We start from the raw sequence: 576,716 nt of genomic DNA on the forward strand, positions 1-576,716 counted from the left end.
GGAGAGTGGAGGGAGGGGAGAGTGGAGGGAGGGGGAGGGGAGAGTGGAGGGAGGGGGGGGAGGGGAGAGTGGGGGGAGGGGAGAGTGGAGGGAGGGGGGAGGGGGAGAGTGGGGGGAGGGGAGAGTGGAGGGGGGGGAGGGGGAGAGGTGGAGGGGGAGGGAGAGTGGAGGGGGAGGGGAGAGTGGAGAGTGGAGGGGGAGGAGAGTGGAGGGAGGGGGGGGTCCTCCACCACCACGGAGAAAACTATTGCAGTCCTATGGACCATTTTTGCCAGGAATGGCTTGCCAGAACAGATTTGCTCCGACAACGGACCACAGTTTGTGTCCGAAGAGTTCCGGAGGTTCTTGAAAAAGAATGGGGTAAGGCATTACACATCCGCCCCGTATCATCCAGCCACAAATGGATTGGCCGAGAGGTTCGTACAAACCTTTAAGAAGGCAATAAAGGCCATGTACAATGACAACATTCTGCTGCAGCACAAGATGGACAATTTCCTGTTCGCCTACCGGAATGCGACACATGCAGTCACCAACCAGGCCCCAGCCATGATGTTCTTTTAACCGAAGGTTAAGATCTCGCCTGGATTTGCTCAGACCAAACGTACGAAGAGATGTTGAGAGTAAGCAATTCCAGCACATCCATGAGAAGCCAACAAGGAGCTTCAATGTAGAGCAACCAGTCTCGGCCCGCGACTACCGAACAGAAAAATGGCAGCCAAGAACGATATGCACACGGCAGGGCCCACTAATGTACACAGTGGACGTTGGGGAGGGCATCGTGAGACGCCATGCTGACCAGATCCTGGAGTCACAGGAACAAGTCAACCTCATGCCTCGCCCATACATACCTGGTGATGAACCCGACGTACAGGTCGCATCTACCCCAGAAACAGTAGCATCGGAAGCTGATGAACCAACCGACAGGGGGCCAGAATCGCCTCCGCACCAAGAGCAAGACACTCGGGAAAGGTGCTATCCAGAAAGGATCAGGAAGCCTCCCCAAAGACTGAATATATAAATAGACTATTTTCAGCTAATGTTGCATGTTAAAGTGTTAATTGTAATTAGTTGATATTTAATTGTTAAATGAGTGTTATGGTACTGTTAATCTAAAAGAGGAGGGTGTAATGTATATACCTTTAAGAGGGGGAACTACTTTTTACAGCTCATGTATACTGTAGCACCGGCAGTGACCACACCTGTATATAATCATAATCATAATCAACTTTATTGTCATTGTTAGTGCACAACGAAATGTAGGCTTGCGGCTCCCGAGAGTGTACATTTAGATTGACATTTAAACATTCAACATTCATTTGGCTTGTAATACATTAACATAAACATAATAAAGTGCATTTGCAGATGTGCAGGCTTTAGAGTTTATTTGTGGAGTTCAGTAGGATGACAGCCCTGGGAAAGAAGCTGTTCCTAAATCTGGTCGTTCGGGTGCGAATGCATCTGTAGCGTCTCCCAGATGGCAGGGGGGCGAATAGACTGTGGCTGGGGTGGGTAGGGTCTTTGATGATGGTCAGTGACCTCCGTAAACAGCGTTTCTGGTAGATGTTCTCTATGGTCACTGAGTAGTAATCTGTACAGGCAGTTCCACTGTGAGCCACGTTAAGTAAACACCTGTTGTACCGTTCTCCGCAGTCTGTGTCTTATTATACACAGACACAACAGAGGGAATGCTGGAGAGAGGGTGTCCTGGAGGGGTCAAGGATAGAATCTATATGGCTAGAGTTAAGAAATAACAGAGGTGCCATTATACTACTAGGTGTATTCTATAGGCCATCAATTAGTGGGAAAAATATGGAGGAGCAAATTTGCAGAGAAATGCAAGAATTACAGTAGTGATAACGGGGGACTTCAACTATCCTAATATAAACTGGGATAGTAACAGTGTAAAGGGCAGAGGGGGGAAGAATTTCTGGAGTGTGTTCAGGAGAACTTTCTTGATCAAAAAGAGGAAATAGTTTGGGTACACTCGAGGTACATTCCCACTAGGGGGAAAGGTAGGGCAACTAAAGTCAGAGGCAGCCCATTGTACCTGGGCCAGATCCGTTCTCATCCCACTGAAATTGGCCTTCCGGACTCAATATCGAGTTCAACAATTTCAGATCATAACCCTGGGCCCTATTACATTTTTACTTATATTTTTTATCCACCCCTTTGTTTTGGGTTTTCCCTCCCCCCCTCTTTCCTTTTTTTTTCTCTCTCCCACATGGCAGCTGTCTCTCATTCTGCCAGAACACTTCACACCTAATCTGAGCTGTCTTTTGTCTCTTTACTAGTCCTATCACCATCTTGTCTTGTTTTGAATACCTCTTAATGTCTCTTCACTTCTTTTGTTCTCTCCCAGCCCTGCCTTTCGATCTATTTCATTTCCTTTCCAGTTTTGAAAAAGGGTTAGACCCGAAACGTCGACTCTAATTTCTCTCCATGGATGTTGCCTGGCCTGCTGAGTTTTTCCAGCATTTTCTGTTGTTATTTCGGACTTCCAGCATTTGCAGTATTTTGCTATCGTAAAGTCAGAGCTCCCTGGATGACGATAGAGAGTAAGATGAAGCAGAAAAAGAGCATGTATGACAGATGTCAGGTCGAGAATACATCTGAGAATCAGGCTAAATACAGAAAGTTCAGAGGAGAAGTGAAAAAGAAAATAAGAGGGGCAAAGAGAGGGTATGAGAATAGAATGGCAGCTAACATAGAAGGTAATCCAAAGTCTTCTATAGGCATATAAATAGTAAACAGGTAGTACGAGGAGGAATGGGGCCTATTAGGGACCAAAAAGGAGACCCACACATGGAGGCAGAGGGTATGGCTGAGGTGCTAAATGAGTACTTTGCATCTGTCTTCACCGAGGAAGAAGATGCTGCCATAGACATAGTGAAGGAGGAGGCAGAGGAGATACTGGATGGGATAAAAATTGATGAAGAGGGGGTACTAGAAAAGCTGTACTTAAAGTAGATGTCACCAGGACCAGATGGGATGCATCCTAGGGAAGTGAAGGAAGAAATCACAGAGGTACTGGTCATAATCTTTCAATCCTCCTTAGAAATGGGGGTGGTGCAAGAGGACTGGAGAACTGCAAATGTTACACCCTTGTTCAAAAAAGGGTGTAAAGATAAACCCGGCACCTATAGGCCGGTCAGTTTAACCTCGGTAGTGGGAAGCTTTTAGAAACAATAATCAGGGACAAAATTAACAGTCACTTGGACAAGTGTGGAATAATTAAGGAAAGCCAGCATGGATCTGTTAAAGGCAAATCGTGTTTAACGAACTTGATCGAGTTTTTTGATGAGGTAATAGAGAGGATTGATAAGGTCAATGCGGCTGACGTGGTGTACATGGATTTTCAAAAGGCATTTGATAAAGTGCCACATAATAGGCTTGCCAGCAAAGTTGAAGCCCGTGGTATAAAAGGGACAGTGGCAGCATGGATACGGAATTGGCTAAGTGACAGGAAACAGAGAGTAGTTTTTCGGACTGGAGGAAAGTATACAGTGGTGTTCCCCAGGGATTGGTTCTAGGACCACTGCTTTTCTTGATATATATTAATGACTTGGACGTGGGTGTACAGGGCACAATTTCAAAATTTGCAGATGACACAAAACTTGGAAGTATAGTGAACAGTGAGGAGGATAATGATAGACTTCAAGAGGACATAGATAGACAGGCTGGTGGAATGGGCGGACATGGGCGGAAATTTAACGCAGAAAAGTACGAAGTGATACATTTTGGTTGAAAGAATGATGAGAGGAAATAAAGGATACAATCCTAAAGGGGGTGGATGAACAGAGAGACCTGGGGGTATATGTGCACAAATCGTTGAAGGTGGCAGGGCAGGTTGAGAAAGCAGTTAAAAAAGCATACGGGACCCTGGGCTTCATGAATAGGGGTATAGAGTACAAAAAGGTGGAAATTATGATGAACCTGTATAAAACACTGGTTCAGCCTCAACTGGAGTATTGTGTCCAATTCTGGGCACCGCACTTTAGGAAGGATGTGAAGGCCTTAGAGAGGGTGCAGAAAAGACTTACAAGAATGATTCCAAGGATGAGGGACTTCAGTTACGTGGATAGACTGGAGAAGCTGAGGTTGTTCTTACAGCAGAGAAGATTGAGAGGAGATTTGATAGAGGTGTTTAAAATCATGAGGGGTCTGGACAGAGTAGATAGAGAGAAACTGTTCCCATTGGCAGAAGGGTAGAGAACCAGAGGACACAGATTTAAGGTGATTGGCAGAAGAACCAAAGGCAACATGAGGAAAAATATTTTTACTCAGCAAGTGGTTAGGATCTGGAATGCACTGCCTGAAAGGGTGGTGGAGGCAGACTCAATCACAGCTTTCAAAAGGGAGTTGGATAAGTACCGGAAGGAAAAAAAATTTGCAGGGCTACGGGGGAAGGGCAGGGGAGTGGGACTAACTGAAGTGCTCTTGCAGAGAGCCGGCACAGGCTCGACGGGCCGAATGGCCTCCTGTGCTGTAACCATTCTATGATTCTGAGGGGAAAGGGAGAACAGGTTTCAGCAAACCAGGGAAGTTGCTTATCTGTGACATGCAGGTTAAGAATTCTTAAGGGGCCTGTGCACCAAAAACATTTGGGGGCCCCTCCGCAGCCATCCCTCCACCCCACCCCCTAACCAGTGGTTGTGTTCATTTTTCTGCATTATGGTGAGCTTTACCGAGAGACCCATATTTGGCTGGGGCCCCTGGGCACAGGCCCCGAGGACCCGTGAATTAATCTATCCCTGGTAACATGAGCACTAAGATAGTAGAATTCAATCCAAATCAAATTAACTTTTTTAAATAAAAAGTATAAAGTACGATGTGAACTTTTCGCCATTCATAAAAAAGTGGTTTATTCCTGGGCTCAATTATGGTACTGCTATGATTACAGGGCAAGTTCTTGTTTTTAGATGTAGATTCTCTGCATAACATATTTTAGAATCAGATTTTGAACGTAGTCATTGCTTGACTAGTGATACAATAACATTAAATTTGTCAAAGCAACAGATAGGCAATATTATGTTCAATACTGTGCTGTGGACTATTTATCAAAGATACCCTTTTGATTTCAGTGTAATAAGCATCCTCAGGATCAAGACATTGTATTGAGTGGCGAGCTGTATATGTCTCTTCAGCAGCTGACCGCATTACAAAGAAGCTGCCACAAGCTCCACTTGTATGCAATAACTAACCTTAGACTTAAACGGGGTCAGACTGTGCTGCACAATATTAGCACATCACTGCGTTACTGCAATTGTATTAAGTTCCCCTGTCTGCCAGTGCGTGTATTTAGGAGTTAACTCCTCAGTAAAATAGTGGACAAAGGAATTTCGCAAATGCTAGAGGTTCCTCTATGCATTACATTTATCCCAACAGACCAGAATGCACAGATTACTTTGCCCGTCCCGTTAATGTAAGTGGAGTTAGTGAGGCAAATCTATCTATCTATCTATCTATATATATAAAGCGGTACTTCTGTCATTCTGTCTGTCTATATAAAGCGGTACTTCTGTCATTCTGTCTGTCTATCTGTCTGTCATTTCCTGTGCGCCTTACGGGTATGCACTCGAAAGTTACAGGGCGTACCTACGCGCGCGTTACCTCCAAAGAAAGCTTACGCTTCAGAGACGGTTTTAAGCGTATTTACTTTTCGGTCGGACGAAAATTGTTCGCGCCTTATGCAAAAAACCTTCAAAATTAAACTCATTATCTGCTAGCATTGATTGACTGACATCAAGGTTCCACCAATCCTGTTCCGTCACGATTGACCAATCCTACAGTACGGTCCCCTGATGGTTGGCCAATCGGTGTGTGTGTGGGCGGGACTATTCGTTTTCATCTCGGGGAGCTGCCAGCCATTGTTTGACTACCAGCTTACAGCTCAAATGACTTCACCTTCCAGCTAAAATGACTTTCAAAGTTAGTTTCTCTTTTAAAAATAACATAAGATTTACCAAAAACGTTTTATAAGTACTTTCACTTTCATTTTTCAACCTTTTAAAAGGTAGACATACAGGGACACAGACAGGGCCCTAAGCCTCCCACTCGATTTAAAATGTTGCCCAGCACCAGATTCACAAAGGGACACAGACAGGGCCCCAAAGCCATAAGTAGTTTCACTTTCATTTTTCAACCTTTTAAAAAGGTAGACATACAGGGACACACACAGGGCCCTAAAGCCTGCCACTCGATTTTAAATGTTGCCCAGCACCAGATTCACAAAGGGACACAGACAGGGCCCCAAAGCCTGGCACTCGATTTAAACCGCCTGCCCCAAAACAGCCCCGGCAACGCCGGGCTCCCCAGCTAGTATATATATATAAAGCGGTACTTCTGTCATTCTGTCTGTCTATCTGTCTGTCATTTCCTGTGCGTCTTACGTGTATGCACTCGAAAGTTACAGGGCGTACCTACGCGCGCGTTACCTCCAAAGAAAGCTTACGCTTCAGAGACGGTTTTAAGCGTATTTACTTTTCGGTCGGACGAAAATTGTTCGCGCCTTATGCAAAAAACCTTCAAAATTAAACTCATTATCTGCTAGCATTGATTGACTGACATCAAGGTTCCACCAATCCTGTTCCGTCACGATTGACCAATCCTACAGTACGGTCCCCTGATGGTTGGCCAATCGGTGTGTGTATGGGCGGGACTATTCGTTTTCATCTCGGGGAGCTGCCAGCCATTGTTTGACTACCAGCTTCCAGCTCAAATGACTTCACCTTCCAGCTAAAACGACTTTCAAAGTTAGTATCTCTTTTAAAAATAACATAAGATTTACCAAAAACGTTTTATAAGTACTTTCACTTTCATTTTTCAACCTTTTAAAAAGGTAGACATACAGGGACACAGACAGGGCCCTAAGCCTGCCACTCGATTTAAAATGTTGCCCAGCACCAGATTCACAAAGGGACACAGACAGGGCCCCAAAGCCATAAGTAGTTTCACTTTCATTTTTCAACCTTTTAAAAGGTAGACATACAGGGACACACACAGGGCCCTAAAGCCTGCCACTCGATTTAAAATGTTGCCCAGCACCAGATTCACAAAGGGACACAGACAGGGCCCCAAAGCCTGGCACTCGATTTAAACCGCCTGCCCCAAAACAGCCCCGGCAACGCCGGGCTCCCCAGCTAGTAATGTATGTAACAAACAAATGTCTTCCATGCTAATGCTGCTAAAACTGCAAAATTTTGCAGTTGGGTCAGGAGAATCCTCACAAAAATGCGACATGCAATGTCCGTCAGTGGAAACTTTGCCAACACATTTATCTTTTGTGACTAAGTCAGCACTTTCGACAGGGAAAACAACATTCCGTTTTCAAGTAAAGCACAAGAGACACAAAGTGTTTATTATTTTTGATTATTAAAAAAGACCAGTGCAGATTCTACCTGAAGAATATGCTTTCCATTATACTTTTTAAAATGCTCCAAACTACAGAAACAAGGTAGAGGAATGGATACAAAATATTACCACAATATTAGCAGAGATTGTTTAGGGCATAAAAATGTAATGGAAATTATCAGTGCAATGTGTATGTAGTGCATTGAGCTTCAAAGCTCGGACCATAAACCCTATCCTACCAAAGAACTGGCCCTGCACAATTCATGCATTTTTGGAACTTTAAATAAATATTGCTGTAATATCTAGCTTATTAATAAGTGTAGCTTAATTTTTTTAACAAGTCAAAGGCCCTGAAATTACACTATGGGATACTGGCATACAAATGCTTAATATTTTCATATGAAATTCCTTTTCCTGCCATTTAAAATAAACAGGTTTATTATTCCTTTGGGATACTGAGCAGGGGAATTTCGTATGAACACATTTCACATTCAGATGCTAATATCCTGCAGTGTAACTGCAAGACCTCAGTCTTTCATTCACCCTCTTGTTTCACTATAGCAGTCGTCCCCTAGTTTTATCCCCATTCATATTGCCGCAGGCTGCATATCTCCTGCAACCAAAAGGGTGGGCCGCTGACCTACTCCTAGAGCTGTCTTTTGCTGGTCTTGTGCCGTTTTCTGTAAGACGTGCAACAGCAGCCTCGGGACAACTCTCTTGGGACGGCTGGTATTGGAAACTCCGCAACACCGTGGAAATTGAAATGCAATCCCCGCTGTATGGCACCACATGCTGGTGCCCCCACACACGGTGGCAAAGCACTGCTTGAAACAATTCACAGTGCAAACCCTCTGAACAGAGCTCCATAACTATCTAGCATTGATTGTTAGATTAAATGGGACCAATGGATACTCCGGAGGCATTTTCCCTTTGAGATCATTTCCCAGGGTTCTCTGATGGCTCAATGAGTTTATCCGGCCAGGGCAGAAAAATCCCATGTTCAATTCCCAGTGTGTGCTCAGTTAATTCATTGACCTCAGCCAGCAGGGAAGCTATAATTGGATGCGGATGAGTTAGAAAGGGCTGAATTTACTGGGGTTCCCGCTATCTACTGAGCCCAGCTGGGTGGATGTGGATGTTGGGTGACAACAAGAATAGTGTGCATGTGATGCCCCTGCTCCAACTGCTGCCATCCAGTGGCACAATTCACATATGATAATGGCTACTTGGATGAGGTGCCGAGAACCATCCCCTACCAAGGTGTCAGTTCTTTCAAAAGAGGGAGGGGAAGGGAGATGGAGGAAAGGAATAAGGACTGAAAAGTGGACTGGAAAGTTACAAAATTATCACTTTCCCTCCAAACTCACTCCTTGTAGGTTAGAATTACGGTTTCTTGAATATCATGGGATATCCTGAACACCATCAGTAAGAACGCCTGGGTTGTAGTGCATAAAGCTCGGTTTCCGCCAAACAGGACAGCAAAGAGCTCTGAAATGAGGAATTTGATAAACTCTAAATACGCATGGTGGATCACTACTTACATCGGTTAGTATAATCTGTACATTACAACATAATTATAATAATCCCACTTTACACCAGTGACTACACTTCACAAGTACTTCATTGGCTGTAAAGCACGTTGGGATGTCCTGTGGTTGTGAAAGGCATTCTAGAAATGCAAGCCTTTTTTCTTTTACATCAACTAATTAAGGTCAGGAGACTTACAAACAAAAATACGACGGGCAAGGTTTTCTTTTTAAAAGCAAAAAAAAAAAAAGCATTTGGTCAAATTTCATCAGATGCTTCAAGAAATGCTAGCTCGTGGCAAACCTAGTCCACTGGCAGTCACATCTGTCCAAAATACCATAAAGTTAACAGATAGCTGTTAACAGTATCAGGAGGCATTTCACATCCAAAAATACATTCAATTCAGTACAGCTGGAAACTGCTTTACATGGCAGCACATACTGTGAGGCAGCAGGAAAGCATTAATGGAAATCCTCTCTGTAGCAAGCAAGGTTTTTCGTGACCATATTTGTCAAGCTTTGTGTTCTGGGCAGTCAAGTGATAATGCCAACACGCCAGTGCCAGTCTATCGAAAGGCACTCGGATATTAGTGTGCCCGCATGCTAGTGTGGCACCCTGGCTTACAGTCAAGAAGAGAAATTTGATGGTCCCGGTTTAAAATGACAAGTTGATTACAATCCTCGTTTACTTTGATTTGCTCGATTCTTCTGGATAGCTTCTTCAGCTTTTCTCTTTCTCCACTCACAAATGTCTGCAAAGTCACAAGTCCGACATTTCCACGCCTCCTCAATATCCACCCCCTTGGCCTCCCTCTGGCCCTTCCAGAAGGAGCAATAATGCTTCAGCTCACTTTTAACCCACTCCTCTTCAAAGCGCACCACTTCTGTTCCGATCACAGAGGCATCTGCTTGGTAACAGTATTCTAACTTCATGGTGTCGACGGTGGGGATCTCCGCGTACGTCAGGTTTAACATCATTAAATCCAGAAGGTCACCAAATGTGTTTATGGTAAACCCCACCTTCTGGGCATGCACCATAACCTCTGACCCAAAGGTCTGCTCTGTCCGTAAGTGAAGCTGGTGAGTGATGGTGTCCTTGTTCAGTTGGCCTTTGATCATAGCCTCAAAGAGGAGTTTGTATATACTGACCTGATAATAAAAAGGATCTAGTTTTACTAGATGATAGCTATCCAATCTGTGTAACACAGAGACAACATCACTCCAACATCTGCTTGTTATTCATTGCAGATACTAGAGCTCATTACAGGTTCCCTGGTTTTGCTGCATAGATTGCTCAAGGGCTTTAAAGCATGAAACAAAGCGAGGTAACAGCAACCCGCAACTTCTTCCCAATTGGACAGTAGCAAGATCACGTCCCAAAGCGTTTTGACACTCAATTTGCTGGACATGTGATTTATACAGAACACAACAGCACCAAGAAATAAATACTTGCATTTAAATAGCGGCTTACATTGTTGAAACATCTCAGAGGATTTCACTTTTTTTTTTTTTTTTTTAAAGAGTGCAAGGACTGTTAGGCAGGCAAATGCGACAGCCATTCTGCAGCAGGAGCATCCCACAAACAGTAATGAGAAATTGGTGGAGGGAGGAATATTGGACAGTGTGACAAAAATGAAGCAGTATTTGAATCAGGTAGCTGCCTAATTCAGTAACGATACTGAAGTGTTTAAAAGCCAGCAAATGATACAAATGTTAGGAGTTTTTTCGATTGGTTTCCAAGGTTACGGGCTTGAGAGAGAAACCGAGCCACATATTTCAAATACATACACAGTGTAAATGGTTCAGTTATGTGTCTAACAGACAATTATTTTTGAATCCAAGTGTCAAGTCATTTAAGTCCAACAAGTCCTAGCAACCGATCGATGGATATTGAACCCTGTAAATACCGCGTGGGACTTTATCAAACCAATTGGAATCTTCACAGAAAGATGCGGTAGAGTACCTAGCTCTTGCTAGAAAAGATTACAAGAAAGAAAAGAGCTGCATGCATAAAAGTTATCTATAAATAAACGTCTTACGGTATAGATTGTTTCCTTTTACTACTTTCCTTTCAAGAATCTAAATAATAATATTTCAACTGTGTATATTATACTATTATTATAGAATGGCTTGTTCATAGTTTGATTAATAAATTCTCTTAATAAACCTAAAACGAGGTTTGAGGTGATGCTCTGGCGCTTTTGAAGAATCATCTTGCGGAGGCAATAAGATCATTTCTAGTAGCTAAACAATTAACAGGGAGTTTGTTCTGTTTGTTATCTTGGGAATATTACTGAACACTTATTTAGATAAGTGAAGATAATCTCAAAGGCATGGGGAGTTGGGAATCACCTTTGAGATTGATCTAAAACCATAGAATCCAAAAGATCCAGAGCAAGAAGGGGAGAATGGACCCCAAAAACATAACAGTAAAGATAAGAGATTTTTTTGACGATAGCCGTAAGATTTTTAATGTCCAACTGAACCACTGGTCTAAGCAGCTGGTGCCTCAGTTTGACATCTCATCTGAAAGATGGCACCTCCAACAATGCAGCACCTCCACATTACTGCACTGGACTCGTTTGTGCATTCAAGTCCTGATGGGAGGCTTGAACCCAAAAATCTTCTGACCCAGAGGTAAGACAGCTGCCAAATAAGCCAGACAGAAAAGTCCATGAAAATACTCCCACAACGTGAACTTCAAATTCGCTCTTAAGTACAAAGGCTCCATGGACATTGTTGCACTGTAGTTAGTGTTGTGTAGATATGACCCTACTATAGAGCGGTACAAAACGTAACCAGTGATATACACTTTACCAATGCAACGGGGGGATGCCCGTCCAATGAGGTCTGGGAGTGACCAGTCATGTTTGTTCCGAACGTTAAGAAACATTATGCAAAAGCATGATGCCAATATTTTAATAACCAACTTAAGTGAGTCAGTACAAAAATTGATTCATTCCAAATGATTCTTGCCCCACGCACTTACTTGTAAGTGATGACTCTTTCTTTGGGCTGCACTGGGAAATGTTCGATGACCACGCGTTTTCAGTTCACGCAATTCCAGTTCGCCCTTGGAATTATAGCACAGCTCGTCAATAACACCAACCAGGAAAATCCCCTCCAGCTCTCCAAACACCGGCAGCTCTCGTACACGCTCTCCTATACAACCACAGCACTTCATTAGATATGCCATCTTCCGCTGCTTCACCAATGACCTTCCCTCCAACATAAGGTCAGAAATGGGGATGTTCACTGATGACTGCACAGTGTTCAGTGCCATTCACAACTCCTCAGATAATGAAGCAGTCCGTGCCCGCATGCAACAAGGCCTGGACGACGTTCAGGCTTGGGCTAATAAGTGGCAGGTAACATTCGCTCCAAAGTGCCAGGCAATGACTATCTCCAACAAGCGAGAGTCTAACCACCGCCCCTTGACATTCAATGGCATTACCATCGCCAAATCCCCCACCATCAACATCCTGGGGGTCACCACTGACCAGAAACTTAACTGGACCAGCCACATAAATACTGTGGCAACAAGAGCAGGTCAGAGACTAGGTATTCTGCGGCGAGTGTCTCATCTCCTGACTCCCCAAAGCCTTTCCACCATCTACAAGGCACAAGTCAGGAGTGTGATGGAATACTCTCCACTTGCCTGGATGAGTACAGCTCCAACAACATTCAAGAAGCTCGACACCATCCAGGACAAGCAGCCCGCTTGATTGGCACCCCATCCACCACCTTTAAACATTCACCACCGGCGTACCGTGGCTGCAGTGTGCACCATCTACAAGATGCACTGTAGCAACTCGCCAAGGCTTCTTCGGCAGCACCTCCCAAACCCGCGACCTCTTCCACCTAGAACAAGGGCAACAGGCGCATGGGAACACCACCACCTCCAAATTCCGCTCCAAGTCACACACCATCCTGACTTGGAAGTACATCGCCGATTCTTCATCATCGTTGCTGGGTCAAAATCCTGGAACTCCCTCCCTAACAGCACTGTGGGAGTACCTTCACCACACGGACTACAGCGGTTCAAGATGGCGGCTCATCACCACCTTCTCTGGGGCAATTAGGGATGGGCAATAAATGCTGGCTTTGCCAGCGACGCCCACATCCCATGAAATAATTTTTTTTAAATACTGTATTGTGGACTGGTCAGCCACTATGGCATACACTACTAAAGCAGATGATTAGTGATTTGGAGTCCTACGTGACCCATCACTCAAATCTGACTGCCTTTCAGCAAGTTTTTGTCAGTTCTCAGCTGAATGTATAAGTGGAGAGCAAGGCAACTTTTAAAAAATAAGTCAGACTCCATCTAGCAAGTCAGGCAAACTGGGTGGCGCTGTGGAAAAGGTTACAAAGCAAACTTCCCAGCTGAAGGAGTCTGAGATGCTTTGTGGAGAAAAGAAGCAACATGTTGAACGAGTTATAATATTTTGGGCTGAAATACAAATTCCCTGCCTTTAAGTGCCTTTTATGTAACTACCTGCCGGTGTCTTTTACATACCTGCCTGCAGGAACGGGATCATTGAGAGAAGATTAAGCAGCTTAACAGCCCAGCTATCTTCCAGGCTCTCTACATTTATTGGGACAATGTCCTGGACCTCCAACTCTAAAACAGAAGACAGAAATACACTTTATTAACGCACGCCCCTCAGTGGAGCATTGTGATATACAGTACACAGCAGAATCGCAGTGCACATGTGAATTAAACTGGATAGACAGGGGAGATCCATGGCTTTAAGCTCGTCACTAGGAATTTGAAAAGGGATCTACTTTAAAGGCAGGGATTTCAATCCTAACCCACCTCATTCAGCAATGAAGCGGCGCTAGATCTTAAACTATTGTCGGGAGTACTGGTTCAATCAAACGGTCATTCCCTCAACAGCAGCTTTGTGTCTTCCAAGGCATCAGTTAAAAGATCAGAAAATAAATGGGTAAATGGTGACTCATTATGACGTGGAAGATCCAGCTTTTGATGCCTCCTCCATTCTGAGTTAAATTATCTCGGCCAAAATCGGCAGAGGAGAAAAGGAACACAAGCCAGGGTCCTCACACCTAATCACCATTTAGTGTCCCTGCTGGAAAATGCACACGTGTTGGCAAGGATTGGACTTGGCTGTGATACAACTCACAATCAAGCAACAAACCAATGCTAACTATCTAGGCTCGCAAGTGAACCATGGGCACTTGGAGGAGGTACTGGACCGTCAGCACGTTAGTGCCTTCAGAAGGAGAGCAGAGAAAAAGAAAAACACTAAAAACTGATACCCTACAAGTATGAGCTGCATATCTAGGGAAGCCGCTGGGATGGGAAGAGAGCAGATTACTCAAACTACAGGAAACTTTGGTTTAGCTGGAGGTTATATGTCCGGAATACTCGATCTAATGGCAAAAATCAGGAGCCGTTTTCTATAAGATTTTTTAGTTCTCGTTGCTTTTTTTTTCCCCAGTCAGGCACTGCAAGGTCTGTAGCTATAGCAACAGCTTCAGCTAGAGACGCTTGCAGCTGCAGCCGACTGTTTAGAAGCTGTTGCTAAGCAACAGTGTTTGTTGTCAGATACAGAGATGAAAACCTCCGCATGCTTCAACATTAACTTTGTACGTCCGGCAGTTTTGATAGATCGGCAACAGCTCGGTCCCGTCAGTGCCGGATATCACAAAGTTTCCTGTATTACAGGAAACTTTTTTTTATCCGGCACCGACGGGGTGCCGGTTCATCAAAAATTCCGGATAACCGAGCGCTATAGTAAAAGATAGGGAGAGCTGAGAGCTCCATATAAAGCAACAAACCCTGTTGCTTAGCAACAGGTTCAGAACAATGGCCACAAGTTCCAAGCGTCTCTGTAGCTTAGCAACAGCTGCAGCCACACCCTTGCACAGCAACAGATCGAGGAAGGCAAGTAATATGAAGTATGAATTTTGTCGGTTAACCGAGATTTCCGGTTATTTAGGTGCTGGTAAATCGAAAGTTTCCTGTATTTGGAAGCTTGGTTACAATTTTCTTGTCTTTACTGTAGGTTCAGTGAGGCTATTCAGTCAAGGCTTCAGTCGCACTGGCACTTGGCGGTAACACTGATTGGTACAAGCTTACAAGATTAACAAATTTTTGTTGATCGCATATCACAAAACTTTTTAAACTTAGGAAATGGAAATTTAAAAAGTGAGACTTGCAACTGCAGAGAGTGCATTTGTGGAGCTAGATTTATTTTTTTTTTTTTAAAGTCAACCGCCATCAATTTAATGACGCAAGTGACAGCTGACATTTTAATTACTAGGAAGTACAGGAACATTTTATTTATCTTCCCCATCCCTATTTTTAAAGCTATTTACACCCCTTTTGATTATCCCAGTGACACCAGCCTACCCTTGTCTGGCAGGGCAGGGAAGGAAAAATACAGACAACGTACCCCGTGAGCTGGCTTTTAGGAAGTGTGCATGATTAACACTTGCCCTTCGTAGCTTTTTGTTCCTCCCTGAGGGAAGCACTTTATTCCTGCTTACTGGTTTCCCAAAGAGGCTGAGATCTGCAAAGCAGTGTGTGTGGCATCGTGGCTACAGATCTGCACCGTAGCACCCTGTGGTATGTGGCTATTGCACCGTGACGCTGGGCCACAAGCAACATTTCAGTCAAGTCGAATAAGTTACCTCTTGCCAGGTGTATACTGCTACCAGCTTTCACAACTGGCACCTCGTCTCGTAGCTGTTGGATGTGTGGCAGTTCCATCCCATAAACCACCTGCTGCTCACACCAGGCCTGTCGGCTCAGGTCAGTGACACTCAGGTGCTTTCGGCCGAACCGCTCCAGCGGGATCCTTTCGTCCCGCTTTTTCCTTTTGGGGCCGCTGCCCTCAGAGAACGGCTCAGTTTCCTTCCCCGACCCGGATGGCTGATTGGAGGATTGCTCATGTCCCCTGGGAATATAAGATTGTTTGCAAAATTTACTTTTCAATCTCAGAGGCAGAGCAAAGTTAAGCAAAGGACACCTCGGCATCAATTTCTCCTTTTAACGGTAAAACAGGAAAGGGCTGTAATTAACAGCCCGCTTTCAAAACCAGGGCAAGCTGTGGCTTTCAACATGCAATCGCTGGGAATGGATTTTAATTAGTAGATTGTTAAATCTGAAGAAAAACAGGCTTTCGTCTATTTTTCACCAAAAGAATAATTTCACCCTTAAAGTATTAAAGAATTTCACAAACCCTGCAAAACCAGGCATAGTGCTAAGTGAGGGCACCATTACAGGAAACTCTCGTTTAAACAGCACCTAAATATCCGGAATTCTCTATTAACCAGCAAAATTCATACTCCGCAAACAACACCTCAATAACCGGAAATGTTGCCGAGTCCGAGTCTCCCGCGGTGGCCGGGTTAGTCAGTGGGGGTAGTTATGGATTACCCTCAACTGGCAGTACTGTACTTAATCAAGCATCTTCCACCATCCATTTAACACAACATTCTGTAGGTGAGTACCCAATTACTGTATACTGCACATTTCTTGATTTTTTTATTTTTGTTTGTTAAAAATAGCCTCGGTAGATAACCCTCTCCGTCATCCGGAATTTTTAATCAACCGGCACCATCCCGGTCCCGTCGGTGCTGGATACCAAAGAGTTCCCTGTATCAAGAACGCTTTAAAGAAAAACGCTGGAATAACTCTGCTGTTAAATGCATTGCACGATGAGACATTCAGCCATATAAACCACAAACGTGCAATCTAACCCACACCTCCAAGCCCAGACTTTGTTATTACAATGTGCTGCAAGGATTAGCCACAATAATAATATATATAAATCAAATTAAATACTTAAAATTACCTGCAGGTAGCTTCTGCTGTTCCTTGGCCAGTACAGCAAGACTCAGTGGATCTGCTTGAGGTTTGACCACTGTCTCCTCCAGATGGCTCAGGCCCTTCTATGAATTCAGCAATTAGGCAACAGGTCATTAGATATATTTCTGTAAACCTAACTCTGTACATTTTTTTTTCCAAATTAATTTAAAATTGCAGTCATTCTAAAATTGACAATCTGCAATTCCCATCCACATGGCGGTCTATAAAACAATAAACTGCACATCTGCATCACACCTCGGGAAATACATATCTGAAGTTTCCAACATTATAACCTTATAACCTTATACAGACAACTAAATAAGAGCGTTTGGCTTGTTGCACGTCAATGCCAGACACTCTCTCATTTATAGGCACTTGTCCGCCTTTAGGCAATTTTTTTTTTTTAAAGGCGGCCAAAAGAGTACAGGTAGCATGATACACAAAGTTTACTAACAATAGATAATGTTGTGCAACAATAAATGCATTCCTGTGCTGCCAATTTTTTCTCACAAAAAATTATTCCAGTACAAATATCTTCCCACTTGGCCGACATTTATCCCACTTGGCCAACACCACAAAAACAGATTGTCAATGAATGTGTCTCATGGCTGTTTGTGGGAGCTTGCTGTGCACAAATTGGCTGCCATGTTTCCCCACATTACAACAGTGACAACATTTCAAAAGTACTTCATTGGCTGTGAAGCGCTTTGAGACCTCCCGAGGACGTGAAAGGCGCTATATAAATGCAAGTTCTTTCTTTTTCTTTGCCTGCAAGTTACGGCTATTTCTAATTCTAGGTATCTCTGGCTACATCAAGGTACAGCAACCCTGATTTTTTTTTTCCTTCAGCTACTTATCCAATTCCCTTTTGAAAGCCACGATTGAATCTGCCTCCACCACCCTTTCAGGCAGTGAATTCCAGATCCTCACCACTCGCTGCGGAGAAACATTTTTCCTCCTGTCGACTTTGGATCTTCTGCCAATCACCTTAAATCTGTGTCCTCTGGTTCTCGACCCTTCCGTCAATGGGAACAGTTTCTCTCTGTCTAGACCCCTCATTATTTTGAGCACCTCGTTGTCAGATGAGGGTAAGATTACACTTGGCTGTGATGTCCTCACACAGTCAGACAGCCTTCACACACGAACCACCAAGGCTCTAATATGGGCAAGGTACTGGAGGGTGAGACTAGAACTAGGGGGCATAATCTTAGAATAAGGGGCTGCCCTTTCAAAACTGAGATGAGGAGAAACTTCTTCACTCAAAGGGTAGTAAATCTATGGAATTTGCTACCTCAGAGAATTGTGGAAGCTGCGACATTAAATAAATTTAAAACTGAGATAGACAGTTTCCTAGCTGATAAGGGAATTAGGGGTTGCGGGGAGCGGGCAGGGAAGTGGACGCGAGTCTAGGTTCGGATCAGCCATGATCCTATTGAATGGCGGAGCAGGCCCGAGGGGCCGTATGGCCTACTCCTGCTCCTACTTCTTATGTAACAGTTGCCTGGTATAACCATACCCATTAAGGCAGCGAATACCTTCAGAAGAGGAGCGGAGAGGAGAAAACTGGAGAAGAAAACAAATTCAATGGATTGAATAAACCGGATATACTCTAGGGTTTAATGGGTTAGAGAGGGAAAAAAAAGCTGAGCAAGATCAGAGTTATGTATATAAAATAAAATCCAAATACAGTATGTTGCCAAATGATTAACCATCAATATTCAGTCAAGACTATTCAGAAAAGTCACAGAGTGAGTCCTGACTTCTAACAAGAAAATCTATGACGGTATACTGCTCAACATGGCAATGCCATCACCAGGCAGCAATGTTATAACTATATGAGCTGTCTTATCCTACTGCACGTCACACATGAATCAAAATACATCTTTTATACTGTTTAACCACTATAAGTTTAAACACGTAGAATGGCCCACAGGAAGATTGTTTTTCGGGGGGGGGGGGGGGGGAGGAAAGTATCTTCAAATTAATTATGTTGTATCTTTTTTCCACAACTATACTCCTGAAACCACCACCTTCAAATGAACCTTCAAATGCCATCAATTTGTTTTCCCAAAGGTCACTATTTTGGTTTGAAATGTAAATCTTTCAATTACACCCAAACTCCTTAAATTAAACATATCCTGTCACACAGACCAGAAAATCCAAATTGGATCCCTGGTCGATGCAAAGAAGTCAGTATTCCTGCTCCTGATCACAAGCCAATGACCTCTGCTGGAAGTGTATATGTGGACATCAGGGAGGACAGAACTGGGCTTGACAGTGGGGATCCCTGTGATTGAACACCCTGAATTACTTCTTTTTCCTCCTTCTCCCTAGGCCAAGGATGTCAATGTAAATAGCAGCACCCAACTGCTGCTGACACACTGCCTGAATTCAATCCTGAAGAAAGGCTAATTTGCCAAGGTACTAGGGGGCAACCAGTACCCAGGGGAACCACAGCTCAGCAAGATGACAACACATTCAGGAAAAAAAAATGACTTGTTGATTACAAGTCATTATTTTTTTTGATTACATCTAGCATTTATATAGCATCTTTCATGTAAAGAAAAATCTCAAGCCATTCACAACTTGAAAATAGAACAGCTGGAAACAGATGCTGAGTTAAGGAGCTAGCTTATCAGCTGTGACCAAAAGCTTAGTTAAAAAGATGGGTTTTAAAAAAGAATTTGCATTTATATAGCAGTTTACCATGTCCTCAGGATCTCTTAAAACACTGACTCTGAATTACTTTTTGAATTGTAGTTACAGGAAACTTTCGATTTACTGGCACCTAAATAACCGGAAGTGTCGGTTAACCGGCAAAATTCAGGAGTAGGTTTTACTTCATATTTATTTGCCTTCTTCCATCTGTGCTGTGCAAGGGTGTGGCTGCAGCTGTTGCTAAGCTACAGAGACGCTTGAAACTTGTGTTCATTGTTCTACAGTTGTCGTTAAGCAACAGGGTTTGTTGCTTTATACAGAGCTGTCAGCTCTCCCTATCTTTTACTATAGCGTTCGGTTATCCGGAATTTTTGATGAACCGGCACGTCAGTCCCGTCCGTGCCGGATAAAAGAAAGTTTCCTGTACTGTTGTTAAGTAGGTAGATGTGGCAGCCATTTTACACACAAAAAAGCCCCACAAACAGCAAATCAGATAAACGACCAGTTAAAATGAAAACAGAAAATGCTGGAAATACTGGAAAAACGAACAGTTAATCTGTTTTGGTGACGTTAGTGTCAGCTGTGGCTCAGTGGGTAGCACTCTCGCCTCTGAGTCAGATGGTTGTGGGTTCAAGTCCCACTCGACACCTGAGCAGAAAAATCCAGGCTGACACTCCAGTGCAGTGCTGAGGGAGTGCTGGACTGTCAGAGGAGCCATCTTTTGGATGAGACGTTAAACCGAGGCCCCGTCTGCCCTCTCAGGTGGACATAAAAGATCCCGCGGCACTATTTCGAAGAAGAGCAGGGGAGTTATCCCCGGTGTCCTGGCCAATATTTATCCTTCAATCAACATAACAAAAACAGATTAATCTGAAAATTATCACATTGCTGTTTGTCAGATTGGCTGCCGTCTTTCATGTATTACAACAGTGACCTACACGGCAAGTGAACCCCAGGTGGGCAGAGGAAACGCTTCAAGGACACCCTCAAAGCCTCCTTGAAAAAGTGCAACATCCCCACTGACACCTCGGAATCCCTGGCCCAAGACCGCACAAAGTGGAGGAGGAGCATCCGGGAAGGCGCCGAATACCTCGAGTCTCTTCACCGGGAGCAAGCGGAAGCCAAGCGCAAACAGCACACGTCACCCACCCGCCCCTTCAACCACCGTCTGCCCCACCTGTGACAGAGACTGTAGGTCCCGCATTGGACTCATCAGTCACCCGAGAACTCATTTTTAATGTGGAAGCAAGTCATCCTCGGTTCTGAGGGACTGCCTAAGAAGAAGACAGCAGTGCCTACACTTTGAAAAGTACTTCATTGGCTGTAAAGCGGTTTGGGACGTCCTGAGGTCGTTATATAAATGCAAGTCTTTCTTGTTCCAAAAATCTGATGATAAAGTGCGGATTAAGAGAGGCCAATATAGGTCAGGACACTGCTCCTCTTCCACAAGGGTCGTGGGGGATCTTTTAACATCCACCAGGCAGACTAGGCCTCGGTGTGATGTCTTATCCGAAAGGATCACTGAGTGATGTGCTTATATACCGCGCTCGGCCGCAGTGTCAACGCCAAACTGATCGACGTCCAGCGCCAGCAGCTCGGCATCGCTGATCTCAAACTCATCCCGCGACATCACCCCATTCAACTTCCGGCCGCGGCCCCTAGTCCGTCCCCATCAACCGTCCCTCCACCCACTTCCGGCTCCGCGCCGAACATCAGTTCCGCATTAAAGTTTATCCCCCCCCCTCCTCCTCCTCCTAAAGAGTCGCGCATAAAATCCATCCACAGATCGAACTGGCTGGGTCGATGCCTCCCTGCGGATCGCCGGGGTGGAAGTGCTAAAACCCTTTGAATGGAAACCACCGGGTGTGTTGAATTCACGGCCGGAACTCAAACGCCAAAGCACAAGGCTGGCGTGCGGCCGCGGAATGATATATAGATAAAGCTGAATGGTGAGCTGAAAATGAAATGAGAAAGAGAGCCAGCAATAAAATAATGTTGGCACGTCGGTGAACTAAAAATCCTTGGAGGGTCAATTAATGTTTTTTTTTCCAGTGCTTTCATTCTTCTTGTTGCTTTAAATGGAACTTTCTTTCGAGGCGGATGTGTGACAATCGCGAAGGGGCGGAGAAAGGGCGTCGCCATGGTAACGCGTCACTGGCAGGCGGCGCTGCCAACATACAACAGCCTGGGGCTAAAGGGCCTGTGTCAGGAAACAGAGAGAGAGAGAAATAACTTGATCCATAAACCAGGCTGGCAGAAGAAGAAAAAAAGAGAGGAAAATATAAAATAAATAAATTAAACAGGAGACAGGCATGAGTTACAGGCTGGTCTGCCTGCTGTAGGTGGAGAGCAACTGGTTCAAAGAATATAGCAAGCTATATACAAAAAATAAAACGAGGATTATATCATATTAAAAAAATCTAAAGCCCCTAAAGAAATTTGGGGAAAAGACTAAAGATCCAAATCCAAATCCAGGACAGCTGGAGGAGAAAAGCACTGAAAGTAGCTGGTACTCTACTTCAAAACCCGCTTGTGGGTATTTGTGCATCGAAATATTCTTGTGACAATCCCTACCTTTCAGAAGACATGCGTTACGCCGGGGCATGAAACAAAAGATTCCCTGGTAAAACTTTAAACAAAAGGAGGGGGCAGCTAGAAAAGGACCAAAAATCTGACGTTAAAGTGTGGAGGAAGAGAGGCCAATAGTTAACGATGGAAGGCAAAATACCAGCCAGCAAACATAAGGCGAAGTCAACCACAAATCTGACTGTTGAAACAGCAGAAAAGAAAATTAAGAAAAAGAGAGACAAGGAGAAGAAGAAATCCTGTAAGACAAGAGGTAACTCTTCAAGTACGCCATCGACTTCAGATGAGACTGTTTTGGGTATGGCAAATTTAAAATTTGTATCTATTATTAAATTCAAAATGTATAAAATACACTCAAATACTATAGACAGCCTTTACAGCACTACAGGGTATATACTGTCTTTAAAACAGGCAACCACAGAAGGCTGTAACAAAAACAGAAAAGACTGGTCAGTCAGCACCTGTGGTGAGCACAAACAGTTGGCATTTTGGACTTGTACACTTCTTCAGGAATATACAAGTATATTAATAGCATCAGAAAGCGGGGGGGGAGGGAGGAGGAATATAAAAAACAGACAATCACAGAGAGGAAGTACCAGTGGAATGATCGGTTGGATGATATAACAGATCAATTCAGGCATGTAATGGAAAGAAGCATTGGCAGAATTGAAGACAAAGAAAGAACAGGTGAATAGCTAGTTGGTGGGAAGCCTAAAGAAAAGGTGAGAAAATCGGAGAGATGGAAAACTTGGAAAAGGTTTGAAATGAAAAGAGAAGATTCTAGCAAAGAACAGAGTGGGCCTCCCAGCCCTATAATGATGCAGAGCAGGTAGTCAGGGAGGGTACAGCCTCCCTACATGTCAGCACTGTGTCCTGATGAAGGGCCGCCACCCATCGAAAGTGCCAACCCATCGCGCCTCCCCTCGGCCACCAACAAACCTGCTGCGTGCTTCCAGTTTTTCTGTTTTTGTTTCAGATTTTTCTTCTTATATCTCACCTATGTGGTTATTTGCTCTACTTCCTTCTATTGTAGTAATGTTATAATGGCCTAAATAGAAACTACAATCGACACAGCTTTACTCCACCGCTGGTGGAAGCTCTGTGTCATAGAATAGTACCACACAGAAGGAGGCCATTCGGCCCATCGAGTCTGCGTCGTCTCATTTGAAGAGCAATCCAGTTAGTCCCACTCCCCTGCTCTTTCCCCATATCTCTGCAATTTTTTCTCCTTCAAGTATTTAAGAACATAAGAAGTAGGAGCAGGAGTAGGCCATACGGCCCCTCGGGCCTGCTCCGCCATTCAATAGGATCATGGCTGATCCGAATCTAGACTCACGTCCACTTCCCTGCCCTCTCCCCGTAACCCCTTATTCCCTTATCTGCTAGGACAATGTCTATCTCCATTTTAAATTTATTTAATGTTGCAGCTTCCGCAGCTCTCTGGGGTAGCAAATTCCATAGATTTACTACCCTCTGAGTGAAGAAGTTTCTCCTCATCTCAGTTTTGAAAGGCAGCCCCTTATTCTAAGATTATGCCCCCTAGTTCTAGTCTCACCCATCAGTGGAAACATCCTCACCGCATCCACCCGATCAAGCCCCCTCACAATCTTATATGTTTCGATAAGATCGCCTCTCATTCTTCTGAACTCCAATGAGTAGAGTCCCAACCTACTCAACCTTTCCTCATACGTCAACCCCCTCATCTCCGGAATCAACCGAGTGAACCTTCTCTGAACCGCCTCGAGAGCAAGTATATCTTTTCTTAAATATGGAAACCAAAACTGCACGCAGTATTCCAGGTGTGGCCTCACCAATACCCTGTATAACTGCAGCAAGACTTCCCTGTTTTTATACTCCATCCCCCTTGCAATAAAAGCCAAGATTCCATTGGCCTTCCTGATCACCTGCTGCACCTGCATACTAACTTTTTGTGTTTCATGCACCAGGACCCCCAGATCCCTTTGTACTGTAGCACTTTGCAGTTTCTCTCCATTTAGATAATAACTTGCTCTTTGATTTTTTCTGCCAAAGTGCATAACCTCACACTTTCCAACATTATATTGCATCTGCCAAATCTCTGCCCACTCACTTAGCCTGTCTATGTCCTTTTGCAGGTTTTTTATGTCCTCCTCACTCACTGCTTTCCCTCCCATCTTTGTATCGTCGGCAAACTTGGATATGTTGCACTCGGTCCCTTCCTCCAAATCATTAATATAATCCAATTCCCTTTTGAAGGCTACTACCCTGTATTGAATCTGTATCCTCCACCCTATCAGGTAGTGCATTCCAAATCCTAACCACTCGTTGCTTTAAAAAAGTTTTCCCTCATGTCGCCTCTGGTTCTTTTGCCAAACACCTTCAATCAGTGCCCTCTGGTCATCGACCCTTCAGCCGCTGGAAACATTTTCTCTTTATTTACTCTCTAAACCTTTCATGGCGTTAAACACCTCTATCAAATCTCCTCTTAGTCTTCTCTGCTCGAAGGAGATCAACCCCAGTTTCTCCAGTCTATCCACGTAACTGTAATCCCTCATCCCTGGAAACCATTCCAGTAAATCTCTCTGCAGCCTTCACATCCTCTGTAACCAGAGGTGTGGTATTTAGTAACTGTATAGTATGATTTTCTGACTGCAGTCAACCCCATAGCAAAGCTTGAGCCACTTTTGCTGGGTGTTGCAGCAATAAGTATATTTGAATTTTATTTCATGTTGCAAACCAATGGACAACTGTAAACCCCATTAACGTCTGTGCATCTTTCTTGATGGCGCTGGGGGCAAAAGAGTAATTAAAACAAAGCCCAGACAGCTCTCGATGTGTTCATTTAAAGATGATTTACCTGCCCTGAGCACTGTACAGCTTTCCACAGAGAAATAGGATAATGGCAGCGCATATATATATAAACTTTTATTATATATTTCAACAAGATTCCTTCCCACCTACTATTTTGTGTCACTGTGCTGTGGAAAGGTCCCCAAAGCCCTGCAGAACTCAGATCCATTCTGGATCACTGCAAACTCCTTAATCAAATGTTATTTGCTCCTTGTTACTGAATAATGAAAGCAGCACCACCCACACGGCAAGGTGTTATAATAATCGGAATTCAGCCGAATTCTTTTGGTTAGTGGGTGCTTGTGCTGATTGTTGATCGGGATTATTTTATTGCTGTTTCTATGGATGCCAGTAGATGGCAGCCTGTGATTACAAACTGTGACAGAGCAGAATCAGAGTCCTGATGCCTGGAATAGTCATGACTGATCCTGATGTAAACGCTATGCAGCCCCTTACTATGTTACGGAATAAATGGGCACCTGGGAATGATGCAAGACATTTTCAGAATCACAGGGTTCATGCGGCAGCACAGGCTGAAATGTTCTGTAAATGTCAGCTGAACCGCAATATTGGATCTTAGCTGTTAACTCACTCCCAATTTTGGTTACGTTTTACGTTCTATACAGGTTAGCTATTCCAGTATGTTATGAATTCCTGGCCCGCACAGTAAAATGTTAGGATATGGGCCACGCCTGCATTTTCCCCGTGGTAGGACGGTCATGACTTAAGTAGCGCAACCTGGGGACGCGGATCAGCTGCCCATAAGGGAGGTGGAATTGCCATTCCTAACGCACCTTATCTCAAATAATTCAGAATGGCATTAGCAGACTCCGAGGGCAGGTTGCTCGTTTACTTTCTCATCAGGATTTAGAACAGAGATGAGGAGTTTGCATACTCTGGAGAGAAATCAGGCAGCTGGTGGGAGTTAAAGAGATAACATGGCAGCACAATGGTGCAACCTCATTAATGTTCTGGTTGGTGTTTGAACAAAATGGTAAGATGCAGGTTCAGCCAGTTATTCCCTACATGCCTATTTCCTGATCTCAGTCATGCCAAGTAAGGATTCACTGAGCAGAAACTAAATGTTGAAACAAGTGCAAAATGTTGAGCCGATGTAACATTCCATATCACGGCCATTTGAGCACAGTCTCCCCATGCCTGATGAAAAATGAAATAAAGGGATAGTGATATTGTAATAAAATCCTGATTCTTCTAATGATAGTGAATCTTCACCCTAAACCAACAGGGGACACACATCAGTGCTTCCTTATCACAGTAGTCTGAGTGGCTGGAACCTGCTTCTAATAACCTACCTGAAAAATGACCAAACTCCTCAAATATGCTACCTCTTTAATAATCAGTCGTTGCCGTCCAGCTCCTAACATTTCCTGTCTCTCTAGCTCATAAACACAGGAAAAGCAGCAAACGCTATGCTCATTCTGCATCTCCGAGCATTGAAACGTCAGCTAGTCAAGGGGATGCCAAACAATGCTCGAAAGCGACGGGTGTCAGCAGTAAACCCGATGGAGATCAGGAGACAGGCGTTCCCTCCTCTTACTCTGTGGACCAGCTCGCTACCTCAATAAACGAGACGCTGCGGTGGGATGGAGTTCTTGAAGATCCCGCGGCAGAAGACGAGAGGATCAAACTTTACAAGCTAAACCGGCAGTTGAGGTACCTGGCTGCCCAAAAAAGCAGCCGCAAGGACATTCAATTCTGCCAACAGGATATTCACTCTCAGAAGGGGAATCCGTATATCACCAGTAAAACGTGCCAGCCCCTCGCCTCAAAGGATCAGTCCAACTCTTATTTTGTCGGCCAAGGATCCTGAAGTCCAAAATTCACAGCTGGCCATCTCAACGGCCGGAGCCAGAAGTCTCAGTCAGTCCCCCTCCAATCCCACTATGTTTCTTGTAGTTATAAATCTACAACTACAAATATGAATGTGGTTTAAATTCGCCCTTTCTATATGATGGTTTTTTCAAACGCTCTAATAGAAAACCTTAAATTGAACCAACCAGGACACACAAGGCGGCCATCTTGTTTCAAACCCTTTCATTTTTGGTTTCAGAATGATGGTTCGTGCACTGTTTGATAATTTGAGGCGATCTGGATAGGCACTGCAACACTCTGTAATCCCAAGACATTTTAACGCCGAGTGAAGAAGAAAATAAGGGGTTTGAATCTGATTTCGTTTCCTTTTTTGGGCAGAGTAACAGAAATCCTTGCGTCTAAAATGGCCACACTGGTTGTATTCCCGTTATCATTATCAGCACACGGCTAAAACCGTTGGTATTTAAACCTGTGCGTGCACAGGCGAATTGCTTTTTTCCCCTCATGTAAATTCAGACCAAATCAAAGTTGTTGAGCTGTTCGAACAGATTTTCATTTGTGTAATTTATAACCTGGGAGGCCAAGTGTCCTCTTTCTTGCCATGAAGGCTTGTTCTTTGGTGCGAGATATTATAAAATGGTGATCATTTGATCTTTAAAGTGCAGTGACTGGCAAGTCCACTCCTGCCATTTCTCTCCAATGGGCCGAGCAGCCGAATGGAGTTAAGCGATGGCTCCAAGGGAGTGAAAAATCACACTGTTGAGCCAGCTCTGGCCTGCTCCCCACAACTTTGAGTGGCCATTCCAGGCGTGGCATTGGCAGTACTCTGGCCTGGGTCACCCTCCCTACCCTCTCAGACAGCCCATGATCGATTTAATACTGAAATGGTGACCAGTTTCATTAATGCCCATTTAGCAACTGATAACTCTACCAACTGGTGCTACTTACTCAAAGCTACAAAGGAAGAATTCTGTGATGTTGCACTGACCCGCGGAGCATGTTTAGTGCATCCAAGACGCCATTTTGTCTTCCGGTGGGTTAAAGGTGTCATTATTAAGTTAGTCCCATTGAAAAACCACGGAAAGCTTTTCTTTTTGCCATGGTTAGAGTTTACCTCAAATTATTGTAGTGATTTTGTTTAGTTGAGGCAAATAAGGCTGCACTCCCAGCAGGAATAGTTCAACCCATTGAAGTTCCTGCCTTACTGTACATCTGATTTTTAGATTCAGCCTCAGTCTTGTCTTTGTGGAACCCCCACATTCAAAATGCTTCCGATACACCCAGCATACTGGAGAATGGGCTGCAGTGTTCCCAGACAAAGAGAAGATTGGCACTGATTTTAAATGCAAAAATGTTTCACCAAAAAAAATCATTTTTTAATATTGCAAAGATATCAAATGAAAATATACAAAAAAATCAGGAGATTTTCATTATCAGTGAATTTCACTGTGCATTTAAACTTACAAGTTTAAAATGATTGTGCATTTAAATTTAAGTTATTTATGCAAATGTCTCTCAGCCAAATTAGTTTTACAAGAAATTGCTGTCAGGTTTTACGAACTATTCTATACACCAAAGTTTCATTGTTCAGTTGGCATGGACTATCACAAGTTCTGTGCTATACTGCACACACAGGGAGGGATGCCATTGATTCGAAAGAATACTGTAGACTACACTTTATACAGGCCATGTAACTAATGTAAAGGAGTTTACATTAGGAGTGGCCCCATTTCCAGCCCACCCAATCATCCGATGTCGCTCTCATCATTGTGCGCTGCTCAGAACCAAAGCTACCCTAGCCTCCAAAGAGCGAGTGAAAGGGCAGTATTTGTATTGAAAGGCCTTTATAGCTAGTTACTGTTCGCAGCCTTGGCTTCCTATTTGCTGAGCTTCCGACCCCATATCCTCTCCATCACCAAGACTGCCGACTCCACCTCCGTAATATCGCCTATCTCCACCCCCTGCCTTGGCTTACCTACTGCTGAAACCCTCACCTATGCTTTTGTTACCTCCACACTCGATTATTGCAATGCTCTCCTGGCCACCCTCCATAAACATCCAAAACTCTGCTGCCCGAATTCTAACCTGCGCCAAGTCCTGCTCACCCGTCATCCCTTTGCTCGCTGACCTACATTTGTCTCCCGGTCCACCAACACCTCAATTTAAAAATTCTCATCCTCATGTTCAAATCCCTCAATGGCCTGCTCCCTCCCCATCCCTGTAACCTCCTCCAGCCCAGCAACTGTCCATGAACTCTGCATTCCTCCAACTCTGGCCTCCTGTGCATCCCCATTCCCTTCACCACGCCATTGGCCACCGTACCTTCAGCCATCTAGGCCCCAAGCTCTGGTATTCACTTCCGAAACCTTTCCGTTTCTCCACCTCTCCCTCCTTTTGGACTCTAGGGGAATCAAGGGATATGGCGATCGGGCGGGAAAGTGGAATTGAGGTCAAAGATCAGCCATGATCTTGGAGAATGGCGGAGCAGGCTCGAGGGGCTGCATGGCCTACTATGTTCTTAAGACCCTCCTTAAAACTTACCTCTTTGACCTAACTTTTAGTCACCTGTCCTAACATCATCTTCTTTGTCTCTGTCAATTTTTGTCTATTGTTCTCCTGTCAATCACCTTTGAACATTTTCCTACGTTAAACGCACTATATAGACACAAGTTGTTGTATTGTCATTGGATGGTTGGGCGGGCCAGCAAATGGAGGCACACAAGTTCATAGAGTAAGTCAGGCTGGATCAGCAACCACCTGCCTTCCAATTAGACAGATATCAGTGACTGCTATTTATGCAGCTGGTACAGTTATTTACATAGGAGATAGGAGCAGGAGTAGGCCATTCGGCCCCTCGAGCCTGCTCCGCCATTCAATGCAATCATGGCTGATCATCCAAATTCAGTACCCGGTCCCTGCTTTCTCCCCATACCCCTTGAGCCTTAAGAAATATATCCAACTCCTTCTTGAATATATTTAATGAATTGGCCTCTACTGTCTTCTGTGGTAGAGAATTCCACAGGTTCCCCACTCTCTGGGTGAAGAAATTCCTCCTAATTTCTGTGCTAAATGGCTTACCCCTTATCCTTAGACTGTGACCCCTGGTTCTGGACTCCCTGACCATCGGGAACATCCTTCCTGCATCTAGTCTATCCAATCCTGTCAGAATTTTATAAGTTTCAATGAGATCCCCTCTCATTCTTCTAAACTCCAGCGAGTACAAGCCCAATTGACCCAATCTCTCCTCATACGTCATTCCTGCCATCCCAGGTATCAGCCTGGTGAATCTTCGCTGCACTCCCTCCATGGCAAGAACATCCTTCCTTTTGTTCATTTTGTTTGCTTCTCATTGACTCCCCTAGGGTTCTCGCACACCCACTAACAACCAGTCTCACAGTGACATTGGTGGAAGCCCAGAACCAGGCTGCCTTACCATTGGCCATGGATTGTGCACAGCGTAGAGAGAGACACAGTTGAAAAAAGGGGGAAAGATTGCCCTATTGAGCAGAGTATAACATGCGTACATTACGTTTTAAAACATTTTAACTCCCAGCTTTGCCTCTTGGTAAAAGAGAAAACATGAATAATTGTATTACTGTCGAACCAAATCATTGTCAGCCCTAAAACAAGAGTAAAAGGATGGACTACCTCCACTGATAGCATCGGCTATTCCAATGTACTGCTATAGATTACACATTTATATAGATCTCTTCAAATACACTCACTCAAAGCCTTTAGTCAGCTTGCAGTGTTTGGGGAGATATCAATTGGAACTTTTTTTCCTCGATTTGACCAAGACCTTTATTAATTCTGTTCTTGACTAAGGGTGATATTGAGGCTTGGGAAAGGGAGCAGGGGAGGGCCACTGGACTCATTCCCAGTATAAAGCAACTTGGTTATCAAGATAGGCTAAAAGAATTGGGACTGTACACTTTTGAGAAGCATAAACTTTGGGGTGATCTGATTGAGGTGTTTAAGATAATGCAGGGAATAGCTTATGTTCCAGTTGTCAGTTTGTTCCAAGTAAATAGGTTCAGGAGGACCAGGGGTCACAATTTTAAGTTGTGTAAGACCAGATTTAGGTTAGCTGTCAGGAGGTGGGTCTTTCCCCAGAGAATAGTGGGCCTCTGGAACAGGCTGCCGGCTCGTGCGGTGGACGGCGATTTGCTGAACTCCTTCAAGCGAGAGCTAGACCGGTTTCTATTTGGGGTGGACATCACCTCTTACAGAAGGTAGGTACTTCAGGAAATTCAGGGACAGAGTGATCTCTTGGACTAGTTTCGATCGCCTAAATAGGTTAGAGAGGAGTTTCCCAGATTTTTTCCCCCCCCAAATTGGCCTGGGTTTTTTAATCTGGTGTTTCGGGTGGGGTGTGGAGTGTATATATTGTGATACACAAGGTATCGCAATTGTGTGGATCAGGCTGGACGAACCAGAAGGTCTTTACCTGGACAGTAGCAAAATACTGCGGCTGCTGGAAATCCGAAATAACAGGAAATGCTGGAAAAACTCAGCAGGCCAGGCAACATCCATGGAGAGGTCTTTACCTGTCCGTCATTGTTCATAAGCTCTGTGGGCTCTTTAATCCTAGAACAGAACACATGCAAAATTCTGTATCTTCTATAAATTGACAGTTAATCAACATGAATGTCATCTCAAATCTGTGCAGAGATCAGTAACAGCGAGACTCGATAGTCCAGCAAACCACCAGGGGAAGATTATTATTATATGTTGTTAGGTGGAGTTATTGGCCAGTACCAGAGCTCCCACTCAGGACCACATTACTATATAGATCCTTCCCCTCCCAAAAAATAACTTTGCAGAACTTTTGAGTGTGTGTATATCTTCACTTTCCATAGAAATCTATTAGAGAATTGAAAACAGCCATCTCTTTCACAAGAGTACAAAGCTGGCACACTCATTTCAAATATAAAGATAGCCCCTTACTGTAATGCAATTTACTTCAAAAACATGACTTCTGCACTTGATGTTTGTTACAATTCTAAAGCAAACAAGATCAATATGTAACAGTTTATGAATTATTCCTTAGGAATTAACTGTGTGCCTTCACTGCTTTGTTGTACACAGAACTTAATCGGACCGAGTGAATGTTGAATTATTAAAGTAGTTTTTTTTCCTCAAAGCTACGTTTGGCTGTATTCCTTGCAGTAAATTAACCTGGCTTAGTGGAAGGTTTTGCAGTGTGTTGTAATTTCACTAGGTTTCAATGAGGCACTAAATTAGCAATCTTGCTTTACTGTAAGAACTCTTGGGGTGATGTGGCAGAACTAAAAGGTTGCACTGATGTTGTAGGACCAGCTCAAAAGCAGGGGTTGAGGGACATCGTCAACACAAATATAGCGAAGACAGAACTAGACCCAACAGGCAGTAACAAATGTTCACTTCCTCAATTAGTATCCATTTCCCCTATTTTTGTCATTTATTTCCTCATTCCCCTTCCCCCTTTGGTCAGGCGGCATGATTTGCTGGCTCCTAGGAGGTACAAGAGTGGTCTGACGCTAATTTGCTGCTTGACTTTTAACACTCAATAGTCTGCAGTGTTGCAGATTCAAGCCCACACCCAACCATGTGTGGTACAGTGTATTGGCACGACACCAACAGAAACCCGTTTCAGTAAAGTACATTAAAATGGATGGAAATTAGATATAAAACAATTAAAATCCCAGCAGCACACCGATACAGCAAAATGCAACATCTGTAGTACAAGCCTTTTTTTTTTAAACAATATTTTTATTTATAATTCACAGCCTTTTCAAGTCACAAAGCTCCACTTTTATAAAAAAAAAAAAAAAATGTTTTGTATTGTTTGAAGTCTTTCAACAAGATCTACCCATGTCAGGCCAAACAATGTTCTGATACACAAGAGAAAAGGAGTGACAGCTCACTGAACACAGTGGCAGAGTAAGCAGTGGTAACTGCAGGAAAAATCTCTCTACCCAATTAGCAACTCTAATCTAGGAAGGACAGGACTGTAGTGCTTTAGATATATAGAGTCATTTCTTTAACCTTTAGGATTAAGAAGTGGAAATGGAGTGAAAAATGCAAAAAGTCTTTACCAAGCCACTCAGCCTTTTTCTTAAATTCCTTGTGCTCTGGAATGCTATTTCTGGCACATGGCTTTCATAGTATTTGCACCTTAATCCAAACTGTAATACAATGAAGCCATTCTACAACTGTTCATTTAGTGTTTATAGAAAGGGGTGGTGGAGCACACTTTCAAATCTCCACCTTTAACATGCGTCAGGTTGGGGAAAGCTGGAGAAAAGGACCAACACGACTTACAGAAGTTTCACCACACTGGCAAGTGCGGGGCACCCAGAGGGGTCTGTGGCCCACATCTCTTGTTCCATCCTGGTAGAACATTTGCCCCGCAGTAGGATCCCGGGAGGGTAGTAGTATAAAGAATCAACTGGCAGCTTTTGGATACTCACTAAAATTAGTTTGGAGTAAAAGCAATCACAATGTATTGGGTCATCAACATAAACTATAGCACCTGCATTATAGATATGCTGAGCTCTGATCTTAACTGTGCCACCGACTTCCCTGCAGAACAGATGGAGGGACAGTCATCATGAAGCTGCACTCATATGCACCTTCTAGTGCCCACTTTCAGGTCAACAGGGTGTGAGGTTCCAGACTTGGCACCCATGGTGCAGGGATCAAAATGGGTTGGAAGTAAAGTTATCTTTACTAAAAAGAGGCAGAGGTTCCTAGAACATGTCTCAAATAGGATATATAACTCTAATATGAATATCCAGTGGTTCCCCACACACAGTAAGTGAATGTGCAATATCCAAAATAATTAAACTACAGAATGGTTTACAAACCACTTATGACCCAAACACACAACAATTGAAGGGATTCAAATGCATTACCAATGGGCTGCTTAAGTGTATTAACTCCCCACAGCCATGGCCTGCCCTTCATTGAAAACACTGCTCCTCTGGATTATTGCAGTTACTGTGCTAACATTGCATTTACTCACTTTACACCCCCCTTCCATGCTGACCTGCACGCTGCAGCCACGATTAGCCCATTCTCAGCAAGATCTGGGCTGCTACAGATCATGACACATCTGAATGACGCTGGACCTATGTCCTTCATGTGAAGGTGTACCTTTCATTGGTCAAACATAAGAGCATAGAAGGCAGCCAGCAACTGCGTACAGTGCCCTAACCCATCCCACCTACCAAGCAAAAAGGTCACAAATCAGCAATTCCATAGAGAAAAATCAAAATAGATGGTGCTGTAGGTTGGCAGCATGTCCTCTCCAGTGTGGGTCCTGAGCCAGAATCCAGTAGACTGATGGAATGAATGTTCTCCCTGCCGGAGGTGTCCAAAGTGAACCAAGTCCAGATAGGCATAAAACTGCCAAATATTGACTCTAAATAGACAATCTCACTCAAAGACCACAGGGATGGCTGAGTTGGGTAAAGGAAATTGCACACTGGTGCATTAGGGAGTGCTCTTTTAAAGATGGAGTTGTGACATGGTGGGACTCGGAGCTTTTTAACTCCACAACTGCTCCAGCTACAACAGACTGGGAAGTGCTTGACGTTGACATTAGGCACAGAATGTGAAATGCTATTCCATTCCCCAACGCATTATGGCCCACACCTTTGGGAGTACTCTCGCCTCGTGAGTCAGAAGGTTGTGGGTTTGAGTCCCACTCCAGAGACTTGAGCACAAAAATCTAGGCCGACACTCCAGTGCAGTACTGAGGGAGTGCAGCCTATCGGAGGTGCGGTCTTTCAGATGAGAAGTTAAAACCGAGACCTCACCTCTCTCGGGGAACGTAGAAAGATCCCCTGGCACTATTTTGAAGAGGAGCAGGGGAGTTCTCCCCGGTGTCCTGGCCAATATTTATCCCTCAATAAACATCACAGATTCTCTGGTCATTATCACAGCGCTGTTTGTGGGACCTTGCCGAGTGCAAATTGGCTGCCGCGTTTCCTATATTACAACAGTGACTACACTTCAAAAGTACTTCATTGGTTGTAGAGCACTTTTGGACATCCTGTGGTCGTTAAAGGTAAGTCTTTGTTTCTTAATAATTCCAAATAATTACTTTTTTTTTTTTTTTTTATATAAAGTCAAACTCGATTTCTGTAACCTCGAGAAACATTTTTAAATGGAATGAGTCATTCCTTTATACAGTGGAGTTCACTTATTCTTACACCATTATTACATACACTATTTGAGAAACCCTGGAATCATTTGGTTTCCATCGAGAAGGGTATGTGACAGAACACTTGACATAATATTTGTATAGCCCATTTACACTTGCCAATTTACACTGTTGTCTGGATTGGAGTCCCCAATCTGTTTGCATACAGACCTTGAGGCAGTTCCTTGGGTCATGCTCGTATCCCACTAGTCACTTCTGCTGCTCCAAAATCCAATTCCAACCAGATTAACTGTGCTAAAATATTGCTTTAACCAGTAGACAGTCCCAATAAAACATCAGTTCCCAACTGTGAATGTGGAAGCGACGACTGAATTCGGAGTCAAATGGCTCTGCCCTTTTAAGAGTGCAGCGATTTAGTCAATTTCAATTACCAAACGTAAATCAGCGGAGCTCATCTGTTTCACGGATTATCTGAACTATTTCAGGGCAAGTGTCACATTTCATGAAACTGCCGGGATCATGTGTTGCACCCCCCTGCCCCGCGCCCCACCACTTAAATCACTGCTGGCAAAGCCTAGTCAGGTATCCAGTATGCAACACCACATTTGTCAAGTCAACTGTGCGTGCAAACTTGAAACGCTTGCAGTGGGTTACACTTAGTACGTATCTTAACACATGCTTTCCTCTGGGTTACATTCCCCTTTTCAGTCAGTGCCAGCTTGAGGCAACGTCAAGCTCGACTCATCCCAAGTCCTGCAAAAGTTACCTTTTAAAGCATAGAGCCCCGAATCAATGGCTTCAGGCAATCTGATTAACATAGTAACCTTAATAATCACACAACCACAGATATATTAAAATATTCCACATTTATTGAGCCAGCTATATATATATATATAAAAAAATGGATGCAAGACCTCTACAGTATTTTCTAAACTGCTAGGGCTGAGCTGGGGTATTTGTGCAAACTGTTGTTGAACCACATTCTAAACAAGTGCTTTAGTTAGAGAAATCTTCCTTCCTCCTTTGGTCTTTTTAACCCCCCTCAAAAAAAAAAAGACAATTAGGAAGCTGTTTCCCCAGGACCCTTCCCAATATTACAAGTGCTTGAGCAGTTTTAAAGTGGCTGAACCCCTCCCCCCCCCCCCCCAAAAAAACAGAAGCTTGCTGTGAAACTTAGCAAATGCTGGATCTTCCAACCATAGCTGCTGCAACCTGGTGGCATTAACTCGCTTTTCCCCTCAATGGCAATGTGTCTTAAAGGAGCAGTCCACCCTACCGCTATCAGACCCAAAACAGGCCTTCATGTTTCTATGCAACCTTGCACAATCCGCCACTCCTATTCCGGCAGCATTGGATGGGCCGGGAATGCAATCAAATTTGTAGATACCATGTTAAAAAATCAGTTCATTAAGAGCAACTTCTGACCAAATCGCCCAAAAGGATCACTATTTTCTTTTAAAACTACAAGAGTTTCATAAAGTGTTGTAGCAGGTGGATCACGCTTCAAAATTGAGCATCTTTGTGGCTCATTTATATACACACACACACGGAAAATAAACCACAAGAGGACAGTTTTTGAAACTGGTGAACGGTAAACGTAGGCACGTTGGGAAGTTCTTCACAAAACAGTGCTGAATCCACGAATGGACCAGTGCAGGTAGGGGGGGGGGGGGGGGGGGAAAAGTGTAGGCAAGACTCCTGCATTCATTCAAGGAACAAGCTGGATGCCATGATTTTTTGGGGGGGGGGGGGGGGCGCGGTGGCGGAAAGAAACTGTCTAATCTTTCCTGAATGGCCTTCCTCATCTATATCCAGCTCGTTACTCCACTCAGTTCTATCAGGAGAATAACTCCTTCAGTCACGTAGTTTTCACACTGGTGAAGCACTGCTTTCAGTTAAAACAGTTGAGGGGGCACCACACCCAACCAACTCTGATAACGTTTCCCAAGGAATGAATAGATAATAACCCCTTATAATAAGGCATATTAAACTGTTTGCAACACAACCAGGTGTGGGGTAATGTTACTTTTCAAATGTACTACTTGGCTGTTAAAAGGTAAGTCCCACTACACTTTCAGTAGGGTCAGAATGGAATTCATCTTCAGACTGAGCCAAGGCCCACAGTAATATTTCAGCAAGTATGTGGTTACATATGTGTACATCATACACACAGCGCAGGCTCTTACTCAAGTAGAGTGCAAGCCAGGGACAATGTTAAGACACCCCAGAACAGCCCACATTAAAACCTTATTGCGATTGTTCGGTTTGTCGTGATGGTGGAGAAATCCAGACTAACAAACCTCAGGTTTACTTATTCCAAATCCTCCACTGCGAACTGTACTTAGACTAAATTCTTCGGTGTTTCAAACACGGCATTTTCACCATTATTTAACACATGTATTAAATGCAAAAGAAATAGTGACATTAGCTGTGCTAAATTAATTTTCATGTAACATTTAGAACAAAAATGTTGATGCATGCAGCGGGATTTCATTGGAGTCACGTTTTGAGTCTTTTGCCCAGCGTCGTCTTGGCGCCCAGTCCCATACCCAAACTCAGAACAAGGCATTCTGCTACACCCAGCTCCAATCTCTGCATACACTGGTCATGGCCAGGCACAGCCAAGCTTGCCCACTTGCTCCTCGTGTCCTTCCCCACAACCGTTCTTTGTAGGACCTTGTGCAAGTGTCGAGGACGATGCGTCCATTCCCGCACGGACTGAAACCCGGGCTCCCAGTGGGCGAACGACAGGCGGATATTTTGCACCTGGCCACCCATCTCTGGTCCGTGCACGTTAAAACAATTAAAATCGGAACTGGTTCCTTGGGTTGGGCTTCCTTAATCTATTCCTGCCTTATACACGTTAATGGCAATAAAATCTCTAAGGAAATTCCTAAACTTTATTGTGCGATTAAAAAAGAAAACACGATGTAGACTATGTTGCAAGGAGCAAAAGAAATGCAGTATTGAACAGGTTCAGAAGCCACCATGGTTTAGAAGCAATTTTGGACAGTCTTAAGAATGACTGGATTCAAAAAAAAATCCTTCTTTGAAAGAAAAAAAAACACACAGTATTTGTTATTTTAAGTCACTGGCCATCCGAGAACACCATTTCACTGCCACTGTATTCTGTGGCTTCTAGTTCCACGCTGGACAAAAATTTCCGCGTTGCTTTCCTGCAGTTGTAATCCACGGTGGTCGTGTAGACAGTCTTTGCGTACTTCGGGTAGACGATAACGGTGCTGAGGAATCGCAGCGGTTTGTGTTGCGGCTCAAATTTCAGCTCCGTCTTGTAATTCCGCCACGTGCAGTTGGGGACGCAGACGACCGTCTGGCTGCAGGAGCCGATGCCCAAGGTGTGCTGCAGAAGCACATTGTTGATGTAGTGCCGGTCCGAGTCGTACTTCACGGAGGAGGTGTACCTGAAGCACAGAGACAAGGGGGCTTTTATTCAACAACAAAAAATACGCTCAGTTTTCCTTTATGAGGCAGTGTGCCCAAACATGGAGTCTCACACTGGACCATGGCATAGAGGCGGCAGCTAGGCCGCTTCTGCCATTGCTCTCCTCAAATCAGCTGCTGCAACAGAGGTGTGTGTGTGTGTGTTCAGGCACGAGTCACCCAGATAGCAGTTACGACTGGGAACTCACCACTGGGCAACCAAAGTCACAATCCATTTCCTACCATCTGTCAATCAGTGCTATCCAATAATCTCTCAATTAGTATTTCCACCCCCCAGTGTTTTTTTTTTTTTTTAAAAACTACAGTAAGTAGGTGGTTCAGCTTGTTGCAGTACTAATACACTAGGGGAATCGTACCTAGCTTGCCATTGCAAACCTCGAGGTGGCTAGGGTTAGAGGTCAAGCTGCTGTCTTATTGACCAGCTAAGGAACAAAAGAAGGATCACATGGTCTAAGTCAGTTGAGTAAAACCTGGTGAGGGAAACACAGCAAGAAAAGCGTTACTCCTTTTAAAATAGAGCCAACCAGATCCAGAGGAAGCCTTGGTCAGAAGGGTTACATTTAGCTCACTAACAGGGACAGTATGGCATATTTTAGTAGCGATACTGGGCAACACAGATAAACTCCCGAGTGCAAGAGATGCAGGATCTGCTTATGGGAGAGACCAGTCACACTGACTTGGAGAGAATATCTAGAAAAAAAAAAACAGAATTTCTAACAAACTGAAAATGCTGGAAATACCCAGCAGGTCAGGCAGCATCTGGAGAGTGAAACAGAGTTAATGTTTCAGGTCGATGACCCTTCATCAGAACTGGAAAAAGTTAGAGATGGAACAGGTTTTAAGCAGGGGCAGGGAAAGGGGGGAGGGGAGGAAGGATCAAAAGGGATGGTCTGTGATTGGGGGAGAAGGCAGGAGAGATTAAATGGCAGAAGGGATGATGGTGCAAGGCAAAAGTAGATGGCAATGGGACAAGTAAAGAAACAAAAAGGTGGGTCTAGAAGAGGTGTAAATAGGAATGGCAGAATCATCAACAGCTGCCATGTAAAAGAATAGGGGCCGAGGTTATGATCTGAAATTGTTGAACTCGATGTGGAGTCCGGAAGGCTGTAAAGTGCCTAATCGAAAGATGAGGTGCTGTTCCTCGAGCTTACGCTGAGCTTCGTTGGAATAGTGCAAGAGGCCGAGGACAGAGAGATCAGAGTGGGGGTGGAGCGGTGAATTAAAGTGACAGGCAACCGGAAGCGCACCTTCACATGGTCCATCTCCGACTCTTCCCTTCCTCGACTTCTCAGTCACCATTTCTGGGGCTAGGCTATTGACAAACATCCACTGTAAGCCCACTGACTCCCACAGCTACCTGGACTACAATTTCTCCCACCCTGCTTCTTGCAAGGACTCTATTCCATTCTCCCAGTTTCTCCGTCGCATCTGTTCTGACGACCCCACCTTCGATACTAGTGCTTCCAATAGGTCTTCCTTTTTCCTCAAACGAGGATTCCCCTGTACCATGGTTGATATGGCCTTTGACCGTGTCCGTTACATTTCCTGCACTTCTGCTCTCACCCCTTCCCCTCCCTCCCGGAACCACGATAGGGTTCCCCTTGTCCTCACCTTTCACCCCACCAACCTCCACATTCAACGGATCATCCTCCGCCATTTCTGCCACTTCCAGTGTGATCCCACCATCAAACACATCTTCCCCTCCCCTTTCTGCATTCCGAAGGGACCGTTCCCTCCGAGACACCCTGGTCCACACCTCAAATCATACCCTACAGCCCCTCCCCTTCCCACGGCAGCTTCCCGTGCAAGCGCAGGAGATGCAACGCCTGCCCTTTTACCTCCTCCCTTCCCACTGTCCAGGGCCCCAAACACTCCTTCCAGGTGAAACAGCGATTTACTTGTACTTCTTACAATTTAGTGTACTGTATTCACTGCTCACGATGCAGTCTCCTCTACATTGGGGAGACCAAACGCAGATTGGGTGACCGCTTTGCGGAACACCTCCGTTCAGTCCGTAAGCGTAACCCCGAGCTTCCGGTTGCCTGCCACTTTAATTCTCCGCTCCACTCTGTCCTCGGCCTCTTCCACTGTTCCAACGAAGCTCAAGGAACAGCACCTTATCTTTCGATTAGGCACTTTACAGCCTTCTGGACTCAACATGAAGTTCTACAATTTCAGACCCTCCTCCATTTCCCTGCCCCTGCACTTGCTTAAAATCTGTTATCTCTAACTTCTTCCAGTTCTGACGAAGGGTCATCGACCTGAAACGTTAGCTCTGTTTCTCTCTACAGATGCTGCCTAACCTGCTGAGTATTTCCAGCACTTTGTTTCTATTTCAGATTTCCAGCATCCGCAGTATTTTACTTTTGTACCAGAATTTGTAATGCCAGGTACAGTGCAGAAATGGGATACACAGAGTCTGAGAGTTAGGTGGCCAGCCCCATTTGGTTTATTCGGTGCAAACCATAACACCCCAACATGGATTTTCTATAAAGCCTCATGAGCGGGCGAAAGGTGAGCATTCTATTTCTTAATTCTAAAAACCTCTCCCGTATCAACAAGTGACCATAAAAAACAAAAACAACCTGCAGCTCCGGCAGAGGTGTCCCATTATTTACCTGATCTCCTTTGGTGGCAAAGGGTCTACTTCAACACCTTCTCCAAATGACAGCGGATGCAGCCTTGGCCCAAAGCCTGTGATTACGAAAGGGGAAGTAATCAGAGTGTCCTGCAACAAAAAAAAGGGAAAAATGAAATCTTCTGAGAGTTAAATATAACATAAGAATTAGGAGCAGGAGTAGGCCATACGGCCCCTCGAACCTGCTCCGCCATTCAATAAGATCATGGCTGAGCTTCGACCTCAACTCCACCTTTCCGCCCAATCTCCATATCCCTCGATTCCCCTAGAGTCCAAAAATCGATCGATCTCAGCCTTGAATATACCCGACTGAGCATCCACAGCCCGAGCGTAGAGAATTCCAAAGATTCACAACCCTCTGAGGGAAGAAATTCCTCATCTCAGTGTTAAATGGTCGACCTTGACCCCTTATCCCGAGACTATGCCCCCTAGTTCTAGACTCACCAGCCAGGGGAAACAGCCTCTCAGCATCTACCCTGTCAATCCCCTTCAGAATCTTATACAGTGCAATGAGATCACCTTCTCATTCTTCTAAACTCCAGAGAGTATCGGCCCAATCTACTCAATCTCTCCTCATAGGACAACCCTCTCATCCCAGGGATCAATGTGGACAATGCAGCCCCGTGACCCACAGCTCCATGGGCAATCCCGAGCTGGTTTCAGTCGAACAAAATTGCTTTGCGTGCCTGAAAAGCAGCAAACCCCAATTCAGGGTCTGTCTGGGGAAAAAAACAAGAATCACAATTTCACTGAACCATGATTCAAGGTTTGGAGTACGGGGGGGGGGGGGGGGGGGGGGTGCAGTAAGACAGTGGAGGAGCTGCCTTTCTGATCACCTCCTGTCACAAGCAAAAAGAGTCTTTTTTTCCCCCCAGCCAGGTCACAAGACAGCATTAAAACATAAGTAGCTGTTTCTGTCTTGAGAATAGAAATTTGAACTTGTGAATTTTGCCTTTATGATCAAGGAAGAGGAACAGTGTGACCAGCCAACATAACCAGCCTTCTAAATGGACAATGCATTAACAAATGGGAACGGCAAAGCAGAGTAAAGCCCAGTCAACTGAAGCCCATCTCTGCAGTCCTCCAGCTCAGCCCGCATTTTAAATGTCCCACTCTACTGCACCAATGTGGCATTCCCACATGGAACAGAATCCCAGTAAAAGCCGGGTCAATTAACAAAAACAAACTGTTCAAATATCTGGTTAGCATTGGGATAACAGATGACCAAAGGCTGCCGAGGCCACGTAAACAGCATCTGCAAAAAACTGCGGATGCTGGAAAACTGAAATTAAAACAGAAAGTGCTGGAAACACTCAGCAGGTCAGGCAGCATCTGTGGAGAGAGAAACAGAGTTAACCTTTCAGGTCAATGACCTTTCCTCAGAACAGTGATAAGGAGTTGGCCAGGTTTTAGTAACAAGAGATTTAAGTACAGACTGATGTAGTAAACTTTTATTTAACTATCTTGGGAGGTCAGATAAATTTTGCAGAACTGTTAACTCGGGAGTGTCCAACATGCTGCCAAATCTGGCCCATGAGCTCCTTAGAATGCTTCGGATATTAAGCACACAAAACCTACTGCAACGATAGTTAGTTTCATTTGGGATTTAAATTAATCCTGTGTGTGCTTGGCATGAGAGAATGAGGGGCCCCGGCACAGGATGAACAGTACTAGTACTAACACTGGGACCTTGCGAAGGATGGCCGAGGGCTTGTTACCCTTTTAACATCCTGTTTATATTGGGTATTCTGGAATTCGTAACAGTTTGTACTGATGATTGTGCAGATTTCAGTACTGGCTCAACTGGTCCTGGCAACAGAATCCTCTCTGTGATTGAATGTTACCGAGGTCTGCACTTCCTTCAGGCCCAGAGGCAGCGCAGTGTTGTAAATGCACCGGGGCTACGTTCCGTTCTGCTGGATGGGCAGCTCAGCTGCAGCCCTTTTAAGCCTCCCAAGAAACGGCTCCTCCCCAATTGATCTAAATCCACCAGTCAGGGAGCAGACTTTCGCACCAGTCCTCCAGCCCAGGTGGTTTACCGGGTTGAGACTGAAGCTTTCAAGCATCAGGGGGAATAAGAAAGACTTGCATTTATATAGCGCCTTTCACGAAGCACTTTACAGCCAATGAAGTACTTTTTGGAGTGTAGTCACTGTTGTAATGTAGGAAACGCGGCAGCCAACTGCGCACAAGATCCCACAAACAGCAATGTGATAATGACCAGATAATTAGCAATGTTGATTGAGGGATAAATATTGGTCAGGACACCGGGGATAACGCCCCTGCTCTTCTTCGAAATAGTGCCGTGGGGTCTTTTACGTCCACCTGAGAGCAGACGGGGCCTCGGTTTAACGTCTCATCCGAAAGACGGCACCTCCAACAGTGCAGCACTCCCTCAGCACTGCACTGGGAGTGTCAGCCTGGATTTATGTGCTCGAGTCTGTGCAGTGGGACTTGAACCCACAACCTTCTGACTCAGAGGCGAGGGTGCTGCCCACTGAGCCACGACTGGAGGGGAAGTGGGACCTTTGGAATGGAGGGGGGAAAGCTGTTGGGTGTGAGGGTTCGAATATGTATGGGGAGGGGTCTGGCTTTTTCTGGGTATGAATAGTCTTGCTTTTTTCCCCCTCGAAGGGGGCATCACAATGTGCGTGTATGGAGGTTTTGGTTCCCCGTGTCTGCTTCATCATTCAGCCCCCCTCCCTGCTTTTGTCACAAGTATCCAGCCCCACATTTCCAAAAGCTTGGGCATCCCTGCACTAGGTAATTAAATAAGTATGTTCAAGTCTACAATGTGCAGATTGTACTGATCCATCAAAGGAGCCAAACAGCCTTTCCTTGTTCCATTTCCCATGCCTGCCGGTCCCTTGCTTTGAAGGAGATTGGCCAATTAGTGCCAAAGACACATTTTCAGCCATTCTAATTTTCACAGGCTGTAAAAACATTAATCTATTGTATTCACAATTAAACACTAATTGATTACACAAAGCAGGTTCACTTTTAAAGACCCTTTGGCTGTGAAGAGAATGCGCCAGATAATTACCCAGTCCGATGTAATTTTCCATCCATCCCCTCAGTATTCATTCACTGACAATGCACAATTATCTTTAATTCATAAGCCCAGTTTCCAAAGACAAAAAACAGCGATCCTTGAATTCCCCTTAATTACTAAGCTCCGGTATTGATCGATCTGCAGAGCTGTCAGCCTGCGTATGTGGCACATGATCCACAGGGACCTGTGCAAGCCACTTCACTGCTGGCTGTTTCTAGAAGTCTGTGATCAAACGATTGGGGAATGAGGGCGCTTTTTTTTCTTCAAATGAGAAGCGGGGTTTGGTCTCACCATCCTTTGGACTAAGAGGAAAGTCAACAAAGCTTCCCTTCTTGACCCCTGTCCAGTGAAACCCATTAAATGACCCAAGTTAGAGGGGGGGGGGGGGGAAGCACATGTACATCAGATAAGGACAGGATGGGGCTCACGTGATAACTTCCCAGTGGTCTGCCATCACACATTGTTCAGGCGTAAAAATGAAAAGTATCTACCTGGGCAAAGCATGCCCAGTGAAGTATATTCCAGCATGTGTTTCCCCCCCCCCCCCCAAAAAAAAGGTGTAAAGAGAGGGAGAGGGAAAAAATGGAAAAAACTAGAATAAAAAAAGTTTATTTTCACAAGTACTTTTAAAGACTTGCATTTCTATAGCGCCTTTCACGACCGCCGGACGTCTCAAAGCGCTTTACAGCCAATGAAGTACTTTTTGAAGTGTAGTCACTGTTGTAATGTGGGAAACGTGGCAGCCAATTTGCGCACAGCAAGCTCCCACAAACAGCAATGTGATAATGACCAGATAATCTGTTTTTGTTATGTTGGTTGAGGGATAAATATTGGCCCCAGGACACCGGGGAGAACTCCTTTTGAATAAAAAGTAAACAGCTAAACGGAACTGAAGCGGGCTTTGCGCCAGAACTGTTTCCAGCTTCCCTCACATGACCAGTTCGTCCGGATGGCCAGAAAATCATCTCAAATACTTCAGCACCAACGGTGCCATTCCCCATCACATTCCAACATAGCTGCACGTGTGAAGATTTATAATTCGGGCATTTTTGTGTGTCCCGACACAAAAAAGACTGGAGATATTTGGGCTCTTCAACCATGAGATGGCAAAGTGGAAAACTCAGGAGGTTTACAGAAGAGACTAAACCGAATGGAAACGGTAAATCCAGAGCATTACTTCAAGGTAAACCATGATATTAGGAAAAGGGGGGGGGCGGGGAACGTTCAAACTGGTGAAAGGAAATTCTAGGACTGATGTCCAAAAGTTCTTCACAGGAGTGATCAGCAGTTGGAATGGAACTTACATTGGATAGTGGAGTCCCAATCCTTGCAACCATTCAATGCTGTGAACTGGGGATGGGAAGGGGGACAACGAGAGGGTAGGGACAGGGCGGGCTGTTGGTTTTCCTACATGAAATGATCCAAGATGTCAGGAAATTGTGGGACATCTCTCCCTTTAACCAGAGTCCTGCACATAAATTTCTGTTAGGTCTTCAATTGCGACACGATCAGCTTAAGTCCATTTTAGATACAGACACACCGGTTCAGCTTCCCCCATGATTACTACAGCACGAGTCCCTGTGAAATGCTTGGTTTTAAACTGATTTTCTCTCCAGTTTAAAAAACCTTGCCCTGTTCCTAGCCGTAGCCGAAGCTTTCCTGAAACCAGTGAGCTGCCCAGGGTGACTCACCCTGTTTTTTTGTTCTCCGTGGGAGAAATAGCTGGGCCTGGTCTCTGCAAAAAGCCCCTCTCTGGCTAACTGTCTTGGGGGCTGGGGGGAGAGAATCAGGAAGATGCACCCATGTACAGCCTATGCACTACACCATCTTTTCATAATGATATTGTTTGTTCTATAAATATCCTTGTACACCTCTCTCTCACTCCATCCGAGAATACCATCAATTGGGAAATGTGGCGGCTCAGTAGGTCGGAACAACCTTAGAGGCAACACGGAGCATTAGAAAGCAGGTTGCATTTCCCCAAACACTTAAGTGACCTCACGCAAGTAATTATAAAACTTGCCCTTACATGGTGCCTGATCAATGAGAACATAAGATCAGGAGCAGGGGTAGGCCAATCAGCCCCTCGAGCCTGCTCCGCCATTCAATAAGATTAGGGCTGATCCAATCTTGTCCTTACCACCACTTTCCCGCTCTCTCCCCATACCCCTCAACTCCCAAATGTCTCAAACTGTTTAACATAATGAATCACTCTTTGAAGTAGTGACTTATGTAGACAGTGGCTAAGTGCCAGCAGTGCCCTAGAAACAGTAGAGATAAATGGCCGGTTAATCTGTTTTTGGTAGATATGGCCGAGGGAAGAATGTAGGCCTGGTCTTGGCAGATGCCTAGAAGCAGACCCCTCGCTCAAAAGGGAATAAAAAAAGATTTAAAGCAAATTACAGATCCTACATTATATTAACTGTACATTTATTAAAAGGACAACTTTGGCAGATACAAGAAAAACAACAGCCTACTAAAAACAGAAGAGTTCAGTCAATATTCCTGACTGAGAATAAACTATGGTAAACACTTGGCTCCTTGAGAAGGCGCGAGTGGCACAAGCCTGAACAAGTACCTCACCCCTCTCCATCACTGCACCTTCCACCAACCTCACTGTAGTGACATCCCAGTCCCCCACGCCACTGCAGTCTCACCAGCACAGTTACATCCTGATAAACACACAACATTTGCCCAAGAAATATATTCCCAGGCCCACAACATGTTCAGGTTTCCCAGTGGTTTTTTGGGTGGTAGTTAACAGACAAAGTCCCAGAGAACGAGATTTTGATAGCAGTATTTATTTTTTTATAACAGTGATGGAAGACAAAAACAATTTTTAAAATGACATTAATAGGAACTTTCTCGGTCCATCGGACTGATTTTTTTCTTTTAAATATATGAATGTAAAAACCTCCCAAACCCATGACCTCTTCCACCTAGAAGGACAAGGGCAGCAGGCTCATGGGAACACCACCACCTCCAAGTTCCCCTCCAAGCCACACACCATCCTGACTTAGAAATATATCGCCGTTCCTTCATCGTCGCTGGGTCAAAATCCTGGAACTCCCTCCCTAACAGCACTGCGGGAGTACCTTCACCACACGGACTGCAGCGGTTCACCACCACCTTCTCAAGGGGAGTTAGGGATGGGCAATAAATGCTGGCCTTGCCAGCGACACCCACATCCCGTGAACAAACCAAAAAAAAAAACTAGCTCAAGCCTGACCAATTGCACAAGGAAACCTGTGGTCAAGAGATTCCTGTCCATATTTCCTCTGTTGGTGATTTTGTTAACTGCCCCATCACCATGACTTAAAAAAATAGGTTTTACACCAATTTTAACTTTTAGTAGTAAAAATACAGTATCAAAAAAAACTAATCCCGAGAGCCTAAATATATACACATAATAATATCTACATATTTCTGTAAAAGAGAGTTATTACTCTGAATTTTCTCTCCTGCCATCAGCTATCCACCCTCTCACCACACAAATATAATCATTAAAAGATCATACAGCGAGAAAAAGGAGGAGGGGGCGCGGGCGCACGGAAAAGGAGAGCGCACGCAAAAGGAGAGCGAGAAAGACTTGCATTTCTATAGCGCCTTTCACAGCCACCAGACATCCCAAAGTGCTTTACAGCCAATGAAGTACTTTTTGAAGTGCAGTCACTGTTGTAATGTGGGAAACACGGCAGCCAATTTGCACACAGCAAGCTCCTACAAACAGCAATGTGGTCATGATCAGATCATCTGTTTTTGTTATGTTGGTTGAGGGATAAATATTGGTCCAGGACACCGGGGAGAACGACCCTGCTCTTCTTCGAAATAGCGCCATGGGATCTTTTACATCCACTTGAGCGCGCAGACGGGGCCTCGGTTTAACGTCTCATCCGAAAGATGGCACCTCCGACAGTGCAGCACTCCCTCAGTACTGCACCGGGAGTGTCAGCCTAGATTTTTGTGCTCAAGTCTCTGGAGTGGGCCTTGAACCCACAACCTTCTGACTCAGGAGGAGAGAGTGCTACCAACTGAGCCATGGCTGACACTAAACAACATGGGACGCTAGCAGGGAGAGGGGGGGTTGACGGAACTGTTCATAACGGCAAAGACTGATGATGGTGATAGAATATTTGCCAGCGAGGAACAGTAAACCATTAGAGGTGGCTTCAAGGCTGTATAAACCATTCAGGATTCACTACTGTAGTTCATGATGCTTGTCACCTTGCATCTAACTGCCTCGTAACACTCTGAACCTCATTTATACACCGACAGAAAGGGCACTTTGTGAAATCCTATGTCTGGATTAGATGGAATATTATCCAGGTTTTACTCTACTTTAAACAACAACCCAGAATTCCCAACATTTAAGATAACTTGGCATGTCGGGATGAACGTTTTAACAGATGCACGTGATGTGACCAGGCTCTTCAACCCTCCCCCTTGGCTTTCTGCTGAAAGGTGTCAGCTGCTTTACACTTCTGACAACTTTTTATAAATATTACAGCACAAAAATGCACTCAAGGCTAGTTACCATAGTTTCATTGCATCAACAAATCATCCTGGTCAGGTCCAAAGACTGCTTGACCAGATTCTCAGGCATTTGAAGCCCTGTGTGTGTGGGTGGCCTTTTGTGCAGACTCCCTGTGCCAGCCCCAAAGGCTGGATTGTGATATTTTCGTAGGTTTACACTTTTCAAATCACCCACTTCAAGCTATATTCCTCAAATTGAATAGAAAAATAGCATGAAAGAAATTATGCCTTAAATTTACCAAAAGAAAGACTTGCATTTCTATAGCACCTTTCACAACCACCGGACATCTGAGCGTTTTACAGCCACTGAAGTTCATTTCGAAGTGTAGTCACTGTTGTAATGTGGGAAACGCGGCAGCCAATTTGCGCACAGCAAGCTCCCACTAACAGCAATGTGATAATGACCAGATAATTAGCGATATTGATTGAGGGATAAATATTGGCCGGGACCGGTGATAACTCCCCTGCTCTTCTTCAAAATAGTGCTGTGGGATCTTTTACATCCACCAGAGAGGGCAGACGGGGCCTCAGTTTAACGTCTCATCCGAAAGACGGCACCTCTGACAGTTCAGCGCTCCCTTAGTACTGCAGTGGGAGTGTCAGCCTAGATTTTTTTTATGTGCTCAAGGCCCCGGAGCGGGACCTGAACCCACAACCTTCAGACTCAGAGCGAGTGTGCTACCCACTGAGCCACGGCTGACGTAACAATAGTTTTGTTATTAATATGGAGAATCTGCCAGCTTCACCAGTCACCCAACCTGGCCTGAGGACAAAATGGTGTGTAGTATTTGGGTTCAGTGACTGGGTAACACCAATCCTTTTAAAAAGAAATAATTCTCACAACCCCACTGAAGAAAGGGAGTTTAAAGGGCAGAATAAGGTCAACAGCTCAGTGAGTTTACAGAGCAAGTAACCGAGGTGTACAGACCAGGATGCTCCCAGATTTGATTCACGGTCCGTACGGATTTTGCTGACCAGCACCTGGGCGGTGGCAAGGGTGCTACAATTGGCCTCAGTGTCCTGAGTTTAGGGTGGGGGAAGGAACAGTCAAGATTTCCACTTCTGATTGCTGTTTGGTGACCCCTGCTGGAAATGCAAGTGTGGGGGTGTTGGGTGGGGACAGATCAGGTTCAGCAGTGACACTCTGAACCCCACCCCCCCATGACACAGTTTTAATAAGGGCCACTTGGATAAACAGCTCTCACGTAACTGTACTCTGGGACGCACCAACACCTCAGAGGGGGGGTTGGGGGGGAAGGGATTGGCAGCAAATATTGGCAACGGTAGCTTTGGTATTGGCAACGGTAGCTTTGGGGGGGGGGGGGGAAGGGGAGCAGAAGGGGGAAAACTGCCAGACATGCAAAAGCTGTCTTGCTCTGGTTTGAAGCATTTCAAGTGGGCTATTCCTTTAAACTAGGAAAACACAATAGGTACCTCATTATCTCTAACATTCAAGTCATTAAAGCAACATCTTTTCCCTCAGAAAAAGCAATGTTGCCACTAGGAATTCTCTGCAGGGAAATTCACAGCATACGACCGGATCTTACAATTCAAAGTCCATCCATTTTTTTCTGCTGTCAAGGGGGGGCCAAGGGAAAGAAAGCATCCCAACATTGCCAACAGCTTTCTGGTACCTCACGAAGAAGCCATGCTTTTTGTGCAAGCCTAGACAGCGAGTGCTGGCAGGCTCTTTGACCATGGGGGCACTAGTTTTGTCCTCACTGAAGGCCCACACATATGCATTTTCAGCAGGAGTCACTGAACAGCAATAAAAAGGACCATAAACACTGGTAGATCTCCCCCCCCCCCCCCCGCACTTTTCTAACCCACAGTTGCAAGGCCAATTGTAGCACCCGAACATCTACTCTAGTTGAAATCAGCACATCAGCAGGAATCCAACTTGGATCCTATCTGGTCAATGCGACTAGTTGTCTTGATCTACTTGGCCAAATCAGACTAACCAAATGGATTTTTTTTTTTTTTTTTTTTAATTTATTTTTTTAAATATGCCACCTCATTTTTTTTTGTTGCAGGGGCTAATGATTTTGAAAAGGACGGATTTCAATGATTAACAATAAGAAATGGGGTTTTGAAACCTTCTGGGTTTTGTACAAGAAATTAAGGCGCTGGGTTTTTTGGATACCCGACTGACCAACACTCCCTTGCGGCTTATGACAGGCCTGAGACACCGATATTTCTTTAAGTCTTCAAAGTGATGCCTCTTGCTTCTATGAAATAATAGTCCAGTAAACCACTCGAGAACTGAAGCTCAGACCAGAGTGAATTGCCATAAGGAAAAACATTAATTTTTTTTTAATTTTTTTTAAACAAATCACAATTTACATTTTTCCCCCCCAAAAAATGAATTGACATTATCCATTCAAGACACTTTCATAAAAAGGTTTGGTCACACTAAAGCTCAGTTCATTTTAAATTAAGCCAAACATGATCAACACATTTTGCCAAGAACAAAGTAATTATTTTTCCTTAGGTCAAATGAATTCAAAGTGATTGCAGACCATATAAACCAAACTCAATCCCTAGTTTGAGCTGGTTTACCTGATCTCAGCTGCTGTTTTAATTAGCCCCAACATCTCGTGTATTGGAATGGAATCAGCCAAGTATCCTGTTCCTGACCGCTAGCCGGTCACCTCCTGTTAGAATTGTGGGTCTATGGGTGTTAGGCAAGGACAGCATGAGATTCAGTTGTCAGGCTCCCTCACGGGTGAGCAGCCTGGCAACTCTTGGAGAAATCCATTGGCAGGATTGGCAGTGTTCTCGTTCAGGCCAACATCCCCAGCATCGAAGCTTTGACCACGCTCGATCAGCTCCGATGGACGGGTCACATCGTCTGCATGCCCGTTACGAGACTCCCAAAACAAGCGCTCTACTCAGAGCACCAACACGGCAAGAGAGCCACAGGTGGGCAGAGGAAACGCTTTAAGGACACCCTCAAAGCATCCTTGAAAAAGTGCAACATCCCCACCGACACCTGGGAATCCCTGGCCCAAGACCGCACAAAGTCATAGAGTCATACAGCACAGAAAGAGGCCCTTCGGCCCATTGCGTCCGCGCCAGCCATCAAGCCCTATCTAATCTAATCCCATTTTCCAGCATTTGGTCCGTAGCCTTGTATGCTATGGCATGTCAAGTGCTCATCCAAATGCTTCTTGAATGTTGTGAGGGTTCCTGCCTCTACCACCCTTTCAGGCAGTGAGTTCCAGATTCCAACCACCCTCTGGGTGAAAAAGTTTTTCCTCAAATCCCCTCTAAACCTCCTGCCCCCTTACCTTGAATCTATGCCCCCAGAGGAGAAGCATCCGGGAAGGTGCCGAACACCTCGAGTGTCTGCCAGGAGCAAGCAGAAGCCAAGCGCACGTCAACCCAAGCACCCACCCGCCCCTTCAACCACCATCTGCCCCACCTGTGACAGAGACTGAGAGAGAGAGAGAGAGAGAGAGAGAGAGAGAGAGAGAGAGAGAGAGAGAGAGAGAGAGAGAGAGAGAGAGAGAGAGAGCACCTCCCCACTCCCCCAGACTTACTTCAGCAGGCAATCAGCCTCAAGACAACTCGGGTCACAATTCTCACTGCAGGAGCTAGTCTGAATGGAGCGTTAAGATCACACATAAAGACCTTCTCCGTCAGAACATGAATCAAAAGCAGACAGAAATCAGTTTCAGATCAGCCAACTCCACGACAGAACCAACACGCACATCTCCTATAACCATTTGTAAAATAAGCTTGGCAGTGGCCCCTTTAAAAGCGCACGCCGTGCCGAGCCCAACGTGCAAATTCTCAGTAGCTGGAGTAAAATCAAATGAATGTTGTCCCAGCCAATCCCGGCATACTATTTTGATAAAGTAACCACACAACGAATGAATCCTGTCTCTGTAGATGCAAAATCATCAGAAACTAGAAGCTACATTTGAATTTGTTCTGTGAATAATTAAACACCACAGCAGCCTCCAAAACAAATAACTTGCTGTGTAAAGCACTATTCTAAATATCATACATCAGAATTAGTAAAACACAGAATCACAGAACACTCATTGGCAGTGTGCTCACACCATTCCTAGTTTCGCACCAGTTAGAACCACAAATAAAAAGATCTTAAAGTGGCCTAAATTTACTCTCGGCTTCACAGACGCAGATATTCAAATTTCTCTGTCCAGGATCAATATTTCTCTCCCATATTTCACCCCCCATTTCCAAGTTGTAGGCTCCTCAATCCTGTTTGCTAATTCCCGGCTCAGGAGAGGCCAGCACGCCGAGGTGAAAGTTATCAGATCGCGTACGCAAGACAATTTCAACATTTTACCCTTTCCAAAGTCCAAAGCCGAGCAGCCGCTATCTGGTTTTTAAGTCAGTGCGTGGGGCATAGCAGCTTCCCAGAGCTGTGAACAAGTCCCAACGTTCACTCCACGAGAAGGACTGTCTGCTGGGAACAACCCTCTCCAACCACACAAATATCACCCAACAGCAAGTGCAACTCATTGCTCACACAGGGCGCAGGCAGTGTACAAAACTATACCTGGATCTGCTCCATTCGGTCTCAATGCTTCAAAGCTGCATAGACATTAGTGTGACTGTCACCTAGCTGTAGGCAAATACTTTCAGCTGAAATTCTTTCCATCTCTCATTGCAACACCATCACCACCCATTGGGTACGGTTCCTCCCCTGAAGAGGCCACATAGTTTGATTCATTCATCTTTAAAAAGGTTTTTTTTTTTTTTTTTTAAATGCAAGAAAATGAGTGCAAGTACAGGCACTGAAATCATGTTTTAATACCTTAATACCAGTTTTTGCATTTAGTCTTTCCCTCACACCGCCACCCACCCACCCCCCAAAAAGGGAAAAACTGATAAGAGCAGCACCAGATCATTTTAAACCAGCAACTCCTATTCTGAATTACCAACATCAGTCACGCCGCAATAGGGAAACTAGACCTGCCTCCATCTTATAGGGGGGGGTGGAGGAGATAAAGGAAATAAACTGAAGGCCTGGCTTCAGCGGCCTAGCATCCAGTGGACCATCCCACCTTCAGTCAGGGGGTGCCTGTTCCAGGCAAATCAAGAAAAAAAAAAGTGAAACAGATACAGTCACTATTTTTCCCACTTAAATTAGAAAATTCGCAGCTACCGAGTGAGGTTTTGACTCCTAATAGGATTGCGCAAGAGGTTTGAGTTCAGGAGTTGCCACCCAATATAACCAGTTTGGTGAGCCCGGGTACTTCAAAGCTGGCCGTTATTAGAGAAGAAGCGTTTCACAACGATGACTTGCATTTGTATTAGCGTAGAAAAACACCCCACAGTGCTTTCCTGAAGTGAGGAGCCGTGGTGGATAGATACCTGGCACCTCCACCTGGCTGATGGCAGCTTATTTTAATTATTGCATCTGCCTGGAAAGCCAGGGGGGAACAAAACAACAGCAATTGGGGCAGCACTACAATGCACCGTTCCACGGAACAGGAGACCCGTCAAATATCAGTGACTGCTCTTCAAAAATATTTCATTAGTTGTGAAGCACTGGTTATGGAAGCAAACACTGCAGGCAATTGCACACAGCAAGCTCCCACAAACAGCAAAATGACCGACCAACTTTGGTGGCATTGGTTGAGGGTGGTTGGGGGGGGGGGGGGGGGGGGGGGGGGGAATGTTGGCCAGGAAAACAGGTGGACTCCCCTGCTCTTCTTTCAGTAGCGCTGTGGGATCTTTTACATCCACCCAAGAGGGCAGACAAGACCTGGCTTTAATGCCCGACCCAAAAGACAATGGAGCACTCCCTCAGAACTGCAAGATAATGTCCGTCTAGCTCATGGGCTGAAGCCTGGAGTGGAGTTTGAACTTTCAAGCTTATGACTCAGGAAAGTGCGCTACCAAGCTGACCCTGAAGAGAAACTAAAAAGGCAAAAAAAAACAAAGATAGCTTTCCATAGACCGAGCCACCTTGTATAAAAGGAAAAAGAGGGACCAGAAAATACTGGTCATTTGCTCGCTCCCGAGTTATTAGGTCTGCTTTACTGGTCAAGTGAGCTGCATACTCCACTCTTCTGTGATCTATAAAAATGGAACATTGGAAATTCAGACAGCAATCAAAGATTATACTCTCTGGAGTTTAGAAGAATGAGAGGTAATCTCATTGAAACATATAAGATTCTGAGAGAGCATTGACAGGGTAGATGCTGAGAGGCTGGTTCCCCTGGCTGGAGAGTCTAGAACTAGGGGGCATAGTCTCAGGATAAGGGGTCGGCCATTTAGGACTGAGATGAGGAGGAATTTCTTCACTCAGAGGGTTGTGAATCTTTGGAATTCTCTGCCCCAGAGGTCTGTGAATGCTGAGTCTGAGAATATTCAGGGCTGAGATAGATAGAGTTTTGAACTCCAGGGGAATCAAGGGATATGGAGATCAGGCGAGAAAGTGGAGTTGAGGTCGATGATCAGCCATGATCTTATTGAATGGTGGAGCAGGCTCGAGGGGCCGTATGGCCTACTCCTGCTCTTACTACTTATGCTTTTATGCCTGTATTCAAAGTTACCTGATTGTACCCAATAGGCTAGGCTACTTATGGACTTAAGCGATACCAATGCCCCTCCCCGGCAAAGTTCTTTGCACCTATGTGAACTGCTCCAACATCAATACAATGACAGCGGAATGTCAGTGACACAGCGAGGTTACCGCTTCGAATCATTAAATACAAGTACTGTAGCTTCCTCTTTTTTGTTTGGGTAACTGTTAATTGATTAAATCGAAACTTCTGCTTTTTTTGTAAGCACTTCCTCTTCCTGTGTGTCAATTGCGGATAGGATTATCTGGATAGAAACTGCCGAGACCCAACATCCAGTACTCCTTCCCCCGTCTAAACCCCCCACCCCACCCCAAGAATTGGCCCATAAAACTGATCTCAAAAAATTCTGTTCAACTATCTAATCAGTTCTCAGCCATGGTTCAGTTAGTAACACTCTTGCCAGAGGTCAGAAGGTTGTGTGTTCAAGTCCCACTCCAGAGACTTGACCACAAAAATCTAGGCTGACACTCCAGTGCAGTACTGAGGGAGTGCTGCAACGTCGGAGGCACCGTCTTTCGGATGTTAAACCGAGGGCCCATCTGCCCTGTCAGGTGGCTGTAAAAGATCCCATGGCACTGTTCTGAAGAAGAGCAGGGGAGTTCTCCCCGGTGTCCTGGCCAATATCTATCCCTCAACTAACATCACGAAAAAAAATATTATCTGGTCATTATCACATTGTTGTTTGTGGGAGCTTGCTGTGCGCAAGTTGGCTGCCACGTTTCCTACATTACAACAGTGACTACACTTCAAATGTATGTCACTGGCTGTAAAGCACTTTGGTCCCGAGGTTGGGACAGGCACTATATAAATGCAAGTCGGTTTGTTTTTTTAAATCACCCATATCATTTTTGTTTTAACAAGAAAATCGTAACTTTTATCACCCCAATCTGAGTCGCACCACCCAGACAAGATTAAACATTTAAAACCAAACAGGAGCAAACATTTGCAGGTTAAATACAGTCAACCCCATTACCATGAACAGAATGAGACTGCCAGGTCAATATCATTTTCAATCAAGGCTGGAGTTTCTCTTGCAAAGAACTAGCAACACCTCCCGCCCTCCACAAATACCAGGGTGTTTACATTCCATTACTGAGGGAGTGTTACAGAACCCTTGTAATGGGTTCTGCATCAGAGCCTTTAAAAGCACTCATCGCCAAGCTTCACTCATTACCGTTTTGGGTACTGTTGGGGGAGATGACTTATCAGGGGAAGGCACCAGCAGCCAGGTTCAGGGCACCATGACTGGCTCTGCTGCACAGAAGGGCGGGAAAAAGAGGGATAGGGCTATAGTGATAGGGGATTCAATTGTAAGGGGGATAGACAGGAGTTTCTGTGGCCGAGACCGAGACTCCAAGATGGTATGTTGCCTCCCTGGTGCAAGGGTCAAGGATGTCTCGGAGCGGGTGCAGAGCATTCTGAAGGGGGAGGGGGATCAGCCAGTTGTCGTGGTACATGTAGGTACCAACGATGTAGGTAAAAAGAGGGAGGAGGTCCTACAAGCTGAATTTAGGGAGTTAGGAGCTAAATTGAAAAGTAGGACCTCAAAGGTAGTAATCTCTGGATTGCTACCAGTGCCACGAGCTAATAAGTTTAGAGAGAGTAAGATAGATAAGCTAAATACGTGGCTTGAGCAGTGGTGCAAGGGAGAGGGATTTAAATTCTTGAGGCATTGGAACCAGTTCTTGGGGAGGAGGGACCTGTACCAAGGGGACGGTCTACACCTGAACTGTGAGGGAGCCGATGTCCTCGGGGTAATATTTTCTAGGGCGGTTCGGGAGGATTTAAACTAATTTGGCAGGGGGATGGGAACCTAGGTAGTGGAAAAGAGGGAAGTCATATGAAGTCAGAAATAGATGGTAGAAAGGTGAGAAACAATAAGCAAAGGAGAGAAACACAAAGGGCCAAACTAATTCATAATGAGAGTGTGAAAAAAGCAAGCCTGAAGGCTTTGTATCTTAATGCTAGAAGCATTAGGAACAAGGTGGATGAATTAGTTGTGGAAATAGAGGTAAACAAGTATGATTTGATTGGGATTACAGAAACGTGGCTGCAGGGTGGGCAAGGCTGGGAACTTAACATCCAGGGATATACAATATTTAGGAAGGATCGGCAAAAAGGTAGGGGAGGTGGGGTAGCATTGCTGGTAAAGGAGGGGATTAATGCAATGGAAAGGAAGGATATTAACTCGGATGAAACGGAATCTGTATGGGTAGAAATGAGAAATAGCAAGGGGAGGAAAACGTTAGTGGGTGTGATATATAGGCCTCCAAATAGTAATATGGAGGTGAGGGAAGGCATAAAAAGGGAAATTAGAGAAGCGTGCGATAAGAGCACAGCTGTCATCATGGGTGACTTTAATTTACACATTGATTGGACTACCCAAATTAGTAAAAATTCTGAGGAGGAGGAATTCCTGGAATGTTTTCGGGACGGTTATCTGGACCAATATGTCGAGGAGCCGACTCGAGATCAGGCCATTTTAGACTGGGTATTGTGCAATGAGAAGGGACTTATCAGCAATCTTCTTGTACGAGGCCCCTTGGGTCAGAGCGATCATAATATGATCGAGCTCTCAGTCGAGATGGAGAGTGAGGAAATTGAATCAGAGACTAAGGTCCAGAACTTAAATAAAGGGAATTACGAAGGTCTGAGACGGGAATTGGGTAAGATTGATTGGGTGGTGTTTCTGGGGGGATTGACAGTAGAGAGACAATGGCAAGCATTCAAAGATAGAATGGAAGAATTCCAGAACATGTTTATACCGGTTTGGCATAAAAATAAACCTAAAAAGGTGACTCAACCGTGGATAACGAGGGAAATTAGGGACAGCATAAAATCAAAAAAAAGGGCATATCAACTGGCAAAAAAAAGCACCAGACCGGAAGATTGGGGGCAGTACAGGATACAGCAAAAGAGGACAAAGGGATTAATCAGGAAGGGGAAAATAGAATACGAAAGTAAACTTGCAGCAAACATAAAGACAGACTGCAAAAGCTTTTATCGGTATATCAGGAGGAAAAGACTGGTAAAATCCCAAGTCGGTCCCTTGCAGTCCGATTCGGGAGAATATATAATGGAGAATAAGGAAATGGCAGACCAATTAAACTCATACTTTGGTTCTGTATTCACAAAGGAGGACACAAATAACCTCCCAGGAATATCGGCAAACATGGGGACTAATGAGAGGGAGGAGCTGACAGAAATTAGTATCTCTAGGGATATGGTGTTGGGTAAGTTGAGGGGACTGAAGGCCGACAAATCCCCAGGGCCTGATAAACTACATCCTAGGGTACTTAAGGAGGTGGCCCTGGAGATAGCAGATGCTCTAAGGATCATCTTCCGGAACTCCATTGACTCGGGAACAGTACCCGTGGATTGGAGGGTAGCTAATGTTACCCCAATATTTAAAAAGGGGGGTAGAGAGAAAGCAGGGAATTATAGACCAGTAAGCCTTACATCGGTTGTGGGCAAAATGCTAGAGTCCATTATTAAGGATAAAATAGCGGAGCACTTGACAAATGGGGAAAGGATCGGACAGAGTCAACATGGATTTACAAAGGGTAAATCGTGTTTGACTAATCTGCTGGAATTTTTTGAGGAAGTAACTGGTAAAATAGATGGGGGAGAGCCAATGGATGTGGTGTACCTTGACTTCCAGAAAGCCTTCGATAAGGTTCCACACAAAAGATTATCATGCAAAATTAAGGCTCATGGAATTGGGGGCAAAGTATTAACGTGGATAGAGAACTGGCTGGCGGATAGAAAACAGAGAGTTGGAATAAACGGCTCGTTTTCGGAGTGGCAGGCAGTGACCAGCGGGGTGCCGCAAGGATCTGTCCTGGGACCCCAGCTGTTCACAATATATATAAATGATCTGGATCAGGGAATTGGATGCAATATTTCCAAATTCGCTGACGACACTAAACTAGGAGGAGGGGTGGGCTCTGATGAGGATGTCAGGAGGCTACAGTGCGATTTGGACAGGTTGGGGGAATGGGCGGATACGTGGCAGATGCACTATAATGTGGATAAATGCGAGGTTATCCACTTTGGGGGTAAAAACAGGAGGGTAGATTATTATCTAAATGGCAATAGATTGGGAGATGGGGAAGTGCAGAGGGACCTGGGTGTTCTTGTGCACCAGTCACTGAAGGAGAGCATGCAGGTGCAACAGGCGATTAAGAAGGCAAATGGTATGTTGGCCTTCATATCAAGGGGGTTCGAGTATAGGAATAGGGATACCTTACTACAGCTGTACAAGGTGCTGGTGAGACCGCATCTGGAGTATTGTGTACAGTTTTGGTCGCCCCATCTGCGGAAGGATGTTCTTGCCATGGAAAGAGTGCAACGGCGATTCACCAGGCTGATACCTGGAATGGCGGGAATGACCTACGAAGAGAGATTAAATAGTTTGGGCTTGTACTCACTGGAGTTTAGAAGATTGAGAGGGGATCTCATCGAAACATATAAAATTATGGCAGGCCTGGACAGGCTGAATTCAGAGAGAATGTTTCCAATGGCCGGGGAGCACAGAACCAGGGGCCAGAGTCTAAAAATAGCAGGCAAATCATTTAAAACAGAGATGAGGAAGAATTTCTTCACTCAAAGAGTGGTGAGCCTGTGGAATTCCCTGCCACAGAGGGCTGTGAAGGCTAATTCAATAAATATTTTCAAGAGAGAATTGGATATATTTCTGAAGGCTAAGGGGATTAAGGGTTACGGAGAAAAGGCGGGGACGGGGTACTGAACTGGTAAGATCAGCTATGATCTCAGACGAAGATCAGCCATGATCTCATTGAATGGCGGAGCAGGCTCGAAGGGCCGAATGGCCTACTCCTGTTCCTATCTCTATGTTTCTATGTTTCTATGTAAACAAGTTCAACGCTAACATTTTCTCAGACTGCATGGGATGATTTTTTTTAAAAGCTATGCAGGAGCACTGTTCCAACGGACAGGAGGGAGACTGATTAACATTCGTGACTCTGTGCAAATCAGGGGATCTAGTTCAACTTGCTCAGCAAAATTCAAAAGAAGAGTGCATGGAATGCTGAACGGAGATGGGGCGGTGTTGCATCAGTGGAAATGGAACAAAGTGGGTTGAAACGCAGGATCGGATTGTATATCACGTGACTGGTACTATGGCAATACCACAGGGTTCTTGACCGAAAATTACCAGGCAACATATCGCAATTTAAACCGGCATTTTTAAGTAACATTATGTAGATGGGTCCCACGAAGGGGGCAATAGAAGGCCTTCTGCTCCAGTTTGGTTATAGATTATTCTCTGGCTTCTTGATCTTATTCCTCACCCCGCTATGCAACCTTTTTATTTTCACGGGAATGAAACATTAACGTAGAATGGCACGGGTGCCAGAGAGCCCACATTTATTTGGAAGGGGGAAAGAGAGGGGAAGATTTTGCCCTAAAAGGAAATAAAAATGAAATTAAAAATAGACTGGGCTGCAACCCAACGTCCTGCTGGTGACCTGTGGCGTCCAAGTGATACCCAACACTCGGATCACACCCTGATCACGAGGAGCATCAGCGGGTGGCGGACAGTCACTTCTCCGCACTTTGTGGAAGTTGTCTGAGCAAACATTGAAATCGACTGCTCCTCATCGCCGAGAGATCTGAAGCTAAACTGGATCAAATAGGCCAACCACCACGAAATATCCAAACTCCTACTTCCCCAACAGCTCGACAAAAGGGCGTTACCAGAACTCTGGAAGGATGTGACTAAAGTGGAGATCGAACCTCCTCATTAGTCATATTTTAATAGCTATGTACTGGGAACTGGCAGTCATTTTAAATGTTGGTCACTGCCACAGTCAGTATTCAGCTCCAAATAAACAAGCCGCTCTGGATGAGATTCACGGCTTTTGTGCACAATTGAACAGACAGGGCATTCTTCCATTTGCTTTGATCTGGAGATAATCCAATAAAATACTGCAGACACCCACTGTGCCTTCGGTTTGACAACCTATATTTCGATTTTGAAAGATATATAGTTTTGATTTATTTTATTTCTGGTCCAACTTAAGCACACCAGGAGTTTCTCTCAGGAAGCATGCTTTCAGTTTACCAGTTTTTCCCCCAAAGCCATCAAGATAGGAGCTGGAGACTCCACGTGTCCTATGGAGACTCCATGTGTCCTATGGAGACCCTCACATACAACTTATTTGATGGGCGCAGCTCCTGGTTTATCAGTGAAGTGCAAAGTGTTATCCATTATGTTATTTTGTGTACGAGGAGGGAGCACAAGTTAAAAGTACTGCAGAAATAATGCAAATTGTGCCTTTAACATAGTAAAACATCCCAAGGCGCTTCACAGGGGTGTTATCAAACAATATCTGACAGCGAGTCACTAAGATATTAGGACTGGCTTGGTCAAAGAGGCAGGTTTTAAGGAGCGTCTTAAAAGGAGGCAAGGTAGAGGTGGAGAGGTTCAAGAAGGGAATTCCAGAACTCGGGGTCAAGGCAGCTGATGGCACGGCCGCCAATGGTGGAGCGATGAAAATCAGGGCTGCGCAAGAGGCCAGAATTGGAGTAAATAGCTAGTGGGTAAAGGCACTGACTGGTAGAACACCAAGTCACATTGACCAGGAGTGAAAGGTTTAATTCCCAGTCGGTACGAAGTTAGATACTCAGCAAGGGCAGGAATTGGCCTCAATGCCCCAATCCCTGAGCTGGGGCAAAGGGGGAAAAGAGAAGAAAAGAACACCCAGGTTCGTTGCTTACTATCGCTATCCAGTGATCCCTGGAGTGTGGATTGGGCTTGGCCATGATGCCCTTCATGGTTCAATTAGCCACTGATGCTCACTGTCTAGCCTCGCATGAAGGGCCACTTGAACCAGGTACTTGGGGATCTGCCAACAACTGCAGACCATAATGATTTGGACAGGTTGGGTGATTGGGCAGATGCAGTATAATGTGGATAAATGCGAGGTTATCCACTTTGGTGGCAAAAACAGGAAGGCAGATTATTATCTGAACGGCAATAGATTGGGAGAAGGGGAAGTGCAACGAGACCTGGGTGTCCTTGTGCACCAGTCGCTGAAGGTAAGCATGCAGGTGCAGCAGGCGGTTAAGAAGGCAAATGGTATGTTGGCCTTCATAGCGAGAGGATTCAAGTACAGGAGCAAGGATGTCTTGCTGCATTTGAACAGGGCCTTGGTGAGACCACACCTTGAGTATTGTGTGCAGTTTTGGTCACCTTATCTGAGGCGAGTGCAGCGAAGATTCACCAGACTGATACCTGGGATGGCAGGAATGACGTATGAGGAGAGATTGGGTCAAATGAGCTTATACTCGCTGGAGTTTAGAAGAATGAGAGGGGATCTCATTGAAACTTATAAAATTCTAACAGGACTAGACAGACTAGATGCAGGAAGGATGTTCCCGATGGCGGGGAAGTCCAGAACCAGGGGTCACAGTCTAAGGATAAGGGGTAAGCCATTTAGGACAGGGATGAGGAGGAATTTCTTCACCCAGAGAGCGGTGAACCTGTGGAATTCTCTACCACAGAAGGCAGTTGAGGCCAATTCATTAAATATATTCAAGAAGGAGTTAGATATATTTCTTAAGGCTAAAGGGATCAAGGGATATGGGGAGAAAGCAGGGACAGGGTACTGAATTTGGATGATCAGCCATGATCTCATTAAATGGTGGAGCAGGCTCGAGGGGCCGAATGGCCTACTCCTGCTCCTATCTTCTATGTTTCTATAACAGCAATAGTCAACCCTAAGGAGACAATGAGGGAGGAATTACTGATTTATCAATGAGCTCAGCAGAGATGGTTTTTTAAAAAAAATCACAACTCAAGAGCTCTTGTGTTTACTGATTCCGTTTCCCAACATGTTTTCAGATCTATCAGATGTAGCTTCCCACTGGCACCCATGTTAGGAAGCATGTATGCTAAAAGGAACCTTTGCAGACGTCAACAGCATGTGTCCACTATTTGACTGAAAAAGAGGTCTTAAACAGTGATTTAGAGACAGAGGGAGAGGGTTGTATCCATGGAGCCCTCTTAGTCCTCTGTGTAAAATGCAGAACATTCCCATGAGATCAGCAAATGGTCCTTTTTAGGTACTTTGTCAGCCTCTGGGGTGAAATGTAAATCGGGGGGGCGGGGGGGGGGAAAGAGGGGGAATGCTCACATTCAATGACAGAGAGATGGATATTTTCTCAACGTCTCAGAGATTCCAATTATCAAATGTCCCGGAGTAAAATAACTGAGTCAGGAACATAAAAAAGAAAACATTGATGGTGAAGGATGTCATGGCCAGGAAATGGAACACTTACTCCATGGAGCACTTCCAGGTCAAGTAAAACATTGCCAGATGGGGTAAGATAGCATGGTGGTCATGTTACTGGACTGGTAATCCAGAGGCCTGGACCAATGATCCAGAGGCACGAGTTCAAAATCCCACCACGGCAGCTGGAGAACTTAAATTCAGTTAATTAAATAAATCTGGAATAAAAAGCTAGCATCAGTAATGGTGACCATGAAACTACTGGATTCTCATAAAATTCCATCTGGTTCACTAATGTCCTTTAGGGAAGGAAATCTGCCGTCCTTTACCGGTCTGGCCTATATGTGACTCTAGACCCACAGCAATGTGGTTATAGAAACATAGAAGATAGGAGCAGGAGTAGGCCATTCGGCCCCTCGAGCCTGCTCCGCCATTCAATGCGATCATGCTGATCATCCAAATTCAGTACCCGGTCCCTGCTTCCTCCCTATATCCCTTAGCCTTAAGAAATATATCTAGCTCCTTCTTGACTCTAAACTGCCCTCTGAAATTGCCTAGGAAACCACTCAGTTGTATTCACCACCACCTTCGAGGACAACTAGGGATGGGCAATAGATGCTGGCCTTGCCAGCAATGCCCACATCTCGTGAATGAATAAAAAATGATGCACAACAAAAAGTGTTCTATTCTGCTACAACTTCAGAAGATCGGCCCCCCCCAGCTGCTTGTGTGTGAACTCCTCCACTTTCCATACCAGTAAGAATGCAAGTTTGGCATCAGCGTACGTCAGATTATGGGCACACCTGTGCTGCAGTCCACTGGGACTGGCCAAACACATTTTCAGAGGGTCCTCAAAACCGGGGGGAAAGAGAGAATTCTCAACCACCGGTCTGAGCTGGATATAAAGCTCAAGATGAAAGGGCAGTGCGTTCGTTAATCACTGCTCCAACCAGGTCCCCAAAAACTAGGGTTAACTTCTGCACACATCAGATTGAGGAACGTCAATGCTGTGGGAAGACAGCACCATCACTTTGGCCACTCAACTCCAGCATTACGACTCCCAGGTCACGGACAGCATGCGTTAAGACAGAATAAAATTTCCCTCGGCATCTCGTAATCCCTGCCTCAAAAAAAGCACTCTACACCAATGTGGCATGTCCCACATCAACCATCCTTATGGTCTCGGAGGAAGACTGCCAATTTAGTGCTGAATTATAGGTAGTTTCATAACATAGACTCACACCCAAGGTTGACAGCGCCCAAAGTAATTTAATGTCGCTTCAGATTATTGGTCAAAAATGCAATGAGAGAGCTTCAAACCATCAACCTCAGCTGGATTCAGACTCCGCACCCAGTAATGGAGACAGCCTGTGAGCCAATTTTAACAACGGTTAGTAAAGAAATTCAGGAAGATAATCTGATTTTGATACCAGGGATGTTTTATAGCAATTAAAAAGGGGGGTATGAGATGAAAGCAAATACTGTACAGGAGTGTGATTCAATGACTGAAAAAAGGGCAGAGACAGGACCAACAAGGTGCACTCACAGTTTTTATACCCTGTCCAGTACTTTAAACCATTAGCATTACTAATGACCATGGCAGTGTTCAAAATGTGTCATTTAACATTAACGTGATGCTTAACCTTCTGGACAAGATCCAAGAGGCTATCCGGTGATATCCAGGAGTCGAAGTGACACGTGTGCTGCTGGCAAAGAGGAAAACCTTACCGCCCCCGTCCACAAACACACACCCAGCCCACTCAAGCGTCTGCCAGTCTAGTCACTATCCACCCAAGTTCACATTTAATGGAACTATTCCGTGACCACCTTTCAAAAGGGCTGGAGCCAGCTCTCTCAGATTTCATGCGGGGCAGACTCGCAGCTTTCAACCATATGCACTTGGTAAACTTGTAAGTAAAAAGCCATCAAGCCCATGAAAAAAAAGTTAAGGAGCCAGAAATAACCGCAGTGAGAAACAATGGCACGATCGCGACTTCGCTGTTCGACTCTCAAAACACAAACTCTTCATTTTATTGAGTACCAACTAATAAAGTGCAAAATAAATATTGCAAAGTAAAAAATTCCAGTGGCTTGCAATTTTTTTTTAAAAAAAGATGCTTTTTAAAAAATAATCTCGCAGTCCTACAGATTCAGACTTTGCATCAAGCTATTAGTTAGTTTAAAAGGCTGGGGGGGGGGCGGCGGGTATTTAAAACGTGAAACATTTCCCAATCTGTGAAACATTTCACCAAGTGTTAAACATTTACATAAAATCAAGGGACTTTTCAAGTAAGAAAATCGACGGTAAATTCACTTGTTTGCAGTTTTAAGTATTTGTTTTTCCCCTAAAAGAAATAACATTTAATTTGACACAGGTCTAATTGTTCTCAAGCATATCATTCCATGAACGCTTGCAATTTATTTTAGGTAATCGACATTTTAAAATCAATGCAAATGTAATATTTTACCTGCACTGCTCTCTCTCTCTCGCTCTCTCTCATATAAATAATGCAATGTCCAACTCACTTGCTTGTTACCCACCGTGTGTTGTGGAGTGTGTCCTCTGGATGGGAAGCCAGGCTCCTCCGGCTCAAGCAGCCGGCTCTCCGCGCCGCCCGGGGACGGCAGCCACACGCCGGGTGTGGGGCTGGGGCTGGGGGGCAGCCCGGAGTCGGGGCTGTCCAGCACCCGCTCTCCCAGCCGCTTGGGCTCCACCAGGGGGCCGGTTACCTCCTGCAGGTTCAGGCTGCCCACCATCGTCGCTTGCTTTCTTTCCCACGATCTGATCTCTTTTGTGTGTGTATATATATTTTATAAAAAGTGCAACAACAAAAAAATTGCTAAAATAAAAAATTCCAGCGGTTTGCAATTTCTTTTTTTAAAAAGATGCTTTTTTAAAAAATAATAATTTCGATTCAGACTTTGCATCAAACTATTAGTTGCTAATGCAATCAATCTGCTGCCCCCGCCAGCTTTCTCTCTCTCTCAGACCCGGTGGCTGAGCGCTGCTGTGCAAGTGCTTGCGGTGTGGTTGAGCAGGAGGTTCGGCTCACTCAAGCCTCTCCCCGGCTCAAGGATCTCATTGTTTCTCGGGGAAAGGGTGACTGAGCAAGAGGTTGCAAGGACACGCCTGCCCAGCTCCAGCCGCCCCAGCTGATTGGTTGGCCCAGGGAATCATGTGGGTGTGGGCGGGGTGTGGGCCCCCCCACCAAAAAAATGTTTGAACTTGGGACAACCCACAACAAGCGTATTGCATTTACAAAAGTTGCAGCCATCGTATCAATTGACCCAGTGTGTTGCTGAAAGAACACCCCCCCCTCCTCTCAGCCCTCGCATACTTTGCAAGCTGCATGCTTGCTATCAGAGAACAGATGCAAGAATTTTTCAAATTATTTTTAAAGGGCTAGTGTGGGGGGGAGCAGGATGGAATATTTATAAACTAGGCGAGGTATGTGTGTGTGGGGAGGGGCAACAGTGCATGCCAACATGAGGAGGGTGTCAGATGTGTACACACTCGGCATTTTTTTTGGGAGGGGAAGTGGTGGGGTTATGGTTGAATTTTGAGCCCATTAAAGTGAGGGATTTGGACTTCAGGCATATTTCCTCATGATTTGCAGCAAGCACCTTCAAGTCAAATTAGATACATAGCAAAGCTTCTTCTACTTTGCCCCAAAAATGAGTCATATGTGGATGAGCCCCCACCATACCACGCCAGTGTGACATTTCCCAGCCACTCTTGTGGCCTCTCTGACTGATATTGCCCATTTAGTGTGGAACTATAAGTTTGTTTGTATGGTGGATCTCTGCTCTAAAGCAACTAGGTTGACAAGACTGCTTGTCCGTTTGGATGAGCAGAAATTTCCTCCAACTAAATATTAGGAAGACCGAAGCCATCGGGCTAGATTTTCGTGGAGCCGTCAGGCGGGGTTTCAGGCGTGTGGGGGGTGGAAAATCCCAAATTTGGGGGTCCCGACACCATCCCGTCCAAAACCCTGCCCCACGTAAGTTTCAGGGGCGGCGGGTACCTGTCCCGCACTGGGACCCACCGAAACCAGGCGGGAAGGGATTAGTGCCAATTAACTGCCTGTTAACAGGTAGTTAACAGGCAGTTTTTAGCCTAATCCCTATTTTGAGGGGTTTCGTGTGGGTTTCCCGACGGCTCCAAACCACACCAGGTTAGAGCAGGTGGGCCGTCGGGTTGAGGGAGTTGGAGGGGTCGCGATGTCGGCGCTCAGGTGAGTGATGGGTGCATGAGTGTAAAGGTAAGTGTGTTTGGTGTGTCTAAAGTGTGTAAAGAACTTTTACTTACCTGTACTTACCTTCACAGCCTTTCTTCCTGTAGCCGTCGGGAGCGCATCACTCAGCCGGAACTGAAAGCTGAACGGCTGCGATCTGTGAAAAGTGACAGCCTTCAGCTTTGAGTGCCGGTAAGAGTTCTAACTGAGTCTGTGCAGAATGACTCATGGTAGAACTCAGACTGTCAGTGTTTGACAGCTTCAAACAGCTGTCAAACGCTGATATTTCATCTGTCAAAACTCTTCACAGATGAAATTTCAGTCTGTGACGTCACCTGTTGCCAGGTGGCCCTTAATTGGCCTGCTGAGCCCGCTGGGCTGGCTCAACAAGGTCAATCAAGGGAAAATCGCGCGGATTGGCCGGACGTCGAAGTAGGCGGGTCAAAAACCCGAAAGGGGAAGTCCCGCCTTCTTCCCGACAGGTTCGGGAAAATCTACCCCATCGTCTTCGATCCCCGCCACGAGCTCCATTCCTTAGCCACCGACTCCATCCCTCTCCCTAACATCTGTCTGAGGCTGAACCAGATTGTTTGCAACCTTGGTGTCATATTTGACCCCAAAATGAGTTTCTGACCTCCTATCCGCAGCATAACTAAGACTGCCTATTTCCACCTCCGTAGCATCGCCCAACTCCGCCCCTGCCTCAGCTCATCTGCTGCTGAAACCCTCATCCATGCCTTTGTTAGCTCTAGACTTGACTATTCCAAAGCACTCCTGGCTGGTCTTCCATGTTCTGTCCTATTTAAACTTGAGGTCATCCAAAACTCGTCTGCCCGTGTCGTAACTCGCAACAAGTCCTATTCACCCATCGCCCCTGTGCTCGCTGACCTACATTGGCTCCCGGTTAAGCAACGCCTCGATTTTAAAATTATCATCCATGTTTTCAAATCCCTCCATGGCCTCGCCCCTCCCTATCTCTATAATCTCCTCCAGATATCTGCGCTCCTCTGATTCTGGCCTCTTGAACATCCCTGATTTTAATCGCTCAACCATTAGTGGCCAAGCCTTCAAATTGCCAAGGCCCTAAGCTCTGGAATTCCCTACCTAAACCTCTCCGCCTCGCTTTCCTCCCTTAAGACGTGCCTTAAAACCTACCTCTTTGATCAAGCTTTTGGTCATCTGCCCTAATTTTTCCTTATGTTGCTCGGTGTGAAATTTTGTTTTATATCGCTCCTGTGAAGTGCCTTGGGACATTTTACTATGTTAAAGGCGCTATATAAATAAAAGTTTTTGTTGTTGTTGGTTGAAACAGCTTCACTCATTTCACTCCTGAGAGAAGATTTTCATCCCAGCAAACAATGTTGGAGTGAATCCAGATTAAAATATCAATGTTCCAACCCACTGTACCTTTCAATCCCATTTAACATGTCTAGATTCATTGTGCACTAAATCTTTGCTTTCACTTTACATTTTTTTTTAAATATATTTGCTTTAAGATTCGGTTAAACCTTGACAGATTTTACTGCAGTTTTCTTTTTGGTGATTTAAAGGACCATTGTTCCATAATCATTATTAGTGTGGTATTGCTAATGTTATCATCAATCTATCTATCAACTATATCATTGTTTTTAAAAATCAGAGTGGCACTTTGCTCCCCTGCCAAGTCTCCCATCTACCACTTTAAACATTCACTCCCTCCACCACCGGCGTACCGTGGCTGCAGTGTGTACCATCTACAAAATGCACTGCAGCAACTCGCCAAGGCTTCTTCGGCAGCACCTCCCAAACCCGTGACCTCTACCACCTAGAAGGACAAGGGCAGCAGGCACATGGGAACACCACCACTTCCAAGTTCCCCTCCAAGTCACACACCATCCTGACTTGGAAGTATATCGGCTGATCCATCATCGCCGCTGGGTCAAAATCCTGGAACTCCCACCCTAACAGCACTGTGAGAGTACCTTCACCACACGGACTGCAGCGGTTCAAGAAGGCGGCTCACCACCACCTTCTCAAGGGCAACTAGGGATGGGCAATAAGTGCTGGCCTTGCCGGCGACACCCACATCCCTTAAGCGAAAAAACGTAAGTGTTGCCAAGTAAGCTGCCGATTTTTCTTTTCTGATTATATTTACCTACAGTACACTAAATTGAAACAGTAAACTATCATATTGGTTTTGTGGTCACTCTTTTTAATGTAGTAACAGGATATCTATACACTGGGGGACGTCAGACCACTTCTGCTTAGAACACAAAGTTGTAGCTCCTTGTCAGTGCACAAGTTCTTTTTCACACTTTTGAATTTTGAATTGTTAGCCACCTTTAGTGCATTTAAAAAAAATGCAGAATCAACTGGAGCTGTATCAATATACGCAAAGCCTCTTCAAAAACACAAATATTTCCCCCTCCGCTATACTTCATTCCATCGCCAAGAAAGAACTTGTATTTATACGGCACCGCCCATCCTCAAAGCATCCCCACCCAATGGCAGAGACCATTGCCACGTAAGCAAGCACGGAAACCAATTTACACACAGCAAGATTTCACAAACAACACAATCAGATAAATGACCAGTTTTTTTAATCTGTTTTCGTTGAGAGATAAATGTTGGCCAGGACACAAAGAAAACCACCCTGTTCCTCTTCAAATAGTGCTGTGGGATCTTTCACATCCATCTCAACTGGCAGACAGGGTCTCTGTTTGGTATTTCCTCCGAAGGACAGCACCTCCGGCAATGAGGCACTCCCTTGGTGCTGCACTTAAATTTCAGCCGACACTATGTGCCCAGCTCCTGAAATGGAGCTGGAGTCCATGACCTTCTGATTCAGAGGTGAGAGTGCTACCACTGAACCAAGCTGACATTTGAGAGGAGGGGGGAGTTGACCTTCTTTGGGCTTGTATCACTACCAATCAAGAGCAAGTTTATTGGAGGTGCCTGACAGTGGTGAGTGAATTGAAATCATGCCCCTCATTTTCCATCATTCACATTGGGCGGAGGGAGGACCTCGCCTCGTATCTCCCTCGAGCGTGATTGGGAAATTGATTATGTACATAAGAAACTGACAGGCAGGTAAAGACCTGCCCCACTCCATGGTGGCTGGAGCATCATGACTAAGCACTTTCTCTCTCCCACGCCATGTACTCTCTTGGGCGAGGCAAAACAAAGAGGGAAAAAAAACAGGACCAATAAGGGAAAAAATACCCTGGAAAATTCCTTTCTGACTCCCTCATGCAATCAAAACCAGTCCAGGAGATCACATGCAATGTTCCCTGTAAGCTGCGAGAGTGCACAACCGCGCAGCAATCTGACACGGTACCGCGCAGCCCACTCACAAGCTGTCCCGTTGAAGATACTGAGCTGCAAATTTACCGTGCATTGAAATAAACAGGCCGCACCCACGGTGCGTTGGTCACATGGATCATGTGTTATCTATAAAGACACCTACCTTCTATATGCTGCGAACTCGGCCCCAGTCATGAACTGATCCAGCTCCCTCTTGAACTCACTGTGTGTCGAATGGTGGGCATCAGTCTATGTTGCTCTCACTCTCACCCCCTACCTCTGCCATCATTTGACTGCTGATTGCATCAGCAGCAGCTTCAAACTATTTAAACAAACACAACACAAACCTCTAGTTACACGGAGGATGTTACAAGCACACCGTCAAACCTCCACATGGTTTATAGTCTATGTCGGGCCACTGGGAGACCTCCCAAGTTTCCTTCTCCTACATAACCTGGCCTCTTTCCAGACACGAACCTATAGGCATACTTTGTGAATAACCATAGGTGGTTTTAACTGTGAGGTTTCATATTCTTACTTATTTTATGAGGAGAGTATAGCGTCGTAAAATCAGATTTGTACGTTTACAGTGATTGATTTACTGATTTAAAACATTTTTATAAATGCTGCAGGTATCCTTCATCTAGTTTGACTAAATTGTTCACTATTAGATTCTGATTACAATTAAGCGCCTTGGGACATTTCACTACGTTAGGGATGCTGTATAAATGCAAGTTGTGTTGATTACGGCAAAAGAAGAATTCCAATTGTCTGAGAATGATTGTAATCACCACCTCTCATCGAATGAACTTCACTTTACCTCAGACCTTTTGATTGTCCCACAGCTTCAACGTCAAGAGATTAGACAGTTACAGGATTGGCTGATCTTAACTGGAGAGCAGCAGCTGGAATGCCAACATTTCCTCACAGTTCTCCTGGGCTAGAGAAAGGGGGGGGGGGGGGAAATTAGCCGGGGTTCTCACTCCTGATTGCTGCTCTCCAGTGGCTGGAAGGCGTGGGCACGCGCACATCTGGTGAGAACAGTAGATGCATTGCTGACCATCTTCCAACATTCAATGAAATCTGGAACAGTACCCATGGATTGGAGGGTAGCTAATGTTACCCCACTATTCAAAAAAGGTGGTTGAGAGAAAACGGGGAATTACAGACCGGTAAGCCTGACATCGGTAGTGGGGAAAATGCTAGAGTCCATTATAAAAGATGTAATAGCAGAGCACTTGGAAAACAGGGACAGGATCAGACAAAGTCAACATGGATTTACAAAAGGTAAATCGTGCTTGACTAATCTACTGGAATTTTTTGAGGATGTAACTGGTAAAATAGATAAGGGAGAACCAGTGGATGTGGTGTATTTGGACTTTCAGAAGGCTTTCGATAAGGTCCCGCATAAGAGGTTAGCGTGTAAAGTTAAGGCACATGGGATTGGGGGCAAGGTATTGACTTGGATAGAGAACTGGTTGGCAGACAGAAAGCAAAGAGTTGGAATAAACGGGTCTTTTTCCGAGTGGCAGGCAGTGACTAGTGGGGTACCGCAGGGATCGGCCCTTGGACCCCAGCTATTCACAATATATATTAATGATCTAGACAAGGGAACTAGATGTAATATCTCCAAATTTGCAGATGACACAAAGCTGGGTGGGCATGTGTGCTGTGAGGAGGATGCCGAGAAACTCCAGGATGATTTGGACAGGTTGGGTGATCCTCTTTTGGTGAAACCATAAATTTAGACAGATAAGAACTGTAAATAAACCATTAAAACTGTAAATAAACCAATAAAACTGTAATAAACCAATAAAACTTCAAATAAACCTTAATAATCAAATTAAAATTTGGTTCTCCAGCCCAATTATGCACTCCAGTCCCCGCGGCGCCCACCGGTCACGAAAGTGATCTAGCGCGCCGGCGGACACCGCGTGCTCCAGCTCTAGGGCCACCACAGGTTGGGTGATTGGGTAGAAGCATGGCAGATGCAATATAATGTGGATAAATGTGAGGTTATCCACTTTGGTGGCAAAAACAGGAAGGCAGATTATTATCTGAATGGCAATAGATTGGGAAAAGGGGAAGTGCAACGAGACCTGGGTGTCCTTGTGCACCAGTCGCTGAAGGTAAGCATGCAGGTGCAGCAGGTGGTTAAGAAGGCAAACGGCATGTTGGCCTTCATAGCAAGAGGGTTTGAGTACAGGAACAAGGATGTCTTGCTGCAGTTGTACAGGGCCTTGGTGAGACCACATCTTGAGTATTGTGTGCAGTTTTGGTCGCCTTATCTGAGGAAGGATGTTCTTGCCATGGAAGGAGTTCAGCGAAGATTCACCAGGCTGATACCTGGGATGGCAGGAATGACAAATGAGGAGAGATTGGGTCAATTGGGCTTGTACTCGCTGGAGTTTAGAAGAATGAGAGGGGATCTCATTGAAACTTATAAAATTCTGACAGGACTGGACAGACTAGATGCAGGAAGGATGTTCCTGATGGTCGGGGAGTCCAGAACCAGGGGTCACAGTCTAAGGATAAGGGGTAAGCCATTTAGGACAGAAATGAGGAGGAATTTCTTCACCCAGAGAGTGGTGAACCTGTGGAATTCTCTACCATAGAAGGCAGTAGAGGCCAATTCATTAAATATATTCAAGAAGGAGTTGGATATATTTCTTAAGGCTAAAGGGATCAAGGGTTATGGGGAGAAAGCAGGGACCGGGTACTGAATTTGGATGATCAGCCATGATCGCATTGAATGACGGAGCAGGCTCGAGGGGCCGAATGGCCTACTCCTGCTCCTATCTTCTATGTTTCTATGTTTAACCAGGCGGTGCCGCTCGCCATGGTACAATAACCCACAATAACCCACTGATGCACACCATCGAGGGCATGGGCGGCGGGCTCGGAGAAGCTTTTCCAGAAAGGGAAGGGCAAGGATGTGAAGCGGTTTAAGGATGAGGATTCTGGGGCATGGAGAGCCAATGGAGCGTGGTTGAGATGGGGTGGACGGGTTGGGGTGAGAGAGATTTTCCCCCACTAACCCCCGGACTAGCTGAAGAGTATGAAGTGTGGAGGCCAGAGAAATGAGCATTTGAGAAATCAATCCCCGAGCTCGTTTGAAGGCATGGATTAGGATTGCTGCAGCGGTGGAATGAGGTCGGTGTGTAATCAGACACACCGACCCGGAGGGGGAAGAAGGCAGTCTTCCGAGGGACTGGATGTGGGGCTTAAAACTCAGCTCAGGGCTGCTGTGCCACAGTTCAATCTAGAACTTGACTTCACCTTGAGCCAAGACAGTACTATGTGCACAGAAGACCACGATAAGCACAAATCTCAATCATTACTTTTTAGTTATACTAGTATTTTAAGAAATATTTGTGAGAGTTTCTTTTTTCAATTGCCAACAGTAATAAGGAGCCACTCTGCATTTAAAAAAAGATAGCTATTTGCTGTTATACAACCCAAACCAAATTACTTTTAACTTTTAAATTAAAGGGGACTGAAGCAGGCACCAATGGAGGGCAGCAACAAGCACACACAAACATGTTTATCCATCTGGGAGAACAGAATGATAATTGTCTTCAGCTGTGAAGCCAGGCAATTAGTGTGGCACTCCCCTGACAGGCCAGAACACCTCATTATTGTACATGGCAATATACCTACAGTGTTTTCTCAATTTAGTCCTTACAGGCTCCACTTGGCTCTATTTATTTTTCCACGCAACCTTCCTCCACCGGAACTCCTTCAGCTGAGAGAGACAGGCACTGCAGATCCGCATGCTTTGCCAGGATTGTCACCAGTGCTACTAGGGGACCAACTGATGGTTTGTTTATTATGACAAATAGGAGCTGGATTCTGGGCAGGGGGAAGAAAAAAAAAGATTTGAGATTTGGCTCCCATTCGCCACTGTAGAGTGAAGTCCAAGAACTTGGAACAAAGAAAACCCACAGTGCTATCACTTATTACAAAGTAATGTCGAGTTCTCACCAGTGTAGACGCTGCCAGCTCAACACTCAATTCAATGGCAGAAACTTAACATGAATGCCACCTGTCCACTTCTGTCCCACAATCAGTTTTTCAAAAGACCTACCCTCGGAAGACCTTCTCTTCATGTGGTCCTTAAAGGAGCTTAACCCGATAAATACACAGCGTGTATAGCACCCTGTTTAATCAACAGGAGGCAAAACGTCAAACACAGCAATGTGGCTCAGAACATAAGCAGGATATGAGGCATGTATGACTGAAGTGGGGTGAGATTGGCGGAGCTGGTCTCTCTTTCTTGGAGAATCTCTGATAGGATTCCACCATGCCAGAGAACTGACAGAACTTATCCCAGTTGTAGTTTAGATTTTTGTTTACTGGTACTGTGTGGGGAGAAGGGGATTTGATTTCCAATGACTTCAGTTGGCTAGATTTTGATTGCAATTGTCTTTTGTATATTGAAATCTGTGCTATTTGAATCTGTAATCTATTTTTCTGGTTTGTGCGTATCTTTATATTGGTCAACGCCTCAAGAACTTTCTACATGCTTATCCTTTATTGTCGACAAAAATGTGAATACAGAAAAATATCTGGGTGCTGAACTGGTGGGAAATGAACACTTCATGTTTTCACCAGTGATCGTGTTTGCTGTTCCCACTCAGGTGTAACCCACGTCATTTGCAACTTCTGTTCCCCATACACATTCCAGGACAACACATCTCCTACTGCACCAGAATTCCCCGCAGTCTTCAGCCTAGGATCCGGGCGTTGTCAGAGAAATTGTCAACAATGTTAAACCGTAGCAAAGTTGGAGCAGTTTTAGTGCCATTGAGGCCCCTTTTAACCAGAAAGTAGGTCGTCAGAAATATGACTCTTCACTGTTGTTTAATGATGTGCCTACTAGTGCCAGGCTCGCTGGCAGCTCCAGTAATGCCAGCACAGTGTTTTTGAAAGGCCATAATGATCTTCTTTGTTGCTTGGAGACAGGGCAGGAAAAGCACACTCTGGAGTCAGATAAAATTTCTCTTCAGACTACCCCAATATGGGAATCATACTCGTATGAGGGAATTTTCATACCATTTTGGGGGGGGGGGGGGAGAGAATAAAGGGAGAGGGAACTGCATTACAGCTGTGCCGGTGTTAAATCTTCCACATAATAATTCGGTGATCCTAACGGCTCATTTGGGATAAAGTACAGACTTATAGTGGTGCCCAGCTGTTCAATAATGTAACACATCCCATTACCCCAAAGCTCTTTTTTCATATTAGTGGAAGTATTTTTGTGTTTTCTACGACGAGGATGGGTTGCCTTGGAAGATTTTCTACTTTACACTGCACCCAGTGACAGTACTGAAGATTAATACAATCGGGTAGCGTTTCACCAACCTAGGTAGCACTGGAGAGAAACACTCATCAAGACAACTGGGGACTTCAGGTAGCCTGGTTAGATTACAGTCACAGACCCACCCACAGCCCCAAGAGCAAACATGCTGCCCAGCAGAACTCGATTTAGAGAGATCCCATTGGGAGGGTCCACTCCAGATTCAACCCAGCATTAACAAAGCAGAATAGACAAGAGATCTTCGGTGCCTATCACTGGGCTGGAACCAGTGGTGGGAAACCAAAAAGGGCCTCATAGAATTTAAATTTTATATTTCACTTTTCAACACCACTAATTCACTTGGAACGTCTCATGTTAATCCATCTTTAAATTTAGATCATATTCTATCGCTGAGCCTTAATCCATAAATTGCCTTTGAGTGCCAGGATAAACGTAGCTCAAAGATGAATGTTTTCTACCAGAACCAAATTAAAAAGAGTAATTCCTTTTTCAGTTTATAGCCATTCGTGATTTCTGGCTGCATTCCTCTGGAAAACCATTTTTTCCCTCCCCCTCTGAAATTTGAATGGTTGTCTTAAGTAGATGTTTGTGACTGCCTGAATTGGCTGTAAGATTAACCAGATTGGGCTACGACAAGCTAACTAAGCAGAAAAAACTCTCCCACAGGCTTTTGTGATTTTCATGGCAAAGTATAACAGTGCTAGGAATTTTTTTTTGTACTTTACCTTGCACTGAATTATATCAAGCATTTCTTAGTTGGGTAAAAGATTGATTTGCATTTATGTTGCGCCTTTCATGACCTCCCAAAGTGTTTTACAGCCAATGAAGTACAGGAAACTTTCGATTAACCGGCCCCCTAAATAACCGGAACGCTCTATCCACCGGCAAAATTCAGGAGTCGGTTCAGGTAACTTTTTTTACTTTTAGTTACTTTTTTTATTCCATTTGTTGCTGTGCAAGGGTGTAGCTGAAGCTGTTGCTAAGCTACAGAGACGCTTGCAAGTTGTGCCGATTGTTTTGAAGCAGCAACAGGGTTTGTTGCTTTATACGGAGCTCTGAGCTCCGTATCTTTTACTATAGCGTTCGGTTATCCGGAATTGTTGATGAACCGGCACCACGTCGGTCCCGTCCGTGCCGGATACCAGAAAGTTTCCTGTACTTACTGAAATATAAACAGAAAATGCCAGAAATATTCCGATGGCCGGTCAGACCTGAAACGTTAACTCTGTTTCTCTCTCCACAGATGCTGCTTGACCTGCTGAGTACTTCCAGCATTTTCTGTTTATATTTCAGATTTCCAGCATCCATAGTATTTTGTCTAAGTACTTCTGAAGTGGAGTCACTGTTGTAATGTAGGAAACGTGGCAGCCAATTTGCACACAGCAAGCTCCCACAAACAGTAATGTGATAATGACCAGATAATCTGTTTTAGTGATGTTGGTTGAGGGATAAATATTGCCCAGGACACCGGGGATAACGTCCCTGCTCTTCTTCAAAATAGTGCCGTGGGATCTTTTACATCCACCCGAGGGCCTCGGTTTAGCATCTCATCCGAATAGCACAGTGCATCTTCAACCACAACCTCACAACAGAAGCTCCCAGGCGCTTCTGAAAGATTGCCATTCCCACACTCTGTTCTTCCTGGCCTTTCCAAACAACAGATGATGTACATTCAGATTTGTTTAGTGCTGTGGATTTCTGTAAATTAACATCAAGTTAGATGCAAGTTTTTCTCTAATAGCTCTCGCTCACACCCAGAATGATGTTAGGTAAGGAGTTTCAAAATATTGACTCAGTGACGATGAAGGAACAACAGTATATGCCCAAACCATGATGGTGTGCTACGTGGAGGTGGTGATCCCATGGTACATCTTAAATGTAGATGGATGCTGCTACTTAATGTTTTAATCTGCGTATCTACTGAAGAAACCTTGCTACAGGTTATTAATGCCCATTTTCACTAAGAAATCCATGAAATGTATCCTGATTATCTATAACTCAACAAAATTATACATTAGATCAGATTGGGGCGGGAAGGGAAAATTTTAGTGATAGCCTTTTAAAACAGTTCGCCAGAGAACAAGACCATCTTTAGCCTGTCATTCAAGGCTCCATTTAAGCTCCTATTCTACATGCAAATGCTATTTGAACTGGCGCGGCCACCTGTCTAGTTTTGAAGTGGATGGTTTGGTTCTCCAGTGCTCGGTCTGGAAATGTCTAAAATAAACACTGGACAAAATCTGTTTTTTCAAATTGAGGGGCATACTTTTCCCCACCCTTGTGCCTTGTAAGTTGGAGGTTTTAACTGACAAGGCCATTAAGATCTTCAAACCCATCTTCAGCAAGAAAGGGATCAGAAGGACAATGTTTTGAAATCCCACTCCTGACGTAGAGCATCGCCGGCCTGGGAATGCTGCAGATTGGGAATTATGGCATTTCCCTCCCACCCACCACAAATTTCTATCCATTAATATTAACTGGTGCAAAATTGTGGGGCGCATGTACCGGAATCCTGACACTTGCTTCCAACCGCCAAGACTTCACATCTGCAATGCAATTTTATAAAATGACCCCTCAACTCTCACACCACATTCCTAGTGCCCTTTGACTCTATCCAGTTTTGGACTTGGCAACAAGTAGTAACCACTGTTCTAACTCACTAACACTAGCGTTCAGTCATACTTCAGACCGGGGACTAGAATTTCATCTTAAAAAGGGAAAACTGGAGTTTCGTCTCACTGTCCAGCTTTGCACTGCAATTAAACCATCAGTATAAAATGTACTTTACACAAAACAGGAGATACTATAAAATAATGAAAACATGGTCACAACAAAGTACTGAGGAAATGAAGAAATTCTAGTCATGTCTTTTTTATTGAAAATGTATTTAACAAGCTGGCCAAGACAAAGTCCATTTACAAGACACGGCACTACAGAAGCATTAGTCTCAGACAGTTTTACATTTATCCTTAAGAACGTGAATGTAACTCTACACACCAGGTCATTAAATGAAAATAAATACATCACATCCTCCCCCATTTTGTATTCCACCTTTTGTATATAAAGTTTCACCCTTCATCAAGGCAGCATCTGTGTATTTTAAAATCCCCTTTTCTCTCTCGAAGATGCGGACTCTTGCTGGGGCACAGCAGCTCTCCGGTACCTCACCCAAGTGGCCACTCACGAGTCTAGGCAGTGAGCGCTGGGAGGCTCCTTGACCATCGAGGGTATACTCACTTGGACATCCGCACATAGTCACTCACTCCTTGCGGCACAAGTCGGTGCACAGCGATTAGGAGCTTGTGCTCTGGTTGAGTTTTCTACTTCTCCATCCAGGGATGAGCACTTGTAGCATCCAAGAGCTGCCCTGGTCAAGACCTAGGATCAAACCCGTGTCCTTTTCGGGGTGTAATGCTCGCAGTGTATTCCTAACAAAGCAATCAGGAGTATTCATTTTACATTCAAATCATAAGCCCTAACCCTCAAAAGATCAGGACCACTTTGCAGAGTCAACAAGCTGTGCACTGGGGATGGATGGGACATAACATAATGTAACCATTTTTTCTTTTAGAATTGCTCAAGTTAACCAATAAAACACCATTAGGGCTGTGCCAGGGGTGGTTTGCAAAAGATTATTCAAATGATTACCAAATAATTGAGGTGCAGCTCGCTGATTCAATGTGGCTTTAGACATGTTGAATTATTTGATTATATTCTTCCCCCAAAGTTCATTAGCCTAAGGGCCCAGAGCAATGAATTTACAGACCAAAAATCAACAGCCTTGATATTACATTGTGCCATATTAGCGTACACGTGCTTAGCTCATTCATAGGACATTCCTATGCATGCTATCTTAAGAGGCTTTAACTCAATTAAGGGAATGGGTAAGACAACCGTTAAAATAGCAAATAAGGGAATTTCATGCACAGGGGTCAAGTATTTTGTATGCCAATATCACACGGCATAATTTCAAGGTGATAGTGTTTGATGGCAGTTGCAGTGTCATCAGTAATAGGTTCTGAACACTGAAAGCAACAGTGTGTTATTACTCTGTTCCTCCCATATTGGTTGCCTCAGTGAATTGTTTAATTAAATCAATTATTTACATTTCTGATTGGTTGTTTATGTTAATATTAAAATTGGTTATAATCAGCTAATTGGCACAACCCTAAATATCACACGGAGACAAATAAACACTGACAAATGTGATCAATATATACTTACAGGTCTGCATGGTGCAATAATGAGCAGACAGCTCCAACCGTGCATTTATTTACCGAAAGTACACAGCAGGCTCATTACAGCATCATACAAGGTTCAAACTGGCGACTGTTCTCTAACTGTGACCTGCACATGAAAGTTGTTGTGGAACCGGGCAGTAATCAGAAATAAGTAATTGAAAAAATTTACATCCTGAAAACAAGCACACGAAAGTTCTGTGGAAGAACCCAAATTTAAATAAACTTAATAGTAACACAAACCGTGGAAAAGAAAAAAAAACCACAGGCAATTCCAAAGCTAAATTGTGTTGTCTTATAGGGCCTGTCTTTCACATTGGGACACAAAGCAAGATGCACATTCTCCCTCCAGTCATGGCCAGTGTAAAGGTTCGTACTGATGTAGCTGAGTGCCTCGACAGATTTCACGGTGTTTTGGACATTGGGTATAAACTGTCTTTCACTATTTGAGCCCGGTTTTGGGTTGTGAACTTCACCCTCAATGCCAAAACGTTTGGCTTTAGACAGGCTGTGAAAACAAAGCTAAGACTGTTGCATTCAGCCCCTGTAGCCATGTTTCAGCTTGTCCGCGTGTTGGTCGTGGATGTCCCTTCGCGTTGTAATGTATTGGATGACGACAGGCTTCTTCACAAATACCAAATGGTCATCTGCTTAACTTCATGGTGTTTAAGTTAAAGAGACAAGTTTTTTATTCTTATACAAAATCACATCATTTGACTAGGGCATGAAGGCAAATGACAAAGCTAAACTCAAGAAATAGGTGTTCATTAACAGACCCATTAAGAAAGAAAGAACTTGCATTTATATAGCATCTTCCATGACATCCCAAAGCACTTTGCAGCCAATGAAGTACTTTTCGAAGTGTAGTCACTGAATCGACTTAATTCCAGTTTCTATTGTTGGTAACATTTTTTTAAATTAAAAACTGGAATGTTCAAATACAGTTGCAAGGATTTTCCCTGATGCCCTAATGGATGCAGAAGTATGCTGTACAGATTTAGAATTCCTGATCCAGATTCAATTTCTGTGCTGTGCTGAGTTAATTCATCTCAACGGATCACAGTTGGCCCACTAGAATTGGCCTCGAGACTCTGGATTGGGGGTGGGGAGGGGGGGAAGAGAGAGAGAGAGAGAGAGAGAGAGAGAACAATTTAATAGGGTTTCCACTCCTGATTGCTACCCAGTTGCCGGAAAGTGTATATTTCTGGACATTAGGTGAGGATAAAGTGGGATGAGGATAGGACTAGGCTTGGTTGTAATGGTCCTGGGGGTAGGACAACCTGCCAACGCTCACTGTCTGGGACTTGCACATAAAGGATAGTCACTGATTAAGGTACTGATAGGCAGCAGGTGTCTGTGGAACTGTACCCCAGCAAGCGTCAGTGCCTTCAGGAGAGGAAAATATTAGTGTGTAAAAATTAAACAATAATGACACCATTGGGTATATTTGCCTGTGTGTGTTAAGTTAATGATTTATTTTTACTGGTTTATAATGATGATGAGTATCAGAATTTTTTTTGATTTTATATATAGCCCACATCTTTAAAGTTTGTTGCATGAATTGACACGATTGCTCGCAGTTTTGCCTGTGTAATCACAAGGGGATTACAGTCTGCCCTTGATAATTCAAAGTCATCTTTGCGCTAAATAACTTGAATTATCCAATTTGAATTAAGCACTGAAAAGTAGGAATGTAGTGCTAACATGCTGAATTATTAGATAATTTGAAAGAAGCAACTTTGAGTAAGTGTAGCCTGTGCATGTTGATGCGGGTAAAGCTGTTCTGACAATGGTACTAAGTTTTTATGAATTCTATGAGGGCCACAGTAGCAATTTTACATCAAAGTCAGTTTCAAAAATGGCCTTTTCCTCCGCCTAACAGAAAGTCCTCCCTCTGGGAAGATCAGAGCAGTTGGGATTCAGATTTCTCCATGAGTGTTTGTGTTGTGGTGATAGAGGAGCTGGTGCTCTCAAAGTGACAAAAATGAATTGCTCAGGGAAATTTTAAATGTCCCCACTACAGGAAACTTTCGATTAACCGGCCCCTAAATAACTGGAAATGTCGGTTAACCGGCAAAATTCAGGAGTCGGTTTCAGGTAACTTTTATTACTTGCACAGCAACAAATGGAGGAAGGCAAGGGTTTGGCTGCAGCTGTTGCTAAGCTACAGAGACGCTTGCAACTTGTGGACGTTGTTCTGAAGCTGTTGCTAAGCAACAGGGTTTGTTGCTTTATACGGCGCTCTGAGCTCCGTATCTTTTACTATAGCGTTCGGTTATCCGGAATTGTTGCTGAACCGGCACCACGTTGGTCCCGTCCGTGCCGGATACCAGAAAGTTTCCTGTATTTGAAGCCAGCATCAACAACAATTGCTCTCAGGTCAGACCATGTGTGGGTTATAGCTCCCAGCAAGGTACAGCTCCCACTATTCTCTCCCAAATACTTTTCTTAATCCCACCCCAAAAGAGCAGCTATGCTACACCAGTGACAGTTCCATCTCCCACATTAGCCACTTCTTTGACCTTTCATTGAATATTCCAAGGCTGTCAGGCAGTTTAGGCTGGGGGCTCCTGCCTACTCGGAACAAGTTTGCGATTGCCCAAATTTATATCACTTCTCGCTCTTCCAGCCACTGAGGACTTTCATCCGAGCACTGTTCAAGATCAAAGCCAAGACCCACAGGTGAAATAAGAGTGCTCTCACTTGCTGTGCCCCTCAGTCTTTTATGCAATAGCCAGTGTTAATGCTGATCTGTGAATGAGATTAACTGAACTATATCTTAATCTTCTGTCCTTTGCCCAAGATCACTTCTGTATGGGATTTCATTTAATGCTTCAGCAAAGACCCGATAACACTCATTCAAATCAGAAACTAAGTTAGGACAGAAACTCATGATATTCCACTTGTGAATCAAACCTTCTCAAGTTACCACCCGATTTCATTTTAGTTCATTTAAAGAGTATTACGAATTCATAAATCTTCAGCATATTTTATACTTCTCTAATGTTACCTCGTAACATAAGGAGTTAAAAACATACGTAATTATTTTGCAGATACACTAAGTCCTCTATTATGAGGTCTTTGAGACCACTCAGTGAGTGGGGGCATCGGAGACAGTCTGCACTCTTTCCATTAACAAATGGTTACTGTACTCAATGTCCTGGTAATATTCTGAAGGCTTCTGGAGTGCATTACAGAAAATACACCCCATGATGTGGCAGAACTTCAACACTCAAACATGTTAACTGTGTAATCTTTTCTTTGAAAAAGTGAAATTGCGCCATTGGTCAGTGGAACAAATTGGGTTTCATAACCTCCGTGATCAGTATTTAGTTCTGCTTTACAATTTCCATCTGGTCAAGTCTGTCACCATAATGGGATCTTAACACAGTCCTGTTCTGTTGGAATTGGCAAGTCCTAAAGTGTTATGGTCACTGTCTTTACAGTTTCTGTTAACTGCTGGGTGATTACTCCATTAGTAAGAAGTGTTCCCCTTTATTTATGTTTGGAAAGCCTCCTGCCTCGAACTCTTGGGTGACTGTAGCTGTATGACTGCATTAGGCCCATAAGGAACACAAAACTATCTTTTGTGCGAAATGCCTGTGGCACAAAAAAAACTCACAAAAATGTTGCTAATTGCTGTTTTATATACATGTCCAGGTGAATTTGAGCCTCCCGTGCAATGTCAGAGTGTGAAACCGCTCAGGGCAGCTCAGACTTCCGACTCCCAACCAGACTAATAGAACATATATTAGACAGTAAGCTCTGGAGTGGTCTCTCGGCTCTGATCTGTCGGAGGTTTCCTCAGTGGAAACGATTACTGTAGTTGCAATTGTGAATTCAAATCTCCAGGAACAGAAACAAAACAAACTGGGTGGCTGTTGATCCTGCAACTGAGAAGAGGAGGAGGAGATGGGGAGGGGAGGGGAGGGGGGGTGAAGGGAAGGACCTTTGCCAGTTTGGGAACCGGATAGAGCGGTTATCTCACCAAGCCTGATCTCTGCCACTGTTGTGCTTTGTTTACAGTCTCTTTTTAATGAGTTTCTCCAGTTTACGGATCCTGGAAGATTCCTGTTCAGGGGACGGGGCAGACAGCGATGTTGTTAAACTGTTCTCTCCACCTGAAGGAGGGGTAGGTAGCCTCTGTCGGAAAAGTTCCAGCATGCTGCTCTGCTCACTCCGCTTCAGACCCTGCAATACAGAAAAGGGGGATTTGTACCAAAACAGCTATTCCTTTTAATTTACAGGTACACTTTTTAGCTGGCACTTGGATTTACCCAGAAGGAAGTCATACCCTAGAAGCTGAGGCGAACTGCATAGACGCATCTAAGGGGAAGCTAGATAAACATATGAGGGAGAGAGGAATAGAAGGTTATGCTGATAGGGTTAGATGATGAGGGAGGAGACATGTGTGCAGCATAACACTGGCATGGGCCTGTTGGGCTGAATGACCTGTTTCTGTGCTGAACATTCTATGTAATTATTCCACACCCTGTTTACCGCTGCTGGTCATCTCTGTTTCAGTGATTGCACCTGTAAAGCCATAATATCTCAGCCCCAGAGCCACAATTTGGTGAACGTCAATAATTAAAAGTCTAGTTCGATTTTCAATTGCTTCTGATTTTAGGGTTTCAAAAATAGGTTCTTAAAAAAGGCACTTGAATTGATTTTATTGTAGTACGACAGACTTGAGGGTGTAATTTTAGGGCAGTGCTGTGATACTCCAATAAACTGCAACTGAATGATAGAAAGCGAGTTCTCATTGGCGATTCCCCACATGGTGAGTTTGCCATTGCCATCTTGGGCATGCTGCCACAGGGCAGCATGGAAAGGAGCTCGAGGGACATCGCAGCAGCTGGCTGAAGAGCAGCACTGAGGTCGCCAGTTTCTGGGAAGCTATGGTGGGGGCAACAAAACTACAGAATCCTCATCATAGTCGGGTCGACTATCGTCGGACCTCCTCTGACTGTCCTTCGCACCTCTTTATTCATCATGCATTGGAGACAATGTTCCCCCTCATTTTTTTTTTAAGGGGGGGGCGGGTGCGTGGTCCCTATGCACGGTTCATTCAAAGTTTCGCACATGCGCAAAATTTCACAGTTGAGAAGCCGGTCTCGGGCTGCGCGGGACTGGCAGACAGCTGCGCGGCTTAGAGGGAACATTGATTGGAGACTTGTCCACGGTCGCACTTTCATTGACTTGGTATGGACTGCGTCACAGCTTGTGGATGTCATTGGCTAATTCAAGGATTAATTCACATGCTTTTTGATGGCATCTCCTCCAATTTCACAACTCGCCATCGAGGGATTTGAAGTCTCGACCTCTGGGTTGCTAATCCAGTACCGAAACGACTGGAGTACCGTACCCAGTTTGGTGGGCTTGAACCTCTGACCTAGGAACCTCTGACCTAGGAACCTCTGATACTACATGAGGCCTGAAATTAAAACAGAAAATGTTTGCCCAGCATCTGAAACAGAAAGAGATAGGTGTACATTTGGGTGGTTTCAGATAAAAGGTCCCATCCCAAACTTCAATCAATTTCACTCTTTCAGATGCTGACTGACCTACTGTGAATTTCCAGCATTCATGGTTTTTCTGTTCATCTCGTGTTCCTGCTCACTGCTGCCCTGCTCAAGGCTGAGGTGAACACAACACTGAGGTTTTAATTTAACACCTTGATTTAGCAGATATACTTCTGAAGACCTCACCTTCATGTCAAGAACTTTCTGAAATGTGTCCGTGCTACAATCAGCCAGGAGTTTGATGTAATTATCTACAAACACCACAGATGCTTCATGAGGAGCCATTACCACCTATAGCATTGAGAAAAAAGTTAGAACATGGTTAGGGAAGAGTTTGGCTGTTCATCACTTTGACTAGTTGAATTATCAAAAAAAGACCAGTGTTTACATAAGACCTCATCACATCTCTCAAAGCACATCACATACAACGTCTCATTCATGCCATTAAGATAATCCCATTTATATTTTGCCTTATCGCGCCAATATGGCAGCCATTTTGCCAGAGCAAGATCCCACAAACAGAAATGAAATCAATGCCCAATTAATCTGTTTATGTTGTGTTCATTGACTGAAGAATGGTGGCCAGGACACCAGGAGAAAACTCTATTCATCATTGAATAATGCCATGGGATCTTTAACACCCACCTGTACCAAAGGAACAGGTGGACAGGGCCTTGGTTAAATGCCTCACCTGAAGCATATGGTACAGCAATTCTGCTTGTTCCTTTAATTCTTCAATACGCACCCCAGTCCTCACTGCCTCTCCTCTCTTTCCCACCACCCCCCCCCCCCCCCTCCAACCCCCACCCCGGTGCCATTTCCTCCTTTCACCATTGTTGATGTTCCCTCTTTAATCAGGAGGAGAACATAGTTTGAGTGGATCTGGACTTCTCCATGCACTTCACCACTGCCCCAGGATATGCTACCGTGGGGCATGATTGATCTCGTCAGTTGTCTCTCTTAAAACTATCGAAGTACTCCATTGTCATCCACTGATTTACTTAGTGGGCTGGTCAAGAATTAACAGCGAGGGTAACCTAGAAGCCAGATCATGGAGTCTGATCTTTATCCTATTTTAATGTTATATACACTTCTGCAGTATAATGTAAAGGAGTGACATCTTATGGGCAAAAGTCTCACAGCCAGAGGGCCCTGAGTCACAGTGCCATTGTAAAACACTGGCAGGGACAATCATCAATCTAGAATACTGGAAATACATAGTAGGTTCATCAGTATCTGAAAAGGAGAAAAAATACATGAACCTGTCTTTTCACTTTTCAGATGCAGACAGACTTGTTGTGTATTTCCAGCATTTAATTCCAGCAATCGTTTTTTTAATGTTTTTATTTCATCCACAAATATATTTACAAAATTTCAAACCTTTTCAAATATTTAGCACTTTTATTTAATGCCATTACATCATACCCCTAGAAATAGTGCATACACTCTCTTGTACACAGTTGGCAGTCACAATTCATAACATGTCTTAAAGTATTAAATGGATCCACCGTCCACTGCATGGTCAGGTGAAGTGTGACACTTTTTCCAGAGAGATTTACAGTACTTGGTAATCCTCAGACCTTGCTCCAACTGCAGCGGACAGTGTGGAAAACTTTCTCCCAGCACAAGCAATACAAGAATGCCCTGGGACTACTCTCCCTGTGGAGAGTCGATCGGCCTCTGCTCAGTGCCTTCCCTCGGCAATCTGGCCGAAATTAGGAATTTAATGGAGTGCAGCACCAGCCAATCTAGAATGTGGAATAATGGAATTTATTTTGCAGCTGGGGCTTTTCCAGCACCACACTGAAAGAATCTCTTGATCTGTTCAAAGCAAAATGCTCCATCTAAAGAGGACAATGGAGATCCTAAAAAACAACTATTCACAGCTGTTGGTTTCAATTCATCCAGGCAAAAAAAAACCAAGAAATGCAAAAGGTTTCCATTTATTGCATTATGAAAAACAGCACGAGTATTAGTGCTTCAGTGAAGGAGAAAAGAAATTATTTTTTTTAAATGCTCATTTTTAAAGCGAGGTTAATGACTGTCCTGAGTGCACTTTACTCACAAATCTTTAGTTAGTGGATCTTCCCTCATGGGTAGGTTGTGGTCTGGAATATGGTTGTGATAGTTTGCCAATAAGAGAAAGCTGTGTTTAATTGGGCCCATTCTCTTTAAGGCTACTGCTCCAGTACGGTGGGTAACTGGTGTATGGAGGCAAATCCAGGCAATTCTAATGGCTTGTAAACTCCTGGGGTCAAGTAGAGAGCCAATTACAGTTGCTTCTAACTTTCAGTCTTCAGGTCATAGGAAGCTAGGAACAGGAGTGGGCCATTCAGCCCCTCGAGCCTGTTGCGCCATTCAATTAGTCCATGGCTGATCTGTATCTTAACTCCATTTACAGGCACTGGCTCCGTAACCCTCACTATCCTTGCCTAACAAAAGATCTGCAAGAAACTAGTGGCTGACTTGCTGTTTCTTTAAAAAAATACTTTTACATCTGCAACAAAGTGTGGAGTCTGTGGTATAACAAATAGCAGACACAAGGGAGTAGATTTTCCCGAACCTGTCGGGAAGGCGGTGGGACTTCCCCTTTCGGGTTTTTGACCCGCCTACTTCGACGTCCGGCCAATCCGCGCGATTTCCCCTTGATTGACCTTGTTGAGTCCGCCCAGTGGGCACAGCAGACCAATTAAGGGCCACCCGGCAACAGGTGACGTCACAGACTGAAGTTTCATCTGTCAAGAGTTCTTGACAGATGAAATATCAGCGTTTCACAGCTGTTTGAAGCTGTTAAACACTGACAGTCTGAGTTCTACCATGAGTCATTCTGCACAGACTCAGTTAGAACTCTCAGCAGCACTCAAAGCTGAAGGCTGTCACTTTTCACAGATCACAGCCGTTCAGCTTTAAGTACCAGCTGAGTGATGGGCTCCCGACGGCTACAGGAAGAAAGGCTGTTAAGGTAAGTACAGGTAAGTAAAAGTTCTTTACACACTTTAGACACACCAAACACACTTACCTTTACACTCATGCACCCATCACTCACCTGAGCGCCAACATCGCGACCCCTCCAACTCCTTCAACCCGACGGCCCGCCTGCTCTAACCTGGCGTGGTTTGGAGCCGTCGGGAATCAAACACGACACCCCTCAAAATAGGGATTAGGCTAAAAACTGCCTGTTAACTACCTGTTAACAGGCAGTTAATTGGCACTAATCCCTTCCCGCCTGGTTTCAGCGGGTCCCAGTGCGGGGCGGGTACCCACCGCCCCTGAAACTTACGTGGGGCGGGGTTTTGGGCGGGATGGTGTCGGGACCCCCAAATTCGGGATTCCCCCCCCCCCCCCCACATACTTGAAACCCCGCCTGACGGCTCCACGAAAATCTAGCCCAAGAATTTTAGATTCCCCCATGACTTTGCTCACAGTAAGTCATATATACGGACAAGAGCATTATGCTATAAAACACTGCCAATGTGGCTCTTTAACGCAATAAAGTCTAATTGCCATCAAGTAAACACAGGGTGAGATGAATTACAGATTGGAAAGTTCAAACTCTGCCTTTCTCTTTTTAAGATTGGCTTGTATCTGCAAGTCGCATCTGATGTGTGATGAACCAACACTGGACTCGATGGTCTGATATTTTGATAGTCCAAAGTCAAACCTTGAAATACAGCCTTGCAGTGACAAAGGCCTGTCCCTAATGAGGAGAAAATCAGATGGAGAAGTGGCAAGTGAGGAAACAATTTTTTTTTGGGTGAGGAGGGGGGGGGCAGAAAAACCACAGGCAAATATAAATAAGATGGCAGCTGTAACTAATTGATTCATGGCAAACATCTCATGTTCTAGCAGCTGATTCCTTTATTAAGGCTATCATTTCCAAAAGAGAAATAAAAAGCCAAATTTAAGTTGCTCCTCTTTCAGTCGACTGCTTCACTGATATAATATTTTGAAGGTGTCACAACCTCCACATTATCCATCTCCCTTGTGGAATACTTCATTTGACAATAGAATAATAGCACTACTTTAAAAATTGAAGCAGTAGATTTAGAACTTTGAACTCGAAAGACTGATTTTAAGAAAAATGTAAAGATAATTTAAACCGTATGGTTAGCTTGCCAATTCACACAAAACCTACACACAAGAACGAAAGACATAGGTTTGCATGGGGGCGTCTGGAATCTACCAGGACCTTGTGGTGTCCATCACACTCTCTCCCTCCCTTCATCTCCTACCCCCTCTGAGCCATTGATAGATTAACTTAGCAACAGTCGTGGCCGACTGCCAGCATGAACAATAAAGGGCCCTTTTACTGTTACCTAACTATACTTTTTTTTTCCAAAAAGGCACAAACATTGCCTCCCTTTCTCCCTCCCCACCCCCCACCCCATACAAGCACCATCTTATGAATCTGAATTGCCTAGGACACTGGTCAGTTCACAGATCTTAAATAATGGGAAACTGTCTGAAGTAAGACATTGCCAAGTTGTGTTGATGCTCTCAACATAACGTTTAAAATCGTGTTTGCCTGGATAACAAAAATCTGGATTCAATACCAGTTGATATTTCAGACGATTTTGATAATACCCTGTATGTTCACCATAACATATGTTAACAACATAGCTTACCATTGCTTGGGTCTGGATTAATTTGAAGTACACAAAGGAACTGATCAGTATTTGGTGTGAGTGTGACTGAGAGATCATAATATGATAGTTTGTATCAAGTCCTCTCCCATTCACTGTTAACTACTGGGGGGGGAACCAATACGCTGCTTTCATTGTGTTAAAGGAGCTTTGCTGTACAATGATTGTGATCAATGAAATCTTTGTTTAACTGCCTTGTTGGCACTTCTCTCAGCTCCCAGAAGAACAAAACAGAAAACAAAAAAACCTAGCACTACTCTGTAACAAAACAGATAATGAAACATTTTGAATCCTTTTCCTTATAGGACAACTAGATCAACTGGTCTGTGGGCACCTATGCATTCTTTGAGATTGCAAGTGACTGTCACAAAATGACAACAATTTATTCAATTAATTTTATAATTGAAGCTTTTCGGTGGATCAATATATTTCTTTAAATTGGTTTCAAGTATTCTTATTCAACATTTTGCCCTTTTTGAGTACCAGTCTCCTTGAGCTGGGTCAGTCTCTGGGCACATTCTTGGTGCACAAAACTGGCATCCAGGCAATGTGAAATGGGACTGCTGATTTCCCCACCCCTGCTCGATGAACACGGAACTCCCTCTGGTCTTTCAACCCTTCTTCATATGTGAACCTGGACAGTAAGTGTTAGCAAGTATTCAACTGTGGGGGCTCACATAACCAGGCCAGTTCCTGCTCTCACCCCATTGCCACACAAGCATATCAGCAACATATCAGACATCAGGAGTGGAAATAATTGCATATTTTCCCCTTCCATAATCTAGGCCAATTGTAGCATCCCTTCCATTGTGGTGGCTGCGATCATTTAACGCAATACAGACCAGAGAATCAAAACCTGGGACCCTTTTGGTCGGTTTAGCTGAGTTACATACTCGCTTTACCAACAAGGGAGCCGAGGGCCAGTTTTACATTTTACATTAGCAAAATACTGCGGATGCTGGAAATCCGAAATAACAACAGAAAATGCTGGAAAAACTCAGCAGGCCAGGCAACATCCGTGGAGAGAGGGGAAGGGTTTCGACCTGAAACGTTGACTCTATTTCTCCCTCCATGGATGCTGCCTGGCCTGCTGAGTTTTTCCAGCATTTTCTGTTGTTATTTTATATTTTACATCTTGTACTCTCTTTATGGACATTAGGATGCAGATAAGGAAGGGCTGCTGATTAATTCTTATCCCACACCAGTGACCTTCAGTGCAAACAATTAGTCAGTTTTCCTATGGAGGTCAGTAAATGCAGAGATCAAAGGCAAAGCTAAAGATGTAGACCTGGAATACTGTCAAGCGCAGTGTTGATTTATTTTATTGCATGTCCCTGTTGTGTACACGGTGTAAAACAAAAGGCCGGGTGAAAGACTGCCAATATAAACAACAGGAGAAATGTCCAGAGCAACCACTATCCAACCCAGCCCCCTGATCTTTTTCCTGATCGGATATCTGCAATAGCTTTGTGTTAAAAGGAAAACACCAGGGGTTATTTATTCCTATACAAGGACTTGTTTCATCAGTTTGAGGACAGTAACGGTTATTGCGATGGATCTGCTGCAATCTGAGACAATCTTCCACTCTAATGTGCAGTGGGGGCTGTGAGACTGGTAACTACCTTGTTAACATGCAAAACACAGCTGGCTGCAGCAGAACATGTCAAAGGTCAGGTCATTCAACACCGATATTCTCCAGTTCTCTGAATACTGGAGACATTATCGTTCACTTCGATTGTAATTTTCATCTTCACACACTGCAGCTCAAGTGCTTCAGCAGCTGAAACAGGCAGCTGTTCTCTCAACGTAATGAGACCTTATTTCCAACTACACCAACCACATAGTGCACATCCCAAGTTCAGATTTCTAATGCTAGCTACCCATTTATGTTCATAGAAATGTTATCCGCCAATTTTTCTTCTCCCATCCTCGCCTGAAAGCATTGGGATAGATCTCGACTTTGTGGGATAGTGTAAAATGGGTGAGTCGGCAGCCCATTTGACATCTTTCCTGATTTTTACAACAACAGTAACAACTTGCATTTATACAGCACCTTTAACATTGTAAACCATCCCAAGGCGCTTCACAGGAGTGATTATCAAACAATATTTGACACCGAGCCACATAAGGAGGTATTAGGACAGGTGACCAAAAGCTTGGTCAAAGAGGTAGGTTTTAAGCAGCATCTTAAAAGACGAGAGAGGCGGAGAGGTTTAGAGAGGGAATTTCAGAGTTTAGGGCCCAGGCAGCTGAAGGCACGGCCGCCAATACTGGAGCAATTAAAAGCGGGGATGCGCAAGAGGCCAGAATTGGAGGAGCGCAGAGCTCTTGGGTGAAGGAGTTGCCGTGAATTTGGGCAGGAATTGAGAGATTAAGGGAGGACATGAGGGCAGTGAACTCAGAGGAGAGAGGGCAAGGCGAGTTGAGTTGGAGGTTCAAATCATCGAGGATGAGCAGTCCTTTGGTGCAAAGGCTAAGGGAGGACAGGAGGGAGGATACCTCGGTGGGAATCTTGAGGTAGAGTTTGGGTTGGCGGTAGAGAACGAGGATTTTAAAGATGAGGGGGTGGAACAAGGTGAGGTGCTCAAAGAAGGGGAAGGTGTCAGAGGAGTAGGGGACAGACCAGGGTGAGATTTGGTGATAAAGGCCACACCACCACTGTGGTGGCTTGGGCGAGGAAGTGGTGGAAGGTATAGCCAGGCGGGAGGCTTCAGTAAAGGGAAAGGTGTCATTACCTGTCAACCAAGTCCCCACAGTAAACAAGCACCAAAAATTGGAAGCTCTTGTTATACCCTTATGAATGTACTGACTATCAAATTGTAAGAGTCATTTTCTATTCATGAAAGATGAATTGGCTTAGACTTTTTTATTTATTTGTTCCTGGGATGTGGGCGTCGCCAGCAGGGCCAGCATTTATTGCCCATTCCCTAATTGCTCTCGAGAAGGTGGTGGTGAGCCGCCTTCTTGGACTGCTGCAGTCCGTGTGGTGAAGGCACTCCCACAGTGCTGTTAGGGAGGAAGTTCCAGGATTTTGACCCAGCGACGATGAAGGAAAAGTGATACATTTTCAAGTCAGGATGGTGTGTAACTTGGAGGGGAACTTGCAGGTGATGGTGTTCCCATGCGCCTGCTGCCCTTGTCCTTCTTGGTGGTAGAGGTCATGGATTTCGGAGGCGATGCTGCAGTGCATCTTGTAGATGGTACACACTGCAGCCACGGTGTGCTGGAGGTGGAGTAAGTAAATGTTTAAGATGATGGATGGGGTGCCAATCAAGCTTTGTCCTGGATGGTGTCAAGCTTTTTGAGTGTTGTTGGAGCTGCACTCATCCAGGCAAGTGGAAAGTATTCCATCACACTCCTGACTTGTGCCTTGTAGATGGTGGAAAGGCTTTGAGGAATTAGGAGGTGAGACACTTGCTGCAGAATACAGTTTCTGACTTGCTCTTGTTGCCACAGTATTTATGTGGCTGGTCCAGTTAAGTTTCTGGTCAATGGTGACCTCCAGGATGTTGCTGGTGGGGATTTGGCGATGGTAATGCCGTTGAATGTCAAGGGGAGGTGGTTAGACTCTCTCTCGGTCATTGACTGGCATTTGCGTGGTGCAAATGTGATTTGCTACTCATCAGCCCAAGCCTGGATGTTGTCCAGGTCTTGAAGCGGTCTATGCCTGCATGCAGCATCATCTGAGGAATTGCAAATGGGATCATCAGCGAACATCCCCACTTCTTACGATGGAAGGAAGGTCATTGATGAAGCAGCTGAAGATGGTTGGGCCTAGGACACTGCCCTGAGGAACACCTGCAGCGATGTCCAGCAGAAATCCTGACCAATTTTTCCCTTCCTTAGCTTTGCTGAGGCCAATTGCAGTGCACTACTGTCACCATGTCTGAGTTTAGCTAGCTCAGTCTAAATAGGGGATCAACTCTGGATCCTTCCTGGAGAAACTCACTGAGCCAGTGAGGGAGCCATCAGGACACGTGTATGAAGGGTAATGCCCATTTCCTACACTTTCTTTCCCCTTTACGAACCTGTGTTAAGATGTGATTCTTGCACTAAATTTTACGCACTAAACACTACTTAAAAAACACAGGAAAAAAACTCTGTCCCCAAGGTCTCATTACACCAATGACGTCACATTAAGGGGCCCCCGACAGGTAGTTTTCATCCTGTTTGTCTCCAATAGGTTAAAGTTCTTTATATCCCCATATTTTTTTCAGATTGCTGATATTCAATTTATAAAAAAGGATTATGCAGAGGATGACGAGCTGATTTGCCATAGGATGCAAAAGTAAGTTAAGTACCCCAGGAAAAATGAGAGAGATTGATTATGTTCTCTTTGAGCACTACAATCTGACATTTTTATTGCTGTAGTAATGCTACTGTGTGTGCTTTGGAAAGGTTCTACTGGCTGAAAGTTCCCAAATTAGAAATTTACAGCAAAAATGGGAAACGGGAAGGAGAGTTGGATTGTCCTATGCAATTCATATGGAAACGATTTCTTCAAAATGTACAAAACATGACTGTTCCCCCCCCCCCCCTCGCAGAATCTTAAGATGCGGTACAGTTATACCAAACAGCATTTGGCAGAAGAATTAGCAGCAGCTGTAGCTTGCTATTTATTCCTTTAAAATTTCAACTGAAGGTGGAGGCAGTAAGAAAAACTTGAATAGCTGAATGCCATTTATTCTCAAGAGCTCAACTTCAACATCTTTGAAATTTGAAGAATTTCCATTTATTTTTTCTTCTGAGTTTGTAGCTCTCCTTTTTTGGTCTCTCACAAGCCACCATTCCTTAGCCACAGGGTGGGCAACCTCCCTTCCTCCAGACTCTGCCAAAAGCAGCTTGCAAGCCAGTCGCTGGACGGTGTCCAAGAAAATTCTGGGGTGAGCTGCCCGCCAATTTTTTCCTCCACGTCTGGTGGCACTCAGCCTCTGCTCACTGCCTCCCCCCCCTCTGACAGCTCAGCAGAGGTCAGGGCATCATGCGGGGATCTGTCGACACAAACTGAGGGCATGTCTACCTGCTCAGGTGGACATTGAAGATCTCATGTCATGATGTTGAGCGCGCCTGGCCAACATTCCTCCCGGTGTCCAGGCCAACATTCCTTTAGCCATCATCACGACAAAACTGAATAACTAGTCACTCATCTAACTGCTGGTTCTGAGATCTTGCTGTGCACAAAATGGTTGTTGCCTTTGCTCTATAACAACAGTCACTTCCATCCAAGAATCATTTCTTAACAATGTTTCAATAACTTGATAAGCCACGATATAAATGTACTTTCTGCCATTCACACTGAAGCATGTTGGACTCCCTGACTTTATACAACACACCACCCCCGTAAATGAAATTTATTTATGGTACTAAAAATATTTATCTAATGTACCCTCATGGGCAAATGAACACTGAGACAGTTGAAGAATTCTAACCAGTTCCTCATCACACTGATGCTACACAGGATACTGGCTACCCTCCAAAAATAAAGTAAGAGTCGCAACCTTTCATTTAATTTTTTCAGCCATTCCTTTGATATACATCTGCACGCCAGTGAAGGTTTGCATTCCAGTGTGTACGAATGGCATTCCAACTGCACCTTGAGCCAATGCCCACAAAGGATATACAAACATGTTTTGAAATAGTTGCTGTGGGGAACGCTGCAGCGGTTCAGCTTAAAGCAGATATTTATCTCTGCAAAGCTTGTACTATTTGGCATTGGCAAGTGATTAGCAGATTATGTTGTATGTTGGGAAAGAACATGCATTGATGTTGCCTGATCACATCTTCAGCATTTCACAACCAATAAATCATTTGCTGAAGCACAATTACTGTTGTTATGAAGACAAACCTGGCAGCCAACTGCACACAGCAAATGATGTGGATTACCAGTCAGTCAATCTGCTAATGGTGCTATTCCATTCTCCCAGTTTCTCCGTCTCCGCCGCATCTGCTCCGACGATGCCACCTTCCACACCAGTGCTTCTGACGTGTCTTCCTTTTTCCTCAACCGAGGATTCCCCTCTACAGTGGTTGACACGGCTCTCGACCGTGTCCGTTCCATCTCCCGCACTTCTGCCCTCACCCCTGCCCCTCCCTCCCAGAGCCACGATAGGGTTCCCCTTGTCCTCACCTTTCACCCCACCAGCCTCCACATTCAACGGATCATCCTCCGCCATTTCCGCCACCTCCAGCGTGATCCCACCACCAAACACATCTTCCCCTCACCTCCCCTTTCAGCATTCCGAAGGGACCGCTCCCTCCGCGACACCCTGGTCTACTCCTCTATCACCCCCAACACCCCTTCCCCTTCGCCCGGCACCTTCCTGTGCAAGCGCAGGAGATGCAACACCTGCCCTTATATCTCCCCCCTTCCCACTGTCCAGGGCCCCAAACACCCCTTCCAGGTGAAACAGCGATTTACTTGTACTTCTTGCAATTTAGTATACTGTATTCGCTGCTCACGATGCGGTCTCCTCTGCATTGGGGAGACCAAACGCAGATTGAGTGACCACTTTGTGGAACACCCCATTCAGTCCGTAAGGGGGACCCGGAGCTTCCGGTCGCCTGTCATTTTAATTCTTCGCACCACTCCCACTCAGGCCTCACCGTTCTCGGCCTCTTGCATTGTTCCACTGAAGCTCGAGGAACAGCAGCTCATCTTTCGATTAGGCACTTTACAGCCTTCTGGACTCAACATAGAGTTCAACAATTTCAGATCATAACCTCGGCCCCTATCATATATTTTTCATCCACACTTTTTGTCTGTGTCTTTTTTTCTTCTCTCCCACATGGCAGCTGTCCTTAATTCTGCCAGCGCAATTCACACTTCATCTAGAGCCATCCTTTGTTTCTTAACCTGTCCCATTACCATCTCCTTTTGCCTTGAATGTCTCTGAACCTCTCCTGCCTTCTATCCGATCACAGACCTTCCCTTTTGTTCTTTCATCCCCTCCCCCCTTTCCCAGCCCCTGCACTTGCTTAAAAATCTGTTCCATTTCCTGCTTTTTTCCAGTTCTGACGAAAGGTCATCGACCTGAAACGTTAACTCTGTTTCTCTCTTCACAGATGCTGCCTGACCTGCTGAGTATCTCCAGCATTTTCTGTTTTTATTGCATTGATGTTGCCCGATCACATCTTCAGCATTTCACAACCAATAAATCATTTGTTGAAGCACAATCACTGTTGTTATGAAGACAAACCTGGCAGCCAACTGCACACAGCAAGGCTTCACCCACAGCAAATGAGGCGGATTACCAGTCAGTCTGCTAATGGTGCTGTTAGTTAAAGGAGAAACCAGAGACAACTCCCTGCTTTTCTTCAAATAATGTCATGAGATCTTTCACATCTGAAGAGGCAATCAGGGCCTTAATTTAGTGTCTGATCTGAAAGACATCACCTCTGACAACGCAGCACTCTTCTCAGCCTAGATTGTGTGCTCAAGTCCTGGAGTGGAGCTTGAACCCACAACTTTCTGACTCAGGAGCTGAAATTGTTGCCAACTGGCCCAAGCTGGCATCAGAAATTGTGATCCAATTTCTTTAGAGTGCTTAAATTAATCATAAATAATATGGAGGAGGGTAACATAAAATGTGATAATGAAACAAGATATATGACCTACACATGGAGACTAACCTATATCTTCTGGCATCTGGATGAATTAAATGAGTGCAGCAAAGAATAACAGAAATATGAACAGAAACTACTCAGCAGGCCAGGCAGCAGATGGGGAGAGAGAAACAGAGTTAACGTTTCAGGTTTGTTATCTTTCATCAGTTCTGACGAAAGGTCATCAACCTGAAGCGTTAACTGTGTTTCTCTCTCCACAGATGCTGCCTGACCTGCTGAGTATTTCCAGCATTTTCGGTTTGCATTTCAGATTTCCAGCATCCGCAGTATTTTGCCTAAAGAATAGCAGATGCTGTTTAATGTAGGTGATGTGATACTGCACATTGGTTAAAGAAATACAAAAGATAACCAAACAAAGTGCAGGTTATTCATTAACAGATGTGCAAAGTGGAAAGTGATTTGGGCGTGAATTTCAACCATATACTGAAAGTATTGAGTCAACATAAGGCTATTACTACGATAGCAAAATACTGCGGATGCTGGAAATCCGAAATAACAACAGAAAACGCTGGAAACACTCAGCAGGCCAGGCAACATCCGTGGAGAGAGAAACAGAGTTAACGTTTCAGGTCGAAGACCCTTCGTCAGAACTGAGAAAAAAGCAGGAAATGAAACAGATTAAAAAGCAAGTGTGGGGGCTGGGAAATGGGGGAGGGGATGAAAGAACAAAAGGGAAGGTCTGTGAGAGGTGAAGAGACATTAAGAGATAGTCAAGGCGAGACGAGATGGTAATAGGGCAGGTAAAGAGACAAAGGATGGCTCTAGATGAAGTGTGAAATGCGCTGGCAGAGTGAGAGACAGTTGCCATGTGGGAGAGAAAAAAAAAGGAAAAGGCACAAACCAAAAGTAATTTAACCCATAAAAAGTAGTGAATGCTCTGTTGATTAACCCCTTTAAAAAGGAGCTAAAAATCTCCTTGAAGGTTATGGAGAGAAGTACAGATGCAGATGATCAAATATTCCGTGAAACACTATGGTTTGTGTTCTGTTGGTGCCAAGTCCTCTGTAGAACACAACAGGTTGGGATTGGACGGAGACTGCAGTTACCTCAGTTATTTTTGGTATGCCAGAGGGAAACTACAATTTTATCTTGTTGGAAGTTTTATCTGTGGCTATTCAAGAGATGAAATAAACAGTAAGTCCAGTATGGTAATACATGGTCTATTGAGGCAAAAAATGCTATTCTTTCCATACTTTTGTTTATTCTTATGCAATGACATCTAATAGAAAACAGCTATCAAGTTGGTATATGAATGTCTTCAAAGTATTGAAAGGGCTTGTAAAAGTAAATAAATAGTGAAAGATTAGTTCCATTGGTCAGTGAATCAGTAAAGGAGGCATAAATTTAGGGTTAGTACTAATGTTTGCCTACATAACAGTGACTACACTTCAAAAGTAATTCATTGGGCTGGATTTTCATTGAGGAGGCGGGACTACAACTTTCGGGGTTGTAGTCCCGCCTCCATCGAGTTCTAGCCAACCCACGCGATTTTGACTTGATTGACCTTGTTGAGCGCCCACCCAGCGACAGGTGACGTCACAGATTGATATTTCATCTGTCAAGACCTTTTGACAGATGAAATATCAGTGTTTGACAGCTGTTTGAAGCTGTCAAACACTGACGATCTGTACTCCAGGTTAATTCCTTCCTCTCAGGATGATTTAGAGATTTCCCCGGAACAGAAAGCTGAATGCTGGAACTTTTGACAGCTCGCGGCCATTCTGCTTTCTGTGCCGGTGAGATGAGGGACTCCTGAGACCTGAAGGAAGGAAAGCTGTAAAGGTAAGTACATGTAAGTAAAACTTCTTTAAACACTTTACTCACACCAAACACACTTACTCATGCACCCATCACTCACCTGAACACCGGAGATCTCGACCCCTCCAAGCCCTTCAGCCCGACGGCCCGCCTCGCTAATTTGGCGTGGTTTGGAGCCGTCGGGAATCCCACATTTCACCAATGAAAATAGGGATTAGGCTAAAAACTGCCTGTTAACTACCTGTTAACAGGCAGTTAATTGGCACTAATCCCCTTCCCGCCTCCTTTGAAACTGGCATGGAGGCGGGATGGGCTCGTGCCCCCCCCCCCATTTCGGATTTTAACCTCCCACACGCCTCCAATCCTGCCTCTACAGCCCAATGAAAATCCTGCCCATTGTTTGTGAAAAGCTTTGGGACATCCTGAGGACATGAAAAGTGATAACGCTCCTGTGAAGCATCTTGGGATGTTTTACTACATTAAAAGGAGCTATATAAATGCAAGTTGTTGTTAGAAAGATCAAACCTGCACTTCTAAGAGCATAAAGGAGGAGTTTAGATGTGATTTTTTTTCATGCAAAGGGTTAATAGAATATGGCTACATTACCCAAGATAAACTTGGAGGAAAAATATGATAGGTTATGGGGGAAAAAGTAAGAAAAAGGGGTTAGAGTAGATACCGCTGGCACAGACCTGATGGCCAAAAGGCCTCCTTCTCTGCTGAAATTTCCATGATTCTGTGACAAGAGAAGCTGTGCCAGAAGGCCGAGTGTAATAATGGATACATTAATACTCACTTAGAAAGATGTGGGTTAATTAAGGACTGTTAGCACAGATTTGTAAAAGGCAAGTCGTGCCTGACAAAGTTGATCAACTGTATCGAGAAGAAAGCAGAGTACATTCACAGAAGCAATACAGGGAATGTTGTGGATATGGATTTTCAAAAAAAAGAGTTTTCTAAGGTGCCGCACAGGGGAATGGTACGAAATGGGTAGCTCTTTCAGAGAGCTAGCACAGGTGCAACGGGCCAAATGACCGCCTTCATTGCTGTAAAATTCTATGATTCTAAGGGGAGGTGAAGTCTATGTGATGCTCTGCATCAGTAAAATCTTTCAACTCAGTTTAAAATTACTTCATAATATTAGTTCTCTTATGCTTTCCTGATTTTTCTCTCTCTCCAATTTTTCCCTGTAGTAGGTAGGCCTACAAAGGATCTTCTACAACTTCTGTCTGTAATTGAACATGACAGCACCCATTGCATTTCAGCCATAAGGAGGACATTTGGTGAATTAGACAAACGTAAATAAAGTCAAGTTTGAACACACAGAAAGATCGTATCACTGTATTTTGAAGAGTACAAAAAAATAATTTTCCCTAAATTCATTCATCTGACGTCCAGGTGGTAAATGGCGCCAGACAATTCAGTCAGATTTAATTAGAGTGTTTGCATCGAGTGACTCTCCATTCAGGAAGTGCAGCCGATGTGAGGCAGGAAATCCATGTCTTCATCTCTATACACACTGCACAGGCCTCTCGATATATAAATACACACCACAAAGGATCTGCGTGCTGAGGAAATGGATAGTGAGCAGTGAGAGGAACAATTTCAACCTCATTATTCACTATAAATCAGTGAACATGCAAGGATTCAGGACCCCACACTTAATAGTGGTAAACACACTGTCATTAAGTGGCTTCTGATCCTTTGGTGGAATGGAATTTTTTTAGTACTCCTATTTTTTTCAACAAAAAAAATACATTATTAAAAATAATTATGTTTAACTTGACTATTTTTTTCTGGTCATTTTTTGAATATTGTCTGAACAGTGAATGGCATCTTCAGGAGGACTGCCTGGCAGGACTTGGGTCCTGAAGTGCGAGGGAGCTGAATTAACAGACACAGTTCAAATAAGGTGATTGCGGAAATAACCTGGCTTAATGGAATGTATCTCTATCAATATCAATTCAGCTTCTTTTCACTGTCAGAATCAACAACACAGTTTTAAATGTTTTCATTTGGTAATACCTTTGAATAAATTTGGGATCTATATCTCGGGGAGTATGGCATGAAGACAGCAGTCAGTCAGGAACTACTGGAGGTACGAGGTGGTCAGAGGGTGATGGCAAATAACTACATAAGTAAATGATCACGTTTCATTGGTCAGATTAACATTGAAGTTTAGAGCAGGAGAAATGTTTTTCTTTTTGATATTAAGGTTAGTAAAGTTTGTAATTACTGTAATGTACTGTTTATATCAAGTATTGTTCATTTATCTGTTTAAACGTTCAATGAATCTGTCTAGTGGTTTATAGCCTGAACTGGTGTCTAACATAGTGTACATTCTTCTGTCTACCGAAGGTGAAGAGATAATGTGTGAAGCGTGATATATTCCAGCAAGGTGCAGTACAGTTATAAAGGTTCTCTATTCAACCCCTCAGGCTTTTTACATTTATGTAGATAATGCACAGGTAGAGGCAAACTGGTTCATAGAGCAGGCAAGGTCTGCTTATAGGAGCGATCAGTGACACTGAACCCAAGGAAATATCTAGCATAAAAACCCAAAACATGTAACTAGGATGCTCGAGATCCAAATCAGATGCAAAAATAGATGCACGTGGATTATGGAGATCATTCTAATTAGAAAAATATACATCTTCCTATACACTATTCTAATTATTGTTTGTGGGCTACTGATTTTAAGTTTTGCAATGCTTTTCTAATGGCGTGACCTGATTTACCTGAAAGGCAGACTGAAAGGTAGTGTCAAGGCAATTTTATATTTGTTCCTTGTTTAGTTCGGATCACAGAAGAGCAACGTCCATGTGCCAGTACCCTGGGTCTACATTGCGAAAAGGGCTCTTTTATCCCAACAGTTCATCTGCAGGCCAATGGAAATGTGGGTTTACAACTGGAATAGGGGGCTGGTTTTAGCAGTGTAAATGTGGGGAGCCGGCACACGGACGTGTCTCTCTCCTGCAATTTGAACTAAACAAGTGACAAAGAGTCACGTTAGAGTGTGTATGTTAGGTGGGCTGGAATCACATCTGGCAGTTGACTGTGGATGCGAGGGGAGCCCCAATGGGGTGTAGGGAAGGTGCCAAGACATGTTGGCGGTAGTAGGGGAGATCATCCTGGTGAGATCTGACCTAGAAACCATCCTATGGAGTCTTCCCAAGGGAATCTATTGAGTTAGGTTGACTGAAAGATTTACTGAGAATTTGAGATGGTGATTAGGGCCTAGGGAACAGCTAGGAGGACACAATGAGATGCTTTGTTGGACTGGTGCCATGCAAGAGTGAACAAAAAGCAGCATTAACCAAAGCGTCATAGTGTCCGGGAGCAAGATTACTTTACTGAGCCACTGATAAACCAAAGCTGAAGGAGCAGCATTTCAGTGTACCATAAACTGCTTGGACAGTGTTAACAGAACAATAAAACTATTATACCCTGATGAGGCAATCAGTGGTACTGTGAAGGAATCGAACGCAAGGTCTCCACCAGAAACACTGACCTGCCTTTCCTCTTTATAGATGCTGACACACCTGCTGGGCATTTCTATCATTCTGTTTTTGTTTGATTTCCAGCTTTTGCTCTTTTTATTTGTAATAGCATTGATATAGCAGGCAGTATCCAATCAATGGTAATGGTCTCGTGCTGTTAATGGTAGTGGTCTCATCTGTTGTGATCTAATACGGTTAGGAAACAGCTGGCATTTGGTAAAGTAGGTCCACTTAATGGCTTGCTTATTGAAACATAGAAACTAGGAGCAGGAGCAGGCCATTCGGCCCTTCGAGCCTGCTCCGCCATTCAACGAGATCATGGCTGATCATCCAAACCCTAGCACCCGGTCCCTACACCGACAGCCATCCCACCCAAGCCCTATCCCCATAACCCCGTAACCCCACATATTTAATCCCCCCTAACACTAAGGGCCAATTTTTATCATGGCCAATCAACCTAACCCGCACATCTTTGGACTGTGGGAGGAAACCGGAGCACCCAGAGGAAACCCACGCAAACACGGGGAGAATGTGCAAACTCCACACAGACAGTCACCCGAGGCCGGATTTGAACCCAGGTCCCTGGCGCTGTGAGGCAACAGTGCTAACCACTATGCCACCGTTGAAAGTTATGTTGTGACACTTTGTCACAAAATAAATCCTTTACATGAATGGCGTGAACTGGCTTTTTTGTTTTACTCCATTTGAAATGTTTTTTCTTCTTGATGGGAGACTTTCACATTCAATTTCATTCGTTTTTTTTTAAATCAGAGAAACAAACAGCTGGTTGCAGACAGTGATTTCCTGCCTACGGATACCTTAAGTCACAAACCTTTCAAATTTCCTAATGCCATTCATCGCCTACTAAAATAAAACTTTAAAAAGCCAACAGCTCTAAAAAGCTTCTTTAATCTTTTGTGAGCCCCTTTGCTGTCAGTATTACAACACAGTATGTTGGATTGCTGTGAAGTGGTGCCTGACTGTTCCTTTGGCAGATTATTTTATCAAACCGTTACATTTGGGGATAGCATGGTGGAGCGCCAGCATGCTTAGCCACACGTCCAATATATTTCCATCTCAGTAATGCTTCACTAATGGTTAGGGAGCTCTCGATCTCCACTGTAACCAAAAGGGTAATGAATGGAAGCCAAGCAACTCCCCATACAAAGGGCAGGAAAATAAGAAGTCTAGTCACAGAAGGACAGGAGGTTGATTTTAGGGTGGGGGGGGGGGCGGGGCAAGTCTCCAACTCATCCCCTTGGCTAGGAAAGGTTGCGCAGGCATGGAAAAACTTCAGGGTGGAAAAAGGGGAGAAAAATAGTTCTTGAATTCCATTTGTCATAATTCATCATTTCACAGTCAGTAAAAATAGCAGAGAGTATTTTCTCAAACTTTACATTTCTTCCTCCACCAACATTCGACTTCACATTCAAAGGAAGAATACAAAAACTTTAAACAACTGCTCACTCGCACAAGTTACAACCACATTTGAAACCTCATGCTGACTGTTTGGCTGTTAATTTGTCACTCCTGTTAACAACAACAGCTTGTATTTATATAGCACCTTTAACATAATAAAACATCCCAAGGCGCTTCACAGGAGCGTTATCAAATTAAATTTGACACCGAGCCACATAAGGAGATATTAGGCCAAAAACTCGGTCAAAAAGGTAGGTTTTAAGCAGCGTCTTAAAGGAGGAGAGAGCGCTATAGAGGCAGAGAAGTTTAGGGGGGGGAATTCCAGAGCTTAGGGCCTTGGAAGCCGAAGGTACAGTCGCCAGTGGTGGAGCGATACAATTGGGGTTGCGTAAGAGGCCAGAATTGGAGGAGCGCAGAGATCTGAGGGTTTTAGGGCTGGAGGAGGTTAGAGGTAGGGAGAGGCAAGGCCATGGAGGGATCTGAAAACCAGGATGAGAATTTTAAAATCGAGGTGTTGCTGGACCAGGAACCAATATAGGTCAGCGAGCACAGGGGTGATGGATGAACGGGACTTGGTGCGAGTTAGGACACGGGCAGCGAGTTTATGGAGGGTGGCAAATGGAAGGCTGGCCAGGTGAGCATTGGAATAGTTAAGTCTAGAGGTAACAAAGGCATGGATGAGGGTTTCAGCAGCGGATGAGCTGAGGCAGGGTCGGGGACGGGCGATGTTGCAGAGGTGGAAGTAGGCAGTTTTGATGATGGAGCGGATAGGTGAAATCAATATGTTAGTTGAAAATATGTTCATTATTTCAGAAAATTTGCCCAACTCCACATTTCCAGCCTTCAGCAGTTCTTCCAGTCAGCTTTCCCCAGAGAGATCTGTTTGGAAGCCATCACAATACAAAAACTTGCTCTCTGTTGTTGCAGTGGAATGCCGAGCACACTGGGCTTTGCCAGGACTCGAGGAGTGCCAAAAAAAGAGAGCTGACAGTGTACATACCTCTGGCTAGCTGTAAAACCTCAACAAAGGTTGCCCATAAAACCCATTTGTGAATTGTTATTGCAACATGAAGGATGTTCTGGAACACTTCAGTTGGCACTACCAACCCATTATTGGAGCAGATTGAGTCGATAAAGAGAACAGTCCTAGCTCTGTATGCTATATCTCTGAAATGAACATTGCCGTCACAGACAAGGGAATGGTCCCAGCTCTGCAAATTAAGATATTGTCAGAGCAATGTGCCGAGGCTATCAATTGCTGCTATATTATTCTACTATATATAACCGAGAACAAGTATTATTCCCTGATAATCAGCTGCAGAGCATTAACTTGACCAGTCTTGCACCAAATATACCACAATTATTAATAATTCAGTAAGCATGTGTCACATATCAACAAAGAGTGCACACTATGGAGGTGATTTTCACTCAGAAGTCGGGAAGGAGGCGGGACTACAACTTTCAGGGTTTTAGTCCCGCCTCCATCGAGATGCGGCCAATCCACGCGATTTTAACTTGATTGACCTTGTTGAGCCCGCCCAGCGGGCTCAGCAGGCCAATTAAGGGCCACCCGGCAACAGGTGACGTCACAGACTGAAATTTCATCTGTCAAGACGTTTTGACAGATGAAATATCAGCGTTTCACAGCTGTTTGAAGCTGTCAAACACTGACAGTCTTACTTCTAACCTGAGTCCTTCTACACAGACTCAGTTGGAAATCTCTCCAGCACAGAAAGCTGCAGGCTGTCACTTTTGACAGTTCGCAGCCGTTCTGCTTTCTGTGCCAGTTAGATGATGGACTCCCGAAACCTAGAGGAAGGAAGGCTGTAAAGGTAAGTACAGGTAATTTAAACTTCTTTACACACTTTAGACACACCAAACACACTTACCTTTGAACTCATGCACCCATCACTCACCTGAACACAGACTTCTCGACCCCTCCAAGCCCTTCAACCCGACGCCTCTAACTCGGCGTGGTTTGGAGCTGTCGGGAATCCCACACTTCAAGCTTTAAAATAGGGATTAGGCTAAAAACTGCCTGTTAACTACCTGTTAGGCAGTTAATTGGCACTAATCCCTTCCCGCCTCGGGTAGGCGGGTCCCAGTGCGGGGCGGGTACCCGCCTCCTTTGAAACTGGCATGGAGGCAGATTGGGGGCGGGATGGTGTCAGGACCCCCGAATTCGGGACTTTAACCCCCCCACATGCCTCCAATCCCGACTCCACGGGTCAGTTAAAATCGAGGCCTATGTATTTTAACAGGACAGGGTAGATTGGAATGATTCTTCGGCCCTAATCTCACCTCCGCGTTCAAATGGCTGTTCTGAACACTTTATTTTTTTGCCGTTTGAGATGTTACCTGAACTCAAGTGATGAGATTACCACCTGGAAATCACGCCCAGAAATCCGGTATTTTAGGTGGAGAGATATTGGGCCGTAATTTGCGGCCCCTACGGGCGCATACACTAAAACCCGGAACTTGCGATCTGTCAAGAATCTGGGAGCGAGCTGGGCTACTTGCCCAACCTCTGCCCAGCGAATGCCCGTGAAATTCTTACGCCTGGTAAAAGTAGGTGTAAGGCCTGCTTTAACCAGTGTAAGACTTTTAAAGAACAGAAAAATAATTTTTTTTCAATAATTTATACATTTAAAAACCTGTGCAATAAGGTAAGTTTATTTTTAGCCCCTTTAAAATATGTAAATTTATTTTTCAAAAACTTAAAGCTTTGTTTTAAATATTTAATTAAATGCCATTTTGATTCATTTTAAATGTGATTTTTATAAATTTATTTGAAGCGTATGTGTATTTTTGGGGTTATTCCCATTCATACTTATGAGGATTCCGTACATACGGAATCCTCATAACTATGAATGGGAATCCCTTTCTTTCATTGGTTAGGCCGGCCCACGTGATTCCAGAGCGCTTGCGAACCGCATGTGTACGCATAGAGGCCCAGGAGCGCGAATGTCCGAACCTTCGGGACCATCAGGTAAGTTTGTAGATTTTTTTGCTGGTCGGACGCATCCGCCCACGGGAAGCCTCCGACTGCAAATTCAGGCCCATTATGGGTAAAGCCAGCAAATCTAACATGTAAAGTTCCCAACTCGCGAGAAGTTTGTTGCAGCCCCTCACGTCACGCCTGGTTCACAGGGCTGAGTTTCCTTACCTTCAGAATCATCTCCGCACGAGTCATGCCTTTGACAACAATCTTTGTGTAGCTCGCTGGAGCCTTGCGTACCACTTGAGAACCAATGGAAGGAAGATCAAGCAGAACGGTTTTCAGGGAATGAGTGTCCAGCAGAAGCTGTGAAATAAATATTAACACTGTTAATGGTGTATTTACATCTTCGGTTTATTCCATTGAGTTGTTTGCTGCAATCATTTGAAAATCCTTAATCTGTGGCATCAATTTAAAATGAAACAAAAAAAATAACAAGGTTTTTTTTGGGGGGGATGGGAGATTATTAAGAGAGTACCAGGAATGAATAAATGTTCTATGATTCTGTACATTTCACTAATTCAACTTCTTTGTATAGAACTATTACAAAAAAGCATTTCTGCAAGTGTTCTATGATAGACAATGCACATTATGAAAGCTCTCACCCCCACTAATACATTGAGATCGTAGCCTCATTCCTCAATAGCCAAGGGCACCCTCACAGTCCTCTGCACAAAACAACCATTCATTCTTCACACCACTAATCTAGGTTTCTCAAGAGAGGAGATTGGCAAAAACAGAACCAGCTTGTGTTGTGAACTTAGATCTACTTGGCTGGACTAAAGCCAACAGCATCAATTGTCAATGGGAGCTCCTTTTGGTCTGTTAACATGAAAGGCAATATTTAAGCTATTTTTGTATAGAAATGAAAGCCAAAATATAAGTTACAATAAGCTTACAATTCTTTCTGTGATTGCAGTGGGGGAACATTTTTATCTTTACCGCCTGGACATTCTATGCTTCGCCTAGGTGATGCTTAAAGGAAACTCTGGTGGGGAGGATCACACACCCTGTACGGAACCCACTGAATTGTCTTTCCATTAAGTTACATAGAATGTACAGCACAGAAACAGGCCATTCGGCCCAACTGGTCTTTATACTCCACACAAGTCTCCTCCGACCCTACCTGCATACCCTTCTATTCCTTCCTCCCTCATGTGTTTATCTAGCTTCCCCTTAACGACATCTATGCTAGTCGCCTCAACTACTCCTTGTGGTAGTAAGTTCCACATTCTGACCATTCTCTGGGTAAAGAGCTTTCTCCTGAATTCTTTATTGGTGACTATCTTATATTTATGGCCCTAGTTTTGGACTCCCCACATGTGGAAACATCTTCTCTACGTCTACCCTATCGAACCCCTTCATAATTTTAAAGACCCCTATTAGGTCATCCCTCAGCCTTCCCTTTTCTAGAGAAAAGAGCCCCATCTGTTCAGTCTTTGGAAGGAGTGGAAGAAACATCAGGCAGATTTTATTACTGGGTCGACAGCAAAATACTGCAGATGCTGGAAATCCGAAATAACAACAGAAAATGCTGGAAAAACTCAGCAGGTCAGGCAACATCCGTGGAGAGAAATTTGAGTTGACGTTTCGGGTCGAAACCCTTTTTTCAAAACTGGAAAGAAAATAGTAAAGACAAAACTCTATCTCACTAGGTGTCCAGCTTTGTTTTTGTATTCGCAACTACAACAAGTAACACTTATTGAACTAGTGGATTAAAGAATTTAACGCGCTTGTATAGGGAGGGCACAAGTGGGTACAGGTGGAGTTGCTTAAGTAGTCCTGCTGACCACTGTTCCACTTCTATATGCCTGCTCGAGTTACACAATCACAATAGGTGACAGGCTGTCTGCATGTCTCAAGTCTCAGTCATTTCTACACTAAGTCTTATCCAACAGAGAAGCTGGTACAGTCCTGTAGAAAAGTATGGAGTGTGTAAAGGCCATTTGACCCATCAAACCTGTTCTTGCCATAGACCCTGCACAATTTTTTCATATGATGGACTCTACCCATGGCAATCCATCTCCAAAGGGAGACAACTAACTACAAGGAAACTTCTGAGAAAATAAAGATCTGTCAGATTTCTCCCTAATACTCAAACTGATCCAGGATATTAATCCAACCACAAAAAAAATCAATTCAAATCCCACCAGTTTCATTCCGCAGATAATTCCCAGTAGCAACCAAACCATCGTTCGTGGGATGTGGGCGTTGCTGACGGCCAGCATTTATTGTCCATCCCTAATTGCCCTTGAGAAGCTGGTGGTGGTGAGCCGCTGACATGAACCGCTGCAGTCCTTGTGGTGAGGGTACTCCCACAGTGCTGTTAGGAAGTGAGTTCCAGCATTTTGACCCAGCGACGATGAAGGAACGACGATATATTTCCAAGTCAGGAGGGTGTGTGACTTGGAGTGGAACTTGGAGGTGGTGGTGTTGCCATGCACTTGCTGCCCTTGTCCTTCTAGGTGGAAGAGGTCGTGGGTTTGGGAGGTGCTACCGAAGAAGCCTTGGCAAATTGCTGCAGTGCATCTTGTAGATGGTACACACTGCAGCCACGGTGCACCGGTGGTGGAGGGAATGAATGTTTAAGGTGGTGGATGGGATGCCAAGCAAGCGGGCTGCTTTTTCCTGGATGGTGTCGAGCTTCTTGAGTGTTGTTGGAGCTGCACTCATCCAGGCAAGTGGAGAGTATTCCATCACACTCCTGACTTGTGCCTTGTAGATGGTGGAAAGGCTTTGGGGAGTCAGGAGGTGAGCCTTTGACCTTCTCTTGTAGCCACAGTATTTATGTGGCTGGTCCAGTTAAGTTTCTGGTCAATGGTGACCCCCCAGGATGTTGATGGTGGGGGATTCAGCGATGGTAATGTCGTTAATGTCAAGGGACGGTGTTTAGACTCTCGCTTGTTGGAGATAGTCATTGCCTGGCACTTGTGTGGCACGAATATTACTTGCCACTTATCAGACCAAGCCTGAATATCATCCAGGTCTTGCTGCATTCGGGCATGAACTGCTTCATTATCTGAGGAGTTGTGAATGGAACTGAACACTGTGTAATCATCAGCGAACATCCCCACTCCTGACCTTATGATGGAGGGAAGGTCATTGATGAAGCAGCTGAAGATGGTTGGGCCCAGGACACTGCCCTGAGGAACTCCAGCAGCGATGTTCTGGGGCTGAGATGATTGACCTCCAACGACTCTACAATCATCTTCCTAGGTATGACCCCATCCAGTGTAAGTTTTCCCCGATTCCCACTGACTTCAATTTACTAGGGCTCCTTGATGCCACACTCGGTCAAATACTGCCTTGATGACAAGGGCAGTCACTCTCACCTCACCTCTGGAATTCAGCTCTTTTGTCCATGTTTGGACCAAGGCTGTAATGAGGTCGGGAGCGGAGTGGTCCTGGCGGAACCCAAACTGAGCATCGGTGAGCAGGTTATTGGTGAGGAAGTGCCGCTTGATAGCACTGTCGACGACACCTTCCATCACTTTGCTGATGATTGAGAGTAGATTTATGGGGTGGTAATTGGCCAGATTGGATTTGTCCTGCTTATCCTTGTAACCTTCCGAGTGCTCTTCAAAAAAGATATTTGAACTTATGTTTAAATTAATCAGAATCATAGTGACTACTTTTGACGGGTATCTACGGCTCAACACACTTTATACAAAGGAAATTATTTTGAGTTCCATTCTCATCTGAAGCTTGTTACTTTTTATATCCAGGTCCTCGAGTTCTGCAGCTTCATTCCAACATAAATGACCTGCTTACATTTACATTATCCATGTCTCCCAATATTTTAAAGATCTGGATCATTTCGCTTCTCAATTTTCTTTTCTCTAATAAAAAAAAGTTCAGGTTTCTGAGTCTCTCGGTATAACTCTGAGTCTCTCGGTGTAACTCTGAGTCTCTCGGTATAACTTAAAGATAAGGTCCCAGAATCATCATGAGACTTTTTCTGAAGTCCTCAATGCAGCAAGATCCTATTATTTCTTTTAGATTGGATGTCAAAAATTCCACAGTATTTTAAACCTTGATTCACCAATGAGTTACACAGGGTTAAAATAATCTGCTACACTGCACACTTCAGTTGTACAGGCAACCGGCAGCGACTTGGGCCCGGAATAAGGCGTTGGGATTCGAAGCCCGAGTCGGCATTTATGAAGTAAAGGGTCGGGGAAGTTTTTTTTCCCGCTTGCAGCCTCTCTCTCTCTCTCCCCCCCCCCAGGGCTTAGCTGAAGACAAGCCCAGCCAAGCACCATTATCATGCTCAGGCATCCAGCTGCTTTCTTACCCCAGTAGTGCATCACTCACTAAAGAAACCACTTTTAAAAAATAAAAATAAAAAGCACAAAAGAATAAGAAAGAATGCAGCCAGCATTAAAAAAAAAATATTGCAGCAAACAATTAACAACTTGCAAAGTTGTTCTCTTAGACGCATACCTGCTTGCCCTCGGTTGAGATTTGTAAAAGAAAGACTTGCATTTATATAGTGCCTTTCACAACCATGACATCTCAAAGTGCTTTACAGCCAAGTAAATACTTTTTGAAGTGTAGTCCCTGTTGTAATGTCGGAAATGTCACTTCAACACCACTTAAAAGACATCACTGTCGGGGATAGAGCAGGGGAATGGGACTGACTGGGTTGCTATACAGAGAGCCGGCATGGACTCAATGGGCCGAATGGCCTCCTTCTGTGCCATTTTGACTCTAACTCAAGCAACTCCCCAGATTTCAAGGTATAGGACTCTGGAATTCCAAAGACCAGTTTGATCTACAATAGTCTCTTCCGGCAATAGGGGGAGCTGTTGTGTCCACATGTCATCACAAAATAAGCATCTATTTTGTGGCTCGAGTGACACCACTTTGTTTGTGTGGACATTGTAATCCATCCTGCAATAGCTTAACCTGGCAACACAAAACCTGGTTTATATTTATATATGATTCAATTGAGCAGCTAGATTTTTGGCTTTGTCCATTTGATTGCATAAGGAATTGTTAAAATGACCACATTTCTGCCAGGCCAAGTTGTTTTCAGTTATTATAAATGACAGACCCTGTAACAACAGCAAACATGACAACCCTTAATTCTATTATTTCATGTCATGCCACTCTTTCTAAAATCTCCACTGGGAAATCAATATTTTAATATGCTGTAAACAGAAGTGTCCTGACCAGAGACAAAACATTAGATGGTAATCTCCCTTAAGCCTAAGGTGACCTTCACTGTTAGAACATGGTGTAGGTCAGTGGTAAACAACCTTTATGCAATGTCCAGGGAAAGCAAACCCATTCGGACTGGGTGGGTCTGCTTTTTAACAAGGTTTAATTTAATTTGGTGCAGACCCCAGCAGCCCCTCCAGGGCAACAAATTAAGCACAGCCCGTGGAAGAAAGAGGAAAAGTGAAATTCACAGACTTGTGTCAACAGCAAAAGGAATGCTGGTACGCAGACTGTTCAGTCTACTGAGACTGGTCATGAGGGTGAAAAATTGTGGAGCTGGTGCATTCCTGTTCAGGTCAACTAGTATTAGCCGGCCAAGAAGTTGACACCAAATAAATGTGACACCAACAGATAGTGCAGCCTGCCTGATTTGCCTCGGGCTGCTAAGTGCACTTGACATTTCACAGGTTCAGTATGAAAAACTCCTTTATTTCAGTGGTTATAACGTTAAAAATTTAAGTGAATGCATGAGGTATCACTCAGCATACCTTTCCTGTCCTAATTGACTAATCTTTTGTAAACAATTTGCTGAGACATACTTGAAATTCCAGTACTTTATAGCATTGAAGTGCACATGCTAGTTAAGTGTACACTCTTTTCATAATCCCGATTTTTTTTTTGCCATTAAATCAGTTAAATATTTTGGTTAAATGCACGCTAGTTTAAGGCACATACCATTTAAGAGCACTGTTCTTTGCAGAGTCAAATGAGCCATTCACCTTTTGAGGTGAAGTGATCAGTTAATCACTGCAGATGTGCCTACGTGTTGTCCCTGACGTGCCTGAACGACTATCGACCTGTCGCACTCACACCCATCATAATGAAGTGTTTCGAGAGACTGGTCTTAGCCCACATCAAAGCCAGTGTTCCCGCCTCTCTTGACCAACACCAGTTTGCCTATCGTGCAAACAGATCAACGGAGGATGCAATCACAACTGCTCTACACTCGGCACTGAATCACCTGGATGGTAAGGAGACCTACATCAGAATGCTGTTCATAGACTACAGCTCAGCATTCAACACTATCGTCCCCAACAAGCTGGCCACCAAACTCCAAACTCTTGGCCTGAACACTTCCCTCTGCAACTGGACCCTGGACTTCCTAACAAACAGACCCCAGTCTGTCAAATTAGGTAACCACACCTCCCCCCCCACCCCTGACCCTGAACACGGGGGCCCCACAAGGATGTGTGCTGAGCCCCCTCCTCTACTCCCTCTTCACCCACGACTGTGTGGCTGTTCATGGTTCCAACACCATCATCAAGTTTGCGGATGACACCACGGTAGTAGGCCAGATCACCAACAACGATGAGTCAGCCTACAGGGAGGAGGTCCAGCATCTCGTGAAGTGGTGCGCCGATAACAACCTGGCCCTTAACATCAAGAAAACCAAAGAAATCATTGTGGACTTCAGGAAGTCCAAAGGCGGAAGTCATACCCCCATCCACATCAATGGGGCTGTGGTGGAAAGGGTGGACAGCTTTAAGTTCCTCGGAGTCCACATCACGGAAGACCTCTCCTGGTCCCTCAATACCTCCTCTCTGGTGAAGAAGGCCCAGCAGCGCCTATATTTCCTAAGGAGGCTGAAGGGATGTAACCTGTCACCCCTGATCCTCTCTAACTTTTACCGCTGCACTATAGAGAGCATCCTGACAAACTGTATCACAGTATGGTATGGCAGCTGTAGCTACTATGACTGGAAAGCCCTGCAGCGGGTAGTCAAAACTGCCCAACGCATTACCGGCACCCGGCTACCGACCATAGAGCACATATACCAGAAACGCTGACTACGGAGGTCACGGTCCATCATCAAAGACCCTACCCACCCCAGCCACAGTCTGTTCGCCCTCCTGCCATCTGGGAGACGCTACAGATGCATTCGCACCCGTACGACCAGATTTAGGAACAGCTTCTTTCCCAGGGCTGTCATCCTACTGAACTCCACAAACAAACTCTAAAGCCTGCACATCTGCCAATGCATTTTATTATGGTTATGTTATGTTAATATACTACAAGCCAAAGATGTGCGGGTTAGGTTGATTGGCCATGATAAAAATTGGCCCTTAGTGTTAGGGGGGATTAAATACGTGGGGTTACGGGGTTACTGGGATAGAGCTTGGGTGGGATGGCTGTCGGTGTAGGGACCGGGTGCTAGGGTTTGGATGATCAGCCATGATCTCGTTGAATGGCGGAGCAGGCTCGAAGGGCCGAATGGCCTACTCCTGCTCCTAGTTTCTATGAATGTTTAAATGTCTTAATCCAAATGTACACTCTCGGGAGCCGCAAGCCTACATTTCGTTGTACTGCACTTGTGCACTAACAATGACAATAAAAGTTGATTTGATTTGATTTGATTTGTGTGGTATCACTAAGATCAATTGCGATGCTTTTGGGACAATTACTCAAGAAGTAGATGCTAACCCTGCTACCCTTCAGCCTGTTTTAAACATAGATCGTGTTAAATACACGAGTGCATGGATCCAACAAAAGTTACTGACTCTAAGCTCTAATCGTTCAAGCCACTCTTTAAGCTCTATTAACTTTCTATCTGCCCCGGTGTGTACTTTATTTTTTTCCTCTTTCTCTTCATGTCGAAGCCAGGTGACCTGTTCCACATGACTAACACTACTTCTTTCAACTGCTGTCACGGATCTTGCTGTTTTAATAAAACACGTCCATTAGGGGCTAGAGAGAAACCACCTTCTAGGTAGTGAACAGAGGGCTGTGCTGAATTAACTTAACAAGAGACTTTGCCTTACCTCAGAAACTTTCCAAAATGCCAGCTCGGTGATACCTTGCCTTGCCTCACCTCCCACTCTGCTTCCCCGAAGCAGTCGTGTCTGGCTGCTGCTGCTCTTCTCCCATGGCGTCTGGCTGGTCATCTCCCTGCGGTGTCCCTCTCCTGAGAAGACCCTCTGGTTGCCCCCCACTCCCACCCACTCATCATAAAATTAGTCCTGTAGTCCCTTGCCTGGGCCAATTTTTTTGTAAGAAAAGTTGACCAACTTTTTTTGATATTATTTATAACATTGTTTGCATGTCTATCTATACCCTGTGTTTAAAAAAAAAAAAAGCACACAATTTCACATCCTACTACAAGAAGAAAATAAATGTCACAAGCATTTCACTTCAAATTGTTGGCTTTTTATACAATTGTCTGAAAATTTGATCTAAATTTTATAACAGATAAAAATAGAATATATTTTCCTTTTCTTTATGGAAATTCCAAAGTTAAAATGGTCTCTCTTTAAAAATAAACACTACTCAGTCTGGAAGCTGTGCATTCATTAAGCCGATGTGTTTATCCCTAGAGTCTAACCAACTAATATAAAGAAAAGAACAAAAAACTTGCATTTCTATAGCGCCTCTCACTACCTCATGATGTCACAAAGTACTTCTGGAGTGTAGTCACTGTTGTAATGTAGGAAACGCGGCAGCCAATTTGCGCACAGCAAGCTCCCACAAACAGCAATGTGATAATGGCCAGATAATCTGTCTGTAGGTGTTCATTGAGGGGTATATGTTGGCTAGGACACCGGGAAGAACTCCCCTGCTCTTCTTCGAATAGTACCATGGGATCCAACTGAGAGAGCAGACGGGCTCTCGGTTTAATTTCTCAATGTAAAGAGGCACCTCTGACAGTGCAGCACTCCCTCAGTACTGCACTGGGAATGTCCGCCTAGATTTTGTGCTCAAGTCGCTGGAGTGGGACTTGAACCCACAACCTTCTGACTCAAGAGATGAGAGCGCTACCCACTGAGCCAATATCTGCAGTAGTTAGACAAAGGGTAGATTTTCACTTTCAACGGTGGCGGAAATCGGCGGCAACAGATTGGCCGCCCGTTATACACCCTGCCCAAAATCTTCTTTCCATTGAAGTCAAATCGGGTAGGGTGCATAATGGTTGGCCGAACCGCAACGGCCCATTTCCGTCCGCCGCTGAAAATGAAAATCTACCCAAACATATCTTTACTGCCCTAGCGATCTGTGCTGAAACCTCTTTTGTTTTCCATTTATATAAATAATTTGGACATACGTACAAGAGGAATGATATTGGAATTTGCTGGTGATACCAAATTAGGGAGCACGGAGAACTGCGAGGAAGAATTGCAGGAGACTGACGAAAGCCATATAGGTCAGCGGAAGGCCTAGACGGATGGTGGCTGCAGTTTAATGCAGTTAAATGTGAAATAGTACTTTGAGAAAAATAAAAGTGGAGAGAGGTATTCCCTAAATGCCGAGACAGAGATCCACAGGTGCAGATAGATAGATCTTTAATAAAGATGGAAGTGCAGGTAGAAAAAGCCATAAAAAGGCAAATATCATTCTGGATTTTCTATACATGGGCATTGAATATAAAAGCAAGGAAGTGATGTTAAATTCAACACAACATTGACTGGGCCACTGCATGCATTCCATCATAGGATGGATATTAGAGCAATGGAGCGGGTACGACAATGATTCACTAGAGTAATACCACAAATGAGACATTACAGTTATGAAAAAAAGTTTTGAAAATTTGGGTTTTCTCATTGGAAGAGGGAAGATTAAGGATTTTTTTTAAATTTTTTTTTAAACGAGGTTTGCAAAATTATGAAAGTTTTTGAAGGAGTAAATAGATTATTTCCACGAGTTGGCAACAAGGGGGCATAAACTCAAGATCACTAGAATAGTTAGAAGTATTTTTTCCACCTAAAGTGGTTAATGGAATAGGGAGTGTTTACCAAGAGTATTTTTCGAAGCAGAGATCACAAAATCATTTAAAAGGGAAATGGACAAGTGTTTGAAAAGGAAAAGCACAGAAGAACATGGGGAAAGTGCACTGAAATGGGGTCAGAGTAGGTAGCTCCTGTTGAAGAATAGCATGATGGGATGATTAGTCTCCTTCTGTGCTGTGATTTCTATGATTCTATATCCATACATTTTAATTACAAAATTGTTAGGGCTGGTGCTTCAGAAACACTTCCTGATTTACTCTGCAGAGTAATCCACCTACTGAATCTGGCAAATGTTAACTTGTCACTATGTTTGCTTGCTCTGCAGTGTAGGTATTCACCTTGTAGTTCTCTAAACCGTCTGCTAAAAATTACCTAAAGGAAGCAGGTTCAAGATCAAAGCTGCAGGATGGCTAGAAACAGGTTGTGGGAAACTAACCTTATATCTTTGAACCCTACTGCGATTGATAGATTTATTTAATTGTTAAAGATTCCTTTTGATGTCCTTTGTCTCTTGGGAGGGGGGGGGGGGGGGGGGGGAGGGTTGATTACCCAGGCAGAGATATTTATTTGGTGGCTTTTTGCCAATTCAGCCATTTTTCCCTGTTCTCTTATACTGTAGTCTTTGTAGAGGTGAGCATCCGAAGGCTCTGGGAGCATTCAGTCTCACGTATGAACCTTCTGCTACACATGTTGATCCAAAGATCAGTATTATTAGGAGAGAGTTAGTGAAGAATTCGGCCTTATTGTTTTGCGAGGTGGAGAATTCTAAATTTAAGTGGTGCAATCTAGTAGAATCTGCTGTGTTGATCTTTTGCTACCTTTGAATAAATAAACCTGCTCTGTTGATTATAGCCCAAGTCACACTGATTGACAGAGTGATTGTTCTTCCATCATTCCATGGCACTATTTGAAGAGCAGGGGCCAATAATTCATGCTTGTGCTGGCATTGGTGTTGTTCCATTTGCTCCGTTCCCAGGCTCCAGACTAGTTTGCGGTCAAGAGCAGAGTGTGCACGGCAGTCCCGGCTGGATTTGACGGCACAGTCAGATTAGAATTACTTATTTTATGTGATCTAATTTGTTAGTCAGGCCAGTACAGAAGGAAGGCTGCCCACCCTTACTGTAGCCGATCACACCATTGGTACACCGTACCTCTCAATCACAGCAGTCCAAAGCTGCGCTTCAGCCACAGAATGCGGCCAATGTGAAAGTGATTTGTCACTCCTGATCTAACTTATCCATTAAAACTTTTTCTTCAAAAACCAGTCTTCTTCATCCTGGCTCCCACCATCCAATTTTAGAGGTGGGAGTAATTTCCACCAACTTGGGCTTTCAGTGGCTGAAAATGACCTCAAGAAAGGAAATTGGTGGATTAGTAAATTTGCTGGCAGCCCTATTCTATCCATGTTTATGGGCCAGTAAGGGTTAATGCTGTCCAATATTCGACTGCATCACAAACATATAACTTTAAAACCTCATGTTCACAAATTGGAACGTCAATATTCCACTGGTAGAGGTAACTCCAATATCCTTTATATGAAGACAGACTGCAACACAGCAGAAAGCACAAGTTAATTCCTTTACACTTTGGGTGTTACTTTTTAGGCAAGTATTTGGTCACCTCAGGTCATAAAATTGATAGAATTAATACATTTTCTAAAGGCTTATTGGAAACAGATGACTCTCTCCATCGAATTTTTTCCCTCAACATCTGAATACCAGTTCCACCACCAGCACCTTGTCCAAGTGGTCATTCCTAATGACTGACCTAGACAGCCAAGCCCAATCTTGTCCTCACTCAGCATCACTATCCAGCACGTGTCCTAACTCGCACCAAGTCCCGTTTGCCCATCACCCCTGTGCTTGCTGACCTACATTGGCTCCTGGTTAAGCAGCGCCTTGATTTCAAAATTCTCATTCTTGTTTTCAAATCCCTCCATGGTCTCACCACTCCCTATCTCTGTAATCTCCTTCAGCCCCACAACCCCCCACCGAGATATCTGCACTCCTCTAATTCTGCCCTCTTGAGCATCCCTGATTATAATCGCTCCACCATTGGTGGCCGTGCCTTCTGTTGCCTAGGCCCTAATTTCCGGAATTCCCTGCCTAAACCTCTCCGCCTCGCTACACCTCTCCTACTTTAAGACGCTCCTTAAAACTTACCTCTTTGGCCAAGCTTTTGGTCACCTGCCATAAATTCTCCTTATGTGGCTCGGTGTCAAATTTTTTGTCTTGTAATACTTCTGTGCAGCGCCTTGGGACGTTTTACTACGTTAAAGGCGTTATATAAATACAAGTTGTTGTTGTTGAGCCGCAATCAGGAGTGGAAACCTTGGTACTGTAGATTATTCCCCTCCTAGACCAGGGGGGTGTTTAGAACAACTGTAGCAGCCCCACAGTTAGCGCAATTGAGATCACTTAACTCAATATTGATCTGGGACTTTCCTAATGTGTATGACCGTGTCACAAATGAGCTATTGATGGTGTTTGGCTTTAAAAAATCCTGTCAACTCTTACAGACTGTCATATGAAACCATCTACCATCGAGCTCAGCAGGATTAGGTTTTGTAAAACGGAATCTGAAACGAGGTACAAGACTTCATTAACATTATTATTTTTTTTCTTAATAAAAGCTATTTAAATAGGAGCAAGTCAAACTTTGCCATTTTTTGAGGTACTACAAATTTCGAAAAGTACCTGCTTGAAATCAAGCCTTATGAATCAGTGGCTCGTGAAATTAAATCAACAGGATTGTAACGACGCAGTCAGAATGCTCCACTATAAAAACACTAGGAGCTGTCCATAAACAGCTGTAGCCATAGTCAACAGCTGAGCTGTTGAAAGCCTATCCCTCTACCAAACTCTTCACACAAAGAATGTTGCTGTTACAAGCAAACAGAGAGACCTACAGATATGCAGTGGCGTCTATGATGAACTAAACAGCTGTATCCATAGTCTGTAGGTAGGTCTTTTCAGTAATTCGTCCCTACAACTCCAAAATATTTGCCGTTTTGTTTTATCAGTTTATTGTCCAATTTATTTCTGAATGCACAACTATACTGAGATTAGTAGGTTGCAAATTAGGGGACAGCACTTACAATAGAAAAATTGAAGTGGATTAATAAAAAGGGAACATAGTCAAGCAGATTGGGTTTAAGCGCACATGGTTCGTCCATACAAATCACGTCTGCTACGTGTGGAGCCTTATGCAGCCAAAATATTTTTATAATTAATACACGTTCTGGAGCGCAGAAATATATTCTCCTATAATTAGCGGAGGCAGTGGGCTTCACCGAGATGGCTGAAACCTCTTTTGCTTGTGCCCTTTGATATCCAGCTGTGGCCATAGGCTTTCATCTCCTTCTGTGGGTTGAATCTGAACCCAAGTCTCACAAGCAAGTACATGAAAACAGGTGGCTCTGCAGAGAATGGTTGCACTTATGGCCAAAAATCAAACCAATATTTATTGTTTTCATGAGCTAAAATTTAGTGGAATGTTACAAAGTACAGCTGCAAGAAAAAAAGCCCACTACAGTGATCTACCCAAAATACACAGCAAAGGAAACAATGGTATGATTCTTCCCTTCTCCCACTCACAAATCTATGGGAAGGAACAAGCTACATTTCTACATGGCACTGTAGATCCTGGTCCAGAGTACTTGCATAATAAAATCTATCGACACCGATTTCCCATACAGTCATCTTTTTAAGTTTATACTGTGGCGTGGCCACATTGGGGAAACACTGTGTATGTAGATAAACCTGTATAATCCCCTTTTAACTGCTGTATTCCCCTCCCCCTGCAAGACAGTTGCAAGCTGAGAGGAATAAGGCATGTTCAGACTTGCCTGCTGCTGAGAGAAGGAAAACCAATCAGGTTCCAGCAGGTGACCAATCCGTGAGTCATCACAGGTTCGCGGGCTTTACGAATTCAGTACTGTATTGTGAGAGTTGGAGTAAAGACCTATTTCTTGTAGCTCGCTGTGTTGCCTATTTCTTTACGCGGGAGACTGTAGTCTCCCACAATTCCTCCGGGTGCTCCGGTTTCCTCCCACAGTCCAAAGATGTGCGGGTTAGGTTGATTGGCTATGATAAATTGACCCTTAGTGTTAGGGGGATTAAATACATGGGGTTACGGGGATAGGGTGGGATATGTGTTGGTGTAGGGGTTACGGGGATCGGGTGGGATGTGTGTTGGTGCAGGCTCGATGGGCCGAAATGGCCTCTATCTGCACTGTGGGGTTTCTGTGATTCTGTGAATACACTTTGTAGTCAACTTCTGTACTATGAAAATGAGGGGCATCAGTGCTTGTCTGCTTTTGGTACCTAGTATCAGTATCAAACACGCCCATGGCAGGTATAACATAATATCTATTCTTGGCCAACATACTGCATTAGCTCTCAAGAATTATTGCTTCTAACAATGGTGTACACCTTTGAATTTTCCCACACAGCCCATCATTGTGACCCACTGTGTAGTATTGTCAATTTATTTTGAATAAGTTAGCATCTGTAGGACCGGGATTTTCATGCAGAACAAGACTGCTGGGATGCAAATCTCCTCTCCTTGCCAGATATAAAGGTCTAGCCGAAATAACATTTTGCCCAGTCTTAACCCAGTTCCTAATGGATGCAACTACGTAGTATACAGCAAGTTCCTGAACTCAGCTACCACAGCCCAATGTATCAAATCAGCCAAGAACAGATGAAACTCATCCAACTGATACAGGCAAATTCAAGATCCAAGAGCCCTGGGACAAACAACATTCCAGTTAGGACTTGAGCACTCTGAGCTACTGATCAAAGTGCAAAATAAATATTTGAAATCCTCTGGAACTGGCCTGGTTACATGATGCAAATATTAACACAAGTTGTTTTACTGAGAACATTAAATCCATACAGACACAAGAATTATTACCTGCTCTGCTCCCACCATACTGATTGGCTTGCACTTGAAGAGGTGGTTGATAAACTTTGGAATGAAGGAGCTGTGTAAACAAAGAGATTAAACATTACATTTTGAATCAAAAAGGTTTAACAAGGATAAAATGTCTGCCTCACTTTTGAAAAGAGGAAATTCATTTATAGAGCTGCACAATGTTGGAGGGCCAATGTATTGGGCAATGGAGTAGCAGAGATGCAGGTTCACAGCTAATAGGTCCCCATGTGGTGAGTTCCCAATCTCCTCCATGCTGGCAGGACTTGGCTCAGTGCTTCTGTCATTATGCACCTCCTGTGACCAGTTGCAGAGCTATCTGATCAGGATACAAGATAATCTCAGAAATAAGAATCAGTATCCATGGTGTTCAGCAATAATCTAAAGTAATGCTACCAGGAAACACTACACCATCACAATCCTTTAGTTTCTGAAAAGTGGAACAGATTGCTGAAAGTGACAATAGTGAAGGACTGGGAGCAAGTTTGCCTGCTGCTTACTCTATTGGCCAGCAGGTCATGTATGATAATGGAAGCCGCAGAAAAGCGGAAGGGGAGAAACTATAAAAGAATTTCCAAAAAATAATTACAAATAGTGACATATAAATGAATACACCACGAACTGTATAGTCCAAGCCTTTCTGGCACCACACATCAGGGGATTCAGAAACACCCACAATTAGACAATCTTATGCAAATGGGCCATAAAAATAGTTAGTGTGAGAAACAGAAACAATTACCTTGAAGCAAAGATGCAAGGATGAAGATGGTGAATTACAGAAAAACATGAGACAACCAGAATACCATTATTAAACTAAAGCAAAAATAACAAAGCAGATACATTTTTTTCCAGGAGAGTCATTTAATTTGTTTCCATCCAATAATTGTTCACTTGGACTAGTGTACTCTTCTGGCAGTTACTAAATCAGATGACTTTACAGGACCACTAATTATCCACAGCTTTGGACTCAGAACATAATAGGGTCTAATTATCAAACCTTAGTAGGACGTCAATAGAATAATCCTAACCACCACATTCAATGTGAGCTCTATGGTGGGACCACTCCTTGAAACAAGCAAGGCCATCTCGAACATGCTTAACTGTCTTCAGTACCTGCTGATAGTTTAAAACTAGAAACAATTCATTTATCTCCATTTTTGCTTTTAGTCCAAAAGTGCAGCCAGGCGCTGGAAGAGTCTTCCAAGTACAGGAAATTTCTAAAAACATGAGGAGGACGAAGAGTTAGGGAGATTGAAGAAATGGCACAGAACCGGGTATGTTCAGATACACACAGTATGAAGAGAAAGGGAAGAATAGCATCAGGATAAGGGATCCTATTAGCCAGAGAGTAGAGGATAGGACAGACATGGATAAAACCTGATGTTTCTCAACAGCGGAGCAGAGAGAAGCAATGAAGCGGGGTTGTTACTAAGATCATCAATATTAGAATTGGAGAAGAAAAGTGAACCAAAAACAGTCAGCTTTCGCAGTAGGAGAGCCAGCAATTGTACCTTCAGGATACAAAAACAGCAGTAGGATTCACAAAATTTACGAGGCAAGGGACCAGCACGGAGTAACTGCTGGAGGAACAGGAAGACAGCAGCTGCTATTTCTCTAGTACAAGATCCAGTTTAAAAATAAAACTACAATCTATTCCACCATGTTAAATTAAAAAAATTGGCCTTCATTTCTCCACATCGTTTGTTGATTCACTTTCAATAAGTACATTAAGAGGAATGAGACAATTGTAACTCAAACGTGTCTAACTAATTTGACCAAGCTTGAGCGCGTGGAAAGACTTGGAGAAACTAGATGGGACACCAATAAGTCCGGATACAGATCTCATTGGTGGCAAATAGTTTGATGGATCATCACTGTTAAGGGTTAAAATTATTGCCTTGTTTAACACATATTTGGCAAAGGGCAGTGCAAGAAATAAGCAGCGCAGCTGGCGTGCAGAAGCAAGTCGTGAGTTTCTCATCGCCAGGAAGATCTGTTTCTAGATGAATGAAATGTGGGGAGAAGAGGAATAAAAACTTGAAGGGAGCAGAGAATTCCATGGAATGAAAAATCTTCCGGTCTCTGTGTAGTTTTAATCATATTCTACGGGCTTTCTAGAAGGGTCCATTAAACTTCATTTCTCAACGTTCCACAAAGAAATCCGAAAATAAAGTTTAAAAAAAGGCAATGTCGTATTAAATGTCCCAAAAACAAGAGTGCTCTACTATTGTAATCCTCAAAACATGAATTAAACTAGAAAGCGGATGGTCCCAAGGCAAGCTAACTGTATAGGACAGGTGGTCATTTAATCAAATGTTCCCGGAGGAACAGGTTTCGCCGTATCACTCTTTTCAGTTATGGGCTGTGTAGGCCATAATATACTAGCTGCAGAGGACCTCAAGGTCAATAGGATTTGTAAATACTGTAAGTAGGAGATTACAGACATAAGACTGGTCTATTTCTGCCACACATTACTCAGTGGCAACACATCTTTAGCCCCATTATCACTTTAGCAGAACACGTGTAAGATCACATGTCAAAACAAGTGATTAAAAACATAATAAGCTTCATGTGTCTCATGATTTTATTATGTAGCTAGTAGATCTCCTGTGGCATTGCTCATTGCTAATCAGACGATGTGGTGCTTATAACAGCAGCATTACACAATGTAATACAAGGTATTATGCTGTGTATTCCCTTTTAACGTGAAAAAGGGAATTGGGTGTTCTGGGGACACTCAGTATGGCTCGGGGGGTCTCTGAAATTTCGACTTATAATTTGCCTGATCATCATAGTGTTTTCTGGCAATGAAAGTCTTTGTGGGTTCAATTGTTCCTCGCAGTGAATGGCCTTATTCACGAGGTAGAGAAAATGCAAACAGAACGGGAAAAAATGTATTCCCTTTGGAATTTCTGAGTGGGCGGGGGTGGGGGGTCAGGCTGCAGATCTGCACAAAAATTAACATTCCTTTACCTTCAAACCCTGCTCAGAAAAAGAGATGCAGAAAACAAGAGTCCAAAGAATTAAGTAGAAGTTGTGATTATTTTGCAGTTACTCTGGGCCTCTGGAGGCCCACTGTTAGCCAGAAGGAGCTGCCAGACACGGATACTTAGCTCAGCCAGAAGGCTACTGAACCGAGTGGCAAGTCACCACAGTGGTGAACATCATAACTCAACCCCTCTTCCTCATCATCTTTGTGTGTTGTTTATTTTAAATTAAATCGCTGCAAATGCTGCACAACACACTGCAGACTCGAGAGAGTCAGAAGCCATCAACAAATGAGTGGAACGGCCAGAGACTGAAAGCAGCTTCGTAGACATACACTGGCATGACATTTAAAGTGAATGATTTTCTTGGGTCTGTAACCATCTGATCCTTTTGGAGGATGGGATCATATAGAACCTAAAGCTCACAGTTCTTTCAACTCAAAGCAATGACACCACAAGGGAAACGCAAGACGCATGTTCTTCCCTGCTTTGTGATGGAGCCTGGGACCGAGTCTCGAGGTATTGTGAGAGATACAGTCCCTGAGCTATTTAAATATAGTTCGCTTAGCAGGCAGTGGTTTGTGATTTGATCTTTCTTTTTTTTTAATTATAAAGGATATTTAATCGGGGTTTTCTGAAGCAAAAATTGTCCCCAAGACTTCTAATTAGAAAACTGAATCAATAACAAGGTAATCAAATAACAGAGGGTGATCAAATAACAGATTTTTTTTTGTTAAAGAGATGACCTTGAATGTAAAAGTGAGAGGTGTTATATAAAAAGAGAAATTCCAATCCAGCATAAAAAACTATAGACCTTGGAAAAACTACATTCCTCAGTCAGTGCAACAATTGAGACATTACAATTGGCCTCAGGAGCAGAAAAAAATATTCTAGGCAGAATTCCCACTGCTGCTCATTAACCAGTGACTCCTGCCCAAGACTGCACTTAACGTGGTCAGAAGACAGGGTCAGGCTCAGGTGTGATGCTCCTGTAGTTAAATACTCTGATGACTTTCAAGGGCTGATTCTCCTGGGCCCTACCCAAGTGGTACACAGGAGCAGTGCACCGGAGGTGCTCGACTCCTGTACAGCCCAGGATCACTGGGATTTCCTGCCCTGGGCCACGTCTAGCTGTAAGGCTGGTCATGCTGATCGAGAGCTTCCGTTACCAATGGAGGTCGGCAGCGTGAAGGTTCTGACTGGACTCCAGGATCTTGGCAGGAGGCAAAAAATTAAGCAGTGGGCCTATCTTCACATCTTTGACCTATCCCCTGGACCCCTCATGGATCCTCCAGTTAGCCTGGATTTGGGGGCAGGCCACAGGGCCATCTTTTCTGGGCGCCCTAGCCAACATAGCATCCACAAAATAAGGTGGAAAGCTAGTAATGCCCTCTTCCACCTAATCTGAATGGTTTGCTTTGGCTTGTAGCTACTGCAGCCGCAGGCCAAGACCCACCCACTTCTTACAACAACTTGCATTCATATAGTGCCTTTAAAGTAGTAAAACATCCCAAGGTGCTTCACAGGAGCATAATCAGACAAAAATTGACATTGAGTCAAAGAAGGAGACATTAAGACAGATGAAAGAGGTAGGCTTTAAAGAATGTCTTAAAGGAGGAGAGAGAGAGGAGCGGCGGTTTAGGGAGGGAATTGCAGAGCTTAGGGCCTGGACGGCTGAAGGCACGGCTGCCAATGAGGGGCGAAGGAAGTCGGGGATGCGAATGAGGCCAGAATTGATGGAGAGCAGAGATCCTGGAAGGTTGTAGGACTGGAGGAGGTTACAGAAATAAGGAGGGATTTGAACACGAGGATGAGAATTTTTTTTAATCGAGGCGTTTGTGGACTGGGAGCCATTGCAGGTCAGTGAGCACAGGGGTGATGGGTGAATGAGTGCAGGGAGCCCCGGAAATCCCAGGCCAGAGTTAAAGGGTTGGAAATCTGGAATTCCCCTGTGGTAATGACCAAGAAAATCCGCTGTCTAAGTTCTCATGCGAGGACAGCTGGCACACCTGGAATGGTACCCCACTGAGAGTCCGCACCTGGGCCAGAGGGAGTTGGTTTTGGCACTTTGAAGCCTGAACTTTGAAAAAGGCTGCTTTGTTAAATCCTAAAAATATCAAAATGAGGTGATATCTGCAGTTCAAGATATATGAATGAAAATAATTTAATCTTCATATATGACCTGCGAGCCTCCATCATACTCAGCTATGTGACCCACAAAGGCAAAAGCTCAGAGGCCCATGATTTAAAGCATTGAGCTAACCCAAAGCACAATCACGGGTCAGCAGAGGAGGAAGGTTTTAAGTTACTCACTCCTTGCATTTTCTTTTTTCAAATTCCTCCATCTTAACTTCTAATGCATCCGAAAGCAGTTATTTGTACTTTGACCTCAGAACACTAATCCTAAAAAAGGATTTTTAGCAAAAAAATCCCACTGTAAAGAACTCAGTGAGTAGACAAGACAGAAAATCAAAGAAAAAGAGTCCGAATTACTGGAGATAGAGCACTAAAGTGGCACAAACTCAATGTTACTAGTTGGCAAACTGCTTTGTTATTTCAGCTCACTCAAGTCAGTAGACAGCTCACCCCAGGCTAGTTAAGCAGTGGAATTTTCCAGTCCTAGTTCAAGCACATACAGCTTTCTCACATTACTGACATTCAATTTGCTGACTTCCTACTGTCGCTCGCTGAAAACCCTGTTGAGGTTGGGAAGGGGATAGATTACCAGTTGGAAATTTTGCTCAACATGATATCAGAAGCAGCAAAAACAATATGCAGGTCCTGAAAACTGCTTTGAGAGCGTGTAGTTTTGCTGTACCTAGTCAACCAGATATAAACCTGTACTTAGCATGCAGCTAACGGCGTATTAAGTGCTAACAAAGTCTGGGAATATCACGACTCATTAAAGATTTTGGGGAGTGTAAAACAGGCGTCCCTGTGTGTGTCACGGGGGAAGCCTCTCTTCTTCCTCTGGTATAAACACAACAAGAACTTTCTGAATGAAGGTAGTTTTAAAGCTGCCGCAACATCACAGAATATTACATCTCAAAAATTTGATTACTGCCTTGGTTCTGTGCTCATCACAGTGAGGAATGATATTGCTGTTGAAATACTTTTTTTTTTAAATTAAACACTGCTTTGAGCTGCAACACCCAGCACCAGCAGGTTTGACACTTACCTCACGCAGCTCTGAGAAGACACTCCAGGGTAGCTTTTCAAGGCCTTGCTCGTGCCAAGGAAAATCACCTGCTTCAAGCATGCATCAGGAAATCGCGGGCACTTTGCCTACAATTTTCTGATATGCACTCATGGCGGGCAAGGACTTAGAAAATCTACCCTTTCAAACCCAAATTCACTGCACAGTCCCTTGGATCCCAAAAGGCTAGATTTCCCCATACCCAACCCCACTATTCTCAACACGGCTGTTAATTTACATTAAGCTAAGAAAGTAGGGCACTAATTTAACAGTCTGGGTTTACCTTATCTACACCAATTACAGGAAACTTTCGATTTACCGGCACCTAAATAACCGGAAATCTCGGTTAACCGGCAAAATTCAGGAATAGGTTCAGGTAACTTTTGTGTTGCTGTGCAAGGGTGTGGCTGCAGCTGTTGCTAAGCTACAGAGACGCTTGCAACTTGTGGCCATTGTTTTGAAGCTGAGCAACAGGGTTTGTTGCTTTATACGGAGCTCTCAGCTCCGTATCTTTTATAGCGTTCGGTTATCCGGAATTTTTGATGAACCGGCACCACGTCAGTCCCGACCGTCCCGGATAAAAAAAAGTTTCCTGTAATATGCTTCAACGTGATTTCCCCCTTAACCACCTTCTTTCTAACCTTTCCTTAGAGTTCATCCCCTTTACAGTAGGGATCAGTCTTGTGCATTTAAAAAAAATCTTTTCTAATGTAAGGCTCAGTGCAATGGAAAGAAAAGACGACTTGCATTTATAAAGCGCCTTTCATGAACTCAGGACGTCCCAAAGTGCTTTACAGCCAACGAAGTACTTTTTGAAATGTAGTCACTGTTGTAATGTAGGAAACACGGCAGCCACATTGTGGACAGCAAGCTCCCACAAATAGCAATGCAATAATGATTATTTTTTTAAAAATAATAATTGCTATTCAGGTCTTTCACCAAATGTGTAAATAGAATTTTGCAGTAATCAGGTTATGTGTAAAAGGTGAGCATTTTCTGAAGACCAGCCCTGTGTGGGCACGTTGACTTGCGAGCCCAAGTTACAATGGGCTTGGCCAGTGTCTCATTTTCCTTTTAGCTTCCTGCTTGCATCTGCTCGGTCGTTAATTTGCAGGCCACACGCATAGTGGCTGCACAGAACTGCTTGTGCACCACCTGTTATTTCAGCTATGCCATTCACTCTGCTGCATGCTTCTCAACGCACCCAGTGAATGTATGGTGCCCAATATTTGCACAACCGAAAATAACAGAATTAAACGAAAAAGCAGATGAAATTTGGCTCTTAAATCTTTACAGTACTCTTGGGTGTCAGCTTGCCGAATATTCAGCTTCAAAGCTCCTCTGATGAACTAGTAGGTAAAGGCTTCACCAGGGGTACTAATATTAAACCATACACATCCTGGTCTGTGCTAAGGTAGTTGATGTCAACCAGCGCGACAGGTGAGGTGCTACAATTGGGTGCAGTGACACTGGGATAGCGAGGGGAAAAAATCAACGAGACTCAACTGCTACCCAATTGAATCCTACGGGAAAAGTGCATGTAGACATCAGGTGAGGACAGAACTGTGCTCAGCTGTGAGGTCCCCCTTGGTGAATAGCATGGCAGCGTTGGTTGTCCAGGCTCACACATGAAGAATGGCCAGTTGGGTAAGATGCCAGAGAGCTGCTGGAATCTGTGGCAAGTCACCCCAACCACCTCAGGATTGAGCCAACACCCTCAGAAGAAGAGAGGAAAGAGATTATTTTTCTTTGTCAGAAAAATTAATCACGGAAAAAATATAATTAACACCGCACCCAGTCTCCATTATGTGAAGCACTTTATCAGAAGCAACCTCCAGGCTCGCATCCCTTTCACGCCCCTCAATGCAGTGCACATGCTGCAAATACAGTCACACCCAATTCAATGACTGCAAGCCATTTGTTGAAAGCTAAGGATACCCTTTCAGTCAAGGCACAGTCAAAACTAATTGAAACTACATACTGTGTTATAATGGAACTGCAATGTTATGACAGCTCAGAGCTACAGAATAGATAAATGTTTGGCTAAGGAGCAATAAAGACATTTAGAGTGTCAATGAGGGTTTAATGTAGCATGTGCTGTATTTTTAAATGAAAGATGGAATAAAAACTATCTAGACCATCTGCCTTCTGAAATGTTACAACACACTTGTCTTTGTTACAGCTTTAATTAAAACATTCCGCTAGTTATCCAGGTCGCGCAATGGGGATTCAATCATGTGCAGAAAGTTTAAAGCCAAGTTACTTCAAAATTATCCAATCATTGAAGAGCTTCATGAGAAAGATGCAATATTCACCATTTCACCCCCCCCTCTTGTTGACACCAAGCCCTTCTACTTCTGTTGAATGAGGTGTCTGCCCATTTCTTTTTTGAATGCTTCAACTAAGTCTGCATTCAATGTAGTGTGCGTGGTGTGCACGCCCGTCCCCGCCTGCCTGCCCCTCGCTCCCCGCTCCTCGCCTGCCTGCCCCCCTCTCTCTGTCTGTCTGTCTGTCTCTCTCTCTCTCCCCGTGTCTGTCTGTCTGTCTCTCCGTATTTTGTTTCGGGTAGCAGTTTTAAATGTCACTCAAGGTGCCACACTGGATTTATAAAACAAAAATCCAGTCAATTACAATGAATGGGACAGGGTTGTTGGCTATTGAAACACTGAAGCTGCTTTTTGCGTGTGCTCGGAGATTGGGTTTTGGGAGTATAACTCCAAGCAGTGATCACTCTCCATTTACACTGGTCTCTGTGGACTCGTTGGGCTCCCTTGTGCAAGGTCAAGACTCAGAGGGCAAATGCACGGGGACCAGTACCCCACGTTCACACTGAAACCGGCGGCCTTGGCCAGATTGCACATTCGTCTATGATGCAGTCGGTTTCTTGAATTTCAGCTCATCAGCTCACAGATTTAACGTAATTGGCAAAAGAGCTAGAGGTGAAATACGGAGATTCTTTTTTAAACACAGCGAGTTATTATTATCTGGAATGCACTGCCCGAAAGTGTGGTGGAAGCAGACTCAATAGTAACTTTCAAAAGAGAATTGGATAAATGGGAGAAATTTGCAGGGCTATGGGGAAAGAGCAGGAGAGCGGGATTAATCGGATAGCTCCTTCAAAGAGCCGGCACAGGCACGATGGGCCAAATGGCCTCCTTCTGTGCTGAATGATTAGGCATATAGCTAACAGAGGGAGAACTTGCATCTTACCCAACTGCACGCCTACAGTGCGAGAGCATCTTAAGTGGATGTCTGGTGTCCTGCAGTCAAAGGAAAAAAGATTGGCAGCCGTTCCAATGTGGATCACTGCTAATCTCTCTGAAAACCAAAGAATGGGTTACAATTGATGCTGAGGAGACAATAGGAGTCACCTTCCCTTCTGCTCAGCAAAAACCCAGCCTACATAACCTGGGAGGACACAAACGGGGAGGAACATTTAAAACATAAATTAACTAAAAGGCCACAAAAGAAGCTTTGTAATTCTATTTTTTTTAAATATGACCTCTACAGACCTGGAGGAAACTCTATGTTTTGAAATGACACTTCTCTGAGTGTTCAATGTTGGTTTGTTTACACAGAGGGAATTCACTAAGGCTATCAGTGTAGAAAACCTGCACAGTATTAGCTTAGCTATATCCAACGTCCAATCTAATCAGGAAATTCAGCATCCAGGCTATGAGGTGGGCCCAGAAACTGAACCCTAACCCCACAGGCCTTACTCTGCGCGCTCATGTGATGAACCGGTCAGATTTCAGAATCGAGGTGCAACACATAGTCTGTCATCTGTTCAATAGATTTCATAGCGAGAAGTGAATTCCACAGAGAGTGAGAGAAAATATTTTGATGTCTGGACCTGTATTTTTCTTTTCTGAAACTTTAGCCTTTTATATTGCTTAAATCTTCTAGTTTTAGACATAACCTAAAATAGTTCCATGGCTTTATGATCAGGATGTTTTTAAAAAGAATTATGGTGGGGGAAAGTTTAAATTTTTTAAAAATTCTTCTTACTGCAAGTTATCCTCATGTTGTTCCACGCTTCACTCGGGTCTCTGGTGAGTAGCAGAGAGGCAGACGGCCTCCTTTAGAGCCCCATCAATGGCTTTGTGATATCGTTATCACCACAACAATAAGTGATATACATAATCACAGAGAATCATTAGAATTTAGTCTGAATATGAAAGGTTTTTTTTACACAACATTTCCATAAAAATTAAATTGTGTTCATTTAGTGACATGAATCAGTCATTCATGAAAGAAAGACTTATGAAATAATACTGAGCAGCCTACGGGTGGCGCTGTCCAGGGAGAGTATAAATACTCAGGCACGGGCCCAGCTTGCGCAGGACATTCTTAACAGGAACTAGTGAAGGACACAACTAGACCTCCATGTTGTAAAACAGTTGATTAAAGCTTTGTTTAACGCTTAGACCAAGTGCCTAGTAGTTTTCTTACGTCACTTAGCGCCTGCGTTTTTTTGCAGCAAGGCTTTTGAACATTCTTGTGCCTTATTTTCAACCGCTGCCCACCTAGTTTATGCTGGAAAACAGGACAAATTGGAAAAAGAACCACACCCAACCATTAGCTGCCCGAGTCCCGCCTGATGTGATTTTAAGACAGGCCTCGAAATGGCGACTAGCACTTCTGCCCGAAACAGGCAGGAACCTACTTAAATATTTAATTCAGGTTCCTACGCCGGTTGCAGGCCCAAAATGCAATTTTCATGTACCAACGCGTGGAGATTTTTGTGTAGCCAGGAGAACGAATACTCCTCCAAGCCTGTTGTCAGACACTCACCACCCACCCACCACCCCCCAAGCTTGGCTCCACGATGAAATCACTGCCCTCCCCCAGCGACAAGCTGCCTGTGTGCACCCAAAATATGGGAGTGAGGCCTGACCATAACAAAGGCTCAGGCCTTACACTGCAGCCATCAGGTAGGTGCAGTGGATGCCCTCCCACCTCACTCATGTTTTGGGCTAAAGTTGAAAATCACCCCATCTTCTCGTCTAAGTACTACAGCCACAGACAAATAGGCTAGTGTTGCATTGTCTGTTCCTCTTAATCCAAATCATCTGCTAGTTCAAATTTCTTGTGTGTAAAAAAAATTTTTTTTAAATGCCTGTTTTATTAAAATTGCTTAATTTAAATTTCTGGAAGTATCAATTTTTTTTTTAAAGTGCAAAAAACTTTGAATTAACAGAAGTTGCATGAGATGGGCTCTTGGAGAGGGCTCAACTTCAGGAATTAAGCTTGTTCATTAGTCTTCTGACTGATATGGCACTTTTGCATTAATGTGCTTCCAAAACCACTTCGCATTGGTGCAAATGTAGCAGTTTAAATGCCGCTTTAGAGTTCAGTTCAACACAAAACAGAGGATTAGGTAGGCTGGGGAAGTGCTATGTGACATGGGAAGCAAGCAAGGAGTGAGATTCCACTTGGTGGCTTATGTGGAGAAAATCGTTGGCACAGACTTTATGGGTGAATGGCCCGTTTCTATGCTGTGACATTCTATGAGCACCAACGTTATTTGAGGGGGGGTGTAGCAACTTCACTGTGGGGACATCAACTTGATCTGCTCCCATAATAAAGGAATGGATGCAAACTCTTCCCCTCAACCTCCAACACCACCACCTCTCTTTCCCTCTTTTTCTCCCCCCCCCCTCAATGTTATAAAGTGCAAACTCTGTGGACGGATTACTCATAATTACTTTTTAAAAATAATAGAGCACAGAGTAAATTTGTGAATGAGTCAATAGGGGCAAAAATCAGTTAGACATTGTTGGAATTGCAGGGGGTCACACAAAACAGCACAAACTTCAGATACCTTTTTATTACATGCAACCCACCACAACCAAATGAAAGCCAGATAATTCCTGCTAAAACTAACAGTAGGGTGCACAAAACAAAAATGATAACAGCTGCATTTAAGTATGGTAACTGCTTTGGTCAGGTTAATACAGGAAACTTTGTGTTATCCGGAGGCTAAATGTCTGGCAAGCTCGAGCCACCGGCAAAAATCAGGAGCCATTTTGTTAGTTTTTTTTTCTTTTCGTTGCTTTTTTCTCAACAGTCAAGCTCTGCAAGGTCTCGCTGAAGCTGTTGCTACGCTACAGAGACGCTACAGAGAGTACGGCCGACTGTTTAGAAGCTGTTGCTAAGCAACAGGGTTTGTTGCCAGATACGGAGATCAAAATCTCCGTATGTTTCAACATTAGTGCTGGTTTGTCCGGCAGTTTTGAGGGAACGGCAACAGCTCGGTCCCGTCGGTGCCGGATAGCACAAAGTTTCCTGTAAATAGTGAAAAACACAGTATTTTAGCCATATAATAAACATTTACTGCCTTTGAGTTGCAGAGGAAGTGTATATTTTTTAAATTAATTTCATTTAAATATGTAAACTCAATCAAATTAGTATAGTTTGCGCATGGATTGACATGAAGACCATTCCCTCAGTGTCATACTTTGAACATAAAAAGCTATTGCTGAAAATGTGAAGTCCGACCCTGCTTCACAAACAAGGTAAATCTGTAACAAGTTTCTAATTGTACTGCGATCGCAGGAACATTCCATGTTTCTAGTTAATACAATTCAACATAAGCACATTCAAAGAGCCAACATGGATACTCCTACATTCATGTGCTCTTGGGCCTGAATGATCTAGGAATCATGTTTGTTTCCAAATGATTTGAAGTCTTTTTTAATTTAGATTTTGCATCTGATGTTGGTGTTGCCAATAGTATCACAGAATGATTTAGCACAGAAGGGGGCCATTCGGCCCATCATGCCTGTGCCATCCCTTTGAAAGGATCTATCCAATTAGTCCCATTCCCCTGCTCTTTCCCTATAGCCCTGCAAATTTTTCCAATTCCCTTTTGAAAGTTATTAGAGTCTGCTTCCACCACCCTTTCAGGCAGCGCATTCCAGATCATCGTAACTTGCTGCGTAAATAAATGTCTTCTCATCTCGCCTCTGAATGTTGAATGTTTTGTAACTGCACAGGTTGCCCTCATTTGGTAACAATTATTGACAGGTCATGTTTCTTTACTTTATAGTTTCAATTTATTTGGTTGGACTTGAAAGAAATTCAGTACTTAATGTGTTAATCGCCGCACGATGAAACATATATTCCCACTTTGTGGAATTTTTTTGTGGCAATTTTGCACTTCAAAAGAAAATGACAGCGGAATTTGGTCACAGGTACAACAGGTTCTGCAATAAAAAATTAATAGGCTATCAGACTGTAGACATTCAGAACATTAATCATTTCATAGCAGCTGTCACAGGGGGCAATAAGTTTCTAGAATCCAGGACGCCATACTGCACATTGCCTTTACCCAGCAACAACATTCACAGAAGGAAAGCAGACCTTACACGAGAAAGAAAAATGAACTGAAAGGAGGAAAAGTGTGGGCAGAGGGGGCTGGTGGAGGACTCGACACAAATAATGAACCAAAACTCCAAAGTGATCAAACAAAGACTGATAAAATCTACGGGCTACTGATAAGAAAGTGGGTGTGATCACTCCTCCTTATTTCCACCTTGTGCCGACAGTTGCACATTTCAGAGACTTCCAGCAAGAAAAGGAATAACTCCCACTTTTTTTTCTTTTAAAGGCACAGACTAAACAATAATAAGTGTTACAATACAACAGGATACTTTATAGTTAGTCTGTGGAGACAGAGTTCAAAGATTTGTTAAAAATTAATTGTGTTTAAAGCTGCAGTAATGCCTTGTTAGGACATTTTAAGAACTTTTACATCAGTTAAATGTTAAGACAATGACCCATTAAGTCATCACCTTCGGCAAGAAGCAGAGATCGCTCGCTGACTGATTTTCAGTTCAGATCTGAATGGACAAGTCCAGATCCTCAGCTAAAAGCACACAAGCTTTTAAACTATGGGGGAGAAATTGGGTGAGTAGCGCCACCTGTTAGCGCCTAAAGAGGCAGTCAGTGGCTGTAGCGCCACTGTCTGCGGCGATATTCAGTAGGGGCGCTAATGGTGGCGTTAGGCATTTGCGCTGCGCCGCCACCGATGACATCATCGGTGTGCGCAGCGCCCCATTCGCGATATTTGGTAGCGAACGCCGCAGTTGCGCCGCTCGCTACCCGCGCCCGGTTCACGGGGCCTTACTGTGCCGGCAGCGGTGCAAGTTAAGGTGGAGGTGCAGGGCGGCCGCCAGCACCTCCGTCCCCGGCCTCCTAACCACCCCCCCCCCCCCCCGCGGCATTGCCGGCTGTTTCCCAAGAGCCCGGCACTCGGTGGCATAGTAGTTAGCACTGTTGCCTCACAGCGCCAGGGACCCGGGTTCAAATCCGGCCTCGGGTGACTGTCTGTGTGGAGTTTGCACATTCTCCCCGTGTTTGCGTGGGTTTCCTCCGGGTGCTCCGGTTTCCTCCCACAGTCCAAAGATGTGCGGGTTAGGTTGATTGGCTGTGATAAATTGACCCTTAGTGTTAGGGGGATTAAATACGTGGGGTTACGGGGATCGGGTGGGATATGTGTCGGTGCAGGCTCGATGGGCCGAAATGGCCTCTATCTGCATTGTGGGGTTTCTGTGATTCTGTGATTCTCCTTGGTGCCGGGCTCATTTGCCGGCACTCGCGATCAGGGCTCGCGCTGTTGCAGGCACCTCCCCCTTAACAGTGGGAGGAAGGCCTGCAGTACCGCAGCGTGCCATGCCGCAACATGTGGCGCTGCGGCACGTTGCGCTGCGATAATCAGTTTCAGCGCCCTAAGAGGGACGCGGAGCGCCTCGAGCCTCGCCCCGTGTCCCTCGAGGGGTACTGAAACTGAATTTCTGGCGATCGGTATCACTCCGATCGCTGCGCTAAATCCTGCGCTCCGCCGACTTTTGCGCCACTTTGGCGCCCCAACCCAATTTCTCGGCCTATATTTCCAAGCGTTCCTAAACCCCCACAGTTTGCACTTGGCTTTCTTCAAATTTGTCCATTTGTTGCTGCAGAACTCATGGGTAGGATTTTAGGGGCAATGTTTTCCTCCAAATCGCTCAGCTTCCTACTGGGCAAACCCATGAGGTGGAGAGCATCTTGTAATTGTGATTTTACTGTGTCTGCATAACATTTCTACGGGGCAAAGTGGATGAGTGTCACTTATCTTCCCCTTTCGTATTACGCTGGCTTGTTGGAGCTCTGGCCTGTGCCCAGAGACAACTGAGCAATTCTAGAGGTGTGAAACAAGTGCCTGGCCGCTATGGTATGAGGCCATCCAACTGTTCAGGTTTTCCTAAAGACAAAGCATCCAAAAAATGCAATTTGGTTTCAGCACGGTGGCTGAACGGGAACTAATTGAAATCTCAAGAACGTTACTGAAGTGACCAGCTAACTCTGCATCTCTGAAACCCTTCACAAATAGTGCGATGATTAAAACCATGAACTGTAACCTGCCATCATTTTGCCAAGAATAAAACTGATCCGCTTATCCTGGTAACAGATTAAGAACACCCAATGTAACGATCACGCCACCTCTCAAACAGATGATATACCCTTATGGAGAGCATGAAAAAAAATCTGGTATCAACACAGATCTCAAAAACTACTGAACTTGTTATCATTCTCTAAATTAAAAAAAAGAAATGGCTAGTATACAATGTAGCTGAGAAAGCAAGTTTGCTTTTCAAGGATGACGTGCAACATTGTGAAAAGAAACACTTGCATTTATATGGTGATTTATTACAACTCAGAAAATTCTCAAAGCATTTTCCATACAATGAATTACTTTAGCATCCAGTCACTGCTGTTATACAAACAAAGATGGCAGCCATTTTGGGTACAGTAAGATCCCTCAAACATCAATCAGACAAATAACCTCGCTAACCAGTTACCTGGTGGTGCTGATATGTAGGAAGAATGTTGGATAGGACACGGGGAGACAACCCCAAACTCCTTTGAATATTGGATCGATTTCATTCACTGGAACCACCCAAACAGGCCTTTGTTTAGTGTCTCAAAAAAAAGAGACAGAAGCTCTGATGATACAGCTCTCCCTCAATACTGTATTGAAGTGCCAGCCTAAACTGAGCTCGAACTCCTGGTATGGAGCTTATTCTGTCACTGAAAACAGCAAAATGTGTTAGATCTGATCTACAAACTAGGACATCTTGTGAGGAAAAGAATGTTTCAATAATGGCGCCCACGATTTAGAACATCTGGCTGGTGCAAGTTGCTCAATGAAGTCCCAAACAGTCCATACATACAGACATGGCACAACAACACAATACCACCCGTTAGTGACCCACCTATACTAGTTTCAAGCTGAAAGAACCTTGCAGTTGCAAAAGATTGAGGTAGGGATGTAAGGGAAAAGACAGGCAGAAAATCTGAAGTTACATGTTCAGCTTACATCAGCTGTGAGACTGAAGTACAATAACTGCTCGCATGCCCGAGCAGAACATGCAAAGTTTTTGGGACAAGTCTGAACCACCTGCCCTTGGAACAAGTATGCAAAATGCAAAACCACGTTGAAAAGAACATAATCCAGGTTATTCTTCTTGAAACTATCCTCAAGAACTTGGCAAAGCAAGAACTAAGCACATTAAAAACCATGCTGTATGCACACGGTCTGACACTATGTCAGTTCTGTCTGGCGCACGCTATTTTTAAACAGGTCTGAATTGAAGACTGGTAAAACTTTTATGGCAATTGATTGCACAATGGTACTGGCTGACAAACACAAAATGGGGGGGAAAAAGTGACTAATGGTGAGCTGAGTTTACATTTAAAAAAAAGTGTTTTTTTTTAAATAAAGGGAGAAACTTATGACCTCCCGTTGACTCAGAGATAAAGTTTCTGTCTCACGAGAGGTCCCAGGTTTGATTCCCAGTCTGTGCGGAGTTAGCTTATCTCAGCAGGGGGGTGTTAAAAGTGGCCTTATCGCTCCAGGGTAGAAGTTGCTGCTCCTGAGGAACATACAAGGTCACAAGATAATTATGGATGAGGAAGGCCATTCGGCCCATCGTAGCTCATCCATCCAGAGCTCCTAATCCCCTGCTCCCCACCACTGTAGAATCCAATTGTTTCATAAAATGATTCCAGGATGTGTTTCCATGACTCTATCTGGAAGTTCATTCATGATGTTGAACAGCAGCTCCTACTGGAATGAGGCAATGATTTTCTCTATAGTTGGACAGCCTGCCCACTATAAAGGAGGCACACATGAAACTGTCTTCATTGTTAGGAGTGGTGGGGAGAAATAACTAGAAACTTAGAAAAAAAGATTTAGTGTGCAAAACAAGGAGCTGACCGTGATGTCAAGGCTAATTTCAATTGCAGGATCAGCTGATATTCAGGAGTGTTTGAAGCTCTGCAGTTGATGACGTGAACAGAAATTCTTGATTTATTTAGCCATTACCAGCACGCTAGCCTGACCTCTGATATTTGTAAACATAATTATAAAATACACACCTGTAACGCTTTTAAAATTATTTCTCACAAATTAAATAACGTCAAAGTGAATGGGCCACACAGGTGAACAAATGAGAGATATTCCAAGTGAAAAAAAGATCAAAAGCAAAAATATAAAAGATCAGGGGGTGAATGGGCAGCTGTTGTATCTGGTGTTTGGGAAGGAAAGCAGGTGGTAGGGGTGATGGAAAAATGAATGGGGTGTCAGAGGGCACGCTCGAAAACAGAGAGGAAGGGAAGATGTGTTCTAGTGATGGAATCATTCTGAAGATGGCATAAATGGCGGAAGATGATCTGTCAAATACCAAGGCTGGTGGGGTGGAAGGTGAGGACTAGGGAGACCTCATAACAATTCTGAGAGGGAGGGGGGAATGGCTAAGGCATCAACATGGGAAATGGGATGGACTCACTGGACAGTCCTGCCCACCACAGTGGAGGCGAATCCTCAGATGAGGAAAAAGGAGTGAACTTGGAGAAGGGAATGAAGCCCTGGCAGGAGGCAGGATGGGATGTATAATCTAGTTAGTTGTGGGAATTGGTGGGATAATAATAGATGTCAGTGGAAAGGAGGGAGAACATGAGAGCGGCAGAGCGCGAGAGCGAGAACTGATGAAGGGTCCATACCTGGAACAACTGTGTGTTCACTGCCTGGATGCGATCTGACCTGTTGAGTGTTTCTAGCTTTTTCTGTTTTTGTTCTATTGGGAAAAGCTTTGTTTACCAATTTGAACATTATTTACCTGCTAAAGACAAGGATGGTATATATGGCAGTACCAGCCAAGGGGACAGTACACTATCAGAACAAAACTTTAGCAGCAGTCAGCTCAGCACTGAGGTCAGACTGTATTGGTTTGGACCGCCTGCATTCTCACATTCGGTGTCATTTATCGGTGCAATGGTATTCTGAATAGGAATGAAGCAACCGAACAATGCCTGTATTCATCCGGTTACGTGGGATGATCATGATGGAATTAAAAAACATTTGGGTATGTTCAAGTTTCATTTGTTAACTTAAAGCATTTTCTGTCTGGTAAAGGGAAATGATCACACGTACAGTGGAACTTCCACTCTCCACCATTATGGAGGTGACTGGCCTGTAGATAATGGAAATTGGCCAATGATCAAGAGTCCCCAAATCATGGTCTGACATGTTCGGTACAGCAATACAAATAACAAAGAAACAGTATATAATTTCAAGACTTTATGGCATGGAAATTCTGATAGATAACCGGGACAGCAGATAATCAAGGTATGATAGTTTCCCAAATACAGGAAACTTTGTGATATCCGGCACCGACGGGACCGGCGTGTTGCCGATCTATCAAAACTGCCGGACATACAAAGTTAATGTTGAAGCATACGGAGGTTTTCATCTCCGTATCTGACAACAAACACTGTTGCTTAGCAACAGCTTCTAAAGAGTCGGCTGCAGCTGCAAGCGTCTCGAGCTGAAGCTGTTGCTATAGCTACAGACCTTGCCGTGCCTGACTGGGAAAAAAAAAGAACGAGAACTAAAAAAAACACCTTATAGAAAACGGCTCCTGATTTTTGCCGTTAGATCGAGTATTCCGGACATACAACCTCCAGATAAACCAAAGTTTCCTGTAGCAATAAACAGAAATGAGCTTCCAAATTTATGGGGCATCTGCAAACAAAACCAACTAAAAAAAAAAGGTAAAATAATGCGACGTTGACCATTGGTGGAAAATTGAGTGATTCACTGGAGTAGGTGAGGCAAGTTGGGTATGTAGACAGAGGGAATACACACATTACGGTAGGTACAGAGAAAACACGTGGGATAGGGGACATATAGGTCTCCAATAAGCCTGCTGCTAAGGCAATTTGTTAGCAGGTAAGATTATATTCACAGAACTTTGAACATCACTGGTTACGTTTGAATGGTGCAAGAACCGAGAAAACAGCGGGAATCGATCCAGCGGAATAATGGTGATCTCCTTAGTATGGAAATATGGAAAAATATTTCCGCATTTTCAACCACACATCTGATATAAAATCAGTTTCACTCTTAACAGAGTGCACTGTATAAACACAGAAGATGCTTAGCGTAACAAATACTTTACTGTTATAAAGCAAGCAGTTAAAACTGGATTGGTAAGCGGCCATAAAATGATTCAAACAGTAGCTACTGGACAGCATGCTACACCAGTTCTTTCTTATTCTTAACGGTTCCCGAGGGAATCTAGTTCTGGCTGGGGCTGATCAATTGCTGACAGCTTCAAAACGCACAAGCAGATCATTTATTTTAACTTCACAGTAATTCTTTAACTAACAGTGATTTTTGCCCGAGATCTATTGAATTCAAACTTTTTTCAGGTATAATACCTTTCACTAATTTATATATCTTTTCAAAAGATTCGGTTAAATTTTGTCAATCCAAATTGAGACACAGAGCCCACCCACACAGGTATCCTAGGAGCTTTCAGCTGGCAATCTGACTAAGACTAGAATTAAACCATCTCTTCTTGGAGTAAAATCTATAGTTTTTCTGCTCACATTTAGTTAGAAAGAGATGAACTTGCATGTGCCTTACACATCTTTGAAACCCAAAGTGCTTCGCATACAGCGAGTCACTGTTATGTAAAAAGACTTGATGTAACGTCTTTCACGACCTCAGGACGTCCCAAAGTGCTTTACAGCCAATGAAGTACTTTTGAAGTGTAGTCACTGTTGTAATATAGGAAACGCGGCAGCCAGCTCCCACAAACAGTAATGTGATAATGACCAGATAATCTGTTTTTGCTATGTTGATTGAGGGATAAATATTGGTCAGGACACCGGGGATAGCTCCACTGCTCTTCTTCAAAATAGTGCCATGGGATCTTTTACATCCACCCGAGAGAGCAGACGGGGCCTCAGTTTGATGTCTCATCGGAAAGACGGCACCTCCGACAGTGCAGCACTTCCTCAGTGCAGTACTTCACTGGAGCGTCAGCCTAGCTTTATGTGCTCAAGTCTCTGGAGTGGGACTTGAATCCACAACCTTCTGACTCAGAGGCAAGGGTGCTGCCCACTGAGCCACAGCTGACACTGGAAGTAAACATCACACTAATTTTTGCACACAGCAAATAGCCAGGAGATGAATGACCAGTGAACGCATTTTTTTTGGTGGCGTTGGTTGAGAGAACTTGACCCAGAAAGCAGTAGCACTTTGAGTTAACACTATAATGGGACCATCTCCAAAAAACCTCTTCATTTTTTCCACCCCACTCACTTTGCTGAGTAAAATGCTAAGCTAAAATAAACATCAGTTAGTTATTCAGTTTGAACCATACTCAAAAGACTGAAGTTGAGCGAGTAACAATCAGGCTTTTATTAACTAAAGAATGAAGGTCTTGTCTCGAGTGGTCGACCCGTCCAGAATACTAAGGGACTGGGAGGTAGTCACTTATATACCTGGAATAGTGGGAGGAGTCAGCCGAGGCATGTCCAGACCTGTACCTAGTGGAATACACATACAGACACAGACAGGTATGACAGTGGTTTACCACATTCACCCCTTGTTTAAAAATGAGTCCGGCGGGGTGAAGTGTATTTAAAAGTTCGTGTATTGGAGTCTCTCCGGAGGTCTTGTCTGCCGCTGTGATCGACGTGGCGACGGCAGGGGTGGTGGAGCTTCCGGCGTCGCGTCCCGTGTAGGCTGGGGCCCTGGAGTGTAGTCCTCATGGGTGACGGTCCAAGGCGAGCCGGCTGCTGGGGTTGGATATCGGGTCGTGGGGGGGGGTGGTAATGGGTAGTGGGTTACAGCGGTCCCCGAGGGTGCGAGGTCTCGTATGGAGACTGTGTCCTCCCGCCCGTCCGGGTACGCAATGTAAGCGTACTGGGGGTTGGCGTGGAGGAGGTCGACCCTCTCGACCAGGGGGTCCGTTTTATTGGCCCTCACGTGTCTTCTCAGTAGTACCGGCCCTGGGGACGTCAGCCATGGCGGTAACGATGTCCCCGATGTGGACTTCCTTGGGAAGACAAACATTTTCTCGTGAGGGGTGGCATTGGTGGCAGTGCAGAGAAGTGACCGAATCGAGTGGAGCGCATCGGGGAGCACCTCCTGCCAGCGGGAGGTCGGAAGGCCCCTAGACTTTAAGGCTAGTAGGGCAGCCTTCCAAACAGTTGCATTCTCTCTTTCCACCTGTCCGTTCCCCCGGGGGTTGTAACTGGTGGTCCTGCTTGTGGCTATACCCCTAGCGAGCAGGTACTGGCGGAGTTCGTCGCTCATAAACGATGAGCCCCGGTCGCTATGGATATAGCTGGGGAAACCGAACAGGGTGAAGAGGCTGTTCAGACATTTAATGACCGTGGCACTGGTCATGTCCGGGCAGGGGATAGCGAACGGGAACCGGGAGTACTCGTCAATGATGTTGAGGAAGTACACATTGCGGTCGGAGGAGGGGAGAGGCCCTTTAAAATCGACGCTCAGGCGTTCGAAAGGGCGAGTGGCTTTTATCAGGTGGGCTCTGTCTGGTCTATAAAAGTGCGGTTTGCACTCAGCGCAGACTTGGCAGTTCTTGGTCATGGTCCTGACCTCCTCAATGGAGTAAGGCAGGTTGCGGGCCTTGATGAAGTGGAAGAACCTGGTGACCCCCGGGTGGCAGAGGTCATTGTGGAGGGCCCTCAGCCTATCGATCTGCGCGCTGGCGCAGGTGCCACGCGATAGGGCATCTGGGGGTTCATTGAGCTTCCCAGGCCGGTACAAGATCTCGTAATTGTAGGTGGAAAGTTCGATTCTCCACCTCAAGATCTTGTCATTTTTGATTTTGCCCCTCTGCTTGTTGTTGAACATAAAAGCAACTGAACGCTGGTCAGTGAGCAGGGTAAATCGTTTTCCGGCCAGGTAGTGCCTCCAATGACGCACAGCCTCCACGATAGCCTGGGCCTCCTTCTCGACCGCGGAGTGTCTGGTCTCCGGGCCCTGGAGGGTTCGTGAGAAGAATGCCACAGGTCTCCCCGCCTGATTAAGGGTGGCGGCCAGAGCGAAGTCGGACGCATCGCTTTCCACCTGGAAGGGGATGGATTCGTCCACTGCGTGCATGGTGGCTTTGGCAATGTCTTCCTTGATACGGTGGAAGGCTAAGCGGGCCTCTGCCGTCACGGGAAAAGAGGTGGACTTGATCAGCGGACGGGCTTTGTCTGCATAGTAGGGGACCCACTGAGCGTAGTAGGAAAAAAAACCCTAGGCACCTCTTCAGAGCTTTTAGGCAGTGGGGCAGTGGGAGTTCCATAAGGGGACGCATCCGGTCCGGGTCGGGACCGATGACCCCGTGTTCTACAACACAGCCAAGGATGGCGAGGCGGTCTGTGCGGAATATGCACTTCTCCTTGTTATATGTCAGGTTCAGGAGTTGGGCGGTGCGGAGGAATTTCTCGAGGTTTGCGTCATGGTCCTGCAAGTCATGGCCGCAGATGGTCACATTATCTAGGTAAGGGAAAGTGGCCTGCAGCTCGTTTTGATCGACCATCCGGTCCATCTCCCTTTGGAAGACGGAGACCCCGTTGGTAACGCCGAAGGGAACCCTAAGGAAGTGATAGAGGCGGCCGTTTGCCTCAAAAGCAGTATACTGGCGGTCTTCAGGGCTGATGGGGAGCTGGTGGTACGCTGATTTCAGGTCAATGGTCGAAAAGACGCGGTACTGCGCGATCTGGTTGACCATGTCAGCTATGCGGGGGAGTGGGTAGGCGTCCAGCAGGGTGTAGCGGTTTATTGTTTGGCTGTAGTCGATGACCAGGCGTTGTTTCTCGCCGGTCTTAACGACCACAACCTGGGCTCGCCAGGGGCTGGAGCTGCCCTCAATAATCCCCTCCTTCAGGAGCCGTTCCACTTCGGTTTTGATGAAAACCCTGTCCCCGGCACTGTATCGCCTGCTCTTTGTGGCGATGGGCTTACAGTCGGGGGTGAGGTTAGCAAACAGTGGGGGGGGTGGGACTCTGAGTGTGGAGAGGTTGCATCTAGTGCGCGGCGGGCAATTTGGAGGCTGCTGGCTGCGGACTGTGAGTGGGGGGAGGGGGCCACCGTACGCCATCGTAACGCTTTTGAGGTGGCACTGGAAATCCAACCCCAGTAGAACGGCAGCGCAGAGGTCGGGCAGGACCAGGAGTTTAAAATTATTGAACACAGTCCCGTCTACTACTAGTGTCACCATGCAGTAGCCGCCAATGTCCGCTGACTGGGACTCGGAGGCCATAGAAATCCGCTGGTGCGCAGGCAGGACTGGGAGAGAGCAACGCCGCACCGTGTCGGGGTGGATGAAGCTCTCTGTGCTCCCGGAGTCAAAAAGGCAGTTTATTGCATGGCCGTTTACCTTAACGTCCATTTTGGACCGAGCTAGCTGGTGCGGTCTCATTTGGTCCAGCGTCACAGAGGCCAGCGTAGGGGTCGGTGTGTCGCTGCGAGTATCAGATGGGGGGGGGTTGGCGGTCTGCTGCGTCCCGGCTGGTGTCCAAGATGGCGGCGCCCATGATTCCCATGTGGCTGGAGTAGTCCAAGATGGCTGCTGCTGCGGTGGTTCGCACATGGCTGGGGAGGCCCAAGATGGCGGCTCGCACGGCCCACACGCGGCGCTGCTGGCGTTCGGGGTGGCTTTGGCCTTGCAGACGCTGGCGTAGTGTCCCTTTTTCCCGCAGCCCGAGCAGGTTGCATTCTTCGCCGGGCAGCGCGCTCTGGGGTGTTTGGCCTGGCCACAGAAGTAGCATTTCTGGCCTTGGGATACTGCTGTCTGGCTTTGGGACACTGCTGCGGTAGTTGGGCCGTTGTTGGGCTGTGGCTGGGGTGGCACGGTGCTATGGGGCTGTCCTACCGTGTCCCAGGTTGTCGTTCCCCGCGGCGTCCACGGTGCAGAGGAGTAGGCATCCATGCCCCGGAAGGCTGCGTCCAGCGTTAGTGCGATGTCGGAGGCTTTGTCGAGGGTGAGGTCACTCTGCTCCAGCAGTCGCTGTCTGGTGTAGTTGGACCTGTGGCCCGCTACGAAGGCATCCCGGATCAGTTCCTCCGTGTACTTAGTGGGCGTTACCGCCTTACACCCACAGGCCCGGCCAAGCACGGACAGTGCTTGGAGGTATTCCTCAGTCGATTCCCCAGGTTGTTGCTTGCGACTCCCCAGAAGGTGCCTAGCGTATACTTCGTTCACAGGGCGCGTGTACTGGGTCTTGAGGAGCTGGAGGGCGGCTGTGTACGAGGTCGCATCCCGGATGACTGAGTACACTCGGTGGTTCACCTTGGAGAACAGGACAGACAGTTTGTCCGCATCCGTTTCGACCGCAGTGGAGGCAGTCAGGAATGTCTCGAAGCACGTGAGCCAGTGAGCAAACTTGGTGGAAGCGTCCGCTTCCCGACTGTCCAGGTCCAGGCATGCTGGTGTGAGGATCTTCTCCATTATAAAAAATTTAGTTAATAAAATTGATGCGCCATCAATTACTCAAAAGACTGAAGTTGAGCGAGTAACAATCAGGCTTTTATTAACTAAAGAATGAAGGTCTTGTCTCGAGTGGTCGACCCGTCCAGAATACTAAGGGACTGGGAGGTAGTCACTTATATACCTGGAATAGTGGGAGGAGTCAGCCGAGGCATGTCCAGACCTGTACCTAGTGGAATACACATACAGACACAGACAGGTATGACAGTGGTTTACCACAGGGACCATCTCCAAAAAACCTCTTCATTTTTTCCACCCCACTCACTTTGCTGAGTAAAATGCTAAGCTAAAATAAACATCAGTTAGTTATTCAGTTTGAACCACCATTAGCACACTCAGTCCCTCTGAGCAACACTTAACCAAATGGATTGGATCTCACAGCGAGTATAATTACTTCATCCTGCCATATATCAGTTTCTGTGCTGAATTAACATCATTTACTTTGGTACAACAGTGGAGTTAATGTGGGATTGGTTATTTGAATCACTTATCCGGACAGGTGTTTCCCAAGCTGTTCAAGATAAATGGTATCCCCCACTGTATGTGGCTATAATTTCCTAACAACTCGGCTACAACAACCAGAAAACGCTGGTATTAAGTAAGCACTGGCATTCTGTGGCAAGCGTTGGGTTTCATTAGTTAATTTGTAAATGTTCAAATTGCATTTTTTTGGGTAACAGATTGAGATTCTTAAAGTACATTATTCCAAAACATACAATAAGTGAACCTGTTGCTGTTTTCATTTTCATCCTGTACAAATATCTGCCAATTAAGCTTCCTTTTCCACACCAGTTATTCGGGAGACATTCTGTATCATCAAAGACAGCGATTTTCATGGAAATACTGGATAGAATCACAGAATGCGAGCTCCCAAAAGACCTGTAAAAACACCTGAATCCCATCCAGTAAAAAAAAATGTAACTTGGCTTATTCACCACATAGCAGTAGCTCGGTTTATCCTCACCGCAAGACTACCTCAGGAAAACATCTTGTAGTGAAGGTGCGAATGTCCACAGCAAGGGGACACAATACTTACTTGACAAATTTGATGCAGAACTGTGTGAAGTACTTGCGCGTGGAGGCAAGGTTATCTCGGATGATGGGCACATTCTGTTTGATATGGAGGATTATAGATGTAACGTATGGACTCTGATCACCCACATGTTCCACGTTTTGCCATGGCATCTAGAAAGAATACAATATATAAATTTCTACAACATTAAAAAAAAAATTAACAAAAAAATCTCAGAAACATAACTGGATCACTTGTGGAAATATTTGTAGCAATAATTTAGTCAGTTTTATTATTTCATCTGTAGGATATTAAATTAAAATAACACTTGCATTTATATACCAATCTACTGGAATTTTTTGAAGATGTAACTAGTAAAATAGATAAGGGAGAACCAGTGGATGTGGTGTATTTAGACTTTCAGAAGGCTTTCGATAAGGTCCCACATAAGAGATTAGCGTGTAAAGTTAAGGCACATGGGATTGGGACAAGGTATTGACTTGGATGGAGAACTGGTTGGCAGATAGAAATCAAAGAGTTGGAATAAACGGCTCTTTTTCCGAGTGGCAGGCAGTGACTAGTGGGGTACCGCAGGGATCGGTCCTTGGACCCCAGCTATTCACAATATATATTAATGATCTAGACAAGGGAACTAGATGTAATATCTCCAAATTTGCAGACGACACAAAGCTGGGTGGGCATGTGTGCTGTGAGGAGGATGCCGAGAAACTACAGGATGATTTGGACAGGTTGGGTGCTTGGGCAGAAGCATGACAGATGCAATATAACGTGGATAAATGTGAGGTTATCCACTTTGGTGGCAAAAACAGGAAGGCAGATTATTATCTGAATGGCAATAGATTGGGAGAAGGGGAAGTGCAACGAGACCTGGGTGTCCTTGTGCACCAGTCGCTGAAGGTAAGCATGCAGGTGCAGCAGGCGGTTAAGAAGGCAAATGGTATGTTGGCCTTCATAGCGAGAGGGTTTGAGTACAGGAACAAGGATGTCTTGCTGCAGTTGTACAGGGCCTTGGTGAGATCACATCTTGAGTATTGTGTGCAGTTTTGGTCACCTTATCTGAGGAAGGATATTCTTGCCATGGAAGGAGTTCAGCGAAGATTCACCAGGCTGATACCTGGGATGGCAGGAATGACGTATGAGGAGAGATTGGGTCGATTGGGCTTGTACTCGCTGGAGTTTAGAAGAATGAGAGGGGATCTCATTGAAACTTATAAAATTCTGGCAGGGCTGGACAGACTAGATGCAGGGAAGATGTTCCCGATGGTTGGGGAATCCAGAACCAGGGGTCACAGTCTAAGGATAAGGGGTAGGCCTTTTAGGACAGAAATGAGGAGGAATTTCTTCACCCAGAGAGTGGTGAACCTGTGGAATTCTCTACCACAGAAGGTAGTTGAGGCCAATTCATTAAATATATTCAAGAAGGAGTTGGATATATTTCTTAAGGCAAAAGGGATCAAGGGGTATGGGGAGAAAGCAGGGACCGGGTACTGAACTTGGATGATCAGCCATGATCGCATTGAATGGTGGAGCAGGCTCGAGGGGCCGAATGGCCTACTCCTGCTCCTATCTTCTATGTTTCTATCTATGTTTCTAATTTAGCACATCAAAGCATCTCAAAGTGCTTCATAGAACAAATTTGTTTTCAAAGTGCAGTGACAGCCATATTGTGCCAACAATATCCCACAGTCAGCAATGGGATGAATCGCTAGTTAATCTGTTATTTTTTGAGGCAGGTATGGTGGCCAGAACATTTGGGTGAACTCCCTCTCTACTTCAAATAGTGCCAGGGCATCTTTATTGTCCATCTGAACCACAGAAACAGGTTGACAGGAAGTTGTTTTAACATCTCACCCAAAAAACAGCTCCTTTGAAAAAATGCAGCAGTTTTTGAGGTGTCAGCCTATATGATGACCTCAATGAGGTTCGAATCCACAATCCTCTGTCCCAATGGCGAGAGAGTGCTACCAACTGGGTCAAGCTTACAAGTTTATTAGAGATATATTATATGATATACCGGATATGGTAGCATAGTGATTAGGCTGAGGGAGTTTGAGGAGTTAGGGTCTAAATTAATAAGCAGAACCACAAGGGTAATAAAGGTCAACTATCCCTTATCCGCAATTCGAAAAGCTCTGAAAACCGAAAAAATTTTCGTGGAGCGTCTCTCGGTATTTCCAGTGTAAAAGCTTGAGCAGCTTGCACGGGAGTTTGCAGATTACTGCGTGGCCGTGTGCAACTTTGAGGAAACATTGCTGTTAACTATTTCTTTATAGTAATCTGGTTACCTAGCCAGGTTTGCATCCATCACTAGTGGTGTAGTTGTAGGGTAAACCCGACTGCTGCCTCTTGTCCATTTATAAGCATCATCCGTTCTGAAATCCGAAAAATTCCGAATTCCGAAACACATCTGGCCCCAAGGGTTTTGGATAAGGGATCGTGCACCTGTAATCTCTGCATTACTACCTGAGCCACGCGCAAATTGGCATAGGGTCAAGCAGATCAGAGAGTTAAATGCATGGCTCAAAGAGTGGTGTGGGAAAAAGGGGTTTCAATTCATGGGGCATTGGCACCAGTACTGGGGAAAGAGGGAGCTGTTCTGTCGGGATGGGCTCCACTTAAACCAGGCTGGGACCAGCATCCTGGCGAATCGAATAACTAGGGCTGTAGATAGGGCTTTAAACTAAAAAGGGGAGGGGGGGGTGGGGGGAGGATTCAGGAGAGGGGAAATTTAGAAATCTAAAGAGAAAGGTCAAGGCAATAGAGCAGTGTAGCGATTTCGGTAAAAAATAAGCAGTGTGTGACAGGAAGGGACAGAGAGTTTAATGGCAGCAGTGCAGCAGATAATAAGGTCAAAGCAGGGAATAATGGTAAAAAATTTAAATTAAAGGCTCTTTATCTGAATGCACAAAGCATTCGTAACAAGATAGATGAAGTAGTGGCACAAATAGAGATAAATGGGTTTGATCTAATAGCCATTACAGAGACATGGTTGCAAGGTGGCCAAGGTTGGGAACTAAATGTTCCAAGGTACTTGACGTTTCGAAAAGACAGGCAGAATGGAAAAGGTGGGGGAGTAGCCCAGATAATAAAGGATGACATAAGGACAGTAGCGAGAAAGGATCTCGGCTCGAAAGATCAGGAAGTAGAATCAGTATGGGTGGAGATAAGGAATAACAATGGGTAGAAAACACTGGTAGAATATATAGGCCCCCTAACAGTAGCTATACCATTGAACAGCATATTAATCAAGAAATAATAGGAGCTTGCAACAATGGTAATGCAATAATCTTGGGGGAATTTAATCTTCATATAGACTGGACAAATCAAATTGACAAAGGTAGTCTGGAGGACGAGTTCATGGGATGCATTCGGAACAGTTTCCTAGAACAATATGTCATGGAACCAACCAGGGAACAGGCTATTTTAGATCTTGTATTGTGTAATGAGAGAGGGTTAATTAGCAATCTCATAGTAAAGGATCCTCTGGGGCAGAGTGATCATAATATGATAGAATTTCACATTAATTTTGAGAGTGACTTCAGACTTGCCTAAGTCCGAAACTAGAGTCTTAAACTTAAATAAAGCCAATTACATAGCTATGACGGGCGAGTTGGCTAAGGTAGATTGGAAAAATAGATTAAAAGCTATGTCAGTAGATAAGCAGTGGCTAGCATTTAAAGAAATATTTCATAATTCTCAACAAAAATACATTCCATTGAGAAACACAAACTCCACGAGAAAAGTGATCCAACCGTGGCTAACTAAAAAAAAAGTTAAGGATAGCATTAGATTGAAAGAAGAAGCTTAGAATAATAGTAAGCCTGAGGATTGGGAGAGTTTCAGAAACCAGCAAAGGTTGACAAAAAAAATTGATAAAAAGGGAAAAAATAGAATGAGAGAAAACTAGCAAGAAATATAAAAGCAGATAGTAAGAGTTTCTACAAGTATGTAAAAAAGAAAAGAGTAGCAAAAGTAAACATTGGTCCCTTAGAGGCTGAGACAGGAGAAATTATTATGGGGAATAAGGAAATGGCAGAAACGTTAAAACAAATATTTTGTATCTGTCTTCACAGTAGAAGACACAAAAAACTTACCAAAAATGGTGGGAAACCAAGGGTCTAATGAGAAATTTAATGTAATTAATATAAGTAGAGAAAAAGTACTAGAGAAACTAATGGGACTGAAAGCCGACAAATACCCCTGGACCTGACGGCCTACATCCTAGGGTTCTAAAAGAGGTCGCCTGAAGAGATAGTGGTTGCATTGGTTTTGATTTTCCAAAATTCCCTAGATTCTAGAATGGTCCCAGTGGATTGGAAGGTCGCAAATGTAACACCACTATTCAAGAAAGGAAGGAGAGAAAAAACAGGGAACTACAGGCCAGTTAGCCTGACATCAGTCGTTGGGAAAATGCTGGAATCCATTGTTAAGGAAGTGGTATCAAGTCACTTAGAAAATCATAGCATGGTTAGGCAGAGTCAACATGGTTTTATGAAAGGGGAATGATGTTTGACAAATTTATTAGTTTTTTGAAGATATAACTAGCAGGGTAGATAAACCGGAACCAGTGGATGTAGTATATTTGGATTTCCAAAAGGCATTCGATAAGGTGCCACATAAAAGGTTATTACACAAGATTAGGGCTCATGGGGTTGGGGGGTAATACAATAGCATGGATAGAGGATTGGTTAACGGACAGAAAACAGAGAGTAGGGATAAACGGATCTTTTTCAGGTTGGCAAGTTGTAACTAGTGGGGTGCCGCAAGGATCAGTGTTGGGGCCTCAGCTATTTACAATCTATATTAATGACCTAGATGAAGGGACCGAGTGTAATGTATCCAAGTTTGCTGATGATCCAAAGCTAGGTGGGACAGTAAGCTATGAGGAGAACACAAAGGGGGTGATTTAATCAATGGGGACATGATGGAGGCGGGGCTGCTGCTTGTCGGGTTTTAGTCCCGCCTCCATCGACGTCCGGCCAACCCACGCTATTTTCCCTTGATTGACCTTGTTAAGCCCGCTGACCAATTAAGGAAAAGTCGGTGACAGAGAACGTCAGCGTATTACGTTTCATCTGTCAAGATTTTTTGACAGATGAATTGTCATCGTTTGACAGCTCTGTGAAATTGTCAAACACTGACAATCTGTCTTCTAAGTTGAGTCCTTTACTCAAGACTCAATTAGAAAGCCTTCCTGAGCAGAAAGCAGAAGGCTACTGCATTTAAGAATGCAGCGGCCATTCTGCTTTCTCTGCCGGTGAGATGAGGCAGCTCTGCAGCCGAAAGGGATGAAGTCTGGAGGAAGAAGCAAAGGTAAGTAATCTTATTAAAACACTCTACACTCACCTCACACACTTACCTCTCCACACTTGCACTCATTACTCACCTGCACAGCGCACTTTTCAGCCCCTCCGACCCCCGCAGACCCACGGCTCACCTCGCTGACCCTGGCGAGGTTCGGAGCCGTCGGGAAGCCCACACTTTAGGTGGCAAAATAGGGGTTAGCCAAAAAACTGCCTGTTAACTACCTGTTAACAGGCAGTTAATTAGCACTAATCCCCTTCCTGCCCCAGGAGATGGGACCCGGCGCGGGTTGGGTACCCGCAACCTGGGAAGATGGCACGGAGGCGGGTTGGGGGCGGGATGGGTACCCGCCCCCAGATTCTGCCATTTTCCCGGCAGTCCCGCCTCCCCAGGGCTGGCAAAATCGCCCCAAAGAGTCTGCAACGTGATATAGATAGACTAAGTGAGTGGGCAGTAAGGTGGCAGATGGAGTATAAATCACAGAATCACACAGAAACCCCACAGTGCAGATAGAGGCCATTTCGGCCCATCGAGCCTGCACCGACACATATCCCACCCAATCCCCACGTATTTAATCCCCCTAACACTAAGGGTCAATTTATCATAGCCAATTTGGTAGGAATAGAAAAACAGAATATTTTCTAAATGGTGAGAAACTTTCAAATGTTGATGTTGAGAGAGATTTGGGTGTCCTCGTGCAAGAAGCACAGAAAGCTAGCATGCAGGTACAGCAAGCAATAAGGAAGGCAAATGGCATGTTGGCCTTTATTGCAAGGGGGTTGGCGTATAAGAGTAAGGAAGTCTTGCTACAATTGTACAGGGCCTTGGTGAGACCACACCTGGAGTACTGTGCACAGTTTTGGTCTCCTTATCTAAGGAAGGATATACTTGCCTTGGAGGTGGTGCAACGAAGGTTCACTAGATTGATTCCTGGGATGAGAGGGCTGTCCTATGAGGAGAGATTGAGTAGAATGGGCCTATACTCTCTGGAGTTTAGACGAATGAGCGGTGATCTCATTGAAACATGCAAGATTCTGAAGGGGATTGACAGGGTAGATGCTGAGAGGTTGTTTCCCCTGGCTGGAGTGTCTAGAGCTAGGGGACATAGTCTCAGGATAAGGGGTCGGCCATTTAAGACTGAGATGAGGAGGAATTTCTTCACTCGGAGGGTTGTGAGTCTTTGAAATTCCCTGCCCCAGAAGGCTGTGAATGCAGAGTCTTTGAGTATATTCAAGGCTGAGATCAATAGAGTTTTGAACTCTCGGGGAATCAAGGGATATGGAGATCGGGCGGGAAAGTGGAGTTGAGGTCAATGATCAGCCATGATCTTATTGAATGGCGAAGCAGGCTCGAGGGGCCGTATGGCCTACTCCTGCTCTTAATTCTTATGTTACTTATGTTATTGGACTAGTAATCCAGAGGTAAAAACAGAAAATGCTGGAAATACTCAGCAGGTCAGGTAGCATCTGTAGAGAGAGAAACAGAGTTAACGTTTCAGGTCGATGACCCTTCGTCAGAACTCGCTGTTAGTGCAGCTCCCCGCTGGAAGCACCAGATCACAGAATCACCCCCATCGGCTTTTCAATATTGAACAGCATCCAGTAGATCTGTGATGGGAGCTACTGCGCCAGGATTTTGCACCTACCTTACTCATAGCGGTGAGTGCAGGATCACAGGCTGCATCCAAGTCCTGAACTAACAGCTGGATACTATTAGAAATCACACTGCAACACAAGATAGGAAGACTTCATTAAACACAATGTAGTAATACATAAAATAAACTGAAGCTCCGTTAACTGGAACATTCTGTAAAAATTAAACCGATCGCTATTATTATTTGTAGTGTGCTTGTTAATACCATTTTTTTTTAAGTTGCAAAGGCACAATTTAGTTTTCCATTTACACACTTTTACAGAATACACTTTTTAGCTTCGGTTTTCTAAATTTTACGTACGCTGGTTTGCAAATGTCTAAGTTATCTATATATATAAAGCGGCTCTTCTGTCTGTCCCGATGTCGGTCTGTCTGTCTGTTCTCTATACGTTTGAAAGTTACAGAGCGTACCGACGCGCGCGTCGCCTCAAAAGAAAGCTTGCGATTCCGGTCATAGGCGTATTTACGTTTCGGCCAGCCAAAAATCCCGCCCGCGGTATCCCAAAAACGTTCAGCGTTCCGCTCATTATCATCTCATTAGCGACCGTGTGACGTCGAGGTCCACCAATCGGACGGCGGGTTCCTTCCTACAGTTGAGTGTCGAGTGACTCGACGATTGACCAATCCTACGCTTCGGTGACCTGACCGGTCGACCAATCGGTGCGTGTGTGGGTGGGCCTTATCCTTCTGAACCGAGGTGAGTGGCCGCCATCTTGATTTTTCACAATTTTTTCCCCCCACACTTTCTGTGTGTTAGGGAACTAAGGTAAATATTTTAATGATGTGTTAGGGAATTAAATTACAATTTAATGGGGGGGGGGGGGGGCGGAGAGCCTCGGGAAATCGCGGGGGGGGGGGGGGGGGGGGGAGAGCCTCGGGAAATCGCGCGGGGGGGGGGGGGGGGGGGGGGGAGAGCCTCGGGAAATCGCGGGGGGGGGGGCCTCGGGAAATCGCGGGGAGCTCGCGCCGCCCGCACTGACCGCGCATGCGCCGCCCGCACTGACCGCGCATGCACCGCCCACCCGCCCACAGCGGCCGTCCATCAGCCGCGCAATACGCGGGGGACCTCAGCTCCGGACCTCAGGCGCTAGGCAGGGGGAGGGGCCGGAGAGAGGGACAGAGGGGAGTGGGGGAGGGGAGGGAGACAGGAGAGGGGAGGGGAGGGGGAGGAGGGGAGGGGAGGGAGGGATAGGACAGGGAGAGGACATGACAGGGAGAGGGGGGACACACAGGGGCAGGGAGACCAAGCGCCCCAAAATTGCCCTCGCAACGCGGGGCTCCCCAGCTAGTCAGTTAATGTTTTGAAATGACATTTTATAACAACTTGCATTTTTTGGACTAATGCCATGCTCCGGAGAAGAAGCTGCACTCAAAGGCAGCACAGATCCCAGCGGTAGAGTGAGACCATGGATTTAACTTGATTGTAGAGTGCGCGTCACATAGGACAGCATGTTGGGTGGAGAGCAGATGGGGGAGATGCGGATTTGGGAGAGTGGGGGGGGGGTCAGCAGCCGCATTGTGGACGGTCTTGAACTTGGGCACAAAGAATGTCCATGACGTATTTGCATTTTCAGCCAAAGGCGCAGGAGGAGGTCGTGGGAGGCCATTAGCAGTGGAGAAAAAGAGTTGTTCACCTCCCAACCAGCTGGCCTTTCACCCTCTCACCACTAAGAGGGCGCTAACGGGGCGCAAAGCAACTCGTGCCCAGGCGCGGCGCCGCCAACACCTCCTGCGAAATTCAGCGGGAGGTTAGGGGTGGCGCTAACCGTTAGCGCCCTGCGGCGCTGCGGATGAAATCATCACCGTGCGCAGCACCCCGTTCGCGATCTTTGTTAACGCCCCGACTTACCTGCCGGACGCTATGTCCGACGGGGTCAGGGGGTCCTACCTGTGGCCGGGGCGGCGCTGTTTAAAGGCGAGGTGCTGGGCGGCCATTTTTGTTGCTGGCCACCTGCCAGCAACTGCCTCCGCTGTCATCCCCGGCCTCCTTACCCGCTCCCCTATGGAGTGCCGGCTGCGCTCCATGAACCCGGCACTTCTCTTGAGTGCCTGGCTCTTTTGCCAGCACTCCTGATCTCCGAGGGCCCAGCTGGGCCCCGGGTCACGCTGTGCAAGGCCCCTTCCCCTTTAAGAAGGGGAGGAAAGCTTGCAATCCCGAGGTGCGACGTGCTGCAGCGTGTGGCGCTGCGGCACATAGTGCCGCGATATTCCCTCGCAGCGCCCCAAGAGGGAGGCGGGGCGCTTCCAGTAGCACCTCTCTTCGGACGCTGCCACTCAATTTTGGTTGCAGGGGAGCTAATTTAGCACCCCGGCGAAGTTAGTGTCCCAAAGGGGGCGCGACTCAATTTTTCACCCCTTAAGTATAAAATGTGAAAACATCTTTTAAATAAAGTGGATACCTGGAGTGTTCTCCTTGGTACGTATGTTTGGAGGGAGGGAAGAATCCCCATACAGCCCACAGCTTCCATGCCACTCTTCTAAACTATAATGTTTTCAAATCAATGCTTTAGGAATATAGGAACAGCAGTAGGCCATTCAGCTCCTCGAGCCTGTTCTGCCATTCAATAAATCATGGCTGATCTGTACCTCAGCTCCATTTATCCCTTTACCTAACAAAAATATCAATCTCAGTTCTGAAATGTTCAATTGACCTAGGATTCAATCCACAGCCTTTGGTTGGGGGTGGGGGGGGGGGGGGGCGGGTGGGTGGAGGAGAAAGAGTTCCAGATTTCCATTACTCTAGGTGTGAAAAAAATGTTTCCTGATTTCACTCCTAATTGGCCTATCTCTAATTTTAAAGATTATGCCTCCTTAATTCCATTGTCAAGCGTCCTTATGTACACAAGAATGTCTATTTTGTGGTAATTAATTATCTCATCTAGTTTGATGTAACACTGTAATTCTGAAGCTTCCCATGCTGCCTACTGCCTGGCCAGTAGAGCAGTACTGCAGCACATTAACACTGTACTGCTGGAGCTGCTTTGCTAGCTCAAGGTAACAATTTGAAGTCGGTGTAGAAAATCAAATCATTCATTTATAGACAAATCACTGTTAAAGTTACGATAGCAAAATACTGCAGATGCTGGAAATCCGAAATAACAACAGAAAATGCTGGAAAAACTCAGCAGGCCAGGCAACATCCGTGGAGAGAAAATAGAGTCAACGTTTCAGGTCAAACCCTTTGTCAGGACTGTTAAAGTTAGATGCAAGTATTTATCCCAGCGTGATGCAATAAAAGGTGGTCGAACACAGTTTTAGTTAAGAAGCGGTCACAGTTTAAAATGTCAACAGTTCTGGCGAAAGGTCATCGCCCTGAAATGTTAACTCTGTTTCTCTCTTCACAGGTGCTGCCTGACCTGCTGAGTTTCTCCAGCATTTTCTGTTTTTATTTCAGATTTCCAGCATCTGCAGTATTTTCTTTTGTATCCACATTTTACTTGCTTGGGGTCATTGGAGACAAAGCGTTGGGATTGAAGTATTAGTTTGTGGCAGGGAGACAGTGTGGCTCTATCAAAGAGCCAACACAGGCACGATGGGCCGCATGGCCTCCTTCTGTGCTATATGATTCTATGATTCATGTGCTAGTGTCCAAGGATGTTTACTGTGCTCCATAATAGACAGATACGATATGGATTTAATGCACATGACTAGAGTGACAGTTGAGAGACTGCAGCCACCATTTACATTGCACTAGGCTGGCAGCATTAGAGCACAAACCTAAGGTGACACTTAAAGCCACAAGTCCTCTTGGTCTAGACAGGCAAGAATTTTACTAACACTTTGTAAATAACTTTCACATCTTCATTGTAGAGGCATGAAAATTAAATTGTTTATTATTTATAGCTAGGCACTAAATTGTGGAGCAAGTTATTAACGAAACTTGATAAGCAATCAGCTAGAGATTAATTTGAAGGCTGGAATGGCTTGAGCAAGTTCTAAATCAGTCATTTGCATTGCAGGATTCTGTGCACGCTACTGTATTTTGTCTGTGTATGTAATTATGTGTTGTCCATTCTTAGCTAATCAAATCGAGCATAATATTCTTGTGTCTTTAAATGTAACAACTGTGTACCACCCCCTCTGTTAAAAGAAGACATTTGTGACCAAAACTATTTGGCAGAGCTGAAGGCTCCATTAGATTGGCGCCATATGATTTACTCCCCAAAGAGCAGCAGTGAGCAAAATTAACTATAACCTCATAAACTCCAAATGATTGAAATATTTTGGCACTTGGACTTTCACAACGGACCAACTGATAGAACTGCACAGGAAATATTTGTGGCTTTGCACCATCTTATTGTAATCCATGGACTTTCCATCCTGACTGAAATAGGCTATGGCTTCAGCACAAAGAATTAGATTGCGCCAGAAGGACAACCACATCTAACGCCTACTGTAAAAATGGGATGCTTTCTTTAAAGGGGCACTCTAACCTTTTCACCAGGGAAACGAGAGCCAAAACAATCATGCGTCAGTTTTTGATTTGATGGCATCACTAAGCGAAACAATGGCATTTTCATTATGCAGTGATACTGGTTGGCGTGAACTGAATCGCTACATCAAGTGCGTCTTAAACAAGCAAAAAGCCCTACAACTTTAGAATAAAGGCGGTGCTCCTTTAAGATGAAGAGCACGCTCGGTGAAGCAGTGCCTTATGGTTAAATTTTTAAAGTACCAGTAGACTGTCATCAGCAAATTATAGAAAAGAAAAAGCAAGACTTGCATTTCTATAGCGCCTTTCTCGACCTCAGGACGCCCCACAGCGCTTTACAGCCAATGGAGTACTTTTGGAGTGTAGTCACTGTTGTAACATAGGAAAGGCAGCAGCCAATTTGCGCACAGCAAGCTCCCACAAACAGCAGGATGATAATGAGCAGATAATCAGTTTTAGGTGTTGATTGTGGGATAAATATTGGCCAGGACACCGGGGATCACTCCTCCATGCCTCTTCGAAATAGTGCCATAGGATCTTTTGCGTCAACCTGAGAGAGCAGACGGGGCCTCGGTTTAACGTCTCATCCGAAAGACGGCACCGCCGACAGTGCCGCGCTCCCTCAGTCCTAGATCTTTGTGCTCGTGTCTCTGGAGTGAGTATAGCTACCAATCCTGCTCTAGAATAATTTCAGAACAACATGGCTTTTCAGTTATAAATATCAAGTGTAGACTATGATAAACTCTAGCAGTTGTGAAAACAAGTTTACATTGAGCAGGAATCAAACATCTAGAAAATGCTAGTAGACTTGTTTTCAGTTTTGCTAGTCACAAGTCCAGTCGTTTCATTGTCCCATATTATAACTGCGAAAGCCCTTAAGCTCCCTTAATATTTCCCTTCCCCCTATAGACTTTTAAAACCCAGGCTTGGCATCATCTAATCACTACTTAATTTACCCCACCTTCTCTCATTCTTTTGAAGCCTGGTAGTGTCCCACACTATGGGCCTGGGCCTGTCACTTGAGTTTCTCAATTTTAAAAGTCAGCAGCAAGATGGAGCTTGTGCCATCCTCATCATCAGGTTTGCACTGATTTGGATTATAGTTTTCCAAAGTGACTGCTGCCAATGAACCGGAAGCTGCTGGCAACGACCGGAAGCTGCCTTCTGCGCATAAATCTGTGGTGGTTTAATTATTAATGTATAATAATATATCGTAATATTGCATAAATCTGTGGAGCTCTGGGTTGGTTTAATAATGTATAATAATATTGGCGGGTTGGTTTAAGTATTAATGTATAATAGCCTGTATTTTTCCGATGCCTACGGATGTGTACGGGCTGTGTACACACCCGTAGGGACATCGGAAATGCCAGTTTCAAGCCTGCGAAGCGCATGCACTGAAAACCGGCATTTCCGATCTGTCAAGAAACCTCTTGACAGATCGGACGTCTGCCCTGGAGAAGGGCCTCTGCGGGGGGAGAATTCTGCTTTCTGCAGAACCTCTGCCTGCTGAAAACCCTTAGAAATCTTACGCCTGGTAAAAGCAGGTGTAAGGCCTGCTTTTACCAGCATAAGAGTTTAAAAAAGTTTTTTTTAAATTTCCACTCATTTATACAGGAAACTTTCGATTAACCGGCCCCTAAATAACCGGAAATGTCGGTTAACCGGCAAAATTCAGGAGTAGGTTCAGGTAACTTTTATTACTTTTTTTACTCCATTTGTTGCTGTGCAAGGGTGTAGCTGCAGCTGTTGCTAAGCTACAGACATGCTTGCAACTTGTGCCGATTGTTCTGAAGCTGAAGCAACAGGGTTTGTTGCTTTATACGGAGCTCTCAGCTCCGTATCTTTTACTATAGCGTTTGGTTATACGGAATTTTCGATGAACCGGCATCACGTCGGTCCCGTCCGTGCCGGATAAAAGGAAGTTTCCTGTAATTTAAAAATACTTTTTAAAAAGTTAAGTTTATTTTTAGTCCTGTAAATTGAATTATTATTTAAAATATTTAATTTCATGTAATTTTAACTGATTTTAAAAACATGATTTAAAAAAAAATGTATTTAATGTTTTGATGTCTTTTTTCAGTGGTCCCCATTCATACTTTTGACAGGTCTATCTGTCAAAAGTATGAAGGGGGATTCCCTTCTCCCATTGGTTCCCCATGGCCCAAGTGATCCCAGGGACGCTTACGAACCGCATGTGCCCCTGGGATACCTGGGCCCTGCGCATTTCGTCGTGGAGAGGCCCAGGATCGGAAATGGCCGGACCTCGGGAGCCCTCAGGTAAGGGCGTAGATTTTTTTCCAGATCGGAGGCCGCCGCACGCAGGAAGCCTCCTATCGTAAATTACGGGCCAATCATTTTGTGGGGGGGGGGGGGTTGCAGAGATTTATTTGTACAGAGCACGAGCTCCGTGTGAAGGGAAAGGAGAAGAAAATTAATTGCTATTGGGGAATATCAGCTCATTAACCGTAAAGCAGACGGTGCCTAAAGATGCTTTCGTGGAAATCACTAGCAAACTCTTTGAAAGAGAAGATAATTATAGATGAGGAAACACATTTGGTCCATCTTAATTCATCCATCCAGAAAGATACTAAAGCTCCCCCATTGGCTCCTCCATTTGGTTTTTTAATTATTCTAGGTTTTTTTTTGCCTTCATTACTCTATCCGAAAGTCTGTTCCATACATTGACCACTCTTTCTGTGAAGCAGAATTTCCTGATAATCATGTTTTCCTAGAACTTTGCTGTGGTATACAAAGACTGTTCTGGTGAAAATTTTGGCAAGGTGCCTTAGGTTAAGTTGGCGGACTAAATTTGCTTAACAAATTGGCACCTACAGTTCCTGAAAACAGTCAGGTCACAATCTTGATCTTATCATTAGAGGAAATGCCAAATGGAGGCCAGTTATTTCAGCAAAGGTAGGCCAGAACAAATAGTCATGTCACCCTGACCCAATCCTGTATATCAGCTACCAACTTAGTGTCAGGGTATCTTTGCAGTTGTGGAGTATTTATTTTTAAATTGGTGAAGTGGGGAAAGTAAATGAGTCAATCCCCTCATTGCTTGTACTCACGTGCTGAAGGTGTCCATTTCTGACATCAGGTTAATCCTTTCCATTAGACTTGCATCCACCTTCTCTTTGAGTTTCTCTTCAAGCTTTCAGAGAAATTACAAATGTCAATAACATACAAGCAACATTGCAAACTGGAGAGTACATAGCGGAAAACAAAGACGGCCTCCAAGTTACATGAGACAAAGGCCTAGAAATTGGGTTGGGGCGCCAAAGTGGCGTAAAAGTCGCCTGAGCGCAGGATTTAGCGCAGCGTTCGAGGCTTTAGCGATCGTCAGATATTCAGTTTCATTGCCCCTCGAGGGACACGGGGCGAGGCTCGAGGCGCTCCGCGTCCCTCTTAGGGCGCTGAAACTGAATATCGCAGCGCAACGTGCCGCGGCACGCTGCGGTACTGCAGGCCTTCCTCCCACTGTTAAGGAGGAGGTTCCTGCAACAGCGCGATCCCCGCTCGCGAGTGCCGGCAAATGAGCCCGGCACCAAGGAGAAGTGCTGGGCTCTCGGGAAACAGCCGGCAATGCCGCGGGGGGGAGGGGGGTTAGGAGGCCGGGGACGGAGGTGCTGGCAGGCAGCCGCCGAAAAAGGCGGCCGCCCCGCACCTCCACCTTAACTTGCGCCGCTGCCAGCACAGTAAGACCCTGTGAACCGGGCGCGGGTAGCGAACGGTGCAACTGCGGCGTTCGCTACCAAATATCGCGAACGGGGCGCTGCGCACACCGATGACGTCATCGGTGGCGGCGCAGCGCAAATGGCTAATGCCACCATTAGCGCCCCTGCTGAATATCGCGGGAGGCGCAGCCAGTGGCGCTACAGCCACTGACTGCCTCTTTAGGCGCTAACAGGTGGCACTACTCACCCAATTTTCCCCCCAATGTTTTTGGGTTTCTAATCCACATATTTTTCCCTCTGCTCAGTATCCAAGACCACTCCCAGAGTTGAGCCCTCACTCCCTATAACCCAGAGTTGAGCCCTCGCTCCCTATAACCCAGAGTTGAGCCCTCGCTCCCTATAACCCAGAGTTGAGCCCTCGCTCCCTATAACCCAGAGTTGAGCCCTCCCTCCCTATAACCCAGAGTTGAGCCCTCGCTCCCTATAACCCAGAGTTGAGCCCTCCCTCCCTATAACCCAGAGTTGAGCCCTCGCTCCCTATAACCCAGAGTTGAGCCCTCGCTCCCTATAACCCAGAGTTGAGCCCTCCCTCCCTATAACCCAGAGTTGAGCCCTCGCTCCCTATAACCCAGAGTTGAGCCCTCGCTCCCTATAACCCAGATTTGAGCCCTCGCTCCCTATAACCCAGAGTTGAGCCCTCGCTCCCTATAACCCAGAGTTGAGCCCTCGCTCCCTATAACCCAGAGTTGAGCCCTCGCTCCCTATAACCCAGAGTTGAGCCCTCACTCCCTATAACCCAGAGTTGAGCCCTCGCTCCCTATAACCCAGAGTTGAGCCCTCACTCCCTATAACCCAGAGTTGAGCCCTTGCTCCCTATAACCCAGAGTTGAGCCCTCGCTCCCTATAACCCAGAGTGTGCCTTTACCTGCCCAATGTCTATATAATTTGTAGCGCGCCCAGGAATTGAACACAGAAGCCTGTATTTCAGCTACTATTCATATCACGTGTCTTCCCATGATCTTCCCCAATTTTGGAAGGCTGTAAACGCTTCCATCTGCCAAACAAATTATACAGTAAATGGATAAGTGAACACATTGAAGATTTACAGTAGTTAGTTGCATCTGCTGCAGTATAAATCAACAGTAACTAGACCAAGCTCAAAATCCCTGATTTAACATTTTGTTGCTAACCTTTCACTGAGTCCTCTGTCCTATCTAGATCTTTTTGAAAGCTTCAGATGGATTGCTCAATTGTAACAAGACAGGCCAACGTATACTTTCAAAACTTGAGGGGGACAAAGGAAATTTATATATGTATCTCAATCTCAAATACAGCTACCAATCCAATATATAGTAAAACAAAATCCACAGCATGTTTGTATTGGAAACAAACCCATTTTAAATGAAAACATATTTGCAAAACAAAATCTATTAAAGTACACTGAAACAGTTGAACACTGCATGCAGTTAAGTTGCTTTTCTATGTTATGAGGAAGCTGGTTATTGTAACGTGAAAGGATTGTTTTCACTGTAGACAGTTGATGTGTATTGTGGACTGCACTCGGTTATTTCCCATATGTGGAGTAGATTCATCAAACAATTGTACTCCCACACACACATCATAATGTCTACTTGTGTATAACAATTTACGGCTGAATTAAGATGTAGTTTGTAATGCTTTAACTGAACACAGGCATTAAGTTGGAACAGGACATACTGACTAAATTATCGAGATTACATCTTTTAACAAAAGATGGGCTATTTCCTGAAATGCTTGAAAAATCCATATACTGTAGTGGATTAACCCAATCATTAAATCGTAGTTGAAAACCTTCATAATGTACTTTTTTTTTTTAAACATGATTATAGAAAAAAAAACTTGTAGAATTACAATTTTTTTTAACACTTTCTTAGGCTTTTTGTTGCATTGGAACAGAGGAACAGGAGTAGACCATTCAACCCCTCGAGCTTATCGCGCCATTCAATTAGATCATGGCTGATCTGTATCTTAACCCCATCCACCTGCCTTGGCTCCATATCCTTTTATACTCCTGGCTAGCAAAAATCCATCGAGCTCAAGATTTAAAATTATTATTTGAGTTAGCATCTACAGCTTTTTGTGGGAGAGTGCCACACAATGGAATACAGGAAACTTTCGATTTACCGGCACCTAAATAACCGGAAATCTCGGTTAACCGGCAAAATTCAGGAGTGGGTTTTATTACTTGCCTTCCGATCTGTTGCTGTGCAAGGGTGTGGCTGCAGCTGTTGCTAAGCTACAGAGACGCTTGGAACTTGTGGCCATTGTTCTGAAGCACAGGGTTTGTTGCTTTATACGGAGCTCTCAGCTCCGTATCTTTTACTATAGCTTTCGGTTATCCGGACTTTTTGATGAACCGGCACTACGTCGGTCCCGTCGGTGCCGGATATAAAAAAGTTTCCTGTATTTGGTTTAAAAAGCAAGTATTGATGTAATCTAGGCTGGCACTACAGTGCGTTATTGAGGGAGGGCTGCATTTTCAGTAGTGCCGTTCTACAGAGGAGACATTAAACTGAGGCCTCTTCCGCATGTTCAGTAGATCCATGGCAGTATTCAAAGAACAGGGAGCTCTCCCAGTGTCCTGGCCAACACTTCCTACCACCAACAGATTAACGTAACATTGCTGTGTGAGGGACCTTGCTGTGAGCAAAATGGCTGCCTCATTTGCTTATATAACAATGGCGATTGTGCTGCAAAGTAATTCATTGTATGTGATGTGTTTTGGGATATTTCTGAGACATTAAAAGGCACTATATAAATGTAAGTCTTTTTTTTAATCACTATGGCTCAAAAGAAAGAAATAATTGGCATTCTGAAGCGCATTTCACAACCTCATGAAGTCCCACAGCATTTCACAGCCAATTAAGCACTTTTGAGATGTAGTCATTGGTGTAATATCGGTTAAGATGGCAGCCAATTGTGCGCACAGCAAGGTTCCACACAAAGCAATGAAATAAATGACCAGATAATCTGTTTTCAGTGGGTTTGGTTGAGGGATAGGTGTTGGCCAGGACACATAGTACTCTCCTGCTGGTCTCCGAATAATGCTGTAAGGTCTTTTACCTGAGAGGGCAGACAGGAACTCTGTTTAACATCCAATCCAAAAGATGACACCTCTCGACAGCACAGCATTCCCTCAGTACTGTACTGAAGTGCCAGCCTGGACTATATGCTTAAGTCTTTAGAGTGGGGCTTGAAGCCACGAACTTCTAACTCAGAGGCATGAGCTTAGAAAAGCTACTGAGGGAGATGAAGTAACGTGCAGAGTCAAAATCACACAAAAAATGAGATACCAACAACAACAACTTGCATTTCTCTAGCACCTTTAACGTAGTAAAACATCCCAAGGTGCTTCACAAGTGCGTTATCAAACAAAATTTGACACCAAGCGATAGGAGGAGATATTAAGGCAGATTGGTCAAAGAGGTAGGTTTTAAGGAGTGTCTTAAAGAAGGAAAAAGAGGTAGGGAGGCGGAGAGGTTTAGGGAGGGAATATCAGAGCTTAGGTCCTCGGCATCTGAAGGCACGGCCGTCAATGGTGGAGCGATTAAAATCGGGGATACGCAAGAGGCCAGAATTGGAGGAGCACAGATATCTCGGAGATAGGGAGGGGGCGAGGCCATGGAGGGAATTTGAAAACAAGGATGAGGATTTTTAAATCGAGGCGTTGCTCAACCTGCAGCCAATGTAGATCAGCGAGCACAGGGGTGATGGGCAAATGGGACTTGGTGCGAGTTAGTTACAGGCAGCAGAGTTTTGGATGAGCTTATGTTTATGAAGAGTGGAAGGTGGGAGTCCGACCAGGAGGGCATTGGAATAGTCAAGTCTAGAGGTAACAAAGGCATGGATGAGGGTTTCAGCAGATGAGCTGAGGCAGGGGCGGAGTCGGACGATGTTCAGGAGGTGGAAGTAGGCATTCTTAGTGATGGCGCGGATATGAGGTCGAAAGCTCATCTCGGGGTCAAATATGACACCAAGGTTGCGAACAGTCTTGTTCAGCCTCAAGGCAGTTGCCAGGGAGAGGGATGGAGTCGGTGGCTAGGAGTTTGTGGTGGGAACCGAAGTCAACGGCTTCGGTCTTCCCAATATTTAGTTGGAAGAAATTTCTGCTGTCGGACAAGTAGGCTGACAATTAAGAGACAGTTGAGGGGTCGAGAGACATGGTGGTGAGGTAGAGCTGGGTGTCGTCAGTGTATATGTGGAACCCGACGTTGTGTTTTTGGATCATGTCGCCGAGGGGCAGCGTGTAGATGAGAAACAGGAGGGGGCCCTGGATAGATCCTTGGGGGACTCCAGAGTGCAGGAGCGGGAAGAGAAGCCATTGCAGGTGATTCTCTGGCTACGGCTGGATAGATAAGAATGTAATCAGGCGATGCAGTCCCACCCAGCTGGACGCCAGAGGAGGGGGTGTTGGAGGAGGATGGTGTGGTCAACCGTGACAAAGGCTGCAGACAGGTCGAGAAGGACAGTTTACCACAGTCAGCCTTTTATGACTTTGACAAGAGCCGTTACGGTATTGTCGCGGGGCGGAAACCTGATTGGCGGGATTCATCATCCATGCCTTTGTTACCTCTAGACTTGACTATTCCAACGCACTTCATGCCGGCCTCCCAAGTTCTACCCTCTGTAAACCTGAGGTCATTCAAAACTCTGCTGCCTGTGTCCGAACTCGCACCAAGTCCTGCTCACACATCTCCCCTGTGCTCGCTGACCTACATTGGCTCCTGGCTAAGCAACGCCTCGATTTTAAAATTCTCATCCTTGTTTTCAAATCCCTCCATGGCCTCGCCCCTCCCTATCATCGTAATCTCCACCAGCCTCACAAACCCCAAGATATCTGCACTCCTCTAATTCTCGCCTCTTGAGCATCCCCGATTATAATCGCTCAACCATTGGTGGCCGTGCCTTCAGCTGCCTGGGCCCCAAGGTCTGAAATTCCCTCCCCAAACCTCTCCGCCTCTCTTTCCTCCTTTGAGATACTCCTTAAAACTTACCTCCTTGTCTGCCCTAATTTATCCTTATGTGGCTTGGTGTCAAATTTTGTTTGAGAACGCTCCTGTGACACGCCTTGGGACGTTTTATTACATTAAAGGCGCGATATAAATACAAGTTGTTGTTGTTGATTCAAATGTGGAGTTCCAGGAAAGATTTGCACGGATTTGGGAGGAGACAGCATGGTCAAGGACTTTGGCGAGGGAAGGGAGGTTGGAGATGGTAGTTTGCAAGGACAGAGGGGTCAAGGTTGTTTTTTTTTTTTTTGAGAGGGGTGATGACGGCAGATTTGAAGGGGTAACAAATCTTTGGCTGCAATTTTCATAGAATCATAGAAATTTCAGCATTGAAGGAGACTATTTAGCTCATCATTTCTGTGCCATTGCTGGTTCCCCATCAGAGCTATCTACTCCAAACCACTATTTCCCCATACTTATTAATATTTTGCCTCTTCAAATGTTTACCCAATTCTCTCTTAAATGTTGTGATTGACTCAGCTTTAACAGCTGAGTAGTAGTGCAGTCCAGATTCTAATAGCCCTTTGCATGAAAAAACTTCTAACCTCCCCTTTATGTCTTAAGTACTAATCCTTGGGTTGTGGTCAGATAGTTTGGCTTATTTTACACAGCATGATGTGTTTGACATATCAACACCCAGTTTAATGCATCATTTTTATTATAACAGAAATGGGCTGAATTCCTGCCCAAAAATGGTAAAGCTGATCATAATTATTTTTGATAGTTCATTTTTAAAAGCAGTATTGATGACTATGATGATGAGGCTGCTTGTTTTAAGAGGCATACATAAAACTCGTTATCCAGCAGGAAATGAGAGCTGCCAAGAACACAACCAATACCTTGCCGCAGTCTAATGAACATGTTAAATCAAAACAAACAGCGGATGCAAGCACAGAAATCACACAGCCCCATTATAATTGCTTGCAATTTCCTTTTTGTGTAGGAATCATGGTAATCCAGTGAAAAGGGTTTATTTTGAGACTGCGGCCGTTGGTTTGTGTGTGCATGTATACACATACCATACTCCTCCCTTGCCAGGAATCAAGGAGCTGAAAAAGCATACAAAACTGAAGCAGTGTTTGTTTTCACTGCTCTTAGACGGGCGGTCCTGAGTGACAACTTAAAAATCCATTTGAAATCAAGACTGCCAACTCAACAGGGACAAAAAGTGTAGGGTGCAGTGGGTTCAGGAAAGGTTTCCCAGCAACACAAGGGAATAAGAAATACAGTCTATTCCTGATAAGTCAAGCTATTTTTTGCACTTAAAAAAAAGTTATCAAATCATTTTAATTAAGCAACTTTGAATTAACAGTAGACTGTACTGTCAAATTAAAAAGGCTGATGCATTAAAACGTCTGTGAAAATCTCTAGTCTGACACTTGGCACCAGTGCCATTCTGTAAATTAATTGACGGGAAATATATCGTCCATCAGGTAAGAAAGAGAAATTGTAAGTTTTTAAATAAGGTGAGGCCCAACTTCATAGTTAGAAAGTCGATTACTGTTGAGAGCTGCATAATAACATGGAACACTATATAATGCAGGGGCTCGGTCACATCTTCATATGTTTTTATGTCTGCTGATGACATACGCCAATGCAGTCCTTGTACCACAACACAACCGTAAAACTACAGAAGCATTTATAATCTGGATGTTTACACTAAATACCTAGGCCACAGACTACTATAAAGCTGGAAGCATTTGGCCAGTCTCCATCCACAGTGGTACGGCCCACAGCAGAAAGCAGCCCCGAGAGGCACTTGTGATGGCTGAGCGAGATTTCCCAGTGAGTTCTTGAGCCACACAGATCAAGAAGGTCACCCCACCCCCCAAGATGTCATCTCATTTGAATTCGCTGAACTCAACCGGATGTACTAAACTGTCTGGGTTGTAGGGGGCGCTGCAACTGTGTCCCTGGGGAAAGTCAGCTGGAATCCCCCATGTTAACCAGCAAGCTCTGCTGGAAAGTCCATGTGTGGGATCAGCGGAGGATAGGAGCAGATTTGATTGTGACTCTCCCTCACAGCCAAATGGCTTGCCAACATCAAGGCTCATGCATGAATAAATGGCCCCTTGAGCAAAGTACCAGAGGACGACCTACACGAGTACAACTGGACCCCGACAAGGATTCAATGCCTTTGCAGCTTTGTGGGGGGGGGGGGGGGGGGGGGGGGGGGGGGGGCGGGGGTGGTAATTAGCATGCAGCGGAATAAAACCATGACTGTAGTTCTATACTAAATGCCAATTTCACTCAGAGGCCACAGGATGCCCGATGTGCAAAATGCAAAAGCTGGGGTGCTCCTCCGAGAATGGTGCCGAGATATATTGTTGGGGTAGAATAGAGGGAGCTTTATCTTTTATTGAATCATTCCGTGCTGGACCTGGACTGCTTGATGCTGACACTTGGTGTCTGAAATGGAAAGTGTTCCCAGCAACAACATCCTTCACTCTGATGAGCACGAAATTCACAGGGAAAAAAACGTTTTTAAAAAAGCCCAAAACACAGTCTGAGGTTTATGATGCAAACTTATTCGACCCATATACATTAAAGGCATAGCTAAATTTTAGACCACTGTCAATTACAGTCCTCAGACCATCTTATTCTCCTCTGCTGTCTCTTTCCCTCTCACACCACCTGCTGACAGACTACAACAATGCATTGCAGATCCATAAAACTCGGTCTACCTAATCAACTGCCGCTTTGAATTCAAGTGTAAATCCTTCTAAAGCTGGGCATGCTAGTCTATTGGTAGGTGACACTCCCTTTGGTTCATTTTGTGACTAGTAAATTAGAATTGGAAATGGTTGGTCTCACACACGCACACACACAACTATTCTACTCACTGCCTTCCTTCTGGGTGCTTCCCATTTACCCGCAGCATTTTAAGTGCACAATGATGCTCAAATTCCCTACTGCATGCCTTGAGGCAATAGCTCTTCTTAATGCTTGAACATGGCAACAAAGACAAGTCATAGATAATACGTAACTGCTCTGCAAAAAAAAATTAAATATATTCTAGCTACACCAAAGGCAAATCACATCATTTCAGAGCCACCGTCTATCTCCGCACCAAATAGAATCGCCTTGGATGTTCTTGGACCCAATAATGCAACAAGAACTGGTGTACAAACTAACACTCAAAGCCACTCACTAACATTATTAATGAGCTCTCATCATAGCAGGCATACTTAAACTATTTCTTTGTGGCTACTTACAGTGGGAACAGTTAAGCTTCAGACCTTGGTGTACTGGAATCGATCTACAGAAATCCCTTGGGGGTAGATTTTATGATAAGTACTCCCGGCACAGATGGGACTGCGCATCAGAAAGTCAGCATGCTCTATGCTGCAGTCTACTCTTGTTAATTTAAGTTGTTTTCTTGCACTGAAAAAGCTCCGATGTGTGCTCCCGTCACGCAAAGCTCTGCGCCAGAAGAACTACTTCATACAATCACTGTTTGGCATACCGCATCCTCTGTTACGACATACTCCTCTATTGAGAGGGAATCTAGTTACCAAAATACCCTTGAACTACAACAGGCTTTTTGTTTTGCACTCAAGATTGCAGGCAGTGCTGTAGAAGTTATTCTACAAGGAAAGTAGTTTCTCTATTTTCTGCCGACAGCCGCACGACACCTTCCTCCAGTCCACCTGTGCAGCAAAGGACGCTCACCTGTTGTGTTGTTGCCAAGCAGTATTCAGCTGTGCTGAGGATGCTGCAAATGAGGCAGAGCTCCTCCACTGTGAACTTTGCAACCTCGGAGCCCTCCTTCTCCTTCAGTAGACTGGAAATGGTCAGGCCGCCACTGCTGCTTGTGGTTCTGAAGAGAAAGAAAATAATAAATTGCACTCTTAATGACAAGAAAAGAAAACAAAGAGCAAGCAAAACAAAACAGAGATGCTATAGATTCCCATCTTCGTTCCTTTTTTAAAAATTAATTCACGAGATGTGGGCATCACTGGCAAGGCCAGCATTTATTGCCCATCCTACCTTCATTCCCTTCAATGTGAAACCCTCATCCAGTCTTCTATCGCACCCATGCTAGACTTCTCCAACGTTATCCTAACCAGCCTCCAGAATCCAACTCATCCAAATCTCTGCTACCCAAATTCTATCCAGGAATAAGTCCCACTCACCTGTCATCCCGGTTCTCACCAGCCGCCTTATCCCCCAAAGCGTTGCTTTCAAAATCATTATCCTGGTTTATAAATCACTCCATAGCCTCCACTCTACTTCTGCAAGCTCTTCCAGGCCTAGGTCCCAGCTTACACCCTTTGCTCTTCTAACTCAGGCCTAATGTACACGGCCCTCCCTCTGCTCCATCGGTGGCAGAGCCTTCAACCATCACGGCACTACACTCTGGAATTGTCTTGCTAAACCCCTGCAGCTCGTTATATCTCTCCCCAATGTCAAAAGCCCCCTCAAAACCTACCCCTTTGACCGCTGTTTTGATGACCTCCCCTAACACTTGCCCCACCTCCTGCTCAGTATCCAATTTTCCTTGCGAAGCTCCTTGGAATTTTCCTTTATGTTTCAAGGTGTTGTATAATTGCAAGTTGTTGTTGCACCTAAGCCCATTTTCTCCCATGGTTTGGGGAATTTGTTTGCTCTTTAGAAGCAAGTAAAATATATTCTGAACAGAAATTTCATTGCTTATTGAATAGGTGACTGAATTATGATACTGAAAGCTGTGATTGTTGTTTACATATTTATTTGTAATTCCCCCCCCCGCCCGCTGCCTCGCCCGCCGCCGCCGCCCCCCCGGCAAGGACAACACATTGTCGGGTAATTTTATGAGGCGCTCTGCTGAGGCGGGCCTCACTAGCAGCAAGCACTGGCTTGAGACGCTGCAGCCCTAAACGTTCTTGCCCATGCTTGCTATTAGTAAGCATGCAGCAAAGCAGCAGAGCTTTACAATATTACCCCTTAAATGTTTCAGGGGACAGAAATAATAGGCCTAGTACAGATGCAACATGTTTCCTCTCGGTAAGGCTTTGCCTGTTGAGGCATCTCTCCACCAAGATCTGTAGACACAGCAGTTGATCCAGGGGGTCATTCTTGTTGTCCACATCTTCACTGTGTGGTCTATTTGAGGTAATTCTCTTCAAATTACAGCAACCACATTGCAGTTAAGAATTTAAGCAGTAGTCAGTATTGCAAAGACCACAAATGAGACATAGGGTGTGAGAATTTCAGCTTTAAGTCATTAATACATATCACAAGCTAGAAAGCCATAAGTGAAGACACAAGTTGTGGTGTATGTGCCTTTAAGAGCAATTATGGTGTATGTGCCTTTAAGAGCCCCAGGTGTGCGTAATGCCGGTAATTGCCACTTGGGCTATATAAGCCTCTGTATTGTGTATATCCTTTAGAAACCCCCCCCCCAGACTTGCTTAGTAAATACCTATGAACCAACTCCTGTCTTCAGTGTCTTTATCTACACACGGACACTACAGTGGCGACGAAGTGGAAACGGACTTACCTGCAATTCGGCAGCACCTCAAGGACATCGATTCCTCCAGCGTCCAGAAGACTCAAGGAAGTAAGAGAAACTGTGGTTTCACCAGCTGGCCAAGCTGGTGACAGGTACTGCGCTAATCCTTCCTGGGCGTCAGGCTGGAGCTCCAGCGGCGGGCTCTACAGCTGAGACAGGCAGCGAAATCGGAGGCAAGCAATAACGGACTGGGAGGGTGCACTCGAGAGACGGCCGGCGCGGCAAGCAGGTCAGCGTTTAGGCCTCCGTCGGGAACGAGTCTCCAACAGTGAATAAACGGAAACCACAGTAAAACAGCGTTGTTATCGGTAGCAGCGGCGGGAAAGCGCGGGAAGCGCCATATCGTTGCTACAGAGAAAAATAAAAGCGTGGGAAGCGCCATATCTTTTCTGAAATGCCTAAATCTGGTAATATTGAGGCTTTTGATGGCGAAATAGAAGATTGGACCACATACATGGAAAGAGTAGAGGTTTATTGCACTGCAAATGGAATAGCAGATGAAAAAAAAGCTTCAGTACTTCTGAACTTAATGGGCGCGAAGACATACGGGCTGTTACGAAATTTAATCACTCCAGCCAAACCAAAGGACAAGACTTTTAAAGAAATTGTTGATACCCTGCAGGAGCATTTAAACCCAACACCGCTGCTGATAGCGGAACGATTCAAGTTCTTCAACAGAAATCAACACAAGAATGAAAGTAACGCTGATTGCCTAACCGAATTAAGAAAGCTATCAAAGTACTGCCAATTCGGAGCAGGACTATCGGATTATCTTCGAGACAAATTTGTTTGCGGTCTCTTAAGTGAAGGAACACAAAAAAGACTGCTTTCTGAAAAAGATTTAACATTGGACAAAGCTTTCAGTATGGCTGTATCATACGAAGCAGCAGCAAAAGGAGCTGCAGAGATACAACAAGAGACACAGGACTTCGGCACCCATAAAATGACACAGGAGTTCGGAAGCTGTTATCGCTGCGGCAGATCCACCCATAACCAGAGGGACTGCTGGTTCAAGAGCAAAGCATGCAGGCAATGTGGTAAGATTGGACACATTGCACGGGTATGCCAATCTGGACAAAATAAATCCACTGACAGAAAACAAAAAATCAATAAAGAAAAGTACAGGAAGGTACAAATGATGACGGACAATAGCTCCGAAGACCAGAATAGCGATAGCGACTCCGCAAACAAGAGACTAAGCTGTCTCAAATTACATAATGTACTTGCCAAAGAGGATTACCAAACCATTTGGGTTACCCTCACAATAGCAGGGTCCCCAGTTAAAATGGAGCTAGATACAGGATCAGCTCTAACCGTAATAAATCGATGAGATTACGAGAGGCTATTTTCGCATATACCTCTAAAAGACACATCCATTATCTTAAAAACATATACGGGGCAGAAAGTCTACCCCAAAGGAAAAATAAGGGTGCCTGTGGTATACAACGGCAAAGAAATACAAAAGTTGTATTTATACATTCTACAAGATGGTGGTCCACCGTTGTTGGGACGTGAATGGATAAGGAAGATACGTTTAGACTGGCACTCCATTCAGGCACTGACGGTGACCAGTAAGGAAAAAAACAATGATGACATCATACCTGAACGATTAAAAGACATCTTGGCCAACGCCAAAGAAGTGTTTCAAGAGAAACTAGGAACCTTGAAAGGCATCACCGCCTCAATAAAAGTGGAAGATGCAGCAATTCCAAAACTTTTTAAGGCAAGACCGGTGCCATACGCAATACGTCCGGCAGTCGAGGCAGAGCTGGAGAATTTGGAAAAGGCAGGCATATTATCCAAAATAGATTGGAGCGAATGGGCAACACCCATCGTTCCAGTCATGAAAAAAACATTGAAAAATAACTCTGAGGAACAGAAAAAAATTTGCATCTGTGGGGACTTTAAGGTGACTGTAAACCCGGTCCTTCACACGGTACAGTATCCTCTTCCGAGGATAGAAGATATTTTCGCCTCACTATCCGGAGGGAAACGTTTCACAAAAATTGACTTGGCACAGGCATATCTACAGATGGAGGTTGAGGAGGCCTCTAAAAAGTATCTCACAATAAACACACACAGAGGCCTGTACCAGTACAATCGACTGGTTTTTGGAATAGCATCAGCTCCAGCTATCTGGCAAAGAGCTATGGAGCAAGTCCTGCAAGGGATTCCGGGGACTCAATGCTACCTAGGTGACATCCTTATAACAGGAGAAAACGACAACGAGCACCTTGCCAATTTGGAGCAGGTGCTCACTAAGCTGAAAGAACGGGGCCTACGAGCAAATCGCCCCAAGTGCGAATTTTTCCAAAATCAGATATCATATTGTGGCCACATAATTAATAAGGAAGGGTTGCATAAGTCACCTGAAAAAATTGAAGCAGTTATAAAAGCCCCAGCACCTGAAAATGTTTCACAATTAAGGTCATTCCTGGGATTAATAAATTACTATCATAAATTTTTACCGAACTTATCAACTATTCTACACCCTCTTAATGATCTTCTACAGACAGGAGTGATTTGGAAATGGAACGAAGACTGTAAACGTGCCTTCCATAAATGTAAAGACTTAATCACATCTGAGAAAGTTTTGGCTCATTACAACCCATCACTACCAATCAGACTGGCGTGCGATGCATCCCCTTACGGCATAGGAGCGGTATTGTCCCATAGATTCCCTGATGGCTCGGAACGGCCGATAGCTTTTGCGTCACGCTCATTGAACTCAGCTGAGCGTAACTATGCCCAGATCGACAGGGAAGCACTCAGCCTGGGAGTGAAGAAATTCAACCATTACCTACACGGACAAAAATTTACCTTGCTGACTGACCATCAACCCCTCATCTCCATATTCAACCCTAAAAAAGGTGTCCCCATTATGACGGCACAAAGACTACAGAGGTGGTCCCTTTTTCTAGGGGCACACCAATACAACATTGAATACAAAGGGTCAAAACAGCATGGGAATGCTGACGGTTTATCGCGCCTACCGTTGCCAACGATAGAAGAGGCACCTACAGTAGACCCAGTAGAGATATTCCACTCTACCATAGTGGAATGTCTACCGGTGACAAATTCTGCCATTGAAAGGGAGACAAGAAATGACCCTACTCTCTCACGGGTCTACGATTTAACAGTGAAGGGATGGCCAGCACATGGCGAACCACTGTTGCCAGCATTCTCGCAAAGAAGAGAACAGCTGTCAGTGTGCCGAGGAACCTTGATGTGTGGATCCAGAGTGGTGATTCCACCCAAACTCCAGGATAAAGTGCTAAAGGAGCTTCACGAGGGGCATCTGGGTGGAGTGAAAATGAAGAACCTAGCTAGGGCGTTTGTATGGTGGCCAGGTATCGATGGAGACATCAAAGACATGACCAAGAGCTGCCTAGGATGCCAGAAGGTCCAAAATGCTCCGCCACAGGCCCCTCTACATCCATGGGAGTGGCCCTCATCTCCCTGGCAAAGGGTGCACATCGACTTTGCTGGTCCATTTATGGACTCAATGTTCTTAATCGCAGTTGATGCACACTCCAAGTGGCCGGAGGTAATAAAGATGTCCTCCACCACCACGGAAAAAACCATCACAGTATTAAGGACCATATTTGCCAGGAATGGGCTGCCGGAGCAGATATGTTCTGATAATGGACCGCAATTTGTGTCCGAAGAATTCAGAAAGTTCTTAAAGAACAATGGGGTAAAGCACTACACGTCCGCCCCATACCATCCCGCCACCAATGGATTGGCTGAAAGGTTTGTCCAGACCTTCAAGAAGGCCATCAAGGCCATGGGTAATGAAGACATAAAACTTCAGCACAAGGTGGATAATTTCTTATTTGCATATAGGAATGCAACGCATATGGTTACTAACCAAACTCCCGCCATGATGTTCTACAATAGAAACCTAAGATGCCGGCTGGATTTGGTCAAGCCCAACATCCGAAGGGACGTGGAGAACCGGCAGTTTCAGGGCATGAATGATAGGCCAACTAGGGCCTTCCAGATAGGCCAACCGGTTTTGGCCCGGGACTACCGTACCGAGAAATGGCAGCCTGGAACTATCTGCACACGATTAGGACCACTGATGTATACCGTGGACATCGGAGACAGCATAATAAGGCGCCATGCTGACCAAATCATCAAGTCATCCGAAAAGGGACAACCTACACCACCACTCTATACATCTAACGATGAAGTAGAGATACCCATATCTACCTCCGATCCGGTGATACTGGAGCCCGATGAACCCGACACTGGCCTTCAAGCCGAATCAGCCTTGCCAGAAGAACCTACTACACCATCAGAAACTACTACACCCCCGAGGCGTTATCCGGACCGAGTCAGGAAGCCTCCTGAGAGACTAACTTATAATTAATTAATACAGCAATGTATATTATTTTGCATATAACATATAATTAATAATTACTTAAAATATGATGTACTAGTTAGCTAGAAGGGGAGGAATTGTGGTGTATGTGCCTTTAAGAGCCCCAGGTGTGCGTAATGCCGGTAATTGCCACTTGGGCTATATAAGCCTGTGTATTGTGTATATCCTTTAGAAAACCCCTCCCAGACTTGCTTAGTAAATACCTATGAACCAACTCCTGTCTTCAGTGTCTTTATCTACACACGGACACTACACAAGTGTGCAGTGGCAATTTTTGTCAACTCATATATTTCATCAACCCGAGTTAATTTTTATATATTTTCTTCCCCGTCTCTTCTCCTGTAGTTTCCTTGCAGCACATGCCTTCCTTGGCAGAGAAGACAGGATGAAGACAGGATGTTCCCCATGCTGCTACTCAGCCAGCCACTAGAGGTGCTCAAGTGTTGTTTGGACCAACTGGTCCTCAGTGTTTGCTCCCTCCGTGTGGGAGAAACGCCTGGACTCGACGCCCCATTCTCCAAAAGCAGCACAGTTCTGATTCAAAGCTCACCATGTGGGAAATTATAGTTCGGAACCAGTATGCTACCACTGCATGGTACCCACTGAACCCATTACATTTTAAACATTGATGTTCAATCATATTCCAATTGTACTGCGAGCACAAGGAGGGAGAATTTCCCATTTCGTTTTTCGTATTGGAAAATAGTGCATTACTTTGAAATAAATGTGCTCATTGAGCATTATTAGGTCTTTCAGGTTCAATAAAACTTCTGGTTACCGAGAACAATGTTGAATAGAAAGCTTGCCAAAAATCTGCACACAACCTGGTGACCTGAATCTGTGTAGTACCATATATGGTGAAAATGACTGCAGTCCATTCCAATTAGGACTAGTTGTTCTTGCTGCTTGCATTCGATTCATGGAGTAAACTAAATCGGGGTAAAGCTCTATGCAGTTTTGTTGCAGACTGTTGTTGATGCTATCGCACATTAAATATATTAGGGTGGATTTTCCTGTTCCTGTGCTTGGCACAAATACCTGGGGCACTGTGTAGAGAGTAAAATCAGGCAGGGATGATCACATACCTTAAATGGAGCCCATCCCATTTTCCACCCATTTCATGAACATGAAAATCAGGTGGGCTCCAGTACTGGTGAGATTCTCCCCACGCTGTGCCCAGACAATCCTTTATGCCAAATGCATTAAGAGAAAAATCTGCCCCATGGTGTCCCTCTGCACAAAATAGGCTAAAAGTTGAATAATCTCCCCACTACAGTACATAAATAAAAAACTTCATTAAAGAAAACAAAGCGTCAGGGAGCAAGCTCAAGGTTGGAACCTAATCTTGGATAGAGATTAACAGTTATAAAATGGTCCAGGTTGGTGTTATCGGAACCCTTCGTTCTAATGACATCTCTCAGCTCTCAAGTATCCAGTACTCTCTATTTAACTGGACCAGCTTGCCCTGGATGCTGGAGCTATATGGGCTACATGTGCTACATGTGGGGTTGTTCATTTAGGAATGCAGCTAATTGAAGGGGATTACGCCGATTTGGGATGTCATTACCGCAGAGTTGAAATCGAGTAATCATTTGCAGTTGATTACAGAGGAAATCCTCTGCCTGGCTATTTAAAGGACATCATTTCATACTCACTTAGGCAGGTTTCCGGAGAGGATTTTCCACGCATACTCTCGCAGGTATTTCTGGAATATGGTGGTTAGAGCAACCATTGGCTCTCCGGTGCTGAGTTGCGAGCACTGCACCATACATTTCTTGTAGTAGACGAACAGGTCCGCACAGCTGGGAAGCACTGCTCCCCCCTCATCGGTGTTTGGCTTCGGAGGACCCTGGGCTTTGAAATCGGCCACAAACCTGTCAATCAGTTCATTGAGATTCCTGGCAAGGAGGGGGGGGGAAAAAAGGAAATCGTTTGAAATATGTAATGGAGATATGATTAGGGCATGAAAGTTTTCCTGATTACATATGTTAGGTAGCAATAGAGAAATAAGAACATGGAAAATGTACCAGGTATGCTATGCTATGCCTCTGTAACATGCAGCTTTATAAAACTTGATCAATGCTCAAATCGTATGATTCAACTGCAGGGATCTGCCGCTTTCTACAAGACTCACAGCTAGCACAAACAAATTACTTCAGAAATATGAAACAAAACTGTACCTCCCCCAAAAAAGATCATCTCAGCCCTTTGTTGCATCGCACACAACAACCCATCTGTTATCTTATATGTAGTACATTCACTCAAGTCACAGAGGCTATTTTCGACTATTCAGTGTATTAGAATGCAAAATAAAGCCCATCGGTTTTCATTTTCACTGGAGCAACTCTCCAGTGATTGAAAGGTCATGTGTTTTGCAGCTTGTTCTTTTGAATCATTTGTGGTACAGCTTGGAACAGGCCAGGCTCTTTCAAGAAGCAATGGTATCCTCCTCACTCGCTCAATACTGTCCAACCACACCAGATGATAAAAGGCGAGAACATTGGAAAGTGAAACAAATACGATCAAATTCCACAGAAAACAAAGATTCTTGTATCAAATATAAAAAGAACTACAAATGCTGGAATGCTGAATTATTGAAGTAACAGTTTTTTTCTCCTCACGTTTTTCTCTCTTTTTCCAACCTTACCAATCTGATAAAAGGGTATACACCTAAAATGTTAACTTGTCCACTCTCTTTATTGACTGATCTGCTGTGTGTTTCCAGCATTTTGTTTTTATATTCTTATACCAAGTTAGTTTGGCCGCAATCTTCTATCATCCAACTGATCCCTTCCACAATTACATCTACTGACCAAAATAGCACGCTACTGGCATGAATCAGTGGTTACAATGTAAATGCACTGGCATTTTAAGCAGCAGATCAGAGTTGGAATACCCTGCTTGATCAGTATTTATATTTGCCCTATTAATATGATTTGTTTTTGTTCCAGCTCAGCATGATGCAAGGAGGGAAAATAGATCGAGGAGGGCGGATACATTCCCGAGACTGAGCACAAAATTCAGGCTGACGCTCCAGTGCAGTACTGAGGGAGCGCTGCACTGTCGGAGGTGCCGTCTTTCAGATGTTACCTTAAACTGAAACACTGTATGCCCTCTCAGGTGGATGTAAAAGATCCCATGGCACTATTCCGAAGAGTAGCAAGTGTGTTCTGGCCAATATTTATCCCTCAACCAACACCACAAAAACAGATTGTCTGGTCATTATCACAAACGCTGTTCCTGGGACCTTGCTGTGCGCAAATTGCTGCAATTCCTACATTACAACAATGAACATAAGAACTAGGAGCTGGAGTAGGCCCTTTGAGCCTGCTCCGCCATTCAACAAGATCATGGCTGATCTTCTACCTCAACTCCACCTTCCCACACTATCCCAATATCCCTCAATTCCCAAAAATTTATCGACCTCGGTCTTGAATATACTCAACAACTGAGTAACCACAGCTCTCTCGGGTAGAGAATTCCAAAGATTCACAACCCTTTGAGTGAAGAAATTTCTTCTCAACTCAGTCCTAAATGGCCGACCTCTTATTCGGAGACTGTGACTCCTGGTTCTAGACTCCCCAGCCAGGGGAAATATTTTCCCAGCATTAACCCTGTCAAGCCCATTAAGAATGTTATATTGTGGCAGAACCACTGAATGACTCTGGCTAACTGTATATAATTCTCTTTAACAATGTTCTAACACCAGCCTAAACCTGTACCATTGTGTTAGGCATTACTGTGTTTTGTAAATAGAGTTTGCATGTACGGGGCGTGGCACCTTTAAGAGCGCGGGCAAACGTGATGACGTCACGTCGCAAACCACGTGACTGCCCAGGCAATCCTCGTGGCATCTCCGTTGAGTAAAGACCTGTTTGATTGTTCTCCTGTGTCGATCTCCGTTATTCGTAGGAATTCGTCAATTCCTACATTGGTGACCCCGCTTTTGTGAACGTTTTCACAGAAAAAGAGCACAGCATGGAAGCAAACGCCATTTCGCTAAAGCTACTGCAGTTCTGGGAGCAGCAAGCGCCCTCGTGGTTTATTCAGGTCGAGGCCCAGTTCGCCCTGAGGAACATCGATGCGGATCAGACCAAGTATCTTTACGTGGTCTCCGCACTCGACAGCTCTACCGCCTCTCGGATCGTCAGCCTCCTCGAAAACCCCCCAACGGAGCGCAAGTATGAAACCCTCAAAGCACGGTTACTGCAGGTTTTCGAGCTCACAAAATCGGAGCGCGCCCGTCAATTACTCGCTATGCCCGGGCTCGGGGACTCCAAGCCTTCAGAGTTGATGAGCCAAATGCTCACACTCCTGGGTTCAGAACGGGAATGTTTCCTATTCCGCGAGATTTTCCTCAGCCAACTGCCTGAACAGGTACAAGCTGCCCTGGCCTGATCTGAAATTGAAGACTGTGCAACACTTGCGGCGGAGGCTGACAAAATTGTCGCTGTAACTCGGCAGTACTGCGCCGCCACGAGGCACCCATCCCCTGCAGACGCCGCCCCAGCTTGTCAGCCTGCTGGGCTGTGTTTCTACCACGCACAGTTCGGCGCGAAGGCGAAGCGTTGCCGCCCTCCCTGCAGTTTTCCCCAAAAAACAAACCAACATCAACTGATGCTGCGACCACCGAGGAACGGGTCTAACGGGCACCCCGCGGCCGCGATGGCGATTGGCAACGCGGGAAATTGCTGTTCATCACCGATACTCTCTCTGGTCGTCATTTTCTGTGCGACACCGGAGCACAGTGCAGCATTTTACCCGCGTCCACCCTCGATGTGCAAACGGTGAATCACGGCCAATGGCGGAACAATTCGGACCTTTGGCAGGCGGCGAGTGGAGTTGTGCCTCGGGGGGCAACTTTTTCACTGGGAGTTTGTTACGGCCAAAGTTTCCCAGCCCCTCCTCGGCGCAGATTTCCTGTGCGCCAACAGCCTCCTGGTCGATGTTAGGAACCAGCGGCTGATCAATGCAGCAACTTTTAATTCTCTTCAGTGTTACCGCAGTAACACTACGTCACGCACCGTCTCCTGTGCGTTCCCGACTCCTGATGAGTTCGCTCGCCTGCTCAGCGAATTCCCCGACCTGACAAGACCCACGTTCTCCTCCACCGCCACGAAACATGGTGTGGAACACCACATCACCACCAACGGCCCCCCGGTCTACGCGCGAGCCTGGCGCCTGGAACCTGGCGGTCGCAAAGGCGGAGTTCGCAACCATGGAACGGTTAGGGATTATTCGCCGGTCGGATAGTCCCTGGTCTTCATCCCTCCATATCGTCCCGAAGCCTGGCGGCGGATGGCGGCCATGCGGCGACTATCGATGCCACCACTCCTGATCGGTACCCGATCCCCCATATCCAGGATTTCTCTGCCCATTTGGCAGGGAACAACGTGTTCTCTAAAGTCGACCTCGTCCGGGGCTACCACCAGGTCCCAGTTCATCCAGAAGATGTCCAGAAGACCGCAGTCATCACCCCATTCGGCCTCTTCGAGTTTCTACAAATGCCGTTTGGGCTAAAGAACGCCGCCCAGGCTTTCCAACGCCTGATGGACTCCGTGCTGCGGGACCTCAAGTTCCTCTTCGTCTACCTAGATGATATTCTAATTGCCAGTCCTACTAAGGAAGAACATACCTGTCACCTACGCACCCTTTTTCGACGCCTCAGCCAACATGGCCTGATTATCAACCCGGCCAAGTGTCAGTTTGGCCTGCACCAAATTGATTTCCTGGGGCATCGCATCACCTCAGAGGGAGCGGTTCCTTTACCTTCGAAGGTAGAAGCGGTGACATCCTTTCCACGCCCGCAGAACATAAAGGCCCTGCAGGAATTCCTGGGCATGGTAAACTTTTACCACCGTTTCGTGCCTAAGGCGGCACTACTCATGCAGCCCCTGTACGAGGCCCTCAAGGGCAAGACTGGCAAGAACCCGGTAGACTGGACGGATGACATGGCCCGGGCGTTCGCCGACACCAAAAGCGCCTTAGCCAGTGCGACTATGCTGGCGCACCCGCTGCCAGGAGCCACCATCGCCTTTACCACCGACGCGTCGGACTACGCAGTCGGTGCCGTGCAACAGCAGTGGGTGAACGGGACATGGCAGTCATTGGCATTCTTCAGCCGTCAACTACGGCAGAACGAGAGAGCATACAGCACGTTCGACCGGGAGTTGCTCGCCCTTTTTCTGGCCATCTGCCATTTTCGGTTCTTTCTGGAAGGACGTCCTTTCACCGCCTTTGTGGACCACAAGCCGCTGACCTTTGCAATTCCAAGAACACCGAACCGTGGTCAGCCCGACAGCAGCGTCAACTGACCTACATATCCGAATTCACCATGGATATGCGGCACGTGGCCGGTAAGGACAACCTGGTGGCAGACTGCCTCTCCCGCGCAATCGTCAATACGGTTCATTTGGGCATCGACTACGCCCTCATGGCAGCGGACCAAGCCTCAGACCCGGAAATCCAAGCTTACAGAACGGCCATCACTGGCCTCCAGTTGGCCGACGTCAAGTTCCATTCGGCAGGTACCACGCTGTTGTGTGACGTCTCCGTATAGGATCCTCGCCCTGTTGTGCCGGTCGTCTGGCGCCGCAAAGTGTTCGACGCCATACATGGGTTGTCACACCCTGGAATGAAGGCCTCTCAGAAACTGATGTCCGCGAAATTTGTATGGCATGGCATGCATAAAGATGTCCACGACTGGGCCAACACCTGCGTGGTCTGCCAAAAGGCCAAGGTACAGCGCCACATCAAAGCTCCGTTGGCCGCCTTCACAGTTCCGGAGCGACGTTTTGACCATGTCAACGTGGACCTGGTAGGACCACTCCCAACCTCCCATGGTTTTTCACACATCCTGACCATGGTTGACCACACCACCAGATGGCCAGAGGCGGTTCCCCTGTCATCCACTACTTCAGCGGACGTGGCCAGGGTGTTCATTTCCTCCTGGATCGCCCGTTTCGGTGTGCCGGCAGATATTTCGTCGGACAGGGGACCACAGTTTTCCTCCGAACTCTGGAATGCAGTGGCCCAAGGACTCGGTGTCAAATTACACCGCACCACAGCCTACCACCCACAGGCGAATGGCCTCTGCGAACGCTTCCACCGGTCAATGAAAGCCACCCTGAGGGCCAGCCTCCAGGACGCTGGATGGGCAGACAAGCTACCGTGGGTCCTGTTGGGCCTTCGCACGGCCCCCAAAGAAGATCTTCACTCTTCATCAGCGGAACCCGTGTATGGTCAGCCGCTGCGAGTCCCAGGGGACTTCCTACCAACATCGACGGAGCCATGGTCCGCATCTGCCCAGCTTGCTAGTCACCAAGAGGTGGCCAGATGTTTCGCACCACGGGCTGCAGAGGTCACACGTTCCCGCGGAGCTTCACAAGGCTGAGTACGTTTTCATTCGCCATGACGCACATAGGGATCCGCTCAAGGCCCCATATACCGGTCCTTTCCGTGTGTTGGAAGCAGGGGACAAAACCTTCACGGTAGATGTTGGTGGTAAACCGGACCACATTTCGGTCGACCGCTTAAAGCCGGCACATTTGGACCTCGACCGCCCCGTCGAGACAGCACAACCGCCGAGACGGGGTCGGCCACCCATCGTCGTTACGGCAGACCAAGTGCGACCGCCCGCCAGACCGCCAGCCGCCCTGCAGCCTCCGCCTCGAGAGTACAGGAGTCGTTCTGACAGGCTCGTCAGACCCCCTCACCATTTGACTTTGTCTGCTAAAGCGAATTCTGGGGGGGCGCATGTGGCAGAACCACTGAATGACTCTGGCTAATTGTATATAATTCTCTTTAACGATGTTCTAACACCAGCCTAAACCTGTACCATTGTGTTAGGCATTACTGTGTTTTGTATATAGAGTTTGCATGTACGGGGCGTGGCCCCTTTAAGAGCGCGGGAAAATGCGGGCAAACACGATGATGTCATGTCGCAAACCACGTGACTGCCCAGGCAGTCCTCGTGGCATCTCCGTTGAGTAAAGACCTGTTTGATTGTTCTCCTGTGTCGATCTCCGTTATTCGTAGGAATTCGTCAATTCCTACAATATGTTTCAATTAGATCACCTCTCTTTCTTCTAAATTATAATGAATATAGGCCTAGTCTACTCAATCTCTCCTCATAAGGCAATCCCCTCATCCCAGGAATCAGTCTAGTAAACCTTCGTTGCACTCCCTCTAAGGCAAATATGTATTTCCTTAGGTAAGGAGACCAGAACTGTACACAGTACCCCAGGTGTGGCCCCACCAATGCCCTGTATAATTGTAATAAGACTTTACCCTTATACTCTAATCCCTTTGTAACAAAAGCTAACATACCATTTGTTTTCCTAATTGCTTGCTGTACCTGCATGTTAACTTTATGCGATTCATGTACAAAGACACTCAAGTCTCTCTGAGTGCAAACATTTCCCAGTCTCTCGCCATTCAATAAATGTTCAGCTTTTTTTGTTTTTCCTACTAAAGTGGATAACTTCACACTTCCCCACATTGTATTCCATTTACCATGTTCTTGCCCACTCAGTCCACCTGTCTATGTCTCTCTGCAGCCTCTTTGCGTCCTCCTCCTTACTTTCCCAACTAACTTTGTATCATCAGCAAACTTGGATACGTTACACTCAGTCCCTTCATCGAAGTCATTAATATAGATTGTGAATAGCTGAGGCCCAAGCACTGATCCTTGCGTTACCCCGCTAGTTACAGCCTACCAACTTGAAAAAGTCCCGTTTATTCCTACTCTCTGTTTTCTGTCCATTAACCAATTCTCAATCCATGCTAATATATTACCCCCAATACCATGAGTCCTGATTTTGTGTAATAACCTCTTGTGTGGCATCTTATCGAATGCTTTTTTGAAAATCCAAATACACTACATCCACTGGTTTCCCCTTATCCATCCTACTAGGTACATCTTCAAAAAAACTAACAGATTTGTCAAACACGATTTCCCTTTCATAAAACCATGTTGGCTCTGCCTAATCATATTTTAATTTTCTAACTGCCCTGTTACTACATCCCTAATAATAGATTCTAGCATTTTGCCTACTACTGATGTCAGGCTAACTGGCCTATAGTTCACCATTTTTTCTCTTCCTCCTTTCTTAAATAGCAGGGTTATGTTTGCTACCTTCTAATCCTTGGGATGTTCAATAATCTAGGGAATTCTAGAAGATTAATACCAGTGCATCCACTATCTCTGCAGCTACCTCTTTTAAAACCCTAGGATGCAAGTCGTCAGGCTCAGGGGATTTGTCGCCACTTAGTCCATTAATTTCTCCAGTACTGTGTCTTTACTTAAACTGATTTCTTTAAGTTCCTCATTCTCTCTAGACCCTTGGTTCCCCATTATTTCCGGAATGTTTTTTGTCTTCTACCGTGAAGACAGATACAAAGTATTTGTTTAATGTCTCTGCCATTTCCTTATTGCCCATTATAATTTCTCCTGTCTCTGCCTCTAATGGACCCACGTTTACTTTCACTAATCTGTTCCTATTTACATACCTATAGGAACGTTTACAATCTGTTTTTATGTCTCTTGCTAATTTACTCTCAATGGCCACACTTCAAAAGTAGTTAATTAGCTGTTCCTTGTCCTGAAGTTTTGAAAGGCACTATATAAATGCAAGTCTTTCTTTCTTTATTATTGCTTCCCTGTTGTTCTACTTAAAGCAAGGATCAGAAGAGGGAATGAGGTGCTGAAAGATAAAGGTAAATGAAGATTCATATTGCTGCAACTAGTCGTAAGCATGATGGGCCAATGTATGGTGCATCTTTTTCCCCCCCTAGATGGCTCAGCAAGGGTATCCAGTGAGTAACTGAGCCTTACAAACCAGGTAGCTCCCAGATTTTATTCCCGTTCTGTGCTGAATTGGCTGATCACAGCCAGGGCAATGGTAGGGACACTGGTGGGAGAGGAAAAGCAGCCAAAATTTCCGCTCCTGATCACTATCCAGAAACCCCTGCCGGAAGTGCATTTTAGCGGCTATCAGGTGAGGACAGGATGAGTCTTGCTGTGACGTCGCTCATGCTTAAAAAGGCTGCTGATTCTGTCTCGGCCCTCATGGTTAATGGCTACTTCAGCAAGTTACAGGCGGGCTCCTTGTGTCCATGGAACTGTACCCCAGCAGAGAGTCAGCACCTTCAGGAAGGAGGGGAGGGGAGAAAAATTTAAAGGAAAAAAAAGGTATACGTTTTTTAAGACGAATACTTGAGGGTAAAATTGACAGGGCTTTATTCCTTGATACGCCTTCAAAATTTATCAGTGCTCCTTTGGGGCGCCCCTTTTACAAAATACCAAGCGAACAGGCTAGTGCAAAGATAGAAGAGTATGTGCAAGTGTCAAAGATCCAAACTTTACTACACAGAATAAGTAGGTAGAAAAGTTAAGAGAAAAAGCTGATCAGAACATTACAAAGGACTCTTTCGAGAGCTGCAGAAACAAGCTTAGTCTAATTTAATGCAAGTATCTGCAGCACAGCTTTTAAGACTGAGGTTACTACAATCGGAAACGTTGGCACTGTGCCAACAAGGAGGTAATCGTGCCCATATGTTGTCCAACCACAGAAATTTTCTGAATGTAAGTACCAGCTATTTCTGGGAGATATTCTTAAACGCACATTAGCAATTAGTGCTAAATTGGTCATACTCAGACTATCCCTCCAGGGGCCCATCGGTTACATTTGGGTTTAATCTTGGCAATGAGGATTATTTTACAGCACTGGAAAGGTGCAGCTTCTCAGGATGTTAGACAATGGATAAATATGTTGATTGATGTATGAAAAGTAGAAAGCCCCGAGTCTCGAGGGAATGGTAGTTATGTATCAGATTCTGTGAAAGCTGAAGGAAGAAAGCAAGAAAATGAAAAGAAGAGAGAAATAAAACATTTCATTTATATAATGTCCTGTATTGAAATGTCTCAAAATGCTTTATGCAATTAATTACTCTGGAGTGCAGTGATTTTTGTAAATTGGGAAGAGCTCACAGAATCGCTGCAAATTTCTCTCAAGAAACTAAAGATTAAAAAATGCTTGAATAGAAAAATTGCATCCACAAATAAAAGTGAACAGAAAGCACGCAGCTGTAATAGGTTCACAGTTTGTACATTAAGGTTCCCGGAATACGAGAGACATAATGAAACTGATTTAAGATCCAAACCTGTTGCACAATTTCCAAAACAAGGGGAAAGAGGGAAAAATACATATCCAGAAGTTGATCCTATTAGGTTTATGTAGAAAATACCATGTAAACCTTGGAGAACTGTAACAGAATTATTATACTAAAATAAACCCTTTCCAGTTTACTCAGAGATTACTGCCAAGTAAGACATTATAGGCCTAGATTTTCAGTGTGCCGTGAAGCAGGCTTTTAGGCGTGCGGGGGGCAAAAATCCTGAATTCGGGGGTTCCGACACCATCCCGCCCAAAACCCGCCTCCACGTAAGTTTCAAAGGAGGCGGGTACCCGCCCCGCACTGGGACCCGCCGACCCGAGGCGGGAAGGGATTAGTGCCAATTAACTGCCTGTTAACAGGCAGTTTTTAGCCTAATCCCTATTTTGAAGGGTGTCGTGTGGGATTCCCGATGGCTCCAAACCACGCCAGGTTAGAGCAGGCGGGCCATCGGGTTGAAGGACTTGGAGGGGTCGAGATGTCAGTGTACAGGTGAGTGATGGGTGCATGAGTGCAAAGGTAAGTGTGTTTGGTGTGTCTAAAGAAGTTTAAATTACCTGTACTTACCTTAACAGCCTTTCTTCCTCTAGGCGTCGGGAGTCCATCATTCAGCCGGCACTGAAAGCAGAATGGCTGCGATCTGTCAAAAGTGACAGCCTGCAGCTTTCGGTGCCAGTGAGAGTTCTAACTGAGTCTGCGTAGAAGGACTCAGGTTAGAAGTCAGACTGTCAGTGTTTGACAGCTTCAAACAGCTGTGAAACACTGATATTTCATCTGTCAACACCTCCTGACAGATGAAATTTCAGTCTGTGACGTCACCTGTTGCCGGGTGGTCCTTAATTGGCCTGCTGAGCCCGCTGGGACGGCTCAACAAGGTCAATCAAGGGAAAATCGCGTGGATTGGCCGGGCGTCGATGGAGGCGGGACTAAAACCCGAAAGTTGTAGTCCTGCCTCCTTCCCGACTGCGGAATGAAAATCCAGCCCAATTATATAGTTTGACCTAATTCTCCAAAGTAACTTCAAGAAAGCAATTTCATAAAGAGCAGATAAGATGCTTTGGCAATTTTTAAAAATATATTATTGACATATGCACAAATGGTACAACAAAGATTAAAAATACAAACTATAAAGTAGAGAGATAAACTATTTATTTAGGGATGTCGGCAAAAGAAAAAGTATAAACCGTGTTAAACACGTGGGCCTAGAAAATTCAATGGCGACGTGCCGCTATATCGGATGCTAAAGGGCACCTAAACCTCCAATATGGCAGGCAGGATGAGCACGCTCATTACGAGCCAAAAGTGCGCCGCCCGCCATATTGGTGTAGGTACAAAAAAAGAAACCCGCAAACAAGGGACAAAGGCCTGTTTGAGGTCCCCTCTGCAATATTGGTTTGCCCTGAAGCATACAGAAAAACCTTAAAGGGACCGCTGCAAGCCACCATTGGACACGAAGTGATGACTGCAGTACTTCAATCCAACAGACACATGGTTTAACCATTCAAGTTGATCCAGGTGATTCTGTCTCTTTCTACAATGACTGCCACTAAAGGATTCGGAGCGATTGTACTTACACCACCAATTCTGAGGGCTTCTAGTGCACTTGCATTCTGCCGGTTTGAAGAGAAAGTGATGATAAATAGGCCTTGTGATTTTCGAATTAAACCAGATAATTACCTACTGAAAGATGAATTCCACAATTCGGGTCAAACCCTATAAAATCAAGAAACATCAGCAACGGCGGCATGCAGTCCTGTTGTGACTCGCACAACCTCTTTCCCCTGATTTGCACAGAAAATCCTTCATCCTCCTTCCATACAGACAGGCAGCATCAACGTAGAGAGGACCCGTAGTTGCCTGCATCGCAAAGCTGAACGGGGGGGGGGGGGGGGGGAGACCTTGGACGGGGGACGCTGAGGAGCTATCTCATAATACACATGGATTTTATGAAGACGGATGCAAGTGTTTATTATTTAAAGTGCGGTATTTACTACTTCCCAAGTCATTTTGCTGATTAAACACAATATTCTGATTATAGACATTCCGTTTTATCTTTGATCAGAAAAGGCATGGATATGCTCACAGCTGATTTCACCCAGATAGCCAACCTGAATTCAGGGAAAACAAACTCAGTAAATAAAGAGAAACTGTTTCCAGTGGCAGGAAGGTTGGTAACCAGAGGCCGCAGATTTAAGGTGACTGGCAAAAGAACCAGAGGCGACATGAGGAAACATTTCTTTACATGGCGAGTTGTTGTGATCTGGAATGCATTTAGGGTTAGGGTGGTGGAAACAGGTTCAATAGTAACACTCGAAAGGAAATTGGATAAATACTTGATGGGGAAAAAAAATTACAGGGCTATGGGGAAAGAGCAGGGGAGTGGGATTAATTGGATAGCTCTACCAAAGAGCCGGCACAGGCACAATGGGCCGAATGGCCTCCTTCTGTGCTGTATCATTCTATGATTAGAAGTTGTAATGATAAATTGTTGGTACACTCAAATGGAGGAAAATGAAGAGGAAGAAATGGATAATAATAAAAGGAATGGACAATAAAAAAAATAAATAAGAGGTAGGAATCAGCAACTTTGTTATTGGTCAGTGTGACTCCTAACTCAGGGTAAGTATTCATTAGAGAAATGTTTTTGGCAACTGCATGCAACTTTTGTGGTGAAGCAGTTGTGTACCTTACAGCAAACGATTGTATCTACAAGTAACATATAAATCAAATGTTGTAGGTTGTGAGGTGGTTGCAGCGGGCAGAGCAATGCCATGAGCTGGCTCTTTCTGCATTGAAACTACAGCAGTTGTATCTGCCTAAACGGAGCCTCCCCTCCTCCCCGCCTCATCATGGAAACTGACTGATAATTGAGAGTCCGCAAAATTTGGTCTGGCGTGTACTGTACAGCACGGGTATGAAAACAAGTACAATACTAACAAAGAAAACATTATGCAGTTTCAACGACTCTTGTAAGGCTGGCATATAATTGGGACAGCGGGTAATTGGAGCATGTTTAATAGAGCTTTCACTAGTGTTAGTCTTGGAAATGGGCTTTTGGGGGTGGGGAAGAGAAAAAGTCCAGGTCATAATTTAAAAAAATATTAAATTGGTAATTAAAGTTTCCAACTTATCAATATAATTATATATAATTTCCCATTTCCGGCCTGCATCTTTTCCCACATTAGTAAAATTTCAATACTGAAACAAGCAGCTCCTCAGTGTGTATTAGGCCACTGTACCAAGCATCTCACCAACTAATGACCTTGATGAATTGCATTACTTTTAAATACAATCGTTCACTAAAAGTAAACGACTTGTTCACCACAAAAACTGTATTCACTTGCCAAAAATATTCTTTTGCTAAGAGTTCACCTTGAAATGGGAGTCAGATTGACCCAATAACAGAAACTCAGGTCTGCCTTCAAAAGGATGCTATTATGAGGCTGTTCGTAACGACAGTGAGTGAAGTTCCTGTCATTTTGCAACCATGTATTGGCTGTACAACTTGGACTATATTTTAATGTGTCTGTGTTTATATTAATACAAGCTGAGTAAGCCAGCTGGGTGAGCCTGTGCGTGAATCCTGTTCTGGGTGTAAAATCACACCGTCTGCTCTCGCAGGTGGATGTAAAAGATCCCATGGCACTATTTCGAAGAGGAGCAGGGGAGTTATCCCCGGTGTCCTGGCCAATATTTATCCCTCAATCAACATCACAAAAAACAGATTATCTGCTCATTATTTCTTTGCTGTTTGTGAGAGCTCGCTGTGTGCAAATTGGCTGCCGTGTTTCCCACACTCCACTTCAAAAAGTACTTCATTGGCTGTAAAGCACTTTGAGACGTCCAGGGGCCGTGAAAGGCGCTAAATAAATGCAAGTCTTTCTTTTTCTTTATCTGTCCTTCTGTATCTCTTCCTCTCCCCCGAATCCCATTTCACGCACAAGATTAGCCACCTTGCTTCCCCCTCAGACCCCATTTCTGAAATGTTCACCACTCAATACATGAAATGTTCATCCACATGTGTACGTGGCCAAAAAGCCTGCATGTGCACCCTGGTCAAACTCTACCCCATTCACCAAAAATACATTCTGCAAGATAGTTACCATGACAATTCCTGATGCACCTCACTATAAATAAAATTTATCACAACAAAAAACTCATAACAAAAATTACAAACTTATGCATAAACTTGGCCTCAACAACTCAATCCCTCCACAAACAGCACGATACAGCCCACTAGTTGCCTAAACATCCTGGACACAGGTACACCCTCCCTTTCCCCGTAGCCCTGCAAATTTCTTTCCTTCAGATACTTATCCAACTCCCTTTTGAAAGCTGTGATTGAGTCTGCCTCCACCACCCTTTCAGGTAGTGCATTCCAGATCGTAACCACTCGCTGCGTAATAAAGTTTTTTCTTACCTCGCCTTTGGTTCTTTTGCCAATCACCTTAAATCTGTGTCCTCTGGTTCTCGACCCTTCTGCCAATGGGAACAGTTTCTCTCCATCTGCTCTGTCCAGACCCCTCATGATTTTGAACACCTCTATGAAATCTCCTCTCAATCTTCTCTGCTCCAAGGAGAACAACCCCAGCTTCTCCAGTCTATCAACGTAACTGAAGTCCCTCATTCCTGGAATCATTCTCATAAATCTTTTCTGCACCTTCTCCAAGGCCTTCACATCCTTCCTAAAGTGTGGTGCCCAGAATTGGACACAGTACTCCAGTTGGGGCAGAACCAGTGTTTTATACAGGTTCATCATAATTTACACACTTTTGTACTCTATACCTCTATTTATGAAGCCCGGGGTCCCATAAGCCTTTTTAACTGCTTTCTCAACCTGCCCTGCCACCTTCAACGATATGCGCGCACATACCCCCAGGTCTCTCGGTTTGTGCACTACCTTCAGGATTGTACCATTTAGTTTATATGTCATGTCCTCTCCTCATTCTTTCTACCAAGATGTATCACTTCACACTTTTCTGCATTAAATTTCATCTGCCACGTGTCCGCCCATTCCACCAGCCTGTCTATGTCCTCACTATACTTCCAAGTTTTGTGTCATCTGCAAATTTTGAAATTGTGCCCTGTACACCCGCGTCCAAGTCACCCTTCCAAATTCTTTAAAATCCAAATAACTTGCTTCTACAAACTGCATCTTCTCACCAATTATAACTAATACCACCACAGATCTACTTTGTTATGACTGCAATCTCTCAATCCGCTTAAGCAACGCAGGAGATCTCTCTTTATATACAAGGACCTTTAAAGTCCATTTTTATTGCCAACTTTGGGGTTGTTTATCAGTTTTAGCTTAAAAAAAAAATCACAGAAAAAATGTGTGTACAAAAAAGTTAAATTCAGAGAAATCTGTAAAAAGAAAATCAGTTTTTATTTTATTTTAAGTTATGCACTAAATTGCAGCATGAACAACTGTAATCACACTTCCATTGTACTGAGGCTTTAGCAATAATGGTGTCTTTCAATGGACCGCCCTGCGAGGTTTTGAGTGCTAAAGTGTATGTTCAAAGCACCACATCAGCTCCAGTGTCATGAAACACAAGCACAAATATTTTAAACGTTAATATGAAATAGTTGATGTTAAAATTTTATTTTGCAGTATGAGCTAACTACGAATGGTATAATGCAATCATTGGATGCAGTGTATCCATTTTGTTTCTAATAAAGCAGCAGATGTTATCAAGGCTCTTCAGATATACTTCATTTTGTACACTTTGCTTTAGAGCCTTATCATCCTTCGACAGTATAAAAACTCTCAACGGACATACACCTGGAAACACATTTTCATTCCTTTCTTGTTCCATTCTCTATGAACCATAAATGCTCTAACTTTCCTTCATCAAGTCCCTTGGCTGTTGATCATTGGCGCACTTCATGCGAATTTGGATGCTTACAGATACAACATCAACCACTTGCACTTGTATAGCGCCTTTAACGTAGTAAAATGTCCCAAGGCGCTTCAAAGGAGCGTTATCAAAACAAGATTCGACACCGAGCCACATAAGGCGGTATTAGGACAGTTGACAAAAAGCTTGGTCAAAGAGGTAGGTTTTAAGGAGTGTCTTTAAGGAGGAGAGAGAGAGGTAAAGACACAGGGTGGTTTAGGAGGGAGCTTAGGGCCGAGGCAACAACAACTTACATTTATAGAGTGCATTTAACAAAGCAAAACGACCCAAGGCGCTTAACAAGAGCGATATCAATAAACATTTTTGACACCGAGCTACGGAAAGAGATATTAGGACAGGTGACCAAAAGCTCGGTCAAAGAGGTAGGTTTTAAGGAGCGTCTTAAAGGAGGAGTGAGAGGTAGAGAGGCGGGGAGGTTTAGGGAGGGAATTCCAGAGCTTAGGGCCCTAGGCAGCTGAAGGCTCGGCCGCCAATGATGGAGCGATGAAAATCGGGGATGCGCAAGAGGCCAGAATTATAGGAGCACAGCGATCTCAGAGGGTTGTAAAGCTGGGGGAGGTTTCAGAGATAGGGAGGGGAGAGGGATTTGAAAACAAGGGTGAGAATTTTAAAATCGCGGGGTACCCGGATCCGGGAGCCAATGTAGGTCAGCAAGCACAGGGGTGATGGGTGAACGGGACTTGGTGCAAGTTAGCATATGGGCAGCAGTTTTGGATAATATACTAATAGAACTACCACCACAGCTCAGTCGATTAGGATACTGAAAGAATGTGTGAAATCCTAAATCTACACATATTTTAGATTTTTTTTTAAATTAACAGAAACTAGGTCTGAAATTAAGCATGAATGAAATATCTTACTCACTGGTGACAATGAGTCCACTAAAAGTAAAATCAAAGTACTGCTTTGAAATGTTAAGATGGAGAATTAAAATGTAACAGCCTTGCATGTAGAAAATGTGATTTGTTTCTAATGAAGGGGCTCATCGCACCTTCTACTGGGCCAGTCATAAAGAACTGTTCAGCAGTCACTGCTCCAGTAGTTAATCAAAACCAGCAAGGGGGGTACTCTTGGCTTCCCAAGCAGCTTTTCTAGGTATGCTCAGTTCCAGGAAAGCCCACACTATGCATTTTTGCCAGATCTGATTTTACTGGAAGTTTTTTTTTTTTTTAATAAGCCAGCATATACGATTAAGTGATGGAACTGCACATTTCCAAACTTGCTTAACTGCCTTGCGTCATGTTTGATCTGCACGATTTAACTTTGGCCACCCTTAAAAAAAAAAGTTTCAAAGGTTTCTCTGGTCAGCACTTGCAGAGTCACCTTTACAAGAGCATTTATGGGAAAATGAATTATAACATAATTGAGCATTTTCTAAGCTCTTTGCCACAGGCAAAGGCAGTTAAACAATAACTTCTGTTTTTGTGAATGTTTAATTCCATTCCATGTGGGGAGGAACGAAGCAATCTAAAATTAAACCTCATCACGACAACAATTTAGCGGAATCCTACAGTTTAACGTGAAACAGCAAAACCATAAATGTGCAAAGTAAAAGGTTCAGTATTTAATACAGTCACTCTTTGAACTCCGTGGGGTTATAGCTTTATAGAAGATGGATTGACATTCACAGACGAGGCCAGTTTAAATTTCCCCTTTAGGATACACTGCAGTAGATAAGATTTATAGACAATTACTTTTCAATAGCTGTACTTTTAATAACCTTATCCTGCTAAAAAAAAGATTCCTTTACTCCAACTCTTTAGCTGTATTGATTAGCAACAATGAAATATCTGTAATTCTGTTGAGCTATTGTTCTATTCTTATGGAATATGAACATTTAAGAAATAAACATTGAAGGTTGGACACTTCAAACTAGAAAAGTCAGCTATACTGTCAATGAGTTTATCTCTTTCCTGACTTACAGCAATTTAAAATAACAACCTGCATTTATATAGCGCCTTTAATGTAGTAAATCATCCCAAGGTGCGTCACAGGAGCCTATCAAACAACATTTGACACCGAGCCACTTAAGGCGATACAAGATTGTTAACAGCATCTATGACAATCAAGCGGGTTGCTGCCATTCAATTTAAAAGTGAGAGAAGTTTAAATCAATACAAGCAGCGATAATGACCCAAAATGTGGAGGCACAAAACTGTGTACGCTGCAGGGAGTGGATCTTTACGGAGTAGGGATCAGGTTAAACAAAGTGACCAGTATGAAGTTAATTGAGGCCCAAACTGATTTCCTTCCCAGCTGATTCTCCGAACACTTAAGAAAAAGGGAAGAAAAGTTCCAGTCAAGCTTAAAGTTTCACATGCTGATTCCATTTTGGGTAATCAGTTCCTGAAGTGTATCTGAATCGATTTGAAGCATCCAAATCAATCAATCAAGGACAGGATGTTCCAGCCCTTGAAGATCTGCAAGTAGACAGTGAGTGGCACTCCTTTGTCAACCAAACAAGAGGTATGTTTGTGGTTCTCAATGTTCTCCTCTCATTTACCAGCTATTCTCCCATTAACAGATAGTCTAGCTGATACAACAACAACAACTTGTATTTATATAGCACCTTTAACGTAGTAAAACATCCCACGGCGCTTCACAGGAGTATTAGAAGACAAAAAATTTGACACCGAGCCACATAAGGAGAGATTAGGACAGGTGACCAAAAACTTGGTCAAAGAGGTAGGTTTTAAGGAGCGTCTTAAAGGAGGAAAGAGAGGTAGCGAGGCAGAGAGTTTTAGGCAGGGAATTCCAGAGTTTAGGGCCGAGGCAACAGAAGGCACAGCCACCAATGGTTGAGCGATTATAATCAGGGATGCTCAAGAGGGCAGAATTAGAGGAGCGCAGATATCTCCGGGGGGGCGGGGGGGGGGTTTGTGAAGCTGAAGGAGATTACAGAGATGGGGAGGGGTGAGGCCATGGAGGGATTTGAAAACAAGGATGAAAATTTTGAAATCGAGGCGATGCTTAACCGGGAGCCAATGTAGGTCAGCGAGTACAGGGGTGATGGGTGAACGGGACTTGTCGCAAGTTAGGACATGGGCAGCCGAGTTTTGGATGACCTCCAGTTTACGTAGGGTAGAATGTGGGAGGCCAGCCAGGAGTGCGTTGGAATAGTCAAGTCTAGAGGTAACAAGGGCATGGATGAGGGTTTCAGCAGCGGATGAGCTGAGGCAGGGCGGAGACGGGCGATGTTACGGAGGTGGAAATAGGTGATTTTAGTTATGCTGCGGATATGTGGTTGGAAGCTCATTTCAGGGTCAAATATGACACCAAGGTTGCAAACGACGTGGTTCAGCCTCAGACAGATGCTTGGGAGAGGGATGGAGTCAGTGGCTAGGGAACGGAGTTTGTGGCGGGGGCCGAAAACAATGGCTTCAGTCTTCCCAATATTTAATTGGAGAAAATTTCTGCTCCAGGCAAGCAGTCTGACAATTTAGAGACCGTGGAGGGGTCGAGAGAAGAGGTAGTGAGGTAGAGCTGGGTGTCGTCAGCGTACATGTGGAAACTGCCGCTGTGTTTTCGGATGATCTCGCCAAGGGACAGCATGTAGATGAGAAATAGGAGGGGGCCAAGGATAGATCCTTGGGGGACACCAGAGGTAACGATGCGGGGGCGGGAAGAGAAGCCGTTGCAGGTGATTCTCTGGCTACGATTAGATAGATAAGAATGGCACCAAGCGAGTGCAGTCCCATCCAGCTGTTTATCGATGAAACTCACCCTTGAACTTGGGTCTCCTGAGCCAAAAGAGTAATAACTTTGAACCCAATATCTTTCAGCAGTTCGTACTGCAATGCTTGCTTATAACACCCATTACTGAATTATATAACTACCGATTGCAAAAGTGTTCAACTCACCTATCCTGTGATTCAATGTAAACATAGAGGTGCGGCTCAAAGCATTTGGAGATAATGCCATGGAAAGGGTTGTCTGGGGCTTTGGGCTTCTTTGGCTGAAAAGATAAACAGTGCAGTCACATACAAGACGACAAACAAGAAATAGTTGGAGCTATGATCATGCAATCTAAGTAAAAATTAAACAGTAAATAGGAACTAGACACGGCACAGCTTGCAAATAGTAATTTAGAGAGGTGGAACTGGTCAGAATTAAGAGTTAGTTTGATATTACATACATTTAAGGAGAATACCTATGAACATGGAAACCTTATAAAACAGAAAATTACACAGAGCTTACATTGTTAAAATAATCTGATGGCTCTGATCACAAACACAGACTAAAACTAGAGAGATACAAGTTCAGAAATGAAAAAAAATCTCCTGCGATGTTTCAGTTAGTAAAGACTGTCTGTAGCTGATCGCTATAGATCAGAAGGTTTGAGGTGCGATTTGTGGTCCTCAGCTGCAGTGGCAATAGGGCACAACAACTGGGCTCAGTGCCCTGGAATCCTGGGGTGAGAAAAATCAGTTAGGGTTCCTGCTTATGGTCATTATTTATTGCTCCCTGCTGGAAAGTTCATGTGTGAGGATACGGGGATCGGAAAAACTTCAGGCCCGGTTAGGATTAGGCTCAACTGCGATGCCTTCATAGAATGATACAGCACAGGAGGCGGCCATTTGGCCCATCGTGTCTGTGCCTGCTCTTTGGTAGAACTATCCAATTAATCCCACTCTCCCTGCCCTTTTCCCGTAGCCCTGCAAATTTTTCCCCTTCAAGTATGTATCCAATTCCCTTTTGAAAGTTACGACTGAATCGGCTTTCACCGCCAGTGCATTCCAGGTCACAACAACTCGCTGCAACAAAAAAAAAAAATCCTCGTGTCACTCTGGTTCTTTTGCCAATCACCTTAAATCTGCGTCCTCTGATTACCTGTAGTAAAATAACCAGCTAATATTCGCTGTCTGGGCTTGCACTTGAACAGGAATTGCAAAGGGCCCTAGAAATTATGGAGAGGTTAGAAAACTGGATTCAAAATTGGTTCGAGGGGAGAAAACAGAGAGCAGTCGTTGATGGCAGGTTTTCCAGAACGGTTGGAAGTTGGAATGGTAGCCCACAGGGTTCAGTTCTGGGATCGCTTCCGTTCACTGTGTACATCAATGTTTTGCATACAGGCCTAGAGGAAATGGTGTTGAAATTTGCAGATGATGCCATAATAAGATGTATTGTTAATTCTTTAGAAGGCCAAAGGAAGCTGCAAGGGATATTGATAAAATGGAGGAATGAGCAAAAAAGTGGCAGATGGAGATCAATCTTAGTAAATGTGAACTGATGCATTTTGGTTATTAAAACAAAGGTAACAGCATTTCTTATATTGTGAATGGAAGTAGCTCGGTACTGTAGAGGGCAGAGGGATTTTAAACATACAGGTTCACAGGATATTAAAAGGCAGTACCTCAGGTTGATAAGGTAGTTAAAAAAAGCTAATGGAATTCTAGGTTTTATCACAAGTGTTGTAGAATATAAAAGCCAGGTGCTAATAATGAACCTATATAAAACCTCAGGCTACTGTGCGCAGTATTGGGTTCCACACTATAGGAACAATATTAAGGCTTTAGATACAGTAGAATGCAGATTCACTAGGGTGCTGCCTGGCATGAGAAAATATAAATAACGAAGATATGAAAAATTGGGGCTTTTTTCATTAGAAGAACATAGGTTATGGGGGATACAATAGAAGTGTTTTAAAATTACGAAAGGACGGGGCAGGGTAGCTAGAAGTAGACTGCTTCCAGTAGCTATGGGGTCATAGATACAAGATTAAATGTAAGAGATTTAAAATAGAGGGCAAGAGAAACTTCTTTACACGCGGAGTTGTGTGGGTTATGGTTGAGGCAGAAACAATGTCAAAATTCACGATTAGTTTGGATAGGTGGATGAAAGAAAAGGGGACGTAGGGATATGGGAACTGGGTGGAGGAGTCTCACTCTTATGTCAGACAGTCCAAGCTTTCATATTCAATTTACACTGCATAAGTTTAGCATCCGTACGAAGCCGAAACTGCTCTGCATGGACACTAAACTTGTAATGTGAATGCATCATTAGCCTCTGCCGTTCAACGTCAGCAACAGTTGGGCAATAATTTCCAAGGACCATTGTCTCAGATAATAAATGAGAATTTCTTGCCTAAAGAAAAGTAATAGGTTGGGGGATGGGAAAACCTGGCAGATTTTTTTTTAAAGTCAGGATGTATATTCAGAACAAATCCATTTTTGCTGCTACTCCTGCACTATAATGCGATTGGTTAAAAAATCACTACTATTGCAATGTTGTATCTGGCATGATATCAGGCACCCCCACATCCTGTACTCAGAGAAAGGCAACATGATCCTATTTCGATAATCAGTAGAGAACCCACTGAATAATTCTATTTGCAAGCTTGGCAACAGAATTATTTTCAGGCCCTTTGACCTGATGTAGGATACTTTAGTGAAGGCTGGACAGATAAGAGTCAAGAGAAATATTTTGTAATTCTGTGAGTTTCTAACAAACAGAAGGGAAATGGCATGGTATCTAAAGGACACTGCAAGAAGTACGTTTTTGGATGCAATTTCCAATGGCAGAAACAGACGGCCTAGTATTTCCAGCTTGTTGTTTTTCCTGAGACTGGATTATTGCTGTCCTACTGGGGGTGGAGGGGGAGGTGCAGAGAGGCAAGGGAAAGAAATTATTCACAAGCACTTAGCAGACACCCGGAAAAAAAACCTGGAAAATTCAAGCTTGACTAGTCTCCATAAACCTACTAGAAAAAGCGCCCCATTCTGTTAGGCAGACAGAAAGGTAACCCCTTCTCCTGCACATCTAACAACACCCCAGAGCATTTTCATCCATTCCAGGATCCTTAAATGGATGTTTACATGTCCCCATGGAACAACAATGTACATCATTTTTTTTTAAAATTATGCGGTGGAATTTAGTACAGCAACAGATAATGTCCCCATTCATTCCAATGACATTTTTTCTCGACATGCTCTTTTGAGATTACCATACCACTTCACTAGATAAGCCTTTGTTAAGTAGAATGAATTGTGACCCACTTACCATAAAATGTTGCACACTATTCTCGCCATAGAAAATTATGAAAATTGTGCAATAACAGAAGTCATTACTTGGTTACAGTCATAGGACAGAAAGTGTAGCTCATGTTCCATTAGTAAAGCATTTCAAAAAATCATTCCCCATTCTACAAACAGAACTTGGGATATTTGCAGTATAAAATGATTATCAGTAGCTCATCAAGTGTTCTAGATACTGATGATCAATCTCAAACAACACATCTGAACTAGGACTGTATTCAGAGGCTCACATATTCACGTGCAAAATTGGGAGCAGTCACTACTGACACATTGCAACAGCAATAACTTGTATTTATACAGCAACTTTAACGCAGAAAAATATCCCAAAGAGGTACAAGGAAAAATAAATGCCAAGCGAAAGGAGGTGTGGAGCGGTGACTAAAAGCTTGGTCAAGAGGTGGATTTAAGGAGGGTCTAAAAGGAGGAGAGGGAGGCAGAGAGGTTTAGGAAGGGAATTCCAGAGTGTGGGGCCTAGGCAGCTGAAGCAAGATGCTAATGGTGGGGGTAATGCACAAGAGACCGGGGCAGCTCTCCCTGGTAGTTTAATTATGTGCCTCTTCAGTTATGCTGCAATGATTGTAATGTGACTCTCCCAGCCTGCCATTGAAGTCACTCAGCCAGTTGTAGCTATTTAGCTTTGACTGATGAGGTAAGAAAGTCAGAATGACTTCAAAAGGAATCATTTACACTAAATACTGCATGCCTTGGCACAGCTGTAAAGCTAAACTGTGCATAAATGGCTTGAGCGAGATAGGGTTCAAGATGCTCACCACATAACTACAAGAACACAGCTGTGCGTTGGTGTCTGCCTTTAATACCTCATTTACTTTTAGAAAAGGAAAATGGATTTAGATATAAATTTGGATTAGACATCTGTTTGGTAACAAAAGCCTTGTGAACGACCAAATTCCAAAATGGTCTCAATTCTCCCTCAGCCCTAGCTCTAAAACCCAGCCCAATTCAGAAATGTGAATCTCTCGCACTCCTAAAAAATGGCTGCTTCTGGCTCAATGAGTAAATGCACCATCTGGTACAGTACTCAGTCATACAGACCAGGAAGTCTCCATGTTCAATCTGTTCTAAGCCTGCTAGAAAAAACTATTTTGATTCAATGGACACATACAATTACATAGAATTTGCAGCACAGAAACAGGCCATTCGGCCCAATCAGTCCATGCCGGCATTTATGCTCCACTCGAGCCTCCTCCCATCCTTCCTCATCTAACTCCATCAGCATAACCCTCTATTCTATTCTCCCTCATATGCTTATCTAGCTTCCCCTGAAATGCATCTATACTATTCACCTCAACTATTCCCTATGGTAGCGAATTCCACATTCTGACCACTCTCTGGGTAAAGAATTTTTTTTATTCGTTCCTGGGATGTGGGCATTGCTGGCAAGGGCAGCATTTATTGCCCATCCCTAATTACCCTCGAGAAGGTGGTGGTAAGCCGCCTTCTTGAACCGCTGCAGTCAGTGTGATGAAGGTACTCCCATAGTGCTGTTAGGGAGGGAGTTCCAGGATTTTAACCCAGCAACAATGAATCAACGGCGATATATTTCCAAGTCAGGCTGGCGTGCAACTTAGAGGTGGTGGTGTTCCCATGTGGAAGAGGTCGTGGGTTTGGGAGGTGCTGCCGAAGAATCCTTGGCGAGTTGCTGCAGTGCATCTTGTAGATGGTGTAGACTGCAGCCACGGTACACCGATGGTGGAGGGAGTGAATGTTTAAGGTGGTGGATGGGGTGCCAAATCAAGCCTTTATAATAAAGAAAAATACCTTTAAAAATAAAATGGATCAAGAGAAATCGGTTCAATACTTCCTTATTGATTGGGTTAGCTGATCACAGGTTGGGGCATTGTGACTGGCCTAAGCATCTGCAGGCTAGGGAAGGGAACCAAAAAAGCAAATACTGTAGCATTGCCATTCCGGATTCTTCTCCCTGCCATAAAGTTTGTTGATGTCGAGACTGGGTGAGGGCAGGAATGTTGCTGCTCTCCCAAATCCTCTTAAGAGTTAAACACACTGCCGGCACCGACTGTCTGGGTTTACCCATGGGAAGAGTGACCACGCGGGCATGGTTACATAGGACCATGTCCAACATAAGTCAGGACCTGGGGGGAAGTAAGGAAAAACACTGCTGCTGCTCACTCAAACATTCCCACTTTCTCATGGCCAAAGGAAACCCCCGGCAGCAGTTTTCCTCTTCTCTATCTTGTCTAGTGTACGGGGAACAGCTGCAAAATTCTAGAACACACATACGCACACTTGTGCCTGTGCAGCAACTTCTAAAATCAATTTTCTTCTAGACATTCCCTTATTCAAACTGGTGCAGTGGACAAGGCAGGAAAGGGCAAGAGTGGTGGCCATCTTTTCTCCTACCTGCTATCTTATGAAGACACATCAAAACTGGTGTAATGAACTGAATTACTTTAAAACCCAGAGTGACGCCAATAGGATGATTACTGGTACCCAGCCAATAATGTGACCCTTTAAAATCCAGTAATGTAGGATTGCCAAGGACATCAAATCACCACACTGTCAGTCTTTGTTGCTGTGTGACACAGGGGGAGATTACAAGTTAATTCCTGTGTTCTCATTTACACAATATAAATGAACATGGCAGTGAACCACTGTATATGGATTTGTGGCACCAAGCCAGTGGCAGAGTATATTTCTACCAGATCCCCTTCAGCAAAACCTGGCACAAAACGGGCCGGAACATTCCTATCCACCAGCTACATATGGTTGCTACATATTGCTCCAGCCCTGAATTAGCATTTTGAAAGTGATCTCCTTGCAAGCTGTACAATCACGAGGGTTGAACTGTTGCATTTTGTTTAGCCGTTCTCCACCTCATCACCATATGGATTCTGTATAATTCCGTGCCTTATAAGACAGTAATTCAACTGACTTACTATGAGCATTGCCACAAAGATTCACAAGTATTATCTACAGTATATTAAAAGTGGTACAGAAGTGTATTGTTCCTGATTTGGCATCATATTTCCCAGTGTCATGCTCTGGCATCAGACCTTTTGATTGGCTGACATTTAAAAAATTTAAATCATAACTCTATGTAGACTCGTGAAAATCTATCAAATCTGAAACTCAACCAATCAGAATTATTCATAAAAATTCAGTCATTTTAACCATCATTTTGCCTCAGTGATTGAAATCGCTAATGTCCCACGTGAGGTCTAATATAGTAAACACAAATGTTTACATATTTCACAATTACATTTACCTGCAAAAAATATTTTTGTGCCTTTGAGTAACTTCATCATTGTTTTACTTGAAGGTCTCAGCCCTTCTCAAAAGCCTAGGACTGAAGTTAATATTTTACTTTTGATAATACTCTGTTAGCTTCAGGGAAATGGCGTAGTCTAAGCATGTGCGGATTTCCCCATCATGCATCAGTAAGGTCCTGTTGGAGTAATTAGCATAAATGCCTCAACTCGATGGGTATATCTCCTCATGATGTGAAAAGATTTGAGTTTTTTGGGGATTTTTTCCCCCAAATTATAAGACAATTTGCAGATACAATTGTACAAGTTTCAAACTGTTACATTTTTAGCTCAGAGACACAGTTAACCAGAGATAATGAGACAGTGTGTCTTTTCTCATCCTAACTCGAATTATTTTTTTCATTTTTATTTTCCACACAAAAAGAAAATTAATTGAATTTTGAAAAGGTAAATGCTTTGAAATTCATGAGTTTTGTTAACAGAAAATGTAACACTCTAATTAATCTGATAGCAAAATACTACGGATGCTGGAAATCCAAAATAACAACAGAAAACGCTGGAAAAACTCAGCAGGCCAGGCAACATCCGTGGAGAGAAAAACAGAGTCAACGTTTCGGGTCGAAACCCTTCTACAGAACCGAGAGAAAAAACTCTAATTAATCTAATGTGCGAGAGACAGATGGTATCTCTCGTCATCCTAATTTGAGATTTTTAACCCCAAAATTGGTCCTTTTTGCCCTCGGTTTCCACCCAGAAAATGAGCGCAATGAGGACCAATTTCTACCCATGTCCTGGGACTTCCTATGTGCAATACTAATAAGTTTAAAAAAAAACACACATTACACCCCCAGTGACTCAGCTTGTTAAGGCACGGAGTAACTTAGACATATAGACCAAGAAGCTATAAAGTTCAATTAGTGGTCTATGTTGAGTTAGCTGATACCAGCAAGGGCAGCAGCAGACAGGCTACTATTGGCTTCAATGTCTCTGGGATAAGGAGGAGAAAATTGGCTAACACTCCTGATCACCATCCAGCAACCCCTTTTGGAAATGGGCAAGCGTGAGTGAGGACAGGTTAGGGCTTGACCGTGCAGCGCACCAGGATGGTATAGCCTACCCAACAGTCTCAGTCTAGCATGTTCACACATGAAGAAGGGAGGAGATGCTCGAGGGCACCCTTGGAACTCTACCCCAGTAAAATCCAACACTTACAGAAGCAGGGAGAGAAAATTGTTAGAAGAAAAAACTCAAGAAATTAAAACTATAAATACCCCTAAATTACATTTGATTGTGCCAATGCCAATAACCAGCCAATTTTAGAATCAAAGCTGTTACCTGCTTGGCTGCAGTCTTGGCTCACTACGCCCACTTAAGTCAATGCCAACACCAAGTCAATAAAAAAAAAACTTCCCAAGTGTCTCACTCTAAACAGCTGTAACAAAGTTTATTATTATACACTTGAAAACGATAGAAAATAGAAACTATGTGTGGAAATAAGGGCATCTGCAACTGCTGAAGCCACCTGTTGCCACGTTGGGGAATTGTGGCATGGCCATTTCTGGTCTTGCTGTAGGAGATGGGGTTAATTCAAGAAATAGCATTTCTTTAATAAGAAAAAGCAGGTGTTCTTTTGAAATTGGCAGCAGATCGAAATAGTCAAACTGGAAGCATCTGTTTCTAACTAAATAAAAATAACAACAGTCCTGAAGGCAAAATAATTGATCCAATAAAAACTGTAGTCTTGGCCCGTATGTGACTACATTTGAGAATATGATGAAGGCCTCGGGCAAACTATCTGGTCTTCAATCTAAAAGCAGCTGGGCCAACGCCTGGCACAATTCCACAGCCAGAAACTATGCACCCACTTGCAAAAAAACAGATGCTGCCATTTGTGCAAGAGTTGGAATGCAAAATCTTTGCAAATAAGTTAAAATTAAGAATGGCTTTGACCTAATAAAAGTACTGTACTGCTTCATAAATATCACTGTACAATGAAGTATATCACAGAATCACAGAATCCCCACAGTGCAGATAGAGGCCATTTCGGCCCATTGAGCCTGCACCGACACATATCCCACCCTATCCCCGTAACGCCACGTATTTAATCCCCTAACACTAAGGGTCAATTTATCATAGCCAAATCAACCTAACCTGCACATCTTTGGACTGTGGGAGGAAACCGGAGCACCCGGAGGAAACCCACGCAGACATAGGGAGAATGTGCAAACTCCACACAGACAGTCGCCCGAGGCCAGATTTGAACCCGGGTCCCTGGTGCTGTGAGGCAACAGTGCTAACCACTATGCCACCGTGCCCCCCCTATCAAAGAATCAACTTTGATTTCCCAAATTTCCTACTTGATATTATACAAAGTATGGTTGGGGGGGGGGGGGGGGGGTAGGGAGGGGAGGGGCAGAAAGAAATTCTCTCTGGTCACTATGTGCCAACTATATAAAGATAAATGGGAAGATTTCCTCGGATTGCTATTTCTCGCAAAATAGTAAAACTGGTCTTTTACAATATTGCACATTGCAATTAAAGTGGAAAGATTTCCAATGTCACTACCAGCGACTAGAAGAAATCTTCCCCCAGATTACTTACCTTTGACATGATCCTCCAATTTCAGTTCACTATCCAATGAGGGGGTTATCCAAATGGGAAAAAGAATGCTGTCCTTTTAAGACTTTTCATCCTCATAATAGCCATGTAAACCACATGAATTCTCCCAAATCTAGTTTCATGGAATATTAACTTTGACAGCACAGTAAAAGGCCATTTGGCCCACTGCACCAGCTCTGAAAAAGCCATCCATTTAATCCTATTCCTCTGTCCTTTCCCCATATATTTTTAAATAATTTTTTTTCAATTTTATCCATTTACCTTTTAAAAGCTATTATGTATTCTGCTTCCAAGACTGTTTCTGGCAGAGCATTCCATTCAGATCAATCCTCGGGAAAAAAAGATTTTCTTAACCTCTCCCGTTGTTCTTCTGGTGATCATAAATGTATGCCCTCCAGTTACTGACCGACCAACTAGAAGAAATATTTTCCGATTTACCTCATCAAAACCCCTTACAATTTAGAACATCTCAATCAGATCCCCTCTCAGCCTTCTTTGTTCTAATGAAAAAAGCCTCAGTTTCTCTAGTCACTTCACAACTAAAGACATCAGCTTAGTGTACCTCTTCTACACTTCCTCCATGGGCTTGACATTCCTAAAGTAAGGAGCCCAAAACTGGTCACAATATTCTAACTGTGATTTGTATGGGTTTAGCATTACCTCATTGCTGTTGTACTCGATGTCCCTATTTTAAAAAAAAGTGAGATCCTCAATTTTATAAAAAGCTTTATCAATATCTCCTCCTACTTTTAAAGATTTGCGTATCTGAGTCCCTAAGGCTCTCTGCTCCACTATCTTTTTAAAAGTTTTACCATTTAGTCTATATGTCCTCTCCTTGTTCTTCCTCCCAAAATGCATCAAGTCACATTTCTCCAAATTAAATTTAATCTGCATCTATCTGCCCAATCATCCTGGATAACCCTTTAATTCTTTACGAGAAAGAATGCTCCAGAATATGGTGGTCTTATGTGGATAAAACTAAAGACCATGGAAGATGGGAGGACCCATCTGAAATGCGCTGGTTAGGACCATCTGTCAAACTGAACATCTTTCTCAATAGAAAAATCAAAACTAAAGTGCTTAGTGAAGGTATGCTGTTCATCCTGCATCCCTGCTTTGCAATGTTCGGTGTACAAAACACATATTCATTTGTAAAATAAAGGTTGCAACACCCTTTAATGTTACCTTTGGCTTTATGCCCTGCAGTTAGTAGGGGAGGAAAACATGCTCCGCCAATATACAAGTCACTGCTTGTATGCTAGAGAACCATTATCAGTAAGGTAGGGAAATGTCTTAGGCAACAACAACTTGCATTTTTTAAAGTGCCTTTAGCATAATAAAATGTCCCAAAGCACTTAACATAAATGTGAATAGGCACTGAACAGTAGTTGGAGTTAGCAGAGTTGTATGAATGCATGGCCAAAAATTTTGAGTTTTGAGGAAGCTTTTAAAAGGTGGGGAGGGAAATAATGAGGCAAAGAGGTTCAGGAAGTATGTTCCAGAGAGATGGGCCGAGGTGACTGAAGATTACATGGAGAAGTGGTGGAAGGGGGAAGACATACAGGAGGCCAAAGTCATAGGCCCACATGGCATGTGCTGGGACCTTGGGCTGGAGGAAATTGCAGAAGTAGGTTGGGGAGGAGTCCACAAAGGGATTTGTAGAACAAGACAAGGATTTTGAATTCAGTGTGTTGGAGGACATGACAATAGTGGAGGTTAGTGAGTGGGACTTGGATTAGGGCAGCGGAGTTTTGGACGAGTTGCCGTTTGCATAGGATGGGGCCGAGGAGACTAGAGTGGAGGGCATTGCAAAAGTCGCATCTTAAAGTAACAAAATTATAGAAGAGATTCAGCAGCAGTGGGTATAACCTTGATCTTCACTGTATCAACTTATGTTTAGATTTAATGCTTTTTGTTGTGAATAAGCCAAAGAATTTCAAAACATTCATAACTGTTGAAAACCTTTGAAAATCACTTCCCCTTTTAAACACTAATCTTTGCTTGTCTATGTACCAGAACGTCTGGATTGTATGGTTATTGATGGGCTGCCATCTACTAATGTACTTTTTTTTAAATTGTTAAGCAAAGATCTACACATATGAAAGTTAAGTTTAATTTTCCAAATGCAACTTTGGGTGTTCCTCTGATTCATACAGTAAACACTTTGCTTCTTTGAATTGACAGAGGGGGAAATACTGGCAGGCTTATAAGCATTTGTCCAGATTTTTTTTTGATATACATACTCCCATCCAAAATAAACAGACTTCTTTTCAACCAAAACAACCCTGGAGCACAGGCTCCACTTTGGTGGAGAGGACAATGTGACACTAGATTCATCTGTCTCCACACTCATAAAACAGACGGGCGATGCCACTGGCACACAAAGAAACTAGTGAAAGACAAGTCTGGCAACAATTACCAGCAGTTGATCGGGAAAAGTAACATGGTGTTTGCCTCCAAAATCGCTGAAGTATTTAATGCATCAACTGCCACAACTGAGTAAACATTTTGTTTTAATAACCCATTTCATCAATTTGTTATTTTTTGAACTGACTCTAGTTAAGGGCTCCGATCTTACTAGTTCCAACATTACCACCTGTGGCTTATTATTTCTTCATTGTGAGGGTAGGTTAGAGTAAAATTTTCACATTGTGAACTCCCACCTCCATACCATGAGTTGTGGAAAATACATTTCTGCCGTTCCCTACATCCCAACTTGCCATGTCCACAATCTCACCTGTGCGTCACCAAGCAGAGGTCAGCCATTTGCCCACAGGGAAACAAGTTACGACAAAGCAATATGGTCATAGAACAGCATTGCCAAATGCTCAAGCACAGGTCCCGGATATGCCCTATTAGATAGGAGTGAAAACATAAGAAATAGGAGCAGGAGTAGGCCATACGGCCCCTCGAGCCTGCTCCGCCATTCAGTAAGATCATGGCTGATCTTCTACCTCAACTCCACTTTCCTGCCCGATCTCCATATCCCTTGATTCCCCTAGAGAAGGAAGAAAAGCTTTATTTTTAATAAAGATATATAAATGATATGGAGGCAGCCAGGCAATGAAAAAAAAGGATTGTGTAGGCCATATTTGATTGCCCTAAACATCAGAGAGGTCATCTTGGAGGTAGACAAGATTGTAAATGTTGTGAAAGGGCAAATACAGAAAATTATTTTAAATTCAAATGAGAGTGTAGGACAAGAGGTCCCAGGTTTAAACTTGTAAAAAAAGAGTTCATGGAATGGACTCTTGAATATAGTGGAGGGAAAAACCCTGGGTTCATTTAGGAACAAATTTAATGTGCCAATGTGGGGGGGGCAGGGGGGATTTTAGGGTCAACCTGGATGGATGAGCTAACATGGGCCAAATGGCCCTCTTCATCTGTGATTATCTTGTGATCTTGTGAATAACGATGCATCACTATACCTGTTCATCAGCTGACGTCTTAAAGCCAAAATATGCTACCCTCGTAAGTTAGAATGCTAATGATTATAAAAGGGAATGAGAAGCAGTGTGGTGACATAGCTTGTATTGAAGATCAGCAGTGGTCTGGAAGCAGGAATAATGGGGGGGATCAAATAAACAGAAAAGGAAGAAACCGTAACTACTTATAAATCATCATCTCACCAAGAATAAAATGGTACACTCAATACATGGAATTATCTAAATAAATATATTTTGCCTTTCCCAGGAGATTATATGGCTGTGGGGTTTGGGGTGGGGGGGGGAAGGAAGAGGAAGTGTCTCATCATGATGCTCCAGCCATCATACGTGTGGGGCACGCTTAACGGACCAACTGATCTTTTCCTGCCCGTCATTTTCGTATGTTCGTGTAACGCCAGCCTCTTTGAAATGGTGTATATATATATATATATGCTGCTTTAATATTCACACAGTTAATGAATGCTGGTCCATACAGAGGGTGTGGTAGCACAGAGACTCTGCAAGTAACTATTTGTTAGAAGCCCTCATTAATGTGACCTCTTGCTGGTAAAACAGGAACCAGGGATAAAATAAAAATAAATTAAGTATCAGTTTTGTTTTTTTGAACCAATTTAGCTATTGGCAAAGGTACAGTTTTCCTCCACTTCCTACTTCTTTTTGAGGAACTACAGCATAGCAGGAGTTTTGCATGCAAGTTGTGCATAACAGCTAGGTGATGTCTTTTTCAATTCCTTTCCAACCCGGACAGTTAATCATTTCAGTCGGTCGTTGTTCATCTGTTAAAGACTGCATTTCTACTCATGGAGTGATATTTTAAAGACTGTAGTTCACATACATATAGAGAGAGAGGTGCCACTCACCTAGTTACAATGTCAACCAGGTATGACAAAAAAAACACTCCAACCTCTGAAAAGATTTTACTACACCTGGTTGGCAAAGTTGTGGCACATGCAAATATTCTGATGCACTCCAGTGTGTCCAGGTGTACTTTTAGAACTTCAAATACAGCACAGTCATTTTCCTCTATCCACCAGCATTAAGGACAGATAAGGAGTAATCTACAGCATACACGTTCCTGCAGCATCTGGAGAGAGAAACAGAGTTAACGTTTCAGGTCGATGACCCTTCGTTCTGACAAAGGGTCATCGACCTGAAACGTTAACTCTGTTTCTCGCTCCACAGATGCTGCCTGGCTTGCTGAGTATTTCCAGCATTTTCTGTTTTTATTTCAGATTTCCAGCATCTGCAGTATTTTGCTTTTGCACATACGTTCCTGTTCTCTTCAGCTGACGGCGGTTGACTGATGGCGGTTGACTGATGGCAAATGGATCCCAAGTGAAGTTTTTTTTTAATGTTTATTTTAGAGTTGCAGTGTTGCTTATTTAAAGACTGCTGGTCAAATTTCAAAATCTAACCACGAAAATATAATCTCTCTCTTCCGGGGCAGACTTCAACTGATGGCTTTAGAATACTCCCTCTCTCTCCAACAACTCTAAGGGTTTTTAAGGCAAAATCTTTTTTGGCTGCCTCAATGGACATTAGACCACATCACTAAACTCCATAAAACAGCAAGAACTTGACAAGCTCACTACTGTAATTTACAAGGATAGCTGATATACAAGACAGAAATGTTATTCTGTGCTGATGCAGTAGGAGGTGCGTGTTGGAGGTTGGAGTTAAAATCGACAATTTTCCAAGTTTGTGTTGCCGGCAGGGAAGCAAGAGAAGTTCAAAAAATAAGCAATGCCTCATTACCCTGGTTTCTACGAGGAGAGAAACCCCAGTTCAGTCTAACTGAGACTTGCTGTTCTCCCAGCTCAGCTTATTTTTCTTACTTCTTCACAGAATGGAACAGGGACATGTGGTAGCACATATTAACTAGCAAATTTTACACAGAAAATGGTGGAAAGATCATGAATCATTGCTAGTAGACACAGATTTTCTTAAAACTGTTTTGCATTGCAATAATAACTTTTAAAAAATGATAACTATGTGCATAACCTGGCTAATCACAAAGGCTTTCACAAATGAGGGGGGCCATTTGGCCCATCATGTTCATCCCATCTTAGAAAGCTAGACTTCCACCCCATTATACCATCTAATTGTCCCTTGAATAATTCCAAAGTCTTTGGCCTAGAAATTCGGTTGGTTGCGCCAGGGATTAGCACCTAAAGAGGGCAATAACTGGGGCGATAGCCAAATTCCAGTGGGGCGCAAGGCGTTTAGCACCTCGCCCCATATTGAGTATGCATTTAGCGCCGGCGCTAACGCTTAGCGCCCGCTCATGGGCGCAGGCTAATTATGATGTCATCTGAGTGTGCAACGCCTTTTCGGCGCCCCAGACGGGAAATTCAGTGGCGCCCCCCTCCGTAGCGCCTGGCGCTATTAGTGATAGTTTTCCTGGGCCTTACCAAGTCGCTTTTGGGCTGGAGGAGCGTTATTTAAAGGGGACTGGTGTGGTTTAAAAACGGCACACATTTTTGGTGCACAACTTCCTCGAGAGCTACAAAGAGTTGCTGACCTGCACACTGAGAGCCATTTGACCACTGGGCCCACACTGGCAGAGGAACAGCAGCCTTCTGACCATCGCCTTGCTGTTGGTGAGCCTTGACAACGGGGAACCTTCCTGTGGGCACTTATTATGGGGCCTGCATTGGAGGGGAACGTCCTGCTGCTGAATCATCTGGAAAGGGCACTGAGACACTGGGAGAGGGGGGCGGGCATGGCCAGACGGAGGAGGGCCAACAGACGTCGCCACAGCAGACCTTACGCTGGCAGGGTTTTCCGACAACAGTTTTCCTACATGAACATGCCGGAGGAGCAGTGTGTCAGAAGGCTGCGATTTAGAAAGGAGGTGGTGACTGAGCTGTACCAGCTGCTACAGCCAGATCTGCAGCCGGTCTGATACCCCCAAGCCTGTGAAGGGCAAGATGCATGTAAATAGCAGGCATGGCCATTGTAAATGAAGAAAGTGTTTCATTACACAAAATGTGGTTCCTTTAAACATGAGAAAGCTATGGCAACAGAAAGCAAAACTAATACATTGGCACATAACTGCCTCTCAAACCCGGGAGACTGTCCAAAACATAAATCACATTCCGACCATCTTCCTTGGCCTTGATTCCACTGCGCCAACCAAAGCATCCAATGCCCCATCAGTGAGGCGTTCCGCCCTCTGCCTCACCCTTTCCATTTCTTGCTAGGCTGGTGCGCCACAGGTAGGCTCCCACCGCTTTGAAGGCCTACAAGGCAGTGAGTGTGTCCGGTGATGCCAATTGACCTGCCCCTTTAAGAGCTGGCTGGCGCCAGTGTGTTTCAGGGAAAGTGATTATTGAAAGCACCTGCGCTGCGCCCCGCCGCAGCGATATTGGGTAGCGCCTCCGCGTTAGCGCCTTAAGAGTCGCATGCAGCGCCTGATTTACCGCCACAAACACCATCAGGGGCACAACGACCCAATATCGCGCCAGGTGGCGCTAAGTCGCAGCTGGCGGTACTCTTAGCGCTTCGCCAGATCTAACGCCCCAAACGGGGCTATACCGAATTTCTAGGCCTTTGTCTCCACTGCCCAATCTGGAAGACTATTCCAAGTATTAACCACTCTTTGTGTGAAGAAATGTTAACCTAAAATCAGTCTTAAACTTGCACTGGTGTCCCTTTATCCTGCAGTCATGGTTTAACTTGAAAGAGTTCAGGATTAATCTGTTCCATTCCACGTAGTATTTTACATACCTCTATCACGTCCACTCTCATTCACCACCTTTCGAGGATGAAGAGCCTTGAATTTTTCTAACTTTTGCTCATACCTCTATCCTTTGACATTAAGGACCAGCCCCTTCCCCCTTCGCCACTGCTTAGATGTTTCCATTGTGCCTCAATGACCGGAACTGAACACAGTACTGAAAGTGCAGTCTGACCAGAGCAACTTCAGACTTGTACTCCACTACTGTGGCAAAATAGGTTAGCATTTTGACCACTTTGTTGACTGCTGCTCCACAATGAGTGCACATGTTAAGTGCGGAGTCTGCTATCACTCCCAGGTCTCTTTCAGTCTCTTCCTTAGCTAGTTCAGCAATATTCTTGAAGTGCAGCACGGTGGCATAGTGGTTAGCACTGTTGCCTCACACCGCCAGGGACCCAGGTTCGAATCCGGCCTCGGGTGACTGTGCAAACTCCACACACATTCTCCCCGTGTTTGCGTGGGTTTCCTCCGGGTGCTCCGGTTTCCTCCCACAGTCCAAAGATGTGCGGGTTAGGATGATTGGCTATGATAAATTGACCCTTAGTGTTAGGGGGATTAAATACGTGGGGTTACGGGGATAGGGTGGGATATGTGTTGGTGTAGGGGTTACGGGGATCGGGCGGGATGTGTGTCGGTGCAGGCTCGATGGGCCGAAATGGCCTCTATCTGCACTGTGGGGTTTCTGTGATTCTGTGATATATCTGTTGTTTTTCTTACAATTATGAACTTACACTTTACACACTTACACTTTGTTAAAAGTTCTTCAAATTTCCTTGAATTGCTGATTGCAAATAAATTCTCATCACCTAGATCAAGATGAAATTCCATCATTTAACAAAACAAAATGAGCAAAATTAATTAAAAGGCGTCAAGTCACATAATAGTTACAAAATTTATTCTTCTCTTTTGATGGCACCCAAAGTGTTTAACATTACCACCCAATCAGTCTCGGCAGGCCTGAGTGAGGCAGGGTTCCTGATTACTGTCCAGTGACCCTTGCTGGAAATGCAAGAAAACGTTTAAATGTCAGGTAAGAACAGGATCGGGATTGGCTGCAGTATTCACCTCACCTCCTTATCACACTCCAACTGCAAGCGTTCGTCATTAAGACTTATACCTGAATAGGGCAAAGTATCACAGAACCAAGACCCAGCATGAGTCGGTGCCTTCAGGAGATTAGAGGGAGTGAAGGGGAGAAAAAACAGGAATTAAATAAAAATCCTAAATATTAATATTGTTAAAAATGGAAGACACGTGGGAAACATTTAAGATTTCAAATTTTTACTGTACAGGTCAAGTCCAGGAAGGCACAAGTCGTGTACATACACACGTCACTGGCCTCTGCTCCTTGCCTCTGGATCGGGACAATCACAGCAGCAAAATTCAAGAGAAAGAGTCGGGTCCCTGGTGTGGGGCTTGAACCCACAACCTTCTAACCCAGAGGCAAGAAACCCAACAATTGGCCCAAGCTGCCATTCACTTTGCAGCAAAGTAAATGTACCATCAGACTGTAGAATCTAGAAGCTCAGTTCTCCCCACCGCGCCATAACCTGGGCTGATTTCACAGCTACATTAGATTGCAGAACAGTCAGTGCGCACACTATGCTTACTGAGTAAAGTTGGCCACACAAAATAAAAGTGGAACCTTAATCAAATTTACTTTATATTTTGAAAACTGAGAACTCTCAAAGAGATGTTTATCCATCCTCGCCTGATCCCACCCCCAGCATGTGATCTGAAACCACTGCAGCTAACAAGAAAACCTAGACTATAAATAAACAGCAGGCAGCTTTGAAGTTGTTCCTGTGTTGAAATTCAGACACAAGAGGAAAATATTCAGTTGACTGAAGTAAAGACTGCAGTTTCCTTCCAAGCATGAAGGGTGACCAAGGTCACCAGAAAGGTCTGTTAGAGCCCTTTCACTTGAGAAATCGCATGGAAACATTCCATTGGCGGCACCTTGTACTTTGTTAACTAAATTCCAAGTGGCCTTGTATCTGCCTTGGGTACTTTGCTGACAAAAAAAAGTAAGAATGACAGACCACATTTTAGAATATACTTTGCTGATTCTTAATGGTAACGTACAAGTTTTGGAAATTGCTGTCTAGTTTGTCCATACAGGGAGCAGAATCGGACGCTGTGGGGAGGTCTCGTGGCACGTTGCCACAGAACAGTAGGACAGGGGCTCTTCCCTGCTGTTCACTGCATGGCGAGTTCCGATGTTAGTTATGTCATCCAGGGAAGCCACTGAGCAGATGTGAAGTGCTTGCACTCCCTCAGCAAAGACGAGACAAAAAAACGTACCAATAGCCCTGCGTCACTCTCGGCGTGCATTGCAAGCAGTCAATTACGGAGGAGCAACTAGAGGACGGAAACAGGCTGCCTTTACATTTTGGTCATGATGCAGCTCGGAGGCTGGGGTTACTCAACACTCTTGGGTACAGAACTGAGGGAGTTTTATTCTCTGCTACCTGGTCATGCAAAACCGGAATTGTTTGCTTACACTGTATCCAGTAAGTACAAAATTATGTCCCACTCCCCAGCAGTGACAGCTTTTTTGAAAGCACAAAAACAGGGAAGACTGCCATTGTCATTAATATCCAATACTGTTGCCAAAATGTACCCACCCCCCACACCCCACCCCCTCAACCCTGACCAGATCTGGCAATGTAGTGCTGAATTCATCCTGGTTAAAGTTAAAAACCACTCTAAGCACTACATTTCTTAAAAGATCGTTTTGTATGCATTTTTTGGATGGATACTTAAACCTTCTCATCCAAGCACAAACATTTATAGTATCTATCACTAAAATTTCCTGACTCCAAGATCCAAAAGCCGAGCTATATTTGACACTCACTTTGGCATCTTCATTACTACGATGCTAGATGCAACTTTGTCAGAAATCCAGCCCTAGTGCTCAATGGAAGCAGCAACAGGCTGCATGAACTTCTCCCATTTCTGTTCCAGCTATGGCCAGCAACAACTGGTCTCCTCAGACCTGTATTGAGATTAGCATCGCTGTAGCAACTTAAAAAAAAATTGTAATAAAGGTTCACTTCGAAATAGACAGTAAACAGCACCAGGAATATGATGAGACACTATAGGCCAGAATTTGCAGTAGCAGGGCATCTAACAACGTCTGCCGTTAGTTAGACTTACCTCTGCACCCTTCAGCTCAAAAGATTTTGCCCACAAAGTTGCTGAAAGTGTGAGTTGATAACAGCGCAGCGAGGGAAACAGGGGATCTGGGACCGGAGTGAGCAGGTCAAGCAACTGGGTATCTCCTTAACCAATCAGATTTAAAGATTAAGAAATAAGTACAGGAAGGACTGAGAAGGAGGGTGAATTAAAGCGAGCGAATTCAGTGTCCAATCAGGTACAGAAAGAGAAATAAAGAGAAGGAAAGAAAAATTGGATTGAGAGAAAAAAAACAGAAAGTAAAAGGAAGAATTTTGTTTTAAATTTGACATTTTAAAATCTCCCTGAAAAATTCAATCCCTGAAGGAATGAGACGCCACACTTGTAATAGTTATTTTTTGGCGCCAGAGAGCTTGATTGGCAGTGATTAACACTTATCACAGTGTTGAAAGGGTACTTACGTTTGTAGTTACAAGACTTTTGCTGTGGCAAGTTTAATGGGCAATTACAGCAAGTTCTTAAAATGAAACGGGGAAGGTAAGGGTGAGATGCCATTTTTGCGACCCAAACAGCAGAGCGGTGCAACTCGGACAGCAATTTTGGGATATTCCCATTTAACTGCGTTCCTCGCCTGAAGTTGCTGTACCATTTACTCATAAATGACGGTGGGCGTCATTAGCATTGCTGTTATTTCAGCAGCAAATTCTGACCCGTCTGTTTTTGTTTTTGGTCTCTTTCCACCCTCCCAACACCAGATTGGCTGATATAGAAATGTGCACCTCTGCACTCTAGGCTTAGTTGGGAACTGCACTACAAGGACATGCATAAAACCGTACAGACCCGGAAAGTTAAAAGTTCAATCTCTGATTGTCACCGAGTTGCAAAATCTCAGTTGCCTTCAGTGCCCTGGGCTAGGGACAGGGAAGCCAGTCATGGTTGTGGCTCCTGATTTCTACAAAGCAATCTCTGCTGGAAAGTGTGTGTAGATATTGGGTAAGGACAGGATGGTACTTAGTATATTATTTTTACATGGGGGGGCATCACAGCCAACTAATGATTGGTCACTTGGGCAATGGATCGATAGCATTAATCCCCAGCATGAGGCAACATCTTCAGGAGAGACAGAGAGTGCAGAATTCATGTTTTAAATGGTGGAAATGTCCTGGTTTTGAACAGATGTTGAAAAATAATTCAAGTTGGCTAGGAATACTATTTATATGGCTGAATTTTCACAAAATTATTTTTATACAGTGCAACTTCATTAAACTAACATTAACAAAAGCCAGATTTTTTTCCACTCAAGAGGAAAAAAACCCCTAAGAAGTCCTAATTCTCAACAACATTTTTGGTGGTTTTGAATCTAGCTTACTCAGGCTAGGAAAGTGATCCCGCTGTTCTGATATATTAACTAAGCAGAGTCAGCAGATAAATCAAAGCTCCAAATTCCAGCATCTTCCTTGAGGTAGATTTTATTTATCCAAAGGACTTTGAGAATATAATTTCACTGGGGCCGATGTTCAAATTCTACAAAGGCAGCCAGACCATTTTTAACCTTTACTCTTTGAACCACAGAATTTGTTAGATTTTATAAAGAAATGGCCAGTTAATTAATGGGCGCTTTTACATGGACAACGTCTCACTGGCAGCAATCATGTGTTGCTTCTGCCGTTGTACAATAAAGGTGAACTCTGTGCCTCTGATAGTGCCCAGGACTTGACTTTTTGTGAATCCCTTGGGCGCAGGTTGGAGGTGTGGAAAATATGGCCCTCTTCCAATTAGCTTTCTAACCAATACAGTAAAAAGTTTAGTGTTACTCTCAAGTTACGGGTCTTCCAGAACTACGGCATTAAAATAAAAGTGCCGAGGTATTAACTTGCTCAAAAAAAATCTAAGAAAATTGGGGGATTTTATACGTATTTGTGGTCACTGTACCCCCAATATCTGCCAATACCACAGCACTACTCACAATAAGATACTGAAAGAATTTGACAATTTAAAAATCACTCGTTCTGTCAGCATACACTTGCAAAAGGGACCAGACAATTTTAATGTCAATTATAAAGCTCAATGTCAAATGTACTGAATCATTTCAGTGAATTCTGCAAATAAAGAAAAGACTAATTGTGTCCCTGCTTATTGTTGTACAATTTCCTTGGATTTAGAATCATAGAGTGGTTACAGCACGGAAGGAGGCCATTCGGCCCATCAAGCTCGCGCCGGCAAGAGCACTTCAGCTAGTCCCACCCCCACTTTCCCCATAGCCCAGAAAATGTCTTTCCTTCAGGTACTTATCCAACTCCCTTTTGAAAGCCACGATTGAATCTGCCTCCACCACCCTCTCAGGCAGTGCATTCTAGATCCTAATCACTCGCTGAGTGAAAAAGTTTTCCCTCATGTCGCCTTTGGTTCTTCTGCCAATCACCTTAAATCTATGACCTCTGGTTCTCGACCCTTCTGCCAATGGGAACAGTTTCCCTCTATCTACTCTGTCCAGACCCCTCATGATTTTGAACACCTCTATCAAATCTCCTCTCAATCTTCTCTGCTCTAAGGAGAACAACCCCAGCTTCTCCAGTCTATCCACGTAACTGAAGTCCCTCATTCCTGGAATCATTCTCGTAAATCTTTTCTGCACCCTCTCTAAGGACTTCACATCCTTCCTAAAATGTCCAGAATTGGACACAATACTCCAGTTGAGACCGAACCAGTGTTTTATACAGGTTCATCTTTTGTTTTCCATGCTTTTGTACTCTATAGAAAAAACAAAGACATAGAAAAATAGGAGCAGGAGTAGGCCATTCGTCCCTTTGAGCCTGCTCCAACATTCAATATGACCATGGCCGATCCTCTATCTCAATACCATATTCCCGCTCTCTCCCCATACCCCTTGATGCAGTTTGTGTCTAGAAATCTATCTCCTTAAATGTATTCAGTGACTTGGCCTCCATAGCCTTCTGTGGTAGAGAATTCCACAGGTTCACCACACTCTGAGTGAAGAAATTTCTCCTCATCGCAGTCCTAAATGTCCTACCCCATACCCTGAGACTGTGACCCCTTGTTCTAGACCCCCCAGCCAGGGGAAACATCCTCCCTGTATCCAGTGTGTCTAGCCCTGTCAGAATTTTATATGTTTCAATGAGATCCCCTCTCATTCTTCTAAACTCTAGTGAATACAGGACTAGTCGACCCAATTTCTCCTCATATGACAGTCCTGCCATCCCAGGAATCAGTCTGGTGAACCTTCGCTGCACTCCCTCTATGGCAAGTATATCCTTTCTTAGGTAAGGAGACCAAAACTGCACACAGTACTCCAGGTGTGGTCTCACCAAGGCCCTGTACAACTGTAGTAAGACATCCTTGCTCCTGTACTCAAATCCTCTTGCAATGAAGGCCAACATACCATTTGCCTTCCTAACTGCTTGCTGCACCTGCATGTTTGCCTTCAGTGACTGGTGTACAAGGACACCCAGGTCCCTTTGTACATCAGCATTTCCCAATCTATCACCATTTAAATAATACTCTACCTTTCTGTTTTTCTACCGAAGTGGATAACTTCACATTTATCCATGTTATATTTCATCTGCTATGTATTTGCCCACTCACTCAACTTATCTAAATCGCCTTGAAGCCTCTTTGCATCCTCCTCACAACTCACAATCCCACCTAGTTTCATGTCGTCAGCAAACTTGGAAATATTACATTTGGTTCCCTCATCCAAATCATTGATATATTTTGTGAATAGCTGGGGCCCAAGCACTGATCCCTGCGGTACCCCACTAGTCACCACCTACCACCCCGAAAAAGACCTATTTATTCCTACTCTCTGTTTCCTGACTGTTAACCAATTTTCAATCCATGCCAGTATATTACCCCCAATCCCATGTGCTTTAATTTTGCACACTGACCTCTTATGTGGGACTTTATCAAAGGCCTTCTGAAAATCCAAATACACCACATCCACTGGTTCTCCCTCATCTACTCTACCAGTTACATCCTCAAAAAACTCCAGTAGGTTTGTCAAACACGATTTCCCTTTCATAAATCCATGTTGACTTTGTCTAATCCTGTTGATATTTTCTAAGTGTCCTGCTATCACATCCTTTATAATGGACTCTAGCATTTTCCCTACTACTGATGTTAGACTAACCGGTCTGTAGCTCCCTGTTTTCTCTCCCTCCTTTTTTAAATAGTGGGGATACATTTGCCACCCTCCAGTCTGCAGGAACTGTTCCATAATCTATAGAATTTTGGAAGATGACAACCAATGCATCCACTATTTCCATGGCTACCTCTTTTAGTACACTGGGATGCGGATTATCAGGCCCTGGGGATTTATCAGCTTTCAGTCCCATTAATTTCTCCAGCACTATTTTTTTTACTAATACCAATTTCCTTTAATTCCTCCTTCTCACTAGACCCTTGGTTCCCTAGCATTTCTGGCAAATTATTTGTGCCCTCTTTCGTGAAGGCAGAACCAAAGTATTTGTTTAATTGCTCTGCCATTTCCTTGTTCCCCATTATAAATTCTCCCGTTTCTGACTGTAAGGGACCTACATTTGTCTTCACTAATCTTTTTCTTTTTACATACTTGTAGAAGCTTTTACAATCTGCTTTTATGTTCCTTGCAAGTTTACTCTCATACTCTATTTTTCCCCTCTTAATCAATCTACACCTCTATTCATGAAGCCCAGGCTCCTGTAAGCTTTTTTAACTGCTTTCTCAACCTGCCCTGCCACCTTCAACGATTTGTGCACATATACCCCTAGGTCTCTCTGTTCATGCACCCCCTTTAGGATTGTACCGTTTAGTTTATATTGCCTTCCTACCAAAATGTATCACTTTGCACTTTACTGCGTTAAATTTCATCTGCCACATGTCCACCCATTCCACTGGCCTGTCTGTGTCCTCTTGAAGTCTATCACTCTCCTCCTCACTGTTCACTATACTTCCAAGTTTTGTGTCATCTGCAAATTTTGAAATTATGCCCTGTACATACACACCCATGTCATTAATATATATGTGTGGCAATGCTGATTTTTTTTTAATACAAGGGTTGGAGAGACTGAGTAGACTTGGCCTATATTCTCTAGAGTTTAGAAGAATGAGAAGTGATCGCATTGAAACATATAAAACGCTTAAGGGGCTTGACAGGGTAGATGCAGGGAGGGTGCTTCCCCTGACGGGGGAGTCTAGAACCAGGGGTCACAGTTTCAGAATAAGGGGTTGGCCAGTTAGGACTGAGATGAGGAGACATTTCTTCATTCAAAGGGTTGTGAATCTTTGGAATTCTCTACCCCAGAGGGTTGTGGATGCTCACTGAGTATATTCAAGACAGAGATAGATTTTTTAGATACTAAGGGAATCAAGGGATATGGGGTTAGGGCGGGAAAGTACAGTTGAGGTAGAAGATCAGCCATGATCTTCTGGAATGGCAGAGCAGGCTCAAAGGCCTGAATGACCTACTCCTGCTCCTATTTCTTATGTTCTTATGACAGGGTCATTTTATGTGCAGAGCATATATTGTTAAGAGGGCTGCAACAGCCCAATATTTTTCACAGTTTTAACCTCTGGCCTCGTAATCATGGTTTTCTACTGTACAATAGTTTAAAATTGAGATTTTCAACAAATGTCATATTGGAAACATAACCAGTACTAAAAAAAAGGTTGAATTCTATAAAACCGCAAAAGCACCACATTTAAAAGAATATAAAAATTGAATTATGTGGCTTCTCTAGAGCGACATTAGCTGGTTGCCCAAGCAGAAGGAGGTCAACAACTGAAAGGGGTGGGGTAAAGAAAACAGACATCAATCAGTATTCCCTGCTTCATCTCCTCCTGACTTGGATCATAAAATCACCTCGACAGGTCTACCCCACCATTAACGAGCCAAACTGGCCAGTCAATCATTAGCAGTGGACCTGGCAGGCTCACAGATCAGATTACCAAATCTGCCTCAGGGCATCAAGTCAATTCAAATCTCCCATCACCAAGCTTGTCACCTTGGAGCCAACAATCTCAAAGTGACCACGCCCATAGACCTTGTCCTATCAAGGAGATAGTCACTAGTTGGTCAATAGACAACTGACAAGCCCGGGTTTGTGCCTTCCGTTCACCATTATATCTTGGCTTAACTCTTGCCACAAAATCTAGCACTCCGTTAGCTTTTGTTTAAAGGGTTTCATCCACTCCTCTGAATCTGAACCCAAAAGTCCTCTCCTCTTCCACATCACCCAGATTTCCCCCATTAAACAGTTGAACTAAATGGAACTGCATCACATGTACCATTTTTAGTAAGTTCCATTTGCCACTTTTTTGCCCATTCCATCTTATCAATATCCCCTTGAAGCTCTTTTAGTCTTCAGAATGATTTACAATACTCTTATTTTAGTATTGCCTGAAAAGTTGGCCACCACTCCGTCTAGCCCTATATCCAAATCATTGATGTACAGAGCGAACAGAAGCAGTCCCAGAACTGGACTCTGTGAGACACATCGCTTCCCACTTCCAACCACTCCAAGAAGCTGCCCTTAATTCATCCCTTCCAACCAGTTTTTAAGTCCAATCTTCTCCTTCACAAAGGCAACAGAAATAGTTCCCAGAAAGTAGTCACACAAGTCATTTTAAATTATTACAATACCGGGCACAGCTACTAATTCTTAAGAATCTCTATATTATATATATTTTATATATGATACTAGCTGGGGGTGCCCGGCGGTGCCGAGGCTTTTTTGAGGGCATGTTGTTGTTGGAAGAGAGAGAGAGAGCGAGAGACTGGGGGGGGGGGGAAGAGAGAGAGCGAGAGACTGGGGGGGAAGAGAGAGAGCGAGAGACTGGGGGGGAAGAGAGAGAGCGAGAGACTGGGGGGGAAGAGAGAGAGCGAGAGAGACTGGGGGGAAGAGAGAGAGCGAGAGACTGGGGGGAAGAGAGCGAGAGACTGGGGGGAAGAGAGAGAGCGCGAGAGACTGGGGGGGAAGAGAGAGAGCGAGAGACAGAATGGATCCGCCACACATACCATGAAGCTATTTGAATATGAAAATAATTTAAAGCTCTTCCTCCTCAAACAGAAAAATGGGCTGTCAAGAAAGTGACTTTTGTTTTCCTTACGGATTCCTGCTCCCCCACAGTCTCTTGAATGTAATGTCAGGGTACAGTTCCACAGACGCCCTCCAGTATCTCATCAAAGTGCTATTATTCATGTGAAAGCATAGATAGTGAGTGGTACAGACTAGTCAATCATGAGGATTGTCACGAATGAGCCCGATCCTGTTCCCATCCAACACATGCGAACACAAACAGCAGAGATTGCTGGATAGTTATTTTTCCACTCACCACCCCAGTCCAATTATAACAACTCTACGGCTGCCACAGCTGAAATCAGCTCACTCAGCACACACCAAAGAGTGGGCCAAGGTCTTTTACGATCTGTAAGTATCAGCTGCTCACTGAATAAATCTGCTGAGCTATCAGAGAAGTGAGAGTGCCCCTTTAAAAGACTCAAGAACAGGAAACTTTCATTCTGAAGAACAACTGTGTCTAGAAAAGCAAGCTGGGGACCGTGCAATTTTTGTCAAACAAGAAAGACTTACAATCCACAACTGCGATAAATTCAGATGCATTAGATACTATGCATCATTTACACTATTCTTTTTGCCTCAGTGTTCACACAGCGGCTAAGAAAACAGTTTGTTTTTGTAGAAAGTGAAAGGATTTCCATAAGTTACATATTTTTTAATAAGTGCCGAAATGGCATACAGGTCAGAAGTCTATCCCTGCTATTGGTCTCCGCATTAATGCAATTTAAATATGATCCTGTGTTAATTAAATTTGAATCCACGTCTTCAATAATCATATGCAAGTGTACAAGGAAGGTAGAGCTACACGTATCTCACCCCGCCGCCCCCCCCCACCCACCCCCACCCCGTCGCCCATCACAAACAAATCAGAAAACAAAACAGAGAATGAGCAATTCCCAAATAACAACAGAAAACGCTGGAAAAACTCAGCAGGCCAGGCAACATCCGTGGAGAGAGAAACAGAGTCAACGTTTCAGGTCGAAGACCCTTCGTCAGAACTGGAAAAAAAAGCAGGAAATGAAACGGATGAAAAACCAAGTTTGGGGGCTGGGAAATGGGGGAGGGGATGAAAGAACAAAAGGGAAGGTGAAGAGACATTAAAGGATCAAACATGAGAAGGGAAACTGAAAGCAATAAAGATGAACAAGGTTGAAGAGCAATTCCCAGTTGGGACACTACAGGCAACGACAGGAGTCTGTGCACTTAGCTTTTAAAACATTGGCCAAATTTGGAAGTAGGAAGCCTTGCACACTACCGCTCTATCGGTAATGCATCACAAGGCTGAGCAATTCTCAACATCAAAAAAACAACAGCAGCAGCAGATAACCCAAATTAAACAGCCCAACTTGTCTTTTGTTTCTTGCCCCTCTCCTTACCTTCTCTAGGTCTCCATCTTTCTCAGAGTCACACTCTACTCCAGTTTCATCCTCCAGGAATGGATTTGTAGACTGTGGCACTGGTTCTGGCTTTTTCTGTTGATAGGGAAAGAAGAGCACTCAGTTAATATACAAAATCTCACCATCACTTAAAACATTTTGGGAGGAAAAAGTTATTTCAACCTCCAATATACAACTCAACACACAGGCAACTAATAAAAAGCTAAGTTTAATTTACAGCCACTGTAGAAACGACCACATTCGGTACAAATGTAGAACAAAAAAAAATCATGGAGTTCTACTTCTGTCATTCTCCTCTACCGCAGGAGGCCAGCACCATCCCTCCCAGATAGAATCCTTCATCTTTCACCGATTCAAACATACTCTGTTCCACTTCATTGGCTGTAAAGTGCTTTGGGACGTCATGAAATCGTGAAAGGTGCTATATAAATGCAAGTTCTTTTTCCTTTCACTTGAACTGTAAGTTCTTTTTATTTCTGGCCAGCTTGTAGTTCCTAATGTTGATAAACCAGATAATGAACAGATACCTAAAGCTCATCGTCAAAACTTGCCTACTTAAATGGAAAAAAATCCTGTTCTAAGTCAGCAGAATGCATGTAACTAAAGTAAATTCACAATTACATTCCAATACTGTTGTTCACCTGTAAAGAACAGGTTGGTAGGAACAGATCTTACTCTCTAGATATTTTAACCAAAAACGTTATAAAATGCTACCATTGTATTGGGAATGGCATCCACGTACTGGTAAGAATGCCAGTCTTCACTGCAATAACTAATGATCCTCGGATATCACTGAGCACGATCCTTCCAGGGAGCCTGGTTTGAACAGTCACAAATGACAACACTTCTGTGAATTATTTTTTTTTTGTAATTCAGCAGAAAGTGGGGACTATCTATTAAAACTATTACAGCTCTGTTGAAATCAAGGATCTTTTAGGAACACTGCTTCAACTACCCATCTACAACATACCAAATGCTACATGGTAGCCAGAACTAAATCGGCTTCCTCAAAACATGTTTACCCTAGTTTTAACACTCAATTCTATACTAAAACCTTTGCTAGCCCAATTAGGCAGTGGAAAAGTAAATATTTTGCATTATTCTGAATTCCAGCATGCAAGACGTCTAAAAGAAAGCACAACACTTACTGTAATTTACCCCCTCGTTATTTCTAATTAAAAACAAAAACATAACCGAAATATTTTAGCAACCGAAATATTTTAGCAACCTTAAATCGCCGCAGTCAAAGCTGTGACTATTTAGCTGCTATTAAAACCAAACTAAAAAATAAACTCAACACAAAGCAGGTAGGCAAAGTTATGCACATTTATTACTGAAAGTGACTGTTAATCAGTCATACTGTACTCCAGGGAGAAAAGGTTGGACTAATTAAGCTGCATTCTATGTACATGAGTCAGAAGGACCCAGTCACACAGCAGTACAAAACACCTTTGAACTAAAAGCTTAATGAATCCGTTTCTTTGACATTCATCTTTCATGCAGCCAATACAGTAAAGCCTCATAGTGTTCAAATTAAGACACATCACGCCTTCTCTTATTCTAAATCACCCATTCCCAAGAGCTTAAAACTGCAAAACTCAGTACATAGTATTTACAGCACAGAAACAGGCCATTTGGCCCAGCAGGTCTGTGCCAGTGTTTACGCTCCACACGAGCCTCCTCCCACCCTTCTTCATCTAACCCCATCAACATGTTCTTCTGTTCCATTCTCCCTCATGTGTTTATCTAGCTTCCCCTTGAATGCATCTACACTTTTCACCTCAACTACTCCTTGTGGCAGCAAGTTCCACATTCTAACCACTCTCTAGGTAATTAAGTTTCTCCTGAATTCCCTATTGGAATTATTAGTGACTATCTTATTTTTACGGCCCTTAGTTCTGGGCTCCCCCCACCAGAGGCACGGTGGCATAGTGGTTAGCACTGTTGCCTCACAGCGCCAGGGACCCAGGTTCGAATCCGGCCTCAGGTGACTGTCTGTGTGGAGTTTGCACATTCTCCCCGTGTTTGCGTGGGTTTCCTCCGGGTGCTCCGGTTTCCTCCCACAGTCCAAAGATGTGCGGGTTAGGATGATTGGCTATGATAAATTGACCCTTAGTGTTAGGGGGATTAAATACGTGGGGTTACGGGGATAGGGTGGGATATGTGTTGGTGTAGGGGTTACGGGGATCGGGTGGGATATGTGTCGGTGCAGGCTCGATGGGCCGAAATGGCCTTTATCTGCACTGTGGGGTTTCTGTGTGATTTTCTTTCCGTCTACCCTATCAAACCCTTTTATAATCTTGAAGACCTCTATCTGGTCACCCTTCAGTATTCTCTATTACCTCTCTCAGTTTCCTTTCCTCCTACAATCAACTTTTATAAAACTCAAACTTAGTGTCACCTAATCACTACTTCCTGATTCACTTCATGGTCCCTGACACACTTGCCAGATTCAGCGACACTATGGGCTGGATTTTCTGAATGGCGACGTGTTGGAGGCGGGACTGCTGCTTGCCGGGTCTCAGTCCCGCCTCCATCATCTTCTGGCCAACAGCGGGATTTTACCGATTGACCTCGTTAAGCCCGCCCTGCGGGCTCAGCAGGCCAATTAGGGGGAAGTCACTGACAGAGCACGTCAACATCTGACGTGCCATCTGTCAAGATTTCTTGAAAGAAGAAATGTCAGCGTTTGACAGCTCTATGAAGCTGTCAAACACTGACATTCTGTGTAGCTTGATGAGCCCTTGTGTTCAGGACTCATCAAACCTTTCTACTTTGTAGAAATTAGATGACTGTTGGTTCGGAGGATTCAACAGCCAGTCTGTGAAATCTACAATGACGTTGTCGGGACTCCGGATCCAGAGCGGTTAAAGGCTATAGGCAGAAACAAAAGGTAAGTGAACATTTTCTAACACTTTACACTCACCTCACATACTTACCACTCCACACTTGTACCCATCACTCACCTCTACATTGCACTTTCAGACCCCTCCGACCTCCGTAGACCTCCTACTCGACTCCTCCACCCCGGCGGGGTTCTCCGAGGTAAAATGGCACGGAGGCGGGATGGGGGCGGGTTTGCCAGCCGCCCCCACTTCCTGCTACTTTACCGGCAGTCCTGCCTCCATACCCGCCTCCTCGAGGCTGGTAAAATCCAGCCTATGTGTCTCAATCTTCTCCTAAGTTTTCAATTTTTAAAAAATGTGAACAATGTTGTATGGATCATCACATCCTCTAATGAATTTATGGGGATTGAAAGGACACTTAAAGCTAGCCATTTAATATGATATGGGTGTATTGTATTAAACACAGGTTAGACGTGGCAGAGCAATAATTCACTTGCTGCACACTGCCAATGCGGTAGCACTCACAAGCAAATACATGTGCGTCACACAGTTGTAATCAGTGTTGGGCATCTTTCTGAACTGTAGTGGGAAAAGTGTGACATGGAAATTGTAGTCATGAAAGTAGTGTCAGTGACCATTTTAACGACCGTACATACTCGATGGAGTTTGAAGCCGTATGGAGTGAAGGATTTATACAAATGTTGCAGTTAGATGGGTTACTCAACATTACTGGTTAATTGCAATTACGCAAAATGACCTGAAATTCATAAACTGGCCTGGAAACAAGTCATCACAAAGTTATGTAGCTTGCAGCTGGCAATCTTTTGGCGACTTGAATCAAACAGAAACCACCAGTGACGGTTCAAATATTTTTATGGTCCCGTCTCTGTCTCCTGTCTCCCGTCTCCTGTCTCCCTGCAGTACTTAATTCTGATAGCTTGGAACCTAATTTGGTAAAACTTCCAATTTTCAAAAGACATTTGCAAAAGCTGCTTTTGTCAGTTAATTTGTAATTATTTTGAAACTTTGTTAATATTGCAAATAGGTTGCCTCTGTATTAAAAGCATTATTATTGTGTTCTGTTCGGATGCACCAACACAGGCTCACTGTGCCTCGGCTGAATAACTGCCATAGTGGTTCATCTGCATTATTATTGTCACAGAACATTGCACAGATGTTTCTTTAAACCAATAAAACTAAGTGGCGCTGCAAAGCAGAAATATTGCTTCCTGGCAATCAATGCACATTATGCTCAAACCCAAATTTAGACTTGTGCTGACAAAGAAGTCATTATAGATGCAATACAATACCACTGCAACTGTGACAAATTACTTGCTTGCTCCATGACACACAGAAACATGGTCAAATATGTAGCTTTTGCACTCCAGGCGTGACACGGCAAATGACTTTGTCCAAAAAGGTAATTCCTGTACTAAAAAGAACCGGTCAGCTGCTTGCCTGGCAGCAATAACAAATACACGCTGGACCACACAATGCTATTCAAAGGGTCTCCAACGAGAGAAGTATGAAAGTAAAATCCAGTGTGCGGGTCGAACTTTTACGTATAACTGGGGGGGGGGGGGATGGTTTAACAGTCTGGCCAGGACAAGAAAACTCATGAGGCAAATGCACCAGTGTTCATGGTATTTTCAATTATACACCTCAATACAAGCATTCTTTCTGGTTATAATTACGGTACAATACATCCCCATACATTGCTGCAAGTTTAATGCAGTACTCTCAAAAGATTTCGGGTGGTCCAGTAACTCCACCCGTACAGAACTGCATATCCATAAAGAACAGTAGTGTTAGATTTAGCCATATGACCAATCATACAATGAAGTCAGTATTCAGGCACTCTAATTTGCTGCTACTAAACCGGATGGCCAATTAATATGTTGGGTGGGGGGGGGAAGAAATCATATTAAAATATTGGTTTATTTGCATTCTACCACGAGAGGAAATTGTGGAATATCCACAACATATATTAAAAACACAATTACTCTACCAACTTATTCTTCATTTTTACAAATTCAATTCAATAATTGACTCCAGAAAACTGAGTTTCCATGGATTAGGAGGCTGAAATTATACTGCCACTTTTGTGGTCCCTGTTTTGCATTGATGCAAAAGTGGCAGCAACCTGACTCCACAGCACATTAAAGTCAAAGAGGTTAAGCATCTAGTCTTCCATTTCACAGGCAGCGGGTATAACTCTAGTCCTCCGCAGTATACAGCCGGATACTGGATAGGCACCCAATATTATAGCTCAGCAACAAAGCATATTGAAAGACCGGTCTGTTTTCTGTACCTATGCCCTGTAAAGTCAAAGAATCACGGTTTTTTTCTATAAATGCTTGCTTATGGTATAATGTGCGCATGCATACAATCTGGGGTCGATTTTCATTGACCCATGGAGTCGGGATTGGAGGCGTGCGGGGGTTAAAGTCCCGAATTTGGGGGTCCCGACACCATCCCGCCCCCATGTAAGTTTCAAAGGAGGCGGGTACCCGCCCCGCACTGGGACCCGCCTACCCGAGGCGGGAAGGGATTAGTGCCAATTAACTGCCTGTTAACAGGTCGTTAACAGGCAGTTTTTAGCCTAATCCCTATTTTAAAGCTTGAAGTATGGGATTCCCTACGGCTCCAAACCACGCCAAGTTAGAGGAGTCGGGCCGTCGGGTTGAAGGACTTGGAGGGGTCGAGATGTCGGTGTTCAGGTGAGTGATGTGTGCATGAGTGCAAAGGTAAGTGTGTTTGGTGTGTCTAAAGTGTGTAAAGAAGTTTAAATTACCTGTACTTACCTTTACAGCCTTCCTTCCTTTAGGTTTCGGGAGTCCATCATCTAACCGGCACAGAAAGCAGAATGGCTGCGATCTGTCAAAAGTGACAGCCTGCAGCTTTCTGTGCCGGTGAGATTTCTAACTGAGTCTGTGTAGAAGGACTCAGGTTAGAAGTAAGACTGTCAGTGTTTGACAGCTTCAAACAGCTGTGAAACACTGATATTTCATCTGTCAAAACGTCTTGACAGATGAAATTTCAGTCTGTGACGTCACCTGTTGCCGGGTGGCCCTTAATTGGCCTGCTGAGCCCGCTGGGCGGGCTCAACAAGGTCAATCAAGTTAAAATTGCGTGGATTGGCCGCATCTCGATGGAGGCGGGACTACAACCCCAAAAGTTGTAGTCCTGCCGCCTTCCCGACTTCTGAATGAAAATCACCCCCAATGTGTGCATCATGTCAACATCCATGGTATATGCATATTTTGGGACCACAAACAGCTTTAGAATCGGTGAAAAGTTCATGAAATCTGTGTGGCTCTACTAATCTCAGCCTGCACTGCACACTGAAAACACAAACCAGCCTCAGATTGCTATGTGCAGTACAACTGCACAGGTGGTGAGGGAACCAACAAGAGGGAAAAACCTACTTGATCTCGTCCTCACCAATCTACCTGTTGCAGATGCATCTGTCCATGACAGCATTGGTGGAAGTGACCACCGCCCAGTCCTTGTGGAGACAAAGTCCCGTCTTCATGTTGAGGATACCCTCCACCGTGTTGTGTGGCACTACCACCGTGCTAAATGGGACAGATTTCGAACAGATCTGGCAACTCAAAACTGGGCATCCATGAGGCGCTGTGGGCCATCAGCAGCAGCAGAATTGTATTCAACCACAATCTGTAACCTCATGGCCCGGCATATCCCTCACTCTACCATTACCATCAAGCCGGGAGATCAACCCTGGTTTAACGAAGAGTGCAGCAGAGCATGCCGGGAACAGCACCAGGCATACCGAAAAATGAGGTGTCAACCTGGTGAGGCTACAACACAGGACTACTTGCATGCCAAACAACGGAAGCAACATGCGATAGACAGAGCTAAGCGATCTCTCAACCATTGGATCAAATCAAAGCTCTGCAGTCCTGCCACATCCAGTCGTGAGTGGTGGTGGACAATTAAACAGTTAACAGGAGGAGGAGGCTCCAAAAATATCCCCATCCTCAATGATGGTGGAGCCCAGCACATGCGTGCAAAAGACAAGGCTGAAGCATTTGCAACTATCTTCAGCCAGAAGTGCCGAGTGGATGATCCATCTCGGCCTCCTCCCGAGGTCCCCAGCATCACAGATGCCAGTCTTCAGCCCATTCAATTCACTCCACGTGATGTCAAGAAACGGCTGAAGACACTGGATACTGCAAAGGCTATGGGCCCTGACAACATTCCGGCAATAGTACTGAAGACTTGTGCTCCAGAACTAGCTGCGCCCCTAGCCAAGCTGTTCCAGTACAGCTACAACACTGGCATCTACCCGACAATGTGGAAAATTGCCCAAGTATGTCCTGTCTACAAAAAGCAGGACAAATCCGACCCAGCCAATTACCGTCCCATCAGTCTACTCTCAATCATTAGCAAAGTGATGGAAGGTGTCGTCGACAGTGCTATCAAGCGGCACTTACTCAGCAATAACCTGCTAACTGACGCCCAGTTTGGGTTCCGCCAGGGCCACTCAGCTCCTGACCTCATTACAGCCTTGGTCCAAACATGGACAAAAGAGCTGAACTCAAGAGGTGAGGTGAGAGTGACTGCCCTTGATATCAAGGCAGCATTTGATCGAGTGTGGCATCAAGGAGCCCTAGCAAAACTGAAGTCAATGGGAATCAAAGGGAAAACTCTCCATTGGTTGGAATCATACCTAGCACAAAGGAAGTTGGCTGTGGTTGTTGGAGGTCATTCATCTCAATCACATGACATCACTGCAGGAGTTCCTCAGGGCAGTGTCCTAGGCCCAACCATCTTCAGCTGTTTCATCAATGACCTTCCCTCCATCATAAGGTCAGAAATGGGGATGTTCGCTGATGATTGCACACTGTTCAGCACCATTCGAGACTCGTCAGATACTGACGCAGTCCGTGTCCATATGCAGCAAGACCTGGACAACATTCAGACTTGGGCTGACAAGTGGCAAGTAACATTCGCACCACACAAGTGCCAGGCAATGACCATCTCCAACAAGCAAGACTCTAACCATCTCCCCTTGACATTCAACGGCATTACCATCGCTGAATCTCCCACTATCAACATCCTGGGGGTTACCATTGATCAGAAACTGAACTGGACCAGCCATATAAATACTGTGGCTACAAAAGCAGGCCAGAGGCTGGGAATTCTGCGGCGAGTGTCTCACCTCCCGACTCCCCAAAGCCTTTCCACCATCTACAAGGCACAAGTCAGGAGTGTGATGGAATATTCTCCACTTGCCTGGATGAGTGCAGCTCCAAGAACACTCAAGAAGCTCGACACCATTCAGGATAAAGCAGCCCGCTTGATTGGCACTCCCTCCACCACCGGCGCACTGTGGCTGCAGTGTGTACCATCCACAAGATGCACTGCAGCAACTCGCCAAAGCTCCTTCAACAGCACCTTCCAAACCCGCGACCTCTACCACTTAGAAGGACAAGGGCAGCAGACGCATGGGAACATCACCACCTACAAGTTCCCCTCCAAGCCACACACCATCCTGACTTGGACCTGTATCGCCGTTCCTTCACTGTCGCTGGGCCAAAATCCTGGAACTCCCTTCCTAACAGCATTGTGGGTGTACCTACACCATATGGACTGCAGCGGTTCAAGAAGGCGGCTCACCACCATCTTCTCAAGGGCAATTAGGGATGGGCACTAAATGCAGGCCTAGCCAGCGACGCCCACAGCCCATCAATGAGTAAAAAAAAACTGCAACCTTCCTCTCAGAATCCTTGGTCAAACAAAAATTCAGTCTTGAATCTCAATCTTAAAGGAGCTAGCTTCATCTGCTTGTGGCCAGACCACCAGACAGAGCCCCTCTCTCCATCCCCATCCCCAATCCCAGTAGCAGTGCGCCTGATCTTGGAAAATAAAAATTGGTGAAGGTACTATCCTGCTGACAGAGCCATGGTCCCTGTCAGCTGTTTGATAAGGAGCCGGACTGGCTGACTGGAAAAATCCACACCTTAATCTTACACTGTTGCCTGGAGGAAATGGGGAAGAGGAAGGCAGCAGAGGTGGAGACATTAGGAAAACTATTTTTGAAAAATGATTTTAATAATAATTGCACATCATTCCTTGTACAGTACTTACTGTCACAGTTCTTTTTCAGTCTGAAGAATGGAATGTCAAATTGGACACTAGTTTTTGATGATCCAACTGAACACTACTACGTATAACGTCACAGCCTGCCTTAATTCTCTTTTAGAAAAATGCTCTCAGGTTAATTTATATTCTTTTCACTGATCTGCGTGCCCCCACCACCCCCCACCCACCAAAAAAACTCGCAATATCCTTCATCGAGGAAGGTTCAAATGCTACCAACAGCAAAAATAAACAGCAGCTATTTTGTCTAACAGTAGGAAGGATGAGGACTCAGGCTGGTTTTCACCTTGCAGCCCTGTGGGGCACTCACCTCAGCCAGAAGATGCAACTCATGTTCACGACTTGTAAGTAACTGTGCACTCACAAGCTTGCAACTGTGCAGTCCTTGTCTGTTGGTGCTGGTACTCTTAAATCCACCCGGTGATGTAAATGGAGCAGATTCTAGAGCACCAGCAGATCACAGAAGTTATTCCGCAACATTAACGCAAGTTGCGTTAGTTCTTAGCTTAGCTGCCAGGTACAGCACCAGACTTTAAAAAGGGGTTCCGTGTTCGGGGGTTGGGGGCAGGGAAGGCACTCGGCAACTTGCCCTAAGCAAATCACACCCAAAAGACAGAGCAGCATTAATGTGGGACAAGGAGAATGCTATGGGCCAGGTCATGTGTGGTGACTATCACTCTGCAAAGTAAAAGCGCTGGAAAAATAGCAAAACTGAAGAAAATTCAATTTCAAGTAAAAAACCAAGGAAAACAATTACAGGTAAGGAACAATGCCTTAAGGAACAAAAGCAGACAATGCTGGAAACACTCAGCAGGTCAGGCAGCATCTGTGGAGAGGGGAACAGATTTAATGTTTCAAGTCGATGACCTTTCATCAGAACTGACTTAAGGAGCCTTTACATTAAAGAGCCCAGCCAATGGCAGATGTGCTCCACAGTGTAAGTGACCTAACTTATTACCATAAAAAAGTGAAACGTTGCAGGCTGATGGAAAACGTGGGTCTGCAAATCTGTCATTTGGTTGTAACTCGCGTGTTTGCTCTCCGCATTATATAGCAGGACCCAACACACCGACCGACAGAGTATAAAACTGGGACAGTGGCACGCTGAGCGAGCATCTGAACTCAACCCGCCAGCAGGTTAGGCTCATTTTTCTTACCTAACTCTCAGCAAATTCCCAGACACAGCCCGAGGGGCTGAAAAAGGCCAGTCACTGCTGACAGGCGTGTGGGCACAAGAAAAGTAATTAGTCACAAAGAATGCGGAAAGAGTTCAGAGGTCTGGCTGTCAAGGACCATTAGCATTTGACTAACACTGTCTGCCGAAAATGTAATGGAAGTTTCTTGTGCATAAATAAACTGAAACCAGACACTAACATTGAGATTTTGAAGAAGACCATAGACATTTTTCTTGGCAACTCAGCCAGCAATTCAAAGCTGCCTATACAGATTGTTTTGTTTCTTTAAAAAACTTCAGATTGGTCATTTTAGAAAGTTCAAAAGCTGTAATATACTTCCTGGAGATCAACAAAGGTGTTTTGCTGCAGGGAGATTAACCCTCGATGCTCTATTTATACTGCACAGCCATTTTAGAAAGCAGTCCTGCAATACCAGCTGTAGCCCCTCTTTGCTAGGAGATGAGGCAGTTTTTTTCTGCCGATATCTATAGACACCAATCCTAATGTGCAAGGCATAAGGGCGAGGAATACAGAGAAGGAAATTTGTTTAAGCGCTGATGACGTATTACTGGTAGTTTTAGAACCCGAGGTCCACCCTCCCCCACCTAATGGCTTTAATTTGGGATAATGCCCTGATTTCAGGGTAAAAGGTTGAGTGGGGAAAAGTCTTAGGCCCTTACTTTAAATATCAGTTGCTTGCACAATGAAATTGTGTAATAGGATCTTACCTGATCTCCTAAAGTGGCGTCTACTTGGGCATAATCACTGTCCCATGCTTGCATTCCTCATTAGATATTATCATGTCCACATTACAACAGGCCTTAGGCAAGACATTAGGAGGTGGAAAGTTTTCTCTCTCTTATTACCATATAATGTCCAGGCCAAACAAATCATTCATTAGACTAGTGATTAGGTGATGCTGAGCTTGGGTTTCAGACTGTTATAGGAAGAGAAGACTGAGAAATTCTATGGCAGGACCAAGGCGAAAAAGAGCAGATAAGGAACTGACGAACTAAAAGGAGGGGGGGGGGGGGTGGGGTGGTGGTCAGGGGGGAAGTTGAAATAAAATTCAAGTAAGTGAGAGGAGTGAGGCAGGTGGGGTGGATAGGCGACAATAAAAGAGCAGCAAAACCGGGTCTTGGGGGTCTTGGAGTTGGTGGCGGTACTACCCAGTGATCCAAGAATTAGATAGGACAAAGGAAATGTCAGCACGGAGAGTCATTTCTTTTCCGACAATTTCTTACCGCTATGCCATCCGTCAGCGTGCTGCCCGAGAACCGCTTGGCCAACAGGCCCTCAAAATTTGTTGTTCTTTGAATTGCAAACAGCAGCAGCTTGACTTCAATTTCCTTTGCTCTTGTTCGCATTATTTTAGCCAGCTCGATCCTGAAACAGAGGGGAAATAAATGCTCTTAGCCCAGACCCCCATTCTCACATTTTCAAAAGAAAAAGATATTCAAGGAATAGAGAGAGGAAGGAACTTGACAAGTTGAAGGGAAATTCAGAACGTCCCACCAGTCCTATTGGGCACCTCCCAGTTAGAGAGCGCCTGAGATAGGATCGTGGTTTCAGTTCCCACTTGCGTGTGGTCCCCCCTCAGTGACGAGGTTTTATCAGTCTTCAGCCAAGCAGTAGAGGATACCTTTTATGATGAAGAGAGTCTGAATTCACACTGTTCAAGCACAGTTCCTGTGATCTCATCATGGTGTGGCCTCAGCAGTGACTGCAGGCTCCCTAGACCATTGGGCCCTACCAATAGTACGAGGACAGGAAGGCCACAGCCATCTATAGCTGGGGGAAACTGATCAAGGATTTTTTTTTAAATAAGAGATGACGATCTAATGAAACCTTTAAATTAGCGAAGCCAGGCCCCTTCGTTGTTTTTGGAAAGACAAGAGAGGCTCATGGCAACCTAACAAAAATAAAGGAAAAAGATGAACGGCATGTATCATCACGTTCCTGATTTATACCTGGTGACATGGCAAAACTCCACAGTGATCCGTTCGCTCATGCACCATTCCACTGGGAACATCCGGCCATATTTCTCTTCGTAATCTACCAGCTGCCGTTTAATCCACGCGTACCGTCGGTCTATCTTATCCAGCCATGCCACCTAGCAAAAGCATTAAAATAAAAAGGTGAGACGACAATGCAGTTTTCCTTTTGTGACCTCAATGTATACTCTCTACAGCTGTTTTTATACTGGGCATAGTGGGGTGCTAGGGCTGTCAGCTCCCAATTTCCAGGTCTCTCACCGCCCCCAAAGTAAACTTAAATCTTCCTGTCGGCCATCCTCAGCAAATACAGCAAGTTTACTTTGGGGTTGCCAACCGCTACGTTAAGACACGTGCCTTGGGAGCTGGTGGCTCGAGCGCAACACGATGCACAATGTGAAGGCAGCTTACCAAAGATAAGAGTGAGTATCAGACCAGTTCGCTAGTGCCTCTCTTTAACTGGCGTCTCAATACCAGAGCTACACCAACAGGTTCACTAATATAAAAGACACAAGAGACACGGCCATTAAAGTGGGGAATAAATAGACTATCTGATTACTGTTTAGTCTATTTCATGACCTCTGGCCCAACAGAGTCATGAATCGGTTGATCTGCATGATTCCAGAGTGAGGAATGCAGGGTTGTCAAGTAGTTCACAAATTCATAACAAGCCCTTTCCTGTTAAACTAACAAGGTCATGTAAGCTCTACCCTTAAATTTATTTTTCTGTTACAACCCGATATTACCATAACAATTTGTATATTATCGTATTTCTAGGGTAACGATTTCATTTTCTCCCCTATTCTCCTGTAATCAGGCCTCTTTTAGTACCTCACCTCACTGGCTGTTCTTCATGCTGAATCCGAGCAGAAGGTTCAGGTCGTGGAGGGCACCACAGCCGAGCCCGATCCTAATATTGCCCAACGTGCACAAAAGGAACTTGCCAACAGGAGTCACAGGATAGAGATCAGGAGTGGGAGCCATGGCTGATTTGTTATCCCTCCCGAGCCCAGACACTGAAGCCAACTACCCATCTGGCTGAAATCGAGCAACTCCGCAGGGACGGCAATTATAAAGCTAACTTTTCCCAAAGTGTGAATTCTCCGAAATGCAACTTTTGAGTTCATCCAGCAAGACCCCGGATTTCATTCACATAAAATATTGCAGCAGTTCCAAATGCCAATTAGAGACCGAAGACGGGCCTCGCTGGCCTCCTAATAATGACTGTAAGCTGAAGTATTCATTCAGCTTCATACTTACATCTTGGTTTTCTTGGAACAGAACAAGGTACTCGGAAAGATGTTGCTTTGTAAACTTTTTGATGATTTCCTGTTTAATTCTGGGATCCAGCACATTGGCAACAAGGCAGGCATCGCGTAGGACGTTACTGGGGCCGGCTGGTCTCTGCAAAGATGAAAAGGAAAATCCACTAATAATTAAGTGCCCAGTGAATGCATCATACAATGTTTAAAGGTTTACATATTAGCTCACATTCGAGAAAGGGTTGCCATAACCCAATGCTTGCGAGATATCTTTTCCATTTTAGAAACTGAACCTTCTCTCTTTCATGTGTTGTTGAATCATTAAAATTCAACGTTGAGCAGAAAAAAAGTGGAACAAATTTTGCTTCGCATTTTTGAGAATATGATTTAGCGTGGTTGCAGCTCAATACATCACTAAACCAGTTTTCATTTAGTTCTAAAAATGAGCAACGTTTCAATGATTCATAAACCTCCAACAGAAAAGTCTTGATGTTACACTGGAAAAACGCAAGTTCAACAGTCAAGCTCAATTAATCATCCGGTTGATCATCAATTCAAGGCAGTACAAAATCATGTCAATTATTAAAAGAAAACGTGCAGTTGTAGGTCATTTAACTTTGACTGTGATACTATTTCAATATAAAAATGAAAATAATCCACTCAATTCCTCTTCATTCCATCTTAAAGGTCTTTTTCTCCAGTTTTTACCCCACCAGCACCATTCTGCATCCCAGAGAGCAGATCAGCCAACAGCTCCCTCTATCAACATCATTTTAGGCCGATCATTGAGGGTGTCTAAAAGTAGCCACAGGTGACTTGCTCTTCATTCTTCCTTCTTTCTACGTAGGGAAATCGCATCATGGCAGAGCTAAGAATGGGAACTGTGATATCAGAAAATTGGATGAGTGAAGCAACATCGTACAATTTTGGCATACAACATCCCAACACCAATGGATAACTAAGTTGTGTTTTTTTTTAATTTATTGTCTGTGTGGTGACACAGTGTTGTACCATTGAGTAACAGGACATGAATTTGAAACTCACTGCTGCCTTCATGGTAATTCCACAATAACTAGTCACGTGAGACGAGGCTTAATACAGAAGGTTGGTCAGCATTTGAAAATAGGAAAGACAGATTTATGTTTTACATAAGAACATAAGAAGTAGGAGCAGGAGTAGGCCATACGGCCCCTCGGGCCTGCTCCGCCATTCAATAGGATCATGGCTGATCCAAATCTAGACTCACGTCCACTTCCCTGCCCTCTCCCCGTAACCCCTAATTCCCTTATCTGCTAGGAAACTGTCTATCTCCATTTTAAATTTATTTAATGTTGCAGCTTCCGCAGCTCTCTAGGGTAGCAAATTCCATAGATTTACTACCCTCTGAGTGAAGAAGTTTCTCCTCATCTCAGTTTTGAAAGGGCAGCCCCTTATTCTTAGATTATGCCCCCTAGTTCTAGTCTCACCCATCAGTGGAAACATCCTCACCGCATCCACCCGATCAAGCCCCCTCACAATCTTATATGTTTCGATAAGATCGCCTCTCATTCTTCTGAACTCCAATGAGTAGAGTCCCAACCTACTCAACCTTTCCTCATACGTCAACCCCCTCATCTCCGGAATCAACCGAGTGAACCTTCTCTGAACCGCCTCGAGGGCAAGTATATCTTTTCTTAAATATGGAAACCAAAACTGCACGCAGTATTCTAGGTGTGACCTCACCAATACCCTGTATAACTGCAGCAAGACTTCCCTGTTTTTATACTCCATCCCCCTCGCAATAAAAGCCAAGATTCCATTGGCCTTCCTGATCACCTGCTGCACCTGCATACTAACTTTTTGTGTTTCATGCACCAGGACCCCCAGATCCCTTTGTACTGTAGCACTTTGCAGTTTCTCTCCATTTAGATAATAACTTGCTCTTTGATTTTTTCTGCCAAAGTGCATAACCTCACACTTTCCAACATTATATTGCATCTGCCAAATCTCTGCCCACTCACTTAACCTGTATGTCCTTCTGCAGGTTTTTTATGTCCTCCTCACTCGCTGCTTTCCCTCCCATCTTTGTATCGTCAGCAAACTTGGATATGTTGTACTCGGTCCCTTCCTCCAAATCGTTAATATAGATTGTAAAGAGTTGGGGTCCCAGCACTGACCCCTGCGGAACACCACTAGTTACTGATTGCCAGCCCGAGAATGAACCATTTATCCCAACTCTTTGTTTTCTGTTAGATAGCCAATCTTCCACCCATGCCAGTATATTACCCCCAATCCCGTGATTTCTTATCTTGATCAGTAATCTTTTGTGTGGAACCTTGTCAAATGCCTTTTGGAAGTCCAAATACACTACATCCACTGGTTCCCCTTTATCCACCCTGTATGTTACATCCTCAAAGAATTCAAGCAAATCTGTCAAACAAGACTTCCCCTTCATAAAACCATGCTGACTCTGTCCTATTAAATTATGTTTATCCAAATGCTCTGTTACTGTTTCCTTAATAATGGACTCCAACATTTTGCCAACCACAGATGTTAGGCTAACTGGTCTATAGTTTCCAGCTTTTTGTCAACTTCCCTTCTTAAATAAGGGTGTTACATTAGCAGTTTTCCAATCTGCCGGGACCTTTCCTGAGTCCAGGGAGCTCTGGAAAATAATCACCAATGCATCCACAATCCCTACCGCCACTTCTCTCAAGACCCTAGGATGTAGGCCATCAGGTCCGGGGGATTTATCCGCCTTAAGTCCCATTATTTTACTGAGTACCATCTCCTTAGTGATTTTAATCGTGTTTAGCTCCTCCCCCCCCCCCCCCCCCCCCCCCCCAATTGCCCCCCGTTTGTCCAGTGTTGGGATATTTTTAGTGTCCTCTACTGTAAAGACTGATACAAAATATTTGTTCAGCGTCTTTGCCATCTCCATGTTCCCCACCACTAGTTTCCCGGTCCCATCCTCTAAGGGACCAACGTTCACTTTAGCCACCCTTTTTCTTTTTATATAGCTGTAGACTCTTCAGAACTGACCAAGGATCTCCATCTGAAGCAGGAGAAGGACTTTTCTCTTTTCAGATGCCAATGGGCTTGCTGAATTTCAGTGCATTTTTGTCTTTGTTTCATGTGCAATTTTTTCTTTGTCTATTTACATTGGACAAGAGTCTGGGGCCAGATCAGCAATTCATTCTCTCTACTAGGACAATCAAAGTATTTGGCAGCACAAAGGCTCAATTATGCTGAAGCTAGAAGACAGAAAATGGGCATAGGTGTAAGGAATATTTAATCATTCAAGAGGTTATAAAATCATCGGGGGTAGAATGTGAAAACTGAACTTTAGCAGGGCATTCTCACCTTTGTTCCCTGGGATGGGAAGGCCTCTTCAAAATCTGCCAGGATCTGCTGTCCCAGCTCAGTCTGAGCGGCTCGTACTCTGGCAAAACAAAATCAGAATTTCCTAAAGTTTTATGCTGCAGCTGTGAAAATAAATGGATATTAGAAGAATAAGTCCTGCGCACTCAAACTGACATTCAAGTTGCTTGACAGAGATAACACCAGCACCAAACACAAATTCAGATGATCATTTATAAAGCATTTGCTGCTTGCTAATACTTTGCTGTGTGTCAACTAGCTATTGCGGTTACCCACATAAGTAACTCAATGGCTGTTAACCACTTTGAGATGTCCGGAGGATGTGAAAGGTGTGTTACACATGCAAGTTCTTTACTCTGTTTGTAAAGTAAAGTTACTTTACTTTTTACAGCGTCAGCTGTGGCTCATTTGGTAGCCCTCTCACCTCCGAGTCAGAAGGTTGCGGGTTCAAGGCCCACTCGAGACTTGAGCACAAAATCTTGGCCGACGCTGTCGGAAGTGTCATATTTTGGAGGAGACATTAAACCGAGGTCTGCTCTCTCGGGTGGACATAAAAGATCCCATGGCACTATTTGAACAAGAGCAGGGGAGTTCTCGCCGGTGTTCTGGCCAATATTTATCCTTCAACCGACATCACTAAAACAGATTATCTGGTCATTATCACATTATTACTGTTTGTGGGACCTTGTGTGTGCAAATTGTCTGCCGTGTTTCCTACATTACACCAGTGGTTACACTTTAAAAGTACTTCATTGGCTGTAGATGACCCAAGGTCGTGAAAAGGCAAGTTCTTTCTTCTGTTCCTTTAAAGGTAAGTGTAGATGCATGACAGCAGCAAATAAAACTGAATTTTGATATACAGGCTGAGAGAAGTTCCACATACATTTGGCCTCGTTGACGGTCTATAATCAGATTTGTAACAGGAGAACCTGAGGTTACATAATGTCATGGCCAACCTTACGTATGTATTTTGTAAGGCACTGAAGGTTTTTCTCGAATAGCACACGATGGGTCAGACACCACATGAAACCTCATTAACCATGGAATGTGGAGAGGGAGTCCAAACCTGAATAAGTACAGAATGTTCCACCTAATATAGGCTTAGGACTGTTAACAACAACGTGGCATTCCAGCAAGAATACAGCAACATACTTTTAATTTAGGAGAGTAAAATGCCCCTCGTAAAACAGAAAAACAAACAAAACATTGTTCTGATCGTAACAAAGCACATTCCATCCTAACCGGTACCCGAGAGAGTGATCTACATACAATTTTAATTCTAGGGTGTTTAATTAATTGGGTAACTTTGTTTCACTTCGGCCACTGAAGCTTTTACGACTGGGTTTTAAAATGGATCCAAGAAACTTTTAATCTCATTTATTTGTAGCATGTTAATTATTAGGTTATAAAACACTGGCTGAATACCCCTTTTGAAACAATATAATAATTCACACACTTGTGAAAGTTTGGAAATGATTTATTTCCTATTTTATATTTTTGTGCACGTTATTAAAAGTATCCAGCTAAGCAGCCCCATTGTTCAACACCAGCCGATCAGTGCTCCGTGCCATGTGAAAGGATCAGCCCAGTTTCCCGCACACAAGAGTTTCTGATTTTGACTGGGACCATTTTGAGAAGTGCTGATTGGAACATGAGGATGCTGCCCAGTGAGAGCGAGAGAGAGAAAATAAAGTAGAGGGTGAATCACCCCAAGATATAGGTTTAGAACTATACTGACCTACATTGGCTCCCAGTTAAGCAATGCCTCAATTTTAAAATTCTCATCCTTGCTTTCAAATTTTCAAAAACAACTTGGAACATTTTATTACGTTAAGGGTGCTATATAAATGTTAGTTGATGTTGTAGTAATTGGCAGAAGCCAAGGAATTTGTTGACTGGCTGCCATATCAATTGGTAGTGGTCAACAGACAAGAATAAAAAGTTACAGAAAGTGCAGGTTAACAGAAATAAGCTGGAAGCTTATGCAATATCAGTAACTACACTTCAAGAAATAATTCATTGCCTGTGCAGCACTTGGGACATCCTGACAATGTGAAAGGCTCTATATAAAGTTCTTTCTTTATAAAACACCAGGCTGTCAGATGTAGCTACACAGAAGACTTCAGGTTCTTCCCCACAGGCAGTAACAGGGAAAACATTCGGTGCCACGCCCATGCAGCTCTGAGAAGTTGATTTAAGATTTGTATTGGGAGTGGTCTCAAATTAACTACATGGAACACCCTAGCTGCAGGTTGTGGTGTTTAAGACTCTATCATGTAATTGTATATGTGTTCAGTAGGGGGCCCTGGTCCTGGACGTAAGCAGTCAATCGTTTAGTTAGTTCCTGACAAAGTGTGCCTGAATAGGAATAAAGGTGCACTGATCTTGTATGAAGAATGATTTCTATTCAGTTTCATTCCAATGCAATTTCAGACCCACAACATCAATGGTCACAATGATATGCACATACCAGGCCACCCCAACAAACTTCACCATCTACAGCGGCTCGTCTCTCATGGCATTGATCTCAGGCCGGTGATACCATGGCAACACACATTATAAAATAATTGGCAAAGATAGCTAATGGGAGAAAAAGGCCTTCCTTGAGGTAAGCTGCCTGTTGCTAAGGCAGAGTGGTGTTTAAATGACCTGTCGCATCAAGGGCACAAAGTCTAATTGCTTTAACTAGTATACCCTGGGGTCAATTAGAGTTAAATTGCTGTTGCTAAGAGAAGATTCACACGGCCACTATAGACCACTTATGGTGCACGTTTTTAGTTTTTAATCTGAGATTACAGCCTTCAATCATTCCCAAATATCTATTATTCTCAATAATGTGTTTTATGATATTCACTAGGTTTCCTCTCCAACAAGAAAAATCAGTTACTTGTAGCGGTTCGTGTAGATCGCCACTAAATAAGAGAGTTTGACTTCGACAAACTATAAATAAGTTGTTTATTTACAGGAACAGGCTAATTACAGCAGGTAAGATGGCTGACTGTAGGAGCACCGTGGTGTAGGTCTTGTCCCAGCGGGGACTCCACGAGGACTGAGTTCGCAGTCCTGTGGGGAGTGTGATGACGTCATTGCGTTTGTGTCGTGGCGTCATCACATTGTTCGCGTTTCCCGCGCTTAGGGCGTCACGTGATGCGCGTCGTTGCCCGTCGAGGCCGAAGACGCTAGGCCGGGCTGTGCCGGCGCACGCACATCACGTTGTACGTGACGGGACGTCAGCGCGCTAGGGCGCATCTTAAAGGGGCAATGGCCCCAACAGGTAAGTTAAAAGGGCAACGGCCCCAAAAGGTAAGTTAAACATACAGTAAGGTATGTTAAAGGGAATTATGTGTCTCAATGTAAGGGACAACCAGTGGTACCGCCACATAGGCCCCCCCCAGAATTCGCTTTAACGAAAGTCCAAGGATGAGATGGTCTGACGAGCTGGTGGTCACGGCGGTCGTGCTGTCTCGACTTGGTAGGCGAGGTATGAAGATGCTGCTCGTGAGCAGATCCTTACGCGCGTCGTGGCGAATAAAACGTATCCGTCAGGCGAAGGACCGTGGAGACGTGCGAAACAGCAGGCCTTGTCAGAGTGACGGGCAGGTTGGGCGGACGCGGGCGATGTCTCCGTTGATGTTGAAACAAGTCCTTGTTCCGACGAAATCTGCAGGAACGCCGACAGGCGATCCAGGAGGACTTGACTGGTGAGGTCGGTGAACTCGCCGACAGGTGAGCGAAACCTTCGGGAGGCTGGAACGCACGGAACGGTGTGTGCCATAGTGCTACGACGATAACACAACGGAGGGTGAAGAGTTGCTGCGTTGATCAGTGAGGCCAGCAACTTTCACGTGGCTGATCGCGGCCGCAGGATGCCCGTTGGACCCGTCCTCAATGTGTGCAGCTTCAGTAGACGTTTGCGGTTGCTAAAGGGAAAACTGGATAAAGGGCAGCAACAGTCCAGGTTGTTGTTGCTTTCAGGCGGGGTAAACTCTGCCTGGAGGGCGCCAACACTTGAAACTGTTGTAGATTTAGGAGAAAACAGCCGGGAGGGCGGCACGCTTTTGTTCACGCCGAATCGTGTAGTAGGTAACACAACCAGCAGGCTGAAGGGCTGGTGCGTCGTCGGTGGAGAAGGAGTCGTCGGTGTTCACGAGGGATGGGTTCTCGTGGTTCACGAGGGATGGGTCCTCGTGCGCGAGGAGTGCGTCCTCGTGTTTTGCGGGGGTGAGTCCTCGTGGTATCCCCGCGGGGTGCGCTCCGATCTTGTGGGCCCGAACATGCTGTACCCCGCGCTTGGAGAGATGTATACTTGCTGTTGCTTTGGACGTAGAGGCGGACGATCCGTGTGGCGGTAGAAGAGTCGAATACGGAGACCGTGAGCACGTGCGTGGTCTGTGCCGCATCGATGTTCTCGGCGAACAGGGCTTCTTCCTTCATAAAGCACAAGGGAGACCGTGGCTCCCTGGATTGCGGTAGCGACAGCGGAACGGCTGATGCTTCCATAGCGTGCTTCGTTTGTGAAAGACATTCACAAACCCACCAATTGTAGCGCTGGTGGACGACGGTTGCCGTTGGTCGTGCTCTACCTCGGAGATCGTTCGTGAAAAACGGGCTCACTTCCAAGCTGCGCTTCCGTTGCGAAGACGTTCGCAAAGACGGGGTCGCTTGTGGTGGAATCGGTGTTAGGCGGTTGCTGTTCCGTGGTTGTTCGTCGGTTGTGCGTTGGTCGTCTTGTGGTAAGACGAGGGTCAGGCTGCGCGTTGCTACCGTGAAAATCGTTCACGGATACGGGTTCACCAATTGTAGCATTGAAATTGATGAGCTCCCGTACTCACGTCGTTGGGTCACCAATGTAGCGGTTCGTGTAGATCGCCACTAAATAAGAGAGTTTGACTTCGACAAACTATAAATAAGTTGTTTATTTACAGGAACAGGCTAATTACAGCAGGTAAGATGGCTGACTGTAGGAGCACCGTGGTGTAGGTCTTGTCCCAGCGGGGACTCCACGAGGGCTGAGTTCGCAGTCCTGTGGGGAGCGTGATGACGTCATTGCGTTTGTGTTGTGGCGTCATCACGTTGTTCGCGTTTCCCGCGCTTAGGGCGTCACGTGATGCGCGTCGTTGCGTCGCTGGCCGTTGAGGCCGAAGACGCTAGGCCGGGCTGTGCCGGCGCACGCACATCACGTTGTACGTGACATGACGTCAGCGCGCTAGGGCGCGTCTTAAAGGGGCAATGGCCCCAACAGGTAAGTTAAAAGGGCAACGGCCCCAAAAGGCAAGTTAAACATACAGTAAGGTAAGTTAAAGGGAATTATGTGTCTCAATGTAAGGGACAACCAGTGGTACCGCCACATACTACAATAATGTCTGGTAATTCACAATTCTACATTCTCTATTTTTGTCTTACGATCTTGTCACTTGTAGGGTACGGTAGCATTGTGGTGTTTTTTTTTACTGGACTCGTAATCCAAAGGCCTGGACTAATAATCCAGACAACACAAGTTCAAACCCCACCATGGCAGTTTGAGAAGTTGAATTCAGTTTTTAAAAGCTGGAAAGAAAAAGCTGGCATCAGTAAAAGTGACCATGAAGCTGTCGGATTGTTGTAAAAACCCAACTGGTGCACTTACTGTGCTTTAGGGAAAGAAACCTGCCGTTCTTACCCAGTCTGGCTGATACGCGACTCCAGTCCCACATCAACATGGCTGATTCTTAACTGCCATCTGAAGTGGACTAGCAAGCCACTCAGTTGTATTAAACCACTATCAACAGTTCAAGAAGACGGCCCACCACCACCTTCTCAGGGCCACGAGCAATGGGCAACAACGCCGGCCTTACTAGCGACGCCCACATCCCGAGAAATAATATACTAATTGAACTCTCCACTTGCTGCGTTGCCCTCCATAAACTCCAATTGTCTGTATCCTGTGTCACTCACCCATCACTCCTGTCATCACTTGACATCAGCTTCGTGCCCCCCAACATATTGAATTTAAAATTCTTGTTTCGTCTTCACGTTTCTCCCCCCCATCCCCCCATTTTCTAACTTGGCAACATCCCCTCCCACATTCTTTGGTCACCTTTTATACATCCCCCCCCCCCTCCATTTATCCCACTGGTGATGCAGTTTTCAGTACTCTCGACCCTATTCTTTAGAATTGTCGCACTAAACCCCTCCATCTCTCCACTTTTCTCTCTACCTGTCCGTTTCCAAATTATCTGGTCATTTATCACATTTGCTGTTTGTGGGACCTTCAAGTTGGCTGCCACATCTGCCTACATACATACAATAACTACAGTTAATGCATTCGCTGTAAAGCACTTTGGGACATCCTGAAGATCTGAAACGTGCGATGTGAATTCAAGTACAGGAAACTTTGTGATATCCGGCACTGACGGGACCGAGCTGTTGCCGTCCCATCAAAACTGCCGGACAAACCAGCGCTAATGTTGAAACATACGGAGATTTTCAGCTCCGTGTGAATCAACAAACCCTGTTGCTTAGCAACAGCTTCAAAACAGTCGGCTGCAGCTTTAAAACGTCTCTAGCTGAAGCTGTTGCTTAGCTACAGACCTTGCAGAGCCTGACTGGGAAAAAAAAAAAGCAACGAGAAGTAAAAAAAAAACTTATAGGAAACGGCTCCTGAATTTTGCCGGTAGATAGAGCTTTCCGGACTTTTAACCTCCGGATAAACCAAAGTTTCCTGTAGTTCTTGTGCCGCTTAAACAGGGAAATTCTGTGATTTGCAGCTTCTTGTTTTATCAGTAAAATGGCAGATTAAAATGCTGCAATTTTTCTAATTGCAATTATATTCTTTATATCAGCTGTTAAAGACCAAGCAAACACGAGTTCTGATGAACCTGCCAGCAGTCTAAGAGTTAAAGTTCACAAACATCAGCATGGTAACACAGATGGTTGCTTTCCGCCTTCTCCTACACTCAAATCTGCCAGCCACATCTGAGATTTGTCTGCACTAAACCACATCAATGGACGTGGTACGTTGCAGTAGGAAAGGGACTTACAGGGGGTCAGCTCAAATCCTTTCAACTTTTTTTTGAGGGGGGGTGAAGGAGAGAGAAAAAGTCTGAATTGCAAAATTACAGTAATAAAGCCCCACAGACAGCAGACCTGTGGTATTCTCAGTAGCGGTGGCATTCTCTTTTCATGGGTTCCAAGAATAGAAGGTTGACGGATGAAAAACATGAACTTTTTTTTATATAAGCCCTTCAACAGGAGACTGGATTCACAGAGGAAAAGTGCCTTAAGGTGGCTGTATTGCAAAGACAGACCATCAGATCCAGAATTAGTCAACTGGTGAGAAATGTTGGACAAGCTCTGACAGCTTCCAGGATAACTTGGCTTTTTGTCTGATTTTGAAGTTTGTCTTCAGTCCCCGCCACAAACTCCGTTCCTTAGCCACTGACCCCAAGATTAGCTTCCGACCACATATCCGCACCATCACTAAGACCACCTATTTCCACCTCCGGAACATCGCCCGACTCCGCCCTTGTCTCAGCTCATCTGTTGCTGAAACCCTCATCCATGCCTTTGTTACCTCTAGACTTGACTATTCCAACGCACTCCTGGCCGGCCTCCCACCTTCTACCCTCCGTATACGCGAGGTCATCCAAAACTCTGCTGCCTGTGTCCTAACCCGCACCAAGTCCCGTTCACCAATCACCCCAGTGCTCCCTGACCTAGATTGGCTCCCATTAAGCAACGAATCAAATCAACATTTAAGAATCGCAAATTAGGTTTCTCCCTGCACCTAGCTACCAAGTTACTCAGTTTAAAATAGTTCGCATGTGTTACTAATGAAGCTCCACTGCACAGTATCTCTTCATTTACTACAATATCGCAGTGCACTTTACAACAAGCAGGAAAGAAAGAAAGACTTGCATTTATATAACGCCTTTCACGACCACCAGACGTCTCAAAGCGCTTTACAGCCAATGAAGTACTTTTTGAAGTGTAGTCACTGTTGTAATGTGGGAAACGCAGCATCCAATTTGCGCACAGCAAGCTCCCACAAACAGCAATGTGATAATGACCAGATCATCTGTTTTTAGTGATGTGGATTGAGGGCTAAATATTGGGCAAGACACCGTGGAGAACTCCAATGTTCTTCGAAATAATGCCTTGGGATCTTTTACGTCCACCTGAGAGCGCAGACGGGGCCTTGGTTTAACGTCTCATCCGAAAGACGGCACCTCCGACAGTGCAGCACTCCCTCGGCACTGCACTGGAGTATCAGCCTAGCTTTATGTGCTCAAGTCCCTGGAGTGGGACTTGAACCCACAACATTCTGACTCAGAGGCAAGTGTGCTACCCACTGAACCACAGCTGACGCGGAGGAAAAGGACAGGGTGGATAACAAACATGGGGAAAGGGGGAAAAATGGAGAGGTTAGAGTGGAGAACAGAAGCCACAGTTTTGAGAAGGTTTTTTATAAAACAGGGAAGGAACTGGGTAGAGAATTCCACAGGGCAGGTATGTACTGGCTGAACAAGGAGCCACCAATGGTGAAGCAGTGGGAGTAAGAAGTCCAATGTTAGAGGAGTGAGAGTGCATGAAGGGATGTAAGGCACGAGGGCAATCACTAGGGTGAGGCGAGGCCATGGAGAGAACTGAAAACAAAAACCAGAGAATTTATACCCTGTTCTTACTGGCATTTTCAAACCACAGTACTCCAAATTTTTTATGCAGTCTAATTTAAGTCAGTAAAAAATGGTGCCAGGTTATTCAGCAGTGAGCTGGATCTGCAAACATGGGCAATCTGCAAAATCCAGGACAGAGCCAGAATCATCCCAAGGTCTACATTTACCAGGAGGCAGTGGACAAAACACAGAGGGGAGGAAAGAAGGCGGGGAGGGGCGGGGTGGAGGAAGGAAGGCAGGGAGGGGGGGGGAGGAAGGAAGGCGTGGGGGAGGAGGAAGGTGGGGAGTGGGGTGGAAGCACTTTCTTTATAAACAGTTTTACAGCTTGAGTATATTTACCTTGCATAGGCAATCTCCCTACCTGTACAGAATTCAAAATTAGAGTTGATGAAGGGTTAATCATTTGACCAACATAATTGTAGAAACTCAGATTTATTAAAAAAGTCAGGTGTTCAGACAAAGATCTACTGTCAAGAAGTTCAAAAACATTTAACATATCTGTGGCAAAACTGATACCCAACTGATTTTTTTCCATAAAGTGTAAAGACAAATGACACCCATAACATTGCAGTGGCTGCCAAAACAAACATTCCAGCCCTTGATCTCTGTAAAGTGCCATTGCCTCACTCTTGTTGTGAATTTTTACATGACTGTCACTGAGGATTCCTTTGAAGCTCAATCCATGACAACATCCAGATCCATGGACATATAAAATAATTAAAGAATCTTTTCTTAAGCAGCACATGAGGCAACACACAAGGGGAAAGGCAGGATAGCAAAATACTGCAGATGCTGGAAATCCAGAACAACAACAGAAAATGCTGGAAAAACTCAGCAGGCCAGGCAACATCCGTGGAGAGAAATTAGAGTCAACGTTTCGGGTCAAAACCCTTTTTCAAAACTGGAAAGGAAATGATCCCGTCGAAGAGAAGAGCAGAACTTCTTCAAGGTAGGCATTCCTAGAAGAGGTGTGGCAGTGAACCAAACACTAGTACGATAGCAAAATACTGCAGAATTGGATTTGTTTCTAATTAATGAGGAGGGAGTAATGAGCCAAGTTGAATAAGAGGACATGTGTGGTTGAGGGATCGCGTTGTAGTTACTTTTAAGGTGGAAATGAGAATGGAACAGATGGTAAAATCTATTAAACTGGATTTCAAGGGAGCAAATGAGGGGGATGAGATGCTGCATGAAAGAGATAAAATGGCAAGATCTAGTTAAAGGAAAGAATGTAGAGGGAAAATGAGAAAGCTTTGCCCAGAAACAAGTGGACAAGACAACAGGAGAGTAAAGCCAACATGGGTGACAAAAGAAATCATGTAAAGCATTAGGGAAAAAGAAGGTTCAAAAGAAAATTTTGAAATTTAGGCGGAGGGAATACTACATGGTCAAGCAGAAGGTTGCCAAGAAACTGGCAAGGGGCACAAAGAGGGAGCAAGAGCAGAATACAACACACAATATAAAAGACAATAAGGAAGTGTTCTTTAAGTATATCAGGAGCAAGAAAGGGATGCCGAGTGATAGTGGACCATTTACCAGTGGCAGTGAGGAGGTGGCATCTGGGATTAGTGAAGTGGTGAAATTGTTAAATCATTTTTAAGTTACACAGAGAAAGAGAAAAGACATTTATATAGCACCTTATCGTGTCTCTGAGAAACATCTCAAAGCACTACACATACTGCAGTCACTGTTAACGTTACCAAAAGTAGTAGCCTATTTACACACAGCAAACAGCAATGCGATGAATGAGCAATTTTGGTGGCGTTGGTTGAGGACGGAATGCTGTCCAGTACACCGAGAGAACTCGATGTTCTTCTTCTAAAGTGTCATGGGATTTTCAAATGTCCACCTGAACCAGCAGGCAGGGCCTTGAGTTAGCGTCTCATCTGAAGGATAGCACCTCCAACAATGCAGCATTGCCTCATTACTGTGCTGGAGTGTCAACTGTTCATTCTAATTACCCACACTGAAATATGTTTGACTCCAGATTCTGATAAGGTATTTTATTTTCTGTTACCTTTTCTCTTTCAACTAGGTCCCCCAAAACGTCTTGTAATATTTGAGGGTAGGTCATGTTTTGCTCCCATGCTCCTTGATCAATACATTAAAAAAATTGAAAATCTTAATTTTGAAAGTAAGACTTCTACATGAAATACAGAATACTTTCAATAAATTAAAGATTTAGTCTCCATCTGCAACATGCTGTCTTCAAATAGATAACTCGTCTTATCCTGTATCAGCTTGGCTCAGTTAGTAGCATCCTCAGCTTTAAGTCAGAAGGTTAGGGGTCTCACTTCAGAATTTAAGCACATAATCTAGGTTGACATTTCAGTACATGAGCAAGAGAATGCTGCATCACTGGAGGGGCTGTCCTTTGAAAGAGATGAATTTGTTCATCCCTGTCTGGCATAAAAATAAAACAAAAAAAGTGGCGCAACCGTGGTTAGCAAGGGAAACTAGGGATAGCACAGAAAATTGGCCAGAAAAAGCAGTAAACCTGAGGATTGGGAGCAGTTTAGGATTCAGCAAAGGAAGACAAAGGGATTAATTAAGAGGGGGAAAATAGAGTATGAGAGTAAACTTGCAGGGAACATAAAAACTGACTGTAAAAGCTTCTATAGATATGTGAAGAGAAAAAGATTGGTGAAGTCAAACGTAGATCCCTTGCAGTCAGAATCAGGGGAATTTATAATGGGGAACAAAGAAATGGCAGACCAATTAAATACATACTTTGGTTCTGTCTTCACAAAGGAGGACACAAATAACCTCCCAGAGATGTCGGGGAACATAGGGTCTAATGAGAGGGAGGAATTGAATTAAATCAGTATTTGTAGAGAAATTAATGGGATTGATGGCCGATAAATCCCCAGGGCCTGATAATCTACATCCTAGGGTACTTAAGGAAGTGGCCCTAGAAATAGTAGATGCATTGCTGGTCATCTTCCAAAATTCTATAGACTCTAGAACAGTTCCCATGGATTGGAGGGTAGCTAATGTAACCCCACTATTTAAAAAAGGTGGTAGAGAGAAAACGGGGAATTATAGACCGGTAAGCCTGACATCGGTAGTGGGGAAAATGCTAGAGTCCATTATAAAAGATGTAATAGCAGAGCACTTGGAAAACAGTGACAGGATCAGACAAAGTCAACATGGATTTACAAAAGGTAAATCGTGCTTGACTAATCTACTGGAATTTTTTGAGGATGTAACTGGTAGAATAGATAAGGGAGAACCAGTGGGTGTGGTGTATTTGGACTTTCAGAAGGCTTTCGATAAGGTCCTGCACAAGAGATTAGCGTGCAAAGTTAAAGCACATGGAATTGGGGGTAAGGTACTGACTTGGATAGAGAACTGGTTGGCAGACAGGAAGCAAAGAGTTGGAATAAACGGGTCTTTTTCCGAGTGGCAGGCAGTGATTAGTGGGGTACCGCAGGGATCGGTGCTTGACCCCAGCTATTCACAATATATATTAATGATCCAGACGAGGGAACTAGATGTAATATCTCCAAGTTTGCAGACGACACAAAGCTGGGTGGGCGTGTGTGCTGTGAGGAGGATGCAGAGAAACTCCAGTATGATTTAGACAGGTTGGGTGATTGGGCAGATGCAGATGCAGTACAGGAAACTTTGGTTTATCCGGAGGTTGTATGTCCGGAAACCTTGATCTAACGGCAGAAATCAGCAGCCGTTTTGGTTAGGTTTTTTTTCTTCTCCTAGCATTTAAAAAAAAATTTTTTTTTATAACAGTCAGGCTCTGGAAAGCGTCTCTGTAGCTTAGCAACAGCTTCAGAGACACTTCCAAGGTACGGGCCAAGTGTTTACAAGCTGTTGCTAAGCAACAGTGTTTGTTGTCAGATACAAAGATGAAAACCTCCGTATCCTTCAACATTAGCGCTGGTCTATCCGGAAGTTTTGATAGATCGGCAGCAGTTCGGTCCCGGATATCGCAAAGTTTCCTGTATAATGTGGATAAAGGCAAGGTTATCCATTTTGGTGACAAAAACAGGAAGGCAGATTATTATCTGAACGGCAATAAATTGGGAAAAGGGGAAGTGCAACGAGACCTGGGTGTTCTTGTGCACCAGTCGCTGAAGGTAAGCATGCAGGTGCAGCAGGTGGCTAAGAAGGCAAATGGTATGTTGGCCTTCATAGCAAGAGGATTCGAGTACAGGAGCAAGGATGTCTTGCTGCAGTTGTACAGGGCCTTGGTGAGACCACATCTTGAGTATTGTGTGCAGTTTTGGTCGCCTTATCTGAGGAAGGATGTTCTTGCCATGGAGGGAGTGCAGCGAAGATTCACCAGACTGATACCTGGGATGGCAGGAATGACGTATGGAGAGAGATTGGGTCGATTAGGCTTATATTCGCTAGAGTTTAGAAGAATGAGAGGGGATCTCATTGAAACGTATAAAATTCTAACAGGACTAGACAGACTAGATGCAGGAAGGATGTTCCCAATGGCGGGGGAGTCCAGAACCAGGGGTGTCACAGTCTAAGGATAAGGGGTAAGCCATTTAGGACTGAGATGAGGAGGAATTTCTTCACCCAGAGAGTGGTGAACCTGTGGAATTCTCTACCACAGAAGGCAGTTGAGGCCAATTCATTAATATATTCAAGAAGGAGTTAGATATATTTCTTAAGGCTAAAGGGATCAAGGGATATGGGGAGAAAGCAGGGACAGGGTACTGAATTTGGATGATCAGCCATGATCTCATTAAATGGTGGAGCAGGCTCGAGGGGCCGAATGGCCTACTCCTGCTCCTATCTTCTACGTTTCTATGTAAAGCCAAAGCCCCATCTGTCTTCTCAGGTGGGCATTAAAGGTCCCATTTGAAGAAAAGCAGCGAGTGCTCCTGGTATCCTGGCCAACATTTGTCCCCTCAGCAAGCATCAGCAAAAGTACATGAACCTGCCATTCATCTGTGCTATTTGTGGGACATTGCTGTGCACAAGATGACCGTCATGTTCGCCTACAAAACAACCTGGACTACACTTCAAAGTAATTCACTGTATGTGAAGAGACCTCCTGAGAGATGTGATAAAGTGCTAAATATATTCTTCATCTTTCACTCTTCTTCCAGTAAATGTTCAAACTGTACATCAGCCTATTCTGAACCCAACATTAAAGGGAATGAAAATCCTTATCTATGCTACAAGAACCCTGACATTTAAGGGTTGCTGTTATCACTACACACATATTGCAGCAGCCGAGCCAGATGGGGAAAATATCAGAAGTTAAGCAGCCATGAGGGAAGTCATGCACTGATAGCACAAAAATAGAACAAAAATCAAAGGATTCATGTGTATTATCTCAGGTCCTTTTTCATGATGACAATTTATCAAATATACGTAAAGCCAAGGATTTTATATTATTTTAACTTGGAAACTAGACAAGGGAGTAGGTTTCAAACTCATCCAAGGTCAATGACCTTCAAGAGCCTTTTCTTCTTTGTTTTAAGATTCCTTGCACCATTTCCTTGCCAAGAGAGTGGGAGGCAACTAATGCTGCTATGTATCCAGCCACTGGAAATTACGGAGGAGCTGTCTAGGTTGACTCCCCTTCCCCATGTAGAAGTATCTCACCCCCACCATATACTGTCTCCTTTGCCCATTATGCCTGATGCTATGAACCTACTGGGTTGAGGACTCAAAGGCATTCCTTCACAAGGACCATGGCTTGCAACCTATTTCAAAACTGCCCAACTGAAGGTTAGCTACTACATTAAACTGCATACATGCGCATTAAACTGTATAAATGCAACACTAAGCTCAAAGAAAAATAGTTCCATTCAGGCCAAATTAATTAAGGAAAGAATATGCTGGACAACTCCTGGGTTGTAAGGAGGTGCTGAACTGGTAACACCTTGAAATATCATTGTGAGACATACACAGGACAATCATGTTATAAACAAAATAATTCCCATAATATCACTCAAGAAGCTCGACACCATCCGCGACAAAACAGTCCGCTTGATCAGCGGCCCATCTGCCAACTTAAACATCCACACCCTCCACCAATGGCGCATCAAGGCTGTAGTGCATACTATCCACAGGATGCACTGCAGCAACAAGCCAATGTTTCTTTGGCAACATCTCCCAAACCCACAACCTAGAAGGACAAGGGCAGCAGGTGCATGGGAACACCCTCGCCTCCAAGTTCCCCTTCATGTCACACACCATCTTGACTTGGACATATGTCGCCGTTCCTTCATTGTCATTGTGTCAAAATCCTGGAACTCCCTTCACCACATGGACTGCAGCTATTCAAGAAAGCGGCTCACCACCACCTTCGCAAAGGCAACTAGGAATGGGGACTACATGCTGGCCTTGCTAGCGACACCCACCCATATCCCAAGAATAAATATTTAAAAAATCATTCCCCTCTAACTTCTGATTTTTGCAGTCTCATCATACACTCTCCTCTTCTCAACCACAAGAACAAGGGCAGAAAGAGTTAGGCTATAGACTTCTCTATCAGTGTTTGTACTACTCATTCATCTGCCAAGAGTTCTGTCCATTCCACGCAAAGCTATAAAGACAAGTAAGCCTGAGTGACAGCTATCCCCAAGACACAACAGTTGGGAGGTTAGGACCTAGAAATTCAGTTGTTAGCGCCAGCCGCTAGCGCCTTAGGAGGAGAAGTGGGGCGCTAAGCGGCTAGCGCCCAGGCGCGGCGCGATCTGCGCCTCTCGCAAACTTCACTCAAGATTTAGCGGCGGCGCAAAACCGCAGCGCCCGCTCAGCTGCGCGCGCAGATCCTGACGTCATTTCATGGTGCAACGCCCTTGGTGCGCCCCGAACCAGAACTTCAGTGGGGCCGCCCTTCTGTGCGCCCCCAGCGACTGGTAGAAGGGAACGGTTCCCAGTCGCTGCGGGGCGCGCTATTTAAAGGGGACTTCTCCTGCATTATAAGTGGCAGCCATTTTGTGCCAATCCTTCTGTGTGAGACACGGATATTTGGAGAGAGACAAAGGGAGAGAGCTTTCTGCTTTGACTCAGCGCTCGCACAGGTACTTCAGGCCAGCACTTGGACTTAACTTTCAGTTCCATAGCCTTGAGTCACCACATATAATGGGGGCTGCAATGGGTGGAAACGTTGGGCTTCTCCATTGCATTCAAAGGGCTCAGAGATGCCGTGAGAGAGTGCCAGTCACGGCCAGATGGAGAAGGGCCAACAGGCGTCGGCACAGGAGGCCTTACCCACCCAGTGTATACCGCCAGCAGTTTTCATATCTGAACATGTCTGAGAAGCAGTGTGTTCGGAGGCTGCGATTCAGAAGGGAGGTGGTCACTGAGATCTGCCACCTGCTTCGCAGAGATCTGCAGCCACAGCTGAGGAGCAGGACGTCTCTGTCGGTGGCAGTGAAGGTGACGGTGGCTCTCAACTTCTATGCCACCGCCTCTTTCCAATCTGCTACTGGGGACATTGCCGACATCTCCCAGTTCGCGGTACATTGCTGCATCCGCCAGGTGACCAATGCCCTTTTCAGAAGGAGACGTCAGTACATCTCCTTCCCCATGACCCTGGACAAGCAGCAAGAGCGTGCAATGGGATTTGGAAGAATAGCGGCCTTCTCCATGGTCCTGGGCGTAGAACTGATGAACCAGCAATGGCCAGGCCTTGCTTCAGGGCTGCAGTGTGCAGGGCGTGCCAGCCAAACAAACTGAGCTTCCCCCTTTAAGAGCTGACCGGCGCCAGCGTGTCTGACTTCAATTAGCAACTCGCCGCACCTGCGCTGCGCCCGCCCTCGGTGTTAGCGCCTCGGCTCGCCGGCTTAGCGCCTTATGATAGTCGTGCATCGCCTGCTTTAGCGCAGCAGCAACCTCTTGGGGCGATGCAACTCAATTTCGGCGAAGGTGGCGCTAAGTTGCGCTGGGTGCTAAATTTAGCGAACGTCCGGCTGTCGTGCCCCAAACGTGGCGATACTGAATTTCTAGGCCTAGGTGTTCACCCAAATCTGCTCACTCCATTTGTCCTTTTGCAAGAGGGATAAGGGATGCAACAGAGATGTTGCCAATTTCACCAAACTATCTCAACAGAGATACACCAATAGGAGATAGACAAATTGCATGTGAATTTGGACGAACAGAGTTGCTAATCTTTTTTAAATAAAGCCAGATCTGCATTGCTTCTACAAAGAAACCACTTTCGACATGACCTCAAGTTGAACAGAAGCTTTGAGGCTTTACCTTTCAGAGAGCTGGCGGATCTGCGGAATACCCATATACTTATGAAAATGTTCCAACACGTTCACCACTCCTTGCATGAGGTTAGCCACTTCTCCATACTGTCTGCGGCGAGTCATAGCCCTGCAGAAATAATAAAACATGCACTCAAAACCACCAACTCTTTATTCATTCCGCCCCCCCAATTTATGAATAGTATAAATGAGATAAAACTGTTGATCCAAACATCAGATTTCAATCATATTCTCATATAATAATTTGAGAGTAGAGTTGTATTAGTAATTAGGATTGCACAATATTGCAATGTACTAATGCACCGCAATATCCCGTTTAAATGGCACCTAAATATCCGGAATTCTCTATTAACCGGCAAAATTCATACTCCGAAAACAACACCTCAATAACCGGCAATGTTGCCGAGTCCGAGTCTCCCGCGGTGGCCGAGTTAGTCAGTGGGGGTTGTTCTCCAAACTGCCACTACTCGGCTTCTTGGCGCTGTCGGAAGTCGGAACACCTCAATAACAGGAGTCTGACTCTCCCGCGCTGCCAGTAGTCTCTTCCGATCCGCCATTTTTCTGTGCGTCTCCCGCGCTGCCGGTAGTTATGGATTACCCTCAACTGGCAGTACTGTACTTAATCAAGCATCTTCCACCATCCATTTAACAAAACATTCTGTAGGTGAGTACCCAATTACTGTATACTGCACATTTCTTGATTTTTTTATTTCTGTTTGTTAAAAATAGCCTCGGTAGATAACCTTCTCCGTCATCCAGAATTTTTAATCAACCAGCACCATCCGGGTCCCGTCGGTGCCGGATACCAAAGAGTTTCCTGTACTGCTTTCTTTTTGGTCTGTTGTCAGGATAACTGTGCTTTATTAACAAAAATGAAAGTGCCCTAACGAGATGTTTTCCCTAAAGGAAACATGCTACATTTCCAAAACAACCAAGAGGATTAATAGGTTTGCATGACGCAGTTGCTTCAATAGAGTGTGGCATTACTTAAAACCAATGATCTATTCCCTATCCTGTGACCCGTTATGGAGAAGCCTATTAATGAGCAACTACGATGTTGTCCAATTAAGAATTCGTATAGCTCCAAATCTTCAGTCAAATTATGTCATAGCACAAAGTGCTCATATTTTAGCTGCAAAGTGACAATATTAATACTTGGTGTACAATGATCATGCAGGTATTAATCTAAAGCCATATCAAGGCAAAGCTGACCATTAAGTAGTTGAATTCTGCTCCACCCAATGCTCTAGTAAGTGAAGGCAGTGCCCGATGTAGTAGTAGACAATACAAACCAGAAGGTTCCACGTTCAGCTTCTGCTGAATTAGCTGATCTTAGCCAGGGCAAGATTTGGGGAACGACAATGGGCCTCAGTGCTCTTAGCAAGGCAGAGAGCTGATAATCCAGAAGTCTTGCTGAAAAATGTGCGATGTATGGAGGTCTCACTGGGATAGAGTTGGGCTCGACTATGTGGGCCTATAAGGTTGAATAGCTTGCCAACACTCCGCTCCTGCAGCATGGGTGAAGTACAGGAGGACTGCAGAATCCAATGGGACCATAACCCAGCAGGAATCATCTTCAGGAAAGGGGGAGGGGGGTAAAATTGTATTCTACATTGCTTTTAAAAATGAGGTCAAATTGATGATGGCCTCTCTAGGAATACTGGAAAACCTCATTAATTATTAATAACTCCTGTGTGAAAGACCCATGTAACTTCCTCACACTGGCATGGCTTTCACATTCTATAGTCTTGCTCACTGAAGTAAAATGAAATCCAGTTTCCATTAAGCTCCATTTCCCCTCTGTTCTTAAACTGTTTACACGCACTATTAGTTACCAGCCTTATCAGCATTTAATCTGTTTCCAACCTGACTAAAGACGGAGTGAATCACCCAAAACAGTTCAATTTTCAGAATCAATTATTTGTCCTACACCTGCTGACATGACAGCACACTTAAAACACGTCTGCACCACAAACTGCAATACAGCTCTGCTTCTGATGACTACTTACTCCAATGAGTCGACACCACCTGCGAGCATATGCAGGTGATTGAGCGTGGTGATGGAAGTAGTGAGGTGGCGCTTTGCATGATCAAGCTGTTTAATATCCCGTGTGATTTCCTTGACCTAAAGAACAGAATTTCAAAAGGTCATCTTCAGCTCGGCCGTGTTTCCTAAATCTGCCCCATTTCTTTCAAACCAATATGGGCTGAATCACATTATGGCTGTGCAACATTATCAATTGCAATCAGAATTCTTAACACTGCAAAGTTCATGAAAAAAATACAATTGCAGGATTAGTGATGTGATATCCATTTACATGTTTAAAATACGCTGCATTAAGTCTGCTTTTCAAGAGCTATGGAATCCACCATAAAAGGTTCTGAATTGCTTTTACAAGCAATAAACAATCTTTACCTCAAGACTCAGCTTCTCGCATACTCTCCTCACCGGCCTCCCAAACTCCTCAGTATACCGAGTCTAATATGTCCAAAACCGTGCCGCCCACATCCTGTCCTACACTAGTTCTCACTTACCCATCAGCCCTGTCTTTGCTGACCTGTACTGGCTCCCATTACACCAAATTCTAAATCCTTGCCCTCATGTACAAATTCTTCCACCACTTTGTCCCACCCGACCTTTGCAACCTCCTCCATCCCACATCTTCTGGTCCTCCGGCTTTGGGCTGCTGTGTATTCCTCTCTTGTGGCATTCCTCACCTTCGGCCATCTTGGACCCCTCTTCTGGAAAGCCCTCCCTAAACCTCTTTGCCTTGTGAATTCTCTCCCCACCTTTTTAAAAAAAAACCTCCTCAAAACCTACTTTTCTGATGCGCCTTTGGCCATCACTAAAAATCCTCTACAACTCAGTCTTGCCTATGTGACGTGCCTTGGGACATTTTATTACATAAAAGGCAGTGTACAAATGCAAATAGTTGTTATTGGTACAAACATTATTTCCTTTTAAAATGTTTCCTTTATTATTATGTGGAAGCAACTTTAATTCAATCACTGAATATTTTGACTATAAACTGTGCTAGTCCATTCTAAAGAAAGAAAGACTTGCATTTATAGAACGCCTTTCACGAACACCGGACATTCCAAAGCACTTTATAGCCAATGAAGCACTTTTTGAAGTGTAGTCACTGTTGTAATGTAGGAAATGCGGCAGCCAATTTGCGCACAGCAAGGTCCCACATAATGATAATTACCCGATAATGACTAGATAATCTGTTTTAGGTGTTGATTGAGGGATAACTATTGGCCAGGACACCAGGGAGAACTCCCCTGCTCTTCTTCAAAATAGTGCCATGGGATTTTTACTCCCATTGCACCAACCTCAGTTTAACAACATACTATAGGAATTAAACTACCTGCTGTCTAGGATATCTACCCAGAGAGGTGCCGGGGGAAGGCCCTGAGAATCATTAAAGACACAAGCCACCCCAGCCACAACCTCTTCGCCCTGCTCCCATCCGGTAAGAGATGCCGAAGCATACGGTCTCGTACCAGCAGGTTTCGAAACAGCTTCTACCCCCAGGCCATAAGACTCATGAACGTATAATTTATTATTATTTATTACTGTTGATTTATTTATTATTACTGTATTTCTATTAGTATTTTTATCATTGTTATGCCATATTTATTCCAATGTTGGGAGGACTCGTAAAAATCAACATTTCATTGTGCAGTACACACGTCTGCTGCATATATGACAAATAAAATTGAACATCTCATCCAAAAGATGGCACCTCTGACAGTGCAGTGCTCCCTCAGTACTAGATTTTTGTGCTCAAGTCTCTGGAGTAGGACTTGAACCTACAACCTTCTGAAGAGGAGAGAGTGCTGCCCACTGAGCCACAGCTGACACTGTGCTATTAGGAGCTGTTGAGAAGCTGTGAACTGGATGATGGACCCCAGCTCTTCATTCCTACAACCGTAAATCCTTATAACTACAAACTAAAAATATAAAACACAACTACATTGCATAGCCCACCAGCCTGTTTGGATTAGACGTTGCAAGAATACTTGGCACGCACAATAATTGACTGTAAATGCAATCCCACAAACTCTCTTCCTCTAGCTCTCATTGAGTACGTGTGCTTTTATGATCAATGTGGAGTTAACTGATTTGTGGCAGTAGTTGGCGTTACAGTTAGCTCTATAATTCGACAGATGAAGTCAGGAGCTGGTTCAGCTGTAATGCCCTCCACAGGTGAACACCTAATTACACTCTCTGTCAAAACTCAGTCAGAGTCAGCACCTTCATAGAGAAAATTGGAAACAAAAAGTTTATAAAAAAGAGATATTTAGCAACTATGGGTGAACATACAATGAATGATCTATAAATGGACCTTAAAAATTATAGACATTGGACCCATTACTGTGGATTATACGTGCTGCTAGTGTACCCACCTTGCCACAGCTTTTCCCAGCGTGTGCACGCCCATTAAAATGATTGGACAAAGAACTTCACCCCTGCCCTCCATACCCCATGGCTTAGCGGGGAAATGTATAGACCAGGAATATCCCAGGTTCGATCCCTAGGTTATGCACAGTTAGATATCAGCCAGCATAGCAGTGGGAACACTTCAATTCACCTCAGCAACTCAGGTCAGTGAAAGAAAAAAAAAAAATCGGCCAGTGTTCCCACTTCCGATCAAATGATGCCTGCTGAAAAAAGTAGGAGTATGAGTCAAGACAGCATCAGACTCTGCTGTCATACCACCTGCAGTTCAAACTGTGCTGACACTCACTGTCTAGGCTCACACATGAAGCATAGACAATTGAAGTACTAGAGGACTGGCTCAAATCTCCCACTCAAGACTTGAGCACAAAAATCTAGGCTGACACTCCAGTGCAGTGCTGAGGGAGAGCTGCACTGTCAGAGGTGCCGTCTTTTGGATGAGATGTTAAACAGAGGCCTTGTCTGCTCTCTCAGGTGGGCGTAAAAGATCTTATGGCACTACTTCGAAGAGGAGCAGGGGAGTTATCCTGGTCAATGTTTATCCCTCAATCAACATCACTAAAACAGATTATCTTGTCATCATCACACTGCTGTTTATGGGAGCTTGCTGTGCACAAATTGACTACTGCGTTTCCTAGATTACAACAGTGACTACACTCCAAAAGTGCTTCATTGGCTGTAAAGCACTTTGGGACATCCGGTGGTCGTAAAAGGTGCTATATAAATGCAAGTCTTTCTTTTTATTACCTACGCAATCCAAAACTAGCATGTCACAAATTTCAGGAGAAGAGAAACTGGGGGGAAATACATGACTAGAGACCTCTCCTATGAAGTTTGTGATTTCATGTCAATTGAGGGAGGAAAAGAATGATCAGTGGATCTTTTATTAAAAATTATTCATGTTCAACTAGACAAAATCCTGAAAATATACCATCACTGTTCCTCTTGAATTCCCCTGTTCTTAAAACATGTTCCTCACATTTAACATCAAAACAGTCCCTTCAACATCAGACTCACCATCTGTTCGGATTTCTCTGCTTTGTCCTTAATGTCTTTAATCTTGGCAAATAGCTGCTGAATGGCTTTTTGTGCTTCTTCCAAAGCCTGCACAAAGAAGAACGGTAAAGGTTTAGGACCCAGGCATTGAACAGAGATGGGGGCAATCCCAGAGTGGACATTAATGACAAGAGCCAATGGCATTTCCTCCAACACTGCTTTTGCAACCATCCATCAGGAGTTTAAACAGAGCTTGGTCAGTAAAATCAAAATGATAGAAAATAGCAAAAAATCTAAATATTTGAGATATTAGGTCTGCATCAAGATTCCATGAATACTTTTGCTCCAAATTCAAGACCAATTAATGAAAGTTTCTTTTTTCAAAATTATTAGAAACAACGAACTGTTCCTGATAATTTATTTGCATTCATATTTTTGGACTGAGAACAGCTACCTCCCCCCAAGTGTGTACCCGGTGGTACATTCTAATCAATCAGCAGCCTTCAGTAACCCTACTGTAAAGACTGAGCAGTGATGGCAAGGGATGTGGTTGTTCATTTTCTTCAAATTTCATGGACCATCTACGTTTTACAGAAATAATTCCAGGGACTCAAACTTTTACACTGTGTTGTAGCTTGAACCTGTACCCACCAAAGTTGGTGCCCTGTGCTATGATGTAATAATGTAGTGATTGAAACACAATTTTTAAAAATGGCACTTAATAGAGAGAGAGTGTGACATGTCATACAAATAGATCAGGGACTATGGCTTGTACTGTATTAATGCATCAAGGGATTATTACAATAGGTTCTGGATAAAGCAAGAGAGGTTTTTTGTTAGCTTGAACTCAAAAATGAAAAGCCTCATAATCTTAAATCATGCACAATAATGCAGGCTTTCTACTGTAAAAATGACTCCAAAAATTCTTTGATTTGGACAGGAGAACAAATCATCTTTTCTCTTATCCTTTACAAAATTGATCTGGAAAGCATAATTGTGTTTTACAGACATGAAGAAAGCACTTGTTGAAACTATGTAGAAGAATGGAGGACTGGTTCACTTATCAAAATCAGCAAGCATGCAATACGAGCAGGATTCCTCGCTCAACAAATCCTCAGTGTTACTTAGTTATAAGTGCAAGATTGGTGGAAAAATAACCAACTCTTGTTCAGAAAAGGTTATGGTGCTCTACCACTGCCCGAGTGGTAGATGTGAATGCTCATGCTTTCAAGCCTCTGCACAGTGACTGAAATTAGGAAGTCAATTTTGTCAAAGAAACTGTTTTTTAAAAAAAAAAAAGTTTTGTGGTTTCAGGCTGCTTAGTCTAGGAACTGTAGCAGAAGGGACGAAGAGATAAGAAATGGAAACATACTCAATCTCAAGCCAATCACGGTGGAGACAGGCTAAGCAAAGCAAGGCAATTCTTTGCAGGGAAAAATAAAAGGAATGTGTGCACCCAGAGATGACTCCAATTTTCCCTCCACACAGTAAAGTACCTCTGCTTACGACCACTCTACAGCAGCACCACTAATATTGGGAATGCTACTGGGAAGAGGTTTTGAGAAAATTCAAACTGCATCCTGAGACACTCGGAGACAAATACGAGGCGTGCACCCGCCCTTGTGGAGCAATCACAGGTGAAAATCCACATCCTACTATCCCATGGCACAGCCGATCAGGACATTAAGGCATGTTATTTACCATCTTCAATTCTGCTAGGTCAACATCCAATGGATGGGAATACACAGGTAATGATAGTTGTAATGTCTTTATTGCCTGGTATGCTCACGCATGACCAGATTCTACTGCCAACCATTTTGTGCACAAACCCTACTGCACTGGTAAGATCGCCAAGAACACCGGCTGAGTCGAGAGGTCGACTCGACTGGCAGGCAGCCTCTGACTTGGGGCAAATACTTGGCACAAACGCAATATTTATGTAAATAGATGCATACTTGGAGGTATTTGAATTGAAAAAATAATAGAATTGAAACGTCCCTGCTAAGTTTAGTATATCATTAATACAAATCAAAACAATTGCACCTTTCAAAATACAGGTTCGGTAATGAAGGGGTTAAAGTAATTGCCTGAATTTCCAATATCCTCATGCTAGGTTGAAGCTGAAGCTGTAACAAATAAAAATCCTTTGGCTCTGTTTCAAATTTCTGTTATTAATTAGCTGCAATAATTTTTATTTGATGTTATTTACATTCTGCTGCAGTGGTCTAATTACTGACAGTCCGGCTTCCGATATCGTCTGAATCTACAAAGGTCACTAAGCAGAGCCCCTTTTAAAACAACTGAAGCTGAAATGGTGATCGGTGGAAAACGGATGCTGCGCTTTTCCAGTCTCAACAAGGTCATCCGCTACTTCATATTTCAGACTTCCACTGGTTTCCAGGTTTGGGGAAAAAAATTCTTCCTTTTTCTGTTGCTTATTCGTGGAACCCAATCCTGTAATGTATGTACCTTTAAGGGGAGAACTACTTTTTACAGCTCCTGTATACTGTAGTACCGGCAGTGACCACACCTGTATATAAACCCTGAGTAGTGATCTGTACAGTTAGTTCTAGAGTAACCCTCATTCAGTAAACACCTGTTGAATCGTTCCCTGCAGTCTGTTGTCTGATTATTCAAGGACACAACATTAAGATACAGGTAGACTATCCTTTATCCGAAAACCTCGGGACCAGCCGAGTTTCGGATAAAGGAGAATTTTGGATTTCGGAAGGTGGGTCGGCCGGGGGGGGGGGGGGCGGGTCGGCGGGGGGTCGTGCGCACGACTTACGCTGACGCTCAGCGTACGTCAGTCAGGGTCGGCGGGGGTCGGGGCCGGCGGTTGATTTCCTTTTAATCTAGCATTCTGACACACTGAGTATATGACTTGCCCGTGGTCCTGGAGATCTGGTTTAAATGTAAAATCTTTGTGGAAGGTGGATCCTATTAGTCTTGAGCTTTGGAGTGCACGTCATGCCTGATGTGAGAAATTGACTGTCCGAGAGGCCGTGGTGCATTCAAAACTGTACGCTGATCTTGCAAATTCTTGTCCTCATCACAAACAGTGTTAGAGATGAAAAGTGATTGGAGTAACCCAGGTGACTCAGTGAGTAAATACATTTCTGCAAAGGATCTGAGATTAGTGGGGTTGCATAATCCGCAAAATTCAAAATCAGAACACCAAGTCCTGCTGGCGGTTGTCGGGGCCGGCAGGGGGGGTCGGCGGTTGTCGGGGTCCGCGGGGGGGTCGGCGGTTGTCGGGGCCGGCGGGGTCCGCGGCGGTTGTCGGGCTGGCGGGGTCGGCGGTTGTCGGGGCCCGCGGGGGGGGGGTCGGCGGGGGATCGTGCGCACGACTTACCCTTTATCCGAACTTCCGAAACCGGAACCCTCTAAAAACCGAAGGTTTTTTCGTTCAGCGTAAGTCGTACGCACGACTTACGCTGAACGAAAAAACCTTCGGTTTTTAGAGGGTTTCGGTTTTCGGAAGTCCGGATAAAGGGTAGTCTACCTGTACATGCATCTAACAAATCCCAAATGATGCTGAAGTATCTTACAATACTACTTTATACTGCAAACACACTAAACACATCCGGTACCATGGTCAGTGGGTAGTAGTTTTTATACTTCTGAAAAAGGTAACCCCCTACCCACACACACTTTACAGGAGGTTCCAGTCATTATATATTACTACCTACTTTAAGAGCACTACATCGTATTCCATTGCTACTCTCTGTGGCTGAATGGACTTGCCCATGGAAACATATTGACAAAATTAACAACTCCTTTCCTATGAAACAGAAAGTCAATTATTGCAGCGTCTCAAGTACACCCAACTTGCACATTTTGAACAGTGACCAGGAATGTCACCAGCTAAGGCCAGCTGGCTGTGGAATTCAGCAAATTCACAAGACCTCAAACCCAGATGGCTGTCACTCAAACAACAAGTAGCACTGTTGTGCCTTGAATGCTAAACCACTGTTAGACATGTGCTGTTTATTGAAGGATTCCAGAGAAAATGGCTAGCTTGTGATCTGAATTCATATTCACACAACTTTGATGCAGGATTAAACCAACCGGGTGATAAGAAACAAAAAGGTAAACAAGTCTCATTCCTGTTGATAGTGAATACATTTAAACAGTCGTCCATTCAAAGCTTTGATGCTTTATGGACCAAAGCATGATTTCATGTAAAAATGCCTATATTGTCCCAACTGCTACTTTGGACAAAGGCGTGATAATATTTCAAGAGAACATGCATGACCCCCAAATATTTTTAAAAGAAATCTTTAGAAAACAACAATTTTAAAAAGGGTGCTCTCCTAACAATGCAATTCATTAACGAAATTCATGTATTTATTTCATTTTAACAATTGTGAAGAGCTTGTTGAAGACCTGTCCTTTTGAATTCCAACCAGATGAAAGAAACTGCATTAACTGCACCGTCACAATTTGCGCTCCACTTAGACTGTGCAAATTCACCTATACAATTACATAGAATGCACAGCACAGAAACAGGCCATTTGACACAACTGGCCCATGCCAGTATTTATGCTCCACACGAGCCTCCTTCCACCCCTCTCCATCTAGCCTCATCAACATAACCTTCAGATCTTCTTCCTAAAGTCTTCTGAAGCTTTCCTATTGCATTGCTTTATTGACTATATTGTACACTTAATTACAAAGTAGGGTTTATCTATTTTTCTTGTAAAACTTTCCACCTCTGAGAATAGAACAGCACTTGTCTGTTCCAATGAATTCTCAGTGTTTCCCTAATTTTCAAGTGCCTATAAAATTCATTCTGCAGCAACTGAAAGTCCCGATATATTCGCTGAAATGTGGGGAAGTGCGAGGTTGCTCACAATGGCCCAGAAATTCGGGTCGGGGGCTTCCCGTGGGTGTAAGCCCCCGACCTGCACTTACCTTGCGCGCCGGCAGTTGAGCTGTAGGGCCCCGTTGAGCTGGGGCCTGGCCCAGCTGCCGGCACGCAGTGCTTGCGTGTCCCAAGGGCGTAGTTAGTGCGATGCGTCCCCTGGGATCACGTGGGCCATGGGCAGCCAATCGGAGGAGGGAAAAGCCCATTCATAAGATTGACAGGAAGACCTGTCAAAACTTATAAATACTACGGGCCCCCAAAATAGCAGTAAACCTTCAAATAATTTTTTTTTTTTTTTTTTTTTTAAATCACACTTTTCAAATAAACTATAAATTACATTAAATAACTATTTTAAACAATAATTTAAATTTCTGAAAAAAATAATTTTATATTCTAACGGGGCTAAAAATAAACTTACCTTGCTTTAAAGTATTTAAAAATAATAAATCTGTGGAAAAAATGTTTTAATTTTAATTAATTGACCACAATACCTTGTAAAAAGCAGGCCTTACGCCTGCTTTTTACATTTCTAAATCCTGCAGGCTTAACCTCGCGTGAAAACCTGCAAAAAAACGTAAGTTTGATGCGCACGTGCAGCCTCTCCTGCGCGCGTGTTCGACCTCTGAACCCCTTCGTTCAGAGGATCGGAAGTGCCGGTTTCCCGCGCATGCGCAGTGCATGCAGGGAACCGGCACTTCCATTCGGCCTACGGGTGAGTACCCAGCGCGTACTCACCCGCGGAGACCCGAATTTCTGGGCCTTTGTCTCAGAAAGGCAAATCGGAATGTTTTCTTAATGATTAGAGGCTAGGAGCTGTGGAGGAGCAAGGGGATTTAGGTGTCCATGTACACAGGTCACTAAAAGCTAGTGCACAGATACAAAAATTAACCAAAAAGCTTAATGGAATGTTGGCCTCTCTCTCTCAAGTGGGTTGAAATTCAAAAGTGAGGAAGGTATGCGTCAGTGGTACAGAGCCTTGATCAGATCCCGTCTGGAGTACCGCATTCAGTTTTGGCCACCAAACCTCAGGGAAAATATATTGGCCTTGGAAGGGGTGCACTACTGATTGACTAGAATTATACCAGTGCTTAAAGGGTGAAGTTATGTGGAAATGTTGCATAAACTTGATTTATATTCCCTTGGAGTTTAGACAGACAGTGAAGGGTGATTTGATCTAGATGTTTATAAAATGATAAAAGGGTATAGGGTAGATATAGAGAAACTATTTCCTCTGGTGGGGAATCCAGAACAAGGGGGCACAAATTTAAAATTAGAGCTAGCCCATTTCGGAGTGAAATCAGGAAGCACTATTCCACACAAAGGGTAGTGAAAATCCGGACCGCTTCCCCCAAAAGGCTGTGGATGCTGAGTTAACTGAAATTTACAAGACCGAGATCGATAATTATTTGTTAGCTAAGGCCCTCAAGTGATATGGAACTACGTGGGTAAATTTAATTTATGAGTGGAGGAACAGAACAGGTATGAGAGGCTGAATGGTAGAATCCTATTCCTAAGTAACCCCTTCTTTTACAAAATCAACTCAATTCATATTGGCTAAAATTTGGCTTGATCTTGGGCATTTGGTATTACTCGACCCTAAGGAAATGGGTGCCGACACATGCAGTGGAACAACTCGATAGTTATGTTCCTGGTACGCGTAAGTGCGATCATTGTGGAATCTGGGGCAAAGTGCTTTTGACGGGTCTGTTACTGGCAGCTCCAGGAGAGTGCCTTAAGACGGATCTTTCTTTTAACGAGACTCTATAGAGATTAAACATATATTACTCATCAGAAGCTGGTACCAGCAGGGTATGGTTCCAGTCATTTATTTATGTAATAGTTGCCAAACACCCAAGTGGCTGCTCACAGTAAAAAGAATTGAAAAAAAATATTGTTCTGAAACTTTTTGCCACATATTGTATTGTGTGCGCATCTGAAGAAAACCAAAGCAGACACAGGAAAAAGAGAACAGCAAAACATGTAGAAGATATAAAGGAAATTGTTGATCAAGTCTCAGTGGCATTGATGGTGCACACAGTAAGCAAAATAAGCTGTACAGAGCAAAATGTCACATGCTTCCTATCTCCTCTCTCTGCGGGCAAGTGACTTCCTGTCAATATACTTACAGAACAAATAAAAGAAATCAGCTAAATTTTCCTGTTTGTACCTGATTTTAGTCTCTCGTTCCCCTAATTTTGTGCTTGTATAAGATAAATAATTTTGCCTGGACTACTTCCTAGGTGTGTGACCTCTAGAGAGACCAGGGCAGTGACGTTGACAACACAAAACACATTAAAGCAATGCAAAACTCAAATGTACACTTTTGATAGTAAAAAGTATTCTTAGGATAAGCATGTGTGGTTAAAATATTTTTTTTAAAGCCCTACAAGGATTGAGTTAAAAGTGAAAAAATGTGTAGCAAAAAAAAAACACCTTTGTAAAGTGTTTGCACCAAATCAATCTGGTGGAAGACAGTAATGTTTGTAAAGAATTAATAAAAAATAGAAATATGTGCAAAAGTGAAGGAAAATCTGTTAAATTTTGTTGAATTAAATTTAATATAAAAATTACATTTAGTGATTTAAAATGGCATTTGTCTGTTTAGCTTCAAATACCAAACATAATTATCATGTATTTTATTGGTTATCCTTGAAAGGAATAAAGGAAAAAAGGAAAGCTAAAGTAAAACAGAAGAAACTCCAAAATCTTAACAGTTACTACTAAACAATCAGAAGAGGCCATCACAGTCCAATGGCAGGGAGATTTGTGGGGCAATCTGATCTCTCAGAAGGCACATGGGGACAAATTCTTTTTCATATGTTAGAGTCTATTTTCCATGGCACTGCACACAGGCAGTCAAGCCCAAGTGTAGTCTTCAGGTCAAACAAGGTTCGAGGCTGGGGGTTAATTGGACAAGGGCACACTGACATAATTCAGTCCTCATTTTAAAGTCAACCATTGTGTCCTTACTTGTATGTGATACTTCAATTTGATGTTATTTACATAAGAACATAAGAAATAGGAGCAGGAGTGGGCCATTTGGCCCTTCGAGCCTGCTCCGCCATTCAATAAGATCATGGCCGATCTTCTACCTCAACTCCACTTTCCTGCACTATCCCCATATCCCTTGAGTCCCTTAATATCCAAAAAACTATCGATCCCTGTCTTAAATATACTCAACGGCTGAGCCTCCACAGACCTCTGGGGTAGGGAATTCCAAAGATTCACCACCCTCTGAGTGAAGAAATTTCTCATCTCAGTCCTAAATGGCCGACCCCTTATTCGGAGACTGTGACCCCTAGTTCTAGACTCCCCAGCCAGGGGAAATATCCTTCCTGCATCTACCCTGTCGAGCCCTTTAAAAATTTTGTATGTTTCAATGAGATCACCTCTCATTCTTCTAAACGCTAGAGAATATAGGCCTAGTCTAGTCAATCTATACTCATAAGACAATTCACCCATTCCAGGAATCAGTCTGGTGAACCTTCGTTGCACTCCCTCTATGGCAAGTATATCTTTCCTTAGGTAAGGAGACCAAAACTGTACACAATACTCCAGGTGTGGTCTCACCAGGGCCCTATATAATTGCAATGAGACATCTTTACTCTTATACTCAAAGCCTCTTGTAATAAAGGCCAACATACCATTTGCTTTCCTAATTGCTTGCTGTACCTGCATGTTAACTTCCAGTGATTCGTGTACAAGGACACCCAGGTCCCTCTGAACACCAACATTTCCCAATCTCTCACCATTTCAAAAATACACTACTTTTCTATTTTTCCTACCAAAGTGGATAACTTCACATTTCTCCACATTATATTCCATTTGCCATGTTCTTGCCCACTCACTTAGCCTGTCTATATCCCCTTGAAGCCTCTTTGCATCATCCTCCTCACAACTTACATTCCCAGCGAGCTTTGTATCATCAGCAAACTTGGATATATTACATTTGGTCCCCTCATCCAAATCATTGAATAGCTGAGGCCCAAGCACTGATCCTTGCGGTACCCCACTCGTTACAGCCTGCCAACCCGAAAATGACCCGCTTATTCCTACACTCTGTTTTCTGTCGGTTAACCAATCCTCAATCCATGCTTGTATATTACTCCCAATTCCATGAGCCCTCATTTTGTTTAATAACCTCCTGTGTGGACATTATCCAATGCCTTCTGAAAATCCAAATACACCACATCCACTGGTTCCCCCTTATCTATTCCGCTAGTTACAACCTCAAAAAACTCTTAACAGATTCGTCAAACACAATTTCCCTTTCATAAATCCGCGTTGACTGTGCCCAATCCTATTATTATTTTCTAAGTGCCCTGTTACCACATCCTTAATAATAGATTCTAGTATTTTCCCTACTACTGATGTCAGGCTAACTGGTCTGTAGTTCCCCGTTTTCTCTCTCCCTCCTTTCTTAAATAGTGGGGTTGCATTTGCTACCCTCCAATCCACGGGAACCGTTCTAGAATCTATGGAATTTTGGAAAATGACAACCAATGCATCCACTATCTCTATAGCCACCTCTTTCAAACCCCTAGGATGTAGGCCATCAGGTCCAGGGGATTTATCGGCTTTCAGTCCCATTAATTTCTCCAGTACCATTTTTTTTACTAATACTAATTTCTTTCAGTTCCTCATTCTCGCTAGACCCTTGGTTCTCCACTATTTCCGGGAAGTTTTTCACGTCTTCTTCCGGGAAAACAGACACAAAGGCCCCGATTTTCGGCTTGTGTGGGGAATGGTCGGATTTCCCCGAATGTGGGGTTTCTGACACACATAAAAAAGTGTCAGCCAGCCCCATGCAATTTTCCCTCAAGTGGCCAATTAATTCCCAGCATGTGGGAAGCCTTGCTAATTGTCTAAATCGAGTCAGAAATCCCCACAATATGATGTCATCATTCGTGGTGCTTTCAAGGTCCATGGCAAGCACTGCATCCTCTGAAGGCTTCCAAATGAACCATACAGGATGGCAGAGGAGCCTGCAGCAGCTGTGGACAGTGCCAGACCCCGAGCTGCCTTCAAATTCGACGAGGCTTCACTGCAGGCATTATTGGATGGGGTTAGGGCCCACAGGGAGGTCCTCTTCCCTAGGTCAGAGAGGAAGAGGCCTCCCACTGAGACCAATGCTGCATGGATGCAGGTGTCAGCAGATGCCAACTCGCTGGGAGTCACCAGAGGAACCTTGGCATTACATCTGTAACTCCTTCCTTTACTCCCCCACAGTACCATCCAGAGCCCCCGTCCTCACTGTGGAGGAAGAAGAGGCTGTGCAGCCAGACTCCTCAGATAAAGCTCCAACCTCTGAGGGCGCAGCGTCAGCAGAAGTAAGCGCACCCAGCACCAGCGCAGACACTCACACCTCGGGGGGACCTTCGGGACATAGAGTAGTGTTGTCACCTGGTGTTTCACAGCTGACAAGTGAGCCTCAGCAGATTCTGGAGACAGGGACAGCAGTGGAGAGTCCTCGTCGGAGGGCGCAGGGCTCTGCCAGCTCAGCTCAGCTGCGCTGCATCTCGACCCTCTGCCTCTGGGTCCATCCGCAAGAGAAGAGGTGATGGATCTCCATGCACAGGTGCAGGAGTCTCTGGCAGGTTTTGTCTCCAGGGTCGCTGCGAGTGTGGAGCGAATGGAGGAGTCCATAGCGACCATGAGCAGAGCCTTTGTGGAGTCATTGGTGCATGAACGCATCACCATGGAAAGGTTGGCAACCTCCATGGAGGAGATAACTCGCCAGCATACGGAAAACATGGTGAGTGCTCATAAGAGAATGACATCTCTTGGAGCGTTGGCCATCTGTTGAACAGAGAAGCCAGATCTTCATGGAAGTCCTTCTGAGTAGGACTGCCAGTGCAGAAACGGGTCCCACTGGCCACCTAAAGCGCAGCAAGGTGCTCTCAAGCCACTTCCAAGCGCTGGCCCCTTCTGGCTTGTGCAGCTTCAGGTGAGTGAGCAGCAGCCTGGTGCTCCTGGTAATCATCCTGCTGTTCCTGGTTCTGCTGCTGCCACCTCTGCTGTTGGAGATCCTCTAATGCCAGGAAGGGAAGGTGCCAAAGGCCTCCCATGCTTCTAGCAGATGCCTCAGTGGAGGAGGTCCTGAGTTAGGGTGGTGAGGGGGGCTTCCCAGGAGCTCACACTGAAGAAGTGTGTGAGGCTCCAACTTTCTGCAGCTGCTCCTAAGGCTTCAAATAGTTCCCCCAAGCCTTGATCAACAAGGTCCTGCAGCCTGCAAATGCTGCCTCTTTAAATCTCTTCAGCCCTCAGCGACCTGCTGCTGCAAGCAAGCAAGCCAGCTGTTTTCACGCCAGCTCTCATCGGCGGGGTTCCCCGCAGGTGGGGAAAGCCCCAAAGTCGCAACAGCACGGGAAAATCGTCCTTAACAAGGTGGTCATTGGTGATTAGTGCTCCGACGAGCAGTCCCGCCAGCGGCGGGCGGGACTGAAGCGGGGCACGTGGAAACGGCGGTCCGAAAGTCGGACGGGGCGGGGAATCAGGCAGGGGGGGTCCCAACCCGCTTTTTCCGCGATTTTCGGACCACGGCCGCATGAAAAGCCGCCCAACAGCTGCCCGAAAATCGGGGCCAAAGTATTTGTTTAATTTCTCTGCTATTTCCTTATTCTCCATTATAATTTCTCCTGTCTCAGCCTGTAAGGGACCCACATTTACTTTCACTAATCTTTTCCTTTTTACAGACCTATAGAAGCTTTTACAGTCTGTTTTTAAGTCTCTCGCTAGTTTACTCTCATATTCTATTTTCCCATTCTTTATCAATTTCTTGGTCCTCCTTTGATGAATTCGAAAATCCCCCCAATCCTCAGGCTTACTACTCTTTTTGGCAACATTATAAGCCTCTTCCTTTGATCTAATACTATCTTTAACTTCTCTTGTTAGCCACGGTTGGACCACTTTTCCTGTGGGGTTTTTGTGCCTTAAAGGAATGTATATTTGTTGTAAATTATGTATTAATTCTTTAAATGTTAGCCATTGCTTCTCTACCGTCATACCTTTTAATGTAGTTTCCCAATCTACCTTAGCTAACTCGCCCCTCATAACTACGGAGTTTGCTTTGTTTAGATTTAAGACCCTAGTTTCGGATTTAACTAAATCACTTTCAAGCTCGAAATAAAATTCTATCATATTATGGTCACTCTTCCCTAAAGGCCCCTTTACTACAAGGTTATTAATTAGCCCTTTGTCGTTGCACAATACTAGATCTAAACTAGCCTGTTCCCTAGTTGGCTCCTCAACATACTGATCTAGAAAACTATCTTGCATCCATTCCATGAATTCGTCCTCCACACTTACTGCAAATTTGGTTTGCCCAGTCTATAGGTTAAAGTCCCCCATGATTACTGTATTACCTTTGTTACATGCCCCTCTAATTTCCTGATTTATACTCTGCCCTACAGTTACAGGAAACTTTGTGCTATCTGGCACCCACGGGACCGAGCTGCTGCCGTTGCCTAAAAAGTGCCGTACTCTCCAGAGTTAATGTTGAGAGATACGGAGATTCTTATCTCCGTATTTGACAACAAACACTGTTGCTTAGCAACAGCTTCTAAACACTCGGGTGTGGCCCTAAAGCTCTGCAGCTGAAGCTGTTGCTATAGCTACAGACCTTGCACAGCTTGACTGTTCAAACAAAGCAAAAAAAACAAAAAGAATAAAAAACGGCTGCTGATTTTTGCTGGTGGCTCCAGATTGCCGGATAGCTCACCTCCGGATAGCACAAAGTTTCCTGTAAATAGCAAAACTTGCAGCAATTTGGGAAGAAGCAGAGTTGATTGGAGCATAAAAGTTCCTCTGCAGTACAAGCGGAGGAGCTTGGATGCAAAACTCAGGCGCTGCAATGCTACCACTGGTTGGGGTGGGGATTTTGTTGGGGGGGGGGGGGGGGGGGGGGAAGAGGAGAATTCCAGCATGACAGGTTTACATAGGCAGTTTCCATTATAAAGGTGCACATAGGGATTTATAATGGAAGAAGTTGGCACGAGTGTGACAAACATGACAACAGGAAATAACGTTTTGTAGACAGAAAGTGGATGCAGATGTAAGAAATTTAATATATTATAAATAGATAGATGCAGCACTCAACTACCAGCCTCTAATTGCCCCCCACCGCCGCCCCCCCCCAACCATTTCATCATAGGGTAACCTTGGTTGGAATCCAAAAACAATGTACATAATTTCATAGCCAAAGAAATCCTTGCATTCTTAAGTGCCAACAGATTGTACGTACAGAAGTCTTCATCATTCCCTTTGTGTTACAATTGCAAGTTCAATAATACACACCTCACCGCTAACTACAAGTACCAACTTGCACTAACAGGTTTTCACCTGACCTCGGTGGGCAAATGGGCATTATGATCCCAGTTTACATGTAGGTTTGTACCTGTGAAAGTGTTAAATTTGGATTAGAGAAGTAAGGATATCGAGCAAGTGACGACACAGGAAAAGTGATCCAAAATCCTGCAGGCATGTTTGAGATCTGGAAAAGCGGCGTGGAATGATCTGCAAGTAAATGAGACAAGAAGCTTGCAAAAGCAAACAAATTCTCACAGAGCCAACCCCCAGCAACAAGAATGGAGACATACAGACTGCAGAGGCACATAAAAAACGACTCATCCCCCGGAGCGAGTTTGCAGCCTCCACAGGTGCAGGAAGAATGCTGACTAAGGACAGTAGTGCAAAAAAAGTACATAACAAGAACCCACATCAAAGTACCCAGTTAAGCAGAATACAAAGATGCACAGTTACGACGGAAAAAAAGTTACATTGTTATATGCTATAGATTATGCAATTGCATTTCTATCAATTTAGGTTACTCTTATATTTAAAGAATTTAAAAGCTAACCACATTAATCACATGCTATATTTGGTGTGTGTAGTTTTTGGTTTGATCAGAAACAGCCTGACAGCTACAACAGCAGTCAACAAGTTACACCTCGAACTCCCACTGCCAATTACAACCCAAGACAGTGGTGTTCAATACATGGGCCACTAGCCACACGTGGCTAATTGGGAATCCAGATGTGACTAATTGCATTCCCGACGACTAAATTAAAAAAGGAGTGATAGACACTGCCGTTGAGGCTTGTGATCTCAATACTCACATTCACACGCCGTGTTTCTATGCAGGACAAATCGAGGACCTTTTTGTGCATTAGTCGGTAAAATGGTAAGACGGAAAACAGAGCACGCAAGTGTTTTTTTGATAGTTATAGGTGCTTTACTTCCTCAGTTTCTTCTTATTGGTTATCTGTTAAAATGGTGTGTAACACGAGTGAAAACACCGGATTTCAGTCTCATGCAAACAACTCACCATGGCAGGGAGCTGTCATCCTGGTCAGCTGGGCCAATCAGAATAAATGCTCTCAGCCAGCAGAAGAAAGCAAGCCCAACCAATAAGAAGCAGCTCCACTGGAGTAGATTTCCCTTTCTTACTGAAGCAACTCTTATGGACAAGTATATACGTGTGATGCTACTTCCCTTTCTTCAACTTGAGCACATTCATCAGTTACGTGTCCCTTCACGGAAGTGAAAACTAGAAAACTAACCCTAAATGTGCCATTGAGTGAATATAGATGGATTTCTTGTCCCCTCACCCACCACTGCACATTGTCCATTTTCCAATCTCCATCATCCCTACTGTGGCAATGTGAGAGTTGCTTCCTCACGAGGGGGAGGGAGAAATCAGAGGGCTACTTTCCCCAAGCTGCTCTCTCGCACCTCCCAATACCCATTTACATCTACCTGAGCAGGCAAACAGGGCCTTGGCTTAATGTCTCAGCCAAAAGATGGCACCGTCTACAGTGCAGCATTGCCTCCGTACTGCACTGAAGTGCCAGCCTAGATTAGATGCTGAACCCATGACCTTCTGACTCAGCCAGGCTCAGTTTCTATTCCTCCACTGGGACTTTTCACTCCGTGCTGGGCTAGTTCCAATCTGTTCTTGATGGTTCCCATCCTGCTCTGGATGCTGCCAAATGTTCTTTGCTTTGCTGCTACGTACTTGTTTCCCATGGCTACTGTCTCTGCTCCACCGTCCTTCAGAACTCCTACATCACCTAACCCCGTTAGGAACTCCGCCCCTGCCTCAGCTCATCTGCTGCTGAAACCCTCATCCATGCCTTTGTTACCTCTAGACTTGACTATTCCAACGCACTCCTGGCCGGCCTCCCACGTACTGCCCTACGTAAACTTGAGGTCATGCAAAACTCTGCTGCCCGTGTCCTAACTCGCACCAAGTCCCATTCGCCCATCACCCCTGTGCTCCCGGTTAAGCAATGCCACAATTTTAAAATTCTTATCCTTGTTTTCAAATCCCTCCATGGTCTCGCCCCTCCCCATCTCTGTAATCTCCTCTAGCCCCACAACCATCCGATATATCTGTGCTCTTCTAATTCTGGCCTCGAGCATCCCTGATTTTAATCACTCCACCATTGGTGGCCGTGCCTTCAGCTGCCTAAGCCTTCAGCTCTGGAATTCCCTCCCTAAACCTCTCCACCTCTCTTTCCTCCTTTAAGATGCTCCTTAACTCTTTTGCCCCTAATATCTATGTGGCTCTGTGTCAAATTTTGTTTTACAACGCTCCTGTGAAGTCCCTTGGGACATTTTACTGCATTAAAGGCACTATATAAATACAAATTGTTGTTAACAGGGTCCATTAAAATGTATTCTATACAGTGGACCACACAACTATTTGTACTTTTAGCTGTCATACAAAAATGTAGCTGATCTGACAATGTTATAGTTGTTTATCGTCTCCTTGTCAATGAAGACTGACTTATGTTTGAGGAACTGCAGGGGTTTCACTAATATGGGGCACAGCACACCAGAACTGCCAATACAGCTGACTTTTTTTCTCCTTTTTATTTTTTCTTCGTTCAGATTTTCTACCTTCCTTTCTAAAAAAAAGAGTCCATTCATTGCAAGAGAGTGGTTCCACTGGTGCTGGGCACCTCGTACATTCAGACGGGAGCCACGTTCGTGAGAATCAGTAGGCTGTCCATCAATGGAGAGGGGCATCACCGCCAACCCCAATCCTGTGCCTGTGCGATGTGCACACACCCACAAGGGGTTGTTAGCTAACCACCAGGAGTGGGAACATTGGCCAATTTTTCCCTCCTTAACTCCGGGGGCATTGAGGCCAAATGGAACGTCCCCATCGCCATCCTGCTTCACAGCAGCTAGCTCGGCACAGATTGCAGGTCAAACCCTTTTTGGTCTGCATGGCTCCGCTATTTATTTGAAAAGCTTTTTGAGCCATTGGGGAGAAGGCTTTTTACAGTGTAATATTTCACATATATTTTACTTAACTGACAACTGCATCTACTGGAAGAGGTAATTCCAAAAGTGAGAGTCTCGGAGGGAGTCATTTCAACGTAACCTGCCTGGCGGGAAACTGATGGGATTGGATCAGTTGCCCATCTTGCACCTCGCCCCATTGGAAACAAATGATGCATTTGTTCCTTTTCCGATAAACATAAATAAGGCATGATTTCTCACACAGTTCCTTCTAACTTATCTGTAAAAACTTTCCCAAGTTAAAAAAAAAAAGTAAGTTTAGGAAAAAAATATTTTTCAACACTTAAGATACTTAAAAAAATAAAATGACAACCTTGATCTTTAATTACAGCTGGGGAAGGAATGCTCCTTTCACTGTGTGGAAAAATACTTAGTGAGCACTATAGTACCAGTGACCCAGCCTGCTCAGTGTGCACAGGAAACGCATTCCACTGAGTGGGATTTTCCACATTCTCAAGGTAAAGGAGCGAGACAGCCACAAGCCATAACCAACACCTAAGAATGTCTGACTACTATGCTCCCACTTCTGACTCCAGCACAAAAATAAAGCAATCCTTTCTATGGTTAGTGTGCATCTGGGTATTAAGAAACATGCACACGACCATTTTTTTTTTCTGGAACTATTCACAAGATGAGATATTTGTTCTTATTCCCTGTAATATTAGATCCCCCGGTACAAACCTCTTGACCTTTTGGTTTTCAAAAGCATTAAATTTCTTGTGTTCCTGCATGCCACATACTATCCACTATGTTGTTTGGAATCTACTTCCAATTTTGAATGGCTGGGCACTACAAAGAGCCAGCCATTATAAACACCACATTTTCCAGGGAAAGAATGATACTTTGAGACAAAGAATCCTTTTTGCAAGTCTAAATTTGAAAATTTCTTCTAACCAAAATCCAATTTCAACCACCCCCCCGAACAAATGTTTCCACTCAACTGCTCTTACCATTTCCCACACTGCCACGGTGATGGTTTGGGCGGGGCAGGTGGGATAAAGTATAGCCAGGCGGCGAGGCTTTGATAAAGGGCAAGATGTCGCCACCAGTGAGCCAAGCGCAGGTCGCTAGCCATGGAGCAACTGACCTGAAGGCCACTCAGCCCGACTTCTCTTTTTCTTTCCCTTGCTCTTCTGCTCCTCCCTCCTCCCCAACAAATCAATGAAGCTGGCATAATTCACTCCAACAGGCAGCCTCCTCACAAAACTGCGTGAGATTTCAAAGAAACATAAATCAAAAGGAAATTTCAGTAACCTTGTACTACAAAAACAGACCCACTCCCTGTTATCCTAATTTATGGATTGGAGCCTGCACTGAAAGCAAAAGCCAACATGCAGCCGTCGGAGTATCAGATTCAGAAGACACATCACAATTTCGTTTGCATTGGCTACATGTACCTTAGTTGAAAATAAAGCCAAATTTGTATATTTGTTCTTTAAGATAATGGGAAGAAATAAAACCTTTTTCTTTTTGAAAAACACAGATCAAGTTATTTGAAGTTCAGATACAACAAGCCACCAGAACACATTTGGTTTTAGTTCATTGTGAAATTTGGTAAACTGGCAAAGGGACAGCGTTTCTTGATAATTAAGAATTGTACACACTGCGGAGCCTCAGTAAACGTCGGTTCCAGCGTTACTTTGGCTTGGATGTAAACCCACACTGATTTTTCGGCTATTAAGCTGCACTATTGAGTCGTGGCAATGTGGGACATCACCTCTACAACTGTGGATACCCAATGATGAACCAGTCTGACCAATCTCTGCACTGCTCATTATTATTTTCAATATATCTTTGTGATTCTATTGTGCTCAAGGAGGACACAGTGTACCAGTGTGCCCATCATGCATTCAAGTTCAGGTACAGCACAAGACAGATGCAGGATAATACCTCCCAATAACTCCATCACATAACCGAAACCCAAATTCAGAAGAGGATGCCATACTGCACCGCTGATATTTCCAGTTATCTGTGGCTTCTCTGAATGAGATCGTCAATGTGGTGCCAAACAGTGCAGAATTATGAGCAGTTTTGTCCTATTAATGCCTAGCCAAACTCATTTTGCAATGGTCCACTGCATCATGCACAAAAAGACAACTTTCACCCAGTCAATTTGGCTGGTTAAATCCTAGTGCCAGCAATGAAAGTCACAGTGTACTAACTCACTGCTACTCAGTGCCCCGGCTTTTATGGGCAATAAAGGGCCATCAGTATGTTGATATGATCATAATGACATCCATCCTGTAAATTTTGGAACTTCAAGGCCTGTTGTAAACAAGGCCTTTATATCAATGACAGCTGGAGTGGCACTTCCTGGGGTCATACCAAATTCCCTTGCAAAATCAGTAAAATTCTCTTGGAAGGAGGGGGGGGGGGGGGGGGTTGGTCGGAGAAACTTGGTTGTCCTTATTTTTCAAAATTAAGATTTATGTAGAAAGCCCAAAGACTACAAACTCACAATTTATATTTTCTCATTTTGATTTGTAACAATTTATATTCAGATCAAAATGCTGGTGCATCGCATATAATCTAGCGAAAGACAGAACCGCATGTTGTACCTTCCATGGAATATTCACACCACTGTACAGGAAACTTTGGTTTATCCGGAGGTTGTATGTCCGGAAACCTCGATCTAATGGCAGAAATCAGCAGCCGTTTTGTTAGTTTTTTTTTTCTTCTCCTAGCATTTTTTTTAAACAGTCAGTCTCTGGAAAGCCTCTCTGAAGCTGTTGCTAAGCTACAGAGACGCTTCCAAGGTACGGGCCGACTGTTTACAAGCTGTTGCTAAGCAACAGTGTTTGTTGTCAGATACGGAGATGAAAACCTCCGTATCCTTCAACATTAGCGCTGGTCTGTCCGGAAGTTTTCATAGATCGGCATCACGCCGGTCCCGTCGGTGCCGGATATCGCAAAGTTTCCTGTATTATGAATGGTTTGTTGCAAAACGTTTTCATCCCTCCCTCCTCTCCTCTGTGGTCTCCCTACATCGGACATCTTCCAGCCAACAGATAGAGCTACTGCTATTCCCCTCAGGTTTTCCCTACTTATCTGTGAGCAAAACACCAGGTGCTGTGGTAATACAATACTTGAGCAGAGTATTACTTTAATATAGCAATTGTATTTTAGAATGAAGAGTTATAAAAATCAGAGAATATTTCAATGATGATCAATTTAATTCCACTGCTCCTAAAAAAAATGCTCCGTATTAACCAGACACATCTCTGTGGAGCCCTTTGACATTTATAAGAATCATTAGAGAAAAGTAACAGGGTGTTAAGAGATGTGTTGAAAGAGCTTCATCCATCTCGCCAGCATCTACTTCATTTAAGTAGCTTGCCATCATTTTACTCCTGTTACACTATAAAGCAAACTGGCAATTTAACTCGAAGCAGTTTCCTTATTTCCAAATGGAACTAGGGGCTTTTTAAAATAAATAAATGTTGCTGTCAACTTATGTGGCTCATTGCAACCATACAACTGCAATGCTTCATGAACAGTTTCACCCCTTGTACATAACACTTAAAAAAAAAGGCAGCATCTGGTCTCCATGGGAAAGCTCAAATTGAATGCTAGGGTTACATACAGCAGGTGGTCTTTGGACAATACACCACAGACGTGTTCTTGTCCATGTTGCAGGACACTGGATATTTCGGATTTTGGAAACTTAATTCAATCATTTGGCAGAGATCAGGGGAAACTACTTTTGCAATCAAAATATATCAAACAACAACTTATATCAAACTTTTAATTATAATATTAACAAAAAAATAATTGAGATTCCTGATTATTCTGTTTGCAAATTTACTGCCCGATGCAGAACTGAGCCAGACAGTACAGGAAGTCCCAGGTTAAACTATCAATACCTGCCCAGTTCGCTGATCTCAGCTGGGATTACAGTACAATTGCCCCCAGCAACTGGATACAGGGAGGGGCTAGATACATAAATCCTGTCCACGATCACTATCCACTGAGCACAACTGATAAGTGCAAGTATGCAGACATTGGGTAGTGACAGCTCAGGCTTGACTATGAAGCATCAGCTGTGGCTCAGTGGGTAGCACTCTTGCCTCTGAGTCAGAAGGTTGCGGGTTCATGTGTCTTGAGCACCAAATCTAGGCTGACGCTCCAGTGCAGTACTGAAAGAGTCCTGCACTATCGGAGGCGCTGTCTTTCGGATGAGATATTAAACCGAGACCCCTACTGCCCTCTCAGGTGGACATAAAAGATCTCATGGCACTATTTCGAAGAGAGTTATCCCAGGTATCCTGGCCAATATCTAACCTTCAACCAACATCACTAAAGCAGCTTAGCTGGTCATTATCACATTGCTGTTTGTGGGAACTTGCTGTGCGCAAATTGGCTGCCGTGTTTCCTACTTTATAACAGTAACTACACTCCAAAAGTACTCCGTTGGCTGTAAATCGCTTTGGGACATCCTGAGGTCGTGAAAGGCGCTGTATAAATGCCAGCCTTTTTCTGAAGTTTGCCAAAGTCAAATACCCTGTTGACATCAAGAATGACATCAGGAATGACAAGTGTACCATTCATTTTAAGATTTCCAGCTTGCAGCCCCAAAACTTCACCAATAGAGGCATTGTATGCATTGGCTGAACACTGGAGTACATGGTCATCTAGGCACAGAAAGCTTGAGGATGGAGATATCGACTTCAAGGGAGGATTATCCCTCCTCACCACTCTCTTGGATTTCCCTGGGAAGATTGGCCCCCCATTGATCTCTGCAATGACTTTCATTTCCCACAGGGATTTGCCACAATGCTCTTGTGTGTGCAGGGATTTGTAGTTGTACTCTCTTGCAGCAACTCAGACTAATTTATCACAGATTGACTGGGACATGTTGCACACGGTGACTCACACACCCTTCCCATTACAGAAATAATGTAAAGATAACACAAGGAGGATATACCAGCCCTGTACACCAAGAGAGTTGATTTGTTTTAAAGGGTTCAAGAATACATAAGCAAAAGTTTCAAATATCACATTTTAATTTCCTAATAATCACTCCAATGTTAATTTGTCCTCGCGAGAGGCGAAATGTCACATTCAAGAGTTGCTGGGGCAACAGCTGAACTCCTCTTCACCTTTAACCTATCAATTCCACATATCCATTCCAAAAGTAATGGTATTAGCGACAAACACTCTACATGTCAACCACCACCATCTGGTTCTTATTCACAGCAAAAACATAATCTACAATAGACCAAACTCAAAAAGGTGGATGTTACTCTTGATGGTTTCCGAATCCAACTTCAAAAGACATGTCATTAATAGTTTACGGTTGCAGTGTGCTCGGTTTAGAACTTTTGGTTCAAAACATGCATTCCCAGAATGTTTCTCTCTCTCTGCCTCCTCCTACTTTCACACAAAAATGATCGTTTCAGTTAATAAAATAAAAACACAATTTAATCTGGCCTCTTAAGATATCTTAAATGAAAAACAAGTAAGGTGATTTTATCAAAACCATTTGAAAATAAAGCATGCATTAGCCACAACAGGTGAGAGGGAGGCTTTAAAAGAAAATTCAGCTCAAACCTCTTAGCAGAAGGCGTTAACCTTTTGTGGCTGAAAATTTTGACTACAAAACAACTGACCTTAAGTGATTTTACATTCAAACATGAATGAATTTTGAAGCAATTGCGAATGTTAACTTTTCCAACAACTATGCACTTGCAAAGTTGCAGAAATTTAATATTTTGTTTTAATCACAATTTGATCCTCACACCAACGATAAATAGCGCCATTTCTGTGGCTGAGAGGCACCGTTACTGTGAATATCTCAATGCAGATTTGATCTGCACAAGTGAGCTGCCAATCTGCAATTGCTGCCAGCTATTTGTGTTGAATTGCTCCAGTTTGTGATCCATCCAATCTCCTGCTCAGGATTTGCTGGGATGAAACGGAAATTGGTTCCACTTCAGTTCCATTCCCACTCTCCAGTGTGTCTCTTTTCACTGCCAATGAATCTGTTAGAATATTGCCTGATGAAGCCACTTGGCTTCTTATAGCTTCAGTTCACTCCAGAACTTTGTGAAACTATAAAGGCTTCAGCTATTTCCTGTCAGCCTACCGTAGGAGAACGCCACTGCTATGGATACTTCCTTGCAGGAGCATCACCCCTCATTTACACTCTCCACTTAACTACAGGGCATCAGAAAGAAAGATACAAAGAAATTACCAGCAATAAAGGTGTGATGCATCAAAACACAAGAAAGCAAATCACAAGATATAACCTCTTCTCCTTCTTAGGCAGTCCCTCGGAACCGAGGATGACTTGCTTCCACATTAAAAATGAGTTTGCAGGTGACTAATGAGTCCAATGCAGGACCTACAGACTCTGTCACAGTTGGGGCAGACGGTGGTTGAAGGGGTGGGTGGGCGGGGTGCTTGGGTTGACGTGCGCTCCTTGCGCTTGGCTTCCGCTTGCTCCCGGCGAAGAGACTCGAGGTGCTCGGCGCCTTCCTGGATGCTTCTCCTCCACTTTGTGCGGTCTTGGGCCAGGGATTCCCAGGTGTCAGAGGGGATGTTACACTTTTTCCAAGGAGGCTTTGAGGGTGTCCTTGAAGCATTTCCTCTGCCCACCTGGGGCTCTCTTGCCGTGCCGGAGCTCCGAGTAAAGCTCCGGATATAACAATATACTTAAATGAAGTCCATTCCTTCGTCAGGCCATATAAATCTTCCCTCTTGTAAACCCTACCAAATTTAAATCTGAACACAGTTTCTCCCATCTTCTCCAAAAAAAAATCAATCAATTACAACTCCAGAATACCTAGCTTATCTTACATCCTATATTATACATCCAACACCAGTTGCCTTATTTGTTTTGATAGTTCCATGGTCCTAGCATCTCAGGAACCACTGTGTTCCACTGAGTGTTAGTTCATGTATCTACATCTTTACTTACCCTCCAATTTGTTTGTTACCAGATATTTATCTAGTTCTTTTTTCAAGCTATCAACACAATATTACTTGTCTTATCTAGGACAAATTGGGAGCGGCAAAGGGAAAGGATGAGAAATTCCCTCTAATCTCATTGTCTTTGATGTCGGTTAATTTTTATTTTTTGAGTCCTCAAGGCTGCTTTCATATTACAACTCGGATCTTGGGAAAGTTAGCTAACTGTGCCACTCTCCCACATTTAACTTTGTACGGTGCAGCAGGTTTTCTTATAACCCGGGCACACCACGCAAACCCACCATTTTGTGAATGCGCTGACAAGCCGTGATATATTGGCTCATGCCCATGAGCGAGTACAGACAGAATCAAAGTTACCATCAAAACACACCGCCACACCCCACAAAGACTGGCGGCAATCAGTTAAATAATAATCACTAATTTCGTTGACAAGCTGCTTGAGGTTTGCAGCTGTGCTCCTTGCATTTCACATAAAATCTGTACAATAACTAATTTTTCAAAGACTGCTGTTGAAGTCAATGAAATAAATATTATAAGAGCAAATTGCAACTCAGCAGGCCGTTTAAAATCTGCTCTTAAAATGGTTGAGCACCTTCATACCTTCTTTATAAATAGTGGTGTTCTGGGAAAAAAACCAATTGTTTCTTTACTGTCTACAATCCATGCATATCCAGAAGAATACATAATGCTTTCCAGGTTACAATAACACTCCTTGGCATTGTATTCACAAAAACTTCTAAGACCCTTAAGTTACAATGACCACTGTTGAGAGAGAACTGAAATGGTCTTTTATATACAGAAATTATGGGCAGAATTTTGCCGGCGCTCAGAGTACGGGTCTGCTGTCAAAAATCGCAATAATTGACAGCGGGTTGGGAACCCGCTGCGAACCCGCCTCTGTGTAAGTTTCCAGAGTGTAGGGTCTGCGATTTCAGAACATACCTGACACCAAGTGGCGGGGGAGGCATTTAAGATGTTTAGGCCTAGAAATTCAGTGGGCTGCGCCACCAGTTAGCGCCTTAAGAGGGCGCTAAGTGGGTCGGAAGCCACTGGCCACGCCACCCGCTAAATTTAGCGGGACGCTAATGGTGGCGCTAGCCGTTAGCGCTGTGACCGATGATGTCATCGGTGTGCGCAGCGCCCCGCTGAAGCCCCGATCATGATATTTAGTTGCGCCCCCTGAATTAACGCCGGACGCTATGTGCGACCGGTTCAGGGGGGCCTACCTGCGGCGGTAGAGGTGCTAATTAAAGGAGGTGCGGGGCGGCCATTTTTGTTGCTGGCCGCCTGCCAGCACCCCTCCGCGCTGCCGTCCCCGGCCTCCTTAACCCCCCCCCCTCCCCCGCGGAGTGCCGACTGTGTTCCAAGAGCCCGGCACTTCTCCTCGGTGCCGGGCTCTTTTGCCGGCACTCGCGATTCTCGGGGGCCCAGCTGGGCCCCAGATCACGCTGCACAAGGCCCCTCCCCTTTAAGAAGGGGAGGAAGGTTTGCAGTACCGCAGCACGACGTGCCACAGCGTGTGGCGCTGCGGCACGTTGCACAGCGATATTCAGTTGCAGCGCCCCAAGAGGGATGCGGGGTGCCTCCCGTAGTGCCGTGCTTCCCTCTGGGGCGCTCCAACTGAATTTCCAGCGGGCGGCCACGACTGCTTCCGGGGCGCTACTTTTAGCGCCCTGGCGAGGCTGGCGCCCCATACGGGGCTATAGTCAATTTCTACGCCTTAACATTTAACTGCTTGTTAAGTGCTTGTTTACTACTATTTTGCCAGCCTTTTTCTATTTTACCACATTTTTTACAGGATTCACGTCGTTCGGAGATCATGTCAGGTAAGTAGGTTGGGTTCTCTATGTTTCCCCATTGCTGTGAATAGGTGACAGCTGCAAAGGTGGTATGAAAGCTTCCATTTCACAGCTGGTCACTTTCCAATGTCAGAAGCTTGAGCCTTCATGACTTGGAAGAAACTTTTGAGCTGTATGCGGTTTGGAAGTGTTTGGAGTAAACTCTTGTCACCTCATTACACGGAGGCGAGTAAACCACTGTCACTTCCTTGGCCCAAACTCTCTCACCATTGACAGATCGCTTCTGTCATCTCACCTTCAGCTGCCATCTATTCCAGCAACATCGGTGCCCTTGAAAAAATCTCACCTTGGTCCTCCTAATCCCTCCACAATCAGCCCCAACATCAACAACACCACCAACCTTCTCTGCAATCAACTGATGCCACACTGGACACAGGGCATCATCACCCGTGCAGATTGCTGCCCGGGGTGCCAGCGATGTCCAGCTATGTTGCACTTAACACTGTACACCTTGGCTGCCACATGATGCACTAGGTTGGCACCACCCCACACCAACACCATAAAGCATCCCTACAATGTCCAAGCCATTCCTTTCACACTCATCACCTTTGGGGGGGGGGGGGGGACGTTATGTCTCACCATTCACTGGAACCCACTAAGCCACTTCCAAAGGTGCACACAATTCTGTCCAAGAATGCAAAGTCTTCAAAACAACGTTTTCAATGTTTGACAGCACATTTCCAGAAACTTCACATGAACATTGGATAAACCACCCAAGTGCCTACCCTTGTGTGTTGCTAGTTGGTATGATTGCAGTAGGATGAGGGTGGCTAGTGAGATGGGGAAGTGATAATGCAGATAGAGAGGGATAGGTGGAGGTGCAAGGTAAGTTGGTGTGAGTAAGGCTGTGCAGGAGTAGGGTAGAGAAGGCAGAGTGATGGGGATGTGATGAGTGGCACAGCAGGATGAGATTGTGGGGCTTGGCAGTAACATTTCGTGATCTACCGAGATCATTGAAAGGTTTGCGCCAGTGCAGCCTGGTCCTCCTAACGACATTCCTGCTTGTGCCCTCCTGTGCAATGTGCAACCAGGCTGCATCGGTCTCCTGGGGAGGTCTCTTCTGCCCACTGGAAGGGAAGAGAACCTCCCTGCGTGCTGTGACTCCCTCCACAAGCATATGGAGGGAGTCATGGGAGAGCCTGGGTGTAGCCGTGCACCTTTGTGCAGTGCTCGTCGGTGTTTGCAGCACCTCAATGCTGCAGAACACTGACAACACAACTGTCAAAATGAATGCAGCCATGGTCCCTTTAAGGAAACTGGCTGATGACGGGTCATCAAATGACATCATCAGACCCGCTTCCTTTTAATTGGCCAGCAGCCCCGCAGGGCGGGCTTAACAAGCCCTATTATTAACGGATATTCCTTTCGATAGAGCGGCTGTAGCCGGGAGCGGGACCAGAATCTGCCAACCAGCTCTCCCGCCGCGAACCCGCCTCTGCTGGGAAAATCCAGCCCTATGAGTTTAGAGTTGTTACACCCAAGTCCTGCTTCAATCCATCACATTAATCTTTTAATCGAAGAAACTTTCCAAGAATTATCACAACCATCTTTACACCTATAAAACTGCTGGATAATTCCCCCCACAGTTGTAGCAATCGCTTTTTGTTCTGACCTGCATTTATACGAAGCCCATTTTCTACATCATATTTCCACCCTCTGCATTCCTTGGTGTCACTCCACAGCACAACTGACATTACATCAGGTCATTTATGTTCTTGTCCTCGGTCATTACACTTGGCCAGAATGCTGCACGTCAATCAGAGGTTTCACATTACACCAAAAGGCATTTTGTTATCTTAGCAACAAGAATGGTTTTTATAACATTGGCGTAGTCACAGAGCATGTTCTAAAGCAGGCATCATTCATTTAACAACCGTACATTCCCATAACGGAATGGCAGTACACGATCTTGAATTTAACTCATTCAGAAGTGGAATTAAATATCCCACTGAAAATAATAATGGATATTCTGACTACTTTCTAAAAGTTCAGGATTTTCCTTTGGGGAGTGAACTGTATTTTATCCTTCTGGAGAAACTTGCCAACACTTACACAAAGAACATTTTAGCATTAATACGTAGAATCATTGCCCCATTTCCCTGAAGGTGACAACATGCCGACAAGTGGTTACATTCCAGTCGCTTGCCAAAGTGGCCATTCTTGATGTGCAAGCTTAGGCAGGCAGTATCAGATGGCTACAGTATTTAACTGTGGAGAGGGGGCATCACAGCCAAGACTGATCCTATCCTTACCTTATGTTTGCGCACAGATTCCAGCGAGGGTCTCACAATAGTGATCAGGAGTAGGAATTATTGCTCATTTTTACCACCTCTCTACCCCAGGATCACTAAGCCCAATTGCAGTGCCTCCCAGCTAACTCTAAGACCACAGAGTGAACCTGGGACCTTCCTGATTTAATATCACACCACATTAGGGGTACAGTAGCATAGTGGTTATGTTACTGGACTAGTAATCCAGGTGCCTGGACTAAGGATCCGCCGACATGAGTTAAAATCCCACCACGGCAGCTGGGGAATTTAACTTCAGTTCATTTAAATAAATCTGGGATAAATAGCTAGTGACCATGAAACCAGATTGTTGTAAAACCCCGAATGTTCTTTAGAAGGAAATCTGCCATCCTTACCCGGTCTGGCCCACAGCAGTGCAGTTGACTCTTAAGTGGCCACTCAGTTGTATAAGGCAGCGGTTCACCACCACATTCTCAAGGCAATTAGCGATGGGCAATAAATGCTGGTCTTGCCAGCAAAGCTCACATCCCGTGAATGAATAAAAAAATTACTCACTGGGCCATCAGAGGTGCCCCAGAGTATGCATCTTTTTTTTTTTTAAACTCGGTAATCAATTCTATATGCAGCCAATTCTTCCTTTCATTTGGACTCCTGGTTAGCTGGAAGGATAGGGCCAACAATAAATGTACTAGTGTACCAAACAGCGCACGGGAATAGGGTCTAACTACACAAGTATGAACACGTAGCTGCAGTAAACTTAGCCAGCTCCGGCACACTAAAAGTACCAGTCCTACCTGGTAACATGACTGCTACTCCTGTTGAAATTTGTTTAAAAAGATGCCTGTCTCTATTCACCATACACTGTTGGTGGCAGAATCACATCATTAATAAATCCTAGTTTGAGACACAGGTCCTTTAGGCCTACCGTGGTGTGTAAAAAAAAAACCAAACATTTCCATATATTCTAAATTTTAAATCTCATTATTGTTATGCATTTCTTCAGCACCCCTCACATAGAGATACATCTCAGCGTGCTTAATAGGAGGTGGATCCAAGCAGGAGGGAGAAATGGAAGAAATTAGGAGGGGCAAAAGCATGGTGAAAGAGAAGGGTCTTTAGGAGGCTTTTGAAATGAGGAGGTGACAGATTGGAGGTGCTGAGGGAAGGAGCTCCAGAAGGGGCATTGTGGTTGAAGCAGCAACAACAACTTGCATTTATATAGCACCTTTAACGTAGTAAAATGTCCCAAGGCACTTCACAGGAGCGTTATCAAACAAAATCTGACACTGAGCCACATAAGGAGATATTAGGACAGGTGACCAAAAGCTTGGTCAAAGAGGTAGGTTTCAAGGAGCATCTTAAAGGAGGAGAGTGCGGCACAGAGGTTTAGGAGGGAATGTCTAAGCTTAGGGCCTTGGCAGTTGAAGGCACGGCTGCCAATGGTGAAGCAATTAAAATCGGGGATGCACAAGAGGCCAGAATTAGAGGTGTGCAGGTATCTCGGGGGGTGGGGGGTGATTGTGGGGCTGGAGGAGGTTACGTAGGTAGGATGGGGCGAGGCCATGGAGGGATTTGAAAACAAGGATGAGAATTTTAAAATCGAGGCGTTGCCAGACCGGGAGCCAATGTAGGTCAATGTGCACAGGGTTGATGGACTTAGGATACGGGCAGCGGAGTTTTGGATGAGATCAAGTTTATGTAGGGTGGAAAATGGGAGGCCGGCCAGGAGTGCGTTGGAATAGTCAAGTCCAGAGGTAACAAAGGCATGGATGAGGGTTTCAGCAGCAGATGAGCTGAGGCAAGGGGCGGAGTCGGGCAATGTTACAGAGGTGGAAATAGGCAGACTTCGTGATGGAGCGGATGTGTGGCTGAAGCATTAACTGCCGATGATGGAGCAGAGGGAGCGAGAATTGCTAAGTATGCTGGTGGTGTAGGAGCAGAGGGTGTGTGCTGGGACATATGGTTGGAGGAGATCACGGACGTAGGAAAGAACGAGGCCACGTAGGGATTTGAAAGTGTGGACGAGAATCATAAAGTCCATTTTCTGAGGCATAGAGAGCCAGTGAAGCTTAGCAAGGACTGGTGTGATGGGAATGTGGGCGAGAGCATGGGCCATGGCATGTGGATGACTTGCAGTTTATGGAGTGCGATCTGAGTTAGTATAAATCAAAACACAGAGTGGTTCAAGCAGATAGCTCAATGGTGGCACTGGTAGAGACCTGGGACCAGACAACCTGCCTCCCTGATCAGTAATAGTACATGGCACAACGGCAGCTGGAGCAAGAACATAAAGCAGTGAAAATAGAAATGTAAAAACACATTTTTCCTGAATAAAAACACAAGAAAAACCTGGGTAACAGTGCAAACCAAGGAAAAATAGCACCCATGTGCTCATGTAAATAACAGGCATGGTGATGTACTGGTGATCGTACTTGGCTAGTATCCTGGAGATTGATAGGTCCACGGCAAGTTGTGAAATTGAACTGGTAATTTGTGGGCTAGCACCAGGAAGAAAATGACCATGAAAAGCTGCTGGATTGTTTTAACAATCGAACTAGTTCACAAATGTCCCTGAGAGAAGGGAGCCTGCCTAGGTGGTTGATTCTGAATGTCCTCTGAGGTGACCAAGCAAGCCACTTAATTGTGACAACAATCCAAGGCATCAAGGAGCAGGCAATAAATGTAGGCTAGCCAGCACCAATCACCAATTCAGATGTAATGGCACTTGTTTTTTAAAAAGCAGCTAATATATTAGCTTGCCATCAGTCTAAATTGAACTTTAGCTGTTGTAATATTAGAGTGATGTTTTGTGAATTATTGGAGGAAGAGAATGTGTAACTAGCACAAGTACCAGTAGGAACCAAAATATCAACGGTCTTTTCCTGACATCAGGATTTGTAGAAGAGTCGTTTATTCATCACTCTGAAACCAATAGAACGTTGTCGCCTCACCGTTAATTCAACAATGGAAGCTCTGTACTGAGTGAAACCGACATCTGGAAGCCGTAACATGTGTGAAGACAGTCCAGTAAACTGATCTGTTCCTCGTTTGTTTTTTCTTGGTCCCATTTCCTGTGGGATTTACACTACTTCTAGAGATGGTACAGTTATCAGGGCCAGAAAGGAATCTCAAACAGCTTTGCACCAACTACAACCTCACTCGTCCACAGAAGCTCGCAGCTTCGGCCAGCCTTTCTACTTAAATTTAAAGCAGGCAAGGAGATCGCTGATGCCCTCTCAGGGAGTTTGCTGGGTTGTACTAAAGCCACTGCATCAGCCATTGGGGAAGTCTGCTCTTTGGTAGATGTGATATCTGCTGAGGCATGAATTATGATGATGCAGGTTTGTGACAGAGCCATTTTTTTTTTTTTAAAGTTACACATGATCATTTACATTATTGTGCATCTCTGGTTACAAACTGATTCAATTCTATTGTGGTCCTTTAGATCCTTAACTGAGGGGGACATGGTATTCCAGGCCAGGGTCCTCCGTGACTGTAGTCAGTGCTATTACATGATCAAGCAATTAAAGACCAGCTTGAGATGTGAAAGATGACTTTGACAGTCTTGCTTTCCTTATCCCAAAGACAAAGTCTTACCCTGGTGAGAAACTCCATCTAGCATCTGATTAATAAGTACTCTAAAGGGCCAGAAGAACAGGTTGCCATTTATACTGCCCAATGCTATGTGAGATCATTAACCATCAAGTATGCAATGGCTCCATGGACCAAAATTATACTGCCTGCCACGCTCAACAAACGATCTGCCACTCACACAAGCTCCAGAAAAGCAGAGTTACAGAAATCCAGGAGTTTCGTTCCTCGTACCAAAGCAAAAACCAGCAAAGACAGTAGTAGAACAGCACCATAAGTGACAGGCACCAAGATAGTCACCAGGCTTTTTGCTACTGCTTATCTGGGCATCTTCAGCAATAAAGTTAAGATTGGACAAATCACTTTAAGAAGCAATTGTCATCTGCAAGTTGCACCTTTTTTTAATATAAAAGATTTCCACTCACATTCCTTACTCCCACAGACATCAGCTGAAAAGGCAAAGTACCCAATAAAATCCAATATGAAGCCACATTTCCAGATACAGCACTGGAGCATTTTCCTAAATATGTGCATTCATTGTATTGTGAAGCAGCAACAATTGGAGAACATAAGGTTCTAAAGAACTATTTCTCTTTATTCTTCCAGTCTCTCCTGCAGTCATACACTGGGTTAGGTAGGAGCATCACGCCCTGAACTCAAAGTGCATCCACAGACAAGTTCCACTGGATAATCAGGAATGGGATACCAGATGAATTTTCCCCTTTTTACCCTGGGGACATTAAGGCCATCGTATTGCTGTGGCTGAGATCAGCTAATTCAGCACAGACTATATATATCCCTACAGAACTGCTGCAAATGACTTCAGCTTTTCTTTTGTTTAGCAGTGTTACTATATCACACATTACAAGATCACACATTTTCCTTTGAAAGCACACAAAGGCAATGCATTCAAACAATTAACCTATTTCCACACTTTTCTTGACGTGCTGTCACTTGCGTATATAAAAACAATTTAAGCCGTAAATATTTAGAACCTGCTCTCTATCACTTCCATTTTCAGTCTCTGCTTTCTTTCTCTTTAGACACTTCTATGTTACGGGTACTGGTGAGGCGAAGGCATGGTTCTCCCACTGTCAGCTACAATCGGGGAAAATAAATAATCCAACCAGTCTCGTTTTGGCAGCAGCACAGAGCCACTTTTTCGAGGGGTCTTGGGGTGCTGCCAAATTCACCGGTTCCACCTCCGACTCACTAAACACAGGGGTCCGGTTTAGTGTACTTACATCATGGCGTCAGCAGTATCAAAGCTGGCCGATCAGAGATTGAAACAACAGCCTCTAATAATATCATTAGGCTGCGTGCATGTGCAGTAAAGGGACCTCGGTATTCCCAAATGATGTCTTGCATCAGGTGGAGAAATAACAGAGAGCACAGTGTCAGGAGACAGGTCTCGTACCGCTGCCCTGAATCCAGAGCAGCGAGGGAAAAGAGCCTGTAGAGTTCTGCATTTCACTTTCACAAATGCAAGCTTGCATATTTTCACAAAGAATCTCAAACTACCGGAAGCGCTCTGTTTTAATAATAGGCCCCAAATGGGAAATCCTTTTTGTATCTGTTTTTTGCACTGGCATTCTTATAGAATATGAGCATCTCCATATGGATGGGGGAACTGCACTGGTCTCAAAGGTTTGGAAGAGATCAGAACACTTCGATTAAATTACAGTCTTAAAATCACTTATACATATCCAGCAAGACTGAGGAGACCAATCTCTAATGTTCGACGGATGAGCTAGGAGGGCTCCTCAGCCTCAGAAAGCAACCTCTAGGAGGAAACCGCATCGATCTATATATTTAAATGCCTTGCACCAAGTACATGCTCGTAGTGTCATGTCCTTCACATGACTATGAGGCGCAAATGAATGCTTAGCTGAAAGAGGGACTTATCCATTATCCAACTGACTAAATGTGAGCCAATAAAAAAAAAACGTTGGGTTCAAATCGGTTGGCAAATTTCTGCTTTCATTGTCTGCTAATTCTCACCGGCTAGAAATCCGCTTATACGTTTTAGGTCATTTACCTGACCGTTTACATATTGAAGCAAGTACTAATGGGGAACATGTTAACAACAGAAAACTGAAGTAGTAAATTTTTCATTTTTTTTAAAAGCTATCAATCCTGAAGTGGCAAATAGCAGGAAGTGACAAATCAAACTACTTGAAAAATATTGTAAAGTTGGTGTGAGCTGCACCTTCAACTTTTCTCCAAGTGAAAAATTAACCTTTAAACAAACACAGAGAACATAAGGACCCCATATAGAAAATGAAACCATGCTGAATAAAATGCTTATTCTTACTCAGAGTTACCTCTTCAAGAGGCCTACTAGTGGGTCAGGAGCAGGATGCTCAATTTGCAGTATTTGGCTGGAGCTCGATTATTACATTGGACATTGTTAGCCGTTTCTGCTCCAGTGCCTTAGTTCCTACCAATCGGCTGCAGTTCACATCGATCTTGTCGTTCTGGCTCCATCCACCAATTCGGTTAAATTCTAATGACTAAACTACCTCCCATGCTTCAGTGTTCCCTTGCCCACCCACCAGGAGTGCTGTCAGCCTGCCTGACTCAAGTGCTTCCTGGCCTACATGTTCACCCACAGTCCTGAGTGCTTCCCAGCCTACCTGTTAACCCACATGTCTGGAACGCCACAAGTAAATCCTGATCTTGCCTACTCAATTGCAAGTCCAGCTTGAGTGCTTCCCAATCCACCCCAAGTGCTTGCCGGCCCACCAAAATGTGAAAAGGGGAAGCAAAAGGTGGAGAAATGAACAAAAGAGAGGAATAAAGGTGGAGAATTAATGACAAGAAGTGAGAGAAAGTGACAATTGAAAGAAAAGATAAAGGAGGAGGGCAAGAGAAAGAAGTGAGGCAGGAGAACGTGTAAGAGGCAGAAGAGATAGACAGAAATGGTAGAGAGATAGAAAGAAAGAGGCAGACAAACAAATACATTTAAGACAAATTTTGGTTCAGGGCTCAGAATTTTGTTCCAAATAAATTAGGAGTACCCACTCTTAACCCTCCCAAGAGATGTTTTGGTCACACTTTAATCATGCTCGTTCCCTTCTGATGTATTCGGCTTGCTCGCCTTCTAAAAACATCTTCATGGCCTCTTAAGCTGCAGCTTCCCTGCCCTCTTGGTTACTTCCATAACCTTCTGCTTCTCAACATCACCAAACTCTGCCAAGCTCCAACAAGACTCCTCTATTGTGTTCTGTTCCTAGGTCCGGGACGGGAACCATGGATAAGGGGTGGGAAATAAAATCTATATCCTACTGTTATTTTTTTTTTAAACTCCAAAATGTTGCTCATGGTTGAATCCAGTAGGAGGGTGGTGGGTCCGTGGAATATGCTGCCCCAAAAAGCTGTAGAAGCTACATCATTACATGGATTTAGGACAGAGATAGACAGTTTCCTGGAAGTAGGGGGAGTTGGGGGTTGCGGGGAGCGGGCAGGAATTTGGACAGGAGTCTAGGTTCGGATCGGACATGGCCCTGTGGGTAGCGGAGCAGGCCCAGGGGCCGTGTAGCCTGATCCTGCTCCTATTTCGTGTGTCTAATTCTGTTAGATTCAGGAGATGGTTCTGTGATAGTGGATTGGCGGTTAGGATCGGATCGGCCATGGTCTTATTGGGTGGCGGAGCAGGCTCGAGGGGCCGATTGGCCTGCTCCTGCTCCTGTTTCTTATGTTCTTTGACGCAAGCAAGGCATCATCAAATCAACCAGAACTGTCCATGAGCGGCAACTGATTCTACCCTCCATCAACTCAGTTTGCAGCTATTCACTCAGGCATGACTAAATTGGAAATTTCAGGCGTTACACAGACTATAAAAGAGCACCAATCAAGAAATGTGGTTTTATACCTGTCGGCCATCTTGTCCTACATTGGTCTGTCCTCTCACTACAGTTCGAATGTTGTCATCCAACCGCCTGTCAAAATAAAATACAAGATATAAAAACATTTACACAATATTATTAATAGGCAAGTGATTTTGCATGGTGCAACACCCAAAAAGTTCTACACTTACTGTATGCAATGCAACTTGTTGGCAAAGTACTGCAACCTTGAATAAGAAATCCTGAAAAATGCCAGTTTCAGAATAGATGATTGACAACAAATTATTTGCCTGGACGGTTAATAAACATGATCAGTATAACCGGAGACAGACACGGATCACTTGCCACATGCTTACCATCAAGTTGTACCATTATTGTCAGAGTGACAGCTCGCTTAGATGGCATTTAAAAGTTTCCATTTTCTGTTCACCTTGAGTTTTGGAATCTCGGGTTGTTGGGGTTTATCGCTAATAAAAAATGTCATTTATTCTATAGAATGCAATTGATAATTTTACTCAACATCAAATTCATAATGTACATAGGAAGATCACAAATCGCTACTCATGGGCTGTTCAGGTAAACTCCCTCAAGGAAATCTAAAAAGGAGGTGTGAGGTTAGAAAAATAACTGTTAAAAATAAAAATTAGGACAGGAGGAAGTGACCACTTCATTCACAAATCTAAATGAACCCTTAACTGATTGTAGCCTGCAAGAAAACAGCGCATTAATACATACATACAAAATTTAATCTGCGACAGCTTCAAGGATCCTTTGCGGTCAGCCTTAGCTCAAGATTTGATTGGCTGCAAAGCGCTTTGGGGCGTTCTGAGGACATGAAAAGGTGCTATAAATGTAAGTTCCTTCTTTTGTTTAAGTGTAAGCCCAATTCAGTGCCTTTCACACTAAAAGAACGGCAAATACCTCCTGTTCAATGGTAAAAAAACTCACAGATCAAGAACTATTCAACTTTTTAATTGCAATCCAATTAAGAATGCATAAGGAAGGGACTTACAAGAAGGTACTCTCCAAAACAGAGTTAAAGGCTTATATCACACACTTCAGTGAATTTTTGAGTGACAGCAATGCTGGGGAATGGAATCCTTTCTTACTTTGGCACCCCGTATTACCATTAATCAGTCACAGGTCAGATGCGGTGCCACATTTAAGTCGTCCTTCATTCTGCTTCAATAACATTCTTCTCCCTCAATCTCAGAACAGCTGCCCTACCTACATTGCAACATTTCTATTTCCCACCCCAGCCACTCTTGTAGCTTCACTGGGTAAGAATGCTAATTGGTGCCAAATTATGGGCAATGGCGCACGATGGCTTTTTGCCTGTTGGGAACTCCACCGAGATGGGCCACTTTCGTTACAATCAAATCAAATCAACTTTTATTGTCATTGTTAGTGCACAAGTGCAGTACAACGAAATGTAGGCTTGCGGCTCCCGAGAGTGTACATTTAGATTAAGACATTTAAACATTCAACATACATTTGGCTTGTAATACATTAACATAAACATAACCATAATAAAGTGCTTTGGCAGATGTGCAGGCTTTAGAGTTTATTTGTGGAGTTTAGTAGGATGACAGCCCTGGGAAAGAAGCTGTTCCTAAATCTGGTCGTACAGGTGCGAATGCATCTGTAGCGTCTCCCAGATGGCAGGAGGGCGAACAGACTGTGGCTGGGGTGGGTAGGGTCTTTGATGATGGACCGTGACCTCCGTAAACAGCGTTTCTGGTATATGTGCTCTATGGTCGGTAGCCGGGTGCCGGTAATGCGTTGGGCAGTTTTGACTACCCGCTGCAGGGCTTTCCGGTCATAGTAGCTACAGCTGCCATACCATACTGTGATACAGTTCGTCAGGATGCTCTCTATTGTGCAGCGGTAAAAGTTAGAGAGGATCAGGGGTGACAGGTTACATCCCTTCAGCCTCCTTAGGAAATATAGGCGCTGCTGGGCCTTCTTCACCAGAGAGGAGGTATTGAGGGACCAGGAGAGGTCTTCTGTGATGTGGACTCCGAGGAACTTAAAGCTGTCCACCCTTTCCACCACAGCCCCATTGATGTGGATGGGGGCGTGACTTCCGCCTTTAGACTTCCTGAAGTCCACAATGATTTATTTGGTTTTCTTGATGTTAAGGGCCAGGTTGTTATCGGCGCACCACTTCACGAGATGCTGGACCTCCTCCCTGTAGGCTGACTCATAGTTGTTGGTGATCTGGCCTACTACCGTGGTATCATCCGCAAACTTGATGATGGTGTTGGAACCATGAACAGCCACACAGTCGTGGGTGAAGAGGGAGTAGAGGAGGGGGCTCAGCACACATCCTTGTGGGGCCCCCCGTGTTCAGGGTCAGGGGGGGTCAGGACCCATGCAACCAGCAGAGAGAGACTTTCATCCCATCAGTCTGAGATGGATTGGAGCAAGAGGTCAAAGGACTGCATGATAACTCACTCCCACAAACATAACATTTGTATGTACAGTCTGGTGCTATTTCTAAATGATTTATGTTAGAAGGCTATTGAACGAAGGAAGCACTTGCATCCTAAAGATTTTTCGCAGCAGTGGAATGCAACACTGTACAATCAACTGAGTGTGTAGGTGGAAACAGGATACTGGTGAAAAGGCTACATCCTCCCTTGTGAAGCTAGAAGATAAAACAATAAAATTGATGGTGGCTTGATAGCAAAAAACAACATCATCCTACAGGACCTTTCTTAAATCTTGTGTGCTGAGCTTAAATTCCTCACAACTCAAACTTCAAATTAGATATGACTACAGCCCAATACTGTTTTCACGTGAATATACAGACAGCTCACTGGTCCCTTTAGATACTTGCGCTTCAAAAACACTTTTTTTTTAAAATCCTGATTACAGATACAAATTTAATCCAAGTTCATGAAATAAAAGTGTAAAATTCCAAGACCCAAAAATTGAGGATTTATCCAAAAAGTAGTTTCACAGGGAAAGGAAAAACAAATGACAACTAGAATTAGGTTCAGAAACGCATACTAGACTAAATGGAATCCAAAAACAGCAGGCTCTTGGATGAATCTTTGTCCCCTGGAAGCTTCATTTGATAGCACTGGCTCGGAAGGAAATTTCAGAAACTTTGAACCTTTTGTATCATTTACACCAGAAACCAGTATCTGCTTTCTTTGACTCATATCCCACGTTTTTTTTTTGGTCCCGCTCCTCTAACGAGTGTGAGGTTTCTTGTTGTATAGATACCCAAGTACCGGCTTCTTCCGTTGGACGTTTGGGAATTCTACATATGGTGCATTGGGGGAGGGAGGGGGGGCAGGAATAAGAGGCACATCAGCCCCAATTACAATACGATTAAATCAAGTATCTCCTAAATGTTACAACCAGAATTCTGATAGTGTCCAACTAGTCTCAACTGTACAGAAACACTCACTGTAAAAGTGCTAATTCTATCAATACACATTACACAAGTGAGTACTATCACTACTGCTGCTGGTCCCAATACATGGGGGGTGGGAGCCACACTTAGAATAATAAATTACAGCACAGAAAGATGTCACCTGGCCCATTGTGCCAGTGCCAGCATTTCAACCAGAGAAATATCAACTCAAACTCATTTTCCTGTCCTGTCCCTATATCTTTTTATATTCCTTTCTTTTCAAATAGTTATCCAGTTTCCTTTTATAAATGCTAATATAAACTCTGCCTCAACAGCTACTTATAGTAAAGCCTTCCACATTCTAATAACCGCAGTGTAAAAAAAATCTTCCTTTTTCATCCTTCCAAGTCATAATCCTGAGTTTATGTCTCCTTGTTACCGATTCACTCACCTGTGCAAACAACCTTTCACTATTCACCCTCTCAAAACCTTTCATAATTATGAACACTTCCATTAAATTGTCCCTCAACCTGGTCTGTTCCAGTGAGGGTAAAAAAAACTCCCAATTTTTCTCTCTCTCTCAATCTCTGCATCATAGTACTGACTATTCACTGTATCTTTTGTATAATAGGGGTGTCCAGAACTGCAGTACTCCAACTGTGGCCGAATCAAAGTCTTTTACAAATTCAACATCACAGTGCCTTTTCTACCTGGACTCCCATCTTTAAAGATCTAAGAATCTGCATCCCTAGGTTTCTGTTCTCCACTTTATTCAGACTTTTATTATTTCGGACATTCTTCTATTCACCTCACCCCACCCCTCGCCCCAAAGAAGTAAAATTTCTCATCCATTTTGTGATGGATCATCAGGTGTATTACATTGAATTTACTGCAGAGAAACATTCCAACAGGCCATTCAGTCCAACAGGTCCATTCTCCACACGTGCCTCCTCCCACTTTACTTCATCTCACCCTATGAACATATCCTTCTATTCCTTTCACCCTCATGTACTTATCTAGCTTCCCCTTAAATGCATCTATGCTATTTGCCTCAACTACTGCTTGTGGTAACGAGTACCACATTCTGACCACTCTCTGGGTAAGAACATAAGCAATAGGAGCAGGAGTCGGCCATTCGGCCCCTTGAGCCTGCTCCGCCATTCAATGAGATCATGGCTGATCTGATCTTGGCCTCAGCTCCACTTCCCTGCCTGCTCCCCATAACCCTCGACTCCCCTGTAGTTCAAAAATCTGTCTATCTCCGCCTTGAATATATTCACTGACTCCGCCTCCACAGCTCTCTGGGGTAGAGAATTCCAAAGATTCACGACCCTGAGAAGAAATTCCTCATCATCTCAGTCTTCAATGGGTGCCCCCTTATTCTGAAACTATGCCCCTAGTTCTAGATTCCCCCACGAGGAGAAACATTCTCTCAGAATCTACCCTGTCAATCCCCCTCAGAATCTTATATGTTTCAATAAGATCACCTCTCATTCTTCTAAACTCCAATGAGTATAGGGTAAAGAAGTTTCTCCCAAATTTTTTATTGGATTTATCAGTGACTATCTTATATTTATGGCCCCTAGTTTTGGACTCCCCAGAAGTGGAAATATGTACAGGTATTGTACATACAACATTGAGCACATGCACACATTACAGTGTTGTTGCTTGAAAACTCAGCTTTAGACAAATGGACTGCAGTAATTGTTGTCAACGAGACAAGCCTTTGAGAATCTGATATCAGCTTTAGTTGAGGTCAGCAGAATACAAGATGGCAGTAGGTTCTTGCAGAAGATTTCACATATTCAAATGAAGTCCTTCAGCGCAAAGCAGCGTGTTGGAGCACCAATGCGCAGCGCCATTGAGTGGCTAGACCAACTCCCCACTCAGCTGGATTGCTCAGCTCAGCCACACCACTGTAGAAGAGAGAAATAAAGAAGTGTAGAAACTGCCACTCCCAAGTACACAGTTGTGTATCTTGCAGCAACACTGCCAGAGGGTTGGAGCGGGTCAAGCTCTCACTGCACGTGTGGTCTGGGGAGAAATTAGAGATGTTTCACGCACAAAAAATAACCTTCCACCCAACCTTGTAGAATGGTAGAGAAAGTCAGCAAGAGATACAAGTTCCATAAGTGATGGGAGAAATTTTCTAAAAAGCAATTAATAGCCCACAGGTCAATGAGGGTCACAAATGCAAATCATAGTTCAGACCTTAAACAGCCTCCAAATGTAAAGATGTCAATACGTGCTCAGCTTCAACCACAGGTGTGCAGAAACAAAATGGTAGTGACTGATGGTTCAGTTCATGTGAAGAGACAAGAGAGACACATACTTCATTTAAGGAAAGTTACAATAATAGAAAAATAACATAAGATAACAGCACATGCAAAACCCATCAACAATCCAGAGATCTGTATGCATTGGCCGTGTTTTTCTTTTTCCTTCGATATGCCAAAGATCATCATTTTCAGTGGGGAGGGGGGGGAAAATGAATAATTTGAGCATAACGGCATTGCCAGTACATTACTAGTCAAAGAAAAGCAATCAGAGGAATTATTTCCAAGACATCAGGCATTTCACCAGCTAAAAAGGTGCACTCTGATTACGGCACATGGTAAATTCAAATCAAAGGCACTATGTTAAAGGAAGATTATGAAAACACAAACCCACTAAAGAAAATATTCCATGGATAGTTCTGTTACAGGACAGTAATACTTAGTTTATATATAACTAGCTGGGGGAGCCCGGCTTTGCCAGGGCTGTTTTGGGCCGGGTGGTTTAAATCGAGTGCCAGGCTTTGGGGCCTCTCTGTGTCCCTCTGTGAATCTGCTGCCGGGCAACATTTTAAATCGAGTCCCAGGCTGTTGGGCCCTGTCTGTGTCCCTCTCTCAATCTGCTGCCGGGCAAGATTTCTACCTTTTAATACCTTGAAAGATGAAAGTGAAAGTACTTATAAAACGTTTTTGGTAAATCTTATGTTATTTTTAAAAGAGATACTAACTTTTTCAAAGCTGGATGATCAAAGTAGTTTGAGCTGGAAGCTGAAGTAATGACAGTGAAACAATGGCTGCCAGATCCCCGAGATGAAAACGATTAGTCCCACCCCCACACACACACCAATTGGCCAACCATCAGGGGACTGTACTGTAGGATTGGTCAATCGTGACGGCACAGGATTGGTCAAAGCTTGACGTCAGTCAATCAATGCTAAGTAGCAGATAATGAGTTTAATTTTGAAGGTTTTTTGCATAAGGCGCGAACAATTTTCGTCCGACCGAAAAGTAAATACGCTTACGACCGTCCCGGAAGCGTAAGCTTTCTTCGGAGGTAACACGCGCGTAGGTAGGCTCTATAACTTTCGAGCGCATAGCCGGACAGACGCACACGTGAGGACAGACAGAAGGACAGACAGAAGGACAGACAGACAGAGAGACAGACAGAGAGACAGACAGAGAGACAGACAGATCGACTCGTTTATATCTATAAAGTAAGCGATGGTTCAGCAATGTATTCATCAGATTTTGTGCCTCAGGTCACAATGTATTCCGTTTTTAGGACTGCTCCCTAGATATTTTCCTAGAGTTTATCATCATTGACTATTATCTAGGTAAATGTAGTGAGAAGCAGGGGTTGATCAGACAGTCTCGATTACTGAATACAGCACGTGTTGCCACAAAATCTCCGTAACTTCGGCAGGTGCAAGAATAAACACAAAAAGTACCTTCACCACACGGACTGCAGCAGTCCAAGAAGGCGACTCACCACCACCTTCTCAAGGGCAACTAGAGATGGGCAATAAATGCTGGCCCTGCTGGCGACGCCCACATCCCATAAGCGAATAATTTTTTTTAAATCAGACTGTGGACTAGATTTTAAACTACAAAATCTACTGAGCATTAAACAGGTAAAAGACGAGCACTCAGTACAAACAGTATACCTACAGTAATTACAAACTTTACTACCCTCCTCGCAATGTCAGAAACAATGCTTCCCTTGTGCTAACCCTCAACATAAAACTGACTCCAGAAACACTGTCACTTACTCCTTACATGGCTATGTGCTACGACAAAGCCAATGATTAGCCTTGTATCCCTGACAGCTTCAGACTACTGTATCTTGTTGCAATACAGCTCAAAATATAGCTCCCAATTCCTTTGAAGGCATCTCGGAACAAAGAACATTTAAAAATTGTATTTTCCGCAACTACATTTAGGCAATCAGCCATTCATAGGCTGCCAAATTCCAAGTTAATCTCTAGTACACAAGGTAATCTCTAGTACACAAGGTAATCTCTAGTACACAAGGTAATCTCTAGCACACTTTGAAGCCCAAATTCAGTAGGTTTAGAACGTCCATACTTATCCAGCCATCAGGGATGCTGCAGGACTGAGTGGCACTAATCAATTTGCATTCAGACATATTAAATCTCCTTTTCTTTTCCACAGGAACCACCTAATTATGCATTAATGCATATGAAATAGCCTATGGTTTATCAGACCATCATGTGTATTCGCTGCAGTTTGATGAATTAGCTAGCAATACTTAATTTTAACCCGGTGTACTGGGACCAGCTATAAAGAGCCAGTAAATAATCCTTCATGGGCAAAAGTGCTTCAGTTTTGTCACAAGCACAATCATTCCTCAAATACTACATAATAAAACACGCTTTGTATAGACTGAAATGAACACTCACTTTAGTCATGGTAGAATGTCATGCCTTTAAGATCTGAAAGTCCGTAATCTATCTACAGGAAACTTTGTTATATCCGGCACCGACGGGACCGAGCTGGTGCCGATCTATCAAAACTGCCGGACATACAAAGTTAATGTTGAAGCATACGGAGGTTTTCATCTCCGTATCTGACAACAAACACTGTTGCTTAGCAACAGCTTGTAAACAGTCGGCCCGTACTTTGGAAGCGTCTCTGTAGCTTAGCAACAGCTTCAGAGAGACTTTCCAGAGCCCGACTGTTGAAAACAAAGCCACGAGAAGAAAAAAAACCTAACAAAACGGCTCCTGATTTCTGCCGGTAGATCGAGGTTTCCGGACATACAACCTCCGGATAAACCAAAGTTTCCTGTAAAAGGTTTAAAGCCTGGGCTATGTGGAATCTGTCTGTTTGGTGGCCGGGGGTGGGGTGGGGTGGGGGGCGGGGGTTAGGATGGTGTTGAACGGCAGGCCTTGCAATGCATTTTATTGAAATTTCAGGACCACGTGGAACTATGTGGCATCTACCTCCATCACTTGGTAGGGGAGGAGGGAAAGGTGAATTTTTCATCGCTATACTTGCATGACGTTTGCAATTGAAATGGATGCAGCCGCAAGCTGTATTTTCACTCAGTAAATCGGAGAACACATGTTTTATAATGACAAGAACATTATGCCATATAATACACAATCTATCTAAAAGTCTAGTGTTTAGCGCACATTTCCTGTTGTCACACTTGCCTCCTCCTGTGTCCCGATTTTGTCACACTGTTTCACAGCTCTTTGTAGCACTTCAAAACATTTTGGGTTTTTTTTTTTTTAATGACTTTTTCATACACTTCCTTCTAATATACCGATTTTGCCCATGTGACCAAGTCCCTCAGTCATCCCTTCCCACATTTTAGGTTATGGGCCTGCCAGAGACCGATTTTATTTAATTCATTACTCTGTGGAAAGATCGCTTTCTCAGGCAGGCAGCCAGTTTTAATATTATTTCACTGAAGTCCATTCTCTGAGCCCTTCCTTTTAAATTGCTGACCAACTGAAAGCGAATTCTATTGAATTAATTAATCAAAAGCCCATTCTCTGAGGCCATTTTTATTTAATTAATTTATTTCAGAGGAGCCGGTTTTCTATTTTAACAGCTGCTCCTGGGCGCTCCCAGCCAGGACCTGTGGACACGGGCAGCTCAGGGTTTAAAAAAAAAATGTTTTAATCATTACTCCTGACTGGGAACTTTTGTCAGGCCTTCCGAAGGCCGACAATAAAACGTTAACACTCTTCCCAGCCGACAACCTGCGAGCAAGCCATCTGAAGACCGAATACAGAATGAAAACATTGGCGTCGAGGCCTCAACACCCCCACTGCGGTTTGGAGGTGGAACAAAGGGCCTGGGAGAATCAGAGTTCACCAGGGAGTAATATTATGGTCTGGAATGCACTGCCTGAAAGGGTGGTGGAAGTAGATTCAATAGTAACTTTCAAAAGGGAATTGGATAAATACTTGAAGGGGAAAAAAAGTGCAGGGCTATGGGGAAAGCGCAGGGGAATGGGACTAATTGGACAGCCCTTTCAAAGAGCCGGCACAAGCACGATGGACTGAATGGGATCATAAAGCAGAGAAGGAGCCCAATCGGCCTGTGGCAAGTTTAACAAGTAGGTTTGAAAAAAAAACATTGAAAATAAGGGATTTCTGGCGTCACAAAGATATGTGACACCAGGCATAACAGATAGGCATGAAAAAGTAGCATCACAGAAAAATTGTGTCAATGTCAAATGTGCCAGAGGTGCACATTATACACAAAGCTAATTAATAGAGCGACAGAAATATTAATAAAAACATCAGTGTTTGTGAGCAGGCTCTCGACATAGTCTATGTCACTCCAGCACATCTGGCGTGGATGTACATGCATGAGCCTCCAAGTAATTGGAGATTTACATACATATAATGATTTCTTTTGCAAAACTACAATCAGGAAGGTGCTCTTCAGACAAGTGCTGATCAGCAATTGCAATTACCAGTAGAATTATGTCTTGCCTAAAACATGCGCTGTTAAATTACAGGAGATGGCAACTGAGCGTTCATGGTTAGGTGAATGGGAGGGGATGGTAAGTATCCTGTTACAAATGCTTCATTTCCAGTCACACGTGTCTTTTTAAGGCAGTTTGTGTATTTTTGCTGCTCTCGGCCCCCACATTGTAAACGCCAGAGAAGCTGCATCTCGCTTCACACAAAGGAACGGACTGTTTGGCTGTACCTTCCTTCTTCCTTCCTTATTCTTTTTGTCAAAAAGTCTTCTGATGGACAGAGGACAGATCCTTCCCTGCGTTAGGAGCCGAGACACAGTAGAAAAGTGCCTGCTTTTCCAGCATGCAAACGCAAGGAATTATGTAGCTCCTGCTTTGAAAAGGCAAGCACAGGCCCTTTGTAAAATGGAAAGTAAATCTGTCAGCACCTCTGAGCACTGAGGCAATGCCAACACAAGCAACGCTGACCGATAGATAAATGCCTGCAAGACCCGAGCACAAACAGAATTCCAGTAGGCACTAATTCATTATCTGGAGTCTACGTCTTTCAAATCTTCTCCCATAAATCCAAGTAACCAGGGCATCATAGATTCCGCAAACCATTTGTTATTTTTGAAAGAGTCGCTTTGATCTGTTTGCAAAGACTAATTAAGGAGACACAAACACCTCCACCATTTCTCCACCAAGTTAATACTTTCATGATGGCTTCAAATTACAGCCGAATCAGATTAATTTTTTTTAAGCTGTTTACTTGCCTGCCAGAAATTTTTCACACATAACATGCGCCATTAAAGATTGAAAATGGGTTTGAAGCAGCAGTTGTGATTTCACAAAAACAAAATCTTGAATTGATTTTCACATATAATACATACCATTTCACAAAAAAACATTTGAACAATTTTTTCAGTAAGTGCAAGCGTGCTTTATGCAGAAAAAAAGCTTCTTGAGATGGGGTTAAATTCACACTACATGCAAATATGCAATTAGTGTGAAAAATTGCAATAATAATTCCACAAACACCTTGTTGAATTGCCTGATTTTCATTGCAGCAAAACTAGATTTTCCTTCTTTTAACAGAAACTGCAGTGGAACTCAGATTTTGACTATTATTGCTATGTTACTAAATGTATAATAATTCTTTTTTTTTTGCCCTTGTCTGGCAGGATCATACAACTGTTCTTGGTTCCAGAAAAAGCTACTAAACACATTGAACAAATATAAAAGGGAGACCGACACAGCGTTGAATGATCTGGGAAAATGCTGCAAAATAATAAAGAGCAGAGCCTTGGAATGTAGACGGTAAAAAATCTACTATATATAATTATATCATCCTGAAACCAGGCTTTACAAGCGTCATATTAACTGCAATTTGATGACGAGACTTGGCTTTGAACGTGTTAATATTGCAATGGGATATACTTAGTCTGTAAATGTTGTATCTTCTGTACTACAGTACAACCAGAACATTTTTGCAAAAGAAATACCTGCATTAACTTAGTGCTTTATGAAGTCGCTCAAACATCTCAACCGTTCTACACACAACAAAGTACTTTAAAGTAAACATTGTGACGTAGGCTGCTTTGCACACAGCAAGATCCCACAAACAACTATGTATACAACTGCAAATCATTGCAGGGTAATCGCAAAAACTGCGAAATTAATCTACACAGTAGCTCATTCATGGGCTGCTTTAGCACATTTACAATTCCCTGCACAACGTGCACTGTAAACAGCTACGGTCCACGGACTGCTGTTGGGAACATTGCAACCATCTGTGGCAACAAAAAGCACACTTTAAGATTAGTGTGAAAGTGATGCACCCTACTGGGCTGCTCCTGCAACACTTCATTCAAGCTCCAATCATCAACCATCCTAATTTGAATTTACTCAAGTGTAAATGAATGCCCTCAATTAACAGAAATAATGCAGCCAGATCGGCTAGACAAACACAGGCAGGTATGTAAGTGAAGGGATTAATGCTTTGCAGACTCCAAGTTTTGGTTAAGCTGAAGTTTATGGAGGCCAGGCAAGAGAGCACTGAAATAGTCAACAGCAAAATACCGCAGATGCTGGAAATCCGAAATAACAACAGAAAATACTGGGTCAGCAGGTCAGGCAACATCCGTGGAGAGAAATTAGAGTCAACGTTTCGGGTCAAAACCCTTTCTCAACCCTTTTTCCGGTCGCCTGTCATTTCAATTCACCGCTCCATTCCCACTCGGACCTCACCGTCCTTGGCCTCTTGCATTGTTCCACGGAAGTTCAACGTAAACTCGAGGAACAGCACCTCATCTTCCGATTAGGCACTTTGCAGCCTTCCGGACTCAATATCGAGTTCAACAATTTCAGATCATAACCTCAGCCCCGATCACATTTTTACTTATATTTTTTTTCCACCCCTTTGTTTTGGGTCTTCCCTTCCCCCCCCCCTTTCCTTTTTTCTCTCTCCCACATGGCAGCTGTCTCCCATCCTGCCAGTACACTTCACACCTAATCTGAGCCGTCTTTTGTCTCCACTGTCCTATTACCATCTCGTCTGGTTTTGAATACCTCTTTACTTCTTTTGTTCTATCGCAGCCCTGCCTTCGATCTATTTTATTTCCTTTCCAGTTTTGAAAAAGGGTTTCGACCCGAAACGTTGACTCTAATTTCTCTCCACGGATGTTGCCTGACCTGCTGAGTTTTTCCAGCATTTTCTGTTGTTATATTGAAATAGTCAAGTCTGGAAGTGACACAGTTGTGGATGGACTGGAACAGGCCAAAGCCAGACAATGTTATAGAGGTGGAGGTAGATGGTCTTTGAGATGGACAGGATGTGAGGTCAGAAACCCAGCTCAGGGTCAAATAAGACGCTAAGTTTACCAACAGTCTGGTTCAGCCTGAGACGGTTGCTGGGGAAGGGGATGGAATTGGTGGCAAGGGTTCGGAGTTAGTGGCAGGGTCCAAAGATGGTGGCTTCAGTCTTCCCAGTGTTTAACTGGAAGAAATTGAGGCTCATCCAAGACTGGATGTCCGACAAGCAGCCTGACAACATGGAGGCAGAGGTGTGGTCGAGAGGTGGAGGAGAGATAGAGGAGCTGGAGAGACAGAGATAGTGTCATCAGTGTTTATGTGGAAGCTGACCCCCATGTTTGCATATGTTGTCACTAAGGCACAGCATGTAAATGAGGATGGGGGGGTGGGGGTGGGAAGAGAAGCCATTGTTGGAGATTCTCTGGCTACGATCAGATAGGTAACAGTCGAACCAAACAAGGACAATCCCACTAAGCTGAACAAAGGAGAAACATTGGAAGACAATGGTGCTGTCTACCGTGTCAAAGCTTTTTAAACAGCTATTTTGTGAAATTTCAATTTTTCAGGTTTGTTCAAAGAATAAACATTTTCCGCCATTTAAAATGTGCTTCCTAGTGACCTAACCAACGAGACCTCTCCATTAATGTAGGAAGGGCCCCTTGCAATTCTCACTCAGCCTGACCCAATCCAGGGAACCAAGACCAAAGTGCTTCAACACTTAGTTACACATTGCTCCCAGTGTATATGCAGCCACACCAATAAACCCAATATACAATGTATTCTTTGCAAGCACTGTACAATCAAAGTGTATAATATATAAAAAATCTTACATCTACACAACTTTGTATACAAAACCTTACTCACATTTTTGTCACACTTTTGTGTCAACTTTCCTCATTATAAATTCCTCGGTTTACATTTATAATGGAAACTGCCTATTGAAACTTGTCATGAGGTAATTACACCCTCCCACCAATAATGGCGTTCGAGTGCATCAGTTTTGCCGTTTCCAGGTCCTCGACCTGTACGGTGGAGAGCTCCTACACTTCCACCAACTCTACTTCCTGAACTGCCATTAAAGTTGCTATTTAATTATAAATAATAATATAAATTCAAAGTATTTATATAAAAATAGAGATAGATGTATATAATTTTAAAATATGAACTGAATTGTGTCTGCAAGCCCAGGTCCTTGTCCACTAAACCCACTTCACTTGAATACTACACTCAGTCTTGACACCGTGTGTGAATTGCCGTAGAAGATTGACTAGTAATATATTAAAAGTCTTGCATATAACAACAGCTTGCATTTATAGAGCCTCTTTAACATATCAAACCGCCCCAAGGCACATCACAGGAGCGTTACCAAACAAAATTTGACACTGAGCCACATAAGGTGATACAGGTGGAGCATCCCAAATCCGGAGTTCCGGAATCCGGAATGTTCTGGAATCCAGACTTTGGGACGTTTGGTGGTAGAGGTCCGGAATCCATAAAATGTTCTGGAATCCGGACACCCTGAGGGAGGGTTACCAAAAACCGGAAATAGCGCAACCTGGGCCCAGGCATTTCCGGACTCGGAACGGAGGATGTAACTGGTAAAATAGATAAGGGAGAACCAGTGGATGTGGTGTATTTGGACTTTCAGAAGGCTTTCGATAAGGTCCCACACAAGAGATTAGCGTGCAAAATTAAGGCACATGGGATTGGGGGCAAGGTATTGACTTGGATAGAGAACTGGTTGGCGGACAGAAAGCAAAGAGTTGGAATAAACGGGTCGTTTTCCGAGTGGCAGGCAGTGACTAGTGGGGTACCGCAAGGATCGGTCCTAGGACCCCAGCTGTTCACAATATATATTAATGATCTGGACGAGGGAATTGGATGTAATATCTCCAAATTTGCAGACGACACAAAGCTGGGCGGGAGGGTAAGCTGCGAGGAGGATGTCGGGAAACTCCAGTACGATTTGGACAGGTTGGGTGATTGGGCAGAAACATGGCAAATACACTATAATGTGGATAAATGTGAGGTTATCCACTTTGGTGGCAAAAACAGGAAGGCAGATTATTATTTGAATGGCAATAGATTGGGAGAAGGGGAAGTGCAAAGAGACCTGGGGGTCCTTGTGCACCAGTCGCTGAAGGTAAGCATGCAGGTGCAGCAGGCGGTTAAGAAGGCAAATGGTATGTTGGCCTTCGTAGCAAGAGGGTTCGAGTACAGGAACAAGGATGTCTTGCTACAGTTGTACAGGGCCTTGGCGAGACCGCACCTTGAGTATTGTGTGCAGTTTTGGTCACCTTACCTGAGGAAGGACGTTCTTGCCATGGAGGGAGTGCAGCGAAGATTCACCAGGCTGATACCTGGGATGGCAGGAATGACGTATGAGGAGAGATTGTGTCGATTGGGCTTATACTCACTGGAGTTTAGAAGATTGAGAGGGGATCTCATCGAAACCTATAAAATTCTGTCAGGTCTGGACAGACCAGATGCAGGAAGGATGTTTCTGATGGCCGGGGAGTCCAGAACCAGGGGTCATAGTCTAAGGATAAGGGGTAAGCCATTTAAGACTGAAATGAGGAGGAATTTCTTCACCCAGAGAGTGGTGAACCTGTGGAATTCTCTGCCACAGAGGGCGGTGGAGGCCAGTTCATTAAATATATTCAAGAAAGAGTTGGATATATTTCTTGAGGCTAAAGGGATCAAGGGATATGGGGAAAAGGCAGGGACAGGGTACTGAATTTAGATGATCAGCCATGATCACATTGAATGGCGGAGCAGGCTCAAAGGGCCGAATGGCCTACTCCTGCTCCTATCTTCTATGTTTCTATGTGTTTCTGATGTCCGAAGTCCGGAAATATCGCAACCTGGGCTTGGGCGTTTCCGGACATCAGAAACATGTTCCGAAGTCTGGAAAAACACGAAAACCGGCTCGGCCTCGGCCCCGAGGTTGCCGGATTTGGGATGCTCAACCTGTATTGGGGCAGAACAGGCAAGTTTTAAGGAGCATCGTAAAGGAGGAAAAACAAGTAGAGAGAGGTGGATAGGTTTAAGGAGGGAATTCAGCGCTTAGGGCCACGGCAGCTGAAGGCACGACCACCAATGGTGGAGCAAATAAAATCGGGGAAGCGCAAGAGGCCAGAATTGGAGGAGCGTAGAAATCTTGGAGGGTTGTAGGAGGTTACAGAGATATGATGGGGTGAAGCCATGGAGGGACTTGAAAACAAGGATCAGAATTTTAAAATCGAGGGACGATTAGGAAATAGTAAAGTGCATTTGTATGATCAGAAAAATTGTAATGGATAAACTATTGGGCTTGAACTGACACAGTCCTTGTGGTGATGGCGCTGCCACAATGGTGTAGGGTATTGCAGATACTGACCTAGCGACAATGAAGGAACAGCAATTCATGTCGAAGTCAGGATGACGTGTGACTTGGAGGTGATGGTATTCCCACAACATTGCCTCTCAGCTGTGGCTCAGTGGGCAGCACACTCGCCTCCGAGTCAGAAAGTTGTAGGTTCAAGTCACACTCCAGGGACTTAAGCACATAAATCTAGGCTGACACTCCAGTGCAGTGCTGAGGGCGTGCTGCACTGTTGGAGGCGTCGTCTTTCGGATGAGACGTTAAACCGAGGCCCCGTCTGCTCTCTCAGGTGAACGTAAAAGATCCCTTGACACTATTTCAAGGACGAGCAGAGGAGTTATCCCCGGTGTCCTGGGCTAATATTTATCCCTCAATCAACATGACAAAAAAACAGATTATCTGGTCATTATTACATTGCTGTTTGTGGGAGCTTGCTGTGCGCAAATTGGCTGCCGCATTTCCCACATTACAACAGTGACGCCACTTCGAAAGTACTTAATTGGCTGTAAAGCGCTTAGAGACGTCCAATGGTTGTGAAAGGCGCTATATAAATGCAAGTCTTTCTTTTTTTCTCTCTCTTGTCCTTCTCTTTGGTAGAGGTAGCAGGTGAGGGAAGTGCTGTTGAAGTAACCTTGACGAGTTGCTGCAGTGCATCCTGTAAATTGTAGATATTACAGCCACAGTGCAACGGTAGTGGATACTGAGTTCACTGACAAAGTCACCAATTCCATCAAACTCCTGATTTTAACCCGGCAAATGGTGGAGAGGCTAGAAGGGATCAGGAAGTGAACTACTCATCACAGAGAACCCAGCCTTTGCCCTTTTCTTGTAGCCACGGTGTTGATTTGGCTGGCCTAGGTCTACTTCTGGTCAACAGTGACACCCCCAGGATGTTGAAGGTGGGGGACTCGGCAATGGTGATGGCATTGAAGGTCAAGGAAAGATGGCAGGGCTCTCTCTTTTTGGTATTTATATGGCATAACCGTTACCTGCCCCTATCATTCCCAAAACTGGATGTTCTCCAGCTACTGCTCTAGGCTGGCATGGGCTATTATAATCTATCCCACACCAAGTCTCTTGTTCATTATCCTGTCCTCACTGATCTGCATTGATTCCTACTCCTCCAACATCTCAAATTTAAAATTCTTGTCTTTATCTTTACAGGACCTCACTCCCACAATCCCCCCCTCCCCCACTTAAAAACCTTTGTGACCCCTGTAACACCCCCAACCCAAATTCTCCAGTCACAATCCCAGGCTTTTGTGCATTCCTCCCTCCCTTCGTCTCACCGTCATCAGCCATGCCTTTGGCTGCGCAAGTCCCACCTGCTGGAAATCCTTCTCTAAACTCCCCTGCCTCACACTGCCTCCCTCGCCCTTAACACCTTCCTTAAAACCCACGACTTCAACCAAGCTTTTGGTCACTCCCTCCTATAAGAAATTGATAAAGAAAGGGAAAATAGAATGAGAGTAAACTAGCGAGACATAAAAACAGACTGTAAACGCTTCAATAGGTATGTAAAAGGGAAAAGATTAGCAAAAGTGTGGTGTATGTGCCTTTAAGAGCCCCTGTGTACTGTAATGCCGGTAGTGGCCACTCGGGCTATATAAGCCTGTATAGTGTCTTGTATCTTTTAGTTCACCTCCAGACTTTGTTCAGTAAACACCTGTTAAACCAACTCCTGCATTCCATGTCTCCATTAACACACGGACACAACAGTGGCGACGAATTGGAAACGGACTTACCTGCAATTCGGCAGCACCTCAAGGAGATCGATTCCTCAGACGAAAGTCAAAGAAAAACAAGAAAGGAAATTTTTTTTTAAAACTGTGGTTTCACCAGCTAGCCGAGCTGGTGGCAGGTACTGCAATAATCCTTCCTGGGCGGCGGGCTGGGGCTCCATCGGCTGGCTCTGCAGCGGGGCCAAGCAGCGAAGGCGGAGGCAAACGGAGACAGAGGGTGGAGCACTCGGGAGACAGCCGGCACTGCAAAGCAGGTCGGCGTTCGGACCAAGCAGAGGGAGGGAAAAGTCCCAGAGAGTCCGGCGGGAACGAGTCTCCACCTATTAAAAATACCTATGTAAATAAAAACCGCGGAGAACAGCGTTGTCAGAAGCGACAGCGGCAGGAAGCGCCATTTTTTTTCTGCGGGGAAGGAAAGCGCGGGAGGCGCCATTTTTTTTCAGGATGCCTAAGACTGGCAATATTACTGATTTCGATAGCAATATAGAGGATTGGACCACATATGTGGAAAGAGTGGAGGTATATTGCACAGCGAATGAAATAGAGGATGATAAAAAGGCATCGGTACTTCTAAATCTAATGGGCGCAAGGACATACAGGCTGTTACGAAACTTAATCACTCCAGCCAAACCGATGGACAAGAATTTTAAGGAGATTGTTGATACCCTACACTGCCAATTCAGGGCAGGACTGGCAGATTCTCTACCAGGCAAATTCGTCTGCGGTCTCCTAAGTGAAGGAACACAAAAAAGGCTACTTTCTGAGAAAGATTTGACACTGGACAAGGCTTTCAGTGTAGCTGTATCATACGAAGCAGCAGCAAGAGGAGCTGCAGAGATACAGCAAAAGTCACAGGACTGCGGCATCCATGAAATGACACGGGGTTTCGAGAGATGTTATCGCTGCGGCAGATCCACCCATTACCAGAGGGACTGCTGGTTCAAGGACAAAGCATGCAGGCAATGCGGAAAGATGGGACACATTACACGTGTATGCCGATCTGGAAACAAAAAATCCACTGACAGAAAAAAAATCAATAAGGAAAAGTACAGAAAGGTACAAATGATGACGGACAGTAGCTCCGAAGACCAGAAGAGCGATAGCGACTCCGGAAACAAGAGACTAAGCTCTCTCAAATTACATAATGTAATTGCCAAAGAAGATTACCAGGCCATTTGGGTTACCCTCACGATAGCGGGGTCCCCAGTTAAAATGGAGCTAGATACAGGATCAGCTCTGACCATCATAAGTCGACGGGGTTACGAGCGGCTATTTCCGCATATACCTTTGAAAGACACATCCATTATCTTGAAGACATATACGGGGCAGAAAGTATACCCCAGAGGGAAAATAAGGGTGCCTGTTGTATACAACGGCAAGGAAATACAGAAGTTGTATTTATACGTTCTGCAAGATGGTGGTCCACCGCTGTTGGGACGTGAATGGATCAGGAAGATACGTTTAGACTGGCACTCCATTCAGGCACTGACGGTGACCAGTGAGAAAAAAAATGATGATGACGTCAAACCTGAACGATTAAAAGACATCTTGGCCAACGCCAAAGAAGTGTTTCAACAGGAACTAGGGACTTTGAAAGGCGTCACCGCCTCAATAAAAGTGGAAGATGCGGCAATTCCCAAGTTTTTTAAGGCAAGGCCGGTGCCATACGCAATTCGTCCAGCAGTCGAGGCAGAGCTGGAGAATTTGGAAAAGGCAGGCGTGTTATCCAAGATAGATTGGAGCGAGTGGGCAACACCCGTCGTCCCGGTCATGAAGAAAACGTTGAATAATGATAAACCTGAAGAACAGAGAAAAATTTGCATCTGTGGGGACTTCAAGGTGACTGTAAACCCAGTCCTTCACACGGTACAGTATCCTCTTCCAAGGATAGAAGATATTTTCGCCTCACTATCCGGAGGGAAACGTTTCACCAAAATTGACTTGGCACAGGCATATCTACAGATGGAGGTTGAGGAAGCCTCTAAAAAGTATCTCACGATAAACACACACAAAGGCCTGTACCAGTACAATCGACTGGTTTTCGGAGTAGCATCAGCTCCAGCTATCTGGCAAAGGGCTATGGAGCAAGTCCTGCAAGGGATTCCAGGGACTCAATGCTACCTAGACAACATCCTTGTAACAGGAGAAAACGACAACGAGCACCTTGCCAATTTGGAGCAGTTGCTCACTAGGCTGAGAGAACGGGGCCTACGAGCAAATCGCCCCAAGTGCGAATTTTTCCAGAAACAAATATCATATTGTGGCCACATAATTAACGAAGAAGGGTTGCATAAGTCACCTGAAAAAATTGAAGCGGTCATAAAAGCCCCAGCACCTGAAAATGTCTCACAATTAAGGTCGTTCCTGGGATTGATAAATTACTATCATAAATTTTTACCGAACTTGTCAACTGTTCTGCACCCTCTTAACGAACTGCTACAAACGGGAGTAATTTGGAAATGGAGCGAAGACTGTAAACGTGCCTTCCATAAATGTAAAGGCTTGATCACGTCCAAGGAAGTTTTGGCTCATTACAACCCATCACTGCCAATCAGACTGGCGTGTGATGCATCCCCTTACGGCGTAGGAGTGGTATTATCGCATAGATTCCCTGATGGCTCGGAGCGGCCGATAGCTTTTGCGTCACGCTCATTGAACTCAGCTGAGCGTAACTATGCCCAGATCGACAGGGAAGCACTCAGCCTGGTATGGGGAGTGAAGAAATTCAACCATTACCTACACGGACAAAAATTTACCTTGTTGACTGACCATCAACCCCTCGTCTCCATATTCAACCCTAAAAAGGGCGTTCCCATTATGACAGCGCAAAGGCTACAGAGGTGGTCCCTTTTCCTAGGGACACACCAATATGACATAGAATACAAAGGATCAAAACAGCATGGAAATGCTGACGGTTTATCGCGTCTACCATTGCCAACGGTAGAAGAGGCACCTACAGTGGACCCAGTGGAAATGTTCCACTCAACCATAATGGAATGTCTACCAGTAACAAATTCTACCATTGAAAAGGAAACGAGAAATGACCCGACTCTCACGAGTCTACGATTTAACGGTGAAGGGATGGCCAGCACATGGCGAACCACTGTTGCCAGCATTCTCGCAAAGAAGAGAACAGCTATCAGTGTGCCAAGGAACCTTGATGTGTGGATCCAGAGTGGTGATTCCACCCAAACTCCAGGATAAAGTGCTAAAGGAGCTTCACAAGGGGCATCTGGGTGGAGTGAAAATGAAGAACCTAGCCAGAGCGTTTGTATGGTGGCCAGGTATCGATGGAGACATCGAAGAAATGACCAAGGGCTGTCTAGGATGCCAGAAGGTCCAAAACGCCCCACCACAAGCCCCTCTACATGCATGGGAGTGGCCCTCATCTCCATGGCAAAGGGTACACATCGACTTTGCTGGTCCATTTATGGACTCAATGTTCTTAATCGCGGTTGATGCACACTCCAAGTGGCCGGAGGTAATAAAGATGTCCTCCACCACCACGGAAAAAACCATCACAGTATTAAGGACCATATTTGCCAGGAATGGGCTGCCTGAACAGATCTATTCTGATAATGGACCACAATTTGTGTCCAAAGAATTCAGGAAGTTCTTAAAAAACAATGGGGTTAAGCACTACACGTCCGCCCCATACCATCCCGCCACCAATGGATTGGCTGAAAGGTTTGTCCAGACCTTCAAGAAGGCCATAAAGGCCATGGGTAATGAAGACATAAATCTACAGCATAAGGTAGATAACTTCTTGTTTGCATACAGGAATGCAACACATGTGGTTACAAACCAAACTCCCGCCATGATGTTTTTCAATAGAAGACTAAGATGCCGGCTGGATTTGATCAAGCCAAACATCAGAAGGGATGTAGAGAACCAGCAATTTCAAGGCATGAATGAAAGGCCAACTAGAACCTTCCAGATAGGTCAACAAGTTTTGGCCCGGGACTACCGTACCGAGAAATGGCAGCCTGGAACTATTTGCACACGATTAGGACCGCTGATGTATACCGTGGACATTGGAGAAAGCATAATAAGGCGCCATGCTGACCAGATCATAGAGTCATCCGAAAAGGGACAACCTACACCACCACTCTATACGCCTAATGATGAAGCAGAGATACCCATAGTATCTACCTCCGATCCGGTAATACTGGAACCAGATGAACCCGACACTGGCATTCAAGCCGAATCGACCTTGCCAAAAGAACCTACTACACCACCGAAAACTACTACACCACCGAGGCGTTATCCGGACCGAGTCAGGAAGCCTCCAGAGAGACTGACTTATAATTGGTTAACTACAGCAAATGTGTAGATTATTGTTCTTGTACACATGTTAATAACAATTACTTAAAATGTTATGTACTGGTTGTCTAAAAGGGGAGGAATTGTGGTGTATGTGCCTTTAAGAGCCCCTGTGTACTGTAATGCCGGTAGTGGCCACTCGGGCTATATAAGCCTGTATAGTGTCTTGTATCTTTTAGTTCACCTCCAGACTTTGTTCAGTAAACATCTGTTAAACCAACTCCTGCATTCCGTGTCTCCATTAACACACGGACACAACAAAAAGTAATTTTTGTTTATTCGCTTATGGGATCTGGGCATCGCTGGCAAGGCCAGCATTTATTGCCCATCCCTAGTTGCCCTTGAGGAGGTGGTGGTGAGCCGCCTTCTTGAACCGCTGCAATCCGTGTGGTGAAGGTACTTCCAGAGTGATGTTCGGTAGGGAGTTCCAGGATTTTGACCCAGCGACGATGAAAGATCGGCGATATATTTCTAAATCAGGATGGTGTGTGACTTGGAGGGGAACTTGGAGGTGGTGGTGTTCCCATGCGCCTGCTGCCCTTGTCCTTCTAGGTGGAAGAGGTCGCGGGTTTGGGAAGTACTGCCGAAGAAACCTTGGCGAGTTGCTGCAGTGCATCTTGTAGATGGTACACACTGCAGCCACGGTACGCCGGTGGTGGAGGGAGTGAATGTTTAAGGTGGTGGATGGGGTGCCAATCAAACGGGCTGATTTGTCCTGGATGGTGTCGAGCTTCCTGAGTGTTGTTGGAGCTGCACTCATCCACTGTAGCAAGCAATTAGGAAAGCAAATGGTACGTTGACCTTTATTACAAGAAGATTTGAGTATAAGAATAAAGACGTCTTACTGCAATTATATAGGACCCTAGTGAGACCACACCTGGAGTATTGTGTACAGTTTTGGTCTCCTTACCTAAAGAAGGATATACTTTCCATAGAGGGAGTTCAACGAAGGCTCACCAGACTGGTTTCTGGGATGGAGTGAGGGATTGTCCTATGAGGAGAGATTGAGTAGACTAGGCCTATATTCTCTGGAGTTCAGAAGAATGAGAGGTGATCTCATTGAAACATACAAAATTCTTACAGGACTTGACAGGGTAGATGCAGGGATGATGCTTCCCCTGGCTGAGGTGTCTAGAACCAGGGGTCACCGTCTCAGAATAAGGGGTCGGCCATTTAGGACTGAGATGAGGAGAAATTTCTTCACTCAGAGGGTGGTGAATCTTTGGAATTCTCTACCCCAGAGGGCTGTGGAGGCTCAGTCATTGAGTATATTCAAGACAGAGATCGATAGATTTTTGAATATTAAAGGAATCAAGGGATATGGGGATAGTGCAGGAAAGTGGAGATGAAGTAGGAGATCAGCTGTGATCTTATTGAATGGCAGAGCAGGCTCGAAGGGCCAAATTGCCTACTCCTGCTGCTATTTCTTATGTTCTTATAATGCCCTTCTTTTGCTGTGTCCATTTCTTCACGCCTCTGTGAAATGCCTTGGGTACTTTGTTGCGTTATGGGTGCTATGTAAATGGAAGTTGCTGATGTTGAAAAGGAGAAAATGACAAACTATGTAAACATTGGTAAATTTAATAACAGAAGTGGAAAAATTGATAGAATCTGTTATCAGTGATAAAGCAAGTGACCACTTGCAAAAGTATACACTGATAAGAGTCAGCATAGGTTTGGTAACTCATGACTAAGAAGCCAAATAAAAGTTCTTTCACAGAATCAGAGAGGTTGTGAACAAAGGAAAAGAAATGTCAAATGCGTGGATTTTCAGAAGCCATTTCATAAGGTCCTGCAAAAGAGATTGCTAGTTAAAATTATAAGAAGTCACACAACACCAGGTTATAGTCCAACAGTTTTATTTGAAATCACAAGCTTTCGGAGCGCTGCCCTGACGAAGGAGCAGCGCTCCGAAAGCTTGTGATTTCAAATAAAACTGTTGGACTATAACCTGGTGTTGTGTGACTTCTTACATTTGTCCACCCCAGTCCAACTCCGGCATCTCCACACCATAGTTAAAATTATGACACAGACTTAGAAACAACCTATTGACATGGATAGGAAATTGTTTGAGAGGTATGGGCAGAGAGTCAGCATAAATGGAAATCCTTGGACTGGTGGGAAGCTGCAAGTGGTGACCCCAGAGATCAGTGTTGGGGCCCCAACTTTTCACCCCATCTACAAATGACCTGCAATTGGGAAGAGAGAGAAACATTTCTAACATATCAAATGATACTAAGCTAGAAGGTATAGTTAATCATAGCATCATACAGCACAGAAGGAGACTGTTCAGCCTGTGCCAGCTCTTTGAAAGAGCTATCCAATTAGTGCCACTCTCTTGCTCAGATTGCTGCCTCACAGCTACATGCATTATGAAGGGTAGCTTTCACTATACATAACCTGTTATAGCTAGCTATTAGCTATAACAACCTACATTTATATAACGCTTTTAATGTAGAACGACGCCTCAAGGAGGTGTCATTAAAAAAATGGGCGGCAGAGGAGATATCAGGAGCATGGTCTCGAGAGATGGGTTTTAAGGAGGAGGGAGGTGGAGAGGCAGAGGGGTTTGGGGGAGAATTCCACAGCGTGGGACCAAGGCAGATGAAGGCACGGCCACCAATGGTAGGGCAAGAGGCAGGGGGCGTGCGGTGCACAAGAGCATCAAGTAATGCAAGCACTTAAATTTACTTCCTGATGAAGGGTTTCAACCTGAAACGTTGACTCTATTTCTCTCTCCACGGATGTTGCCTGGCCTGCTGAGTTTTTCCAGCATTTTCTGTTGGTTTTTCACTTAAATTAAAAACTGCTCTTGTTGTCAAACACTTCACGAAGATAGAAATGAATGGAAGGGCAAGTTTCACTTGTATGTACATACACATTTAAATGAGACAGTATTAACTGGTACACTGTGGAATCCTTACTACCAGTAAAGAGAATGAACAGTTTATTTCACTCACCTTATCTTTAGTCGAATCTTGTTTACAACTTCATCAATGTTGGCTAAAGACTGAGGGGAGAAAGAAAAGCAAGAATGAGAGCATTAAGTCTGTGAAAGGCTAAACTGAGTAAACAGCAGCTTTAAATTCAGTAAAGCAGTGACTCCTAGTGGAGCACAACAAAAGCACAGTTAATCCGTCAAGCAAACAGCAGATTTTTCAACCTTAATTTACAGTTCCATTATTCAAATAGCGCCTAAGCACTCCATCTAATATAGTTAATATCTGTTGGGCCATTCGCTTAGAAGAATGACCAACAGAGGACTTTTAAATGCAATTAAACTATTAACAGACAGTCAGGCAACTGGCACACTAATACAGGGAAGGTCACCGGGATATACTGCAGGGAACAAAAACCTGCATGTCAAACAGCCTCTGCTTAGAGGAATAGTCCTGGCACTAACCAGGCACAATAGTAAAGTAACAGAGTTGATCAGATTCCCTGCCTGTTGAGTTCTGTGTTTTAGAAAACATAGAAGATAGGAGCAGGAGTAGGCCATTCGGCCCCTCGAGCCTGCTCCGCCATTCAATGAGATCATGGCTGATCATCCAAATTCAGTACCCTGTTCCTGCCTTCTCCCCATATCCCTTGATCCCTTTAGCCTTAAGAAATATATCCAACTCCTTCTTGAATACATTTAATGAATTGGCCTCCACTGCCTTCTGTGGTAGAGAATTCCACAGGTTCACCACTCTCTGGGTGAAGAAATTCCTCCTCATCTCAGTCCTAAATGGCTTACCCCTTATCTTTAGACTGTGACCCCTGGTTCTGGACTCCCCGACCATCAGGAACATCCTTCCTGCATCTAGTCTGTCTAGTCCTGTTAGAATTTTATAAGTTTCGATGAGATCCCCTCTCAATCTTCTAAACTCCAGTGAGTATAAGCTCAATCGACACAATCTCTCCTCATACGTCATTCCTGCCATCCCAGGTATTAGCCTGGTGAATCTTCGCTGCACTCCTTCCATGGCAAGAACATCCTTCCTCAGATAAGGCGACCAAAACTGCACACAACACTCAAGGTGTGGTCTCACCAAGGCCCTGTACAACTGCAGCAAGACATCCTTGTTCCTGTACTCGAACCCTCTTGCTACGAAGGCCAACATACCATTTACCTTCTTAACCGCCTGCTGCACCTGCATGCTTACCTTCAGCGACTGGTGCACAAGAACACCCAGGTCTCTTTGCACTTCCCCTTCTCCCAATCTATTGCCATTCAAATAATAATCTGCCTTCCTGTTTTTGCCACCAAAGTGGATAACCTCACATTTATCCACATTATAGTGCATTTGCCATGTTTCTGCCCAATCACCCAACCTGTCCAAATCGTACTGGAGTTTCACAACATCCTCCTCACAGCATACCCTCCCACCCAGCTTTGTGTCGTCTGCAAATTTGGAGATACTACATCCAATTCCCTCGTCCAGGTCATTATTATATATTTTTCTCACAAGTAACTAAGGAGGCATTCACACTATAGCATTAGTGCAGAGAGGTTGTGTTTCACAGCAACACTGCAGTTAATACTGCAAATGCTGCCTGAATCCGAAGTCAGCGCCCAACCTGACCTCCCACCAAAGTGAAAATTAGTGAGACTCCCTGGAGGAGGTAGTCTCAACTCCACTTTGCTTCAGTGTTCACTTGGGCATTAACACCTGATTTATCCTCCACTAGTTTGGTGTTGGTGCAAAGCCAAAACCACTTCACACTGATGCTAAACTTAAATTGTGAATGCTCCACAAGTTGTACCATCGAGAAAACACAGCTTCAATCGGTACAGCCATTAAATCAGCGATATTTGAATTATTTCCTTCAAATGGAGCATCTGCATGCCAGCACCTTGCATAATAAATCAACTGAAGAGCTGGGAAATTATTGCAAGGAGCTGGCACATCATCCAACTGTCATTTTGAAGGGGGTTAATTTGTGCAAGGCTGAATTGATGGCAGCAGTCACCAACGACTCAGAAAACCTTACAAAAGAACTTTTTAAGGATTTGGCCAACTCCTTTAGATTATTAGCATGTCCCACTTATTTTAAAGCAGTCTGAAATATGGGGGGTTTTTGGACAAGTTTTATTTCCTTCCCTTATCTCTTTCTAGATGGTTTCCCCTATATGCCATGTGCCTTCCCTAGCTAAAGTTGGGGGGTGGTGGCTGAAGACCTGCTACCAGGTTCACCCCCACACCACTACTGCTCTGTAGCCAGTCATTAGGTAGGGACCGACACTCTTCCATTGAGTATATGCAAAAAATTCTTCTTGGCGCTTTTGTCAAATCTTTACTTCCAACGGAAACCTCTTAGGTTGGGCTTCCTTGCTGCTTGGCTGCTCCAGACATAACTAATAGGGAGGGATCCCAGAGTGGCTCCACTGAATGCACTGGGGTCCCTGACTGCAGACAGGCCCAAATGCCAATCAGAGTCACTCGATTCCAGGAAAGTATGCGACTGGCTGAATACAATCCAAAATCATGGTATCCATTGCTTCAAACGCAGCTGCCCCGTGACACCACAGCAGCCAGGCAGTAAAGAGGTGAGTATCTGCTGGTAATGAACATTTTTTTAATATATCATATATATTATATATATTAAAAAAAAGTGTTTTGAGCGAGAACGACTCCCTCCAGACTTTGCTTCCCCATAATCAGCTCTCCTACCCGTTGAGAGAAAGCTTGGTTTTAATTCCCTTATTTACAACGTCCTAGTGACCTGCCATATCTGGTTTCAAAGAGATAATAAGCCAATAGAAGTGGCAGAAAGCTTTATGATAGCATCCTTCCTCATCAGAGATGCTGAGCCCAGAGCTGTCTGCGATTCAATATTCAGTAACTTGCACTTACATAGCACTTCAGCACTTGGAGCCGAATGGCCTGTTTCTGGGCTGCAGATTCGATAGATCACATCTCTCAGAAATGTTCAAAAGCACTTCATATAAAATGAATTACTTTAAGTGCAATCACTGTTGTTACTGAGGCAAATGCAACAGCCATTTTGTAGACAGCAATGCCCCACAACCAGTAACAAGTGAATGACCAATTCACCTATTTTTTTGGTACTCTCCAGGAGTCTCACTAAGGGACTCTCAACACAGCCTAAATGCCTCCAAGTGACACGACAAATTAACTTTTTCATAAGAACACGGCACCACAAAGAGGTGCCATGTGAATGAAATACACTCAGCTTTACAGCCCAATTCCAGGCGACTATCTACTCATCAAGTATCTTCTGATGGCTGGAATAGACAGTCCTGAACCTTCAGGGGACCAGAACAACATGGTCACTATTTTGAAGAACATATGGAGAAACCACACATCATAGAAAAAAAATCCAACCATCGCCCTACCTGTTCTGTTGGGAAGAGTGTGTTGATGTATTCCACCGCATTGAAATCAGCCCTGTCCAAGGGGTCCTGGCTGGGGAACACCTGTGTAATTCATGGAATATAATTTGTCAAGCACTTTATTCAATATTTTTCAACAACACCAAGGGCTCTATCCGACTCTGCACAAACAATCTTGAGGAAAGAATCTGTGCAGTTTTAATTTACTTATAGCAATTTTTCATACATGAATCTGAGGAAAAATCATTCAAATCTCTTATGGCTCTCAGTTTATATGCTAATCCTTGTTTTTATTTTGCCACTTCTCCCCTCTTCCTCTCCTGAAGGCATCGACTCCTACTGGGGTAATATGAAGTATCCTTTACAATGCACATTAATCCCAATTTGAGAAGAGCAGCTCTTACTGCATCAACTGGAGGTTGCCAATTCCCACACCAATTATCTGTGGCGTCGTCTCTCGAAATAAATTATGGGCAGGTTTCAACTAGAGATTCACATACTGCAGGAATAGGATTGAAGCTGGCCAAAATCTTAGTTCACGAAAAAGGACCCTTTACCCAGAGAGATCCCAGATCTCAAAAGGTAAAAAGACAGTGCTAGTTAATCCCACAATCCCCTTTGTTTAAAACAAATGCTGCTCCTCGCAGAGATTCTCCACATCCACCCTATTGGCTTCTAAATTTTAAAAACGCTGTTCTGCTCCTCAACGGTTGCAAGTGAGTTTCCCCCCAAAGGAGAATGGGTTCTGGGTCAAAGTCCTTTGTCATCTCAGTAGAGCACCACGATCCAAGACTCAGAGCCACCCTGGCATCTTGTTTTGAATCTTTTCCAATATTAAATTGGGTGCAATGATCCCAGCGTGGTCTCAACTGTTTTACCAAGTGCCGACGCTATTGGCTTTCATGCACGGAACCACTTATACACCCCAAAACCTTATTTTACCAGAGTCACTCTCTAATAAGGTGAGGACATTGCCAACACTTTGTCAACCAGCACAGCTGAATCTTCCTCCTGTCCACTTATTTACGCCATGAAGACTATATCATTTATTACTCATTTTCAGTGCTTTTCCCACCAACATCCAGTACTTCACCTATATCAATATTAAATACAATTTCCTATTCATGTGACTTTTCTTGAGTTGCACCCTCCTTCTCAGATCCCCAGCTTTCACACACAACTTGCCGTTAGCCACAAGTGGTCCATCGGACCAGTCATTAGTCTGTGGAATTGAGAGAATTCTGAAAATATTTCAAATGAAGGAATCCTCCCTTTGTACAATTTTTAACTGCAGTGAAACCAGTCAACAATGGCAACCTATAGAACAAAAGGCCAGAATATGTTTATGGGCGGTATTATCCAATGAGTTCATTTTTATAGTTTTAATTTTAGGGAAAATAATGCTCTGCCTGTAGGTGTTAATAGTACTCCTAATGTGGAATTGCTTCATGTAGATGCGCATACGCAAATTTTGTTTTTACACTATATTTTGGCAGGAACAGGAAGGGGATTCAATCTGCACAGTTGAGTTTGGAAGATGCTGGAGTCAAAAACATTATAATAATGTTCCAGCATGTTGGGAAATTGTCAGTGTACAGAGTTGCATATAAAATATCAAACTAATCAAGGAGGTGCTGCTTTAATGAAAGACTGAAAAAATGATAGCTTTGGAAGCACAATTTTAACATCGTCACAGCTTCCCTTACAGCCTAGTGGGTACAACCACTGTCCAATGTAGCACTGTGCCATTCAGCCCAGAAGATTGTAGGCTCAATTCCTTGTCTGTAATGAGTTAGCTGATCTCAGCTACAATAAGAGTGCACAATTGGTTTATGTCCCTTGCTTAGACATAAGAACATCAGGAATAGGCCATTCGGCCCTTCGAGCCTGCTCGGCCATTCAATAAGATCATGACTGATCTTCTACTTCAACTCCACCTTCCTGCACTATCCCCATATCCCTTGGTTCCCTTAGTATCCAAAAATCTATCGATCTCTGTCTCGTATATACTCAACAACAGAGCATCCACAGCCCTCTGAGGTACAGAATTCCAAAGATTCACAACCCTTTCAGTGAAGAAATTTCTCCTCATCTCAGTCCTAAATGGTCAGCCCCTTATCCTGAGACTATAATTCCTAGTTCTAGACTACCCAGCCAGGGAAAACATCCTCTTAGCATTTACCCTGTCAAGCTCTGTAAGAATTTTATGTTTCTAGGGAATATTGGGAGAGGAAAAATATCATGGATATACTTGCCATAGAGGGAGTGCAGCGAAGGATCACCAGACTGATTCCTGGGATGGCAGGACTGTCGTATGAGGAGAGACTGGGTCGACTAGGCCTGTATTCACTAGAGTTTAGAAGAATGAGAGGGGATCTCATTGAAACGTATAAAATTCTGACAGGGCTAGACAGACTGGATGCAGGGAGGATGTTTCCCCTGGCTAGGGGGTCTAGGACGAGGGGTCACAGTCTCGGATACGACATTTAGGACTGAGATGAGGAAAAATTTCTTCACTCAGAGGGTGGTGAACCTGTGGAATTCTCTACCACAGAAGGCTGTGGAGGCCAAGTCACTGAATATATTTAAGAAGGAGATAGATAGATTTCTAGACACAAAAAGGCATCAAGGGGTATGGGGAGAGAGCGGGAATATGGTATTGAGATAGAGGATCAGCCATGATCATATTGAATGGCCTACTCCTTGTAACATTTGCATATTGATTTATCATTGGCACGCAGGCATCTGTAAGGAATACCTATTATATTCACGTGATCACATGCCGAGTTGTCATTGGCCTGCAGGCATCTGTAAGGACTGCTATTGTTTAGAAGACCCAGGGGTCCTGACTCCATTTTGTCCACACGGTGCTGTATGAAAGCTTACAGACCTGATGCTTCATTAAGAGTTTAAACTGTAATACTCCGTTGTCCTGCAATTTATTATTTTTGTACAAAGTGTGCAAAACAAGACACTCCTGCTCCTATTTTTCTATGTTTCTAGCCAGGGAACCTGTGCATGGGTAAGAGTCAGGCTCAGCTGTGATACCCTCCACGGTCAAATACCCTGCCAAAACTTACTGTCTAAGCTCATGCCATTTCAACAAGATACAAAAGTTAGGTTGACACCCTTGGAACTGTAATCCGGCACCAGTCAGCATCTTTGAGAAATAAAGATTGCCTCATCACAAGTACCAATTTTGCCTGCCTGATCCGGATTCTGTTCTGCGGAACATTTTTATTTCCAAAAAATTAAAGCTTTAAATTTTTCCTCTTATTGCAAGTGCACAAAAAATGGGTTGATCTCATTTACTGCATCTTGTCCAGATTTTGGTTTGTCAACTGACATCAGGTCTGACATCCACTGGGAGTGATACCTGCACACTTTGGTATAAAAATTAATCACAAATCACAGGTTTTTTTGAACCATAACTGCGTTTTTAATAAATGGGTTCACAGTTAGTGTCACTCCTAAACAGATCTCCACTGACAGCTGTGGGCCAGTGTGTGTCTCTGTTCAACAAGTTTGGGGGCAGTATGCAAAGTCCGGTAAGTTTGACTAGAAGTGGCTGTTGCTGAATCGTGGACTCGCTGAGAGTTGAGTTGCCAGGGATACCTACGCAGGGCTCAGGCCGACAGCTGTCACTGAGCTGTAAATAAACACCTCTGACGGCCATCACCCCCTTCCCTTCCCTTCCCTTCCCTCCTCCATTTGCTTTCCACCCCTCGCCGTGGTTAATGAAAACTGTCCCCTCTCCCCCCCGGTACCTGCTCGATCGCCTGCTGCACCTCCGGGGTCAGGTGCAGCACGCCCTCCAACTCGTCCACAAACTCCAGCTCATCCTCTTCCATGGTCGCCGCCATCACCAGCCAGCTGCACTCTGGGATACAGGAGGACTCAACCCCGCCTCCCGTGACACGTGACAGGGGGAAGCCGGCCCCCAACGTCATGTGACCAGAGCCAAGCTGCCTGCAAACTCTGCACAGGGTTTTTGCCCTCACTCCCATTTTAGGCTCCCTACTCCTGTTGCTAGGTTGCTAAGTAATTCCAGGATTGTCTCCAGTACTTTACCCACATATTGATCACTTTCTTTTTCTTAAAAATTAAAAAAAACCAAAAATGCTGGAAAATCTGAAATGATGGAAATACACAGGGTTTCCAAACTGCTAAATGCGAGCGGGAAATGCTCAGCGAGTCAGGCAGCATCTGTGGAGAGAGAGGCGGAGCTAATGGTCGCCTGTCACTTCCAATTCTCCGCTCCGACTCTGCTCCCACTCTGACCTCGCGGTCCTCGGCCTCTTGCACTGTTCCAACGAAGCTCAACGCAAGCTCGAGGAACAGCACCTCATCTTTCGATTAGGCGCTTTACAGCCTTCTGGACTCAACACCGATTTGAACAATTTCAGACCATAACCTCTGCTCCTGTTTTTTCACACTGCAGCTGTTGATGATTCTGCCATTCCCATTTACACCTCTTCTAGACTCATCTTTTGTTTCTTTACTTGTCCCTTTACCATCTCCTTTTGCCATGTACAACCATCCCTTTTATCATTTAATTACTCCTGCCTTCCACCCAATCACAGACCTCTTTTATTCTTTCCTCCACTCCTCCTCTTTCCCTGCCCCTTCACTTGCTTAAACCTGTTACATCTCTTAACTTTTCCCAGCTCTGACAAAAGGTCATCGACCTGAAACATTCATAGAAACATAGAAGATAGGAGCAGGAGTAGGCCATTCGGCCCCTCGAGCCTGCTCCGCCGTTCAATGCGATCCTGGCTGATCATCCAAATTCAGTACCCGGTCCCTGCTCTTTCCCCATACCCCTTGATCCCTTTAGCCTTAAGAAATATATCCAACTCCTTCTTGAATATATTTAATGAACTGGCCTCCACCGCCTTCTGTGGCAGAGAATTCCACAGGTTCACCACTCTCTGGGTGAAGAAATTCCTCCTAATTTCTGTCCTAAATGGCCTACCCTTTATCCTTAGACTGTGTCCCCTAGTTCTGGACTCCCCGACCATTGGGAACATCCTTCCTGCATCTAGTCTGTCCAGTCCTGTCAGAATTTTATAAGTTTCAATGAGATCACCTCTCATTCTTCTAAACTCCAGCGAGTACAAGCCCAATCGACCCAATCTCTCCTCATACGTCATACCTGCCATCCCAGGTATCAGCCTTGTGAATCTTCACTGAACTCCTTCCATGGCAAGAACATTCTCAGATTCGTTTCTCTCCACAGATGCTGCCTGACCTGCTGAGTATTCCCATCATTTTCTGTTTTTACTTCAGATTTCCAGCATCCGCAGTATTTTGCTTTTGTGCTACATACTATCACCTTGCTAAAAATTTAACAGTTTGTGAAATGCATAACAACTCAATAATGTTTCCACTCAGTTGAAAGCAACCCAACTTATGCTAACAAAGATACAAAGTAATATTAAAATGTCCCAAGAAGTGGGTTTGTTCAGTTTGGCCATTATAAATGTGTTGTTCCCCAAGTTTAGGAAATGGATATTAATAAGCTTATATTAGCAGCAGTTCCTGCTTTGCTTAGTTTTTGTTTGAAATCACAAGCTTTCGGAGCGCCGCTCCTTCGTCAGGTGAAGTGGAAAGATGCATAAAAACACAGCTTATATAGTCAGAGAATAATGTCAGATGTTTACAGGTAATCTTTCTAACTGCCATTTATCACACCTCGGCAGAGAGATAATCACAGCAATCAAAGGTGTAAATGGTGTCCAAACAGGTCAGTCAGGAAAACATTACATCAAAGAACAATGAGGTGGGGTCACAAGGGGTCAAATGTTGCAGATGCTGGGGTCTGTATGAAAAACAAAAAAACAGACAAAAACCATTTTTTTTGCTGGAAATCACAGCAGGTCCACCGAGGTGTGATAAATGGCAGTTAGAAAGATTACCTGTAAACATCTGACATTATTCTCTGACTATATAAGCTGTGTTTTTATGCATCTCTCCACTTCACCTGACGAAGGAGCAGCGCTCCGAAAGCTTGTGATTTCAAATAAAGCTGTTGGACTATAACCTGGTGTTGTGTGATTTCTTACATTTGTCCACCCCAGTCCAACACCGGCATCTCCACACCATAGTTTTTGTTGCAAGTGATCACATTGTAAGACAATATATAATAAATATATTTTTACTGCCTTGTAATCTGAAGTGTTAACTGGAATTATTTATATTGTAGCGATTTTTTTTAAAAACTGGAAATTCTGGAAATCTCAAATTAGAGGCAATGCTGAAAGTGCACAGCATTATTACAGATAAGGAAGTACATTTAACCCATCTTAGTTCATTCATCCAGATAAACCTTACATTCACTCCATTGCAGTATCCAATTGTTTCCAATTCTTCACACAAAGCGTAGAGGAAATATGGAACTCTCTTCCCCCTAAAAGCTGTTGTGGCTAGCTCAATTGAAAATGTCAAAACTGAGCACAAAAATCGAGGCTGACACTCCAGTGCAGTGCTGAGGGAGTGCTGCACTGTCGGAGGTGCCATCTTTCAGATGAGACGTTAAACCAAGGCCCCGTCTGCTCTCTCAGGTGGACGTAAAAAATCCCAGGGCACTATTTCGAAGAAGAGCAGGGGAGTTATGCCCGGTGTCCTAGCCAATGTTTATCCCTCAATCAACATCACAAAAAAACAGATTATCTGGTCATTATCACATTGCTGTTTGTGGGAGCTTGTTGTGCGCAAATTGGCTGCCGTGTTTCCTACTTTACAACAGTGCTCTACTTCATAAAAGTACTTCATTGGCTGTAAAGCACTTTTGGGACGTCTGGTGGTCGTGAAAGACGCTATAGAAATGCAAGTGTTTCTTTCTATTGATAGATTTTTGTTAACCAAGGGTATGAAGGGTCACAGAACCAGGTCGGTAGATGGAGTTAAGATACAGATCAGCTATGATCTAATTGAATGGCAGAACAGGCTCGAGGAGCTTAATGGTCTACTTCTGTTCCTAGGTTCCTAAATAATTCCAGGATTTTTGCCTCCACTACTTTATCCACATATGGATCACACTTTAAAAAAAAAATTAAAAACATAAATGCTGGAAAATCTGAAATGAAAACAGAAAATGCTGGAAATACACCGATCAGTCAGCATCTGTAAAAAAAAAAGACAGGTTAACATTTGAAATGTATACCCTTTGATATCACAGGCTTCCTCAAAACTACACGAGGAAACGTGCATGAGATACAATACACCAGTAGGTGGCATAATTGTCTTCTTATACAAAAGCAAAATACTGCGGTTCTTGCAATTTAGTATACTGTATTCGCTTCTCATGATGCGGTTTCCTCTACATTGGGGAGACCAAACGCAGATTGGGTGACCGCTTTGTGGAACACCTCCATTCAGTCCATAAGTGTGACCCCGAGCTTCCGGTTGCCTGTCACTTTAATTCACCGCTCCACTCCCACTCTGATCTCTCCATCCTCGGCCTCTTATACTGTTGCAATGAAGCTCAACGTAAGCTCGTGGAACAGCACCTCATCTTTCGATTAGGCACTTTACAGCTTTCTGAACTCAACATCGAGTTCAACAATTTCAGACCATAACCTCGGCCCCTATCTTTTTTTCTCTCTCACATGGCAGCTGCTGATCATCGTGCCATTGCCATTTACACCTCATCTAGAGCCATCTTTTGTTTCTTAAATTGTCCCATTTCCATCTCCTTTTGCCTTGCACCATCATCCCTTTTGTCTTTTAATCTCTCCTGCCTTCCACCCTATCACAGACCTTCCCTTTTGTTCTTTCCTCCCCTCCCCCCTCTCCCTGCCCCTGCACTTGCTTAAAAATCGGTTACATCTCCAACTTTTTCCAGTTCTGACGAAGGATCATTGACCTGAAACGTTAACTCTGTTTCTCTCTCTACAGATGCTGCCTGACCTGCTGAGCATTTCCAGCTTTTTCTGTTTTTATTTCAAGGGTCTTCTTATCCCTGACTTTTATAATCCCTGTTGTGAACTTCAAGAATTGCAATATTTTTTGGGCAATATGATATAACAGGTGAATGAAGGGTCCCAGACTTGAAACGTTAACCCTGTTTCTCTCTCCACGGATGCTGCCTGGCCTGCTGAGTATTTCCAGCATTTTCTGTTGTTATTTCAGATTTCCAGCATCTGCAGTATTTTGCTATTATATGATATAACAGGTACCAATTTGAGACTGCTAACTGTGTGGAATCACACAGGACCTGAAAACCAATGTTATATTGCAGCTCCATCTCACTTTCATCCCTGGGACAATAGTGTTCTACCTATGCATGCTTACATGCACGTGCAAAGCTCTGCTCAATAGTATTCAAATATTAAATCAAATGTTATCACAGAATCACAGAATCACAGAATCACCACAGTGCAGATAGAGGCCATTTCGGCCCATCGAGCCTGCACCGACACATATCCCACCCGATCCCCGTAACCCCTACACCAACACATATCCCACCCTATCCCCGTAACCCCACGTATTTAATCCCCCTAACACTAAGGGTCAATTTTTTATCATAGCCAATCAACCTAATCTTTGCAAAGAGTCACCTGTCATCTCTGTGCCATCAAAAGCAAATTAATTAATTTTTAACATTACATTTTTTCCAATATTCTTCCCTTTTTACCCCAACGCCCCTTCCCAAAAGCCAAGATGCTGTGAACAGGGTGGAAATTGGACTAAAGCAATTCAAACAGGGAGAAGTGAGAGTGGGGACTGGGTGTCAACGAAGCATTCAAGGACTTTAGAGGGGAAATGGAGGTTAGAGATAGGGGGGTGCTTGGAGAGAAAATTGAGGCAGAAACTTTTGAGGAGGTGATGATAATGACAGTGTTTGTGCAAAGGGAACCATTAAGAACATCAGAATGGGGCAAAGAGGCAGAGGCGACCAAGTGGATATTCTCAATCTCAAAGACAAAAAGATCCACAAACTCCTCACACTTAGAGGTGCGGATAAAGTGTGGGAAAGGTCAGAGGAGGTGGTTTGTCATCAAGAAAAGGGTGTTGAGACTGTAATTGCCCTCCAAGATAGAGCAAGTGACAAGCTTTTGACCACACTACCATCTTACCTTGGCTCAAATCTGACATGTAGATTCTGAGTTGTAAAGGAGAATGGATTTTTTTTTAAGTGGTGGAGAGCCAAGGCTCATAGTGCAGGACACCACTAACTAGGGAAAGACTAGGGAGCTATATCTTCCATTGTGTGGTAGTTTTTAACACAAAAAATAGACCTAAGTAAACAGTTGAGCAAGACCAGTAGAAAGTGGTAACGGATTTTTCTTCCATGTTATCTCCTATTCTGCACCTGTTCCTAAATTAAAATGTCTTTATGGAAAAACGCTTAAGGACTATTAAGTCCTTGTCAAAGGGCAATCAAGGGAAACTCATAGGGGGTTAGGGGAGAGAGAATAAATACAAAAATTGAACTATCTCATATTATATCATAATTTTTTTTAAATTGAAATAATTAGCTTTGAAAAAGAACTAAATATCTGACAATAACTTAAGGAGCTGTTTAATAACATGCTATCAATACTGTTGGGTATATTTTAATAATCATATAGTTGTCATTTCAAGTATTTCAAAAAAATATTCTAACTATGTGTGTAGCCAATAATGACAGACAGATGATAAGTAAATATTTATCTGAAACCCTGTCTTGAACACTGTGGCTGCCTTTTTACGGTTTGTTTTTCAGGTACAGTCGGGCCTGGTGTCACCATTTCAATGTCCTCTGTTACAGAGCCAGTGTTTATAAGGAGATTTAACACAAAGGAATAAATGCAATTCTGAAGCACTGGTGAGCCTCTTGTGCCCTAGGATTGGTCGCTGTGCAAGAAAATGGGAGCTTCTTGGCACCATCTGTGCAGTAGGTCCATTGAATGAGAGGTCAATTGCCTTTTGTCATGTCACAACCACTGCACTTTGAACATTGGCATCTGTCGATTGGCATCAGATTCAGCAACCTATGAAATTCATTAACTATCCTTCCATTCAGGGTCAGCGCAATGTATAATTGGGTAGCTGCACTTAGGTGCATAACCAGAACTTTGCACAATAATCAGATTTTGTCTTAATGGGCAAATTTTTTCAAAGTTTGAAATATCATTCAATACAAGATATGGTTCATTCCTTTACTAAATGTAAAAAGATTACATTTGTATAGTATACATTTGCATCTATTTAAATTATATTTGTACATACGCATACTTATTTTCTTCAATTTAAATAATTTCCCATGGAACAAATGACAACACATTCAAAACAAATTGTTTGATTTCCGACTTGACACTAAAAATATAACCCAGTAATTTGTAATGGTGTCCCAGCAGGTACCATTTATGGCAGAATTATTTGGAAAGGAAGATAAGAGGTAAAACTTGATGTTTCGCAGGTGGCATTTTCACAAGGACTACTGAAGTTGGCTGCTAAATAGCAGCAAGTGGCCATTATTCATGTGTAAGCCTGGACAGTGACTGTCAGACACCTATTCGATTATGGAAGAGCATCACAGCCTGGTCTCAATCAACAGCCTTGGATGCAGACTTGAGCAGGGGTCACTGTCCAGGCTGAGATCAGTTGACACTGCACAGATCAGGGGTCAAGAATGATTCCTAGCTTAAAGAACCTCAGCTACTCAATCGAGAGGCTCGAGGACCTTGGGTCTATTTGCGTTTGAGCAGCAAAGACTTAGAGGTGACCCGATCGAGATCTATAAAATAATGAAAGAGCTGGACAGCGTGCCTATTGATAGATTATCCTAAATAACAACAGAAAACGCTGGAAAAACTCAGCAGGCCAGGGCAGCATCCGTGGAGAGAGAAACAGAGTTAACGTTTCAGGTCAATGACCTTTCGTCAGAACTGGAAAAAAGCAGGAAAAGGAACAGATTGTGAAGCAAATTAGGGGCTGGGAAAAGGGGGAGGGGATGAAAGAACAAAAGGGAAGGTCAGAGATAGGATAGAAAGCAGGAGAGATTAAGAGACATTGAGAGACATTAAGAGATATTCAAGGCGAGAGGAGGTGGTAATGGGACAGGTTAAGGAACAAAGGATGGCTCTAGATGAGGTGTGAATTGCGCTGGCAGAATGAAGGACAGCTGCCCTGTGGGAGGGAAGAAAAAAGGCCAAACAAAAAGTGTGGATAAAAAAAAATGTATATATATGATAGGGGCCGAGGTTATGATTTGAAATTGTTGAACTCTATATTGAGTCCAGAGGGCTGTAGAGTGCCTAATCGAAAGATGAGCTGCTGTTCCTCAAGCTTACACTGAGCTTCCATGGAACAATGCAAGAGGCTGAGGTCGGTGGGGTCTGAGTGGGAGTGGAGCGGTGAATTATCCTAGATTATCCTAGTTTAACAGATTGGGGAGAACCAGGGGACAAAAGTTTATACTGTATAAGTGTAGGAATAGACTAGATGCTGGGCGTTTTTCCTTTTCCCAGAGAATAGTTAGCCTCTGGGATGCATTGCCGGCTGGTGCAGTGGGAGCAGAGATTGCATTATTTAGAAGGTAAGTGTCTTTATAGATAATACTCGGTCTGTGTGATCTCCTAAACTGGTTTCGATCGCCTGAGGGGGGTCGGAAAGCAATTTTCCAGAGTATTTTTCCCCTTATTGGCCTTGGGCTTTTTGCCTCTCCCAGGAGAGTGCATGACTGTAGGGGGCAGGGGGAGCGGAGGGAGGAAGTTTAGTCATGATGCTCCTGCCATCATGGAGTGGGGCAAGCTTGATGGACCCAGTCATGTATCTTTTTGAACAGCTAACCTTTTTTGCTTTAACTGCAAAAGTAGTAGAGTATCGGTGGCAAACAGACAGCAACATCAGTTTCTATTTGCTGTAGTCAGTGATGGAAGTGGTGGGGTGGTGGCGGGGGAGAGGGTTTCCATCAGTAATTTCTACCTGCCGCCATCAGTAATGAAGGTGGTGGGGCAGGGGGGGGGGGGGGGGGTGAGGAAGGAGGTGCCGAGTAGACAATGAAGCTACATTTTAATGATAGAAAGTTAACGGCTTTTTAAAATGGATGGACTGCCACTCTCAGCTCTTCTGATGGCCCACTTGGCAAATGGCAGTGTGCAGCTGAGCCATTGGGACCGGGAGGACCCAGATCTGATTCTTAGTTTCTGTGATCTTAAGCAAAGGGAGCGGGGGAGCTGCTACCCTATGCATCTCTGCGCGAAGGAAAAAGGCATCACAGTCAAGGCTGATGCTCACCCATCCTGCCACACTTGATCAACTACAGTAGATGTAATAAATAGCAACTAGGAGCAAAAAAAGTAACAAAACATCATATCTATCCAATCAAAGGTCACGCAAGAGAAGGGTCTTGCCACTAGCACAGTGACAAAGAATTGTTAACATTCTTTTCATGTTGATCATTTTTATTTCAATTATGTTCACTCCAGATACTTTTTTTCCTAAGCCCTACCCAAAAATCAGCTTCCATAGGCAAGCCCTCATTCCCTATGAACTGAATCATAATTTTATGTATTAAGTGATGTTGGGCTAGCAGGTCTTAAGGTGAATAATGAACCCTTCTTCTGATAGGTATTTGCAGTGGAAATAACACTGGATACAACTATGAGCTGCTAAACTCTCAAGTTAACAGAAAATATCATGATAGACCATCCAATTCAGACCAAAAACGGATTCTTTTTTTATTAATAAGAGACAGAAATAACAGAAGGAAAACGAATCACTCAGAAGAATGAGTATGGTAATCGACTACTTGATTTCCCACCAGTATGTTTAAACTGTTTCAAAACAATCAAAGTCCGTAACCACAGTAATTCTTGCAATCTTGGACCACAGATCTGTGAAGAAAAGCCTCTACGAGAGAAAGACAACCCTTGGAGTCTTCCACTTGCCTCTGGCCTATATAGCTATACAAGCTGAAGAGAACTAACGAACATGGGCACACAGGTAGGTGGCTAACTACTCTTTCCTTTTTGATGTTAAGCTGATACAGAAAGATTAAAAAGGTGTTGTTACAAATTTTGGGTTATGTGCGCTACATATTCCCTCAGGTTCAGCATCGATGGTCACTCCTGTAATCAGACCCTGGGTCCTCTACAATCAGTAGCTTACCTTCACTGCCCAATATACCATGACCTGGGGACCATAGCAATAAGATCCTTCATGGGGTGTACTGGATACTGTGATCTCACATAGGCTCCCGCTCCGTGTGAAATTTGCCTGTCTGACTGTTTTCAAACTCAAACTGTAGACTGTCCTTTTTCCCAGCTTGGGAATAAGCCAAAAACTTGACCTCTGAACCTCCCCCAGCTCCCTGTATCAATGATTGGTTCACCAAGCCACCAGTCAAAACTAGCACAGATCCCCGGTGTAAGGATCATGGCAGCACATTGTCTCGCCAGCTAGGACTCTTGCTGAACTCAATAGAAGGAAGCCGCTCCAATATTACAGGTGCAAATGTCTCTGCAATGTACCAGTGAACCCAACTCTCTCAAACCGATATGGATAACAACTTTAATGGTAAACCTAAGTCCTTTTGGGAGAGCTCATCAAAATGCCCAGCCACATTTTTTCTTTGCTGTCAAGTTAAAAATAGTATGTAGGAACTTTGGGAATTAAACCTTGGAATCCTGAATCTGACTTTATATCAAAAACATATTATAGCTTAAACCAAAAAAAACCCTCATAGGCCAAACCCTTGAGACACAGCAGGTACCCGTCACAATGAATGAAAACTGTCGATCAAAGATAGATTTCAAGAGCACCAGGGCAGCATCTCAGTATCCTGACAAGCAATTCACACACCTGCAGGACAAATCAAAGCTGCTCACACAATCCCCTCCACCACCCCCCCCCACCCCCTTCACCCCACCCCCTCACGCCACCCCCTCACCCCACCCCGCCCTGTCCACATTGGAACAATTGCAAAGGCCATATATTAAATATAGGCAGGTGGCAAAAACAACAGCAACAACTTTCATTTATATAGCACCTTTAACGTAGTAAAACATCCCTAGGCACTTGACAGGAGCGTTATCAAACAAAATTTGACATCGAGTCACATAAAGAGATTAGGACAAGAGGTAGATTTTAAGGAGTGACTTAAAGTAGGAGAGCGAAGTGGAGAGGTGGAGAGGTTTAGGGAGGGAATTCCAGAGCTTAGGCAGCTGTAGGCATCGTTGCCAATGGTGGAGTGAAGGAAATTGAGATTGCACAAGAGGCCAGAATTGGAGCAGCGCAGAGATCTCAGAGGGTTGTAGGACTGGAGAAGGTTGCAGTAACAGAGAGGGGCGTGGCCGCGGAGGGAGTTGAACACAAAGCTGTGAATTTTAAAATTGAGGCGTTGCCAGACAGCCCAGTGGGTAATATTCATTATTTCTCTTATCAGGGTGAGCTTGGCAACCACTACCATTTCTTAGGCAATGCTACTATCTCGATACTAAATCAAGTACTTGACTGTCGAAACAAACTTTTTTTGTCTTGGTGGGGAACTACCTACAGGGAAACCAACAAATGGGGATGAATCATTTCCTTTTGGGAGCCACAGAACATTTTGAGTATTTCATACCTTCCCCCAGAAACCAGACCATTCCAAAACTTGCACAATATTGGCAAAATACAAAGTTTTAGTGAATGAGATGTTGATATTCTTCTTGTCTGAAACAAGCTGGAGAAATGCATCACAGGTACAATACATCATCGGGAAAACCTGCTTGGCAGGTTACTGTGGCCAACATTACAGAGCTACCTGAAACTATGTGTAACTGAAGTGACCCAGCATTGCTGAGTCACCCTGACTTAGTGACTGTGTCTATTGGTGTTTCTACCACTCCATTGTGCTTCCAGGCTTAGTAACTCCCCCCAGTTTCCTTTGAATAATCTTACCAGCACTCAAAACAAAAGCATGTTTCGCCAAACATCCAGAAGACAACAGAAGAGGTTAAGGTTAAATCGGAACGTTTAGATTTTTAAAAAAATGGACAGCGGTGGTGAGACTTCCTGCTTGTGATTTAAAATTAGCCAATAACATATCGCATTTTCTTTCCTTTTAGTTTCTCCTAGTTTCTAAGAGGCAAACATCTTACTTCCTAAAGTGTAATCCTGCAAGAAAAAAATTGCATTGCACTGTGTTACCGAATGAGATTAGGTTACAGTAGAGTCTTTCTATAGGCCAAGCATGTTACAGGCAGAATGTTTCTCTCTTACAGTGGGAACTGCAGGTAATGTATCAGAGTGTTACACTCAGATTCATACCTTGTCATCCTACTGAACTCCACAAATAAACTCTAAAGCCTGCACATCTGCCAATGCACTTTATTATGGTTATGCTTATGTTAATGTATTACAAGACAAATGTATGTTGAATGTTTAAATGTCTTAATCTAAATGTACACTCTCGGGAGCCGCAAGCCTACATTTCGTTGTACTGCACTTGTGCACTAACAATGACAATAAAAGTTGATTTGATTTGATTTGATTTTTGTTCCTATATTTAAAGAGTCTTCTAACAACAACAACTTGTGTATATATAGCACGTCTTTAACGTATTAAAACATCCCAAGGCACTTCACAGGAGCGATTATCAAACAAAAGGAGATATTAGGGCAGATGATGAAAAGCTTGGTCAAAGAGGTAGGTTTTAAGGAGCGTTAAAGGAGGAGAGAGAGGCAGAGAGGTTTAGGGAGGGAATTCCAGAGCTTAGGGTCTTGGCAGCTAAAGGCACGGCTGCCAAGTGTAGTGTATGTACCCGTCTACCTTTAAGGGAACTATTGAATGTAACCGTTCACTTTTAAGGGAACTACTTTAGGTGTGGCACTATTTGTTTGGCTTCTGTATACTGTAATACCGATAGTGACCACACCAGTATATAAGTGTTGTAGCAGGATTTCTGGGGCAGATTCGCCCGGACCTTCGAATAGTAAAGACCTGTTTGTTTGTTACTTCTGAAGTCTGTGTATTTATTAACTGCACAACCCACAGACTTTACAGTGACGACGAGTCCGATCGTACCCTGCGGCAAGATTAACAAAAGCGACGAAGAGCGTCGAAGAGAGACAACCGCCCTCGTCGTGCTACCAAAAGAAAACACGAGGCTGCAACAACAGAAAGCAGGAAGACTAATAACAAAAGCTGTATCAGCAACAGGCACTGACTACCCTTCTGGCACGGTGCGGAGTGAGCCGACCAGCAAGAAACAAGGCGGCCGAAGAGACTGTGAGTAGGGGAAGGTGTAGAAGCATCCGGAGGATAAGGGCAGAGCACTCGACCTCGGTCGAGGGGGAGCTGTGCCGGCCAAAAGTCGGGTCCAACGGCGTCGGGTGACAGCCGGACCGCGATCGGCGGGACAATCGGGGCAGCGACCGCAGCCACGAAGCGCTGAGCCTGCGAGTAGGCGCGGGAAGAGAATCCCAGCCGCAGCCGGGGAGGGAAACACCGGTCTGCGAGAGGGCTGGGGAGGCGAACGGGAACCGTGCGGGTGAGAGCCGGGTGCGGAGAGAGAGACTGCGAAGAGCCAGTCCAGCGGTGAGCTGTTCTCCACCAACGGGGTACCCAGGGCCGGTAGCATCGAACGTGCGGGTGAGAGCGACAGAGCCGGGTACGGAGAGAGAGACTGCGCGAGAGCCAGTCCAGCGGCTGAACTGTCCTCCGCTAACGGGGTGTACCCAGCGCCGGTAGAGCCGTGCGGGCGGGAGGAAAAGACATAGCCGAGTAAGGGGAGCTGTGCGGTAGCCAGCCAGCGGCTGAACCTGTCCGCTGAGGGGGAAGCGTACCCCTTCCACCGGGAAGAAACGCGGGAAGCCGCCATTAGGCGGAGAAGACGCTAGAAGCGGGAAACCGCCATTGAAGTGGGCGGGGCGAGAAAGGAAGAGCGGGAAACTGCCATTTTCGCGGGAAAACCGCCATCTTGATTGACATACCGCCATTGAAGTGGGCGGGGAGAGAAGGAAAGAGCGGGAAACCGCCATTTTCGTGGGAAAACCGCCATCTTGATTGACATACCGCCATTGAAGTGGGCGGGGAGAGAAGGAAAGAGCGGGAAACCGCCGATTTCGCGGGAAAACCGCCATCTTAGAAACAAATAAATAAATAAGAAATACTGGTGCTGCTCCCAAGGGAAGAAAGATGCCTAAGCGAGGGAATATTAACGATTTTAATTCTGAAATAGAAGACTGGGCCACGTACGTGGAACGCATAGAGATCTATTGCGAAGCCAACAAAATAGAGGAAGACGACAAGGCGATAACATTGCTAAACTCGATGGGGGCAAAAACATACGGGCTCTTGAAGCATCTAATAGCACCAAATAAACCAGCGGATCAGACCTTCGAAGAGATTGTGGCTGTGCTGAAGGACCACTTGAACCCCACACCGCTGATGCTGGCTGAACGATTCAAATTCTACGCAAGAACGCAGAAGAAAGACGAAAGCAATGCGGAATACTTGGTCGAACTGCGTAGGCTAGCGGAATACTGCCAGTTCGGAGGGAATCTGACAGAAGCGCTGCGGGACAAGTTCGTATGCGGATTGTCCAAAGAAGGGACGCAGAAGCGACTACTGGAAGAGAACGACCTCACACTGGACAGGGCTGTCCTTATAGCTGCATCGCACGAAGCCGCAGCGAAAGGAACGGCGGAAATGCAACTAAAGGCGGCGGCACTCGGGGTGGACCAAATTACTTCAAGCACAACAAAATGCTACCGTTGTGGGAAGACAACGCATGACCAGAATCAATGCTTGTTTAAGAACCAAGAGTGTAGGAAATGTGGCAAACTGGGTCACATCGCGAAGGTATGCCGGTCCGGGAAAAAGTTCAATAATCAAAGGAAGCCACCACCAGAAAAGTACAACAAGGTACACAAGGTGGCTGAGAAGAGTTCAGACGAACAGAATTCAGACTCAGACCCAAACAACCAGGAGCTGGGTAGTCTGAGAATCCACAATGTGGGTAAAGAAACGGATCTACAGGCCATCTGGGTCATACTAAAAATAGCTGGAGTCCAAATAAGAATGGAGCTGGACACTGGATCAGCTCTATCAGTCATCAACCGAAGGGACTACCACCGGCTATTCTCTCACATACCTTTAAGAAATACCAAGTTCGTATTACAGACATACACGGGGCATAACGTATACCCCGTGGGGAAAATAAGAGTCAAGGTGAGAGATAGGGGTAAGGAACACCCAAGAATGAGCTTGTACGTATTACCTGAGGGAGGACCACCACTTCTAGGATGGGAGTGGATTAAGAAAATAGACATGGAATGGCATTACCTAAAAGCCATAATGAGGGAGGACTCGGTGCAAGCTATTAGCTCAGATTCTGAAATGGATGATGATAAGACCAAGTCGAAAACGAAGACAGGCAGAAGGACTTATGGTACCAAGAAGAATAAAGCTGCAGAGCAGAACTCCAGGTTGACAGAGAATTCTGAGCATGTTCAAGCAAAGGATTCATCCATGACGGAAGAACACCGAGCTCGGACGCAAACTTATGTCAAAGTACGACAACAATTAGAACAGTTGAGTGATCGTCTCGTACAGGAGATGAAAAATATGGAAAAGTTCTGGGACACCGAATGGGGGAACCTGGAAAGACTACAGAGACAGCTAGCTCAAGCAGAGAGCGACCATAGAGCCATCATGGTCAAATACCAATCACATTCCCCTGATGCTGTTCAGGAACTAGAATATTTACAGAATGAACCAAAGGAAGAGGAATCTTCAGGGAGCCAGGATTTTATTCCAGTTCTTCTTTACGACTCCTTACAAGCAGAGTGTGAGAAGTTGAAAGAACAGTATGAACAGGCCCAAGCTACAATTCAGAAGGGGGTTAACTCGGCAGCCTCCGAAAAGCTAGTTTCAGTAGAAGCATATGAACAACTAAAGGTTGAACATGAGCAAGAAGTCCAAAGGCTGCAGGAAATTCTTGATGAGCTCAAGGCCAAGACAGACTCATCGATAGAAGCTCCATCCATAGATGAGCAATTAGAGGTGAAAATCATGGCAGAGCATGAAAGACAGGATGTCCAAGAACTTATAAAAACATTGAAGGACACCCAAGACAAATATGAGGCGGCAATGTCTGAGGTTCAACAACTTGAAGAACAGATTCAACTGGGAATCCTTGCAGTGGAAGAACAGGACACTGTAAGAATGGTCCCTGAACATGAACTAGAGAGCATCAGGGCGCAACTTTTCCGAGCGCTGAAAGCCAAAGTTCAAGAGGAACGTAAGGTGGAAGTATTGGAGAAAGAGGTGGATGAAATGGAGAAGACTCTGATTCACCGGGTTCCCAGGGAAGAGTTAACGGTCGGCCAACTCCTTCATATGCTGAAGGACAAGACTCTACAAGGGGAACAATCTGAACACGAGCTTCAATCTTCAGGGGGAACGAGTTCGGAGCTCTCAAAAGTCACGGAGATAGCTGAGGTGGCAACACAAATTTTACAAGGATGCCAAAAGTACGTTGAATCACGTCAAGGTGAACAGAAGAAGGTGGAAACCGTTACTTCAGTAGAAGGGTTAAATAGCCTGATAACGCAATTACCGGTGGAAAGGAAGGTATTGAACTCACAAATGAGGTCCGTCGTGAAGGAATGGCAGATAGCCCAGGAAGAGCGGGATGAATATGAATGCATGAAGAAGGCTTCTCAAGAAAGATGTTTAGGGAAGGAACCACCGTCAGCTAACATCCAGACGGGTGAGGAGGAAGAAGAAGTCTCTCTCGCTGGCCTAACTCAGGACGAACCTGAATATTACCATGACCTGTTGAGTGACACTGAACATTATGAGGATGTGGTCTGCCCAGCTTGTGATGAAAACTCTCAAAGTGCTGAAATCCGGATGAAGCACTTAAGGTCTAAGGAACATAGAGAGTTGGTGGCGCTACAGCTGGCAGCCGAGAAAGGAGCTCCGAGAGTTTCAAAAAGGCAGAAAAGAAAAAGAAGAAGCAGAAGATAATAACTGTCTAAAATATTAGCACTTCTACCATTCCAGGCGGGACATTACGAAAGGAGCTAAATTAGTTGAAAAACTGGTAAATGTCAAGACAGCCAGTTGGTTGTCAAAGTCCGCACTGCTGGTTCAACAGGACGAAAGTTCAAGCTGCTACGTCAAGAAAAAGGCTATGGAGGAGTCACGCTAGCCAGGTGAACCGGCTACCCCAAAGAAATGTTGTTCGGAACGAGTCAAGATCAGAGACTGAATCTATGAACTGTTTCCGCAGAGACGGAACCTGTGAACTGTTTCCACCGAGATTATATTTGTAAATTGTTTTATATGACATTGACTCCACCGAGATTATAGCTGTAATTTGTTTTATAGGAAGTTGAAGATATGTATGTTTAACGGGGACTCTGTAAGTAATAAGCTAAAAAGGGAGGATTGTAGTGTATGTACCCGTCTACCTTTAAGGGAACGATCGAAAAAGGCAGACACAGGCAGACCAGGCTACCAAGAGAAGACAGGATATGCTCTCACAGCAGTCAGGGAGTAGTGGAGACAGAGATGCACTTCCTCACAGCCTGCGGAAAATATCAGGGCATCAGGGAGAATTTCTACCAAAAATTCTCACAAATATGCCCTGATTTCAGAAATCTGAATGACAACCAAAAACTCCCATTCCTACTGGGAGAGGAGAGAAGCTGTATAACACTGGCGGCACACTATGTTACAGCTTGCCATGAACAGAGGGACAACCAGTAAACTAAGAAAAGAATATATATAAACAATGCGAATGTATATTTATACACTCAGGGATATACCTGTTTATACACTGTATGAATAGAACTGCGTTTATGTGTTCAACCATAAATGTATTTTGATGCTTTGGCAACATAAGATGTAACTTATCATGCCAATAAAGCGATTTGAATTGTGAATTGTGAATTGTGAATGTAACCGTTCACTTTTAAGGGAACTACTTTAGGTGTGGCACTATTTGTTTGGCTTCTGTATACTGTAATACCGATAGTGACCACACCAGTATATAAGTGTTGTAGCAGGATTTCTGGGGCAGATTCGCCCGGACCTTCGAATAGTAAAGACCTGTTTGTTTGTTACTTCTGAAGTCTGTGTATTTATTAACTGCACAACCCACAGACTTTACACCAAGGATGGAGCGATTACAATCGGGGATGCTCAAGAGGCCAGAACTGGAGGAGCACAGATATCTCGGAGGGTTGTAGGGCTGGAGGTGATTACAGAGATAGGGAGGGATTACAGAGATATGGGGACGATTTTCCAAGCCCTGGGGAGGCGGGTATGGAGGCGGGACTGCCGGGAAAATGGCAGAATCTGGGGGCGGATACCCATCCCGCCCCCAACCTGCCTTCGTGCCATCTTCCCAGGAGGCGGGTACCCGACCCGCGCTGGGTTCCGTCTCCTCGAGGCGGGAAGGGGATTAGTGCCAATTAACTGCCTGTTAACTTTAACAGGTCGTTTTTTGGATAATCCCTATTTTGAGCCCTAAAGTGTGGGCTTCCTGACGGCTCCGAACCTCGCCAGGGTCAGCGAGGCGAGCCGTGGGTCTGCGAGTGTCTGAGGGGACAAAATGTCCGCTGTGCAGGTGAGTGATGAGTGCAAGTGTGGAGAGGTAAGTGTGTGAGGTGACTCTAAAGTGTTTTAATAAGACTACTTACCTTTGCTTCTTCCTCCAGGCTTCATCCCTTTAGGCTGCGGAGCTGCCTCATCTCCATGGCAGAGAAAGCAGAATGGCTGCTGCATTCCTGTATATCAGAACATCATAATCAGTCACACCTCATTCGTATATTTAATCAACCTCACAGTTTGTCACACTGTGCTCCTGTATATCAGGAAACGATAGCCAAAACAAACATAACCTGAAATTGATTAACAATCAAATTAAGCGGGTAATTTTTTGGGTTGGCAGGCTGTAACTGGTGGGGTACCGCAAGGATCAGTGCTTGGGCCTCAGCTATTCACAATCTATATCAATGACTTAGATGAGAGGACTGAATGTAATATATCCAAGTTTGCTGACGATACAAAGCTAGGTGGGAAACTAAGTTGTGAGGAGGACACAAAGAGGCTGCAAAGGGATATAGACAGGTGAGTGGGAATATGGCAGATGGAATATAATGTGGAGAAATGTGAAGTTATCCACTTTGGTAGGAAAAAGCGAAAAGATGAATAATTTTTAAATGGTGAGAGATTGGGAAATGTTAGTATTCAGAGGGACCTGGATGTCATTGTACACAAATCACAGAAAATTAATATGCAGGTACAGCAAGTAATTAGGAAAGCAAATGCTTTGTTAGCCTTTATTAAAAAAAGGATTGGCGTATAAGAGTAAAGAAGTCTTACTGCAATTATTTAGGGCCTTGGTGAGACCACACCTGGTGTACTGTGTACAGTTTTGGTCTCCTTACCTAAGGAGATATACTTGACATAGAGGAAGTGCAACAAAGGTTTGTTAGACTGATTCCTGGGGTGGGGGGATTGTCCTATGAGGAGAGATTGAGTAGACTAGGCCTATATTAACTAGGGTTTAGAAAAATGAGAGGTGATCTCATCGAAACATTTAAAATTTTTAAGGGGACTTGAGAGGGTAGATGCAGGGAGGATGTTTCCCCTGGCTGGAGAGTCTAGAACCAGGGGTCACAGTCTCAGAATATGGGGTCGGCCATTTAGGACTGAGATAAGGAGAAATTTGTTCATTCAAAGGGTTGTGAATCTTTGGAATTCTCTACCCTCTCTGGCTGTGGAGGCTCAGTCGTTGTGTAAGAATTCGCAATAATTTACAGTTCTGAAGATCAATTTTTTTGATTAAAGAATCCCTGGGCGTAGTGCTTTTAAATTTCCAGGGATAAAAATGGCTGTCACCACATGGCCGAAGACAAAGGACAATGCTTTGTTTACAAAGCAATTGAATGCTATTAGCATTTGTTTGTATATCGAGTGGATACATCTAAACTGCAGAAGAGACTTTTGTATCTTGAATGGGAAACGTTTAACATTTGAATGGGTTTTAAATCACCCAGCACTGGACAATAGGGCTGTTGCATTCTCTTTGTTTCAGCCCAGGGAGCTCCGGAAGACACATTAACCCAGTCTAACCACTTTGAGTAAGCCAATCACAGCTTTCTCTTGTGTATTGGACCCTTTTGGGTGGGGAATTTTGCACACAGCCCTTGCAAGGCAGAACAGCAGGGGCCACACCAGGCATAAAGATAGCGGCTGAGAAGCTAGCTCTCTCTCTTACTTCGCTGGACCACAGGTGAGCAGGGTGTTCTGACCCCTCAACAAGGCAACCTAGCAGGAGTTTGGGGTGGTGATTTAAGGGTAATTGCTAAGATTGTTTAAATAACATTGTAGCCATTGTATCCCTCGTTTTTGCCGTCTGCAACCCCCCTGTTATATAGTTTTACAATTTTACTGTGTTCGTGTGGGATAGTTTGATATTTTGATTATAGTTTATTTAGTTAATAAAACTTGATTTTTTTCTCTCATCCAAACTACGTGTCTGTTTTAATATCAATAATTATAAGTTCCTCCACTCAGAACTAAAGGAGGGGTAGCGATTCGGAACCGCTGTTTTAAAATTGGTTTTATTGGAATTGATCTGAGTGCAGGCAAAGGCTGCAAGACCAGGAAAATTACTTTAAACCAGTTTAAAGAAGCCCCAAACCCTGACAATTGAGTATATTCAAGACCAAGATCGATAGATTTTTGGATACTAAGAGAATCAAGGGATATGGGGATAGGGCGGGAAGGTAGAGTTGAGGTAGAAGATCAGCCATGATCTTATTGAATGGCCGAGCAGGCTCAAAGGGCCAAATGGCCTACTTCTGTTCCCATTTCTTCTGCTCTTATGTTCTTAAAAATTAAATAAAGAGAAATCCTACAAGGAGAAAGGGGAAGGGGTTAATTATAATACTTTTAAGTATATGTAGAAACACTTTTAAATAGGTAATAAGAGGAACCTAGAAGAAAGGATAGCTGCAGAGGCTAAACAAAACAGTAAAATATTCTCAGTACTAAAACAGGAAGAGAAAAGGTGAGACCCCTAAAAGATACAAATGAGCTTAAAACAGAGGATGAGCACAAAGTAGTACATATTCTGAAGTATTGCTTCCTTCCAGTATTGGGGAAAGAGCATGGGCTATTGGGGAAAGAGCATGGGCTATTGGGGAAAGAGTATGGGCTATTGGGGAAAGAGTATGGGCTATTGGGGAAAGAGCATGGGCTATTGGGGAAAGAGTATGGGCTATCGGGGAAATAGTATGGGCTATCGGGGAAATAGTATGGGCTATTGGGGAAAGAGCGTGGGCTATCGGGGAAAGAGCGTGGGCTATTGGGGAAAGAGCGTGGGCTATTGGGGAAAGAGCGTGGGCTATTGGGGAAAGAGTGTGGGCTATTGGGGAAAGAGTGTGGGCTATTGGGGAAAGAGCGTGGGCTATTGGGGAAAGAGCGTGGGCTATTGGGGAAAGAGTGTGGGCTATTGGGGAAAGAGTGTGGGCTATTGGGGAAAGAGTGTGGGCTATTGGGGAAAGAGCGTGGGCTATTGGGGAAAGAGTGTGGGCTATTGGGGAAAGAGTGTGGGCTATTGGGGAAAGAGTGTGGGCTATTGGGGAAAGAGTGTGGGCTATTGGGGAAGAGTGTGGGCTATTGGGGAAAGAGTGTGGGCTATTGGGGAAAGAGTATGGGCTATTGGGGAAAGAGTGTGGGCTATTGGGGAAAGAGTATGGGATGTTGGGGAAAGAGTATGGGCTATTGGGGAAAGAGCATGGGCTATTGGGGAAAGAGCAGGGGCTATTGGGGAAAGAGTATGGGCTATTGGGGAAAGAGCATGGGCTATTGGAGAAAGAGCAGGGGCTATTGGGGAAAGAGTATAGGAGTGGGACTTATTGGTTAGCTCTTTCAAAGAGCCGGCACGGGCACAATGGGCCGAATGGCCCCCTGCTGTACTGTTTGATTCTAAAATCCGAAGGGGGGAAAATTGAGTCACGCCCCCTTTGGGGCGCTAACTTCGCCGGGGCGCTAAAAGTAGCGCCCCCGCAGCTGAAATTGAGTGGTAGCACCCCAAGAGGGAAGCGGGGCACTACTGGAAATGCCCCACCTCCCTCTTGGGGCGCTGTGAGGAAATATCGCAGCGCTATGTGCTGCGGTATTGCAGGCATTCCTCCCCTTCTTAAAGGAGAGGGGCTTTGTGCAGCGCGACCCAGGGGCCCAGCTGGGCCACCAGGGATAGGAGTGCCAGCAAAGGAGCCCGGCACTCAAGAGAAGTGCCGGGCTCACGGAGCGCAGCCGGCACTCCACGGGGTTGGGGGGGGGGTGGGCGGATCAGGAGGCCGGGGACAGCAGCAGAGGCAGGTGCTGGCAGGCGGCTAGCAACAAAAATGGCCGCCCGGCACCTCGCCTTTAAATCGTGCCGCCCCAGCTGCAGGTAGGCCCCCCTGACCCCGTCGGACATAGCGTCTGGCGGTAGGTCAGGGGGCGCTACCGAAGATTGTGGCTGGGGCACTGCGCACGCCGATGATGTCATCGCCGTGCACAGCGCCACAGGGAGCTAACAGTTACTGCCGCCGCTAACCGCCTGCTGAATTTCACGGAAGGCATTGGCGGCGCCATGCCTGGGCGCTAGTTGCTTTGCGCCCCGTTAGTGCCCTCTTAGGTGCAATCGAATTTTTACCCCTAAGTATTCACAAGGCAAAACATGAGCAACATGCCCTCCCCAAACAGAGATAACCTTTCTGAATCCACATTAACTGCTGTATACAAGGTTATTATTGTATACATAATCCTGCCGGTTACTCCTGATTAATTTTTATCTAAGATTTCTGAGAAAGACTAAGGACGAGACCTGTGAGTCTCTGACAATCATGGGGGGACCACTGGACCCTGGTAAATTCCAGTAGATAGGAAACAGGCTAGTGTGGTGCCCATATTCAAAAAGAGAGACAGAACAGGCGCAGGCAACTCTAGTTCCATCAGTTTTACTTCTATTCCATGCAAAATAATGGAACCAATCAGGAATAAACTGGAGGTGTACCTGTACAGTAATAACCTAGTAAATAGCAGTTAACATGGATCCAGAAAGGGAAGACCAACCTCCTCGACTTCTTTAAGGAAGGGACCACCCAAGTAGAGCAGGAGGTCTGCTGTTTCTAATTTATATTAAAGACTTGAATTCTGATACGCAATGTAAAATGGTCAAATTTGCAGATGACCCAAACTAGGAGGGGCAGTGGAATCAGAAGGAGCAGCTCAGATATAACAGAAAAAGTTGGTAGACAAATGTAAAGTGCTGCATCAAGTGCGGGAAAATGTAACAACACGCAGACTCCAAGAACTGTGTTGTAATAACTGTGGATGGGCAATAATTGCGGCCTTGCCAGCATTGCTCAAGTCCCGAGAACAAATAAAATGAACTTCCTATTAGCTGGTTTCAGACTGGAAGTGACTGGGGCCCAGGAGCAGGATGTCTGTTCAGCACACTGGTTGGATTTGGTACATGAGAGAGAGTGAGAGGGGGTTGTGGAGGGCGAAACTGGTCTTCGGCAAAAGCGCAAAATGGGCTCTAGCGAATCGGCAGCCCATTCTACATTGTGCTGGTTCACTGCCGCCCATTTTGCACTCTTGCCAAAGACCAATTTCACCCCCAGAGAGAGGGAGAGATTAGAGGGGAAAGGAGCGTGGAAATAGAAACCAACATCAGCTTCTGATCTGATAGTTTCAATACTTCCCTTTTTAAAGCACAAAGTAAACAATACAGGAGCTGTCCCGACAGCGAACAAACTATCAGAATTTACCTTTGGGAAACCACAAACACCCAAATGACCATAATATTTACAAAAGTAATCAAAGGCACCTTATTAATAAAAGTTAAGCAAACTTGTAAGTAAAGGCAGGAGATTCCTTTAAGTGCATTTCCTCACACTGGGCATGACACGTCACACCTGCAAAGGATTCCACTTTCCATATCGCACTCTTTGAAAAGGAATTTCCCTCCTCTCTTAATGTTATTTTTGTCCCTCTTTTAACCTCCCCCTTATTGTACACTGCTCCTTGACTGTGATACAGTGGATGTCCTGTAACTGGTGCATGAGGTGGATGATGGAATGGCTAGCAGACTAGGGGGAAGAGTGAGGAGAGAGAAGCAGCAGTGCTAATGGCTTCCATTCCAGACACAAAGCAGCCCATGAGGTTCTTGTGTTTAGTGACCAAGGTAAAGATGGAGGTACACTGGAGGGAAGTCAGACACAGTTGGCAGTGGAGAAGTTTGGATTTGTGGGGAATCATGAAACCAGTGGACTTACTGCAGCAGCATTTGAGTTAGGCGGTGGAATTCTTCAATCAAGAAACTGCATCACTAGCTGAATATCGCAGCTTAGCTGACCACAAACTGCTTAATGCGGGAGTCTGCACGAGGATTGTAAATATCAGATATCACCCCAGGCAATGCATGCCGTGGTACTAGATATCATCCTCTTGATCTAGTGCTACAGAGTAGACTGCAAGTTAAAATAGAGGACTGCAATTATGAAGTTGTGGCTGAAAAAGCACTCGTCTATTTTATATTATGAACACCCTGTTCCATTTCATAGAACAGAATCATAGAACGGTTACAGCACGGACAGGTTGGGTGATTGGGCAGAAGCATGGCAGATGCAATATAACGTGGGTAAATGTGAGGTTATCCACTTTGGTGGCAAAAACAGGAAGGCAGATTATTATCTGAATGGCAATAGATTGGGAAAAGGGGAAGTGCAACGAGACCTGGGTGTCCTTGTGCACCAGTCGCTGAAGGTAAGCATGCAGGTGCAGCAGGCGGTTAAGAAGGCAAATGGTATGTTGGCCTTCATAGCGAGAGGTTTTGAGTACAGGAGCAAGGATGTCTTGCTGCAGTTGTACAGGGCCTTGGTGAGACCACATCTTGAGTATTGTGTGCAGTTTTGGTCGCCTTATCTGAGGAAGGATGTTCTTGCCATGGAGGGAGTGCAGCGAAGATTCACCAGACTGATACCTGGGATGGCAGGAATGACGTATGAGGAGAGATAGGGTCGATTGGGCTTATACTCACTGGAGTTTAGAAGAATGAGAAGGGATTTCATTGAAACTTATAAAATTCTGACAGGACTAGACAGACTAGATGCAGGAAGGATGTTCCCAATGGCCGGGGAGTCCAGAACCAGGGGTCACAGTCTAAGGATAAGGGGTAAGCCATCTAGGACAGAGATGAGGAGGAATTTCTTCACCCAGAGAGTGGTGAACCTGTGGAATTCTCTACCATAGAAGGCAGTAGAGGCCAATTCATTAAATATATTCAAGAAGGAGTTCGATATATTTCTTAAGGCTAAAGGGATCAAGGGGTATGGGGAGAAAGCAGGGACCGGGTACTGAATTTGGATGATCAGCCATGATCTCATTGAATGGCGGAGCAGGCTTGAGGGGCCAAATGGCCTACTCCTGCTCCTATCTTCTATGTTTCTATGGAAGAAGGCCATTCGGCCTGTCGAGCCGGTGCCAGCTCTCTGCAAGAGCACCTCAGCTAGTCCCACTCCACCGCCCTATCACCGTAGCCCCTTGTAAAAAAAAATTGAAAAATTAATTCAATTAACGAGAGGGCACAGATTTAAGGTGATTGGCAAAAGAACCAGAGGCGACATGAGGAAATTTTTGTTTTACACAACTAGTGGTTAGGATTTGGAATGCACTGCCTGGCAGGGTGGTGGATACAGATTCTACAGTAGCCTTCAAAAGGGAATTGGACAATACCTGAACGAGAAAAAATTGCAATGGGCCGAATGGCCCCCCCTGCCATTGGGAAACGGCCATTTCCCAATATACTACGGCCAGCTATGCATTGACTGGCCAGGGATTCAGAAGTTCCTCTCCCACTCCATCAGGGCATGAAATTAACACGGAACATTAAATCAGTCAGATGCATTACAACATTAAATTAATCTTGATGTGGAGATGCCGGTGTTGGACTGGGGTGGACAAATGTAAGAAATCACACAACACCAGGTTATAGTCCAACAGATTTATTTGAAATCACAAGCTTTCGGAGCGCTGCTCCTTCGTCAGGTGAAGTGAAGAGTTGCATATAAGCACAGCATATACAGTATTCTCTGACTATATATGCTGTGTCTGTATGCAACTCTTCACTTCACCTGACGAAGGAGCAGCGCTCTGAAAGCTTGTGATTTCAAATAAATCTGTTGGACTATAACCTGGTGTTGTGTGACTTCTTACATTTAAATTAATTAATCTGACACTGAGCAGAGGCATTATTACAGCGGATAGTAGACTCTGAAAACTGTACCCTTAGGGTTGACCTGTTTGGTCTATTTGTCCTAAATTCATACGTTTCTCTCATCTCATGTTTCAGTTTTAGCGGAAGGGCTCCGTGACTGGTTGTATTCGGAGCAGTAGGTGTGGATCTCATTTGAATACCAGCCTGAGTGCGGTTATCTGCCGGGAGCTCAGTGTCACACATCAGTCCCGGCCGCCCTAAACCCAAGATGTGGCATCTGCTTGCGCTGGGCTGCGTGTTCTTCCCCGGTTTGTTCATTCTGAGTCGGAGATATCTGCACAGAAACTACCCGGCATTAACAGATGGAGATATCGTCATCATCAGCGTCAGGTAAACAGCAACTTGGGTTTTTTTTAAAAACATTTTTTACAACTTCACACGATTTTACTGCGATACTAGGCGACAACTTCTGAAATCGACCTTTGCAGCTTATTGCCGAGCGAACACCCTCTCTGAGTTGTCACGGTAAACTTAATTTCCTGTCCTTTTTTTCATGCTTTGCAATTTGGTAGGTTTAGCATCGTGGAAACAGCAATGACCGCGTCACCTCCAGCTCCTGTCGCCTTACCAAAGGTTTCATCCCTAATGATGACAATTGGAAGTGCAGTCACTACTGGTCTGCACTGTGGTTAATGGGGCTTCCCCCCCCCAGTGGCTCTGTGAATCTGGCCATGGAGTCGCTAAGCCAAACAGTCCAAGAAGGTCCCACGTTTGATCCACCATCTAGGTTGGAGTGGCCAGGACCACCTTCTGGTGTTTGTGGGATCTTGCTGGGTGCAAATTGGCTGTCCTGTATGCCTACAGAAAAATAGATTGCACTTTTTTTTAAAAGCCCTTTGGCGATAGAGTGTTTGGGATGTTCTGAGAATGTGAAAAGTGCTCTATAATTGCAGGTACTTCAATTTTTTTTGTTTCAAAAATATACTTTATTCATAAAAATTTGTTCAAATACATTGCAATACAGTCCACATCACATTTCATGCGGTACAATACAAATTAACTCAATTTACAGAGACAAATTGCAATACCTTTTCATTACACATTTTAATACTTGTTGAAATGCGTAATACAGATGAATGCAGTGCATGGTACTCTATTTACACAAACAGATTACAAGTACATTTTCATTAAGTCATTTCTGCGTCATACGGCCCGAGGGGAGGTTTTATACTGGTTCCAGCCCCTCAGTGGACACTGGTGGGAGGGCCTTAAACTGTGGCCCTTTCCTCACCGTGCCTTTGCGGCGGCGGCACCTACCTTTAGTGCGTCCCTCAGCACGGACTCCCGGATCTTGGAATGTGCCAGTCTGCAACACTTGGTCGTGGACAACCCCTTGCTCTGGAAGACCAGCAAGTTTCGGGCAGACCAAAGGGCGTCTTTCACCGAGTTGATCCTTCAATTGTGTCCCCTAAAGACTCCCCCAATGGCTCAATGAGTCTGGGCGGCCCTTGACCATGTCCGTTCTATTACCCGCACTTCTGCTCTCACCCCTTCCCCTCCCTCCCAGAACAATGATAGGGTTCCCCTTGTCCTCACCTTTCACCCCACCAGCCTCCACATTCAATGGATCATCCTCCGCCATTTCCGCCACCTCCAACGTGATCCCACCACCAAATGCATCTTCCCCTCACCTCCCCTTTCAGCATTCCGAAGGGACCGCTCCCTCCGAGACACCCTAGTCCACTCCTCAATCACCCTCAACAGTCCTTCCTCCTTCACCTGGCACCTTCCCGTGCAAACGCAGGAGATGCAACACATGCCCTTTTACCTCCTCCCCTTCCCACTGTCCAGGGCCCCAAACACCCCTTCCAGGTGAAACAGCGATTTACTTGTACTTCTTGCAATTTAATATACTGTATTCGCTGCTCACGATGCGGTCTCCTCTACATTGGGGAGACCAAACGCAGATTGGGCGACCGCTTTGCAGAACACCTCCGTTCAGTCCGTAAGGGTGACCCTGAGCGTCCGGTCGCCTGTCACTTTAATTCACCGCTTCACCCCCACTCTGATCTCTCTGTCCTCGGCCTATTACATTGTTCTAATGAAGCTCAACGTAAGCTCGAGGAACAGCACCTCATCTTTCGATTGGGCACTTTGCAGCCTGCCGGACTCAACGTAGAGTTCAACAATTTCAGATAATAATCCCTGCCCCCATTTTTCATGCAGTATGATTTTGCCACTCCCATTTGCAACATTTTCACAGTATGTTCTTTCAATTCCTTCCTCCCCTCCCTGTCTCTGCACCTGCTTAATATCTGTTACATTTCCAGCTTTTTCCAGTTCTGATGAAGGGTCCCAGACCTGAAACGTTAACCCTGTTTCTCTCTCCACGGATGCTGCCTGGCCTGCTGAGTATTTCCAGCATTTTCTGTTGTTATTTCAGATTTCCAGCATCTGCAGTATTTTGCTATTATAAGGTCCCATGTTTGATCCACCATCTAGGTTGGGGTGGTACAATCGACCAGCAATTGCACCGAGTGCAAATGCGTTTTTAATCCCTTTTGGGGTGGCATCAGGAGGTTTCATGCTCCAAGGGGTCCAGCTCACAGTTTGCTGTTGTTCTGTTCCCTTCTCCCTGCTGGCTCTGTCCTCCGCTCCTATCTAACGCTGTTGCTTCACTCCGCGATTGGACTCTGTGCTTAGGCGCTGTGGACAGGCATTTATGATCATCTGATAGCTTTTTCCCTAATCGGCAATTCCTGCCCTCAGCTCGGGACGTAAGGATCCGCTCCCGGAAAAAACCCAACAGTGGCAGGTAGAAGCTGGAGCTGGGACCAGCAATGGGAAGAGTGTCAAAAATTGGAGAGTGCCATTCTATGAAATGCAGAGGGGGTGGATTGGAAAGGAAGTTAGAGGAGGAGAATAGTTCTGTGAAAGGAGAATGACTGCTCAGAAAGGTGTTATGGTGTGGAGATGCCGGTGTTGGACTGGGGTGGACAAATGTAGTCTCTGACTATATAATTTGTGTCTATAGGCATCTCTTCACTTCACCTGACGAAGGAGCAGCGCTCCGAAAGCTTGTGATTTCAAATAAAACTGTTGGACTATAACCTGGTGTTGTGTGACTTCTTACAGAAAGGTGTTGGGGAGGTGATGATCTGGTTGATCCGTTGAATATGAATAGAGCCAAATATCACTTATTTTTCCGAAGCTAAGGGGCATTAGCCCTGGCTCAGTGGTAGCACCCTTCCCTTTGTGCCATAAGGATATGGATTGAAGCCCTACTCCAGTCCCCTGCTCTTTCCCCACAGCCCTATCATTTTTTTCCCTTCAAGTATTTATCCAATTCCTTTTAAAGGAAGTAGGTGAGGAAATTACAGTTACTTTAACCATAATCTCCCAAAGCGCTCTCGATTCAGGACTTGACCCTTTAGGCTGTTTCCAGTGGGGTTCCGCAGGGCTCCGGACTGGGTCCTCTGCTTTTTGTGGTATATATCAATGATTTGGACTTGAATGTAGGAAGTATGATTAAGAAGTTTGCAGATGATACAAAAATTGGCCGTTTGGTTGATAATGAAGAAGAAGGCTGCAGGAAGTTATCAATGGACTGGTCAGGTGGGCAGAACAGTGGCAAATAGAATTCAATCTGGAGAAGTGTGAGGTAATGCATTTGGGGAGGGCTAACAAGGCAAGGGAATACACTATAACTGGTAGGACACGGAGAAGTGCAGAAGATCAGAGGGACCTTGGAGTGCATGTCCACAGATCCCTGAAGGCAGCAGGACAGGTAGAGAAGGTGGTTAAGAAGGCATATGGGATACTTTCCTTTATTAGCTGAGGCATAGAATATAAGAGCAGGGAGGTTATGCTTGAACTGTATAATACACTAGTTAGGCCGCAGCTAGAATACAGCGTGCAGTTCTGGTCACCACATTACAGGAAGGATGTGATTGCACTAGAGGGGCTGCAGGGGAGATTTGCGATGATGTTGCCTGGGCTAGGGAATTTTAGCTATGAGGAAAGATTGGATAGGCTGGGGATGTTTTCTTTGGAACAGAGGAGGCTGAGGGGAGACCTAATTGAGGTGTATAAAATTATGAGGGGCCTGGATAGAGTGGATAGGAAGGACCTATTTCCCTTAGCAGAGAGGTCAATAACCAGGGGGCACAGATTTAAAGCAATTAGTCGGAGGTTGAGAGAGGAGTTGAGGAGAAATGTTTTCACCCAGAGGGTGGTGGGGGTCTGGAACTCGCTGCCTGAAAGGGTGGTAGAGGCAGAGACCCTCATCGCATTTAAAAAGTACTTGGATATGTACTTGAAGTGCCGTAACCTACAAGGCTACGGACCAAGAGCTGGAAAGTGGGATTAGGGTGGAGAGCTCTTTGTCGGCCGGTGTGGACAAGATGGGCCGAATGGCCTCCTTCTGTGCTGTAAATTTCTATGATTCTATGAGATTGGAAAATTGCAAACTGTAACTCCATTTTTTAAGAAAGGTGAGAGAGAGAGAAACCAGGAAATTATGGACCCGTTAGTCTAACATCTGTTGAGGGGAAAGGGGAAGTTATTGGAATCTGTAGTGAAGGACAGTGTGACTAAGCACATAGAGACATTTGAGCTGATTAGAGAGAGCCAACATAGATTTTGTTGCAGATTTAAAAAACAGAAAAATTTAAAATGTTTACTTTTTTTTTACTTTTCCTTTCTCTTTTAATCCAATCTTTCTTTCCCTCAATTTATTTCTCGTTCTGTACCTGATTTGACATTGAATTCCTCCCTCTCTAATTTACACTTCCTTCTCCATCCTTGTGCTGTTAATTTCACAATCCTTCACTCTGATTGGTTAAGGAGATACCCCGTTGCTTGCCCTGTTCACTCGGGCCCCAGATGCCCGGTTTTCCCCTCGCTGCGCCATTCTCAGCTCGCACGTTCACCAACTTGCCAGGCAAAAAACATTTAGAAACCTAAATGTGCAAAGGGCAAGTCTAACGAACGGCAGGTTTTGCTGTGGCCGGTGCTGTTAGATGCCCTGCCACAGCAAAATCTGGGCCAATAGATCAGCTTTGTTTCAACTAACTGTTTTTGCCCTTAAAACTGAGGGAGGTCATTAATGGAGAATGGAATACCTCTCGTTTCAGGCAGCCAGTGTCGGCATCAAATGCTCCCAGGCCAGGTATGTCACAGCAAGACGCAGAATAAAGCTCGCTCCACTGCGCCCCAACAATGTGCTTCAACCCCAGATTCAGAAAAGCACCTCCTTTGGGACATGTTTCCATTTCCCACACCAAGCATCGTCAGGTCTGTCTGAGTGATGTTGCAAATTAGTGCCGCATTAGGGAAGGTTTGTGCTCTCAGCCCATGCCCACCAGAGACTGACCATTTGGAGACGTCTAAGTATTGAAATCAGTGATTTAGTGACATCGGTAGAATCGTAGCCCAGCATGAGTTGGCATCTACAGGGGGCGGGGGGCAGCAGGGGGGAATTGTAAAACAAGTTCTGAATTTTCACACTTAAAGGAATTGTATTTTTTTCTATTCGCTTATGGGATCTAGGCGTCGCTGGCAAGGACAGCATTTATTGCCCATCCCTAGTTGCCCTTGAGAAGGTGGTGGTGAGCCGCCTTCTTGAACCGCTGCAGTCCGTGTGGTGAGGGTGCTCCCACAGTGCTGTTAGGGACGGAGTTCCAGGATTCTGACCCAACGACGATGAAGGATCGGCGATATACTTCTAAGTTAGGATGGTGTGCGACTTTGAGGGGAACTTGGAGGTGGTGGTGTTCCCATGCGCCTGCTGCCCTTGTCCTTCTAGGTGGTAGAGGTTGCGGGTTTGGGAGGTGCTGCCGAAGAAGCCTTGGCGAGTTGCTGCAGAGCATCTTGTAGATGGTACACACTGCAACCACGGTGCGCTGATGGTGGAGGGAGTGTAGGTTTTAGGTGGTGGATGGGGTGCCAATCAAGTGGGCTGCTTTGTCCTGGATGGTGTCGAGCTTCTTGAGTGTTGTTGCAGTTGCAATCATCCAGGCAAGTGGAGAGTATTCCATCACTTGTGCCTTGTAGATGGTGGAAAGGCTTTGGGGAGTCAGGAGTTGGGACTCTTGCCGCAGAATACCCAGCCTCTGACCCGCTCTTGTCACCACAGTATTGTATGCTTTATTTTAAATTTGAGCATCTGCGTCCCAGTTTTTCCAAAGGGCATTTTAATTATTTTTGTTTTCCTGTCTCTCAGATCAGCTGAAGTGACAGAGGCCACAGTGAGCTAATCATGCCAGTCACTGTCCCATGAGGTCAAGGCTGCAGGCGAAGTGAGAATGCTTAGCAACAAGTCTGTTAAGTCTAATTCCTGGCCTTCTAGTTGAGCTTGAATATGTGCGGTGACTGGCTGATTCTATGTGTGATTCTATCACAAACAATGTCACTTCAGGCATACTCCATTAAATGTTTTAAAAAGAGGTTGACAATTGCTCTTTCAAGCATGTTAATTTTGAAATAATTACTAAAATATTATGTTAAGCACATTCATTCTTCTCTCACATGCCCGACAAAGAAAATTACAGTGATTTGGAAAACAATGCAGGCAATTTATGTCCTTAATAACCAATAGAATGTGTTGGTTTCTTTGTGCTGTATTGTGGGATTTATTGTTATGAACAGCATCAGCATTCAAAGGTTGGAACTTCACCACAAGCGATAAGAAGATAATTTTTTAATATCACTCTCCACATAATATTTATGTTATTTCCTATCCCTCTTTGGGATCCTTCCACCGTTCCTTCCTCAAGCCGGCAGGGTGAGGGAAGTGAATGCCTCTTTTGACCCAGGTGGGTTGAACTCAGTTTCTGATTTGCCATGCGCTCCCTGTGCCTCTCTCCTGAAACTCATCCGGTGTGGAGTTAAGGGGAAACCCTCGGCGCAGCGCGTGAAGTCGATGCTGTGCTGTTTACCCCCTTTATATTGTGACTTAATAAGTGTTCTAGGGCCCAAAGCTAATCCACAGTGCGGTAATACTGTTGATCCAACGTGCTGTGATGCAGATTGCCCCACGGGCTAAATTCTCGCTTCCGACTATGCCACACAAGGGAGGCAGTGAGTGGCGTCACGAGTAAGGTGGGAACTTCAGAGTCGCATTCACACTTTTCCTAATGGCCAATGGCGGGGCAACAGTCACGGATCGGGGAAGCTGGTTGCCTGAGGTGTGGGGCGTCATATGTTCAAAATGTAGAAATGATGGGGTAGAGTTTCCGCTTTGGATGCACTCGGCAATCTGGGCGCAAATTGCACTTGGAATTGCGTTCGTTTTCCGAGTTGAAATTAGGGTTCAAGTTTTCGCCCAAAATTATTTGCATAATCGCAAACGTAAAATTTTCCACGAACCAGCGCAATCAGGCAGTGTAATAGAACGGAATTATTTATTTCCCCCCCCCTTGCATTCAAAAATAATCATTGATATATTTAATTGCAAAATACTGCAGATGCTGGAAATCTGAAATAACAACAGAAAATGCTGGAAATACTCAGCAGGCCAGGCAGCATCCGTGGAGAGAGAAACAGAGTTAACGTTTCAGGTCTGGGACCCTTCATCAGAACTGGAAAAAGCTGGAGATGTAACAGATATTAAGCAGGCTCGAGGGGCCAATTGGCCTACTCCTGCTCCTATTTCTTATGTTCTTATCTAATTCTGTTAGATTCAAGAGATAGTCCTGTCATAGTGGATTGGCGGTTAGGATCAGATCAGCCATGATCTTATTGAATGGCAGAGCAGGCTCAAGGGGCCAATTGGCCTACTCCTGCTCCTATTTCTTATTTCTTATGTTCTTACAGGGGGGGGGGGGTTAGGAGGGGAGGAAGGAATAGAAAGCACATCCTGTACTTTTGTAAGAGGCAGGAAAGATAAAATGTTGCAAATGGGAATTGCAAAAATCATACTGGGGGCAGGGATAATTATCTGAAATTGTTGAACTCAATGTTGAGTCCGGCAGGCTGCAAAGTGCCCAATCGAAAGATGAGGTGCTGTTCCTCGAGCTTACGTTGAGCTTCATTGGAACAATGCAATAGGCCGAGGACAGAGAGGTCAGAGTGGGAGTGAAGCGGTGAATTAAAGTGACAGGCGACCGGAAGCTCCGGGTCACCCGTACGGACTGAACGGAGGTGTTCTGCAAAGCGGTCGCCCAATCTGCGTTTGGTCTCCCCAATGTAGAGGAGACCGCATCGTGAGCAGCGAATACAGTATATTAAATTGCAAGAAGTACAAGTAAATCGCTGTTTCACCTGGAAGGGGTGTTTGGGGCCCTGGACAGTGGGAAGGGAGGAGGTAAAAGGGCATGTGTTGCATCTCCTGCGCTTGCACGGGAAGGTGCCAGGTGAAGGAGCAGGGCTGTTGGGGGTAATTGAGGAGTGGACCAGGGTGTCGCAGAGGGAGCGGTCCCTTCGGAATGCTGAAAGGGGATTTGTGCTGAAATGTGTTTGGTGGTGGGATCACGTTGGAGGTGGCGGAAATGATCGTTGAAGGTAGAGGCTGGTGGGGTGAAAGGTGAGGACAAGGGGAACCCTATCGTGGTTCTGGGAGGGAAGGGCAGGGGAGAGAGCAGAAGTGCGGGAAATAGAACGGACACGGTCAAGGGCCGTGTCAACCACGGTAGAGGGGAATCCTCGGTTGAGGAAAAAGGAAGACATGTCAGAAGCACTAGTATGGAAGGTGGCATCGTCAGAACAGACGCGACGGAGAAACTGGGAGAATGGAATAGAGTCCTTACAGGAAGCGGGGTGGGAGGAAGTGTAGTCCAGGTAGCTGTGGGAGTCGGTGGGCTTGTAGTGGATGTTTGTTGAAAGCCGATCGCCAGAAATGGAGACGGAGATGTCAAGGAAGGGAAGGGAAGAGTCGGAGATGGACCATGTGAAGGTGAGGGCAGGGTGGAAATTGGAAGTAAAGTGAATGAACTTATCCAGTTCAGGGCGAGAGCAGGAAACGGCACCAATACAGTCATCGATGTACCGGAAAAAGAGGTGAGGGAGGGGACCTGAGTAGGACTGGAACAAAGAATGTTCCACATGTCCCATGAACAGGCAGGCATAGCTAGGGCCCATGCGGGTTTAAGATTGGTAACCTGGTGCAGTTTTATTAATACAGCTGAAAATGGGTTTATCACAAAAAATAAGCATTTTTAATAAATGTCTAGCCCACCACCTGTGAGTAAACCGATTTAAAATCACTGAAAATGACTTTAAAAAACTATACAGAACCATTTACTAGTTTCAGTGGTGTACATTAGTCAGTTTCTTAGTAAATTAAAACTTTTAAAATGTGTTTACTTGTGCCTGTGCGCCTAGCAAAACAGCTTAATTTGAAGAGCCTTCTCAAACGATCGCAAAGGGGCAGAAACTCGCCATGCTCATTATTTCAATCTGGGGGCGCGGCCAGTTTTGTGGGCGGGGCGGGGCCGGTTCTTGCACAATTTTTTTTAAACCCGCGTTAAAGACCGCAGAAACTATACGTAACCTGCACTTTAAATTCTCTGATGTTTACGCTAGTTTGGCCGATTCCAGGCAAACATACTCTTAACAAAAGAAAATCAGTGCATTACCACCCCCTGAAAACATCACCATTATTCAGCAGCTAAGGAATGCAACAACTATGAAGTGGCAACCACAAAGTTTCACTCGAGTACCTAGAGTATTATTCAGAGAAACAGTATTATGCAACCTTTCTGGAGTGACTACTAAAAATAACTTGAGTAGAATCTTCTGTAATATAGTCACCATGCACCTATTTTTAAAATGCAAATACCAGTACTTTTTAGTTTCCTTATTCTGAAGAAGGAACAAGCCAGAACTCGGGCTGTTCCATATTCTGAAATGTTCTGCAAATAGGGATGAGGCGAAGCTGTAAAGGGTCAGATTTGTTAACTTTTCGTAGGGCCAATTAATCAAAGTATTGTGGCGTGCGGTATCTCAACAGTCTAATATTTTGGGGAAGATTGCTGATGACACATCACCTGAATTAACTTGCCTCATGCGAGAGGGCATAGATTTAAAGTAATTGGTAGAAGGATTAGAGGGGAGTTGAGGAGAATTTTTTTCACCCAGAAGGTGGGGGGGTCTAGAACTCACTGCCTTAAAGGGTGGTAGAGGCAGAAACCCAGATCACATTAAAAAAGTATTTGGATATGCACTTGAAGTGCTGCAGCCTACAGGGCTACGGACCAAGAGCTGGAAAGTGGGATTAGGCCGGGCAGCTCTTTTTCGGCCTACACAGACACGATGGGTCGAATGGCCTCCTTCTGTGCCGTAAATTACTGTGATTCTATGAATCTATGATTTGCTCATGTTGGCGATTACCGATCCCTTGAAGGAGGTTATTATTATTGTCCCCCGCCCCCCTTGACCTGTGCTGATTGCCCTCCATCACACACTATCCATGGCCAAAGGAGAAACCAGCTCCCCTGTTCCCAGAACTCTTGCAGTGGTGTCTTTTAGCTCTTAACATGCAGCACTTCCTTCCCCCCCCCCCCACCCCCCATGCAAACTATTATGCACGTGTCAGCAGACGCTGTACCACTTTGTAAAAATGTATTCCCTGTTGGCATCGCTCTTGTGGTTGTATGTTCCCTGACTCTAGAGAAAGGTAACGGATAGGTACACATACACTGAACAGCTTTGCAATGGTGGATACACAAAATGGTCTACTGATAGCTGATCAAGTGACCTCGAGCGAGTGAGATACTCGCCCTGGAGTAATGAGTGGATATTTTTGTGTCACAGTTGCTTCTTTTATCTCTGATACTTGCGTAGTTTTAGATCTTTTTCCAGATATGTATCACAACGTTCAGACCTCAAGCGAGCGGTTACTTCTTCAAAAATTTTGGGCACACTCTACTGAATTGACATGATTTTATTGATTTATTCAGCAGTCCAATTGTATTCACGTTCTAAAATCACATATCTCTATAGCTAAAGAGAAACGATTATTTATACACTGATTCCCAATATGGCTCGGTAAGCATAGAACTTGGGTAGAAGCCAGTCTCTCTGTCACTGACAAGGAGAGAAAATAGGTAGGTTAGTCAATCAAGGATGAATCCTATGGGATCTCCAATAACAGCAGAGGCATTAGAGCTTGACTCTATGAATTTAGGGAAGGGTTAAGAAATTTTTTTTTTTTTTTAAATATTGTATTTCTGCTGTTTTTCTCCTCCAACCTCCCCTCGACTGATTCCCCTTCACTGGCCAGGAGAACAGGTTAGAGACCTTCCTCTTGTACTATAATCAGGGGCAAAGAGGGACCTAAGAATGTAGAAGGTTACTCTTGCTATGACTCCCCCACCCCACCCCACCTCTTACCTGCCATAGTTGAGACTGGAGACTCACTGCTTTGAGTACACTGATATTCTGTGGTCACAATCCCAACCACAAGGGCCACTCTTAAGGTCATAGTGTGTAACTGAGTACAGAAGTAAAATGATCTATCCAGCTCCTCATTGCAGAGTCTTAGCGTGCTATCCTGTAATCTGTGAGAGGGAAACGTCATAGCTTAATGATGGTATCAATTCACAAATCACTGTTTCCTACATTAAAACAGTGACTGCACTTCAAAAAGTACTTCAATGGCTGTAAAGCACTTTGGGACGTCCGGTAGTTGTGAAAGGCGCTATATAAATGCAAGTCTTTCTTTCTTTGTGTTCTTTTCATCATTGCTCACCTAGATTTCTCAAACACATAAAATATGCTTGGCCTCTGTTCATCTACAGTTCCAGGGAGTAACCGCTTCCACAGAGTAAACCGATTAATTTTGTCTTTCTGCCACCAGCGAGCTATTCCGAGACTCGCCTTGAACACCCTTACCAACCTGTGGTACAATGTTCCTTCCCCTACTCCTGTGAAGGGAGGCCTGGTAAATTCACATTATCAGTGAAGGTATTCTCAACATAATAACCAGAATGAAAAATTTCATAGTATCCCATTGGAAAGACACTAATAATTTTTTTTAAACCCATCTGTAATGATGTATCATCTTCAACATGAACATTAAAGACACATTTAGATGGCAAGTTTAGCATCGATGCACAACGAATTTGGCTTCCACACCAACATAAAACATGTGTAGTGTAAATTGGGTGTTCAGGTATGAACTGACTCTGAAGTGAGCATTGAATCCATGTTCATAAATCAATACTGGACAAGTCCGACTGACTACAAGATGGAGTTTGTAAGTCATCAGGAGCTGCTGAATCCTGTGGTACGCAAAGCGGTTTTAAACCTCAACAAATATTCCTTTATAATTCACTCTTTGACTTTGCTGAGTCCTACAATAAAGCACCTTGGATACTTTTTATTTCACTCTTGCCCTGCGCCAGCTTTTTAAGCGATTGTTAAATGTGGCCTCGCGCTCAGAAATGCTGGCTAAAACAAGGGAAATGATCTCGCGACTTGAGCTGCAACAAACAGTTCTTGTTTGGATACTGACTGTGATGATGTGGCAGTGACTGCTGCCAAATGTGCGCATCCACCCCGACTATAAACAGAATTCAAAAGGATCCGCAGCGATTTCCTGTGAGTTAAATGACGTTCTCCATTTCTTTTTTTTTTAAACCCAGAATCGTCTCCTCTGTGCAAGCTGTGATGGCAGCATTCTCCGGCTACATTATCACTTCCTCCTGCAACCACGTGATGAAAGACAGGTAAAAGGTCTTGTTGCATTTTGTACAGCTGTTACACGAGTTCAGATATTAGACATGCTCACTGCGGTGACAGCAAGATGGACTATTACATAGGATATACAGCACAGAAACAGATCATTCGGCCCAACTCGAGCCTCCTCCCGTCTTTCCTCATCTAAATCTATCAGTATAACCCTCTATTCCTTCTCCCTCACAAGCTCATTTAGCTTCCCCTTAAATGCATCTATACTATTCGCTTCAACCACTCCCTGTGGTAGTGATTTCCACATCCTCACCACTCTCTGGGTAAAGAAGTTTCTTCTGACTTCCCCAATTGATTTCTTGGTGACTATCTTATATTGATGGCCTCCAGTTCTGCACTTCCCCACAAGTGTAATCACTCTCTGTCTACTCTGTCAAAACCTATCATTTTAAAGACTTCTATTAGATGGACTATGTAAGTCAGCAGAAATGGGACAGTAATCTAGAAGTCACGTTTATGGAATCTATTTCTCCTCCTTCTCTGGGAGTTTACACCCCTTCTTTTCTGAAGGCACTGATTACACCTCAGGAATGTTCCACAGGTTACAGTAGCCCTCAAGGTGACTATTATTCTTCACGGGTGAGCCTAGACAGTGACTGCGGACAGGGTACTTGGCTGTAGAGGGCAGCACTGACACACACACACACACAGACACACACTTTATCATCTTCCTAGACCAGGGTCCCCAAGACCAATTGTAGTATCTCTACCTCCTGTATCCCAACCGAGATGACTAACTCAGTACAGCTCGGAGTGAACCTGTAATCTTCCTCTTAAATATAACTCAGTCACATATAGTCATAGGCTAGGCATTCAGTCACTAAACCATCAGAAGAGCAGCATTGTGAGTGCATGTAAATATGTATTCATCTTTTCCCCCACAACAAAGCTGTGCGTCATAAACACTGACTGACTGGCATGGGAAAACCCTCATAACACACCTTCAACGCCCTTGTGTTAGTGCAATTGGCCAATCGTTAATTAAACCAATTAAAATGGATTCAACTAAAAGCTATACTTGCTTTAACAAGCAGCTAAGCTTGACACCCACAGAACAGAATGGTGCCACAGGACATTGTGAAAAAAATTCTAATTAGACATTCACACTAGAGATTTCACAGGTATATACTAGACAGAGAGAGCTTACACTTTTATTGCATTTAAATCATAGAATGATACAGCACAGGAGGAGGCCAGGTGGCCCATTTTGTACAATTATTAAGATTACTTCAATCAATGTTCTTTTTAATACTACTGTACATATAAATTGCATTATTTGCTCTTTGTTCCTAGGCATTGGATTTCTAATGACTATGTGTTGTTTGGCTCACCTTACATGGCTTACGATATTTATGCCATGTACCTATGTCACTGGTACAAGCACAAGGCAAAACAAGAAAATGGGCGGCACAGTACGTCCTTCAACATTGTGACAGGCTTCCTGAAGAAAAATATCTTGATCGTGCTACATCATCTCCTGCTGTTACTCGTCTGCCTCCCTATTACTATGGTAAGGTTTCATCTATCCATCTCCATCTATCCATCCCATATATATATATATATAAAAAGACTTGTTTGCCGTACTTCAGGTGTCACACCGCAGAATGGTGGAAGTATAGAGCGGAAAGGCAGTCAGTCATTCACGTTTTTAAACTCTTGATCTGGAGCCAGAAATTTACAAGCACCTTCCGAGCTGCAAATTTCCCTCACCAGTGAAACTCCGACTTGGTTTCAGCACTTAGCCTTGAAGGATAAGTCCAGCTGAAACAAACCTCTGCCTTAGTAGCAGAATAATACATTGGGTGTTCCTACGGTGTAACGCTCCCTGTCCTTATACAACAGCGCATCAGCTGGCTTACCGAGAGCAATGCCACAGGAGGTGCACTAGCATGCACAAAACGTTTGTGATTACACAATCAAACTGGATCCATTTCATAGGGTAAGTTTTTTGCAGTTATAAAGCAAGATATCTGTGCGCTTTAAAACTTTTTTTTAAAGTTTGTTTATGATATTTCAGCTTCTACCTTACCCCAAGTGAAAGTCCCAATCTTTATTTCACTCTCTGTGACAATTTTTAAAAGTCTGGAAAGAAGCTGCTTTTCATTTCCTGGTTTGCCGTCTGTGAGAATTCTTCAATGTGATTGGCTGCTTAGACAGCTTGTTGATGTCACTGCAGCTCTTCGCTGGGAATTCCCATTACACAGCATTACAATCAAATGCACGTCAAGAAAGGCAAACTTCTTGCCACGGAGCACGAGATCTCTATGGGTAGCTTTCTTCAAAGCCAGCGGCGAGTGCTTTTGCTTCGCCGCTGACCACAAATTACGGGCCAATGTCTATGAAACTAAAAGTAGTAAATAGCCAGCTGCCCCATCACCAGTGACCTGGGCTCCAATCCTTTCATTACGGTGTGTAGAAGTCATGTGGCAACTTGCCTTGCGCATGGGTGGGCTCGTTTGAATGAGATCGGGGCTTATCTGCTGATTTTCAACATGAAACATGTGCAAGCTGGCACTACCTTTTTTAAAATACTGTCAATTTAACAAACAGATGGATGGCAAGTATGTACGTCATTCACAGCAATCTCCCAGGACTCTAGTATGAAGAATTGGGGGTAATAAAACTTCTGGAATATAAAGCCTTCCAACTCGCCCTAAATTTCCTTGCTCCCTGTTGATGCAAAGCTCTTCTTGTAGAGCGCTACAAGAGGTTTGCCTACGTGAAGAATGCTGTATAAAAATAAGTTATTTTTGTCACGCGCACAGCTTGGCACTGAGGGAGAAGATGGTGTAAAATGGCCCAGGAGGGTCACTTAACTGGAACTAGATGGCAGAGCAAGCTAGATGGTCTTTTCCCATTCCTACAGGATCAAGCTCAGTGTTGAGGGCAGAATCGAGCTCTGTATGATATCCCCCTACCCCCACAGCTGAATAGCCAGTCAACACACTCTAGGTTCTCGCATTAAAAAAAATGCCCACTTGGGTGAGGTCCCAAAGATTGACTGGTACCTGTGCAACTGTAGCTTGGCAATGAGGCAGCAGAGAGAGAAAAATTAGATAGGGGAAATAACTCAGTGCTATAATTAAAATAATCCATGAAGACTGAAGTGTATTCTGTAAAGTCTAAAATATATTAAAGAGCAATGTAAAAACCAAACGCTCAAATAAAAGCTGCATTAAAAACTCTGTGACAAAGCTGGATTATGCAAGATGAGCACTCCCATTGTGAAAGCACAACATAGTCATAAAGTTATACAGCACAGAAAGAGGTTCCCAGCCCAGTCTCATTGACATCATGAGATTTATACTTAATTATTTAGCCTTGCAAAATTCTTTGCTCCTATTAACTTCTTGGCACTTTGCCGGGACCCATTTTCTCAGACACCCTCCAGTGCCTCACCTACCTAATTGGCCACTTTTCATCTGTTGATCCAAATACTGTCAATGGGCTTGCTGAACATGGGAGGCATCACAGCTGAGCCCGATCCTCCTCAGGCTTTCATCGCACGGCAATCAAGAGTGGGAACCCTGGCTGATTTTATCCCGCCCACCCCAGCCCGGGGACAACTGAGGCCAATTTTGGTGCCCCCTGCAACCACCCTAACTGAGATTGGCTAATTTAGGCAGACCGAGAATGGAACCTGGACTGTTTGATCAGTACTGCACAGTCAGTGTAGTTTACCAATGGAGTCATTGGGAGATAGGAAGAAAAATACTTATATTATCATAGTCAATCTCTCAGAAACCTCCCAAAGCACTTCACATACGATGAATTACTTTGGAGCGATTGTTATGTTGCTAAATGTAGCTGTTTTTGCACACAGCAAGATCCCATAAGCAGCAAGGCTGGTTAGTCTTTCTTTTTTTGGTGGTGATGATTGAAGGAGGAATGTTGGCCAGGACAACACCCTACTCTTCAAACAGTGTTATGAGATTTTTAAACATCCACCTGAACTACAGGAACAGGCCGACAGGGCTTGTTTAACACTTCACCTGAAGCTTGGCATCTCCAACAACACCGTGCTCCCTCCGCACCATTCGCCATGGTTACGTACCCGCACCCAGGACTGGAGTTTGAACCCACAATCTTCTGGCTCGGAGTTGAGACTATTACCAACCGAGCCAAGTTGACATCTGACAACAGACCTTCTAATCCAAAATCAGCTTTATTATCTGACTCTCTGGCCTTCCTCCAGCCAAAATTCTTAACAAGTTATGGCCAAGTGTTTTACTCGGTCATATCAGTAGCTTCAAAACGAGCTTTGTTATATTTTTTTTGGCAGTTTCTGGAAGCTGCTGAATACCAGAACAAGCAAAGCTGATCATTTTATGTGCATAGGTTGGAGGTGGATCCCTCGGATTTGTTCAGACACCGAGCACTGACTCACCTGAAGATGTGTAACTTCTTGCCACCCCTCTCAGTTTTTGTTTATGGCACAATGAAAGCTGTCACTAAATTACTCAATATTACCAAAAAAACACACATGGGGAGGTGTGTGTGGTGCGGTGAACATTAAAAAATACTTGAAAGAGGACACAGAGCAGTGATGGAGAAATGGGAAGTGGGTTTACCTTGTTGCCGAACTTAGCTGTGACTGAATGGGATGACACCGGTGTGTGGGGAAATCAAGTGGCAATCATTCCAATGCCACATTCATCTTACCCCTAGCGAGCGACTGCATGGCAGTGTTGGCAGAGAGCCAAGGGCAGTTTGCCCCTCTCCCACACAGGTGGCATAGGAAGACAATGAACAGCAATGTTGCCCTTGGAGTGGGAGAGGGGGTGTTGAAACTGGTAGTCATAAATTGGCTCTGCACACAATGTCATGGATGGTCTCTATTCTTGGCGTTCACCTCCACCAACCCCCAAGTTTTGTCAACACCGCCTTTAACTAGCAGAGAAAGGAATTCCATACAAATACATTAACTCATTCAGACTCTAGGATAACATGGCAGAATCTCAAGACCATAGAGGGCGATTACCTTTTGGATACATTTCAAGTTCATAACGGACTTACAGGGTACAAGCTGTAAATCCTTGGCTAATCTCCCGGTTACATGTTACTCCTAATACAGACTGCAGGTTTTCATTGACATTGATTTCCTGTGTTTTGAGTTTTGCTGTGGTAGTTCATATTGGGTGTCATCGCCTCCAGTTCTTCCGGTGCTTTTTTTGCCATACCATCAGATTTTGCAACAAAGCTTCAGCAATGTGACAGACAAAGGTGCTTCACAAGACTGCATTGCAGGGCCATGATTATATCAGCAGAAAAAGAGGGTTTTATAATAATAGTCTTCTGTGTATATATATTTTGGATGTGTGCCAAAGTTTGCTTTGTTGAATTTTGTATGCTTAATTACACATCAGTCTTACAAAACCCATTGGAAGCTTTGCACAAAAAATAAAACTGGCCCTAGATTTAAGGGCAAAATAGATTTATAAAGGATACAAGTGCTAGAAAGTGCCGGAGCACTTTCGAACTAAAACAGATTCTCTGGTCATTATCACATTGCTGTTTGTGGGAGCTTGCTGTGCGCAAGTTAGCTGCCGCATTTCCCACTTTACAACAGTGACTACACTTCAAAAAGTACTTCATTGGCTGTAAAGCGTTTGAGACGTCTGGTGGTGGTGAAAGGCGCTATAGAAATGCAAGTCTTTCTTTTCTTGTACTCAGTGCCAGTATCGAATGCGCCCAAGTCAGCTACAAAATCAAGCTACTTTAGTCTTTTTATAACCAAGTGTCTTATCCGCCCCGCCCCCCCGCCCGAACCTGAGAAGAACACATTCCTCCTTTCAGAATGACCTGTCCACTTCCCAAAATCAGCCAATGTCATGGCCTTGAGTGAGACTGCCAATTAGTGCTGGATTGTGGCTAGGGTTTGTCCTGTGGAGCAAGGTCACGAGGAACTGGGTTTGAAAAAAAAAAACCGCCTCGGACTCATTTTGCTTGAAGAGAACAAAAAATGCAAATACTGCTGATCTGAAATAAAAACGGAATAGAACAGGTACAGCAGATCAGTCCGCATCGGAGAACAAAAGACGGGTTCAGGGCTTGGGTGAGACCTTGCAGGGTTCTGACTGACTTGTTCATTTTGCTTAAGGCCGTTGAGCGTCAAGAGTTAGAAGTTGTGCTCCCACCATTTTGGCCTGGATTCAAACCCAAGCCCAAAGTTTAAAAAGCCTATTTACCCACTGCACTACCCAATCCCGTTAAAGATTACAATCTCTCATTGTTTGACAAACTGTAATACAAATCCACTTACTTTGTTTAACACCAGAACTTTTTTTTTTATTTGCAGTTTTACAGAAAGGGCCTTGGAGATTTCTTCCTGGGATGCCTGCTCTTGGCCGAGCTGAGCACACCATTTGTCTCTTTTGCCAAAATACTTAGCCAGGTTGGTATCTGCGACAGTCAAGGAGGAAAAAAAAAGTGTTGCAATGTGTTATTTCAAGACGCAAAAATTGACAACAACCCGTTTTTTTGCTTTTGTTTTACAAACAGTTGAGAAAACAGAACACGCTGCTGTACAAGGCCAACGGCGCCATGGCTCTGGTGACTTTCTTCCTCTGCCGTATCCTCGTGTTCCCCTACATGTACTGGACCTACGGCAGACAGTACGGCATCGCGGCCCACCGGGTCCCTTTCCACATCCCCCGCCACTGCACCTTTGCCATCGCCATGCTGATGGCTCCTCAGATTTACTGGCTCTCTCTAATCTTCAGGAAGGCAGTGAAGAGCGTGAAGAACGAATGACGGGACAGCCGCCACTACTGCCGTTCTCTCACACACACACACACACACACACACGAGGCAGCGGCAGCCTCGTGGAACTGTGACGAGCATTTTCTGATTCAGAAATATTTCATGGCGCATCGGTTTAATATTAGGGACAATTTTACCAGTGCAGCAGCCTCGCCCATTGGCAGTGCAAAATGGGAAGTTTGTGCCCACACACACTGCCTGCACAGTCAGAAAATCACACGTGCCTGAATTTCCGATACATGCTCCCTGCTGGCAGTAGAGGCTCGTAAAAATCCCCCCATTTGTATTTTGAAAATGACAAATTCTATTTCATACATATTTTATAAAGTATTTTGTGGTTTGTTTGATAATTTAAGGTTATAAACTCTGTTGTTTCCAATGTCTTAAACTTTACTAGAAGGCAGCACCTGAGAATGTAAAACCTGGCTCTCTGCAGTTCGGACCTCTATTTTAAAAAAAAAACCAAAAACAGTTTCCTTTTAATAGGATTTTTAAAAAAACACACACATTTCCAAGCAGCCCTCTTAAACTCTCCAATACTGGAAAGATCCAACTCAAAGTTCACACTGTTTTTCAGAGATACAAACCAAAAGGGAAGGGAGTCACACATTTGTCTCCACCAGCGACTCGATTCCAGTAAACTCTTTCAGCCGACAATGCCACGGTTAAAATAATAGCCCGCTAGGATTCACTTAGTGGTTTTTATCACAAGTCTGTTTACCAGTGTCAAGTATTTGCCCTGACCATATATCCCCCTTTTAATTCACCACTTATCACCAAATTGATTCCTGGGATGAGAGGGTTGTCCGATGAGGAGAGATTGAGTAGAATGCGCCTATACTCGCTGGAGTTTAGAAGAATGAGAGGTGATCTCATTGAAACATACAGGAAACTTTCGATTTACCGGCACCTAAATAACCGGAAATCTCGGTTAACTGGCAAAATTCAGGAGTAGGTTCAGGTAAGTTTTACTTCATATTGTACTTGCCTTCCTCGATCTGTTGCTGTGCAAGGGTGTGGCTGCAGCTGTTGCTAAGCTACAGAGACGCTTGGGACTTGTGGCCATTGTTCTGCACCTGTTGCTAAGCAACAGGGTTTGTTGCTTTATACGGAGCTCTCGGCTCACCGTATCTTTTACTATAGCTTTCGGTTATCCAGAACTTTTGATGAACCGGCATCACGTCGGTCCCGTCGGTGCTGGATAAAAAAAAGTTTCCTGTATAAGATTCCGAGAGGGTGTGACAGGGTAGATGCGCGGAGGTGGTTTCCCCTGGCTGGAGAGTCTAGAATTAGAGGGCAGAGTCCCAGGATAAGGGATTGGCAATTTAGGACTGAGGCGAGGAGCAATTTCTTCATTCAGGGGGTTGGGAATCTTTGGAATTCTCTGCCCCAGAGAGCTGTGAAAGCTCAGTTGATAAGTACATTCAAGGCTGAGGTCAATAGATTTTTGGACTCCAAGGTAATCAAGGGATTTGGGGATCGGGCAGGAAAGTGGAATTGAGGTTGAAGATCAGCCATGATCTTATTGAATGGTGGGGCAGGCTCAAGAGGCCGTATGGCCGACTCCTGTTCCTATTTCTTATGTACTTATGGAATTAGATGGCAGTCGGTATGATTGGTGACATGATTTTAATATTATTGGTTCTGATAATTTTTGACCCATTTCATCTCATCCTTCCAGAATACCAAACTCTACCATGTTCCCGTTAAATATGTTTCTAAGTGAGACCAGTGTTCTGACCTTGCCTTCCTGGCAAACCTGTTCCAGCTGTTGATGACCGGTGTAAAGAAATACATCCCGATACCTGTCCTAAACTTTCCCATCACAACCTGTGCCCTCTTGTCCTTGTGCCTCTATATACCTGAAAGTATTATTCTGAGTTTGTTTCGGTGTCTTTCTGTATCTACATGAAACTCTCTCCAAGACTTGCTATTGTTCCATTCAACCTGTATCCCAAACTGGTCCACTTTTGTCCCCGGTTGAAACCCACCCTGCAATAAAACCACGGCACTTGCATTAGGAAACAGAACCCGACCCCCCCCCCCCCCCCCAAACCCCATTGAGTTTGGACCAATGACAAAAGCTCCATCTACTCGCGGAAACAAATCCCTACACCGCATGTTCAGATGGAACATTTCAGATAGCAACAGGACAACAGAGATGACGGTTCAGATGGAGTTCAGAAAGATGAGACACCTTCCCTTTCTTATGTGCCTTTAAAATTAAACTTTAATCAGTTGTTATTATTCAAAATGTAACTTATTAATCAGTCTTCCCATCATCAAATTGCAAATGACTGAACAAACCACGTGCCGAAAACCACATCAGTACAGGCTCAGTCAACCAAGAAAAGAGTGTAAAAGTCCAGAAAGGTGCACACTATTATGTAGTGTAATCATTATATACCTCAGAACATAAAATATTTACTTGCCAATTTAGCTCCCACGTACTCATACTCACAACATGGGAGTGCCTTCTTGTCTCGTATATTACACTGTCTGCAATTTGATACAGTTCCCTGCAGATCACAATGACTGTTGTGTTGGGTGCTGTCGGTTTTTTCTTTCTCTTCTGTGATGGCGGTACTGTTCCACCGGTGATGTGCCTGACCAGTCTGCCGCAGCTCAGGTTACCTGTGCCTAAAGGGGCAAGACAAATAATTTTTTTTTTTTTTTAAGAAATACTGGAGGGAGAATCTCAGTCATGCAGCTCCACACCTTAAGGCCCCCAGCCTCCATACAATTTCCAGAATTGGTCCTTTTGCATTCTGCAGTGAAATGAACACATCCTCCGAACCAAATGGCATTCCAGCCTGCCAGTGTAGCTCCGATGTGGCAGTACATAACATCTGTCCCTGGGACTCACTGGTGCTTAAAAGGATTCATATTCCATCAAAGCATATTTTTAAAAAATTAAATATTGCAGGATTTATTTGATGCACCCAATTTAAAATAGTACTGCTGACAATTTTACAACACTGTTACTCCCAACAGCTAATGTGCACAGGGTGTAAAGTCCTTGCTCCATTTGAGTAGAAGTTTTACACGCAAGCATTTACATGCATTAATAATACAAATATTTATGGTTCACATGTTCGACAGCTGTAAGTTATTCAAATGACAAGTGTTAACAACCCAAGAATATAAAATGTAACAGTCATTGCCTGCACAAGCCACGGTCTTCCTCAGTAACCAGCAGCGGTGTGTTCAAATCAAAGATTGTCACCATGAGCACAATAGTACTTAAAGTGGAATGAAAACAGATAACATGCTGGAAACACTCAGCAGGTCAGGCAGCACGGGTGGAGAGAGAGAAACAGAGTTAACGTTTCAGACCTATGACCTTACATCAGAACTGAAGGGTGATTTTAACCCTACTCGCTCAGCAGAAACCTGGCGGGCGGGCGGGCAGTTAAAAATCGCCCTGGCTCTTGCCTGCCCGAAAGCCGCCATGATCGCAATATCTCCAATTTTCACCTGCTCTCCTGAGTGGGCAGCAAGGACTGGCGCCCGGAGCCAACAGGGTCCTTCTTTACTTATGCATGTCTCGGCCCAATGACATAATTGAGACCTGACCGTAACTTATATCAGGCCTGAGCGGGGAATCCACCTGGAGTTAAAATTGGGGCCCACTCTGTTTTTCTCTCTCCACAGATGCTGCCTGACCTGCTGAGTGTTCCCAGCATTTTCTACTTTTGTTTCAGATTTCCAGCAAACACAGTATTTTGCCTTTGTTTTTAGTACTTAAAGTGGATTCGGCTGCAATGTAGTTGCAGTGCGAGCCATCAGACACGATATAAGCTACCCAATGGCTAGCAAAGCTACCACATGCGCAATTCCCATGGGACAAGGCAGCAGCAACCCTTTAGGTAGTAGCTTACTTGAAAATATATTGTCATTTCTGACACCTATGTCACCCATAGTGTTCTGCTCATTTAAAACGGTTAAGAATCAAAAGAAAGCAACCGATTCAATTAAGTAATTGAAAAACATTAATCACAGAAAATGTTGATAAAATAAAATTTACAGCATATGTGGAGACTATGTAAGATTATTAACCCTTACTGCTGGCTCCAAGTACTATTTATTCATTACTAAGGTGAAATAATACTCCCTTAGTTTCCTTAGTGCTGGCAGTTTTAACCCAACTCTCATTAAATCATTTATCCACAGTCCCTTGCTAACCATTTGAGCCTATGAGCCGACAGCAATTTTATTCCCACAGAACTGGAATCAGCTTTTTTCTTTGTTTGTTTGTTAAGCTCCAGAGGCCACCTGTTCTGCTCAATGCATCAATGGAATAACTTGTATAAAGTCAATGGGAGCTTGTAAACATCGGAGTGTTACACTCACAGGTTGTTGATTGCAAAGAACACACTGGCTGAGTGGACACTCTACAACTAGCCTTATGTCCAAAGGTACACGTGTGTCTCGAAAGGGGACATTTTAAGCCGTCCTAAGTGAACGATCCAATATTTAAACTTACTGTAAAGGTTCAGCCTACTATGTCTTTGTATATTTTTATTAAATAATGTTTTGATTTTATTTTTGTGTGCTTGTTACCTTGTAATGTGTGTGGCTCCAGAACAATTGGCTTTAACTATTTCAGTCATCCCTCTGTTCCTGTACTTCCTTCGCCTTGATCTCTTCTCCTACATATATTTTTTCATTCTGTCCTTTCCTCTCGTTTCCAAATTGTTTATTTTCTCCTTCATGTTTCTACATCTTTCTTTTCTTAAAGTTTCAGAGCCTAAAGCATTAGATGCTGCACCTGAGAACAACAGACCACCTCCCTCACAACCTTTGCAAATCTCTGCAGGTTTTCCTATTGCGGTGGTTTCTGGAATACCCTTCTAACCAACGCCCAATTGCCTTTATAGAAGCTGCTGTTAACTCTGGCCCATCTTCCCCAGTGTGGTTTTCAGAATGGTCATTTTATTGGTGATCTCCTCGCCTAAGAATGCTATTCTTGAACATTTTGATTATTCATTTGTTAGTGCCACAGGGATCTTGACAACCTTTGACGGCTGACACAATGTGCCAGATCCTGTGGCTCAGTTGGTAGCACTCTCGCCTCGGAGTCAGAAGGTTGTGGGTTCAAGTCCCACTCCAGAGTCTTGAGCACAAAAATGTCGGTTGACATTCCCAGTGCAGTGCTGAGGGAGTGCTGCACTGTCGGAGGTGCCATCTTTCGGATGAGACGTTAAACCGAGGCCCCGTCTACCCTCTCAGGTGGACGTAAAATATCCCATGGCACAATTTCGAAGAAGAGCAGGGGGAGTTATACCTTGTGTCCTGACCAATACTTATCCCTCAATCAACATCACTAAAACAGATTATCTGGTCGTTAGCAGATTGCCGTTTGCGGGAGCTTGCTGTGTGAAAATTGGCTGCCGCGTTTCCTACATTACAGCAGTGACTACACTCTAAAAAGTACTTCATTGGCTGTAAAACGCTTTGGGACGTCTGGTGGCCATGAAAGGCGCTATATAAATGCAAGTCTTATTGCACTTAACAAGTTACCATTAGAAGGTCTTCCAGCTAAGCTTTGTTCTTGGCTGTCCAGTTTCCTCTCAAAGCATTCTGCTGTCATTGATAAATCATCATCTGACTTTTTCCACTAACTCTGGAGGTTTTTTTGGGGCTCTTTCTCTCACTTTTTTCTTTCTCCATATTAGTAATCTCCTCCACTCATTATCCAACCCACTTTTGCGAATGATGCCATCTGCATTCAACTTCCTTCAGATGCTATCAACACATAAAACCTTTGTTCTGCTTCCAGTGTAAATGGTTCACGACATTTCAATATCCATGTCCTTCAATAGGCAGGGAGTAGTGTACTTCTTTCAATTCTTCAAAAGCACAGTTTCTTCATCCCTGTTGCAAGTCTAATCAATGGCTACCATCTCTTACATTTATTGGCTTCACCCTTAGTCCCATTTCATCTGTTGATAATCTTGGTCGAGTTATTTTCTTTGATCTCAAGTGGAAATTGAATGTCTCCTCCAATGACAAAGAAGCTCAGTTTGCTCTTTCATCCCAGTACAACTTTTCCATTCAACAGTTCTCAACTGCATAGAGCACGAATCCATCCAAGATTTGAATACTGCTCCCATATGGCACTTCTGTCACACCTTCGCCATAGGTTGTAAGAAAACACTTGTCTGATTGCCAATCCTCATCTCTAGCCTCCAACCTGTCAAAGCTTTCTTGTCTCTATTTTACCAATACTACAATGGCAAATACTTCACTGAACTTTCCTTTCTTGTTCCTACTAAGCTTAAAAAATGCTGTCATACACATTTTACCTTTTTCCTGCATTCGCAAGATGTTAAAAATACTGATCACACAGTCAACAAATTTTCCCCAGGACCTCAAAATTAAATCGCCTTACCTCCTTCAATCTTCCCTTCCTCTTAAAATCTACAGGTTTCTAAAAGACTGCCATTACCTACTCCCTACTTGTTGATTTACCTCATTTGCTTTTCTACTCTTTGAACCTCAGGGTACGGTAGCCCAGTGGTTATGTTACTGGTTAGTAATACTGGTTAGTAATCCTAGAGGCCTGGACTAATGATCCAGAGACATAAGTTCAAATCAGTTAATTTAGTATCAGACCTTGAAACTACAGGATTGTCGTTCCTTTAAGGAAGGAAATACCTGGTCTCCACACCCACGGCAATGTGGTTGACTCTTAACTGCCCTCTGAAATGGCCTAGCAAGCCACTCAGTTGTGCCAAACTGCTCGGGAACCTTCACCACACGGACTGCAGCGGTTCAAGGCGGCGGCTCACCACCACCTTCTCGAGGGCAATTAGAGATGGGCAATAAATGCTGGCCTTGCCAGTGACGTCCACATCCCATGAATAAAAAAAACCTTAGTACTACCTTGCACTCTTGACCTTTCATCTAGGTTTCACAATTAAAGAGTACCTGTTGACTCAAAAAGGAATATTCACAGAGGGGACAAGTCTTCATGGGCAATTAATCCATTATTCTGGTCTCAGTAATGCCTACTCAAGACCAATCTTTAGGACATTGTTATTTAATAGTATGCCTTCTGGAATGTCTATTTTATCATCTCTGCACTATTGGTAGGTTAATAGCAGAGTGGGCTAAAGGGAACAGACATCTTGTAATTTTCCCCTTTAACCACCGGGTAGAACTGTGGTTAATTTATTGCTGGTATGTCTGCTGCTAGAATCACTAAAGAAACAGGCTCTTAAACTTGCTCTGCTTCAACTTATCCTTTCTTTCCGGTTCCTTTGTCGCTGTATTTTTTCTGTCCTATGATCAACTTTCTGTAGGTTCTCAATACCGTGGGCCAATTGTAACATCATTAAGTTCTACCCCAGCGAATGGCAACTTCTGCACCCAGCTACCGACCATAGAGCACATATACCAGAAACGCTGTTTACGGAGGTCACAGACCATCATCAAAGACCCTACCCACCCCAGCCACAGTCTGTTCGCCCTCCTGCCATCTGGGAGACGCTACAGATGCATTCGCACCCAAACGACCAGATTTAGGAACAGCTTCTTTCCCAGGGCTGTCATCCTACTGAACTCCACAAATAAACTCTAAAGCCTGCACATCTGCCAATGCACTTTATTATGGTTATGTTAATGTATTACAAGCCAAATGAATGTTGTATGTTTAAATGTCTCCAAATGTACTCTCTCGGGAGCCGCAAGCCTACATTTCGTTGTACTGTACTTGTGCACTAACAATGACAACTCATTCATGGGGTCATTGGCTGTCACACGATGTTTGTGTAGCAGCACTAGTTCTACACAAAAGGGGTAATTTTGCAAGGTTCAGCACAGCAGCAGACAGGGGTCTACATCTACAGCACTGTAGCCTTGACTGTCTCGCCTGTACTCACTGCTGTTAACGCTCAGCAAAATGACCCCTCCAATGTCGGCTTCCGGCCTGCCTTTATCAGCAACTGCAAAGCACAAATTGAGACGAGGGGCGAGTGAGACACCAGTATCGGTACAACTGTCTTGTTTACAACATTCAGGATTATGTGGTAATTCTGTTCAATAGACTTCCCCTTTAAAAGTAAGTTGCTTAATACAGAGTAGAAAAACAATGAGTGTTTTGAAATATGTGGGAGAGATTCCTTATTCAAAAGGAAATTCCCAGAAAATAGCTCATAACTGCCACGCTCAATGTAAAATACAAAACCACCAACTCAAACACAAAAATAATCATTTCTTCATCCTGTCTGCCTCTGGTTTGTTAGCTAAGACTTGTGCAATGAGCAGAAGTTACGTTACTGTTTGCCACAGTGCTAAATATAATGGAGCACGTTGTGTCGGTACCTTTCTACCGAGACACAATTTAGGACTCAGAACTCAGAGATTCAAACATGAAGTGCTTTATTGGAAGGAAAGGAAGTTCTGGCAAGTTCCGAACAAAGAGAGCTAAACTTAACCGAGAGAATACCCAACCATTTATCTCCTGTGACAGCACCACCACAGGTGGGAGGAGAACACACAATACATAACACGCATTGATCTCCACAAGGTACCCAATTAGTTTTTTTGAAAAGTAGTCATAAATGAACACGCTTAAAGCTTGCAAAACGCCATGAGAACTTTCTTCCATGGACATTTTTGCAAGGGTTGCCCATCTCTCCAACTCAGACACTTGGGTAAACATTGCAGGAATTGGTTATCTCTATCTCCAACAAGTAGAATGGCAGCAAATCCCATCATCTCAAATTAATTCAACTGATAGTTTTATTTTAATACAACTCTCCGAGATTTGTTGCACTGGTTTCCAATTTTGATAAACAACTCCACAACCAAAGATTTGGCAGCACAGGATTTTACTACATTTCCACACACAAATGGGACTAGAATCCTAGAATTTTACAGCACTGCGGGCAATTAGGTCCTTCCTGCCTGTATTGACTCTAAGCTATCCATTTAGTCCCATCCTCCTGTCTTTCCCCATACCCAATTATTTTTGTTCAAGTATCAACTCACTTCCTTTTCAAAAGCGGTTATGGATTCTGCTTCCACCAGTTTCTGGTAGGACATTCTTAACAACCCTCCAAGTAAAACAATTTCCCTAACCTCTCCTTTCGCTTGTTTGGTGATGATCTTAATGCCCGTTAGTTACCTATCCATTGACCAGGTCAAATAGCTTCTCCCCTATTTACCTCTTTAAAATCTCTATTTTGAGCACCTCCAATTGATCTCTTATTCTAGTGAAAAGAACCCCATTTTCTCCAGCCTCTCCCCATAACTAAAGCCCCTCATCCCTGGTATTATCTTAGTAAAGGTATCAACGTGGCTCAGTTGGTAGCATCCAAGTCAGAAGATTGTGTGTTCAAGTTCCACTCCAGAGACTTGAGCACATAACTGACACTCCAGTGCAGTACTGAGAGAGAGCTGCATTGTCTAGCAATGCCATCTTTCAGAGGAGACGCAAAACCTGCTGGTTCAGGTAAAAGATCCCATGGGACTATTCATAAAAGAGCAGGCAAGTCCTCCCGGTCCTGGCCAACATTCCTTCCTCAAACGCCACCAAAAGAAGCTTAACCAGTCATTCATTTCATTTGTGCGCAAATTGGCTGCTGCATTTGCCTACATAAATAAACAACACTTCAAAAAGTAGTTATTGGCTGTGAAGTGCCTGGCCTGTCCCGAGGATGCGAGAAGATACTATATAACTGCAAGATCCTTCTTTTCCTTCTTCACAGCGAGAAGAGATTCTTCAATTGTGTAGTCACAGCTTCTTATTGAACTCATTTTCAACACCCCCTAGAAATACCGACCAGGGGAAATCTCACAACACAAAACAGTGATCAAACCAATTATTCCACTCAATATTATGTTTTCTTTTTAAAAAGTGCTTACATATTTACTTACTTTGAATTTCAGTGCATGAAGAGAGCAGTCAGTGTAATTATTAATTGATTTAATTTCCCAACCGCTTTCCCTCCATCAAATTGTGTCCTCGACATTCCTGTGTCTCTGTTCAGATCCTTGTGAGGAACTCAAATGTTAAAAGTATTGGCTTACATCTCGTCAGCACTTAGGTTAAATAACATGATTGCCATAAGGCAGTGGTTTTTCAAATAACTTCCCCGGTTCACATCCTGTTCATGCGGCTAGTCACTTTTCCACTTGCAAATTGAACGGAATATTATTAAATCCAAGTAAGCAAGGTGCAACCAGTACTGAATCAGAATATGGAGGCATATAGGAAGATATGGGGGAATTCCCACATACCCACCCACAAACATTAACACAAAAGCAAAATACTGCGGATGCTGGAAATCTGAAACAAAAAACAGAAAATGCTGGAAACACTCAGCAGGTCAGGCAGCATCTGTGGAGAAAGAAACAGAGTTAACGTTTCAGGTCGATGACCCTTTGTCAGAACAAACATTAACACGTCAGACACTTGGTAATTATGAAGGGCAATCTACTGAAATTGATGTGCGGGGCAATCTCCCATCTTAAAGTGCAAATTTCAAGAAATTCTGGACAGTGCAGCTGGAGTGCTTAGAGAGAATTTTAATATAAAGCGCAGAACAGATGCAAACATCTCTATCTAACACGGACCTGTGTTAAAACTGAACAGGTTATGCTTTCAGAGTCAACCAGCAGCAATATACTGTGCAATGAAAATAAAATCAACACTAATCTTACTAAGTGTTAAAGCCCTCAAGCGTGGAGTTTTATTTTGGACACTACTGGAGATAAATAATGCAGCCAATTCCGTGGAGCACCTTTCTTCAGGAGGGATACAAATTAAAACTGCAAAAACTGGAAATCTAAAATTAAAACACAAAATGCACAAGTGGGTCAGTCAGCATCTGGATGATAGGTTTAATATTTCAGGTGGCGCACTTCGTCAGAAGTCACATGGTTAAGTAGGAGGAGCCGATCTTAAGGTGGGGGCATCATGGGAGATGTGCTAAGTGAATGACACACACTTCCCCACAAAGGGGGAGGAAGAATAGTCCAGCAGACCAGCAACCCCAGCCACTCTCGGACATCTCCAAGAAGCATTGAGAGAGACTTGGGGACAGAAATGGTCAATCAAGGGAAAATAGCGTGGGTTGGCCAGAAGTTGATGGAGGCGGGACTGAAACCCGACAAGTGGGAGTCCCGCCTCCAAAAGTTCCCCATTGGCAAAATCCAGCCCATAGAGTACAAAAGTGTGGAAATGATGATGAACCTGTCTAAAACACTGGTTCATTCTCAACTGGAGTACTGTGTCCATTTCCGGGCACCACACCTTAGGAAGGATGTGAAGGCCTTAGAGAAGGTGCAGAAAAGATTTATAGGAATGATTCCAGGAATGAGGGACTTCAGTTATGTTGATAGACTGGTGACGCTGGGGATGTTCTCCTTGGAGCAGAGAAAATTTGACAGAGGTGTTCAAAGGGGTCTGGACAGAGTAGATAGAGGGAAACTGTTCCCATTGGCAGAAGGGTCGAGAACCAGAGGACACAGATTTAAGTTGATTGGCAAAAGAACCAAAGGCGACGGAAGGAAAAACTTTTTACGCAGCGTGTGGTTAAGATCTAGAACGCACTGCCTGAAAGGGTGGTGGAGGCAGATTCAATCATGGCTTTCAAAAGGGAGTTGGATAAGTATCTGAAGGAAAGATATTTGCAGGGCTACGGGGAAAGGGCGGGTGATGGCTGAAGTGCTCTTGCAGAGAGCCGGCACGGGCTCGATGGGCCAAATGGCCGTCTTCCGTGCTGTAACCATTCTATGATCTGTAGACATCAGCCTCAGGCGTGATGCCCTCCCGGCAACTAGCCTGCCAATACTCACCAACTATGCTCACACGTGAAGAATAGGCACTTTGGAGGGTTCCTGGCACCCATGGAATTAGACGCCAGCAGGAATCTATCCTTATGGAGGGGAGAACATTGACAAAAATAAAAGGAATCTTTTACCTTTCTCAACATGGATGCTGTCCTGTACTATAGGTCTTTAGTCTTTCAATCAAAAATAAATATTTATACAAGCACCTGCTCAAGATAGTTTGGACTTTCCCCCGCCCCCGCCATCTCTCTTCCAAATACTTTCCAAACACAATAGAACACTACTTATACCCTGGTAATGATATAGCTCAATTACAGGAGTCAAGCTTCCTACCCCCAGTTCAGATTCTACCATTTCTGTGGCTGATTAAAATCTTGACAGAATACGCTAGGAAAAATCTTTTTTTTTTTAAATCACTATTTGTGAATTTAAATCAATATAGATTCTTTAGCTACAAATCAGTACTTTACACTTACCTCTCCTTATAATTCTAGGTTTTCTTTTTCGTGTCTGTGCCAGAGTTGGAGTCTTTGGTGAAACATCTCACTACTTGGATATGAAGCGGGATGACGAGGGTTGGCTGGGTACTAAGTCCCCTCCACACTGAAGTTAATGCTGATCCAGTTGCTGAATTAAAATCAAATCTTATTTCAACAATATACTGCCCTCCCAGCTTAAGATTAGGTGAAAGGTCCAAGTGGATGGTTGGCTTCGGCAGGGGCAGGGTTTATAGATTTATTTACTCCATTAGATTTTGGAAAACAGTGACAGGATCGGACAAAGTCAACATGGATTTACAAAAGGTAAATCGTGCTTGACTAATCTACTGGAATTTTTTGAGGATGTACCTGGTAGAATAGATAAGGGAGAACCAGTGGATGTGGTGTATTTGGACTTTCAGAAGGCTTTCGATAAGGTCCCGCATAAGAGATTAGCGTGTAAAGTTAAGGCATATCGGATTGGGGGCAAGGTATTGACTTGGATAGAGAACTGGTTGGCAGACAGAAAGCAAAGAGTTGGAATAAACGGGTCTTTTTCCGAGTGGCAGGCAGTGACTAGTGGGGTACCGCAGGGATCGGTCCTTGGACCCCAGCTATTCACAATATATATTAATGATCTAGACAAGGGAACTAGATGTAATATCTCCAAATTTGCAGACGACACAAAGCTGGGTGGGCGTGTGTGCTGTGAGGAGGATGCCGAGAAACTCCAGGATGATTTGGACAGGTTGGGTGATTGGGCAAAAGCATGGCAGATGCAATATAACGTGGATAAATGCGAGGTTATCCACTTTGGTGGCAAAAACAGGAAGGCAGATTATTATCTGAATGGCAATAGATTGGGAGAAGGGGAAGTGCAACTAGACCTGGGTGTCCTTGTGCACCAGTCGCTGAAGGTAAGCATGCAGGTGCAGCAGGCGGTTAAGGAGGCAAATGGCATGTTGGCCTTTGTAGCAAGAGGGTTTGAGTACAGGAACAAGGATGTCTTGTTGCAGTTATACAGGGCCTTGGTGAGACCACATCTTGAGTATTGTGTGCAGTTTTGGTCGCCTTATCTGAGGAAGGATGTTCTTGCCATGGAAGGAGTTCAGCGAAGATTCACCAGGCTGATACCTGGGATGGCAGGAATGACGTATGAGGAGAGATTGGGTCGATTGGGCTTGTACTCGCTGGAGTTTAGAAGAATGAGAGGGGATCTCATTGAAACTTATAAAATTTTGACAGGACTGGGCAGATTAGATGCAGGAAGGATGTTCCCGATGGTCGGGGAGTCCAGAATCAGGGGTCACAGTCTAAGGATAAGGGGTAGGCCATTTAGGACAGAAATGAGGAGAAATTTCTTTACCCAGAGAGTGGTGAACTTGTGGAATTCTCTACCACAGAAGGCAGTAGAGGCCAATACATTAAATATATTCAAGGAGTTGGATATATTTCTTAAGGCTAAAGGGATCAAGGGGTATGGGGAGAAAGCAGGGACCGGGTACTGAATTTGGATGATCAGCCATGATCGCATTGAATGGCGGAGCAGGCTCGAGGGGCCGAATGGCCTACTCCTATCTTCTATGTTTCTGCATCTATCATACATTTTCTACCTGACAGTATTTTACATGTATTGTGGTTGATGATGATTCAACAGTCTTCAAGCATCATTTCCCAATTATTTATACTCTATTTTTGGTTTTCAACATTCCCACTTTTTTTTTTTAAACAAATGGTTCCCAGGTCAAACACAACTCTTCACCTCAGGGTGGAGTAAATAAAGAAAAAGACTTGCATTTATAGAGTCTTATACCTGATGCGCTATCAATTACTCATAAAAGACTGAGAGTTAGAAGAGTAACTAAAGGCTTTTATTAACAACAGAATGGAGGTCTGCCTCGCGTGGTCGACCGGTCCATGATACTAAGGGCTGGGGAGCAGTCACCTTTATACTAGGACCTGTGGGAGGAGTCAGCCGAGGCATGTCCAGGCATGTACACAGTGGAATACAAACAGGACAAACAGGAATACAAACAGTGGTTTACCACATTCACCCCTTGTTTAAAATTGAGTCCGGCGGGGTGAAGTGTATTAAAAGTTAGTGTATTGGAGTCTCTCCGGAGGTCTTGTCTGCCGCTGTGATCTGCGTGGCGACGGCAGGGGTAGTGAAGTTTCCGGCGTCGAGTCCAGCGTAGGCTGTGGCACAGGCGTGTCGTCCTCGTAGATGTCGAGCGGGTCGCGGGGCCCAGGCCTGCCGTCTGCTGGGGCTGGATATCGGATCGTGGGGGGGGGTGGTAGTGGGTAGTGGGTTACTGCGGCCCCCGAGGGTGCAAGGTCTCTTATGGAGACTGTGTCCTCCCGCCCGTCCGGGTATGCGATGTAAGCATACTGGGGGTTGGCGTGGAGGAGGTCGACCCTCTCGACCAGGGGGTCCGTTTTATGGGTCCTCACGTGTCTTCTCAGTAGGACCGGCCCTGGGGACGTCAGCCATGGCGGTAGCGATGTCCCCGATGTGGACTTCCTTGGGAAGACAAACATTTTCTCATGAGGGGTGGCGTTAGTGGCAGTGCAGAGCAGTGACCGAATAGAGTGGAGTGCATCGGGGAGCACATCCTGCCAGCGGGAGGTTGGAAGGCCCCTAGACTTTAAGGCTAGCAGGACGGCCTTCCAAACTGTCGCATTTTCTCTTTCCACCTGTCCGTTCCCCCGGGGGTTGTAACTGGTGGTCCTGCTTGTGGCAATACCCCTAGTTAGCAGGTACTGACGGAGTTCGTCGCTCATAAACGATGAGCCCCGGTCGCTATGGATATAGCTGGGGAAGCCGAACAGGGTGAAGAGGTTGTTCAGACATTTAATGACCGTGGCACTGGTCATGTCCGGGCAGGGGAAGGCGAACGGGAAACGGGAGTACTCATCAATAATATTGAGGAAGTACACATTGCGGTCGGAGGAGGGGAGAGGCCCTTTAAAATCGACGCTCAGGCGCTCGAAGGGGCGAGTGGCTTTTATCAGGTGGGCCCTGTCTGGTCTATAAAAGTGCGGTTTGCACTCAGCGCAGACTTGGCAGTTCCTGGTCATGGTCCTGACCTCCTCAATAGAGTAAGGCAGGTTGCGGGCCTTGATGAAGTGGAAGAACCTGGTGACCCCCGGGTGGCAGAGGTCATTGTGGAGGGCCCGCAGTCTATCGATCTGCGCGCTGGCGCAGGTGCCACGCGATAGCGCATCCGGGGGTTCATTTAGCTTCCCGGGCCGGTACAAGATCTCGTAGTTGTAGGTGGAAAGTTCGATTCTCCACCTCAAGATCTTGTCATTTTTGATTTTGCCCCTCTGCTTGTTGTTAAACATAAAAGCAACTGAACGCTGGTCAGTGAGCAGGGTAAATCGTTTTCCGGCCAGGTAGTGCCTCCAATGACGCACAGCCTCCACAATCGCCTGGGCCTCCTTCTCAACAGCGGAGTGTCTGGTCTCCGGGCCTTGGAGGGTTCGTGAAAAAAAGGCCATGGGTTTCCCCGCCTGATTGAGGGTAGCGGCCAGGGCAAAGTCAGACGCGTCGCTTTCCACCTGGAAGGGGATGGATTCGTCCACTGCGTGCATGGTGGCTTTGGCAATGTCCTCCTTGATACGGTGGAAGGCTAAGCGGGCCTCTGCCGTCAAGGGAAAAGAGGTGGACTTGATTAGCGGACGGGCCTTGTCCGCATAGTAGGGGACCCACTGGGCGTAATAGGAGAAAAACCCTAGGCACCTCTTCAGGGCCTTGAGGCAGTGGAAGTTCCATAAGGGGACGCATCCGGTCGGGGTCGGGGCCGATGACTCCGTGTTCCACAACACAGCCAAGGATGGCGAGGCGGTTTGTGCGGAATATGCACTTCTCCTTGTTATATGTCAGGTTTAGGAGTTGGGCGGTGCGGAGGAATTTTTCGAGGTTTGCGTCATGGTCCTGCAAGTCACGGCCGCAGATGGTCACATTGTCCAGATATGGGAAAGTGGCCTGCAACGCATTTTGATCTACCATCCGGTCCATCTCCCTTTGGAAGACGGAGACCCCGTTGGTGACGCCAAAGGGAACCCTAAGGAAGTGATAGAGGCGGCCATTTGCCTCAAAGGCAGTGTACTGGCGGTCCTCAGGGCGGATGGGGAGCTGGTGGTACGCTGATTTCAGGTCAATGGTCGAGAAGACGCGGTACTGCGCGATCTGGTTGACCATATCAGCTATACGGGGGAGTGGGTAGGCGTCCAGCAGGGTGTAGCGATTTATTGTCTGGCTGTAGTCGATGACCAGGCGCTGCTTCTCGCCGGTCTTAACGACCACAACCTGGGCTCGCCAGGGGCTGGTGCTGCCCTCAATAATCCCTTCTTTCAGGAGCCGCTCCACTTCGGTTTTAATGAAAACCCTGTCCCCGGCACTGTATCGCCTGCTCTTTGTGGCGATGGGCTTACAGTCGGGGGTGAGGTTAGCAAACAGTGGTGGGGGGGTGACTCTGAGTGTGGAGAGGTTGCACCTGGTGCGCGGCGGGCAGTTTGGAAGCTGCTGGCTGCGGACTGTGAGTGGGGGTAGGGGTCCACCGTACGCCATCGTAACACTTTTAAGGTGGCACTGAAAATCTAACCCCAGCAGGACGGCAGCGCAGAGGTCAGGCAGGACCAGAAGTTTAAAATGATCGTACACGGTCCCGTCTACTACGAGTGTCACCACGCAGTAGCCGCCGATGTCCGCCGACTGGGACTCGGAGGCCATAGAAATCCGCTGTTGCGCAGGCAGGACTGGGAGAGAGCAACGCCGCACCGTGTCGGGGTGGATGAAGCTCTCCGTGCTCCCAGAGTCAAAAAGGCAGATTGTATCGTGACCATTTACCTTAATGTCCATTGTGGAACTGGCCAGTTGGTGCGGTCTCGCTTGGTCCAGTGTAACGGATGCCAGCGTAGGGGTCGGTGTGTCGCTGCGGGTATCAGATGAGGCGGTGTCGGGGGCCTGCTGCGTCCCGGCTGTCGTCCAAGATGGCGGCGTCCATGATCCCCATGTGGCTGGAGGCGTCCAAAATGGCTGCTGTACCGGTGATTCGCACATGGCCGGGGAGGTCCAAGATGGCGGCCCGCATGGCCCACACGCGGCGCTGCTGGGGTTCGGGGTGGCTTTGGCCCTGCAGACGCTAGCGTAGTGTCCCTTCTTCCCGCAGCCCGAGCAGATCGCGTTTTTTGCCGGGCAGCGCGCTCTGGGGTGTTTTGCCTGGCCACAGAAGTAGCATTTCTGGCCTTGGGGCACTGCTGTCTGGCCTTGGGACACTGCTGCGGTAGTTGGGCCGTTGTTGGGGTGTGGCTGGGGTGGCACGGCGCTATGAGGCGGTCCTACCGTGTCCCAGGCTGTCATTCCCCGCGGCGTCCACGGTGCAGAGGAGTAGGCATCCATGCCCTGGTAGGCTGCATCCAACGATAGTGCGAGTTCAGAGGCCTTGTTGAGGTCGAGGTTACTCTGCTCCAACAGTCGCTGTCGGGTGTAATTGGATCTGTGGCCCGCTACAAAAGCGTCCCGGATAAGTTCCTCTGTGTACACGGCGGCCTTTACATCCTTACAACCACAGGCCCGGCCAAGCACAGACAGTGCCTGAAGGTATTCCACGGTCGATTCCCCAGGTTGTTGTTTACGACTCCCCAGGAGGTGCCTGGCGTACACTTCGTTCACTGGGCGCGTGTACTGGTCCTTGAGGAGCTTGATAGCGTCCGCGTACGAGGTCGCGTCTTGGATGACCGAGTACACTCGGTGGTTCACTTTGGAGGTCAGGACATCCAGTTTGTCCTCGTCCGATTTGATTGCTTCGGAGGCGGTCAGGAATTTTTCGAAACACTTAAGCCAGTGAGTAAACTTGGTGGATGAGTCCGCCTCCCGATGATCTAAGTCCAGGCATGCTGGTGTGAGGATCTTCTCCATTATAAAAATGTTGTTAATAAAATTGATGCGCTATCAATTACTCATAAAAGACTGAGAGTTAGAAGAGTAACTAAAGGCTTTTATTAACAACAGAATGGAGGTCTGCCTCGCGTGGTCGACCGGTCCATGATACTAAGGGCTGGGGAGCAGTCACCTTTATACTAGGACCTGTGGGAGGAGTCAGCCGAGGCATGTCCAGGCATGTACACAGTGGAATACAAACAGGACAAACAGGAATACAAACAGTGGTTTACCACAATACCACCTCAGGATGTCCCAAAGCGCTTTACAGCCAATGAAGAACTTTTTGAAGTGCAGTCACTGTTGTAATGTAGGAAATGTGGCAGCCAATGTGCGCACAGCAAGCTCCCACAAACAGCAATGCGATAATGACCAGACAATCTGTTTTAGTGGTATTGGTTGAGGGATAAATATTGGCCAGGACACCAGGGAGAACTCTCCTAGTCTTTGAAATAGTGCCATAGGATCTTTTACATCCACCCGAGAGAGCAGACGGGGCCTCGGTTTAATGCCTCATCCAAAACAGAGCACCTGCGACAGTGCAGCCCTCTGTCAGTACTGCACTGGAGTGTCAGCCCAGATTTTCTGCTGAAGTTGCTGGAGTGGGACTTGAACCCACAACCTTCTGACGCAGAGGCGAGAGGGCTACCACTGCAGACACCTAAATAGGGCAAGCAATCTATTTTCAAGCTTCTGCAAATGCAGATGTGCCATCATGGACGAGATGAGATTGGAGACGGCAGGGGAGATAGGAAAGAAGCTAGGAGAAAGACTTTGGTTCAGCGCTAGGGCAGGGGAAAGCTTGGGGGGGGGGGGGAAGGTTCTCTTAGTGGGCATGGAGAGGGCGGTGGGTGCAGTTGAGGCAGATGAAGGGATGGTCTCCATCTTAGTGATAAAGAGGTCCATGAGCTCCTCACACTTGTTGGAGGCGAGGGTGGAGGGGGGTTCTAAGGAGATGGTTGGTAGTGGAGAAAAGAAGCTGGGGGTTATCTTTGCTCTCCAGGATGATGCTGGAGTAGTGAGCAGAGGCGAGCAAGCCCAATAGTGCCACTCAGTTCACAGTTCCAGCTATCTTACTATTTTAAGTTGCCAGGCATATATGCAGAAGGGGAACAAACCCTTCCATCAGATTTACACTCATGTTTTTACTAGTGTCAAGGTTGAGTTTCCCTCGGATTTCACAAAAGCAGCTTGGTCTTTCTGTTCGACTCAAAATCAGATTGACCAGCAATATAAATGCACCGAAAATAAGCTTTCCTTACACGATCGTAAAAAAGTGAGTGGAATAAATGGTACAGAAACAAAAGTAAGCAATGTCAACATTCCTTTTTAAAGATTTTTAATGTCTGGAAAAGCCTTCAACTACAGGGAGAGGAAAAGAAATAAATCAGAGGGAACACGGTTTTGTTCTGGGTGTTCTCGCACACCTCCTCGAGGTCTATGTTTCCCTGTGGCAGCACTTGGCCTGCTCGGGGTTGGTGCACGGACCTTAGGAAGGCAATATAAAGAAGATAACCTAAAACGAGTTGAGTTACAGTCTCAACAGAAACAACATTTGCACATACTCGGCAGTGATTTCAAGGTGGAGAATCTCAATTGGAGGTCCAGATGATGGTTGTAAACCACTCGGGGTTCACTTTCAGTTTAAGACCCTTATGCCAACTCACTGACGAGATCATTATCTTGTAATCGCTCCCAAGTAACTTTTAGTCTCTATCCCTTTTGAATACCTGTACGGATCTGGATAGAACATAGTTTCTAATGGCAGCACTAGGACTGAAGGGAGTCTTCAAAAATAAAGATTTATCTTGATCGTACAACACAAAACTCCTGCGCTGCCAAAAACCAGCAGGTCGAGGGTAAACACAATTACAGTACTCAATGGCTCAACAGATTTTGCTGATTTTCTGCAGTAATACAGAACGCTGCTCTTCGCTGACCAGGTTCTCGGCGATGGAGTGGAGGAAGTGTTTTTCATTGACTTTGCTGAGTAACCCAGAGGTACAGGTATTGGCCATCGTCAGGGTCTCATACTGGGAAAGCAGCTCCAAGGATACGTAATAGAGAGACTCGGAGGTCCCACTGGGCATCATCACCATGATGTGAATTACATGGCAAAAGAGCTGCACGACAACAAATATGGCCTCCTGACTTCCGTCTGGATTCAGAGCGCCATGCCCTTTGAGTTTGCACTTCACAGACTCCAAGATGTCCGACATACTGCCAGCACACTGTCTTGCTACATGCTTCCATGCCGGCGTTGAAAGCCAGTCAGAGCAGCTACAACTGCAGATCAGCTGAAAGGCCCTCAGCAAAAGCTGAGAGAACTGTAGATGATGCGCAAAAGGTCGGAGGTTAAGCAGCGGCATGTAATGAACATACTCCAGGGTATACGGCACGTGAAGTAATTCACGCTGTAGAAGGCTCTTCACAACATGATTGAGACGTTTCCATTCATTGGTGCTGCACCAAGGCAGGACCTGGATCAGTGCAATTAGGAAGCCTTTACTGAACATGTTGACCTCCTCAACATTTTTAGCATCAATAGTTAGATGGGACAACATCTGCTCCATCATATGAGTAGAGATGCAACAACATTCCATCCAGGCCAGCAGCCCAGTGCCTGGACCGTACTGAGGAAGGTTAAGTGGTGACCAACCATCGTCCGAAAGATCACACACCTCAAACAACGTGGCTGGTACCTCATACTTAAAATGGCCCCCAAAGATGCTTTTTAACCACAGACGCACAGTCCAGTCCAACTGCTCAGTTTTCCTGTACAACCAACAAACAGATGTGGACCATGTCTCCGGATTTACAGAAATTATCTGTTCAACAGCATTAGAAACCATATCCACCGTCTCAATTAGAAGGCCTTTTGTTTCTATAGAAATGTGATTAGAGGTCTTATTACTGGCCTCCTCCCAGCACAAGATACAGCGGTCCAGAAGCTGAGAAAGAGCAAAAATGAGAGGGAATGGGCAACAGGCGAGTAGCCAGTGTTCTTTGGTCCCGTCGTCAGTCACTGGCATCTTTAGAGCACTGTTAAGAACTTGGAGAGGAAACTCAATACTGGAGTTACTTTCCATCAGATAAGGAAGGACAAATATCTTTGTGGCATCTGCACGTTGGAGAAGAGGAATTGGGGGTTCTTGATCAATTACTTCTCCTGGTTCCATCAGCGATGTCAAGAACTGAAGAAACTGGTTTTCCTCCTTGGTGGTGGCGAGGCTGTTCCAAGCAGTTTCCAGGAGACACTTGGCCAAGATATTTAGCCCTTCTGAAGACTGGTCGTCCTCAAAAGACAGTGCTGGTAGTTTCTTCAGGATCTGGCCAAGCAGCTTATGAGCACCTAGATTCACCGCAGCCAAGTGGCACGTTTTCTGCAGGGTGGCTTCTGGGTTTAAGAAAGCAACTCTTACGATGGCAGTCACTGCTTTATCAATGCTGTTCACAGCCTCACCCTGTGTAATACAATTGAACACCATGTTCACCTCCTCTTCAAACCAATCCTTAAAAACGCCCCCATCTTTACAGAGGCCTTTGCTCCCATAGGAGGTCAGGACTCCCAAAATTGTTTTATTTTTGTCAGAGATCGAGAGGGCAGACAGGCAATCCAAAACTACATTCTTCAATCGTTTGACTTTCGATACTTCATTGATGCTACAAGTTGATTTATCTTTAAGTGTTCCAACTAACCGCAATACTAAATCAGTATCTTGAAAAATCTCTCTGTTTCTTTCAAGGCAATCAAGCCAGCCATCCTCTGAAAGAGCCCAGCCAGGACTTGATGCAAATATTTTACATATCTCTGCGTATCTTTCCATTTTTCCATCAATTATCGTCAAAGCAACAGACAACTTAACGGTGTCTAAGGTAGTGGCATCATCTAACGGCACATAGGAGCCAACTTGCTCCACAAAGAAGGTCGAGCTCAGGAGGAGATCAGACAGAATTTTTTTTGCATCTTGAGATACTACCTTGGAGTTTTGCGGCATCGGACAGACTTCGCTCAAGCATTTCAAACTTTCCACTGTCCTGTAAATAGCAAGGCTTCTCTTCTGAATGTCGGCGTCATTCGCGAGCTCAGTTTGGATTTCAGTCGCCCACGACTGGAAGATATCAGCAAGCGTCTCAATCCCTGGAGTCAGTGCTTCCTGCGGCAGCTTGAACACGGACTTTTGATAAGAGGCTCTCAGCTCTCTCTGTGCCTCCTTCACACTCCTGGTGAAACTTTCTGTAATTGGAAACGTTTGGACCACGGGATTACTTAATACAATCAGTCTGGAAAATTTCTGCAAATATACCTCAGCGGACAATTCAACAATATTGTCAGAAAGCAGCGATTTGCATATCATGTCCGACAGCCTTGCTAGAGCAGAGCACTTATAAATATAAGGGGTTATATGACTTTTCATTCTCTTAAGTCCATCTAGTAGGAGAGAAGGAATGGACAGGCTAGCTGAAGATCCAGGCAAGCTCTCTGAAGGGAACAAAGGAGAAACATCAGGATCCAGTTTGAGTCTCTTGGAGGAATGACAGAATTCATCGGACGCACGAGCCAGGTATTTTTTAGCCTCATCTCCAAATGTTTGGACAATTTCATCCCTTTGTCCTTCATTGTGCTTCAGTAGTTCCCACCATACATCTAGAAAGATGGCCACGTCTTCATCGGAGGTGCCATCAAGAACATGGTCCACAAAACGGGTCATCTCCAGGTGGCACGTGTCTGCTGGCAATGTCGAAAGCAGCTCAACGAAGACTTCCGAGGCCCCCAGTGATTTCACCAGCTCAAATAAAACGGTGTGATTTATCTCTGGAATCATGCTTTCTGCTGAAAAGAAGAGGTCTTCCTTCCATCTTCGGTCACTCTCAGCATCTGAATCTAATTTCTCCTTAATATTAGTTCCACTTACATTAGCGTTCAGTAGCTTTGCCCATACAAAAGCAAGTACTTTCTTCTGCCACTGCTTCGCTTCTGCAGAATCTTGTGCCGTGCCAGCCTCCCTAGCACAGATCTCATGCACCGCACAGACAATAGGTTTTCCTAAGGTTGCCCAATCAGATTTCTTCATTTCCAAAAGTATTTTATGTTGACTTTGCTTCTTGGCCAACAGAAAGCCACCCTGGAGAACAGCCATCTTCTCACAGCAAACCCAGGATCCTGAAAAGAGTAGAATGGTCAATAACGCCCACTTAGATAAAGCCAAAATTCTTTATTTAGAAACTTTCATTACTACATCAAATAATAATTAAACTACATTTTAGTTACAACAGCTTGTATTTACAGGAAACTTTGGTTTATCCGGAGGTTAACTGTCCGGAATGCTCGAGCCACTGGCAAAATTCAGGAGTTGGTTCAGTAAGTTTTTTTTCTTTTCGTTGCTTTTTTTTCCCACCAGTCAGGCTCTGCAAGGTCTAGCTAAAGCTGTTGCTTAGCTACAGAGACGCTTGCAAGCTACGGCCGACTGTTTAGAAGCTGTTGCCAGGGTTTGTTGCTAGATACGGAGCTCAAAAGCTTCCGTATGTTTTAACATTAGCGCTGGTTTGTCCGGCAGTTTTGATGGGACGGCAACAGCTCGGTCCCATCGGTGCCGGATATCACAACGTTTCCTGTATACAGTGCCTTTAACGTAGTTAAAACATCCCAATGTGCTTTGCAGGAGCATTATCAGACAAAATATGACACCGAGCCATATAAAAAGAGATATTAGCATAGGTGACCAAAAGCTTGGTCAAAGAGGTAGGTTTTAAGGAGCGACTTAAAGGAGAGTGCGGTGGAAAGCTTTAGGGAGGGAATTCCAGAGCTTAGGGCTTAGGCAGCTGAAGGCACGGCCGCCAATGGTGGAGCGATTAAAATCGGGGATACTCAAGAGGCCAGAATTTGAGGAGCGCAGAGATCTAAATATAAAATAACACAATATATTGGGTCAACATGCTGCAATACCCTACCTAACAGCATTGTTGGGAGTGCTTTCACTACATGGACTGCAGCGGTTCAAGAAGGCCCACCACCACCTTTTCAAGGCCAACAAGGGATGGGCAATAAATGCCGGCCTTGCCAGCGATGCCCATACCCCAAGAATGAAGAAAAAGTAAAAACCCATTAGGTTCAAATTATAAATTGTTTTATATTCTATTACAAGAAAATCTATTTCCCCATTTATAGTAGAGAAGTAAATAATTAGAGTGAGTTTTATCTTAATGGGGCGGGGGGGGGGGGGGGGGGGGAGAATCAGCCATTACATCATTAATCAATGGTTAACTTACATTAAGAACATCCTTTTATTTATCTTGTTTTTGGATGTTATCGATTTAAACACCAAGTGGTATGGAAGGCCTGTTGGGAAAGAGTACTAAACCCAACAGCGCAAGAGGGCTGAACGATCAGACAATGCGTCAGTGATCAATTAATATGTTCTTTCAACTGAGTGTATTAAAATTGCACCATCATGTTGTGTGGCTCAGTAAATTCGCTAAGCAAACTGACCTGATTAGATAATATATTTATATAAAATTTTAAATTCTAAGAAATTATTTGTAATGATTGGACCTTAAAAAGTACAGGCAGTATAAAATTATGTAAAATTGCAAATTCAACAAATTTCTAGTGATTCAAATCCCTCCATGGCTTCGCCCTTTCCTATCTCTGTAACCTCCTCCAGCCCTACCACCCTCCAAGATATCTGGTTCCTCCATTTCTGGCCTCTTGCGCATCCCCAATTTTCTTCGCTCTACCATTGGCAGCCGTGCCTTCAACTGCCTAGGCCCTAAACTCTGGAATTCCCTCCCTAAACCTCTCCGCCTCTCTACCTCTCTCTCCTCCTCCTTCATGATGCTCCTTAAAACCTGCCTCTTTGATCGAGCGTTTGGTCATCTGTCCTAATATCTCATGTGGCTCGGTGTCAAATTTTGATAACGCTCCTGTGAAGCGCAATGGGACGTTTTATTACATTAGAGACGCCATATAAATGCAAGTTGTTGTTGCTGTAACAGTCACTAAGGGGGTGGCACTGAAGGGGGGTCAATACCTCTATAACCGCACCCCAGGAGAAGACAGCACCTTCAAGAAAGGAGGACAGGGGAAAAATAATCAACAAAATAACCCCAACGTCTGCAAGAACGCACTGTTTTTTGTTACTGTTCAGAACATTTTGCTAACAACATCCAGCTCACTAAACCTTTAAAGTGATGCACCATTTTGTACTTGAATCTGAAGCAGTAGTGCAACAACACAACTTCAATTTTGATCCGTGGTCTGTGTCAAGTTAGTTGATCTCCTGACAGGGTGGGGGCACTGTAGCGACATATTTCTGCTCACCCCAAGTCTGACTTTATTTCTCCAGCCACCATACAGCACAGGGGCAAATTCATTAACATACTTTAAAGCCTACATTTTTTTTTAAATAAAAGGAACAAAATTCAGCAATTTCTCTGCAGAAATCAGCCAATAGAAGTATTTAAACAGCAAGTTTAGTACCCAATGTATCTTTCATGGGTTCACTGGAGTGTGGATGTTTTCTTCAACTTCATTTAAATTCGTTTCTATAATTTAGCAACCCTGGCACTGGCAGCAGATGCACCTCCTGCTCAGTTTATGCTGTAAAGGAACTAAGATACAAAACGTGGTTTAAAAGAAAAGAAAATAGAAAATAAACTTACCCCACTCCATTTTTAAGAGATTATTTTCCAGTACTCCAATACACTGCAATTCCAGGTGGGTTGGTCAGACAATCGACTTGGAAAGTGTAGTGTCCAAGACTATGAAACCTTTAAAAAAAAATCTTTATAAATAAAGCTTTTTAAATACATTTTAAAAAGACAATTTACAAAGAACCTCCCTCCCTCCCCAATAAAAGACAATTTTATTTCTTATAAAACTTAGCAGCAATTAAGAGACGCAGTTATACTGCCTCTTACGTCGAGGCAAAGCAGTTTTTGGCAGACCATTAATACAAAAGGTGGCAGCATGACGGAGGTGTCAAGTCCCAAGTACACCAAGCCAACCAGTGAGAAATCCCTGGTAAAGGGGGCATCTCACACCATTTGGGCTTCACACCTATTGCAGTACAATTCCAGCCCAAAGCTGCATTTCAAAAATGCCCAGACCTCCTGGAAACTTCAAATAGGATTTTTTTGTATGCTGATGTTAGGAGAAAGCAGACACTCCCACCCAACTTCTACATAATAAAAAAAAAGTTGCCATGAGAACAGAACTTTGCATGTGGGTGAAGACTCACACACAGAGAGCTCCACAGTCACTGCACCTTGGCGCCAGTGGGACTCCAATTAACGTGGACCCTATCAACTGTGAGACACTGCGACCAGCAGATACCAATATAACTGCAGCAAAGACTTGATTTGGCCTGTTGAATGTTAAGGTTTGCTCCAAAAGATTTTAAACACATGCATTGCCTAATACATTGAAGTCATAAATATAAAATCATCTCAAGGAACAACACCTCATCTTTCGATAAGGCACTTTACAGCCTTCTGGACTCAACATTGAGTTCAGCAATTTCACATCATTACCTCTGCCCCCATTTTTTCATGATGTGGAGATGCCGGAGTTGGACTGGGGTGGACAAATGTAAGAAGTCACACAACACCAGGTTATAGTCCGACAGCTTTATTTGAAATCACAAGTTTTCGGAGCGCTGCTCCTTCGTGCTTCACCTGATGAAGGAGCAGCGCTCCGAAAACTTGTGATTTCAAATAAAGCTGTTGGACTATAACCTGGTGTTGTGTGACTTCTTACATTTGTCCATTTTTTCCAGACGCCAGCTGTTGCTGATGATTCGGATATTTCTATTTACACCTCCTCTAGACCCATCTTTTGTTTCCTTTCTTGTATTAAATCATCTGAATCTACAGTGTAAATGTTGCAGGCTGAAATGTTGTGCTTTTTAGACCATATTAATGTAGCTGAACTAAAAACGTACATTTTAATTGCACCAAAAAAACATATTAGCCCAATTTAAAGAGGTAAAGATTGCTCCTGAGTGCAATTTAATGCTGGAACCAAGGTAACAAAACAGTGACAACCTGGACAAAAGCAAAATACTGTGGATGCTGGAAATCTGAACTAAAAACAGAAAATGCTGGAAATACTCAGCAGGTCAGGCAGCATCTGTGGAGAGAGAAACAGAGTTAACGTTTCAGGTCGATGACCCTTCATCAGAACTGGAAAAAGTTAGAGATACAACAGATTTTAAGCAGGTGCAGTGGCAGGGAAAGGGGTGAGGGAAGGAAAGAACAAAAGGGAAGGTCTGTGATAGGGTGGAAGGCAGGAGAGATTAAATGACAAAAGGGTTGATGGTGCGAGGCGCAAGGAGATGGTAATGGGACAAGTAAAGAAACAAAAGATGAGTCTAGAAGAGGTGTAAATGGGAATAGCAGAATCATCAACAGCTGCCATGTGAAAAAATAGGGGCAGAGGTTATGGTTTGAAATTGTTGAACTCTATGTTGAGTCCGGAAGGCTGTAAAGTGCCTAATCGAAAGATGAGGTGCTGTTCCTCGAGCTTATGTTGAGCTTCGTTGGAAGTCAGTGCAAGAGGCCGAGGACAGAGAGGTCAGAGTGGGAGTGGAGCGGAGAATTAAAGTGACAGGCGACCGGAAGCTCGGGGATCACGCTTACGGACCGAACGGAGGTATTCTGCAAAGCGGTCACCCAATCTGCGCTTGGACTCCGCAATGTAGAGGAGACCGCATCGTGAGCGGCGAGTACAGTATAGTAAATTGCAAGAAGTACAAGTAAATCGCTGTTTGACCTGGAAGGAGCGTTTTGGAAGGCCTGGAAGATGGGAAGGGAGGAGGTGAAAGGGCAGGTGTTGCATCTCCTGCTCTTGCAACCCGGAGTCTTGCAAACCCGCGGCCACTCGTCTGAGTAAAGCTGCAAAAAAAAATGAAAAGACCCCTTTTCGAGGATTTGCAGCCGTCAGCTGCCTTAATGGGAACGCCAGGTTACCCTACCCTCCATCACTCACCTCCCTAGCAACCACTGACTGCAGCAATCCAGGCCTCACTCACCGCTTCTCCATTCAACACGGGTCCCACACACAGCGAGCCAAGCGCCGCCGCCGCCGTCGCCCCCGCTGCTGCCCCCTAGGCAGGCTGAGCAACTGCGTGGACGCGGCAAACTGAGCCTTATCCAGAGGCATGAGCAGTGAGCAATGCAACACCCACAACTGTGTGGAAAAAAGCACGCCCCGCGATTACTCCAGCCCGACTGAAAATATTTCTTTTTAACTGTATTAAAGAAATGCATTTTGCTTTCCTGTTTTGAGTATATTGCCTTTTGTTATACAAGTTTTAGTGTGCCAAGTCCAAAACCAGATAGTTGGCAGAATAGAAGCAATGGGGAGAAGGGGGGTAATATCATGGCTTTAGTTATGAGACTTGCTTTGCTGATAGTGAAAAATCAAAATAGCATCAATAATTATTGCCTGCTTGTCACAAGACAAAGAAATATGTATGCAGAACATTGACTTAAAAAAAATTAGTGTGCAGTTTACAATTTAGAAATTTATACACAGTCCATTCAAAAGCCATCCAGCATGGTCCAGACATGAATTTTAGGAAACCCTATTCCCTTTTGTAGTGTAAAATAAAATAAACCTCGATATCACTGCACTGCTGTTGAGGATTAAATTGCGGCAAGTAACGATGATTTAATCTGAGGAACATGTTGTCATTCTCCACCATAACAACCTGTCAACATCAAAAAACAATTGGTAAAAGCAGAACAAATTAACCTCATGAGCACTACATATAATTTATAAGGAATGATAAACTGGGCTGTATTTCAAGAACATAACCTACATGTGGATTATGACATTATACAAAGCCTGAGATGTATTTCTGCTGTGTAACGTATTGCAGCCAGTAAATTTTCGATACTTGCCTTTTCCCCACCATTGTTCCCCTTCTCCCTGACTAATGTTTGAGCTACAATCCCATGGGCGCCGGAGGGAGTCTGCTGTTCCTTGCCCAAGTGGTTATGCTTCATGTGTGAACCTAGAGCATGAGTATCAGCAGGTTATTTTACCAAGCTCCGCCCTAATGCAAGGGTATAAAGATTTATTGCCAGCATCCCAACTGCTGCCATGGTTGAGATCAGCTAAGCCACCACAAATCAGGAATCAAACCAGGGACATCCTGGGTCTCTATGGTTTAGTGCTACACTTGGTAATATAGTTACCCACTAGACCATCAGGGAAACATCTACCCATTTTTTTTTAATGATATATAAAATTCAACAATTTCATTGCACAGGATTCCCTATGGGAGTACCTTCACAGCGCAGACTGCAGCGGTTCAAGAAGGCGGCTCACCACCACCTCCTCAAGGGCAATTAGGGATGGGCAATAAATGCTGGCCTTGCCAGCAACGCCCAGATCCCAGGAACGATTAAAAAAAAAGCAAATATAACCTAAAATCTTAAAACCGTCAGGGGCTTAGTCTGCCTCTAACATTCTAAAGGAAGGTGAGATCGTTTCTAGGATGAGATGAGCTCAGAACAGGTAAAAGGGTAGATAGAAGAGAAGCGGTAGAAAGTGGTAGGTTCAGGGCTAGGGCAGGGGGAGCCCAGGAGATGGTTTGGCTTGATGGGCAAGGGAAAGGGGAAGCAGCAGAGGCAGCGGAATGGATGGTCCCAATCCTGGTGACAAAGAAGTCCATGAGATCCTCATTTATTTACTGTTGGGCTAGGGTGGAGGGAGGGGGCAAGGTAGAGGGGTTTAAGGGGTAGTGGAGCAAAGAAGGCCAAGTTACCTTTGCACTCCAGGATCATCCTGGAGTGATGGACTGTTTTGGCAGAGGACAGTGAGGCCCAATAGCAGTTGATGTAGTCCTGCCAGATCTGATGATGTTAACATGCAAGAATAGCAAGCAATTAGGAAAGCAAATGGTATGTTGGCCTTTATTACAAGAGGATTTGGGGATAAGAGTAAAGATGTCTTACTGCAATTATACAGGGCCCTGGTGAGACCACACCTGGAGTATTGTGTACAGTTTTGGTCTCCTTACCTAAGGAAGGATATACTTGCCATAGAGGGAGTGCAACAGAGGTTCACCAGACTGGTTCCTGGGATGGGGGGATTGTCCTATGAAGATAGATTGAGTAGACTAGGCCTATATTCTCTAGAGTTTAGAAGAATGAGAGGTGATCTCATTGAAACATACAAAATTCTTACAGGGCTTGACAGGATAGATGCAGGGAGGATGTTTCCCCTGGCTGGGGAGCCTAGAACCAGGGGTCACAGTCTCAGAATAAGGGGTCGGCCATTTAGGACTGAGATGAGGTGAAATTTCTTCACTCAGAGGGTGGTGAATTTTTGGAATTCTCTACCCCAGAGGGCTGTGGAGGCTCAGTCGTTGAGTATATTCAAGATAGAGATAGATAGATTTTTGAATATTAAGGGAATCAAGGGATATGGGGATAGTGCAGGAAAATGGAGCTGAGGTAGAAGATCAGCCATGATCTCATTGAATGGCGGAGCAGGCTCAAAGGGCTGAATGGCCTACTCCTGCTCCTACTTCTTATGTTCTTACATGGCTAAGCCAGTTGTGTACCAGACACACTCAATCTGTGCCCCTTGGACTTGAGGATTCAAAGATGGGGGGTCATATCAAAGGGATTGACCAGCGCCGAAGACATTATGGGTTTTGATGAGGACAAGGGTTTCAAAGATGGAGGTGAGGGAATGGTTGAGTAAATCGACATTTGCAGAAGTATTGTGACGATTGGAGGGCCAAAGCATAAGCAGCTGGGGGTTTGAAAGCGCAGTTGCAGCAGAAAGAAGTGGGATTTGGAAGGGGAAAGGGGAATGTGGGTGGTGAGAAATTCAAGGAACAAACAAGGGAAGTTTAGAGGAGCATTCACAAAACAGAGAGCGAGAGAAAAAAAAGTTGTGAGGAGGAGACGAGCTGGAGGCTAGAGAGTAGAAATGACAAGCCTTTTGTTCATATTCTGTCCAGGAGAGGTATCAGAAGAGCCTCCCCAGATATGAGGAATATTCAGGTTTTGGAGTTAATTGGGCCTTATAAAGAGTTGAGGCATTTGTCCCAAACGAGGAAACCAAGCTTCTTGGAGTACATGTGAGGCTTCCACTCGAGGTCATAGTGAGGCCAGAATGGTGATAGGTTAATAAGAACTAAGGGTGGACCTTCAAAGGGTTGGCGACTGAAAGTGATGAGCGATGGACCCTGGGACCATGCCAGTCTGAATGGCTGTGCTACAGATGTCTAAAATTAGGGCTTTTTATTGAAGTGAAGTGCGTTTTTTACAACACATCTGTTTCGGCACAGACAGAGTGGAATTGATGACCTCAAAAGAATCTCCTGCTCTTTTCTGAGTATTTTCCCATGCAGAAGGAAAAAGCTGCCACTTATAACGTCCATATTGTGCCTTTCTTCTTGGCTGTCAAGCACCAGAGAGCTATTGTTTTAAATCACCAGGAGACACAGGCAAAAGTTGCTCTTTCCTGGGAAGCAACAATGGTTATCGTCCAACATTATCCCAGAGACAGGGAGATTGTGGCAGAAAGAGGGAGGGAACTTCATATATTCCTGTAAAAAGTAAAAGAAAAAGAAAGACTTGCATTTATATAGCGCCTTTCACGACCTCCGGACGTCCCAAAGCGCTTTACAGCCAATGAAGTATTTTTTGAAGTGTAGTCACTGTTGTAATATAGAAAGCATGGCAACCAATCTGCACACGGCAAGTGATGTGCCTCAATTATTCCGAGACTCGAAGTTAGCAGAACAAAAGTAAGGCTTTTATTAACTCAGAACATAACACGTAAAATAGAGAGATGTCTTCCTTCAGGAGGCTGATGCCCGACTGAACTTAGATTACAAAGGAGCCAGGTATGGGCGGAGCCCTGCACACAACCAGTTCCAGCACATTCCAATACATAATACATGAGGACTGGGGGAAGGGAAAAGGCACAGAAAGCAGGCAGTTACAAGACACAGAAAACAGGCAGTGATGAATGGAATATATTTCATCACATTCACCCCTTCTATAGATTTAGTCTGTTCGGGGGTTTGATAGTCCTCTGCGACCGACGTGGCTGTTGTGGTGCCGCGGGTGTCGGCTGGGTGTCCCCGGTAGCCTCCTGGGTCTCTGCCGGGGGTGCCGCCGGGGTTGTTGAAGGGGTAGTTGGTGGGGGTGCCGTTGGTCGATGTTCTTCCGGGGGTGATGAAAGAATAGTGGGTGGGTAAGGGTTGCTGTGATCGTCGTCGCTGCTATTGCCGTGGTTGTTGTCGATGCCGGCTGGGGCGACGTCTTTTATGGACACGGTGTCCTCCCTTCCGTCGGCGTGCCGGACATATGCGTATTGGGGGTTGGCGTGGAGTAGGTGTACTGGCTCCACGAGAGGGTCCGTCTTGTGGCCCCTCACATGCCTTCGCACGAGTACCGGACCTGGGGTGGAGAGCCATGACGGCATGGATACGCCTGAGGTGGATTTCCGAGGAAAGACAAACATTCGTTCATGAGGCGTGGCATTAGTGGCCGTACACAATAGCGACCGTATCGAATGGAGCACATCCGAGAGGACTTCCTGCCAGCGGGAGATAGGGAGGCCCTTGGTCCTTAGAGCTAGAGTGACTGCTTTCCACACTGTCCCGTTCTCTCGCTCCACCTGGCCGTTACCCCGGGGGTTGTAGCTGGTGGTACGGCTCGTGGCGATCCCCTTGGACAGCATGTACTGGCGCAGCTCTTCACTCATGAAGGACGCCCCCCTATCCGTGTGGATATAGCTCGGCATACCGAACAGGCAGAACAGGCTGTTGAGGCATTTAATGACCGTGGCGCTGGTCATGTCTGGGCAGGGGAAGGCGAATGGGAAACGGGAGTATTCGTCCACAATGTTCAGGAAGTAAACATTGCGGTCGACGGACGGGAGGGGGCCCTTGAAATCTAAGCTGAGCCGCTCGAAGGGCCGTGTAGCTTTGATTAAGTGGGCTCTATCTGGGCGGTAGAACCGAGGCTTGCACTCAGCGCAAGTGCGGCAGTTCCTGGTCAGAGACCGAACTTCCTCAATCGAGTAGGGTAAGTTACGGGACTTTATGAAGTGGAACAGCCGCGTGACCCCTGGGTGGCAGAGGTCGTTGTGGAGGGTCTGTAGCCGATCCTCGGTGGCGCTGGCACACATCCCTCATGAGAGGGCGTCAGGGGATTCGTTAAGGGCCCCTGGCCGGTAAATGATGTCGTACTCGAAAGTGGAGAGCTCGATCCGCCACCTAAGAATCTTATCATTTTTAATCTTCCCCCTCTGTTTATTGTTGAACATAAACGCTACCGACCGCTGGTCGGTAAGTAGGGTGAAGCGTTTGCCGGCTAGGTAGTGGCGCCAGTGGTGCACTGCCTCCACGATGGCTTGGGCCTCCTTTTCCACGGAGGAGTGTCTGATCTCGGGCCCTTGGAGGGTCCTCGAGAAGAAAGCTACGGGCCGCCCCGCCTGGTTGAGGGTGGCCGCCAAGGCGAAGTCGGACGCATCACTTTCCACTTGAAATGGAGTGTTCTCGTCCACTGCCTGTAGCGTGGCCCGCTCAATATCCTGCTTAATGCTTTTGAAGGCGGCGTGGGCTTCAGCAGAGAGCGGAAAAGAGGATGCTTTCAAGAGGGGGCGGGCTTTGTCGGAGTAGTTGGGGACCCATTGGGAATAGTAAGAAAATAACCCCAGGCACCTTTTCAGGGCTTTGGGAGTGTTGGGCAGGGGCAGCTCCTGTAGGGGGCGCAATCGGTCGGGGTCTGGTCCGATTTCCCCATTCTCCACCACGCTGCCCAGTATGCAGAGGCGCGTGGTGTTGAAAACGCACTTGTCCTCGTTATAGGTGAGGTTGAGTTTTTGTGCGGTTTTCAGGAACCTCTCGAGGTTCGAGTCGTGATCCTGCTGGTTGTGACCGCAGATGGTGACGTTGTCGAGGTAGGGGAAGGTTGCCTGCAAGTGGTGGTCATCGACCATGCGATCCATCTCCCTCTGAAAGACCGAGACCCCGTTCGTCACCCCAAAGGGGACTCTGAGGAATTGGTAGAGGCGTCCGTTCGCCTCGAAGGCGGTGTACGGGCGGTCCTCTGGTCTGATAGGGAGCTGGTGGTACGCTGACTTGAGGTCGATGGTGGAGAACACCCGGTATTGGGCGATTTGGTTCACCATTTCTGATATGCGGGGTAGCGGGTAGGCGTCTAGTAGGGTGTACCTGTTGATCGTTTGACTATAGTCGATCACCATCCGTTTCTTCTCGCTACCCCTTACCACTACCACTTGGGCGCGCCACGGGCTGTTGCTGTGTTCAATAATGCGCTCTTTCAGGAGCCTGTCTACCTCGGTCGCGATAAACCGCCTGTCCTCCCAGCTGTACCTCTTGCTTTTGGTCGCTATTGGCCGGCAGTTAGGGGTAAGGTTCGCGAATAGCGAAGGCGGCTTTACCTTCAGGGTAGCCAGACCGCACACTGTGAGGGGCGGCTGGGACCCACCGTACTTGAGCGTGATGCTTTGGTGGTTGCACTGGAAATCCAAACCCAAGATCACGCTCGCACATAGATTCTTCATGATTAATACTTTAAAATTATCATACACAGTTCCGTTAACGCACAATTGTACCGTGCAGTAACCCAGAATGGTCGATGTCTGGGTTTTATCGGCCAATAGAGATGGTACCCTGAGCAGGGACCACCTTTAGGGAGAGTTGTTGTGCCAGTTCAGGGTGGATAAAACTCTCCGTGCTTCCACTGTCAATTAAGCATTTAACCCGGCACCCGTTTACCTCGATGTCCACCATTGATTTGGATAGCGGATGCGGCCTGGTCTGGTCCACTGTGACCGATGCCACTGTAGGGCCCTGATCGAGACAAGATGGCGTCCACGCTGTCTGCTCATAAGATGGCGGACCCCACGAGGTCGGGCAAGATGGCGTCCAAGATGGCCGCTCCCACGGCGCACACGTGGCGGTGGCGGGTTTTCCGGCGGTTGGTTTTCCGGCGGGGTTCCCTCTGCACTCCTTCCCGAAGTGCCCCTTCTTACCGCACTTAAAGCAGGTGGTGCCTTTCGCCGGGCACAGGTTTCTGGTGTGCTTTGGCTGCCCGCAGAAGTAGCAGTTGGGTCCTTGACGCGTCGCGGCTGTCGTAGGGCTTCTGGGGGGAGAGCTGGGCCCCGCCGGTGTCGGGCTGCCGGGCGGGGAAGATGCCTTCCAAGGTGGCGGCGCCCTCGGCGCACACGTGGCGGCGTGGGCGGTGCGGGCTGAAGAGTAGGCGTCCGAGTTTCTCTGGGCCATCTCCAGGGACCGCGCGGTGTCCGCAGCCTGTTTCAGGTCCAACTCCGTTTTTTCCAGCAGTCTTTGCCGGATGTGAGTGGAGCTGAGGCCTGTGATAAAGGCATCGCGAACAAGCTCGTCGGTGTACACTGCGGCTTTTACATCTCGGCACTTACAGTCCTTGCCAAGCTTTTTCAGGATGCTTAGGAACTCCTCCACCGATTCCCCAGGTCGCTGTGCGCGAGTAGCGAGTAGATGCCTAGCATACACCTCATTCGTAGGCTGCTGGTAATGCGCCTTTAAGGTGTTGCAGGCGGCCAGGTACGTATCGGCATCTTGGATGAGGGGGTAAACCCGGTGGCTTACCCAATTCCGTAGCATTCCGAGTCTCATCTTCGCAGTGTCCGTAACGTCTTTGACGGCTGCGGAATTGTCCAGGAAGAATTCCATACAGTCAAACCAGTGTCCGAAGCGTGCTGATGCGTCCGGAGCATGTTGATCCAAATCCAAACGTTCGGGTTTCAGGAGTTGATCCATAGTGTTGAAAATTGAGTTAATAAAATTGATGTGCCTCAATTATTCCGAGACTCGAAGTTAGCAGAACAAAAGTAAGGCTTTTATTAACTCAGAACATAACACGTAAAATAGAGAGATGTCTTCCTTCAGGAGGCTGATGCCCGACTGAACTTAGATTACAAAGGAGCCAGGTATGGGCGGAGCCCTGCACACAACCAGTTCCAGCATATTCCAATACATAATACATGAGGACTGGGGGAAGGGAAAAGGCACAGAAAGCAGGCAGTTACAAGACACAGAAAACAGGCAGTGATGAATGGAATATATTTCATCACAGCAAGGTCACACACACCAATGTGATAATGACCAGATAATCTGTTTAGATAATGTTGGTTGAGGGATAAACATTGTCCAGGACACTGGGAGCAATTCCCCTGCTCTTCTTTGGATAGTGCCATGGGAACTTCTACGTCCATCTGAGAGGGAAGATGGAACCTCGGTCTGACCCCTCATCCAAAGGATGGATGTTGGGAACAGAACGGGCAAGATCATTGCAGAGAAAGGCAATCAGAGGAGTTCTTAGGTGCCGAGCGAACAGAATTTTCAGAGATGGAGAGGGACATAATTGAGGCAGACAGAGAGTGTTTGAACAATACTCACTGCTCACTTGGCTGTAAAGAGATATTGGGGCATTCAAGATGGCGCTTCTTTATAACTAGTCTGTTGGTTTGTGCTGCTGCTGCATTCCAGAAAGATTTCCTGCTTCCATTGCGTCACTCTGCGCTTATGTTACCCAAAAACCCACAGCACTTTCATCATAATGGATTCGTGTGTACAAAAACAATTTAAACATTTTTTAAAATTCTTTTATGGGATGTGGGTGTCGCTGGTTATGCCAGCATTTATTGCCCATCCCTAGTTGCCCTTGAGAAGGTGTTGGCGAGCCACCTTCTTGAACCGCTGCAGTCCGTGTGGTGAAGGTACTCCCACAGTGCTGTTAGGGAGGGAGTTCCAGGATTTTGACCCAGCGACGATGAAGGATCGGCGATATACCTCAAAGTCAGGATGGTGTGTGACTTGGAGGGGAGCTTGGAGGTGGTGGTGTTCCCATGCGCCTGCTGCCCTTGTCCTTCTAGGTGGAAGAGGTCGCGGGTTTGGGAGGTGCTGCCGAAGAAGCCTTGGCAAGTTGCTGCAGTGCATCTTGTAGATGGTACACACTGCAGCCATGGTACACCGGTGGTGGAGGGAGTGAATGTTTAAGGTGGTGGATGGGGTACTGGATGGTGTCGAGCTTCTTGAGTGTTGTTGGAGCTGCACTCATCCAGGCAAGTGGAGAGTATTCCATCACACTCCTTACTTGTGCCTTGTAGATGGTGGAAAGGCTTTGGGGAGTCAGGAGGTGAGACACTCGCCACAGAATACCCAGCCTCTGACCTGCTCTTGTTGCCACAGTATTTATGTGGCTGGTCTAGTTAAGTTTCTGGTTAATAGTGACCCCCAGGATGTTGATAGTGGGGGATTCGGCGATGGTAATGCCATTGAATGTCAAGGGGAGGTGGTTAGACTCTCACTTGTTGGAGATAGTCATTGCCTGGTACTTGTGTGGCGCGAATGTTACCTGCCACTTATCAGCCCAAGCCTGAACGTTGTCCAGGTTTTGTTGCATGCGGGCATGGACTGCTTCATTATCTGTGGAGTTGCGAATGGTGCTGAACACTGTGCAGTCATCAGCGAACATCCCCATTTCTGACCTTATGTTGGAGGGAAGGTCATTGATGAAGCAGCTGAAGATGGTTGGGCCTAGGACATTGCCCTGAGGAACTCCTGCAGCGATGTCTTGGGGCTGTGATGATTGATCTTCAACCATCACAACCATCTTCCTTTGTGCTAGGTATGACTCCAGCCAGTGGAGCGTTTGACCCTGATTCCCGTTGACTTCAGTTTTACTAGGGCTCCTTGATGCCACTCTCGGTCAAATGCTGCCTTGATGTCAAGGACAGTCACTCTCACCTCACCTCTGGAATTCAGCTCTTTTGTCCATGTTTGGACCAAGGCTGCAATGAGGTCGGGAGCCAAGTGGTCTTGGCGGAACCCAAACTGGGCATCAGTGAGCAGGTTATTGGTGAGTAAGTGCCGCTTGATAGCACTGTCGATGACACCTTCCATCACTTTGCTGATGATTGAGAGTAGACTGATGGGGCGGTAATTGGCCAGGTTGGATTTGTCCTGCTTTTTGTGGACAGAACATACCTGGGCAGTTTTCCACATTGTCGGATAGATGCCAATGTTATAGCTGTACTGGAACAGCTTGGCTAGAGGCATGGCTAGTTCTGGAGCACAAGTTTTCAGTACGATAGCCAGGATGTTGTCGGGGCCCATAGCCTTTGCTGTATCCAGTGCACTCAGCCGTTTCTTGATATCACGTGGAGTGAATCGAATTGGCTGAAGACTGGCTTCTGTGATGGTGGGGACCTCGGGAGTAGGCCGATATGGATCATCCACTCGGCACTTCTGGTTGCAAATGCTTCAGCCTTGTCTTGTGCACTCACGTGCTGGCCTCCACCATCATTGAGGATGGGGATATTCTTGGAGCCTCCACCTCCTGTTAGTTGTTTAATGGTCCACCACCATTCACGACTGGATGTGGCAGGACTGCAGAGCTTTGATCTGATCTGTTGATTGTGGGATCGCTTAGCCCTGTCTATAGCATGCTGCTTCCACTTATTAGCATGCATGTAGTCCTGTGTTGCAGCTTCCCCAGGTTGGCACCTCATTTTTAGGTACGCCTGGTGCTGCTCCTGGCATACTCTTCTACACTCATTGTTGAACCAGGGTTGGTCCCCTGGCTTGGTGGTAATGGTAGAGTGAGGGATATGCCGGGCCATGAGGTTACAGGTTGTGGTGGAATACAATTCTGCTGCTGCTGATGGCCCACAGTGCCTCATGGATGCCCAGTTTTGAGCTGCTAGATCTGTTCTGAGTCTATCCCATTTAGCACGGTGGTAGTGCCACACAACACGATGGAGGGTGTTCTCAGTGTGAAGATGGGACTTCGTCTCCACAATGACTGTGCAGTGGTCACTGCTACAATACTGTCATGGACAGATGCATCTGCGACAGGTAGATTGGTGAGGATGAGGTCAAGTAGGTTTTTCCCTCGTATTGGTTCTCTCACCACCTGTCGCAGGCCCAGACTGGCAGTTATGTCCTTCAGGACTCGGCCAGCTCAGTCAGTAGTGGTGCTACCGAGCCACTCTTGGTGATGAACACTGAAGTCCCCCACCCAGAGTACATTCTGTGCCCTTGCTACTCTCAGTGCTTCTTCCAAGTGGTGTTCAACATGGAGGAGTACTGATTCATCAGCTGAGGGAGTGCGGTAGGTGGTAATCAGCAGGAGGTTTCCTTGCCCATGCTTGACCTGAAGCCATGAGACTTCATGGGGTCCGGAGTCAATGTTGAGGACTCCCAGGGCCACTCCTTCTTGGCTGTATACCACTGTGCTGCCACCCCTGGTGGGTCTGTCCTGCCGGTGGGACAGGACATACCCAGGGATGGTGATGGAAGAGTTCGGGACATTGGCTGAAAGGTATGATTCTGTGAGTGTGACTATGTCAGGCTGTTGCTTGACTAGTCTGTGGGACAGCTCTCCCAATTTTGGCACAAGTCCCCAGATGTTGGTGAGGAGGATTTCGCAATTACGAGAAGTACAAAACAACAGCCTCATTGTGGGGAAGCAGCAGCCCACATTCTCTCATGAGTAATGCCAACATTTCAGAAAACATAGAGACTCTGGTCACGCTTATGCAACATTTAATATGAAAAATGCCGATGTAATCAACAGTGATGGGTATTCCCTACTTAAACAGTTTCCAAAGGCATGATAATTGTAGGATGTGGTTACTATGTGACATTGAAGCTCCATTGTATCCTATACCACTGTATTCTGTGAGATAATATGAGTAACCCATAAGTGATGTACTGGCATTATTATAGAAAATAAAGCACAGGCTGTACAGGGTGGAACACACTAGCAAGGCTCTATATAACATATACTCGGACTTCACTTTCAATGTTTTGAGATTCCAACAGAACCTTGTGACAGGACTCATGTTTTATTCTCCATATAATTTTTTTATTAAAAGGATTATTGGAATATATATTGTTGATTGGGGGAAAAGACATAATATCACAAAGTTTTGGGCATCTAAAACTCAAATATGAACGCTGGGTCTGAGCAAGAAAAATGGCAACTATCAGAGACTGCCTGATTTAAACATTTTACCCCCTCCAGTATTGCCCTCAGTCCCCTATAGGTGCCAACTGATACTAGGATACGGTTCCTCGGGTGCTGGAAGACCTCTAGTACCTCACCTCACTGGCCAATCTTCATGTATGGACTATCTGCTGTAAGGTGTCACAGCTGAGCCCAGTCTTGTCCTCGTGAGACACCTTCACTCCAGGAGGAGTCACTGGACTCCAGCAGCACCAACCCTGGCTAATTATTTTTGCCCCTTCCTGGTTGAGCTTGGCTAACACAACATAGACCACATCTTGTATTACAACATCAACTTGCATTTATATAGCGCCTTTAATGTACAAAAACATCCCAAGGCACTTCAAGAAGGGTAAACAGAAAAAATTGACACAGAGGCAAAGAGGGAGATATTAAGAGGGATGACTAAAAGTTTGGTCAAAGAGGTAGGTTTTAAGGAGGGTATTAAAGGAGGAGAGGTGGAGAGGTTTAGGGAGGGAATTCCAGAGCTTAGGGCCTAAATGGTGGAAGGCACAGTCATCAATGGTGGTGCGAAGGAAGTGGGGGAAGCAGAAGAGGCCAGACTTCGAGGAGCATTGAGTACTTGGAAGGATGTAGGGCTGGAGGAGGTTCTAGAGATAGAGAGGGGCAAGGCTATGGAAGGATTTGAACACAAGGATGAGCATTTAAAATTTGAGGCATTGGTGTTGGAAGCTCAGCTCAGGGTCAAATAGTAGGCCAAGGCTGCGAACAGTTTGGTTCAGCCTGAGACAATGGTCAGGGAGGGGAATGGAATTAGTGGCGAGGGACTGGGGTTTGTGGCGGGGACCGAAGACAATGGCTTTGGTCTTCCCAATGTCTAATTGGGAGGAAGCCAGTAGTTTAGTGGGAATAGTGAATAGAGCAGGAGGTCACCCTCATGGACAAGATGAGCTTGGAGAGGGCATGAAGGGAGATAGGTGAGAAAAGTAGAGACAGATTGCAGGCTCAGGGCTAGGGCAGGGGAGAACCTTGGGAGAAGCTAGGCTTGGTGGACAAGGGGAAGGGATGGAAGCGGCAGAGGTAGCTGAATGGATAGCCTCAATCTTAGTAACAAAGAAGTCCATGAACTCCTCGCAATTGTTGTTGGCAGTGAAGGTGGAGAGAGCAAGGGATTAAGGAGATGGTTGGTTGTGGAGATAATGTATATTTTGTGGGATTGTATGGTACATTGAGGCACTGATGTTTTGGTACAAAATGGAAGGGTGCCTGTTTCATCTGCCCCTCTTCCACCATTCTGAGTTCCAGAACTCTTGCTGTCAGGAGCAGCCTGGTGTCCAGTTGTCCACTTGGCCTCACTTTCCCATACACAAAGGTATATATATCAGGAGAATTGCTATTGGTCTCCTAGCCACCAGTTGATGCAACTTGGCATCAGGGCGCCTGGAAAAGGGAACAAAGTGAGCAATTTCATCCCCTCAAAAAAGTTTGAAGATTGCCTGATTATGGCCCAATTCTGGAGTGGGACACCTTGCAGCGAACGCCGTGAATTGGATTTTTCCCCCTACCCTTCAGGTCATAATATTTCTGCGGTGCAAATTGCTGGACATTTGCTTTGATAACGGCATGGTGTGGTCAACAGGGCACCGGGGACTTCCTGAACGTCGGGTCCAATCGTCTATCTCCTTAACTAATGAAATTTAAGGACAGAGAAAGAAACAGAGTGAATGGAGAAGGAAATAGGGTGAATTAGAGTCAAATTATATACAGAAAGAGAACTAAAGAGAGGGAAAGAAAGATTGGATTAAGAGAGAGACAAAAAGAGCCATTTAAAATGTAAAATTTAACAAAACTCTAGGAACAATTTACTACCTGTAGGAGTGAGAATCCACAGTTTCAATTGTTCCCTTTCTGGGCCTCAGAGGTTGAGTTTTGTGTCAGGACCATTAATCACATCATTAACAGGGTCCTTACGACGTAAAATTACGTCCCCTAAATATCTGCGTCGAGATTCATTCGTATTTACGCTGCATATCCAGCAATTTCTAAATGCTCATGAGGAGGTTGACGACAAGCTCTCATTTTCGCGAGGCTAACAGCGGAGAGGCGTAAATCATCCAGCAATTTGTAGCGACTCACAACTCATGGCGGATCTCTTGCTTGTCACAAAATGCAGTTTTTTTTACACATTAATAATGGCGGTGTTGTGAATGCCTTGTTACTTTGCCAGCAAATTTTGGCCCAATATTTCTTTTATTAGAGCACCACATAGTGGTGGAAACTGGTCAGTGCAACTAATCTCAACAACAACTTGTATTTTTATAGCGCCTTTAACGTAGTAAAACGCCCCAAGATACTTCACAGGAGCGTTATAAAACAATATTTGACACCAAGCCACATAATAAGATGGTAGGACAGGTGACCAAAAGCTCGGTCAAAGAGGTAGGTTTTAAGGAGTGTCTTAAAGGAGGAGAGAGAGGTAGAGAGGCGGAGAGGTTTAGGGAGGGAATTCCAGAGCTTAGGGCCTCGGCAGCTGAAGGCACGGCTGATAATGCTGGAGCGATTAAAATCAAGGATGCTCAAGAGGCCAGAATTAGAGAAGCGCAGATATCTCGGGGGGGGGGGGGGTTGTGGGGCTGGAGGAGGTTACAGAGATAGGTGGGGGGGGCGAGACTATGGGGCCTGACCTGTTGAGTATTTTCAGCATTTTCTGTTTTTATTTCCGATTTCCAGCATCCGCAGTATTTTGCTTTTGTAAAACTTTTCTATATTTGGGCTCAACAATTCTGGAACAGTCAGGCTAATTTGGAAGAGGATTGCGTTTCATTAATTGATTTGGAGGCGGGGAGTGGGAGGACTTGCAAAATTTCAGCAGTTCTTGAAATACGTGATAGTCAAAATAAAAACAAACGGCCGCCATGTTGCAGAGATCGAACACTGCTTAAACATGGGTTTGTTCCTGTGTGAAGATAAAAAAAAGAAAAAGACTTGCATTTATATAGCGCCTTTCACGGCCACCGGATGTCTCAAAGCACTTTACAGCCAACGAAGTACTTTTTTGAAGTGTAGTCACTGTTGTAATGTGGGAAACGCGGCAGCCAATTTGCGCACAGCAAGCTCCCACAAACAGCAATATGATAATGACCAGATAATCTGTTTTTTTGTTATGTTGATTGAGGGATAAATATTGGCCAGGGCACCGGGGATAACAACTCCCCTGCTCTTCTTCGAAATAATGCCATGGGATCTTTTACGTCCACCCGAGAGAGCAGACAGGGGCTCGGTTTAAAGTCTCATACGAAAGACAGCACCTCCGACAGCGCAGCGCTCCCTCAGCACTGCACTGGGAGTGTCAGCCTAGCTTGTCCCTGGAGTGGGACTTGAACCTACAACCTTTTGATCCACTGAACCACAGCTGACACCAAGATGGTGTGGAATGGTGATGAGCTACCTGACTGAGTTGGAGGAGCTGGTAGAGGGCATGTTGGCCAATAAACAGCAGATTATGGATCTGGATGGGAAGTGAAATCAGAACCGCGAAGCACTGAGAGCATTACAAAACAGCGCTGACCAATCGGGTCATCTTCTTTCGTACGGTAGTAGCAAAGCAAATCAAATGTCAATATCTAAGTCGGATATCCAGGCCAAAGCTTCCGGTGTAACAGCGTGGATATCTTGTAGGCTGCCTGTGAGTTTCCTCTGAGGGCAGTGCTCAATGATGTGCTCCAGGGTCTGATCAGGAGCTCCACAGTCGCATGATGGGGATGCTTTAATCTTCCATCAATGGAGAAGGCGGCAGCATCGACCATGACCGGTTCTGAGGCGGTTGATGGTTGTCCACTGTTTGCGAGGAAGGTTTGCTCCTTCAGGTTGGACTGTGGGGTCCTCTATAAGGAATCCTTTCCGTATATCACAGTTCTTCCAAGCATTTTGCCATCGGTCATCAAGGCTGAGGGGAGATCGCTGAAGGGCTTCGGCGACGGTCCAAAATGGCCTTCTAGATGAGAGACGGGTTGGTGGTAGGTTGTTCAAGTCGGCCTGGATCGGCATGTCTTTGCTGGTGTAGCGGTTGTATTCTCTGGAGACTGCATATTCGCGGCGTAGATGAGGTGCTGCGATGTTTGCAAGCACGGGCAGCCAAGGTGTTGGTGTCGATAAAAGCGTACCGGTGATAATGCTCATCATATAATTCAGCTGGTCATCAACAGATTTGACATGCGGACTCGATCGGGCAATGTGATGGTTGGTTTTGAAAACACGCTTATCAAACTCCACAATTCTAGAACCAGGGACATGATTTAGAAAGGAAAACCTGAGCTCAAAGGATTCAGCCTTTCCCCTTTGAACCCAAGATGGAATGCGGGCCTTTGACAAGACCCTGAAGCGTTGAGAGTTGCTCAAGGCCCCTGTGTGATTGGCGAGGAGAACTGGCCATGGCACCGCGTATTAGAGGAACATCTGCTTTACAAAGCATGGACGGCACATGCACAACTGTAAAGACGTCGCAGGATTTTCCTCGACATTGCAAAAGAACCAGAGGAAACGAGGAAAAACTTGTTTACGCAACGAGTGGTTAGGATTTGGAATGCACTGCCTGATAGGATGATGGATACAGATTCAATTGTAGCCTTCAAAAGGGAATTGGATACTTGAAGGAGACAAAATTGCAGGGATATGGGGCAAGAGCGAGGAGTGGGACTAACTGGATTGCTCTTCGAATGAGCCGGCGCAGACTCGATGGGCCGAATGACCTCCTTGTGTGCTGTACTATATGATTTAAAAATGTACTGAAATCAGCTTTCAACAGGATTGTGATTTGAGAAATGCTGCCTTTTGTGGGAAGCTGTTTTTTTTTTCCCGCCCAGACCTTGCTTAGGACTGGAGAGCAGATACAGTAATAATACAGGTACATTTCCCTCGGTATCTGCGACCCTGGCTGAAGTGACCATTCTTCAAGTGTGAGCCTAGTTAGTGAGTGTCAGCAGATCATTCATGGGGAAGGGCAGGGACATCAATGGTGAGCTCAGTCTAGTCCTCACACAGGAACTTTCCAAGGGAGGAGTTACTGGATAGCGACCGGGGGATTGAATTTGCTCCGTTCATTAGAGCTGTTGCATGTGTTATTTGTGCATTAAGGGGTAATAATCTTGGAAATTTATGTTAATTGAGTGGTTGTTAACTTTTTCCCATGGTCCAGAAATTATTCTGGCACAAGGCCCTTGTGAGGGTGCAGAGGAGATTTACCAGAATGGTTCCAGGGATGGGGAATCTTAGCTACAAGGACAGGTTGGAGAAGCTGGATTTGTTTTCATTAGAGCAAAGGAGGTTGAGGGGTGATTTGATAGAGGTGTACAAGATTATGATGGGTTTGGATAGGCTAGACTGGGAAAGGCTGTTCCCACTAGTTGATGGGAGTGGGCCTTTGGCGTAGCGGTAGCATCCCCGCCGCTGAGCCAGAAGGTGTAGGGTTCCGAACCCCGCTCCAGACAGTCTCGGCAAGTGGAGTCGGAGCTCCGGCTCTAAATTCTGGGTTGACATCCAGCAGGATACTTGCGTCCGTGGGTGTGGGTGGGCCCCCCCCTCGTATGGGTTGTGGGAGCCCATAAAACCCTCCCGCCATAGGACTAACCACCCGAATGGCTGGTACGAAGATGGTTACTGTCACGGAAGGAGTGTTAATCGCAGCCAGAAATCCTTCCACCACTTCATACAGTTCCCCAAAGGGAACAGTGTGAAGACACGTACGACGACTAGTTGATGGTACAAGGACTAGGGAACACAGATTTACGGTTTTGGGCAAGAGATACAGGGGGGACGTGAGGAAAAACCTTTTTATGTAGCGAGTGGCGAGGACCTGGAACTCGCTGCCGACGGAAGTGGTGGAAGCGGAGACACTCAATGTTTTCAAGGGGAGACTGGATAGGCACTTGAGGGAAATAAACTTGCAGGGCTACGGGGATAGAGCAGGGGAATGGGACTGACTGGATTGCTCTACAGAGAGCCGGCACGGACTCGATGGGCTGAATGGCCTCCTCCTGTGCTGCTATGACTCTATGTTAACGCTCAGATTGAAGGTAGTGCTTTTGCCCCTGCTTTGTTAATTGCTTGTTAAACAGCAATCATTGCACAGATTTACTCCATCCCAAGGTTCCTGTTAAAGCCCCAAAAAGGGCCGAGCTGAGGAGCAGAGGAGCAAAGCGGGAGACATTGGCCAAAGAAGGAACCTTTCAGTAAACACCAGAGTGTGGGTGCCGCATCATGTCTGACAATGCTGGATAGCTTGGAGCAGAAACAAGAGGCCATTTTCTCTGACCTCAGATGGAACATTTCACATTCCTTCGTTGCTAAAGCTGCCTCTAAGGAGGTTGTTTTTAATTTTTTGTGACAAACACTTACTTTTCCCTTCAACAACTCCTCACCCTTGCTATATCCTCCCTGTGTTGAACTGAAGACTCATCGCTGTTTCCTACTCCAACTCAATTCTTTCCTAGCGCCTCAAAAATGTGAGACTCCATCAGCCTCTCCTTCACGGAATGATACAGCAGAGACGGTGGCCTTTCGGCCCATCGTGCCTGCGCTGCCTCTTTGAAAGAGCTATCCAATTAGTCCCACCACACTGCTCTTTCCCCATAGCCCTGCAAATGGGAAAAGCTGTGAGCGGGAAAAAAACAGACTTGGAAAAATTGTCCACTGCGTAATTGGACAGATTGAAATTCAGAACACAGCTCCGATCAGTGTGTTCGAGTGTGAAAGTGAAACGGAGAAACACAATTCTAGTGTATGTGTGACAACACGTGTATATTTAACCAGGTGTGACTTGCAATGCTCTGAGAGAAGTAACATGCATCAATAGTATGTTTTTAAAATGCTTTTTTTTTACATTAAATTGGCATCTGCTTACAGCTGAAGAGAATTTGTGGTCCATTTTAAAGCCAGGCGAATGCGAGCTGAATATTGATTGCCGTTGTTTCGTACAATAGGTACTTAGCATCTAAACAACAAATTAGTCTGCGTCATTTGGATTCATGCAACAAGACAGTAACAAGCCTGAACGAGCTGCCCATATTATTGTTGAAAGATGTGCAGATAGAATCACAAAAGCAAAACACTGCGGATGCTGGAATAATCTAAAATAAACTCAGAAAATGCTGGAAATACTCAGCAGGCCAGGCAGCATCTGTGGTGACCCTTCGTCAGAACTGGCAAAAAGGAAAGGTTCTGACGAAAGGTCATTGACCTGAAACATTAACTCAGGGTCTCTCTCCACAGACGCTGTAAAGCGCCTTTCACGTCTCAAAGCACTTTACAGCCAATGAAGTACTTTTTGAAGTGTAGTCACTGTTGTAATGTGGGAAACACAGCAGCCAATTTGCGCACAGCAAGCTCCCACAAACAGCAATGTGACCTGTTTTAGTGATGTTGGTTGAGGGATAAATATTGGCCAGGACACTGGGGATAACTTCCCTACTCTTCTTCGAAATAGTGCCATGGGATCTTTTTACATCCACCTGAGAGAGCAGACGGGGCCTCGGTTTAACATTTCATCAGATAGACGGCACCTGCGACAGTGCAGCACTCCCTTCGCACTGCACTGGAGTATCAGCCTAGCTTTATGTGTTCAAGTCCCTGGAGTGAGACTTGAACCCACAACCTTCTGACTCAGAGGCAGGTGTGCTACCCACTGAGCCACAGCCGACACAGGAAAGATGTACAGAAAGAATTAGTTTGGACTCAAAAGCCATGGGAAGAGAATGACTGTACTTTTCCAATGCACATTATCGAGGTCATTCTACTTGCAAGAAACTTTTCTTCATACGAAAGACATATTGCTGTTTTGTTAACACGGAAAATGCAGGACAGTCACCATCTGAATAGAGTTGTCATCTCTGGTTCGACGTTTTCCTGAAGGCTTCATCACATGTACCAGGTGTATTATACCGCCAAGAGGTTACATCATGAGCCTTTCATAGTGGGAGGGGATGCTGAGGGGAACCTCATTGTAATAGCATCATGAATGCAACTCTATCTCAATATCTGGTACTACAAGGGGAGGCTCCACCTTGATCACCTGGTTCTTTTTGAATCTCAAGTCATACCATTGCCGCCTCCCATGAGAATTTTGCCAGGTAACTTTTCCCTTCCTAGCCTTCAACCCACTGTCTGTTTCCTCCATCGTATTCTTGTAATCCAATCACTACTTCCTGGGCTTACCTCACCGTCTCTTACTCTTTCCAACCCTGGTGCTGTCCTGCCCTATAGGCCACTTCACCTTAGTCTCTCAGTAATAGTAAAAAAAAAAAAAATCAGGCTGACTCCATTGGTAAGGTCAGTGTATAACTGAGCCATACCAACGAGAAGATCCCTGGTCTGTTTGTTTCTCAGTCTGCACTATGTTAACTGATCTCAAGGGTGGCTATTGGGAGTGTTACAATCGGCTTGAGTGTCACTGAGCTAGGGAGGGGGGAATCAGTTAGCGTTCCTGTCCTCCATCACTATCCAGTGACCTTTGCTAGAAAGTAAAGCTTGTGGAGTAGCGATGTCTCTTTGGACATCGGGCAAGGCTCGGATGTGATGCCACCTACAATCAAATAGCCCACAAACTCTCAGTCTCGAGGCTTACAGATGAAGACTGGACGCTTGTGTGAGCAATCAGAGAGCACCCTGGGAACCGTAAAGCAGTGATGAGTCAGTGTCTTCAGGAATCGAGAGAACATTAAAGCTGTGACTAGATTAAATTGACTCATTTCACTGTGCCGAGACCCTGAATGTCAAAGAACAAACACTGTCGTTGAACAAAAGGCGTGGAGAGTACAACACAAGTTTATTATAATTGAAGATCACTATTAACAAACAAAACATCATTAAGTTTATTAAGAAAAAAAATCAGATATGGAAATATACTCTAAGATACCAACATCACAAACTCAACATACTTTTTTGTACATTAATGTAGGAGCAACAGGCATATAATACGGTCATAGGTTCACATTTTCCATCTACATTTCTCACATTTTAACACTCAAATATAAATTTAAGATTATTTTTCTGTTCTTTTGCTGTTAAAAGATTTTCCTTTAACTCTTACCACTCTTGACAGAAGCAGATTTGAATTCAAGAGTTCATAGTTGAAGATACCATTTTTTTTAAAATTAATTCAAGAAATGCTCTTTATAACTATATACGGGCAAATCTAACTAAATCGGAATATTTACCCCATTTCAATTTCCTTTCTCCGCGGGTCATCTGAAGGCAAATCACAAATCACTGTACTTCAAAACCAAGACACTGGCAGGAAATTTAACTTAACAAAAAGGGTTAAATCTGCAGAGGTAACTGATTCAGAACATTACAGCATTTACAACAAACCCTCACTCAGATGAACATCTCAGTAGTTTATGGGGGGGGGGGGGAGGAGAGAGAATGGCATGGAGTACGAGCAGGGAGCGGAGGGGAGGAGGTTTTAAGAGGCTTCAGAAATAGAGGAGGAGGGCTGCAGAGAGAGTCCAAAGACTGAGGGCTCAGCCTATGATGAAGTGGAGGGAGCAGGCTAACAGGCAGTGAACTAGTAACAAATGGAGGACATGTCATTGCAACAAAGCAAGGTAACCCCATTAATCCACAGGCAAGGGCCGTGGCGTTATCACAGAATGCTTGTTCCCTACCCCTCTGTGCTTGGAAAGCTCATGTTCCTCCAGCACGAGATGTGTGTGTGTGTGTGCATGACTGTGAGTGTGTGTGTGTGCATGACTGTGGGTGTGTGTGTGCATGACTGTGGGTGTGTGTGTGTGTGTGCATGAGTGTGTGTGTGCATGACTGAGTGTGTGTGTTTGTGCATGACTGTGGGTGTGTGTGTGTGCATGACTGAGTGTGTGTGTGTGTGCATGACTGTGAGTGTGTGTGTGTGCATGACTGTGGGTGTGTGTGTGTGTGTGCATGAGTGTGTGTGTGCATGACTGAGTGTGTGTGTTTGTGCATGACTGTGGGTGTGTGTGTGTGCATGACTGAGTGTGTGTGTTTGTGCATGACTGTGAGTGTGTGTGTGTGCATGACTGTGGGTGTGTGCATGACTGTGGGTGTGTGTGTGTGCATGACTGTGGGTGTGTGGACTTGCGCATGAGAGTGTGTCTGTGCGTGAGTGTGTGTACGCTTGAGTGCGCGCGCATATGCATGAGTGTGCACACAGATGAGTGTGTGCACGTGCTAGTGCGCATGTGAGTGTGTGCATGTTTGAGTGTGCATATGTGTATGCGTGTGCAAGTATGCGTGCGCATGTATTACAGATAATGAGCAATATACAGATAGACTTGCATTTATATAGCGCCTTTGACAACCTCAGGCAATGAAGTACTTTTGAAGTGTAGTCACTGTTGTAATGTAGGATAATATCATAGCATTTCTAACTTCTCACGATACTGTGGGGATGAGCGGGGTACTGGGTAGTCCGCGTAGAAGGCAGTACCTCAAACTGATATTAGAATCGAGCAAATTTAAAAAAAAGCTGTAAGCCAAGCTACCAGTCATGTCACACCGATAACCCTCAGTACGAGTTGTCCAGTTTATAAACGCTTATTAAATTGGTGCAGACAGCCATGGGCCAAACAACAGTTAAATTTCCCGTTACATGAATATTAGGGCCAGAAATTTGGGTCCCCACGGGTGAGTACGTGCTGTGCACTCACCCGTAAGGCCAACGGAAGTGCCGGTTTCGCTCATGCACTGCGCATGTGCTGGAAACCGAAACTTCCGTTCCCTTGAAGGAAGGTGTTCGGAGGTCAAACGCATGCGCCGGAGAGGCAGTGCGTAGGCCTGGAACTTCAGATTTTTATTTTTTTTACAGGTTTCTCCGTGCGGGTAAGTCCCTAGCAGCTGCGCGTGAAAAAAGAGTCGCAAGGCCTGCTTTTAACAAGGTAAGAGGTCAATTATGTAAAATTAAAACATTTTTTCTACAGGTTTTTCATTTTAAAATACTTTAAAGAAAGGTAAGTTTATTTTTAGCCCCGTTAAAAACTTTAATACATTTTTTCAAAAATTTAATTTTTGTTTAAAATAGTCAATTTATGTAATTTAATAGTTATTTTAAAAATGTGATTTTTTAAAAAATGTATTTGAAATTTTACTTAGGTTTTGGGGCTGATCTCTATTCATAGATTTGACAGGTCTTCCTGTCAAATCTATGAATGGAGATTCCCTGCTCCGATTGGCTCCCCATGGCCCACGTGATCCCAGGGGACGCTGCGAATTAACTGCGCCGCTGGGATACGTGAGCACTGCGCGCCGGCAGCTGGAGGAGGCCCAGGATCGGAATCCCACACGGCCCCACAGCACAACGGCAGGCGTGCTAGGTAAGTGCAGGTTACGCCCGTGGGAAACCTCCGACCCGAATTTCTGGCCCAATAAATTACTTTATTTTTACAGCAATTTGAGTTCCAGTAATATACACAAACCAGCGGCTTTCACTCATTCATCAAGTTTCAGGTACATTTCTCTTTTAAACACTCATTCTGCACAACCTTTAAAATCAAAAACGCCATCACCGGGAAAAACATACCCACAAAATTAGACATTTTTTTTTTTACAAAGTTCCTGAATGCATATAGCTTCACAAAACAAATATGTTTAAACTGAGAGTCACCAGGACACCGTGGAGCGATATATAGCTCTGAATACATTATCCTCAAATTGGCATCAATGTACATGTAGGTTTGACTATTGTGCCCCCAAGGCTCCGTGAGCCTCTGCCAAGCTTTGAATACAACATCTCCAGGATGGTATAGAGCTGTGCACACGATTAAATACAATTAATATTTAATCCAAGATCAGATACAGTACTTCCAAGATGTCACAGTCCTTTAAATGGGTTTGAATACAATATCTCCAAGAGGAAATAGACCAGTGTACAGGTTTGAATACAATCTCTCTAGGGGGGGACATTGATCTGAATCTATTATCTAGTCCTAGGTTATTTTTCAGTGATAACAATAGGAAAAACAATCCTGAATCACTGGCCATCCCCGTCACAGTATGAGACAGATTATGGGTTTGCCCATAACTGGCGTTCTACCCGTTTAGTTTTGCACATGACTGAAACAGTTCACCCGCACCAGGGCGACAGTGGAGTCAGCAGCCTCCGCAGATCTCACCAAAACCAACTCCAGGTTCACTTGTATAACAATAATGGATTCTCCATTCAGGGTTCAAAAAGCAGCAATGCAATAGAAGGGATAACTGCATTCCAGCAATCACGGTAATTGTACTGTGTTCACATTTTGACTTGGCGCTCCCAGTCGGGGGCGGGACCTGCCCAGAGGGCGCATCAGAAACTCGGGCTGCGCACAGTTCTCTGAAGGACGAATATCCTAAACAGTTGGAAAATCGTGGGAAGTGTGCAGCTGAATTTCTGAGATGCACTCTTGGCAAGCAGGGCTCTCGATCGCGAGTGCCAAGTTGGAAAATAGCCTCCTGTATATGTTTATATATAAGCTTCAATCAGTATCTCCGAGATAGCACAAACCTATATATATATATATATAAATAATTGAGTGCCACCAGGCAAGGCTAATCCTACACACAGGCAGAAGACGTCAAAGGATCCTAGAGACCTGTGCATAAGGCTCCATGTCTGTTTTCCTTTTATTGGACAGTCCTTCACTGTGTGGCATTCTGTGAATGACAAATACACCGAACAGATACAGTTCGAAGACTGTGAACACACCCTCTTTAAAGGTGCGATCGCACAGCAAACAAAAGGGTAAGGCAGGCTAGGTTTGTTTCGCACGGTCAGATCACAACTGGGAGCAGGAGATTGGAGTCTCTGCCACGTTTATGAGGGTTTAAAGGAGGTCAGGCTGGGGAGAGGGTGGAGCATCTAACAACTTCCCACTCAGATTTTAAAATGTATTTTCAGTGGGGGTACTGTGTGTCATAAATCTCATCATCGAGAAACTACCTATGAAATAACACTGGACGGCCAGCTGGTGGCGCTGTCCAAGGAGTATAAATACTCGGGCGTGGGCCCAGCTTTCCAGGGACATTTTGTAAGACAAGGAACTAGTGAAGTACAACTAGACCTCCATTTTCTGAAACAAGTTGATTAAAGCCTTGCTTTATACTCAAACCAAGTGCGGAGTGAGTTTTATTACGTCACTGTGTAAATCCACAACCACCCCCCCCCCGCCCCCGACAACCTGTATATTTGACCTCTTTTCTTTGCCCGCTTGCAGCAGGCGCATGACCCTCGCTCGGCCTCTGCCAAATCTCCCTGTATTCAGCAGCATGTTGTGACCATCTCCTCCAATCTCCCCCTACACCCCCCTTACCCTACCGAGAGAGGCCACAGCTCGAATCCAATGCTCTACGCCACACTGTTCGTATCCAGAAATGATGGGATTGTGAGCTTAAACCTCCATCCATTCCCGCTCAATACAATGAACATCAGTGTGTGGGCAGATCGCCACCACAACACAAACTCTTCCCCCTTTGAGATCTTTCCAAAACGCAGCACAAATAAAGAAACTAGCCGAAGGTATATCCCGAGGGTTGCCAACCCTCCAGGATTGCCCTGGAGTCTCCGGAGATTGAAGATTAATCTCTTGGACACTGCTGTGAGCAAACCCTGGAAAATAAAACAAAGCATTTTGAGCTTTCTTAATTTTATTTGAAAAATCTAGTTTCTTAGTTATAAAAATATTGGGGGGTCGGGGGGGGGGGGCTGTTTGACTGGGTGGGGCGGCTGGGGGTCATGATACAACCTCCAGGAATACATCCAACCAGAGTTGGCAACTCTACACATCCCTGTTGTCTATGTTCTGTCCGCATCCTAGTTCCTTTCCAGTAACATCTCATCAGTTCTCCTCCTGCTCAGTTTATTCATTTGCTCTAAGCTATCTGGTGCAACAAGGCTCCACTGCATTTAAAAATGATTAATTTACAAAGTTACCCCAATTATGGCTCAATGCCACATTTTATGTGGAATATTCAAATACCAATCGCTGCAAAAATAATGAGGCTGTATATGAGCTGTTTAATATTTATGAAATGTAACTTTACTCTGAAAATCTTGATCCAGACATGCTGAAACATGCAATGTTACTTAAGCCTTTCCTTTGGATAAAATTGATAGATTATAGATTACAGGAAAATGTTACAATAACTTTAATTATCAGAATAGTCAAACAATTATTTGAATATTCATTGATTAGTCTGTTGGCACAGGAGCCTGGCACATCAGGGCGCTGTGCCACAGAATGTAGTATGTGGGCTTTCTCCTGCGATTATCCATGCATCAAGTTAGTGCTCTTGACCGGGCTATTTGGACAAGATGCCAAGCAGGGGCTAGGCACCATCGCCAAAGGGAGGGAAGGAAATTTGGCAGGCAAGTCAACGAACGTTAGTGAGCAGTCAGAAACAGCGTTGGCAGCGCTTGCGGGAAAGCTCCCTCAGCTGCCCCCTCAGTCAGTGACTGGCACACGGCGTGGGAGAAGAAAATAACCACTAAAAGAGGATGAATCAGTTACCAAACTAATCGCCTGGCACAGCCCGAGAAAAGCAAACTTCAAACGCAACTTCACAGAAGCCACAACTCAGCGCTGGAGCAAGACCTCTGACAAGCGCAGTGAAGAATTTAGAAAACATTCCCTAACACACATTATGCGTAACAGAACAGCTTTAAATAATTTTGTTCAGGGAATGTGTGACAGCGGGATGTATCACAGCCAACGTGGATCAGACATGCTTCAAAGACTCGACAGATTCAGATATTTCAATGAGTTCCTTAAAGTGGTCAAGGAAGCAGCATCGTCCTTTACTGACCTGTAAAGGCTGAAACGTTCCAATTCCTAGTTTTCCATATTATTTTCCCCCTGTGCTCCTTTTCCTGCAGTTTATCCCTTCTGCTAGCTTTGTCCAGTGATGCGAACACTGCAATACTGCAAGCTATTTTATCTCATTCATTCCAATTGCTCCATGCTGAGTCCTGAATCGTACCTGGTTTTGACCCAATTCTACCGAACCTGCATATAGGATCTCTCCAGGTTCCAAAAATGGGTGGGGTGGGGGGGGGAAGAGATCTTGGTCACCCTTTAAAAGGTGTGGGGCAAACGCAGTGGCAAAGCAATAGTCAGTCTTTTTCCAACTACCAGCATGGGATGCCACAGCATTTCTGGCACTTGTGCTTCTTCATGGCTTGGTGGCAAAGATTGTGCCATGGTTCTGGGAGAGTTACCTTGACTGCTGCCCCTTCCCCTATGTGTGGCACCCTGTAGAAAAACCTTGTGCACTCATGTTGGGCCCATCAGCTTCCAGCATTGATCGAGTCCAATGGCACGAATTTCAATTCATCAACCACTGCTTTTACTCATATTTAGACTGTTTGACCTCCATTCCCTCCCCATCGAGGTACCTGGTGACCATAGACAGCTCCATGGTCTCCATCAATGCTGCCCTGTGGTCAGTCAGTAAGGTGCACTGAAGCCCAAAGTGGAATCCTTGATGATTTCCTCTCTGTCCCATTTGGCAGCCACCTTGGTGGCTAACTCCAGCAAACTGGTATCTCACTAATTTGGAGGAAGGACGTCTAGACACATGGGGCAGTTAAACGTGGGCGCGAAACCCCAGATTCCAAGACTATGGTGCCGCACTATATGGCCAACTAGACCTCCTTACATTTAACTCAACGAACATCCTCGACAAGCCAGCAAAGGGAATACTGTTCCTGCCTCACTGCAATTTAACAGATTTAACTATAAGGCAACTACAATATACTGTATCTGACAAAACGTAAGACACATTTTGTGTGCTGCGATTCATCTGTAGTTGTGCTGGGACTGGGCAGAAGCTACTTTTATTTTTACAACATGCAGTCCGAATCCCATAGTTCGCTAACTGCCCTGAATGATTAGAAACATATTCCATGCTGTAACTTTACACGAGGCAAAACTTCCGTGCGTCACATTTTAAAAAAGAACTCCTAACAGCAAAGCTTTTCCCTCTCACAACACACTGAAAACACTTGGATAGTAATAATGATACATTCGAACCAGGTCATACTGGGACCAGTACAGATAGAGCACTGTCAAATTCTGAGTATGATGCAATGGTAAAATACAACAGGGTGTTATTTAGATACAAGATGGGTCACGTACTAGGGCAGAAACTCCAGGCTGTGACCATTTCCTGTAGGTGCTTGAAGGTGTGTTTAATTTGGCGCAGCTCTTAACTTAGTTTTTCCTCCAATTAGCACTCATAATACTGGATGCATCAGAAACAAGTCTCTCAGTGAAGGATAAGAATGGCCCGCTGATTAACGCAGCAGTTTAAAGCGGTCTGCGCCTGCGACTCCCCTACATCCAGCCCAAGGTCAGGCACTGGAAGCCATCATGCATTCAGTTGTTTGAGGCCCCCTCAGGACCGTTTGTTGCTGTACAGGCTTCCCCTGTAGTGCGGGTGACCCCCCAGCTTAGTAAGAAGTTCAACATCGGGTGTCAGGATGGGAAATAGGTGGTATCCCAATTCACTGTGATGTCTCAATGTTCCTTTCCAACAATGGAATTAGTTATTTTGTCCCCCATATTGCTAAGCTGTTAGGGCTAAAAATTGAGTAGCGCCCCATTTGGGGCGCGAACTTCGCTGGGGCGCTACTTTTAGCGCCCCGGAAAAATTAGCCCCCCCGTGCCGGAAATTGAGTGGTTGCGCCCCAAGAGGGAAGCGGAGCGCAACTGGAAGCGCCCCGCATCCCTCTTGGGGCGCTGCGAGGGAATATCGCAGCGCGACGGCACGTCGCCCCGTGGTATTGCCGGCCTTCCTCTCCTTCTTAAAGGGGAGGGGCCTTGCGCAGCGCGACCCAGGACCCAGCTGGGCCCCCGGGGATCGGGAGTGCTGGCAAAAGAGCCCGGCACTCAAGAGAAGTGCCGGGCTCCTGGAGCGCAGCCGGCACTCCACCGGGGGAGGCTGGGGGCGGGAGCGCAGGCAGATGCTGGCAGGCAGCCAGCAACAAAAATGGCCGCCCCACACCTCGCCTTTAAATAGCGCCTCCCCGGCTACAGGTAGACCCCCTGACCCTGTCGGACATAGCATCCGGCGGCAAGTCAGGGGGCGCTCCCGAAGATCGCAGCTGGGGCTCTGCGCATGGCGATGACGTCATCGCCAGCTAGTTGCTTTGCGCCCCGTTAGCGCAAAGCAACCCAATTTTTCCCCCTTACTGTCAACGCAGACCGCTTTGCAAAGGACTCCCCCATGCAATGGAGTGGGTGTGTTATCAGTAAGTCAATCTGAACTAGACTCTGCCCCGGAGCAGGTCAGACAGAGGAGCTTGACTGCAAGAAGCAGTCCAGGTCAGACATTGTGTGTGTACATAACTTGGAACAGATTCCAAAAGAGGTGCCGTTTAATTATATGTCTTTATACTTGACCTAATCTATCTGGATTCATATCCTGTTATATGGCAGCCTGGTTCCAGTTTTGCACGTGCAGCAGATGTCACTTTGTCTAGAAAAGATTTCTCCCCCCTGCTCTATGACCCTACTGGGTGTACATGGGGAAACAGCAGACTTGCCTAGTGAACACGGAAACACTTGCCTGTGAATTCCCTTAAATTTTAATTGTTAAATGATTTAAAATAAAAAGAGTGCATTTACCTCCAGCCTCCTGGATTTATTAAAGGTCCTTTTGTTATATAGAACTCTGAATAACTTCTTTCATGCGAGTATGTTGATGGTAGAATGCCCTGGGATTTAAACTCGTGCTGTTCTGGTTTAAGAGTTGCCCAACAGACCGTTTTATGTATAAACCTCCTCTTGCCAAGGAAACTACATTAGTGCTTGGTTCCAGACATTATAACACAAATGATATTCTGCTAAAAGTGGTGACTTTCAATGACATTCTATCTAATGCAGGCTCCTGAAGGTTAGGTATGATGCCGCAGGATCCAACAGTAGGAGGGGACTGAATATGCAGATACCTTTCATGTTTTCTCTGTAGCTTCCTCAATGCGCGCTATAATTCATGCATAAAATCTTCTTTAAAAACCACCTACGGTGAAAAAAACCAGCTTATTTCTCACCCGCGTAACCCTTTCACCACCGCCGAGTTCCATTTCTTTAACAGTCTTTGTACTGAAACGGTGGCTAAGAGTTCCTTTGGTCACTTTGTGTAGTGATATTGTAAATGCGTTTGGGAAGATTTTGCTAGCTGTTCCAAACTGCAGAAACCCTCACCAGCACATTTATAATGTTGCCTTCACACAGCAACCAGAGGACTTCAACCCTCACAGCATTTCAATTTTTTTCCCCCTCCTAATCCTCTTTTTAAAATGGTGAAAAGCCAGATAAATGATCTGTTGTCAGACTCCTGCCTAAGCTGCTCTGTCACCAGCTGTAAGGAGGTACATAAGACTCCCTCTCCATTACCGTGAGGAAGCACCTGTCTTGTACTTAACTCCTCCCCAAAGAAGGCAGCGCCCGATCTAGCTGTGTGCACGGTTGGTCATTATGTTTTTGGTTCAATCAATATAATTTCACATCTGTCTGCCCACTACATGGCTGAACTAAGTGAACAAAAGGACAGAATTCAATTGGAATTTTAGCAAAAATAGTTCTCAATAAGCCCGCCGGGCAAGAACAACACTTGAGGGGGAAACAGAACCAGTTGGAATTGCTGCCATGTTGTTTGCTTTCCATAACTAGGGCTGGGTGGTGAAATGGTTAAACTGAGTGTTGAAAGCATTACCAGATTCCAGATCTGTTTAAATCCTTGGGTAAGACAGTGTGGGTTCTTCTCCTCACGTGTATACCTCTACAATACTGGCAGTAGGGCACTGTATACGGAGGTACATATACTGTACAGTCCATGGCACTGCCACTGTAATCTGCAGTTAAATATTTTAACATTTGCATCGGACAAGACATCCCGCTCGCAAGTGACCGCTTTGGCCGAGCTTCCAATCGATGTTTTTTTTGCAGCGGCAGGATTGGGACTCGACTTTGCAAAGGCCTCAAGCTCCATACCCGTCGATATTCGGTACAACAATCAAATGCTTCTTCATTTCGGTCCATCCTGTTGCCCTATAATCTATTATTTCTTTAAAAATATAGAAAAAGGAAAAACAAACTGGCCCAGTAATTACAACGGAAACATTTACATAATTGGATATGTTCTGGCCTATTGAAAGGGCCTGTTAATTAATACAGTACATCATTAGGCACATAACAGCCAATAAGGACATCATTTGACAACAAATATTTCTGAACTAAAGAATTACGCTGCCTACTTGAATCGGCTATCAGTCCAAATGGAATACAATTCAATGCCCGGAGACGGCCTCTTCTATCAAAAAATATTGTAATACAAGGTTATAATTAAAAAGTAGACTCGGCCCTCGACTAGTTGCTCTTACCATTGTGAGTCAGGGTTAGGACTATGGCAAGGTCTAGATGGAAAGATCTAGACATCTATAACTTGAGAATTACACAGAATTAAAGACAGAAACGTGAACACACCCAAACCCTTGACTTACAATGGTGGTGATGGGTATCTCTTGATTTTTCCCCCCCCCATTTAATTGTGCCTTATTCGTTACAGAAAAGATGATTAAAAAGCAGATGAAGAGAAGAGATGTACATTAACTGTCGCCCAGCTTCATCTGTGAAGACCAAAAGTCCTTTTGTCTAATCACTGAACCCAGCTCCTTCGGGGCAAAGGTGGCAGGATCTGTGGAAAAAGGTAACAGAAAGTGTGGTCAAATGGCTAAGCCATGATAAGTTATAATTCACTTCAGGAGATCCACATTTAAACAGAGGAAAAAGCAGGCTGAGAAAAAGGGAATTCATTTTTGGGGGTTTAATAATACTTATTAAGAGCTAGTACTCCCATAATTATTAGCGTTGATGTGGTCTGCAGAGAATCTGAGCAGCAGCACTGAATTTCACCTGACTACATTTGACCCCGGAGCATTAGTTACCTAGGAAACAAGATAGGGCTGGAGCAAACAGCGGGGGCCCAGAGAGAGATAGAGAAGAGTTACTGAATATTATTGTTCGAGTAGTAAACTCAACAGTTTTTTCTTGAGAAACTCAGGTGAAGGCCCAAGGCCCATTGGGAAGGACACCACTACGGTCAAAAAGAAGACAATATTAATGAAGAAACTGGGGTTGGCCTACGCCAAGCTTTGATTTTAAAAGCCTGTAGAATTGCAAGAGGAAAGGAAGGCCCAGGGAGGCATGGAGTTGCACAGTTTCTAGATGCTGGGAAAGAATGAGTTACAGTAGGAGGCTGTAAGTTCAACGCTTACTTTCAACACAAGAAGGACGTGGGTAAGCTTGCGCAAAAAAGTACCACGCCCACCTCGGAAAGTAAAACCCAATTTCTGATCAGAGAAGGTCCCATTAAGCAGGTTTGGAGAAAATCTATCCAAGCAACATTAAGGCAACAAAACTAGGTGAGGACAGCGATGTACTTTCAGTGTAGAACGGTTCCTTATTAAAACCTGTTAGGAGGAACCGCTAATTACTCACAACTGTCTGCTGGAGAGCCACCATTTCAGCCAATCAGCTGACACAAGGGGGATCCGGTCAGGATGTGGTGTGCAGGACAGCACCTTTCCTAGTCCTCGATAGCAATCCCAGACTGCCCATTAATGAAATATATTCAGCATGAGGTAGATTTCAAGTTGCTCTTTAAGTTACTGATAACAAAAACTTTTCAGTGTGGGTAAAAGATTGCAGTACCCTTGACGTTTAATGTCAACAATTCAGGAGCATATTAAAGTGTTTGAGAAGAGGAATTCACTCACTCAGATAGGTGAAAATACAGTCAGGAGATTTTTCGCTATTGTGGTGACAGCTAATTGTTTTAACGCATTAACTGAAGAGGTTTTGGTGAAGCCTTGGTGTGCGGAAATGATGGGCAGACAGTTGGAGAGAGCAATGTGCCCTTTATTCCACTCCCCATTCCTGTCAGGGAATTGATACTAAAAAGTAGCCCTCTTTAAGCTTACCATGACTGTCCATTCTTATTTTCTTCATCTTCCTCCTGTAAGGTCTGCTTTCTGAACTGGATATCTTCATCTGAAAAAGACACAAGTAGATATAAGCCAGGTGTAATTTTTAATGAATATACTGGCGGCCACATGCTGCAGGAACTATACCTCACTCTCTCTTCCTGTGCTGCTATTCTTACTTTAAGTGTTAGTTAAGTTTTACTTAAATTTATATTCTTAGCTACTTAAACTGCAGTTAAAATACTCTGCTCCTCTTTCTTCCTCTGCTCCTAATTCCGACTCTAGTCAAATTCCTGCGATGGAGATACTGTGTTTACATTTGGTTCCACCTCACTCGCTCTTTGGTTTCCTGTCCGCTCTAAGTCTATGTCGTGATGTATCCCCTTGCCACGGCAGCACCAAAGAACGAGCTTCAGGCCAAAGGTCAGAGCAACGGTGGTCTTAGAACCTATCTTGCGTTCCATTGCTGGGTCAGGGGTATGACCAGCTTCCATATGCCTCATCTCCAACAGCAAAGGTACAGACAGGACTAATCTGGAAAACAGTGGTGTACTGTAAATACCATCCTGTTGTCTTCTAGACAATTTTGCGCCCCCTTTACATTAAATTATTATTTTTTTTTACAACAAATACATGTACATATTCTTACCACAAGAATTCCCTTCTACATCATCGAGGAGGTTTGCTGTTGAGGCTGCTGTTCCGAGACTGCATTGCCAAGACAGGTAAAGGAAAAACACATTGCACTTCTCTAAGATAATGTCTGTGTAGTGGTGATTTAAGTTACTCTTGTACAACAGTGTCTGTTTGTCTATCTGTCTCACAGTGCTGTACAATACTACTCTATAAAGTTGATCGCACAGCACTGTATATTGCTCCTGTAAATGATCAAGTTATCTATCACCTTGCAAGTTCTGGCTTTATTCATGATTGATCTGTATTGCCTACATTGCGGATCTCTGGACGTCTGCTCTTGAACACTTTGGCGTGTCATCTGTCATTGACTTGGGCATTTCCAAAGTCTTTGGGGGGACCTGGCACTGTACACTTCCAAACACCTTCTCACCAAAGTGGTGTGCCAGGCTATATCGAACTTCCTCTCAAGTTAGTCTATCTGTATTGTAACTGGTGGCTCGTCCTCAGACTTCTTCTCCAGTAACGGGGCTCCCTCATAGATGATGGTTTCAGCAGAAGGTGGGCTGAGGCAGGGGTGGAGGCAGATGATATCATGGAGGTGGAAGTAGGCGGTCTTTGTTCTGGAGAGGATATGGGGTTGGAAACTCAGCTGATGTGGTCCAACCAGATCTGGTGAAGAATGGCTACACCAGTTGTGTGCCAGATCCGTTCAAGTCTGTGCCCCTTGAACTTGAGAACATAGAAGATAGGAGCAGGAGTAGGCCATTCGGCCCCTCGAGCCTGCTCCGCCATTTAATGAGATCCTGGCTGATCATCCAAATTCAGTACCCTGTCCCTGCTTTCTCCCGATATCCCTTGATCCCTTTAGCCTTAAGAAATATATCTAACTCCTTCTTGAATATATTTAATGAATTGGCCTCAACTGCCTTGTGTGGTAGAGAATTCCACAGGTTCACCGCTCTCTGGGTGAAGAAATTCCTCCTCATCTCAGTCCTAAATGGCTTACCCCTTATCCTTAGACTGTGACCCCTGGTTCTGGACTCCCCCGCCATCGGGAACATCCTTCCTGCATCTAGTCTGTCTGAGGGAGCAAAGATGACAGCCATACTGGGGGACTGACCAGGATGAGAGAGAGCGAGTAAAGTTCTGCTGCAGAAAAGGCAACGGTGGAGGTAAGGGAGTGGTTGAGCAAATTGACAGCTGCAGAAGGATCATAGCGAATGGGGGGGGCCAAAGGTTAGGCAGCTGGGAGTTCAGGGCCCAGTTTCTTCATGGCTCTCGTAAGTTAAAGCAACAGTTGCCTCTCAGTGGGGTAAAAATTCATCTGGTACCCAAAGCAAGAGGCCAGAGGATCGGTAGAAAGCGATCGAGAGGCCTAAAAAATGGACCCCACGAATTTGGCAATGGGACGCAACGGCTGCGCAGATTGGGTGCAGGCCGTGCCACTGCTAGATTGGGAAGCCTTGCGCCCATTTTAACGCCTGAAAAAACGTGCCCAACACGTACCAATTTCAACCCACATATCTTTTACAGCTCCACTCTCTCAGTTCTCCTTCATCTATTGGCCGCATTAACGCCTCTGACCCGAGTTGAACTCCCACATCGTCATTATTAAAGGCTCGGTGCTCTTTTTAGTGCCAAAACATTTACTTCCTCATCAAAAATTCGCAACTGTCTTATAAACACAATCTGTTCAACACTTAGAATATTGTGCTTATATTTGGTGAGGCTTCACTAACACCTCCCTCTAAACAAGATAAAGCTGGTTGCCTGATTCGTGACACTTAATCTCCAACCTGTTGCAACCCTGCTCGATTCTCTGTTTAAACTACAGGAAACTTTCGATTTACCGGCACCTAAATAACCGGAAATCTCGGTTAACCGGCAAAATTCAGGAGTAGGTTCAGGTAAGTTTTATTACTTGCCTTCCTCCATGTGTTGCTGTGCAAGGGTGTGGCTGCAGCTGTTGCTAAGCTACAGAGGCGCTTGGAACTTGTGGCCATTGTTCTGAACCTGTTGCTAAGCAACAGGGTTTGTTGCTTTATACGGAGCTCTCAGCTCCGTATCTTTTACTATAGCTTTCGGTTATCCGGAATTTTTGATGAACCGGCACCACGTCGGTCCCGTCGGTGCCGGATAAAAAAAAAGTTTCCTGTATATTAATTGCTGCTGATCTTTTCCCTGCCAATACACCATCCTCCTTCTCTTCCCTACATCGTCTCTGAGTTGAAATCAACACTCATCACAGTCTCCGACTCCAGCTCGTTCTTTCCCAGCACATCAAATCTGTACAGCTCCTTGCCTTCCTCGGTTTTCTCTTCCGACAATCTTCAGGCTAATTGGCAGCACCTGATCGCTACTTCCTGATTTACCTCATCTTTTATTCTGTTCATCTAAGAATTGGATAAATACCTGAAGGGAGAAAATTTACAGGGAGATGGGGAAAGAGCAGGGGAGTGGGATTAATTGGATCGCTCTATCAAAGAGCCGGCACAGGCACGATGGGCCGAATGGCCTCCTTCTGTGCTGTATCCAACGCACTCCTGGCTGGCCTCCCACATTCTACCCTCCGCAAACGGTCATCCAAAACTTTGCTGACCGTGTCCTAACTCGCACCAAGTCTTGTTCACCCATCACCCCCGTGCTCGCTGACCTACATTGACTCCCGGTTAAGCAACGCCTCGATTTCAAAATTCTCATCCTTGTTTTCAAATTCCTCCATGCCCTCGCTCCTTCCTATCTCTGTAATCTCCTCCAGCCCCACGACCCCCTTCCCCCAAGATATCTGCACTCCTCCAATTCTGGCCTCGAGTAGCCCCGATTTTAATCGCTCCACCATTGGCGGCCATGCCTTCAGCTGCCTGGGCCCTGAGCTCTGGAATTCCCTCCCTAAACCTCTCCGCCTCTCTTTCCTCCTTTCAGCTGCTCCTTAAAACTTACCTCTTTGACCAAGTCTGTCCCAATACCTCATGTGGCTCGGTGTCAAATTTTGTTTGATAACGGTCCTGTGCAGCGCCTTGGGGCATTTTACTACGTTAAAGGCGCTATATAAATACAAGTTGTTGCTGTTGTATCATTCTGTGTTTCTGTGATCCCTGCTGGTGTCCTGCACTGTGGGGCTTGGGGCTATTCCTTGGTTTCCCAATATCAACCGAGAAATGTACAGAACAAGGAAGAGAGTCATTTCTAAAAGGGAAACTTGATTTTCCAAAGCACTTCTATTTGCTTCATAGGTACTGCTGTTGCCTAATACTCAGCATTGATCCGTCACCTTCAGAATCAGAGCAGGTCTCCCGGTGATCGGTTTCCCATTACCAAGTGATGCCGAGCCACTGCTTCCTGATTCACCTCAACTTTTCCACCTCAGTGGTCCCTTCACTGTGGGCCTCAGCCCTTCACCTTGGTTATTCCGTCAAAAAAAACACAATCAAGGATACGTGTGATGTTTTAAGGAATGCTTTCGCTTCAACTTCCTCATCTTCGTCTTCTCAGAAAAAGCTCGGGCCAGTTCGAAAAGTTTCTTCCGCGTCGCTGAAAAATAAAAGCAGCGGGTCAGCACTCCCGAGTCTGCGCAGCGCAAGAATTATTTGGAGATCAACGAGGTTGAACCACGTTAAAGTTACGTGACCCCCCTCGCCCCCCCACCACGTTTGCATTTTCAGACTGCAGTAAATACACAATTGCCAGCTGAAAATGACGGACTCCAAAACTGCCTGTTCTGAATCTGTAAGCAAGATGCAATTGGACTTTAGTTCTGGATGAATGAAGCCTGACCCAATAGCACGCAAAAAGTTTCCCTCCTCTCCTGTTGATTCTTCGCTAGGGTGCGGTTCCACACGCTCTGCCTGTGCTCCCAAAGTACCCATTGTTCACCAGGGTCTCAACAGTGAGTGCTGGTGGGCTATTCAAGTGCAGAGACCACCACAGCTGAACCGGAATCTGTCCAAACCCTATGTCCACACAGAAGCCAATCCGCAGGAGTCACCAGATGGCGATCAAGAGTGGGATCACGGTCCTCTCCCTAAGCCAGGGGTGCTGAGGCCAGTTGTAGCTCACCTACTGCTACCCTAACCAAGATCAGCCAACAAGACCGACCGGGCATAAGACATACATGGGCGTTTGTAATGACAGGAAATGGCCCTGTGTTGCCCCTTGATACAACACTTTGCCCGAATTGGTGGACTTGTGGGGGTAAACATCACGAAGTCCATTTAGAAAACACAAGCAAAGTGAAAAAGGTGGTTGCTATTTTTTGTTTCCATTTTCATGCATTTCCCTTTAGGTCTAATCTGTGATATCCACCATTACTCAACCAAAATGGCATGCAAGCGATCTGTTCTTGCCCCGACATATTCCCTCTTTCTTCCCAATCCGAATCCCTCCTCAATCTCCCTTGCAGTGCAGTGGTTACAGTCCTGGACTTGCAAACTAGACATCGTGCTCTTAAATCCCACCATGGCAAGTTATAAAATTGGAGGTAATAAATCTAGTAATTTGTGGGCCAGCACAGAAAAAAAATGACCATGGAAGCTGCTGGATTGTTGTAAAAACCCAACTGGTTCACTAATGTCCTTCAGGGGAGGGAACCTGCCACCCCTACCTGGTCTGGCCTACACGTTTGACTTCAGTTCTATTGTGTATGTACCTTTAAGAGAATAACTGGTCTCAGACTGCAGTACCGGCAGTGACCACCCCTGTATAAAAGGTGCTAGAGAGCCTCGGTTAGTTAGTTTCACTATTGACTTCCACCAGTAAAGACTTGTTTGTTTTCACTCCTACTGGTCCGTGTCTCAATCATTCACGGACTTAACACTGGCGACGAGTAAGAAACGAACTTACCTGCAACTCGGCAGCACCTCAGACGACGTTGTTGAAGGTCGGAGCCAGAAGAAAGAAAAAAAAAGAGTCCAAAGAAACTTGGGAAACGGGCGTCGACCGTCAATCATCGGTTTGAAACTTGCAGGAGAGACTGTCCAGAGCCAGGCTGGGTTCCTCGGTCTGTGGTTTCCCAGCTAATCGGGCTGGTGGCAGGTAGTGCTCTGATCCTTCCTGGGCTGCGGCGGGCTGAAGCTCGATCGGGTGGCTTTTCAATGGGGCCGGGCAGCGAGTCGGGAAGCAAAGAGAGAGAGAGAGGATGGAGCACACAGGGCGCGGCCGGTGCTTCGAAGCCGGGCAGCGTTCGGACCTAAGAAGAGGGAGGGAAGTGTCCCAGAGGGTCCGCTCCACGACGGGAAAATAATAAAAGAAAAAGAATCAATATTTAACGCGCAAGAAACCGTGGAAAGCAGCGCTAACAACAGCGGGGAAGAAGGCAAAGCGCGGGAGGCGCCATTTTGTTAAATCGGGGAAGAAGGCAAAGCGCGGGAGGCGCCATTTTAGATTTGCAAGATGCCGAAGACTGGCTGTATCACTGCTTTTGATAATACAATAGAGGACTGGACCACGTATGTGGAAAGAGTCGACGTATATTTCGAGGCAAACGAAATAGCGGAGGGGGAAAAAGGCATCGATATTGCTAAACTTAATGGGCGCTAGAACGTACGGCCTATTGCGGGACCTGATTACTCCAGCCAAACCGAAGGCGAAGAGTTTTAACGAAATTGTTGCTGTCCTACAGGAACACTTAAACCCTGCACCGCTGTTGATAGCAGAAAGATTTAAATTCCACAGGAGAATTCAGCACAAAGATGAGAGCAATGCTGAGTATCTTACGGAACTACGCAAGCTATCAAAGCACTGCCAGTTCGGAGCAGGACTGGCAGATACCCTACGGGACAAATTTGTCTGTGGACTCCTGAGTGAAGGAACACAGAAGAAGTTACTCTCAGAAAAAGAGCTGACGCTAGATAAGGCTTTCAGCGTGGCAGTATCGTATGAAGCAGCAGCCAGGGGAGCTGCAGAAATTCAACAAAAACCACAGGAATACGGCACCCACGAAATGACACGGGGATTTGCAAAATGTTATCGCTGCGGCAGAACTAACCATGACCAGAAGGACTGCTGGTCCAAAGACAAAATATGCAGACAATGCGGGAAGATTGGACACATTGCACGAGTTTGCAGGTCTGGGAAGAAGACCAGCGACAACAAAAAGGCTACTAAGGAACCGTACAAGAAAGTACAAAAGATGACGGACAGTAGTTCCGAAGACCAGATGAGCGATAGTGAATCCGGAAACAGGAGACTAAGCTGTCTCAAACTTCACAATGTAATCGCAAAAGAGGATCACCGAACCATTTGGGTCACCCTCACGATAGCAGGGTCCCAAGTTAAAATGGAATTGGATACAGGATCAGCGCTAACCGACATGAATCGACGAGACTACGAGCGGCTATTTTCACACATACCCTTGAGAGAGACATCCATCGTCTTGACGACGTATACGGGGCAAAAAGTATACCCCAGAGGAAAAATAAGGGTGCCTGTCGAATACAATGGCAAGAAAATACGGAAATTGTATCTCTACATACTGCCAAATGGTGGACCACCGTTATTGGGATGGGAATGGATCAGGAAGATAAACTTAGATTGGCATTCCATTCATGTAATGACAGTGGACGGTAAAAAAGATGAAGACGTCACTCCTGGACGATTGTCAACAATCTTAGCTAACGCCAAAGAGGTATTTCAACAAGAACTGGGCACGCTTAAAGGCGTAACCGCCTCGATAAAAATAGAAGAGAATGCAGTTCCCAAGTTTTTCAAAGCAAGACCGGTACCATATGCAATTCGCCCAGCCGTCGAGGCAGAGCTGGAGAATCTGGAGAAGGCGGGCGTGTTGTCTAAGGTCGACTGGAGCGAGTGGGCGACACCCATCGTTCCTGTCATGAAGAAAACGTTAAGCAATAAGTCCGGAGAGCCAAGGAAGATTCGCATCTGTGGGGATTTCAAGGTGACGGTGAACCCTGTCCTTCACACAGTACAATATCCTCTTCCAAGGATAGAAGAAATCTTCGCCTCACTGTCTGGAGGGAAGCGTTTTACAAAAATTGACCTAGCACAAGCATATTTGCAGATGGAGGTTGAAGAGTCCTCTAGGAAGTATCTCACGATAAACACTCACAAAGGTCTTTACCAGTATCATCGATTGGTATTCGGAGTAGCATCGGCTCCGGCGATATGGCAAAGAGCGATGGAACAAGTCCTGCAAGGGATTCCGGGGACTCAGTGTTACTTGGACGACATCCTTGTAACAGGTGAAGATGACAGTGAACACCTTAACAACCTAGAACAGGTGCTCACTAGACTACGGGAACATGGGCTGCGAGCCAACCGCCCCAAGTGCGAATTTTTTAAGAAACAGATATCGTATTGTGGCGACGTGATTGATGAAGAGGGGTTACATAAGTCCCCTGACAAAATTGAAGCGGTTGTTAAGGCCCCAGCGCCTGAAAATGTGTCGCAACTGAGGTCATTCCTCGGATTGGTGAATTACTATCATAAGTTTTTGCCGAATTTGTCGACAATTCTGCACCCACTGAACGCCCTGCTACGAACGGGGGTAGCATGGAAATGGAACGATCATTGTAAGCGTGCTTTTCAGAAGAGTAAGGACTTAATCACTTCAAGGGAAGTATTGGCTCACTACAACCCAGCACTGCCAATCAGGCTGGCGTGTGATGCGTCTCCCTACAGCATTGGGGCGGTACTGTCACATAAATTCCTTGATGGTTTAGAGAGGCCGATAGCTTTTGCGTCACGCTCGTTAACTTCTGCCGAGCGTAACTACGCCCAGATTGACAGAGAGGCCCTCAGCCTAGTGTGGGGGGTGAAGAAGTTCAATCACTATCTGCACGGTCAAAAATTTACTCTACTAACCGATCATCAACCTCTTGTCTCCATTTTCAACCCTCAGAAGGGCGTACCGATAATGACAGCACAACGGCTGCAGAGATGGTCCCTTTTCCTAGGGGCACACCAATGTGACATTGAGTACAAAGGAACTAAACAGCATGGAAATGCTGATGGATTGTCACGCCTACCGTTGCCGACGGTGGAAGAAGACGACCTTGCAGTGGATCCAATGGAGTTATTCCACTCGACCATAGTCGAATGTCTCCCTGTGACGAATGCAAACATAGAAAAGGAAACACGGAATGACCCGACACTATCACGGGTCTATGATTTAACGGTGAAGGGATGGCCAGCACATGGCGAACCACTGCTGCCAGCATTCTCGCCGAGAAGAGAACAGCTGTCAGTGTGCAGAGGAACCTTGATGTGTGGATCCAGAGTAGTAATTCCACCTAAGTTGACGGATAGAGTGCTCAATGAGCTTCATGAGGGTCATCTGGGTGGGGTAAAAATGAAGAACTTAGCCAGAGCGTTTGTGTGGTGGCCGGGAATCGAGAGAGAAATCTAAGAGATGACCAAGAGCTGTGCAGGATGCCAGAAGATCCAAAACGCCCCGCCACAAGCTCCTCTGCATCCATGGGAGTGGCCCTCATCTCCATGGCAAAGGGTGCACGTTGATTTTGCTGGTCCCTTCATGGACTTGATGTTTTTAATTGCGGTGGATGCACATTCAAAGTGGCCAGAGGTAATAAAAATGTCCTCAACCACCACGGAAAAAACTATCACAGTTTTGCGAACCATATTCGCCAGGAATGGGCTGCCTGAACAGATTTGCTCTGACAATGGACCACAGTTTGTGTCTGAAGAGTTCCGGAGGTTCTTAAAGAAAATGGCGTTAAGCATTACACATCTGCCCCATATCATCCAGCCACTAATGGATTGGCCGAGAGGTTTGTCCAAACATTCAAGAAGGCTATCAAGGCAATGTGTAATGAAGATATACCCCTACAACACAAGGTGGACAACTTCTTGTTTGCCCACCGGAATGCGACACATGCGGTTACCAACCAAACCCCAGCCATGATGTTCTTCAATCGAAGACTACGATGTCGCTTGGATTTGGTTAAGCCAAACGTCCGAAGAGATGTGGAGAACAGGCAGTTTCAGAATATGAATGAAAGGCCGACCAGGAGTTTTAAGATAGGTCAACCAGTTTTGGCCTGGGACTACCGCACTGAGAAATGGCAGCCAGGAACGATTTGTACACGGCAAGGACCTCTCATGTATACCGTGGACGTTGGAGAGAGCATTGTAAGACGCCATGCTGACCAGATTCTAGAGTCACTGGAAAACGTCAACTCCACACCACGATCTGATACACCTGGCAATGAAATCGATGTACCAATTGCAGCTACCGCAGATTCGGTGATATTGGAAGCAGATGAACCAAACAACAACATTGATCTCGACTCAACATTGCCAGAAGAACCTGATACCCCAAAGAGGCGTTATCCAGACAGAATCAGGAAGCCTCCTCAAAGACTGAACTTATAATTGCTTAAACTTAACCAATGTATCTAGCAACCGTAATTGTGATTGTAATTAGTTATCATTTAGTGGTTAAATGAATGTTATGTACTGTTTATCTAAAAGGGGAGGAATTGTTGTGTATGTACCTTTAAGAGAATAACTGGTCTCAGACTGCAGTACCGGCAGTGACCACCCCTGTATAAAAGGCACTAGAGAGCCTGTTTGTTAGTTTCACTATTGACTTCCACCAGTAAAGACTTGTTTGTTTTCACTCCTGCTGGTCCGTGTCTCAATCATTCACGGACTTAACAAGTTCCAAACTATGTGGTTTACTCTCGGTGCCCTTTGTAACACAAGAGAACATAACTTTTCACAACATCTACAATATATTAAAATTCTCACGTCTACACACTCGTCCCGTCACCTTTTGGTCATAATTTTGTGTTATTTCCTATGACCACCTTTATAATGGAAATGCCTATGTAAACTAGTCACGCTGTAATTACACCCTCCTGCCAGTGGCGGTGCTGTAGCACCTCAGTTTTGTATCTCCCAGCTCCTCAACCTGTATTGCAGAATAACTCCTATACTCTCACCAACCCGACATCTCTGCTTCCTAAATTGCCATCACTTTTCCAATGTAACTATTGACAGTAATATCAAATCGAAGTATTATATAAAGATAAGAAAGTATGACTTTAAAATGGGGACTGAATTCATGTGTCTCGGTGTTTCTCGCCAACCATCCGCCGCCTCTAACCCCACTTCACCGTAAGACTACACTTGGTCTTGACTCCAAGTGTGCAACACCCCTGCCCCCATTTTTCAGGCGGCTGTTGATGATTCTGCCATCCCCATTTGCAACATGTAACCACTCCTGCCTCCTACCCTAGCACAGATTGTTCCTTCAATTCCTTCCTCCCCTCCCCACCCCCTTTCCCTGCCTCTGCACCTGTTTAAAACCTGTTACATCTCTAACCTTTTCCAGTTCTGACGAAGGGTCACAGACCTGAAACGTTAACTCTGTTTCTCTCTCCACGGATGCTGCCTGGCCTGCTGAGTGCTTCCAGCATTTCTGTTGTTATACCACGGGACATTAACTAGTGACCTAACACTTTTGTCAACATAAGGCTGCAAGAGGAAGCTGTGTTGTGGGAAAGTTGCAGGCTGATGCATTTAAGGGGAAGCTAAATAAGTACACGAGGGAGAAAGGAAGACGTTGACAGGGTAAGGCGTGGAGCATAAACACCGAGCTTAGACCAGTTGGTCTGAATGGCCTATTTCTGTGCTGTGAAATTCTATGTAATGATTGTAGGAGCACTCACATTTTCCCATGTGTTTCAGCTTGTCCCTGAACATGGCATCATCAAACACTACACTGCTTGCTTCAGCGACACTAGCGGCACCAGAATCAACTGCAACGAACAGGAGAGAAAGGGGTTAAGATTTGCTTCCGGGTGCCTTCTCGACACATCATTGTGGCTCTTCGTCAGTAGTGGGCAGTCATCCATGGCGCCAGCACACAATCCACTGGAGAACAGCCATTAAAGTGATTCATTCCATCATTGACAACAGGCCGACTTTAAATTATTCAGCAATGACTGGTCTAGACAGCAATTTAAGGTTTTATTTTCTTTCTTTAGATCAACTCAAGGGTAAATGTGAAATAAATTGAGATTGAGATTTGATAACCTACCCTTATTTCCCCCTGTCTTCAGCTATTTTATCAAAAAGACTTGGATTTATATATATTGCACATAATGAAACACAGCAACCAATTTGCACACAGCAAGCTCCCAGAAACAGCAATGCGATAATGACCAGATAATGTTTTTTTTTTTTTAAAGTGATGTTGGTTGAGGGATAAATATTGTCCAGGACACCGGGCATAACTCCCCTGCTCTTCTTTGAAATCGTGCCATGGGATCTTTTACGTCCACCTGAGGGTAGACGGGGCCTCGGTTTAATGTCTCATTCAAAAGACGGCACCTCCAACAGTGCAGCACTCCCTCAGTACTGCACTGGAGTGTTAGCCTAGATTTTTGTGCTCAAGTCTCTGGAGAATGGGACTCAAACCCACAACCTTTTGATTCACAGGTGACAGTGCTACCACTGAGCCATGGCTAACACGCAGAAGAATCATACTACAGTTAGGAGCTTCGAGGGGTGAAGTCGCCTCTGAAAGGGGGAATATCGAGGGTTTCAGTCACTATTGCTCCTCTTCTGAAGGAACATAGGAACAGGAGAAGGCCGTTCGGCCCCTCGAGCTTGTTCCACCAAGGCACTGGCTCACGTTGGGGTACGATTTGGTGGGTGCCACTTGCCCTCTGGTATCTCACCCCAACTGCCCATTCTTCCAGTGACAGAGAACACTGGCTGGTTATTCAACCAGGTAGTGCATTGCAGTCGAGCCCAATCCTGTTTTCAACTGATGTCCAAGCATGCGTGGTGGGGGGGGGGGGGGGGGGAAGGTGGCACTGAGGTCAATTGCGGTGCCCCTCGGTGCTAGGGCGAGACCAGCTAGTTCAGCGCCAACCGGGGATCAATCCTAAGACTTTCCTGTTCTGCCTGGCTCGGCGTCAATCAGCTACAGGGGAGTGACGTAAGAAAACTACTAGGCACTTGGTCTAAGCGTTAAAAAAAGCTTTAATCAACTGTTTTACAACATGGAGGTCTAGTTGTGTCCTTCACTAGTTCCTGTTAAGAACGTCCTGCGCAAGCTGGGCCCGTGCCCGAGTATTTATACTCTCCCTGGACAGCGCCACCCGTAGGCCCCTCAGTATTATTTCATAATTCTTTCTTTCATGAATGATTGATTCATGTCAGGGAGCACGCACTCTTCCTTAACTAACTTTGTAAACGGTCGTGTTGGAGGCGGTCATTAACCCACATTTCACAGCAGTAATCATCTCGTAAACAGTCACCAGCACTGAACCAAGCGGCTGATCAACATGCAACGTAACACTGCAACATTGATCAAAAGGAGAGAAAAGTGATAAATCATTAGCAGCTGAACAGATCTCATTAGACAGACAGCACTAAATCTCCAAAGTGTAACAGCAGCAAATAGTAAACCTAATAATTTACTGTGAGGGGGAAATTGATGTCTGTGTTTACCTGGAACTGCTGAAGGCAAACTAATGTCACCACTGGGCAAAGATTCATTCCCACTGTTAGACTTTGATTTTTTAGACTCATATTTCAGCCGATCTGGGGGGAAAAAAAGAGAGAGACAGGTAAAGTCACAATGTACAAAGGCATCTGCACCATGGCAGGTTGGGCTATTAACGTGATTCACCCTCGCGGTAAATCAGCAGCCTAATAACAAATATTTAAAAGCCTGATGAGAAATTATCCGCTTGATAGCCGAGTGTGAACATAAGAATTAGGAGCAGGAATCGGCCATACGGCCCCTCGAGCCTGCTCCGCCATTCAAGAAGATCATGGCCGATCTTCGACCTCAACTCCACTTTCCTGCTCGATCCCCCTATCCCTCGATTCCCCTGAGTGGGCTGGGCTTCAGCCATACAGGTCAGGAAGGGTCCCAGCCTTTGGTAAGTGGGCTGATGTTCGGTGAGCAGCTGTTCATGAGATATACACACACACACAAACACAGAGGAGAAAAAGCCACGCTTGCTTACCCATCCTAAAAAGACCCAACAGTTTCCAACCCCCAATCACAACAGTCAGCACAGATTTGGTCTCCACTACCCCACTCAAAGGTCCATTCCACACGCCGGCCACTCTATAAAGAAGAGCTTGCTAGCTTCGACCTGCATTCCCGTGTCTTGCTATTATGGTTTTGTTGGGGCATCGCAAATGTGGTCTGTGTTCCTAGACTGTGGTCATGGGTGGGTGGGGAGGGGGGGAATCAGCCGGGGTTCCCAGTCCTGATCACCAACCAGCGACTCCCTGCTGGAAAGTGAGGGTTGGACTGGGCTTTGGCTTTGGGCCACTCCGCGGTCAAGTAACCTTGCTGACACTCATTGTCCATGAGAATGACCAGTCAACAGCGAGATACCAGAGGGTGGCCTGTGCCCATGGACCTGTACCCCAGCCTCCAGGAGAGGAAGAAGTGTAAAGGAAAGGGAAAGCTAATGTTCCAAGGCCTTCGCTTCGACACAGAAATAAAACACCACATTGAGAAATCCTTCTGATGCAGTGATACAGGAAACTTTCGATTTACCGGCACCTAAATAACCGGAAATCTCGGTTAACCAGCAAAATTCAGGAGTAGGTTTTACTTCATATTGACTTGCATTCCTCCATCTGTTGCTGTGCAAGGGTGTGGCTGCAGCTGTTGCTAAGCTACAGAGACGCTTGCAACTTGTGGCCATTGTTCTGAACCTGTTGCTAAGCAACAGGGTTTGTTGCTTTATACGGAGCTCTGAGCTCCCTATCTTTTACTATAGCGTTCGGTTATCCGGAATTTTTGATGAACCGGCACCACATCAGTCCCGTCCGTGCCGGATTTAAAAAAAGTTTCCTGTATATTGCGGCGCGATATATGCTACTGAATGGCATGGTACTTGTGGTGTGGTATACAGGGATGGCAATGCCTGAATTTCATCATTCAGTTGTGCCCCTGGCACCTGTGCCAGCCTGCAATGTGGCTTTCAGAGCCCCCGAAGGACTGGTCACCTTGCTTCAAGTTAGGACACTTGGTGCGGCTGAGTAAATACGCAGAAAGATCGAGTCGTCTTGCACAGCCGAATTTCCATGGTGTTCTCGGGGTGAAAATGCCGCCGCACAAAATATGGAGGGCTTTACGATGGCGGGACTGAACAGGACTAAAGCCGATTTGATCGCCGGGCTCAAACACTCGGATGTCGGAAAGTGGAAGCCGATTCGAAAGAGGTTCATTTTAACCTGATCCGATGGAATTCAAAGGAGACTAAAATTGGGCCGAGTGTAAAACGGCAACCGACCTGAACCCGCCCATTTCCCGCCCGGGCGGGTAAGGTTAAAATTACCCCTAGACTTTATTGTATGTCATTAAGATAAGGAGTTATATTTTCCCATTCCCTGTTTTTTTTTTGCTGCACCCATCACACCATCTAGTGACCAAGATGGCCCCCTGCTCCCAGGTCCCACAAAGCCGCTGTGATCAGGCTGCCAGGAGGAATGATTCAGTGGCGTGGCTCGCTCCAACTTCCGCTTCGTCACAGGAGCGTTTGCGCAGTTCTGTTCAAGAATAGAAAGGCTCGGGCAATCGTCACGCTGTGGTACATCCACTTGAGGACCTAATGCATCACATCTCCACGAAGGAATCAAAGAACATAGAGTCATAGCGGCACAGAAGGAGGCCATTCGGCCCATCGAGTCCGTGCCGACTCTCTGTAGTGCAATCCAGTCAGTCCCATTCCCCCGCTCTATCCCCGTAGCCCTGCAAGTTTATTTCCCTCAAGTGCCTATCCAGTCTCCCCTTGAAAACACTGAGGGGGAGAAATTGGGTGGAGCCGCAAATGAGGCGCCAAGCTCGCCTGGGCGCCGGATTTAGCACAGCGTTTGAAGCATTAGCGACCGCCAGAAATTCAGCTTGAGCGCCCCAAGAGGGACACGGGGCGAGGCTCGAGGCGCTCCGCGTCCCTCTTAGGGTGCTGAAACTGAATATCGCAGCGCAACGTGCCGCACCACTGCAGGCCTTCCTCCCATTCTTAAGGGGGAGAGGCCTGCACCAGCGCGATCAGAGATCGCGAGTGCCGGCAAAAGAGCCCGGCACCGAGGAGAAGTGCCGGGCTCTCGGAAAACAGCCGGCAATGCCGCGGGGGGCGATCAGGAGGCCGGGGACGGAGGTGCTGGCCGGCGGTCGCCGAAAAAAAACGGCCGCCCCGCACCTCCACCTTAATTTGCGCTACTGCCGCCACAGGTAGGCCCCGTGAACTGGGCGCCATTTGCGAACGGCGCTACAGAGGCGGTCGCTGCCAAATATCGCGATCGGGGCGGTAGCGGGGCGCTGCGCACACCGATGATGTAATCGGTGGTGGCGCAGCGCAACAGGCTAACGCCACCATTAGCGCCCCAGCTAAATATCGCGGGAGGCGCGGCCAGTGGCGCTAAAGCCACTGAGTGCCCTCTTTAGGCGCTAACTGGTGGCACAGCCCACCGAATTTCTAGGCCCGAGTGTCTCCGCTTCCACCACTTCCGTCGGCAGCGAATTCCAGGTCCTCACCACTTGCTGTGTAAAAAGGTTTTTCCTCACGTCCCCCCTGTATCTCTTGTCCAAAACCTTAAATCTGTGACCCCTAGTCCTTGTACCATCAACTAGTGGGAACAGCCTTTCCCCATCTAGCCTATCCAAACCCGTCATAATCTTGTACACCGCTGTCAAATCACCCCTCAACCTCCTTTGCTCTAATGAAAATAAATCCAGCTTCTCCAACCTGTCCTTGTAGCTAAGATCCCCCATCCCCAGAACCATTCTGGTAAATCTCCTCTGCACCCTCTCAGCCCAAACACTGCCTGGACTCTTACATGAAGAGAGGCCATTTGGATGAAGTAGCAGAGGGCTCTCCGACCGGAACTGTACTCTCGCAGCTTCAGGAGAGGAAGGATAAGAGAAAAAAATTGGAGGGAAAATGGAAGTGTTCCTAATTCAGCTTTCACAAAGTTTCCCCCCCCCGTCCATTTTGTCCATTGCCTCACCCTTTTCCAGCGCCAGCAAGAACTCGCGATTCCGCTGAAGCTCCTTCATAAACTCTTCATTCTGCAGGAAGAGTGCAATCCGTTCATCCTCCAGGTACTGCTTCAGCTTCCGCTCCTGGTCAAGTGACCCTTGCGACTCCTGGCTGCTCCCATGCTGGGCTTTCTGTGAATTCTGCAGGGTTGGAGAACATTTTCTCATTAACGGCGACAGTATTATTTCCAAAAAAAAACCCAGCATACACACTTGTGCCCCGACTTCAAACCAGAGTGTTCTCGAGGGCATTGGGAGTGGAAGGGAAGACCAGGCATTTGCGTTGCCTGGAATTGCAGGGGTCGGACTCGAGTGGCACTCAGGAGGTGGTGGGCACGTTGCTGGTGTCCAAGGGAGGCTGTCACGGCAACCGTTGGAGCAACGGCACGGAAAATAGGCAAGCAAAGCTGACGTTCGGTAAAGTTAGTCCGCCCTGTCAATGAGCAGCACCTACACACTCTAAATTTCTAATAGTTTACAAGCAAAAACTGTTTTTTCCCCCCCAACAAACCTCCCAGTAGCACCCAAAATTCACCTTCTGTCAGGGCAGATAACCTATATTTTTTTTATATATATGAGGCCTCTGGAGTTGATGTTTATTCAGCGTTGTTCGGGAGGAGCCCAGGTTGTTTTGCCCTTCGATTTACCCTCCCTACGGGGACGTACCTGGTGAGTCAGCAGCTCCAGTGCCCGATATTGATACACTTGCTCTCAGTTAATGCTGGGAAATGTAGGGCACTGTTTGGGATTACATACTGAGTTATAACACCTCAGGGTTAGAGGTGGGTTAGCATTCTGTACAGAAAGTAGTCATCCAGGGAAATGATCAGTGTTCAGCTCCTGCTGACTGCTTGGCTGGGCTCCAAAAGTTTAGTCAGTGCTCCAGGCCGGTGAGGCTAATTCACTGCTTGGCCCTGATGTTGCATTGTTACGTCTCTCTGCCCTCCTCCCTTTCAACTAAGCAGTTAAACTATCATGTTGAACAGGGCTTTAAGACCCAAACATTGCAATCACAGAAGTGTGAAGGTACCTCTCCTGCCACAGGAATCCCAAGTCCAGCTAGCCCACATCTCCTTGGGTTAAGGACTGCTGGTTAGGCTGCATGCAAGGCCAAGTAAAAAGGCATAAATCGGGGCATGATTAGGCACCACATTAACGTCACATACGCAAGGGGCCCAACACCTGTTTTAGGCAGCTGCCAGGGACACCTGAAGAATCACCTGACCCAATACAGGGTCAGAAGCCCTATAGGGGCATGGGATATAGTCCCATAAAATTACTCCTTTTGGCTCCCGTTTTCCAGGCGCAAATTTCTCCTCCTCAACATTCAAACACTAGATTCGCAAGATCGAAAGTGGAGAAACAGTTGGTGCAGGGTGACGTAAGAAAACTACTAGGCACTCGGTCTAAGCGTTAAACAAAGCTTTAATCAACTGTTTTACAACATGGAGGTCTAGTTGTGTCCTTCGCTAGTTTCTGTTAAGAATGTCCTGCGCAAGCTGGGCCCGTGCCCGAGTATTTATACTCTCCCTGGACAGCGCCACCCGCAGGCCGCTCAGTTGATTCATGTCACAGGGATATTCCTCTGCCACTGGAGGGGTCTGCTTTCATGCTCAGGTGCAACGTGGGCCGTCAGCGGGCGAAATGGGCCTTCTGCCCACCCCGCGGCGATCACCTCCCGCAAGGACCGAGTCATTTTAAGGCCCAGGCTTCATTTACATAGAGCTACGTGGGGCAAAATCGGCGCTAAGAGGCAGCACGGCGTTTGGGGAGGACGGGGAGATCAGCCTGCTGTTACAGTGAGCCCGCGGAAAGGGGAAATTCAGGTTGGCTTGCGGGGGGGGGGGGGGGGGGGGAGCACGCAATTCGATTTACACCGCTCCTCCTGGCCCCCACAAAAACAAAAGTTAAAAATATCTCTGGGCCCTTTTTTGAGCTGCCTCCAGTGTTCTCTTTAAGAATTGCTGGTCAGGCTGCTCAACGCAGGCACGAACGGGTGGAGCGCCAGCGGTACACACTCTGCTCAGTTGTACCTCAAAATTCCAGCGCGGTCTGACGTAATAAAACTCACTACGCACTTGGTTTGAGTATAAAGCAAGGCTTTAATCAACTTGTTTCAGAACATGGAGGTCTAGTTGTATTTCACTAGTTCCTTGTCTTACAAAATGTCCCTGGAAAGCTGGGGCTGACGCCCGAGTATTTATACTCCTTGGACGGCGCCACCAGCTGGCCGTCCAGCGTTATTTCACGAGTCTAGTTTCTTGATGAATGATGAGATTTATAACAGGGCCCAATCTACTTCACAGGGCCACAATTTGCCTGCTGCAGGCGGCCTTCTGCCTGAATCTGTCGTGAATCTTTGGAATTCTCTACCCCAGAGAGCTGTGGAGGCCGAGTCATTGAATATGTTCAAGGCGGAGATTGACAAGATATTTGAACTACAAGGGGAGTCGAGGGGTTATGGGGAGCAGGCAGGAGAGTGGAGTTAAGGCCAAGGTTGGATCAGCCGTGATCTTATTGAATGGCGGAGCAGTCTCGAGGGGCCGAATGGCCCGCTCCTGCTCCTATTTCTTATGTTCTTATAAACAGGCAGGTGTGCTGGCCGCCCTTCTCAGGGCCCTACCCCCAAGATGGTGGCAGTCGGCGCTCCAGGGTAAACGTAACAGTAAGTGACCCAACACCATTTTCAGGCCGCTGCCGCTCTGTTTGCAAAGGCACGTAAAATCGGCCAAAAGGTTTTTAAACCTGCTTTGTGAGCATGATTGGATAATTTAACAATCTAGCGGCAGTAGATGGCACTAACCTGGATATTTATTATATTGAGCTATTTGGCTATCTAATGTCCTCTCCATAGTGCCCAGCTGAAAAGTCATCTCTCCATTGGGCACTCGAGCATATTTTTTTTGGTCCAACATGGTTCTGATCCATTCAAAAAAAAAAAAAAAAATCTAACTCTTCGCCACAAAAATGTAATAAACACGCCAACCTGTTCCTCAGGCCAATCCCGCATTTCTCCAATTGATAAAACTGCAAGCTCAGTTTCCTCTTTTGTGCCTCAAACAATTTTTACCTGCCAAGAGCTCTTAACTCTCTTTAAAGAGATAAACTTTACGATTTTGTGCTCTTGACTGTCAACAGAAACACAGACTGTACCGAGAATTCAAGCACAGATGCAGCATGCCCCTCGGTGATTTTTGCCCATTAATTTGTGCCAGGAGCCCAAAACTGTAAAAAGATTACCCAATGCCCAAAGATTAGAATGCTGCTCCCACGTTGATGAGATTTATCTGGCACCTCACGACAGGATTTATGAAAAAAAGCTTGCTATCTAATAGGTGACCGTTGTCTCACCTTCATATCTCACTCTTTGCAGTCTTTCTTGTCTGTCTCTATTTGATCAATTGTACCAAGGTCACAGCTCCATTGAACTTTCAATTAGTCCACTGCTTTCCTGGCTGGTCTCTCACCCTCCATAAACCCTCCAAGCAAATGTCTGCTGCCCACAGTCTCTCCTGCACTAGATCCCACTCAACAACAACAACAACAGGCATTTACATAGCACCTTTAACATAGTAAAACATCACAAGGTGCTTCACAGGAGAGTTCTCAAACAAAATTTGACACCGAGCCCACATAAGGCGATGTCAGGTACAGGTGACCGGAAGCTTGGTCAAAGAGGTAGGTTTTAAGGAGCATCTTGAAGGAGGAAAGAGAGGTAGAGAGGTGGAGAGGTTTAGGGAGGGAATTCCAGAGCTTGGGGCCCAGGCAGCTGAAGGCACGGCCACCAATGGTGGAGCGATGGAAATCGGGGATGTGCAAGAGGCCAGAATTGGAGGAGCGTAGAGATCTCGGAGGGTTCTGGGGGAGGTTACAGAGATAGAGAGGGGTGAGGCCAATCAGGGATTTGAAAACAAGGATGAGAATTAAAAAATCGATGCACTGCTGGACCAGGAGCCAATGTAGGTCAGCGAGCACAGGGGAGATGGGTGAACGGGACTTGGTGCGAGTTAGGATACAGGCAGCAGAGTTTTGGATGAGTTGCAGTTTATGGATTCACTCCTCACCCCTGTCCTCGCTGACCTATATGGGCTCCCAGTCTCCCAAAACCTCAAATGTAAAAATCTCATCTTTGTGTTTAAATCCCTCCATGGCCTCAACACTTCCTATATCTGTTAACTTCTCCCAGCACTACATCCCCTCCCGAATTCTCCGTTCCTCTAACCTTGGCCTCTTGTGCTTCTCCCTCCTCCCTTCAGCTGGCCATCGGCAACCGTGCTTTAAGCCACTTGGGTTCCATTCTCTGGAACTGCCTCTTCAAACCTCTCAACCTCCCTCTCCTTCTTTAAGACCCCCCTTAAAACTCACCTCTTTTTCCAAGCATTTGGTCACCCCTCCTGATCTGTCCATCTTTGGCCAGCCTCCATTTTTCATCATGCCTCGGCAAAACGCCTTGGGATGTTTTTCTACGTTAAAGGCGCCGTGTAAATGGAAGTTGTTGTTGTTTCTTCTTTTGCTCCTTCTAAAATCTGAATATATGGTTCGACATTCCCTTGCCCCTCTCTGCATCCGTTGTTTCCTACTCTAACTCATTATTTTCCAGGATCTAAAACGTGGAACGCTTTACCCCCTTCAGTTCCGACTACCTCCGATAATCTCTTCAAACCCAAGCTTGGCATCACTTAACCACTACATCTTGCTTACCTCATCTTCTCGGCTATTCTTTTCAATCCCGTATCATGGGCCTTGGCTTCTCAATAACAAAAAACAGAATCCAGCTCACCTGCACCATGTCAAGCTGCTGTGGTAGAATTCGCAGAAAGTCGTCAGGTAGGTTGCCAAGCAACGGTGGATTCCAATTCCGATAGCGTCTCTGAGACTGGCTCCCGCCAGAATTCGGAGTGTCAAGCCTGCGGCCAAAATGGAGTCAGGGATGTTACTACAGCTTGGTTGGGCCACATTTTATATATTATAATAGCAGATCTCCCGTGGCATTGCTTACATAGAATTTACAGCAGAGGAACAGGCCATTTGGCCCAACTGATCTATGCTGGCGTTTATGCTCCACACGAGCCTCCTCCCACCCCTCTTTATCTCACAGTGCATTAGAGGACACAGTGGAGCTATACCGCCTCTAGTGGCCGCAGCCCGCAACTACAGCAGCACCAGGCTCTGTTTACATAGCAAATTTTCATTATTGCTGATTACATAGGCATTTTCTATGTTACATGTTGACATAATAAGCTTGACTGAAAATCATACCAACAAGAAGTGAAGTTTGTGGACAGGAAATGTTGGACATAGGGAGTCAAGTACAAGTGTGATCTTAAGAAGCAGGCTGATAGGGTGGGAGATAATTGGACACTAGAGGTAATTTGGTCTCCAATTTAAGTCATACATTCTTGGTCTTATTTTTATGTAATACTTTTATCATTTGTAGTTAAATAGCAAAATTTGCTGTAAATTGGGAAGCAGAGAAGTAGAGTTGGTTGGAGCACAGAAGTTTCTCTTCAGTACAAGCTGGGGAGCTGGGAGATGCAAAACTGAAGACTAAACGCCACCACTGGCGCAACAGTGTAACTAGTTTACATGGACAACTTACATAGAAACATAGAAGATAGGAGGAGTAGGCCATTTGGCCCCTCGAGCCTGTTCCGCCATTCAATGAGATCATGGCTGATCATCCAAATTCAGTACCCTGTCCTTGCTTTCTCCCCATATCCCTTGATCCCTTTAGCCTTAAGAAATACATCCAACTCCTTCTTGAATATATTTAATGAACTGGCCTCCACCGCCCTCTGTGGCAGAGAATTCCACAGGTTCACAACTCTCTGGGTGAAGAAATTCCTCCTCATTTCAGTCCTAAATGGCTTACCCCTTATCCTTAGACTATGACCCCTGGTTCTGGACTCCCCGGCCATCGGAAACATCCTTCCTGCATCTAGTCTGTCCAGGCCTGACAGAATTTTATACGTTTCGATGAGATCCCCTCTCAATCTTCTAAACTCCAGTGAGTATAAGCCCAATTGACACAATCTCTCCTCATACGTCATTCCTGCCATCCCAGGTATCAGCCTGGTGAATCTTCGCTGCACTCCTTCCATGGCAAGAACATCCTTCCTCAGATAAGGACTTCCATTATAAATGGGGACATTGGAATTTATAATGGAAAAGCTGACACAAAAGTGTGACAAAGACGTGATAAAAGGAAGTAAAGTTTTGTTGACAAAAAGTGAGTGCAGAATTAAGATTTTAAATATATTTTTACATAAAATTACATAGGATATACGGCACAGAAACAGGCCATTCGGCTCAACCAGTCCATGCCGGTGTTTAGGCTCCACTCGAGCCTCCTCCCGTCTTTCCTCATCTAAATCTATCAGCGTAACCCTCGATTCCCTTCTCCCTCAGATGCTTGTCTAGCCTCCCCTTAAATGCATCTATACTATTCGCTTCAACCACTCCCTGTGGCAGCGAGTTCCACATTCTCGCCACACTCTGGGTGAAGAAGTTTTTTCTGAATTCCCTATTGGAGTTCTTGGTGACTATCTTATATTGATGGTCTCTAATTTTTGCATCTTTATATAGAATATTTATGAATTTTGCTTTAAATGGCAATCGTGGTAAAGTGCCGACTGTACCCAGTGAATCCTGGTTGTCGTCAGAGTTTAAATGGTCTTTGCAGATGGGGAGGGCAACTTAGTTGAGACAAAGAGTATAGAAGCCTTTAAGTGGAAGCTAGATAAGTACATGAGGGAGAAAGGAATAGAAGGATATGCAGATAGGGTTAGATGGAGTAGGGTGGGAGGGGGCTTGTGCGAAGCATAAACACCGGCACAGACCAGTTGGGCCGAATGGCCTGGTTCTGTACCATAAATTCTATGTAAACATCAGTGTCACAAATCCTACTTGGCATTGTGGTGAACACATTTATCGCTATGAGTTGAGGGCAGCTTGAGCTAAGGCATGGACATAATTTATTTGATAAACGGGATTGAGCGCCTGAACCATGAGAAAAGACTAATGGTACTAGCAATACTTGCACTGGAACAAAGGCAGCTTAGAGATGACCTTATTAAGGTGTTTAAGATCTTCAAGGAATAAACGGAAACCCAGAATGATGTTGATTATTACTACACGCTCTAGGACGACGGGACATGGATTCAAACTTGGATGAGAAAATGTGAGTACGCAGTTAAGATCTATCTTCTTCTGCCTTTAAGGTGAGACGCTAAACCAAAGTCCCACCTGCCTCTTCAGGTGGACATAAAAGATCCCATGGCACTATTTGAAGAAGAGCAGGAAAATTCACCTGATGTCCTGGCCAACCTTCCTCCCACAACCATCACCACCAAAAACAGATCAACTGGTCAGTTATCTCATTGCTGTTTAGGGGAGCTTGCTGCCTGCAAATTAGCTGCAGCATTTGCCTACATTACAACAGTGACTATACTTCAAAACTATTCATTGGCTGTGAAGCGCTTTGGGATTTCCTGAGGACATGAACGGCGCCTTAAAAATGCAAGTCTCTCTTTTCCATGTAGAATAGCCTAGCCATGGAGGCCGTGGATGGGGGTCAATGTTACAAATATTCAGTGGATGATGCCAGCAGTGGGGGAGGGATCTAAAAGAGAGGAGCTGAAAGAAACATAAAACGTACAAAATAACAGCATAAGAGCAGCCGCTTTTTGTTATAGTAATGGCTGGAACATAGCAAAAGTGAGCAGCTAACGAGCTTCTGAGGCCTTGTAGCTAAACCAATGGCTCCCATTCCTGAACACATTCCAGAGACTCCAATGGAAAATGTGTGGATGTGGAGGAAGACTAGAATCTGCTGTATTGCTCCCCAAGGTCATGTAATCTGCCGACACATAGCACTAGGCTTTCCAATTGTGGGGGTTGGGGGGAGGTTATCCCAACGAGGTGGACCCTGGACATGGCCTCATGATTCCAGTTGTACCTCCAGCCCTGGGGTCACCGCAGGCTGAAGATGGGCTCCACCGCCTCTGCCAGCGAGTCATGTCACGCTCAGAGTCCCAGATCCACCTTCAGGTTGAGTGGGGGAAAACAAGTGGAGGGAAAAAAACAAAGTGCCGCCCAATGGATAGAACAACAAATTCTGTTACAGTAATGCAGCCCCATGATGCTTAATCACTGCACTAACAGTTTAGTAGCTGGAGGCACAGCCGACTGTGAAGCCTGACCCCTTTTTGACAAGGGGCGTTTAAATATTGTTTCTGTTAATATGTCCTCAGAACCCATTATCTACGCAGTTGGGGATGGACAGCAAGCTTCATACAGCATCTTGCAAAAACTGAAGAGACAATTATCCCTCCTGAAGGTTTGTGGTGATAATGAAACTAAAAGTAATTACTTTCCACAAGATCTCGGGGGGGGGTTTAAACATCCTTCCTGCATCTAGTCTGTCCAGGCCTGACAGAATTTTATAAGTTTCGATGAGATCCCCTCTCAATCTTCTAAACTCCAGTGAGTATAAGCCCAATCGACACAATCTCTCCTCATACGTCATTCCTGCCATCCCAGGTATCAGCCTGGTGAATCTTCGCTGCACTCCTTCCATGGCAAGAACGTCCTTCCTCAGGTAAGGCGACCAAAACTGCACACAATACTCAAGGTGCGGTCTCACCAAGGCCCTGTACAACTGTAGCAAGACATCCTTGTTCCTGTACTCGAACCCTCTCGCTACGAAGGCCAACATACCATTTGCCTTCTTAACCGCCTGCTGCACCTGCATGCTTACCTTCAGCGACTGGTGCACAAGAACACCCAGGTCTCTTTGCACTTCCCCTTCTCCCAATCAATTGCCATTCAAATAATAATCTGCCTTCCTGTTTTTGCCACCAAAGTGGATAACCTCACATTTATCCACATTATAGTGCATTTGCCATGTTTCTGCCCAATCACCCAATCTGTCCAAATCGTACTGGAGTTCCACGACATCCTCCTCACAGCCCACCCTCCCACCCAGCTTTGTGTCGTCTGCAAATTTGGAGATATTACATCCAATTCCCTCGTCCAGATCATTAATATATATTGTGAACAGCTGGGGTCCTAGGACACTCTAAGACCAACACAGGGTCTTATCCTGAACTATTTGTTTCAGGCAACAAGCTTATACCAACAACACTTTCCAGCTGTGCAATATTATGGGAACACCCACCACCTCCAAGTTTCCTTCCAAAGGGAGAAAAATAACAGGAGGAATTCAAAGAGGTGGCCAGATACTGCAGTGGGTATTTGGTATCAGCCACTGTCTGCTGCCGGCGAGGAGCCAAGCTGAAGTGAAAGTGACCTCCCCGCTCGCCTAGTTATTTAGAGAGTGAGCTGTCCTTTGGTAAAGGACAGATTGCCTAATCCGGTGTAACATAAGAACTGATGCTAGCTGCCATCATTGGCAAATGGTGCAATGCCTCTCAAAATCCAGGAGGTGGCCTTGTTGTGACTCTTCCGAGAGAGGTGTGTTGACGGAGAAGCAGAACAAACGGACGTCGGGCCACGCGTACTGATCCCAGCTGGGGATGAGTCACCTGCACGAGCCCAAATCATAGGCAAAAAGCAAGAGTGGCTGCTGGCTGCAGTCGCCGTGCTTACCGTCGAGGTGGCAGGGGAGGGACATGCGGGTACTGTCGGTCGAATATGTGCATGTCGTAGGCAGGAGGAGAGTAGACAGGGGGAGGCTCTTCATCGGAACTGTCCGGTTCCAGCGTCCTCTCCAAAATCTGAAAGGGGAAGAGAGAAAAAAAAGTTAAAAAACTATGCAAGATTTTACCGGACTGGATTCTTTTCTCCCGACTTTAAAACAAGCGCTTCCTTGTTTCAAAGGGCCTTCAGCTGCAATCTGGAAGTGTCTCGGTTAAAGGGGGTGTTCTTCAGAAATAAAAGGGTTTCGGCAATTTTTTTTTATGGTGAGAGAGAAGAGCCATCCATCATTGCCATCGTGCGAACACCACATCACTAGCCAAATAGGGACGAGGGAGGCCATTCGGCCCATCTCACCTCATCCATCTTATAGTTACTCCCTCCCATCACAGCATTCTCAAATCTTTCAAGTCAGCTGCTGTCTTTTTGGGCCACAGAAATACACAACATGAAGCCTCAGGGGTCACGTCCATTTACCTATCAATTTATAGATGCTAACAGGCCTTATGAACATAGGAAGAGGAGTAGGCCATTCAGCCCCTAAAGCCTGTTCTGCCATTCAGTCAGATCATGGCTGATCTGTATCTCAACTCCATTTACCCGCTGATGTAAGAAAACTATTAGGCACTTGGTCTAAGCATTAAACAAAGCTTTAATCAACTGTTTTACAACATGGAGGTCTAGTTGTGTCCTTCACTAGTTCCTATTAAGAATGTCCTGCGCAAGCTGGGTCCGTGCCTGAGTATTTATACTCTCCCTGGACAGCGCCACCCGCAGGCCACTCAGTATTATTTCATAAGTCTTTCTTTCATGAATGACTGATTCATGTCAGCCGCCTTTGCTCCATATCCCTTGACACCCTTACCCAACAACAATCTATTGAGCTCTGAAAATGTTAATTGACACAGCATTATTTGGGGAGAGCGTTCCAGATTTCCACTGCCTGTTGTGTGAAAAAGTGCTTTCTGATTTCACTCCGAAATGACTTAGCTCTAATTTTAAGATTGTTCTCGATTCCCCCAGCAGAGGAAACTGTTTCTCTCTCTATATATCCGACTGAATCCTTTAATCTTTTTAAAGAACTCAATTCGATCACCCCTCAACTTTTTAAATTAAAGCAAATACAATCCAGGTTTATGCAACCTGTCCTCATAATTCAACCCTTTAAGCCCCGGTATTATTCTGGTGGATATGCGTTGTACCCCCGCCTGCCCCCATCTGGCCGAGGTCAATATATCCTTCCTGAGGGTGTGGTCCCCAAAACTGAACCCAGTACTCCAGCTGGGATCTGACCAAGACTCTGTACATCCAAGCATCATTTCCTCCCCTATATATTCCAGCCCCCTTGAGAGAAAGGCCAACATTAAATTTGCCTTTTCGATTACTTTTTGTACCCGTCTGCTAGCTTTTAGTGATTTGAGTACATGGGCACCCCAACGCTTTTGCTCCTCCGTGGTTTGTATTCTCTTGCCATTTAGAAAATATTCCGATTTGTCATTCTTGGGTGTCCTCACACTTCCCTATATTAAGCTCCTTCTGCTATACTTTTGCCCAACCACTTAGTCTGTCTATGTCCCTCGCAACTTCCTTCTCCCATTTACAGAACTAATTATGCCTGTGTCCACCCATGGAAAAAACTCTCCCAATTCACTTACAACTGCACTTTCAAAAATCCCAACTGTCCAGCCTTTAGCCCTCCATTCCAGCACGACATATCTGCAGCTACCGACCTACTCAACCACACCCTCACCTCCACCTTTGACGCCATGGTCCCCATTAAAACCATGACTCACTCTCACCCTGGCTGATCCCCCTGGTACGGCCCTCATCTCCACTCCCTTAAATTCAAGGGATGCAGACATGAACAGATATGGCGGACAACTGGTTTAGCCATTCACCGCCAGATCTGGCTGGGCCACATAAAGCACTCTCGGGTCCTGCTCTCGTCTGCCAAAACTGCTCACTATCCCAGGATCACCCTGGAATGCAAAGATAACGCCCCCAGCTTCTTTTCTCTACTGCAAACCATCTTCTTAAACCCCTCTCCACTGTCTCCTCCACCCTCACCTCCAACAACAAATGCGAGGAGCTCATGGACTTTTGTCACTAAGATTGAGACCATCCGTTCAGCTGCCACGGCTGCTTCCCTCCGGTGTGCACAGAGCGGGATTAGATGGAGTGGACTTGAACAGTGTTTTATTTGGGAATTTGGAAAGAGTGGGAATTTGGAGAAGAGAGGGAAGGAATTGCTACTTTTTGCCTAAACTACTTGTAATGCTTTGTGTTATAGGTATATATTTAATTTCAGTAGCCATAACTTAATCTAGATCAAGTAAGCAGTCAAGAAGCTACACTGTAAACTAAGTTACCTATTACAAATATAATTAAGTTTAATTAAATAAAACAAGGTCATATAAGGATGTCAGTCCACGTAGGAACTAACAACATAGGTAGAACTAGGATTGAGGTTCTGCTGAGGGAGTTTGAGGAGCTAGGATCCAAATTAAAAAGCAGAACCTCAAGGGTAATAACCTCTGGATTGTTATCTGAGCCACGTGCAAATTGGCATAGGGACAAACAGATTAAAGATTTAAATGCGTGGCTCAAAGAGTGGTGTGGGAAGAAGGGGTTTCAGTTCAAGGGCCACTGACACCAGTGCTGGAGAAAGAAGGAGCTGTTCCGTTGGGACGGGCTCCACTTAATCCAGGCTGGGACCAGTGTCCTGGCGAACCGTATAACTAGAATAGTAGACAGAGCTTTAAACTAATGAAATTTTGCGGGGGGAGTGGATTCAGGAAAAAGCAAATTTAAAAGCAGCGAGAGAAATATCAAGGCTCTAGAGCAGAGTAGAGTTTGGGGTAAAAATAAGCAGAGTGGGTCTAGATCAGTATGTTGAGGAACCAACTAGGGAACAGGCTATTTTAGATCTAGTATTGTGCAATGAAAAAGGGTTAATTAATAACCTTGTAATAAAGGGGCCTTTAGGGAAGAGTGACCATAATATGATAGAATTTTATTTTGAGTTTGAAAGTGATTTAGTTAAATCCGAAACTAGGGTCTTAAATCTAAACAAAGCAAACTCCGTAGTTATGAGGGGCGAGTTGGCTAAGGTAGAGTGGGAAACTACATTAAAAGGTATGACGGTAGACAAGCAATGGCTAGCATTTAAAGAATTAATACATAAGTTACAACAAAATATATATTCCTTTAATAAGGCACAAAAACCCCACAGGAAAAGTGGTCCAACTATGGCTAACAAGAGAAGTTAAAGATAGTATTAGGTCAAAGGAAGAGGCTTATAATATTGCCAAAAAGAGTAGTAAGCCTGAGGATTGGGAGGATTTTAGAATTCATCAAAGGAGGACTAAGAAATTGATAAAGAAAGGGAAAATAGAATATGAGAGTAAACTAGCGAGAGACACTTAAAAACAGACTGTAAAAGCTTCTATAGGTCTGTAAAAAGGAAAAGATTAGTGAAAGGAAATGTGTTTCCCTTACAGGCTGAGACAGGAGAAATTATAATGGGGAATAAGGAAATGGCAGAGAAATTAAACAAATACTTTGTGTCTGTCTTCATGGTAGAAGACGCAAAAAACTTCCCGGAAATAGTGGAGAACCAAGGCTCTGGCGAGAATGAGGAACTGAAAGAAATCAGTATTAGTAAAAAAAATAGTACTGGAGAAATTAATGGGACTGAAAGCCGATAAATCCCCTGGACCTGATGGCCTACATCCTAGGGTTTTGAAAGAGGTGGGTATAGGGACAGTGGATCATTGGTTGTCATTTTCCAAAATTCCATAGATTCTAGAACGGTTCCCACAGACTGGAAGGTAGCAAATGTAACCCCACTATTTAAGAAAGGAGGGAGAGAGAAAACGGGGAACTACAGACCAGTTAGCCTGACATCAGTAGTAGGGAAAATGCTAGAATCTATTATTATGGACGTAGTAACAGGGCACTTAGAAAGTAATAATAGGATTGGGCAGAGTCAACACGGATTTATGAAAGGGAAATCGTGTTTGACAAATCTGTTAGAATTTTTTGAGGTTGTAACTAGCAGAATAGATAAGGGGGAACCAGTGGATGTGGTGTATTTGGATTTTCAGAAGGCATTCGATAAGGTGCCACACAAGAGGTTATTAAACAAAATTAGGGTTCATGGGATTGGGAGTAATATACTAGCATGGATTGAGGATTAGTTAATGGACAGAAAACAGAGTGTAGGAATAAATGGGTCATTTTTGGGTTGGCAGGCTGTAACTAGTGGGGTACCACAAGGATCAGTGCTTGGGCCTCAGCTATTCACAATTTACATCAATGATTTGGAGGAGGGGACCAAATGTAATATATCCAAATTTGCTGATGATACAAAGCTGGGTGGGAATGTAAGTTGTGAGGAGGATGCAAGGAGGCTTCAAGGGGATATAGACAGGCTAAATGAACATGGGCAAGAACATTGCAAATGGAATATAATGTGGAGAAATGTGAAGTTATCCACTTTGGTAGGAAAAATAGAAAAGCAGAGTATTTTTTAAATGGTGAGAGATTGGGAAATGTTGGTGTTCAGAGGGACCTGGGTGTCCTTGTACACGAATCACTGAAAGTTAACATGCAGGTACAGCAAGCAATTAGGAAAGCAAATGGTATGTTGGCCTTTATTACAAGAGGATTTGAGTATGAGTAAAGACGTCTTACTGCAGTTATATAGGGCCCTGGTGAGACCACACCTGGAGTATTGTGTACAGTTTTGGTGTTCTTACCTAAGGAAGGATATACTTGCCATAGAGGGAGTGCAACGAAGGTTCACCAGACTGGTTCCTGGGATGGGAGGATTGTCCTATGAGGAGAGACTGCGTAGACTGGGCCTATATTCTCTAGAGTTCAGAAGAATGAGAGGTGATCTCATTGAAACATACACAATTCTTACAGGGCTTGACAGGGTAGATGTAGGGAGGATGTTTCCCCTGGCTGGGAAGTCTAGAACCAGGGGTCACAGTCTCAGAATAAGGGGTCGGCCATTTAGGACTGAGATGAGGAGAAATTTCTTCACTCAGAGGGTGGTGAATTTTTGGGAATTCTCTACCCCAGAGGGCTGTGGAGGCTCAGTCGTTGAGTAGACTCAAGACAGAGACCGATAGATTTTTGAATATTAAGGGAATCAAGGGATATGGGGATAGTGCGGGAAGGTGGAGTTGAGGTAGAAGATCAGCCATGATCTTATTGAATGGCGGAGCTATCTCGAAGGGCCAAATGGCCTACTCCTATTTCTTATGTTCTTATATTCTCCCTTCCCCAAGCCCACTAGGCCAAATTTCCTCTAAGGTTCCCCCCTGCCTTAGTCCTGAATTCGTATCTATCCATAGTTTCTCTCCGATCTCCCCTCATGCCCTTTCCAAGATCATTTTGTCCATGAGACCCACCTCCTGCCCCATCGACCCTACTCCCATTAAACTGCTGACCACCCAACTTCCCTTCCCGGCTCTCAAGTTAGCTGACAATTTTAAACGGTTCTCTCTCCTCAGGTACTGTCCCATTCCCTTCAAATCTGCCGTCATCACCCCTCTCAAAAAAACAATCCTTGACCCCTCCGTCCTTGCAAACTACAGCCTCATCTCCAATCTCCCTTTCCTCTCCAAAACGCTTGAACGTGTTGTCGCCTCCCAAATCCATGCCCAGCTTTCCCGGAACTCCACGTTTGAATCCCTCCAATCAGGTTTCTGCCCCTGCCACAGTACGGAAACGGCTCTCATCAAAGTCACAAATTACATCCTATGTGGCTGTGACAAAGGTAAATTATCTCTCCTCGTCCTTCTTGACCTGTCTGCAGCCTTTGACACGGTTGACCACTCCATCCTTCTCCAACGCCTCTCCACCGTTGTCCAGCTGGGTGGGACTGCACTCGCCTGGTTCCATTCTTATCTATCTAATCGTAGCCAGAGAATCACCTACAATGGCTTCTCTTCCCGCTCCCGCGTCCCCCAAGGATCTATCCTTGGCCCCCTCCTAGTTCTCATCTTTATGCTGCCCCTCGGCGACGTCATCTGAAAACACAGCGTCAGTTTCCACATGTACGCTGACGACACCCAGCTTTACTTCACCACCACCTCTCTCGAACCCCACTCCAGGACCTGAGCCCATAATCTAAGCTGAACCTTCAGTGCAGTACTGATGGGAGTGCTGCCATTGTCGGATACACTGTCTTTCAGATGAGATGTTAAACTGAGGCTCTGTCTTCTTGGTCAATTGGACTTTAAAGACCCTATCTGAAAAACAGCAGGGAGTTCTCCAAGTATTCTGGCCAATATTAATCCCTCAAACACCACCAAAAAACAGAACAACGGGTCACTGATCTTGTTGCACTTTGTGGGACCTTATTTTGCACAAAATGGCTACATAGCAACTGTAACTGCACTTCAATATAATTCATTGTATGTGAAGTGATTTGGGCTTTCTGGTAGACTTGCTAAGATGCGAGATAATTGCAAATTCTTTCCTATAGCAGCCTGATCTCAAATGATTCTTCATTTGTTATATTTTTGCTGTTCCCCAATTTTTCCTTCTCTTCCTCCATTTTTGAACGAGTCTTTGGCGAGACTACTCCACGGTCTCATAATCGGTACTGTTCCTTATATCGACTGGCAAACACGCACGGTCAGTCAGTTGTTTGATCCAACCTACTGTCAATTCTTTTTAGGGTAGGATAGTTTTAATTAAAAAGAAAAACCTTCTATTGTATCCTCTGTGCACTTTACAGGACAATTCCCATTCCTTTTTGTTTTAGGTTTACTTGAAGTAAAATACAGAGGGCACTAAGACCATGGGGAAACAAATACGAAGATTTACTCCTAGGCCCCAGTTCCAGCCTGGGCCTTTCTTAGTTTAATGACTGGCTTCCCTGATTTCATAAAGTGACGGGGTGAGGGAGGGGTTGATCACAAATCATATAGAATGGGAAGAGAGAGGATGAGGAACAACTAGAGAGAGAACTCTGTTTTCGGGCCTAGATGTGCAAAAAAAAAACGCTTTGAGGCCTTGCGCGCCTCCCACAGAGTAGCAGCAGAAGTTATGGAGCTGGAATTTGCATCGGCTGATCTGAGATACTGGCAGAAACTCGTTCTTTTAAAGATGCCTTGGGACAGCTTCAAAAGTATGGCTGTCTTGTGTAATTCTTTAAATGGAGATTACGTGATTGAAGCTCTTCCAAAATATTTGCTATAAAGCTCATGAGGGAGAGGAGGCCTCACATTTCTGCCATCATTTTTGCTAATCCAAGACAGGTGCTCTGTTTTGTTTGCAGAGTAGGAATTTCTGTAATGCAAAGAAGACATTTTTGGCAGCGTACGTGATATTTAAGGGGAGAATCTCATTACAGGAAACTCTCGTTTAAACGGCACCCAAATATCCGGAATTCTCTATTCACCGGCAAAATGCTCACTCCGAAAACAACACCTCAATAACCAGCAATGTTGCCGAGTCCAAGTCTCCCGCGGTGGCCGGGTTAGTCAGTGGGGGTAGTTCTCCAAACTGCCACTACTCGGCTTCTTGGCGCTGTCGGACGTCGGAACACCTCAATCCCCCTGTAACAGGAGTCTGACTCTCCCGCGCTGCCGGTAGTCTCTTCTGATCCGCCATTTTACAGGGGTACTGTGTGTCTCCCACGCTGCTGGTAGTCATTGCATTGCATTACCCTCAACTGGCAGTACTGTACTTAATCAAGCATCTTCCACCATCCATTTAACACAACATTCTGTAGGTGAGCACCCAATTACTGTATACTGCACATTTCTTGATTTTTTTTATTTTTCTTTGTTAAAAATAGCCTTGGTAGATAACCCTCTCCGTCATCCGGAATTTTTGATCAACCGGCAACACGCCGGTCCCGTCGGTGCCGGATACCAAAGACTTTCCTGTATCTGGTTTTGTTTTTTACCCTCCCATTCCCTCCTGAAGGTGCCGACTGCTGCCGGAGTATGGTTCTATGGGCGCTGGTTCACCCATGTGAGTCTAGACAGTGAATGGTGGCAGGCCATTCAACCATGAAAGGCACCACAGCTTAGTCTCACCCGACAACCGCTTCCCAGCCTGGATCAACCACCTCAGCACAAACTGGGAAGCAAACCTCTGGTCTGTATGGTTCAGTATTGCACAGGGTGGCGCCTTTAACTGCTGGGCCGTTGAAGGAGTGGTCAGGAAGCTGCTCTGCAGGTCCAGTCCCTCCAGGCAGGTTATACTGCCTGCAGTCAGAGGGACACCAGCTTTTCCTGTACATTTACAGGCACAAATAGACATTAACCTGTGCAAAGAGTGGGATGACCTTCACTTTTCTAAATCCAAGACAACACTCTGTTTATATTTAAATAGAACCACAGTGCCAACCATGGCTCAGTGGGTAGCGCACTCGCCTTTAGAGACATGAAGGCTGTGGGTTCAAGTCCCACTCTAGAGACTTGAGCACAAGAATCTGGGCTGACGCTCCCAATGGAGTGCTGAGGGAGCGCTGCACTGTTGGAGGTGCCGTCTTTCCGATGAGATGTTAAACCGAGGCCCCGTCTTCCCTCTCAGGTGGATGTAAATGATCCCATGGCACTATTTTGAAGAACAGCAGCGGAGTTATCCCCGGTGTCCTGGGGCCAATATTCATCCCTCAATCAACATCACTAAAAACAGTTTGCCTGGTCGTTATCACATTGCTGTTTGTGGGAGCTTGTTGTGCGCAAATTGGCTGCCGTGTTTCCCACATTACAACAGTGGCTGTAAAGCGCTCTGGGATGCCCTGAGGTCGTGAAAGGCGCTATAGAAATGCAACGTCTTTCTTTCTTTAACACCACTGAGCACGTTTGATCAGAATCCAACATGACCCTGTCCCTTTTCTAACACGTTTTCCCACAACGAATCGGGGGTTTTGGCAATTAAAGTCAAGGCACTGCAATAATGGACCCAAGTGGAACTGCAGAGCTACAACCAGCAGGGTTATTGGATAGTTACATTAGGACATTACTTTTGGCCTACACACGGATGAATATAGTGCACCTCCCTCAATCCCCATGGCTGATGTTTGGCAAGATTTGCAGATATGAAGGTTCTCTGGTCGATAATGATTAACCCTTAATTGTTAAAGCATCAGGATACAGAATTATCATTCAGGATTGGTTTTCTTATACGGGCGATGCTGGCAAAGCTGCATTTATTGCCCATCCCTAGTTGCTTTTGAGATGGTGGTGGTCCTTCTTGAACCGCTGCAGTCCTTGTGTTTATGGTGCTCCCACAATGATGTTAGGTGTGGAATTCCAGGATATTGGTCCAGCCATGATGAAGGAACGACGTTGTATGGAGTCAGGATGGCGCGTGACTTGGAGGGGAACTTGGAGGTGATAATCTTTTCGCGACATTGCTGCCCTTGTCCTTTTCGGTGGTGGAGGTCGTAGGGGAGGGGGATGCAAATGCCGTGGGCTGCTGATGGGGTCGGGGGTCAAAAGGACGTGTTGTGGCTGCCAATGGAATAACTGGTGACCTCATCAGTCTCACAACACAGCTCAGAGGTGGAATTCATCACGACAGTCAAGTGACTGTAAAAGCATAGGATCCCATTTCAAGATTACGCATCTGTCAGATCCAAGTCTATTTTTATGAACACACAAAGAGAAAGTTCTTCCTCGCACCCTTTCCATCACAATTTCTAACCAGTGAAACATGCAGCGTCATTTAAAACCGCATGAGAGAAGAATATCTATCCCACGCTCTTATTCTTGACATTGCCTGTCCTGGGAAAGCTCATCAGCAGCGCACGATCAATTGCAAAGCAAGCATGCCCTGGGAGGACAAACCAAAAACCAATTCGATGAGGGGCAGGCTGGAAAGCCTCAGCAGTGAGCTGGAGCCTCACTTCTGGTTGCCCACTGCTTCCCCCATTTGCTTTTATAATGAAACGTGTTCTCAAGGTTTGGGGGTGTTGGCGACAGTGGTAAAGGTGGCATTTATTCACCATCCTTAGTCGCCCTGAAGTGGTGGTGATGGGCTTTTTTTTTTTTGAAGTGCCCCTACGACCTGCTGTGACCAATGAGCTGCGTGCAGTGGCCGTCACCTGGCAACAAGGCTGACGTAAGAAAACTACTAGGCACTTGGTCTAAGTGTTAAACAAAGCTTTAATCAACTGTTTTACAACATGGAGGTCTAGTTGTGTCCTTCACTAGTTCCTGTTTAAAATGTCCTGCGCAAGCTGGGCCCGTGCCCGAGTATTTATACTCTCCCTGGACAGCGCCACTCGTAGGCCGCTCAGTATTATTTCATAAGTCTTTCTTTCATGAATGACTGATTCATGTCAAAGGCTTTCCTGAGTGAAGTAAAAATATTGGCGTGGCATCGGTCCCCCAATATTAACATTCAGGGAGCAGTTGTTCCCCTTAAATTGGTGTTTCTGCAGAGAAGTACTTGTGGTGCTTTTGAGCCTTGGGAGAGACTGGAGGGCCAATGCACATGGCTCATTTCCCTCAGTGCACACGGGTTTACTCTACTTACAGCCACCAATCCACGAGATCAAGGTGGGGTCATAGGAACGGAGGAATTGCTCGACGAAAAACAACCAAAGGTCCACCTAGCTCGCCTCGTACCATCCTGGTACAGTCGTCGCATGATACAATGATAATGGAGCTGGTGACTAATCAGAACAATCAATCTCCATCAATTAGTCTGCAACAGACCCGGGCACGCTGCGAGGAGAACGCCAGTGGTGGAGAGCTTACGGAGTCATTGGTCCAAAATCATCTGTTCCACCCAAGTCTGCTGCACTTACCAAGTCATGTCTCAAATGACTCATTTACTGCATCTCAAAATGTTATCTCCCTGGTGTGAGGGAGCCAGAGATAAGGAATGTCAATATCTGAAGGAATTAATAACAAAAATTATATCTCCTACAACACAGGAGATTTCACACCTTGTTTTTGTTTTTTTTAAGATATTTTGTAAGTGTTTTCCACTCTTCAGTTACACGAAAGTATCAAGCAAATTTCCTATTTAATATTGTCAAGTACCAAATATTGACCAGCACAACCTAGAAGCCAGAAACAAAAGCAAATTCATAAATGACTGTAGGAGCTGCTCCTAGAACAGAAAGAGGCCATTTCTCATTGAAATGAATGGATGCGAAGGCTCAGTAATTGTGGTTGTGCTGAAGACGCTGACGTTGATGCTAAGGAGGGAGGGGGTGGAGCGGAGCGGAGCGGGCGTATGAAAAGGGAGGGGAAAATTCCAGAAATATTTTGGGAAAGTACCAAGTCACCGGAATAGAGGGTTTGGCAGTTTGAAGGACTTTCCTAACCTGCTGACTGCCTGAAATAATAATGGTGAACTCTCCAGTGCAGGGCAGACAGACAGACATGTTAAACAGAGGACATTTATTAAAGAAAGAATTTGTATATCTATAGCACCTTTCACATCCTCAATGAATAACTTTTGCACTGTAGTCACTGTAGTTCCGTAGGAAGGAGCGGCGGCCAATTTTGCACACAGCAAGAGCCCACAAACAGCAATCAAAATAAGCGACCAGATAAATCTGCTTTGGTGGTGTTGATTGAGAGATAAATGATGGCCAGGACATCAGAAGAACTCTCTGCTCTTACAATAGTCCCATGGGATCTGTTAAGTCCAGCTGAACAGGTAGACGGGGATCTCGATTTAACAGCTGATCCAAAAGTCAAAACCTCTGACAACGCAGCACTCCCTCTATATTACACCAGAGCGTCAGCTTAGGTTAGGTGCTAAAGTCTCTGGAGTACGCCTTGAACCCACGACCTCTGCCTCAGATGCAAGAGTGCTTTACCTCACACGTCACAAAGAAATGTTTTTGCGCAAAGAGACTTTATTAAAATGGTCAGCGTAAGAAAACAATTTAGTTTCCAGGGGCACAATGTTACTGTTACCCGAGCTACCCTTTCAAACAAAAGCCAATTACCGGCAAATAGAACAAGAGAGGCAACTTCCTTACAAGTAATTTAATGCCACCTTTATGTGAATGGGCTTGCTGGCCTCGGCTGTGATGCAACAGAGGTAGTGCTAGCGCTCCTGGACAGGGGCCAGTGCGTATTATATAATGGCTTCCAGTAGAAGCCATTCTGCTATGTAAAGGGAACGCTAGGCACTTAAAAAAAAAAAATTCTCTTTTTTGATTTTTGAAAAGGAACTGCAGCAGCAGTGGGCTGAGAGGCCAGATTGTTTCAAAGATTTATTTTTGCTGGTTACTGAGATAGTACCATATTCACTGGAACAGGAATCTGACTCCGACAGGGGTTGGAGCAGACTCGGACGCCCCCGCTTGTAGGTGCTGAAGGCTGCGGGAGCACCTCAGGGTGCTGTTGTGTTTTGTGTATAACCGCACGATCATTCGACTGGCCAGCATCAGAATAAAACCAAAAAAAAATCAAACAACAAAAGACATGAATTGTACTAACTTTGTGTAACTCGTTTAAAATGTTCCCCAATTTTCTCCTCTGAAGGCACTACTACATTAAAGGCGCTACTTAAGTGCAAGCTGTTGTTGCTTTTGGGGAGCATCACCACTGAGGCCAGTCCCGTCCTCGCCCAATGTCCACACACGGGTGCTTTCCAGCAGCTCTCATTGGATGGAGATCAGGGCTGGATCTTCTCCTCCCCAGCACAGAGGAGCTGACGCCAATGGTTGCACTTTTAACCTTTGCACCAGCCGATTCAGGCACTCTCGCGCATCTTTGCTGACAACACAAAACTAGGTGGGATTGTGAGTTGTGAGGAGGATGCAAAGAGGCTTCAAGGCGATTTAGTTAAGTTGAGTGAGTGGGCAAATACATGGCAGATGCAGTATAACGTGGATAAATGTGAAGTTATCCACTTCGGTAGGAAAAACAGAAAGGCAGAGTATTATTTAAATGGTGATAGATTGGGAAATGTTGATGTAGAAAGGGGCCTGGGTGTCTTTGTACACCAGTCACTGAAAGCAAACATGCAGGTTTCAGCAAGCAGTTAGGAAGGCAAATGGTATGTTGGCCTTCATTGCAAGAGGATTTGAGTACAGGAGCAAGGATGTCTTACTACAGTTGTACAGGGCCTTGGTGAGACCACACCTGGAGTACTGTGTGCAGTTTTGGTCTCCTCATCTAAGACAGGATATACTTGCCATAGAGGGAGTGCAGCAAAAGTTCACCAGACTGATTCCTGGGATGGCAGGACTGTCGTATGAGGAGAGATTGGGTTGACTAGGCCTGTATTCACTAGAGTTTAGAAGAATGAGAGGGGATCTCATTGAAACATATACAATTCTGACAGGGCTAGACAGACTGGATGCAGGGAGGGTGTTTCCCCTGGCTGGGGGGTCTAGAACGGGTCACAGTCTCAGGATACGGGGTAGGACATTTAGGACTGAAATGAGGAGAAATTTCTTCACTCAGAGGGTGAATTCTCTAACACAGAAGGCTGTGGAGGCCAAGTCACTGAATATATTTAAGAAGGAGATAGATAGATTCCTAGACACAAAAGGCATCAAGGGGTATGGGGAGAGAGTGGGAATATAGTATTGAGATAGAGGATCAGCGATTATCATATTGAATGGCGGAGCAGGCTTGAAGGGCCAAATGTTTCTATGTGTAAATGCACTGCCTGGTGTGGATCCGAGCCATATGACCAGCCGGGTCCTGGGATCGAATGCGGACCCTCCTGGACAGCCTGGCTCAGACCCACACCCCCGCGGGCAGCACATTTACCAGTGGGCGAATAGTACTTTTTAACTGGATGTTCTGCGGCAACCTGGGCAAGGAGGGGAGCAGATGCTTCAGGCGTTTTCTGTTGAGCGACCCTGGCTTCATTTAGCATAAGTGTGAATGTAAACGCGGCCAGCAATCGCTGGCACTCATTGAATAGACAACCCCCCCCCCCCAACCTTGCCTCCACAATAAGAAGTCCTCTGTGCTTACCTCTGGGGGGATACTGTCGTCAGAGTCTGAGCTGTCGTCATACCCATTGTCAAATCCACAGTCCAAGTTCATCTGCAACAACTGGTCAATGGTGGCATCCACAGCTCCATTGTTGGCTCTCAAGACGCACTCGATCACATCGTAGTCCATGTTTGGAAACATGACCTTGAAGTCCTCCATGGCCTGGTTGAACTCAAGTCTGCGGACCTGCCGCGGCGGCCTGCTGTTGTTGAGCAGCTGCGACGGGGTGCTCGCCGAGCTGCTCTTGGAGTTGCCATTGCTACTGTTCCGCCGGAAAAGGCTGGTCATTTTCAAGAACGTCTTTCGGAAGCTGCTCAGCTTGGAGTGTGAAATGGTGGGAGCTTCTTCAGGCGTCAAGAGGTCACTCGGAAAGCTGGTGTGAAGCCATATCCTGGGGTTTTCGAAACGGCTGCAGCAAATCCCAGAGTGAACATTCAAGATACTTTATATTAAAATGAACAAGGCCTCACAATCATGGGCCTCCAGGCAAAACAAGTTGGCAGAGCAGCAAGAATCTTCACACGCACAATACACCGGCAAGGATCCTATAGTATTCCAATCTGCGTAGGTACCACAATCTCGTAAACCATCTCTTAAGAGTCAGCGACACACCTGTAACAGAAGAACAAGACCTCATGTTAGTGCTAGGTTATGAGAGATACAATTAAAAAAAAAAACTTTGCTCTCAGGATATAGACAGCGCTGGCAAAGCAAAATATTTAACACCCAACCGTAGATTCCCCGAGAATGTGGTGGTGGGCCTTCTTTTGCCGAAGTTGCTTGTCCAACCAAGTGGCTTGCTCGATCACTTCAGAGGGCCATTCAAAGTCAAACACTTAGAAACATAGGAGCAGGAGTCGGCCATTCGGCCCTTCGAGCCTGCTCCGCCATTCAATATGATCATGGCTGATCCTCTATCTCAATACCATATTCCCGCTCTCTCCCTTGATGTGACAGATTCCCTTCCCTGAAGGACATTCCTGAAACAGTTAGGTTTTTACAACAATCTGGCAGCTTTCATAATCACTTTTTCTGGTGCTCGCCCACGATGGACCTGATTTATTGAATTTAATTTTTGCATCTGGTGGGATTTGAACTCACCGCCTCTGGTTGCTAATCCAGCAATGGATAGCAGATTAATGAGACACACTGAACAATGAACAGAAGGTCTGAGGTTCCAGAAATGCAGGAATATCATCTCAATAAAATACTACTGGACCAGCTATCTCATCAACTAAAGAACTGCCAGGTGTGCAACAGTACCGTACAGAACAGGAAGATCCCCTGCTTGATCCCCGATCTGTGCCGAGTTAGCTGGTCACTGCCGAGAGAGCATTTCGGGAGCTATTTTAGGCCCATCCGATATTGCCCGTTTTGCGCCATTGCCCTAGACGAATTTCTAACCCAATGTCTTCGGGAGATGAGAAAATCTAGTGGTGGGGGCGGGGAGGGGCGCGAAACTGCTGAACTGAGTGCCCTCTGGTATTGTCTACAATAATCAAAATGATTCAATGAACAAAGGAAGTTGCTGCATGACATACAAGTGGTACAGACAGATTCGCAGGCTCTTATCAAGTATTATACAATAAAGCTGTCATCATATTTTGTGTCAATTTTCCCCTTGATGGCATCATGAGGGAGTGACGTGACCATTTCAAACCAATTTACATCATCTGAATGCAAAAAAAAATGAAAAAAGGTTTGATGAACACTCTTCCATGAAGACAGCGTGCCTTCTCACTAGAAGCCAAGTCTCTTCTACCTTGTGTTCCTCCCCCTCCGCTGCTGCAGATGCTGACTTGTGGCTCACCAGTGCCATTTTATTGTAGTTTCACAATGCCCTGTCTTAACATTCTCAGCTCCACATGAGAGGACTTACCTTTCGCCACGACAACCACTAATACTGGTTTCCATTGGCCAACAAGAGCGGTAACTTTCTGAAGCAAGGTCGTTTCCTAACCCCAGCTGGGTGTTGCTGCGCTCTGTTACCACAGGCAATTCTCCGTTGTTGGTTGGCTGAAACCAGTGACGGTAGCAGTAGCTGAGTTGAAACGACAATTAGGGCTGGAAGTTGAACTTGCGCCCTCTGAATAACAGGCCAATATACTCTACCATCACGGCTACCAAAATACCCCATTTACCGTGATGGCGTTGCATTCTGGCTTCATGCATTTCTCTTATCGAAGTGAGGATTGACACCGCTGTGTCAGCCAACCAGTTGGAGGCGGGCCAGGACTTATGGTAAGACTCACAGCAAGCAGTCAGCAAACAGAGTCTATTTAAACAGAGTCTCTACGAACTACAGCAAACTGAACTCATGACTGAAACTGCAGCAAAGTCTCCCGATAAAAGCAGGGTTATTTCTCCAGCAAGATGCAGTTTGTGGAGGTTAGTTACATAATACAGATTAAGTGCGGAAAATCAATCCCAGTCACTTACAGCAGTGATTGATGCACATAATCACCCAATCATCTCCATTCTGGCCAGGACTTGTGGTGTCACGATATGCAGCCTTGTATATATGTTATAAAAACATTTATGAAAGAAAGAAAAGACTTGCATTTATATAGCGCCTTTCATGACCACCGGACGCTTCAAAGCGCCTTACAGCCATTTAAGTACTTTTGAAGTGGAGTCACTGTTGTAATGTGGGAAACGTGGCAGCCAATTTGCGCACAGCAAGCTCCCACAAACAGCAATGTGATAATGACCAGATAATCTGTTTTTGTTCTGTTGGTTGAGGGATAAATATTGGCCCAGGACACCGGGGATTATGTTCAGAAATGCTTGCAGCAGCTAATGAATGGAATGCATTTTGAAAGCCAAAAGGATCTTTTTGGAGCGACGAGGGTTAATAGCCAGAAGTCACGTCCAACTTTTCCCAGAAGGAAGAGTCAGATACTCGACTTGGCTCTTTCTGCCTTTCACACACAACAAACCAGCAGCAGGAAGATTGAGCGAGGGAAGCCATTCCCGCCAGGGGAACCTGTCCAGTATTCAGCCACAAACACGCAATCCTGTGTCATGTGAACCATGGCTTTGTTTTGCAACCACCCCCGGAGCCCCAGTGTGCCATTGAGCTGGCAAGCCTTTTGGCCAAGTGAGCTGGGGCAGTGACAAAGCACCTGCCACTGAGTGGATCAACAGTCCTGGCGGAGAGCAGCTTCAGTTTGCTGATGCGCGAGAGAGAGAGTGTGGCTGGTTGGTGGAAGCCCCGCTCTGAAAGGGAACACGTTCAGCTGTTGCCCAGACACGTCTCATTTTCTGCAGCGTGCCCCGCAGACTCGGGATGAAGCTGCGATACAGCACACACACGTGTGCTTGAAGGCATCAATTCGCCGATCTGCTCGCAGCTGTGGAGCACTCGCTGCTCGGCAGCTCCAAGAGAGCTCAGCGAACGTCCCTCTTCCCGCGTTGTCCTCGGTAGACGAAGCATGCTTGGTTCCACCTCAGCGAGGCAGCATGTCGGTCGATGATGGCTCCACGCTGCCTGCAGCAAGCAGCTCCTGGCTTGTGGAGCGGGCAAGACTGCAGAGTCTGTAAATCGAGGCGGCCATGCAGAAGTGAAGCCCAACTGTATAGTGCGAGGCGAACAAAGCTTTGCTTGTGTCTCGTGCCAAGTCCAGCGCCAACCGCTGGGTCTGGGAGTAAACCACAATATTGTTGACACAACCATTTCAACCATCATGACCAGAGATCATGCGAATCCCCTCACGCTGCTTTGCATATTGCTTTTGTCTGTTGCCGAGAATTACTTGATAATTTGAATTTTTGTTTTTAAAAGTTCCAACTGGATTGCATTCAGCTCATGAACCGAGCACTTGTGAGCTCTGACAGACTGAACAATGGAACAAGACGTCCTGCTCCGTGCTGGCTTACAGTGAGGCCTGTATCCTGGCCAAGCTCACCACGTCATCATTAGGACAAGTGATCGGTTATCTGCTGAGAAACTGGTATTTTCACTGCCGCTGGGAATTTTTTTTTTCAGGCCAAACCGGACAGCAAGTCACGCGACACATACTGGGGGTAATTTCAGTGTCAGGAAGAGAAAATAAAACGAGGTGTAAAACCGGGCTCATGTCACCCTTTTTTCGCCTGGCAATTAAAAATTCAAATTACCTCCACCAGTAAGTATACAAATCTGTGGGATGTCATGCTGCACTAAATCACCTGCCTTGGTCATAACCCAACATAGAAACATAGAAGATAGGAGCAGGAGTAGGCCATTCGGCCCCTCGAGCCTGCTCCGCCATTCAATGAGATCATGGCTGATCATCCAAATTCAGTACCCGGTCCCTGCCTTCTCCCCATATCCCTTGATCCCTTTAGCCTTAAGAAATATATCCAACTCCTTCTTGAATATATTTAATGAATTGGCCTCAACTGCCTTCTGTGGTAGAGAATTCCACAGGTTCACCACTCTCTGGGTGAAGAAATTCCTCCTCATCTCAGTCCTAAATGGCTTACCCCTTATCCTTAGACTGTGACCCCTGGTTCTGGATTCCCCTGCCATCGAGAACATCCTTGCTGCATCTAGTCTGTCTAGTCCTGTTAGAATTTTGTAAGTTTCAATGAGATCCCCTCTCATTCTTCTAAACTCTAGTGAATATAAGCCTAATCAACTCAATCTCTCTTCATATGTCATTCCTGCCATCCCAGGTATCAGTCTGGTGAATCTTCGCTGCACTCCCTCCATGGCAAGAACATCCTTCCTCAGATAAGGCGACCAAAACTGCACACAATACTCACGGTGTGGTCTCACCAAGGCCCTGTACAACTGCAGCAAGACATCCTTGCGCCTGTACTCGAATCCTCTCGCTACGAAGGCCAACATGCCATTTGCCTTCTTAACCACCTGCTGCACCTGCATGCTTACCTTCAGCGACTGGTGCACAAGCACACCCAGGTCTCGTTGCACTTCCCCTTTTCCCAATCTATTGCCATTCAGATAATAATCTGTCTTCCTGATTTTGCCATTCATTTTTCCTAAACTCGTGGGATACTAGGCCGTGTTGCTAAATTACTGATGTCACAATAACTCTCACTTCACTGTCCTATTGGTTGTTACGGCAATGTAATGTCATTTTTAAAAATATCACCAAGTACAGGATATCACTCGACCTGGTGTGAAAATTGCACCTGTGACCTTCACACTGGAGAGAAGAATCTCAAGTCCCATTGGTGTGCAAACGACACCCTCAAACTAAGGCCCCTTTGTAAGGTAACAAAAACTTGCATTTATATAGCGCCTTTAAGGTAGTAAAACATCCCACGGTGCTTCACATGACCGATATCTGACAAAACTGGGCAACGAGCCACATAAGGGGATATTAGGACAAGTGACCAAAAGCTTGGTCAAAGAGGTTGGTTTTACGGAGTGCCTTACAGGAGGAGAGAGACAAGCAGGGAAGAGGAGATGTTTAGGGAGGGAAATCCAGAGCTTAGGGCCGAGACAGTTGAAAGGCACGGCCACCATTGGTGGGGCGAGGGAAATCGGGGATGCTCAAAACCAGAATTGGCGGAACGCAGAGTTCTCGGAGGGTTGGTGGGTCTGGAGGAGGTTACAAAGATAGGGAGGGCGAGGCCACGGAGAGCAAGGGAAGAGAGAGAAAAAAAGAAAGGGGAGGGGGTGGCAACAGACTCCAATCACAGAGAGCAAGTTAATGGGTTGAATGAGCTGCAAACTGCGTAACAGAGAAGCAAGAACCTGGTAGATGGTATTAAAGATCATTTGAGCGAGGTAATGAAAAAGCATTATAAGAATGGAAGAGTGTGCAAATAGTTAAGAAGGTGAAGTGCCCGTACAAGAAGAAAAGCAAGATGACGTGGAAGAGGGGGAAAAAGATGCAGGAGGAAATGAAAGCAGGAAATGCTGGAAACATAGCAAGGCTGCACAACAAGTGACAAAACCAAACCAGCACCCCAGGTGCAGAAGCAAGCCCCCTGGCCAGCACTGTGTTCTGACAGAGGGTCGACACCAGAAGCATCACGTTATCCCCTTCCGATAGATGCCAATATTCCTTCAATTTAAATTTAAAATTTAAATTTTGACTACTTTTGGATGCCTTGAAGCCTGAAGTTTAATTTGATTTGGATTGCATGAACAGCTCAACCATGATCTAATTGATCTGGATGAGACTTCTGCTTTTAACTGTTTCTCAGAACGCAGGCAACACTGGCAAGGCCACATTTATGGCCCATCCCTAGCTGACCTGAATCGGTGATGGTGGTGGGTCTTGTCCTTGAACTGATGCGGTCTTTATGTTGATCCTTTTTTAAAAATTCATTCATGAGATGTGGGCGCCGCTGGCAAGGCCAGCATTTATTGCCCATCTCTAGTGGCCCTTGAGAAGGTGGTGGTGAGCCGCCTTCTTGAACCGCTGCAGTCCGTGTGGTGAGGGTACTCCCACAGTGCTGTTAGGTCGAGAGGATTTTGACCCAGCGACGATGAAGGATCGGCGATATTCTTCCAAGTCAGGATGGTGTGTGACTTGGAGGGGAACTTGGAGGTGGTGGTGTTCCCATGTGCCTGCTGCCCTTGTCCTTCTAGGTGGCAGAGGTCGCAGGTTTGGGAGGTGCTGCTGAAGAAGCCTTGGCGAGTTGCTGCAGTGCATCTTGTAGATGGTACACACTGCAGCCACGGTGCGCCGGTGGTGGAGGGAGTGATTGTTTAGGGTGGTGGATGGGGTGCCAATCAAGCGGGCTGCTTTGTCCTGGATGGTGTCGAGCTTCTTGAGTGTTGTTGGAGCTGCACTCATCCAGGCAAGTGGAGAGTATTCCATCACACTCCTGGCTTGTGCCTTGTAGATGGTGGAACCATAACAGTGTGAAGTAGGGAATTTCAGGATTTTTGACCCAGCGATGATGAAGGAATGGTGGCACATGTCCAAGTCAAGATGATGTGAGACTTAGAGGGGATCTTTGAGCCCAGTGGCAAGGGAACTCAGTGATGATTGTGCCATTGAAGGTCAGGGGAAGATGATTAGACATTTTCTTGTGTGAGATGGTCTTTCCCTGTGACCTGCCACTTGGAGCTCAAGGCTGGAGGTTGTTCAGGTCCTGCTGTAGATTGGCATGCACTGCTTCATTATTGGAAGAATTGTGAATGGAACTGAACACTAGAGAGTAGTCAGCACACAGCTCCATGGAGCTAAGGCCATTGAGGGAGCAGCTAAAGATGACCAGGTTGAAGACACTGCCCTGACATCTCATGGCTGCGATGATTGGCCTCCAACTATTACAACCATATTCTTTTGTGTCAGTATGACACCAGCAGGTGGAAGGTTTTGCCATTGACCCTCACTTCTCAGTTTTGCTTGGGCTCCTTTGGTTCCATACTTGGTTGAATGCTGCCCTGATATCACGGGCACCTCTCCTCTGGCATTCAGCTCTTGTGTCCATGCCTCGATGCAAGCAGCGGCAAGGTCTGGAACCGAGCAGTTGGACAGAAACCAAACAGAACATTGGTTCGTGAGTTATTGGTGAGTAGGTGTCACTTGATGTGCTAGTGATGATTCCTGCCATCATTTTGCTGATGATTGGAAAGAGGTTTATACGGCGATATTTAGCAGAGTTAGATTCGTATTTTTTTTTTGTGGATGGGACATACCTGGGCGATTTCCCCCACTGTTGGGCAAACGTAAGTGTCATAGTTGCATTGGCTGGGGGTTGCGGCTAGTTCTGGTGCGCAGGTCTTCAGCACTACAGCCGAGGTGTTATCAGGGCCCTTGGCCTTCGCTGTATCCAGTGCACTTAGCCACATCTTAATGTCATGTGAAGTTAACTGAATTGGCTGGACTTTGGCATCTATGATGGTGGGAACCTCACCTCAGTAAGAGGCCGAGCAGAATCGTCCACTTGGCACTTTTGGCTGAAGGTACTTATAATCACTTCAGCCTTGCCTGAGGCAGACATAAAAAAAGAGACAGAGAAAGAAAGGGAGAGATACAAAGAGAAAGAGGCAGAAACAGAGAGCAATAGAGGGAGAGAAAGACAAAGAGAGAATGAAGAGAGAGAGACAAGAGTGAGAAAGAAAAACAGCGAGAAACAGATAGGAAGAGAGCGAAAAGACACCTGCATAAATATAAATATAAATATAAATATAAATAGCACCGTATCACATTTCTCAGAAACATCGCAAGTGCTTCATAGTCAATTAATTACTTTTGAAGTGCAGGCACTATTGTTACATGGGCAAGCGTGGCTATTTGCGTACAGCAAGATCTCCGAAAGTGCAATGAGAATGACCACTTAATCTGTTTGCGGTAATGCTGGTTAACAAGTGTTGGCCAGGACACAAAGGCGAATTCCCTGCACTTCTTTGAACAGTGCCGTGGGATCTTTAATGCCCATCTCAACACACAGATGGGACCTTGGTTTAAAGAGAATTTCACCGCACGCAAAATCGGTTTCACTGACTACTGTATTCAACACTCCCCCACCCCAAAAAGTAGCAGGTGTCAGCGCTCATATCGAGTTACCGCTGCTCTTTCACAATTTGAAAGACCCAGAACTCAGGAGCATTACACGTACTTGTGCCTGATGATGGGAGGAATTCTTGGAACTCCCAGTCATTGGCAGAGCTGTCCTGTTGATTCTATGGAAATGACTGATCCCAGGAAGGGAATCTTACAGCACCCTTTAGATTAATTCCTGGAAGCTGCACACTGCTGCCAACTATTAACTAATAATTCACACATGTGTGAACTCTCATCATTCACCTGCCATTCGTGTGATGTGAAATATCCCTTCACTAGGCAGTTAAAACAAAACGCACTAACATTCAAGGAACAAATGGTTTTATTTCACCAACAATTGATGCTAGATCAGGCAATTGATGCTAGATCAATTGTTAATTTTAAATCGGAGATTGATAGCTTTCTGTTAACTAAAGGCATTAAGGGATATGGGCCAAAGGCGGGCATGTGGAGTTAGGTCGCAGGTCAGCCATGATCTCAGTGAATGGAGGAACAGGCTCGAGGGGCTCAATGGCCTCCTCCTGTTCCTAATGTTCCTACGCCTTGTTAACAGAAAAAGGAAACCAACAAGTTCAGGTATTTTAAAGCTACAATTTCTCCACAGTTGTCCTCCAAGTAGAAGATACCAGGAATGAAGCACAGTGTAGTTATTACATAGAATGTACAACTCAAAAACAGGCCATTCGGCCCAACTGGTCCATGCCAGTGTGTATGCACCACATGAGCTTCCTGCCACCCGAGTTCATCTATCTCCATCAACATATCTTTCTGTTCATTTCTCCCTCAAGTGTTTATCTAGCTTCCCCTTAAATGCAGAGCAAGTGTGACATCATATGTAGTCATCATGGCTGCAAGTACAGGGGCCGTTCTGCTAGTTTAATTAGGAAGGGTACTTGTTGAACGAGAGAGTTTCTATAATATGTGATGAAGGGGAAGCAGCCCATGGCGTTTGACCATTCAGTGCACTCCAACATGCCCACATAAAGAACAGGAAAAAAATGTCTGGTGAATGTGTGTCTAAGGGATGTTAGGGCTGGGGAGTGTCCACAATGGGCATCAACCACTCCCAGTTCAGGCAGGTGCAGAGTTAAGCTCCCTCCGCTCTCCCACCCACCCCCGCCCGCCCCCCCAACCTCAAAAAAGTTGCGCCTCCCTCCATTCACCTGGAATGTAAATAATTCTGTTAAAAAATCCTTCACAAGTGGGGATTAGTTCACGGTATCAAAGCTGCAGCCCTGTCCAAAATGCTCATGGGATACACCTTTAATTGGATTTTCCTCCTTATATGGGCAGTCCTGACTGGACGTCAATTTAAATGTTCACTATTATTCACAATGCAAGATGGAGTCCGAGTTACAGGGAAGTTGGGTGTGACTCCACAGATGTTCCTATGACAACCGCTGATGGGCGAACACCAAAGCAATTCTCGTGACACTGTGCGCTCTCGTTGCCTCAAGTGCGTTCACTATTTCTCCGCTAGCAGTTACAGGTAGTGCACCGGTAATCCGGCACCTTCAGTGGTCCGGCACGAGGAAGGTCCTGCTGTCACATTCCCTCCCTGGGATGGGTCCGACTCGGGTCCCGGGACCGCCGCCGGGTCAGGATCAGCGCCTGGACCGCGCAGCATCACCGACAGCTCGGCAGAGCGATGGAGCCTGAGCCCGAGCAGCCCGTGGGCGGCGGCGGCACAGGGAGGGCAGCAGCAGGAAGAGGAGGAGCAGGTGGTGGCGGTGTTTGTGGTGACTTTCGACACCTTCAGTGGTTCGGAATTTTCAGTGGTCCGGCACCGGCCTGGTCCCGAGGGTGCCGGATTACCGGAGTTGTACCTGTATTTGGTAACTTTTCTTCCCTTACACTTCCTCTCCAAAAAGTTGGCTGGGATGCAGTTCCACGGGCACCAGGAACTCTTGTGTACCTTACCCAAAAGGCCAATCTTCAGTTAGCAGAGTTCCCGTGAGTGCCAGTGGGCTATTTGACTGTGGAGGAGCGTCACAGCCCAATCCTGCCCTCACCTAACGGACACGTGCGCGGGTTTCCAGTTGGCCACTCCGGTGCCCCACTGCTGCTTCAAATGAGACCAACTGGAGGGTCAGTTTGGCTCAATTGTTGGCGTTCTTGCTCCCGAGTCAGAGGTTGTGGGTTCAACAACAAAAACTTGCATTCATATAGCACCTTTAACGTGGTTAAAACATTCCAAGGCGCTTCACAGAAGCGATTATCAAAACAAAATTTGACACCGAGTCACATAAGGAGATACTGTATTAGGACAGGTGACCAAATGCTTGATCAAAGAAGTACAAGTTTTAAGGAGCGTCTTAAAGGAGGAGACAGAGAGGGGTAGAGAGGCAGAGAGGTTTAGGGAGGGAATTCCAGAGCTTAGGCACTAGGCGGCTGAAGGCACGGCCGCCAAGGGTGTAGCGATGAAGAGAGACCAGAATTGGAGGAGCGCACAGATCTCGGAGGGTTGGAGGAGGTTACAGAGATTGGGAGGGGCGAGGCCATAGAAGGATTTGAAAATAAGGATAAGAATTTTAAAATCGAGGCGTCGCCGGACTAGGAGCCAATGTGGGTCAGCGAGCACAGGGCTGATGGATTCAAGTCTTATAACAAGACTTGAGGACATAATCTAGGCTGACACTAAGCCCTAAAGATTGTGCTAGGTGTAATTATTTAACAATCATATGCCAGCAGTGACCTTCGAGCTATCTCCAGGAACCCCACAGAGGCTCCAGTCTGCAGGGTCCCAAGTGCAACAAGCCCCATCACCAGCTTGTCCAGGACAGCCCCACCACCCCCATCCCTGGTCAGGCTGCCTCACTGAGGAAAGTGAGGTGGGAGAGCCGGGAACATCTCCTCCTGCCTCATCTGCGCCTCAGTGCTGAGCCTGCGCCTTGCTATAGGCCTAGGCCTGGCCCCACACACGGAGCAAACACTTGGAAATCCGGTGGGAGCAGAGACCTCACATAACATGTCGCCGTCCCGGTTTTCTCTTTGCCGCGGCTAGGAACCGAGAACATCGCAGGTGCAATGAACAGTAAAGCCTGTGTACGTCACATCTTACTATTGAGTGTCGATGGAATTATCGGTGAGTGGCTTGTACTACGGAATGAACTGGGTTTCAAGATATAGGAAACTTTCGATTTACCAGCACCTAAATAACCGGAAATCTCGGTTAACCGGCAAAATTCAGGAGTAGGTTCAGGTAACTTTTATTACTTGCCTTCCTCCATCTGTTGCTGTGCAAGGGTGTGGCTGCAGCTGTTGCTAAGCTACAGAGACGCTTGCAACTTGTGGCCATTGTTCTGAACCTGTTGCTAAGCAACAGGGTTTGTTGCTTTATACGGAGTTCTCAGCTCCCTATCTTTTGTTATAGCTTTCGGTTATCCGGAATTTTTGATGAACCGGCACCACGTCGGTCCCGTCCGTGCCGGATAAAAAAAAGTGAGAAAGAGAAACAGACAGGAACAGGAGTAGGCCATTCAGCCCCTCGAGCCATTCGATCAGATCACTGCTGATCTGCTCCTCGACTCCATTTAGCCGCCTTAGCTCCATATCCCTCATGCCCTTAACTAACAAAAAATCTATCGGTTTCAGTTTTGAAAGTTCCAATTGCCTCAGCGTCCGCAGCCTTTTGGGGGGGGGGGGGGGGGGGGAAGAAAGTTCCAGAGTTCAATGATTAAAATGAGAGAGACTTATTTTTGAATTAGCGAGTGCCATGATAAAACTAGCCCCATTCCATTGAAAAGCTGACGGCAAATTATACACCGGCAGGGCAGAATTCACACAAGAACAGCAACTATAAAATAGGGGATGACTCAAGAGACCAGATTTGACACTAATGGGTAAAAGTTAACATGCTAACTCCCACTGTACACTGTGGATTTAATAGACAGTCAGTCACACAGCAATAAGCCTGCATTTTTTCCCCAAGGAGGCTTTGAGGGTGTCCTTGAAGCGTTTCCTCTGCCCACCTGGGGCTCTCTTGCTGCGTCGGAGCAAGTGCAACATCTCCACCGACACCTGGGAATCCCTGTCCCAGGACCGCACAAAATGGAGGAGGAGCATCCGGGAAGGTGCCGAACACCTCGAGTCTCTTCGCCGGGAGCAGGCGGAATCCAAGCGCAGGCAGCGCAAGAGGCGCACATCAACCCAAGCACCCCGCCCACCCGCCCCTTCAACCACCTTCTGCCCCACCTGTGACAGAGACTGCAGGTCCCGCATTGGACTCATCAGTCACCTGAGAACTCATTTTTAGTGTGGAAGCAAGTCATCCTCGGTTCCGAGGGACTGCCTGAGAGAGAGAGAAGAATAAGCCTGTACTGTGATACAAGACCGAAAACAGAAATAATGGTTTGCACCAGCCCTGCCATGAAGACAGCTCGCGAAGTTTATTAGTCAAGCAACTAGACATGTTTTACCTACGTAAAAGGCTTGTGGTTTGTCTGCACCTCACTGGTGATAATCAAACGCCGGCTTGCTCTCGGCCTATAATTCAGTCCTTTCAGGCCAATGCTCTTTTTTTTTTCCTGTTGGCGGTTTTCAATTACAAGTTAAGGGACCCGGGAGAACTGGAAAAAAGTTATGGAGCCGTGCCAGAAAGCTTGATTTGTGAAAACACGCTCAAGAAAAATCTCTTCCAAGTCAAAATGGGTGAGGCACACGGTTTTTGAGGCAGGAGAGAAACGTCATATTGCAGAGGTCCCAAGACCCCAACCGTTCTCCCAGGCTTCTGCAGCAGAACAAACATTCAGCATAGGATGGGAATATTTGCCCTGGGATTGGTTCGAACAATTGCCTGCATGGGAAGGGGATGGGCACTATTAGGAATTAAAACACCCTGCTTTTGAAAGCTGTTAAAACCACAAGGAAGCCATTTTGCCTCAAGCAGAAAGCAGTAAGTGGAGGGTCCCGGCTTCACTTTAAGATGCTGAGCTTAAATAGCCCCTCAAAAAATATATTACTCCGGCTGGTTTCCTGAACTCCATGTGAAGAAAAGGAAATAATGCTCATTTTTCACCTTCACCGAGAGGTTACAACTCAGGGTCTTTCCTGCAGTGGAATAGCGTCATTGAGCTCCACAAATATCTGCAAAAATACCGGCTCCTGAATGGAGTATTCTGTACCAGTCAACTTTCTATCAATCATGCACAATAGTGCACGCCTGCAAGTACTGGCCACGTTGATGTCATCCTCCCTAGACTGAAAATGAGATGGGCCTATATGATTTTGGCGGGGGGGTGGTGCGGGGGAGGGAACATAAGAATTAGGAGCAGGAGTCGACCATATGGCCCCTCGAGCCTGCTCCACCATTCAATAAGATCATGGCTGATCTTCGACTGTAACTCCACATTACTGCCCGATCTCCATATCCCTCGATTCCCCTAGAGTCTAAAAATCTACTGATCTCAGCCTTGAATATACTCAACTATTCAGCGTCCACAGTCCTCTGGGGTAGAGAATGCCGAAGATTCACAACCCTCTGGGTGAAGAAATTCCTCCTCATCTCAGTCTTAAATGGCCGACCCCTTATCATGAGACTATGCCCCCTAGTTCTAGACTCTCCAGCCAGGGGAAACAACCTCTCAACATCTACCCTGTCAATCCCCCTCAGATTCTTATGTTTCAATGAGATCACCTCTCATTCTTCTAAACTCCGGAGAGTGTCGGCCCAATCTACTCAATCTCTCCTCATAGGACAAGTTTCTCATCCCAGGAATGCAATGTTACAATCTGGATTTCAATAAAGCTTCAGTCTGGAAATAAACCTTAAAAAAAAAGTGACACCAGTACCCTTTAGGTGAACTCTATCTTATTCCATTTTTCAAAACAAATTATTCAAAAATATGAAGAAGTCATTTTCAGAACTTCTTCACACAAAGGGTAGTGAAAATCTGGAACTCTCTCCCCCAAAAAGCTGTTGAGGCTGGGGTGTCAACTGAAAATTTCAAAACTGAGATTGATAGATTTTTATTAGGTAAGGGTATTAAGTGTTATGGAACCAAGGCGGGTAGATGGAGTTAAGATACAGATCAACCATGATCTGACTGAATGGCGGAGCAGGCTCAAGGGGCTGAATGGCCTCCTCCTGCTCCTATGTTCGTAGAACAGACTTTAAACTGTGATGTTTACAGTGCCAGCATGTCTATGCCAAGATGCGGGTAATATAAATACTGAGGACATTTTCTTTAGCAGGTTTACTGAAAAGTGCGTGAGCAAGAATCTAACGGCATAAATGAAAACCAAGTATGTGGAAATACACAGCAGGCCCAGTGTAACACAAATGCAGCACGTTTGTTGAAACGACTGGGCACTCGGTCCACTCCCATGTTCCTTTAGCAGTTTGAGCCAGTGTCACGATGGCTCGAGCCAGTGTCACGATGGCTCGAGCCAGTGTCACGATGGCTCACCCCGTTCCCTCAGCGCTGATGTAGACTCTACAAGCTGAGGCCAAGGTGTCCTGGCAAAAAAAAAAAAAAAAATCACTCGTCCAATTCCCATCCCACCAGACGTTGCGAGCACGTGACCAAAACCATACGGTACTTGGTGACATCCGAGACTCCAACCATCACACCACTTGTGAGATAGGCCAGGCACATCTCTCCCTTATCAGTACCCGAAGATGTCTTGTTGTTGCTAATCAGTGCATATGGGCACTTCTCATCACAATCAGAACCAGTACTGTGCTGCAGTGAGTGCTTCACTCAAATAACCCTACTGTGACCTGAACAACAGGCTTTGTTATTGTAAGCAGACAAACCACAAATAGGATAAATTCAGACAGTGCTGAAATGTCGGCGTAAACTGACTTGAGATAAATCAACCCTACACATGCATCAATGAGGCACCCCCCCCACCCACCCACCCCGTGCCATATCGCAATGCACTTGTTGCTCAGACACAAGACTCCATTTTTATTAGAAATAAGTGAGCTCATTTTATTGTATTTAAGGATGAACAAAAAAAAGATTTTACTTCTCACTATAGATGAGACCATGCTGGAGATTACTGCTACGTTTTGAAACAGAGCTTGACAATAGGAAGCTGTCAAAATGGCCGCCACTTCCTATTGTCAAGCGGTGACATCAAAGTCACATGATCAAGTTTTGTAGGTCAGATTTTAGTTCACTGCCTGCGGACGTAAAAATATCCAGTCTTCAAACCTTAAACAAATCTAAACTGAAGAAAATTGCTTGCCTTCGAGTTTTGCGGTTTAGCTAAAGTTAATCATTCATAATTAATTCAGTAAGTTCTTACATTACAACAATGATTACACTTTAAAAATTACTTCATCGGCTGTAAAGTGCTTTGGGATGTTGTGAAAGGCGCTATATAAATGCAAGTTCTTCCGTCTTTCTTTCAAAGTGAGAAAAAACCCACTGAAATGTTAATAAAAGTGTCTTTCACATCTTCAGGACGACCCAGAGTGCTTCACAGCCAATTAATTACCTTTTCAAGTGCTGTCACTGTAGTTATGTAGACAAACATGGCAGTCAATTTACGCAAAGCCAGATCCCACAAACAGAAAATGAATGAACGAATTAACAGTTATTCTGTTTTTAATGGTGTTCATTTAGGGATAAATATTGGCCAGAACACCGGGGATAACTCCCCTGCTCTTCTTCGAAAGTTGCCATGGGATCTTTCACGTCCACCCGAGAGGGCAGGCAGGGCCTCGGTTTAACGTCTCTCCCTCGGCACCGCACTGGAGTGTCAGCCTAGATTACGTGCTCAAGTCTCTGTAGTGGAGCTGGGTTATCATGAACTTGTGACTCAGAGGCGAGCGAGCTAACAACGGATCCACTGCTGACAATACACACAGGAGGTCGGTGTTGTTGAACAGTATGGGTTAGCAACAAGTTTCTATACACGGCAACAGAACTGGAGGGCCAACCTGTGCTCTCTGGCGGGGGGGGGGGGGGTGTCACAGCTGCAATTCTCCATGCGGCGAGCTCCTGCTTTCAAGCTGTACAGCCGGGTGAGGGAGGACGGGCAAGAAGAAAGCGAGAGAGAGAGAGAGCGATAACAAATTAAAGCTAGGCATGGCACTACAGGGAGGATCAAAGAGAACTGTCCTGACAGCTGGTCGAAGACTGACCGAGGCGGAGGGCGACTAGCTGGTTGTGATGCTGTACTCTTCGGTAATGTTTGGGCGGCGGAGAATTAAGAGCAGCTGAGAAAAAAGCTTCAAATATCGAAGGGAGAGGGTAGAATGTGGAGTAGTGCTTTATAAATAGCCAACAATTAGCCTTCTTTCGTTGATGGGTTCGCACCATTCCTGCACTTCTTCCCTGTCCCCTGCTGCTGAATAAGAATCATTTTACCTTCTTGACAAAATGATGAATGAGGACAGGTCAAACTGACAGTGATAGAGGAAGATTAGACTGCGTGGCTGCCATTATAAGTATGGTACTTATTAATAACATTCAAATGGGGTTAAATACATCAACCAGTGAAGCAATTTGTAATTTAGGAAGTCTAATGACAGAGCGATACATTACAAAGCGGTGACGTGACTGACATTTTTCTGAAAATTAACAAACCAAGGTGAAAGGCTCAAAGCCGAGACTGGAAGAAATAAAAGGTGGTGAGATAAATCAGGAAGTAGTCATCAGGTAACACTTGGCCTGGGTATTAAAAGCAAGAAAATTCTAGAAGGAAAGACTGAGGGAGAAGTTAAGAAGTTCCACAGTCTGGAGGGCCATGCAGTTTGGTCTTGATTTCAATGCAGTGGGGATATAGTGAGGAGGAAGAGCATATTGAGCCGTGCATTTCAAGCTCAGGAGCAACAAGAGCGGAGAGGGAGACAAACTGTGGCCGTAGTGGCATCGGTAAAAACAGAGAAAGACAAGAAAGGTTGTGGCAGAAACAGGATGGTTGCAGGCTAGAGGAGAGAGAGAGGAATTGCTCATCAGACAGTAAGCAATTTCAGGAACACTGTCCAAGAGTGCATGAGGAGGTAGTTCGAGAGCCTCCCCAGAGATAAAAGCAGTATTCAACTGTGGGGCGGGACTTGGGCTTTCGAGAGTTATGGATTGGTGACAGGAAAAGAAGTATTTGGCGCAAAGCAGGAAACAACTGCTTGGAGGCAGCTGTAGCATACAGGACATGTCTGGGTTCAATTTGAGGCCAATGGAGATAGTGAGTCCACCAATGTCCATAGATGAAAGAGGAATAAGCAAGGAGCCATTAAAGGTAAGGGCGAGTAGCTGTTGGTTAGAATTGCTAGATACTTAAAGGAGACAGATATCTTTGAAGAATTGAAAGGAACAACATAGAAACATAGAAGATAGGAGCAGGAGTAGGCCATTCGGCCCCTCGAGCCTGCTCCGCCATTCAATGCGATCATGGTTGATCATCCAAATTCAGTACCCTGTCCCTGCTTTCTCCTCATACCCCTTGATCCCTTTAGCCTTAAGAAATATATCCAACTCCTTCTTGAATATATTTAATGAATTGGCCTCTACTGCCTTCTGTGGTAGAGAATTCCACAGGTTCACCACTCTCTGGGTGAAGAAATTCCTCCTCATTTCTGTCCTAAATGGCCTACCCCTTATCCTTAGATTGTGACCCCTGGTTCTGGACTCCCCGACCATCGGGAACATCCTTCCTGCATCTAGTCTGTCCAGTCCTGTCAGAATTTTTAAAGTTTCAATGAGATCCCCTCTCATTCTTCTAAACTCCAGCGAGTATAAGCCCAATCGACCCAATCTCTCCTCATACGTCATTCCTGCCATCCCAGGTATCAGCCTGGTGAATCTTCGCTGAACTCCTTCCATGGCAAGAACATCCTTCCTCAGATAAGGCGACCAAAACTGCACACAATACTCAAGATGTGGTCTCACCAAGGCCCCGTACAACTGCAGCAAGACATCCTTGTTCCTGTACTCAAAGCCTCTCGCTACGAAGGCCAACATACCATTTGCCTTCTTAACCGCCTGCTGCACCTGCATGCTTACCTTCAGCGACTGGTGCACAAGGACACCCAGGTCTCGTTGCACTTCCCCTTCTCCCAATCTATTGCCATTCAGATAATAATCTGCCTTCCTGTTTTTGCCACCAAAGTGGATAACCTCGCATTTATCCACGTTATATTGCATCTGCCATGCTTCTGTCCAATCACCCAACCTGTCCAAATCATCCTGGAGTTTCTCGGCATCCTCCTCACAGCACACACGCCCACCCAGCTTTGTGTCGTCTGCAAACTTGGAGATATTACATCTAGTTCCCTTGTCTAGATCATTAATATATATTGTGAATAGCTGGGGTCCAAGGACCGATCCCTGCGGTTCCCCACTAGTCACTGCCTGCCACTCGGAAAAAGACCCGTTTATTCCAACACTTTGCTTTCTGTCTGCCAACCAGTTCTCTATCCAAGTCAATACCTTGCCCCCAATCCCATGTGCCTTAACTTTACACGCTAATCTCTTATGCGGGACCTTATCGAAAGCCTTCTGAAAGTCCAAATACACCACATCCACTGGTTCTCCCTTATCTATTTTACCAGTTACATCCTCAAAAAATTCCAGTAGATTAGTCAAACACGATTTACCTTTTGTAAATCCATTTTCATTGCTCCATTGAAGGGCATGGAGAAGACCAAGAGGTCACAATTCAGCCCCTGCGGTGCAAGAGGACTGGAGGTTGTGAGCACTGAGGGTGTGTAATCTGGGCTCAGTGACCTTGAGGGACAAAAAGATATCGGGCAGAATTGCTCCCCTGATCACGAGTGACCCTTGCTGGAAAGTGCGAAACTGCCGATGTCGGGAAAATACAGGATTCATCCTGGCAGAATAACCTAGTGAGACTCCCTGTCCAGCTTCACACATGAATAAAGGCCGCATGGGCAAGGTACCACTGTGTTTTGTGTGGGACTGTACCCCATCAGGGAACAGACCCTCCAGGAGGAGGAGGGAGGGAGGGAGAAGGGGTGAAATTTGGCAAATGGGGATTTATAAAACTATTCAGTTAACAGCAATGAATACTCGAGCTGTAGATAACAGAAATCTTCACTTATTAGGTAGTCTGTTTGGTGCGATTGGCAGTGCTGTGAATCTTACCACAATCAACATGGCACAAAAAATGTATGTTCTTCTAAATGATTTCCAGAAGATAACACAGGATTTTATTAAATGTCTCTTTCAACAAATTTAAGGATTTTCAGGTAACTGAACCTGTGACAAGCTGGCTTATCTGATAATTCCGAAGCACGTGCTAACTAAGGGAGTGCTGCACTGTCAGAGGTGCCGTCTTCTGGATGAGACGTTAAATCGAGGGCCTGTCTGCTCTCTCAGGTGGACGTAAAAGATCCAACGGCACTATTTCAAAGAAGAACAAGGGAGTTCTCCCGGGTTCCCTGGCCAATATTTATCCCTCAACTAACATCACTAAACAAAAAACAAATATACATTCCTTTAAGGCACAAAAACCCCACAGGAAAAGTGGTCCAACTGTGGCTAACAAGAGAAGTTAAAGATAGTATTAGATCAAAGGAAGAGGCTTATAATGTTGCCAAAAAGATTAGTAGGCCTGAGGATTTTAGAATTCAGCAAAGGAGGACCAAGAAATTGATAAGGAAAGGGAAAATAGAATATGAGAGTAAACTAGCGAGAGACATAAAAACAGACTGTAAAAGCTTCCATAGGTATGTAAAAAGGAAAAGATTGGCAAAAGTAAATGTGGGTCCCTTACAGGCTGAGACAAGAGAAATTATAATGGGGAATAAGGAAACGGCTGAGAAATTAAACTTTGTGTCTGTCTTCACGGAGGAAGATGCAAAAAAACTTCTTGGAAATAGTGGAGAACCAAGGGTCTGGCGAGAATGAGGAACTGAAAGAATTTAGAATTAGTAAAAAAAAGTACTGGAAAAATTAATGGAACTGAAAGCCGATAAATCTCCTGGACCTAATGGCCTGCATCCTAGGGTTTCGAAAGTGTGGCTTTAGAGACAGTGGATGCATTGGTTGTCATTTTCCAAAATTCCATAGATTCTAGAACGGTTCTTGCAGATTGGAAGGTAGCAAATGTAACCCCACTACTTAAGAAAGGAGGGAGAGAGAAAACGGGGAACTACAGACCAGTTAGCCTGACATCAGTAGTAGGGAAAATGCTAGAATCTATTATTAAGGACATGGTAACAGGGCACTTAGAAAATAATAATAGGATGGGCAGATTCAACATGGAATTATGAAAGGGAAATCGTGTTTGACGAATCTGATAAGAGTTTTTTGAGGTTGTAACTAGCAGAATAGATAAGGGGGAACCAGTGGATGTGGTGTATTTGGATTTTCAGAAGGCATTCGATAAGGTGCCACACAAGAGGTTATTAAACAAAATTAGGGTTCATGGCATTGGGGGGTAATATACTAGCATGGATTGAGGATTGGTTAACAGACAGAAAAGAGAGTAGGAATAAACAGGTCATTTTCAGGTTGGCAGGCTGTAACTAGTGGGGTACCCCAAGGATCAGTGCTTGGGCCTCAGCTATTCACAATCTACATCAATGATTTGGATGAGGGAACCAAATGTAATATATCCAAGTTTGCTGATGATACAAAGCTGGGTGGGAATGCAAATTGTGAGCAGGATGCAAGGAGGCTTCAAGAGAATATAGACAGGCTAAGTGAGTGGGCAAGACATGGCAAATGGAATATAATGTGGAGAAATGTGAAGTTATCCTCTTTAGTAGGAAAAATAGAAAAGCAGAGTATTTTTTAAATGGTGAGAGATTGGGAAATGTTGGTGTTCAGAGGGACCTGGGTGTCCTTGTACACAAATCACTGGAAGTTAACATGCAGGTACAGCAAGCAATTAGGAAAGCAAATGGTATGTTGGCCTTTATTACAAGAGGATTTGAGTATAAGAGTAAAGACGTCTTACTGCAATTATATTGGGCCCTGGCGAGAACACACTTGGAGTATTGTGTACAGTTTTGATCTCCTTACCTAAGGAAGGATATACTTGCCATAGAGGGAGTGCAACGAAGGTTCACTCGACTGGTTCCTGGGACAGGGGGATTGTCCTATGAGGAGAGATTGAGTAGACTAGGCCTATATTCTCTAGAGTTTAGAAGAATGAGAGGTGACCTCATTGAAACATACAAAATTCTTACAGGACTTGGCAGGATAGATGCAGGGAGGATGTTTCCCCTGGCTGGGGAGTCTAGAGCCAGGGGTCACAGTCTCAGAATAAGGGATCGGCCATTTAGGACTGAGATCAGGAGAAATTTCTTCACTCAGAGGGTGGTGAATCTTTGGAATTCTCTGCCCCAGGGGGCTGTGGAGGCTCAGTCGTTGAGTATATTTAAGACAGAGATCGATGGATTTTTGGATATTAAGGGATATGGGGATAGTGCAGGAAGGTGGAGATGAGGAAGATCATCAGCCATGATCTTAATGAATGGTGGAGCAGGCCTGAAGGGCCAAATGGCCTACTCCAGCTCCTAGTTCTTATGTTCTAGATTATCTGATCATTGTCCACATTGCTATTTGTGGGAACTTGCTGTGCGCATGCTGGCTGCCGCGTTTCCTACATTACAACAGCGATTACAGTTCAAAAGTACTTCATTGGCTGTAAAGCATTCTGGCACGTCCTGAAGTTGTGAAAGGCGCTATAGAAATGCATGTCTTTCTTTTCTTCCTGAATGGTGTACCAGTATTCTAATGTAATTTGCATTATTAAATTATTCCTGCACTGATCTATTTGCATACAGTCTGCAGTTTTTGCATTGCTAATCTTCTTGACAGTGAACTCCAGTCCCTCAGACATCACATACCGCATATACTCACATGTAAGAAGACCCCCCCGCCCATTCCCCATGTCCCAGCCAAAATAAAAATCCATGGCCTACGTACATGAGGGTCAATATTCTGGCCATCATTGCCTGGCCAAATTTACACACAATTTCCTCTTCACTGTTATTTGATAGTAATTTTTTTTTTGGAACAACTTTTCAATACAAACAGCAGCTAATTCCACTCTCAGACTGAACCCCGATGTAATAACGCTATCAGTGACGTAAGAAAACTACTAGGTACTTGGTCTAAGCGTTAAACAAAGCTTTAATCAACTGTTTTACAACATGGAGGTCTAGTTGTGTCCTTCACTAGTTCCTGTTAAGAATGTCCTGCGCAAGCTGGGCCCGTGCCCGAGTATTTATACTCTCCCTGGACAACGCCACCCGTAGGCCACTCAGTATTATTTCATAAGTCTTTCTTTCATGAATGACTGATTCATGTCAATCAGCACCACACAGAAAAACTCAATTTATGTTGGAGTATATACAGTCATCTGAAACTGCACACTACAAGAACGAGACTCGGAGAGGCATTCCACACCACACCACATCACACCGTCTATGATCATTCCAATGTTAGTTTCTGGCTTTAAGTTGTGTGGTTCAATACTTCAATTCCCTACCTTCTCTATAAACTTTTCTGAAGGGATTGTGTTTTACCAAGAGTTACAAGACGCTGATTTGGGCCACGACGGAACCTCATCCTGGGCAGCTTCTGCCTCAATCGAACCATGAGCTTTGCGGATCACAAAATGTGTAGGCTGCAGTTTAAGAGAACCACGCTTGCTGTGGTCAGTGGTTTTTTAATGACTGTTCAGTAAAATAATCTGTCTTTAACTTTACATATGCAGAGGAAAATATACCGCTGACTAGACTCGACTATTCCAACGCACTCCTGGCTGGCCTCCCGCATTCCACCCTACGTAAACTTGAGGTCATCCAAAACTCGGCTGCCCGTGTCCTAACTCGCACCAAGTCCCGTTCGCCCATCACCCCTGTGCTCGCTGACCTACATTGGCTCCCGGTTAATCAGCGCCTCGATTTCAAAATTCTCATCCTTGTTTTCAAATCTCTCCATGGCCTCGCCCCTCCCTATCTCTGTAATCTCCTTCAGCCCCACAACCCCCCGAGATATCTGCGCTCCTCTAATTCTGCCCTCCTAAGCATCCCTGATTATAATCGCTCAACCACTGGTGGCCGTGCCTTCTGTTGCCTGGGCCCTAAGCTCTGGAATTCCTAAACCTCTCCGCCTCGCTACCTCTCTCTCCTCCTTTAAGACGCTCCTTAAAACCTACCTCTTTGACCTAATTTATCCTTATGTGGCTTGGTGTCAAATTTTTTGTCTTAAAATACTCCTGTGCAGCGCCTTGGGACGTTTTATTACGTTAAAGGCGCTATATAAATACAAGTTGTACAAGGTGAACTGGATGTCCTGCATTCATCGCCCGTGAGGGATTGGCTTTTAACAGTGTTGGGCTGCACAAGGTTGACTCGACACACAGTATGGGGGTGGGGATTAAGGCTGCTGGCACCTCTCTGAATGGGCCTGGCTGAGGTTAAGCACTCGGGCATCACAGGGCATGAGAACAGGGGATGCCCCCCACCAACCCACTGCAGCATGCCAATGCGCTGTACCGAAAGGACTGCCATTCTCCGTATGCAAGAAGCAGAGACTAGAAATCGAAATGGACCACGAAACTAGCTTCAAATGCACAATATTCTTCAAACAAACTGAGCATGCCAAGATAGTAGATTCCGGTGCAGAAATGCTGCTCTGGGGCTCAATGCTCTTATTCCCCACCGCACCCAGCCCACACCACCAAAAAAAAAGCATGAAGGAATGTGACGTAAGAAAACTACTAGGCACTTGGTCTAAGCGTTAAACAAAGCTTTAATCAACTGTTTCACAGCATGGAAGTCTAGTTGTGTCCTTCACTAGTTCCTGTTAAGAATGTCCTGCGCAAGCTGGGCCCATGCCTGAGTATTTATACTCTCCCTGGACAGCGCCACCCGTAGGCCGCTCAGTATTATTTCATAAGTCTTTCTTTCATGAATGACTGATTCATGTCAGAATGGTTATGCCAAGTTTCTTAATGGGGATCATCACCATTTTATAAGGGAAGGGAATGCAATTGCCAAGGTGAGGAGTGTGAATCATGTGGCAGGAACCTCATGGTATGTAAAGATGAATTGCATCACTGCCATGCGTTTACATAACAAAAAATAGATTTTTTTTTTTAGCAATTAACGTTCCCCTTGAAATTCTAATCAGGAATACTACACTAACAAACTGGCAAAGTGCAGCCGAATCCAGAGAAGGACATAAAGGGGTCGATTTTCGTGGAGCCGTCAGGCGGGGTTTCAGGCGTGTGGGGGGAGGGGCGGAGGAAATCCCGAATTCGGGGGTCCCGACACCATCCCGCCCAAACCCCGCTCCACGCAACTTTCTGAGGCGGCAGGTACCCGCCCCGCACTGGGACCCGCCGAAACCAGGCGGGAAGGGATTAGTGCCAATTAACTGCCTGTTAACAGGTGTTTAAAACAGGCAGTTTTTAGCCTAATCCCTATTTTGAGGGGTTTCGTGTGGGATTCCCAACGGCTCCAAACCACGCCAGGTTAGAGCAGGCGGGCCGTCGGGTTGAAGGAGTTGGAGGGGGTCGCGATGTCGGTGTTCAGGTGAGTGATGGGTGCATGAGTGCAAAGGTAAGTGTGTTTGGTGTGTCTAAAGTGTGTAAAGAACTTTTACGTACCTGTACTTACCTTCACAGCCTTTCTTCCTGTAGCCGTCGGGAGCCCATCACTCAGCCGGAACTGAAAGCTGAACGGCTGCGATCTGTGAAAAGTGACAGCCTTCAAGCTTTGAGTGCCGGTGTGAGTTCTAACTGAGTCTGTGCAGAATGACTCATGTTAGAACTCGGACTGTCAGTGTTTCACAGCTTCAAACAGCTGTGAAACACTGATATTTCATCTGTCAAGAACTCTTGACAGATGAAATTTCAGTCTGTGACGTCACCTGTTGCCGGGTGGCCCTTAATTGGCCTGCTGAGTCCGCTGGACGGGCTCAACAAGGTCAATCAAGGGAAAATCGTGCGGATTGGCCGGACGTCGAAGTAGGCGGGTCTAAAACCCGAAAGTTGTAGGCCCGCCTTCTTCCCCGACAGCTTCGGGAAAATCGACCCCAAAGAGTTTACCAGGGAACCTTAAAATTGGATGGAGACGGGCTATAAACTGCGGATGAATCATTGGCGCTCAATCAGAGGCACATCAATAAGGACACAAGAGGAAACACTTAATAAATAAAAACACGCTTTTCACACACGCTGCAGGTCGCTCATGGCAGCCGATTGAGTTACAAGAGAAACTTGGGCCCTTCAACCTTGAAAAGAGGGGACGCGACGGGGGGGGGGGCGGGGGGGGAGAACAAAACTGTATTGCTATAGCGCCTTATCATCCCAAAGCACTTCACAGCCAATTAAATACTTTTTGAAGTTTAGTCACTTGTTAAAGAGGCCAAAAAAAAACTCGGAAGTCTTTGAAGCTGCTTTCATGTTAGTCTTGCGCCGTGCAAATGCTGCTGGCTCCCAGTGCACGGGTCTTGTACCGCTGGTAACAACTCCAATTTGCCAACAGTGGTGGGGGCATGAGCACGGCACAAAACCCAAACAGAAACCAGCCGCTCTTTCCAGTTTCTCTCTCCGCCAGATGAGGTTTTTTCTTTATTAAACAGGTTCTCCATGAAAAGCAACACACTCTGCACGAGTCTCAAATCTCACCTATCTTCAACGCCAGCAGTAGATCTTTCGGCCTTCAAGACAAAACTAGCAGGGGGTCACAACGCAACATCTTCACGGCCCAGTGTTGATCCGTAAATCTAGACAATGTGTCAATAGCAACTGCACGGCGCACGTTGACAAAAAATGAGGGGGGGGAAATAAAGTGTTGACTGGAGACACTGCTCCTAAGATTGTCAAAATCAAACTGAAGCACTGAACCACATTATCTTGGTGGAAGAGAGCCAACATCTGCTTCCAGTAACACATGGAGGAGCGTGCAAAGGAACATGATATTAACCTTCAAAGCAACTATCACCAAGGCTTCGAAGTAATAATGCTTGGCCAAGGTTCTGACGCACGTCAAAGTTTGTCCTCAAAACCTGATACTCTCACCCGTGCTTAAAGTGCACAGCAGCAACTTGCTTGTCCAGAGGGTCAGAAATCTATCACACGGTTCGACTCGTCACTTACCAATGCTAGTTCAGGCAAGTTCTCGCTGCTACAGGAAATAAGGAGCAAGGACATCCCTGCTGGTCAGATGATGCGAATCGATCTTTAACAAAACATGAGCTTATCTTATTCTGTTTGAGGATGCTGACTGGCCTCCTGGGTATTTTTAGCTTTTCCTGTTTGTAGTTCTGGTCTAAACTTTCTTTCTCGAGAGCAGCCAGTGATGCTGATGTCTGCAAGTCAATAATTCCATTACCTCAGAAGAAAAGAGAGGCTTAATCACAAACAGACGTAACTAACCATGAGCTAGGCTGTGGTGCTTGGCATCCTGAGGCAACACACATAGGAAAGAATTCTATTGTCTTCCAAATTGGACCAGTGTATGGCTTAGATTGTCTGTCTGAATGGAGTCTGCCAATGTGTCAATAGGAAGTCAACCCCCTTTCCAAGCAGAGATCACAGCAGGGGGGTGGGGGGATTTTAACTGCATTGGGTTTCCAGTGGAAAACCAGTGGCTTCAGTTAGATTCCAGGCCGATTTTAACCTGCGAGCTTCATTATACTGTCGGTGGACGCGGGGGAGGAGAGAGTGGGATAGGAGAGAAGAGTCTGGGGCAGGGGAGACTTAAGCGTTCCTTGTGGGGCCTGGAGGACCACTCCTGCTGCTCCTGGCCCCACAAAAGGAAAGCCAAGGTCTTGCCTTGAATGGCATCGTCTGCTTCCGATCCTCTTCTCCCTTGACTTTACCTGGTGGGACGCCCAGGCCGGGGCCTGATGACATCAGCGACCCCCGATCTGCACATTCAGAGCCGGACCCCGCTGGCTTCCGGCAGATGCCTTTCCGACCATCTCAAAAGAGCAGGTTAAAATTGAAGTTGGCGGGAATCATGCAGGTCACTGGCGGGGGAAGAGACCCCATAGGGTTAAAATTGTTTAATATGTTCGAGCTGCTCCTATTGTTTGAAGGGATCGTCTCCTTTTCTCCTTCCAGTCCCTGCTTCTCCTCTTGCTGGGAGGGAGGCACCTGCACAAGTCTCCACAGCAAGCTGTGAATTGCTGCTTTTCTATTGTTTTTAGGCCGCTGATTCCCCGATTTTAGCCCTGGCCTCTCTCAGATAGCGGGGAAATGATAAAAGGTCAAACTGCTGGAGTTCTTCAGACCAGAGGCTACATTGACCTGGCCTTTTTTCCCTGGGTCACAACACCTGCTACACAGGTGTCAGCTGTGGCTCAGTTGGTAACACTCTTGCTTTGTGGGTTCAAGTCCCACTCCAGGGACTTGAGCACAAAAATCTAGGCTGACACTCCAGTGCAGTACTGAGGGAGGGCTGCACTGTCGGAGGTACGGTGTTTTGGAGGAGATGTTAAACTGAGGCCCCATCTGCTCTCTCAGGTGGACGTAAAATATCCTACGGCACTATTTCGAAGAAGAGCAGGGGAGTTATCCCCGGAGTTTTGGCCAATATTTATCCTTCAATCAACATAACAAAAAACAGATTATCTGGTCCTTATCACACTGCTATTTGTGGGAGCTTGCTGTGCGCAAATTGGCTGCTGCGTTTCCTACTTTACAACAGTGATTAATTTCAAAAGTACTTCATTGGCTGTAAAGCACTTTGGGACAGTCTGAGGTTGTGAAAGGTGCTATATAAATGCAAGTTTTTTTTTTAAACAGGTCTAACTGTGTCCAGTAGAAGGGCTACACCAGAGGCAGTATATAGGCAGTCCGCCACGATAGCCTTAGGTCATCCATCATGTACTTATCACCCTGCCCCTTATAATGCTTAGCACGCACTGATGTCAATGGATGATGAATTCATGACACAATTACATCGTGTACATACTGTGGCCAATTTGTCACAGCCACTCTGCATATACGTTTACCTTCAGAACGTGCTGTTCGCAGGTGGACTGACAGCACAATTTAAAGGCAAGTTCAGGAGAGTGCCACTCTTAGGCTCCTCTGCCAACACCGGGCAGGTAATATATAAAAAGCCCCATAGTCAAACAACTTGCATTTATATAGCGCTTTTTAACACAGTAAAACGTCCCAATGCGCTTCATAGGAGCCTTTTCAAACAAACTTTGACACTAACCCAAATAAAGAGATATTAGCACAGCTGACAAAAAGCTTGGTCGAAGAGGTAGGTTTTAAGGAGCATCTTCAAGAAGGAGAGAGAGGTAGAGAGGCGGAGAGGTTTAGGGAGGGAATTCCAGCGCTTACCTCGGTACAGGAAACTTTCGATTAACCGGCCACTAAATAACCGGAAATGTCAGTTAACCGGCAAAATTCAGGAGTTGGTTCAGATAACTTTTTTTATTTTTAGTTACTTTTTTTTACTCATTTCTGGCTGTGCAAGCGTCTAACTGAAGCTACAGGGTTTGTTGCTTTAGACGGAGCGCTGAGCTCCGTATCTTTTAACTATAGCGCTCGATTCTCCGGCATTGTCGATAGACCGGCACCAGCTCAGTCCCGTCCGTGCCGGATACCAGGAAGTATCCTGTAGCTGAAGGCAAGGCCGCCAAGGGTGGAACGAAAAAAAACTGGGGATGCGCAAGAGGCCATATTCAGTGAAAACGAGCAGGATGGGAATAGTCCTGTCAGTTTAAACTATCACCTGCCCCTCCCTCCCAAGGCTCAGTGTTCCATCCACCGGGTTGGCCAAGAAGCCAAACTCATCCACTGAAAGCAGCTGTATTTGAGCAACACTTGAGCCTAGGATTTGGACTTGGAACTTTTGGATGGAGTCCAATATTCTCTCTCTCTCGCGCGCTTCCGGGCCATTTGTCAACGAATTCTATTTACAGTTTTTTGACCTGTGTTGAGCTCTGTCTCATTGCCCTTAGTTTTATCCAGTATTATTGGAATGTATAAATCTTAGCTTCTTTGGAAATCAGAAAGGAGCCCCCTCCCCCATATTATCCAAGCCATTGACAAAATACTACAATGTCTGCCAGAATACTTGGATAAAATATGCATGATTGTGCATTTTCTCCAGAGAAACACTGTGGCTGTTTTAAAAGAAGGTTGTGCTCCATATTATCTTCAAATCAGGCCAGTGTAGGCTTCATTCTGGGATTTGGGGCTGAGATCAAATATGCAGGTAAGAGAGAAAGATCATTAAAAACAGGAGAGACAGGAGGAGAGGAAAGCCCAAATATCTATAGCCTTCTGTGAAAATACTTTGAAATTGTTTTCCAATTTCCATGAATTCTATTCCTCCTACAAGTACCTACAACTCCCATCTGGAGTCTGGACTTTGTGGTTCAATCATGCAATTACAGAGTGAGGATATTTGCAAAGATGTGTTCTTGACTGAAGAAACCCAGTTGATCCTCCAGACCAGTGTGTGTGCAGTTAACAACCTAACCGAGTGCGAGTAGCAGAGAGCGCTGTGAGAGTTTGGGTAAGTGAGAGAGTTAGGGTAAGTGGGGTGTTAGGTGCTGTTTCTGTTTTGTTTCTGGCCTTGTTTTTCCTGCCAGTCTCAGGATTAGCAGACATCGCGGAGGCGGAGCAGCGAGACAAGGCCCAGTCGAGGCAGCCGGGAGCAGCAGCGGGTGTTGAGTCGAGTCGGAGCAGCGAGGCGAGGCAGCCTAAACAGGCTCCACAGGCAACATTCCAAGGGGAGGTCAGAATTCAAAAGTGACATCACAGCCAAGCTGGTAGGTGATTGGCTGGTTGGTGAGTACTTTTCCTTCCCTTTTAAACCCTTATAAGTTGGTAAGTTCAATTAAATAGAGGTGTGATATTCATCATCTAGAATCGGGGCAGAGGGTATTTAAAAATAATATTAATAAATTTAATTAATTACATAGAATGGGAGAGCAGGTGATGTGTTACTGCTGCAATATGTGGGAGCTGGTGAATGTTGTGTATGTACCTTTAAGAGAAGAACTGATTCTATACTGCAGTACCGGCAGTGACCACCCCTGTATATAAAGCCATAGCAGGCTTCTGTACTTCAGTCTTAAGTTACCCTCTGTTCAGTAAATACCTGTTTTATTGTTCTCCTGCAGTCCGTGTATTATTAAGGCGCGGACACTACAGTGGCGATGAACAGGTTCGAACTCACCTGCAGTACTGCATCACTTCACGGGGATCTTTCCCTGAGAAGAAGCTTCTTGGAGGTCGAAGTCAGAGCAACGGGCGTCGACCGCGGGCAACCGCCCAAGGATCCCTCGGAGTTCGGAGAGTTGCAGGAGAGGCTGTGGAGAGCTGGGCTTGGCTCCCCAGTCAAGGTGTTCCAGCAAATCGTGCTGGTAGCAGGTAGTGCGCTGACCCTTCCGGACTGCGGCGGGCTCAAGCTCGATCGAGCGGCTCTGCAAAGGGACCGTGCAGCGTCGTCGGGAGGAAAAGAGAGAGAGAGAGGGTGGAGCGCACAGGGCGCGGTCGGTGCTCAAGAACCGGACAGCATAGCGAAAATAAAACAAGGGGAAGGAAAGGTGAGACGCGCCGAAGCCGCGGGTCGCCGCCATTACCCTGCAGAACGCTAGGAGCAGCGTGGCAGCAAGGGGAAGAAGGAAAAGCGCGGGAGGCGCCATTTTATTCCATTGGGGAAGAAGGAAAAGCGCGGGAGGCGCCATTTTAATCCATTGGTGAAGAAGAAAAAGCGCGGGAGGCGCCATTTTAAATCACCCAAGATGCCGAAAAGTGGCAGTATCACTGCTTTCGACAACGAGGTAGAAGACTGGACCACGTATGTGGAAAGAATTGAAGTGTACTGCAAGGCAAATGAGGTGGCCGATGGAAAGAAGGCGTCGGTATTATTAAATTTGATGGGCGCGAGAACGTACGGCCTATTGCGGAATTTAATTACCCCAGCTAAACCAATGGAGAAAAATTTTGAAGAGATTGTTAATATCTTACAGGAACACCTAAACCCTACACTGCTGCTGATAGCAGAAAGATTCAAGTTCCATAAAAGAAACCAGCACAAAGATGAGAGCAATGCTATCTTACGGAACTACGCAAGTTATCGAAGCACTGCCAGTTCGGAGCAGGACTGGCAGACACCTTACGGGATAAGTTTGTCTGCGGGCTCCAGAGTGAAGGAACCCAGAAACGACTACTTTCGGAAAAGGACCTGACGCTAGAACAGGCTTTCAGCGTGGCAGTATCCTACGAAGCAGCAGCACGGGGAGCTGCGGAAATACAACAGAAACCACAAGAATACAGCGCTAACGAAATGGCGTATGGAGCAGAAAAGTGCTATCGCTGCGGCAGAACAACCCATGATCAGAAGGACTGCTGGTTTAAGGACAAAGTATGCAGGCAATGTGGGAAAATGGGACACATAGCAAGAGTCTGCAGGTCGGGAAACAAAACGCTCCACCACAGGCCCCACTACATCCATGGGAGTGGCCCTCATCTCCATGGCAACAGGTACACAATGATTTTGCTGGTCCATTTATGGACTCAATGTTCCTAATCGCTGTGGACGCCCATTCGAAATGGCCAGAGGTCATCAAAATGTCCTCCACCACCACGGAGAAAACTATTGCAGTCCTACGGACCATCTTCACCAGGAATGGCTTGCCAGAACAGATTTGCTCCGACAATGGGCCACAGTTTGTGTCCGAGGATTTCCGGAGGTTTCTGAGGAATAATGGGGTGAAACATTACACATCTGCCCCATATCATCCAGCCACAAATGGATTGGCTGAGAGGTTTGTTCAGACCTTTAAAAAGACAAGGCAATGTATAACGACGACATACCACTGCAACACAAGGTGGATAATTTCTTGTTTGCTTACCGGAATGCGACACATGCAGTCACCAACCAAGCTCCAGCCATAATGTTCTTCAACCGAAGGCTAAGATGTCGCTTGGATTTGCTCAAACCAAACATAAGACGAGATGTTGAGGATAAGCAATTCCAGCACATAAATGAGAAGCCAACCAGGAGCTTCAAGATAGGGCAACCAGTCTTGGCACGCGACTACCGAACAGAAAAATGGCAGCCAGGAACGATATGCACACAGCAGGGACCACTAATGTACACAGTGGACGTTGGAGAGAGCATCGTGAGATGCCATGCTGACCAGATTCTAGAGTCACAGGAACAAGCCAAACCCATACCACGAGCAGGTGCACCTGGTAATCAACCCGAAGTACAGATTGCGTCTACCTCAGAAGCAGTGGTATTGGAAGCTGACGAACCAACCAATGACAATGAGCCAGAATCAACTCCGCCGCAAGAACAGGATACTCGAGAAAGGCGCTATCCAGTCAGGATCAGGAAGCCTCCTCAAAGACTGACCTTATAAATGATTATTTCAGTTCATGTATATAGTACCGAGAAAATTGTAATTGTAATTAGTTATTATTTAGTTGTTAAATGAATGTTATGTACTGTTTATCTAAAAGGGGAGGAATTGTTGTGTATGTACCTTTAAGAGAAGAACTGATTCTATACTGCAGTACCGGCAGTGACCACCCCTGTATATAAAGCCATAGCAGGCTTCTGTACTTCAGTCTTAAGTTACCCTCTGTTCAGTAAATACCTGTTTTATTGTTCTCCTGCAGTCCGTGTATTATTAAGGCGCGGACACTACAGTGGACACCATTGATGTTCACAGTGATCACATTTGCAGTAAGTGCTGGATGCTCGAGGAACTCCGGCTCCGTGTTGATGAGCTGGAGTTCGAGCTTCAAACACTGCGACACATCAGGGAGGGGGAGAGTTACCTGGACTCTGTGTTCCAGGAAGTAGTCACACCAATTAGATTAACTAATTCAGATGTAGTCTGTGGTCAGGGACAGGAGGGTGTGACTATGAGTGAGGCAGGTACAGGGATCCAGGAGGTAGTGTTGGAGGAGCCGCAGCCCTTGCTCTTGTCCAACAGGTTCGAGGCTCTTACTCCCTGTGAGGACAGGAACGGGGACTGCAGGGAGGATGAGCAACCTGGCCACAGCACCGTGGAATGAGGGGCCATTCAAGTGGGGGGAGTAAAAAGAAATGTTGTAGTGGTAGGGGATAGTATCATTAGGGGGATAGATAGGGTTCTTTCCATATTTAAGAAAAGATATACTTGCTCTCGAGGCGGTTCAGAGAAGGTTCACTCGGTTGATTCCGGAGGTGAGGGGGTTGACGTTGAGGAAAGGTTGAGTAGGTTGGGACTCTACTCATTGGAGTTCAGAAGAATGAGAGGCGATCTTATCGAAACATATAAGATTGTGAGGGGGCTTGATCAGGTGGATGCGGGGAGGATGTTTCCACTGATGGGTGAGACTAGAACTAGGGGGCATAATCTAAGAATAAGGGGCTGCCCTTTCAAAACTGAGATGAGGAGAAACTTCTTCACTCAGAGGGTGGTAAATCTATGGAATTTGCTACCCCAGAGAGCTGTGGAAGCTGCAACATTAAATACATTTAAAATGGAGATAGACAGTTTCCTAGCAGATAAGGGAATTGGGGGTTATGGGGAGAGGGCAGGGAAGTGGACGTGAGTCTGGATTCTGATCAGCCATGATCCTATTGAATGGCGGAGCAGGCCCGAGGGGCCGTATGGCCTACTCCTGCTCCTACTTCTTATGTTCTTATGTTATGTTCTTATGTTCTTATGAGAGCGAGAGTCCCGAAGGTTGTGTTGCCTGCCCGGTGCCAGGGTTAAGGACATCTCCTCTGGGCTGGAGAGAAACTTGGAGTGGGAGGGGGAGGATCCAGTTGTCATGGTCCATGTTGGTACCAACGACATAGATAGGACAAGGAAGGAGGTTCTGCTGAGGGAGTTTGAGCAGCTAGGGGCCAAATTAAAAAGCAGAACCACAAGGGTAATAATCTCTGGATTATTAACTGAGCCACGAGCAAATTTGGCTAGGGTAAATAAAATCAGTGAGTTAAATGCGTGGCTCAAAGACTGGTGTGGGAGAAATGGGTTTTGCTTCTTGGGACACTGGCACCAGTATTGGGACGGGAGAGAGCTGTTCCGTTGGGACGGACTTCACTTGGCCAGTGCTGGGACTAGAATCCTGGCAAATCGAATAACTAGGGCTGTAGAGAGGGCTTTAAACTAATTAGTGGGGGGTTTCAAGAGAGCGAAAAATAAAAATGTCAACGGAGAAGGCAATAGAGCAAGGTAACAGTGGGGGAATTAAAAACCAGAGCGTGTCAGGAAGGGACAGAATATATAAAGATAAAGGTAAAGTAGTAAATGGGGTAAAAGGAGGAATAAATTGTCACAAAACATATTTAAAAGTTCTTTATCTGAATGCACGCAGCATTCGTAACAAAATAGACGAGTTGACGGTACAAATAACTACACATGGGTATGATCTGGTGGCCATTACGGAGACATGGCTGCAGGGTGACCATGACTGGGAACTAAACATCCAGGGGTATTTGACTATTAGGAAGGACAGACAGGAAGGAAAGGGAGGTGGGGTGGCTGTGTTAATAAAGGATGGAATCACTGCAATAGTGAGAAATGATATTGGGTCAAAGGATCAGAATAGTGAAACGGTTTGGGTGGAGATAAGGAATAATAAGGGGAAAAAGTCACTAGTAGGCGTAGTCTATAGGCCTCCTAACAGTTGCAACTCTGTTGGTCGGAGTATAAATCAGGAAATAGTTGGGGCTTGTAATAAGGGAACAGCTATAATCATGGGAGATTTTAACTTTCATATTGAGTGGACAAATCAAATTGGGCAGGGCAGCCTTGAGGAAGAGTTCATAGAGTGCATTAGGGACGGGTTCCTTGAGCAGTATGTTACTGAACCAACCAGGGGGCAGGCAATCTTAGATCTGGTCCTGTGTAATGTGGTAATTTATTGACTAAATTTTAAAGATGTCTACTACTGGCCAGCCAGAAGCCCTCCCAGAAGCACAGCCACAGCAGCTTTCAGACACCGGGCTACACCAGCCACACCAGCCGGCTTGGCTGCAAGCCCTCAAACCACCGTACCTGGATCTAAACCCACAGGCAGCAAACTCAGCCCTCAACTTCAAACACTGGCTGGACTGCTTCGAATCCTACCTGGAAGAATCCGGCGTCCCTCAGAGATCCAAACTAAGAGTTCTGAACGCCCAAGCGAGCCCGACAGTATACGCACTCATCCAGGACACGACTACATACGAGGCCGCTATCAACCTACTGAAACAGCAGTACCGGAGCCCGGTAAATTACATGTACACCAGGCACCTCCTGAGATCCCGCCCGCAACAGCCAGGGGAGTCTGTAGCTGAATTTTTACGGGCGCTAAGAGCACTCGGCAGGAACTGTGACTTTAAAGCGGTGACGGCTGTTGAAAATACGGAAGATAATATCCGCGATGCCTTTGTGAAAGGCCTACGGTCCGACTACTCACGGCAAAGACTGCTTGAAGCTAAAGACCTCGACCTGGACAAAGCTGAAGCCCTCGCTCTCTCCCTAGAGGTGGCCCATCAGGACCAGGAGGCGTTTTCCAGGTACTGCTCGCGACCCTGGGACTCGGGCCCGACCCCTACCGCAATACCCTTCGCAGCGCCGCCCCCGGGACCTACCTCAGCGTCGGCGTCCCGGACCTGACCGGGACCGCCACCCCCGGTACCGGCTCCGACATCGGGCACCCGCGATCGGGCCGCCGGCTGCTTCTTTTGCGGCCAGGAGAAGCACCCGAGGTCGCGCTGCCCAGCCAGGAACTCTACCTGCTCAACCTGCAGGAAGAAAGGCCACTTCTCTAAGGCCTGCAGGAGCGGATCTTCAGAGGCCAGCAGTGCCTCATGCGAACTGTGGGGGCGGCCATCTTCTTTCAAGGCAACTGAGGCCAGCATCCCCACACGTGAGTCATGGGGGCGGCCATCTTTGATCAAGGCAACCGACCCCAATAGTGCCTCATGTGAGTTATGGGGGCAGCCATCTTCTCCGCCATTTTGTCCTACCTCGTGGGAGACGCCATTTTACCCACCACGCCCGACTGCCACCGGGCCCCCGGACCCGACGACCGCCTCGCCCGCAGACGACAACGACTCGCTTATCTACACACTAGCCTCCGTCACTCTGGATCAAGCCCGCCCACACCACCTGTCCAAGTCGATGATGGACATCAAAGTAAACGGCCACGCCACGACCTGCCTGTTCGACAGCGGAAGCACGGAGAGCTTCATCCACCCAGACACGGTGAGCCACTACTCCCTCCCTGTCCTGCCAACGCGCAACCGAATCTCGATGGCATCGAGGTCCCACGCCACGGACATTAGCGGCTACTGTGTTGTGACCTTGTCGGTTAAGGGTACGGAGTATAAAAATTTTAAACTCCTCGTCCTCCCCCAGCTCTGCGCTGCCGTCCTACTAGGGCTGGACTTCCAATCCCACCTCCAAAGTGTAACCCTAGCATACGGTGGACCCCTCCCCCCACTCACAGTCAACAACCAGCGAATGTTAAACCGCCCACCGCGTAACACCTGCAGCCTATCCACCCTCAAGGTGCCGCCACCTTCCCTGTTCGCTAACCTCACCCCCGACTGCAAACCTGTCGCTACCAAGAGCAGGCGGTACAGCGCCGGGGACAGAGCCTTCATTAGCTCTGAGGTGCGGCGCCTCCTGAAAGAGGGCATCATCGAGGGGAGCAGCAGCCCCTGGCGTGCCCAGGTCGTGGTCGTTAAGACCGGCGATAAAAATCGCCTGGTCATTGTGGTAAACCACTGTTGTTAGTATTGTTGTTCACTGTTAGTACTGTTGTTCACTCTTGCATATTGTTGTACTTGTCTGTGCATGCCTCAGCTGACTCCGCCCCTGGCTCCACCCTCATGGCTGGGTATAAAGGTCGCTGCTCAGAAGCCTCCAGCCCTTTTGGATACCAGGCAACCACAAGAGGCATGCTCTGTTCTTTGGTAATAAAAGCCTGTTTATTACTTTCTCAATCTCCAGTCTTTTGTAGCAATTGATAGTGCATCAGTCATCGACTACAGCCAGACCATAAACAGATACACCCAGCTGGACGCATACCCGCTTCCCCGCATATCTGACATGGTCAATCAGATTGCACAATACCGCGTATTCTCGACCATCGACCTTAAGTCAGCCTACCACCAACTCCCCATCCACCCCGAGGACCGCCAGTACACCGCCTTCGAGGCGAATGGGCGCCTATACCACTTCCTTAGGGTCCCCTTCGGTGTCACCAACGGGGTCTCGGTCTTCCAAAGGGAGATGGACCGGATGGTTGACCAGAACGGACTGTAGGCCACATTCCCCTATCTAGATAACGTCACCATCTGCGGCCGCGACCGGCAGGACCATGACGTGAATCTGGAGAAATTCCTCCGTACGGCCCAACGGCTGAACCTCACCTACAATAAGGAGAAATGTGTGTTTAACACCTCGCGCCTTGCCATCCTTGGCTGTGTAGTAGAGAACGGACTCATCGGCCCCGACCCCGAAAGAATGCGCCCCCTCATGGAGCTACCCCTCCCCCACTGCCCTAAGGCACTTAAGAGAACCCTGGGGCTCTTCGCCTACTATGCCCAATGGGTGCCCAATTATGCGGACAAAGCCAGACCCCTCATGAAGTCCACATCCTTCCCCCTCACGGAGGAAGCGTGCGCGGCCTTCTCCCTCATCAAGGGAGACATAGCCAAGGCCACAATGCACGCAGTGGATGAGTCCATCCCCTTCCAAGTGGAGAGCGATGCATCCGACTTCGCCCTAGCCGCTACCCTTAACCAGGAGGGGAGGCCGGTGGCCTTCTTCTCAAGGACCCTACAGGGCCCCGAGATCCAACACTCGTCGGTCGAGAAGGAAGCCCAGGCAATTGTGGAGGCGGTACGGCGCTGGAGGCATTACCTGGCAGGCAAACGATTTACCCTCCTCACCGACCAACGTTCGGTTGCTTTCATGTTTAATAACAAGCTGAGGGGCAAAATCAAGAATGACAAGATCTTGAGGTGGAGAATCGAGCTATCCACCTACGATTATGATATCTTGTACCGGCCAGGTAAGCTGAACGAACCCCCTGATGCTCTTTCACGAATTACATGCGCCAGCGCGCATATTGATAGACTTCAGACCCTCCACAACGACCTCTGCCACCCCGGGGTCACCAGACTTTACCATTTCATTAAGGCCCGCAACCTGACCTACTCCATCGGAGGTGGTCAGGACCATGACCAGGAACTGCCAGACCTGCGCCGAGTGCAAACCGCACTTCTATAGGCCGGACAGAGCAAGCCTGATCAAGGCCACCCGCCCCTTCGAGCGCCTGAGCATCGACTTTAAGGGGCCTCTACCGTCATCTGACCGCAATGTGTACTTCCTCAACATCGTTGATGAGTACTCCCATTTCCCTTTTGCCTTCCCCTGCCCAGACATGACCAGTACCACGGTCATCAAGTGCCTGAACGACCTCTTCGCCTTGTTCGGGTTCCCGAACTACATACATAGTGACCGGGGCTCCTCCTTCATGAGCGAGTAACTCCGTGAGTTCCTACTAGCGAGAGGTATTGCAGCAAGTAGGACCACCAGCTACAACCCCCGAGGGAACGGCCAGGTGGAAAGAGAGAACGCGACGGTATGGAAGGCCGTCCTCTTAGCCTTAAAGTCTAAGGGCCTCCCAACCTCCCGCTGGCAGGAAGTCCTCCCGACAGCGCTGCACTCCATCCGGTCACTACTTTGCACTGCCGTTAACGCCACCCCCCATGAACGAATGTTTGTTTTCCCCAGGAAGTCGACTACGGGAACCACTCTACCAACCTGGCTGACCTCTCCGGGGCCCGTCTTGCTGCGAAAGCACGTGAGGGCCCATAAAACGGACCCCCTGGTCGAGAGGGTGAACCTCCTGCACGCCAACCCCCAGTACGCCTACGTGGCTTACCCAGACGGGCGGGAGGACACTGTCTCCTTACGAGACCTCGCACCCTCGGGCACTCCGGAGACACCACCTTTACCCCCCCCCCACCACCCCCCCAATTCCAGCCCAGGTAGACGGCATGCCGGAACCCCACGAGCCTTCGCCGACCACGCAGACACCAGCATTAACACCGGATAATGCAGCACCGCCGCTGCGACGATCGGAGAGGCTTACGAGGCCTCCGGACAGACTGACATACCAGAACTGGTAGTACACTTCACCCCGCCGGACTCAAATCTAAACAAGGGGTGAATGTGGTAAACCACTTTTATCGTTCACTATCGTTACACTATAGTTATCACTGTTGTATTGTTCTCACTGTTCTCACTGTTGTATCACTATACGAGGTCGCCTCTTGTCGCGCTGTTATACCTGGGCTGACCACCTCCGACTCCGCCCATGGCTCCACCTACCTGCCCAGGTATAAAGGTAGTCGACTGGCTGGTATTCCTCCTTGTTGGACCCAATCACCCATGAGGGTGGGCTCTGTTATTTAGTCAATAAAAACCTTTAGTTACGTTCCTAACTCGTCGCTTTTTATTGGACGAATTGATAGGTATATCATGTAATGAGACAGGATTAATTAAAAATGTCCTAGTAAACGATCCCCTTGGAATGAGTGACCATAACATGGTTGAATTCCAAATTCAGTTGGAGGGTGAGAGAGTTGGATCTCAAACCAGCGTACTAAGCTTAAATAAAGGAGACTATGAAGGTATGAGAGCAGAGTTGACTAAAGTGGACTGGGAAAATAGATTACGGTGTAAGACGGTACAGGAGCAGTGGTGTACATTCAAGGAGATATTTCACAACTTTCAAGAAAAATATATTCCACTGAGGAAAAAGGGGCGTAAAAGAAAAGACAGCCATCCGTGGCTAAGTAAAGTAATAAAGGATAGTATCCAACTGAAAACAAGGGCATATAAAGTAGCCAAATCTAGTGGGAGGATAGAAGATTGGGAAGCATTTAAAAGCCAGCAAAGAATAACTAAAAGATTAATTAAGAAAGGGAAGATAGATTATGAAAGTAAACTAGCAAAAAATATAAACACAGATAGCAAGAGTTTCTACAGTTATATAAAAAGAAAAAGGGTGGCTAAAGTGAATGTTGGTCCCTTCGAGGACGAGGCCGGGAAATTAGTGGTGGGGAACATGGAGATGGCAGAAACGCTGAACAAATATTTTGTATCAGTCTTTACAGTAGAGGACACTAAAAATATCCCAACACTGGACAAACAGGGGGCTATAGGGGGGGAGGAGCTAAACACGATTAAAATCACTAAGGAGATGGTACTCGGTAAGATAATGGGACTTAAGGCGGATAAATCCCCTGGACCTGATGGCTTACATCCTAGGGTCTTGAGAGAAGTGGCGGTAGGGATTGCGGATGCATTGGTGGTAATTTTCCAAAACTCCCTGGATTCAGGAAAGGTCCCAGCAGATTGGAAAACTGCTAATGTAACGCCCTTATTTAAAAAGGGAAGTAGACAAAAGGCTGGAAATTATAGACCAGTTAGCCTAACATCTGTGGTTGGTAAAATGTTGGAGTCCATTATTAAGGAAGCAGTAACAGGACATTTGGATAAGCATAATTTAATCGGACAGAGTCAGCATGGTTTTATGAAGGGGAAGTCATGTTTGACAAATTTGCTCGAATTCTTTGAGGATGTAACAAACAGGGTGGATAAAGGGGAACCAGTGGATGTGGTGTATTTGGACTTCCAAAAGGCATTTGACAAGGTGCCACACAAAAGATTACTGCACAAGATAAAAAATCACGGGATTGGGGGTAATATACAGGCATGGGTGGAAGATTGGCTATCTAACAGAAAACAGAGAAACAGAGAGTTGGGATAAATGGTTCATTCTCGGGTTGGCAATCAGTAACTAGTGGTGTTCCGCAGGGGTCAGTGCTGGGACCCCAACTCTTTACAATCTATATTAACGATTTGGAGGAGGGGAACAGGTGCAACATATCCAAGTTTGCCGACGATACAAGATGGGAGGGAAAACAGTGAGTGAGGAGGACATAAAAAACCTGCAAAAGGACATAGACAGGCTAAGTGAGTGGGCAGAAATTTGGCAGATGGAATATAATGTTGGAAAGTGTGAGGTTATGCACTTTGGCAGAAAAAAATCAAGAGCAAGTTATTATCTAAATGGAGAGAAACTGCAAAGTGCTACAGTACAAAGGGATCTGGGGGTCCTGGTACATGAAACACAGGTACAGCAGGTGATCAGGAAGGCCAATGGAATCTTGGCTTTTATTGCAAGGGGGATGGAGTATAAAAGCAGGGAAGTCTTGCTTCAGTTATACAGGGTACTGGAGTGGCCACACCTGGAATATTGCGTACAGTTTTGGTTTCCATATTTAAGAAAAGATATACTTGCTCTCGAGGCGGTTCAGAGAAGGTTCACTTGGTTGATTCCGGAGATGAGGGGGTTGACTTATGAGGAAAGGTTGAGTAGGTTGGGGCTCTACTCATTGGAATTCAGAAGAATGAGAGGCGATCTTATCGAAACATATAAGATTGTGAGGGGGCTTGATCGGGTGGATGTGGGGAGGATGTTTCCACTGATGGGTGAGACTAGAACTAGGGGGCATAATCTTAGAATAAGGGGCTGCCCTTTCAAAACTGAGATGAGGAGAAACTTCTTCACTCAGAGGGTAGTAAATCTATGGAATTTGCTACCTCAGAGAGCTGTGGAAGCTGCGACATAAAATAAATTTTAAAAGGAGATAGACAGTTTCCTAGCTGATAAGGGAATTAGGGGTTACGGGGAGCGGGCAGGGAAGTGGACGTGAGTCTAGGTTCGGATCAGCCATGATCCTATTGAATGGCGGAGCAGGCCCGAGGGGCCGTATGGCCTACTCCTGCTCCTACTTCTGATGTTCTAACACAATAGTCCAAAGGAAATGAACTCATTTCACACTTCACCAGATGGGACTTCTTTCCATGTCCGATGACGTCATCTGCAATTACATGTTTGGTATATTTGGACGCAATTTAACTTACATCTGATGCACAGAGAACTCTTATCTAGCAGCGGAGAGCAATCCCAGCCAAGGCTTCAGATGACACCAAAATCAAGGGCAGCAGTTAACTGGTCCATGAACCCACAACTAGGCGCCGAGATTGGACGATTACCTCTAAATCTCTTCCAGGTCCTTCTGGTTATCCATAATGTGCACTTTTGGAATTATTTGATTTCGAAACTTAAAATGTCAAGCCTGGGTCTCCATCAGGTGGGATGTAGATCATAGCTTCTAAAAATAGAAAGATGGGACTATCGGAACACTTCTTGTTAACTTCATTAAATATATCTGATTACCATTGGCAATCACAGATTTTTTTTTTCTAGCTGGTTTAAAGGATGTAGATCAGGGTTCAGGTCATTTATATGTGGAAAGCTTGAATTACTTGTTGTTATACGGTGGAGGACATAAGTTATTGTTGCCAATGATGTCACAGGACTTGGAATATTACTCTAGGCGTTTTCAGGTCTGTACACTATATGGTTCAGATCATATTTAGATTATTAATGTGCAAGTTAATATGATGCCAAGGCGCCTAAATATGTCCCTGAAAAACAGAATGTAGTTTCCTACCTAATCCCATGTTGCTTTGCTCCTCAGAAGATCCAGCTTCGACTGCACTTATCGTAAGGCAGGATGCAGAAACAGCCCTTCTGCCCGTCCTGTCTGCTCTATTCTTTAGAAGATCATTGCTACTGCACTGACAAAGCCCTATTGCTCCAAGTAATGCAAACCAAGTATCTGTCAGCTCCTTTTTCTGAATGCTTCAATTGCACTCACGTTCATCGTTCGAGGTGTCAAGCTATTTTGTAGCTTAACAACTCTCAAGTTTTCGTCATGCTTAAAGACATGACCCCTAGTTATCCTCTGCTGGTTCAGCATGAAGCATTTCTCCACATTCGCCCACTCAATCCCTTCATAACGTTAAGCCCATTGGATCAGTTTCCCTCTTTCCCCCTGCCACACACCCGCCCCCCATAAAAGAAAGACTTGCATTTATATAGCACCTTTCACGACCACCGGACGTTCCAAAGCGCTTTACAGCCAATGTAAAGTACTTTTTGAAATGCAGTCACTGTTGTAATGTGGGAAACGCGGCAGTCAACCTGCACACAGCAAGCTCCCACAAGCAGCAATGTAATAATGACCAGATAATCTGTTTTAGTTATAGAAACATAGAAGATAGGAGCAGGAGTAGGCCATTCGGCCCCTCGAGCCTGCTCCGCCATTCAATGCGATCATGGCTGATCATCCAAATTCAGTACCCTGTCCCTGCTTTCTCCCCATATCCCTTGATCCTTTTAGCCTTAAGAAATATATCCAACTCCTTCTTGAATATATTTAATGAATTGGCCTCTACTGCCTTCTGTGGTAGAGAATTCCACAGGTTCACCACTCTCTGGGTGAAGAAATTCCTCCTCATCTCTGTCCTAAATGGCTTACCCCTTATCCTTAGACTGTGACCCCTGGTTCTGGACTCCCCGACCATCGGGAACATCCTTCCTGCATCTAGTCTGTCTAGTCCTGTTAGAATTTTATAAGTTTCAGTGAGTTCCCCTCTCATTCTTCTAAACTCCAGCGAGTACAAGCTCAATCGACCCAATCTCTCCTCATACGTCATTCCTGCCATCCCAGGTTATCAGCCTGGTGAATCTTCGCTGCACTCCCTCCATGGCAAGAACATCCTTCCTCAGATAAGGCGACCAAAACTGCACACAATACTCAAGATGTGGTCTCACCAAGGCCCTGTACAACAGATGTTGATTGAGGGATAAATATTGCCCATGACACCGGGGAGAACTCCCCTACTCTTCTTCGAAATACGTCCACCTGAGACAGCAGATGGGGCCTCGGTTTAACGTCTCATCTGAAAGACGGCACCTCCGACAGTGCAGCGCTCCCTCAGCACTGCACTAGGAGTGTCAGCCTAGATTTTGGTGCTCAAGTCTCTGGAGTGGGACTTGAACCCACAACCTTCTGACTCAGAGGTGAGTGTGCTACCCACTGAGCCACAGCTGACACATAATGAGATACAAGAATACATTTTAGGTCCTTCCTTCAAAACTCAGCGATTCATAAAGCAGCACCATCTTTGTCTGCTTGTGTTGAATCTTTGCCAGTGCCTCGGGCAGAGTTTAAAGCCCGTACTTCAGGCTGTCTCCATACAATTTACTGAATTAATTAGGTGGCAACATGTTCCTATCAGAGGTGCGATCATGTATAAAAAGGGGAGGGAGGGGCAGGGGAGATTGAGAACAATTTCAGGAGTTGGAGCAGGGGTGGGAGGGTAAGTCATCGCCCTCATCTCTCCCAGTAGTTGTGCCTGTGATCTCTACATTAAAGTCCCTTGTTCCCTCTATGCAAGACTGTGGTTCAGACTGTGCAGCCTCTTGCAGTTGTGGGTGGTGGATGGTCCAAGCAGCATGTCCTTCCCCACCTGCACCCACGCCACACCTCTGACATGAATCCTGTCATTCATGTGGAAATGGCTTATGAAATGATACTGGGCGGCCTGCTGGTGGCGCTGTCCAGGGAGAGTATAAATACTCGGGCATGGGCCCAGCTTGCTCAGGACATTCTTTAACAGGAACTAGTGAAGGACACAACTAGATCTCCATGTTGAAAAACAGTTGATTAAAGCTTTGTTTAATGCTTAGACCAAGTGCCTAGTAGTTTTCTTACGTCAACCTCCATAACTGGTCAAGCAGGGGGTGTCACGTGACTGAAATGCTCACAACACACACACAGACCTGCCCTCAAATCACGGAAGACCTCTCCTGGTCCCTCAACACCTCCTCTCTGGTGAAGAAGGCCCAGCAGCGTCTATATTTCCTAAGGAGGCTGAAGGGATGTAATCTGTCACCCCTGATCCTCTCTAACTTTTACCGCTGCACTATAGAGAGCATCCTGACAAACTGTGTCACAGTGTGGTATGGCAGCTGTAGCTACTATGACTGGAAAGCCCTGCAGCGGGTAGTCAAAACTGCCCAACGCATTACCGGCACCCGGCTACCGACCATAGAGCACATATACCATAAACGCTGTCTACGGAGGTCACGGTCCATCATCAAAGACCCTACCCACCCCAGCCACAGTCTGTTTGCCCTCCTGCCATCTGGGAGACGCTACAGATGCATTCACACCCGTACGACCAGATTTAGGAACAGCTTCTTTCCCAGGGCTGTCATCCTACTGAACGCCACAAATAAACTCTAAAGCCTGCACATCTGCCAATGCACTTTATTATGGTTATATTTATGTTAATATACTACAAGCCAAATGTATGTTGAATGTTTAAATGTCTTAATCCAAATGTACACTCTCGGGAGCCGCAAGCCTACATTTCGTTGTACTGCACTTGTGCACTAACAATGACAATAAAAGTTGATTTGATTTGATTTGAAGTGATTAGGTAGGAACAGGAGCAGACCATTCAGCCCCTCTAGCCTGTTCTGACATTTAATTAGATCAGGGTCTGATCTGCACCTCAACTCCATTTTCCCGCCTTTGCTCCATATCCCAGATACCCGTACCCCCACCCCCCCAAAAAAATCTAGCGATCTCAGTCTTGAAAGCTCCAATTGTCCCTGCATCCACAGCCTTTGGGGAAGAGAGTTCCAAATTTCTACTTCCTTTGTGTGAAAAAGTGCTTCCTGATTTCCCTCCTGAACGGCCTAGCTCTAATTTTAAAATTTTGCCATCTTGTTCCCGATTTCTCCCCTCTCCCAGTGGAAATAGTTTCTCCGTATCTACCCTATCAAATCCTTTTAACATTTTAAACACCTTAATCAGATCGCCCCTCTATCTCCTATACTCAAGGGAATGCCAGCCAGCTTTATACAATCAGGTCTCATAATTTAACCCTCGAAGCTCCAGTGTCATTCTGGTGGATCTGTGCTGCACCCTCTCCAAGGCCAATATATCTTTCCTGAAATAACAACAGAAAATGCTGGAAAAACTCAGCAGGCCAGGCAGCATCCATGGAGAGAGAAACAAAGTCAACGTTTCAGGTCGAAGCCTTTCGTCAGAACTGGAAAAAAGCAGGAAAAGGAACAGATTTTAAAGCAAGTTTAGGGGCTGGGAAATGGGGGAGGGGATGAAAGAACAAAAGGGAAGGTCTGTGATAGGATAGAAGGCAGGAGAATTAAAGAGACATTAAGAGATATTCACGGCAAGAGGAGATGGTAATGGGACAGGTTAAGAAACAAAGGAAGGCTCTAGATGAAGTGTGAATTGCGCTGGCAGAATTCACACCAGGTTGGGTGATTGGGCAGAAGCGTGGCAGATGCATTATAACGTGGATAAATGCGAGGTTATCCACTTTGGTGTCAAAAACAGAAAGGCAGACTATTATCTGAATGGCAATAGATTGGGAGAAGGGGAAGTGCAACGAGACCTGGGTGTCCTTGTGCACCAGTCACTGAAGGTAAGCATGCAGGTGCAGCAGGCAGTGAAGAAGGCAAATGGTATGTTGGCCTTCATAGCAAAAGGGTTTGAGTACAGTCCTGCTGCAGTTGTACAGGGCCTTGGTGAGACCACACCTTGAGTATTGTGTGCAGTTTTGGTCACCTTATCTGAGGAAGGATGTTCTTGCCATGGAAGGAGTTCAGCGAAGATTCACAAGGCTGATCCCTGGGATGGCAGGAATGACGTATGAGGAGAGATTGGGTCGATTGAGCTTATACTCGCTGGAGTTTAGAAGAATGAGAGGGGATCTCATCGAAACGTATAAAATTCTGACAGGTCTGGACAAACTAGATGCAGGTAGAATATTCCCGATGGTCGGAGAGTCCAGAACCAGGGGTCATGTCTAAAGATAAGGGGTAAGCCATTTAGGACAGAGATGAGGAAGAATTTCTTCACCCAGAGAGTGGTGAACCTGTGGAATTCTCTACCACAGAAGGCGGTTGAGGCCAAGTCTTTAAATATATTCAAGAAAGAGTTGGATATATTTCTTAAGGCTAAAGGGATCAAGGGATATGGGGAGAAGGCAGGGACAAGGTACTGAGTTTGGATGATCAGCCAAGATCTCATTGAATGGCGGAGCAGGCTCGAGGGGCCGAATGGCCTACTCCTGCTCCTATCTTCTATGTTTCTATGAAGGACAGCTGCCATGTGGGAGGGAAGAAAAAAAGGCCAAACAAAATGTGTGGATAAAAAATATATGTGATAGGGGCCGAGGTTATGATCTGAAATTGTTGAACTCTATGTTGAGTCCAGAGGGCTGTAGAGTGCCTAATCGAAAGATGAGGTGCTGTTCCTGAAGCTTACGCTGAGCTTCCGCGGAACAATGCAAGAGGCCGAGGACGGTGAGGTCTGAGTGGGAGTGGAGCGGTGAATTAAAGTGACAGGCCACCGGGAGCTCGGGGTCCCCCTTATGGACTGAACGGAGGTGTTCCGCAAAGTGGTCACCCAATCTGCGTTTGGTCTCTCCAATGTAGAGGAGACCACATCATGAGCAGCGAATACAGTATACTAAATTGCAAGAAGTACAAGTAAATCGCTGTTTCACCTGGAAGGGGTGTTTGGGGCCCTGGACAGTGGGGAGGGGGGAGGTATAAGGGCACGTGTTGCATCTCCTGCGCTTGCATGGGAAGGTGCCGGGCGAAGGTGCTGGGGGTTGTAGAGGAGTGGACTAGGGTGTCGCAGAGGAGTGGACTAGGGTGTCGCAGAGGGAGTGGTTCCTACGGAATGCTGAAAGGGGAGGTGAGGGGAAGATGCGTTTGGAGGTGGGGGAAATGGCGGAGGATGATCCGTTGAATGTGGAAGCTGGACCTGAGGTCCAGCGCCCAAAACTGAACGCAGTACTCCAGATGGGGTCTGACCAAGGCGCCATACAACTGAACTATACTTTCCTCCCCTTTGTATTCCAGATAACGGTGGGCAGTGCGTAACTGTGAAGCACCAACACAAGGGCCGGAGGACCAGAAAAGACAGAAGATTGATAAGACAAGGAAGGCGGCGGACAATAGGGAAGAAAAGGCAAAGTGGAAACTAATGATGTGGGAGCAAAAACAAAAGTACTAAAAGCCAAAAGATAGAGAAGTATATCAGAAAATAAGCGAATGAATCAGAAGAAATGCCACATAAGCAACAAGAGATAAATGGTATGGATTATGACATGCATGATTATAATTTACAGAACAATCCGCCTTCAAAAATAAGCTGGTAATCCTAGAGGTCCTACATCACAAGACAAGACAATTCCCCGGACCCCACACACATCAATGAACAGAATTAATACCACTGGCAACACAACTGCCACGACTTCCCCACTCAGTACCAACAGAAAGGCAGTCCACGGAAAAGGTAAAAGGATTGGTGTTTGCAAGGAAAGAAAAATCACCATCATAAACAAACAGCCACATGGCTAACGTAACACTGTAAATGTGTCAGAGTTCAGGCAACACACACAAACAGCTCCCTGCCAGCTTATGGCCTGCTGAAATGATTGGCTTATCACTCAGACCCCGGTATTTTCACAGCCTTTGGCATCACTAAAACAGATTACCTGGTCAATATCACATTGCTGTTTATGGGAGCTTGCTGTGCGCAAATTGGCTGCCGCGTTTCCCACATTACAACAGTGACTACACTTCAAAAAGTAGTTCATTGGCTGTAAAGCGCTTTGGGACGTCCGGTGGTCATGAAAGGCGCTATATAAATGCAAGTCTTTCTTTTATTTGGGCGCCACGCGGGCAAAGCAGCGTTCCCCCGAAAGGTGTGCAGCCGCACCAACCGGGAGGTCCCACGCAGGCCGCTCACCAGCTGCTGCTGCTGGAAACGATACCGCGCATGCGGCCGCGCAGCAAACTTAAAGGGACCGCGCACGGAAAAAAAATGAGAGAGAACACACTGACAGGGCTGATAAATGAATCTCTTGACAGGTTGGCGGAATGTGGACCAACACCTAGACCACTGTCTACGAAACAATTATTGCAACAAGAAATGTTTCATTTATTTATTTTCTTCATTTCTAGTTCTCCTGCAGGCGCACAGGGTTTACTACAGCAAGAGTGGAACACTAGAAGCTGAAATTCCGAAATAAAAACAGTACCTGCTGGAAACACTCAGCAGGTCAGGCAACATCTGTGGAGGGAGAAAGAGAGACGGAGCTAACATTTCAGGGCCATTACCTTTCATCAGAACTGGAAGATGTTCCGAGATGAAGGGGGCATAACAAGATGGGAGGGCACAACCTTCAATTTAGAACTAGGCTGTTCAGGGGGTGATGTCAGGAAGCATTTCTTCACACAAAGGGTAGCTCTTTCAGAGAGCCAGCACAGGTACAATGGGCCGAATGGCCTCCTTCTGTGCTGTATTATGCAGGATGGCTCACTGCACCAAATCACCTAGTCTATTTGCGACTCGATCTGAGCCACGAGACTAGATTGCGTGACTTTTGGATGAATTTGCATTTCAGGTGCCAATTAATTTGCAAACATTTTGGCCTAGAAATTCAGTAAGGCCCCGCCAGCTCACTTGCGCCCAAAAGTTAGCGCTGCGCGCGGAGCCAGTTGCGACCGTCAGAAATTCAGTTTTCGCGCCCCAAGTCGGAACCGGGTGCTATTCCAGGGTGTGCCCGCCCCCGCTTGGGGCGCTGAAACTGAATTTCAGCGCTGTAGGTGCCGCTGCGCCACCCGCTGCGGAGCGGCAGGCTGCGGTACTGCAGGCCTCCTCCTTCTCTTAAGGGGGAGGTGCCTGCAACGGGGAGATCGCCGCTTGATAGTGCCGGCAAATGAGCCCGGCACCACGGAGAAGTGCCGGGCTCGCGGAAAGCAGCCGGCAATGCCGCGGGGGCGGGGGGTGGTGGAGGAGGCCGGGGAAAGAGGTGCGGGCAGGCGGCCGCCAAAAAAGCGGCCGGCCGCACCTCCGCCTTAACTAGCGCCACTAAGGCTGCAGGACGGCCACGGTTGCAGAACGTTGTTTGCGGCCGCTGCGGAAGAGGCGGCCGCAACTAAATATGGGGGTCGGGACGGTATCGGTGCGGAACCGGGGCACTACGCACACCGATGACGTCATCGGTGCCGGCGCAGCGCTACCGGCTACCGCCGCCATTACCGCTGCGCTGAATATCAGCGCAAACTCCTCTATTGGCGCAGAAGCCCTCTTTGGGCGGTAACTGGGCGCAAAGCTGGCGGGGCCTTACTGAATTTCTAGCCCTTTCTGTTTCTAACCTCAATTTCAATTTACCAGAGTTCGAGGTTCCTCTTTTTATTCCTGGCGTGGGGTGGCAGTGTCTCGAGACAAGGTTTAGTTAAGTTTGGGTGATGATAGCACTCTCGCCTCTGAGTCAGATGATTGTGTGTTCAAGTCCCACTCCAGAGACTTGAGCACATAAATATAGGCTGATTATTCACTGAGGGAGTGCGGCACTGGTGGAGGAGCCGTTTTTCACATGAGACGTTAAACCGAGGCCCCGTCCGCTCCATCAGGCGGACGTAAAAGATCCCGCGGCACTATTCGAAGAAGCGTGGGGGAGTTCTCCCAGTGTCCTGGCTAACGTTATCCCTCAGCATCACTAATCTGGTCATTTATCACATTACTGTTTGTGGGACTTTGCTGTGCACAAATTGTCTGTTGCATTTCCCTACATTTCAAAAGTACTTTATTGGTTGCAAACGCTTTGGTCCTGAGGTCATAAAAGGCGCTATATATGTAGAACTCTTTCCAGTTCTGACGAAAGGTCATCGACCTGAAACGTTAACTCTGTTTCTCGCTCCACAGATGCTGCCTGACCTGCTGAGTATCTCCAGCATTTTCTGTTTTTATTTCAAATTTCCAGCATCTGCAGTATTTTGCTTTTGCTCTCTCTCTATATATAATTATAATATGCAAGTTCATTCTTTCCCTTCTTTAATGGAGGAAGCTGATAGTCGAACTAGAGCAATCACAAGATTCTAACAGCTCACTGTGCTAGCCAAGAATCTAATTACTGTAGAACATTCGCAATTAAGACAATCCACCATATAAAGAGCGTGGCTTGAGGCTGTTTGTTGGGACTGGAATATTGATTTTGTGGGATTCTTTTTCATATCACTGAACTCAATTCTCACGCTATAAATCCAATAAAACATCAAATTTCTATGAAGCAAGGGGGGCTTGTAAAAAGTTGCATTCATCGGTAATAGGCCTCCCAAGCCCTCTGCTAGGCAGGACAACCATCATACTGCGCCACGGAGAATACCAGGTTCATCAGCTTCACATCTACTGATGTACATCGGTTCCTCTTCATTGCAAGTTCTTCTTCTTCTTAGGCAGTCCCTCGGGACCAAGGATGACTTGCTTCCACACTAAAATGAGTTCTCAGGTGACTGATGAGTCCAATGCGGGACCTACAGTTTCTGTCACAGGTGGGGCAGACGGTGGTTGAAGGGGCGGGTGGGTGGGGTGCTTGGGTTGACGTGCGCTCCTTCCGCTATTTGCGCTTGGCTTCCGCTTGTTCCCGGCGAAGAGACTTGAGGTGTTCAGCGCCTTCCCGGATGCTTCTCCTCCACTTTGTACGGGCTTGGGCCAGGGATTCCCAGGTGTCGGTGGGGATGTTGCACTTTTTCAACGAGGCTTTGAGGGTGTCCTTGAAGCATTTCCTCTGCCCACTTGGGGCTCTCCTGCCGGGTCGGAGCTCCAAGTAGAGCGCTTGTTTTGGGAGTCTTGTATCAGGCATGCGGACAATGTGGCCCGTCCATCGGAGCTGATTGAGCGTGGTCAAAGCTTCGATGCTGGGGATGTTGGCCTGAGCAAGAACACTGACGTTGGTGCGCCTATCCTGCCAATGGATTTGCAGGATCTTGCGGAGGCAGCGTTGGTGGTACCTCTCCAGCGCTTTGAGGTGCCTGCTGTACATGGTCCATGTCTCTGAGGCATACAGGAGGGCGGGTATCACTGCTGCTCTGTAGACCATGAGCTTGGTGCTTATTTGCAAACAGCGACTAAAAAAAAAAAAAAATGGCAAGCGCAGTTCAAAAATAATTCCATGTATATCTGTGAAAAATAGTTTCAAAGACCTGTTCCCCAATGTTTCATCAGATAAACGCATCACAGGGTGTCAGACTGATTGGTACGGTGGTGGGGGGGCAAGAATATGGGGGGCATAACCTTAAAATTAGAGCCAGGCAATTCAGGGGTGATGAAATCTGGAACTACCGCCCCCCCCCCCCCCCCCCCCACACACACACACACACAAAAAGCTGTTGAGGCTGAGGGGTCAATTGAAAATTTCAAAACTGAGATTGATAAGTTTTTATTAGGCAAGGGTATTAAGGGATACGGAGCAAAGCCGGGTAGATGGAGTTAAGATGCAGATCAGCCACGATCTAGTTGAATGGCGGAACAGGCTCGAGGGGCTGAATGGCCTACTCCTACATTTCGTTGCCCCTATGTACAGATCCGGTGGTCTCCAGGTTCTCAGCCTGCTCTCTGTTCACAGCGGGGTTTCAGTGTTCCCAGTGACCACTGCCAGACGTGCGTGTGCCAGCTGAGGAGGGGAATAGGGCTCAAGCTGTGGTGACTGCCCCACAGTTGAACATATTCAATTGTTGCTTTAAAGCTCAGATATAAAGGACGACTACTTGGGGAATGACACCAGGGCCACTGCCAGTGTCACTGTGTTCAGAGCGGTTGTGCAACACCCTCTTTCTTTGTCACCTTTAGTCTCCACTGATCTGATCCTATATTTGGCAGGTTAAATAAAGAGCTAGTGACACTGCGAAGGAGCCGTTAATCTGTGCCTTCAGCTGTCTGGGCCCGGAGCTCCGAAATTTCCTCCCTAAACCGCTCCGCCTCTCTCTCCTTCCTATTATAAGGCACTCCATAATATCTACCTCTATGACCAAGCTATTTGGTCGCCTGTCCTAACACCTCCTTATGTGGCTCGTGTCAAATTTTGTTTGCTATCATTCCCGTGATGCTCATTCAGACGTTTTGCTACATTAAAAGCGCATGTTGTTGTTGTTGAATCTTTGCTCCACCCCAGGAGACCTCACTTCTTCACCCCTGGAGTTGTCTTCTCTCGAGTGAGCTCATTACACTGGGCATGGTTTCAATGAGCTGCACATTACAAGATATTTACAACTGTGTCGGGATCCTAATGACTTGAGGCTCTTGCTAAACAGTGACATCTGTGAGATTATGTGCAAAGATTTTTTTTTAAATGCCATCTGCAGGGTAATCAGATTCTCAGATATTGTTCCTTTGCACAGCTGCCCACGATCCTTTAAACCAGGGGTTCTCAACTGGGGGTCCGCGGGAAGATTTCAGGGCGCCCGCCAGTTGGTTGTCCCATCAATATACAGGGGAGACTGATGGCATAACCATCAGTAGTCTCCCCCGTTTATTGAGACGAGTGGAATCAAATCAAATCAAATCAACTTTTATTGTCATTGTTAGTGCACAAGTGCAGTACAACGAAATGTAGGCTTGCGGCTCCCGAGAGTTTACATTTAGATTAAGACATTTAAACATTCAACATACATTTGGCTTGTAATACATTAACATAACCATAATAAAGTGCATTGGCAGATGTGCAGGCTTTAGAGTTTATTTGTGGAGTTCAGTAGGATGACAGCCCTGGGAAAGAAGCTGTTCCTAAATCTGGTCGTACGGGTGCGAATGCATCTGTAGTGTCTCCCAGATGGCAGGAGGGCGAACAGACTGTGGCGGGTAGGGTCTTTGATGATGGACCGTGACCTCCGCAAACAGCGTTTCTGGTATATGTGCTCTATGGTCGGTAGCCAGGTCTCAGCGATACAAAGACTGTGCCCGCACAGTCAATTCGGGTTCTTGCAGTTGGACACCATTGGTACAGTAAGACAAGTCCCTTTGCGTGTCACTGACTTTCAGCAGTATTTATCTCGCTAAGTTTTTTTTTGGAGCCAGCCCTATTTGCTTCCATGTCCACAAACCACTCACCGCTTTTAACTATTAAATAAAATAGTGGGGGTCACAACTTCTCTTCCAGGGGGATTAAAACCGGAGTGGGGGGGGGGGGGGCAGGGAAATCCGCGAGTTAGTCTGGCGTTGCGTGGGCCGGGGTAGCGCGAGCCTTCCTTCCGACCCTTTTCTCCCCTTCCCTCCTCATGCGGAGCCGCCGTGTCGGTTGGAAGCCGCTCGCGCGTTTGAAGAGAGACCATTTTATTCCTAATTAGTTTTTGAGAAGAGGAGGGGGGGCGGGCACCGTCAATGGAGAGAGAGTGCGCACGCCATGTGGCCTTGGGGGGGGTGTGGAAAGAAAGAGACTTTCCAGTCACTGGGCCGGTGGCAAGGCTGTAATAATTGGGATCCGGTATGACTCTCTCCCTTCAGTATCTTCAGTCTGAGTCAGTAAAGTAGCTGACAGCGTTATCACGATTTCTCTCGCATCTCAGACTCGGAGCTTTATATTCACGGCTGCGTGCTTCTCTGACAGACGGCGAAGCCTAGTCTGGGCGCTCGTGTCCTTTGAGATACCGCCGGCTATTTGTGAAGGGGTTGGGGAGGAGGGAAGAGGGGGGGTGGGGAGCTGCCTTTGTCAGTAAAGGATTTATGGCGATGAAGTCGGCTGGGTAAAGCCGCTCAGGGCCCCGGTTTATTTCTCCATTTCTCTCGTGTGCCGTTAATTCAAGTTGTCGGCTTTCACCGCCGTGCTGGGGTTTGGTATCGAACTAAGAGGGAAGTTCTGTTTCCGAAATGGAGGACGTGGACCTGGGATTTTAGTCCAGTCTGACCGAGTGTGCACAAAAGCCAGCCTGTAGTGAGCGCGGCGCTTAGCTGCTCCTGGTTCATTTCCTGTGAAGAAATGATGGGGTGGAGCAGACCTTGGGGGTGGCAAATGGGCACAAAATAAGTAAATTTAGGATAAAAACAGCAAATGCTGGAAATACTCAGCAGGTCAGGCAGCATCTGTGGAGAGGGAGAGAGAAACAGAGTTAACGTTTCAGGTTCTGACGAAGGATCATCGACCTGAAACGTTAACTCTGTTTTTCTCTCTCCACGGATGCTGCCCTGACCTGCTGAGCGTTTTTCAGCATTGTCTGTTTTTATTTCAGATTTCCAGCATCCGCGGTATTTTGCCTTTGATGCAAACTGCAAATGAAATGTTTCGCTCCTTATGGAGATGAGAACAGCTGTCGCAGGTTGGACAGTCCTGGGGCCGGGCTAGCAGGAAAGGAAATGTCTATCAAAGTAAGACGCCAAGATGTAGCATGGCGTGCATGAGCCAGTTATTTACATGCTGTGCTGGTGAAGATCGTTTTCAGCAACACATGAGACATTCGTGTTCTAAAATGTTCATTCACGATATCCACAGGCTCTACTTTAAAATGCAGCAGATAGTATCAAAGTCCCCGAGATCCACATTGAAATTTCTTCCTGCCGGTTCCATTTGAAGTTGGCGGAGCTGCTTTTCCTCCGGAGCAGCGGGAGGAGTGGGGTTTCGAGTACACTGGCTCCAGCTAAAGCGTCAAGGAAAAGCAGCAGGAAGGCACCTACTGCTGGTGCTCCCCTACAGAGCTGTGCTGCCGGCTGAGCAAGTGCCGCACAGGCCAAGTAAGGAGGCAGGAACGGGAGAGAAGTAATTAAAGCAAAACTAGTAGAATGCTGGGGTACACAGCCGGAACGGTGGAGCACAAGTCTACAGGGATTACAACTGAGGTTTTATTGTGCGCTTGGAGGACTGGTCGTCACACTTCGAATCGGACATAGATACAATGGAACGGCCAGAGAGAGGGGTTCCCCAGCACAAAGTGGATGAATTGTGAGGAAGGAAGTTTAATCGCTGCAGTCCAGAGACAGGATGGGTTTTTACATGAGATGCTCCCTCGAGCTCAGGTGCACCATTCACTCCCATAATTGGGCTCTGTGTTCCCTATGATCTGGAGTGTGCCGCTTTCTGCCCAATATCTAGTTGATCAATAGTTTGACCTAGGGATTGTAACTGAAAACCCTCACTCAGTACACGGGCTACTGAAATGTAGTGTGCACGACCACATAAATTCTACTGTCTTTTCGGAAGGCAGACTCCTGAGAAAAGGCATAGCCTTCGGATAAATAGCTGTTTAATTAACATACAATAACTAATGAATAGTATACAGTTTCCATAATGAGAACGTGCATTCTCCTATCTGCCTTGGATTATTAAACCAGTAGAAGATGAATCTTACTTTTGCTCTAAACATGGGCTCCAAGAGAAGGCTACTGTTACAGGTTTTAGGATCTGCTTTAGATATTCTCTCATGTACAGGTGTTGGGGATTCCTATAAGCGGTCTGAGCATCTTATGTTCAGGAGTGTACCTGTACTACCGAAAATCCAACTATATGATAGCATAACCTAGGGGTGTAACAATCGTACACCTTTGTGGTCTGAACCGGATGTTGTGACTTTCGCACGTGCCTTCAAGAGCGCTTCTCCAATCTTTTTGAAGGGGCACTGAGACACATTTGGTGAGATAAGGCCAGATACCAATTGTTAAGCTGCTTTACAGTATTTCACAGATAGCAAGTGAACATACAGAGTAACAGTCAAAAGCAAAGTGCAGTTACTTAACTCAACTCGCCTCACAAAATGGGGAACAAAGTAGTCACCCATGAGTCCTCCCTCTCGTGGGCTGACGCAATTGTTTTTGGAAATGCCTTTCTCTCTGGACAACGTCTAACTGTCAGACAAGCCCTGCTGCATTTTTAGCTTTCAGCTCCTGGCTGAGAGCCGTGTCTCGCAATCTTTTGTTCCGAACCAGTCTGCCTCTGACCGGGGCATTTTCCTTCTCCTGTGTTAATTTGGAACTCAGAAGGACACCTTCTTGTGCAGGGATTCTCCAGCAGCCCCGTCAACCAGACCGACTAACCCTTTCCCAGGAATATACTCTCTGCAAACACCTCATGCCATTCCCATATGAATACCGTCACGCTCACCACAATGGGTGTAAATATTTGTTGGCCATCTGAGACTGTGTTGCATCATTCCCCAAAATTGGCTTGTCTGGTTTCAATGCAGGCTTTTCAATGCCTGCGACCTTTCATTTTAAGACCTTGTTGTGAATTCACCTGGTTTTAAAACACAACCCGTAGCCATAACTCAATCTCATAAACCCTCCGCGAAGACAAAAATCCTAAAATGTGACCGTTCCCTTCTCTCGCTTAACCATTCAAAGCCAAGTTGGTTCAGACTTTAAAAATACAGACTGCCATTTCCTGCTGGCTGTGAAATCAGACATTAGTGACTGAGAGGGAGCAGGGAAGGTGGGGGGGGGGGGCCTGGGGGGGCGGGGAAGAGAGGGAGAGACTGTCCTTCCTCAGAACACTGCCCCTTTAAGACAGTTAGTTGGGGTGCCTGCCCGCTGAGCTGTCAATAGCAGAGGGCTCCAGAGGTTGAGGCCTATCTTAGAACTGCGAGCAGACAACATAGCGCTCATGATATAATTAAACCAATCTTGTTGAGGGTGTAAGGTGTGACCATTCCAGCTAACTGACCCCTCGTGTTTTTCCCATTTTTCAGAGCTTCAGTAAGTCGAATAAATAAATAAAAACAGCGATGCTGACGAATCGAAGTACCTCCCACTTCAAATCACTATTGTGCGCCCAAACGAACTTTCAAGTTGCTGACTTACTGTTAAAAAAAAAATAAGAACACAGGAAACTCTTTTTTATCCGGCACCAACGGGACCGGCGTGATGCCAGTTCATCAAAAAGTCCGGATTACAGAGAGGTATAGTAAAAGGTACGAGAGCCCTGTACACAGCAACAAATTCAGGCTTCCCTGTTGCTTAGCAACAGGTGCAGGAACCCGGCCACAGATCCAGGAACGGCCACTAATATGAAGTAAAACTTACCTGAACCTATTCCTGAATTTTGCCGGTTAACAGAGATTTCCGGTTATTTAGGTGCCGGTAAATCGAGAGTTTCCTGTACAAGGTGGAGTTAAACCCCACAGCCACCACCTCAACCTCTCTCTAACGCCTTCTCCCACTTGCAAGGTCTCAATCACCAACAAAGCTATCTGACCATTTCCGCATCTCCCTTCCCACCCACATTTTCCTGCCGTTCCTAACCCCACTACTCTGTCGACTGTCCCTGGGGGAAAACTCCTCCAGCTCCCTCCCGAATTTGCTCTCAAGCTCCCAACTCCCTTTCTTCTGACCTTGTACCTGTTGCAACATCTCTACCCCTTGTTGACTTGCTGAATAGCTTCCTCACCTGTGCCTTCAATGCTTTCCTTTCCATCAAATCACTCACCGTCTCCAACCTCTATCATTCCCCTGGCATGATCCAGATGTTTGCTCCCTCAAGGGCCACAAACATGAGCACAGCTGGCGCATGACTGGTCCCGTTATTCATCGCCAAATCTGGCTACACTATGTTAAACTCCAACCTATCTTGTACTCCTCAGCTAGATCCCATTACTCCAGTATCCATCTGGAGGATAAGGACAACTCAAGGCCCATTTTCTCCACGAGGAACCACCTCCTCAAATCTCTTTCTTCTGACCCTCGCCTCCAATAACAAGTGCAAAGATGTCATGGATTTCTTCAGCCCAAAGACTGAGAGCATCGGTGCAACTGCCTTTGTCACCATCTCCCCCTCCTCTGCCACCTTGCCTCCAATCCCCCACTCACCCGATCACTGAAGCCCCATCACGCAACAGTTTCTCTTCCATCGCCCTCCCACCGTCTTCAAATTCAGCCTTTCCAAAAGGCCCACCTCCTGCTCCCTCAATCCCCTCCCCAGTCAACTACCCCACCAGTCCAGTGCAAAATCCTTGAAATGATTTCCCCCCCTCTTTTTCTGTCAGTTTTCCCCTCCTCTTGAAGGTGTCGACTTCTTGATGAGGGGAAGTACCTCAGGTACCTTCCAGAATCTCACTCAAATGGCCATTCTTCATTTGAGAGTCTTGTTTGGACTCAGGGTGATTCACAACTCACCTCTATTCTGCTGTCACCTCATCAAACATCCTCACGTGAATTTCCAGTAGGGGAGTCGCTGGATAGTGACCAGTAGTAGGGACCCTGGATAACTACCCCCTGTGTAAAGCCAGAGGCATCGAAGACAATTCTAGCAACCACAGTGGAGAACAGCTATCTCAGCACAGACCGTAGACTGAACCTGGTACCTTCCTGGTCTTGTTGAGTAGATAGACATGGGGCTGATAATGTGGCGTGATGTAAGAAAACTACTAGGCACTTGGCCTGAGTATTAAACAAGGCTTTAATCAACTGTTTTTCAACATGGAGATCTAGTTGTCCTTCACTAGTTCCTGTTAAAGAATGTCCTGAACAAGCTGGGCCCATGCCCCAGTATTTATACTCTCCCTGGACAGCGCCACCAGCAGGCTGCCCAGTATTATTTCATAAGTCATTTCCCATGAATGACAAGATTCATGTCATGGTGTACAGTGCCCAAAGTGCTGCAGCTTCTCGGGCTGTGCGTCAGTGGTGGCTCAGTGGGTAGCACTCCCTCGCCTCTCAGTCAGAAGGTTGTGGGTTCAAGTCCCACTCCAGAGACTTGAGCACAAAAATCTAGGCTGATGCTCCAGTGCAGTACTGAGAGAGTGCTGCACTGCTGGAGGTGCCAGCTATCGGATGAGACATTAAACTGAGGCCCCGCCTGCCCTCTCAGGTGGACGCAAAAGATCCCTCAGCTCTATTTTGAAGAGCAGGGGAGTTATCCCCGGTGTCCTGGCCAATATTTCTCACATTACAACAGTGACTCCACTTCAAATAGTACTTCATTGGCTGTAAAGGGCTGAGATGTCCGGTGGTCGTGAAAGGCGCTATTTAAATGCAAGTCTTTCTTTTTATTTATCCCACAATCAACATCACTAAAACAGGTTATCTGGTCAGTATCTCATTTGCTGTTTGTGGGAGCTTGCTGTGCGCAGATTGGCTGCCACGTTTCCTACATTACAACAGTGACTACACTTCAAAAAGTACCTCATTGGCTGTAAAGCGCTTTGGGACGTGAAAGGCACTATATAAATGAAAGTCTTTCTTTTTAGGTGCCTTGCATTATTGGGTGCTGAGGCCTATTCAGTGCCTAGGGTCCACACTAGTGCGCCATAATACAGGCCCACAGTGCTGTCAGTACCTATAGCCTGGCGCACATTGTACACAAGGTTTAACAAGGCCCTAACTCATATGTAAATTGGAGGAAATCTCCATAAGCCACCAGGAGAGCATGCTCCATGACCAAAACAATGGCTGCTCTGCATTGCTGGGTGGGCCTCTCTCCCCTTTATATCGAGCCTTCTTTTGATGCATGACCTCCTTCCCCACAGCCTCCAATCCTGACCGGTGAACTGGGCCTTTTATTTCTGGAGGCCGTTTTTTTTTCTCACCAAAACCGCACCGTCACACCTTTAAGGAGGGCCACGCGGCTCTTTAACAGCTGCTGGCGCCGGTCGAGCCACCCCCCACAACCATGGCACTTTCCCAGTGCATCACTGCACTCCATTCTAGGAGCGCGACTGGCCAACCTCGCCTTTTGGGAAGAGGTGAGCTGGAAGCTCCGCAGGCCCAACACGCGGTGGGACTGCATGACCGCCCCCCGCTGTCTGCCCAAGCTGGGGCATCCGGGGAGTAAAATGACCCCACACACGGCCAATGAGCTGCACACAAGATAAGCACTGGACGACAGGCTTGAGTCTGGCTACAAGAGCCAACCTGGGATTCGGAATGAAAGCTCAGGAAAAGCATCACTGCCTCCGTAATCTACCATCTCTGGCAATCCCTTCCCAGTTTCACTTCAGAAACCAATTTTCTGTCGCGACACTGATCTATTGTATCTCTCAGCTAGCTCTCCAAGTATGCAAAGTTGGCAAGATCAAGCGTCGTGATGTTTAATAACGCCTGGCAGATTTACAGCAGGAAGCCGGCATCAGTGGAATGATGCAGGTGTCCAGCTGAAATCAATACTGGCCACGTAATAAATTGAACTGGCAGCTGCAAGTGTGCTTGGGAGCTGCTGTGCGCCCGGGGCCCCTCAGCACACGGGGAGCCGCAGCAACAGGCCGGTTAGTGACAGAAGGAAACGGGGCCCCTCAGCACACGAGGAGCTGCAGCAACAGGCTGGTTAGTGTCAGAAGGAAACGGGGGCCCGAAGCAGCTGCAGCCCAGGCGGCAGATGGAATCAATCGGAAGGCGGCAGCGTGCATCCTTCCCCTCCCCTCCCCTCCAGCCTCGCTCCAGTCTGCTTGCAACAGTTGCTCCCCCCCTCGATGTGTACTGTCCATCTATTGTGCGCTTCAGAGTGAAGTAACTTTACAGCCCTGAAAAGAGCCAGAACATCTAAACACGTCAACAGATTATAAACACAGCTCACTCCAGGAGAAGGACCGATGGCTTAAGAACAACAAAGTCTCTGTTGAAATCCAACGGTCATTCTGACACGTGGAATAAATCCCACTTTCCACATTTCACCTCCTCCAGCCCTACGACCCTCCGTGATCTCTGCGCTCCTCCAATTCTGGCCTCTTCTGCGGCCCTGATTTCCTTCGCTCCACCATTGGTGGCCCAGCCTTCAGTTGCCGAGGCCCCTAAGCTTTGGAATTCCTCTCTAAACCTCTCTGCCTCTCTCCACTCCTGTAAGACGCTCCTTAAACCCTACCTCTTTGACCAAGCTTTTGGTCACCTGCCCGAATATCTCCTTATGTGACTCGGTGTCAAACTTTGTCTGATTATGCTCCTGTGAAGCACCTTGGTACACTTTACTACGTTAAAAAGGAGCTATATAACATGAATCTTGTCATTCATGTGGAAATGACTTATGAAATGATACTGGGCGGCCTGCTGGTGGCGCTGTCCAGGGAGAGTATAAATACTCGGGCATGGGCCTAGCTTGCTCAGGACATTCTTTAACAGGAACTAGTGAAGGACACAACTAGACCTCCGTGTTGAAAAACAGTTGATTAAAGCTTTGTTTAACGCTTAGACCAAGTGCCTAGTAGTTTTCTTACGTCACTATATAAATGCAAGTTGCTGTTGTTATTTGTCCATTGACTGTTGCATTTATGCCATGAGTTTGAGTTTCTCTTTTAAAATGTATTCGTATTAAACAATTAATTTCTTGCAATTCAAGTGGGGACTGTTATAGAAAATGTTAGCAATTTAATATTTTTGATATTCCTGTAAGGTTCATTTCACCTCCTGTCAGAGTTGTGCAACTTTGACTGAAAGTCCCCTGTAAGTTCCCCCCATGGATCAGTGGGTACAGGCATGGATTCATACAGACCAGAAAGGTCAGGGTTTTTTTTGTACCCATCCATGGCGAGTTAACCAATCGCAGCCAGGTCAGTAATAGCCTCAGCATCTCTGGGCTAGGATAGGGGGAGGGGAAAAGTTAAACTAGGAACAAATACAGACAAATCCCGGAAATGCACAGCAAGTCAGTATCTGCATAGAGAAAAGACGAGTTAATGGTCTGGGGGTGTATCCTTCATGAGACACCAGGGGTCTGTTCCTGATTGCTCTCTCGTAATTTTGGAAATGAACGTGTTCAGTCAAGGCCAGGATCAGGCATGGACAAATTGCCTGTTGACATGAGGCCCTGATTTTAACTCCAGGTGGATTCCCCGCTCAGGCCGGAGTTAAAATTACAGTCGGGGCTCAATGATGTCATTGGGCCGCAATATGCAGATGTAAAGAAGGACCCTGTTGGCCCCGGGCGCGTGTCCTCGCTGTCTGCTCAGGAGAGCAGGCTAAAATTGCAGATGTTGCGATCATGGCGGCTTTCGGACAGGTAAGAGCCTGGGCGATTTTAACTGCCCACCCGCCAGGTTCCTGCTGAGTGAGTAGGGTTAAAATCGCCCTCCAAGTATCATGCATGAAGGGAGGGAAAGCAGCGAGTGAGGAGGACATAAAAAACCTGCAAAAGGACATAGACAGGCTAAGTGAGTGGGCAGAAATTTGGCAGATGGAATATAATGTTGGAAAGTGTGAGGTTATGCACTTTGGCAGAAAAAAATCAAAGAGCAAGTTATTATCTAAATGGAGAGAAACTGCAAAGTGCTACAGTACAAAGGGATCTGGGGGTCCTGGTACATGAAACACAGAAGGTTGGTATTCAGGTACAGCAGGTGATCAGGAAGGCCAATGGAATCTTGGCTTTTATTGCAAGGGGGATGGAGTATAAAAGCAGGGAAGTCTTGCTTCAGTTATACAGGGTACTGGTGAGGCCACACCTGGAATATCGCGTACAGTTTTGGTTTCCATATTTAAGAAAAGATATACTTGCTCTCGAGGCAGTTCAGAGAAGGTTCACTCGGTTGATTCCGGAGATGAGGGGGTTGACGTATGAGGAAAGGTTGAGTAGGTTGGGCCTCTACTCATTGGAATTCAGAAGAATGAGAGGCGATCTTATCGAAACATATAAGATTGTGAGGGGGCTTGATCGGGTGGATGCGGGGAGGGTGTTTCCACTGATGGGTGAGACTAGAACTAGGGGGCATAATCTTAGAATAAGGGGCTGCTGTTTCAGAACTGAGATGAGGAGAAACTTCTTCACTCAGAGGGTAGTAAATCTATGGAATTTGCTACCCTAGAGAGCTGCGGAAGCTGCAACATTAAATAAATTTTAAACGGAGATAGACAGTTTCCTAGCTGATAAGGGAATTAGGGGTTACGGGGAGCGGGCAGGGAAGTGGACGTGAGTCTAGGTTCGGATCAGCCATGATCCTATTGAATGGCAGAGCAGGCCCGAGGGGCCGTATGGCCTTCTCCTGCTCCTACTTCTTATGTTCTTATGAAGAATGGACACGTGAGCAAGCTACTAGAGGACTGCCAGAGTCTTGTGGTACTGTATCCCGGCAAGAGACAGCACCTTCAGGGGATGGAGGGAGAAAAGTTAGAAACAGGAGGGTTAGAAAACATCCAGCACTGTGACTGACGACCAGTTCCGATGTCTAAAAGCCTCCTGAACTGAAACTGGCGGCTGTGCAGAGCAGTATTTACCATGTCACAATTCTGCTCTGAGATTTCAACTCAATTCGGAAAGTCTGCACACAAGAGAAGTGTTTTGACCTTGGTGAGCCACATAGTGCGCACCATGGACCCTCAAGGGGCCATCTTTTGCGTTTGGTTTTCTGAGACCCCTAACACCACCAGCAGGTTCCCAAACACAGCGGTGGAGAAATTGGGAAATCACGGGAGCACCGGCCACCATTTCCCCTCCTTTGATTTCAACGGACAGATATTCATGGGCAGCGGAACCGGAATTGTACAATAAGATGGCCGCTGCCTTCAAGGCCCCACTGGTGGGTCTCAGAAAATTCCACCCATAAAGTTTAAATCCTTATCCGCTCCCCCCCCCCCACCTCCATTAATTTTGCACAAATCTCAAGCTGCTGATTTTAACAGATTTCGGTGTTCCGAGTTAGACTTTATCCGCCAATAAGGCAAGATTGGTAAAGTTAGCAGATTACAAACCTCCGACATTCACAAAAAGGACAAATCAGCAAGAGATAAATATGGACACAGTTGTCTGGGCTTCATGGATGAGATTGCCAGGGCTCGTGGATCATAGTTTGCACACCACTGTCCTACAAGAACACAAGGTCCATCAGTCTTTTGGATGAGACGTTAAACCGAGACCCCGTCTGCTCTCTCAGGTGGATGTAAAAGATCCCACGGCCACTATTTCGAAGAAGAGCAGGGGAGTTATCAACGGTGTCCTGGGCCAATATTTACCCCTCAATCAACTTCACTAAAAAACAGATTATCTGGTCATCATCACATTGCTGTTTGTGGGAGCTTGCTGTGCACAAATTGGCTGCCGCATTTTCTACATTACAACAGTGACTCCACTTCAAAAAAGTACTTCATTGGCTGTAAAGCGTTTTGGGACGTCCTGAGGATGTGAAAGGCGATACAGAAACGCAAGTCTTTCAGTGAAGGAAAGTTCTTCAGCCCATTGATTTCATTCTGCCAGAATACCAACCCTACTCTCTCTCTCCATCACAACATCTAGCTCTCCAAGTCATGTCCTATGAAAATAATAATTTATGACCGGTATTCAAACACGGAATACACACGTCTGCGCACCTGAAACACAGGCGATGCAAAAGTAAATACATATCCGTCGCGTTAAAAATAATGTATTTCTTCACAGAAAGGATTTTGGAAGTGAGTTAGAGGTTTAAAAACAAAATGAATTCACACCGGTTTAAACAAAATAGCCACAGGCTGCAAGACATTGAAGATCTGTATTAAAACCAGACAGGCCAGTTTGTGGCGTGTCACAGCTCACCGTTTATTCCAAAGTGAAACAATGAGGGTCAATTGTCTGGTCCCAGACCCATTAGTCAGGAGGAACCCCATTCATTTTGGGGACAGCGGGATAGGTTTTCTTTAAAGCCACACCCCAAGGGAGAGGCAGGGTGGGGTGGTGGAGAGGTTTTATTTGGAGGCCTATTGGGGATTAAGTTAGTATCACAACACCTTCCAACAGGACAACACGCTTTTCCCCACTGTTGTGGATTCTCCTGCCATATTCAATCTCCGAAAGAGACCGACTACCCAAAGGACAAACTTGGAAGATGCAAGGATCGCAGTTGAACTTACCAGCCAGAGAAGCCGTGTGATTTTAATATAACCCTCACCTTTCCAAGGGAGCATAGGTTGAAAGGTGGATGACTGAACATTCACAAAGCTGGCACCAATATTGGAGGCTGTTCTACTGTGCTGCCAATGGGACAGCATCTCCATTCCATTAGTCACTCAAGTGAGGCTATTGGGCCAGTAAAACAATGGCTCATAATTTGCTGTCACAATAATGGTGAGGCTAATGGCGCTCGGCGTTATTTATGCACAGATGCTACAGCAACTTCAGGCGAGGGGTGACAGTAATCGGTCATTTATGAAAGAAAGACTTATGAAATAATACTGGGCGGCCTGCGGGAGGCGCTGTCCAGGGAGAGTATAAATACTTGGGCATGGGCCCAGCTTGAGCAGGACATTCTTAACAGGAACTAGTGAAGGACACAACTAGACCTCCATGTTGTAAAACAGTTGATTAAAGCTTTGTTTAATGCTTAGACCAAGTGCCTAGTAGTTTTCTTACGTCAAGGGGCAAATGCGCGGGTGAACGTGAATATCACAAAGTTTCTGTCTGAGTTGCTCTGCTCCACCGTTAGCTTCGCGGAAACGGCATCTCGCCGACTGCCTCACCATTGAAATGCATTGAATGGCGCGAAGTTGCTGTATTTGAAAGAAAAAGTCTTGCATTTATATAGCGACTTTCACTGGACGTTTCAAAGCACTTTACAGCCAATGAAGTACTTTGGAAGTGTAGTCGCTGTTGTGATGTAGGAATTTAGTGTAATGCAGTATTTGCACGGTAGATACAAACTAAACTCGCCACAGAAAGTTACGCTCTGTCCATTTCATTCTAAGTACCCTTTTAACGATGTGGTAAGTGTTAACTACTGCCAACCAACCTCTCTGGCACTGAAAATGAACTACTACAAGTGTGGAGTCTCATTCCTTCAGGTTTCAGTTGTTGTTGGGAGATTTAAAAAATGCAAAATTTAAAAGTAAAAACTTTTTTTTACTTTTCCTTTCTCTCTCTCTCTTAATCCAATCTTTCTTTCCCTCACTTTATTTCTCGTTCTGTATCTGGTTTGACATTGAATTCACCCTCTATAATTTACACTTCCTTCTCAGTCCTTGCGCTGTTAATTTCACAATCCTTCACTCTGATTGGTTAAGGAGAGACTCCGTTGCTTGCCCTGTTCACTCGGGTCCCAGATGCCCGGTTTCCCCTCGCTGCGCCGTTATCAGCTCGTGCGTTCAGCAACTTGCCGCACAAAAACATTTACAAACCTTAATGTGCAACGGGCAAGTCTAACGAACGGCAGACACTGATCCCAATCGGGAGCTGCCTGTGACTGGAGAATTCAACATCTAACTGTTTCGGAGTCCCAACCTCAGAGGCTCCCGATTGCAAGTAAAGACTGCCGAAGAACATGATAAAGTTACAGAGTCTGTAGCACGCACCAAATGTGGATACAGGTCCCCAGCCTGTCCGCTTAGCATTTGTGGGTGGCAAAGGTACAGGATGTGTCTATCAGTATCTGATCGCCATCCAAACTGTAAAACACAGGCTGTATATTCTATATATAATATATACGTTTTGAAGACCAGGACCTCAAACCCGGCACTAAGCTCATGGTCTGCAGGTATGCCTCAGAGACATGGACCATGTACAGCAGGCACCTCAAAGCACTGGAGAGGTACCACCAACGCTGCCTCCGCAAGATCCTGCAAATCCATTGGCAGGATAGGCGCATCAACATCAGTGTTCTCGCTCAGGCCAAAATCCCCAGCATCGAAGCTCTGACCACGCTCGATCAGCTCCGATGGACGGGTCACATTGTCCGCATGCCCGATACAAGACTCCCAAAACCTACGGGACCAGGATGGTGCCGGTTGATGAAAGATTCTGGATAACACCAAGGCAATTTTTAACACAAACAAAAATAAAAATAACTCGGCCACCGCGGGAGACTCGGACTCGGCAAAACGAGTGCTGGATGGATTCGGCAAGATTTCCGGTTATCTATTTTGCCGGTTATTAAAGTATTCCAGATGATTAAGTGCCGTTTAAACAAGAATTTACTGTGTATTATATATTCTCCTAAACTCTCCCTTCATTTTCTTGGCAATGACCTTAGATTTACGCCCTCTCGTCACCGACTAGTTTTTCCCTGCTTACGTTATCAAAACCCCATCGTGAATCTTGATAACCTCTTGTCGGATCTCCTCTTAACATTTCTATTCTAGTGAAAGGAGCCCCAGTCTCTCCTCATAACCAAAGCTGGCCATCACAGGGACCTGCTGTAAATGGGCTCACCCTGATGTCAATTTGAGACCAATGCTCGGCTTTCACCTTCAGTCCAACTTTTGGAGTTTGCACGGCCGCAATTGGCTGACAAAAGTGCAAAGCCTGGGGCGTGAACTCTGAAGTACCACACACTCAAAACTTTCCGAGACAGATCAATATACAGCGCCGACTCCATTAGAAACAAGCACCGGGGTGTCACCTAGTGCCAGGCAGGCGAGGGCGGCCCTGCCTGGGACAGCGACCCTCGGCCAAAAGGTCACCCACCGAGCGCCCTAGTTCCAACGCGACAGCATCCTGGCCTCCCATTATTTATCTGACTTGGCGGAATTGAGCTGAAAGCAGAAATCAAAGCTTCTCCATTTCCCCCTTGGCACCTTGCTGTGCCTGGCACCCACTCTCCAGGCAGCAGAGGGATCCTGCACGACAAGAAAGGACAGACAGGCAGGGCCCTTGTAAAGTAGATGCGACTGTACCTGTATCCGTGAAGGGTTTCAGCCAGTTCGCTGGGTGCTTTGCTCCGGCTCCAAATTCTGTGTCCGGGTCTCTGCGGGGATAAAAAGGGAGAAACACGGAGGTGAATAAAGCCTCGTTCTTTTGATGCTGGGAAAAAGATTCACCTTCTCTGTGCCATATTTTTGGACCAGAACCCGTGACAAACAGAAGGCAAGGGCTGACATAAGAAAACTACTAAGCACTTGGTCTAAGCGTTAAACAAAGCTTTAATCAACTGTTTTACAACATGGAGGTCTAGTTGTGTCCTTCGCTAGTTCCTGTTAAGAATGTCCTGCGCAAGCTGGGCCCGTGCCCGAGTATCCCTGGACAGTGCCACCCGCAGGCCGCTCAGTATTATTTCATAAGTCTTTCTTTCATGAATGACTGATTCATGTCAAGGGCGTTATCTGCGGGTTAGTGGAAAGCACTGTGCTCGAGCACTGCAGGCGACGGAGGTGGGCAGTTGTGTCCCCCAGTACAATAGAGGAAAGGTTACAGATGAAGAAGAAAAAAAACAACAACTGCAAATGCTGGAATTCTGAAATGTAAAGAAAAAAATGCTGCAAATTCAGATGCAGGTCAGTCAGCATCTGAAAAGACCCATTAACACTTCAGACGCGCTGTAACTTGAAAGGTTAGTTGTGCTAACACCAGCGAAGAGGCTGGTATGTTTTGGGAGTGCAGTTTGCACGACTCAAAGCTGAAAACAGTGCGTCGCAACTTCCTTTGCACGCCAACCTTCTGAGGACTGAGCCGAGCTGTCCCTTCAACCAGCTTGACCTGGCTGGTGAGACTCGACGGATGAAGGGAAAGCTAGATAAACACGCGAGGGAGAAAGGATAGGGAAGGATATGTTGATGGGACAATAGCAAAAGACTGCGGACGCTGGAAAGCAGAAATAAACAGCAGAAAATGCTGGAAACACTCAGCAGGTCAGGGCAGCATCTGTGGAGAGAGAAACAGAGTTAACGTTTCAGGTCTGTGACCCTTCGTCAGAAATGGAAGAGCTTAGCGGTTAGATGTGTTGATGGGGTTAGAGGAAGGAGGGTGGGAGGAGGCTCGTGCGGAGCATAAGCACTGGCACCGGCCTGTTGGGCCGTATGGCCTGTTTCTGTGCTGTAAATACTATGTGATTTCAGAGTTCTCATGCACCATCCCCGGAGAGAACGGAACCGAAACACTGGCCTCCATTGCCACTCTGCAAGCTACACCTGCCCTTTCTCTTTCTTGGTGACGTGTGCCAGGGCTGCCGACACCCGTTGGAACGACACCACAGCAGGCGCGAGGGCCTTCGGCAAAGGAGCTGAGCAGAACGAACCGTCGGACAAACTGTGAAAGAGGCAAATCAGTGAGCAGCAAATACAAGGCTGGCGTTAATAATTCAAGACTCAAACTGAGCACTTCCTCTCGCGGAGCTGCAACTGGCTCCCGTGCTGCTCAAACAAGAGGCAATGACAGGAGCCGAGATAGAAAACGAATGGGTTTCCACTTACAATTTCAGGTCACCGCTTTCAATGGTCAATAAGGGGCTGCTCCTGACTCACCGAACCCTGAGATACAGCCTGAAATCAATCCGAGCTTTGCAAGCCTCAGTACGAACGAATGAGAGACATGCTGTGATTTATATGACTGTGGTTTATCCTGCTGCACGCAGCATTACAGCCTAGTGCAAGCAACTAGCTCTCAGGCTGTTCATTTTCTTCCATTCCACCATTTCTCTTTCTCTCCCCCTCCTGAAGGCATCGGGCGACTTCCCTCGCTGGGCTACAGTTCCCACACGCAGCGGTCACCTTCCAGTTTTTAGCCCAAGCAGCTGTTATTCAGGTTTGCTCCTTGACGGGGAAGGCTGGTGAGGCTATTAAACTGTGGAAGACCTCGCGGCTGTGTTCTCCTGTCCCCAGTTGGCATCCAGACAAGTAAGGGGTCACTGCGCTGCAGTCAGGATAAGAAAGACGCACTTATACAGCGCCTTTCACCACCTGAGGACGTCCCAAAGCAATGAAGTACTTTTTGAAGTGTAGTCACTGTTGTAATGTAGGAGACGCGGCAGCCAATTTGCGCACAGCAAGCTCCCACAAACAGCAATGTGATAATGACCAGATGATAATTTTTTAGTGATGTTGGTTGAGGGATAAATATTGGCCCAGGACACCAGGGAGATGGGACCTCATTCGAAAGACGGTGCCGCACTCCCTCAGTACTGCACTGGAGTGTCAGCCTAGATTTTGAACTCAAGTCCCTGGAGTGGGCCTTGAACCCACAACCTTCTGACTCAGCACTACCAACTGAGCCATGGTTAACATGGATGATATTTCCTTCTGTGACCCAGGATGCTGTGGTCAACTGTACTAATCCTACCATTGCTCCAACTGAGATCAGCCAACTCAGCGTAGACAAGGGATTGACTACGAGATCTTCCTGGTCCATTTGACCCTAAAATGGGGACTTCACTCCTGGGCATTCAGGACACATCTACTCGTCTTAATTTGGAATCTTAATGACAATACTTAATTGCTTCAGTTTCTTTCCCGTCTCTCCTGAAGGCGCTGACTCATGCTGTGGTTGCATTGCACATCACTGAAGCAGCCATTCTTCACAAGCCTAAACATGAGTATTGATGGGATATTCGACCGCAGGCAGCATCACTGCTCAGCCCAAAACCTGTCCCCACCCATTGTTCACACACTAGCACTTTCCACCTTGGGTGATGGGGTGAAAGTGGGCTGGGGGGGGTGGGTGGGGGTAGGGGTGTCACTAGATAAGGATCAGAACTGTGAATAATGGCCTTTCATTTTTCTCTTTTCCAGTCTAGGGAGCCTGAAGCCAATTCACAGAATCACAGAAACCCCACAGTGCAGATAGAGGCCATTTCGGCCCATCGAGCCTGCACCGACACATATCCTACCCGATCCCAGTATCCCCTACACCAACACATATCCCACCCTATCCCCGTAACCCCACGTATTTAATCCCCCTAACACTAAGGGTCAATTTATCATAGCCAATCAACCTAACCCGCACATCTTTGGACTGTGGGAGGAAACCGGAGCACCCGGAGGAAACCCACGCAAACACGGGGAGAATGTGCAAACTCCACACAGACAGTCGCCCGAGGCCGGATTCGAACCCGGGTCCCTGGCGCTGTGAGGCAACAGTGCTAACCACTATGCCACCGTGCTGCTATAGTGTCTCAACTATAGTGTCAGCTGTGGCTCAGTGGGTAGCGCTCTCTCGCCTCTGAGTCAGAAGGTTGTGGGTTCAAGTCCCCACTCCAGGGACTTGAGCACAAAATGTAGGCTGGCACTCCAGCGCAGTGCTGAGGGAGTGCTGCACTGTCGGAGGTGCCGCCTTTCAGATGAGATGTCCGCCTGTCTGCCTTCTCAGGTGGACGTAAAAGATCCCATGACACTATTTCTACAGTACAATAGTGACTACACTTCAAAAAGTACTTCATTGGCCGCTCTGGGTCGTCTGGTGGTTGTGAAAAGCGCTATATAAATGCATGTGTTTTTTTTACATTGAAGATGAGTAGGGGAGTTATCCCCGGTGTCCTGGCCAATATTTATCCCTCAACCAACATCACTAAAAAATTCTCTGGTCATTATCACATTGCTGTTTGTGGGAGCTTGCTGTGCGCAAATTGGCTGCCGTGTTTCCCACATTACAACAGCAACTACACTTCAAAAAGTACTTAATTGGCTGTAAAACGCTTTGGGACGTCTTGAGGTCGTGAAAGGCGCTATAGAAATGCAAGTCTTTCTTTCTTAACTCATCAGCCCAACAGAGATCAAAGGAGGCCAGCGTTTGAAGTTGCCGCTCTCCTGGTCTGTATATCTCAGCACCACACTGCACAGTGCGTTTACCCATTGAATCAGCGGGAGATGACATTCTCGATTTTTGAACATACATATTTCAAATTTTTCCTCAGGATTTTCTAGAAGTCAAACATGGAACTCTCCTCATAACAGAAGGACAAGTTTAAGGAACCACCATGGTGCTTTTAGTTTATTTATTTACAGTGCTTTCACAACTCCCCCAAGTATAACACAGTGCACTGTTGAAATCACTTCACAGCAACACTATGCTTGGAATGTCAATGCGGTGTGAATCTGAACTGATTCCGATGTGAACTAAGTGACATTCTCTCCTCCAGGAAGTGTCACTCTGCTTCATTCCAGGGAGTTTTTAGGTTGAGGTAAAAAAAAACACCTCATCATATCTCCGAGTGCTTCACCTACAATGAGCTACTCCAAAGTGCAGTGAATAACATAGGAACAGGAGGAAGCCGTTCCACCATTCAACTGGACCGTGGTTGATCTGCATCGACAACGACCACTTGCATTTATATAGCGCCTTTAACGTAGTAAAACGTCCCAAGGCGCTTCGCAGGAGCGTGATCAGGAACGAGTGTTATATAACAAACACAGCAGCCATGTTGTGCACAGCAAAATCCCACACAAACAGCAAGGGGTTGAATCACTGGTTAAATCTGCTTTCGATGGAGTCGGCTGAAGGAGGAACCTTGGCCAGGACCCCAGGAGAACTCCCTGCTCTTCTTCAATTCCACATGAACAACCAGCCAGGGCAGACACCACAAGCCTTGCTGGTCTGTGTGGCTTAGATACTGGAAACCTGCTCGGCCATTATAATTCTCACCTTATGGGATACGGAGGCATAGTGTGAGAAATGGCCATCTAGAGACTTGTTCCTGGGAGGGGGGGGGGGTCATTAGTAACTAATGTATGACATTTTAGTTCACTGGTGAAAGTGAATTAACTCAGCGTGCCAATTGTGGCTTTCTGCTACGATGGCATTCTGAAAGCAGGCCAACTGTACCAGCTGTATCCACTTCCAACGATCCATCCGCACAATACGCCATCTGTACGTCTATTCCTCTCCAAAACCCATCTGTGCAAGTGTCGCAACTTTAGCCATTGTACCAAGCGTGCCCCCAAAATACCTGTTGTGCCAACTGTCGACATAGTCTATCACAGCAGCTGTGGCAGGCCTGCCCGACTGAACACAGGCCAGCTTGTTGAAGCCGTGAGCGACAGCAGTGCTCGTGTTTGTCTGATGTGTCAGAATTGCTGCCCGCTCCCCACCCCCCCGCCCCGCAGTTAATGAAAGCGCCGATAGCGTGGAGGTGCGAGAAATTATCAGGGCTCGGAGACATCATCCACGTTTCCCTGGCAGCAGGAAAAAGGGGGAAAAAATAGCCACTTGGACCAGCAATACAGCCTAACCCGACCCTGCTCTCGCTTTCAACAAGGGGTCACTAAACAACAATCAAAAGCTGGAATTATATAGAGGCGGTGCAACGAAGGTTCACCAGACTGATTCCTGGGATGAGAGGGTTGTCCTATGAGGAGAGATGGAGTAGATTGGGCTGATACTCTCTGGAGTTGAGAAGAATGAGAGGTGATCTCATTGAAACGTATAAAATTCTTAAGAGGGCTTGACCAAGTTGATGCCGGGAGGATGTCTCCCCTGGCTGAAGAGTCTAGAACCAGGGGTCACAGTCTCAGGATAAGGGGTCGGCCATTTAGGACTGAGATGAAGAAAGTTTCTTCACTCAGAGGGTGGCGAATCTTTGGAATTCTCTACCCCAGAGGGCTGTGGAGGCTCAGTCGTTGAGTATATTCAAGGCTGAGATCGATAGATTTTTGGGCACTAAGGGAATCAAGGGATATGGGGATAGGGCAGGAAAGTGGAGTTGAGGTCGATGATCAGCCACGATCGATGGAGCAGGCTAGAGGGGCCGTATGGCCTACACTTGCTCCTAATTCTTATGTTTGTTTGAAGCCTAAGTGATTCCCGCCACCTTGAGGAGCTCCAAGTCCAACTGTAGCAGCTGAAATCAGCTGACTCCGAACAGGCCGGAGATTGAACCTGGGACTCAGGTGGAATTTACAGCTCCAATCTTACACTGGCAATGGCGGTCATCATCCGAGCTATCCGAGGAGATGGGGAGTATAAATAACTTGAAAATGAACATAGATGGATGAAAATAACAATATTCCTCCTAGGCTGTTCCCACTAGTTGATGGGACAAGGACAAGGGGACACAGATTTAAGTTTTTGGGCAAGAGATACAGGGGGGATGTGAGGGGAAAACTTTTTTACGCAGCGAGTGGAACTCGCTGCCAACGGAAGCGGTGGAAGCGGAGACACTCAATGTTTTCAAGGGGAGACTGGATAGGCACTTGAGGGAAATAAACTTGTAGGGCTCCGGGGATAGAGCGGGGGAATGGGACTGACTGGATTACTCTGCAGCGAGCCGGCACAGATTTGATGGGCCGAATGGCCGCCTTCTGTGTGGTTATGACTCTATGCATGTCTTTGTGCACTATTAGTTCTCACGGGTGGATTTTATACATAAAAGGCCGAGTTAGTTCACTGTTTATAATTAACTGCAGGCCTCACACAAAACCACAACTTCCATCTTCACACTTTTCACAAAAGCAGATGCCGCTGAGCTCACACATAAGTAATATCAAGTTTCACAACTTTTTGATAGCTAGTTCCCCCACTGAGCACTGACATGAATCATCCACGGCAACTGCGCCTTATATAAAATTCAGCAACCACGGTCGTCACAGATTCACGCACTCCTAAACACATCAGCATGTTCTACACAAGGCCCCATCTTCCATTGTCCTGCATGTGTGGTTCGGGTTGCCAACCCTCTCGGATTGCCCTGGAGTCTCCCAGGAATTGAAGATTCATCTCCAGGGCATTGCCGTGAGCAGCCCAGAGAGAAAAGTCACAGGGGCATTTTGAAAGAAAAATGCTTTTCTTTCTTCAAACACTTTCAATTACTAGTTATAAAAATATTCGGGTCATTTTCGGGTTGGCAGGCTGTAACTGGTGGGGTACCACAAGGATCAGTGCTTGGGCCTCAGCTATTTACAATTTACATCGATGATTTGGATGAGGGGACCAAATGTAATATATCCCAGTTTGCTGCTGATACAACGCTAGGTGGGAATGTAAGTTGTGAAGAGGATGCAAAGAAGCTTCATGGGGATATAGACAGGCTAAGTGAGTGGGCAAGAACATTGCAAATGGAATATAACGTGGAGAAATGTGAAGTTATCCACTTTGGTAGGAAAAATAGAAAAGCAGAGTATTTTTAAATGGTGAGAGATTGGGAAATGTTGGTGTTCAGAGGGACCTGGGTGTCCTTGTACACGAATCACTGAAAGTTAACATGCAGGTGCAGCAAGCAATTAGGAAAGCAAATGGTATGTTGGCCTTTATTACAAGAGGATTTGAGTATAAGAGTAAAGACGTCTTACTGCAATTATATAGGGCCCTGGTGAGACCACACCTGGAGTGTTGTGTACAGTTTTAGGGATAGGCACTGTTCTCTGCAGCCAGGAGCATGGGTCCCGAAGGCTATGGTGCCAGGGTAAAGAACATCTCCTCCGGGGCTGGAGAAGAACATGGAGTGGGAGGGGGAGGATCCAGTTGTTGTGGTCCACGTAGGTACCAACGACATAGGTAGGACTTAGAACAAGGTTCTGCTGAGAGAGTTTGAGCAGTTAGGGACTAAATTAAAGAGCAGAACCACAAGGGTGAAAATCTCTGGATTATTACCTGAACCACGAACAAATTGACAGGGTCAATAGGATCAGGGAGATGAATGCGTGGCTCAAAGATTGGTGTGGGAGAAATGGTTTTCGATTCGTGGAGCACTGGCACCAGTGCTGGGGAAAGAGAGAGCTGTTCCGTTGGGACGGACTACTCCTGAACCATGCTGGGACCAGAGTTCTAGCGAATCGAATAACTAGGGAGGTAGACAGGGTTTTACACTAAATAAGGCAGGGGGTAGGGGGGGGCGGCGGCAGTCCCGGTGGAGAGAAATCTAGAATGCTAAAGAGAAAAGACAAGGAAGCAGTGCAGGAAAGCGATTGGGGTAAGGATAACCAGATTGTGTCAGGAAGGGACAGAGCGTACAAACAAAGGAGTGCACTAACAAATAGGGTCCGGGTAAGAAAAAATGGTTGGTAATAAGACAAATAGGGCCACAGTACAAAAAAATGTTAAGATGTCTAAAAATGTTAAAAAGACAAATCTAAAGGCACTGTATCTGAATGCACAAAGCATTCGTAATAAGGTAGACAAATTAACAGCGCAAATAGATGTAAACGGATACGATATAATTGCAATTACGGAGATATGGCTGGAGGGTGAACAAGGCTGGGAGCTGAATATCCAAGGATATTCGATATTTAGGAAGGACAGGCAAAAAGGAAAAGGTGGTGGGGTGGCATTGTTAGTAAAGGATGAAATCTTGCAATAATGAGAAAGATATTGGCTCAGAAAATTAAGATGTAGAATCAGTCTGGGTGGAGCTAAGAAGCACCAAGGTGCAGAAAACATTGGTGGGAGTTGTCTATAGGCCTCCAAACAGTAGTGGTAATGTAGGGGACGGCATCAAACAGGAAATTAGAGATGCATGTAACAAGGGTACTACAGTAATCATGGGCAACTTTAATCTACATGTAGACTGGCCAAACCAAATATATAATAATACTGTGGAGGATGAATTCTGTGAGTGTGTACAAGATGGATTTTTAAACCAGTACATTGAGGAGCAAACTAGGGAACAGGCTATCCTAGATTGGGTATTGTGCAATGAGAAAGGGTTAATTAATAATCTTGTTGTGCGGGGTCCTTTAGGGAAGAGTGACCATAACATGATAGAATTCTTCATTAAGATGGAAAGTGAAGAAATCCAATCCGAAACTAGGGTCCTAAATCTAAACAAAGGAAACTACGAAGGTATGAGGAGTGAGTTGGCTATGATAGATTGGGGAGCTTCATTAAACGGCAAGACGGTGGATAGGCATTGGCTAACATTTAAGGAACGAATGCATGAATTGCAACAGTTATACATTTCTTTCTGGTGCAAAAACACAAAAGGAAAAGTGGCCCAACCATGGCTAACAAAAGAAGTTAAGGATAGCATTAGATCCAAAGACGAGTCATATAAAGTTGCCACAAAAAGTAGCAAGCTTGAGGATTGGGAGCATTTAGAATTCAGCAAAAAAGGACTGAGATTGATTAAGAGGGGAAAAATAAAGTATGAGAGTAAACTTGCAAGGAACATAAAAGTGGACTGTAAAAGCTTCCACAAGTATGTAAAAAGAAAAAGATTAGTTGAAAACAAATGTAGGTCCCTTACAGTCACAAAGAGGAGAATTTATAATGGGGAACAAGGAAATGGCAGAGCAATTAAACAAATACTTTGGTTCTGTCTTCATGGAAGAGGACACAAATAACTTCCCAGAAATGCTAGGGAACAAAGGGTCTAGTGAGAAGGAGGAATTAAAGGAAATTAGTATTATTAAAAAAAAAGTGCTGGAGAAATTAATGGGACTGAAAGCCGATAAATCCCCAGGGCCTGATAATCTGCATCCCAGAGTACTAAAAGAGGTAGCCATGGAAATAATGGATGCATTGGTTGTCATCTTCCAAAATTCTATAGATTATGGAACAATTCCTACAGATTGGAGGGTGGCAAATGTAACCCCATTATTTAAAAAAGGAGGGAGAGCGAAAACAGGGAAACAGACCAGTTAGCCTAACATCAGTAGTAGGGAAAATGCTAGAGTCTATTATAAAGGATGTGATAACAGGACACTTAGAAAGTATCAACGGGATTAGACAAAGTCAACATGGATTTATAAAAGGGAAATCGTGTTTGACAAACCTACTGAAGTTATTTGATGATGTAACTGGTAGAATAGATAAGGGAGAACCAGTGGATGTGGTGTATTTGGATTTTCAGAAGGCTTTTGATAAAGTCCCACATAAGAGGTTAGTATGCAAAATGAAAGTGCATCTGATTGGGGGAAATATACTGGCATGGATTGAAAATTGGTTAACAGACAGGAAACAGAGAGTAGGAATAAATGGGTCTTTTTCGGGGTGGCGGGCGGTGACTAGTGGGGTGCTGCAGGGATCAGTGCTTGGGCCCCAGCTATTCACAATATATATCAATGATTTGGATGAGGGAACCAAATGTAATATTTCCAAGTTTGCTGACGACACAAAACTAGGTGGGATTGTGAGTTGTGAGGAGGATGCAAAGAGGCTTCAAGGCGATTTAGACAAGTTGAGTGAGTGGGCAAATACATGGCAGATGCAGTATAACGCGGCTAAATGTGAAGTTATCCACTTCGGTAGGAAAGACAGAAAGGTAGAGTATTATTTAAATGATGATAGATTGGGAAATGTTGATGTACAAAGGGACCTGGGTGTCCTTGCTCACCAGTCACTGAAACCAAACATGCAGGTGCAGCAAGTAGTTAGGAAGGCAAATGGTATGTTGGCCTTCATTGCAAGAGGATTTGAGTACAGGAGCAAGGATGTCTTACTACAGATGTACAGGGCCTTGGTGAGACCACACCTGGAGTACTGTGTGCAGTTTTGGTCTCCTTACCTAAGAAAGGATATACAGGTACACTGTCCCTTATCCGAAAGCCTTGGGACCAGCTGAGTTTTGGTTTTCAGATTTCAGAAGGTATTATTATAAGACTGGGAAATTTGTATTTAATATAAATTGTAAAAGTTCAGGCTACCTCTTGCGACTGTTCCGTGTCTCATTCCCCTTCCTGCTTCTCTGGAAAGCCGGATATCGGCTGACTCCTACTAAGCTGGCCCGCAAATCAGGTCGGGGGTCGGGTGGGGGGTGTAATGTATATATACCTTATTAAGGGAGAGAACTACTTTTTACAGCTCTTGTATACTGTAGTACCGGCAGTGACCACACCTGTATATAAACCCTGATTAGCGATCTGTACAGATAGTTCTAGAGTAACCCTCATTCAGTAAACACCTGTTGAATCGTTCCCTGCAGTCTATTGTCTGATTATTGAAGGACACAACATTAAGATACATGGATATAACATTGGCGACGACGCAGATTCGAACCTACCTGCAACTCTGCATCACCTCCCAGGGATTCGCTCCTGGAGAACAGTGGAAGAAGGTCGAGTCCGAAGCACGGGCATCGACCACAGGCAACCGCCCAGTCATCCAGTGGAGATTAGGGCATCGCAGGGGAGGCTGTCGAGAGCCAGGCTTGGCTTTCCAGTCACGGTGGTCCAGCGAAACGGGCTGGCAACAGGTACTGCGCAGACCCTTCCCGGACAGCGGCGGGCTAGAGCCCGACCGGGCGGCACAGAAAAAGGCTGAGCAGCGTCGACGGGGGACAGAGAGAGGGCAGAGCGCACAGGGTGCAGCCGGTGTTCAGGACCGAGCGGCGTCAACGGGGGAGAGAGGGCAGAGCACACAGGGTGCAGCCGGTGTTCAGGACCGAGCGGCGTCAACGGGGGAGAGAGACGCGCAGGAAAACGCGAGGCGCTGCCATTGCCACGAGGACCGCAGAGAGCGGCGTTGGCAGCAGCGCAGGAGCAGCGCGCGACACCCACAGGGCGTCGCCATTTGCCACGAGGACCGCCGAGAGCGGCGTTGGCAGCAGCGCGGGAGACGCCATTTTAAGCCGCAGCGGGGAAGGAAGGAAAGCGCGGGAGACGCCATTTTAAGCCACTCTAACCACACCCAAAAATGCCGAAGAGTGGCAGTATCACAGCATTCAACAATGAAGTCGAAGATTGGACGACATATGTCGAATGCATAGAAGTATACTGCAAGGCGAATGAAGTGCCAGATGACAAGAAAGCGCTGGTATTGTTGAATTCAATGGGTGCAAAAACGTATGGCTTACTACGAAAACTAGTAACCCCAGAGAAGCCAGTAGAAAAGGATTTTGAAAACATAGTGTCAATCCTACAGGACCACTTAAACCCCACACCGCTGCTGATAGCAGAAAGATTTAAGTTTCACAAAAGGGACCAGCATAAAGATGAAAGTAATGCTGAGTATTTAACGGAACTGCGCAAGCTATCGAAACACCGCCAGTTTGGAACGGGACTAGCAGATACTTTAAGGGACAAGTTTGTGTGTGGGCTTCAAAGTGAAGGAACCCAGAAACGGCTTCTATCAGAAAAGGATCTTACGCTGGACAAGGTTTTCAGCATTGCAGTATCACACGAAGCAGCAGCACGGGGCGCTGCAGAGATACAACGGAGACCGCAAGAATATGGCACAAATGAAATGTCATACGGAACAGTGAAGTGCTATCGCTGCAGCAGAACAACACACGACCATAATGATTGCTGGTTCAAGGACAAAGTGTGCAGACAGTGTGGAAAAGTAGGACACATAGCAAGAGCCTGCAGGTCGGGAAAGAAAACCAGCTGCAAGAAATCTCCACAGGAGAAGTACAAGAAGGTACATAAGGTGACGGAGAGTAGTTCAGACGAACAGAAGAGTGATACAGACTCCGGAAGCAAGGAGCTGGGTTGTCTGAAACTACATAATGTGATCAAAACGGAGGATCACCAAACTATCTGGGTCACGCTCAAGATAGCAGGAGTCCAAGTGAAAATGGAATTGGACACAGGATCAGCCCTAACTGTCATAAACCGAAGGGACTACAAGCGGCTATTCTCACATATACCCTTGAGAGATACAAAGATTGTCTTGAAGACGTACACGGGGCAAAAAGTCTACCCCAAAGGAAAAATAAGGGTGAACGTTATATAGAACGGCAAGGAAATACCAAAAATGGACCTATACGTATTGCCAGATGGAAGACCACCACTACTAGGACGTGAATGGATCCGGAAGATACAGCTAGATTGGCATTCCATACAAGCACTGACTGTAGATGCCAAAAAGGATGACGACGTCACACCTGGACGACTGTCAAAAATGCTAACTGACGCACAGGAAGTGTTCCAGCAGGGACTCGGAACACTAAAAGGCATAACAGCGACGATCAAAAGAGAGGAAAATGCAAGCCCAAAGTTTTTTAAGGCCAGACCGGTACTTTATGCAATCCGCCCAGCTGGAAGGTTTGGAACGTTCAGGAGTACCGTCCAAAACGGACTGGAGCGAGTGGGCTACACCCATCGTTCCTGTAATGAAGAGGTCGTTGAGTAATACGCCTGGGGAACCAAAGAAGGTTCGCATCTGTGGGGACTTTAAGGTGACAGTGAACCCAGTCCTTCACACTGTACAATATCCGCTTCCGCGGATTGAAGATATTTTCGCCTCGCTATCTGGAGGGAAACGCTTCACTAAGATTGATCTGGCCCAGGCGTACCTGCAAATGGAGGTAGAAGAATCCTCGAAACAGTACCTCACGATCAACACTCATAAAGGTCTCTACCAATACAACCGGCTGGTGTTCGGGGTAGCATCAGCTCCGGCTATTTGGCAAAGGGCAATGGAACAAGTCCTGCAAGGGATTCCAGGGACCCAGTGTTATTTGGACGACATCCTGGTCACGGGCGAAAATGACAGTGATCACCTCGCCAACCTGGAGCAGGTGCTCACTAGATTGAAGGAATATGGGCTCCGAGCTAATCGCCACAAATGCGAGTTTTTCCAGAAGCAGATCTCGTATTGTGGCCACGTTATTGATAAAGAGGGGTTACATAAGTCCCCTGAAAAGATTGAGGCAGTAGTCAAGGCTCCAGCACCAGAAAATGTGTCACAACTGAGGTCGTTCCTCAGGCTGGTGAACTACTACCATAAGTTCTTGCCGAATTTGTCTACCGTAGTACACCCACTGAACACCCTACTGCAAACGGGGGTACCATGGAAGTGGAGTGACGAATGTAAACGAGCTTTCCAGAAGAGCAAAGCATTGATCACATCAAAAGAGGTGTTGGCTCATTTCAACCCAGCACTACCAATTCGGTTGGTGTGTGATGCATCACCCTATGGCATTGGAGCGGTGCTGTCGCACAAATTCCCGGACGGCTCGGAGAGGCCAGTAGCCTTTGCGTCTCGGTCACTAACCTCAGCCGAGCGTAACTACGCCCAGATTGACAGGGAGGCCCTCAGCCTAGTGTGGGGAGTGAAAAAGTTCAATCACTATCTGCACGGGCAGAAGTTCACCTTGCTGACTGACCACCAACCACTTGTCTCCATCTTTAATCCAAAGAAGGGCGTTCCGGTGATGACTGCGCAACGGCTACAAAGATGGTCCCTTTTTCTAGGGGCGCACCAATATGAAATCGAGTAGAAGGGCACGAAACAGCATGGAAATGCTGATGGGCTATCACGCCTGCCACTGCCTACTGCGGAGGAAGCACCAGCAGTGGATCCTGTCGAAATATTTCATTCGACTATAATTGAATGCTTGCCAGTAACTAACGCTGGTATAGAAAAGGAGACCCGAAATGACCCGACACTGTCTCGGGTATATGATTTGACGGTGAAGGGATGGCCAGCACATGGCGACTCACTGTTGCCAGCATTCTCATCCAGAAGAGAACAGCTGTCAGTATGCCAGGGGACCTTGATGTGTGGATCCCGAGTGGTAATTCCACCCAAGTTAAGGGAGAGAGTGCTCAATGAGCTTCACGAAGGTCATCTGGGAGGGGTGAAAATGAAAAGCCTTGCTAGGGCTTATGTGTGGTGGCCGGGGATCGATCAGCAAATCGAGGACCTGACAAAGAGCTGCTCAGGGTGCCAGAAGGTCCAAAATGCACCACCACATGCCCCTCTACACCCATGGGAGTGGCCCTCATCTCCATGGCAACGGGTGCGTATTGATTTTGCTGGTCCATTCATGGACTCAATGTTTTTAATAGCACTCGAAATGGCCTGAGGTGATCAAAATGTCCTCCACCACCACGGAGAAAACTATTGCAGTCCTACGGGCCATTTTTGCCAGGAACGGCTTGCCAGAGCAGATTTGCTCTGATAACGGACCACAGTTTGTGTCCGAAGAGTTTCGAAGATTTATGAAAAGGAATGGGGTAAGGCATTACACATCCGCCCCGTATCATCCAGCCACAAATGGATTGGCTGAGAGGTTCGTACAAACCTTTAAAAAAGCAGTAAGGGCCATGTGTGATGACGACATTCCACTGCAGCATAAGGTGGACAATTTCCTGTTAGCCTACAGAAATGCGACACATGCAGTCACCAACCAGGCCCCGGCCATGATGTTCTTTAACCGAAGGTTGAGATCTCATCTGGATTTGCTCAGACCAAATGTACGAAGAGATGTTGAGAGTAAGCAATTCCAGCACATCAATGAGAAGCCGACAAGGAGCTTCAATGTAGGGCAACCAGTCTTGGCCCGCGACTACCGAACAGAGAAATGGCAACCAGGAACGATATGCACACGGCAGGGGCCACTAATGTACACAGTGGATGTTGGGGAGAACATTGTGAGACGCCATGCTGACCAGATCCTAGAGTCACAGGAACGAGTCAACCCCATGTCTCGGCCATACGTACCTGGTGAGGAACCCGACGTACAGGTCGCATCTACCTCAGAAACAATAGCATTGGAAGCTGATGAACCAACCGACGACAGGCTGCTAGAATCGCCTCCGCACCAAGAGCGAGACACTCGGGAAAGGCGTTATCCAGAAAGAATCAGGAAGCCTCCCCAGAGACTGAATATATGAATGGACTATTTTCATATAACATTGTATATTAAAAATGTTAATTGTTAAATGAGTATTATGGTACTGTTAATCTAAAAGGGGAGGAATTGTAATGTATAATATATACCTTAAGGGAGAGAACTACTTTTTACAGCTCCTGTATACTGTAGTACCGGCAGTGACCACACCTGTATATAAACCCTGAGTAGTGATCTGTAGAGTTAGTTCTAGAGTAACCCTCATTCAGTAAACACCTGTTGAATTGTTCCCTGCAGTCTGTTGTCTGATTATTGAAGGACACAACATTAAGATACACGGATATAACGGGGGGGGGGGAGAAAAGAATATCGGACGGGCCGCGGTTCAGGTTGGGGGGGGGGGTCGGGGTCGGTGGGGGAGAAAAGAATATCGGACGGGCCGCGGTTCGGGTCGGGTCAGGAGAAAAGAATATCGGACGGGCCGCGGTTCGGTTTGGGTCGGGTCGGGGGGAGAAAAGAATATCGGACGGGCCGCGGTTCGGTTCGGGTCGGGTCGGGGGGAGAAAAGAATATCGGACGGACGCGGTTCGGGTCGGGTCGGGGGGAGAAAAGAATATCGGACGGGCCGCTGTATTGTTGGGTTCACTCTCCCGGTACCTCCTTCACACTGCCCGGCTCGGCCTGCAATCTCCTACCCAGGAGGGAACTCTGTGACCCTCTGCCCTGCTCAGCGTAAGTCGTGCGCCACTCTGGTCATGTTGTGCGCACGACTTACGCTGAGCAAAAAAACTTTCGGTTTTTAGAGGTTTTTGGTTTTCAGAAGTTCGGATAAAGGATAGTCTACCTGTACTTGCCATAGAGGGAGTGCAGCGAAGGTTCACCAGACTGATTCCTGGGATGGCAGGACTGTCGTATGAGGAGAGATTGGGTTGATTAGGCCTGTATTCACTAGGGTTTAGAAGAATGAGAGGGGATCTCATTGAAACATATAAAATTCTGACAGGGCTAGACAGACTGGATGCAGGGAGGATGTTTCACTGGCTAGAACGAGGGATCACAGTCTCAGGATATGGGGTAGGACATTTAGGGCTGAGATGAGGAGAAATTTCTTCACTCAGAGGGTGGTGAACCTGTGGAATTCTCTACCACAGAAGGCTGTGAGGCCAAATCACTGAATATATTTAAGGATATATAGATTCCTAGATACAAAAGGCATCAAGGGGTATGGGGAGAGTGCGGGAATATGGTATTGAGATAGAGGATCAGCCATGATCATATTGAATGGCGGAGCAGGCTCGAAGGGCCGAATGGCCTACTCCTGCTCCAATTTTTCTATGTTTTGGTCTCCTTACCTAACGAAGGATATACTTGCCATAGAGGGAGTGCAACAAAGGTTCACCAGACTGGTTCCTGGGATGGGGGAATGTCCTATGAGGAGAGATTGAGTAGACTAGGCCTATATTCTCTAGTTTAGAAGAATGAGAGGTGATCTCATTGAAACATACAAAATTCTTACAGGGCTTGACAGGGTAGATGCAGGGAGGATGGGGAGTCTAGAACCAGGGGCCACAGTCTCAGAAAAAGGGGTCGGCCATTTAGAACTGGGATGAGGAGAAATTTCTTCACTCAGAGGGTGATGAATCTTTGGAATTCTCTACCCCAGAGGGCTGTGGAGGCTCAGTCGTTGAGTATATTCAAGAAAGACATTGATAGATTTTTGGATATTAAGGGAATCAAGGGATAGGGGGAGAGTGTGGGAAAGTGGAGTTGAGGTCGAAGATCAGCCATGATCTTATTGAATGGCGGAGCAGGCTCGAGGGGCCAAATGGCCAACTCCTGCTCCTATTTCTTATGTTCTTCTTGGAGATGGGGGGGGAAAAAATGCTGTTTCACCAACAGTCAAGATAAATCCAATTGGGTAACGAGGAGCCTGTTCCCTTTCCAATTGGCCGTGGGAAGTCTGGAGGATGGACCAATGGTGGGAGGTCATGTGAGGAAACCTCCAGGACTACATCCAATCAGAGTTGGTGACCCTGCGTGCCGTTCAGTATACCATGTCTGCTCGATTAACTTCAAGTCTCATATAGCCACAGCAAGCAAAGGCAGCAACTGACTGATAAAGGTCTAAATAAACTACGGTAATTTTAAATGTGATTTTAGTAAAGCACGATGGTGGGTGTATGAGCTACGTCCACTTGAACTGTGGAAAAACATCCAACAGTACAATTATAGATTTTGCTTTTCTATATTTGGGGTGTGTTTGGAGAGCGCATGTTGACCTATACAACACTAGGGTGAAGTACTGGTGGGTATAGCTATGGTCAGGAGCAAACTGAGGTGAAACCTCATGAGGACTGTAAGGATGTCAGTTTTTGAATACGAGAATTTGGGGGCATCCCCTTAACACCAGTCAATGGTGCATCAATGTTGCAATTAGGAAATTGGTTAGATCTTGACTGGAGACACTCTGCAAGATGGAGTTTATAAACTAACTCCGAGTAGAGTGTGTGTAAATTGTTGTTAACCTTAATAAAACTAGTTGTCTTTCCTTTGTCAACCAATGTTGGATTATTAAGGGATCCCAGCAAGACAACACAAGAACACAAATATTGCACAATTGTACACTGGCTTTTGTACAACTTTGCCTCTCACTTATTGGTACAAATATATTAAGAAGGGAGGTCAGGTGGAATACTTTCACTATAAGGGTAATAAAGCTGTCGTTCACATTTCATGGGTAAGTCACTGAAGCGGACGGTATGGGGGGGGGGGGGCGTCAAAAGACAAGTGGCTGTCCTTCTGGGGAGAAGGGACTGAGGAATATGGTGAGAAGGTGCATAGGTGGAGTTGTTCCATCAAAAAGGGTCAGGCCTGCTGGGCCTCTTCCTGTTCCTAAAAATTCTTATGATCTTCTACAACTGGACAACTACACTATCCGGAGAGATGACTATTTTACTGAGCTACAGGTCCCTTGTTATTTGTGTTGTTAATCTGCCATGGTTACGCTGTGGCTGTTGTTAGTACAGCAGGTAGTCATATCCATCCCGGTCAGCGCAGAGGAGGTGTGGGCATGAACTACTTGGGGGAGGAAGAACAAAGTTACAAGAATGACGGGGAGAAATGAAGAAATTTGGAACGGCCCCCCAGATTCTCACCAACTTCTACCGGTGCACCATCGAGAGTATCCTGTCCGGCTGCATCACTACCTGGTATGGCAACTGCACCGCCATAGACCGCAAGGCTCTACAGATGGTGGTGAAAGCTGCACAACATACTATAGGAATTAAACTACCTGCTGTGCAGGATACCTACCCCGAGAGGTGCCGGGGGAAGGCCCGGAGAATCATCAAAGACGCGAGCCACCCCAGCCACAACCTCTTCGCCCTGCTCCCGTCCGGTAAGAGATACCGAAGCATACGGTCTCGTACCAGCAGGTTTTGAAACAGCTTCTACCCCCAGGCCATAAGACTCATGAATGAATAATTTATTATTTATTACTGTTGTTTTATTTATTATTACTGTATTTCTATTAGTATTTTATCATTGTTATGCCATATTTATTCCAATGTTGGGAGGACTCGTAAAAATCAACATTTCATTGTGCAGTACACATGTTTGCTGCATATATGACAAATAAAATTGAATTGAATTAATGGTGGCCTGCGTCGAGGACATCTTGATACAAGATAACTCAATTTTAGTGAGATCATTCGATATATGGTTCAACACAGCAACTGTTTCAGAGATTCTCCAGATCAGTAAAGAAGCCTTAAATCAGGAAATCCAGAGGCGCTGTGAATTGGACACGCCAATCTCCACAACTGAATCGCCCAGACCCGTGCTCCTTTTGAGCGAGGTTCTGCGCCAAGAGCAGAGTCTCAACCAGGTGTACGCCAAGCCGAGAATTTCTGACATTAACCTGGTAAAATGAGTGGGTTGACGCCAAGGTTAGCGGGTGATCAGAAAGGCTTGGTACACAGCAGCGCAAAACCTCGCCGTACGAGATGTTGAGTCTAAACTACAATGCAGGTGGTCGGAAGGCAATAATATAACAAACCAGTTCAGGTTGCATCATAGCTCAGGTGGTTTTATGGGCGTCACCTGAACTTTGACATCAAATGATAACCTTGCAGAGTCCCTCTTGGCCATTTCTTCCTTTTTATAATGTATTATACTGTGGTATCACTGAAAGGAGCACAGAGTCAATGACAGCTAAAAATACACAGGAGCACTTGATGGGATATCATCGCTGTGGAATAATACTGTCGCATGGTTTATAGACCGCTAGAATTAGGGAACGGTTCTACAGCTGGAAAGCAAAATGGAAGGGGTTTTCCCAATATATAAAAAAACTTGCAAAATTGCATATCAAAAATTGGGACTCTTTTGTGCTCATTAAGGAGAGGATTGTTGTGCTGTAAAATGGAACATTTTCCTATTTTGGGCACCCAGAATCAGCCTCAAGCACTCCCGGTTCCACTATAGCGCGGTTGGGCACAAAGTAAAGCGCTCTGTTTGGGCCCCCTTTCAGAGGAGCACCACCATTGCACCAGTGTGACCTTTCTCCATTTCCCACACCCGTCATCGTTTGGCTCCGTGCTAACTTAGTGCCGCCAATTTCTTTTTTTTTTTTTTAAAAACAGTATCTCCTCATCACTACATTCCACCTGCCTCGGTCTTCCTGGTCCATACATCAAAGGTGGGCAGGAAGGTACCTCCAACTCAGGCCTCCATCGGTCCTGCTCTAACCCCCGGAGAAGTCTGCACGATCTCAGAGCGGAGATTTACTGCTCTTAGTCCCTCTCTTCTCTAGGGAAGCCTGCACTGGTCATCTTCCAAAGCATGGCCAGCACCACAGAATGGGGAGGAAACCGAGCCTGTATCCCACACTTGCTGATGTGCATCATAAAGAGGGCAAGTCATGCCCACTGGGTAACTAATGATTGAGAAACTCGCCAGTAGATCATGGCTGCCTCCCAAACGAAGCAATCCGTCAAACACGCGACTAACTGTGGCCTATTCTAGTTACAGCATCCCAGTGTAAATTAAACCTTTGGAAGCGGAGACCCATATTGGGAAATCGAGCCCAAGATCTTCCGTCTATTAAAAGTCACTGCAGTTGGATGATTAGAAGACTGCTATTTTAATACTGTCTCAGTAATAATACAACACCAAACCTAGGTTAGCTGTCAGGAGGTGGTTCTTTTCCCAGAGAATAGTGGGCCTCTGGAACAGGCTGCCGGCTCGTGCAGTGGACGGCAATTCGCTGAACTCCTTCAAGCAAGAGCTGGACCTGTTTCTGGTTGGGGCGGACATCACCTCTTACAGAAGGTAGGTACGGCAAGGAATGAGCAGGGCCAGAGTGATCTCCTGGACTAGTTTCGATTGCCATGGGGGGAATCGGAGAGAAATTTCCCGGATTTTTTCCCCAAATTGCCTGGGGTTTTTATCTGTTTTTGCCTCTCCCAGGAGATCACAGGGTTTTGAGTGAGGCGGGGAAGTGTATATATTGCGATACACAAGGTATTACAATCAGGTGGGTCAGGCTGGATGGTCTTTTCCTGTCTGTCATTGTTCGTATATTATTCCAGGTTAATGGAGCACAGGCAGCAGTTAATTAGAGTTCAATTAGAGACACAAGAGGAACGAGTTGCCACCCCACACCCAACGGCTCAACGGGCTTATCCAGTGGATGGCACAGTCAGGACATGAGCCAAGTCCCAGGTTCAATCCCTACTTTATGCTGAATTCGCTGATCTTAGCAGAGATGAAGGTTTGGGGGCTTCAAGTGGCCTCAGCTCCCTGGAATGAGGTGGGGTAGGGAGTAAATCAAACAGTGTCCCTGTGATGAAGGGTCATCGACCTGAAACGTTAACTCTGTTTCTCTCTCTACAGATGCTGCCTGACCTGCCGAGTATTTCCAGCATTTTCTGTTTTTATTTCAGGGTTCCTGTGCCTGGTCGCTATCCAGCAACACCCAATGGAAGTGTGCCAGTGTTGACATCAAGTGAGGAAGATTCTGGTTGGCCTGTTGTGCTCCTTTAGTTAAACAGCCTACCAACACTCGCTGTCAAGATTCAGAGGTGAATAATGGCCACTTGGCTAAGGTACCAGAGGGCACCCACAGAACTGTAACACCCTAATGAGGAGTCAATGCCTTCAGGAGAGGAAAGAAAGAGAAAAATTAGTGGAGAAAATTGGCAAGAAAAAAAAAAGTGAAAGAATTTTTTTTATTAAAGGGTGTTATTGTGCCAGTGGGATTTGAAATTTACATCACTTTACAGGCCCCCTCCAAGTCAAAGGAACTTTATCATCAACATCCCATTTTTAAAAAAATCATCCCATTAAAATAATCAGCGCAAACTTAGTGGTCTGAATGGCTCATTGCTGCGCTGTGACATTCTACAATACTGCAGGAAACTCTTTGGTATCCGGCACCGACGGGACCGGTGAGTTGCCGGTTGATCTAAAATTCCGGATGACGGAGAGAGTTATCTACCGAGGCTATTTTTAACAAAGAAAAATTGCAAGAAATGTGCAGTGTACAGTAATTGGGTGCTCACCTACAGAATGTTGTGTTAAATGGATGGTGGAAGATGCTTGATTAAGTACAGTACTGCCAGTTGAGGGTAATGCAATGCAGTGACTACCAGCAGCGGGGGAGACACACAGTACCCCTGTAAAATGGCGGATCAGAAGAGACTACCGGCAGCGCGGGAGAGTCAGACTCCTGTTACAGGGGGATTGAGGTGTTCCGACTTCCAACAGCGCCAAGAAGCCGAGTAGTGGCAGTTTGGAGAACTACCCCCACTGACTAACCCGGCCACCGCGGGAGACTCGGACTCGGCAACATTGCCGGTTATTGAGGTGTTGTTTTCGGAGTGAGAATTTTGCCGGTTAATAGAGAATTCCGGATATTTAGGTGCCGTTTAAACGAGAGTTTCCTGTATTAGAAATCATTTTGATTAACTTTACTATCCAGATTATTGCAAGGCTTTATTTAAATCATCTGCGCTGATAAAATAATGAGTGACGCCCGATGAGAGGAGTTGGACGTGTATTATGTGAGGAAGGCAGGTTACCCATCACGGCCAAAATGACTTCTCCTGGGTTTATGACCAGATCTACTGGTAGAGGCTTTCCTGGCTCTTTAACCCACTTCTCTTTGAAGCACATGGTTCCTGCTGTGTCACTGGGCACATATCCAGATCCTACTTCTGTTGATGTCATCACATTTAGACACAGACACGTAGATAAAGAGAACGAATGAAATAACCTCACTTTCCTGCGTTTGCTGCCCTGGGCTATTCAGTTATTGTGCCTCTTGTGCACTCGGCAGTGGTTTAGAGTGAGCCCTCTCCCCTACAGCCCTTACTCGTCCTACCGCAGCTCATGTAGAGTGCGCACATTTTAATTCTTGAATCTTCCATTTTTGGGGTGCTTCAGAGCTGAGAATGAACCAATAATGGCTCTGGGTGAAGTTGCTTGAGGAAGGATGTTCTTGCCATGGAGGGAGTGCAGCGAAGATTCACCAGACTGACACCTGGGATGGCAGGAACGACGTATCAGGAAAGATTGGGTCGATTGGGCTTATACTCGCTGGAGTTTAGAAGAATGAGAGGGGATCTCATTGAAACTTATAAAATTCTAACAGGACTAGACAGACTAGATGCAGGAAGGATGTTCCTGATGGCGGGGGAGTCCAGAACCAGGGGTTACAGTCTAAGGATAAGGGGTAAGCCATTTAGGACAGAGATGAGGAGGAATTTCTGCACCCAGAGAGTGGTGAACCTGTGGAATTCTCTACCACAAAAGGCAGTGGAGGCCAATTCATTAAATATATTCAAGAAGGAGTTAGATATATTTCTTAAGGCTAAAGGGATCAAGGGATATGGGGAGAAGGCAGGGACAGGGTACTGAATTTGGATGATCAGCCATGATCTCAATGAATGGAGGAGCAGGCTCGAGGGGCCGAATGGCCTACTCCTGCTCCTATCTTCTATGTTTCTATGCTTCAAGTCGCATGCCATTCATCCACTTATACCTATTATTAAGGGCGAGGAGGGGGGAGGGGGGGTCCAGGTCACTAGATGCTGTTCTTTGATTGCCAGCTGGGACTGCGGAGACACTGCCACTTGAGAGAAGCCATTAGCTCGTTGGGTAGCACTCTGGCCGCCGAGTCAGAAGGTCGCGGGTTCAAGTCCCACTCCAGAGACCCGAGCACAAAAATCTAGGTTGACACTTCAGTGCAGTGCTGAGGGAGTGCTGCACTGTCGGAGGTGCCGTCTTTCAGATGAGACACTAAACCGAGGCCCCGCCTGCGGCACTATTCGAAGAAGGGCAGGGGAGTTCTCCCCGGTGTCCTGGCCAATATTTATCTCTCAATCAACATCACTAAAAACAGATTATCAGGTCATTGCTGTTTGTGGGAGCTTGCTGTGCGCAAATTGGCTGCCACGTTTCCTACATTACAACAGTGACTAAGAAAACTACTAGGCACTTGGTCTAAGCGTTAAACAAAGCTTTAATCAACTGTTTTACAACATGGAGGTCTAGTTGTGTCCTTCACCAGTTCCTGTTAAGAATGTCCTGCGTAAGCTGGGCCCGTGCCCGAGTACTTATACTCTCCCTGGACAGCGCCACCCTTAGGCTGCTCAGTATTATTTCATAAGTCTTTCTTTCATGAATGACTGATTCATGTCAGTGACTACACTTCAAAAAGCACTTCATTGGCTGTAAAGCGCTTTGGGACATTCTAATGTAGTGAAAGGCGCAAAATAGATGCAAGTTCTTCTTTCCAACCACTTCCTTCCTCATCTCCTGCCCCATAAACCAGCCAAGACAGTCAACAGCTTTAATGTAAAATTTCTTCCAGCAGCTCAGCAGAAGAATGCACCACATAAATAAAATGCTATTGTAGATTCGGCTTCTGTTCGTCCCATGGGTGGAGTTTTATGCTTTTGCACAACCTTGATCCATATAAATGCACATTAGTATCGCTCTCCTTAATCTTCACTCGCTAATCTTTCGATCAGTAAGAAAGTGCAGCTATTCCATTCCAAAGACTTTCCTGGACCCTCTCTGCAGGGACCGCCCAAAGCTTCACAATGGCAGGGCATGAGATCCAAAGAGAGATAGAAAGAGCCAAATAGACATGAAGAATACGTTTGCTCTTGTTCATTCTTCTGCCCTTTAATCTCGTGCAATTCGAAGTCAAAACTAACAATCACAAATCCAGTAAGAGAATGTCCGAGCTTCACCAGGGAGATGGAGGGAAAACCTGACACAGCTTTACTCATTCCGATTTCACTCCCCCCTCTAGCTGGCTGCTAAGGGAGTGTCTGAACCCCGATCATCCCAACCTCCCGGCTGGAGGAGGCATGATGGTATAAGAGACTGTCGGGGGGGGGGGGGGGGGGGGAATTTGATCAGCTACTTCCCTTGCATTTTTCTGGTTTCATTCATGTTTACAGTGCATATTACATCGAATTTACAGCACAGAAACAGGCCATTCGACCAAACTAGTCTGTGCCGGTGTTTATGCTCCACACGAGCCTCCTCCCTCCCCTCTTCATCTCACCCTATCAGCATATCCTTCTATTCCTTTCTCCCTTGTGTGTTTATCTAGCTTTCCCTCAAAGACATCTCTGCTCTTCGCCTCAACTACTCCATGTGGTAGCGAGTTCCACATTCTAACGTCTCTGGGTAAAGAGTTTCTCCTGAATTCCTTGGCCCGGATGTTGCATCAAGAATAACGGAGAGTCTATCAGCACTCGCCATTATTATGGAGTAAATCGCACAGCAACTCCTGGAGTCCTCACATGTGCAGTTAGATGTGGGAATCCAGAAGTTGCTGTCCGATTTGCCCTGGATTTGTCCTCCACAAGCTTTGCTACACCGGTACCTCGCCGATAGACTCGGCATTGAAGCCCATGAAGGGTGTGAATTTTCTGTACTTACCCATTAGTTACCCACTAAACGCGTCACAGAAAGTTAGGGCTGGTGCATTCAGGCGGAAGCGAATGTCAAAACGGAGTCCCTGAATCTGCCTGTAGTGGCTTTAGGCAGAGCCAATCCCTACTTTGTGTCTCGAGTCACTGTTGTGTCGGTACCTTTCTACCTAGACACAATTTAGGACTCAGAACTCAGAGATTCAAACATGAAGTGCTTTATTGGAAGGAAAGGAAATTCTGGAAAGTTCCGAAGAGAGCTAAACTTAACCGAGAGAACACCCAACCATTTATCTCCTGTGACAGCGCCACCACAAGTGGGAGGAGAACACACAATACATAACATTTCCTCCCCTCTTAAATGGAAGGTCCACATTATTCCTCAACAGGTAAGTTACTTTCAATGCACTCAATGAACCTAGGGTAGAGGTAGACTGCCTCAACCCCTGACTTTACCCTGGGGTTTATTCTGCCCCAGTCTTGTGGATAAGTCACTAAGCCTACAGATCCAAGCGTCTTGGAGGCCGCCGCTCTGACAGGATACCGGCGGTCATCACTGGCTTCCACAGCAGTAGGCATTGACACAGGCCTGGATGGAGAAGGTGCCTTTGTCAGTTGAAAGTCAGGAGTTTGCACAGGTGGAACAGTCTCTTTGACTTCCTGTGTTGGAGGAGAGCACTGTGGCAAAGGATGCTGGTTTGCGGTATCATCCGGAAACAGTTCAGGCCAACCAGCCATTGGAGCCTCTGTGGCTGTCTCTGCTCCTAGCAACAGTTGATCTGTGTGTCTTCTCCAGACGACGTCCTCAGCAGTCTCAACCGTGTAAGACACAGGGCCCGTCTGCGCGATCACCGTAGCAGGAACCCATTTCGGTCCAGTGTTGTAGTTTCGAGCTAGGACGTGCTCTCCAGGGTGAAACCGTCTCTCCTTGGCTCTTTTCTCTCTCTTTTCAACTTGAGCTTGTTGTTGACGATGGACAACCTGCTCTGCCCTTGGAGGTTTGAGTAAGTCAAAACTTGTCCGCAACTGCCTCTTCATCATGAGCGAAGCGGGGGAAGTTTTGGTTGTGGCATGCGGCGCGTTCCTGTAGGACAACAGGAAGCTGTTCAGACGTTGGTGGATTGAGCCCTGACCTTGTGATGCCTTCAAGGCGTGCTTCAAAGTTTGCACGAACCTTTCTGCCTGGCCGTTAGTAGAGGGATGATAGGGCGCAGACCTGATGTGTTGGACACCATTCACATGCAGGAAGGTTGCAAACTCCTGTGATACAAATTGTGGACCGTTGTCACTTACGAGTTGTTCCGGTGAGCCATAGCGGCTGAACATCTCACCAAGTTTCTCAATTGTTTTCTCTGCCGTGGTAGACCTCATCACAGCGACCTCCAGCCACTTGCTACGAGCGTCCACAACCACCATAAACATCTTCCCTTCGAAAGGACCGGCGAAGTCCACATGTACTCGCTGCCACACTTCTGCAAGCCAATCCCAGGGGTGTAGGGTTGCCAGCTGTGGAACATTCCGGACCCTTTGACATGGGGAACATGTTTTGGCTTTCTCCTCAATATTCCCATCGAGACCTGGCCACCAGAAGTAGCTTCTTGCCATTTCCTTCATCCGAACCATCCCACTGTGGCCTGTATGAAGTTGTTGCAGTATAGGTTCCCTCAGAGGTGGCGGAATGATGACACGGCGTCCCCAAAGAAGACAACCTGCCTGGACGGAGAGCTCATTTCTTTTTGAAACGTAAGGTTTCAAACTAGTTGAATCTCCTATTGCTCTCCCTCGAATGACATCGTCCATTACCTCAGACAGGACTGGATCGTTGCGGGTGTACCTTCGCACCTGAACTGCAGTGACAGGTGCTCCCTCCACTTGTCTAAAGTAGAAGATGTCTATCTGACGAGGCTCTGGGGGAGTAACAGGCAAGGGTAGCCTCGAGGGACCATCTGCGTTGCCGTGCAAGTCTGATTTGCGATATTTGATGTCGTATGTGTGTCCTGACAACAGTAAAGCTCACCTTTGCATCCTGCTTGCAGCGAGAGACGGAATTCCGGTGTGGGGCCCGAAGATTGAAGTCAATGGACGGTGGTCCGTCAGGAGTGTGAACCTTCTCCCAAACAGGTACTGATGAAATTTTCGAATTCCAAAAACGATTCCCAAGGCCTCGCGCTCGATCTGCGCATAGTTACTCTCGGCCTTGTTCAAGGTGCGTGATGCGAAGGCGATAGGTTTCTTTTCACCCGAAGGCATGATGTGGGATATGACTGCTCCCACACCATAGGGTGATGCATCACATGCTAGCTGCACGGGTAGCTTTGGGTCAAAGTGTGTCAGGACCTCCGATTTCAGCAATGCTTTCTTTGCTTGGGCGAAAGCTTCGTTGCACAGTTCAGTCCATTTCCATGTTTTGCCTTGACATAGCAACATTGCTGAAGCCGTTACATCAGTTGCTAAGTCTGGAATAAACTTCCCATAGTAGTTAAGCAGCCCCAGAAATGAACGTAACTGGCTCACATTCTGGGGTGCTGGGGCCTCCACGATCGCCTTGACCTTTGGCGGCGCCTTATGCAGGCCAGTAGCGTCAA

At 45.4% G+C, this 576,716-nt stretch overlaps 7 protein-coding genes and 1 pseudogene across 16 annotated transcripts in view; 3 read left to right on the top strand and 5 right to left on the bottom strand.

The window, feature by feature from the left end:
• Nucleotides 1–8,879: 8,879 nt before the first annotated feature.
• Nucleotides 8,880–21,072, bottom strand: exo5 (exonuclease 5). The gene is made up of 6 exons (XM_085964891.1): nt 20,917–21,072; nt 16,703–16,799; nt 15,537–15,802; nt 13,396–13,500; nt 11,866–12,038; nt 8,880–10,025 (listed from the first exon to the last, which is right to left on the bottom strand). Exons 1-6 carry the CDS (start codon nt 21,002–21,004, stop codon nt 9,549–9,551), a joined length of 1,206 nt encoding a protein of 401 aa, XP_085821017.1. The 5' UTR covers nt 21,005–21,072; the 3' UTR covers nt 8,880–9,548.
• A 20-nt stretch (nt 21,073–21,092) lies between these two features.
• Nucleotides 21,093–31,765, top strand: LOC147102441 (uncharacterized). 2 transcript variants are annotated; one of them, XM_085964893.1, is made up of 3 exons: nt 21,093–21,323; nt 21,427–22,258; nt 26,190–31,765. In XM_085964893.1, the coding sequence occupies exons 2-3, from the start codon at nt 22,087–22,089 to the stop codon at nt 26,618–26,620; spliced, it is 603 nt and encodes a 200-aa protein (XP_085821019.1). In that variant the 5' UTR covers nt 21,093–21,323; nt 21,427–22,086; the 3' UTR covers nt 26,621–31,765. The 2 variants fall into 2 exon arrangements, with proteins under 2 accessions (XP_085821019.1, XP_085821018.1); XM_085964892.1 differs by having other exon boundaries at nt 21,093–22,258.
• A 3,855-nt stretch (nt 31,766–35,620) lies between these two features.
• On the bottom strand, nt 35,621–66,392 carry rflnb (refilin B). Of its 4 annotated transcripts, none has more exons than XM_085964895.1 (4): nt 65,819–66,392; nt 59,268–59,414; nt 40,852–40,961; nt 35,621–38,193 (listed from the first exon to the last, which is right to left on the bottom strand). In XM_085964895.1, exons 1-4 carry the CDS (start codon nt 66,032–66,034, stop codon nt 37,860–37,862), a joined length of 807 nt encoding a protein of 268 aa, XP_085821021.1. In that variant the 5' UTR covers nt 66,035–66,392; the 3' UTR covers nt 35,621–37,859. The 4 variants fall into 4 exon arrangements, with proteins under 4 accessions (XP_085821021.1, XP_085821020.1, XP_085821022.1 ...); XM_085964894.1 differs by having other exon boundaries at nt 65,804–66,392; XM_085964896.1 differs by lacking the exon at nt 59,268–59,414 and having other exon boundaries at nt 65,804–66,388.
• Nucleotides 66,393–78,969: 12,577 nt separating this feature from the next.
• Nucleotides 78,970–333,889, bottom strand: vps53 (VPS53 subunit of GARP complex). Of its 5 annotated transcripts, XM_085964898.1 has the most exons (22): nt 333,705–333,882; nt 329,941–330,021; nt 326,558–326,607; nt 301,300–301,366; nt 266,638–266,724; nt 263,165–263,280; nt 261,145–261,264; nt 244,283–244,361; nt 240,939–241,082; nt 239,655–239,797; nt 238,929–239,070; nt 227,517–227,612; nt 199,704–199,798; nt 180,400–180,642; nt 172,536–172,683; nt 163,210–163,292; nt 155,699–155,777; nt 148,753–148,901; nt 122,674–122,743; nt 107,984–108,121; nt 86,061–86,165; nt 78,970–84,543 (listed from the first exon to the last, which is right to left on the bottom strand). In XM_085964898.1, the coding sequence occupies exons 1-22, from the start codon at nt 333,798–333,800 to the stop codon at nt 84,373–84,375; spliced, it is 2,502 nt and encodes an 833-aa protein (XP_085821024.1). In that variant the 5' UTR covers nt 333,801–333,882; the 3' UTR covers nt 78,970–84,372. The 5 variants fall into 5 exon arrangements, with proteins under 5 accessions (XP_085821024.1, XP_085821029.1, XP_085821028.1 ...); XM_085964903.1 differs by lacking the exon at nt 301,300–301,366 and having other exon boundaries at nt 333,705–333,878; XM_085964899.1 differs by lacking the exons at nt 78,970–84,543; nt 86,061–86,165 and adding an exon at nt 140,920–140,993 and having other exon boundaries at nt 333,705–333,889.
• Nucleotides 333,890–359,301: 25,412 nt separating this feature from the next.
• On the top strand, nt 359,302–383,140 carry LOC147102444 (ceramide synthase-like). The gene is made up of 5 exons (XM_085964904.1): nt 359,302–359,533; nt 371,728–371,811; nt 373,127–373,343; nt 378,132–378,227; nt 378,335–383,140. The coding sequence occupies exons 1-5, from the start codon at nt 359,412–359,414 to the stop codon at nt 378,584–378,586; spliced, it is 771 nt and encodes a 256-aa protein (XP_085821030.1). The 5' UTR covers nt 359,302–359,411; the 3' UTR covers nt 378,587–383,140.
• Nucleotides 383,141–398,146: 15,006 nt separating this feature from the next.
• Nucleotides 398,147–406,933, bottom strand: gemin4 (gem (nuclear organelle) associated protein 4). 2 transcript variants are annotated; one of them, XM_085964906.1, is made up of 3 exons: nt 406,852–406,933; nt 404,483–404,590; nt 398,147–401,984 (listed from the first exon to the last, which is right to left on the bottom strand). In XM_085964906.1, the coding sequence occupies exons 2-3, from the start codon at nt 404,490–404,492 to the stop codon at nt 398,707–398,709; spliced, it is 3,288 nt and encodes a 1,095-aa protein (XP_085821032.1). In that variant the 5' UTR covers nt 404,493–404,590; nt 406,852–406,933; the 3' UTR covers nt 398,147–398,706. The 2 variants fall into 2 exon arrangements, with proteins under 2 accessions (XP_085821032.1, XP_085821031.1); XM_085964905.1 differs by having other exon boundaries at nt 406,809–406,922.
• Nucleotides 406,934–422,267: 15,334 nt separating this feature from the next.
• Nucleotides 422,268–423,221, top strand: LOC147102446 (p53 and DNA damage-regulated protein 1-like; annotated as a pseudogene).
• A 4,412-nt stretch (nt 423,222–427,633) lies between these two features.
• Nucleotides 427,634–576,716, bottom strand: part of cuedc1b (CUE domain containing 1b) — a 217,652-nt gene continuing 68,569 nt past the window's right edge. Inside the window, exons 2-12 of the mRNA XM_085964907.1 lie at nt 548,700–548,770; nt 480,051–480,683; nt 466,066–466,193; nt 461,237–461,363; nt 456,426–456,597; nt 452,898–452,990; nt 451,106–451,195; nt 443,894–443,987; nt 440,470–440,528; nt 439,818–439,887; nt 427,634–438,532 (exon numbers count right to left, since the gene is read on the bottom strand). Coding sequence (XP_085821033.1) covers nt 438,532; nt 439,818–439,887; nt 440,470–440,528; nt 443,894–443,987; nt 451,106–451,195; nt 452,898–452,990; nt 456,426–456,597; nt 461,237–461,363; nt 466,066–466,193; nt 480,051–480,359 — 1,143 coding nt within the window. The 5' untranslated portion in view covers nt 480,360–480,683; nt 548,700–548,770 and the 3' untranslated portion in view covers nt 427,634–438,531. The remainder of the gene's footprint in view (nt 438,533–439,817; nt 439,888–440,469; nt 440,529–443,893; nt 443,988–451,105; nt 451,196–452,897; nt 452,991–456,425; nt 456,598–461,236; nt 461,364–466,065; nt 466,194–480,050; nt 480,684–548,699; nt 548,771–576,716) is intronic.

This window comes from Somniosus microcephalus, chromosome 22 (genome assembly GCF_052327205.1).
Source record: "Somniosus microcephalus isolate GS21.2 chromosome 22, FLI_Smic_1.0, whole genome shotgun sequence".
Taxonomy (NCBI): domain Eukaryota; kingdom Metazoa; phylum Chordata; class Chondrichthyes; order Squaliformes; family Somniosidae; genus Somniosus; species Somniosus microcephalus.

Bases quoted from the DNA above. Each gene is read 5' to 3' on its own strand.
- exo5 (XM_085964891.1), bottom strand. From the start codon at position 21,004: ATGTCGCGGGATGAGTTTGAGATCAGCGATGCCGAGCTGCTGGCGCTG. The intron at 13,501-15,536 runs GTAACTTATTCG...CTTCTGTTTTAG, and splicing joins CAGTATACACCTGGCAAGAG to AGTTGGAGGTCCAGGACATT. The intron at 12,039-13,395 runs GTATGTAAAAGA...GTGGTTGTATAG, and splicing joins GATCCCGTTCCTGCAGGCAG to GAGAGCGTGTACGAGAGCTG.
- rflnb (XM_085964894.1), bottom strand. From the start codon at position 66,034: ATGGTGGGCAGCCTGAACCTGCAGGAGGTAACCGGCCCCCTGGTGGAG. The intron at 59,415-65,803 runs GTGAGTTGGACA...CTCTCTTCGTAG, and splicing joins ACACGGTGGGTAACAAGCAA to GTCATTCCCGCCATTCCAGG. The intron at 38,194-40,851 runs GTAAATAATGGG...TCTGTGCTTCAG, and splicing joins TTGCCACCAAAGGAGATCAG to GTACACCTCCTCCGTGAAGT.
- LOC147102441 (XM_085964892.1), top strand. From the start codon at position 22,087: ATGGAAGGCAAAATACCAGCCAGCAAACATAAGGCGAAGTCAACCACA. The intron at 22,259-26,189 runs GTATGGCAAATT...CTGTCTCTCTAG, and splicing joins TTCAGATGAGACTGTTTTGG to CTCATAAACACAGGAAAAGC.
- vps53 (XM_085964898.1), bottom strand. From the start codon at position 333,800: ATGGCGGCGACCATGGAAGAGGATGAGCTGGAGTTTGTGGACGAGTTG. The intron at 330,022-333,704 runs GTACCGGGGGGG...TGAATTACACAG, and splicing joins TGCAGCAGGCGATCGAGCAG to GTGTTCCCCAGCCAGGACCC. The intron at 172,684-180,399 runs GTGAGTATGAAA...CTTTCTCTTCAG, and splicing joins CTCTCCGGAAACCTGCCTAA to AACCACAAGCAGCAGTGGCG.
- LOC147102444 (XM_085964904.1), top strand. From the start codon at position 359,412: ATGTGGCATCTGCTTGCGCTGGGCTGCGTGTTCTTCCCCGGTTTGTTC. The intron at 371,812-373,126 runs GTAAAAGGTCTT...CTTTGTTCCTAG, and splicing joins AACCACGTGATGAAAGACAG to GCATTGGATTTCTAATGACT. The intron at 378,228-378,334 runs GTTGGTATCTGC...TTTTACAAACAG, and splicing joins TTGCCAAAATACTTAGCCAG to TTGAGAAAACAGAACACGCT.